The sequence below is a fragment of the Halichoerus grypus genome, chromosome 7 (assembly GCF_964656455.1).
Source record: "Halichoerus grypus chromosome 7, mHalGry1.hap1.1, whole genome shotgun sequence".
NCBI lineage: Eukaryota > Metazoa > Chordata > Mammalia > Carnivora > Phocidae > Halichoerus > Halichoerus grypus.
The window spans coordinates 132,303,280-132,879,995 of record NC_135718.1 but is presented as its reverse complement, the minus strand read 5'-3'; the positions used below and the strand labels follow the sequence as shown (position 1 = coordinate 132,879,995).

The window sequence follows — 576,716 nt, the reverse complement described above, 5'->3', positions numbered from 1 at the left end:
GCTTAGAGGGGAACATCCTCACCATAACAACAACAAAAAACCTTCTAAAACAAATAATTGTTATAGCAAGTTTACAGAATACAGGGTTAACATACAAAAGTTAATTGCTTTCTTATAAACCAACAATGAATAATTGGAATTTGAAATTAAAAACAGTATCATTTATATTAGCAGCCTCTCAAAATGAAATACTTAGGTATAAATTTAACATGACATACACAGACTGTATGAGAAAAACTAAAAACTTCTAAAGAAAGAAATCAAAAACATCTAAGTACATGGAAAAATATTCCATGTACAATGGATAAGAAGACTCAATATTGTTAAGATGTCAGTTCTAACTTGATCTACAGATTCAATGCAATCCTAGTCAAAATCCCAGCAAGTTGGTTTGTGGATATTGGCAAAGTGATTCTAAAGTTTATATGGAAAGGCGAAAGACCCAGATATCTAACACAAAATTGAAGAAGAAAAACAAAATGTCAGAACTGATACTATTCAGCTCTAAGACTTAATGCAAAAATTCTGCCATCAAGAGAGTGTGGCATTGATGAAAGAGTAGACAAACATAACAATGGAACAGAATAGAGGGGCCAGAAACACTCACATAAATATAGTCAACTGCTATTTGACAAAAAAACAAAGACAATTCAATGAAGAAAGATAATCTTTTCAAGAAACAGCCTTGGAACAACTGGACATCAACATGCCAAAAAAAAAAAAAAGCATCTAGACATATTACACCTTTCACAAAACTTAACTAAAACTGAATCACTCCTGAATATAAACTGCAAAGCTATAAAACTCCTAGAAGATAAAAGTGAAGAAAATCTATGTGACCCTGGGTTCTATGATGAGTTTTTAGATACAACACCAAAATCACAATACATGAAAGAAAAATAGTAAGTTTGACTTCATTAAAGTTAAAAACTTCTCCTCTGCAGTTAATTAAATTTAATTACTTAAAAGTAAAAACTTCTCACTGTTAAGGAAGTTGAAAGACAAGCCACAGACTGGTAAAAAAAATACATTTGCCCATCACCTGTAACATACCAAAGGGACATAGGAACCAACCTTAAAAGCTCCAATGGCCAAAACAGGAACAATTTGAGCAACAAAATAAACAAGTGGATTATAACCTGTTAAAAAAAAAAAAAACAACACCCGCAAATGGAGTCATTTCCCTCACCCTGTGGCGGCATACCAAGATTTAAGCACAGTTTCACCCTATCCCAGGAATGTGTATTTTCAAAAGTCAATCTGAAATTTCCTGATCAGCACTGATGAGGTCATCTGCAGGCATGATAAAAAAACCTGTGTTACCTTCCCCCTAAAAAGAAGATGTCCTGGCCTGAAACAATCCTTTTCTTTTCTTTTGCTAATAACTTTCTTGCCCCACCCTCCTGCTTCCATTTTGTATAACTCCTCAGAGCTTTCCTGTACCACCTAAACTGGATGCTGTCCAATCCATAAATCACTTAATAGAACAATTAGATCTTCAAATTTACTTGGTTGAATTTTGTTTAACAGATTCAAGGATTAAAATAAATGTGCACAAGTCCATACAGGCATAAATTCATATTTGAATAAATAAATAGAGGAAAATGGATAAATTTTCCATTCTTCCAAAAATAAAAGTAGATACTTTTAGATATTTATTAGTAGGACATAATCCTCTCTCTTTATGTATTGGCTGAATTTAGTGGCTCATATCCAAAAAATAGAATATGGAAAAAGGAAAAATAGAAGATTTATGGTAGATAAACATGACAGACACTACCTTGACTTGACCAAGTGACCAAAGTAAACATCATCAATGAAAATACATGTTGATATCATGCATCTACTGATGTAAAGAGCAAGGTGCTTTGATTCTATTCCCCACCAAAACCTGTAAAACTGACTGGGACAATCAAAAGTATCAAGGTCATAAAAAAACAGAGAATGTCACAGATTTGAGGAGTCTGAGGATACATCATGACTAAATGTAATGTGGTTTCCTAGATCTGATACTAGAACAGAAAAAGGGCATTGGTGGAAAACCTGGTGAAATCCAAAGGAAGTGTGGAGTGTGGTTTATAGTAATATGCTAACGTCCATATTTCAATTTTGACAAATGCACCCAGTTATGAGTAAAATTAACATGTAGGGAAATTGGGTAAAATGTAAATATGAACATGGTACTATCTTTGCTACTTCCCTCTGAATCTAAAATTATTCAATAATAACAATTTTATTTACTAAAAAAAAAACAACAAAAGACAAAAGGCAGCCAGAAAAAAAACATGCATTACCTCCGAAAACTAATTAGGTTTTTTTTGCAGTTTTCATCAGAAACAATTAGATTTTTTGCCAAGTTTTCAACAGACACAATGGAAGACAAAGACAATGTAATTACATTTTTAAAGTTCTGTGTGAAAGAAAAATCTACTGATCTAGAAATCTATAACCAATTTTAAAAATCCTCCAAAACTAAAAGTGAAATAATGACATTTTCAGGACAAAAAAACACTACACAGAAATATTAAAGACAGTTCTTCAGGCTGAAAAAAAAAAATAATGCCAGATGAAAGCACAGAATTGCTAGAAGTCAAGAGCACAGAAAAGGATTACAATGAGAATAAATATAAGAGAATATGAACTGTTTAATGCAATAATAATACAAATATTTAAAAGTTAAATATGGTAAAAACAGCACAGAATGTAGATTGAGAGGAATAAACCAAATTAAACTGTTATTTAATCTTGGGTTTAAATTGTTTTTAATCTTGTTGATTAGGGAAGTCGTAAATGCACCATTGCAATGTACACTATAATAAACTGATGATGCTTATTTCAGTTGACAGTAACTTGAGTGAAAAAAACAAATAGATAGTAACATATGAAATGGGAAAATATGTAATTCCTTTTAAAATATACTTGAGAACTTCCACTTTTGAACATACAGAGTAAATATACCTTACTTGAACTCCCATCATAAACACAAAGAGAACAGAACAAAATATATGAAACTAACTTTTTTTTTTGAAACTGGCCAATAAACAGTGTCTGACCATAAATTCTGGGGGAAAGGACACATGAAGCAAGATTGATAATCTCCCTCAGAATTCTGCCCAAAGACGTTTTCTATACTGCAGCACAGGCAAGGTTAACCCATGCAGAGATCCAGTCATACTGAGTTATGAAAATAGGGATTGAAATCTTGGGAGACTGAGGCAGCTGGAATCTGTAGAGTAGAATAATAAAGAGGGTGGAGTTATGCAGAGAAAATTTTCAAAAGGAAATCTTCCTAGGCTACCCCTTAAGAAATTTGCTGATTACTAAACCATAAATCTGAGGGTGAAACTCCATCAGACTAGGCAAAGAACAGTTGTCAGCGACACAATTCCCAGAACTCAAAAGTTGTCTGAGTACTGGCCAGTCAGCAGAGAGTTGTCTCTTTGAGCATTGGACCCATCAGTAGTAATAGGAGAGGAAGGACTAAAATATTCGTAGATTAAAAGCTATTCTAGACCTGCCCTTACAAAGCTTAAAATCAGATTGAAAGTGACCAAGCTGATTTGAAAGTAACTTAATTGCCTTCCATTAAAAAAAAAAAAAATTAACATTCTATCTAGAAACCCATAATGTAACACTCATGGTATGCAATATTCTTTCAAAAGTTACTAGATGCAAAGTAACAGAAAAGTGTAACCCACAAGCAAGAGAAAAATGAGTCAATAGAATCAGACCTAAAAAGAACAGAGATAATAGAAATGGAAGACAAAGATGTTAAAACATCTTAAATAGAAAAACATAAACTTAATGAGGGGAAAAAAGAACTTCTAAAGCTATAAAAGTCAATATCTGAAATAAAAATTTTACCAGAAGAGCTCAATACCAGGTTAGAGAATGAGTAAGAAAAATTTAGTGAACTTGAAAATATAGCTTCCCCAACTCCAGACAGTTGAAGCAGGGAAACAAAAATTAAAAAGAGGGGAAGAAAGAAAGAAAGAGTGAAAAAGAAAGAGAGAGAGAGAGAGGGAAAGGAAGGCAGGCAGGAAGGCAGAAAGTCAGGAAGACAGGAAGAAAAGAAAGGAGGAAAGATGGAGGGAGGGAAGGAAGGAAGAAAAAGGAAGGAAGGAAGGAAGGAAGGAAGGAAGGAAGGAAGGAAGGAAGGAAGGAAAAGGATAGACATTCGTTGTGGGGTAATATCACATGAAATATCACATGTATTGGAGTCCAGGAAAAAACAAGAGGGGATAAAAAAAATATTTAAATAAGATGTAAAGGAATAGTAGTTAAATAATCAAAATTGATGAACATTATAAACCCACAGATCTGAGAAATTGGTAGGAAAATAAACTAAGACTTTTAGAAATATAGTGTCCTTGTGTCCTGGGAAGAGAAAAGAGTGTATGTGTGTTAGGAAAAGGAGAAAGAATGAATGATGTTTTCAGTCTTAGAGTGTCTACCACGTTGCACAAAAAGACATCCTTACATTTCTTTAATAAAACATCCTACTAACTCACATATATTCATTAATGGAAAGTAAAAAATCAAAAAGAAAAAAAGATCACAGGGCGCCTGGGTGGCCCAGTTGGTTAAGCATTCGACTCCTGCTTTCGGTTCAGGTCGTTATCTCAGGGTTGTGAGATAGAGCCCCGCCATTGGGCTCCGTGGTTGGCGCTGAGGCTGCTTAAGATTCTCTCTCCCCCTGCCCCACCCCCATCCCATTTTCTCTCTTTCTCACTAAAAAGTAAATAAATAAATTTTAAAGAATAAAAGATTCTCCTTCTCCCTCTCCCTCTGTTCTTCCCCCACCCTGCTTGCTCTCTATTTCTCTCTTAAAAAAAAAAAAAAAGATCAGAATCAATTCATAAAAATAAAAAGAAACAAAAATGCTTTTAAAAAGCAAAGAAAAATTCAATTCCTTGCAAATTTAAACAAGAAACAATTGATCACAAAATGGACATAGTTTGATTTTGTTGTTTTGGTAGTTATGTGAATGATGATATTCAATCTTACTTAACTTCTTGGTATAAATGTGTAGTTACATAGGATTTGTGAATGTATATTTATAGTTACCATAGGAGGCTATTAAAATCTAAGGATAAATTGATAAAAATCATTAACAGTCAATGAAAAATAATTATCTCAGTATGTATGCTCCAGAGATGGTAAGAGTAGTCTTTTTATCCATCTCCTTGGTGGCCACAAAATAAAAATATCATTTACATTAGACTTTTGTCATCCTCTCATGATCCAATATATACAACTTGTATCTAGATTTTCTTCTAAACCTTGATATTTGGGTATTTATAAAAGGCTATATTGAGATTTAGTATTTATAAAAGGTTATATAAATATCTTCTGTATGGACAATGGGATATCCATTAACACACTATTTCATTTTGACTTTTGCATTTTTTAAATGCTTTGCTCTTTTGAACCAGGTCCCAGAGGTGTCAGTGTCAGATTCTTTCCTTCTGAATATTTATGTTTATATAAGATATTGCATATAACATGAAATTAGAAATAGAGAACATTTGCACAATTAATGTTCATTAAATGTCAACCACTTACCAGTTTTAAGAGAATATAACTGTCCTTAGTAAAATTTATTCTATCTCTTAGAGATTAGTTCATGAAATACTCTTCCATAGAGATTGCTACATTTTAATTAGAACTGTGATAACTGATCTTAGTCTTGGGATAAATTTGCTTCAGCTTCACCTATTTTTAAAACACTTTCACAGGCAGAAGCTCACGTCATCTTAAAAGTACCTTGTTATATCAGCAGCAAACGTTTTAATAAGCCCATTTAAAATATACTGAAACTGAGGTCAATAGATTTATAAGAAATAAAGACTGGGATGTTCATCCTCTTAATTCAGCATTCCTTCCATTTATGGCAATGATTTATGAATTGTCTTCGTCACAGCCTAGGGTTATAGATGGAGTCCAAAAACACTTACAAGCATGTTTTGTATCTCTGAATACCACTGATTATAATATAGATGTATTTTGAAACTTTGCTTTTAGATGACTGTTGCATTTCAGAATGACTAGGAGTGGAAGAATGTCTTTAATGTTTTACTGAAATTTAAAATAAATACTTACAGTTTTAATAAGCTGTCAGCTACAGGATTGGTACTAGAAGTATATTTATTCGTGTCTCATCTCATTCTTTACACTTCACTGCCTTTAAACATGTAGGGAATCACAGAGTTGAATAACCCTGATAAGCTTATACTAATTTCCCAATAGCAAATTAGTTATGCGTATGTATGCAAATAGAATGGTGTTTGACGGTTTAACTATAATTAACAGTGGGCTATTATACTATATGGTATGTAAATAAAGAAAATATGCTAAATATTATAGTGTTCTAATATATTAAATAACCCTTATATGCATTCATGATAAAATATATCCCCAATATACATATACATCATATATATTATGTAAAATATATAAAATTTACAATTGATATTAATAAATACTAATTAATAGATTGATATAGCTCATTACAGATTTGTATAATAAAAAATAAATTTTTATAAAGTACTTTTATATTCATTACTTTTTAATTAATTTCACACATTTTCTTTCATGCTCAGAAGGGAACAAAAAATATAAAAATATAAAGATCTTCATTTCATTTTGCATTCTCATTTCATTTGCTTTGCTTCCATATGATCTTCTCCATAAAAATATCACAGATTAAAGATAACCAATGATTTCATGATCATAAGTATTCTAATGAAAAAGAAATGTAAGTAAGGCTCATTGATACTGAATAGTGAATAGATTCAGAAGAATAAAAATATCGAATAGGTCATGAGGAGTAACTTGAAACCTAATCTACACATAGTGCCCACTCCTAACTACTGCACCTCCGGAAAAAAATGTGTATATGCAGTGTTCAGATTTGGACAGAGACCGCTTTATCCTTCATAATTCAAGGATTTAGAATTGTGTTGGGAGTTCCCTGGTACAGAATGCCTTTGATGTGCATAGTGGTTGAAGTAGTTTTGAAAAAGGTACACGGAACAGACAATAACAAAGAAGTCAAAGAATATTTTTTAAAATATTTGAGGCATATCATTTCATTACAGATTTTAGAATTAGAGAGTATAATTAGAATAAAACTGAAATCCCCAATAACTAAAGTGATACCAAAAAAGTCAAGAAAGGTTGTTTGGCCAATAAATCAACAGTTTTTATTGCATATTAGAGAATAACTTTCATGCATAATTGGTCAATTTGCAAAAATAGGCAAGTTTTTTTGTTGTTTTAAAGTTCAGATTCATCGTACTGAGTCATTCCAAATGAATTGACCAGTCAATTAGGAACCATAAGGATTGGCATGAATGCATTATGTACTTCTTGTGCAAATATAGTTCAGAAGCTTGAACTAGAGAGATTCAGAGGGAAACAAAATAATTACCTTTCTTTATGGTACTACAGATGATGATATAAAGCTTTATATTCTCATTCATAGTTTGCCAAAGCCTAAACCATTATAATTGCTGAAGTAATTTTAAGAAAAATAAGGCATTCTAAATCTTCTAAATTTCAAGAAATATAAGTTCTCTAAATCAGAGTGAAAAGCAGTGTGGTGGAATAAAACAGAGAGAGAGAGAGAGAAATGTGTGTGTGTGTGTGCATGTATGTGTAAATTTGAGCCTGATGCAGAATTTGACTTTCATCTCCAGGACTTATCTATGTTACTTAATCTTTTTGGAGCTCAATTTTCTTCTCTCTAAAATAGGATTGATAACACATACCTTGTGACATTGTTGTAGGTATTCCTATTAACAGATGTAAAGTCCTTTGCTCAATGTTGGCACACAGAAAGACTCAATAAATGCTATCGATTATTTCCAATACAGCAAATTACTTGGAAAAACTAGTAAACTTATTCAATGTTAAAAACTCAGAATTATGCAATCATTTACATTTAGGAAAATCCTGTTTATCATTGATCGATCTCATTAATGATATGAGAAGTAATTTAGAAAGTCAGAGGTCTCATTCTTTTATTAAATAGTATCTGAATGTTTTATATCCATAGGAAATATAAATGCTAAAGCAAGATGATGTTCAAGAGATATCACATGGCAAACTGCCTATAGTTAATATCTATTCTTAGATACTCAAATTCCACAGTAATTTAGATTTTTTAAAGGTGGTTTCACAATACAAGCTGTAGGTTCTGATTATGTTTCTGGTCTTCTGTTCTCTCTCCCACATATACTCTGTTCCAGCCATTACAAATTATTCCCATTTCTCCTAATAATTTTCTTTCAGAACTTGTGCCTTTAATTATGCAGCTCTTTGGCCAGGAATGCCTTTCTTTACTATAGATTGTAAGTTACAAAGAGGCAGGAATCATTCTCTGCTTTTTAAGGGCTCTATGCTCACTGTATGTCAAGTACATAATAATACCTGTAAAAAGAATAAATGTCCATCAGAATTCTCCTTATTTCCCAAGCCTTGTCTCAAGGCAAGTTCAAAATTCTTCCCTGGTGAATCAAGTCAAACATTTTACAGCCATCTGCAGAATTATATACCTCATCCTTTGAGCTTCCAGAACATCCCATGTTTGCAGCTAGTTAAAATTTAAGATCAACACAGTCTCTTCAAAAGTGAGTACAGAAAAGGGAGAAATGACATTAACCTCTTTGAACTCTATCTAAAATAATATTTTAATAATACACATAGCAATTCTCAGATTCATCATTCCATAGCCCTGAAGATGTTAGTACAATATTGGTGATGTGGTCTTTAATAAATCATGATCCTCCTTGAATTCAAATTCATCTTATGTAAATTATGAAAATCTGCCATAATGTTTCTACATAAATTTCTATGAAATGACAGTTTAAGATAGATTGTGAAAACTCAGATAGACCAGTAACTATAGAGTTCAAACAATAAAAACCAAGTAATACCCATGGATTTTGAACAGATTTCCAGGTATCACCCATTTTTGTAAGCTTTAAAAAAAAAAGAAAACAAATAACCAATTAATGATAGCAAGTTATTAGAAGGAAAAAGAAAAACCAGAGATTATAGAAATCCAGCAAGTGGAAGGAAAATAGCAAAATAAGAAAATAACTAAGTGGTTATATAATAAAACTGTTTAAGGTTTATTTTAAGCAGAATTTAAGACAGAACACAGCAGATCTTGATGTTTCTTGTTTTTCTAGGAGTATAAAAATAAACAAACATAACAATGCTTTTCTAGGTATAGAAAGGGTGCCAAAACAGTTGTTTTTAAATTTATGTGCATTGCACATTTTGCAAATAAACCTATTACCAATTTTAGTTGAGAAATGGGAAGTAAAATCGGCCCTTAAAATCCTCTATTCTTTGTTTTGTTCTTGACTGCATTAGCAACATGTCCCAATTTATTATCATCAGCTTCTATTTTAAAAAAATGTTGTCCAGAGTCTATCACCATTGGTCTTAGGGTTTTCCAAAATGATTTATATCATGTTTGCTTCCCTCCTATGAGCTTTATGGTTGTCTTACTCTTTCACTGTGATGTTTTGGTGATAGAGAGGAAAGAGCCTCAAAATAGCCTGAGAAGTTATACTTGTAGAGGATTAGTGGATCATTTTAGCCTATGTTTTCTTTCTGTAGCCTGCAATTATATTTTTAATGGTAAATTTGCTGATATGGTGACAGGGAAGAAGTGACAGAAGAGCCAATTATTTATCAAACATTTTCTGTGGTAGACATGAGGGAGCATCTCTAAATTTTCCACGTGAAAATAGCTTTCTGTAAGAGGAGTGAATGTTACAGTGTGGAAATTGTAGCAAATCCCAGATCTGTTTAATTCAATAAAGTCCTAAACCTGGCTCTTCCTAAATAATTTGCTATTTAGTTCACTAGTCCACAAATTTTATGCCTAACACTACACTTTAACTCTCCGCTAGTGTCTCGACCTTACAGATTTTCTATAACTGATGCTTCCTGCTGTAAGCATTAAAATATAGTCAGCTAATTTAATAATAGTATGAAATTAATTTAGCATTTCTTTTTTACCTCAACTTCTATTTTTTTTTACTTTTTTTCTATCTTGAATTTTCAGTTTGTTTTTGTTTTGTTTTGTTTGCAGTGACTATTATAGCTTTGAGGCCAGTAGATAAAACTGGAATGGACTTGAAATTGATAAGTGGAGATTATTTTATGCAAGTCCTAAATTATTAAACAACTGTCATTAGCAAGAGTATATTCCCCAAATCATGTGTACATTCATTTATTCATCCATCCATTCATTGAATAAACATGTCTTGAGTAATTTTTCCAGCCACCGTGTTTTGAATAACAGACTGAAAGGAATTTTATTTCACCTCATCTATCCCTACCTTAAATGTAATATTTTAAGATGTGCAAATTTTAGAATAGTAATTTCCTATTTTTATATGAAATGTTGAAATGTTTAGAGTTGCAGTAAGGGCTTATTACAATACATGATATGCACTCTCAGCTTACATCATTTTCATGTTGCCATAATATTAATCCAATGATCTAGAAGTTTTTAAGATTATTAAACTTGAATTAAGTCACCAAAAGCTAGCTATTTCTTATTTGCACTCATAGTTCACATTCAGTGGGCTTAATTTCTCTTTAACTATATTTTTATTCTTGATTTTTTATTCTAAAATTTTCTTACAAATATAGATGTTTTGACAAGACAAGAAACTAGAAGAAAATTTAAACATCTGCAACCCCATTTACTAGATGTAAAACACACTGTTGTATTATGTTTGTTCACAAAAATGTATTCTACCAGGAAAACAGCATTTAAATGCATCTCTTTATAAGAATTTTTCTATCCATAAGTAAACATTTTTTTGTGTGAAAAATTACCATTCTCCTACATGTAAATAATCTGTTGTCTACCTCTTAATATTAACATTATAATTGTGGACACTTTCCAATCTTACTAAATATTTCTTGAAAGCACTTCTGTGTCACCATATATTAGTGTGCACACTCTATGGTTTAAGATATCTAAGTACATCTTTCCAAATTTTATTATAATTGTTATATTAAAATTCTTTGTACCTTTCTTTTCCCACAGTTCTGATTATTTCCCTTTTTTGTGCATAAGAAAATATACCGACTTAAATATGTCATTTTAAAGGCTTTGGTAGGTATTGTAAAAATAATTTAAAGTTACACCTATTGTTTGTACCTCATCAAACACTGCTTCCTTTCTCACATTTTCTGATGACAACAGCAAAATGCTTATGTTTCCCACATATATCTTGCTATCATATGTCTCTGATTGTTTGCCTAGTTAAGTTGTATTCAGTAATTAAAATTTAGTCCAAGAATTACTTCAGAAAGCTTTACCTAATCTCCCAAAGCTGGATGAGATGACCTTTGTTGTGCCCTCATAATAAGCCATGCACGTCTTGAATAAGACAGGCATATTTCTGTGTCTCACTCAAGAATGATTGTCATACTTCTCTTTGTAGTCCTTGTGACCAGCACAATGACTAGCACATGGTAGACACCAAATAATTTCTTTTTGCATTAATTATCAAACTGATATATTATTCAATCATGAATTTGATCCTCACAATAAACATTCCATGAGGGCAAATATTATTTTCCATGTCATAATGAGTCAAATAAGCACAAAATAGATCACTTGCCTGGAGGTATATAGCTAGAAAATGTTTCCAGGGTTTTTCAGGAACCAGATATAGACCATATGAATCCTATTATATTAATCTCTCAAGTCATCAAATTGACACAGGACATCTATGATGGAAATGGCCAATTTGGAAAATAGGTTTGGAGCTTAGGAAGTATTTGGTTACAATAAATATCACTATCTTGGCTTATATGATATTAATAGTGGATCTCTATTATCTTTGCCATTATGTTTTATTTCTACATTTTTAATTTCTTCATAATTAAAAAACAATATGAATGGGCTGTCATTAAATAATATGATAAATCTTTTTTAATAATTATTCATATATGAATCTATAGAGAGAGGATATGAGAAATACAATATTATTAATAAATACTTTATAGTATAATATTTGAAATATGATTTTTCAAAAAAGCATCTTGTTGGCATGTATGTAAAATTGTTCTTTTTTAAAAAAAAAAAAACCTGGCCTAGCTAGAGGAGTAATTCTAGGAAGTTCATTTTTACCTACCACAATAATTTACATTCTTTTGAAATGGCATTCTTTACCAGTATAATGGCAAAAGGGAAATAACATGAGCTTTGGAATCAAATAGAGATACTGTTAATTCTGATGAATATTAAAGTTTGTAAAATATTGTGTAGAGCAAGTGTCCTGTGTTAACTTTCTATTTGTCTGTAACACATTACCACAAATTGAACAGCTTAAAACACCTGCTTATGATCTCATTGTTCTGCAGGTCAGAAGTGGGCTCAACAGAATAAGCAGTCTGTTAGGTTCTAACAGGATGCCTGGAGGCCAGCAAGGAGGAAGTCATGGCCAACTATGAGAAAGTCAGAGGCCTGTCTTGGCAGCACTCCAAAACAAAACCATAAGAAACTGGATCAAACCAGACAGGTCTAAGATGGCTGACAAAGTAGGCTGGAAGCCCCTGACCAAACAAGGAAAAAAGGCACATAACCCACATTCCTAGAAAAAAACCACCCTGCTTTCAAGAAGTCTTTGTTTCAAGTAATGAATATTCCACCCCCTTGTTAACAACTGTCAGTAAAAGATAGAGACCCACACCCCAGTGCACAGCTCTCCCTTGAGCTTCTCAGCTCTCACTCCCCAAGAGTGTATTTTTACTTTAATACACTTTCCTGCTTGTACTACTCATCAGCTGTGTTGTGTTTGTCCTTGAATTCTTTCTTGGCATGAGACCAGGAGCCTTCAGGGACATCTTTTGGACTGGTTAGCTTGAGGCCTCAGGGCCTGAGATCTCCCCAGTTCACCCAGCAACACAACTATGTTCTCAGGGTTTCAAAGGCCAAAATCAAGGTGTTAACAGGACTGGTATCTTACCTGGAGGATGGAGGGAAGAATTTGAATCCAAATACATTCAGGTTTTTAACAGAATCCATTTCCTTGACATTCATTTCCTATAGCCTGAGGTCCTCATTTTCTTGTGGGCTGTTGGCAGAGGGTCACCCTCACTCATAGGAACAGCTCTTGGGCCCCTTCCATCTCTGCCCCTCCTCCTTAAATCCAGCAATGGAATATCCTCTTGTGCCAAATCTTTCTCATACTTTGAATCTCTAAGTTTTCCTTCTGTTACCAGCTAAAGAGAACTTCACTTTTAAAGGGCTCATTGATTCAATTACATTAACTTAGATAATTTTTGTTTCTGCTTTTTAAAATAATTTTCTGCATTTCTCAAGTTTTCTATAATCAACATATTTTTCTTATATTTAAAAAGGAAAAAAAATGCTTGTTTTGGAATAGAATTTGGCCTTACCTTGTATAATTGTTAATTGGTCATTTAAATGAATAAAGCCATATTATTCTTGGGTAGTAGGAGAAAATTGGAAATCTTTGGGTGTCCAGCATGTGAGCTACTGTTTAGATGCATGAAAATTTCCCACTCTACAAGTTTTGTTGAGAGAAAAACATTTCAGATACTTAATTTCTTAGCACTTGCTAAGTGCTAACTTGGGCTCAGTTTATCTGATATTATATCCAAAGATCTAAAAATTTTTAAACTAATGATGCAGAGACAGAGTAGACATTTCACTTTGGAACACAATATGAGCAGCAACATCTAGTCTCCAGGTTAACAGCTGTAGTAATGACTCCCCAGTTTCCTTCCTAAACTGTGACAATTTTAGAAAACCAGTATCAAAAAATGTATCTGGAACCAGTTCAACGAATAGTGATTTTACTGCCATTCCACTACCATTATGACCACATGCATATCAGTTTCAAAAACATAACAACTATAAACTCTTGACAAGATTTTTAAAAAATTGCCTGAAGACACCGAAGAGCAGGTAGATACTTGAAGGGAGCAAAAACATGGAAAAGGGGATAAGTGAGTAAGTTTCCCATTTTTATGGCTTCTTGCATGAGGACACACACAGTCTGAACTATATGGGATGGCCAAACTCCAGTAGAAAATCCACATTCTTTCTGGCCTGAAGAACTAGAAGACAGGGTTTAGGGTAATCATAGCCATTCTAGTGAGGGGTAGAAATTCTGGAAAGCAGAGAGGTACAAGATGGTAAGGCCTAAAATATGTCAAACTCAAAAAGAAATAGATTTCCCAGTATCAAAAGAAAATTCAGAAAGCTTTACCTGAAAAGAATATTTTATTGAGCAAGAAACAAAGTTTCTAAGAATAGAGAGACTTCAAAACTCAAAGTGGCAAGAAGCTGGGGTCTCAGCAGGTTACAGCTAAGTTTATAAAGAAGGAATGAGGAAATGCATTGTTTTAAATTGTGATTGGTTACTAAACACTTACATTCTTTCTAAGGTAGTAGCTCTGATTGAGCTCATTTATGTGTAGCTGATTGGCAAGGAAGCCGCAAGGTTGCATTGACACGAAGAAAGCTTAAATTTTAGGGGGCACCTGGGTGGCTCAGTCAGTTAAGCATCTGCCTTTTCCCAGGATGGAGCGCTGCATAGGGTTCTCTGCTCAGTGAGGGTCTGCAGTCTGCTTCTCCCTTCCTTCCCCCCCACCTGCTGGTGCTCTCTCTCTGTCTTGCTCACTCTCTCAAATGAATAAATAAGTAAAAATCTTTTTTTTAAAAAAAAAAAAGCTTAAGTTTTGTTTAAATTCAGAATTAGATTGAGGGGAAATCAAGATAGTTTAACTTTTGATTATGTGGCTATAGGTGTTTGCTTGAGAGTATACCCAAACTATGACGTCCATTTTGGTTTAACACTAAAATATGATAGTAGTTTTCAACCATAATAAGAATTTCAATTTCGTATTATTTTATAGTTTACCAAGCACTATTATATATTTTGCTAACCCTCATTAGAATTATAAAATACATCTATGAATAGAGAAGAAGATTGTGAATATTTAATTAACTTTCCCAAAATTATTAAAACCAGAGAAAGTGATATAAATGAGTACCAAAATCCGAAAGCTAGCTTTAACTTTTTGTCTTCTTTCTCCTTGATCCAGAAAGTCTGATTATGTGGATCTGGATGGGACCCAGGGATTTCTACTCTAAACATATGTCCAGGTGGTTTTGATGCCTGTGGTTCTTGGATAAGGAATCAGCTGAGGATAAAATAGGTAGGAGTCACCGAGGAGCGCAGCAACTACAAGGACCACCCCAGTCCTGGCAGACTGCCAGCTTGAATGTTCCCATTTTCTTGGCAAATCCAAAGCACAGTCTGCATTTTAAGCAGAATGTGCAGATCTCATATCAAGAATTTTCATACCCTTCATCTATTTTTAGTACTCAGAACAATCTGTCAGGGTAAGTAACCCGAACTCCATGGTATAAATTAATAATCTGTAGTACAGAGTGATGAGTCACCTGATCAAGGAATGCAGACAGAATGCATATTAAATTCAAGCCTATTTGATTTTCTCTAGGATATCATATGTTATCCTAAGCCATTTCTGACAATTGAGCTATTCCCATGCAGGAAAATACAGAAGAGAAGCGTGCAAAGAAAAAGATTTTTTTTTCCTGCTTGGATTTTCTTCCAAAATTTTAACATGATTCCAATTTGCAGATGAAAGTAATTCTCTAGTCTATAAACATGATTACACTGTGAAAACACTCACTTAACATTACTGGAGTTACATTACAAAAGTTCGCTTTATATATATTTTTTGCTTCGTTCATCATAATTATTTTAATGAATATTGTTTGACAAATATATAGTTCCTAGAAGATGACTTCAGGCTGCAGTATTAACTGACCTAATGACATCTGAATTTGTCAGTGAGTTATCATATATTACTCTACCTCTAGTGAAATCATATTTCTAATTATGTATCCACGGCTCCTAAACTAATAGGTCATTATTACAATTATGTTTACTAGTGAACGGGATTTTGTTCCTACTGTTTTGAATAGACCCCCTGTAATCAATGACTCTACATAGGCATTAATCATATCCTCTATGAAGTAGCCTAATGATGCTGAGGAGGTAGTATCATTATGGTGCTAAATTATATTTTGCCTGACAGGAGATGAAATTCTCTTTTAATAATTATTAAAAAGATAGGTAATAAGAACAAGAAAATGACTTACTAAAAAATATTACTTTAATTTTAATTTAGAGAAAAAATCACTTGCAAAAAGCAAGGTTTCCTTTTCATGTCTTTTCCCTTATTTCTTGTCAAGATATAACATAGTCTGTGGTTCCCAGTTCACAATTCAGTTTGGAAATGAGAAATGTGTTTTCAAGGTATGTGGGAGTATTATATTTTTCTCCTACTAAGAATCACTTGTAGAACTTAACTGGATCATATCCTAATAGCAAAGGAATATTTTACTGGTTTTATATATGTGAAAATGATTTCAGAACTATAAAGCTCTGTATAAACAGGCTGGCACTCATTGTCACTTTTAAATTTTACCTCACAACTAATTAAGGCCTATTAAAAAATTCGCCAAGAAAAATGAACTAATTAAAATGGAGAGACTTCAGAAGAACGCTATTCAGAAGAGGATGAATATTGCAAACTAAGATTTCTGGGGGATAATTATAATTGGAAATTAGCAATAGTTTGTCTTTGCTTTAAAGTGAAGGAATAGAAAAGCTTCCAATTTTAAAATCAAATTAATTATGGAGGGATAGTAGAGTTATTCTTGATGCCTTCCTTTTCTTATCTCCTACATCAAATCTATAATCACTCACCCTCTTTTATTGATCTTCCCTCCTTCACATTCTTCAAACTACCTAGATGGTCCTCTTGATCAAAACAAGAACAATACTATTTATCACCATCTTCTCTGATTTTTAGCCACCCATCCTCCTCCTAGTGACATTCCTCCCATCTTCATATATGCTCTTTCCTCCCTATGTTTGTCCCCAAATTTAACTTCTGGAACACAAAACTCATCTTGTCTCTCTCCTGATTAAAAATTCAGTGTCTCCTGTAATGGTTAATTTATATGTCAACTTGGCTAGGCTATAGTGCTTAGTTGTTTGATAAAATAGTACTCTGGATGTTGCTGTAAAGATATTTTTTAATAATGTGATTAACATTCAAATTACTAGACCTTGAGTAAAGCACATTACCCTAGTAATGTGTGTGGGCTTCATCCAATCAGTTGAAGGCCTTAAAAGCAAAGATAGATTTCGTGAAGAAAAATCAATTCTCTTCAAGATTTAAAAATAGAGACCCTGCCTGCCTGAGTTGTCAGCTCTCTCTCTCTCTATTTTGATAGATAGATGATAGATAGATAGATAATAGATAGGTGATAGATAAACAGATGATGGATAGATAATTGATAGATGATAGATACATAGCTAGATAGGTAAGTAGATAGGATAGATATGGAGACACAGATCTAGGTATGCATACATGTGTTTTCTGTTACTTTGGAGAATCCTGACTAATACATCAATCTCCCCAAAACCTTCTGATAAAGTGTATGCTTAATACCAGGCACTCTGGCTGCCTTATAAGTTCAGCCTCATCTCTCTCCAATCACTCAGCACCCCTGTCATGTTAAATATGTGGTATCTTGTTCTCATCTTCTGGACTGCATACATACATGGCCTTGGTATATTTTGCCCTATTTAGTATCTGCCTACAGTCCTTCAGAACTCAACCCATGCCTCAACTTCTTTTTCTCTTTCATCCCCTATGCCTGCAAAACTGGTTTAGGAAGTTTCCGCTCCTAGAACAACTTTTGGGTACCATTACGATACCACTTTTCACATGGTCATGATGAACTTCATATCTAGCTCACCGCTGTAGTTTTCTAAAGGACAAAACCAACATATTTTTCTGTGCATCCCCAGAGTCTGTTGCAGTTCTAAGCACATATTAATTGCTGAATGAATCAATCTGTAATAAATTCACTGGATCATGCAATTCTAACAAGTAAAGGTTACTAGATAGGTTATTTATTCTTTCCTGTTTATATTATTCATTTTAAAATATACTTCAAAATATATATATAAAATTTTACTTTTTGAAGGGGATCTGAAGCTATTACAGAATTCAAAAGGAGAAAGAGGAGTGATAAAGTGTTTTATTCTATGTATCAAATGGAACTCTGTGTCAAATGCTCAAACTAAAGAAGCGAGTGAAGTCTAATGATAAGGGTGCTTACTGTGCGTCAAGCACTGGTCTAAATACCTTATGAACTTAGGTGTGAGAACCTTATGAAGAACATTATGTTCTTACCTGCAGATAAAAATGCAGATGAATTTTATAGAAGAAAACCAAGACACAGAGAGTTTGAGCAATTTGCCAAAGGTCCCATAGATAGAAAGGGACCCAGGTGAAAAGATGACCCATAAAGTTTAAATCTAGCATCTATATGCTTAACCATTCTACAATATCTCAATTTGTGAGGTGCCATATACACAGTTGGGGAACCATAAATATGAGTAACTAGCTAGCCTTCTATTCCTTCTAGTTCAGCCATTTGTGCACTAACCATTTTTAAATTTAGCCAGTTTGAGTGGCCAAATACTAGTGATTTGTAATTAATGACTATCACTTCTGGCTATTCTCTTTCCTATGTTTATTTATTTTTAGTATATACTTGATCCAGACTTCTAAAGTCATGTCAAATATATTGTAGCCAGAGGCAGTCTTTTAAAAAGCAAACAAAACAAAGAAAAATAAAAACAGATAAAAATAAACTTTTATCATGGCAGTATCTTGCTAACTATGATTACATGGCCTAACTTGGGTGTTAATTGCCAGAAAAGAAGAGGTGATAGTTAAAAAAAAAGTTTCTTATACACTTTGGAATGTGATACAATATGGTTATCTAGTTTCACTTTAGAAATAGAAAGGACATGTTTCTTAGACATTTTTAGCACTGAGTACAAGCAGATAAGAATCTCCATTTAATGTCTATAATAATCTATGTATAGTAACTTAAGCATTAGCTTCTATAAGAATCCATTTCCGAATACCAAAGGACAGATATGAGCGATTTGTTTGCAAATTCCTTTAAACGAACAATCTTAGGGTTGTAACAGATGTGATTATTTAACTCTATCTTTCTGTCATAGACAGAGATAACCAATAATAAGAATTAAAGATGGGAAGGGCCATAATTGTTTTTGGTCATATTCTTTAAGGATTAATCTGAGGCATCTTTTATTTATTAAAGAAAATAGCCAATTGAATTGCTTCATGTATTCTGTACTACTAAGTTATATTCTTAAAATAAAAGGTACATATTTGATTATTATAAAAACAATATAGGATACTGGGCAGGTCCAATTTTCAAGTCTTAGCAGTGCCCTTTGATGGCTACTGGTCTTGGCCACCCAATGTGACTTAGTGTATCTACCTATCTGATATGAAAACTAAGCAAGGTACACAGGGAAACTCTAATTTTTGTTTGTTGTTTCTACTTTTGGTAGCATAACCATTTCTAGGCTGTTATTTTTTTATATTGATTGGCAAAGAGAACACACTTTGTTCTCAAACTGTGTAACCAGCAGTAGAAATAATGAAGTCAACTGTTTTTGCTTCATAAAATTTCTATTTTATCCCTACAATTCTTCATTGAGAGATTATTTCTTGATCTTCATGGTGGGTATTTTTGTATTTCAGGCCATTTCTCTCTCTATTAATGAAGACAGTTTTACCTATGTCCTAAGTGATTAGTCTTTCATTCCCAGGTCACTGAACATTTGGAACCCAGTTAGTTTAAGGAAGGTTTATGCCCTGAAAATCTGTTTATTAAATTTCCTTTTTAAATGTTTCAAAACCTTTAAGAGTCATGGATCAAAAATCAAAGGAGATCATACAGAAAGAATCATAGTATTGACCCTAAAGTAAAACAGCCAACATTTTACCAACAAAATGGATTTATTTGGGAATAGCAGAGGAATTAGAATTCAGGGCATGCAAACTATGGTAAACCATAGGCAAGCCTGAAGAAACAGAGGAAAGGTCAGCTTTCATGAGGTTTCAGGAGGAAACTGGGGAGGGATTTTTGAGCAAAATTTCATCAGAGAAGAAAAAGAGTTCCAGGAGGTGGCTACTTCTCATTGGCTGTAAGCGGTGGTTAGTGCATTGTTGTTGGGGCAGGGAGGGATCTTCCCCCTTTTTCTTAAAGGCAGGAGAAAAATTTCCTGTGTGAAAAATGACCGTCCTTGTTAAAACAATTCTTATCTTCTTTCTGCTGGTTATTCATGTTTCAAGCAATGGTAGGTACATGAGAGCACCCCCTTCAGGATTTCCAGACCCCATTTTTTTAAATTTTATTTTATTATGTTATGTTAGTCACTGTACAATACATCATTAGTTTTTGATGTGGTGATCCACGATTCATTGTTTGCATATAACACCTAGTGCTCCATGCAGTACATGCCCTCCTTAATACCCATCAACGGGCTAACCCATCCCCCTACCCTCCTCCCCTCTAAAACCCAGTTTGTTTCTCAGAGTCCATAGTCTCTCATGGTTCATCTCTCCCTCTGATTTCCCCCCCTTCATTTTTCCCTTCCTTCTCCTAATGTCCTCCATGCTATTCCTTATGTTCCACAAATAAGTGAAACCATATGATAATTGACTTTCTCTCCTTGACTTATTTCACTTAACATAATCTCTTCCAGTCCCATCCATGTTGATGTAAAAGTTGGGTATTCATCCTTTCTGATGGCTGAGTAATATTCCATTGTAATGGGGACCACATCTTCTTTATCCATTCATCTGTTGAAGGGCATCTCAGCTCTTTCCACAGTTTGGCTATTGTGGACATTGCTGTTATGAACATTGGGGTGAATATGGCCCTTCTTCTCACTACATCTCTGTCTTTGGGGTAAATACCCACTAGTGAAATTGCTGGGTCATAGGGTTCCTCTATTTTTAATTTTTTGAGGAACCTCCACACTGTTTTCCAAAGTGGCTGTACCAACTTGCATTCCCACCAACAGTGTAAGAGGGTTCCCCTTTCTCCACAACCTCTCCAATATTTGTTGTTTCTTTCCCTGTCCATTTTTGCCATTCTAACTGGTGTAAGGTGGTATCTCAATGTGGTTTTGATTTGAATTTCCCTGATGGCTAATGATGATGAACATTTTTTCATGTTCCAGACCCCATTTTTTTTTCATTTACAAAAGGTAGGCTATATTTATTTAGAGTCACAAGCAGTTGACTGACTCAATGTGACTCAAACCACAAGAAAACCATTCTACTTCACTCCATTCTGAGTCCTAGGGTGGCCCAGACTGGCAGGAGTGCTGCGTGGGGCCCATTCACAGGTTTACAAATTTCTCATTGAGGGCAATCTGTGACTGCGTGAGATTGGCCAGGTAGGTCACCATCAGCAGGTCATTGATGTTGCTGTTGAGCATGGTCTCAAAGTCATTGGGAATTATCTTGGGTACTTGGTTAACCAGACCCATCAAGAAGCGGCCCACGGTATTGTCAGCTGACACCTTTCCAGACAGCACATCCTCTGCATACTGCAACACTGTGCTTAGGGCATCCTGGATGCGAGCTGATGCCCCTCCTACTTGCTGCAAGTCGCTTGAGAGCCCAATCACCTGGTTGGGGCTAAAACAGGTCTTCATGATCAGGTCAACTCCAATGCGTTCAGTGTCATAATATGCATATTTCACTGTCAGAGGTGTGAACATCACCCCCATGGTCCTCCCAGGGACACCCATTAAAGTGCTGACATAGGCCTTGATGCTCATGCAGCCGTTCTGGAGGCTCGTGTCCAGAGTGAGGTGAGTGGAGTTGGGGACTTCCCAGCTGTAGTACTCATGGATCAGCACAGTGCTCTGTAACGTCATGGCCTATAGCATACCAGCCAGGAGGAGCTCATTTGGAGAGACTTCCTTGTGTAATTCATACATGTTCTTAGCAAATTCCATGTCAACAGCCACCTCATCTTCTGACTCGTAGTGCGGCACTGAAAAGCAGTTAGTAACCTCCACTGAATGCTTGTCAACAGTTCCCAGCAGGGTCCCGATAACGCGGGCAGCACCCTCGTTGCGTCGCTCGTAGCTGTCCACAATGGAGGCCAAATGACCTCACGGCCGCTGGGGAAGGGACCTGGGAGACAGGACCCGGCAGAGACCGTGCTGGAGTTTGCACTGGGGCTGATGTTTCTTGGGAAAGATGACATATTGATTTGCTAATATTTGGTACCAGTGTTTTGGTAATACATGAAATCAAAGTGACTAATCTGATCATCTAGATGGTACTGGAAACTAGCACATATAGGTAAAAAACATTAAACAGGTAAGTTTAGAAGGTGGCTTTCAGCACTGTGATAAATTGAATAATGGCCCCTAAAGAAAGCCCCATCCTAATCATCCAAACTGTGAATGTTGCCTTAAATGGCAAAAGAGACTTCACAATCATGATTAAAATTAGGATCTGAAGAGAGGGAGATTATCCTGGATTATCTGGATGGGCCCTAAGTGAAATCGCAAGTGTCTATAAAAAGAACGTAGAGGAAATTTGACACAAAAGAAGCAGCCAGTGTGGAGACTAAAGCAAGATGCTATAAGGCTGGCTTCCAAAGTTAAGGAAGTGTCCCACAAGCCAAGAAATGCAGCTCTAGGTGCTAGAAAATGCAAGGAAATGGATTCTTCTCTAGAGCCTCCAGTGGAAGCGCAGTTCTGCCAAAACTTGTCTTGGACCAGTGAAACTAATTTCAGACTCCTGATCTTCAGAACTGTAAGAAAATTATCTGTGTTCTTTAAACAACCAAGTTTATGGTGGTTTAACTGAAGCAGCTAAGGGAAACTAATACAAGGACTGATAAGCCTTTATTGTTTGGTTTGTTGTTGCTTGGCATTCACACTGTGATTTGAATGAAGGCCCAGTAGTTAGAAAACCTTGTTCTTCCATGAATTACACTTAGTAGATATTCAAGAAGTGTCCATTATATTGCTGTTAATAGTAGTAATTATAAAAATAATAGTAAAAATAATGTAATGGCCAACTGAAAAAGATAGAATAATAATGCCTCACAAGGTGGGGGAAATAATTTAGGATCTCATGAAATAGACCTTCCGTTTTATGTAAATCTGAAGTACCACATAATTTTAAATATTATAATACAAATTCAATCCTAAACTCATCAGCAAAATGGATCTAATAATACCTAATTCACAAAAGCTATGAAAAAATTAAGGAACACAAAATCTCCTGATATAGCCCTCGAACTTAATAGATAAAAACTAAACCTTAATTTTTTCCCCTCTTCCAAACTGCAGTCAAATGGCATATGGTTTCAAATACACATGGTTAGAAGTAGCAGAGCATTTTAATTTTAGCATTTATGAGTACATCTAGGAACAATTATTGTTGAAGGCAGGGGTCCCAATGCATATGAAAACACAGTGGTTAACACCTTGACTATCATAAGACAAAACAAGCACTTCTACCCCAGTTATAACATTAGGTACTCCTAGAAGTTCTCAGTTGTTTATTTATCAATGTATATTATACCCAAATCTAGACTTTAAGTTGTAGCAATAATCACAGGTCAATGAGACCTAAGGAGCAGAAATTTTACAATGGCAATATGAATCATCCAAGAACATGCCTAAGTACATCATGTGGTACCTCGATGCAACTGGAAACTAAACAACCAAGTGATCCAGAATACTTCGAATCTTTCCTGTGCATTAAGTGACAACTTTCTGAAAAAGCCTTGTTATTCTCTCCTAAAATGGAGTGATAAATTTTTTTAAAAATTAACTCAAAAAATGTTTTGGACAGTTAATATATTATCAATTTAGCCAGGTGATTTTTGAAGCTTTATCACAAATGAGAAGATTCAGACTATCAGAGAAATCAAAAGTGAGATTTGGAATATAGTACCCACTAGATACTCAGTAAATAAATTTTTATATAGTGAATACATGAATCTGTGCCAAAATAATGAGTAAGGATGTCATCCAACATGCCATCAAAATCAAATCTTTTATTTTGAAGGTATAAACAACAAATAAATACTTACCAGCTTAAAAAGAAAAAAGGATCAGTGATGGGAGCAAGATGGAAAATGCATTAGTTAGGTTTTAGTTTCATTATTTATATCAAAACATTAATACTGTTTTGGATGTTTACCAAATATATTAATTTCTTAGAGCCATGATCCTTCTGAAGGCTCTAAGGAAAATCTGTCCAATGCCTCTTCCTAGTTTCTGGACATTGCTGGCAATTCTTGGCACCCCTCACTGTCCTTTCAACCTCTGCCTCTGCTGTCACTTTGCCTATTTCCCTCTGTGTCTGTGTCTTTGTGTCCAAATTGTTTTTTTCTTATAAGGACACCAGTCATTTAACTAGTTAATCTTAACTAACTCCATCTGCAAAGAGCCTATTTCCAAATAAGGGCACTTTCACAGGTCCTGAGTGGACATAAATATAATGTGGGAGGCACACCAAGCAACCCAATACCCCAGGTCTTTCCTGGAAATACGCAATGGTTCCGAACTAGACACTCTTACCAAAGATGCTTTTAGGAGTCTTATTGGTGGTGTTTCTTCACAGCATAAACTAAGTATGTTTTAAATTGTTGAAGTTATTTCTGTTTCTTATGGTTAAATGTTTTCTTCTTTTAATTCAAATAAAGTTTATTAATCACACGTAAATTGAAGCTATATGACTCATTAACTTTCAAGTTGCTGGTTATAAAAGGATTTTATATGGTTTTTCTGGCATTTTTATGCTGACTGTTAGACAATAACTAATTTCTTCCCTCTTTAGTAAATGTATAATTTTGTTCAAACTGCAACCTCATTTTCCCCCAAAGCTTTTTAATACTACAGCACTTTCAAATGATGTATTTTTTTCTTTTGCATTGATCCATCTCTAAAATTATGGTACTTTCAGAGTGCTACACACCATGCCTCCTACTTCAGTCCTGCATTTTCGTTGGCTGATAATGGGTGTGCAATTGGAAATGACTTTTTATTTTTAACATTTGAAGCTATCATCTCTTATTATTATTGCTTTTTTCTCATTCTATTTCTAGAGAGAGGGAGCTGAAACATAGTAACCTTCCAAGCACAAATTATTTTTACTGATTTTAGTAAAATGATAGAAGTCATACTTAGAAAAACTCATATTCTCTCTGTGGCATTTTTAATGAAATGTTCAGTAGGAATATATTAAATTCTTCAGAAAAATGTAAAGGCTTTTGAAACTATAAATGATCTTAAACTGAAATTCTAATTCATTACTATCTTATGAGAATAAAACACATATTTTTATTTTAGGTATATTTCAATATACTTAAAAGTTATTTTAATTTTTAAAAAGTGTCTTATAATAGTTTAAATACAAAACCAAATAGGAAGGGAGCTTATTTACATGTATGTATATAACAGGAGGACTGTATGTTCAGATGATATACTACAACCACATAAAGTAAAAGAAAAATTGAAATCATTGTTTGAAATCAAAGTTTTTCTTTTTTATATTTCATCTTACTAAAATATCTTTAAAGTAGAATTTGTGATTCACTGAGTTTAAGATACCCTTGATGTTCAAAGTCATCCCAGTCACAGGAAAGGGTTGCTGAGATATCTAAATAGAGCCCTTTAGTTTTCCCCATCTCCATGGTTATGTCTCTAGGCCTCCTGGTCCCCGAGTGCTCTGCTGGTATCTGATAATAGGATTTGCAATTAATGAGCATAGGTCTGCCCTTTGAGCTCTGGCAGTACTCAACTGGCATTATGGCTTGAAATTTGGTCAAAACCCTCATTAGGGCTCTGACTCAGAATGTTATAGGTCTATCTGTCCTCTCTCTGTAGTGACCCACTCAAGCACATTTACCAACCTGAACCTATAGCTCACTAATATATCACTCTTCAAGGTAGGCATGAACTTCTGTATGTAGTCCAGAGCACAAAGTTCTCTGGGTAGCTAAATTCCAGACCTCTGCCAACCAGTGCTTTGTCAGATAGTATACTTTGACCAGATCAACTCATGAGGCCTTCTCTTCACAGAGTTTACATGGCAAAGATCAGTCTTAGGTCTCTTTCATACTTTATCAAGCCACAGCTTAGACTGTCATGAGAGGGAACTGGAAAATGCTGGAGCCTTCACAGTTGTCAACAAAGCTCCATTAGAAACGTTTAGGGCCTGATGTGTTCCAGAATTCAGAATTGGGTGTTTTAGAAAGGTAATCATGTATATATATACTATATATTTCAGCATACCTTCAATGGGATCTGAGACAGTACTTCTAATGAAACACATTCTTTCTCTATGTGTGCATGTGTATTTATACACACATATATACATTCATAATAAGTGTGAAAAACAAAGATATAGCGTCCCATCAGTTCAAGTCAGTTTCTGCCCTACAGTAAAAATGAGGATGAATAACCTAGAACACCAGAGTAGGCCCTGATAGGCTAAGAATACCAAGCATATGCCTGCCTCCTGGGAGGCAAAACACATTTAGAAAGCCCCTCTCTCTTCACAGTTCTCAACTTCCATGCATTTCCTTACTCACAAAAAGCCAAAACCTACTCTCTATCGCCTTGAGTCCCTAAGTATCCCAGTTCAACCTTGGATGGGGCAGACTGCAAGGAAACATAATGTAACAGGGCGATTAAACATCAGCATTTTAATATTCATAAATTATCATTGAGACTACAGTAAGTCAGGGTGAAGCCAGGATTCATAGCCGTGTTTCTCTAGCTGCAGAGCTCACACTCAATCACTATATTGTCTCTCATCCATCTCTGATGCTTACCGTGTGCATGACACCTGTTAAAAATCTTTACAATTACTGAATAATTTAATCTCACAACAACTTTGGAAAGTGCCACACTCATGTGCCACAAAATAAGACATTAACTTGACCAAGTTCATATGGACAATAAGTGAAAGAATCAGGATTTGAATTCAGGTACCCAACAACCTCTTTCTAGCATTTCTCATATGGAGAATCAAGACTGTAGATACAATTCATTTAGAAAGGATTCTACCCAAAAAAAAAATGATTCATGGATTGAAAACTTTACATTTGCTGTATGCTAAATAGAAACCATTAATTTTTTTATTGTCGTTTGTGTTATTTTTTTCTACATTTTAAGGAAAATGTATTCTTTAGTGATATCACACCAAGAAGTTCCAGTCTACCTTTGTCACCATGTCATATGATGAGTTTAAGGAAGTTAATGAAGAACTAAGGAATTACTTAATAATTGCGAAGGGAAAAAACAGAACCTTTACAAAGGAGAAATCTGGTACATGCCACCCTTAAAAATGTTATAAAAAACTTAGCATTACCAATAATGAAACAAATTGATTTTTTACTAAGAAAGACACAGTATCACCTATGCAATATTCTTGGGGGGAAATTATTCTAATTAGGAGGAAACAATCAAATAAAGACAACTTCAAATAAAGATAATTCTACAAACCAAACTATCCAGGCCTCTTAATATAAGGAAAAAAAGCTATAAATGACTTGAGAAGGCTAAAGAGACTTGATAAACATATGTGTGATTTTTTTAAAGATTTATTTATTTATCTGAGAGAGAGCACACGGAGGGCAAGGGAAGGGCAGAGGGAGAGGGAGAGGGAGAGAGAAACTCCAAGCAGACTCCATGCTGAGCGCTGAACCCGAGGAGGGGCTCAATCCCATGACCCAGAAATTATGGCTGAGTGGAAACCACGAATTGGTCAGTCAACCAAATGTGCCACCCAGTCACCTCAAATGTATGTGTGATTTTTGACTGGTTTCTGGATTTAGAAAAAGTAAAGACATCACTCTGGGCCAATGGGAGAAATAGAAATGTAGACTCTATGTTAGATTATCTTATGATAGCAAATTTCAATTTCTTGAACTTGATAAAGGTATACTCATAATGCAGGAGTATACCTTTGTTCTTAGGAGATACATGACACAAGAGCTAGGTTGAAATGGTTAAGGTAAAAAAAAAAGGCGTGTGTGTGTGTACAAGAGAGAGAGAGAAAAGAGTAGAGGGAGAGAGTAAGAGAGAAAAGAAATAAGAGAAATAAAGAGAAAAAGGCAAAGATGGCAAATGTTAACAATTGGTAATTCTAGTTGAAGGAGGAATATATGGTTGTTTATTAACCTATTTTTTAAGACTTTATTTTTTTAGAGCAGTTGTAAGTTCACAGCGAAATTAAATAGAAGGAATGGAGATTTTCCATATGCACATGATTTTCCCCCAACACATGCATAACCTCTTCCATTTTCAGCATCACCCACCAGAGTGGTTCATTTGTTACAATTAGTGAACTTACACATTGACACATCACAATCACTTCAAGTCCATGCTACACATTACCATTCACTCTTGGTGTTGCACATTCTATGGGTCTGAACAAATGTATAACAACATGTGTCCATCATAATAATCATACAAAATATTTTCAATGCCCTAAATGTCCTCTGTACCCTGCCTATTCATTCCTCCCCCTCCCCAATCCCTGGCAACCATTGATCTTTTTACTATCCCCATAGATTTGCCTTTACAGAAAGTCATATAACTGGACATGTAACAGTATGTAGCCTTTTCAGATCAGCTTCCTTCAGTTAGTAATATGCATTTCAGTTTCCTCCATGTCTTTTTATGGCTTTATAGTTCATTTCTTTTTAGCACTGAATAATATTGCATTGTCTGGATGGACCACAGTTTATGTATCCATTCACCTACTGAAGGTCATCTTGGTTGCTTCCAAACTTTAGCAATTATGAATAAAATTACTAAAAACATCTGTGTGTAGGTTTTTATGTGCACATATATTTTCAACTACTTTGGGTAAATACTAAAGAGCACAATTGCTGGATCATATGGTAAGAGTATGTTTAGTTTTATAAGACACTATAATTTTGGAGCAGTTTTTAATTTTAATGAAGTCCAGCCTATAAGTCATTTTTTCATGAATTGTGCCTCTGGTGTTGTATCTAAGAAGTCATTGTCATACCCAAGGTCATCCACGTTTTCTCCTATGTTATAGTCTGGAAGTTTTATAGTTTGCATTTCATATTTAGGTCTATGATACACATCAGGTTAGTTTTTGTAAAGGGTGTAAGTTCTGTGCCTAGATTCATATTTTGTTTGTTTGTTTGTTTGTTTTGCCTGTGGATGTCCAGTTGTTCCAGCATCATATGTTAAAAAATACACTATTCTTTTAGGTGGATCAAATTTGTTCCAGATATAAACGTAATAGTAAACAATCAATGTTTATCTGTCAAACAGTTAGGAAACATAGATTCTACTCTGCTACTAATTGTGTAAACTTGCTGTTTAAAGTCCCTTTCAGTTTCTGTATTGGTAATGGATTAGATAATCTGCAGTTTTTTATCTCTAAAATTATGTGAACATGAGTGTCACCTGGATGGCTCCATCGGTTGTGTTCAACTCTTGATTTCAGCTCAGTTCATGATCTCAGGGTAATGATCTCAGGGTCATGAGATCGAGCCCCACATCAGGCTCCACACTCAGCATGGAGTCTGCTTAAGTTTCTCTCTCCATTTCGCTCTGCCCCTCCCCCTTGCTCTCTCCCCTTCTCTCTCTCTCAAATAAATAAATAAATCGTTAAAAAATAAAATTCTGTGACATGAAATATTAGATTTTAATTGATTCATACAAGTACTAGGAGAAGAGTCAGCTAAGGGAAACTTAAAATGTTTAGCATGGTATCTTAGAATCAATGAAACACATTTTAGGAAAAAGTAAAGGAGAAGCCCTTGATATAAAGATGAGTCACTTTCCCTCTACTCCTGCCTGTGTCCAGCATTTTCCTAATGTATTTCAGTGTATTCCCTTTTCTTAATATTCTAATTAAAAAACTAATCTGAGCAATGGTAATTTTCATGAAGCATTTTTTCAATACAGAGCTGTTCACTTAGCACAAAGATGAAATAGAAATCACCAGTGTTTTTATTGCTTACTAGAGAGAAGTTGGGCAACAATTTGATATGTCTGTGTAAAGTATTCAGGTAATTAACATAGAATTTTGAGGTTCATAAAAAAAGCACTATACCCAACAGACCTTCATGACACCACATAATAGATTGATTTTTAATATAGTGTAGTGATTAGTCTCAGTGAGTAAAGATTACTGACTATAATTAGTTTTGGTGACTTAGAAAAAATATTACCTATGGTGATTGATGATACTCTAGTTATATATGTGAGAGTCAATAATTAAATTAAATTACATTCAAGGCATAGAGGAATTTTATGCTATTTTATTTCTACATCATACATTTATTGTTCTTATCTCAGAATTCTACAGTGATGTTTTTGGCCACTCTTATTTTATTTCCATGGACTTATATAAAATTTTTACTAGCTATTAATTAGTTGGGATATTTCAAATCTGATGTGTAATGCTGCTCTGCGGATACATTTCTGATAGAATATTCCACACAATTATTCTGCTTAAAGTATAGTTTACAAAATATTTCTACTGCAAACAATCTTTTTTTTCCTGAGACTATGATTATGTCAATGCTAATTGAATACACTAATGACTTGATCAGCCTAATTAATTGCCTTGATTCATGTAATATAAGCCTCTGCCCGATATAGAAAAGCATACAATTTATTATCTTGTCAAATCTACATCCCAGATGCTGAAATAATAAGCCTACTGTGTTACATTTCCAAATTTATATGCAAACAGCTTGTATAACCTTCCTTCATTAAAGAATCTATACTCAGGATACAATGATTCAATTATAATTTTCCAAACTATAGAGACGATCTTGTCTTCTTTTCAGATTTCTTTTCCTATGCCTTCCCTTCAATTCTAAGAAAAGAGCATTATGCAAATTTTGCATGACATTATAGCCCTCACTGACCTCACCCCACTGATGCTTCCATCTAATCCTAGAATATATGTGAAGCTCACCTCACACTAGACCATCATCAGTCTCTAATCATCTGTGCACTTTCATGTTCTAATGCCTTTACTTATGCTTAGTTTGGTAGTCATAAGGGTCAATAGGGTCATAAGTGTTCTACTTCACCTTCTTTTCCAAGAAAATGGTAACTGTATTTTTCTTCTTTCTTTGAAGAGAGATGTGGATATATGACTTACCTTGACCAGTTAAACATGAGCAGAAGTCTGTCAATTCCAGGAGGGAGCTGTAAAGAGCTAGTGAATTAGTCACCATACCTTCTTTTTCTTCCATGAGGATCACAGAAGCATGTGTTGAGATAAGTCTCCATCAGCCTAAGCTCCCTAGTGTCTACAAGGGGCAGAGCTTCTGTATCAGTCAGGCTTCTAGCAGGAAATAGAATTCAACTCACTTGGTTTGAATGGAGATAATTTAACAAAAGTATTACTTAGAGAAGTGGACAAAGTTAAGGGACATCACAATAAATGAGGCCGCCAGAAGTGAAGGTGGGGAAGAGAGCCTTCCAGGTAGACGAAGTGGCACATGCGAAGGCAGGAGTGGGACTAAGCATGAGGTTTTCAGCAACTAAAACAAACAATATATGGCTAAACTACAGATACAAAGAGGGAGATAATTATGAAATGATAATGGAAAAGTAGTACTAATACTCTGGTAAATTGATGTCTAATTGAGTGAAAGACATTGCTCAAAGTACCTTATATGTATTAGCTTATCCCCTTTTTAAAACAATTATTTGAAGTCAGTACTACTAATGACTCATCTGAGAACTAAGGCTTAGAGAATAAAACATCTTGCCTGTTCCTACAGCTGACGTGTGAAGGAGGTTAGATCTGAACCCAGGGAGTGTGGCTCCACAGTTCTCATTTATAACTACGCTAGCCATATCTAAGCTCAGACAGATTTTCTCTTTCTCCTAAGAGAAATAAGAATCCATTAAAGGATTTTAAAGAGCAACCGGAACAGATGTGATTTCTTAAATGGCTATCCTTTTTGTAACGTGGAGAACTGATTGGAAGATAGAAAGTACATATTAGTGAGAGTAAGTAGGAGACATTTGTATTTGTACAAACAAGAGACAGTGGTGTTCAGCTCAGAGTGATAGTGGTATTGATGTAGAAAAATATCAAGGACTTTGAGAGATATTTAGAAAGTGAACTTGCAAAATCTCAATTATGAATTGTACATGGGAGGGTGAGAGTGGAAGCATTAAGGATAACCGTCTTACACAACCAGATTCCATGGCGTCATGCATTTAAATGGGAAGAGTGAAGGAGAAAAAGTGAGAGATGATAAGTTTGGTTTAAGACTGGTTGACTTTGAGTTGACTTTCACTTATCCATATGTAGATACTGATTAAGCAATTGCTGGTGATGTCTGAGTCTCACTGAGAGCTATGGATTCAGAGACTGTTTTCTAGGGATGGTACTTAAAAGCAATAGGCGTGGATCAGATTACCAGGAGAGAGAAGGTAGCATGAAAATAACATGGTCTAGGATCAGTTCTTAATTGTTCTGACATTTAACAGCTAGGGAGAAGAGGTAAGGATTTAGCAAAGAAGAAGTAAATCCCCAGCAAAGAAAAATATGAGAAAAAAGACTATAAATAATTCAAAGAAGAGTACAAAGATAAACATAACCAGATGCTTAGAATGGAAAGTAGGATAGAGAGCTCTCAGTGAAACAAAGAAAAGATTGTTTGAAAAGATATGCCACAGTGTTGAAAGTTGCTAATAGTTCAAGCAGTTAGAAAAATAAATTAACTGTTCTTGGTGTCAAATAGTACCCCAAAAGGCAGTTACTCTAAATTTATTGTTGTTAGTAAGAGAAATAGAGGTCCAAAGAAATTGAAGGATATAAAATGTGTACTTTTTATACCATGGTATTTTTAGTATCCATCATTATTTTCTCATTTAATTATCTAAAATAAAGTGCTTTATATATTCAAATAAGGAGAAATATGCTGTCACCTATCAGAGAAATTTATCCAACACTTGTAGAGAAGGCAAAGGAGATGTGGTATGTCCTTTCAACATCATGCAGGGACATTGTTTAAAGCAATCATGCAAAAATTATTTAATTCTCTAGGAGAATGTACCTGAGTTAGACTTTGCTCTTTACGATTTGCTTAGCACCTGGACACTATAAAGTCACATCTTAGCTTACAGGTTTCTCACCAGGAAAAAAAAAGATAAACCCAGATTTCATGATCTCATTGACAAATAGGACATTACCAGTGTCCTATTCAGCCTGGTATTTTTAATATTTCTTATTCTACTATTTTTAAGTACCTATAACAACTCTTCAAATGTTCTTTGAACTAACTTTAGTATCTCTCTGGTCTCCTCAATAATGAAATAATTTTTTAGATACATTTATTTTGTGTTTATAAGAGTAACTTATTTTTTTCCACTTATACTTTGGCATAATCAATTGGTTTACTAGATTAAATCAACTGAATGGGAAGAAATCAGAGAGGGAGACAAACCATGAGAGACTCTGGACTCCGGGAAACAAACTGAGGGTTACAGAAGGAAGGGGGTGGGGAGATGGGGTAGCTGGGTGATGGATATTAAGGAGGGCACATGTTGTGATGAGCACTGGGTGTTATACGCAACTAATGAATCATTAACACTACATCAAAAACTAATGATGTACTATATGTTGTCTAACTGAACCTAATAAAAAAAATCACTGTTTTACTATAGTAAATAGTCCAGTGGTAGCCTGAAGACTTGGTTCACTACAGATTATTTGATAAATTATAAAACCAGTAGCTTACCTGAATATATTATTCTTTAGCAGTTATATTTTATTATGCATAGTATGGTATCAAAGTTGAACTATCTCAGTTCTCAATTTCCATCTCAGTTTTGGCTGAGACTTGAACACAATGGTTGCAAACTGTTTCCATATTCCAAATTGAATTATGAGCCCACTATTTAAAATGGAATAGAAAGCAAGTTTGTTTTGTTGTTGTTGTTGTTGTTTGTTTGTTTATTTTTAACCTTAAGCTTCTTGACTACTTAAAGACAATAAAAGTGTTAGGATTTAGAGATTTAAAAAAGACTTTTAGAGAGAGTTTTTTTATGTGCTGTGATTCCCAATCATAATCCCAAAGGGAAGAGTGGGAGGTACTTCCCTCTTCATATAATGTGAAAAGATAGAGGGTCTACAAAGATCACTCAGATAACCTAATATGGCTCCCCTCCCTTGAGCTTGAGGAGCACAGTATATCATTCTCTGACTCATCTCCTCCTAAAGAACAAAAGACTGGATCACTAGCTGTTATCAGGGCAAATCAAGGATAGAGATGTCTTAGTTGAAATTGGCTATCTGTTGAGAACTGACAATACCCAATTTCTTCACGCTGTCAATTTTAAGACCAGAGGTTTCAAATGATTAGAGGTACATGAACACTATAAGTATTCTCTCTGAAAGTCTCACAACCAAGTGATATGTTACAATGAAAGCAAGGCTTACACTAAATTCCACCACACTCAAAAAAAGCCCTTTACAGACTCCATATAGTCATGTCACCTCTTACTGTAGCAATATTCAGTTCTACATCTAGTACATTCTCATTTTGTAAGACAACAGATTCCCTCATAACATGGCGGGACATCGGACTGAATACAGACCTAGATCAAGACCCCCACTTAGGAAGATGTTAGTCTGTGAACTCCCTAGAGCTGCCCGAGGCCAAATGCCTGTACAAGTTTACTAGTCAATAAACAGATCTCAGGAACTACCCATTTAACATTCAACAACTATATATTTTTCTAAATTCCTTTATGCTGATTTACAAATCTTCTAATGCAGATTGAGATAATGATAGTTCAACAGTTTTTAAATGAAATGTACCTCTGACTTAAAATTCTATGGATTCCTTATTTCTCTCAGTAGAAATAGAAAAAGTTCTTAATTTTCAAATGCTAACACACTGGAGTATTCCTGATTAAAGTATTTCAAGTGTTGGCCAAGCACCTACAGGGTATAATACAAATACAAATTACATAAATTCACACCCGGGATACCGAATTACTTTTAAATTCACAATATAAAACTGGAGTTCTATATGTATTCCTGACAACAGAATGAACAGACCATTTGCATAGGACAAGATGTAAGCAATGGCCCAAAGTAACCAGCCAGAATAAAGTTGTTCTTGGTTCTCCTCAAGAGAACCACAGGTGAGAAATTCCTCACACACCATGAGAGAAAGTCTCAGCTTTAAACATCCACCAGGCATGTACCACATAACCAATCAAGTATGAACTTTCATGCCATACTACAACACCCAGCGTGGATCAAAAATTTAACCCTTGATGGGGAGGGGTATCTCAACTTTAAATGAAGTTCATAATGTTTACATTAATACACTGGATTGAACAAAATAATTACCAAGCTGAGACTGTGTGTGGAAAACTGGGAGTTACTTGAGGATTTTCATTATCTAAAAGTGACCAAGGCAGGCATGGGATATGCCCTACTTTTACCCAAGAGAAGCAAAGGCAAAATGAATTGCACGGCAAGGGGTGGGCTGGACAGTGGAGGATAAAAATAAGGTTTCTTTATATTTGCACTCAATGAATCCCATTCTTTCCATATGATTCCTGTTCCAAATTTCTACAGACAAATAGCATGAGGAGCTCAGGAGCAGAGTTACATGTTCAATCTCCATATGCCAGCACCACAAAAAGTCCCTCTCAGCATTCTAAAACCTTTTCATTGGAATGTGCAAAAAATTATAGGCCACTATGAAGAGAGAAGAAGCATCAAATACCTTGTGATCCCATCCTATCACCCGAATGGCTCAGGAGAAAGGATTACCTTAAATACAAGATATCTGGGGCAGAGCTCTGGCCACAGCAGGGTGCTTCTGAACCATCAGCTCTCTGTGCCCAGGACAGAAGGTGGTGGCAGTGGTGACCTGTGTCTAGCAGGAAACAAGCTGTGGTGAGAAAGCACTGTCTGAACCTGAGTGGTCTTAGAAGTCACATCTAGAAAACAGTCATTGTATTTATGTCCCAGTTGCTACTAGAAGTTTTGAAGGGAGTTTTCCCCCAGCACAGTTCCTCATGAGGGAGGGGACTGTCCTAGCGTCTCACTCAGTTGAAAGGATGCCACATCATGTGGACCTTAGTCAAGGAAGTCACATATCTGACTTGCCCTTTAGTCCATAAAGACTCAGCTTCACATGCATGTCTGGGGCTCTTGTTCGTTCCTTAGCTGTCTTTACATTTTTCCCTCCTGCCATGTCATCTTAGCAGAATGTTGCCAAGTGGAGCCCCAGAGAAGTTCATCCCTGGCTCAATTCTGGGCAGAGGAGAATAGAAAATACTTTAAAAACCTCCATAGGACTAACTGCTTCATTCAGATTATTCAGAGTGGAGCATCTTTGAAATAAACTTTTATTTTTTTTATTACTCAGTCTTTCATAGCATAACTACTGAGTTAAATCCTTTTCCAGGAAGAGTAATACATTATATGTTAAAAAAAAAAGAAGAAGAAGAAGAAGAAGATAGCAGGAGGGGAAGAATGAAGGGGGGGAAATCGGAGGGAGAGATGAACCATGAGAGATGATGGACTCTGAAAAACAAACTGAGGGTTCTAGAGGGGAGGGGGCTGGGAGGATGGGTTAGCCTGGTGATGGCTATTAAAGAGGGCACGTTCTGCATGGAGCACTGGGTGTTATATGCAAACAATGAATCATGGAACACTACATCAAAACTAATGATGTAATGTATGGTGATTAACATAACATAATAATAATAATAAAAAAAAGAGTAAAAAAGAAAGAAAGAAAGATAAAGTAAATGAGGGAAACGGGGGGGTGCCTGGGTGGCTCAGACGTTAAGCGTCTGCCTTCGGCTCAGGTCATGATCCCAGGCTCCCTGCTTGGCGGGAAGCCTGCTTCTCCCTCTCCCCCTCCCCCTGCTTGTGTTCCCTCTCTCACTGTCTCTCTCTCTCTGTCAAATAAATAAATAAAAATCTTAAAAAAAAAAATGAGGGAAACGGAAGATACCATGCTGCTTAATATGTTTTAAGACACTGTATCTGTAGTTGTTCAAATTTCAGAGTTTAAATAATGTTATCAACTGATTGGCTAAGTAATGTCAATCAATATGCCTGCCACTAGTGATCTATTACATAGAGGTTTTCTCTGGGCTATAGTTCTTTTGTAACAATCTCTAAGTGCTTTTGGCTTAAAGGAACATATTCCATAAAAAGTGTAACTGAAGAAAGGATTGCAGATTCAGCAGAAGTTTGACTAATGTTATAATTTCTATACATTATTAATTACCTTTTCTGCCTGCAGCAGCTCTAAACTTTTGCTATTTAACATTATTACGTTCATTTATCATGTACATTTCTCCAAGAAATTTTCAAATGTGTGAATACATTTATAGAAATTTTTTGTCAACTAATTTTGGAATAAATAAATCATCCATGAAATATACTACTTGTATATGTATGTATTAAAATTTGTTTTTACTGTCCTCAGTAATACTTCTGTTCACATACATAGAACTACCTAGGGTGACCTAGGTAAGAGCCACCACTGCATTCTAGAGGAGGGATGGGTTGTTGTGAAGGGTCACAGGTGACTAGCTATGATGCTCAGGTGTTCACACTACTTCCCAAGAGCTGAAGAACTGTGTGTCAGAGGTAACATGTCAGAGCTGTCAAATGCCAACCTGACATTGTCATAAACCAATGTCATCACTGATATCATTTTTAAAAACCCCACTGCTCCTTACAAATTAATTGAGTCTCACCGTACTTTCTCACTGTGATATTGGTGATTAACCTGTGATGAATCCAAAACTCCATAATCAGTGGAAAAGCATATTTTTGGTTAGATGAACCAAGTTATAACTAGAGCTAAATGGACTGCATGCTGCTGTACTCGGGATAACTATCAGGAATAAATGAACTATAAATGCACACGGTTTCCTTGGAGATCAATTCAAGGAAGAAATGAAACATGTAAATAATTAGACAAAAGTCAATATAGTGTCCAAACATTACATCCCCAATTAAAATTAATACAGTGCATAGCTTCCCTTCAGAATAAAGAGTTAATTAAGTTTCCTTAAAAGAGACTGCATGTCGGGGCGCCTGGGTGGCTCAGTCGTTAAGCGTCTGCCTTCGGCTCAGGTCATGATCCCAGGGTCCTGGGATCGAGTCCCACATCGGGCTCCCTGCTCGGCAGGAAGCCTGCTTCTCCCTCTCCCACTCCCACTGCTTGTGTTCCTGCTCTCGCTATTCTCTCTCTCTGTCAAATAAATAAATAAAATCTTTAAAAAAAAAAAAAAAAAAAAAAAAGAGACTGCATGTCAATAAAAGTAAAAACAAACAAGAATTGAAAACAGAACTGGAATGAGCTTTTCCATGAATTTGTAAGATATAAAGTAAGTGTGTGTGTGTGTGTGTGTGTGTGTGTGTGTGTGTGTGTGTGAATGTATGTGTAGTTAAAATACGTTGAAAAAAGAAAAAAGATCTCTGACCTCCCTGCTTTTCTTTCTGAAAAAATATAGTTAGGAAGTTCTGAAGGTTCTGAACTAAGAAATATATTGATAGAATGAACTATTAAAACTCCCAGCTATAGGAAATGTAATTTTTAGAAATTGCTCAACAGGAAAATAACACACAGGTAAATACTTGCAAAAAAGAGAGAGAGTCAATCTTGAGGATTAGTAATCATGAGATTTTTCCCTGAAGACTATGAGCTGCTGATAGGAGGTTTGTATTGGCCATAAAGTAAAACAAGTAAGTACTTGTATTAAAACTTGAGAGAAAAATCACTTTTTCTTATAGCCTAGTAAATTGCAATCAATACTCTGCTTGCCTCTTAGTCGAGATATTTTTATCAATTTATCTGCAATTACCAAAGAAGTATCATGCAGAGGTAATTATGTGCTGTTCCCACTTTTTGAAAAGTAGTGTTTTACCAAATACTGCTTAGATATATCTATTGGCCCGGTACAAATTCACAGGGAATCTGGAGAAACTGCAGAAGGAAATGTGTTCTACTTCACAATTTCATTTCCAAGTTCTATAGAGTTAAGCCTCTAACTGCTAGTTATAAAACAATTATGTGCATCTAGTAGTCTGACTTTTATTATTTTATCAATATCTCTGCGTAGAGGCCTATATTTAAAAGATACACTATTTTATCTTTATTGACTAAAATCTTTCCTCTTTTTTCTCTTGTTAATTATAAATCTTGTTCTTTGAACCCATATGTTTTTGTAGTTTATTAGCAAGCCAGAAGATAATATTATAATGGGTAACATTTATTGAACATTTACCATAAGCCAGGCACTATTTGAAGGACTTTACATGAATTAGTTTATTTAAACGGCACAATAAATATTGGAAGTAGATTTTTTGTTATCACCTCAGTTTTACCAATGGGAAGAACTAAGGCTGACCACAATGCCACATTCCCTCTATCATAAAATACTCAGCCAAATAAAAGAAGAAAAATGCTTCCTGTAAACAGCCTGCTTTTCAGGCAAAATCACCAGCAGCTTACAAAGGGTGATATTATTTAATATAAATAAGTAAAAATTACAATGCTTTAGGTAGCTTAGGAAGAAAAATAAAAGGACAGGTGTACAAAGTTTTTGTACATGGACAATATGCCAAGATAATGCCAAAACTTCACTTATGGTTTGCACATAAAGTAGTATTTCAAAATATAATACATCAAAAACTTAACATATGAGGGGGTTACCGTTCCTTTGATATGATGGCTCAAGGGGAGACGGAAGATGACTTTATCACAGGCAAAGTGTTGCTTTTTAAAGACTACAGAATTATTTGTTTTCATGCTATGGCATATAACAATTTTTAAACAAAAATGCCCTGTGTTCGTGTTTGAAAAATTTTTGTACAACCTTTGAGAACTATAGTGGTTTGCAAATATTGGAGAAACAAGTGTGAGAGCACCTCTCTGTGGTGGGAAATTATTACAATTTTAAATAGAAAAACTGACATGTCCTAGTCATCACTGACTTTTTCAGAAGCTAACATTTGTGCGTGTGTGGATTTTCTGAGCTGTTTGTTTTTCTCCTGACTCCTAAATTTTCTCTCTTTTTTTCCTATTAATTATTGCTAGCAGAGAAAGATAAGCAATATTTAGGGCCTTATGCAACTCTTGACTTTCCGAGAAAAAAAGCATGATGTAATTCCATATCTTAAGGAAAATTAAGGGTAAATTAGTGACACCATATTTGTTTCTTGTATATTTCTAAGAAGAAAGTATTCATTTCCAGAATACAAAGGAAGTATTTCAGTGTAGGTTCAACCAATGAGGCAGAACCACTAAGAGATTATATACCATCTTCCCTCCATGACTGCCTGTCTTGTGGACTCTACGCTCCAAGATCAGACATAAAACAATAGCCTTACCCAGACAATCCCATAAAGTCAAATCCCTAGTTTTTGTATCTGATGCTGGAGCTTGGGGGTTACAAAGTAGGCAGTGAGGGAAAGAAGATGCATGTAAAGTATGGCAACAACAATCAGGAACCCATGAACAAAAGATGGAGGCCACAAGATCAGTCTAACCCTATGTCAGTTGCTAGTGTCTCTGACCTTGGCTGTGTGGTTGTCCTACAGAAGTTAAGGCCTTTCATCATGGAACTAAATACCCTCATCGTTCCAGAGTAGAAGTTGAAGGAAGATCCCGTGGAGGCTGGGACAGCTGGAGAACTGGCCATGGCCTCTCACCAATGGGATGAACCAGCAAATGAATGACAACATGTGTGAGCTACAGAATGCCTGCTGCATTTCCCCCCTCCAATCTCCCACAACATGCTGTTGAGCCTCACCCTAACCAGAAACATACAGAAAATTCTGGAAAATATAGTTAAACCTGACCAAGGGGACACATCACAAAGCCACCACACTTTACCCCTTGTCAACTCAGTACCCACACATTATCTCTCAAACTATACTGATCTCCAAAATTGAAACTGGCAAAATCATGCTTCCACCTAAAGTGGGACAACTATCCCTAATACAACTAAAAGCAGATTAACACCTTTCCACAAAAAGGATACAAAGTCTCTTCTTTGTCTCTGGGTGATATCATTTTTCTAGTTGTTGACTCCCTCCCTCCCCCCCCACTGATATCCTGTAGCTTAAATAGGGAGACGTAAAGTTAACTACTATTAATGCATCTTATTTTATATTACTAGAGGATGAGGAAGAGGAGAAAAACAAAAAATTGTGTGATACGTGCAAGTATACATAAAAACATATTCATATCAAAATAAGGAAGAAGCACTCATAACTATTACAGTCCAACTGATCACATGGGCCTAGCTGGTATGTATAACAAGCTTCTTCTGCTAACATTCCATGCAGGCACTTCTGTTGGTCGTAGTTTCTTGCCTGGTAAAGTTACCCAAACCTTCATTCCTGAAGGATCTGGGCCATTAGAAGTCCAGACTGAACTGGGTGAGGATAGTTTTCCACTGACTTGAATGATAGAACCTGAGAGTATTAGGGGGCACTCTGGAAGATCTCCTGCATGCTATGCATACCCTCCATTGTCCACATTGTTGAGTCAACCCAATTTCACTTTGATAGAAAAATCACTCCGACGAGTGCAGAAACCTTATTCTTTTTCTGTTAACTCAGGAGACTAATCTGGCGAGGTCAAAGTCTTCACTTACAGTTCAATGCTATCATTGTCGTGTTCCTTGTCAGAAGCATTACTGTCTTTGGAACCAAGACCTTGAGACTCACAAGACTCAAAGTCATGGAAATGAGAAGCAAACATTTTGTTCATGGATTACTTGCAGTAACGATAGAGAAGCCTCCTCCATTTCCCTCCCTTGGTTTCTTTACCCATGAACTCTGACTATGGGAGAAATCACACTACAAATGAATGCTGAGCATATAAAGCATCCTGGAGATATTACCACAACCCTGGAAGGTATTGCTGGCACCGCAACTAAGGCTCCATATGGCCATTCCACCGTTCTCTCAGCTGTTCTATAAGGAAAATCATGGTTACACTGGTTAATTCTTTGAGAATGGACCCATTGCCACATTTCATTTGCTCTGAAATAAATCCCTCGGTCAAGAACGATGCTGTGGGGAATAGCATGATGATAGATAAGGCATTCTGTAGTACACAGAAGGTAGTCTTAATGGCAGATTGGACACTCAGCAGAGCCTTCAGCCAGTAGGCCTTGGTGACTGGAAGTTCATCCTGCTGAACCCATGCAAACCTACATCTCTCTCATCATGACCACTTTTTCCTAAGCCCATCGGTCAATGACAGGAGTGGCTAGGAGAAGAGGTTGACTGGTGTCCACAGCACATGTCATCCTATCCAGGTGAGTATTAAAATCTTCTTTTATTGAAGTCACCCTTTGGTGAGCCGTTGCTTGAGACACAAATATGTTCAGAATGTGTTTCAATTCCAAGAGGTATCTCCATATGATTCCACATGTCACCGGTTTTTCAGTCTCATTCCTTTGAAGACCTTGATCATCCAACCAAACAATTGGCCATAGCCCATGTATCCATATAGACCTATGTGTCTGGCTATTTCTCTTTCCAAGCAAAATGAACACCAGATACACTTTTCAAGTTCTGCACCTGAGAAGATGCACTTCACTGTCCTGCAGGGCTATCCCAAAGTGGGGATATAGTGCTGCACTGTCCTCTTTTGAGAGGTACCTGAATATTGTGCAGGACCATGGATTAACTAAACCTGAGGGTTGTTTGTTGTTGTTGCTGTTGGTTTTTTGGTTTGTTTGTTTGTTTGTTTTTCATTCAACTGACTGAAGGGAACTACCTATGAGATGCCAGGTGTGCACTGGGAGTGAGGAGCTAACATAGCAGGAGTAGGGACCACGCATGGGCACTTGGGACATTTCCTTATGCATCCTACTTGTGCTTTCAGGGCCTGTTAAACCCCATGTCATACAGACCACTTCCATTTGATGATGGAGTGATTCTGTGCATGACCAATTTTATGGCTTAGTGGGTCAGACAATGCCCAGTTCATGATGGGCAGTTCATATTGCATGGTAACTTGGTGGTTCATGGTCAACTTTTCAGTCTCTACTAAAACCCAGTAGCAGGCCAAGAGCTTCTTCTCAAAAGACTAGTTATCCATAGGACGTTGCTCCAAAATTCTAATGGTTTGTATAGTGACTGGCCTGTATTGGTCTGTTCAAGGCTCCAATCAGCAGCTCTAGCTGCGCCCAACCCTTCATGCACCATCAGATGTGCTGGGCCACACGGTCTGGGGTCAAAGCAGATTATTACACAGCAGTCTGGAGCTGTTGCAGAGACTCCTTTCATTCAGGGCCTGACTCAAAACTGCAGCTTATTGATTCACTTGGTATATGGGTTGGAGTAGAACACCAAAATTCCATTAATTCCTCCAGTCTTTGGGGGTAGTTGAAATGATTTCCTGGAGACATACAAATTTAATATCGTAAGTATACTCTGATTCCTCCATAATAATCAGAAGTTCAAATCAGATTTGGAGACATTTATAAAGACCCATTATTGGGGAATTTCAAAATGTTCGTTTGTCACTCTTTAAAGATTCCATTGTTTTTTAATCAAAATGTATTTCAATCAGTGCTTCTGTTTGTGGTTCATGTGGTAACATATGCCTATGCTTCTATTTATGTGATAATTTCTGTGGTTAAAAATTGTGGAAAACATTGATATAACAAGTTCATTAGTTTTGGTAAAATTAGTTCATGCTGATTTCTAGAGGTGAAATATTAAGATGGAACAAAAAACCTGTAAATGAGAATCCATAAAATGTGGTTCTGCTTTGGAAATATAAATGATGGAGAAAATTGAAAGGAATATTGATGATTTATGACAATGATAAAAAAGAACCCCCCCAAAAGACTATGTTTTGAAAAGGATGTAAAAATTCCTTTTCCAGTGAATTTAAAAGAAAGAAAAGGAGAAGAGAGGAGAGAAGAAAAGAGAAGAGAGAGAAGAGAGGAAGAGAAGAAAAGAGGAGAAGAGAAGAGAAGAGAAGAGAAGAGAAGAGAAGAGAAGAGAAAGAAGAGAAGAGAAGAGAAAGAGAAAGAGAAAGAGAAAGAAAGAGAAAGAGAAGAGAGAGAAGAAGGCAGGAAGGGAGGGAACGAGGAAAGAATAAGTTAATGAGGAAGAAAAGCAAGACAGAAAAGTATAGATTCTCAACACTGGAAGTATACCATACAGAACAAAAATGACAAAAGAGAGAGATGTATTGAGATTTCCTTTAGTGTTATTTTTATAATTCATGTCTACAATTCAGAAATCATACGTTTATATTTATCACTAATATTGAATAATAAGGTAAAGCCTGAATTTTGAGTAAACAGATGATTTCTACTATAGAAAATAAAATATATATGCTCTGTTCCACTTCTTGTTTGCCTACATCTGTTTCCAAACTGGGTAAATTGGCTTCCTTCTCTGCTGCATGTACACAAATGAAACAGAAGGTTTATTCAACATGCTGTTTATTCAAGTTAACACCTTGTTAAGATACAGCAAATTCACTAATTTATTTGCTATATTTAAGACTAATACCTTATCATACAGCAGGCTTTATTCCATGTTTTTGAAAGAAGTGCTGATGGAAACCTCTGAGCTATCAATGTAACTGTTAAAAACTCCTCCTCCTTTTGTTAAAGTGCCAATTCCCATTTCTCCCCGCTGTGACTTCTACTGCTTTTTTACGTGGAGACTGCGCGGTGCCTTATCGTGCAGGAAGCCCTCCTTAGTCATTCACATTGGTGAGTGTGCTCCTTTTAGGAGTACAGATGATTAACTGCAGGTCCTCCCGCTGTTCTCAGTCAGCAACCTGCTCTCTAACTGGTTCAAACAGATGTTTCTGTTTTAGAGCTTTAAGAACTATAATTGGGTGGAAAAATAGCATGTTTCACTTAATTCAATTTACTACTTGCATTCGTTTGTTAGAGAATTCATTTAGAATCCACATAAATATGTTGTTTTGAATAAATGAAGGGACTGAGTTATATGATGCTATCCCTATGCCAATGAATTGTATTGCAGGGTAGTTGACACTAATACTCAGAGAATTCTATCTGAACTTATGCTCGACTCATTTGGTGACAAAGATCTAAAGTCTAAAGTTCTCTGAGGCCAGGTAACTTGTCTTTTTATTTTTTTTTTTTTTAAGATTTTATTTATTTGAGAGAGAGATAGCGAGAGAGAACATGAGGGGGCAAGGGGCAGAGGGAGAGGGAGAAGCAGGCTCCCTGCTGAGCAGGGAGCCCGAAGTGGGGCTTGATCCCAGGATCCTGGGATCATGACCTGAGCAGAAGGCAGACACTTAACTGACTGAGCCACCCAGACGCCCAGTCAAGCAACTTGTCTATCTGGATTACATATCTATTTTGTTGCCTATAACATTAAACGTCCAAAAAATTTTAAGTAAATATTATACTCAAATATATGCGGTGTGCATTTATAAATATTAAGTATAATATTTATTTAGCTATATGATGTGATATACAAGAGAGTAATTAAAAGAAAAGTATAAAAATATAATTGCCTAATTATTTCTTATGTATACAGTAGCTTTGTTATATGCAAATATCAGTAAGTTCTAATTTACTTTGTATTTTAGTGGACACTAAAACCAATATGAAGGGATATATAGGAAAAAACCCAGCATATTTTTTTTTTAAAGATTTTTATTTATTTATTTGACAGAGAGAGATAGACAGTGAGAGAGGGAACACAAGCAGGGGGAGTGGGAGAGGAAGAAGCAGGCTTCCTGCCTAGCAGGGAGCCCATTGCGGGGCTTGATCCCAGGACCCTGGGATCATGACCTGAGCCAAAGGCAGACGCTTAATGACTGAGCTACCCAGGGGCCCCAAACCCAGCATATTTTAAGTATTTATTAATTTATGTGAAAGGACCCAAAGAAATTATAACCTTGAGAGATGAAGTAATTTACAAATGTGATACGTGATTTTGAAATTTTTATTTTTATTTTTATTTATTTATTTATTTTTTTTTTTAAGATATTTTATTTATTTGACACAGAGAGAGATAGTGAGAGAGAGAGAGAGCACAAGCAGGGTGAGCAGCAGGCAGAGGGAGAGGGAGAAGCAGGCTCTCCGCTGAGCAGGGAGCCCGATGTGGGGCTCGATCCCAGGACCCTGGGACCATGACCTGAGCCGAAGGCAGACGCTTAACGACTGAGCCACCCAGGCGCCCCGTGATTTTGAAATTTTTATTGACAGACGAGAGTGGTTGAACAAAATGTCAAAGTCTCCATTCCGTTGATCAATCAGTATTTCATATTTGTTGCTTGTTACATAATATTTTAACAGCTGTCTGAGTTAGAACCAATATGGCACATTAGTTTATCAGAATACTATTTAATTGTACTTATGGGTTAAATGATCATTTTGAATAGTAAGGCCCAACCAGAATTTCTTCTGGATACTTCTTTTGTTAGACACATATTATTCAAGATCATTTATTGTGGCTTATACACTTTTAATATGGAATAGAAGACTGTTTTACAACTTGCATTTTGTTTTAGAACATGTTAGGAAATGTGGAGCCATAATTTTGGAGTTGGGCCTGGAGCTACCATCCAATGCTTAAATAGTTTAATAATTTACTATTAAGGTTTTACTGTATATAGTTGTTATGCTTCTAAACATTTTCTCTGCAGTATTTCTGGGATAATTTACACTAAAATTAGTTTTTTAAAAGCTCATAAAATATGCGACTGAACTATAAATCCAGGGAATCCTCAATTTTAATTTGCTTCACCATTGCCTGGTGCATATCAACAAAGTCATCTTTCTTACTGAATGAAGGATATCTGTATTTGTGGCACATAATTTTCTTTTTTAATAAACACCTTGTCATATAAATGAGACAGTTTGTAGGGCATACTAGCGAGTTCAAAACACATGGAAAAGGTATTTTCTATCTCTTAATAAAGTCATTAAAAAATCTTTCGTTGGACCAGTGGAAGCCAACTAGTGACAACCTAAATAATTATAAATATTAATCTTCATGCAAGTCATCTCATCTTTCAAATTTAGCAAGTAGGAGAGGGCATTCCTATAAGACTTAATCAGAGATGTGGCACACAAATTTTTTTCATAGAAAAATATTATGAAGCTCACCAACAAAATATTAAAAAAAACAATTTTTTTCAAAGAAAATTAATTTGTCAGAATCATAATCTGTGTCATATTTCTGATCCTCTACAGATTATAGTCATTATTTTGTCACTCTATTTCAAGTACGTACAATCTGGTTCCATAAGTTTCAAAAACATCCTCAGTCCTGTTATGGACAGGTTTTCTTCTATTCCTACCTTCCTTTTTATCTCTCAGTGTATCTTCCGTTTCACAAATTTATTATAGTGTCTTGGACCATCTACCTATAGCCTCTGTAAACTCTATATTATCCAAGAATTCTGACAGTTTTTGGAAGTCAAATCACTCTGTTAATTTCCTCTCTTATTGATAAGGACTGTCATTTGGAGGCAAATTATATCTTCTTTCCCCCTTTTACTGGCCCAACGCTTTACTCCACATGCATTAAGGTTAAAGAATAAAAGAAAATCTTTAAGGAAAAGAAAATCCACAATATAACAACATAAAAGCCAACCTACATTCTTAAAATAGAAAAGATTCTTTCCCCTAATGCAGAATGACCCTATGTAATATTCCGGAAACATGGTTAATGGTCTTTGCTTGAACAATTCTAACAGTGGGGATTGCACTACTTTATTAAGGAGTTCATTTTATTGCTGGACAGCTTTAAAATTTGAAAGCTCTACCTGATATTTGTTCATTTTTTCATACAGATCATGAGCAAAGTGCAAATGTAATGTAGCTGACCTCATCTAGACTCTGACCTCATCTAGATTCTGAACAGGGGAGACGTCCCTGGATTTGTGTCTTGTATTCCAGATGACTTGGCAGCAAATAGCCATGTAAAAATATCTACATAGATTCTTTTATTTAAAATTTCATGAAGATGATAAAATACTTTCTTGGTAACTGAACTCATACTCTGAAATAAGAACCTGAACACACAGTGAACTACAAATCTCCTTTTCCTCCTCACTAAGGGTAAGGTGATACTCTTCACCCATGTGCCTGAAATGATAACTCCAGTCTGATCTGGATCCTACATAGTGTTCCCTCCACAGGTTTTGCCCTCCTCAACATGACGTGTAAATACATTTTCTTCTTTTTAACCAAGTGTGCTGGCCTATTGCTTTTGCCCTTGTTAAAGTACCATCTTTTACAGTGGGCATTGTATCTTGAAGAAATAACCTTGGAGTCGCCCAGTGCACCTGGCTAGATGCTGACTATAAATGTATAGAGCTGTCTGAGCTTTAGATGCTGTGAAGATGGAAGGGAGATTAGTGTGTGAGGAGGATGGATATCAAAGCTCTTTTGGAAGGCAAATCCAATCATGCTTAGCGTTTGAATTCAAAAAGTATAATGGGGTGCCTGGGTGGTGCAGTAGGTTGATTGTCTGACTCTTTGTTTTGGCTCAGGTCATGATCTCAAGGTCATGAGATCGAGCCCCATGTCGGGCTCTGCGCTCAACTGGGATTCTGCTTGAGATTCTTTCTCATCCTCTCCCTCTGCCCCTCCTGCTTGTGCAATGACTCCAGAATTGGGGCAATGCCTGTGTAACAATAATGATCCCCAAGTGTCACTAGCTGAGGAAATTATGATGTTTGAGTTTTTCAGACTGGATAAATCACTAGAAGGTCTCTAGCAGTTAGGGATAGCAGTTGGTGTCTTGGTTGGAAGATATTTGGGATGGTACAAATACAGTTTAATTTTAAAATTTTCATATATACACCATCCTGTATACCTTCCAATCAAAACATCAACTACCATCTTGAAGTATCTGAATTTACATAAGCTAAGTGTATAAAACTAAAACAAAACAAAAACAAAAAATTACTTCTAAGTGACAGAGACTGAGACTTTTATCTAAAATATCACAAGAGTATCAATCCAGATTCTTTGCTTATGTTTGTATTTGTAAGCACAAACTGTTTTTTAGCTATACATAATACAAATTGCCACTTTGTCTATAGTCTATAATATGTCCAGAAAGTCCAAAGGCATTAAAAATTAGAATGACTGTAAATGTACAATATTTCTAAGGATGTGTTTTATATAATATTACTCAAAAAGACTGCAATATAATAAAAATAAAATCAATGAATGAACACTTGATAGAAAACTAAGTCAAATTGATATGTGACACTAGGTTGTAGTAGGGTTTTTTTTTAGGATTTATTTATTTATTGTGAGAGAGAGAGAGAGAGAGTGCACACTCGTGGGAGAGGGAGGGAGAGAATCTCCAGCAGACTTCCTGCTGAGAGCAGAACCTGACTTAGGGCATGATACAGGGCTCCATCCCATGACTCATGAGATCATGACCTGAGCCCAAACCAAGAAGAGTTGGACCCTCAACTGACTGAGCCACCCAGGCATCCCCAGGTTGTAGCAGTTTTGAGACAAAACTAAATACGATGTACATTCAAGGAATTGTTTAGACCTTCCTACAATGGTTTCAAATGCGTAAGAACAACCACATGATTTACTTCTTTTTCCCAGGTTAAAGGTGTTGATCTCATGCTTATTTGTTATAGAGAAATCTTTCCAAACAATTCTGCAACTGAGTGTGAAAAATAGGGACAGGAGTTTCTGAAATGATAAAAGGAGATTCTTGATAGTAGCTATGTCTTTGAAAAGAAGACTCATATTAAAGATGAAGAAGTAGAAAAATTAGCATTCAATTATTGTCTTCAGTTCAGAGAGAAGTTTCACTAAATGAATAATAAACATATGGAACATGTCACCAAGGAGACCAATTAAAAATATGATAAATCAAAAGTACTGTCATCTTTTCTAGTGGAACAGAAGTAAAGGGAATAAGACAAGAGAACACAGTAAATGTTTTCTTTTGTGGAAAAACTCAGCCATTATTATTTTTCTTAATATGGAACACACAAATTAGTCTCTCTCTTGGGAAGAATTCCTAGCAGCAATCTCACCTTGGCATATACAGTTTTTTAAATTAACATTTTCCCATCAGAATTCTATTCTAAAATACACATACTAAAATTGCCACCTTTTTCTTTTTTTAATAATGAAACCAAAGTTCAAAGAAGTTAAATAATATATCCATTATTGTGTAGGTAGTAAATAGCAGAATGTGGTTGGAAACCTCCTTCTTCCTTTTACCTAAGTTTGAGAGAACATACACGTTCTCCTTGAGACCAAATTTAATCCACAGCCTCCGCCACAGGTAACTTCCTCCATAATTGGCCATTGGGGAAGTAAACAGAAGAGAGTTTGAAGAAAATGATGTGGTCAATAGTTTTGTTCTTTATAATTTCCCAGTCTTTTTCCTTACCTCTACTAATGACCCTATTCTACCGCACTCTACTCTCTAATTATATTTAAATTGCTTTAGTTGGCTTTCATTATCTTGTGCAATCGCGGACGTCCAAGCCTTCTGAGAGGTCTTTCCTTCTGTATTCCTCATCACAGCACCCTATCATTCCTCACACCTGACTTTTACTTCTTCTTTATATATGGCTTCAGTTTATGCATTGCTTCCTCTGGGAAGCTTTTTCTGACTCCCCAAATGTAGACTAACCTCTTCTCCAGTGTTCCCCCTACAGAAGTGTATGTCTCTTCCATTTTATAGCTTGTATTTTAATTGCTTATATAATTAACTTCATTTTCCCCTAGGCTTAAGATCTTTGAGGACAGACACTAACATTCTTGTTCTGTATGTTATCTCTGGTATCCAACTGAATATCTGTTGGAATCGATGTTACATGGTTAATACTCAATAAACATGTGTTAATCAATAACTTCCAGTTTCTCCTTCATAGCCAAGAAAAATCATCTTCTTCAGGGATTTTTCTAAACTCTGTGTCAATTCTTTTGTTCTTTTATTTGTCCAGTACTTAATGGCAAATGAAACCCAGAATTTTGTCCATAGTCATCTTTCCTCACTCTAACCCCCTTTTTTTGGGAAATTTATTCTACATACAACACACAGAAATATGCTAGTTTATTTTAAATCAATCAATATCCTATGCTCAGGCTTTTATTTTTTTTATTTGCCTCATATATTCAGCTTCTACTTATACTTGAGTGTTCTATATGCATCATATATAAAAATAACCGTATTTTTCCCAGTAATAAACTTGTCCTCTATTCTCTGCCCTTAAAAGGCACCCATAATTACCTAATTTCTTAAGCTAGAAGCCCAGGAGGTATACCAAATGGCTCTTCTTTTTTACTTATATGTAATTTTTCTACACTCAAAATATAATTTATTTTCCCTTCCTTGTCATCTCTGCTACTATTGCATTAGGTTAGTACTTTTTCATCTAATAATGATTTCTAATTGAGAAGTCTCCATTTTTCACAATGCATGATACATGAATTTTCAAAAGTACAATTCTGAATCTGTAGTACTCTTTAAAATTCTTTACTAGTTCCCATTATCTTCAGAACAAAAATTCAAATTCCTCTATATTATAAAATGTCCCTCGGGGGGGGAGACGAACCATGAGAGACTATGGACTCTGAGAAACAAACTGAGGGTTCTAGAGGGGAGGGGCGTGGGGGGATGGGTTAGCCTGGTGATGGGTATTAAAGACAGCACGTTCTGCATGGAGCACTGGGTGTTATACACAAACAATGAATCATGGAACACTACATCAAAAACTAATGATGTAATGTATGGTGATTAACATAACATAATAATAAAAAAAAATGTCCTTAATGTTCTGGATGAAAATACAGCACTTACTTCCCCAAATTCTTCTTGTACTACATCTATACCCTTACTATAAACTCTAAATATTCTGAATGAATTGATTTTCTAAAAATGAAACATATTCTATTTTTCCCCTGGCTAACAATATGGGTCTCAAGATTTATTTCAAGTAGCACTTCCCAAGAAGCATTTTTTCCATGACCTCAAGAAAATGTCCCCAAGCTGTGACAATGAAGCATTATTTGTAATATTCTATCATTGCATGTATCACATGCAGTTGTCATTATTGAGATAATTTTCCATCACCCCTCATTAGACATTGGCTCATTGAGAGCAGGAAACCAAGTTTTTATTCTTGAAGCTCTAGAAACTAATAGAATGCCTGGCACTAAGTTTCTTTTTCTTGTTTTAATTTGCTAGTAGGAACTAAATCTCTACCATTAGAATTATAAGCACAAGTGAAAAGTCATTTGAGGATATAGGTTAAACATGCTCTTAATAAATCATTTTTGACTAAGGCTTGCATATTTCAATTTGTTTTTATATTAATTTTAAAACTTTGTGAATGATAGTAACTATTCTCATTTGACAAATCATTCTCATTTTAGAAATAAGACAAATTTTTTTCGTAAGACGCGGAATCCTCCATTATCATGATGTGATCACATCTTCATCACATTACAAAGGGTGTCTTCCCAAACCTACTCCCACTCCAGAGGCAATTGTTGTGGCCTCATTACATTTCTTTTGCATTCTCAGAACCTTTCATCAAAGTCTTTGGGGGAACTAGTATTTCAAACACACAAGAGAGAAATGGAATAACAATAATTCTAAATACAGTTGAAATTTAATAAGCAGGTCGGTATGGCCACTAGAAATTGTGATTGAGGAAAGATGCCAATCCTGTATAACAGGTATTTAGGTGTATATGTCTAGATAGACATACACACGTGTACATATACATAAATATGCATGACTTTATATGTGCTTTATATATGTATGTATACACACATACACACATTATATAAACATGTGTGTACATATGCATGTATAATAGAAATTCATTGCACATACCTGAATTTAGAAGTACTAACAGTTAAATTCTCTGTATCTGTATCTCATTCTACATAACAAATTATACATCTTATTTCCTTTAGAGAAAAAGCCAATAATAATTTTACGATACTAGGATTGAAAGTCATATTTAATTTTATTATTTTCACTGTTTTGGAGGCCATACTTAACTATATTATTTTCAATACTTTATACATAAACATTTACTTAGTTTGTAGTATAATCAGATTGATGTTCTAAGTAATGTTATAACAATACTATATGTAAATCATAAGGAGATATTTATTTTTAAAAATCATACATTTCTTATGATTGTATTTATATGAAAAATCTCTTCTGTTTTTCCCCTTCTGATAGGGAAAGGGATTCTGAAATTATACTTTATAGTTCTACATTGATGCCCTCATCTTTTTTTCTTTAAGATTGATTTATTTATTCCAGAGAGAGAGAGAGAGAGAGCGCACAAGTGGGAAGAAGAGCAGAGAGAGAGGGAGACAAGCAGACTCCCTGATGAGTGGGGATCCCAACACGGGGCTCGATCCCAGGACCCTGAGATCATGACCTGAGCCAAATGTTTGCTGTGCCATACAGAAACAATGGGACACAGAGAGGAATTTGAACAGACTTTGCTAGATTCTTCCCAGTCTACCACAACTGGTTTATATTGTACTGTAATTATCTATGGTGATAGCTCCCTTCCTCTAACTAAATTTTTTAAAACAGTTATCAGTGAGGTAAAAAAGAAAAACTTCTTGAGTCTTCTGTTTCTTAAAATTAATCAGCCTAAAATAATCCACACACAATTTGGGGTAGCAAATTTTGCTCCCCTACAACTACAATTACCAAAAAAAAAAAAATTAAAAAGAGAATGCCATTATTATTCATCAAAAATAGTCACAGATAACTATCCTTTAGTTGACACTACAACATAACTTTCCATTATCCCTGCCCTTAATCACTCTGCGTCTCAACCTTGCTCTTGTGGTAGGGCTTTTATTGTTGTGTTAAAAAGTCAAGAGCATGGGAGTGCCTGTGTGGCTCAGTCAGTTAAGCATCTGACTCTTGGTTTTGGCTTTGGTCCTGATCTGAGGGTCATGAGATCGAGCCCTGCGTCAGACTCCTTGCTCAGTGGAGAGTCTGCTTGAGATTCTCTACCTCTCCCTCTCCCTCTGCTCCTACCCCCACTCTCTCTCTCTCTCTAAATTAAATAAATAGATCTTTTTTAAAAAGTCAGAAACATCAATATAATCTGTAAGTAAATCAGTCTTTATATCTAGATCCATACTGATATCTAAACCTATATCATGTCCAAATCTAGATGTTTCAAATACATACTGAGTATGATAGTTATAACAGAAATGAAATTGATATATATTTTGATGGGTTTTATATCAACATGTTCTCACCAGCAAATATCAATTTCCCATAAGTTCCAAACTCTTATGTTCACATTAATGTAATTGTGTATATTACAGTACCTTTAAAATAAAGGCCTTTAGTAGACAGGATTTGGGGAATAGGGACAACTGTAATAATACATATCCCCATGCCAAAAGCATCATTAACTTTATATTATATTTTCTTTAAAAAATTAAGATTTCTTCCATATTATCTTTTGCAGAGATAATAACATACAAGTTTTTTTACTTTATTCATAGTCAAATAAACAATATAAAATCTTTGTTAACCAAGTTGAATAGTTGCTTTTTTTGTGCACTTGAGGGCTATTATAGCAAAAGCAAAATATGGGTCATTTATTTTTCTTTCAATTAGTACATTTATTAAATTCAGACATTTTATATAGCTGAGAATTTTCTGTGTTTTTCTATTCTGTTACTCAAAACTGCACAGCTAAGATTACAAATGAACACTTCAATTTCAGAAATATTATGAATGTCATTTAGAAGTAGGCTCTGTTCTGGTTATTCTGTTAGAATCCCTTTCCCTGAAGACATAGTTTTTATTATATTTCTTTGTATCATAACAAATTGCTAGCATCCTGCAGACAGAAAGTCAAAAGTCAGTTTTAAAGCTGATGTTAAATTGATTTATCATCTTTAGCAGAAACACATAGAAATAAGGAAATTAAAAATCTTATTATCTCCTGCTATGATATTTTCTATTCCTTCAAAAAAAAAAAAAGTGACAGCATTGGATAATTTCTTTAAAAGTAATTTACTTGAAGATAAATAGTATAGGACTATTTAATCCTGCAATGTTGAAGTTTTTACTCTAGTTGTTTAATTTTAACTCTGATTTATTACTTGAATTTGAACTTTCAGTCTTTCAATTCTAGCAGCACAATTTTTATTTCTGACTTACTCTTTTGTATAAAAAAGCTTTATACTTCAAGTAAATAAATAAAATAAATAAATAAATAAATAAATTACACATTATAGTGAAAACCCTGATTTCAGTGAAAATCTAGTTTCTAAGATCCTAATTAGCCAACTAAAAAAGTAAATATAGCTTTTGTAAATGGTCTTTGCTCTAAAATATACCTGACATTTCTTGCTGCTATTCTTCCCTTTTCTGTGTGTTGTTCTTCCTATACTTGCTTGGATTGTTTTTTTCTGCAATTTTTTCAAATCCTGATTATTTTGATTGAAGGTTTAATTCAGGTGAAATTTATTGAGTTACTGACAAATAGCATCTCAGTTACATGGGAAACAAATATCAAACACAGACTGTGTCCTTCAGCATTCACAAAAATTTGACAACGCCAACATTTTTTGAGCATCTACTGTGCGCCAGACAGTCCCTGATACATATTACAGAATCAATCACTCATGTTCAAATGACTATCCTGCAGAGAAGGTGTCCTTATCTATTATTTATTGATATGAAGAGCTCAGAAACATTAGATACATGTGTCTTAAATAGTCGGGCCAAAATGTGAGTGTATTAGCAATAATACCAAACACGCTATGCCTATTACACCACATTACTGACACGATGTTACCATCACAGCATAAGACCACCCAGAGGCTATGACACAGGGGAGCAAAGGGAAAGGAAACTCCTGGGGAGGGGACTAGAGAGGGGGCATACATGTCCAAGTGCTGCCACATAGCAGAGAGTCTCTGGGTGAATAGTAAATGCCATCAATGTGTTTCCATTGGCCATCGATGTGGGATAACCTACTCAGGTTCTCTAGGTTATTTGAACAATGGGTCTTATAAATGAACATTGCTTAGGTTTTTTATTTACCATGTCATCCTACAGCAGCAGATATTATAGAAAGACATAATGGACTTTTTTAAAATTTAGATTCAATTAGCCAACATGTAGTACATCATTAGTTTCAGACGTAGTGTTCAATGATTCATCATTTGCCTATAACACCCAGTGCTCCTCACATCACTCACCCTCTTTACATAATGAACTTTTAACAAAAGCTGTTGAGAGAACTTAGAGAACAATAGTATGCCAAGTGGTTAAAAATGCCACCCAGAGTCCTAATTACATTAAATTTACATTCCAATGGGATGTACATCACATTTAAATTCACAACAAATGAAAAGACCATGGTGGAGATCCTAGGACCTCTGCCAGTATATTCACCCACATCAAACACAACCACAATTACCAGTTTACACAGGTAAATGCAAACCGTTATCTCAACAGCCTATCTCTTTATCTCAACTGCCCTGACATTGCTGACTACAACAAGGTAGATCCACCAGGTACTTTCATTTTTTCCTTGTCCCTCTTAGAAAATCTATAGCCTAGCCACTTCCCACTTGATCCTGTCAAGGACCTTACTCTAATCATAACTCTGGGACTGTCCTCAACCTGTGTCATCCTCATGATCTAGCATATGCTGGGTAAACCACCCACCACTACCTGAAGACAGAAACATCCCTCACCTGTTACCCACTTACTTTCCTCCTGTCTAGGCACTTTGGGATAAATGTGAACCTGTTCCCAATACTCAGAGGTAGAACTAATCATCCTCAGGCTGGGGAACACCATTTAGACGATACTGAGGGTAAGATCAGATGACCTCCAACTTTAACTTCTACTGTGCTGCTGTCCCTCTTCCTTACATGAGAAGTTCCTACCCTTGCCAGTGTCAGCTACACATCCGCTGGTGTGTAGTCCAGCCTTGGTCATTTACACTGCACTGCTGACAAGATATGTCTGGAAACGACATGCCAGTGCACACCACAGGGAGACAAAGAACACGAGTCTGACTGGGGACAATGGGTTGGCTATTCAGGTCAGTCTATCATACTAACATGACCACAGACATCAACTCCTTCTTCTATCCTACTTCTACCAGCAGCACCCATTGCCAGCTAAGCCAGGCTCTTAAATATACCTTGTGAATCATAGATGCCCTCTAAGATGCCTCTATGGGCCAAATTTAACTTCAAATCAGCAAAACAAAACACACTATCATTAACTGGTGCCATCAAACAAACAGCACAATGGGTCACTACCTATCAAGTCTCACTGATGGAACACTCAGCTAATACTGCAATGCTCTTGATTGGTGCAATCAAATCAAAGATGCTATAATTCAGAGCCAATACCAGCACAGTCTACAGCATTACAGAGATAAAATTGTAGTTCTTACTAACCCCTAGGATGATGATAAATGTAACCCCTGCCAACAATGTACACCCTTATAACTATTGGCCTTTTTTTTTTCTATTAATTATAATAATCTCTCTCCTTCTCCAGTGGAAGCACCATTTATTGAAGTGGAAAAAAATTGCACTAGCCGAGTGGCCAAGGGCACTTTACTCTGTGTCTCCTCCCGGCCTCCCAGTTACTATATACAAGGAAGGCAGTGTATAGAGCATAATATGTATACAAAAAGGGCAAGTTTTCCATAACAGTCAATGGCAGCAGGCTCTACAATAATTGCCACTCTGTCTGCCCAAGACGAACAGTCATAGCTCCTGGCAAGTTAACCTCAGAATGCATTAGCCAAGTCTACAATGCCTAACCATTTATTCATGTTTCTTCTGAATGTCATCCATTGAAGTAAGTATACCTAGTAGAGGGAACAGCCTTGTTTAACTCTTGATGATCTGTAGTTAGCCTCCACTCATTAGTAGCTGGCATGAAGCACAGGCCACACCAGGGAACTGAAAGATGAACTGGTAGGAATCAGTACCCTTTCTATAACTAAGCTAAGACACTGTAACCTTTCAGTGTTTTGCCTTAGTGGTACTATGGAATGTTTACCATAATGGGAAGTTTACTAGTTCCCACCAGGCAGTACTGACTGGGAGGAGTTGGATCCCATAAAGCATGAAGGCTTTCTGTGATCAGCAAGATCTGGGCACCAATGTCCAACAGAGCCAGCCAGTGTTATTTATTTTTTTGGAGCACAAACTACAGTTAATGTGGTAAAAGGGAGATTGTCTACCAGGAAGGACCAGCTGGATCCCCCTCAGCCACTGGCTGAGGAGATGGCAGGAATGGAAGGTAGGGTTGTCTCCAAGTAGACTCCTGATGCCAACTGTAATCTAACCATAGTAAGAACTGTAATTGCTCCATTGATATACCAAAGATCATTCAATTTGGGACCCGCATGCCCCTTAGGGTCTAATATAACCTCTCTTATTATTTTAGAGTCCATGCATAAATGGTTTGAGGTGGTTTGTTTGGCCTATGATGGGAGTATGTTCTCTCTGTTGATACTAGTATTGATTTAGGCCAGGCGAGGTATTGTTTGTTGTTAACAGGCAACACTTGATTTGGAGGTTGTCTTACACGAGTTTCTATTAAATCCAGGGCAGCAATGGCTTTTGAACTGCTTTAACATTAACCATCATTCCTAAGAAAAGAGGCTTTAAGAACTGGATGGACTCAGGACTCAATTCAGCTTCCTCCAGACCGGCAAGTCATCATGCTGAATGCTGTCTGTTACCTGATAAGCCTAACTGCAATAGCTGATGGAGGGGATCTTTGGCCTTGTCTAATGCTTTCCACTGACAGTTGGCCTGGGCCTTTATGGGGCCTATTGTAGGGTGGGCAGCCTTCCAAGGCATAAAAAGTCCACATTAACAAGGTATATGTGGACTGAGGTCCAAAGCCTCCTTTGGTGTTCATTCCCCTCTTCCAGACAAATTATGGAGATCCTTTGGTATGTTCACCATTTTTTCATCTTTACTAGGCCAGCCAATAGTTTAATTGCAGCCCCTATTAGGTAAAGCTTGCTCTCTGTCAGATACATTCTACATAGCCAGGCAGACCCTTTTATATTTGTGTCCTGGGTCCCGTCCTTAAAAAAGAGGCTAGGCCTCAGAGTGAGAGAGGGGATACTTTTTTTGCTTCAAATGAAAACTGGTCTTTTCTTTCTGACACTTCCCTTTTGCTTTTTCTGTTTTTCTTTGTGAGGGTTACCCACAAAGCAGAGTAAGTTATCCTCACGATTATCATGGCGGTATTGTGTGATGTTGTCCACTAACGGGCACCAGTTCTCTTCCCGAGGGTTCTACCCTGTCTTCCCTTGGAGTTTAAGTACCCGCGACCCCTCCAGGGTGCATCCTGGTGAGAAGCAGCTGTGAGCAAGACCCATTGTGCATTGTTCAGTAGGATATCACCTTCCGAGTCCTGAGAGGGGCAGGAATATAAACCTCCTTGCCTCTGGTCACTTTAATCAATGCTTTAACTGGTTCAATCCAAGGGTTGGGTCCTGGATATCACTCCAAGAATGGGATAGAATGACACCATCGCACAACAACCAATCCCAGTGTGAGAACTGCAAAGGCAAGCCAGCTGTTTACAGAGCTTAGGAGACCAGCCTTGGCCTGGCATCTCCGCCTTATCACTCATTTACCTCTGATAAGGTTCCCCAGAGAGGAGGACAGCCTCTTCCTTCAGAGTATCCCAAATCCTCAGCTAGCCACAAGGATCTCACCTGCTATATGTAGCTCATTCTGGTCTACTGTTTTCTGCCTTTTCTTTTCAGGCCCACAGGCCTTACAACGTCCAGTATCTGCCTAGGGGGGCACTCAGGTGTGCACATCAACCTTGAGCAGCTTGGCACCTCTGATCCCAAAGATCAGTTCCAATGGCACGGGTTTACTCAAATGGTGCATGCTACCTGTTGACCTGGCTAATGACGCACATCAGGGAAGCATAACAATATGGAGTATGGAACAGCACAGAGAGATGCCACACCAAACCAACACTGAGCTGTTCCAAGTTCTAAGGCCCAACAACTTAAGGCCATTCAGGATTGTTTTGCCAATTGATTGTTTGCGGGCTGATCGATGGAAAAATATGACCACCAGCAACAATAGCACACAGTGAACTTTATTTGGGTGACATTTTGACAGGTTTGCATGATTTGGGGTAGGGTGGGGTGGGAGGAGTCCTGTATGAGACCCCACAGAGGCTATAGTTCTGGAGGCCAGTACCAAGAAAGAGGAGGGCAAGGGAGAGAAGGATTGGAGAGGGGGCTTTTGTGTCCAGCTGATGCCACTCAGTAGCTTGGTGGGGATTCTTTGGGTCAGAGAACCCCAAACGGCAGCAGCAGTTTGGTGTCTTATAACCACTGGTTCCTACCTTATCAATGACTGGCAGATGTGGGCTGAGTTTTTGTGGGAGATGCAAAGGCTGGTAGGCTCTGAAAGCTAAAAATCTGCTTGTTTGGGTTATTTTTAAAATAATTGGATATGTAAAAATCTGAGTTTGGCACCAGCAAGCTTTTGAATGAGCAGGTCCCAGCCTGCTACGCAAAGTAACCATAGGGCCAATATACAGAAACCATCTCTGGCTCATTTATAGAACAACTAGAATACTGCATGTTACATATTAGTTCTCAGAACAAGAGGACTTAATAAATTGCTTGACGTAGAAAATAGTCTCAATGTTTATCAAAAGAGGAAGGCAGGAAGGCATGCAGGCAGGCAGAACTGAGGTGTGAAATAGCTAGACAGGGAGTGGAATGCAGATCAAGAGCATTCAACCTGGAAACATACTTCTTTATTTGAATCAGAGCTCTGTCAATTACCAGCTATACTTTTACCCTTTATTAGCTCTCAGACATGGGACAACTTACTTAACCTTTCTGTGCCTTAGTAATCACCTATAAAATTGGCATGATAAGGTTTTTCTCTTAGCATTTTTGTGAGTTAATATATGTTGCTGGAATAATAAGTATTATATAAATACTAGCCTTACTTTGTATGATCCAATATAGGAGTAACAGTTTTGATATAATTATAACTTTTTGCATTATATTGCTTCTATATTGTGTTTATTGAAACAACCAAACCAACACCAAATACTGTGAATTTTACCTCCTAGTTACTTCTCCAACCCCTGCCTTCTCTCTCCCTCTAGCTTCAGAGGAGTCATGGCCCCCAAAGCTACTGCTTCCTCTGGCCAAATACTCTTCTGTCAATTCTGACCCCTTTCTAGTCTTTTGTAAATTCTGTAGACAAATGATGGTTTCTAAAGTTAAATATCATCATGTCCTCCCTGAAACACCATCAACATAATTGAAACACTTTGATGACTTTCTAATCCTTTGAGATAAAAGACCCAAGTGTTCGATGGACTGGACATGTCTGACTCATCTGGACTATAACCACCTTCCCAATCCCGTTCCAGGTCCTATTAACCACCCTCTGACACTAGCCTTTCTCTTCAATTCCACAAATATTCTATGCTCCCTTCCCTGTGACATGTTTGTCTTCTCCTGCATATTCCACTCTGTCCTGTGTAACCTCATCTTCTACCATAGCACATCCCAGACCCTAGGGAATTCCTACTCTTGTTTCAAATCTCAGATAACTATCAGCGTTTCAGAGGACCTTATCTTGAAAATGACAGGTAAGTCCCCTACCCACTTATGTTTTCATAGAACTGCATATTTCTCTTTGTACAATTGATCTCAATAACATTTCTTCAATTGAATATCACTACTGTTTTTTCCTACAGTTGACAATAAGCTTATTATTGAAATCTGAACACTAGGCTCACTTCCTGGCTTATGGTGGCAAGTTGATATATGTTTAGTGAGAGGAAATACATGAATTACATTTATTGATTACTTCCTATGGGCCAGATAGGGGAACTTACAAAGAAATGGCTACATTTGAGCAATGTATTCATTTTCAGGGGTATTATACCAAATTTCTAACTTCAGATTGCAATTGCCAATTACAGTTGACTCTTGAACAACACAGGGGTTAGGGGTGTCAACACCCCTGCCATGCAGTCAAAAATCTACATATAACTTTTGACTCCCCCCCAGATTTAATGACTAATAGCTTAATATTAGGCCAGAAGCCTTGCCAATAACATAGCCAATTATACATACTTTGCATGTTATATGTATTATATACTATATATTCTTACAATAAGCTAAGCTAAAGAAAATTTTAAGAAAATCATAAGGAAGAAAAAATACATTTACAGTAATGTGTCAAAAAAATAATAATAATAATCTGCATATAAGTGGACCTGCACAGTTCAAACCTGTGTTATTCGAGGGTTGGCTGTACTGAAATTTAAATTAGAGCTGAAAGTATTAAAGTAATTATCCTGATTCTTCACTTTCAGGCACACAGAGTTCAAATTACTGACTATTGTGTCTTGCAAATACCTGGAGCCAACAAGGTAGAGAACAGAGAAGTAAGGAATCAAAAATAATAAAATGAGATTCTACTCAGGGAAATGATGTGTACCCTAATACATCGGAAGAAAAAAAAAATCTGAAACACAAATTGAAAGGGCAAGAATGACCTACAAGGTCATAATGCCAGACAAAGCCCATGTGAGGATGGATAGCATATTGTGTGTGAGATGATACTAGACATCCAAGAGGCCAATTATTCCCTGTGCTTCGTATCAAATTGCGTTACACTGCCAAGCACTGAGATTATGGTCACCAATATATTAAAATAAAAGCAGCACATGATAACCCATCAGCTTCGGTTGGGCTATTATGTCATGGAATATATAGGAAATTGATGAGTAAAAATTAATTTAGCACATGTTTCTGGGTGTTAGTAATATACCTTCAGACTGTCGCAGGACTGGGAGAGCAGGTGATAATGCTAAGCTATTTACCATCAAAGTAGAGCTGTGCTGTGAACTGAGGACAGTTGGATTTCAAATCTCCTTTTCTGTGAAATTCTTCTTTGCTCTTCACTTTTTTCTTCACAGGACCCATGTGTATCAGTACCAGCTCGGCCTTGCTTTATCAACACCAGGGCATATTGTCCTAATAATTAGTTCTTCACATCCCTTTTTTTTTGGCTGCGGAGATATTGATTAATCCTGAATTTGTGATTATAACTCCATTCTCACTTATATCTCTTTAACTTCAAGAACACGTAATAATGTAGGAAAAACCATAGATGGTATTTGGAGCCTGAAAAAATTACTGTTTCATCTTGTTAAATCACCTATTACCAGTTTGATTTGGACAAATCATTTAATTCATGAGGCTTAAATCTCTTATCTGTAAAATGGAAATAATATAATCTTGCTTGTAATATTATGAGTCTTGAAAAGAAGTGTTTATAAAAACTATTGGGAACTCTTTAAATGTTCATTTTCTTCTCTTTCACTTTAAAATAAATGATATTTCATTAAAAAAAAAAAGCATTCTATGAATGAGCAACATGAACTTCATCTGGCATTTTATCCTCTATAAACTTTGTGTAATTAGAGTGAAAACTGTATTCACATTGTCTGAAATACAGTTTGATTAATTAAAGCAATATTTTTATAGTGCACATCATGATCTCTAAAATTAATGAGATTAAAATTTTCATTTCATATCCAATATTTACCATTATGCTAGTGATAAGATTGGATTCATATTGCTTCATCACTTGGCTCAGGACTAAAATGCGAGACTTAAAATCATATATGCATGGCTTCTTATGTGAATCATCTTGGCAAGATATTAACATCAATATCAGCAGAAGGCTGATAAATTTCCACAGACCATTGAATCAACAACCTCATATTGAGCTATCCTACATGATTCAACTGTGAATGATATAAAAAACAATCAAAAAATGATCCCTAACTTCAAGTACTTTTTTCTTTTTGAAGGAACAACCTTTCTAAAAACTGGCTTATTTTTCCCATTTATGAAAAACTGTTGGAAGAAGGAAATGAAAGTGCAATGGATTAATTTTTAAAGAAAAGACATAATATATATTCACTGAAACTTATATAGTCCACTTTTGGTTTAAGATTTCTACTGCTATATCATGGTCACTGGGAATCAAGTGTGAATTCCCATTTTATTTGAGGAATCAGCATCATTTCAAAAATAGAAGTTTGGTAAAGTTTCATTTTGTTTTAAAATCAAGTGTCCATCTGATTCAACTTGGTCATTTTAATTTAGAGATTAAATATTAACCTTAACTCTATGGTGCAAAAACCTGGAAGTTAGTACTTTATGTTATGCTGCATTGTTACAAAAGTGAAAAAATAAAGTTTCTTTATATAGAGCTATCAAAGAAAAGAAAAAAAAAGTAGTGAAACATCGTGTTCGGAAAACAAGCATCTTGTGCCCGCACATAACCCATTCCGGCAAGCCCTTGGGCAAGGTCATTTCAGGATGAATATAACCCAGCTTGAGCTTGAGCCCTTTGATCATGGGTTCACTCTCCTTGCACCCATATTTATGCAAGAGCGGCTTGCTTTCATAGCAGCCTTCACACCTACCTATAATAGCAGGAGAACTCCAGATATCTTCTTCAAACGATATGCAAACAATGAATTAAAAAAAAAAAAAAGAATCAATTGGCAAAAAAAAAAAGATAATGTTTGGTCACTTTTTTAGAGAGTCCTGCCAGGAGGTGTCCAACATCTCTCTTTTGAATGTGTGGGTAATTAACACCCATTGTCATTAATAAAAGGGCATCAATTAAAACTCTGAGGCCACAGGAAAAGGCAGTTTGACATCTTCCTAAAAAAATACCATTAGATCCTCACAACTTGTCTATGCAGGCAGTATTTTGTTCTATAAGAAAATAAAGAGGGGCACCTGGGTGGCTCAGTCAGTTAAGCATCTAACTCTTGATTTTACCTCAGGTCTTGATCTCAGGGCTGTGAGTGTAGAGACTACTTTAAAAAAAGAAAAAATACTCTAAGGAGATTAAGTAATTGCCCCAATATCACAAGCTGGAAGAAAGAATTTCAGGAATTCAAGTGCAAATCTCTTAAACCCACTGCGGTTCTACAAGGTGCAATCTAGGTAGGCACATTCGTTTATTGGTATGTGTTTGACAAGGACCCTCCTCAAGTTGAGGGCAGCAAGTCTGATTTTCAGTTTCATTCACTGGATAAAATGGGGACACTAATATAACCTGAGACTTCTTAATAATTGTTTCAGTCAGATAATAGAACCAAGTCCACATGGTAAAGGATCATGTATTAATTAGATGGAGTATAAGAGTGTAAGCCAGGGGCGCCTGGGTGGCTCAGTTGGTTAAGCATCTGACTTAGGCTCAGGTCATGATCTCAGGGTCCTGGGATTGAGCCCCAAGTCGGGCTCCACGCTTGGTGGGGAGTCTGCTTGTCCCTCTCCTTCTCCCACTGCCCCTCCACCTGTTCATGTGCTCTTTCTCTCCTTCCTGAGAGTGGGGGAGAGGGGGAGAGGGAGAGAAAATCTTGAGCAGACTCTGCACTCAACACAGAAGAGATCTGGGGCTCAGTCTCAGGACCCTGAAATCAAGACATGAACCAAAACCAAGAGTTGGACACTTAACCAACTGAGCCACCCAGGTGCCCCACTCATTCTCACCTGAAGTAACTATAAATCTCATTCCTGAGACATTCCAGAATTCCGCAGCCACAATTTACTTATTTCTTATTGACTTTCCTCCCTAGAAGCTCAGGTTTCAGATTTCTGCGTATGGTTAAGTCATTAACCATCCATTTTTATATTTTTCATTTCTGGAATTTTGTTGATGTAGCCTCTCTCCTGTAGTTCTCCCCCTTCCTTTTATATTGTCACATTTTAGATGCTGTATAAATATTACCTGCCTTCCAGTACTTTCTCCTTTTTTGTCTGAAGAAAAAACACAAAGGCTCTATGGCAAACTCTGTGGATTGACCACTCAAAACTATGCTCAGGCCTTATTTCCAAGCCTTCCCTTAGTATAGAAGTTTCAATATATAAAACCCCTGTCCTGTCTACCTTTGGCTAGGTATGGTCTTAAAAAGAAAAAGAAAAAAAAGCAGATGCCATTGGGGCATTTAAGATGGCATTTTAATAAGAGGGACTCCGCTTGTAAGGCCCTCTTTGTTTTTGGTTTTTAGCTTTTGGTTTTTTGGTTTTCACTTTTTTCTTTACTCCTGCCTGGAATCTTAAGGTAGTGCTTAGACTCTCAGTCATATGGAAACATTGGCTTAAAGCTACATGATGAAGATATGAACAGAATATTAGGATCTTTGGGTTCTCAGCAACATCACAGAGCAACTACGGAAGCCCTTGACTGCTAAATTGAGGCTTCTTAAGCCTGGGAATAATCAGTTTGTTACTTCTTAAGCTTTTATTTAGCAGCCTTTCCAAACAGGGCCTCTCTAAGCAAGGCACACTTAGTGTCTACATATTAATGAACACTGGTACCTTTAAAAATCCAAAAATGAAAGTTATGCACTTGAAAGTGTACGTGTATAAATTATTCTCTCTAAAAGCAAATACTTGCTTTTTTTAATATTGACAGAATAAACTTTTCTTTTTAAAAAAGATTTATTTATTTTAGAGAGAGAGCACGTGCAGGAAAGGGAGAGAGGGAATCCTCAAGTGGACTCCCAGATGAGCAGGGAGCCTGTCGCAGGGCTCCATCCCAGGACCCTGAGATTATGACCTGAACCAAAACCAGGAGTCAGCCACTTAACGAACTGAGCCACTCAGGCACCCCCAGAATAAAACTTCTTTAAACTTAAAAGCCCCACTCTTTGCTTTCAACTTGTCATATTTTGCTTTTTAAATTTTCCTTATTGCTGTAGTGATCATGCATACCAGATCATACACCACTAGATATCCTTTTAGGACCTTATTTCAAATTCTCTACATAAAAGGGAATGTATTGACAATACATATAAGTTTTAGCAGTCTTCTTTCAATATACCATAAATGTTGGGATTCAGAATAAATAATAATAATGTGTCTCTGGCAAAGATATCAATAATTCTTATATGACAATATATAAATTGTATATTCCTATTAAAAAGAAGACATTCTCTAAACAAGTATGTCATATTGATTTCTGTAAGTTAAAAGTGCTAAAATATATTCTCAATACTTTTTGTTAATTATGCAGTTAATTAGAACATTAAGGAAACTTACATCAAAAAACTGCCTAGTTTCCTGAAAGCATTGATTTTAAAAACAAATTATTTGGAGAGGGAATTGTGTGGTATGTTTGCATTAGACATCTAGTCCCAGGGGCATTATAAACATCAACAATACCATTTTTGTCACGCTAGCGTTACTTTTCATTATAGTTGAGACATCTGACAAGCAGAGTCTCCATGCTACAATACACAAAGTCCCTTGACACCTTAGGCTTTTTCAACAGTCTTAATCCAGCTTGTTGGATTTTGAGAGTTTCAATAAATCAGAAAAACCAGGGGGGTTCTTTTTTCTATACACATTGCACAAACAAGAATCATATTATTGTAAAGTTGAAGAGGATTAGCAATGATGCCATCTGCCTTTTTTCTTTGTTTGAACATCATTTTTATTCTCAAATGAAATAAGTTTGGGAATTCTTGACTCATGAAAGTTGGATCATATCACAACAACAATAAATCAGCTTTTCATTTGTTTTGATTTAATGCACATCACAATATTCTAGAAAAGGTGTGATTTGGTTACACCAGAAATTAAAGCTGAGACTTTTTCCTTAATATGACTTAGGGAGTAACAGAGCTTTGAATGACATTTTTACAATTCTCTATCACCTTTCAGTGGACACGTTATCAATATCTTAATCCATGTTAGTATCACCTTTTGCTTGGATTTACAAAACAGCCTCATCATCAGTCTTCCCACAAATTTCCTCTCATCAATATTTCATCCATAGATATCATTCTGTAATGCAGAGCTGATCATGTCACTTCTTGAAACTAATAGTTTCCCATTGCTCTTTCACCCAGATTCTTTAAATCCTTCCTCATGATCTATAACAACAGCTATCAAAGCCCTCTTTTTTGTTGTTAGAATTACACTTATTTCCAATATGAACCTTCATGCAGCCTTATTATTTTCTTTGTCAGACAAAGATTTGCTCTCATTCACCCAATATCACTTTCTACTCATTCTTTAAAACTTCAATTTAATAATCCCACAATCAAGCAAGTCTTTCCTCATCTCTGAGACTCAGCAATTCTTCTATTTTATGATCTCACACTAACCTATATTTCTCTTTTGCAACTATTGTAAACCGATAACTGATTGTATATTTAGTTTATTGATATCTGTCATCCTTTCTAGAATTTAATTTCTATGAGACCAGTTCTGTTTTGTTCATCACTGGAGCATCGTAGTCTTGAATAGAAGAAACTCAATAGTTATTTCTTGAATATACAAATTAATACTGTTTGCCAATCCAAAACACAGCCATAGCAATGACAGAAAATAAAGTACTAAACTAATTTGTAATTATCATTTTAATATACCCAAAGAGTTCTGCATACAGAAGTTAGGTATATAGTCTATGATGTATGATTACTAGTGTGCAAGTTATGTGCTTTACACTTTCACCACCATCTAAAAAAGAATATTGGATAAAATGAGCAAAAGTGATGTCAATAGAGGAACGACCTGAATCCTCTCTAATTTTGTAAGGTTAAACTTTTAAAGTAATCAGTTCCATGGTATTAGTTATAAGTAACTTGCAACACATCTCATATTATGATTGAGGACCAGCAAAGTAGGCTATCAATGTTATGAATAATTTAGAGGCTAAATACAAGTTCTTTTTTCAAAGTATTCAATGAAAATTATTTCAGACTCTTTTTAAAATATTTAAATTTTGCCCTGAATTCTTTTTTTCTTTTTCTTTTTAGTTTCAGGTGTATGTAAAATTTAATGATTCAACACTTCCATACAACACCCGGTGCTCATCACAACAAGTGCCCTCCTTAATGCACATCACCCATTTAGCCCATTTCCCCACTCACCTCCCCTCTGGTAATCATTAGTTTGTTTTCTATAGTTAAAAGTCTGTTTCTTTTTTCTTTTTAAGATATTATTTATTTATTTCAGAGGCAGAGCAGGAGAGGGGGGAGGGCAGAAGGAGAGAGAGAATCCTCGAGTGGACTCCCCACTGAGTGAGGAGCCGGACGCGGGGCTCGATCACAGGACCCTGGGATCATGACCTGAGCTGAAGGCAGATGTTTAACCAACTGAGCCACCCAGGCACCTCAAGTGTGTTTCTTAGTTTGTCTCTCTTTCCTCCCCAATGTTTGTTCATTTTGTTTCTTAAATTATAAAGTATTTGTCTTTCTCTGACTGACTTATTCCGCTTAGCTTTATACTCTCTAACTCCATCCAAGTCCTTGCAAATTTGCCCTGAATTCTTAACTGCTAGTAGGTAAGAATAGTAGATGAAGATGGCCGTATTGCAATTAACCTATAAGTCATTTCAGTTGAATTTTGTGTTTCATTTTGTGGGATGTGGAAGAATATTTGCCTTTTCTAGACCACTGCTTTTGAATCCACAGATGCATAAAAGAGGAGGGGAGAAGGAAGAAAGCTAAAAGTAATGAAGGTCTTTATCTTACAAAATTGTTGAAATTTGAAGGTAGCTTGGAACAAATCCCATGAGCATAAAGAACTAGCTAATCAAAGTCATCTCTGAGGTTGCCCTGAAGGCATGAGTTCATGAACACAGCACTGTGTCTGCCCTTTAAGAATTAAGGGACATGAACAAATATGCCACCCACGCTACACAGGTGCCACGATTACCTTTGGACACAGGGAGGCCAGAGAATGCACAGTGGGACATGGCTGCAGAAAAATCTCCAATTTCCACAATTTTGCTTATTAGCAGGAAGGACCAAAAAGGAACAGAAGATGACCTTTGTCTTTCTTCTGTCTTCTTAACTGCAGACAAGAGCGTCTAAATAGGAAGACCCGATTTGCTTCTTGAACCCTAAGCATACATCACAGCTGTAAAGGGTGGAATAGGTACATATGATTTTAAGTCTACCGAATGGAAAAAATAGCTCAGCTGCAAAACCCACTTCAAATATTGACAAGGCAATCTTTTATAGGACATTTTATGAAGATAACCAGATGACTATGATTTTTACACTGGGAGTACTGTTATTCTTTGTGAACCCCTTAGTTCCTAACCTTAGAGTATGTGCGGGTGTGAGTGTGTGTGTGTGTGTGTGTGTATGTGTGTGTGTATGTATTGAGTGAGGGAAGAGTAGATCCTACAAATTGTATCCACTAATGATCTGACATTTATCTTATTTTTTTCATGTCATTACTATCAATGTTAATTTCTTACTGAAAGCAGTACTACTAAGAAAAGCCTATTATTTCTACCATTTGCAAAGGTGTATTGTATCAGGATACACACACACACACAAATATACAAATACATATATGTTATTTTAATTAATGCCCAATTTTATTTATTCCATACACCAAATGGTAATTATTAAGTTATTATAAGAGATGAGGAATCAGAAACATCAAGAGATAAAATAATTTTCAATATGTCTATTGTAGCATTATTTACAATAGCCAAATGCTGGAAGTAGCCCAAGTGTCCATCAATAGATGAATGGATAAAGAAGATGTGATGTATATATACAATGGACTATTATTCAGCCATAAAAAGAATGAAGTCTTGCCATTTGCAACAACATGGATGAAGCAAGAGAGTATAATGCTAAGTGAAATAAGTCAGTCAGAGAAAGACAAATACCATATGATCTCACTCATATGTGGAGTTTAAGAAACAAAACAAATGAACAAAAGAAAAAAAGAGAGAGAGAGAGAGAGACAAACCAAGAAACAGACTTAACTACAAAGAACAAACTGATGGTTACCAAAGGGGATGTGAATCACAGGATGGGTGAAATAAGTAATGGGGACTAAAGAGTACACTCATCATGATGAGCACCAGGTGATGTATGAAATTGTTGAATCACTATATTGTACACTTGAAACTAATATAACACTGTATGTTAACTATACTGAAATTTAAAAAACTTAATTTAAAAAAGATAAAATAGGGGTGTCTGGGTAGTGCAGTCAGTTAAGTGACCCACTCTTGGTTTCAGCTCCAGCCGTGATCTCAGGGTGTTGAGATCAAGCCATGCGTCCGGCTCCATGCTCAGCCTGAGTCTGCTTGAGATTCTTTCTCCCTCTCCTTCTGCCCCTTGTGCTCTCTCTCTCTCTCAAATAAATAAATAAATCTTTTTTAAAAAGATAAAATAATTTTTCTAATGGCAGCAGAAAAGAAATAAGAAGAAAAAATAATACAGGAACCACACCAAGATCCAAATCTGGATCAATATGTCCCTATTAGGTGAAACTATCAAATCCTTAATACTCAAAGTAGAGTGACATCTAATAATACTCTTGTTATTACCCTAATATTACTAAATATAACATAAAATGAAATTTCAATCACTTTAAAGCAAATTGAAAACAGTGATAATTTTAGACCCTTTGTATGTATTGATGTTAAAATACCTAACCACTAAATTTTTCCAAAAATTTCCTCAAAGCTGACACAAAAAAAGAAAGCTTGTTAGCCTCATAAAATTCACTGTCATCTCCAGACTGACAGGCTTCAGAACTAAAATTTCTTTTTTGAAAAGACAAAGCTGGGAAGAAATGTAAAAGATGGCATAAATAATATCAAAATGAGTAATGGACAAATGAAGAGCTCCATATTATAAGTATTATTTAAAATATAATCTCTGTATGCAATTTAAATTGAAAAATATATTGAACTTTGTAAAAATGTTTATTATAAAGTTTAAGAAAGAAGAAGAAAACAATAAATCTAGGAAATGGTCCAATTTTTTTCACTTAAAAAATATTTATTAGCATATACAATGTTTCAGACATTATTTTGAGCACTGGGAGATTAAAAGATGGGCAAAAATTGATATCCACTGAATGTTATATTAGTAAGAGATCCAGGTGTCAGTCAAATTATCACAAAATAAATGGAAAATTATAGTTCTGAAGAATATATTAAGGCAGGTATATGATGGTGTGAAGTCACATTACAATGACACTTGATCTTGTCTGTGGATTTTGGAATGGTTTATCTGAGAATAATATTTAGTCAAGAATTGACTCAGTGAAGATTTGGGTGACAGAAAATGAATAACAGTAAAGGAAATAAGAATGGATTCAAAAGCATAAAATTTCAAAAGCCAGTTTAAGAATATAATGAATGATTTGTCTTTCTTTGTGTGATATGGAAAGTTCCTCAGTTGGAGAATGAAGGATGTTCATACACACACACACACACACTCAAAACTATATGATACTCATATAGATAATACACACATAACACACACATATATGTGTGTGTATATGTATGAAAGATCAAATGGAATTATTCAAGAAGTTTGGAGGGAAAGAAAAAAACATGAACTCAGCCTCGCAGTCTTAGTAGTAGTCTTTTTGGTCCTGACTAGTGGCCAAAAAAGATTTTAGCTATTTTCTTTCCTTTTTGGTTCATTTGTTTTAGTTTTCCTCTTTTTTTTTTCACTTTTTAGAAATAACCTATTGATCAGGACACCTGTGTGGCTCAGTTGGTTAAGCGTCTAACTCTTGGTTTTGGCTCAAGTTATGATCTCAGGGTTGTGAGATCAAGCCCAGAGTAGGGTTCAGCACTCAGCACCAGGTCTGCTTGAGATTCTCTCCCTCTCCCTCTCCTTCTCCTTCTGCACCTCCCCTCACTCAAGCTCCAGCTGGAACATACTCTCTCTCTCTCTCAAATAAATAAGTAAACTCTTTTTTAAAAAAAGAAATAATCTATTGTTCAATTAGTATGTGGTTTAAAGTTAATGTAATTAATTGATACCCCAAAAAATGCATTCATTGCTAAATATTTTTAAATACCCATTTTACTGAAAAATTTCTTGAGTTATGCTTACAGTACTACATTTGGTTACATGTTAAATGTGGATTACTTAATGTTTAATGAAATTCTTATGGTACATATGAAGTAATAAAGTTTTAACTTATTAATGTCAAATTAGTAATTATTTCATTAATATTTTATATGTTCCTGTAAAGTTCTGTCTCTCCTATTCCCCAAGTGTGTGATCAGTTCTGTTCACAACCCAGGTTTAATTAAAGAATTCAAGACTTGCTTCCAGGGTTATACAATTTCCAGTTTTATAAAACCCTAATTCTCCAATGAACACTTGCTACAGAAAAACAGCATAATATAGACTTTGCAACCCAAGAGACACATTCATAATTTCTGACCACCACTACTTGCATGAGTAAATCATTTAATTTATCTCAGCTCCACTTTTGCATCTGAAAAATAGACATTATAAAATTAAACTTCAGGGTTGTTTTGAGGATGAAGATAATGTTTTAAATTACCTGCCACCCTTGATGTGCTTACTAAATTTGCCACAATAAATGCAATATGGTGGAAAGGAAATTAGACCAGGGATAATACGATTTGGGTTTAAGTCCTGGCAAAAGCAATTACCTAGTTGATTCTTATATATGACACTTAACTCCTAAGAATCTGTTTTCTTATATATAAAATAGAATAAAACCTGCCCCGACTTTCTATGTACATCAAATGAGATAGTATAGGAGAAAAAATAGCAAAACTAAACTGATACTATAGATGCTCTTTATATAGGACCTAGGAAATTTCTTCCCATGGTATTTGTGTAAGTACTATTGCTTGGCCAAGGAAACAGTCAACAAAAAAAGTAGGTAGGTTGGAGCTACTCAATGGCATTCCAAATACCTAGGAAAAAAAACAAAATGAAACACTTCCACTAATTCCTATTTTTGTTATTTGCCCCACCAAACCTCAGAACTTCGTCCTTGCTTAAAATCACACCCCTTGCAGGAAGGAGAAAACAAGTGGCATCCAAAGAGACCAAGAGTCCAATGCGCTTAACCAGCAGAACCACCCAGGTGCCTTTCTTTGCCCCATCTTATTTAACGCTACCACTTTAACACATACACCCTTGTACATCCACTTACATATCACACACAGTACCAAGTACTACCATCAGCATTGTATATAACAAAACTTACTGGGAAAATTGCTCTAAGATTGCATTTTTAAAGAAAGTATATGGCCTTTGCTTTTCATTTTCTAAGGATTATGATGTTGTTAGAACTATGCCAGCAATTTCAACTTTATATAAAAAAAAATACTTGTGAAGAAAAGAAGAGGAAAAGAAAGAACTTTGGAAGGCAAAGAATTTAACTGGAAAACAATGAACTTCTTTCTGGGACCACATCATGTTTGCTAAAAATCCCTGTTGTGCATACCTTAGACACTGAGACTTATTAATATTCAGAAAGCCCAAATGAAAGTAGATACACATACTCAAATTTAAAAATAGAAGATTTATGAAAGGAAAATCTGCCTGTGACTTGACACAGTTTCAAATTTTGCCTTTGACCAAAATGAATGAACATATAATGAGCACTATAATCGATTAATCCTGAATCAATTGCAGCAAGATACATTTCAGACGGCATAAGGATAATTATTAGAAAAGTGTCCTTTCAGATTAATGGTTTATGATATCCATTACCCTATGTTTTGCTAGTATGACTTTTTAAAATATTATTTTATTGAAGATTAGGGGACAAACAAAAAACTAAAGAATTGAGCCATCTAAGGGTTTGAAATAAATTTCATATCTGTCATAGCTAATACATGAGAAACCAAGTAATATATGTTTACACTGCAGTAGAATTCCAAACAAACTGTATTAACTATCTGTTTTGTATTATTCATATGTACCCTTGTGAATTTGATTTCCAAGAATTTCAGGTCTCATTTTTGGAGCTGCAGCTAAAATGCCATGCCTGATTCCCATTGGATGTTATATATACTTTTCTGATAATATTTTATTGGTGTCTCTGGGATCATTTTAAAATTTAATTGAATAAAAATATAAATATTATTATATTATAATAATAAATCCTAAATCTTCATAAATTATTTATCTAGTAAAACAAAAATCATAAAATTAGAGGATTCCACATATATTTCCTGATCATTTTTTGTGGTTTTGGGGATTCTTGGTTCTTAGGATTACAAAAACAAACAATAGCCTCAATGATTTCATAATTTATTAAAAGAAATAAACTCTCTCTTACATGTAACTATCAAAGTAATCAGATCTATGAATTCAGCATTATAAACTATGATGCAGCATTATGAAGAACATTTTCTGCAGCAATGAAGTATACAAAGTATACAATAAAGTATATTTTTTGTGGAAAGTGAGATGAGGGTGTTACCAAGGAAAATGTTGAGGAAAAGCTTTATGGGAACCGGAATGTTCTATAGATATGAGAATAGGCTATGATGTCAGAAATACATGTAAACTAACAATAACATTGTGACTTCTTTGGGTTTAGTTCACTTATTCTTATGTAATTAATGCACTCCTGAAGTCAATAATGTCTTTTTTACAGTGATAACATATCAAATTTGGAATTGTATGCAAACAACCTGGCACACAGAGCAATTCAGCCATTTCTAGCCATTTACATTGTATTCACAAAGAAAGTAATATTCAAACTCATCCTACAAAATGACTACCATTTCTCCAGATGGAGTATGAAGAATGTTAATTTCAATTGGAGAGAAAACATAAGCAATAGATAGAAATGGAAATGTAGCACATATACATGGAATATCAAATATTCTGTTATGACTAGACACTGTATAGAGAAAGTGTGTGTGGGGGGGTTGGGGATAAGTCATGAGAAAGACTGGGACCTGACAGGAAAAAATGTAAATGCCTCGCTCATAAGTATGGATTAGATTGTGTAGACAATGGGAATGCAGAATGAGTGATGGAGGGCTCAAATGGACAGTGATAAGTTATCTGTAAATAACATTTATTTTATTAGTCAGTGATATATGAGCAATATTATCACATGATAATCTATTTGTCTATTCTGTACATTGAATAAAGATCCAAAACAGTTCAGCCAGAGCCACACTACTTTCAATGATACATTCACTTTTGTGCTTCTCCTTTTTTAAAAAAACTATAAAATATTACAATGCACAAACAACAGAGAAAGTAAATAACTATCTCGTGGAAGAATCAAGTTTAAATAAATGTAAACATGTTGTCATCTTAAATTAGAATGGTCAGTGATAAACTTTGGGCATGACAGCCTGAGACGCTCCACTGATCTGCTCCCCAGGGAAACTGGTGAAAATTATCAAAACATGCACACAACTATTTTAATCCTCTGCAGATGGTCCTAAGAACAACAAACAAATGAAAAAAAAAAAAAAAATCTTTCAAGAACATCTACAATTCGTAAGAAAGGGGAGATATGTGGTTTGAGCCTAGACCATTCGCTCCCTCCCCACCCTTCTTCTCAGGAAGACAGAGACTCTACTCCAGAATACAGCAGCCCAAAACACAAGGCTCAACTTCTCAGCTCCCAGTTAGAGTGTTTGTTCTTTCCCAGAGAAGCAGGACTTTAGGGTTTCTCATCCCACCCCAGAGACAAATTTCTGAAGCCAAATCCCATGGTATAAAACTGAAGTGGCTTTACTAATACCAGAGAAAATAAACTTTAAAACAAAAAAAAATGTTATTAGAGTTAAAGAATATAAAGATAAAAGGGTCAATTCATCAGGAAGATGCACCCAACATCAAAGCACCTAACCAAATAAAGCAAACACTGACAGATCTGAAGGAAGAAACAGACATCAATACAAGATGAGTGGGAAACCTCAGTACCCTACTCTCAATAATGAACAGATTGTCAGACAGAAAATCAATTTAAAAAACTACAAAACTGAACAACACTATCTACCAAATGGAACTAACAGACATATATAGAACATTCCACTCACGAGCAGCAAAATACACATTCTTCTCAAGTGCACATGGAATGTTCTCCTGAATAGATCACATGCTAGATAACAAAACAAATCTTAACAAATTTAAGAAGATTGAGATAATTTCATATCTCCTTTCTGATCCCAAGACAAGGAAACTAGAAATCAATAAAGAAAGAAAATTAGAAAACCTACAAATACATGAATATTAAAGCACTCTTAAGTAATCACAGGGTCAAAAGAGAAATCAAAAAGGAAATTAGAAAAAAAGTCTCAAGACAAATGAAAATAAAAATACAAAATATCAAAATTCTTGGGACGCAGCAAAAATAGTACTAGGAGGGAATTTTATAGCAATAAATGCTTATGATAAAAAAGAAAAATGATCTCAAACAAACCTAACTTTACACCATAAAAAAAAAAAACAGAAAAGAGAACAAACAACACCTAAAATTAGCTGAAAAGAGAAATTAATTAAAATTAAAGCAGAAATAAATGAAATGCATACTAGGAAAACAACAGAAAAAAATCAATGAAATTAAGAGTTGGGTTTTTGAAAAGAAAAATAAAAATAGCAAACTCTTAGATAGACTAAAGAAAAAAAGAAAGAAAACTCAAATAAATAAAATCAGAAATAAAAAAGGAGACATTACACAAGAATCATAAGAGTCTATTCAAATGATTACACACCAACAAAGTGGACAACCTAGAATAAATGGATAAAAACATAGAAATTGTTGGTGGGACTTTAAACTGGTGCAGGTACTATGGACACGGTATGGAGGTTCCTCAAAACTTAAAAATAGAATTACTCTTTAATCTAGCAATGCTACTGATAGGCATATATCCAAAGAAATTGAAGTCCAGATGTTGAAGCGATATCTATATTCCCTGTGTTCATTGTAGTTTTATTCACAATACCCAAAGTATAGAAAGAACCTAAATGTCCATCAATAAAGTAATGCATAAAGAAAATGTAGTATATACATACTGTGGAATATTACCCAACCATCAGAAAAAAAGGAATCCCTGTCTTTTGTGACAACATGGATGGACCTGGAGGATATTATGCTAAGTGAAATAAGCAAGACACAAAAGGGCAGATGCTGTATGATCCACTTCTATGAGGAATCTAAACATAGAATAATGGTTACCAGGGGGAATTGGGGAGATACTGGTCAAGGATACAAAGTTTCAATAATGTAAATGGGGCGCCTGGGTGGCTCAGTCATTAAGTGTCTGCCTTCGGCTCAGGTCATGAGCCCAGGGTTCTGGGATCAAGTCCCGCATCAGGCTCCCTGCTCAGCAGGGAGCGTGCTTCTCCCTCTCCCTCTGCCCGTGCTTGTGTCCCCTCTCTTGCCGTGTCTTTCTCTGTCAAATAAATAAAATCTTTAAAAAAAAAATAATGTAAATGAATAAGTCTAGAGATCTATGGTACAACATAAAGGTTATAGTTAACAACAATGTATTCTATATTTTAAAATGTGCTAAGAGGGTAGATCTTATATTAAGTGCTCTTACCACAAAAGAAATTCAATCCAAAAGGGGTGGGGTGGGGGGAGGAGACTTTTGGAAATAAATGCATAAATTTATTATAACCTAGGTTGTGGTGATGGTTCCACGGGTGTATACTTATCTCCAAACTCATCAAGTTGTATGCATTAAATATCTATAAGTTTTTGTATGTCAATTATACCTCAATAAAGTGATTTAAAAAAAAACCTGTGTCTTATGTATTTGTAAAGCATATAAGGGTAAAGAGGAATGGATTATAAAGATACACCAGGAAACTTTTGGTTGTGATGGTTACATTCATTATCCTGATTGTGGTGATAGTTTTACAGGTATATACATATGTCAAATTGTATCCAACTGTGTATTTTAAATGTCAAGCACTCCCCAATAAAAAAAGAAAAGAATAATTTAAAATCAATATCCAAAGGCACCTGAGGAAGACACACTCTATACATGTCTGTTGTTTCTATAACAACATGAGGGAGGAAAATTGATAATTGAAAAATAAATTTATTCTATGTCCCAGCTTGAAGACCAAATTGTTGCTAGAGCTGTGTGACCTTTGAAATCTTCAATTACTTATTAGTAAGTGAATTTTACTTCTGAGTTTCTTTACAGAGCTTGCCCCAAAACTCATATCAATCTCTGAGCAAAAGGTCAGAGTATTCTCCCGTGTAATATGGGTTTTCATTATTTCCTTATAAACTATGACATTTTCAAAATGTCAGCATCAGAGAAAACTTGAATGTTTTTTATTCTTTCTTTTTGATATATAGTATGAGATATATTACATGGAATACATATGAAACAATTATCTCTCTATATATAAAATATACATATTAAATATATATGAAAATATGCATCAGAAGAACACATAGGAAAAGAAAGCCCTGACTAGGTTTTCAGTAAGTTGTGGTCCTCATCTTACTGTTTTTCTTTTATTTCATAATAACTAATTGGAATAGTCGCTGTGATGAAGTGTTTACTGAATAAGTAGCATCTGAAAGATGAATTAGTATTGCTTGTTAATTTTATTACTCTAAAAGAGAGACAGGGTGATTACCATCAATATATGAATCATAAGTCTTGTGATTAGATATAAAATTAGCATGCATGACACTGCATTGTATCCATACAATAATATTACATGCACTATATGATGTTAAAAAATATTACAAAATATGAGTATAAAGGAAACAAATTTTGACATCTATTAATCACTGATCACCAGAGGTGATTCAGCTGGAATTCCTCATTCCTACCATAATGGAGAAACTGGTACTGGACATGCCTTCTGCTGTAAACTACTATGAAATCAGAAAATTTTGATTCCAATGCAGAAATACAATTACTGAAAAACACACACACACACACACACACATATACATAATTTTAGACCCATGTTCAGACCAGATTCCTGCCTATTTTACTGCATAGTGGAGGGAAGTTGAGTCCAAACAAAACACAGTGGTCTCACTATGTTGAGGATGGAAAGTCAAGTCTGGAGAGAAGGTAGGACTCTCAGGGTCTAGAGGAGACAGAGCTGTGCAAAGGAAGGGTATCAGATACTTGCATGGGGATCCTTCGTGTCTCCTGTTTTAAGTGTTGGGCTGCAATGCGCAAGGCAAGAAAACTCCGTGAGGACCACCTGAGAAGGGCTGCCTTGAGTTTGAAAGCCAGGAAAGGGTACCAGAGATCACTCAGTCCAGGGATAGGTCAGCGTTCAGGTTCAGCCAGGGCTGGGAGATTCTTCTGAACTCGAAAGACCAAAGTTTAGGAGTAAAATAAAGCCCATTCCTTATTACTGAGAACACAACCAAAATAGATTTTCCCTAGAAAAGAATGAAATTAAGCCTGACAGGATCAAGAGGATTCTCTCCTAATTCAACCACCTGCCCCAACAAAGCCCAATAGTAAAACAGCAACAAGTGTACAGATCAGAGCAATACCAATGAGCTAATTGACATTTGAAAAATTTTATACCCAACAAGATAAAAGATAACTGATAGTTCCATATATTTAAAAAAAAAAATCTGTTTTTTGTATGTGAAAACCTTAAAAAAAAAAAAAAAAAAAAAAACCTCAAGACCCAGGTAGTTTCACTGGTAATTTATATCAAATGGTATCAAATATTTAAGGAATTGTATTAGACATCTAAGGAAGACATAATATCAGCAATACAGGTGTGATTCAGCTAACCTGTCCTGTGCACTGCCTCCTCCCATTCAATTCCATATATATTCCTTCCTGGTTTCTTTTTGATGTAGAAGAATATTAAAAAATATTAAAACAAGTATGAAGACACACTCTGTGGCAGAAACTAGTTATTTGTGAACATTCATTTTTTTTCTTTTTACTTTTTTTTAATTAGTTTCAGAGGTAGACTTTAAGTGATTCATCAGTTGTATTTAACACCCAGTGCTCATTATATCATGTGCCTCCCTTAATGCCCATCACCCAATTATCCCTTACCCCCACCCACCTCCCCTCCAGCAGCTCTTGGTTTGTTTCCTAGAGTTCAGTGTCTCTTACGGTTTGCCTCCTTCTCAATTTGCATCTTATTTTATTTTTCCTTCCCTTCCCCATGTTCATCTGTTCTGTTTCTTAAATTCCACATATGAGTGAAATCATATGGTATTTGTCTTTCTCTGACTGACTTATTTTGCTTAGCATAATACTCTCTAGCTCCATCCACGTCATTGCAAATGGCAAGATTTCATTCTTTTGATGACTGCATAATATTCCACTGTGTGTGTGTATAAATATATCATATCTTCTTTATCCATTCATCTGTCGATGGACATCTGGGCTCTTGACACTGTTAGATCTTATTGCCCAGGTTCCTTACAAAATCAGACATGGTTGTTTTCACCAACAGAACAAGAACAGAATTGGCATCTGTCAGCTCTGGCCAACATAGCTGAGAGCATGTATACCTTCCCCGTAGTTTGCATGGTACTTGCCTGCTAGCCAGACTAACAGAATTCAGTCCTTAAAACATAGAGGAACCACTCCTTGTGGAGCCCGACCTCCTGACGACTGCATAGAGCAGCCCTAGACCTTTATTCCAATGATTCATTTGCATATTGGTCTGCAATGTGAATGAGAAATAAACCTTAATTATGGTAAGCCGCCAAGATTTTAGGTTTGTTTTTACAGCGGTTAATCCACCCTAACTAAAAAGACTTCCACACTTTACCTCCTCATGCCAAACACTGTAACTAAACATATACTTAAAAATATAATCTTGTTTTGTTTTGTTTTGTTTTGTTTTGTTTTTATTTTTTATTTATTTGGCAGAGAGACACAGCGAGAGAGGGAACACAAGCAGGGGGAGTGGGAGAGGGATAGGCAGGCTTCCCACCAAACAGGGAGCCTGATGCAGGGCTCGATCCCAGGACCCTGGGATCATGACCTGAGCTGAAGGCAGACGCTTAAAGACTGAGCCACCCAGGCGCCCCCAAAATATAATCTTTTATAATTTTTAAAACATTCTAAGTTTTCTCCTTCAGTGCAATCTTCACCTAGGAAGATAAACTTTTGACTAAGCCTCTCTTAATTCTACTGGTTACATTTTACTTAGAGCTAACTATCTTACCTATTACTGGCAAATTCACAGAAATTCTCCTTTTACTACTCAGAGGCCATCCTGTAACTATTCAAGTGTCATTAATATCTTCCCTTTCATGTAGATTTATGTTTCTATGCACACAGTGAACCTCCATTGAGGGGGTGCATGTTTTTCTCAATATCTATTCTACCCTCAAATTAGGGTTTTTCTTTATGTTGTGTCTCAGAGAGGATCTCTCTCCACATTCTCTCCACATTCTCTCTCCACATCCTCTCAGAGAGGATCTCTCTCCACAGATGATATATCCTGTGCAGATATATCATCTTACAACTATTGCCCTCAGAAAAGGAAAGTTATTTCTAAATATGACTGGTTTGGTGCTAGCTGAAAGTACATAATCTTAAATTAATAGTAGAGATATATTAATCAGTATTCATTATATCAGATATATTAATCAGTCAGATTTTCATTCATTAAAAGATAGATGAATAAGCTGGGGGTAGTATACTGTAGTAGGAAAAGACAACTGCTCACAGATTCTGGGAGTTGACTCAATTCTAGTTTTGCTCTTACAAGTATTTTCTTAGGCAAGTCTCCCTAATATAGGAGTCTAAATGTCCTCACTGTTACATGAAAGTGGCTAGTAGATAACATTTATTGAGATTCACTGCTGTGTAACAAATTACCCCAAAACTTAGAGCTTAAAACAACAAACATTAATCATCTCCCAGCTTCTATAGAACTGGAACCCGGGCCTCATCGTGCAGGCTTGGTGGATAAGATCAGCAGCTCCCATGTGAAGAAAACCCTTCCTAGATCCTTCTTCCCTATCTCTTCTACAGATCAAAGACTTCAGCTGCTGGGGGAAAGACAACAAACACCATCTCCATTAGGCCTTAGTGAAAACCTGTTATATCTAGGGAAATGGAAGAGTTAAAAAAAAAATCCACTCTGGAGCTGAGACAGAAATCCATCCTGGGTAAAGACCTATTGTCTTTAGGACATTACAGATTACAGAGAAGGTTCCACCTCTATTATTGAAGCTTAATCAGAACAACAGAAAATGCCCTATGTCCAGCACTTCCCGATATCAAATGGTCCTACTACAGAGAGAGTGGTAAGAATGTGGAGAGAGATCCTCTCTGAGACGCAGCATAAAGAAAACCCCTAATTTGAGGGTAGAATAGATATTGAGAAAAACCTACTGGCAAACCAATCCCAACACTAAAAATAAGGTAATACTAGAAATATTTGAGGTCTATGGTACACTAATGATAGCAATAGAAACAGCACATCCTGAACCCAGCTCAACTCCTAACAAACTTACTTCAAAACCCCATTTTAAGGGCCTTCCAGAATAAAAGGCAGGCCCATTTCTAGATGTAAGACTATTTATCTCAGCGTCCACTATCCTGCATAAAATGTCCAGATTTCAACAACAACAAAACACTATAAAGACACAAAGCAATCAATAAGACAATGCCCATAGATGATTCAGATATTGCAATATCAGTAAATTTTTTTAAAATTATGATTGTTGTGTTGAAGGTTCTAGAGGAAAGTATGCATGATGAGAATACTAATTTTAGCAGAGATGAAAACTGTAAGAAAGAATGAAATAGAATAACTCAAAATAAAAAAAAAATCTGTTAAGTAATAAAAAATGTATTTTTTACTATTTATTACTATTAGTAAGTAATAAAAAATGCTTTGACAAGCTCATCATTGACCCAACATAGACAAGAAAAAAATCAGTGAAGTTAAAGTTATATTGAAGATATATGAAGATAGATCAACAGAAATTATTCAAAGTGAAACACAAAGAGAAAAAGGAGATTCGGGGGAGAGGTCTCTCAAGAGAAAACATCCTAAAAGGTAAAAAGTGGCAGCTGCTAAGAGGCACAGCATTACTCTGACCTATTCTAGTGGCCAAGATAGGCACAATTTCTGCCCACGTTCAAGAGGGGGCAGAGAAAAACACTACACCTCTTGGATAACCAGTGTTACATCGCATAAGAGCAAGTGGGATAGGAGTTACTACTTGCAGCCATCTTTGTAAAATATAGTCTGTCACATTAATACTTATTGACTTTCCCGCATGTGAAATTGCTAGATGTTTTAAGATTAGTAGCCCCAGAATCAGCTACCCATATGGAGTGGAGAGTTTGGCAACAAAAATTCAAATCATATAATAGAAGGTAGAATATGCCAAATAGTATAAGCAAAGAAAAGAGTTTCGAAGGAAATAATCAACATTCCTGTGGGTTGAAATTAAAAAATAATGCATGCAAGAGTTGGACCCTTGCATGGACTGCTTGAAGGGACAGATATGATTTTTACAGGTGAGAAAATAGGAAGGGACATAATATCTAGGGAATATTCTTGTTTGTGGAAACAAGGAAGCAAACAAAACAACATCCCCCCCCCAAAAAAAACACAAAAAACAAGATGGGAAAAACTTCTGGAATCTTTGTAGGGAACATGAAAGAATAGTGTTTATAAATGAGCACTGGAAGTTTAAAAAGCAGTTGAGTGTGTGGATGTTACAAGGCAGAAGGAAGGAAACATTAATTGAGCACTAGCAATGCTTCAGCAAGTATTCTGTGGATGTTATACTACTTAACTCATATTATCTTCATAGCCATCCTGGAGGTTTTAGTACAAATAAAGGAAGTGGGGTTTGTTTCAAAAAACTTGCCCAAGGCAGAATAGGGAGTCAATTCATGTCCAGTTCCAGAGCCCATATTTTATAGATTTCACCATGTGTCTTGAAGGAATCTGATTTGATCCTTTGTGGAAATTCATAGAAAAGTGTGGACAAGAAAATTGGGCTTTAGAAAGATTTGAATGGCTTGAAAAGAGAACCCAAGGAAGGCAGGGAGACCAGTCGGGAGACCGCTACAACATTCCATTATAAGAGTTGTGAGACCTTAGGGGCGCCTGGGTAGCTCAGTCGTTAAGCGTCTGCCTTCGGCTCAGGTCATGGTCCCAGAGTCCTGGGATTGAGCCCCGCGTCGGGCTCCCTGCTCCGCGGGAAGCCTGCTTCTCCCTCTCCCACTCCCCCTGCTTGTGTTCCCTCTCTCGCTGTGTCTCTCTCTGTCAAATAAATAAATAAAAATCTTAAAAAAAAAAAAAAGAGAGATGTGAGACCTTAAATTATGGCCAGGCAGAAAAAATAGAAAATTGAAAACAGTTTTAAAGGGACTTGCAGACTCAGCATAAGATTTAACAACCAATTGTACCTGGGTGTGAGAGATACAAGGAGAGCAGTGGGTCAAATAAATAAATAAAATCTTTAAAAAAAATGATCAAATGCAAAAATAACAACCAACAACAATCAACAACAATCAACAGTACCGAAAGAGAGATAAAATGGCAACACAGGAAAGACACTAGCAATAGCCTTGAATATTAAGAGAAGGGTAGAAATCCTTTGAAAGCTCTGTAAGCTTAGCTACCAAAAATATATGAGAAGCAGGTGGAGTTTATGATTGACCTGGCATGCAGTTTTATTACCTGCAAAGAGTTCTGAGTATTTATAAATGAGCCAGCTATAAAACCTACAGCAATATCTTACTGTTTCTCACCCAGCAGAGGCCCTTCATAACTGAAATATTAAAAAGTGAACCGATGTCACAATTCCAAAGTTTTACTAGTCTATTTCTCTCAAAGAATGATCCAATATTTTTATGGCAGGCAGATGGTCATTTCTCAGGAAAACACCCACCTCCACAAACAAAATGAATGAGGTAACATTTCTTCCAGATTTTTCAGCATGGTCACTTCTGTTGTGAACTATTTGATTCATAAAGTAATACTATGTTTCTAAAGTAATTTTAATTAAAGTCAGTATTATATATTAGCTTAATTTTATTCTTACAGCTCCCCTGAGAGGAGGTAAATTACAATATTGTATTCTATTACCTCCATTAAATAATTGTGGAAAGTGCTACTTAGAAGAAATAATTATCTTACCCAAGGTCTTAAAGTGTTGGTAAAACCAGCACAAATATTAAAACCCAAGACTCCCAATGCCCAAAACTGATACTTTCCCTTAAACTGAAATACTTGTGTCATTAATAAAGAACAAAATATCATATTTACTTAAATAATATTTTATTCCATGCCTATGCCCAACATATTCATAAGTCTGAAAATTATTTGCCCCATGAAATACATGCTAAAATATATATATTCATATATGCTAAGTTATTCATATATATTCACCATATATTTATATTTATATACCATATTTATGTTTAGTATTTATATTATATATATATTTATATAATATTTCAGTAAATGTGAAATTTTTCAGAATAACATTCTTGAAAAGGTTGTAAATTCTTGTTCATTTTTCTTCTGCTCAAGTTTGAATTTTCTGAAGCCAAGAGATGTGAAATAACATACATTTAAAAAGAGAGAGAACTGCGTAAATGCTACCTAGGATAATAAATTACAAAAAGGTACCTCCCAAAAAATGAATGTTCAGTGGTTCACATTTAGTTTTTAAATACCACTTTATAAGTTTTGTGAATATTAATGAATATGTAGGAATGGATGGTAAATTACAATGAGACTATTGCAAGTTAGATCAATTCTGCAAATTGCCAAGTACCTGCTAGCCACTCCATAGTCTTGAACGAACATAAGGGTATCACTCTAGGTTTTTTTTTTATCACTGTAAGATTTTATTGATCATATTTCTTTGCCCTCAGGAACAAAGCCATACTGAAATATTTACTATCTTTTTGTTTATGAGTTTTTTTAGATAGGAGTAAATAATTACTTCTTTGAACTTCTTATTCAAAATAATTACCCTTATAGGTGAATAATAATTATGTGAGTGGCATATATAATAACAAAGTGGGGAGGGTTGGGGTTCCTCAGTAGCTCTGTCCCAGTGCCACTCGAACTCTAGGCTAGTGTCTTATTCCTAGAAAAATCTCTTCCCCTCAACTTCAACTCTGAATCATCCTTTCTTTGTACTCCATAATTGTTCATACTTCTAGTATAGGCTATCTCATCTCAGTATAAATAATCAGTCTCTTTTCTGGATTGTAATGTCTTAAAAGACATTTCATCTTTTGCTTTGAATTCCAGCAGCTAGCCTGTCACATAGTAGACACTCATTAGTGATGCGCTGAGCCACTGAAAAACGGGAGGACTTTGGTGGTAGGCATGGTAGGCGTGAACTTAAGCAAATTACTTAACCTCTTTTGAGATTTAGTTTCCTTACATGTCAAGTGGAAAGAACAATTTTTACCTCACAGAGCAATATTAAAGTTAAATCCAGTTAACGAATATAAAAACTAGCTTGTTCTCAGTGTCAATGAATGTTAAAGAAAAAACTTTGTAGAAATAAAACTGAATTCCATGAATCTTAAGAAGTTAATGAAGTACAAAATAAACTAAACAATATGGACAAATACAGTGAAAAACAAACTATGAACCTATCCTTTCACTCCATAAGTAATCTGTACTTTTTTTGAAGATTTTATTTATTTATTTATTTATTTAAGATTGAGAGAGAGAGAGAGTGTGTGTGTGAGCATGAGCCAGGGCAGGGGTGGGGAGGAGCAGAGGGAGAGAGAGAATCTCAAGCAGACTCTTACTGAGCATGGAGCCAGACATAGGGCTCAATCTCATAACCCTGAGATCATGACATGAACCAAAATCAAGAGTTAGACGCTTATCCAACTGAGCCACCCAGATACCCCAAGTAATCTTTTTACTATGAAATGATTATGCTGAAATATTTCCACATTCCTTTCAGAGGGATAACAATTAATGTTATGCAGGAAGTAGCAGGGTATCCAAAAAAGGGGGGGTGCTATTATTTTAGAGTTCTTACTCCAAGAAGACGCTCAGTTCCTACCACATTTCCTTAGTGCTATGCCAGTTACCAAGAAAGCATTTATTAAGTGGATTATTATTATCCATTAGTGAATAAATTAGTGAAAGGCCATTCTCTCCTTCTTCCCACTGTAACTCCCTCAATTGCTACCTGGGCATAAACTGCCACCTACAATAAAGACTACCTTTCCCAGCCTCAAGGGAATATCATAGGACTTCATCAGAAAAATCCCCCAAGACATGAACTCATAAATATATATTTTTAAATTGCAAAACATATAAGGAAACATGACAACATAGGCAAAGGCAAAAGTCATGAACAGTTGAATCAAATCATAAAGGTACCATGCATTATAATTATCGTATATTTATTAAATGTTTGTAGTATACTCAAACAGTATTTTGAAAATATAATGAATAATTACTAAAAAATAATAAAGCATATTTGAAAAAGGACTGAAGAGAACTTCTAAAAATTGAAAATATAATGGTTGAAATAAATAATTAAAACGTGATACCTATTTCAAACGGAGGTAGTGAGAGCTATGGAAGCTTCAATAGGGAAGGAGACAATAATGCACAGCAGTCCCCATGAGGGATACATTCCAAGACCCTCAGTGGACGGCTGAAAATACTGCTAGTACCAACCAATATACTGTGTTTTTTCCTATACATGTGTACCTATGATAATGTTTAATTTATAAATTAGGCACAGTAAGAGATTAACAATAACAGTTAATAATGAAATAGAACAATTATAACAATAGACTGTAATAAATGTTATGTGAATGTAGTCTCTCTCAAAATCTCTTACTGTACTCTACTCTCCTTTCTTGTAATGATGCCTATCATTTTATCAGCTGATGAGACAGGGAGGAATGACGTAGACTCTCTGCTCTAGTTTTGAGACTGCTATTGATTTTGGATGGTAAGTCAGAAGGAGGCTCATCTGCTTCTGGACCATGGGTGACCTCAGATAACTGAAGCCTGAAGAAGCGCAACCATAGACAAGAGAGATTACTGTGTGTGTTATTTCATTGTCTTTTCTATTTATAGTAAAAGAACATTGGAAACAAGATAAAAGATTAAATTAGTGCAATACATGAACAGAATATTTTGCTAGAATTAACATGTTTTCAAAGCAGTTCATGAAGTTAAAATACAATGTGTCAATCAGCTTCATGCATTTGACATCCAGAGTAGATTATTTACTAGCACTGCCCCATCGAACAAAATTATTTTCAGTAATCATCATGCAATAATCAGTAATAATCATTCACTTTTCAATTTTATTTTAAAACAAAAAAATTTAAACAATAAATGTCAAATTTAAAGACATTACTCAAGGGGCGCTGGGGTGGCTCAATCGATTAAACATCTGTCTTCCGCGCAGGTCATGATCCCAGGGTCCTGGGATAGAGCCCCGTGTTGGGCTCCCTGCTCAGCGGGAAGCCTGCTTCTCCCTCTGCCCCTCCCCACCTCTGCCTCTCCTCCACTCTACCCCTCCCCACCCACTCATGCTCTCTCTCAAATAAGTAAATAAAATCTTCAAAAAAAATACATTACTCAAATTGAGTAAAATGTTTCATGTTTGTTCAAATGTGCACCAAGCAAAATTATATTTCCTATCTCACCCTGCTCCACTGTTTTAATTTTATTAAATTTAATTTTAATTTTAATTTAATTTAATTTTAAATACATAACCCAAAAATCTCCAAATGCACAGATAGAATGATAGAATTGAAATAAGTCAAATTCTGTTTCTTCACCTTTATAATCATTATGCTATTATCTTTAAATTTCAAAAACTAGCGTTTCTCAACCAGAGTTCCATGGAACGCGGCTTTCAGCAAGAAGTCACTAGGGTCTCCGTGAAAGAATATGATTAAACAAAAACAGGGTTGTTGTTTTCTTTTCTTAACTTTACATGAAGGGCAGTGGATGGCCCTTTTACCAATTGTATCGGAGGATATTCAGGCCCAGTGGCAGTGTACAGAAGAACTATATTCCTTCGGCTGAGTCCAGGCTCAGTGACATGAGAAAGGCTATTGATAATTGATGAGTATTTTATTTCTCAGAGGGGCCAATAGCTGAACTTATCATTCTATCCCCTCTTTAATTAGCTCTCCCAAGCTCCACTTACAGCTGACTTACTTGAAAGAAAGAAAATGCTTTACTCCAATGATAAAAAAATCACAGGGAAATTTTATTTTTTTAAAGATTTTATTTATTTATTTGAGAGAGCGCTCTAGCAGGGGGAAGAGGGAGAAGCAGACTCCCCGCTGAGTTGGGAGCCTGACGTGGGGCTCGATCCCAGGACCCTGGGATCATGACCTAAGCTGAAGGCGGATGCTTAACCGACTGAACCACCCAGGCACCTCAATCACAGGGAAATTTTAATCACAAAGAAAGAATTTTTACATATTGTGACCCAGCCATCCCTGCCATTCTGCTGTTTTAAATGCTACAAAACATGGCTTATGTAGATTGCGAAGTTTTCATGTTTTTAATCTCATTATGCCCTTCTGTTTTGTATTTTATTAGTTTTACATTTTACAAACCTGTCTGATAGTTTAATGTGTGTGTGTGTGTTTAAGATGATGTATGACAGGGAAGAGAAGGATTCTAAGATCTAGAACTACGAATAATTTTTATAATGTTAGCAATAAAGAATTACAATCCTCAAGTCCCTTCACTATACTAGTGCAATAAAGGACACACAAAAAAATTCTTTGTTATAATGAAAACTGCTCATCACTGGGTCCTTCACAGGCTGCTGATCCAAGTTGTCCTATCTTATTGCATGTGGCAAACAAGTCAGATATGCTACAATGTCTCCAGCCACGTTGTAAAGCAGCTTCATGAAACACCACAGATTCTGAGAAGTGAAGGTACCGATTATTTTAAACAGGTATTGGAATTTCAAACAGTATAACTTAAAAAAAAAAAAAAAAAGTCAATGAAAAGCTTCAAAAAGCAAGTTATTCAGAAGTTATTGCCCAGAAAAGCAAAATCACATAGTTGGTGAGAATCTATTAATGCCAGCATATAAAATTATAGGAATAGTGTTAGGTCAAGATGTGGTATAAAAAATGGAAAAGATTCCACCCTCATAAAGTGTAATAAGTTGATATATTGATAATACGTCACATGATACTGAAGAAGCTTTGTGTAATAAACTGATAAACAATTGCTTCTATGTACAAGTGGATGAGTCAACAAATTTTACCAATAATTGTCACACTGCAGCTTTTTTAAGATTTGTAAATGATAGTGAACTTTAAGAAAGCTTTTCTGCTGCAAAGAGCTACTTCAAACAATGAAAGGTCAAGATAGAGTTCGTGTTTTGTCCTCATATCTGAAAACAAAAGCTCTGTCTTGGAGAGACGTGATATCTCTCCTAATGTTTTCCCATGGTTAGACCCACTTGCAGACCAACTTGTAGACGGTCAAACTGATCTGTAAAAATGCAAATTCTCCATAAAATGCTGGGATATGAATGAGTACCTTTTATAAGAAAGACCCTCCACAAAGTACTTGAAAGAAAAAGTCAATTTAGACATAGTACCTGGCTTTGAGGAGCTGAGAAACCAATCTAGGAAGCAGCACACACACACACACAAGTGCTTTTTTAAATATAATTACTTGGGAAAAAACAATAAGCCATATAATTTCTGTGATGATCAATGTTCACAAAGACAGGAAAGTGAGATAGAAGTTGATTTTGGTCTCTAAGAACAGATCTTAATTAGGTCAAGGGGAGTGGATAGAAATTTCCAGACATGGGAAATAATACAGGCAAGTGTAGACAGGTGTATGTCATTGACATACCGAATAGCAAATGAGTAAGTATTTTCCGATTTCACTCAACGGTCAATGAATATATATCAAGCTCTTACTATCCCCCCCATATTGCACTAGGGATTGTTGGATCCAAGAGAACAGAACAGATGTAACAGGTTTGTGGAAGCAAGTATTGGGAGGTCATAAGGGAAGTAGCTAAGATTCAAAGTCTATTTTTCACCAACACAAGTTCATTAGAATACCCTTATGGGGGAAAGATGTTGGATAATTGACTCACAATTCCAAAATGTTAGTTTTCCTTGAAAAAAAAGGAACAACTGAAGAGCCTTCATAATACAAATATTCTTTTCATAGACCTGCAAATTATGAACAGTGTTGATATAATTGGAGCTTTATACTAATAGTATTAGCAAAATGTCAGGAACGCTGAAAGCATTGAGGATACACTTTCCATTCAACTTCCTGAACGTGTGCTCTAGACATTAGCCAATGTGTGTGTACATTAAAGTAAACATGGCTGAATCTTTTGTTTGAATTTTTCTCCTAAGTCCAGACATTATTATTTGAGTCAGGCACACAGTCAAGAATACTGAGGGGCGCCTGCGTGGCTCAGTCATTAAGCGTCTGCCTTCGGCTCAGGTCATGATCCCAAGGTTCTGGGATCGAGCCCCGCATTGGGCTCCCTGCTCGGCGGGAAGCCTGCTTCTCCCTCTTCCTCTCCCCCTGCTTGTGTTCCCTCTCTCGCTGTCTCTCTCTCTGTGTCAAATAAATAAAAAAAAAATCTTAAAAAAAAAAGAATACTAATGAAAGATTCATTGACTGCTTTTCTCTACTCAGGACTGATGACCATGGCCGATGGAAAATATTGTAATTCATAATCTCTGACTGTTCATATCACTTCTTGAATTTAGTTTTAGTTCTGTGTATCAGTTTATATAGAATAAGTTCAGGTATGTTTTGATTGTTCACAGTTATCTCCAGGGTTATTTATAGCAAACTTTTTATCATCATTTCCTTAATACTTAATCATGTCATACAAAGTAATGTATTTTATATTTATTTAAAAGTAAAATATTTAAGGGCGCCTGGGTGGCTCAGTTGGTTAAGCATCTGACTTTGGCTCATGTCATGATCTCAGGGTTCTGGGATGGAGCCCCGCATAGGGCTCCCCACTGAGTGGGGAGTCTGCTTGTCTCTCTCCCTCTCTCTCTAACCCTCCCCCAGCTCCTGCTCTCTCTGTCTCTCTCTCTCAAATAAATAAATAAAATATTTTAATAAATAAAATAAATTAATAAAATATTTAGGTTTCCCTTATAATGTGTGGGATGTGTGGAACAATGGACAACAATTGAAAATGCCAACTTTGTTTTTCTTTTTTTTTCAACTTTTTAATTACCTAGAAAGATAATTCATGTTGTAGCAAGCGCCCAAATATTGGGCACATATACTCATTCATATTTAAATATAGGTTGAAACTTTTTGAATGCAATAATGTCTAATTATTATTATTTTGTACTGTATAAACATAGTGCATCATTACTAAATTATAATAAAATTGATTATATTCTTATACATACAAAGTTTTCAATTAAAATCACAATAAAAAACATAACTTTGTATAGTGAACAAGAGACTCCTAATTTACTGTTTGAGGAGCACCATGTTTCTAGGGTTACACTGTTATTCTTTCTCTCTACATCATAGTGTGGGACCTGAACTGCTCAAGTGTGACCCAGCCTCCCAGCCACAGTTGTTTGTTTCAGGGGTAGACACTGATCCAAGTCGTAGTAATAAGTTCCTTTACTGAGAAATTTAGATCAGCAAGTCAGAGAGGGAAACCATTTTCTCCTCAGTGCTGGATGTGCTATTAAGTTTTACTAGGAGATTGTCAGAAGCTATTTTTCTTGCCATATTGAGAAAGCTAAACTGCAGCAACAAACAATAAAGTATGTGAGAATAAACAGAATAAAGCAGATACAACAAGACAGAGGAACTCACTGGCCCATACAAGGGCCTCTCCTCCCATTTCTAGCCCAGCTTCATCGTTGGTCTTGGATCTACAGAGATATTACAGACATTTTCTCACTTAACCCTCATAACTCTAGGAGATAGCTTTTAAAATACCAATTTAGGGACACCTGGGTGGCTCAGAGGGTTAGGTGCCCACCTTTGGCTCAGGTCATGATCTCAGGGTTCTGGGATTGAGTCCCACATTGGACTCCCTGCTCTGCGGGAGGCCTGCTTCTCCCTCTGCCTCTGGCCCCCTCCCCACTCGTGCTCTCTCTTCCAAATAGATAAATAAAATCTTTAAAAATAAAATAAAATATCAATTTAAAAATATAGAGCCGAATGATGTCAGGAAGATGGCAGAATAGGAAAACCTAGACTCTTCTTTCCCCACAGAGACAAAGATTTAACAATAAATTGAAAAAAAAAAAAATACCTCTATGAGGAATCCAGAACAAGTTAAGATTCCTGCATCCCAGGTAAACATGAAACCAACCACACTGAAGCCAACAGGGAAATTTGTGACACTCTACTCTCTTGTCAGAGGCACTCTCTTAACCCCCTTCTCCTTCACTGCTCAGAGCATTTGGGAATAAAAAGGAAGAACTCAGTCTTCCACCTTCTGTGTAGGGAAAACCTAGCTCCATCCTGCTGTATGTTTCTTTCCTGTGAGTCTCCTTCACTACTCACACAGAACACTTCACTTCTAGTACTTCTGGTCACCAAATGTGTGGAGATTTTTTCCCACAAGAAGCAATTCTCTGGGGTGACCTACAATTTAACTCAATTCTGACACTATCTACCCAGAGATAGCATCACATCCCACAAGGAAAGGGCTCAGTCCCACAAGACTGTCCTTACTCCATTTCTGATGCCAATCACAAGTAGTAGGTCCCCACATTACCCACAGCTTCTATCTGACTTGGCTCCAAATTGGATGTTCCCACAACCCCCTCCTTGGGTTTGATGAATTTGCTATAGTAGCTCACAGAACTCAGGGAAACATTTACTTATTTTAATGAATTTATTAAAAGATGTGATAAAGGATACAGATAAAGAGATACAGAGAGGGGGGAGTCCTGAGTGCATCACCCTCCCAGTGTAGATGCGTCTGCCAACCTGGAAGCTCTCTGAATCCCCTACTACTGGTCTTTCATAGAAGCTCCCTCCCATAGGCATGACCATCGACTCTATTTCTACCCAATATATATTTTTCTATTATCTCATACGGAGCAGATTCCCAACTCTTATATTATCCCTGGGAAGAGAAAGGACTTATCTATCCAACTGATTGGCCCTAGGACTGGTGTCTTTCTTGCCTGTATCTAAGCACTGACAGGTTGGGGGTCTTTGAGAACAAAGACATAAACCATGCATCAGTGTTTGCAGTACCAGTTAAAACCCTAAAGATTCTAGGGGCAAAAGAACTATTAGAACTAATAAATTTTGCAGTATGCAAACCAACTCTCAAAATCAGTTGTATTTCTATATACTAGCAATGACCAATCCCAAAAGGAAACTGAGAAAACATTCCCATTTACTAAAAGCATCAAAAAGGATAAAATACTTGGGAATAAATTTAACCAAGGAGATGAAAACTTACACACAAAACTATAAAACACTGTTAAAAGAAATCAAAGAAGATACAAGTAAATGAAGATACATCCATACTCGTGGATTGGAAGACTTAATGTTATTAAAATGTTTGTACTACATGAAGATAAAATATATGAACAACATGGATCGTTACTATAACCAACCTATTAATTCCTAAACTATAAAAAGGGTGGCATATTTTATACAATCTTCTGTACCTCCCTTTTAATGCATTAAATAACATGTAGATCATTTTCTATGGGTTCTTAAAGATCTTTTTAATTATATTTTATAACTGTCTAGTAGTCTATGGTGTACCATAATTCATTTTATTCTTTATCTTTTGTTTAAGGAACAACGTTGTCTGGGGTACCTGGATGGCTCAGTCGGTTACGTGTCCAACTTTTGATTTCAGCCCGGGTCATGATCTCAGGGTTGTGAGATCAAGCCCCACATCAGGCTCTGTGCTCAGTGGGGTGTCTGCTGCTTGAGATTCTCTCTCCTACTTCTTCCCCCGCTTCTAAAATAAATAAATAAATCTTTAAAAAAGAAACAATGTTGTCTATAGTCTCATATATTAGTAAACCAGTCATTTTACAGCTGAAATACTATACCTACAGAATAAATTTCTGGAAGTTGAATAACTTAGCAAAAGAGTATGTGCATTTGTAATTTTTATAGATATTGTAAAATTTTATCAGAAAGGTTGTACCAATTTACACACCTAGCAAAAATGTGTGAATGTACTAGTTATCCACACTCTTGGTCTACAACATTTAATCTAACTTTCTAAACTTGGCCAATATGATAAGTAAAAAGCAATGTTTTCATGTGGCTTAAATAAATAAATGTGGCTGAAAAACTCTTCATGTGGTTAATAGCTAGCTATCTGTACTTTTATTCATAAACTTTGACGATTCCTTGCTTATTTGTTACAGTATGCCAGTGATTTAATTTGAATTTTTATAAATGAAAATGTGTATGCTCTTCTCAGCTGTTTGAAAATTCCTATGAAGGTGTGGGCCCTGATTCTTAAATATGTGTTTGATTTGGCCTAATTTATATACTTGATTTGCTCATTCTTCATTTTTTTGGTATTATTTATTAGTATATCTCAGTCTTCTTATTAGCCCCTAGACACTAGAGACGTACATTTGAATAAGACCCTTACCCATAAAGGAATTATAGTTTTGTGGGAATACAATTAAAATAGAATGATAAATCAGATAATAGCCACACATAACTGTACGTAGGAGCATGTGGGAAATTGCCTAATCCAGAACTGGGGACACAAGTAGTATTACTGAGGGTGAAACCTGACAGTAAAATAAAAAAACACATATACCTTTAATTTAAAAAATGTAAATCAAAAATATTCTTTTAACTTCAGTTGCTTAAGTAATCTTGGAACTAGAGTTCCACATCAACATGAAGGTAGGTTTTGTGAGATATGAGGCTGGAGAGGTAAATGGATGTTGAGGAGTCTGGAGTTTACAGTAAAGAACCCCCGAAGGATTGCATGCATCTAAGTGACAGGAAGAGTGAAGCATTTGAGGAAGAGTGAAGCATTTGAGGAAGAGTGAAGCATTTGAGGAAGAGAAAATTGATTCAGTGAAAGACTAGAGAACGAATTGGAGCAGTAATAATGGCGGCCCTAACAACACAGGCAGGAAATCACGCAAGACGGAATGTGAGGAGTCAACAACAGGTCAGTGGATGACCGCGCAAACCAGGCAGCATTTACCTGCAATGCCTGATGCTAAATGCCAGGAATTATCTGGACATGGCTTTCAGAAATAGGGAGAATGCCCCAACCGGAAGGCACGTGGGATACATAGTTAAACATAACAGTATATAGGAGCACCCCGGAAGCTACCTAATCTAGAACTGGGGATACAGGGAGGTGTCCAGACTGCAGCGCTGGACCCTGAACACCTCCAATTTAGAGATCTGCAATGAAGTGGCATCTTTAGGGATGGAACTAATTTTTTTTTAAGATGGAAAATTATAGTGAACATTCTATAAACAGATTAAATATACATTTTGCTTATCATTCAGTGAACTTTGCAGAGGTCACAGTCAAAAGACTGTAGAAAGTCAAGCACAATGAGAGGCTGGATCTTGAGGAAAGGATCACAGAGGATGAAATCTGGGGATGAAAGTTAAGGAAAAGAAAATGAGTGACCTGCAGGGGTAACATAATGGGCCAAAAACAAAGACGGCAAGGAGGTGAATAATGCAAGGTTGATTAGCCTCGAGTGTTCAGATAAAATTCAACGTAAAATTGCCCATAGAGGTGTAAGCTGAGGCCTCAAGTAGAGCTTGGAGGCTTGGCAGAGCTAGCAACAAATCTGAACTTGATTTTGTATGTTTGTTTCCAAGGAGTACTTGGGTACTAATGCAGACCACCTTCAGCTAGAAACTTTTGTTTCTTTGGTAATTTCTTTTTCTATCATTATTAATAAAATAGCTAGAACACCTCAGATAACAGTTGGGCTTCAGGAAAAATTTTATTTTCTATATCTGCAATAATAGAACTGCATTTTCCCACCTGCTATTGAACTAATATGCTGTGAAATTGCTGAGTTTCCTGCATAACACCTGTATCAGCAATGAGTCAGGAGGGAGAAATTATGCTGGTTATTGTAACAGAGAGAAATTGAAATGTTTAACAATATACTAACTTGCAGTAAAGTTATTAACTTGGCAACTGTAAAGGCAAAATGAGAAGTTAGTGGGGAAGGAGCAATTGCAGGAGGCAGTTACAACCCCTACCCCTGCACAGGAAAATGGAGGAGGCTAACGTTATTCGACTTGGAGGCTGGGGAAGAGGCCCTGGGGGATGGAGATGCAGACCTTGGAGAAGGGCATGCAGCTTGGCTGGGGCTGGTGTCTCTGGCTTGGCAGAGGCACCCACAGGCCTCAGACCCAGACCTCTGAGTTGAGGTGTCAGGGGGCCGCATCAGCCTGGTCCTGCTTGTGTTAGAAAATCTGCAGGCTAGATTCAAATGCTGCCCAGAGAAGGCCCTGCTTCTGCTCTGAGATACAGTTCCTCAGATGACTCCCAAAACAACAGGAGCTGACAAGCAATGAAATAGAAGGAATGAGTCCCCAGCCTCCCAGGATCCCTCTAGCAACTCCTGTTGGTGGAGTGTAACAGGGAGACAGCGGGCAGAGTGGAAATGTGGTTTGCAGACTTCCAGCCCAGGATCACAAAGCTGAGTGTAGAAGGATGGAGTTAGATCTGAGACAATAGCTTAATAACCAGCACCAGCACATTACTTACAGAGTTTAAATATGCCTGAGCACTTGGACTGGAAAAACTCCTTACATGCAGTTATATGGGTAGGCATGTGTGTATGTGTGTAATGTATATATAGTATCTATCTGAACATATAATATATATATAATAAAATATATTTACTATAAAGATTCCTCCTATGTTATAATTAAAAAAGCCTTTGTCCTTTAACAATCTCTGATATCAACTTTAAAAAAAAAATGTACTGTGGATTTATTTTAATTTTGTTTTTTCTAGCACTGTTTCTTTACCTTTAGTAATCTAATTTAATATTTGAATAAATTGTCTGCTGTCTAACAGCAGCTAGAAACATTACCCATTGCAGCAATAAAACCTTCTTGACCTTAGTAAATGAAAAACGCATTAATATCTGGCTTGCAACTCTCGCTGAGCATCCTGCCTCATTATGAGAGAGGGAATCAGCAAATCTGCCATCTGTCAGCACTTTCCCCAATACGGACTCTTCTTTCTCCTGCTACTTCACCTGTGAGCTGAATACTCATAAACATAGCTTTCCAGGATGGTGGTATTATGTTTGGCTCCTCTCGAACCGGTGTTTGGAAATCCACTGGTCTTGCTATCTTAAATCATGCAAATATTTTTTTTTATCTTCTACTCTGTACTTTTCATCAAGCTTAAATGGGCATCCTTTTTTATTTAAATTATATTTTCATTCAAGAAAATAGAAATAAAATACAAATATTTATGTGCATATAATAAAGCCATCCGTACAGCTGCAGAAGGAAAATGAATATACATTTAAATAATTGGAACACTGCTACTTCACAGAAGCCTATGCCTTTATAGGCAAAAAAGAATCCAAATTCTCATGACAATTTGCTCAAGGAAAGGAAAAAAAAACAACAAAAGCTGTGGCCTTTAAAGCTTTAGAAGCTTTAAAGAAGTAAATCATTAGAAAGAATAATGATATCTTTTTAAAAAAATAAATTTCTGTTTTTATGAATTAAATTACTCCTAGAGCATAAGTTACTCATTAAGTCTTCCTGTGAAAAAACTGACCAACAGAAAAGGATAAAATTAAAATATGCATATCTCATTGTTTCACCAAAATCATTAGCAAATATTCATTCTAACAACATTTCAGAATGCAAATATGTATTAGTACACATCATTTTACTTTTTCAGTGTTGGTGGTGTTGTAAGATCAGAGGCGCATACTCATGTAACCCGAATGGTTTATTATTCTTTACTGAGGTCATAAGGCTGTGTAGCTGCATAAAAAATCCAAAGTCATTAGTTTAGTTTAGTTTTGTGGCAGGAGGATAGTGCATTCAAAGTAGTAGAAGCACAATGGTAACATTGAATGATAATGCTTTAGAGAATAAGTTTATTGTGTTATTTAAACTGAAAGATTATAATTTGATTTTTTTCACTTGGAAAAGAAAAGCTGGTTGTGAGTGGGGAGAGAAACTAATTTGTCTAGATGGGAGCTCACAGTCTAATAAGAACTGTTTTTAGAATGTATGTTCTTGAGTACTATTTAAGAAATATGAGACTGTGCTAACACTACACTGAAGAAAATCAATTTAAATTAGAAAAACTGGACTTTTCAATTGGTGAGTTTCAATTATACTACAAACAGCCAATATAAATCGATCTTATTTTTCTCCCAAAGAATTGAGGCATACAGTCTCATCATTGATTGACAGATATATCCTTTTATTTTTTTCCCAATATTACAGGGAGGATTTTAAAAGGATGCTAATCTTATATGTTGTGGTAGCCAGCCGTCAAAATGAGCCCCATTGACTCTGATCTCATGGCATTCGTTCCTTCTGGAATCCCTTCCCATATTGAATACATCTGACCTATGTAAGTAATTGGATATTGTGGAAATGAGTGAGTGTCACTTTTAAGGATAGGTCATAAAAGACATTGTGTTTCTGCTTTTGTGGGTCCTTAAACCACTGCTCTGGGGAAACAGTTGCTATGTAATGAGGACACTCAAGAAGACTTATGGAGGGGCCCAAGTGATGAGGACCTGAGACCTCCCATCCATAGCTGGGAAGAAACGAAGGCCTTCTGCAAACAGCCATGTGAGTGAGCCATCTTAGAAGTGGTACCCGCAGTCCCAGCCAAGTGTTGTTAATCGTAGCTGTGGCCAAAATCTTGATGCCACCTCATGAGACAGTCTGAGCCAGAACTACCCACTTAAACTGCTCTTAGAATCCTAATTCTAATCTACAGAGACAATGGAAGGTAATAAGCGGTTTCTGTTGTTTTAGGTCATTATGTTTTAATTTGTTGGGCTTAAGTAGGTAACCAATACAAATGTGTTTAATTTTAACCTTGAATCCATTGTTAGAATAACTTTTTAGGCATCAATAGGTAAATAATATATACATATATGCTCAATATTAACATTGAATCTTAGGATTTCATGTGGGAGGAAACTCAGAATTCTACTTAAGATTACCCCAAATCAGTCACAAAAATGTCTTATGTCCTTGAAGACTAGGTCAGAGGTTATTATAAAGCTGTTCAGTAATTGCACATTGAAAAATGGGACTGAACTTGGAGAGCTTTCTTTCTAACCAAAGAGCCTGTGCACACAAAGTACCAAAGGTGAAAGGGGGTAGCTGCATAGACATAATGATTATGATAATCACAGGTAATCACCAAAGATATCAGATGTAGCAGCAAGATCACACTGAGCCCAGTAAGCCAATGTGAATAAAACTAGTTGCAGTCATGTTCTTGAACAAATTTAAGAATGAGAATTTCCTCGAGAGGTAAGCTGGTAAAATGTCATATGCATTGGATGTGATTAGTTGTTTGAGAAACCAAACCTAAAGAATGACTCTATACCAATGACCAAAGAGTTTGGGGAAATACACAACTTAAGTCAAGATGACTTGAGAATTATCTCAAAGAAAAGAACAACTGTAATGTGATTGTACTATGCACAGAAACCTGTTTATTTTGTCCCAGTTTGTAGTAAAAATAATAAATTCAATGTAATTCTAATAAAAAATACCCTAAGACATTTTAGAGAATTTGACAGGTTGACACAAAATTTCATAGAAAAAATAAGAAGCTAAAAACAACCCATGAAATGATTAAGAGCGAATGTGGGGAGAAATTCATCCTACCAGATATCATTTTAAATTTGGTGGGAATGGATAGGACAATGTAGAGTTGATTTTTAAAAGACAACATATGATAAGTTCATCTATGACAGAAGGGTATTACAAATGAGTGAGGAAAAGATGGAGTTGTAAATATATATGTATATGTATACATATGCACACATTTATCTATTTATTTATTTAAATGCATAATTAAATGTATACATGTATATATAGTATATATAATTTATATATATTTTATTTCTATATGTAAATATAGAAATAATATATAAAGTATAACTATCCATATGGAGAAAGCCAAATTATGACCCTACTTCAAATCAAATACAAAAAGTGAAGATGGTAAAGATAAAATGTGAAAAACCAAACCATAAGAGTAAGCATAGAGACTATCTTTGAGACATTAGAATCAAACAAAACTTCTTAAATATGGTCTCACCAAAAACCCCACCCATGGTGCAGTGACCCATAATCAGGAGGAATCTCACAAATTCAGAGTTTCTTCCTGAAGAGCAAGGATTTGTGCCCCACATCAGACAACCCAATCCCCAAAGTGGCTGGCTTTGAAAACCAACAAGGCTCACATTCAGGAGACCCAAAGGTTGTAGGGGAGTGAGATGCTTCTCTTAAAGGGCTCATGCATAGACTCACTCACCCCCAGGACCAGCATAAATAGAGCAGTTTGAAAAGTGCCTAGACTATGTGTAAGGGAGACTTATTTGCTCATCTTAAAGTATCTGCCAGAGACACAAAGGCTTATTGGGATTCTCTCTGGGGGTGGAGGTGCATGTGGGCACCATTTTTGCACTCTCTTTCTACCTTTATAGAGCCAGTGGGTGCACCCTGGCCCTGTACTCTCCTGCTGCCTTGTTAAAGCCAGCAGCACACACGGTCCATACAGGGGACACTCCTCGATTGACTGGCTTTGGTGGCCGGGAGGAGCTTGCGTTCCTGGGTCCCAGGGGACTGTAATAATCAGAGAGACAGTTCTTGGCGGGTTACCACCCCCAGGGCATTGCACAGACAAGCAGGCTAAAACATACCCCCCAAGTCTTTCTGTGAAAAAGGCCCATTTACTTGTTCTGGAGTGTGAGGAACAGATCTCAGGTTTACCACACATCTAGAGGGTATTGAGGTGTTCTCAGGGAACACAGACCAGGGATGCCATCTTTGTGTTCTCCCTCAGCCCCCTTACAGCTTACCAGTACCTCCCGGAAAAGAGCTTATATACTCATCTGAAGCCCCGGTTTTTGCAACTGCCACCCAGGGACACCTCCAGATCACCTGGTCCGTTGGCCAGCATAACTTTGCAAGAAATAATGGGAGTTGCAAAGTTCGATACAAAGGTCACCCTGCGACTCTTTGAGGCAAATCGATTGCTTCAAACCACCCAGAGAGATTTGTCTTAACTTCTCCAATTCATTGCCAGACTTATTCAAGAATTTGCAAATTTAAATTCAAAACAGAATAAAACACATCCTGGGCGCCTGGGTGGCTCAGTTGGTTAGGTGACTGCCTTCGGCTCAGGTCATGATCCTGGAGTCCCAGGATCGAGTCCCACATCGGGCTCCCTGCTCAGCAGGGAGTCTGCTTCTCCCTCTGACCCTCCCCCCTCTCATGCTCTCTCTCTCTATCTCATTCTCTCTCTCAAATAAATAAATAAAAAATCTTAAAAAAAAAAGAATAAAACACATCCTGAGGACTTTATATTAAAACAAATTAGAGGGGCGCCTGGGTGGCTCAGTCATTAAGCGTCTGCCTTCGGCTCGGGTCATGATCCCGGGGTCCTGGGATCGAGCCCCGCATCAGGCTCCCTGCTCCGCGGGAAGCCCGCTTCTCCCTCTCCCACTCCCCCTGCTTGTGTTCCCTCTCTCGCTGTGTCTCTCTCTGTCAAATAAATAATAAAATATTAAAAAAAAAAAAAAAACAAATTAGAAACCTTGAACCCTTTCCCTCAACAGTACATCTGGCCAGTTGCCATCCTAAATATCGTCCTCATTTAGCATCTTGGCAAACGAGCCAGATGCTATACTAGGTTTGGGGAGAGTTAAAACAAGAGGCTTAGCCATCATTAATTTATGCCTAGGTTATCTAACACCTTGATATTATTCTCTAAAGTTATTTTTGTTCTGAGAACACTGATTTAATAACATCATAATCTTCATAAAACGTTAGTTGGCCTTACTTTGTGTAGAAGATGAAGTCCAAACTCTTCAGCACAAGCTAAAAGGCCCTTAGGTCTGGATTTGACCTGGCATCCAGACGGTTTCTAGCTATCTTTCCCAACCTTGCTTATGTTCTAGCACAATTGTTCTCAACTCCGGCTACCGACTGGGCTCACCTGGGGAGCAAAATGCCAGTGCCTGGGGCCTGCCCCAGAAAAATTAAATGAGTCAGTATGAGCACAGACAAGGCAACAATATTTACTAAAACTTCTCTAGATGAATCTAATGTGCATGTGGCTGAAAAGTAGTTAAAAAGTACCACTACTGCATATTGCTCTTTCTGTTGGCAAGTTAGCCTAATTTTGGGGTGTACAGATTCAAAATCAAATAAAAGAGGGGGTAAAATAATACATTGGGCTTCTTATTATTTCTCAAACATATGTAGGTTTCTACATTCCCAGGTGCTTTCAGTCTGCTTGGAGCAATCTTACCCACCTTCCCCACCTGGCAGCCTTCTATTTATACTTCAAAATGTAGCTTTGATGCCCCTCCTTAAAAGTCGCCTCAGGACAGTTAGTAAATTCTAGTTCTAAACACCACAGCACTTTGAATCGATCTCTCTTTAAACATTGTGGAGAGATTACTCACTCACCAGTCTACCTCCTGCATAAGTAAATATCACGCCCGTAAGGACAAGGAATCAGATATTTTTTATCTGCTTATCTGACCTGTTCCTCTTGAGAATGTAACCAGTCAGGTAGGAGGAAAATCAGCGTGTGGAGTCCCAGAAGCCAATGGAAGACAAATTTGGGGGGGGAAATATCAATTTTTTAAATGCTGTTGATAATCAGTTAAAAAGATGAGGACCAATGATTGATAATTGTATGTATAATATGGATGCTATTTGTGAGTTAGAGAAATAATATAGTGTAGTGGCTAAATGGGCATCAGAAGCATCTGCCTGGGTTTTTATCCCAATGCCACTTTTTTACTAGCTACCTTGCAGTTTGCTGTGAGGTTTAGATTAGCTACTAAATGGTTTTATAAAGTGCTTGGAACATAGTAAGTGTTATATTAGTGTGAGCTATATTACTAAACTATTAGTAATATTTTTACATAGCCATTTCACTAGAGTGCAGAGAATAAAATCCTATTTGGAATAAGTTTAAGAGAGATTTAGAAGAGAGAAAGGAGTCTGTGTATTCTTTAGAGGAATATTACCATAAAAGAAAGCAGAGAGATGAGTTAATAGCTGGAGGGGAATATTAAACCAAGAGAGAATTTTTATTTTTAAGAGAAGAGAAATAATAAGATGCTTGTATGCTAATGGGAATGTTTCAGTAGGGAGAAAGAAAATTTTTCAGGGCAGGAGAAAGTTAGCAGGATTACTGAAGTAATGTCCTTGAGGAGGTTAAAAAGGGGAGGGAGGAATCTATGTACAAGTGGAAAGATTGGATCTGGAAGTACAGTTTATCTGTGATAAAAGAAGGTAAAGAAAAGATTATGATTCCTGAAACTCTGGGGCCTAGGAATGGTAGGTGGATAGCCCTGGTGGGGTAAGATTGTGGAAGTTCTTTTCTAATTGTTTTGATTTGCAGAGTGAGATAGAAGGCAGAATAATTGGCTGATGAGCAAGGAGTTGGTGGAGATTTGGGGAGAGCTAGAGATGTGAGGTAGTTGCCTAGGAGAGAAATGGGATTGGGGACTGTGTTAGGATTGCCAGGGGGCATTACAAGCCACTTAAGATTTAAGGTTATGAATTTAAGGGGAGATTGTCAGGATATGCGTATGTTTTTCTCCTGCCTTATTCAGCAGCATAACTACAGACACTGAAATGTCATAGAGTTGTAATAAAACAGTGTGTTATGTATTTGACAAAAGTCCAAAAGAGAAACAAAGGAGTTGTGAGTGGATGCAAAAAAATGGTTATAATAGTGAACCAGTGATTGTATGAAGAAAATGAAGGATTCAAAATGGAGTAGGAACAGTGGATTCTAGGTCCAGGTGGGGTCTAAAGCCAGCTAGGCATGTGAGTTTAGGCGGTTGAATTCATGTGCTTCTCTCCCTTGCACCATATTCAAATTAAATTAAATTACCATTTATCCTTCAACTCTGCCCTTCGGTGTGGCCTCCTCCAGAAAACCTTCCCAAGCCCCACAGATTAGGTTGAGTGCTTCTCCAGTATGCTCCTAGACAACTCTAGGCTTATTAATCATGATCCGTGAAAGTAATTGAATTATCCAGCAGACTTGTCATAAGAGGCTTGACTATAGGCTATTTGAGGGCAAAATCGGTGCTTTTTATGTGGCAAAGTAACTGGCAAAGTAAGCATTCCAAAAACATTTTGTAGGTACATGAAAATATGTGTGACAGAATCAATAATCAAAAAACAAACAAACAAACAAACAAAAACAAAGAATCAATAATCAAGTCCCTTGGTGTAGTAGACAGAATAATGGCTTCCAAAGAAGTCCACCTTCTGGTTCCCACAATCAGGGACTATATGACCTTACATGGCAAAAGGGACCTTGCACATCTGATTAAATTTGAGATAGTGGGACTATCCTGGACCATCTGGGTGGGTTCTCTGTAATGATAAGAGTCCTCCTAAAAGGTAAGAGGCGCTATGAGGATGGAAGCAAAGGTTGGAGTGATGCCCTTGATCATGAAGGAGAAGGTGGTGAGCTAGGACATGCAGTCAGCCTCTCCCACTAGAAGAAGCGAGGACATGGATTGTCCCTTGCAGCCTCGAGGAGGAACACACACCTTGAATTTAGCCTCTTAAGACTCATTTTGGACTTCTGACTTCCAGAACTGTAAGATAACACATTTGTGTTGTTTGAAGGCAATAAGCTTGTGGTAATTTATTACAGCACCAGCAGGAAACTAATAGACATGACAATTAATCTGATGATACTCTTGGACTATAAACAGTACACTTTCTAACTCCTTAAAGGCGCTGAAACATCCCTAGCAGATATCACTGTCCTAAGGGCTGAATTTCTATCTCAGTCCCACATAAACACAGATAGTTTTCCTCTGCTTTTGATTACCCTATTGTTTGATCTTCAAGATGGAGAATTAAATGAATTTTATCATGATGACAGATAAGTGTGACACAGTTCTATCTTCAAGCCACGTGTGGTTATAAGATGATAACAAAAGCCCCAGTCTTATAGACATGTTTCATTTCAGTTGGATGTTAACATTAGCTGTACTCCCATTATACACATTATAGCAATCCCTTATGTGATTTAGTCTCTAGAAACAGTTTGGCAAATGACATGCAGGTGAATTCAAATTTGAGAAAATATTGGCAACCAGCTAATAACTTTTTGCACAGTCAGTTGTGAAAGTGACTTACAGTGACAAAATATATTATACACACTAAAATATTTAAGTTCTCTGGACATATCATGAATCATAAGGCAATAGGTATTTTATTTTTGATGCAACTAAGTGCATCTGCAGTTTGATGGCCCTCATAAGTGATAATCTGAATTGCCTATCAGAGGAAAGAGCTAGAGTTATTAACAAAGAAAAAACTAACCCAATAACCCAAGGTGTCACTATTTTATGCAGAAATAAAGTGAATCTGGCAGCAAGAATAATGAAATGAGATAAGCCATACACTTGAAATCTTATATTTCACATTTAAAAAAACTTCATAAAAACTATTTATAGACATCTATAGGGTTACTGAAGTAGAATTCATATAAATTGCATAGATAATCAGCCACAGAGCTGACTCTAAAAATCCTGTAATGACTCCAGTCACCCAAGTGTCTATGCCTACGTCTTCCAGCTGTCAGGCTCAGGCTGACAATCTCTGAGTTTCCCCTTTCCCTCAATGCCTCCAAAACAAAGCCTATTTATTCCACAGAGCGCATCTTATGTCTATTGCTTAATTAAATCGCCCACCTCAGAATATGCTCTCCATATAAGCCTTAGTTTCATTCAGTAGAGACCAACATTTTTGTTAATATGCAGATTAAACAAAAATCGGTTTTCCTTACATTTAACCTATGACCCCTATTTATTTGTAACTTCCTAACAACAGACTTTTTTTCAAGTTATTTCATTTTCCAATTTGTACTATATTCACAACCAATCTTCATTTTCCCATAATTCCTAATTATTGCTGTATTTTATAATTATTGCTTAAGGGGAAAGTATAAATATCATAGAAAGAACAGAGCCTCAGGAAACAGTCGCCAGTGTTACTTAGTTGTGTATGCCAAGTAAAGTTATTTACCATCTTGAACTTCATTATCTTCCTTTGTAAAACCGGAGATTAACAATTTCTGTGAGAAGGAAAAACAATTCAGAATATATAGGTAAATAAATAAGATAAAGTGAAAGGTGTCAGATACCCAGCTTGGCCCATTTGGCATACAATGTGTTTTCTCTTCTTTCAGTGTTGAAGCATGTTGGTAATCTTGAACAGGGCAAGCTGTAGCCAAGAGTGAGGAAACCCACATTTACCTCTGTCAGTGTCTTATCCAGTAACAACAGCGATGGCAGCAGCTACAACCCTCCATCCCAACCAGTCAATTCTTTTAGGTCTACAGTTCTCAAAGTGTGGTTCGGGAACCCCTGCACGTCCTTTGCAGGTGGCCCATGAAGTCAAAAATATTTTCAAAATAACACTAGGACAGTATTAGTCTTTTTCACTCTCATTCTCTTACTGTTCGGTAGACTTTTCCGGAAGCCGCATGACACCTTTATTGGAACAGAGTAAAAGAAGGAGCAAATGTGAAAATCTAGCTGTCTTCTATTAAGCCAGTAGCCAAGAGGTTTGCAAAAACATAAGATAATGCCACTCTTCTCATTCTATCTTTGAAAATATAGTTATTAGACAAAAAAAAAAAGTTATTTATGTTAAAACGTAATGGGTATATTATTAATTTTAAGTAAATTATTTGATATTTTTAAATGTGTTAGCTCTAATTTCTAATGCAGTAATCAAGACAATCTGCAAATACAAAACCTTTGGGGAGTCCACAATAATTTTTAGTAGTGTCGAGAGGTCCCTAGAAGAAGATTTTGGAACTACTTCTTTATATTTTCTTCTCTTGGTAGATCACTCATGGTCACCCCATTCCATTTGTGTCATTTTGTGCCTCCACTGCTTTTTACTCTAACATAATCATACTGATATGATTACCTGTGAGTATGAATTCATCATACAGTAATCCTCCTCATCCATGGTTTCAGTTTCCCTGGTTTCAGTTACATGTAGCCAACTGCAGTCCCAAAAGTAAATGATCCTGGTTCTGACATATTGTCAGAAGGTCGATGGCAGCCTCATGCTCCGGAACAGCGCCGGCATCATTCCCCTCACCTCCTCTCAGCGCGGAGGCATTTTATCACCTCACATCATCACAAGAAGCAGGGTGAGTACAGTACAATATTCTGAGAGACATAGATCATATTCACATAACTTTTAAGGCAGCATATTGTTACAATTGGTCTATTTTATTATTAGTTAGTATTGCTAATCTCTTACTATGCCTAATGTATAAATGAAACTTTTATCATAGTTATGTATGTGCAGGAAAAAGCACAATGTGTATCTAGCATTTGCTACTATCTGTGGTTTCAAGCATCCACTGGGGGTCTTGGAACATATCCCTTGCGGATAAGGAGGGACTACTGTGCTATCCTTTGGGCTTGACTTTGTTCAACCGTGACATACACATGCAAAGTCCTGCCTGCCTAGAAGAGTTCAAACGCTCTAATCTATATTTGCTCATCCCATGAAGGAAGATTGTTTAACGCAGGGGGTATGAGGTCTTCTCAGTTTTACTGGATATGGAGGCACTCTTCCTTAATACTCAGCCTGAAACCTGTGCCATTCATCTCCCTACATGTGTTTGGACCCTTTCTCCTTTTTCCAAGCAAGTAGAAACTCTGGACACAGAAGCCTGCTTCTCTACACAGATGTTGCACCACACTTCTTTCTTACATTCAGAGCATGGATTCCAAACATAGCATCTTGCTTTAGAATCCTGGCATATACTAGCTTCTTCCTGTCAAACTAATTTATCCCTAGGGAAAGGCTAATTGTCTTATGCCAATGGACTGACAGAGTCTCCAAAAGAGCATTGACTGTAAAAATCACTGTGCCTGACCCTGTGAACTAAGCCAGAAGTGAACATTTTTGGTTATCCCTTTTTAGAATATCACATTTTTAAAATATCACACTGTTAACAAAGGGTTTGATTTTTGTTATTGTTTTTCACATTATTCTTTGGGAGAGTGGTATTTCTAGAGCACACGAATTCCCTCATTCTACAACTATACTATCCGATATGTCCAGTGAGCACTTGAATTGAGATGTGTCGTAAGTGTAAAATACACTTTGGGTATGGAAAACTTAGTACAAGGGGAGGTAGTCTATTCCTCTACTTTCTTTTTGAAGATTTTTTATTTATTCATTTGAAAGAGAGAGAGAGTGAGCAAGAGCATGAGCGGGGCGGGGGGGTAGGGAGATGCAGGGGAAGAAACAGACTCCCTGCTGAGCAGGGAGCCCAATGTGGGGCTCGATCCCAGGACCCTGGGATCATGACCTGTGCCAAAGGCAGAGGCTTAACCAGCTGAGCCACCCAGGTGTCCCTATCTCTCTACTTTCAGTTACAGTGTTCTGTTCTTCCTACTTTCACACTTCTGTCCCTACAATCCATTTTCCACGTAGCAACCAGAATGGAAACCATAAATCATTCCTCAAGACTGTCAAGGTCATGAAAAACAAAGAAAGTCTGAGAAACTAACAGACCAAAGGAAACTAAAGACACATGGCAACTAGTCCAGAGGAGACTAAAGAACATGGCAACTAAATGCAAAGGAAAATTTGGTAAAATCCAAATAAAGTCTGGAGTTTAGTTAATAATAAGGTACAAATGCTACTTCCTCAGTTTGACAATGTATCATGGTAATATAAGATGTTAACAATGAGGGGGGCGCCTGGGTGGCTCAGTCATTAAGTGTCTGCCTTCAGCTCAGGTCATGATCCCGGGGTGCTGGGATTGAGCCCCGCATCGGGCTCCCTGCTCTGCGGGAAGCCTGCTTCTCCCTCTCCGACTCCCCCTGCTTGTGTTCCCTCTCTCACTATGTCTCTGTCTGTCAAATAAATAAGTAAAATCTTTAAAAAAAAAAAAGATGTTAACAATGAGGAAACTAGGTGAGGCGTACACAGGGACTTTCTATACTATCTTTGTAACTTTCCTGTGAATCTAAGATTATTCCAAAATAAAAAGGAAAGGTTATAAAAAATTAAATCAGACCATGTTATCTCTTTCCTTTGGTCCCTTCCATGTCTTCCTACTTTTCACACAGTGAAACTAAGGTCTTTTCATAGCTCACAAGGCCCCATCGACCTGTCTTTTCCCACCTCCAATGCCCCCCTGCCTTTCCTACTATCTAGCCACCTGGGCCTTCATTCTTCTCCTGGAATATGTCAAGGTAATTCCCTCCTGAGGATCTTTGTATTTATTGTTCCTTCTTTTTTAAAAAATTTTTTAAAAGATTTTATTTATTTATTTGAGAGAAAGAGAGAGAGAACGAGCTGTGGGGAAAGGCAGAGGAAGAGAGAGGGAGAAGCAGAGGCTCCCCACTGAGCAGGAAGCCCTGATGCAGGGCTTGATCCCAGGACCTGGAGATCATGACCTTAGCCAAAGGCAGATACTTAACTAACTGAGCCACCCAGGTGCCCTTATTATTCCATCTTTATGGAATCCTTAAGATATTCCATGGCTGGCTAGTTACATCATTCATATCATAGTTTAATTATCTCTTCAGAAAATGTGGTCATAATCTCTTAAGTTACCATTCTCCCCTTGAGGCACTCAATGTCACACTACCTTGTGGTACACATTATCTTTATATATGTATGTATGTGTTATTTTAGAGAACTTATTTTTTAAATTAAAACTTTTCTGCTTATTATTATATTTTTTCTGTTTCTCACAACTCACTTATAAGGAGAATTTTGTCTATTTTATTCATTGTTAAGATCCAGCACTGAGAAAAGTTCTGGTGTATAGTAGGAATGTTCTGGTTATTTATTGCTGTATAACATTTCAAAAGTTAGTGGCATAAAATAATCCCATGATTTTGTGGTTTAGCAATTCAAATAGGGCATAGCAGGGATGATCAATTCTTGTTCCATTCAGTTAGAATGGAGCAAACAGCTAGGCTGGAATACTCAGTATGTCTCCTTCAATCACACGGTAGTCCAGAAACTTCACATGAGGGGAGCCTCATGTGGTTCTCCATGTGGTTCTCTCCAAGGCTCCCTCATAGCGTGGCATCTGAGTTTCAAGAGAAAGCAACTAGAGACAGTCAGTACAGCAAAGGACTATACCCAGAACTTTTCTTCTACCTTATTATATTGGTCAAAACAGTTATAGGTCAAAGTCAAGGGAATAGAAAGGAAAAAAAAAAGTCTTCACCTCTTGATGGAGCAGTGGCAAGATCACAAGGTAGAGGACCATGTGGATAGGAGGTATCTCTGACCACAACGATTCACATGCAAAATACACTCACCCCAAACCTAATATTCCCAAAGCATTCAATTAAGGAATCGGATCAGAATCTGCTGTATGATCCCTGAGGCCTTAGCCAGGACCACTCCAACAGCTGGGGGTGAAGTATGAAAAATCGCTGCTTCATCGCCACTAACATGGTGGTGGCTGTCACTAACTAGTTGGTACTAGCTGTCAGGTGGGAAGTCAGCTGGGGCTGCCAGCAGGGAGCCATGATTCCTGGACATTTGGGCCTCCCCATGGCTCCTTTAAGGCTGGCTCCTTAAAGGAATAAAGGAAAGGCTTCCAAGACAAATAAGTCTTGTGTTTGTATTCAATCAGTCAAAAAAGTCAGAGGGCCACCCAAGTCGAAAGGTGGAGAAATGGTGTACAATAGTATGATGTTTCAAAATATGACCTCTCCTGGCAGACTACCTGAATTTGCTCTCTGGTTCCACCAACTAGCATTCTGTGACTTTGTACAATGTGCTTAAGTCTCTAAGACTTGGTCTCCTTGTTTGTAAAATGAGGTAATAATAAGGACCTTATTGTGTCATTTAAGGATTGAGTTAATTCAAATAAAATATTAAAAGCAGTCTCTGGCAAAGAGAAATCAATCAATTTTTATTATCTCTGCATTTTCCTTCACCCCAGTCTTTTGGGTTCCTATTCTTATGTTTTCAACCTTCCAAGGATCATAGATTTTTCTGAGAGCTAGTGTATGACCTTTTCCCACTCTTATCTCCTCTCTCACTTGCTACTGAGCTCAGATTATGTTTTTTATTTCTTAATTTATTATACATTATGAAAGATAAGAAAATGTAAGACTAGCTGTCTGGATGAATAAAAGAAAATTTGAATGCAACAAAAGAGTATTGTTCTATCAGGAAGCTAACATTGTTAGAATTTTGCCACATCGCTTCTTTTTTTTCCCTTGATATAAGATATGCCAGACATCAGTGACATGTGTAAAGTAATTGTGTAAAGTAACCCCACTCCCTTAGGAATGTCACAAATTATCTAGAATGTCATGCATAATATTATTTTAACAGTCCAAGAGGTATAGCATATGACAATGCAAACAAGTTCACTATTTTAAACAACAAAAAAAGAAGCCCCATTGACTGAATGAAATTTACTGTATTCCTAACAGTGGTCACTTTGTTATAAATTCCTACTTACATATAATCAATTTTACTAGAAAAAATTTGCATGTGGCTCTTTTACAAATTCAAAAGCTAGAATAATACAAATGACATTTTTTCTACATAAAAGTTAAGATATTAAGAATTTTTGAACAGTATTTATTTGTAATCCAAGTGGATATATAAATAAGGATTTTGCAAAATGTACACACTGTTTCCATCAAAAATATTAATTAGAAGTAACAAAAACTAAGTGTGACTTATTTAGGCAGGAAATGCTTAAATGGATATTGAATAATTAATAGATTTCATTAGCTCACAGAATCTCCAGGAATACTGTACATGAGGAAGACCATACTACAAAGTCATGAACACTGAAATCTGTTATGCCAGGACTGGACCATCATTGCTCACTTGCTCTTCACAAGACACCACTATTAACCACTGTTCATTTGAAGACCTAGAAATTCCTTTTTTGTTCCATGTGCGGGGTTGAAAATCAACATGTCTGTCGTATTGTTGTAAATCTATTATAATTCATCTAAATTAGCTACTAAATTAGTAAAACTCAACTAAGAAAAAATTCTCAATACCATATCTGCAAAATCCGTGTATGTTTCTATGTCTCTGTTTCAAACTTTGTTGTTTCAATCAATCAGTGGTCTGTACTGGCTTTCTATATAGATTGAAATCAGATTAAAATTTCTTTTTTTTTTTTTAAAGATTTTATTCATCTATTTGACAGAGAGAGAGACAGCAAGAGAGGGAACACAAGCAGGGGGAGCAGGAGAGGGAGAAGCAGGCCTCCCGATGCGGGGATTGATCCCAGGACCCCAGGACCCAAAGGCAGACACTTAACAACTGAGCCACCCAGGCGCCCCTCAACTAAAATTTCTAACAGCATATTCAAGCTGTTCACTGGTGCCCAGTCTAAAATGTATCCTGTTTTATCTTCAATACAGCTTATAAAACACACATGAAATTTAAAAAAATAAAACATCAGGGGCGCCTGGGTGGCTCAGTCGGTTAAGCGTCTGCCTTTGGCTCAGGTCATGATCCTGGGGTCCTGGGATCGAGCCCCACGTCTGGCTCCCTGCTCAGTGAAGAGCCTGCTTCTCCCTCTCCCTCTGCCTACTTGTGCTCTCTATCTCTCTGTCAAATAAATAAATAAAATCTTTAAAAAATAAAAAATAAAAAATAAAATAAAATAAAACATCAAAACAGAAACTAATGAGATCTGGATCCAAGCATCATACTATAAAAGTTAACGTGTTGGGAAAGGATAAAATATTCTGCTCATAATGTGCATATTTTTTGAATTTAAATTTCTTTGAAGCTGTTTTAATGAGGAAACCTAAAGGAAAAATCTCTTTCTAGTCATCTTTATTCTTTATAAAACATCAACTATTTGGCATTAGTGAAATGGATCTTAAATTATGAGCAAAAAGTTACAAAGAAAGGGGAGAAAAAAAAATGAGCATGAATTTTAAGAGACGGTGATGAATGGTACACAATTAACATTAAATTATGATGCTATTTGGCTGGGGAACAAATAAGTGTTCTCCCTTGCAAGTTCCTTCGAGATGCCTGAGAGAAATTTATGCACAGAGAACGGAGCAAAGAAAGTAACACTTTGTCATAATTGGGAATTTAGCATCACAGCCCCAAAGCAGAAAAGTGAGTTAATCAGCCCCCAACTATTTTATATGTTCTAAGCACTCTAGTCAATGCTAGGGACAACAAAATAAGCACTCAACGTGGTACCTGTCCTCTTGGAGCTTAAAGTTGATTGGGAAACATACAGATCAGGCAAATCCCCTCAGACCATTGAATTACTCAAACTGTGCCGAGGCTGCAGACATTGTGGGGGGTGGTGGACAAGATTCATTGTAGAGAGCTGAGAAGGGGGTTGCAATTAAGTTGAGACTCAAGGGTGAGTAAGGGTTAGCCAGATGGAGAGAGGAATATAGAAGAACCGTATGTTCCAAGGCCAGGAGGTGAGAAAAAAGCATGAGAAATTTGAATTTACATAAATCCAGCATAAAGAGTGAGGGGAGAGTGGCATAAGGAGAGTCTTCAGAGGTGGGCAAGGGCAAAATCATTCTGACCTTGCAAAGCCCTTTACGGTTTTTGGCTTTGTCTAAAGGTGACAGGGATCTATTGCCTTAGGGAATAGTATGATATAATTTGCATTTCACACATAGCTTCCTTGCTCTAATGAGAAGAATAGGTTGGTTGGAAAAAAATGCATGGAAGAGAGGAGAATAGATAGACACCCACTTCAGTGGTCTGGGTAGATGGTTGGCCCTGAAATTCCTTACCTACACTAGATGGGCCTAGAAGCAAAGAAGCCCAAATTGTCAACCCTTCCTGTCACCCTTAAGCCTAAACCCAAAACAAGTTACGTGGAAGCAGTTAGTTGCAAATCCTAAGAATGTGTTTGCCTGTGTTGTTTAAATTGTCCTCTGCTTTGTATTCTGTGAAATATGTTTAGCTACGTTCAAGGACCAGTTTGAACTAGCATGAAATAAAATGCAAGTAGCCTGTTACTGCCTGAAAATCAGAAGTCTGACATCTGCTAGGATATGAGTATACACTGCCATGAAATATACCCCTAAAATTACACAACTTTGGGTTTTTTTGTGAAAATAATTAGCATATTTTATAAAGCTTTTCCATTTTCAACAACTATTTTAAATCTTCTCACTAAGGAGGACATTACCATGTCATATGAAATAAGCCCCAAATTTTGGATGAAGTGTGTGTGCGTGTGTGTGCACGTGCGTGCACACACATTGGGAGTGAGAGGGTGGGCAGGGCATATGATAGAGAATTTTTCAACCTTAGAGCCTAATAGCAAAATTAAAAAAAAAAAAATGACATAAAGATTGTGAATGCATTGACTGAATTGCATGTTGTTTTTAAACATCTAAGTCTGAGGGCGATATCCTGCACCCTAGCAATCGAACTGCATAGTGAATAACTCTGAGATTAATGAGATTCCCTGGCTCAGTCAAACTACATGTTGAACTACTCGAGCCTTGGTAATAAAATACCAGGACGGAAGGAGTTCTGAAACGGCCCTCCACTCGGATGGCATCTTCTGAAACCTGAAAATCTCCAGTAAGAGTGTTGAGATCAAAACCTTGCCATCCTGAGTGATGCAACCAGCACCGCTAATGGCTCTACCATGAGCGCCAAGGGCCCTAACGTCCTTGTCTATCCTTTAAGTCGCAATCCTTGCTTGATTTATTGAAGTGGCATCGGGGGCCGCTCTTTCCCTCAGTCTGAACAAACTGTTGCCATGATGATCGTGCACTTTCCCGGCAGAGGTGTGACTACTTGGATTCTGAAAGAATCATAGCCGACTGGCAGATGCACACTGGGGGTGTGTACACGCGTGAATATGAAGGGTGTGTTTCTGAACTGGTAGTGGAGCAGCAGTAAGCGCGGACGGAGATTCAGCAAGACTCAAGTCGAGGCAGCTCCCCTGGGGCGTTGCCAGGGCCCTGCGGCTCTGACGTTGCAAACGGGGCTCCGGAGCCCAGGACAAGCGCCGCCTCTGGCCCGAGGGAGGAGCTCCTCCGCTTCCGTCGTTGGGCCTCTGGGCTCGACCGCTGTCAGGTGCAGCTGCTCACTCCGCACCCTCCTGTTGGGCCACACGTACGAGCCTCCTCTTTGGCACTGTTTGTTGCTAGGTCTGTGCAGGGGACCAGATAATTCTGAGAGCAGAGACTCTGATGTCTTTTTTTTTTTTTTTTAAGATTTTATTTATTTGTTTGACAGAGACACAGTGCGAGAGAGGAGACACAGCAGGCGGAGAGGGAGAACAGGCTTCCCGTGGAGCAGGGAGCCCGATGCGGGGCTCGATCCCAGGACTCTGGGATCATGACCTGAGCTGAAGGCAGACGCTTAACGACTGAGCCACTCAGGCGCCCCTGAGACTCTGATGTCTTTATATGTAAGGAAAACATTTCAATATGGAAGGAGCAGGTTTTTAAAAATTCGCTGATTTAATGATAACAGTAATGAAGTCCCGCTCTCTGGAGAGAGACAGCACCTGCCGGCAGAAACAGGCCCCGAACATTGGCTTACGGGGCACAGAGGCTACCGACTGTTAACGTAGGTCGGAGGCAGATTGAGCTAGAAGCCTGCAAGTGGTTGGTAAAGACCGAGTGTGGGCTGTGCGGACAGCGTGACACTCTGGAGGCTGCAGACGCCGGGGGATTTACAGTCTTTTGTAGGCTTTTCCTCCAAGGACATTGCCAGGTATCCATGGGAAAGCTGAGGAGGATCCTGGAAGAGGTCACCCGGTGTTGCTGCCTGGGAGACGCAAACAGCAGTTACCGCCCCAAGTCTACACGAATCCATCTCCGCTGTGTCCTCTCTGGAAAGCTTTAACTTGTATGGGGAGGAAGCACAGATATTTTAGCCTGGGGCATGGTAGAAACACATAGTACCTAGGGTATGAAGACAGGGGGAAATTCTTTACCCCTGGAGAAGGGGAAAGGATGCACATTCGGCTCAAAATTCTATTGACAAGGGAGGCAGGAAAACTGGTGAGAGTCATGTGCCAAAGCCCAGGTCCCAGGTCCCGCCTCAGAGGGGGGCTTACGCAGCGCCGCAGAGAATACCACCACACGCCACGCCATCCACCGCAAGTGTGCCATAGAAACAGACGGGGGATACACCTGGAGGCTGTAATAGGCAGATTTTCTTGAGGGAATATCACAAAGGAAAGGCCCAAAGACAAGCAGGGAAAAGACACTCAGGGATAAAACCCTGGCAATTAGCTCGCCACAGACACAAGATTTCACTAGAGCAATTTGAAATCTCTTGTGCAGGGACGGTAACCACAGCGACACTAAAAACTTTAAACTCAGTCCTACTCTTAAAGAGATTAACATGAATCTCCACACTAAAGGCCTATCAGAAGGAAAGGAGGACTTACCTCCAAGCAAAAAGGATATTTACCTTAGTATCAACTGTCTCATACATGTCCTGTACACACACACACACATACACATACGTGTAAGGCATAGAAAAGTGATTGGTATGTGAAAGTTACAAAAGGAAAATGTAGAGAATGTCCAAGATCAATATATTCCTCAGAAAGATGAAAACTATAAGAAAGAATTAAATGGAAATTGGTGACCTTCAAGATAGAGCAGTAAAAGTTCCCAAAAACTTGAAATGGAAAGAGTGGGTAGATAAAACAAAGCAAAACAAAACGAGCTGAGCATCCAATACCAGATGGTCTAATGAATGTGTAATTGGAGGGCCACCTGGTGGCTCAGTCAGTTGAGCATTTACCTTTGACTCAGGTCATGATCCAGGGGTCCTGGGATCGAACCCCGTGTCGGACTCCCCGCTCAGAGGGGAGTTCTGCTTCTTCCTCTCCTTCTGCCCCTCCTCCTGACCTGTGCTCTCTCTCTCTCCCTCAAATAATAAATTTTTTAAATCTTTTAAAAAAAGAATGTGTAATTGGAATTTTAAAAGGAGAAGATAGAGAGAAGTGGCTAGAAAAAAAAAAATATTGGAGGAAATAATAGCAGGGAGATAGACACAAACCCAAGAAGCTCAGAGAACAACAAGAGGCATGCATAATAACTTTAAAAAATTTAGCATATCATATTCAAACTGGTAAAACAAAGAAGGAGAAGAGACAATCTTGAGAGCAAAGAAAAAAGACGCATTAACCAGAGTAGGAAAAGAATAAGAATTTCAGCAGATATTTTGGTCACAATCTGTGCAAGCAAGAAGATCCTTAAAGTGACAAAAGAAAAAAAACAAACTATCAACCCAGAATTCTGTACATAGAGAACATTTCCTACAAAAGAGATGGGAAATTGAGACTATGTTTCAACAGAAATATAGTTGAAGGAATTTGACAGGAATTCAACTGTAAGAAGTGATATAGAAAGTTCTTTGATAAGAAAGAGTGTAATATAAGTCAGAAATTTGGATTTACAGAAAAAATTAAGTTTCAGAAATGAAACAAATTAAAGTATAATATTTTTGATTTTAATCTCTATGCCAAAAGATAGCTGACTGTTTAAAAGGAAACTAGTTACAATATCCTGTGTGTTAGTAGGCATACATGACAGTGAAATGTGTAACAAAGTGACGCAAAAGAGGGAATGGAGAAATTGGGAATACATGGTTACAAGTCCTCCTACTACTGGAGAGGTGATATATTATTATACGAATATAGGCTTAGATTACTTAAAATGATCACTACAAAGCCTAGAAAAATACGGACTTAGTCAAGAAGAAGCATAAATAATAAGTCAATAGAAGAAAACAGAACCTTAAAAAACATGTAAACTCAAATAAGGCAGGCAATACAGAGAAAATAAAAAACAAATGGAAAAATAGAAAACATCTAGCAGATCGCAGATTATCGGAATCATATTAATAATAACTTTCAATGTGAATGGTTTAAACACATCAGTTAAATGACAGAGGTTGTCAAATCAGGATTTAAAAAGCTAGAACTAACCAACTCTATGCTATCCAAAAGAAAAAGTGCTTCACTTTTGGGGTCTGAATTTCCTCCTTGGGAAGCTGAAGAAATTGCATGAGTGATAGCTAAATTGTCTTTCAGATTAAGGACTCCGGGTTCTATTTCTTCCCATCAAACTTTGTACCTATAGGCAGAGAGGGTAGATATGATCTCTAATGTAATAAGCTCATAATCTAAATTAAATAGTCAGAGGAAGGGGCGCCTGGGTGGCTCAGTCGTTAAGTATCTGCCTTCGGCTCAGGTCATGATCCCAGGGTCCTGGGATCGAGCCCCGCATCGGGCTCCCTGCTCAGCAGGAAGCCTGCTTCTCCCTTTCCCACACCCCCTGTTTGTGTTCCCTCTCTCACTGTGTCTCTCTCTGTCAAATAAATAAAATCTTTAAAAAAAAAAATAGAGGAAATACATTCTAGAAAAAAAAAGTTGAAATGAGGCCATATTCTGTACAACCAGGACCATGATCAATATTAGAAATTTTGCATGATGGAGAAAAACTGGCATTAGATTTAGAATGTTGAAAATGGGGAATAATTAGGCACTGTGAAGTGGTTCCTAAGAAAAAAGAAATGGATTGAAATGGCCCCTCATTCCAGCATAAAGAGTGGACCACAGGAAGTCTAAATTCGGAGACATTTGGTTCATGCTCACTATTAACACCTTATATAAATAACACAAATTTTGATGGCCTTTTTCCTATTGCACTTTTTACACTTCTGACACATTTCCTATAAGATAAAGATTGTTGTCTTTATCTTTCAAGTCCTTGCATTCTAAAATATTTTTCAAGTTTAATGATCACATACTTTAGCCAACTTTCCTAGAATGTTTAAAAAGTAGGTTCATAGGTGGAAACATTTCTTATTTTTAAGGAAGTTAATATATGTATCACATGATAAATTTTTTTATTCAAATATAACTTTGTTTTTTTAATGTATTAAATACTTTTTAACATTGAGTTAAACTCGAAGGATATATTAGGATCTTTCTCAAAAATCTATATAATGATAACTTCTTTGAATATTAAATAACACAAAGTCGGTGCTTAGAATTACAGTAAAATCAATAAAAAAGACAGTGTTGTATAAGTCTAATATGGTAGATTATTCATAGGAAGCTTTATATTGAAATAACCCAATCTGCAATAGAAAACTATTTTCAATTTGGCCACAAGATGGTGGTATCACCAAGCAATTCCAAAGATAAACCAAATATATTTGTGTTTCTTTCTAAGCCGAGCCTTTAAATGTAACAATTCTCATCAGTCAGTGTCTTCTCCAACTTATTTTGTATTTCCAGGTCTGTCCCATGTCTTCATTTTTGTTTGGTTTTTTTTTGTCCCTTATAACCACTATAGAATGACTATCCCTCAAAGGAGATTGATTAAGTCTGTTTTCTTGAAAACTGTATGCAATGTGGGTAAAATAATATGTCAAAATAAGAAACAATATACTTCTATTTGTTTCAGTATTGCTATTTATTTTTTTCATGTTATATAACAGAAAAGGTATTTCCTTTTCCTGGACTTCCAGTGTCAATTAATGTAACAGTCACAAACTGAGCAAGCACTTGGGAAAATAACAAGCTCAGAAACAAGCTGAAAGAATCTTTTCATTAATTTGGTCAGGTGCTTCTCTTCCTCACCATCTGGATTTCCATGTGTTGAAAGGTTTGCCAAGCCAGCAGAGGCAACAAACAATTGAGGACCTTCGCCAAGATACACAGAAATTGAGAGGAATTCTTAAAACATCATTCACAGATGATTTGACATCCTTCACGCTGAATTCTGTGGCTTGTGTCAAAAGGGTGTGGTTACTATTATTGTTTTATGAGGCTCAAAAAATTCAGGCTTGTAATGGTACAACTCATCTAGAATCTAAGTGTAATATCTGAAGGTCCTAGAGACCCTCAGTGTGTCATTTAGAGGATAGCAATTTGAAGGTTTGTTGAAGCAGACAATAAATTGTACTAGAAATTGCAGAGGCTAATGGTCCAAAGATAAAAAATGAGGCAGTCTATGCACTATAAAGATAACTCAATTGTATCTTTAGAGAGAAAACTTAAATTTCTCCAAGTATTTATGGAAAATAATTTCTGCTATACTTGTTAACAGAGAGCATATTCAGGAGACCTCTTCTAGATGAGGAATGAGCACATTTTTTCTGTTGAAACTACTCTGCCATTGTAGCAAAAGCAGTCACAGAAGACAGGTGGGCCAATGAGTACGATTGTGTTTCAATAAAGTTTAGCTACAAAATAGGTGGAATTAAATACTTAGGAATACATTAAACAAAAGAAATGCAAGACTCGTACACTGAAAACTACAAAGCATTGCTCAAAGAATTTAAAGACCTAAATAAATGGAAAGGTATCGCACACAGGTCCATGGATCAAAAAACTTAATAGGAAGATGACATTTCCCAAATTAATCAATAATTCAATGGAAGCCTATTAAAATCCCAGCTAACTGTTTTTAGTGATAGACAAGTTAATCCTAAAATTTATATGCATCAGAACAGCCAAAACAATCTTGAAAAGAAGAAGGAAGTTAGCAGACTCATCACTCCCGATTTCAAATGTAATGCAAAGGAACAGTTATCTAAGACTGTGGTATTGACATAAGGTAACAGAATCACTATTCTCTGGAACTCAGAGCAGATTCACTTCTCTAATTCCACATTAACATTATTGAAATTCATTCCTTGAAATATGTAATGAGTGTCCAATTATGTACCAGGCACTTCAGGAGCACAGCTTTAAATAGGCAATATTGTTGCCTTTGTAGACCTCACAGTTTCTTAGGAGAAGCAGATGAAATTCACACCAACAAATGCATGATTTCAACAAATGAATTATGTTTTGAAGTCTAAATATAATCACATAGTAGTATATGTGTGTGTGTGTGAGAGAGAGAGAATTTTAGTTAGCATTTCTAAGTATTTTGTTGTTCAACAAGGTTGAAAATCTCCTACAACAAAATACTTAGAAATGCTAACTAAAATTTCACACACACATACACACACACACACACACACACACACACACGACTATGTGATATTTCAGAAGATAGTAGAATAAAAAGTATTTTCCCATATTTGATTTTTAATATTCCTGATATTTGAAGTTTAATGAAACTTTGTATTGCAATCAACAAGTAGTTGCAAAAATTAAATTCACCTAATTTACATAATGTTGGTCAAAACATTTATCTTATAGCTGTAAAATGACAGGTTTGAAAACAGTAATTGCAAATAATTAAATTCCACTTATCTGGATTCCCTCAGTCTCTCTATTCATCATTGACATATTCACTAATTTAACAAAGATTTACTAGGCAACAACTGTGGGCCAATCTCTATTACAGGTGCTAAAGATAAAATGTTGAGCAAACAGACATAAACTCTGCTATCAGGGAGTTTAAGTTGGCAGGGGCTGAAAGATACTCATCAAATTCAATAAATGTACAATTACACCTGAGATACATGATATTATTTTTTTAAAAAAAGGTGTTTGGTGCTATGAAAACTTACCCTCGCCAATGAATAATATCTTTGGGAAATGCCTTACAAATTTTCACACTTTATAATTTGTCTCCATGTTTCCAATCTTTACTCAAACTGATACATCTTAAACACTGCTGCTGGATGAATTTTATCTTCAAGCAAACATTTGGTAATGCCAATCTTCCATTCATTTTTAACTGCCCCCCTCCCCCCCAAAAGGAGGAAAGTTCTTGTTGTCATATTACAAATCTCCATCTATTTGATCCCGACCTGATTTTATTCCTCTCTCTCTCTTATCCCCACTCATGTATGTTTATTTTTCTATAAAACATCAGGATTCTTATTTGTTCCATGGCCTCTAATGTTTTCTGCCCCAGTTATGCCTTTGTTCATACTATTCTACCTACTTGAACATTCTTATAACTTGTGAGTATGGGTTTAGGGAACTTTCTTGGACCATTTCAGAATTAGCATGATGTTTTCACATTATACATATGTGGTGATTCCTGTTAATTAACTGATTGATTTTCTCACGCCCCTGTTGAATAATAGATGTTGAAATTGGTCTCCTGCGGTAAGATCTCACAAACAACACTGTAGTCGAGCACATATATGACTTTGAAATATAAAGATTGGTCATTTCTACTTAATAATAATAATATTTATTGAGCTCATGTTAAGTATATTAACTTATGCAAATCTCACAACAATCATATGAAGTATATAGCTTTATGCTTTTGTCATTATGAAGAAACTGGGACACCCAGTTACCGAACTTGCCCAGTCGTCAAATAATAGTAAATTGCGAGTCAGGATACACGCCCAGGCAGTCTGATTTCAGAGCCCACATTCTGAATCACTTTGCCATAACGTCAACGTAGTCCCATAAGACAAAACCAATTTTAATCCATCAAGGCAAAATACATTCATAGCACCTGCATAGAAATGCAGCTTTGTTGAAGCTGATTCTTAGAACAGTTCCGTTAGAAATTACACTTTTATTAATGGGAGAATTCAACTTCTTACACTGGAAATAAATTTCTGCTGTTTTGTTTTCTAGCTATTGTTGCTGTAGGCAAATTGCTTAACTTTGCTAGGACTGTTTCCTCAATCTGAATGGCAGATAATAAAACCTGCCTCCTATGACCATTAGAAGGGTTGACTGATAGAAAGGATGCAACAATGTCCAGTACAGAACTAGACAACTTACATACTGTGTAATAAATTGCCTCAAAATACAGTGGCTTGAAACAAAAAGCATTTTTTTGTTGTTTATTTCTGTGGGCCACATGGGGGGTCAGCTGATCTAGGTTGAGCAGGGCTGGGTTTGAGTCCATGCTGCAGGCTGAGTCCAAGTCTGTCTTTCTCTCATCCTCCTTGGATCAGCGGGCTAGTTGGGCACATTCTTCTTACCCCGATGATAGAAGAGCAAGAGAGCAAGTCAAGCCCAGCTTAAGCCTCAGCTTGCACTGTGTCTCCTTACATGCCATTAGCTATAAAAAGTGACATGGTCAAACATCAAGTCAGAGGGCAGGAATTGCACCCTGCTTCTGTTGGAGGGATCTGCAAATTCACAAGGCAAAGAGTATGGAGAACGGGGTGAAAACAGACCAACATTCATAGAGACTCTATGCACATCATGTCAAACAAACTATCGTCTCTAGAAGCCAAAATGATAGCCACAGTTATTTCAACTCTCCTTCGTATAGTTAATGCCATAGTAGATTTATATAAGGTATGTCCTAGGCAGTATATATTGCTTCCAGTTTACACAACTTTCTTTCTTTCTTTCTTTCTTTCTTTCTTTCTTTCTTTCTTTCTTTCTTTCTTTCTTTCTTTCTTTCTTTCTTTCTTTCTTCTTTCTTTCTTTCTTTCTCTCTTTCTCTCTTTCTCTTTCTTTCTTTCTTTCTTCAGTTCTTTCTTTCTCTTCCTTCCTTCCTTCCTTTTTCTAAACTTTGCCTAGAAAAACAAGAGTAAAATTTCAAATCAATATTCTGTTCTCAATCATATCTAAAATGTGTTACTGACAGTGATTATTACCCAAGTTTGTCTCTTTCCTCAATATCTGGGATAATAAGCTATAGCATTTTAAGTAATGATTTAAAATACTAAACAAATTATATATAATTCCACCCACCAGAATGTCTTATTAAAATAATAATAAGGGGTGCCTGGGTGGCTCAGTCAGTTAAGCGGCTGCCTTCGGCTAAGGTCATGATCCTGGGGTCCTGGGATCGAGCCCCACATCCGGCTCCCTGCTCAGCGGAGAGCCTGCTTCTCACTCTCCCTCTGCCTGCCACTCTGCCTACTTGTGCTCTCTCTCCATCTCTCTGTCAAATAAATAAATAAAATTGTTTAAAAAAATAATAAAATAATAATAATAATTAGTTTTAGTCAGTGTGCTGTCATTGAGATTTTTAGGCTGGCATTACCTTGTTTAATAATATATTCTAAAACCTTACAATTTCAGAAACTCTGACACAGAATTCTTATATATAGCAGCCTTTTCCTCTGCCTGAGAATTGAGCCACTGATAGAGCTTTAGAGAACATGCCTTAGTTATCTGGCCACATGGTGTTTCTACTACTGAAGACCAGAACGAAAGACTTGCCCGTTTCACCAGAGGCTGCCCTGAAGAAACACAGCCTTCCTAGCAGGAAAGAGCCTTTATCAATAAAATTAAGGCACAAAAGCCCACCAGGGCACATGCTTTCTGCAGGCCTGTAGATCCCCAAATGAGGAGGTGATGGGCAGGGGCTGAGATCTCAATGTTCTCAGTTCCTGCTCCCAAATGGATCATTCTGAGGGGCCAAGATTGTTGCTCTAAAGACTGTCTCCACCTCTTGGGAAATTCAGGAGTAAGGAATAAGCATCTAATACATGTCTAGAAATTAGTGTTTAGCCTTAATTAGAAATACAAACATGTAACCCAAAAAGTATTAATCACAATATTAATGATAGTGTCATATAAGGAAAAGAGTCTAAATATTCATTATATAGTCAGGATTCATAAAACAGAATATAAGGAAAGTAGGTTTGGAACTGAGAGACAATAACTTTATAACTGACCATAGGAATATTATACAAATGGTAATCGTGTAAGTGGTGCTGTGATTAAGTATAATGGGGGATGCTTCTTAGACTGGAAGATGAAAGAAGGGTTCTGAGTAAGGGATATTGATGCTGAGAACTGATGTATTTAAATTTGGGAGTCATTAACATAAAGAGTGCATATATTCATTACTTCAATACCAAAGTAAATTAATCAGGTAGCGTGAGAGAAGGAGAGCAAGGACTGAGTACAAGAGAACTCTAGCCTGTAAGGCACAACATGAAGACATAGCAATGGATAGAGAACAAATTAGGGAGGAAATCCTGTGTTGTCATGGAAAAAAGAGTCAAAACAATGTGAAAGCCATTGAGAGGCCATGTAAAATGAGAACTGAAAAGTTTCCATTTGGATTAAATTAGAAGAGAAAATTGATAAAATTATGCGAGCCTATAGCAATCTAAAATAACAATGTTATGGAAACCTTGGGAAATATTTATTGATGTTCTTTATCTCTAATATAATCATTGCATTTTCTTCATTTTTATATCTAATTTATCTAGAGGTTTGTTTTTCCTTCTTGAACTATTTTCCTTTAATTTTAGTCGAGCCCTGCCAATAACCTGAAGGGTACTTAAGAGACAGGAGACACTGATTGTTTTATCTGATATAGAATCAAAGGGGAAAATCATTTCCCTTAGAACTTTAAAGGCATAGCTCCATTGTCTTCTAGACAGTGTGTTATAGAGAAATCTGCTGCTCATCTGAAATTCCTTTATTTTTAGATAACCTAAAGCTTTTTGGTTGTTATTTTTATGACCAATGGCCCTAAATCTCACAATGTATACCAGGATATGTGGTAGCCTTTAATTATGCTCACCAAAGTTTCCGCCCCTCTCTACTGAGCCCCTGTGTAGGTTGGACCATGTGACCAGCTATGCACACTAAGGGTGAGTACAAGTGATGTGAGCCATGCTGGCATACTGCAGTTAGTTGCTGAAGGGAGCCTTCCATAATGTTCTATTCTTCCACCACAGTGACCAACAATATTCTAGATAGTGCCTATTCAGCTCATTTGGTTTCCAAATTGAGGACAATGCAGAGCAGAGCTCCTTTAGAAATTAGGATAAATGCATAAGTATGAAATATCATTTAGTGCTTTAAATCCCTGGAATGTGGGAATTGTTTTTGAGAACAACATAAGCCTGAAAATCTAACTGATATAATACGTTCTCTACGCTTTCATTCTTTTACTAGGTAGACCCTTTTAAACAAAAGACTCATACTTCAGCTCTGAAAAATTTCATCTGCTTCAGTATTTTTTTAATGTCCTCTCTTGGCTGACACTATTTTTTTCCTTTGAGAATCTATTATACAGATTTTGAAATTATTCTCTGTTCTCTGCATTTACTCATATTATCTTATCTTGATTTTAACATATTTTCTCTCAGCTTCCTACTGATCTTTTTAACTTTAAGGAGATCATTTCTTGACATTTTTTTTTTGCTTTATTTTTGTTCTCATTTCACAGAATCAGTTTATTTCCCTAATCTCTCTAAGACACTAAAGTCTTCACAAAAGTTTTCTGTTGTTTCTTAAATTATCTCTATTTCTTCTGGCATAATCATTCCCTATTTGTAAATCTTGGTGTTTTTATTTCTTGTTTAGCATTTCATCCTTTTTTGTTGCTGTTTTTGCTCATGGATATCTAACAGTGAGGCAATAGGAACGTTTCCTGTAAACCTGAGGAGCGAAAGCATCAGCATCGGTATGCGCCCACGCCAGCCCTGTCCCTGGAAGTGGATGAATGGTTCCCGTTCCTGGGGAACGTCAGCTCTCACCTGAGCACCTGGTCCTTCCTTGCCTTCTCAGAGGCTGCAATCACACCCCATCTATGCATTATTTGTTGCTCACTCTTTCCTAAAACATTCCTTTCAAAAAAGAGTGATTTTTTTAATTAAAATAAATCTCCTGTTTCCCCCATTCTCCTGTAAGTCTCCCTTTTCCCAAATCTGTGCTTCCATTCCCACCATCTCCCCACACCCCACCACGAACAAATTGTGCTTCTTTTTTTTATAGAAAGAGCACTCGTGAGCGGGGGGAGGGGCAGAGGGAAAGGGAGAGACAGAATCTCAAGCAGGCTCCATGCCCGGAGCAGAGGCCCACTTGGGGCTGGATCTCAGGACCCTGAGGTCATGACTTGAGCCAAAATCAAGAGTCAGACACTTAACCGACTGAGTCACCCAGGGGTCTCAAAATGTGTTTTTATCCTTGCTCTCTTCCCTTCCTCAAACCCATTTACTCCTTAACCAAGCCCAACTGGCTTCTCTACTCTTTACCACTAAATCTGCTCTAGTCAAAATCACAAAAAGAACACAATTACCAAATCCAGTCATCACATTTCTATTCTCACGTTATTTTATATTATCTCTCAGTAGCTTCCAAGACATTTGACCATTCCTGACTATGAAATAATTTCTTACTTTGATTTCTGGATACCATACTCTGTGGTTTCTGTTATATCCCTGAGGAACACTACAATATTATATCCCTCTTTTGGGGATTCTAGAACCTAGTTAGAATACCAAAGACCAGAATCCTATAAAGATATTTGTTTAACTTTCTTTACCAAATTTCTCAATTTATATGAGCAAGGAACACTTATAGGGGGAGGAGAGATAATGTGGCTGACACATTTATTAAGTAATAGGCCAAACTATTCTGTGGAACATTGATTTGAGAAACACTGATGTAGGCTGAGCTATAGACATTATCAAAACCAGTGAATATATTCAAACAACATGAAAGGGCCTCTTTGTCAATGATTAGTAGAAAGATAGCAGATCATATTAGGTCTTCTTTTACAGACTGCTAAGCCCTATTAAACACAAACAGCATTCCAATTGGAGAAAGGAAAAGACTGATGGTATTGTATATGAGTAACTTTTTGTCTTTCTTCGCAACTTCCTGAGCAAAGATATGGAAAAAAAAAAAAGAAATACTTGCCTGAAATCCTTGCATTTCAAATTTTAAGGCCAGAGAGTTCAAAAAGGTAAGAATATTTCTAGAATCAACACATAGAAATTCTTTTGTTTTTTTTTTAAATGGAGAGAATTAATGCAGACTTCTACCTTTATTTGAAAAAGGAAATACTTAATTTACATACTATTACTATGAGATTGAATTAACCTGCATAATCCATTCACATGAATGTCCCATCATAGAACCTCTAATTTGAAATGAGTATGTTACAAACCACAATGAAAAGATTTCTTAGAAATATATCCTGAACTTCAGCACTACGTACTAACATCCTATAGGAAAGATAGAAATTATTCTTTTTAATTCATAAGTTCTATATATGTTTGAAATCATTGCAAACCAATAATTATTTATAGATGGATACATAGAAAAAAAGAAAAGTAGTAAGAAAGGATCTATCTTGTCTAAATGTCCCATATAATCATTAAAAACCTGAGCCTTTTATTTTTGATATAAAGCATTGTTTTAAAAAATGTTTTTCACTACACAGTCTTCCAGAAAATATTAAGAAGTTTGTCATGAAAATGGATTATAAAGTTAAGCAATGTTGGGAATCCACTACTTACTATAATCTCCCTGCTGGAGATTTCCAAACTTTGTTAGAATAATAAAGACCAGAGCCCTATAAAGAAATGGGTATTTACCCCAAAGACACAGATGTAGTGAAAAGAAGGGCCATATGCACCCCAATGTTCATAGCAGTAATGTCCGCAATAGCCAAACTGTGGAAAGAGCCAAGATGCCCTTCAACAGATGAATGGATAAAGAAGATGTGGTCCATATATATAATGGAATATTACTCAGCCATCAGAAAGGATGAATACCCAACTTTTACATCAACATGGATGGGACTGGAGGAGATTATGTTAAGTGAAATAAGTCAAGCAGAGAAAGTCAATTATCATATGGCTTCACTTATTTGTGGAACATAAGGAATAGCATGGAGGACATTAGGAGAGGGAAGGGAAAAATGAAGGGGGGGAATTGGAGGGAGAGATGAACCATGAGAGACTATGGACCTGAGAAACAAACAGGGTTTTAGAGGGGAGGGAGGAGGGAGATTTGTTAGCCCGGTGATGGGTATTAAGGAGGGCACGTACTGCATGGAACACTGGGTGTTATATGAAAACAATGGATCGTGGATCACCACATCAAAAACCCATGATATATTGTATGGTGACTAACATAACATAATAAAATTAAAAAAAAAAAAGTTTTGGAGCAAAAAAAAAATAGAAGAAGAAATTTCTTTTACTTTCTTTGCTGAATTTATCAAATTGAGCAAAGAGCCCTTGCTTGGTATAGGTGATAAAAGCTGCACTTTTTAATTACAAATAAATAAAAATAATCTACTCATAATTCATTAGCTTCCATTCATCAACCAGGCACAGAAATAAAAATTGGTTTCACTCTATTTCCCACCAGGGAAGCAACAGATGTGCTCCTTCTCACCTTTTCTTGAATCTTCTTTCTGCAGCCTAACTGTTGTATATAGTACGCACACCCTCTGCCCAATTGTGTGCCTCATGCAAGCGGGAGGATTTGGGCTTGCTTCCTCTGCGGTACCAGAGGGCTTTCTCTGCCCACCCCAGACAAAGCTATAAGGTCCACCCTGTTACAGGTGATGCTAGAGGCTTGGCTTCTATTGGGGCTTCTCTAGAGAAAATGGAACCGAGAGTCTCTCTTCTCATGGATCCACGAATGTAAAGGGAGAACCCCATGCTTTACCCCCCTAACCCAGGATTTAGTTCTAGGGGAATCAGAGATCTCTTTATTCATCTCAAGAATCTTGGGAGTTCTCACCACATAGAGAGTTTTCTCTTGTCTAGAAGGAGGGGGAAAAGTCATTTTGTCTCACAACAGGACAATGCTTTTAGAATTCTGGAACAAATTACCAGGCAAAGTTATTCTTTACAGAGCACAGCCTCTAAAGCACTGAATATTTTTCTTCTCAGCTTTCAAAGGGGAGAGTGATCAGGTAGAATATGTAGGCAGGGAGAAGCAGATCACTTAATACTCTGTGCATCACCCTCACACATATTATCTTCTTAAAAAGATTAGAAATGAGCAAAGCCACTCTGTGTTGTGCTTTTTTAAAGATGAAAAATTAATATTAAACTCAAAGACAGCCTTTATAAAATTGAAACTAAAATTCTCTTGAGTGAGGATTATCTTTTCTCCAAAAATGATTTGTTTTTTGCGTATGAAAGGACTGTTTTTTCGTACCTTAGACATTCTTAAAGATTTTATTTATTTATTTGAGAGAGAGAATGAGAGAGCGAGAGAGAGCACATGAGAGGGGGGAGGGTCAGAGGGAGATGCAGACTCCCTGCTGAGCAGGGAGCCCGATGCGGGACTCGATCTGGAGACTCCAGGATCATAACCTGAGCCGAAGGCAGTCGCTTAACCAACTGAGCCACCCAGGCGCCCGCGTACCTTAGACATTCTTCTGGCAAAATTCAGTCAATTAGAATCTGTCATGATTATGTGTATTTTTATTATGTATTCTAATGGAAAAATGTATCCTTAATATTCCTTTACTCTTTTTTTGTCATGTTTAAATTTCACTTGTTAAATATAGGGAGCAGAAAACAGTGAAACATAATGTCAGTATTAGTACGTTTAATTTTTTAGAAAGTAATAATGCTGTCAGCTTATTAAACTATCTTTAGCATAAGACATGATATTTATGTCACTGGATAACTTTCTATTATCTTTTTTCTTTCAATATAGAAACACAAAATTTAAATTTTATTTCAAGTAAATATGTATCTAGCTATAAACAAAATAATGAAAGAAGCATTAAGGCAGATTTCAGTTACATTTAATTAAACTATTAAGCTGAAAAAAAGTTCCTCTGACCTCTGAAATAAACTGAAGCATTGTAAGGCTTAATTCAGTCTAAGTTTTCTTGTTCATTAATAGATGGTTAGCAAAATACTTTTGTCCATAAATTAAATTCCTAAAAAGAGATATATTTTAATTATATAATTTTAAAATTAGTCATACCTTATGCAAAGCAGCGTACTGCTAGTGATATTATAAAAACACGCCATTTATTTTGGTAAGTAAACTAAGAAATAAGGAATATGAACCTATGAAAATCCAAAGTTTCACTTTTAAGTTTTAGATCTAAATGCATTCACTATCTTTCTGAATAATCTAAAGAGATATATGGACAAAAGTCCAAGTTTTCTTAGTTTGAACCATGATAATAATTCACTGTCTCTGATTCACTAAAGAGCATTTTCATATCATTCAATTTAAGAAATAGAATAAAATTTACCACCTGGTATAACCTAAGCTAAAGGCATTGAATCAGAATAAAATTTGTCAGTGATTTTGTGAATGGTCTTTTATCTTATATATTTATTGTAAGAAGGATGTTTCAAAAAATAATTTGGAATTATGACCTTTGAGTAGTGAATCATAACTTAAGTAAGGGACAGATACATTGTTACTGGCCATTTCCCTCTATAAAAGATAGTATATTTACACAGCACTTTTTCATTTACAAAGTAATTTGATGTGTCTAATCTCATCTGGTCCTCAAATGGATCTGATGATGTAGGTAGGAAACATATAACAGTCATTCTGTCAATAAGGAAATTGCAATTTAGCGGAGTTGAGAGGATGGGCAAGGATTACAATAACAGCAAGTGATGGAGGCTGAAGCTGCAATATTAGATCTCCCATCTTTAAGAAGAATGGCTGTCCACAAAAGTCACTGTTTTTCAAAGGAGTCTGCATTTTGTATGCACAGTTCATTGGGCAGCAGCCTCCCAAGTATTGTGGAACTTTTAACACTCCTGACCCCCACCTACTAAATGCCAGTACTACCTACTGACGTTTACTGGGCAACCAAAAATCTCCCGCTATTTCCAAATGTTCTCCTTTGGTGCAGCATTTCAGTTCCACATAACCACTGCTAACCTGTTCAGCAATGTGTCCCAGACCAATGAAGTTCACTTCACTGAACAGAAAAAAATTGTGTATGGCATACTCGAGCAAACTGAAGGGAAACTGGAGGGGTCTATGTTGGGTTTCATGAAAAAAAAAATAGTTTCTTTTCTGTTCCTTACACATTTTTGATAAATATAGATAAAATACATAGTACCAAAGAAAATATTAAATATAAAATTGGCATTAAACTTATATATCATTTTTTTTCAAATTATTTAATGGAATCTTGAGCTTTCTTTCATGAGCATAGTTTATACCCAAATAAGCTTGAAATAACTATGCACAATTTTGGAACACATGTTTTTCCTGACTTACTCTAAATTTTTAGTAATCAACTCCAGTGAAGACTTCGTAAGTCATAGCAAATGGGAATACAGGTATTTATCACTTTTTCTCCAATTGGCAGACTCTCCTTTCCTATCATTAGATGGAATTTAGTGGAATTCTACTTCAGCTATGGATCATTTTTCCAAGTATGACACATCTTCCTTTGCTTTCATTCCACAAGCAAAATATTGAAAAAGTTGTGATATAGTGAGTGAAAGGATTCTGAATGCCACCTTTTTCTCATTGATAATCTCCAAATAGTGACAAAGCATTTCACCAACACACAGAGAAATAACTCTACTATGATTTGAGTTATGACAAGCATAAAAATTACCAGTAAACAATTTTAACCTCTTCATTTTCAAAATGAAATGGTTGTTCTAATTTCAGAATCTTTTGTCAATACAAAATAATATCTTTTCTAATGGTTCTTTCCTGTAACCTTAATTTCCTGTGTACAGAGACATCAAATAAGAAATATATTTTTAAAATATCTCTTTTAGGGGCGCCTGGGAGGCTCAGTTGGTTAAGCGTCTGCCTTCAGCTCAGATCATGATCCCAGGATCTTGGGATCAATCCCCGCGTCTGGCTCCCTGCCTGCTTTTCCCTCACATCCCCGCTCATGTTCTCTATTTCTGTCTCTCTATCTCAAATAAATAAATAAAATATTTAAAAAAAAAAAAAAAAAAAAAAAAAAGTCTTTTATTTTGAAACTCAGTATAATTACAGAAAAACCCATACAACATATACAGAAAATTTAACAAGTAACTATAGAGTATCTATATAACCACAGTCAAGTCAGGAGAGAGAACACTACCAGCTCTGCAAGAGGCACAGTGTTCTCTCCCACCTGCTATACGTACATAATCGCACCATCATCACGTGTCCTTGTGGTTTTACTGCCCATGAATAAATACTTCCTAAACTAAAAATTAGATCAGTCTCTCTCTCTTTCTCTCTCTCTACATCTCTGTCTCTATCTGTGTGTTGAGGGGGTGGGAGTGGGGAGAATAGTTTCACTTCCAACTCAGATTTTTCATCCACTCAATGTTTAAAAATTAATTTAAGACATTACTCTTTCTGATAGTCAAGTTTTTTTCTAAATTGTCCAATGGAAACCTCAAGCTGATTTCTATGTTCTTTTGATAAGCCTCCATCAGTCTTGGAGCAATACTATTTCAATACAGTTTTTTTTAAAGCCAGAAACTATTCTTCAACAAATCTGCAAGATTAACCATTCACACATATTAGTCCCTCCTAATGGCTAACCTTCGGTAAAAACTTTTCCTTTAAGGGGCACATGGATGGCGCAGTTGGTTAGGCGCTGGCCTGTTGGTTTAGGCTCAACGTGATCTCAGGGTCATGAGACCAAGCCCCGCACAGGGCTCTGTGCTCAGTGTGGAGTCTGCTTAAGACTCTCTCTCCCTCTCCTTCTGCCCCGCCCCCACTCTAAAATCAATCAATCAATCAATCTTAAAAAAAAAAACAACCCAAACTTTTCCTTTGGTGTCTCATAGTCACTCTTGAGGCATCTGATCCTATTTCCCATTTCTTGGGGTAAAAAATTATAGAAACTTGGATGGCTACAGCTTGGATTGCTTTACATTAACAATTACATCATTTAAAATGGAATTCAGACCTAGAAGCACACTTTGATAAATAAGGGCTTCCCTTCGATGCCAGCACCAATTTATCGCCTCACAGTCCCAAATACATTCTTCATAGTCTGTTCTGTAAAAACAGCCCTGGCCCTTTAACTACTTCTCTTTTTCCAGCTGGCAAGATATTTAGATTTGTCCCTAGAGGGCACTGGAGGGATACTGGACAAGGACAAGTTTGTTTTGGTTTTGTTTTTCTTCTCTTCCTGGTTCCCGTGTGCTCCCCATGCCAGGCTGCTCCAGCACGCATTCCTCGAACTTGAGATTCCCCAGTGAATGGCTTGCCTTCCTTCTGCTCCTGCAGTGAACAGCTTCTCCAGTAACAGGCTCCGGGGGGCATGGCTGCTTACAGCTTTGCCAGGCAACCCCTCCAGAGGCTTCACAGCACAGTGCTGTCTGCAAGGCACCTCCCAGAGAAGTTTCTTTTGACTTTGTAGCAAGTTCCGAAGCATAGTGCCTCTCTGAAGGCAGCTTTCCCAGGTACCCCCGAAGCCAGATTTATAGCAAGTTCTGCCAGTGAGGCACCACAAAAACTTCTCTGTCACCAGTGAGCCACAGCTGTTGCCTTTTCCAACAGGCTCTGTCTCTTAGTCTTGATTTGGTGTGGGGGTTAGGGGGGATGGTTCTTTAGGTGCCCTATCTCAACCTTAGGCATGATGACTGCTCCTTAATACATATGCTTCTGTCTTTATTTCTTCACTAACCAATTCCCCCATCACTCCAATACTCTGTTATCATTAAAAATTCTTTATATTAAATTTTCCCTATTCAAATTACAGTCTGGTTTCTCTTCCCTGAGTAGACCCAGACTGATACAGAATTGATACCAGGGGTGGTTCCAGGAGCTAGAACTGCCAAGATGGGATTTTGCCATTGGTCTGGTCCTGTCCTTGGACTTGAGTACAGTTCTGACCTCCTTGCCAAAGCAAATGAGATGCTAGCAATCCATGGCATGCAGTAGCATCACAATTAATTAAGCTACGCCCTGTGATTTTGTGTAATGAAGCACTAACTAAAGCACACTGCCTTGGGAGTCAAAGGAAATCTGAGGAATGCACTTGAGGATTATCACAGTAATCACAGATGATTGTGGTGCAAGATGAATTCTTTCGAGAACACGTGAGGTTTAGAGAAAGAAAATGACAAGCTTGGGTCCTCTGAACTCTCAGCGCAAGTCACATCCTGATAAACAGAGAGCTTCTATCATGGCCTTAAAAAAATCTCTTAATTTTTGTAGCCACGTGGTTTATGTTGCCAAAAATCAAATGCAAAATTGTGGGCTGCTGGATTACAACAATGGAATTCACAGTCTCACCAAGTTTTCCATCTAAAAATTAGTCATTGAAGTCTATGATAGGCAGATAGCTTGAAAGGTTGGATGGTTAGTTTTGTGTCAACTTGGAGGTGTTGTTGGATGAGATTTACATTTAAATTAGTAGATTTTGAGTAGAGCAGATTGCCCTCCATGATTTGGGTGGACTTCATATAGTCATTTGAAGGGCTCTCCTAAACAAAATGGAATTTTGCAGGAGATGGCCTTTGGTCTTGAATTGCTGCCTCAGCTCCTCCCTGGGTCCCCAGCCTGTCAGCTCAACCTACAGACTTGACTTGCCAGCCTCCATGATCATGAGTCAATTCCTTAAAATAAATTCCTTCATTAAATATAAATATAGACAATATAAATATAGGTATAGATATAGAGATGGATAGAGATATAGATCCATATCGTACTGCTCTGCTTTCTTTAGGGAATCCTGACACAAAAGGATACTCAATTTCCTTGAGACCCATCACAATCACTTCTTGTTTCTGCTAAACCCATAACGGGTGTCAAATTTCAGCATGCTCCAAGAAGACAGGTACATACTATGCTTCTGGAAGAAATAACCTAGACACTATAAAAATTGCAAGATTTATTTGCAATATATATTGACAGAAGCCTGGGAAACGTGTGGGGGTGAATTCTAAGGGGGCTAGACCAAGGGGTGAGAAATGTTACAGTAGTTCATGCCAAATTATTTGATGTAGGTGAACTTAACAGAAATTCGAGGTTTAATGTCATAGCTTGTAGCTAACTTGCTTGGCCTGACAGAAATATGGACTCAATGGTATCTTATATTTAATGAGGCTGAGGAGCCTGAGCTTTCCAAGCATAATGTAGAGGAATGAATAAAACAATCCCTTCATTAAATCTTAGCTTTTCGGAACTAACTCTTGATTTAAAGCCTATACATCTTTTGTTATTACAGCCACATAGTCAATACACAAACTTATGGAGTGCTTCCTTATTACCTAATTTGTTTCAAGTATTCATTTCCACTTTGAATAATCCTTCCCTAGGTGCTTGTTTTGGTATTTCTTTGCAAAACACAGAATGTTCTTCCATATCTCTGAGGGATTTTAACTGTTCTAATAACTGAGCACATTTATTGATGTCAGAAGATTCATTGATCTGCAATGAAGAAGATTTTTATCAACTTCTGAATTAATGTCAACTTTACATCATTTGTAATGTAATGCATTTTATAATAATACTATTCTGAGGTGACATTTTTTTTTGATTTATAGTCCAGAACGTGGTGTTGAAAATTTCCTTGCTGGATGATGAAATGGGAAATTCTCTCCTTTTGTCAGGCATCTTGGTTTTAACTATTAATAATATCACTTTTTAACTTTAACATTTTAAGCTCTGATACTTTTTTTCTAACAGAACTTAAGAAAGATCTCTGTATAGTACCTAGTTTCTATTTATAAATGCTTTAAAGTGTTTAAAATTCTTTTCTTGCATAAAATGATTTATTTGTGGTAAGGTGGTATCAGAGTTTGCTTTGTACCATTCCTTTATTTAAAAACTTTTCCAGCTAAATCATTTGGGCTGAGAGAGCAAAGAGTCATAGGACATACAAATCCAATTTGAATAATTCATATTAGTTGCTTAATTTGTAACAGAATTTTGGGAAGGAACACTATGCCTGCCTTGCAAATCTTATGACTTTTCATATCTAAATTAAAAGATTTGACAATTAACGAGACAAACTAAAGTATATGTGAGAGAAAAATATGGTTAAATGTTAAATACTTAAGGAGAATATAGACTTCATTGCTTCAGAAATAGTTTAAAAAATAGGTCACCTGTGTTCTTAAAAATATTTTTAAAAATTATATCAAAGTTATGTATACCATAAGAAGAATCATATTATTCAATATGAATTTCATTAATACAATAATTAAAGTGCAAACATTCATAAACTATAAATAAAGTGTATACTAATGCATGATAAAACAGTAAAAAGTATTTTTCTAGAGCCAAAAGCATTTTCCTAAAATTAATGAATTTCATTAAGCAATATTTAATAAAATATTTTTTATTTCTAATGCAAATTTTTATAAAGTTTGATTAAAAACCATGAATTAGCTAATTATTAAGTTTTAGGTAAATTAACAAAATGAACTATGTTTTCTCTAGAATTATTTAATGCTAGATAATAATAATTATGAAATAAAATAAGAACAACATATCTTTTATTTGTAGGACAAAAATATAGAAAGTAATAATTTAAAAAAAAATAAAAACTGAAAAATTGTTGTCTGCCTGCAAGACAAAAGATTTCCATAATGATAAATTGAGAGTCAATGAGTAATCAGGCTATCATTCAGATATTTCAATAGGAGGGTCAGGGGATGAGCTAACAATCTGTCAGTAGCTGATGTGCAGAAAATATTAAACATTAAATATTTAAAATCTGACCTTTAAAAAATTTACTAAGATATAATTAACATTTAACATTATTTTAGATTGAGAAGTAGAACATAATGAGTCAACGTATGTGTATATTGAGACATGATCCCCACAATAAGTTTATAACATCCAACACCATACATAGTTACAATGATTTTTCTTGTGATAAGAACCCTAAAGATCTTAGCAATGAAAAATCTGAACACTGTATTCTTCTATTGTCTTTACATCTTAGACCTTAATAACTGTCATGTGAACTTATAGTGTTTTGACATTGTTGAAAAGACACTTTTTTCCCTGAAATTGTACTCAGTGCAAATAACTTACCCTAGTCCATGCCTTGTAATACCACTGGTAACTACGCTGTGTCAACAGTCATATGGACAGCTCTGACAGCCAAACATGAAAAAAGATACAGTAAATTTTGAAAAAGTCCATAAACATTATATATAAGTATAAATCAATCATGGTTTAGATGGGGAAAGGGTCACAAAGAATTCACCCACTATATCAAAACAAAGAGAAAGTTCCAACAACTTGCTCACATTAAGTATAAGCATGAAAATAAATGGAATGGCCACTGTGCAAACACAAAATGGAAGAGAAAAGAAATAGAAGACGTAGAATGAGGACAAAGATGAGGTAAAAGTGAAAGGATGATGTGCAGAAAGAAGAACTAAAAAGACTCGTGTGTGGGCACTAATGAGCATGAGCAAGGGAAAAAAGGTGGTATTTATAGACAACAATACTGTCTTATAAACATCAAACTTGCTGAGAGACTATTCACATGACAAAAAAACAATTATGTGATATGATGGAGGTGTTAACTAATGCTAAAATGGCAATCGTATTGCAATATATAAATGTATCACATCAAAATATTGGACACCTTAAGCTTACATGTCAAATATATCTCAATTAAAAAAAAGTGGGAGAGAGGAACTGAATAGTCTGCAAAAGACAGTCAAATAATCTAATCTCATAGGAAACAAAAGAGAAGAAAAAAAACTTATCTGAAAGGGCTCATTATAAGAATTTTAATGAGGACATAATTTTGTGAGATGAGATTTCTTTAAAAAATGAGTTCCTAAAAGCATCAGATGAGAAATGAGATCACAATAGAAGGAAATTAATTAAGAACCAAAAGAAATTACAAATAATAATTGTAGAAAAGAGAGAAAAATAGAGACAAAATTAGAGACTAAATTAGTAACCTAGAAGAAAGTCTAAGAAAATCATTTTGAATGCAGAGGAAAATTGTAAAGAAATTAACCTTGTAAGAGAGAGAAAAAAGTAGAATACATGACAGAAAAGACGCTTACATAAGAATAATGTCATTCCTTAAAAGAAGAGAATAGAACAAATAAAAATAATAAAAATAGAACAGGTAGAAGTATTCATTAGGTAATACAATGTTTTCTCTAAAAGAAAGGAAAGAAAATCTGCCGATTGACAGAGCATACAGTGTTTTGTTAAAAAACAGAGAGAGAGAGAAAAGAAAAAAAGAAATTGACACAGAAAAATAAATACCCGGACATATGCTAATGAAGTTACTGAACTTCAAGGATAAAGGATTTTTTTTAAATATCCTAGCGGAAATAACATGTCCCTTGCAAATAAAGATTAAAAATCTTATCAGGGTAGCCCCAGGCTTCCAGATATTTTCCATTGGCACATCTAACGCCAAAATGCCATAGAGCAATTTCCACACAGTCCAGAGGAAAATAAAGAGCAATGCAAGAATGTTTATTATAAAATCCACCAAAGCTGTCATTCAAATCTAAAGCCAATAGCAGACATTCTCATACATGTAAGAGTAACAATGAGACTCACTGAAAGATGTGGGCAGAGAGGTCAAATACATATATTTTACATTTGAAAAATCAAGTGCTGATCAGAAAAACCATGGTAAAGGGATTTTACTCACTGGCAATAAGGATTTACTCCCAAAATGAGATTAAACAACTGCAGGAAGATAAATGCTATAAATACTAACCAATTTCAAAATAAAAATTTAAAAGAGTAAATGGGAAAATATGTATATGCATTTATTTCTATGTCTTTATTAATGAGGAATCTTCAGTCTTTATTAATGGGGATTCAAAAGCATTGAATTTGGTACATTAAGAAATGAAACCTTTTATATATTACTTAAAGTTATACTAAAGAACCAAGAAAATACTTATAAGTAATATCATAACTAACATATAGAGGAGGTAAAGGAGAAAAAATTTGTGTGTTGTGTCAGCTTTTGACTTCCCAAAATGTCCACCAGAAAAGCTGATGTTGATGTTTTGGTTTTTTTTTAAAGATTTTATTTATTTGACAGACAGAGACATAGTAAGAGAGGGAACACAAGCAGGGGGAGTGGGAGAGGGAGAAGCAGGCTTCCTGCAGAGCAGGGAGCCCGATGCGGGGGCCGATCCCACACTGGGATCATGACCTGAGCCGAAGGCAGACGCTTAACGACTGAGCCACCCAGGTGCCCGATGTTGATGTTTAATGAGCAAACTTACATGTCGGATTTACTATAATAAAGGGGAATTCTGGCTTGCCAGAACTTGAATAGTGTCTCAGAAGGAGAAAGTCAAGTTTTAAAGCCTGGGCTGGGTGCTATAAGGTGGTTTTGCAAGGCAGAGAACTGACTGGGATTCTGTAAAGTTCATGACATAAAACTTGCATTGTTGGGCACAGAAAGAATCTTAAAGTGAATAATGATGAATAGGCAGTTAATTATGATCATTGTTTTGTTGGCTCATAATCTTATTTTCAAGAAACAAGCACTTTCTGGAGCAAGAATCTAAGAATTTTTGCCTAAGGCACAGAACGCGGGTAACATGTTTGAAAAACCGAAACATAGTGAACGAGAAGTGAGCTGAAAGGTAAAGGCATGGGTCAGATCGTATCTATTAAGCCTGCTAATTTGGGTCTCTATTCTAAGACTAATAGAAGCCTCTGGGTGATTTTAACTAATAATCAATTTAAATTTTTGAAGAATCTTTCTGATCATAATTTGTAGAAAAGAATGGGGGAGGGCCACATTTGGCACATTCTCTGGAGTAGTCCAGGTAGAGGCTAGTGTCTGAGTACTTTGGTATGAGAAACAATTGGTGAGGATGTAGAATATGAGAGCTATTTAAGAGGAAGAAATAACAGAACTCAGAAATTAACTGATGGGAAGGAGTAATGAAGGAAAAGAAGAAAATCAAAGATGGGCCTCAGGCTTGCCCTTGAGCATTTGAGGATCTCTTTTTTGTACTAGTATGAAAGAGTAGCCTGGTGTTTGTAACCTGTGAGCTAATGGCAGTCTGATTGGTGTAATAAACAATGGGCATATCGGCTATATGTATTTTCAACAATTTTCAACAGAGATTTATTTCTGAACTTCTAAAGTCTTCACGTCGATCATTTTTCGGTTCATAACAACATACAACCGCTACATAATTTTAAGATGTCTAAATCCATTGCAATTTTCTCCTACAAAAAATCATTCCCAATTTCATCACTCAGCTACCAGTATTTTCCTGCTCCTCGGAGCCTCTGACCGAGCCAGTTGGCATGAGTACTGTCTCCATGAGCAAACTCAACACTTAACTCCCTTCAGCAGAGCCTTCTGTGACTTTATGCAATCCTCCCTTTGCATCAGATTGATAAGAAGTGGACACAGATACTGCCATGTTACGAGATCAGGGAGATGATGCTGGGTGACCAACCACGTTTTTAGGAGGTCAAAATGCCCCACCATTCAGCTTCTTGCATGCCCCGGGGCAAGAGAGCTATGTCTGTGAAAGTGGATACAGTGAACCATAGCAGGATACAAGATGTGGCAATTATGACACAGATAAGAGTGGTCAATATCCTATACACAAAACAAATGACTTACCCTTGATCATCATCTGCATCCTGAGGTTTATTCTGTAATGATATCGGAAGAGTTACAAAGAAAGAATTGTATTTTGGACTCAGATGAAGATCATCTTCTCTCTGTGATACAAAAAGATGTTAAATTACTTCACTAAGTTATGTCAAAGTTATACGAGTTTTGTAATTGCTTTGGTGGCTATTTTATATAAAGAGGTAAACAAAAGGAAAGTGTTAAGGAATATTGAAAGATGTCAGGAAAGTTTGATTCTTCTAATATTGAAAAATTGCTCTGAGACCTAATAATTATAAGGCAGGCAGAGCTTGTCAATATCTTTTAATAGTGGCTATTTAAGAAAAACTTTACAAATAGTACAGAAACTATTTTGAAATACTAATCTTTTGCTCTTACAGATTCTTATAATACACTTTTAATGGTTTCTTACTTGCAGTACACGGGTATCAATATTTCAACAAATAAGAAAAAATGATAGCATGACCCCAAAAGGACTCAATGAAATAAAATCATTTTATTTAATGATTATAAAGTGATTTTATCTTTTAGTACTATCTGATAAATATCACAAGCATATTAGTAAATAGGTAAAAAAAAAAAGTTTTAACAGATTTCTTGTTTTAAAAATATGTGCCCTGGAATATTTACATTTCTAAGTGATCAAAGAACCATCTTCTACCCTGCTCATTTAGACTTTTCCGTTTATAACAGTGACTCAGAGGTAACTGATTACTCTTCCTCTTACTTCAAATTGGATTGCAGCTTGTTTCCTAGTCAAGGATAAATCTTAATTTCACTAAAGTGAGAAATGAGGATTGCCCACACGAAGTTGGAGGACGTTGAGTAATTCAAACCAAAGAACTTTGCTCCTTTAGTTAGAGACAATAAATCAAGCACAGCTACTTAATTATTTTTAGCAACATGTTTTCCAGTGGAAATTTCAGTCATGTCATAGTCATTTCACAGCATGCTTTTTGCCAAAAACATTAAAAATCAATTAGTTTTCATTAAAAAGTGATCATAAGATATTCTATTTTCAAAATCAAATCATTTGTAGCTTAGTTGGTGCAAAACATGAAAACTGAAGTATTTTTCAAGATTATTACAGTTTTCTCAACTTTTTCTGTCCAAGTTTGAATTCTTAGTTAAGGTAATAACCATTTCTGTTATATTTACGTTACTTAAATGATCTGGAAATGTATATTTTTCCAACGAATATATATTTATAAAATCTTTAACCTAAAACTTAAGGTCATTTTCTTCATTGGGCATTATTCTAGATTAAAATAGTCTTTTATTATATTAAGCCCTGAGATTATGGTGTTTATGCATTACTGCAGTTTAGCCAAACCTGTCCTGCCAAATATGTATCACAAAATTCCAGTTTCCTTGTGAGATCTTATGACCAGTATAGACTAAATATTTGTGTCTCCCTCAAATCTGCATTTTGAAATCATACCCTCCAGTGTAATGATGTTAGGTGCCTTTGGGAGATAATTAGGGTTAGATGAAGTCATGAAGGTGAAGCTTCAAGAATGGGATTAATGCCCTTAAAAGGGTTTGAGAGAGCTTGCTTCTCTCTACTCTCTGCCATTTGGGTGTACCCCAAGACAGCCACCTGCAAACCAGGCAGTGGGCTCTCACCAAACACCAAACAAATCTGCCTTGATCTTGGACTTCCCAGCCTCCAGAACCGTGAGAAATAACTCTCTGTTATTTAAAACCCCCAGTCTATTGTATTTTATTAAAACAGCCCAAGCAGACTAAAACAGTAAGTAAATAAATTGTACTTTGGGTGTCATCCATGTCTGATTTAGATAGTATTTAGATAAGATTTTGGACTTTAGACTTTAGAGTTGATGCTGAAACAAGTTGAGAGTTTTGGAAATTGTGGGATGCAATGAATGTATTTTGCATGTGAAAAAAACTGTGAATTTGGGGGATGGGGACAGGGACAGAATGTTATAGACCAAATGTTTATATCCCCCCACCCCGCAAACTCATATGCTGAAACCCTAGCCCCCAATGTGATGACATTAAGAGCTGAAGTCTTTAGGAGGAAATTAAGATTTGATGAGATCATGAGGGAAGAATTCTCATAAATAGGATTCAGGCCCTTATAAGAGTCCCAAGAAAGTTTGCTTCTCTCCACTTTCTGCCATGTGGTGATCCAAGAAGAAAGCCATTTATAAACCAGGAAGCAGGTCCTCACCAAACGTTGAATCTGCTGATGTCTTGATCTTAGACTTCTTAGCCTCCAGTACTGTGAAAAAGAAATGTTTGTTAAGCCACCCAGTCTATGGTATTTTTGTTCTTGCAGCCCAAATGGACTAAGACTAATAGATTGACAGATTTTTTTGTGGGTTTCATTCTCTGGTCTCCATTCAAATTTAGAATCCAATACATTTGATGCATAATGATATAATTTTTGACATATGGCAATCATCAGTATTAAAAAATACAAGTTAAAAATGATTACTTTAGCCATTATATAATTTATTTGTGTCCTGTAAGACTAAGCACTGTATTTATAAACTTCAACTTCAGTACTTACCACAGGTCTAGTAATAACATCTCATAGCCCTGTCTTTGGCGAGCTGAGAGTTTTCAGAGAAGAAAATAAATGCTCGTGTTCCAAGACCATTTTAAACTTTCTTATTCTATACGAATATTAATAACATACAGATCAGGGAATGATGTCTGTAAATTTAGGAATGTTTCCTGTCTGAATTGTATTTAACTTGCAAATGCAAAGATATCTGGCCTGGTATCACATGAAATGAAACCTATTTTGTATATGGTAGAAATGGGAATATAAATCTCTGTGTAGAACTATAAATTTCTTCAGAGTGAGACTAAATTACAGTACAATTTGTTAAAGATCTCTGCTATATTTATACTTAGGAAGACAGATCATTATTTTGTTTCTATTGAAACATTTTTAGATATAAATAATATAATTCTATTGTGTAGTAAGATAGAACACAGACTTTAATTATAAGCCAAATAACTATACTTTTAGGACAATTTGGTATAATATTACATTGATCCACAATAATTAAAGCTGACATGTTCCTCCAAATAAAATAGCTTGGAGAGCAGTCTTATTAAAAAAAAAAAAAGCAGAGAAGAGCAAAATGATATAAAGTGGTCTAATAATCCGCAGGATGAGCATGGTCTGTCTTATTTTTTAAAATATTTTATTTATTTATTAGAGAGAGAGCGCAGGAGTGGGGGGAAGGGGCAGAAGGAGGGGCATAAGCAGACTCCCCGCTGAGCAGGGAGCCCGACTGGGGGCTTGATCCCACGTGGGACTCCATCTCAGGACCCTGGGATCATGACCTGAGCCAAGGCAGGTGCTTAACCAACTGAGCCACCCAGGCGCCCCAAGCATGGTCTGTCTTAAAAGTTCCCCAGCAGGTGCTACTTAATTTGTTGAATGTTCCCAAAATCTGTCCTTTAAATTGCAGTCCTTGAAATTTGGTATCAACATTATCACAGATTTAATCAGATCGAAGAAGGGCTGATTTGTGTGTCGTGTCTCAGCCAGGATTCAATCTAGAGAAAGAAACCACACAGTGATTTAGACAAAGTTTAATGTAGAGAATTATTAGCTGTAGCAGAGCTTTGCAGTAATGACAGATGGGTCAATAATAAGTAAAGAGAACTGAAAATAATATGGCAACAGCGGCCGTATGGAACGGGAGTCGTTATCAGGGCTGAGACAGAGTGCCCCACGAGGAGACCCTGGGACTGAACTCAAGGCTGCTAGAGAGGTCACAGCTGTGGCCCACAGAATTGCAGAAAGTCACTGTGGTACCGGCACTGGCAGAACCTGCTGGAGATGTGGGGAGAGTCGTTCATGGGGAATGGTCTCACAGGAGGCATTCAAGGACAACAGTATCTGAGGGGGTGTTGAGGGGGGCTCCTGGCCCCTGGGGAGGTTGACTGGAGAAGGGCAGGCGCATCAGAAGTCTGTGCTGGAAGCTGCACCCGCTGCACGAGTCAGTACCTTGCACGGAGAGAGCGGGTTATTTCTGGGACATTTTGTCCGTGCTCCTTGGCATTTCCTAATATGCAGAGCAGGCTACCTAGGAGGCAACAAAAAACCCCAGGGAACTCACCACCATGCTGCTCTGAAAGACCCAGTTTCCTGGTCTGTCTTCCTTCTTCTTTTCACTTTTCAGTCTTCTGATGCTTGTTTGATAAATAATATCTAGAGTTTGTATCTGTACTTAGGAGGAATAGGCTCCATTTCCCTGGAGCCAAAAGTCTATCTTTGCATTTAAAATTATATATTATCTAGCCAGTGCTTTTCTGGTCTTTAGTGTATTTGGTCTTTAAATTAGTGTATCTGTTTCATAAAAAAATATTTCTCTTCTAGCACATACATTCGTTCTTTTCCACCTTCCTTTTCTTTTCTGCTTTTCCCTCCCTTCCCTTTGTTCACTTCTTCACTACCTCCATTCTCCCTGACCCTTCCTCCCTCCTCTTTTCCTACCACATAGTTATTCAGAAACTATTACGTTAAGAAGTGATTCAACAGGTTTTTTATGGCTATCTTTTCCAGTGAGATGACCTTCATTGTTCATGTTGGTGTTTCTTCATGTTTATATTGCTTTATATAGAAGTGACAAAAGGAGTTTTGTAGTTTCAAAACATAATTGGTTAAACAATTGAAGTTTTGGCAAAAAGCACCAAGGGTTTTCACCATCAGAAATAATTTTTATTATTTATTTTAAGCGATTCAATGTAACTGGTAGCAAAATGGTACATAGACAATAAACAGAACCGATTCCCATAGGATTACAAGGACTGTTACTGACTTTATGTTTTATTTTTGTGTGCAAGTATTTTAAAAAGGCAACAGTTCGTTAAAAGGCTTTTAGAAGCATTTTTATGCTTTAAATAACAGAAAAACTAATAAACTATCATTATTATAGCAAGCTGTTACGAATTGTGTCAATTATTAAATTTGGACTAATGTTCATAATCAAAAATAATTATTGTAAAATTTATGAAACAAAACTTTTGTTTTATAGGAAATATAGTCATGTCCTAGCTTAGAGTCCTAGTCTTGACAATGGTCAAAATGCAAAAATATTAAACTTGAGATCTCCTGGGGAAATAGAATATTCATAAAATCTTACATTTATTCCTAAAAATAACTATAACGGAGTAATGAAATGGCAACTCAAAGAAATATCACATTTGATAATTGATGTCAAATATAAAATAAATTAATTAAACTCATTATTGTTCTCCATTACATATATTAGTTCAATTCTGCCTTTAGTTTGAATAATTTACAGATGAATATATAAGTTTGCCAAATATATTTCACGTGTCTACAACATACATGCATGAATATGCATACAATCTTCGTTTTAAGGTCCGCTTCCAATTTTAAGTAACTTGTTATAAATTCTCTACTTCCCTGACTGATTAAAGAAAGTTAACGATAGGGGTGCCTGGGTGGCTTAGTCATTAAGCGTCTGCCTTCGGCTCAGGTCATGATCCCAGGGTCCTGGGATCGAGCCCCGCATCGGGCTCCCTGCTTAGCAGGGAGCCTGCTTCTCCCTCTCCTACTCCCCCTGCTTGTGTTCCCTCTCTCCCTGTGTCTCTCTCTGTCAAATAAATAAAATCTTTAAAAAAAAAAAAAAAGAAAGTTAACGATAGGCTTTCCCTGTTTTAGGGGACATTCTTGGTGTTTTTGTTATTCTAAAATGAGAGTAATGGAAAATACTAAAAATACTAAAAAATACTAAAAAACAACAATAACAAATCTTCTCTAAGCCAAATTATACAATGGCTATCAAGCTATAATTTCACATGTTACGTTTTACATTTTCATTTCCATAGAATTATTTGGGGAATTTTAGGCTTTTTTTATCTATGTTTTTTTTTTTTTTAATTCTTCTACTGACTTTCCAACCTATCTGCTTCTTTGTGAAAAGGAAGAAGAAAATGTCTCTTCCTAATCTTATATGTCCAATTTTTTGTGAAATTAAAATTCAATGTCAAGGCCAGAAATTTTTTAAAATACAAAATTAGAGGAAAAATATCTTTTTAAATTTATCAATATCTCTCTCATGGGAATACCTTAACACATTCCAACTACAAGGCAAACTCTGCTCTTGTGCTTTTCAGTCTATTTCTGAAGGGGAATAAAGCAATAAAATAACACCAAGGGTCAATTTATATTTAATTTATAACTGTAAAATTCTTCATGATTTATATTAAATTTCAATGGCAAAAACTACCTATCTTCACTACATGTTTTTTCCTCACAGTGTTAAAACCTATGTCCTACAGATGATTTTTCAAAATTAGATCAAATTTTTTAACATACCATTGTTTTGCGTGTGAGTATTTCAATACTAAAGCATAGAGGAGGACTTTTAATGTTTTGGAATGTCCTTATATTCCATAAAAGGTATAATTTTGCCTGTTTGAATTTTAAAGTCTCTTTCTAATGAAATACACTATATAGATTATGAAAATGTTAAAGCTCAAGAGCCTAATGAAAACCAGTTAATGTTTTAATTCTTGACTTCAATTTAAGTCAACATATGTGTTTTTAGTATTTTCTCTGTTAGGCATTCTTTTAGGAGAATAATAAATATTTGCTTTTTAACACTTTTCTTGGCATACAATGTGTGTCAGACATAAAGTTAGCAAAAAGTTCAGGTACTTGATATTTTTTTGTTTGTTTTGGCTTCCTCACTGTTCTAAAACATGCTGTGAACATCTCAAATTCTAAAATGAATATGATATCATATGAAAAGGCAACAAAAAAGGTTAAAATGATTTAAAGATTTATACTCTAAAGCAAACTATGAGTCTTACACAAAAGTCAGCCACACAAGTTTGTTGGTTAATCTCTGTGTAGATGCTAGACATTTATGATGAACTCAATTTTATAAAACGGCAAGTTTAAAGAATATAATATGACTTTAATTTTTAAGAGGAGCCACAATCTTCTATGTCCATTGTGATGCACCAAATATAGTTGGATATTCTGTTTACTTTCATAAAACCTTAATACTTTTAAAAATTAGCTTCGTACAGTTTGGATTATTGTCAAACAAATACCCGATTTAAATTTTTGGTTTTAATTTAGGTTTTTAAAATCATTCCATTGATGTCTTTCAGATTAATAGGAGGAGTACCGATAAGCAATACTTTAAATTTCAAAATAATCTAGACTTCTAAGAGAATAGATTGCTTTTAATACGAGAGAACTGAATATATTCTGATCATGTTTCTTTCATGCCAGCACCACTCATTCTTCCCCTAAGATTTAGAGTGGTTTCAAGCAAGATTTTTGTAGGGAAAAAGGGTCTCTTATTTTCCTTTTATCAAAGCTGAGTTTCCTCCCGAGAGTCTTGAGCCACGGCATTGCAGATGCTGTTTTTTCGACTGGGCTCACTGTTTGGAAGGTATGCCAGTGGATCTGGTCGGATTAAGTATCTAGGAAAAGAAAACAAAGCAAATAACTATAATAGTAAATAAAGGCAAAACTAATTCACACTTACACCTTAGACTGCTGCTTCAAACGTATTTAGCTTTTAGGTAATCTAAACTGTGTCTATGCATAGCACCGGTAGAAGGATTCACTTTTTACTTGGCCTATACAATTTGGCAGGACTTGTCTTGTTTCTATACCTAAGCAGATTATGATGATGTATGCTGATGAATCAAGAATTATTATTTTTTAGTTATGGTCTGTTTCACCACCTTCATCTTATCAAAACTTTATGTTTTACTTTACTATCCTGTTGATTTATCATCCCTTTCTTTGGCTATTTTTCTAACAAGGAGACCTAAATTTCAGCTATGATCCTTCTATTACTTAACTGCTCTTAGTCTTTTATCATTCATAAATAAATCTGATCTAAATAATTTCTATAGTCTTTTTAATTTATATATTTCAGGATTCTAAAAAAGTAGTCATTTGATACATGCTCTGAAGAATAATATGCAGAGATAACCTTTTAATTATCTAGAAATTAATCTAAAATTCAGGTTCTGCAACGGTGAGCAATCATACAAAAGAATAAAAATTAATGGGGCGCCTGGGTGGCTCAGTTGGTTGAGCGGCTGCCTTCGGCTCAGGTCATGATCCCGGAGTCCTGGGATCGAGCCCCGCATCGGGCTCCCTGCTCGGTGGGAAGCCTGCTTCTCCCTCTCCCACTCCCCTGCTTGTGTTCCCTCTCTCGCTGTCTCTCTCTGTCAAATAAATAAATAAAATCTTTAAAAAAAAAAAAGAATAAAAAATGATTCTTAATTCGTTCTACTGGTAAATGGGAAAATGTTCATCCGCCAAACTCATACATTTCAATAATGTTAAAATTTGTTTTAAGAGAGATGTTTTACTTCAGACTCTATATGACATGAGCTTCCACTTCCTGAGCTTCTCTGGAATACTGTGTTGGGAACTGGGAATACAAAAAGTCACAAACCCTAACCGCTGTCCTGCACAAGATTAGTAGAGTTTAATTTAAAAAGCAGATATAAACAATAAAAATAAATTCCAAACATCACAGGAAGACAAAAAAAAAAAAAAAAAAACAACGAGAATTAGGGAATACTTTACTGAGAAGGTTGAGTTGAGCTTCTCTCTCTAAGCTTGCTCCTGATCTCTTTAGAAAATGAGTTTGACTTGGGAGAATGGTTAAACCAGGAAATAGTGGAACGTAAATTCAGGAAGAAAAGTAGAAAACAGCTAACGAAAGACTTTAAGTTTCAGGATAAAGTAGGTTCGATTTCTGTTCCAAAGGCAGTGGAAAGCCACTGACAGTTTGCTGAGAGAGGAGGAAAGTAAATGCATGTAATGCAGCATTTGAACAAAGCCTTGTTTCAGATGCAAATGAAATTAGGAATTCATAGTTTTATAATAATTTGGGAGATAGAAAAAATAAGCAGAAAACCTAATTTAAAGGGAGAACTCTAATGAAGATTGTACTTTTCCTCTTAAAAACTAAAGGAAAATTATTCATAAAATATGTTCCTTAATGAAAATGAGAAAAGGCAAATTAAAGCACTACAGTCTATTTTCTCTGATCAAATAAAAGGTGGAATTAATGTCCTTGAATCCTTAAATGGGTATTGTTGTCTATGCACACTGCTTTATAATTACTTTAAATATCACTAGCATTGTAGATTGATGAAGAAAACTAATGTGAACATTAAGCACTTTTTATTTGATAAATTGAACATGTTCCAATTTGTAAATTAAAGATGTACAACATGTTACTTTGATACATTTATATATTTTTTTAATTTTTTTTTTATTCATGTGACAGAGAGAGAGATAGAGAGAGAGGGAATATGAGCAGGGGAGAGAGGCAGAGGGAGAGGGAGAAGCAAACTCCTCACTGAGCCAGGAGCCTGATATGGGGCTCGATCCCAGGACCCTGAGATCATGCCCTGAGCTGAAGGCAGACGCTTAACCATCTGAGCCACCCAGGTGCCCCGATACATTTATATATTTTAATATGATTGCCCTTGAAATAATATTCATCATATTACATTATTATAGTACGTTATTATTAACTATATTCATTATACTATGCATTAGATCTCTATCTTTATTTCTTGTTATAAGCTTGGACCCTTAAACACCATCAATCTTAATCCCCCACCTCCCAATCCCCTGGTAACCACCTATTTTTTTATGGGTTTGACTTTTTTTTGGATTCCATATATAAATGGTATCAGTCAGTACTTGTCTTTCTCTGACACCTCACTTCCCATAATGTGCTCAAAGTCCATCTATGTTGTTGCAAACAGCAGGATATCTTCCTTACTCGTGGCTGAATAATATCCACTATGTATAATAACCACATCTTTCTTATTTATTCATCCACTGATGGGCATTTGAGTTGTTTCTGTATCTATTATTGTGAATAATGCTGCAATATACATGAGTGTACATATGTCTCAACAAAATCCTGTTTTCATTTCCTTTGGATAATATACCCAGAAGTGGAATTGCTGGATCATATGGCAAATTTATTTTTACTTACAGATTTGTCAGCTTTATCTTTTCAAAAAACTAGCTTTTAGTTTCATTGATCCTTTCTATTATTTTTCTAGTCTCTATTTCATTTATTTTCATTCTCAGTTTTTTCTTAAAGATTATTTATTGGCAGGGGGAGGGGCAGAGGGAGAGGGAAAGAGTCTTAAGCAGACTCCATACTGAGTGAGGAGCCCAAGATGGGGCTTGATCTCATGACCCTGAGATCATGACCTGAGCCAAAACCAAGAGTCAGTGGCTTAACTGACTGTGCCACCCAGGAACCCCTTGTTCTGACTTATTATTTCTTTCCTTCTGTTAACTTTGGGCATTGTTTGTTCTTCTTGTTCTAGTTCCTTTAGATGTAAAGTTAGGTTGTTTATTTGAGATCTTTTTAATTTCTTAATATATGCATTTATTGCTATTACCTTTAGAACTGCTTTTGCTGCATCCCACAAAATTTGATACTTTGTATTTTGATTTTCATTTTTTTCAAGAATGTTAAGCTGTTTAACACCAATCACCTAGTTATTTATTAGTCTTTGAATCAAATTAAAGTTGCCCCTTTATTTAAAATGAACTTTTGAAAGAAATTTTTTAGAAAACCAAAAGGTATGATATAATCTATTACCCCCAAATTCATTGATATAGCTGCAAAAGTTGCTTTCTTTATTATCACTACTAAACCTATGAGTCTAATAAAATAGTTTCTTAAATATGTATTTATGTACTACTTGTCACAGTAGGCTTTTTTTTTTCGTGATATTTATCATTGCTCCAGTTATAGTAAAACTTAATTATTTCAATGGCCACAAATACAGATCATTGCAAAAAAAAAAAAAAAAGGTTTTTTTATAGCAGTCAAGCTGATGTTTTAGCTTTAAACAAATAAAAAAATAAGAGTATCCACAAGGCAGAAAATATCATGTTTATTTTACATGTAAAATACATATTGTAACATACATATTTTATTTGTAAGTTTAAATTTGGAGGGAATTATTTCAAATTATAAACATCTATTCAATGAAAGGACATGTTTATAGACTCAAAAGGTTAACAATATCTTTCCATTCCATCAAAAATAATCATGGGAAATAATTATATTAGGTTCATAAGTTTATAATTTATTATGAAATATGAATAAGGTAAGCATAACTCCCTAAAACACACTATGAATCGGGGTGCCTGGGTGGCTCAGATGGTGGGTGTCCAACTCTTGGTTTTGGTTCAGGTCATGATCTCATGGGTCATGGGATCAAGCCCCGTGTCAGGCTCCATGATCAGCAGGGAGTCTGCTGGAGATTCTCTCCCTCTGCCCCTCCTTCCACACGCTCTCTCTCTCTAAAATAAATAAATAAATCTTTTAAAAAACTACATAATCAATATAATTATTACTACTTTGAAAAGGAGGCATAAGAAGGTTGGGATTATAGAGAGGATGGAAAATTAATAAAAATTGCCCAATTTTGTAGGTTTAAAGGAAGGAAGACATGTATAAATATGGATGCAAGAAAAACAGAGCAGTTTGTTTTATTATAGTAATATACAAAGTGAAGTCTCCAGGATGGGCAGTTAAATGCCAATGCATCATAAATATTTTCATGTAACTTAAAGTCCTCCACAAATTCAACATCACCACTGGACATAATTTTTGACAGCTGCCTTAAGAATTTAAGCAGGTGAGATCATATGATACTTGTCTTTCTCTGATTGACTTTTTTCGCTTAGCATAATACCTTCTAGTTCCATCCACGTCATTGTAAATGGCAAGCTTTCATGTTTTTTTGATGGTTGCATAATATGATCTCACTGATATGAGGAATTCTTAATCTCAGGAAACAAACTGAGGGTTGCTGGAGTGGTGGGGGGTGGGAGGGATGGGGTGGCTGGGTGATAGACATTGGGGAGGGTATGTGCTATGGTGAGCACTGTGAATTGTGCAAGACTGATGAATCACAGATCTGTACCTCTGAAACAAATAATACATTATTTGTTAAAAAAAAAAGAAGATAGTAGAAAGGGAAAAATGAAGGGGGGGAATCGGAGGGGGGAGACGAACCATGAGAGACTATGGACTCTGAGAAACAAACTGAGGGTTCTAGAGGGGAGGTGGTGGGGGGATGAGTTAGCCTGGTGATGGGTATTAAGGAGTGCACATATTGCACGGAGCACTGGGTGTTATACGCAAACAATGAACCATGGAACACTACACCAAAAACTAATGATGTAATGTATGATGATTAACATAACATAATAAAATAAAATTTAAAAAAAGAAAATAATGCTATGTACCAATAACACACACATACACACAAAAGAATTCAAGCAGGTGAAATTATCATGAATCTCATTCCCTAAAGCTCTAATATTCTAACCAGAATTATCAGATGGCAATATAAAGCATTATACTAATTAGTTGTATTTGAGGTGCATTATAAATTGTTTTCACACTGATTTTGGGTTAAAGTTATTCCTGCTGAGGTATTTTCCTATGAAGTTTTTGAAACATACTTATCTTTCTACCGTAAAATCATTCTTTTTTTTTTTTAGTTTTGTTCATCTGGAAGATGAAAAATCAATATTTTCTACATAACTAGCTTCTCTTCAAAGCTCCAGTACTGTATTTCTATATGCTTTCTAGACATGTATCTAAACTCTACCTCACCATCTTTTTTTTTTTTTTGGATGTTCATATCAAATTTATTCATAATAGAAAACTCATCATTTCTTTTTTTCCACAGCCAAAAATTCCCCTTTTCTTCCTAGAAAACTGCCTCCCTATTCTGATTTGCTTCAGTGAACCAGCATTTATTTATTTATTTGGCCATCACATAGAATTGAAATTTTTAAAAATTTTGTTAGTTAATATACAGTGTAATATTGGTTTCTGGAGTAGAATTCACTGATTCATCGCTTACATACAACACCCAATGCTCATCACAACAACGCCCTCTAATGCCCATCACCATCTAGCCCATCCCCCACCCACCTCCATCCATCAACCCTGTTTGTTCTCTATCATTAAAAGTCACTAATGGCTTGTTTCACTCTCTCCTTTTTTTCTTTCCCCCCTTCCCATATGTTCATCTGTTTTCTTTCTTAAATTCCACATATGAGTGAGATCATATGGTATTTGTCTTTCTCTGGCTGACTTATTTCACTTAGCATAATACACTCTGGCTCTATCCACATCGTTGCAAATGGCAAGATTTCATTCCTTTTGATGGCTGAATAATATTCCATTATATATATATCTTCTTTATCTGTTCATCAGTTGATGGACATTTGGGCTCTCCATAGTTTGGTTATTGTTGATAATACTGCTATAAACATCGGGGTGCATGTACCCCTTTGAATCTGTATTTTGTACCCTTGGGTAAATATCTAGTAGTGCAATTGCTGGAGCGTAGGGTAGTTCTACTTTCAACTTTTTGAGGAACCTCCATACTGTTTTCCAGAGTGGCTGCACCAGTTTACATTCCCACCAATAGTGCAAGAGATTCCCCTGTCTCCACATCTTTGCCCACACCTGTTGTTTCTTGTGTTGTTAATTTTAGCCATTCTGACAGGTGTGAGGTGGTATCTCATCATCTTATCTTTTGTATTTGATTTGTATTTGATTTGTATTTCCCTGATGATGAGTGATTTTGAGCATCTTTTCGTGTTATCTGTTAGCTATTTGGATGTTTTTTTTGGAAAAGCATTACTTCATGTTTTCTGCCCCTTTCTTAACTGGATTATTTGTTTTTTGGGTATTGAGTTTTGTAAGTTCTTTATAGATTTTGGAACCCTTTATGAGATATGCCATTTGCAAATATCTTCTCCCATTGTCACCTTTTAGTTTTGTTGATTGTTTCCTTCGCTGTGCAGAAGCTTTTTATCTTGATGAAGTCCCAATAAATAGTTCATTTTTGCTTTTGTTTCCCTTGCCTCCAGTGACATGTCTAATAAGAAGTTGCTATGGGCTGAGGTCAAAGAGGTTGCTGCCTGTGTTCTCCTGTAGGATTTTGATGGTTTCCTGTCTCACATTTAGGTCTTTCATCCATTTTGAATTTATTTTTGTGGATGGTGTAAGAAAGTGGTCCAGTTTCATTCTTCTGCATGTTGCTGTCCAGTTTTCCCAACACCATTTGTTGAAGAAACTGTCTTTTTTTCCATTGGACATTCTTTCCTGCTTTGTCAAAGATAGTTGACCATATAGTTGTGGGTCCACTTCTGGGTTCTCTATAGTATTGAAATCTTAAAGCCATGTTAGACTTCTTCTTTTCCAATTCCCACACCAATGACAAGTCTTACTCTTTGCCTTCCTAAGTGTATCTACATAGAAGCCTCCCTTTACAATCCATTATCCTAATGCTATGAGAGATTCTTATCTTCCTCATACTTTCCTAACAGCAATTTAACTGGTTTCCCTATTTTCATGCCTATTTCAACTTTAATCCATCCTGCCAATAAATTCTACTTCTTGCAATGCTCTTTAAAATATATATATATAACCTTTCCATCCCAGGCAAAACCTCCCACAAAATATATAAAGGTAGCCTTCTAATTCTTGGCATATTACTAGCTTTAGTTCTAAACCACTTGCATGGATCCATCTTATACTCTGCATCACAGAATATTCTCAGTCCTCTTAGTCTCTGACTTTATTCCTGATTTTCCTGATTATAGATACAAACACATCCTGTTGACCTCACACCCACCAAAACTTTTGGATCTTTGGTATTTGTATTATTTCAGTAATGCAATCTGGAATTAGCTACCTTAGCTCAGCAGCTCTTGATCCTGCTCCGCCTCAGGACCATGGACCTCAAGGGCAAATCCGTATTAGATATTTCTCCCCTAGGCTTACACCATTAACGGTCAAAATGCCTTTTCTAAAATCTCGCTACTTTCTTCTTCATATATCGAAGTACCTCCCATTGCCTATAAGGTTTAAACTGAGTTTAAACTCCTTATTTTGTTATCTAAAGTCCTTCCAGAGTCAGTTTTAATACACGTTTCCAATATTATGTTTAGTGAACAACAGACATGCTAGTAATACAAAGCTTTTTTACTCTGGTCAAACTGGACTCTGTAGTATTGCCAAATGAAGCACATTATGCAATCCCCACTTAGTACATTTTCTCTAGCCATTTCCCTGTTCTGGAATGTCCTGTGCTCTCCACCTACACAAATCTTATCTACTTTTCAAAGTCTAGTTCAAATCCTTATATCCTCTGTAATCACTGTAACTCACAATAATGTCTTCCTCTTTGAAATTAGAAAAGCACTGTTCCACTCAGTTGATGCTTAATTCATTAGTAAAAAAGTCATATTATATATTGCTATTAAATTTTTTATGTTTAAATTGTATTTTGTTAATTAGAGTGTAAGACTTTGAAATCAGGAAAAATGTCTTATCTCTATATCACACTTTTAAGGAAACACTAATGCAATTGTACATGCATGGCACAGAGTTTTTGATTAACCAAGTTACTACCATAGACATTTTCCTAGTAAGCGTTTTGACTTATTTTACTTAGAGCTTTTGGGAACACTAAGATATTTAGAACTAGATAATGTGGAGTATTTCAGGTTTGCCTCTGAGCTGTTCTTTTATTATTCTGCATGTTTTCTCTTATTTCTCCAAATATATATGAGCTCACAGAATACAGAATTCCTGCTGCTATTTTCTTCTTTTATACCTCTACAATTCTACAATGCGTTTTTTTTTTACAGTATTACACAGAGAAATACATAAAATGCATTTATTTATTGAACATAAAAATTAGACTTGGAGTTTATAAGCATTTATGAAACAAGAAATAAGGGACTTTAATGGTCCCTGGTTTTCTAAAAATAAATGCCTTATGTGAAATAGGAGATCAACTTACACAACATCGTTCAGCTCTAGTCTGGTATCTGGAGACGGGTTAATCAGGATGTAGGAGAGGGTACTTTGATGATCATTCATTTCATCTAGAAGATAAATAAATGCCAAGTTTGTTATACTACTTACAGAAAATTACAGGAATTACTGTAGAGCATCTAATCTTCAAACCATACAGCTGTCAACGAGAACTTGCTATAGTTTTGCCCACAGCATGATTGTGTACATAACTTTGACTATTTTCAAATTACTGTCATTGGAAATATCTGACAGGTACTCATTTTTTTTCCCAACAGATGATAAAAATAAAGTATCTAATTCTGTTCAGAACAACTACAGTTATATTCTATCCTTTAAGCTATTACACTGAAAAAGTATTTCTATTTAAGAAATATCTAGACAAGATGTTTATTAATTTATTATGTCTTCTCAATTATAAAAAATAATTGTAGTTATAGATGGCCAGATATTAATATTCATATGGGAAATTCTGTGAAAAGTCATCTGATGACATCCTGTTTAAAAAACACAACAGAAATGTATCTAAAAACCTTGAAGGCTCTAAATGTTTCACATTGTTATAGGATATACCTGATATAAGCCATCCTAATGTTTTCGCAAAATACAGACTCCTGCAGAGCAGAATTAACTATAAGTTTCAAGGGAGGTGTACTACTAAATTATTTGTTGTTCTTCTAAAACAATATGTATTTTTAAAATAAAAGGCTTTGTCTTTTTAATTTTTTCAATTCACTCTGAAAACATTGTCAGTCTTCAAGTTTGGAGAGCGAACTTGATATTATATAGGACACTGAAAAAGAAAACAGCTTTGAGATCTCAATTTTTTAGCTGCCAAGCTATGATAAGATGTAAATGTAAAGCCATGTGGACACATACTTCAATAAACATTAATCCTCCCAAGGGTGACATTTTTAGGCTGTTGAGAGTGCTGTTCAAAATCCTGCTCTAGAGCCATACATGGTATCCTTCTAGCCACTTCAGTTGCAGATAAGCTTGGTTCCTAAAACAAGGTACTAAATTTTGCAGTTTGATCCAAAATCTAAGAATATATTTCATACCAATGGAGATACATCAATACTCAAATGCATAAAGTTAAAATAAAGGTCTTTTTTAGGCCAACATATTTGACTCTGATAATTTCCTGCCCTGGAAAATCTGTATCATTTTTGTTAAATAATGTCTACCACTATGTTCATCTAACTAGAAGCTTATCACTTGAATATGTAAAATTTAATAATATTTTCAGTTATGATAGTTTAAGTTGCCATGCAGATGTGTCCTATTTTTAAAGTCTATAAATGAACATCCTTATCTTACAAGGAAGATAAACTGCAGTGTAATCAAACTTACCATAAGTTTGCGAGTAAAACTATTATAATCCTAAGATCATCGAATTTATATTTAAAAAAAGGAACATATTTGGTTGCATATCTCTAGGGTGGACACAGGAATTGTATCCTGTCAGAGGGATAGGGTTGTCAGGCCAAATAGGGAATGCCTGGTGAAATCTGAATTTCAGATAAAAATTAACATTTTTTTGGTATAAATATGTCCCAAATACTGTTTGTGGCATACTTATACTAAAACATTTATATGCTGTTTATCTGATATTCAAATTTAACTGAGAATCCTGTATTTTTACTCGTACCCTGTATTTTAAACCTGTCCATTATACCTAGGGGTAAATGGCTAACTCAACCAGTTGGAGCTCAGAATTCCAATGAATATAAAATGATGAGCTTACTTCAAATAAGGTAAAATTCCAACTCAAAACATATTGTACTGGCAGGAGATGACCAAGGTGCTTTTTCTATATAAAAAGCAATTTTGATTTATCTATACTTTTTGAGAAACTTTCCCCTTATGAGAATTTCCATAAATGCTGTACAAAGGAACAGATCCATAGTACATTCTAGAGACTTAAGCAGGATACTCTAAAATGTATCAGGTCTACTAGAAAATCTCCATCTCATTTGGCTATGTATAACTCAATTTCTTATATAAACAGTGGCATTATTGAAATTTCTCATATAAACAGTGAACATTATTAAACAATGGCATTAGAGAAAACAATTTTAACAAATAACTTCTCAGTCAATATCAATACCCAACCTCTTTCCTTGATTATTAACATAATGTTGTACTCATTTGTCTTCTGGCATGAAGTCAAGATATATCGGTGACTTGGTTTTCCTGTTACAAGTGTAAAAACTGTGGAGATAACTAAGAACTTTACAGCAGTAGATATAACTATTGTGTTGATTTTTTTTTCTGCTCAAGTAGTCTGTTTTATTTATCATTCTGAAGATTTTCATGTTTCCATGCACTCCAGAAATTGAAGGGAATGTTTTATTAATGTGCTCAGTTCAGTGGTCCTATATGATTTATATCAAGACATGGGTTACACAATCAGAACTCATCACTCATGGTTTCTTTCCCCACGCTCTCCCCCCCACCCCCACCCCTCGCTGACTTCTCCTCAGTGTTAGGTTAAAAGAAATTAAAATAAATTGCTGAGTTCAAAGTTATTCTCTCTTGGTCTTTCATGTCTGCTTTGCTGTAGAGTTAATTCTATCTGCTTTTTCTCTGTCATGCTGCTTTGTTGGAAGTCCTACAGTTCATTCTCCTCTTTGTGACTCTGTGGTTAAGAATTAGAAAGCAAGGTTTTAGGGGCGCCTGGGTGGCTCAGTCCTTAAGCGTCTGCCTTTGGCTCAGGTCATGGTCCCAGGGTCCCCTAACCCTAACCCTGCATCGGGCTCCTTGCTTGGCGGGGAGCCTGCTTCTCCCTCTCCCACTCCCCCTGCTTTGTGTTCCCTCTCTCGCTGTCTCTCTCCCTCTCTCTGCCAAAAAAAAAAAAAAAAAAAAAAGAATTAGAAAGCAAGGTTTTAAAAACCTATTGTGGTCACATATCAAAACCATATTCAACGATCTAGTTTTATCAGTGCCAAGTCTGGTATTACTCTCTATCGGTCATTCCTTATATTTATTTTTTTGTTATTTCTGAATTCTGGAAGGGAAACTGTGGTAAGTATCCTACCATAATCATCATCATCATCATCATCACCATCATCATTGGTGGCGACAAGTCCCAGTGAATTAAATAAGGCTCTTTACCAAAACTACAACATATTTAGTGAATAAAATAAAATTGCTTTGGAATATTTGGTTCATGAACCAGAATCAATATTCTATTTCCTATCAGGAAAATATGTGCTAAAAAAATCTGTTGTGAGCATATTCGATGTGTTCCTGACAAGTAATCTCTGACCCTGGCAAAATAAAAATCATTATATCATTACATATTTATATTGTTTTGTTAAAATTATTTAATCATTGATATAATTATCTTAAATGAAGCTATTCTTGTGAAAAATTAAAACAAATGTACCAAAATATTAAAAACTTTAAAAGAAATTGTATAGAGTCAAATTAAAAAATTTCTAGTAGTATTTACCAAGAAATTTATTTTGCTGTATTAATTAGCACATGCAATTATTAAGTCAAAATCTCCATAGAGCAAATATTTTGCTTAGAATGTTTCATGTCAATAGATCACATTAGAAAGGAAATGGATTTATACGCCTACTTTTCTTACAAAATATTTCCTGTTGAAGAATTTTAAGAGTACTTTATTTTTTTTAATTTTTTTAAAGATTTTATTTATTTATTTGACAGAGAGAGAGACAGCGAGAGAGAGAACACAAGTAGGGGGAGTGTGAGAGGAGAAGCAGGCTTCCCGCTGAGCAAGGAGCCTGATGGATGATGGATGCGGGGCTTGATCAGAAAGAAATTTAAATTTTACATATGATGGTGTAGATTTCACTAAATATTTCTAAAAACATATGCATTATGTGTTATGTAATTAAAGAGACATTCTAAATAATACAAAGGTATCAATAAGAGACTCAGTTAAGAACAGAGGTTCTGAAACCAGAGTGCCTGCGTTGAAATCCAGCTTTCCCAGTTACTCATGTTGAGGCCTTAGGCAAATTACTTAGTTTCTTTTAATCTCTTGTGCTGTTTTAATTTCTTGTGCTCTAAAATGGGGGGGGGAACAATAGTACTATCTCATAGGTTATTGTTCAAATTAAATTATAAATGAATAATAAATATAATTTAAAAGTAACAATATAAATATATAGTTCTTAGAATCAGTGCCTCATTTATATCAAGTGCTATATAAAGGTTTCCTATTATTGTAGCAGGCAAAATCAATCCATAACTTGTAAATAATAACCATACAGGTATTGCGATATGAAGGTGTTAGCATGCAAAGACAGGAAAGAAAAAGTGTTCAAAGAGAACATCAATGGGAAAGCTGAGATGGTTGAGTTAAAAAGCCCTTGTGGATGGACTAAAGTGAGCAAGGAGGAGATTAATTGGGGACAATGCTGAAAAGTCAAACTAGGAGCAGATCCTTTAGGGCTTTACAGACCTTGATCAGAAGTTCAAATTTTATTCTAAAAGCAATGGGAAGTCATGGGAGGGTTACAAGGGTGGGAGACTAAGTGGTATGATCTAATTTCTTATTGAATATATTACCTTACTTGGCTGCTCTGTGGAAAATTGACTTTAGTGGCTCAAATCTGGGTTCAGGAAGAGTAGACAAACAATATAGAAACCCAGGTGAAAGATGATGGTGGCTTGGGAGCAATGGAAATGGAAGATATTTGGAAGGAGGGAAGAAAAGACAGCTAGAGAACCTGAGAGAGTAGAGGTGGAGAGAGACGGGGAAGAAGGAAGGGAGGAACAAGGGAGGGAGGAAAGGAGAGACTGAGATTGTTTTAGAAGGGAGATACAACAGCATATATGGATGCTGATGCAAAAAGCAAATAAAGATGAAGATACTGATGCTGTACTAGACTGACGGTATATTTTTCTTCAGTCACTACAAGAAATACCTTATTGAGGGAAATACTCCCAGTTGCACAAGTGCTTACTTCTTCTACATAGTCCAATAATCCAAATAATCAGTAATAGCATAACCCAGCAATGATTTCATTTTTCCCTCTTCTGAATTTCTAAACACGTTACGTGTTATCCAGCTATAAAACTGGCTATTTTTATAGCATTGAACTAATTTGCTCATGTATTTCAGTTTAGTACCAAGCTACGCCTATGAATACAACTATTTTGTCAATTTTACTGAACTTACCAGTCTATTTTAGGGGGAAAAACATGGTTAGAGATAAGGATAAAACAGTCATTTTATTTAATGACCTCTATTTAAAATAATTTTCATTACCTTCCAATAATTTAGAACTATTTTGTGATACACAAGATGAATATCAGGACTCTCTTAACCTCCCTTCATATAAACCATTAAGAAATCAAGATTAGAATTAGAACAATTTAGAATTGTTTCAAATTAGTGAAACAAGTAGCATGATATAAAGCCAAGCTTCAGAAATTGTTCAGTTTCAACTCTGCCAAGAGCTACTCCATCACTTACAAGCTTCATACACAAAACTAGTTCTTGTAGGCCCAATTTTCCTTTTAAAATACAGTATTCAATATTTCCTAACCTTTTAAAATCTACTACCTTTTATAAATATTAAAAGACCAAAACCCCCTTGCAATTTTTTTAATATGATAGAGAATTCAAAAACAAAATTAATAAAAGTGAAAGTGAATAATGTCTAAGAACATATTTTTTCAATGGTGTAAAGTCCAGTTTTGCTTTGTTAAAATGCTTTCTCTGCTGTGTGTGCCCCCTCCCTGCCCCACCAAGTACTGACTTTCAGAGGTTTTTGTGTATCCCAGTGAATGGGACTTGCTCAATAAATGCTATTTTCTTTCAAAATATTATGATGACAGATACTCTATATTAAGTGATGTGGGCCAAAGTGATACAGATTGTTTACAAAGTAAGGGTTATAGGCACACCTATTTTTAAATAGAACATTAATTACATTTTCAAATGTGTTCTATATGTTTTCAGGTGAAGTACTTCTAAATTTAAAACTATGATTCTAGTTGATAATCTGAAAAAGTAGAATAAATATACTACAGAAAGTCTAAAAGATTTTGGAAAGACCACATTTATTTGTTTTATTTTTTCATTTTAACAACTGAACACACTGTTTTAAATTTAAAGATACTTCACCTGAAATAATATCTGAGACTGAAGAAAAATATATTGAACATATTACCTGAACAATTTAAAATTAACATGTTTTCCAATTTTATAGCTCTCCTGTAGTATTTCCATATGATTTATAGGAGGCATTTTTATGACAGTTAATAATCATAACTTGTCACACATGTATTATTTTGTTCTTCAGTTTAGTCAGTTAATAATGTTAACTGGACATGATTAGAGTCACAATTCTAAATCTGGGGACAGAGTAATGAAAAGGTAGGCAAAGTCCTTGTCTTCATACACCTTTTAAGCAATTTTCTTGAAAGGCAGTATGCTATGTAGATACAATCTTCACAAGAGGAGTCAGGCATCTCTAGTTATAGGTTTACTTATAAGTTAACTGTAAACTTCCTATATGATTTTAAGCATAACATTTAAATTATCTTAGGATAATCATCACTGTTCTGTTTATTTCATAGACTTGCTGGTTAAAAAAAAAGAAATTCACTAATTCCAAGTGCACAGAGTCTAGATAAATGCATACAGTAATGCAACTTATACCAGAATTAAGATAGAGAACATTTTCATAATGCCAAAAAGGTCCCTCCTGCCCTTTTATTGTCAATTGTTCCTCTCACGCCCAACCCTTAGCAATCAGTGATTTCTAGGAACAATGACTTTTATAGAAGTATGCAGTGTGTTTCTGTGTGGCTTTTTTCTTCTTCACATGTTTATCAAGCATCCATGTTACAGCATGGATCTACTTTAATATTTTTATAGCCACTCAGTTTTCTTTGGATTTATGATTGCATGAAATATATATTTTCATGCTTTTACTCTTAACCTGTTTGTTTCTTTAAATTTTTGGTGGGTTCATACACAATACAGAGTTGAATCTTGCCTCTTTTAATCTAATATGATGACTTCTGTCTTTTAATTGAAATGTTTAGTCCATTTATATTTAATATAAATATCAATATAGTTGGGTTTAAATCTACCTTCTTGGTAGTTGTGTTTTATTTTTCCCATATGGTTTTTTGTTCCTCTCTTCTCCCCTCTCTACCTTGCTTGGATTAATTGAGATTTTAAAAAATTTCTTCTTATAATCATTCCAATGTATTTGCACTATTGGGCATTGTTATATCTCTTTAATTTAGTTATTTTGTAGTTTCTCTTGGTCATCATTTGGCAAATGTTTTCCTGTGAAGAGCCAGGTAGTAAATACTTCAGGCTTTTGGGCCATATGATCTCTGTTGTATTTAGTAAATTGTTTATACTATAAAGTGAAAGTAGCCATAGATAATACATAAACAAGCAAGGATGGTTGCTTTTTTTTTTTTTAAACAAAATCAGATGTGCTATACTTGTTGCCCTTGCTCCCAGGTTTACAATATACAGCCTTAACTTCTCAGTGGCTATGCTTAAATAACATGCCACTTCATGTGTAGTATAACAAGCTTACTAAATTATATTTCCATTTCTACTTTCCTATTATTTGAGTTATTATTGTCATACATTTTTGCTTCTATATGTTCTATAAATCTTAAAATGTTTGTTATAAACAGTAAATTGTCTTTAAACAAAATGTATAAAATAAAAACATATATTTTATATTTTCTCAATATTTACATTTCTTTTTATCTTTTTTTTTTGTAATCTCTACACCCAACATGGCACCAGAACCCACAACCCCAAGATCAAGAGTCACATGCTCTTTTCATTGAGCCAGCCAGGCTCCCCTACCATTTCTTTTTAGATCTAAATTTCCACCTGGCATCAATTTCCTTCTGTCTTAAGAACTTCCTTTAATATTTCTCATAGTGCAGATCTGTTGTTGACAAATTCTCTCAGCTTTTGTTTGTCTAAAACAGTCTTTATCTGCTTTTATTTTAGAAATATATTTTTATTGTGTATAAAGTTTTAGGCAAACTATTTTTTTCAGTACTCCAAAGATATTCCTCTATTGTGTTTTGGTTTGCAAAGTTTCTGTCAAGAAGGCTACTGTCATCCTTGTACAGCTGACCCTTGAACAAGGCAAGAATTAGGTTTGCCAGCCCCCTGTGCAGTAGAAAATCTGCTTGTAATGTATGACTCCCCCAAACTTAACTACTGATAGTCTACTACTGACTAAAAGCCTTACCAATAAATAGTCACTTAACATATATTTGTATGTTGTATGTATTATATACTGTGCTCTTAGAATAAAGTAAGCTAGAGAAAAAATGTTGTAAAGAAAATCATAAAGATGAGAAAATACATTTAGAGTATTGTATGTATATTTATTGAAAATAATCCATGTATAAGTGGACCTGCATAGTTCAAATCTGTGTTGCTCAAGAGTCAAGTGTATTTGTTTTTCATTCATAAAGTGTCTTTTTTCTCTGGCTCCTTTTGAAGTTTTTCAGCAATTTTGTATACTGTGTCTTGCCATTATTTCATTTGTTATATGGCTTGAGCTTCATTGAGCTTCTAAGATCTTGAATAGAGTTCCCATCAAATTTGGAAAAATTTTGGTCATTATTTCTTCAAATATCTATTCTCTTCTTTCCTTCTGGGACGCCAATTGCATGACTACTTGGTACTGTCCCACCAGTAAGTAACACTCTTTATTTTTTCAAGGTTTTTATTTTTTCCCCCCTCTCTATTCTGCATTTTGGATAGTTTATTGTTCATTGATATTTTCTTCTTGCAACAGTTATCCTGATGTTAACGTCATCCAGCACACATTTCATTTTTAATACTGCATCATAAATTCTGACCTCTAGGAGGTTCAGTATGGTCTCTTTTATAAATTCTGACCTCTAGGAGGTTCAGTATGATCTCTTTTATATCTTTAGTTTCTCTCCTTATCATGCTTCTGTGTTCCTCTACATCTTGAGCATATAAACCATACTGTAATAACTACTTTAATATTCACATTTTTCTGGATCTGTTTCTGTTGATTGATTTTTCTACTGGAAAAGCTCATATATATGAATATATATTTTATTTTGGGTCCATCTCATTGAATTCTAGCCTGTATAAGTCTTAATTCATTTGATTCCCTTTCCTCAAGTAACAAAGTTATATGCTTTCTTTTGTCCAGAGTCTGCACACTATTGATCTATATTTTTTCAAGTTATTTAAATTGAGAACATAAATGGTCATCATAACTGGAAGTTTCTTTTTGTTATCTTAATGCAGTTAGGAAGCCATTCTCTGCCCTCTCAAAAAATATTGAGTAAAAGTTCATTCAACCAATAAACTTTTTTTCTCAATGGTAAAAAATATTTCATTTTATTCAAATTGGCCACATTCTTCTTACACACATGCTAAAACACATTTGAACTTCTAGTCATAATGATAAAGTATATGTATGTTTAAATGCAGTTGACTGCAATGTTAAATTATATAAAGATATTGATATTGAAAAATTAATGTTCTGGGAAGGACATGTTACAAATCCATGAAACAAAACTATATAGTTTTAATTTAGGGATATATGAAAAATTCATTGCCCAAATATTTCCATTTACCAAAAATCATTATCAGCTCAACAATTACCCCTTTTGAAAGTTCATTACTTTATCTATTGAGGAAACCATTGAGTTTGTTTTTTTCTATTAATATTCTATATACAGAATGAGATTAACATAAAACAAGCTCATCTATGTATCCTTCTGTTTCTGACGGCCTCCTCATGAGAATCAGTTCTGGAAATACAGAGTAACATAAAATCATCCATATTCTGGGAATCTATACTGGGAGTATATTGATTTTGCATATCAATATTCTTATACTCATTTTTATAGGAAAAAAGTAAACAACACATTTCAAAAATAATAAAAATTTAATATCAATTAATTTTGAAATGCTAAATTGTTGATAAATTTGTTACAGTGACCTCAGATACTTATATTATTCCTCCTAAGTACTAAAATCTGCAAAACATTCTTTTTTCTTCTTTTTTTTATTGTTATATTAATCACCATACATTACATCATTAGTTTTTGATGTAGTGTTCCATGATTCATTGTTTGCGTATAACACTCAGTGCTCCATGCAGAACATGCCCTCTTTAATACCCATCACCAGGCTAACCCATTCTCCCACCCCTCTCCCCTCTAGAACCCTCAGTTTGTTTTTCAGAGTCCATCATCTCTCATGGTTCGTCTCCCCCTCCGATTCCCCCCCTTCATTTTTCCCCTCCTGCTATCTTCTTCTTCTTCTTTTTTTTTAAACATATAATGTATTATTTGTTTCAGAGGTACAGATCTGTGATTCAACAGTCTTGCACAATTCACAGCGTTCACCATAACACATACCCTCCCCAGTGTCTATCACCCAGCCACCCCATCCCTCCCACCCTCCACCATTCTTGAAGAAATATCTAGCTATGGTACCTTTTCCCTCTTTGGTAATTTGCTTTAGGAAAATTTGTAAATAATTTTGTACTAGAAAAGGTACCTGACTTACTGACTAAGATTTTCGGAAAAAATTTTTAAAACTTACATAAAAATGATAATTGATTTACAAAAGAATATGAGAAGTTGATGATTGCTACTATTACTACCACTACTATTACTATTGCTACTACCACTACCTTATCTATCATAACTTTGGGTTGAAATAACAGTCCTTTCTGTTAATTTTGCTTATTTCTTTCCCATAAGAAAGAGAATGAAAGGATTAAGTCTCCTTATTGTCTTAAAAAAAAATAGTACTTGTTTAATTTGTCCATTATTTCAGGCAATTATAAAGTTACTTTAGAAAGAAACTAAGACCTTCTGATAGATGTAATGAAAGCCAGTGGATAACTAGTAGTTATCTCTTTGTCACTTAAAAGGATTTGGTTTTTTTCTACCTTGGCATTTTATCTTTTAGTAACAGTATGAAACTTACAACAATCCATGTCAAAATTGGCTAACACCTGTAGGAGCAGTCACACTAGGAAGACTTACTTGCCAATTTATACTCACTAGTGTGCGCCATTCTGTGAGCTAATCATTAAGAATCTGTCAATAGTTAGAAAGAATAATTTTGTTTTGTGAATGTGAGAGCTATTCTAAATAGATTGTTGAAGAATAATGCCAGTTATGAACATAAAGAAAAGTATAATTATTCATATTTGCAGTATAGCTTACAGATTAAAAAGTCATTTTTTCACATACATTTTATTATTTTACACCATACCCCTTTAGGAAGGCTTTATTATCCTCATTTGATGGTTAAAGAACATGAATTTCAGGGCGATAGTGACTTGCCCCAAAAACACATGGCCAGTTTGTTGTATACAATGCCATGAACTTTGAGGGGAAGTTTTAAAAAATTATAGTGAAGAAATTTCCCCCCAAAATTCAATGGAAAGCAAGCAGAATTTGTAGATTTTCACTTTAGCTATTTTACCAAAATATAGAGGTCCTCAAATTCCATCTCTCAAATCCTTGGGGCCAGATATGTTCCAGAATTGAATTTCTAGATTTAGAAAATAATATTGGTCATATCAACGTGCGTTATGTAATATCACATGAAATGTTACTTACCTTCCTGTCAAAATACCTACAAGTTTACTGCATTTAAAACATGTATTTTTCTTCATTTCCAATTACCAAAGCAAAAGGTTCCAACTATGATCTTTTTCCTGTATTTTCAACTTCTTCATTAATGGCTCAATTTTAATAAACATGCTCGTATCTCTCTGTTCTTCAAAACAAACAGTCTCGCTTCCCTCTCCACTTTCCCATCCAGTTAACTCCATATTCTCACCTCTCCTTCACAATGAAACTTCTTAAAAATATCTGCTGTGGCAGACAGACAGTTGTCTCTCAATAGAGTAATTCTTCTTGTCTTCTTTAACGTTAGATTTGGGCCACCAAAAATAAGACATATTCCTTGCCAATGGGACTTAGCTGAAATGGTGAGTGCAATTACTTCATAGTATATTTTAATTGAAGAGACCTTTCCTTCTCTGGTAATCTCCCTCCTTCCTGCTTGATGGAATGTGGACAAAATAATTGGAGTTCCCACATCTATCTTGTACGGTGACATGATTTTGGCAATAGAAGCAATAAATGGTGGAGCAATGAGATAGAACATTAAATTTCCAATACCTTGGGGTTTCTAATATATTTAAATCCACTATATTCAAATCCTTACCTCACATCATTCCTCAAGCTACTCAAATTTGGCTTGCACACATACTAATTAACTGATACTACTTTTACCAAGGTCCATCAATGATCTATCACTCAATGACACTCTTTGGCATTATTAATCATTGCCCCCTATATCTCAGTCCAATACTTTCCACCATTTTTTTCACATCATAGAACATATAACAAATGATATTTGTACTCACATTGGGGTAACAGACAAAACTGCTTATGGCTGGAAGTAACCAGCCTGAGGAGTGCCTCTGACCACCCCAGGCCCCACATGGCCTTCTGAAAGTATAAAGGATCAATGTCATGATAAATCATGTAACCAATTGATAGCATACTATCATATTTTGGGTAATTCAGTTCTAGACATTTCAGTCTCTTGTTTTTAAAAAATACTTCTTCCCTTAACATTCTTGAAATATTTTCCAAAGTTCTCTTATAGTCCTTTACCAGGGGTTATTTCATCTACTCCTACAATTTTAATTAAAATCCATATGCTCTATCAGCATATAGAGTCTTAAGTCTATATAACATCTCATTTCTTTTTCTTGAGAACCAGAGAGCAGATATCCAGCTTCTTTTACAACATTGCCTAGTTAGGACTGAGTTAAATTTATTATCTTTACCCCAACATATTTGTCTTCTTTCTCTAAGCTCAGTGAATGTCACCACCATATACTTAATTGTTCAAATGAAAACCCTCAAAAGTCATCTTTTGACTCTTCCCTTTCCCTCTCCTTTATGTCTCATATCCAAGAGGTCAAAAGTAATCTATTCATTCTTTTGGAGCACGCCAGACCTAACTCAGAAAAAAGTAGATTATGACTTATGGTTAAATCAATCATCATGCATTTTTTTAATGTATGTAAAAACATTTTTCAACTATAAGTCACTATAGAATATTGATGATATGCACAAAGAACATGTGGTGTAGTGGAAATACAAAGAGACATAGAGTCAAAAGTCGTAAGTTAAAATACTGACTTGAGTGTCTAGTAGGCTAGGAAATCATTTATATTTGAGACCCTGTTTTCTCACCTGTAAGCACTCCATTTGTTCACACATTCAATGTGCAGTTACTGGGTTCCTATGTGTCAGGAAATGTGTAATATATTGGGGATCCAAAGTTGAAAAGATGAGTAAGATATTCCCTTTCTCTCAAGGAAGGAAGACAAACATGCAAAATAATTGTTTTAAAGCACGCATCCTCAATGGAGGCAATATTGCCCCTGAGGGTACAAAATTTGTTTTTGTTTTGTTTGGTTTGGCTGAGGTGGGCAAAGAAAAATCTACTCCTTTTATGTATAAAGCACAGATGTACATACAGTAGTACTTAAATCGATAAATGGAAGATTTGTGGTATTAACTGAATGCCAGTTCTGGGCTCAGCACATTATTATTCATTATCCCATTTGTCCCTCACAAGAAACTTATAAGACAGACATTATTAATTCCATTTCACAGTGATAAAAAGAGGCTTGGAGAGGTTAAATAATTCAATGAGCCTACTGGCTGATACTAGAATATAAGTTCCAAAAATGCAGAGGTCCTATGTGAATAGGTCATTATTCTATTCCCAGTGTAGCCCAATATTATCTGTTGGATGGATGAATTATTGTGAGTTAGGAACACATGGAGAAGTCCAGAAGCTCATGATGTGTTAAATCCCAATCCTGTTTTCATAATCTTTATGTTATTAAAGGTGGCTAGTACATGGCCTTAGAATGGATTGATGGACCTATGGATGAGTAGATGATTAGAATGGGACAGAGAGAGGAAGAAAGAAAGATGAAAAGAGAGAGAAAAAAAGAAGGTGGACAATATCCATTCTTCTTTTCTGTAAGAGTTAGTGTGAGAATTAAATTAACAGATTTATTTAAAAAAAAAAAACACAGAGAATAACTAAATGCAAGGTACCTGATAGAAGTTTCATTAGCAAAAACATAATATGTTCCCTGATGATTCTCCCATGCAGCCAGTTCATGCATTTTTGTGTCTCTTAGAGTCAAACTGTTATCTGCCACACTGCTTACAGGACCAGCCTTGAGTTATAATGTTCATGAAACACAGCTGGAACTTGGATGAACAATCATTTACTAGAACTTTCCAAAAAAAGAAAGAGTAGCTGAATAATAACTAACAAAAGTACACATAAATATAGGACTATAGTTCTATAAGAAATACAATCATACTGTCATCAAATTAGCAAAGAATTATTAATATAGTTTTTAAAAGGAAGATCAATTTTTCTTTGAATTTACTCTTTAACGTAAGACCTTGTGTGATTATATTAAAATTATTGCTAACAGATTAGTCTGTACTATGTTTAAGTAAGTACTAAATAATTATTTCAATTACATATGGAATCCTGACTCCAACACATTTCAACTGTATGCCCTTGAGCAAGGTCTTTAAGCTCTAAGCTTCAAATTCTTAGGGTAAAGTGGGACACTTATCCACTCAGGGTTATGAGGAGTAATGAAAAAATACACATAAAGCACCTTGCATAGTTCTAGCAGGTTAACTTCTTTTAAACTCTACCTAATTCAATAATTGAAATTTCTCCCTATATACACTGTTTCAAGTTGAGACTTTAGTAATAAAGATGAGATGGGACAAATATAGAATGCATTCCATTTTATCCTTAACCTGCATGATATTTATATTATCTTAGCTTCTGGTTTACCCAAGTTATATATATAAAACAAAAACCACTTTATCATCTGGCTTTACTCTAAGTTGACTAAATTTCTTTTTTAAATAAAATTCATAGAGTAGTAAAGAATATATTTTAAAATTATCTTTGCATTATTTATTTAAGCTGTGCTTTTTGGTCTATATGGCAATCATAGATCAACACAGGAACTTAATAATTATTGATGCAATCTATGCTGTATGAAATCAAGTACTATTTGAGCTTCAAATTAAAGCTTTTGTAGACTTTTATTTCTGGACCACAAGAAACTAAACAAATTTTATGGATTTGGCTCATTTGTGACTGGTACATTTAGTTACTTGCCAATGCCTCAAATTCATATTATCCCAGTTCCTAGAATAAAATGTGGTTTGGGTGTGCGTGAGAGTGTGTGAGTGTGTGAGAGTGTGTGTGTGTGTGTGTGTGTGTGTGTGTGTGTGTAAGAGCATGACAGAACAGGATATAAATCTCAGCCATGCTATTAAAAAGCTAATTAGCAAGTTATTGACTAAGTTTCTTTATCTCTAAAATGGAAAAGTTTTGGAGAAAATTAAAATTAAGATAATTCATATAATAAGTTCAGCAGAGTGCCTAGAGAACTAAGCAAATACTTAATAATTTTTAGCATTTACTTTTACTGTCATCATAATTTTCTGTATTAGATATGTGTCAGTAGTTCCTTCAAACTGGCCTGTGAAACAAAAATGTGATTCTTAACTTACTAAATCTGAACCAACTACACAAAGACTATGGCAAGAATCACAAGTCCATAGCATACAATACTTTTAAAGAGCATACCATATCCCACTGTAGAAAGACCCAAGTGTTTCATTCTATTTTTCACAAGTTCAGCAAGCTCTTGTCTTTCTGACCTCCTGTAGAGGTTCAGTCGCTGCTGGGTTATTTTCTCAGCTGTTTTACCAGAGTGTTTTGGACCTTTTCTGCTCAGTCTTCGGGCCCACTGCATGCTCTTTCTCCGCAGTAAGGGATGGTCTGACTGGTCACTGGAAGTTGAGTTGCGGTGGTTGCTTCGGTGATGACTTTGTTCTTTGGAGTCTTTGGTGTCTTCCCACTCTTCTACACTGATGGATATCTGAGACTTTAAAGGAAATGGATATTGATAATTAGATATCTTAGGAACTACTGAAACCTGGAGATAGGCTAATAATTTTTGCTAATAACTTGGTATCATTATATAGCTCATGAGAATTTTCACAGAAAGAACAAATCATAATCATTGATTTACTTTGTTGTTACTAAAAATATTATTTGAAAATACATTGTTTTGAACTTATATATGAAGCAGATAAAATAGCTTTGCATCTCCAATATAAGTTTTTATGAAAGGATTTCATTTTTCATGCATCTGTTATCAAATGACTAGCTCGCATAGAGTTGTTTGGAACACAAACAAAAAATAATAATTTAAATCTGCAAATAAAGTCAATGTAATGGACTTTTCTAAATCTACAACAGGTATTTTATATGAAATTTAAATTAAGGTTATGAAAATTGTTTTACTTTTGGAATTAATAATATTTTAAAAGATTTTTAAATTATTGCTCTTTCTAAAGATGGCATTGGAATGAACTTTGTAAAATGTGAATTTTTTTTTAATTCACTCCTCTGAGCCAGAAGAAAACAAAAAGCACTTTTTATTTAATTCATACATTAATTATTCACCACATAAACCTTTTTTTGATTAAAATATTAAAACATATTTCAGAAACTGTTCTCAGTATTCTAAGTGAAAAATGTTATAAATATTAATATTTCACAAATGTATTCTAGAATCACAAATAAAACTTAAATCAGGCTATTCTCCAGAGGAAGGAAAAACAATGAACAAACTCAGAGAGTCTATTTTAATTTACTTTTTTACTACTAAATCTGACTTTAAAGTAAGAAGCTTTCCTTTGATTGTAGGCCCTTAATAAATAAGAGTTTCCTGTTTCAAACTGTTGCTTTTGATACCAGGAAGTTAAATGAAATGCAACACAGATCAAAGCAGGAAGTTTTACTTACTAAAAGCATGTAATGCAAATGAACAGTTTCCTGAATTATACTGTGCATAACAGCAACGTTCATGAATCTGCCAACTGTGTTTCCCTTCTATTGACTGAAGTTTGAACTTCAGCTCTAACGGGCATGTTTTGCTGGCTTTTAAAGTAATAGAGTTTAAATTACCAATTTAAATAAGGTCAAGAGGTAGATCCAATAAAATCCTTTAAAAGTGAATATAAATGATGGAGTCTCAGTCAATGACTTGCGTACAATTCCTAGTGGCAAGCTATGAAACTATCCCACACTTAAATTCAATGAAAAATGTAAATATTCATCCATATTTCTGTTTCAAAACAGTGAGTGATATTAAAAATAGTTTGTTTTAACTTTCAAGTCTCCATAGTAAGAGAACATTTTATTAAAATATTTTTAGAAAACTTATTTGAGATATAGAATTTACGTTAGAAGTATTAAAATGTAGACTGTTGCATGGTTTTGCAATAATGGATACCTTTATAAGTCTTAACTTCCTCTAGTCTCACCTATTTAATATACTGAAAACCCTCTTCTGTGGGAGTAAAATACATAAGCCATGACTAATATCTACCATCAGTAAAGAATATCAATCCTTGTTCAGTAGTTTCAGTTTATATGTACTCTGTAGCAAAAATGAAAACATTCATATTTAGACATTTGTCTTGCAGAGTTTTGTTAATCACAATCTTACATTTATTTGAAGTGATCTTTCTAGTCATAAGTCCCAGTGAGTAATAGTTTGATTTCCTACAAATACGTGGAAATAGTAGCCTTGCAAGTCCCATAATTCAAGTAGAGGATGAAACACTATCTGTCTTTGTGAATGCTTTTTCTTAGTTATATATACTAGGAATTGTATCAAGTAAACATCTAGAACATGAACTGAAGCCTATGTATGTGTTAGTTAAACACTACTGAATACCCTATTCATCATTGTTTTGAACTTCCCTAAGAAAAGAATAGCATGACTTATACATAAAATCCATAGGAATCGAGAGGTCTTTTTGTCAAGTATTCAATAAAATAAGTATCATTTCTTTGTATATTTCACTTTAAGTACCAAAAAAAGTAATCAGAAGGATTTGAGGGTTAGAAATCGAAACCGACAACAAATAGATTGTTCTCTATGTTTGGAATTTGCAGGTCTTTCTCCCATCCTTCCATATGACATAATGAAAAGGACATAGAATTTTATGTGTAAGATTACAAATTTGAATGATATTTTGGTTACTTCCTAGCTTTGTTCCTACAACAAAACTGCTTAATCACTAAGTAAAATGAGAATAATAATAATGCCCATCTTCTACCTCATAGAAATGTTGTACAAATTCTTATAATACATTAATGTATAAAGAAAACATGTGCCAACTATAAATTTCCACATATAATAATAATGTTAATATATCTTAGTTAAAATGATTATTGACAATATCAATTTCAGTGGAAATAAGCATTAGTTATTCTATTCCTGGGTACAGAATATGTATGTGTATGCCTGTGTGTCCATTTATAAATATACTTTCTTGCTGTCATTTCATCATCTGATTTGACTCTATTGTGTTTTGAACGTGACGCACATCTAGTGGACACAGTGTGCTGGAGACACAGAAGTGCCTTGATCATAGGACCTTTTCCTGAATTAGAGTCAGAGTGATAGAATGCTTAAAAGCAAGTGTGCTGGCCATCAGATAGACCTGGGTTTAAATACATGTTTCATCACTTACCAGCTCTGTATTCCTGGTTACATAAACCGCCTAAGATTATTCCCATTTCCCTATCTGAAAAATGGTAATTATATTTTTATTTTGCCCACAGTGTTTTTGAGACGATCTAAGAGATAAAACTTGAAAAGGGTATAATATAGTGCCTGTCTCAGCAAATGCTCACTAAATATTAGTTAATATTATGGCTCACGATCTGGTATGAAAAGACAGTAAAAGAGAGAAGAGGAAATAATTATGAGGGATTATATAAAAGTGAGAAATGGGTACGAAAAAGACAGGTTGTGACTCATATTTGTGATGCAGTTTTCTCTATCAGTGACCATATTTCACAAGAAATCAAGGTGCTAGAAACAAACCCTCAGGGGTAAAGATTCCTTGGTTAGTTTCATGAATTTGAAGAAGAGAACAATATTTAAGTTAAAGTGGAGATTTATTGCCCTGCCCTGCTTCTATAAATTATTCTTCACTATTTCTATGAATAACGAGAGGACTATGGTTTGATGTTTTGTATTTTAATTATCAAAAGACTGATATAATTATTAATGTGAAAAATCAAGATTTAATACTAATGCTTATGAGAATGAAAAAAGATATTTTCATATTGCTATGGTCTGATCTGAATGTTATGTCCCCTCAAAATTTGTTTGTTAAAATCTTAAACCCCAAAGGTGATGCTATTAGTAGGTGGGGTCTTTAGAAGGTGATTAGGCCATAGGTGTGGAGTCCTCATGAATGGGATTAGTGCCCTTAGAAGAAAGACCCCAGAGAGATCCCTAGCCCCTCTGCCCTGTGATTATACAATGAGAAATCTGCTATCAGAAGGGGGCCCTCACATGACCATGTTGCCACCCCGATCTCCCACTTGCAGCCTCCAGAACTGTAAGCAATCCATTTCTATTGTTTATAAGCTACCCAGCCTATGGTAATTTGTTATAGCAACTTGAATGGACATATTATATTATAGCAACATGAATAAGACATATTTTATATGAAATGCTTCTGGGACCGTATTTATACAGTTCAATACGGAAATGAAAAATTCATTAATCAACAATTTTCATATAAATTTAAGGCATTATTATTTTTTAAATATTTAAATATTCTCCAAATATTTATCAAACTTAATATGGTTTTTAAAAAGGGCTAAAAATATTTCTTCACAAGAATAAGAATTGGCAGCTTTATAAATGAGAAAATGTTTCTTATGCCTAAAAGAGCTTAATTACTTTCATTGTTTTCAGAAAGGCAGAAAGTGTCAGGATCACAATAAATATCAAACATTCTTTTCCACACTCTACACACACACACACACACACCCCAAAATGACCCAATTCAACTTCCTCTCAATTTTTTTTATTGAAGTTATTCATGTCATAAGGTTATTGAGCAATCTGTGGAATAAAGTGGTATTTTAAAATAAATCAATTCGCTCAGTAGTTTGAAAGTGACTGTTTGTAATCTGGATTCATGGCTCCCTTAAGAATAGTTTTATAGGCTTTAAAATAGCCTTAAACTGTGCTATCTGATTTATGACTGAAGACATTCTGAATTGTTGCTAAAGAAAACAGAGGAAAATGAAACCACTGAAGATATGTTAGTTTAACATTTTATTTATTTTTTATTCCAAGTTTTTATTTAAATTCTAGTTGGTTAATAAATATGGTAAAATTGGTTTCAGGTGTAGAATATAGTGATTCATCACTTACATACAACACCCAATGCTCATAACAACTAGTGCCCTCCTTAATCCCATCACCCATTTAGCCCACTCCCGCCCACCTCCCCTCCAGCAACCTTCAGTTTGTTCCATATAGTTAAGAGTCTCTTATGGTTTGCCTCTCTCTCTCTTTTTCCCCTTAGTTTAACATTTTATAAAAGAATTCCTATCTAATGTTTTCCATTAAAGGAAGGTTAAATTGCAAGAATACTTGAGACATCATCTATATTTAAATCCATATACACCTTGGCTAGTGACTTTGGGTTCCATGGAAATTTCTTTGTATTAAAAAAAAAAAATTCACACAAAGATGTTTCTGTACTTTCTATAAAGGCTCAGTTTATAAGTTCACTTAGTCTGTGATCTAAGTAGAGATAGAAAATAACTAGTTACATTGTATTAGGATGTATTGTCTATTTATTTATTTATTTATTTTTAGAGAGAAAGCACAGGAGTGGGAAAGGGCCAGAGGGAGAGGGAGAGAGACAGTCCTAAGCAGACTCCCCACCCAGCATGGAGCCACATGTAAGGCTGGATCCCAGGACCCTGAGATCATGATTCCAGTAGAAATCAAGAGCCGAACGCTCAACCGACTGGGCCACCCAGGTGTCCTGTATTTAGATGTATTTTCAACATATTTTCAGAATCATAGAGATAATTAGAGAATAATCAATACTATAGTCTAAAAAATGCTGAATTTGGAATCAAATACTAGGTTGTATTTTCAATCCCATCCAGTCAATACTTCATGACTTCAAACAAACCAACTGAACTTCTTGAAAAATAGTGACAATTTTCACAGTTCTCATGACAAAATAAACAAAACTTAAGAGAATCTGTAGTAATACTCTAACATAAATTCTAAAGCCAAATAATAACTCAAGAATTTAGGTTCAAGTAATAGCTTTTTCTTTTTAAAGCTAATCACTTGGTGGAATAACAAAAATTATTTCAGTTTCTTGACTTTATTTTCCATATCTAAAAATCAGATATTTCACCTACATATTCTCTTAGGTAGCTTTCTATTTCATCTATTATTCTGTGAATATAAGGTTTACTCATAGTAGGTAGAACCTCCATTAACCTGTCATTCCAATCCCATAACTTCGAGAGTCAAAATTTAATTTTATGTCCAAGTGAAAAAAAGTCCAGGTTCTCTATTTAGAGATAATGCTAAATAATCCACAAATTTAGGCTAGTTTTCTACTACTGTTGAACAGACTACATCTCCCTCTCTTTGTTTTTTTCTCTTCTCTTTCTCTTTCCCTCTTCCCCCACCCCATAAACAACACCCATCTTTCTGTTATTATCCCTAAAAGAAAAATAAACCTAGTCAATTACTTTTATGAGTTCAATCTCTTTTTTTTATTGTTTGTTTTAAATTTACACATCAAGTTGCCTATTCACACATCCTTGGCAATCTGGTTTTGTGTATGTGTGTGTGCATGTATGTGTGTATGTGTATTTGATTATATCTTTGCTTTTTTTGGTCTCTGTGGAATTTGAAACCTAGCTAATTTATTGTCTTGGTAGTATTTCCACATTGGTGGTTAATTTCTTTTCCCTTGAGCCTTCAAAACTGTCATTCAGAAACAACTAATGTACAGAGATTTCAACTGCCTACTGCCTTTCCTAGTGCTTTAAACCCAGAAAATAGTACTTTTTTCTGCCTTCTTTAGGATCTTGAATACTATTGCTAACTAAATGGTGGCTGTCTTCCCTTAGAATCTAAATAATTAATTTAAATAAATTAAATAATTCATCTGTGTTAATAAGAGCACGTTGAGAAGGGAATGTCATCCTTATTTTAATTGGTTGTATTATTATGTTAGGAGTCCTCTATAAAGTGATTCATAAATAGGTAGATGATAGATAGATGGCATATATGTTACTTATTTTATTTTTCACCATGTGTTCAGGAAGTTATACTCCAAAAGAACTACTTGAGTTCTCAAACATATACAGACCAATATCTGGGGAACAGGTGTGGGACTGGATATTAAGGGTGCAGGATAATGGTGGAAGAAACATTAAGTTGAATCAGGCATAATTTATTGATATGGACTCATTAAGCAGAGATTCTGCATTGGGAGTTGAAGCTTGGGGAGTTAGAAAGGGTTCTAACAGTTCATCTGGTTGGTTGGCTGTAACATGTACCAAAAGGTGGTCCATAGTAAGCAAGCTGGACATGCACGACCTAATTTGGTTTAATGTAAAGCAAGGGATTTGAAGCCTTGAGATTGGAATGTAAGAGTAGATTTGTCATTTAAGACCCACAGTGAGAGAGTCTAGAAGGCATTCCTTTGACCACAACTGTGAGAAATAAATTTGTGAGCAGAGCCCCAGTATCCTTGAAGAGTTCAACGATTACTCTTCTCTCTAAGACCAGACCTTAGAGTGGTAATTGCAGTCACTAAATGCAATGGGAGTAGTTCAATCCCAAGGAGGCAGGGGCCAAGTAGTGGCAATCAATTGCCCAAGGCAAGGTGAGTGAACATGGTTGCTATAACGGACAGCAGAGTCAAAGCAGCAATCAGAATAGTCTGACTTGCCCAGACCCATGGCACTGGCTAATTAATCATTGTGTTCCTATAGGTAAAACAGATAGGAAAACTACTAAATTTTTACCTAATCTGCATAAGCAGAAAACGTCTAGATCAAGTGAACAAAACTCTAACCTGAATCATAAAAATAGAGAGTAACAACCTTTCAAATAATCCCCAGATTTGAGCCAGTTTACAGAACCAAAACCCTTCGATGAAGGAGAGGCTTATTCCTTTTCTGGAAGGACCCAGTACACTGCCAAAAATTTATACCAGTAATCTTTTTCCCAGGCTTCCCCAAAGGGACATATGACCTTTCACCAGGGTAACTGTACACTGAGGAAAAGGAAATAATCAGAACTTTTAGAGACTAGTAGAGACTGGCTTTGAAATGATACTAATTCCACGACACTTAAAACATCACTTTGGTCCACAAGTTAGAGTAGGAGCTTATGGAGGTCATCAATAGCTCAGGTATGTCTCACAGTGGACTCAGTAGGTCCCAGAACCCATCCTATGGATATTTCCCCAGTTCCAGTCCCACATTGGCTCCCTGACCATACTGACCTACTATGATGGGAAAGGCCAAGTAGAAGCCACTAGTACTGCTTCTACCTAAGAAAATATTAAACTAAAAGCAATAGGGAATTCCTACAGAGATTGCAGAAATTAGTGCCACCATCAAGGACTTGAAATATGCAAGTGTAGTGATTTCTGCCACATCCCCACTCAATTCACCTATTTGGCAAGGGCAGAAGACATACGGAGCTTGGAGAATGACAATGGGTTATCCTAAATTTAACCAGATGGTAACTCCACCTGCAGCTGCTGCACCAGATGTGGTTTCATTGCTTGAACAAATTAACACATTCCCTAGTACCTAGTATGCAGCTATCGATCTGGTAAATGTCTTTTTATCCATCCCCATCAATAAGAAACACCAGAATCATTTTGTGCTCAGCTGCCAAGGCCAGCAATACATCTTCACCGTCCTACCTCACTGGTGTATCAACTCTCCAGCTCTATGTCATAATTTAGTTTGCAGGGACCTTGACATCCTTTCCTTCTACAAGGTATCATGCCAGTTCATTACACTGATAACATTATGCTGAGTGGACCTAGTAAGCAAGAAGTAGCAACTATCCAAAACTTACTGAGAAGACATTTGCAGGTCAGAGGACGGAAAAGAGATCTGGCAAAAATATAGGGGACTCTTACCTCAGTGAAATTTTGAGGGGTCCATTGGTGTGGGGCATGGCAAGATATCCCTTCCAAAGTAAAGAATAGTTGTTGCATCTAACCCCTCCTACAACCAGAAAAGAAGCACAACATCTAGTGGGCTTCTTTGGATTTTAGAGGCAACATATTCCTCATTTAGGTGTGTTACTATGGCCCATTTACCGAGTGACCCAAAACCCTGCCAATTTTTAGCAGAGTCCAGAAAAAAAAAGGCTCTGTAAGAGGTTCAGCCTTCTATGCTAGATGCTTTGCCACTTGGGCTATGTGATCGAGTAAAACCAATGGTGTGTGCAATGTCACTGACAGATAGGGATGCTGTTTGGAGCCTTTGGCAGGCCCTAATAAATGAATTACAGCTCAGGCCCTTAGAATTTTGGAGCAAAGCCCTGCCATCTTCTGTGAATGGCTACTCTTCTTTGAGAACAAAAGAGCTCCTTTAGGACTCTCTTGATATTATCATACTCTGTGATGTAGGTCAATGGAAAACTGCAAGAACCTAATCCAGGTAGAACTACTAATGGCCCGGGCCATTTGTATGAGTTTGGGGCTTTTGTTAACGTGGCCCTATGCCATATGTCTCTGACTTATCTGTGTGTTTCATACTGAATTTTGTGTACAGGTATCAGTACGAAGCATGACAGACACTAAGTTCAGGGAATGAGTCTTACCCTACGACCATTGGTTGTATGCCTCAACCAGGCATCGATCTCCATTCCATAGAGCATTCAGGGGAAGAACTGATATTCTGTGTATTATACAGGTCTATCACATGGCTGCTTGTGGGGAGGAAGAGCAGTGGCCATGCTGAGAAAACGGCTCACTAAGGTGTTACAAAATGCTGCTTCTGCTGCTATGACTCTGTAACAGCAAAGATCCTGATCCCCACAGTTAGAAGGAAAAGTACCCATGGGCCTGGGTGGCATAGCTAAGGGGTTAATGCAAAACTGAGTGAAGCCTTAGGTTCGTAATAAATAAATAAATAAATCCAATAACGCAACCATTGCCATCAGGGAGACCCATAACTCTAATGAAACTGACTTGAGACTCTCTGGAAGAGGAGACGTATAAGCATGAGCAGGGTAGAAAGGATCCCCCTGAGGGTCTAGCAACCAAAGACAGCTCTAACCAGGAAATCAAAGGGAAGGAAAAAACAAACAAAAAATTGGATATATGGGAGGAAACAACTGAAACAGAAAGTCCACAATTTGTTCAACTCGAAAATTCTTAGTTTACCAAAAGTATTTTTAAAACAAAAGATAAAAGGAAGCTGATTGGCTTTGTGCTTCTGCAACATAGGTTCCAAGTTTTAATATCTCCTGAACTGTACCAACTGGCAAACCTTCAGGGCTTTTTTTTTTTTTTTTAATTTGGTTGGGGTTCACATTATAGTTATGACTGGAGATTCCAATAAACTTCAGGTACTGTAAATATGGAGATTGCACTAAAATTAAGGTAATCCCAATAGGGATTATCACACATAAAATAAAAACACATAGGTACATAGGTATACCTCATCTTAACCATCAGAACTATCGCCTTGCCTAAATCCCCCATGGTCATAACACCCATTGCCCTACAATATCCCCTAGTAGACACTGCACACTCTAATCCACTGAGTTATAAATTAAAATTAAATGAAATAAAATCCTGGGCGCCTGGGTGGCTCAGTTGGTTAAGCGACTGCCTTCGGCTCAGGTCATGATCCTGGAGTCCCGGGATCGAGTCCCGCATCAGGCTCCCTGCTCGGCAGGGAGTCTGCTTCTCCCTCTGACCCTCCTCCCTCTCATGCTCTCTGTCTCTCATTCTCTCTCTCTCAAATAAATAAATAAAATCTTTAAAAAAAAATGAAATAAAATCCTTGCCACTTACAATTGGTTTGACAAAATGGGGCCATTTGAACCTTCTGTATGTCCAATGTAAATAGTTAATAAGGCCTTCAAGGACTGAACAGGGCTTTCAAGGATTGAAATCAATTATAAGAACTATTCAGAGAAGAGATGATAATTACCACTGCTTCTCCATTTAACGTCCATTCGACTAGTTCTTAAACTCAGAAAGAATGAATGGAACCCCACAGTAGAGTATCCCAACCTTAATGACATGTTGTCAAGTATTAAAGTGCAATACCCAATATTACTGTAATTATTGACTCCATTCAATCAGCAAATGATAAATACTTTGCAGTCATAGACTTGACTAACATCTTCTGTTTCATGCCCACTTTGACAGCCTCTCAACCAATTTCACCTTCGAAGGAACACAAATACTTCTTTACCTGGCTACATATAGGATACCTTAAAAGCCTGGCAAATGCACTCAATCTTTGCAGGCAAGATCTTTACTGCACCCAACTTTCCCTGGGAACATAGGTATGACATTATACTGATGATATCTCTTGCAAGGGGATTTATTTGACATACTCATTCAGGACATATAAAAATTCACAAAGGAGAACACAAAAAGGAATGGGCCATTGTCTTGCACAAAATGCAAGGTTCCTTCAACTTAGTAAAATTTCTGGGTGTATTTGGTCAGTCAAGGGATGTTCCAACTCTGATACCATCAAGAAAAAGTTATTGATCTAGTAGAACAAATAATATTAAAACAAATCTACATCTTTTAGTTTTTTGGGTTCTGGAAGCAACATATTCCTCATTTACAATTTTTTAAAGCCCATTTATGCTGCTACTTTCAAATTTACCCACACAGAATGAGTTACAACAAAAGAATCTAGATTCTCTCCAAATAGCAATACAACAGGCAATTACATTAGTTTCCCCTTTCCCTCCTCTGCCCTCTACCCCCAGATGCCTTTACTGTAGTTCCTCCTCTAGTAATCCTGGAAGTTCTGAATTACTCACAATGACCAAATTGCCCATGGGCTTTCAATGCAAGAAACTGTCCACCTTAGTCATATGCTATACATTATGAGAACAGGAATTACAAGGCAGATGTCCTTAAGCATTTACATGAAATTCAAGAGTAAAACAATAATTAAGCACCAAAATTAGTGACAGAGGAGATACAAATAAAATCACATAAGTTCGAACAGGATTTTTTGAAAGGATTGCTCTATGTTGAGGATACCTATGACTGAGTTCAGTAAACATACTGAGCACTTGTGTGAAGCACTGTTCAAGGTACATGGGATACAATAATGAAAAGATAGATGTGTTTTAGAGATAACTCCCTAATTTTAACTTTTATACCTCAATATCCTCAGTTGGGAAAGTAGAAGAAAAATAAGAAATTAAGACTACGAGAATGTATAGAAAAATTGATTATCATGGAGGCCAAGAAAGAAGTATTTTTCATGGAATAGGATGGATGATGAATATTATCAAATAGTTCTTACTACAGCTTTTTGCCCTCTAACATACATATCATAAATAATATCTATTGTTATAGAGACACCAAGGAAGAAGAAGAGAAGTAATAAAAGGTCTTAGCTTATTTAGGATCATAGCATTACCTATGATGGGAGATTTTATTTTTAAGACTTATTTATTTACTTAGAGAGAGAGACAGAGAGAGAGAGAGAGAGAGAGAGAGAGAAGTAGGTGGGGGAGGGGCAGAGGGAGAGGGAGGGAGAGAATCTCAAGCAGACTTCCCCTGAGTGTAGAGCCTGACACAGGAATTGATCTCATGACCCTGAGATCATTTGAGCCGAAATCAAGAGTCAGATGCTTAACCGACTGAGCCACCCAGGCACCCCTATGATGGGAGATTTTTTTAATAAAGGTTTTACATCTTCTAATCATATGTATGTTATAGAGGTTACTGGTAATCCTGAGAGATGAATTTTCTAAATAGTAATTTACAATATTTAAGGGTTAATATTTCTCTAACGTATACATAACTCTTTTGAGTTGTAGTATTCAGAAATATATTTCAAGTATTTAATGAATTGCCTTAATTATGTCATGTTTCTATGACAATGCTACTAACCAATGCCACTAACACCACTTTTCTCATTGTTTTTCTTATGAAGTCAGACAATGTCCACCTTCTTTCACTGTGTAGTAGTGAAATGTTTTTTATCTTCTCTGGTATAGCATTTTTTCTTCTCTTCAAAATAATGCTTGTCTTTTTTTTTTTAAGGTGGAGTGATAATATTACCAGCATCAGAATTGTTATTATTGTACATTTTGCAACTACTTTTTTGTAGGTCTCAAGATACTTTTTTACTCTTCTAATAGTTATTTAATTTTAACTGTTGTGTTCCATACATTGATGTGTGTCCAATAGATCAGAATCAAAATCTGGCCCAAATTTAGACTGATTTCTCCATCATTAATTTTTGTTTTATAAGGAAACTAAAAAGTGGTTTTCCTTAACCAATTCATTCATTTTATGTCTAGAAATAACTACATATAAGAATATATTTGCTTTCAATGACATATCAGATAAAGGGCTAGTATCCAAAATCTATAAAGAACTTATCAAACTCCACCCAAAGAACAAATAATCCAATCAAGAAATGGGCAGAAGACATGAACAGACATTTTTCCAAAGAAGACATCCATGTTGGCAAGGATGCGGAGAAAGGGGAACCTTCCTACACTGTTGGTGGGAATGCAAGTTGGTGCAGTCACTCTTGAAAACAGTATGGAGGTTCCTCAAAAAGTTGAAAATAGAGCTACCCTACGACCCAGCAATTGCACTACTGGGTATTCGCCCCAAAGATTCAAATGTAGTGATCCAAAGGGGCACGTGCACCCCGATGTTTATAGCAGCAATGTCCACAATAGCAAAACTATGGAAAGGGCTTAGATGATCATCAACAGATGAATGGATAAAGAAGATGTGGTAAAAATATACAATGGAATATTATTCTGCCATCAAAAAATGAAATCTTGCCATTTGCAATGACATGGATGGAACTAGAGGGAATTATGCTAAGCAAAATAAGTCAGAGAAAGAAAATTAACATATGATCTCACTGATATGTGGAATTTGAGAAACAAGGCAGAGGATCATAGGGGAAGGGAGGGAAAAATGAAAGAAGACAAAACCAGAGAGGGAGACAAACCATAAGAGACTCTTAATCTCAGGAAACAAACTGAGAGCTGCTGGAGTGGAGGGGGGGTGGGAGGGATGGGGTGACTGGGTGATGGACATTGGGGATGGTATGTGCTATGGTGAGCGCTGTGAATTGTGTAAGACTGATGAATCACAGACCTGTACCCTTGAAACAAATAATAATACATTATATGTTAATAAAAACAAAACGAAACAAAACAAAAAGAACATATTTGCTTTCTACATAAAACATCCTTTTGGGGTTTCTATGTATAGGTTTTCATATACTATACAGACTTATATATGTGTGTATAGAGAATAGCTTATACACTTGAATTGCTTTAAACTCTAAAACTGACCTACAACAAACAAATAATCAACAAATAGAAGAGCACTGAAAAAGCACACAGGTTTAACATGCTCATAAATGTACTCCAATGGTTTACATTATTAGAATCATCCTTTCATTGCCAGGTTTGTCCTCTTCACAGTTCAATTTTCTCATCATTTTGCAGAATTACAGGAATGCACAGCCTAAGGCAATGGTTTCAACCATGGGTATATGTGTGTGAGGTACGTCCTACAGACTATAGGGTAAGTCAGGGAGGATATCATTCTATCACCTCCAGTATTCTACATTCCAGGAAAAAAGGACCTAAGCATATGAATTTATGAGAAACTATTACTGTGATTCTAATAGGCATATAGCACCAATTCTGCCATGCCCCAAACATTTTAAACACACACACACACACACACACACACAAACTCCTCTTTCCTATCATTTGAGAACCACTGCCCTAAAGCATATGCAGTTATGGATAAATGAGCCTGTGGAAAGAAAATTTCTATGATATATGTAATGTCTTAGTTAAAGAACAGACATAATGATATAAGACTTGGAAGATATAAATATTCACATTCTTATGTAAAGAATCTATACAAAACAGTATTATTGATCCAAGTATACTGTTGCTTACATATCACCACTCCTTTATGAAAACCTAGGTGACCTAGATCAACTTTATAATTTTCCATTTGGCTCTGATTATTTTAGAGACTCTAGCAGCCATTCAACAAGGGGCTGTGACTAAAGGCTTAATTTACTTCCTATGGCAGTGCAAAGTGAAAGAATGATCTCCATGCAGTTTAAGATGTTAAATGGACAAAAAGCCATGACTATGTAGTTAAATTAAATCAAACAGATTGGATGCGTTTAAACAGCTTCTTGCTAATAAGTATGCCATTGAGATTCTTATTAAGTTAGAGTAAATAAATAATGCAAGTAAGAAATGTTTTCCTGGGGATGGAAATGCACAAGATAAGAATCAGAGCCAGAAAATATTTTAAAAGAATTGTAAAATAAGGTAAGAAAAAGATCCAAGAGTAAAATTTCTGTAAGAAAGTGAAAGAAAATGACAGATGAGCCCAGACTTAAGGGGTGTGTGTGTGTGTGTGTGTGTGTGTGTGTTTGTATAAATTAGAGTGCATTTGAGGTTAGTGAATATATCTATGTTTGACTAATATTACAAGGTATTTACTTATCCAATTACGAGAATACTTACTATTATATTATTTATAAATGTAAGTGTATTGAAACAAATGTTTTCTAAGGGAATGCCATCCACTCAAAGTGATGTAGCAGAGAAAATTGATGAAATAAGATCTATGTTACTCTATGTACTTACCCCAGAATTGTTTGCGATTAGCTATGAACAATTAACACATATCTGCCCCTTTTTATAATTTGTGAAGTGATAATCATATGCTCCCTATTTAGTCTTCACTTTGCTATGTGTTGAGAATGGGCCATTTCACACACAGCTAGTAAAAGGAAGAGCCAACATTTAGACCCAGATCATCTGGTACCAAGTCCATTGCTATTTGGTCAGACAGAATAATTGAATAAATGATTTGTATGGGGAACAGGAACAGAAGGAGTATCAATAAAGAATGGCCAGAATATAAAGCAGTTTAAAATCCAGCAACAAGAAATTTGACTTGATAAAGTAGGCATCAAACATCCACTATATGCATCATGTATCATGTGAGTAAAGTAAGGAATATGATCATTAATCTGTCTGTTCTATGTAAGATTTTGAAGGGAAGAGAATTTAGATATAGTAAATCCATCAAGAAGTAATTAAAGAATAGGCATGAAATTTTCATGTTAGCTTTCTGAGAAATCTTTCTTGTATGTTTACTGATGCATTCCAAGCATCTAGGTGGGTGCATCTGGTGCCTAGTGGTGCTCAATAAATATTTGTAGTTCTGGTAGATAGTAAAGTGAAGAGAATCTGGCAGAAAATGAGCTTGTTCTTCATTTTTAGAAATTAGAAGGACAGAAAACACAAACTTGCTATCGATTAACATAGAAGTAATAATTGAAACCACAAGACATAACAAGTGTTCTGAGATCAAGTGTAGAAAAAGACCAAAAGACTATAAAACATAACTTTAGTAAATGCCTGGTTACTGTTCAAGTGTCATTTCCCATATTGATTCTCAACCAAAGCATTTGAGGACCTCAAAATAGATGGTGACAGAGAGATGTAGTTCAGAAATCAGTAGAGGCTGCTACAGTGAGACCCAGTGATTAAAAGAAGCTCTGGTGTCAGATAGTGATAAATTCTAAAAACCAGGTTGGCTGCTTCCAAAGTTTTTGACATTGGTCAAGTTAACTTGTCTACATCTCTGCTTATTTAAAAATAAGAATAATATTGTATGCCATATTGGCTTCTGGTGAGGATTAAATAAAATGATAAAGTGCTTAGCATTGTGCAGGGATCAAGATTAAGGCTCTGGGTGAGACTAACGGCAGTGAAGCTTAGCCTACCTTCAGGTGGTTAACGGAGTATTTTCTGGAAACTAAAGATGAAGTCCAGTCCTAGAAGGGAGACAAAGGCAGATTGCTGCAGCTACTTGGAGTCTTGAGCTCCAGAGCCAATCCCAGGGACAATGGGTTAGGGAGAAGCCTTCAGATGAAGATCACATTGGCAGCATCTGAAATGAACTGTTATAGGCAGAAACTGAACAGTAGAAAGAAGGGGAAAAGTTTAAGAAATAAACCAATAAAAACAGGTAAAACAGGTAAAGAAAGTAATTCATAATATGAAAACTGAGGATAAAAGAATTTTAAAATGTAGGAGGTAATGAACCCTGCTAAAGATTATATGATGTTTAAACAAATAAAAACTAATATAAAATGCCAAGGATTTTGGCTTAAAGATTTCTACTGATTCAAGAACAGGATGAATAGAGTAGTGGGGAAAAAAACTGTGGAAGACACCGATAAGGAACAGAATAGACAGCATATACGAACTTTTCTCAGAGCTTAACAAGAATAAGATAAGTAAAAATTGAATGATGGGGAGCCTGGCTGGCTTAGTCAGTAGAGCATGCAACTCTTGATCTTGGGGTTGTGAGTTCAAGCTCCACAGTGGGCATAGCAATTACTTAAAAATAAAAAATCTTTAAAAAAGAGGATAAAAGGGAAAATTTTTCTTGAGAACTGGGGAAACTTGGGTATATTTGAAGGTAAAGCGAGAGAGTTGATGGAGAGGAAAAAAAACGCTAAAAACAAAAACTAGAGCTGGAAAGAATGGGAATTGTTGTAGAAACAAATGGATTACAAAGATAAATGTCTTCATATCCAAAGTACAATTAGAGTTTCTTTTTTCCTTCATAAAAAGGATTGTAAGAAAAATACTTATATTGGAAAACTCAAACTTCCCAGTAGAGGGAAGGCACTTTGCTTACATAGGGAACTGATTGAAGGATGTCGAGACCCTAGAATAATAACTATAAGAAAGAAAGCAATTAGTGGGAAAAAGTTCCAAAAGTCAACTTGCAATTGGCTGCCATGATTCAGAAATGAGCCAAACCTTTGCCTTCCTGCATCTGAAATGGTAAGTTAGAGAAAAGAGGTGATAGAGATGTGTAACATCTGAATAAAAAGTGCAGAACATTTGAATCAATACATAGAACTACAACATAGCCAAAACCTACACCTAAAAGTTTCACTCCACTTCCAAACATAAAGCTATAAAGTTTTTAACCAAATGAAAATTCTGATCTTTCTGGGACATAGAGTGAACAGCAAGTGTTTCTACCATTGAGGACCAGGTCTGGACTTATACCTGAGAATCCCTTTAGGAAAGACAAGGTGAAACAACTCTGCTGTTGACATGTTACTAAAATATTTTATGAATTAATGCATGCCAATTCAATACCCTTGCGATTTTATTTGTACAGCTGGTCAGGTCAAATATTGGTATAAATTAAAAATTTAGAAATATATGTTGATCTCATTATAAAACATTTTCTAAAAAAGCAACAATAAAACTATAAAATGAGTTCCCCAAACCCAGTATGTGCCAGGAATATGTTCTGTTTTGATCTAAAATTTTAATTTGCTCAACCTGCAGGTAGCCATGGTAGCTGAAACCCCTAAGCAGCTCCATGCCAAACAAACATTACATTTTCAATGTGGACCATGATGGGAGGAAAGCACTCCTCTAAAATGTTATTCATTCAGGCCCAAGGGAAGCTTCCTTGGTAATATTTAGTAAATTCTGAAGGATTCAATATATAATAAAACAAAATAAGAATATTGAAAAATATAACAGAGGTATAGCTCATAAAATCATAAATAATTTAAGATGTTTAAAAGAATTTAATGAACAAAATTTGCATTTATTATATGGATTCAAATCTATGATGTAGTTAACAGTCATTACATCAAAAATGTGGATATTATGAATATAGAACTTTTCTCTAAATTCAACAAGCTCAAAAATAGACTTGCAGCTTTATTTTCATTTTCTTTTTCTTTTTTTTAATTTTATTTTTCTTAAATCAACGTGTACTTTTAGATGGTAACTTTGGCACACAAGCTTTACACTTAATGTGCTAAATTCTACCATTGCTTTGACATTCAAAATGCAATTTTTAAAGTGGAAAATATTTATATTTGTAATGGTTTCATTAATTATATTTATGCTTGGGAGTCTGCATTAAGTGTTAAGAACACAATGACAATTATTTATCATAGTTTATATGAAGAAAATGGAAAATAAAATTAAAAATACAAATCCCATGAAGATAATATCATGGTTTTAGGAATATAAGTGCATGTATACATACATAATATATATTATTAAGAATTTTATTTTTATTGTAACAAATCAGTTATTAGCCCAGGTCAATGTTATCAAACACTAAACTGATGGCTTCTTAATGACAATAAATTAAAATTATTAAAGAATAAATTCAACGTTAAAAAGTGTACTAGAGAAAGCCATCCCAGGTCCTATTGTTCCTATACCCCTTTCTAGGAGGACCAGCCTACATAGGTAGCATGGGGAAAGGTAAGTTTCACATCCCATGACTGCCAACCCTTTTTTAGTCTCAGTTGATTGCACTGAAGGTGGGTACCTCATTCAAGGACAGACAGACAATACACAGCCAGTAAGCGACGAGCAGTAATGACAACACACAGTAAAATATATGATTGGATTAATATACAAACATAATTTCAAGACAAACAGGTAAAATGAACTTGCAATATTATTAGGGAACTATAGACATGCTAACTTGAAAATAGAACATTTATAACACTTCAGCTTAATTAATTTATTTTAACATCTGAAATACTGAATTCAATTCTCTTTCCCTTTAACAGCTCTGAATTCACATATTAAACTATTTGAGGAAAGGGAGACAAAAATACTTACTTGTGATGCTGTTTCTCGAGACTGACACAGAGGGAGGGAAAAAAGAAACACACAAAATACAGTTTAAACCATGACTAAATAATACACACACGAAACAGCAACAAGGACAAAATCTGACAAGTCCCCACTTAACACTTATAATACAATTATGTGTTTCATTATTTATTACAGGGCTTCTGAATAAAATTAGATAAGGAATAAGTTATTTTAAAAGTGTAGCAGAAAAATTCCTGTTAGATTATTTTTTGTCTGTTTGTTTAGTAAAATTATCTCTCTAAGGTTTTGATAGAAAGAAAAAAGTGGTACCGGTAGAGAAAATAAAACAATTGACAGGAGCTTATAAAGTTCATGAGAGAATACTGGACATAATTATTGGCATTCAATAACCATTATTGGCATTAATATCTGTACTGTATTAAAATTTAGATCGCATATAAAATTGTTTTTTAAAATTTAATACTTTTAAATTTAGATATTGTCATAAGATTGCTTTTCCCTGATGTATAAATTTAATTAGTTTATAGAAATATTCTGAGCTTTCACCTTGGCTGCGAAGTCTAACATTTGACCTTCCCAGTCACCATATAACTCTTAAATATTGAGGGGCAATACAAGCTATGCTATCTTAGTCTTCAATTCTAAGGAATAATATCCTATTCATTTTTCAATAAGTAGAAACAAAATTTTCAATTATATTCTTTGGTGTAACATAACTCAAGTCTAGCAAATTATCTACCTTTTTAACTGTTGATACAAATGTAAAAAAAGCATAATAAACATTTGATTATAGGCTCCTTAAAACTGTTTATCTCAGGATTCTTAACACATGGCCCAAGAGAATAAAAACGTTGCTTGAGTGAATAATGGGAGAGAATGGGCAGCTAGAATGTCAAAACTATCCTATCTCAATCCTTATTAAAATAATTTTATTAATGTGATTTTGCAAAAGATAAACTAATTTCAATAATACATTTAAAAATACTATGTTCCAGTTTAAGAGTAAAGAGTTAATGATTGGTAGATGGGAAAATCAATGATTATTCCATTATATCAAATGCTTTAAAGTTATAAGATTTGCTATTATGAAAGTGACCAACAGGGTGCCTGGGTGGCTTAGTCCTGGGATCGAGCCCCGCATCGAGCTCCCTGCTCCGCGGGAAGCCTGCTTCTCCCTCTCCCACTCCCGCTGCTTGTGTTCCCTCTCTCACTGCGTCTCTCTCTGTCAAATAAATAAAATCTTAATAAAAAAAAAAAAAAAAGAAAGTGACCAACAATCAGAGTAACATATTTCACAAATTTATTGTGTACATTGAAAAGATGTTGGTACTTTAATATGTTTTTAAATGATCTCTAATTTCTAGTAAAATTTTCAATGGTTATAGTACACTTCAAGCAAATGTACACTGGAAAACTGGAGGTAAATACAGTTCCACATTTTCTTACCAAAAACCATAGGAACAAATATGTTTATTAATTTAGAATTTATCAGATTTTGGAAAGGTAGTACTATACCATATACTGTATGGTAGGAAATGTCCCTAGCATTTGGGTAACATTTCATAATAAAAAATTGGGTAGCATTTCATAATACAAAATAATAAATTTAATAATAAAATTTAATAATAAATTTCACAATAAAAATAATATATCTGCAATGAAAAGTAAGAATATTCACTTGACATGGAGTAATATTAAAATTTCCCAAATAAAGTGAGGTAAAATAAATTTACTGAGCTTTTTGGATTTCAGAATTGTGGATAAAGGATTATGGACAGAAGTATAGTTCCTCTTTGTCATCAAGAGCTGCATTAGTCCCTATGCCTCCTATGTTTTTGAACCAGGAGATTCTGATGTTTATAAAGATTCCCTTAAACAGACATATATAGATGGTGGTAGAAGCTCTGGCAAGGTGATATACAACCAGGTAAAAAGGGGCAGGATCCAGCTGCACCCTACAATATAGCTGTATCCATGGGCTGATTTTTGAGTCACTGTATGCACCTCCACTTTATTCTTTGTGTTTGTATGAATTCTCCTTCCACCAATATTCAGCCCACCAAAAAACTGAGATTGTATTCCAGGTCTTTTGTACATTTTATAATTTTAATTATAAATATTCTTTATCATCATTTGTCTTCCCAAAGACATCTGCTCTAAGTATTGACTGTTTCCCCTACTCCCACAGACAAAGCTAAATAGCTTTTTTTCTATACATAGAACATGAGAAGACACACTAGAAAATGATGTGGCATGAAATCCTGCATCGGCTTTTAAACTGTATTTTTTTAAACTCCATGAAATAAGGAAGCAAGGCTTAGTTTTTACCTGTGTTTATTCCTACCATGTTCTGATATGAAATGTTGGCACTTAATAAAAAATTATCCATAGAATAGGACAGAATTTAATACTTAAAAGTATAATCTGAAAAAATGATCAATGTCTAATGCAACTACCATATGACTATAAATCTATTAGTTGTTTTTATTAGTTATAAATACATTGTGTTGTCAGAAAATGTTACGATTTGTTTTGAAAAATAGAAGCTTCCACCATGATCATTTTTATTTCCTAGGACACATCTACTTTTATCTCTTTTAGCTGGATATGTAGGTCTTTATCTCAGTTTCTCTATAACATGCTTGATTTTATTTTATTTTTTTTTCAGTTTCTGCTTTCATCTATTCACTTCACACTCTGGAAGAAAAGAAATTAATCTTTTCCGCCTATTCCAGTACCTTTGCCATCTCTCATCATTTCAAAATTGTTCAAGTGTAATTCTGGTTAGATCAAAATTGAGGGCATATTATGACTAAGTGCAATTTACAGATGAGCTATACAGGAAACACTGTTACTATTAATTTCCTGCATACATTTTTTTGTTGGTGGTGGTGGTGATAATATATTCCTAAAGTTAACAACTTTGTTATTTTTATAATTGCTTAATTATAAATGTACGTAATTCACCCTGAGATCTCTGGCAATTGTTTAATCTTTCTTTAAGACATTGAGATATGTAAGATATTCTATAGATTTCATCTTCCTGAAGAAATCTCTCTGAAATCCTCTAACCCATTCCAGGTTCCCTTAGGTCTGATGGTCTTTTCACTGCCATCCTGGGGATTTCCTTGGCTTCATATTTGTTGCCTGGATTCCATAAAATGTCTGGTTTCCTCCATACCATGATTCCTTTCTCAGTGTATTCATTCCTTTTGGTGGGAGTGGTTTCTTTAGGAAGCAGGCATGGTAGAATGTTTTTGGAGACAATATTGAAATATGATTTATCCTACTCTTACACAAGTTTGATAGGTTTGGCTGAATATAGAATTCTCGTTTGGAAATATTCCTTCAAGATCTTGAGGGAATTGTTCCATTGTCTTTTGGCTTACAGTGTTGCTTTTGAAAAATCCCAAATATATTTTGCATGTGACCTACCCCTTGCTCTCCTCCTGCACCTTCTCCTTTGCTTCAATATTCTGAAATATTATGGTGCTGTGTCTTGATGTGAGTCTATTTTAATTCATTATACTGAGCATTTGGTGACCCTTCCCATTTGGAAATTAACACACTACTATTCTGGGATTATTCTTAAATTATGACACTGATATCTTACTGCATTCTTTCTGTATGGAAGTGTTATCATTCAGATCTTAGACCTCCTGGACTAGTCCTCTAATCTTATCTTTTCTTTACTGTTTCCATGTTTGAATTTTTGCTCTAGTTTCTTGGTGATTTCCTCAACTTTATGATGTTAACTTTTTTTACCTCTGCTATCATATTTTCAATTCCCAAGGTTTTCTTTTTCCTAAATGTTCTTTTAGTTTCCTGGGGCGCCTGGGTGGCTCAGCTGGTGGAGCATCTGACTTGATTTTGGCTCAGGTCATGATCTCAGCTCTGCATGGGGCTCTGCATTGGGCACAGAGCCTGCTTGGGATTCTCTCTCCCCCTCTGCCATCCCATCTCCTCCTTATCTCTCAAAAAAAAAAAAAGATAAAAATTCAGTTTCCTGTTCATCTTTCATCTTTGCAATATGTTCTTTTTCTTTTTATTTTTTTTAAAGATTTTATTTATTTACCCGACAGAGAGAGAGAGCACAAGCAGGTGGCGTAGAAGGCAGAGGGAGAGGGGGAAGCAGGCTCCCCGTTGAGCAAGGAGCCTGACGTGGGGCTCGATCCCAGGACCCTGGGATCATGATCTGAGCCGAAGGCAGTTGCTTAACCAACTGAGCCACCCAGGTGCCCCAGTAATATCTTATTTTTCTAATAATATTAATTCTAGCTTTTCAATATATAATTTTACTGATACATATTTGACATCTATAATTTTCAAATATAAAATCAGAGATATTTAGTAAATTTACTAAGTTGCATAATCATCACCATAAATCAGTTTTAGAATATTTCCAATACCCCAATAAACCCCATCATGTTCATTAACTGGTTTCCCATTTCCTCCACCTCCCCCTGACTTAGGCAATCACTAATCTCCTTCCTGTCTGCATACATTTACTTTTTATGACATTTCATAAACATGAAATCATACAATTTGTATCTGCCTTCTTTCATTGAACTTAGTATTTTTGAGGTTCATCCAAGTAATAGCACATATAAGTAGTTTCTTTCTATGGATAAACAGTATTCCATTGTATGGATATACCACATTTTGCTTATCTGTTTACTAGTTGATGGACATTTAGGTTGTTTCCAAATTTTGGCTATTATAAACAACGCTGCCAAGAACATTTGTATACAAATCTTTGGGTGGATATATTTTTATTTCTCTTGGGTAAATACTTTATTTCATGTTTTGAAATTGTCTTCTTCCTCAATGATCTGCCCTTCTTACATGTTTTTTTCCTTCCTGTTTATTTTGTGCCTTTGTGGTTCATTCTATTTCCCAACATAGGGAATTTTTAGTTGTCTTCTCCTACTTAAAAGTAGGGGACTAATAAAATTTATTGAAAGCTCTGGGTGAGAATTGAGTTTCAAGGTGACCACCGGATTACTGAATGTCCCATGTCTACATCTTTAGGTATTTCACTTGGATTGTTCGGATTCCCTAGGGAAGATCGCTAATCTGGGGCTGAAGGGTACAGTATACAGAATAGACCTTTCACTTAGCTCTCTGAATTTAGTGTGGTATTATTGCCCTCACCTGTCCCTTCAATCCACAGAGTATCTGTGTCCTCTTGCCATAGAAACAAACCTTCAATCTTTGCCTGCATGCTACAGCTGTGTGAACTGTGAGGGGGAATGGGAATCTGACAGCTATTTATGCAAGAATATGTTAGACTCTTCAATTCTAATTATTGGATGAAGTTTCTACCTCCTGAAATCGGTGTCTTTCTTTAATTAAAGTAAGAGAAAATTGGCATGTGGGGCAAAGATAAATCACCTGAATTCTAACGCTTGACTTTTCTTGAACCATTTGATATTTGAGAAAGGTGGTGGAATGTATGAGCCCATCTTTCATCTCAGGAGAGATGTTAAGGTCTTATTCTTTATTTTTATATGATCAGGAAAATAAATTTTCCTCTTCATACAAAATCCAATGTCTTTGTGTTATTATTTAATTGATGTCCTTTTTTTTAAAAAAAATAAAAGATTAACTTAAAGGATATTCACTTTAATGGCACTTTTGTATCTTGTAAAACTCTGATTGAAGATAGATACTGTTCTTCATGTTATCTAAAACCTTTTAAATAAGAAAACCTATAATATACGTGTTCTTTTAATAGCAAATCTTTCTCAAGATTAACTTTTATCCTTTCATGTATCAGACTATAATTACTATATAATTCAACAGTTCTATTTTTGCCTTACTTACCAGGAAAGTAAAAGTAGAATTCTGGCTCAACTGTAACACTCAGTTTATTTTAGATGTAGGATAACATTAATTTCTCTGTCTCTATTAATATATTGTGTTGTAAAAAATCTTGATGGTTTCATTTTTTTTTAAAGATTTTTATCTTTAATTATTTAGGTTGCCTCAATTTTTACACAATAGGCAGAATATAAAATTTAAGTAAAAATATATGTGCCAAAAGATGAATTGAATTCAATATAGGAAGACAGAAGTTATCTTTATTTAACTTAGTTTCCTTTTATCTTCCCAAAGACGTGTGTTTTTCATACAAGCTAGAGTTTTGGGGATTTATAAGCATTTTATTGAAAGATCTTTTTATGTGATGGGAAGAACTGACCAAAATGTAATGTTAAATGCTCTGTGATGGCAACACAATTATTGCCATCAATTATCCTTTCCCTACTATAATGTAAACAGCACACAACAAAGTTCCTTAATAATATAAAATGATGACATGAATATGAACTTGACCAAGGGCAGAATTTACTATGTTCAAATTCACAAAGGCTATACATAAGATAAGAGCATAATAATACTCTGGTGAATGGAAACTTTCTTTGTACTTAACAAGCTCAAATAAGAAGTGGTTAATTGCTTAAGTGTGAAAGCACTTGTCTTCTCTTAACCTTTAATCAAATACTAATTTTCTAGATACAGTATTCTTAAAATTTTAGGCATATCTAGCCAAACTATCCTACAAAGTAGCAGAGATGGCAATAAAGTTCCTTTTAGCATGCCTGATCTACAGTGAAAGTTCTAGAAAGCATCTCAGAAAAACTGAACAATTTCCTGCTGTCCTCAATATTACTTATTTAAATGTCAAACCATAAATTTTAGCAAGTAAACAAAAATCCACTCCTTTGCTCATATGCTTTCTATAAAGCTCTTTTTTGCTATATATGGATTCAGTGATTTTAATATAAACCAGTTTAATGGCTGCATGGACTACTAAAATGCAAATAACAGATCTGAGCCTCTTAGTTAACTTTGCATAAGACAAAAATAGATATGGCTAACCAAAATTTTGAATAACTTTAAGATATTTGAGAAGAAAAATATTTCAAGAATACAAACCATAATTTATAGTAAACAGTTTTATAAATATTGGTAGGATAGTGTATTTATCCAAAATTTTTATTTCATAAAACAATCTAATTTAAAAGGTGATTTTTTACCAAGGATATAAAAACTATTTAGAACCACATACTGTGGCCACATCAGTGTGGATGTTTTTAGCTGTATGAAGCCATTAGAAACTTTGTTCCATATTAACAGATTCTAGTTTGCTTTTAAAAATACTGAGCTTTCCTCTGGGAAGGTCTGGTACTACTCCTGGAGTTTTATCTTGGTTTCAGAGTAGTCTTTAATCTAGAGTTTGAGAAATGTGAATTTCAATGCTTACTAACTGTGTTTAACTTCCTTCCAAATGTGTATATGTGAAATAAGGAGTATATTAAAAAGCTATATGGCTTGCCCTGAAAACTGCTCTTACATGTCGGAAGGTTACTTAAAATTAATTTGCTTCCTGACAATCTAGACATGCAAAATCCTAGACCTACAGAAGGCATTCAGAGCCCAAAGTTCACAAACTCTAGAAGAGTCCCTTAGCCAACAACATTTTAGGGAATTCTGATATAATTTACTTCAACAAATACTTAAATTTTTTGCCTCTGAGAACTGACACTGTGTGTTCAGAGAGTATTCTTTTTCACTTTCTGACTTTTTTTAGAAATCCATTTCCAAGATTAGGAATGGCTATATTCAATCAGATTAATCATTAAAACTGGAATATTTTGTTATTTCCAAACCTCAGATGTAGCAAGTTTCTGAGATTCAGTCCTGTAGATTCCAATGGGAACGTCTCCGGTAGAAGAGCACAGCTTCTGGTAAAGTCTGGCATAAGTTCTGATCCACAGGTCATCCTCAGTGATTTTCATCTATAAGATACATGAGTTATTAAAAAAAAAAACATCAGGGGTTATTTTTCATTTTTTAAAGGCTAAATGTATGAATATTTTGAAATCTCAAAGTGACATTTCGTAAGTGCTTATGCATGTACTGAACTTATTTATGGGACTCTACCTTAGCTTATCCCCGGGGTTCCACAAACTTCAGAAGACCAACTACTGAATTTGTGGCAGCACAACACTGTGCTAGTTCAGTATCGGTAGACAGTAGTAGTCACTCGTAATTGGGAGGTGTTGGAAAACAGGTGTAGACTTTTTTGAATGTTGCAATGACTACAAGCTGCTACTGGAATTTAGCAGACAAGGTCTGCTGATGCTACAAATTTTCAAATGCAAAAGACACTCCAGCACAAAAAGAAATTGTCCATCTAAAGTCCTAATAATGCTCATATTGACAAAAGGGTGTAACAAAATGAGCCTAGGGCTCCCAGACAGAGGCATAAGTACTAGTCCCCCTTTGCTTATCATAAACGTGAAATGTTGGCAAGTCGCCTCATTGAATACACTTGGATAAAGTATATTCATTTATAAAAAAAAAAGAGGTGGGATTAAACTTAATGGTCGCTGTTTTCCTCAACAGTGTGGCATCTTATGTCAGAAACCATCGGTATCAAATGCCAGCTAGAAAAAAAACACTTGTTCTGAATTTTGTATAGAATGGCTGTTTTCATGATTAATTTAAAATAATGTTGTCTCTGAAAATTTTTTAAAGAACTAAAAAACTGTGAAGATATTCTTTGAGCACATATTAGCCAAAGTACATTATAGATGGATTTCAGAAACATCTATTAGAACAATCTTCTATTCCAGCAAATATTAACTTACGGAACAAAGAAACCCTGATCCCGGAGTAGTGTCCAATCCCAACAGAAGTCTGGTGATAGAAATCATATAATCCTTTACAAATGACTGCAATATAAACAACATATGTATTTATTATGTGTATGAAATGTACAGAATAGCTCAGTGAGAACATCTTACCATTTCTAAAAGGTTACTTCTCATAACACATCATTAAACCCCCACAAAAAAAGGAAGTAAAAATCTATCTTCTCAGTGTCTTAAATACACAGGTACAGGTAAACTGTCCACGAAGAAATATGGGGAATAATTATTCACTAGAATATCCTGGACATGCTTAAGTTTTATGTACTATTAGACATGATAAAACGGATTTTTTTTAAGATTTTTATTTATTTATTTGAGAGAGAATGAAAGAGAGAGAGCACAAGAAGGGGGAAGGTCAGAGGGAGAAGCAGACTCCCTGCTGAGCAGGGAGCCCGATGTGGGACTTGATCCAGGGACTCCAGGATCATGACCCGAGCCGAAGGCAGTCACTTAACCAACTGAGCCACCCAGGTGCCCCATGATAAAACAGATTTTAATTAGATTTTTTAATAACAAAAAACTATGAGCTAAAATAGAGAATATAAAAAAAACTTGAAAACTGAAATTTGCAAGGAAATATTCCAAAAGGTTTTTTAGGATTAAGCTCTTTGCTAGTAGAATAAATTTCTAATATTTCAGTAAATCTAAATATTAATGAATTAATAATTTAGTATTAAATATCATTATCAGACTATTTGATGTGCTAGTATATAAGATATATTTTGATATATTGCTAGAACATTGCTCAACAGAGTATTAAGTTAACAATGCTTTCAATTTCGTGAATTTATTCTTAGTTCTGAGTGAAAAGAAAAACTTTCAACAGATACAAGCACACTTCACCATAACATGTAATAATTATTTCATAGATTGTATGAAATGACTGTCTTGAATTTAATCTTCAAGTGTTAAACAAATGAAAAATTTAAATACTCATCTAGTTATTTTGCATCGCAAATATTTTTTTAATACCTTTTAAATAAATTTACTAGGCTCCTTTGTTCATTACTATTTTACCAACAGCTAGCATCAGAAAACTAAATCCTGCCTTCTAAACAAGAACAAAGGAACCATATCCATTCCCTTTCCTCAGGCCAAAGAAAGGGCAGTTTGGTTTTGAGGTGTGTTAGTATCCTGGTTATAACACGAACTAACCAGAGGCCACCAAGAGCAGTGGTGACAGGCACTTTTAGGAATTATATCTGATTTCTAATATTTATTTTTAATCAATAAATGAATACTCTTTATCTGAAAAAATGAAACATAACGTATCTTGTCTGACGTCAGGCAAAGCTAAATAGGCAGTTACTACTTTGAAAATTATTGTTCTGCTTCACCCTTTCTGCAGTAGCTTCAGAAAAAATTAACTCCTGTTTGTGTACTTACAACAAAATAACATAAGGTAAAAATGAAGAGAAAGAAAGAACTATTGCATTCCACTTCCGTAGAACAATTCCTCTTCTGTTTAGTCCATCTAGTAGACTTTCTCATGAGATTTTATTTAAACATAAGATACCAGGGCTAAAAAATCTGAAAACCACTGGTGCATAATGACATCAAGCATTTGACTGCTACTGACGTAAAATCTTCAGTTTCAGCATCGTTCTTCAAACAATTCCTCCCCTCCAATCCCCTCTCTAAGAGATCAGAAGTATGTGCGTGGTAATGGTGTGTGGGGTGGAAGCCCCCCTCTTGGAGTGCCCAGATAATGTGTCTGGAAAGTTTAGGGTGAACAGGAGTGCTTATTCTCCTTTGCTGCGTTTGTTCCTGCACTCATCTGACATAAGCAGATGGTTTGTAACATTGCTAGAAGCATATTCCTGGGCATAATTAGCCGAAAGGCCAGTAGAAAAGCTTTAGCCATCTTCAGATTAGTTTATTCAGCCAAGCATTGCAGAAGAGGGTACATAAAATACATAATCAAAAAGAAAATAGCACAACAAAATGTTTGAATGCTTAATTTGAGATTAAAATTATCAAATAATTTAAAACTCCATGAATATCTGTTTTCTCTTAATAGAAATATTTATAAATTGTCTGATTACTTGAATCAGAAAATATGAAATATTAGTGCTATTCAGTATCTGGTAGAGTTAAAAAAAGATTAAAATATATTGGTGCAAAATAATATCTCTATAAATTTCTTAGCTATGATCAAATGACAATTTTATTTATTTATTTCTTTTAAGTTTGGCATTCAGGAACAAACTAAATGGTTCTTAGTTGTTGCAAGATCTTTTTATATTTTTTCTAAAGTAGGTGGTAATTAGCGGATATTTAAAATATCCTTGGTTTATCAGTTTATTGACATCATTTTGATGTCTTATTTTTTTTAAATGTGCATTATGAAGAAGGTTGTCTTTTTTTTTAATATAGTCATTTTGTTCTTACCTTCTTTTTTTACTCTGGTAACATGCTTACAGTAATAAGCAAAATATATTAAAATGTCACAAAAAACACTGTAGGACACTGATGCTAAAGAATGACTAAAAATTATTTCATAGATTACTCTGAAAAATAATCTTTGATTATTCTGAAAAATTTCCTTACACAATGTTTCATAGGCACATTTGCCTTAAATACACAAAATGAAACACTGAATTACTTCTAGGGCCCATTATAAGTTAACAGCTCCATGAGAAACACTAGATGTATTATTCATTTAATAAAATTTAAATGAAATTAGAATAAACATTTTAGAGAGAAAAAAAGAAACACTGCATACCTGATAGAGAAGAGTGTCCAACATACTGATGCTAAACACCCTCCCAGCAGCAAAAGGCAGTCGAAACATAAAGGCCAAATTAGAACCTTTCTCTCGTTCTTTCTGTTCAGAAATTTGAAATAGAAAAATTTGTGAGGGCTCTATAATTTATGCTTTTCTGCTTAACTTTTCCTGACATATGTGAAGAAGATATTTTCATTATATAGTTGTTAGGTATGAATGTACATTACTTCACACATTATAGTAAGTATACATAGCTGTATTTTTAATATGTCCCTTTAATGTTTATAAGGAAGGCTAATCTTCTCATACACTAAACATGTATTCACTCTCCTTAAAAAAGTTTTTATTTAAATTCCAGTTAGTGAACATATAGTGCAATATTAGTTTCAGGTATAGAATTTAGTGATTCAACACCTCCATACAACACCCAGTGCTCATCACAACAAGTGCACTCTTTAATCCCTATCACCCACTTAACCATCCCCCACCCACCTCCCCTCTGGTAACCATCAGTTTGTTCTCCATCATTAAGAGTATTTACTCTTCGTAAATATTTCTGCAAAGGACTTGAGGTAATATAATAAAAGGAACAAACACAATAAAAGCATTTAATAAGATGTAAAAAAACAAACAAAGCCTAAAGCCACATAACATATCATAACACCTGGAAGTTTTGCCTTTGAATATTCTGGATATTCTGAATATATGTAAGGACACAAAAATAGGCAGGTAGAAGCCACCACATCCAGTGGCTTCCAACTTTCTCTCATCTGAGTTTTCATTTCTCTAAATGCCTTTTAAGTTGTGTCAGCCACACCAAACTGCAGCTGCAACTAAACTCTGTAAATGCCAAAAAAAAAAAAAAAAGAAAGAAAAGAAAAGAAAAGAAAAGAGAAGAAAAGAAAACAGCGTGTGTGCATATTGCTGTGTGTGGGAGTTTCTTCTGAAAAATTCTGTTGCTATTATCTTCCGTTAATGAATGAAGACATGAGAGCAAATGATTGTGTAAGATTGTAAGGAGTTTCTTAAGAATCTAAGTTAATCTTGTAATTAGCAAACAGTAATCTCAAAAATGCTGGTTTTATTTGTTGCCAGCTTTACTTGGAAAGATAGATACAGCTAAGCAAATAAAAAAATCAGTCCTTGTTCTTTGAGGCAATGCAAGGAAGCTCCTGTTTCCAATGTAGCAAATTTGGAGGCTCCTCAAGAGAAGGAAAGCCTCCCATACCCAGATTTTAAAACTGTGTGCCAAAGAGTATTACTCAAGGAACGAAAGAGGGCTACTCTTGTTGCTTGTTGTGAAGGCACGAGGGTGACTTGACCCCTAGGCATCCCCTGGACAAACAGATGAGGTTGGGACACAGACTCAGCCCTTCCAAGTAGCAAGAGGAGTTATTCCACCACATCTATCACATCGATGTGGTTGAGAAGACTGTCTAGACTATAAGAATACCTTCACTTGAGATTGTAGGGAGAGAATAAAGGGTAAAACAAGCAAGTGGTGCCCCCATTTTTGTGTGTTTCCATTATATCATAGTATATTCTTTAATTTAGGAGCCTAGGTGTCAAGAATGCTTCGTTTGAACAGTACATGTAGGTCGTTTGTAGATGACTTCTCCGTTCCTCCTTGCAGATGACTTCTCCGTTCCTCCTTGCATGGACTGTTGTTGAGTCAGATTGGTTGTCTGGTGAAATCCTAAAATTCTTTCCCCAGATTCAGGTTTCATGTCAGTATGGATAACATTCTCATCTTGGAGAATTCACTGTTCTTAATATCAGTTCTGCACGTCCTCCCCACTCTCTAAATGTCTAGTATGCTTCACACCCTCAGAAAACCCTTTCACAGCCAAGGATACTGCTCTTCTGCTTGTGTGAATAATTCTGCATTTGTGATTTACTCTCCTTTTTTATTATTAACTTTCCTTACAGTAGAGAAAAAACACCAAAGATCTTACAAACACTATTTTCAAGACCTACTAGTTTTAAAGTTACATTAAAAAGTAAGAGCTCAAGTAACTCATTTCATCCTGATGAGAATACATTCCACAATTTCTTTCTTTACTTCTAGATGATGAAGAAGTTGGATTAATTTCTTAAACTGCACTTTATAAGTGCCATTATTATATGTGGGAAAAAAAAGAATTGGAGATAACTAATACTTAGTCTTACTGTCCATTCCAATATGATATTGTGACAAAATCATTTATCTACCTCTCTGTATTGCAAAAGCAACATACAAGCTAGAAGTTTTATACTTTGGCAATAGATAATCCAGATCGTAACTACAGAGGAATTTCATTTGGCCCGCATATATTTACTGATGTCTAATAAGTTCCAACATTTAACATAAAAGCCTAAATTTCTGATTCCTTTTAAATTTGGAAAATCTGATATCATAGGTCATGTCAACAACTGGCCAGAATTGAAAGCATCTGCTTCTTATGAGATTCATCTTTTCTTACATATGATTCACTTTATTTATCTGTATCACCTAATTGCATGGTCAGGCTCCTGATTTCCACTTTGGACGATAAGATACACAGTTGGAAATGAGTCAAGGGATCTGTTAGCGCACATCTTGTTTAAACAGTAACTTATATCAGAAATAACACAGTAAACTAAAAACACATTTACAATGTGTATTAAATTAAGAAAAAAACAGAAGAAAGTTTTGGCTACAGAATATTCCCATGGCTTCAGAAAAAATGAAGCTGTGTAATCAAGAAACACTTATCCATGAACTGTTATATATCAAGCACTGAACTAGGTTGGTAGGATGCCGAGGTCATTAACAGAAGATTCCAGTTTTGCAGGTATTCAGTTTTACATAGAAGACAGACTTAAAATCAAGCGTCTACAAAACCATGTGATATGAGCCTGCAGAAGTCCAGGTATTAAGGAAGCCTAAGGAGGATGCAGATAGTGTCATACATGAAATGACATCATAGTTGAACCTTAAGAGACAAGTTTGCCAAATAGGAAGAAATCATGCATTCCATATGCATGATCTTATTATTTTTGCTTTTTTATAGAACAAGAGATTTAAAATATTTACACTTTTATTAGCTTCAGTTTGGAGAAAAGCAAACACTGTTCTTTTTTGTGCTTTTATAAAACTATGAAATAAACTATGTGTATTTACTTTTCAAAAATAAAGGTAAGTTCTGTACTATTTAATGATGTTCAAAAGTTGTAACTCATAAAACACAACTATAGTTTTAAAAATTACTAAAACAGGCTAAATCAACAATAGTCCCCATGATGAAGGAAGGCCTGAAAAATAAAACAGCTTGTGAAATGCTGGTACCTCGCTGAAAAGAGATGAAGAATTAGAGCCAACTAAACTGTCTGCAGAAGCAGTTGGCAGTCCCCATTGGGGGAAATTTTGGAACAGAAAAGGTTAGAAAACAACCTTGACATGATAATTAGAGGAGAAAATCCACATTGTTTGACTAGGTTATCGGTGTAGATGTGATGTTTTGAGGGGTACTTGAAAAAAGAGTTTGCTTTACCTTCATTAAGAATAAAAGCATCATTCAAGAGACTAGTTTTAAGTAAGGAAGCCTATGAGTTTAAGGGTAATATCTAAATATACCCGAGTCCGGGCGCCTGGGTGGCTCAGTCGTTAAGCGTCTGCCTTCGGCTCAGGTCATGATCCCAGGGTCCTGGGATCGAGCCCCGCATCGGGCTCCCTGCTCCGCGGGAAGCCTGCTTCTCTCTCTCCCACTCCCCCTGCTTGTGTTCCCTCTCTCGCTGTGTCTCTCTCTGTCAAATAAATAAATAAAATCTTTAAAAAAAAAAAAAATATATACCCGAGTCCTTGGAAGATAAACAAAGGGTGCATACATTTCTTGTGGAAGTTTTATGACATGAAGGGCTGTCGATGAAAATTATGTCATGATTTTGAAAAACTAACAGGAGTTCAAATGAATGACTCATTGCTGAGTCTAGACTATTTTCTGGTTTTCAGACTACTTCCAAAGGATCGTTGCATATGTTTTGTTCCTAAAAAACTGATTAAGGGGGCGCCTGGGTGGCTCAGTCAGTTAGGTGTCTGACTCTTGATTTAGGCTCGGGTCATGATCTCAGGGTCAGGGGATCGAGCCCCACACTGGTTCATAGACAGTCATCTTCTCCCTGGGTCCTCACATGGTGGAGGAGCTCTTTGGGGTCTCTTTTATAAAAGCACTAATCCCACTCATGAAGGCTCCACCCTCATGACCTACTCACCTCCCAAAGGCCCACACCATCACATCAGGGCCTAGGTTTCAATATATGAATTTTGGGGAGGGACACAAACATTCAGCCTATGGCAACTTTGGACATATTTATGAAATCATAATACTATGCACATTCTTAAGAGATAAATTTACATATTAAAATAATTATCCACATAAATAACATTTTATCACTCCTCTAGAGTGGATCAGGTAATGTTTTTCCATATTTAAAGGAAATATAAACTAATATCAATATTCTCTTCAAATTCTTTCTGGACAGCCATGGGAAAAGGTAAATATTTTCTTAAAAATGGGATAAAAAAATTTCCTAATGAATCAAAGCCAGTGTAGGCAGATGGCACCAAACTCCGTTCAGCCATTCTAATACTACGATTATGAATAAAAGGTAGTCCAACTTGTTTGGACAGAAAAAAAAAAAGTAAGGTCAAGTGTTTTTGTTTGTTCCTATATATCTATGCCTCCCATCAAATTATAAATTCCATGTATTTATTCTGTTGGTAACATCTAGCACTGAGCAAGGTATTTGGCTCATAACAGGTGCTCAGTAAATATTTATTGGTTTGAATTTAAACTGAGAATATATAGAATTTGCTACTTGTTTACACAGCGAATATATTAAAAAATAAATCTGATAGTCTCACTTATTTCTCCCAGATGCAATCTCCAATTTTTATCATTTTGCTCTATCATTGACTACAAAGTGATATGATTTACAGACATGACTCTTTGCATTCTGACGCCAATTCTTTGACACCAACTGGATGTCCTACAATTCAATTCAATTATGACACTACCCAGAGTTGGCGCAGACCCCACAGGTTAAGGGGCTCAGTCCCACAAGACGACTCCCATTTCAGACACCAGCCACAAGTCCCAGATGTCTCCAAGACAACTGTACTTCTGTCCAACCTGCTATAAATTTGGGGCTTCCCACAACTCCCTCAGTTTTGATAATTTGCTAGAATGTTCACAGAACTCATGAAAATGCTATACTTAATGATTATCATTTTATTATAAAGAATGAAAATAAATGGCAGATAAAAGGTACATAGGTCAAGTCTGAAAGGATCCTGAGCACAGTAGCTTCTGTCTCCATGAAGTCAGGATGCACCACTTTCCTGGTGCATCATTATGTTCACCTACCAGGGAGCTCTCCAAGTCTTTTTTTTTTCAGAGTTTTTATCAGTTTCATTATGTAGACATGATTAATTAAATCATTGGCCACATGATTAAACTCACGTCCAGCCCCTCTGCTGTCCCTGGAGGTTTGAAAGGTGATGAAGATGTTAAAGTTTCAATATTCTAATCACGTGGTTACTTTTTCTGGCTCTCATCCTGAAGCTACCCAAAGGATCCTCCATGAGTTGCTTCCTTAGCATAAAATCAGGTATGGTTGAACGATATGAATAACAAAAGACACTCCTATTACTCATAAATTCCAGGGGTTTTTGAAGCTCTGTGTCAGGAACCAGGGACAAAGACCAAATATATATATATATATATATCACACTATTCATCTCACTTTTCATTACTTTGCTTCTTACATCAGTGTGAAATTACCATATGATAGCTTAAGTGTAATTATGATCATTATTGGGGAATGGTGATAGTTCAAAAGCAATTTTTTAAAGCAAATTGTGCCATAAGCATGAATAAAAGGTATTTTCATAAAATGCATCAAAACGAGATGAAGTAAGTCTTTATAGGGAAATGAGATGAAAAAGTCTCTTTTTCCTACTGATGTCCTCCTCTTCTCTGTTTTTTATTACCGGTCACATTTTCCATGTCCACTTAGCTCATACACTGTGTTTCTGATGCCTGCTACACCTATTTTTTTAGAGGAAGTGTCAATGACCCAACATAACCAATGACCGAACATGGGAAGTACTTTTGGGAAAACAATGGTGGTAATGGGAATATCCAAGACAAAAAAGGATAATATAAAACAAAACAACTCAAGAACAAAAGTGGACAACAACAAAGGGAAAATGCAAGCTAAAGCTCAGATGTTCAGAAAATGTTTTGACAAATTTCATAAATTTGTGGTATATTGCACGTGACAGAGAATGTGGACTGTCTACCAAAATCCATTGCCCTATTCTTCATAGGCATGTGACTGGACTACATTTCCTAGTCCCCCTTGAAGTTAGGTGTGGCCAAAAGATTGAGTTCTAGCCAATGGCATGTTAGTGGAAGTCTATGTGTCCCTCCCAGACCTGATCCATAAAAACTTCCATCTGTTTACTACTGGTGTGTATATACTGTTATTTGCTGCCTTTAGTTGTACATTTCAAGAAAGACAGTAGGTCAAGCAAGAATTATTTTCAAGTAGAGACTAAAAATAAACAGGGAGCTCAGAGATTAGGAGCCTCTAATATTTAAAAATTGTGCGCTTCTAAATGCCAACAGGAGAGAAAACTGAAACAAGGCACTGAACAACAAAGTCCAACCCAGCACTATTGTCTCGATAACGTCAAAGGTAGCTTCCAAAGGGATAGAGAGATGCATGGGTTAAGAAGGCAAACAAATAAAGAACTTAAAAATTATATTTAAGAAGGAACTTTGGGCATCATCTGGTCATAAAAATTTATGGAAGTAAGTATACCAGAAGTTTATCAAGTTTTGAAAGAAATTAGCAGACTCCTCTAAGAAATCTTTAGACTTTAAAAGTTTAGGGGAAAAATGCTTTCATAAGCTTAAAAATTTTTAGATTTTTTTCAAACTTGCATACGCAATAAGCAGGCTAAAAATTCACACAGGCTGCAAGAAGTATGTACTCCCAAAGTGACATGGATTAAAAACAGCTCAGGAAGAAGCTTGAGGTGACACAAAGGTCACATAAAACAACAGACAAGGGAATTCCTCGAGACAGCAAATCTAAAAAAATAATCAAGGAATAATCAAGGAATTTCCTTTTCACAAGAACAGACAGGAGTCCTCAACAATCATTCATTCATTGCTCACATCATTGTCACAGACCAGTGATCCTTCTGTGCTCTCAGTTCTCTCCTTTTCCTAATGAAATTTATTATTGTGGATATTCTTCAGTGAGTGGTCTCTTCCAGAGAGTTCTTACAGATTATCACTTCCAATACCAGTGGCAACGAGTGTTCTATTAGAATTCAAGGTCTACCAGGAAACCACCCAAACGTAATCATCATACAAGTAAAGCAGCCAGGGTCAATGCAATCTAATCTCCCACACTCGTTCTAACAAATTCTAGCACTTCTTAAGTTTAAATGAAAACAACTTAGTGTCAAAAAAGTGTGTCAAGCAGCTGAGCTGTTGTTTGTTTCTAATTCAAAACCTTGATTATGTTTCTAAAGGTGAAGGCTTTATCTATGAAGGTGAAAATGCATCTAATTATAGATAGAATAAAATGATATTCATAAATATGTTTGAAAGATTAAAAACCTACCTATTCCTCAGCCAATAATAACTTTGGAATATTATTCAATACTAGAAATAAAGATCAATTTCCCAAGCCTAAAAATATCTCCTTGTATCCAGACTACAAATACAGAAAGATAATTACTAAGTTAGCTGTATTTGTATCAGATAAAAAGCACTGATTGGAAATGAACAGTTACTATATCATTGATGGCACATATGTTAGTTTATTAGGGCTGCCATAACAAAGTACCACAGACTGGGTAGTTTGAGCAGCAGAAATTTATTGTGTCAGAGTTCTGGAGGCTGGAAATCTGAAATCAAGGTGTCAGCAGCATTGGTTGCTTCTGAGGGCTGTAAGCGAAGGATTTGTTCCAGGCTGCTCTCCTTGGCTTGTGGATGGCTGTCTTCTCCCTGTTTCTCTTCACATTGTCTTCCCTTTATCTGTGTCTGTTTCTGTATCCAAATTTACCGTCTTTATAAGAATGCCAGTTGTATTGGATTAGGGCCCACATCAATGACCTTCTTTAATCTAATTACCTCTATAAAAACCCTATCTTCAAATAAGATCACATTCAGAGGTACTAGAGGCTAGGACTCCAACACATCTTTTTGGGGGGGAGGAATACAATTTAAGCCATAACAGCACTAAAGTCTAAAAAGTTTCTATGTGACAAAATCCCTATTTCAATGGATAAAATGGTAAGAACTGAATTGAAAAGAATTTTCTATGGCTTTATAACCTCCGAACCAACTGGTTTCAATTCCAAGTACCCAAGCCCCTCTACTCCTTAATAATTAGAGAATATACTGAATTCCTTTACTCTTTTAAGGAAATATCTAGTATATGTAAGAGTAAATACAAATCTAAAAAATAAATGAATTTCCCTGATGCCAAAAGAAGAAAACTCCCTTCTTCCTCTTCTTTTCCCTAGAGCATTTCCTTTAGAAAACTTACGATTGTAAATCCTTTTTATGTCCCTTTCAGAGGGATGCAAACCTTTTGAAAACCTGAATAATCTCTAGCCAGTTTTGTATCTCAGTGAAGTCTTTCTTGGAAGCCTTGGGACTATCTTTCTGAAATGTGAGCATAAAGCATCCTGTCTTTCTGTCTTTTGGGGAGGTTAGTCTAGGTATCTGGCTGGAAGTTGTAACTTCTTGCTTGTTGCAAAGATACAAGAAGTTTTATTTTTCCTTTACATTAAGACAATTAACATGTATGCAAGTGATGGTATTTGCCTAGCTATATAAAAGAGTGAGATGCCTTTCTATTTTTGCAATCTCTTTAGTGGATTTCTTAAGATGTATATCACAGTCTGGTTTAATGCTTATTCAAGTAAAATTTTCCTACATTTGTGAAGAGGATTTCTAGGTTGGTAGAAGACTTTATTTTTAATTAATTCCCCACAAGGGAATTAATCTCATATTGTTCTTCTTTTTCCTTAATGCAATAGACACACAATAATATAGACACACACACTCAACACTATTGAAAACATCTTCCACAATTATGACCTTGAAACATCCACTCACTTGGCGTAAAATTGAATACACAGAATGGAATATTTATTAGTGACATCCACAGTAATTTATAATTATGTTTGTAGTACCATTTATTTGAATACTGATTATACGCCAAAACCGGGCTAAATGTTTTGGATAGATCATGTGGTGTAATCTTTGCAATAACCTTATTATTTAGCTATCACCACTATTACTAGAGAAGAATCCCAAAGCTATCAATGTGTAAATAATTTAGCCAGGTTCCATTCCTAGAAAGTAGTAGAGAAATGGGCCCATCTGACTCCAGAGCCTATACTCTTCATCACTAGGTAATCCTAGTTTGCAGCAAAGGAGACCATCAGACACCATGTCAGCACTGATTCCAGCTGGATTCCTGATAACTGGGTTTGCTTGCGGGTGCTGAGCCAATCTAGCCATGCTTGCCACCCTTTCGATGTTGTTAAAGCAGTGGGGCATAATGGAATTTTTCTGTCCTGAACATAATGTCCTTAGGATTCTCTTACTGCACTGTCTTGATAGCTGTACAATCTTGGAAAAGTTATTTTCCCTGTCTGACACTCAGGTTCCTCTTCTGAAGGCAGTGCGTAACAGCACCTTAACTATGACTACAAAGGAGCCGCGGGAGGGCTCTGCTAACAACATATGTGACCGGCTCTGACTGAAGAGGGAAATCAACAAACCAGGGTGCAGTAATGGCCCTTATTCAGCAATATGTCTCCTAGCAATTAGGACAATGTTGAGCATAACGGGTAATCAAAATCACATGAAAAAATGAACTAACCAAACAACAATAACAAATGTACGGCATCGTTATCTGTACCTTTTATATTGTCATAAACAATAAAGATGGCATAGATTTAACACATTTTCACATGAGTAAGATTGAATCCTATTGCTTTCTCTTACATCAAATTCTTCCAATATACTAGTATCAAGTAAATGCTGGATGCAAAATCCATTTATAGCCACACTCAGGCTAGACATTAAGAATGGAAACCACACCTTTCTGGCCATATAACATAACTTTAGAATCCTACTTTGTCCACTCACATTACCTTGTTCCCTTCCCAAATCTAATCAAACCCCCATTCCAAAGACCCTCATTAAATAAGATTTCCTAGACTCAAGAAACTTTGACTTTGCTTCCCCAGTTCTGAAGCATTGCCAAAGCTCCCCTGAGGTGATGCTCTCCCTTAAATAAGTAAGCAGTTAACTCAGCTTTGTCTCAGATTGTGTTGGTGACATTTGGGAAGCTAACTTTCAACAAAGCCTACAACTTTTCTAGGGCCTTCAGGATTATTTTAAACTGCAAAGCCCTCTATAAACACAGATTTCTTGATATAGCACTCATGATATTAACAATATAACTGACATTATAAGTGAGCATATGCATTCTTGTTGCATTTAGCTCTTTCATAGATCATGCTTTCAATTTATAATAAATGACAAGAGAACAAGATATTTTCATTATGTTCACTTGTGATACAAATGGTTCAAATCCATCAATTCACATTAAGAAATTGTAAACTAAGATTTTAGATCCAAAATAAGAATTCAAAACAGCGTTTTTATTTTTACTACCTCATAGCATTTATTTCTACATATAGGAATTTCAGAGTTACTCTTTCAGGAAAAATAGTTAAATGCAACTTCCTTAATATGAAGTCTTACCTTTTCCAGTTTTGAAAGAGCAAGAGAGTAACAGTCTTTGGCTCTGAATTGCATGAATCTCATGTTGGCTGGGTGAGTGAGTTCTGTGATAATACTGAGACTGGAAAACAACCTACGTTAAAAACAAACAAACAAAAATTTGCATTACACTAACAGCAGTAGGCATTGCCACATAAACTGTCCGTACAATGCAAGAAAAATGCAACACTATTTTCCAAAGAATATTTTAACCAACATTTTAGCACTAGAAGAAAAATAAATTTAGTAATTTGGCTTTTATTAGACATTTCTCTCTACAATTATGAAATGGCATAGAAGAGAAACTCATGAAGCTGATATAAGAAGCTACAAGGTGACTTTGTGGATAATGTTAAAATAGAAATTTGTAAGATGAATATGCTGATTGACAGAGATATCACGTGATGAGCTTATTGTCCATAATATGAGTTCTTTGATCTTCTAAGATTCCCTATTCTCAGAGTATGCAATTTTAAATGTCAAATCTTGCTACCATGAACTTCTGAGAAGAGAAAATAGTTCAGCTGAAATAACATTTCATTATAATGAATTGAGGCCAAGGCTCAATTGATAGTGTTATTCTAAAGGATCCTGAGTTTTAACCCCATAGCTTTGCATTAACTTTCTTCCTATTCACCTCCTTCCCCCAAAACACACACAAACACACACACACACACACACACGTGCACACATACACACATGATAGTAGTTGTCAGATCATAATTTCATTATTGTTATTTTTATTTACTGAGGGCAATATTTAATATCTAAGTTAACAAGTCATGATCAAGTATTTGTGATTGGACAGCTCTGGTCTCCAGGACATAAAAAGAAGTATAAAGTGAAACTTTTGCCTTTAAATTGGACCCTACTACCTAGAGGGAACTACAAAAATTTATAAATTATAAGGCTGTACATATTTTTCTAGGGGTGATAAATATAGCTGACTGAGTCTTCACAGATTATGTAGCATTAAAACACCAGTGAATGGATAGCTTATGAGAAGCATCCAGGACAGTGTTGAGATATAAGGCTAGAAAAGTAATTTGTGAGAAAAACATAGTTGCAAACCAACAAAAATTTATTTCATCTTTTGGGAAATTTTCATTTTCTCTGAGAAATATAGATTTTTATCTTTCATAGATATTATTATTCTAATTTTGGATGCATTTATGATTGCTTGGATGATATAATCCTTTTCTAACACATTATATCACATTATATATATAGCTATATATTTGAGGTCTGAGTAAGAGTGAGTGGTAATATGACTGAGTGACCTGGTCATTGTACTTAAATGACTTATAGAGTGGAAATTAGATAGAACCAAAAAAAATTGTATATGATGTACCATTTCTGTTCTATATAAATGAACCTATACCATTGTTATTTTAAACTGAGAAAGTGAATGCATTATCTAAGTCTGCCATCTAGTGAAAATCTGTAACTAAATAATACATAAATAATGAAATGTTTTATTGCATTGCCTTTTATATCTACAAAGTATTACTTACATTCAATTATAATACATTTATAAATTTGGTTCCGAAATAGATTTAATTATATATCTTTAAAATACTAAATTATAAATCTATTTCTGGGCCTTAATATGGCTTAAAACACATTCTGAATATAAGACATTCTAGAAATAAAATGACATAAAAAGTCTATCTTCCCCAGGTATGAGGATCATAATAAAGCAATATTATAGTTGAAAAATAATATAATTTTTTCTATTTAAAACTTTTCTACAATTAATTTATGTTCTGATTGAGAGATGTAAGTATCATTGTGGAGATGTGCAAAATCTCTATGGAATAGTTCTCTGCCTGAATTAATTTATTCAAAAAGTATTTTTGACAGACATTCCCAGGTATGCTAACCAATACAGAGATGAAAAACACACTATATACTCTATTTCCCAGACTACTGGGAGAACTCTGAGACTAGCTGCAATTATATATTCAAGCAAAACAAACATAAGTACCTACAAATCTGGAAAATGTTTACAATATTTTAATAAAAATACTGAGCTAGTGTGCTACACTGTAAGTTTTGATCTGTTGTGGTGGCTGGGAATGATGTTTCTGAGTAATTGGGGGTATACATTAATATATAGGTACACACATACACTTAGATACATGAAACACTAGTTTTAGACTACAACTGACTATCAACACGAAAATAAATATGAATATATATTTTTACAAATACTTTTTAAAAACTTCAGGTCTGAGTCCAAGTTAGTAATAAATGAGACTATAATAAATATCAGATATCTCCTCTATTTAAATTTATCCATGTAAACCAATCAAAATAATAAAAAATATTTTTATACTATATAAAGGAATCATTCTTGTATTTATACATATTCATTATCAATATTTTCAATTACGTCATTTTCCATGTGTATAGGTATGTTATTTCCTCAATGAGACTATGACTACTTGTGCCAAGCTGAAGACAATATTCCCTTTTTTATTTTTTATTTTTTTAGCTTGCCATTTATGCTCTTAGCGTCCTGGGGATGCAAGTCTTCTAAATGAGCAGCTCTCCCCACTCGTACTTTTCCCCCAAACCACTTTTCACATTGTAGCTAAAACAATATTTTAAAACTCTATTCCTGTCATGAAGATCAACTTGTTACAAAGCTCTGCAAAGCCATCACCTCAGAGCCTTTGGCTCTGCTGCCCCCGTGTGGAATGCTCTCCTCTTCTCTCTGCCCACTTTGTCTATCTTGCAGGAACAGATTATCAATTTCTCAGGGAGGTGTTCCTTGATCCACTGGATGAGATCATATATTCTTGTTGTCTGGATCTATATAACATTCTACTTTTTTTTCAGTAGTTGCCACACTTCTCATTCTCCAGTTAAAATTTTTTTTTAAAGATTTTATTTATTTATTTGACAGAGAGAGACAGCGAGAGAGGGAACACAGCAGGGGGAGTGGGAGAGGGAGAAGCAGGCCTCCCGCGGAGCAGGGATCCCGATGCGGGGCTCGATCCCAGGACCCTGGGATCATGACCTGAGCAGAAGGCAGATGCTTAACGAATGAGCCCAGGCACCCCTCTCCAGTTAAATTTTTAAATGACTTGTTTAATATGTTCCCAGCGTAGACTATCAGCAACCCAAGGCCAGGAAGCCTTAATCACTCCTGATCACTATGTCTGCCTTCAGCACCACGGCAGCCATAGAGACAGCGTCCTGCATAGTCCCAAACTTACTAGATGCCCAATCATACCACGTGAATAAATCACAACTGCAGGTGTTTGTAGAGGTCCTCCTGACCTATACGGGGTTAATGCGGGAATTTCTCCGTTCCAAACAGATCACAGATCCATGACTTGACTGAATGTTTCCACTGATAGAGCACTAGTTATCTTAGCAGTTTGATCAGCTAAATTTTAGGGGGAAAAAGCAAAAACAAAAATATCTTCATATTAAAACAAAATCAGCCCAAGGGACTTCTGAACTAAGTCACTCCTAGACTTTTATAATGCAGATAAATCAATGCTAAATAAATTAAATAAAGAGACCATTAGACTGAGGAGGTCCTAATACTTTAGCAGGCTACTTAAGCAAGCCAACATCTCAGCCTGTAAATGCCTCAAGGCTAAGAAATCAAAACCAAAGACAACCAATCACAGTCAACTAGGCTTTCGCAAATAATACAACCGCTTAAGCTGTTGCCAAATAATTTCCTTGCTTTGCTTCTGCGTCTTCTCTGTGAGTCCCTCACTCCTGTCCTTGGAGTGTTTCTAACCACTTCCTGTCTGGCACTGCCAAATTTGAACTGATTTTTACTCAGATAAACTCTTAAAATTTTTAATATGCCTTAGTTTGTCTTTCAACATTAACAAGTATTTCCATTTGTACCCATTCTGTATTAAACTAATGTTTAACTATCCTGTGTGCTCTCTAGAAAAATATCTGCTTCTCAACTTCTAGAGAAAGTTTTCTCATCTTTCCTTTTCCTGAAGCACAGACTTAGGCCGTTGGTTGGAATCAGCCATTTTTTTCCTATATAGGATAGAATGAGCCAGTAAGTTGTCTTCAATGTTGCTTTTTTCCCCCGTTAAATGAGAATAATGAGAGATGCCGTTGACATGCCAAACATTCCCAAAGTAGAGCACTTTGATAGTCTGACATAGCCATTTTGAAGCAGTTGTTTTTAGTTCAAGGCATATTTTGGCATGGTTGTTTAAATTTAGTTTAGATATTAACACTTGTTCAAAAAATTGTAAAAACAGGCAATATTTTCAAATATACCAAGTACTTCTTAGGTAAAACTTTAGCAAGAGAAACTTAAATTTTAAAGTGAGGACCTGCTTTTCTTTCAATTTGGAAAATTGCACAAACTTCAGGAGTGCTCATCAAATATTTGAGTGTTGAAACTTTGTATGCCAAGCTCTATACTCTGGATCTGGAAAATGAAATACTTCCTGAGTGGATTCTCTGGAAGAAACATGCAGGGGCCAAGCCAGCAAATCCATAATTGCCACACTGGATAAAGACACACTGAACTGTGTAGTCCAGTTTTCAATTATAAAACTACGTTTAAGTTATAAACGCAATTCCAGATGAAAAGGAATTCTCCCCATGCTCCCAACTCTCCTCTAACTCTTCCCAAACCCCACCCCCACCCCCAAATATATTGCTAGTGGATTAATGAGATTCTCCTATTTTTGCCTTTGGTCTTTTGGGACTGAGTAACTCTGAAAGGTTCTTGGACAATCTGGAAAGAATAAAGGCCTGCCAAGTGAAGCTGTATGTCCTTGTAAAGCAGGGGTTCAAGTGATCAGTTTGAGCCTCTGAATAACAACAAATTTAACTTTATTCCAGACTGGCAAAACAGGTGATACTAGTTACATCAATAACTCGTGAATTAGAGCACCGTTACTTTCATTTCATACTTGAATTCCATCTCATTCTTGTCTCCTGGGCTCTAATACAAGCACAGATTGAAGATTTTTCTAACATATTCCTTAGGTCGTTTCAAAAGCTGAAAATGTAAAAGTGAAAATGCCCCCACAGCAAAATGGAATGTCAAAATACTCAAGTTAAAATGGCATGGGCCCAAAGAGCTACACAGTCCTTTACAAACGCTAAAATAAAATGTAGCATCGTCCCATACGGAGCAACAGCATAAGGTCATCTTAAGTTGCTGAATGCGTACAGATGCCAAGCAGATTAGAATTTGGTTCTCCTTTGAGGAAATTAATGCTGTTCATGAAGATATAAGGACTAGCTCAGATATTTTAGAGATACAATTATTGAAATAAATTTCTAGGCCCAAGACAGAGCTTCTCCTGCTGGGTTGCCATGTCAGCAAACTAAAACTTAGATAACTTTTGTGTCTCTGTGATAAAATGAATTTGCATATCAGGACCCACAGAACGGAGGCTGCCTCAGTGCCCCAGCCCACATCACAAATCTAAACTTAAGTCACATGTATTTACAGTAAATACCTATTAAGGAAACCTAATATACACTAATCTCAATCCTCGAATCAGCTTTAGCTAGCTCAGCTTATGCTAGAAAACAGGACCTGCTAGTCTGAGCAGGAAATGCCTGACCTCCTAGCCCGTCATGCTGTTTACATGGCGCCTCTTCTAACGTTCTATAAATCTTGCTCTTGCCCAAAATCTCTCCAGAAAAGTGTTCCACCTTGTGAAGCACTGTACTTCTCCAATCCACGGGTTGTTTTCCCTTGAATAAAGGCTATCAAGCTCGTTACTAAATCGTTTTAGTTTTGTCATTTGATACCCGTAAATGCTCCACTTGACCAGAAACAAGGTATACCCAGTCAGCCAATCCCCAAATGCCAAGCCAACTCTGGACTCTACACTTATTTCTTCGTTCCTTGTGCCTTACTCATTTTCTGTTTTTCTCTTTCTTGTTCCTTGTTCTTTATCCTATGGAGCCTTACCCTTTAATCCTAAATAGCCTGGTATCCAACCACTGTGACTAGATTTCTGGTTGCCTATTGTTCACTTATGAGGATAACTGGATTCTACCTCTGGAATTAGTCATCTGTCTGTAAGGAATTTCATGCAAGGTAGTGGGCAGAGAACCTGAAAGAAAACTGGGAGTGGAGGAAGGGAGAATGGGAAAGAGAGTTGAGATTGGTATTAGTCCACAGCAGATAATCAGTAATTATCTGTTTAGGGTTTCAGCTAAGGCGTGATTATAATGATTGATCTTGGAACTTAATCTGATAAGGAGGGAAGAAAAGCTCTCAGGTGACTAAGGACAGTGAAAATGTATTTGAACCAGTGGATAGTAGGTTCCAGTGGAGACACAGGACTGTTAAGAATTGGGGGTATTAGAAGAAATGAAGTAGAAAATAAACAGTAGTATTCATAGACCTGAATGAAATTGAGACGATGGTGGGGATTATTGGTACTTCAAGGGAAAGGCTGTGACCAGAACAGGTGGCTATAAGGTAAGATATTGAAAGTATCGTCTACATAGAATTGTTGAAATCATCAAGAATGATGGTAGATACAGGGTTGTCAAGAGTCACAGTGAATCAAGAACCAAAATCTTCAAGGAATGTGGGAATGTGACCTCAAAAGTGGTAACTGACTGCACCTATAAAATGAAATGACCAAATCTGCATGATTTTGGTCATTTGTCCATATAAATAACATTTCGTACATCATGGGGATCTATCAGTGTCTTACTTTTTTACTTTATTATGTAAGACTAGCCTAGTTTAGCATGCATTGACCAGCAGCTTAAGGACTACTCTATTTAAAAGTTTCATAGAATTTTTTTTTCCTGAAAAATATTGTTATGTACTTAGTGAAATGATGATAATGCCACCACACATGTATCTGCTCTTAGTTGGTCAGTTAGTTTTAAAAGATTAGAGCCTTTGCACCTTTCAGAAAGATGGGGATTTATTATTATTTATTTATTATTATCTTGAAATCAAAATAACTCATTCATAGACTATATAATAAAAGCCAAATCAAATCAATTTAAACTTTATACCATAATAAAAAATAAACCATAATAGAAATAAACTCCTGATAAGTTGAAAATTAAAATGGTATGTTTAATCAAACAGACCAAGGATCCTCACTTGTTAAAAATGTAACTAGCTTTTGTCATGCATGGAACCAAAAAGTATGATTTCACTTTGTTCACTGGCTATAAATCTCATCCCTCTGAATTAATTTTCCACTTATAATTTCTTTTTTCATTCTCTAGAGAAAAAAAATTACTTACATGTCTGTCATATTTTAAACATGTGCTATGTGACCTTTAAATGTACTATTTCATTTAGTTCAATAACTAGTTAGCTATATTCTAAATGAATTGCCACATTACAGTAACTTTAGAGGGTACATTTTTCTTCTTCTGGAATAAGAGGTTCTTACGCAAGTTCAGAGTAAATTTTCCAGATGCTGTGACAGATTATTCACCTACTTAATTTCTGGTCCTTACATTAATACCGCAAGAAGGGTTAATTATTTTCCACATGCATTTTATAGATGAGGGAAACTGAATTTCTATGAGGTTAAGAAACATACTTAAAGTCACATAGTGTCTGCTGGAACCTCGGGGATAGAGGTTCCAGATGAAGTTTGTTGCTATACTGTTCCAAAGTCTGTGGTTTTTCTATTCTGTCGCATGAAAGTGATCATGATAGTGCTAATAATTAGTCACTAACATTCATTGAGTAACTGAAAATGACCAGCCATGTGCTACAGCATTATATATTTTTAAATCCCAAACAACCTTGTGATTAAGACATTGAGGTTTAGAGAAGGAAAGTAATTTGCCTAAAATCATATAATAAATAATCAACTTAAGTGGTACTCACATCTAAGCTTTCTCTTCTGAATTCTGAACTCAAACAACAAACTGATAATTACCCTCAATATATGCTTTGCTACAATATGAAAGTATAAAGGTGAAGCAAGGGAAGATGATGAAGGAGTTCAGATTGTTTTATTTACTTCCATAATTTGGTAGCTCAGATATTTTCTTTAGACTCCCACAAAACTCAGAAAACTAAAATAATGATCTTTTAGATATTTGCATTTTAAAATGATTTCAGAAAGAACCATTTCAAGTGACAGAGATGTCTTCATTTATAGGTAATTTTGACTTTGCTTATAACATGGACTTTTCTCTGGTTTTCATTCTTACCCAAAGATAAGCATAATGGAAATTCCTATCTCAGTAAGTTTAATAAATGAAAGACAGGAAAATAGTGAGGATAAGGTCATGACTTGGCTCTGAACATGGGTAAATTATCTGTTCACAGTCTTACAATATTTCATTCTTAGTAATCCAGATTGTAAATGCATACTTTTGGCCACTGCCAGGCATAAAACCAAAATTAGATCATGCATGGTCTCTCATAAATCTTGACTGCAACTGCACAGGATTTAGAATTTGTTATTGTTAAACTATATCAGAAAACAGATTTGTTATTCTATTTATTTTTAAAAGAATGACCCTGAGTTAAAAATTAACCGTACGGTGCCAGTATTGGAGGCTAAATAAGCACTTGCTTTAGGATCAAATGAATGAATATAACTTCAGCGTAAGTGTCTCATGTTCATTCCTTATATACAGAGTCAGAGTCAAATATTTCACCAGTATTTAGTAGTAAGTAAGCCACAGGGCTGAGTTACTGAGACATTTACCTGAAAAGGGTCTGCACATTTACAATCGTTTTGGCGTCTGCCATGTAGTCTTCCTCCGCACTCATGGTACTCTCCTTGTCCACAACCACCATGTTGGCAGCAAAAGTCACTCCACACCTGAGTAAATCATCTAGGCTTTGATAAAAACCAACAGAGAAGAATGGACTTTCAATAAATCACCATACTAGGATCAGTGCTTGCTTACCCACTGCACTTGTATAGGCTGCCCTTAGAGATGGCTTTCACACAGTTTGCCCTGGTAGATAGATGTTGATGGGAATTAAAATATAGTATTCTCCACTGATATGAAATAATTTGTTTTTTGAGCTGTTTATGTTTCATTAGATCTCAACCATTTCAAAGCATTATGCGTTAAGAATTTTTATTTAATATTTATTAATTATATAACTAAACCATGAAAAACACCCATTTTGCAATCAAATAGAGTTAAAGCATGTTAGAACTGTGTTTTTATGGTTAGCACACTATTTCAAAGACATGACATTTATATATATTTTTAATCCTTATGATACTTTTGGTAAAAGTAGAAATGAGTACTTTTATTAATTTAGATGGTCTAGCCCAACAAAGAAGTATTAAACTGTGGTTTATTTTTAAATGTGTATTATTTCTTTGTGTAAAGGTATGTGTTAAAGATTGGTTCTACACAGCCACGAGCATGAAAAATATATAAATATCAGCTGTATTCAAACTTACCATTCAGTCAGCCTAAAGTTTTTTGAGCCAGTGATTTAATAACCTCATTTCTTTGATTGCGTGAAATAACTGCTAAACCAGGATAGAAGTTCCTATGAATTATAATAGTCTTCTCCCTTATCACTGATAAACACTATCGTTCTCCCATCGAATTAAGAGAAAATGTTGCCGTTAAAGCTGAAACAAAGAAACCACTATCTCCCTGACTCTGCTTCATAAAACTAGAAAAATATAACTGAATCAGATAAAGGAGACTAAACTTGAAGGAGTATAAGAATGTCCTAAGTACAGAGTTGACTGAAGACAGAGAATTGGGCTAATTGATGCCCACATGTTCTGATTTAAAATAGGAAGTGGAGAACTTAAAGAAAAGTAGTTCTTTTAGATTCTTAAATTGCAGGTCAGTTCCCTGAGGATCTTTTTCCAAACATATGATTGGCTGAACTAGCCACATCAAGTGAGAGAGTATTACCAAAGCTCTGAGTTCAAGATCCCCAGGAGTAGTCCAGAAAAAAAAAATATATTTTGCTTGACTCAGGAATAATGTTCTGTGGCAGAGATTTTATGGCTAAAACTGTGGAAACAGAATGTTATTCCAAATAAATTTCCTATGATGAGAGGGGCCAAGGCCATAATTTCCAATTAATATGATGATCAAGTTTAATCCCTAGAAATACTTTATTAGGATGTTTCTTTTAACTTGGAAATTCATAATTGTTCATATATCAAAATGCATTTTTTTTAAAAAGAAGTAGGTGGAAAATTAATGTGATATGGTCCCTTATGGGCCATAAAAATGATGCCCAAGTCATATGCCTTCGATCCACCTTACTATAATTTTAAATCACTATTTCAGCTCTTATGATCTTCCCCCTCAATAAAAATGATCTCTCCATTATAATTATCTATATAAGAAAAGGGAAAGATAAGGTGATAGAAGGTAAGTATGATTGTTAAAGGATATATAGATACAAGTTATGATGGGAAAAATGAATATTTCATCAATAATAAATCAATGAAGTTGAAACTTGACAAAAAATTTCACTCTGTGTACCTGTGCTAAATAGCTAATAGCTACATCTATATGTATCAGTTAATTCCATACTCTAAATATTGGCTGTTGTAGTTTACATATAACCTTGGCAAGTGATTTTAGTAATTATGATTAAATATGAGTTTAAATCTATAGAAAATAAAATTGGAATGGCATTTCAGAACCACGTAGAAACATTTTGTTCTTCAAGTTTTAACCTTAAATTATTTATTTTTATATCCATTTAATACTACATTTTATTCTTTTTTTCCTTTTTTTAATCTGTCATGATTTCTCCACACTATCCTATTTCCGAAAACCACTGCCTATTTTTTTAATTCAGCACGGTTGTTTTACACAGTTTGGCCACCAGATGGCCGCCTAAGAAAAACGACAATATTCATGAAAAAAGATAATCTAAATGGCAACAACTTCCTTTTTACTGTTTTCCAAGCCGTCCTTTTCAAGAACTATAATGTGAATGTATGAATATATGGGACTGTTTGTGAGTGTTTTAATTCATTCAAAGGTGTTTTTGTTTTTTTAATGAAAATTTCAAACACTAACGAAAGAGAAGAACACAGTGAACCTCCATATTCTAATTACCCAACCCAGCTTCAATAATGATCAACTTGTTCCCAATCCTGTGACATCTCTAATCATAGGAATTTGATCCTCTTGGTTTTTTTCCTCACCATAAACACTCTTACGGAGAAAGAATTCATTTCATAGTTTACATCAGCAAAGACAGATGGGAGGTTTATTTATTTTTTAAATATTCTGTTTTTCTAATGAATTTCAATAGAATACTATCATTTCGAAGTAACATTACTAGTGAAGAATACAGGTTGATTTCATGTTTATGAATTTAAATAGTTATTTTAGTACAGCTAACTACATCTTAGTTGATTAGCATTAAGAAAACTGATAATGCAAACTATATTAATGTAGAGTAGAGGTTAAATAAATGTTAGTCAGTTTGCTCTTTAATGTATCCACAGCCAATAAACACTTCCAAAGTTTTAAAACTTTGTTTTTTCAATCTACAGGACAAAACATAAGCATGAAATTTCTTGATTAGTAACTTTAGCATTTTGTTTTGAAGGCTCTGGCTGACTTTTTTTAATGGAAAGCTAGCACATTTTATAGGCATATTAGTTTTATGATCTTTAGTTTTATATTTCTTATAAATCAAGTTAATCCATATAAAAGAATTTGTATTTTAATACTAACACATTGCACACATTTGACTTTTTAATTAACAAATTCTTAGAAATTATAGACTGATATATGTTACCAGAATAAAGGAAGCTCTTAAGGAAATGCTCTAGTTTATAAATCTGACTTAAAAGGAGCATCTCTAAATTATTTGAAGATTTCCAGAAGTTACCACAATGATATCAATGCATCGCAACATTGAACAGTTAGATTTTCTCTACCCCTAGGCCCATAGGAATAACGTTATTGCTAGAGACAACAGAAAACTGAAATAGCTTTAGAAACTAAACAAAAGTGATAAAATTCACATGCAGCAAGATTTGTTTTAATTCAACAACAGATTACTGCTTAGGAAGTTTGAATACAGGATGTATAACACGAGAACATAAGCTGTGCATGCAAAATACACCATATTTGCAATACGGAAATGGCAAATTACACTCATCATGCAACACGGGGGCACAGCACATGACAAACCACAGGACACCACACCAGTTACTGTGCCAAAGATTTTGTCACCTACTTGTCAATAGAGCCCACCATGTAGTAAACCATTGGAAACCAACAGATTGCATCCAGAAAATGCATATCTGGCCTAAGTAGCAGATGGGTTACAAAATGAAACACAATGTCACAACAGTGGCAGCGCTGCTAGGGAAAGGAAGTAAGCTGACTTAGTTTGCATTTCCAAAACTAAACACTGTTTGACAAGATTGACAAAGTGCCTCTTTTCTTAACATTAATTAGGAAATATCATTTGTACTTGTTATGAATACACAATGCACTCAGAATTGTAAAAACTTGTATTTCTGCTTTCTAAATCAGAAACATTATGGCATTATTCTACAAAAATACTGAAATGATATTCTTAATGATAACTAAAGAGTTTTATCAATGAGTTTAAAAATTATTCATGCAGAATAAGATGAGAAATTAATGATTTTTCTTAGATGGCCCAAAGCATAGAGAACTAAATTAGCATGCTTATTAAGAGCACCTTTCTCTAAGGAATATACACAATTAAATACAACCCTTACTATATCAGTATATCAATCAATAAATAGGGTATATGCACCCATGCAACACATGTATTAAAGAAAATTAAAATGAAAGTAATTCACTTTTTAAATAATTGACTTACTCCATATATATTGTTGAGCAAATATTTATTGAAATCTTTACTTATATGCATATTTGAGGAAAGCATCATAAACCTGGATGCTTCCTTAAAAAATCACTTAATCTATTGTATTCATTTTACAAAGTTATTAATTCTTTCATGCATTTATTCACTCAGCATATATGTATCCAAAACTTTTTATTTAATAGACAATTCAGTATACTAAGGCATATGAGAATATCGTGTTACCTTGTACTATAAGAAATACAGTTTTTGGAACACACATATAAGAGCACACAATTACAATATGTGTTTTAATCAGAAAGAATAAACAATAGGTTGCACTCAGAAGGCAGAATTAGGGGTCATTTCACAGAGGTTATGTTTAATCTGGATGTTTGCCAGTAAAAGAGAAGGGGAGGGAAATTCTAGGAAAAGGGAAGTGTAGCACCTATAATATCCCAGCTAGATGAAGTCTTTTCCTCCCTGACTTATTTTCTTCCTGTTGATCATCCTCTTAGCCCTTTACACTCTAAAGAAAAAGAATGTACAATACAGTGAAATGAAAAAAGATGATCTTCCAAAAAATACCACTATTGTAATGTTGATCAATTCCTCCCGTCATTAAATTTCTTCGTACTCATTTTAAAAGGCCCCATATTATTACATATTATAAATGTACCACAATTCATTTTAAAATTCCTCAATTATTCAGTTTGTAAGTTATTTTCACTTTTATGCTACTGAAGTTACAAGTTATTTCCAATATCTTGCTATTATAGATAATACAGCTATGAACATCTTTGAATGACCTTTTTCTAGCGTTAGTTTTTTAATCATTTACTGCAAAACATTCATAGAGGGATATTAGTGAATCACAGAATATAAATATCTTTAAAGCTCATGATGTATATTCTTTTCAACAAATAGTAGCAGTCCCAGTAGCAACCTTTTTATAATGTCTTCTAGTTCTCTGTCTGAGCACTGTTCTGCTTCTTAAAAATAGAAGTGTCATTCTCACTGCTGATTCAAGACCCTCCATGTCTCTCTTGCCCTACCTCATGATTATAGAAGCACGTATACGAGGATGCCAAGTGCCACAAGGCTGGGGCAGTAGAGATTTTGTGGTGATCTGAATAATCATTTTGCCTGTGTCTTTTTTTTTGGTTGTTATTTTGTTTCATCTCGCTTTACTCCCATAGTTTTAGTCAGATTAAGTGAGTAGTTCAATAACTTATGTGGCTGAGATAGATCCATAATCCTTCGGTATTAATTGCAGATATATATTTCCTGGCTGGAATAACTACACTTTTAATCTGACTCATTCTTTTAAATTCAGATAATTTCAATTTCTTTATGCTATCTTCTGCATTCTAAAGCTTAGTAAAGCAAAAGTAAATGACGTTATTGAATAATTCAACTTAATAAAGATACTGAAAATCTGTGTAATAAATAGTACTGGAGTCACTGAGAACAAAATTAAGTCCTTACTTTATGCCAACCCTTCTGTTAGAGTTAAAACTGAAAATATGGCCTTTGTATTTTGTTGCTTTGTCCAGTATGAATCACTAAATTTACTAAGACATCAATATTATTGCCTTGTTTTAGGAAACCCATGAATTTTACCCACATGTAATTCTGCCACAAATGTGTATTTACAATGTGCAAGCAATCTTACACATCCTCAGAAATTACTTCAGGATTTTCATTGCATAGCATGGTTCATCCTTACATAGATTCGGCTCTGTTACAAGGTAAATCAAACCCTTGAAACCTAGCAAATACATAATCTTGATGAAGCACATCTAATGTAGGGAGTCTAATGTGCCCTACTTTTTGCAAAATGTAACTTACATAGCAAATAGATTTATCTACTACTTCTATCGATAAAGGTAGTTTATAATGAAACTTGAACTATCAAGAATACAGCAATTGTACATTTACATGTGTTATGTTAGCTCATTTAAATAAATTGGCAATAGTGTTCATGTCACTAAACTGCTTAATAACTAATGAGTAACATAAATGATATCATAGGCTCTTAATAGACTAATCTTTCTAATTATTGAAAGTTAATTGGCAAGCATAACCTTTACATTGAAAACCACTAAGCAAAAACATAAAACATTAATAAAAATACGAAATGTCCCTTTCTTGTGTTACACCCCCAAAGTACAGTTGAAGAATGGAATGTAGAAAAATAAAACCATTGATGCAATAGGATAAAATGTATGCACTTTTTAATCTGATTGCTAAATAGAGAAGACCTATCTATGTTAGATATTACATTATGGAAAACTAGTAAAAATAATTGCATATTTAACTGTAAAGCTCATCACAAAAATTTTAACATATAAGAAACAAACATTTAAAAATGTGCTACTTATACAAAATTTACAGATCCTATTTGCTTAATATGTAAAAAAAATTTCAAACCAATAAAAGATAAACCTAACAGGAAAATAGATCTAGCACGAAATAAATATGCATAGACCAAAATGAAACATGCTGAATCTAACTAGTAATAAAAGAAATAAAAATTCAACAAGCACAAAAATTTATGTTAGTAAACAGAAAAAATTGAGCACATCATTAATCACCATCCTAACTGTAACTGTGTTAAGAAAGATGACAGCTTATGAGTCTAAAACATCATATTCTTACAAAAGTTTTCATTATAAAATTGCCAATATATTCAAATGTTAATTAGCTAGTGTTTGTTAGGAAGTGAAAAGGTTTGTGGATTTGCATGGATTTGCAAAGTTGAAGATCATTATTTCCCACTTAACCAATAACTATAATGGACTTAATTGCTGATTTTTAAATTCAAGAAATGAATGTAGTGAGACAGTTTATTTTGTTAGCGTTTAGTAATTCTATACTTAAGTAGTTTATTTCTTAAAAATATATAAGGAGTTTCATTTCAACTGCTTAAAATAAATCTCCTTTGTTTGTTAACTGGGTTTTCACCCAAATCCACTCATCAGTTTGAATAATGACAATGTCATTTTCTTGATTGGAGGAAGGGGGGAAACTGACATTTCCTGACTGCCTTTTCCAAGTGAGATATTGCACTAGTGCTTCATATACACTGTCTTATAGAGTCTCAACATTACTTGTTAAGATAAATGTTCTACTCATTTTACACATGAGAAAACTGAAGCTTAAAGAAATCTGATAACATGCAAAAAAGGCTTTTTACCAAGAAGGTAAATAAGCTTAGACCTTATCTCAGATCTGTATGAGTTCAAAATTTGAATGTCTTTAATAAAGGACTCTGATATGTCAGACAATTTATCATTGTTTTTGAAATAAGCTGAAGTTTGCTTGACACTATATATAAAAAGAAGATTGATGTAATAAAAGGATTGTGTAAATAAGATGTAAAATATAGGGACATAGGCCTGGATCTTGCATTTCAACTTTGTGTAGCTTTGGGTAATATATTCCAAAGCTTTTGACTTTTGTTTCCATCTCTTATATGAAATGATATTATCAGATGACTAGATGACCTTTAAGGTTATGGTGGTAATCAAAATATTTGAAATCAGTATGGCACAACAACAGACCAAACTAAACAGATGGCCATCCAATCAGAACTGAGACCACCCCTCATGAGCCAGGATCAAGTGCAAAATGTTTTCCATCGTGACTGGGTTCCGCTTAGTTACCAGATGAGATCTAGAAGGCTTTCTATTTGGAAACATTAGGAACACTTACTTCGACATGTTTGTGAATATTATCAATTTAATTTGCATTTTTAAATTCCTACTTATGACATCTGTTATTATTTATTTGTTATATTAAATTAATTGGTCTTTCAACTAAACTTCCTAAATAGTCATGTATTGAATATTATTTTCAGCAATTCTCATGTAAATTTAAAACAAAATCAAAACCCACTAAACTAATAATTGTAAAAGTGTGAACAATCTTTAGTGTATAAATTCTTACAACATGGAAAAATTTGAAGAAGAAAGCAACACATTCCTTTGTAACATTGTAGGATACATTGCAAAATACTAGTCATGGCACAGCAGGATGAATCTCATTTTTAAGAAAAAAATGATTGCATACAACTTCCCGGAACATTATTTATTAGTGTTTAGTTTTTGTTTCCTCGTTCTTGACCAAAATAGCAGAGGACAACAAATAAAAATGGTAGATACCACTTTCTGGAAGTCATCAGGAAGTTAATAAACTTTACAACATGTACTTTCATCCTAACCCTTTGGAAGAAAAGTGAAACCCTACAAAAATCATCTAACAAACAACACCATGGAAACATTTGTAGTCCAGAATGTAAGTCATCAGAAAAGCAAGAAAATACGTAATGCAAAATAATCCAAAGTTAAAATATATTGTTACTAAAAAGAATTGACAATGTATTTTCTCATATATCAAAAATCTGTAAATTAAGCAAGATCATATAGTTGAAAGAACAATGCACTATGAATTATATATATGACTATAGTCATTTAATTTCTTTGGTCTGTTTTTCCTTGTCTATAAAATAAGAGTACTGTAACAAAGAGACATAAGCTGGTTTATTTAAAAATTATCATTGTAACTTGTAAACTTTGAGATCTTAAGCTGCTGGCTACATCTTTCTGAGGATAAATCATCACTATATGATGTGAATATATTTCTAAGGGGAATAAAATGTAAAATAAAGGTAAAGTGTCTAGTATGATGACTGACATAGTAAATGTTCAACAATTATTACTATTATGAACAGAGGGTAGAAGTAAAGAATATTAATTTTATTAAATGATCTGTATGGTGTTATTCCAACAAAATACTCTCTGATAAAAGCTACATCTAGATTTACACAGAAATACTGACCAATTTGCCAGTAATTAAGAGAAACAGAATTTTGGGGTTTTTCTATGATTGACCAGATTCAGGAATTAAGACTATAAAAACAACTACTTGCTTTGATAATTCTAAATTACAAATCAATCAATCAACCAATCCATCAGTAATTGGGCATTTTGGCAACCTGTTTATTGAGAACCAAACCTAAAGGGACTGATTTAGTTACAGCCATTCAAAAATCTACATAAGGTGCACATGTTAAGGAGTGCTAGCCCCTGCCACCTGCTCAACGGGATCATAAGGTGGACAAAGGGGTATTAGTGATGCTGAGATGGGATTACTTAGTAAGACTAGATATTAAGAAAGAGAAGAGCCTATCTGCAGTCCATGGAGTGAACACCACTCTAAAATTTGGAGAGATAGATTCTTTTGGGAGGTGCAATATTGTGATTTATAAGACATCTATATTTGGACATTCAGATCATCCATGGTTCTTGCGTCATAGCTCCCAAAATGCTTGAAATTTCCTGAGGATAAGAACAATGGGAACATCTTTTGTTAAATTATTTGTTCTCTTGTCCTCAGTTCCTGGTATCACTTCAGAGCCATAAAAGTGAAATGGGTGTCTTGTTATTCATAACAAGCTCCTTTCCACCACAACTGGGTTGATGTTAATGAGGTGACTTTTGGAAAGCACCCCTTTTGGGGGCTTGTTGCCAGGGGAACCAACCATGAATAGAGGGTTGGAACTTTTAGTCCCATCCCCTGATTTCTGAAGAGGGGGAGGGGTTGGAGTTTGAGTTCGATCACCAATGGCCAATGATTTAACTAATTATGTCTATGTAATGACCCCTCCATAAAAACCCAAAGGAAGGAATTTGGGGAGCTTCTGGGTTGGTGAACATGTGGAGATTTGGCAATAGTGGTGCCCTTAGAGAGGGCATGAAAACTCCATGCCCTTTCCCCATAGCTTATCTTATGTATCTCCTCCTTCTGGTTGTTCCTGAGTGACATCCTTTTAAATAAACCAGAAATTCGGTAAGTAAAATTTTTCTCTGAGTTCTGTGAGCTGTTCTAGCAAATTAATGGAACTTGAGTAGGGAACTCTGATTTCTAGTCTGTCAGTCATAAATATAGCTGAACAACCTGGACTTGTGAGTAGCATTTGAAGCCCAAGAAAGGGGCCACTGGAACCTCTAACCTATATCTGGTCAGTCAGAAACAGAGGTGATATAAGCTAAAGTTTGTGATTGGCTTCTGAAGGGAAGGGGGCAATCTTGTAGGACTGAACCCTTAACCTTTGGAACCCTTAACCTAGATAGTAATAGTGTCAGAATCAACTTGAATTGTAGGACTCCCAATTGGTGTCTCAAGTGATGCTTGTTGGGGTTGTCGGAAATCACCCACCAACACATACACACATTTGTATTGTATTGCAATTAGGTCCAGGAACCCAACTAGATTCACACGTTAAAACAAGAAATTTACCTTGAAACAATGTAAAACAGGGGAAAGGTCAGCTTTTACCCTTTGCTTTACCTCAGGGATGCTATAAGCACAGCTCTACTTTTTCAAGTCTCTTCCTATCCTCCTCTCTGTATTCTGGGACCTCAGAGGATCCACTCTGATCCAAGACATACAAGATGGGGATGCTCTAGGGCAATCAACTTGTAAATACCGCTGCCTTAAATTCTATCTTAAGGGAACAGACACACCATAAGCAAAAAGAGCCAAAACCTGATGCGTTAGAATTCACAGGGTCAGCTAAGCGTTTCTTGTGTGCCAGTTTAGCCAATCCCTTAGAGCTTCCTGCCAGAAAGGTTCTAGAACTAGGGATACATTCAAAGGCCTTGGAGGTGTTTCACAACCACTCCATTGCCATAGCCATCCGGCAACCCAACTTTCATCCTCCTCAGATTTGTTTCATTAAGCTTTTATTTCTTCTGACAATGGGTCCAAGTTTCTCTTCCCCATACCTGCCCTATATTTACCTGACCTTTCCTTGGACACCAAAGTGGTATCAGGAAAGTCACTGAGTCATCATATCTGAAAATGCTTCAACTGAAACCTCTAGAGTGTTCACAATTTTTAGAGTTGATTATCATTGTAATAATGATACTAAAAAAGATGCATCAATGAGTGTCTTCATATTAGTATATTCACTATAAATGATGTTATGAAGTTATAGTGGAAAGATATTTTTGTTTTCAAGAACTTCTTTTGATAAATTTAAAGGCAGAGACAAGGCAACAGATTTTGGCCTCATTTAGTTTATCCTGAAATTTTGCATCACTTTGAAATTTAAGAGGAGAGTTGGAGGATCCTAAAATATGGTATTGATCTAAGGACCATCTGCTACCAATTTGAGTCACAGAGAAGAATATCATAATTTTAGGATACAATGGGTTTGACCACTGCATTCATGACCTACATTTATATATGCATAAGGATTTTTAAATGCTTAAGTAGTCTTATTTCACAAGAGTATATCAATCCAACATTTTCAAAATAAGTGATCATGGTAAAGCATTAATTATTCATATTATGTTATAGAATATATATTTTAACAGTGGAAGAATCACATTAAGTTATGATGATGTGTCATAGTACCACATAAGAATGGATCATTAATATGCTTGGTTGATAATTAATGGTTCTTTAGAAAGACCAAAAAAAAATTGTCCAGTTTTGGCAGAAATTTTCCAGGCTAGTTGATTAATTTAAGGAAAATAACTGTAATTATTTCAATGGCATGTTTCCCATTGGTATTGAGTGATGACCACTTGCAAAATAGTTTTAAATAAAAAGCTCAGAGTGTTCCAGTGATGTTTTAAGGAGTATTTGTGAAACAACCATATTCAATGATTGTTTTGTACCATAGCACAAAATATATCTCCCAATGAATCATGTGCCATAATGTATCTGATTTAAAATATTCTAAGCAAATTAGAATAAATAATTTTTGATATAATATTAAAAACTCTTTTTCTTGTTTGGGTATTTTAAAATATACTTACGGGTTGTCCAATAGCAGTACTATGGGATTAAGTTCTTTCTTTGGTCTATAATATGCCCTGAGAGGAACAATAAAATTATACAATCCATTTCCAGCTGTTTCAGCTGCAACTATAATTAGCTTATTTTTGAATCCATAGGCTTTTGCGTCCTCATAGTAGTTATGCTGGCAACTCTAGAGAAGAAAAATTATACAAAGAAATGCCATTTTTATACTCCACTAAAATTTGCTGAAAAAATTTAGGATATATGGAAAAGTAAAATTAATCTAACCTAGTAAATCCTTTATTTTATAACAAATTTGAAAATAGTTAGTTACATTTTTCTATGCCCAGTTCTCCAGCCTGCTTCAAGAAGTGAAGGTGTGCATGGCCAAGACAAATGAATTGCAAGTGTGTAGCTTAATATGGGGGAAGAAAAAGTCAGAAATATGTGTGTGCACATGTTCTATTGTAAACTAAAACATATTGCTAGATGACATCTGGGTATCTATATTTAAAAATTACCATAATGTATATGTATATCAAAAAAAATCATGTTATATATTTTAAATATATACAATTTTTATTTGTCAATCATACCTCAAGAAAGCTGGAAAAAATCTACCTCTGACTTTCATTTCCAGAAATATAATAATATTATAATTAAATGACCTTGGAACATTCCAAGTACTGAACATCTAAAGGGATGGATACCGAGAAAGATTTCTTTGTTGTTAAAAAACAAAAAAAGAAAACACTAGTTGTCTAAATGTATACCTGAGCTAGCAAGATAATAATAGAAATACACAAAAGTAAAATACCAATACTAATAATAACAACAAAACAGTAACAATACATTATCAAAACTCATTATTATCTTGAGGGTATTTTGCTATTTTCTAGAGAGCTAGTACTTACTGGACTTAGCATTATTAAACCAAGATTCTTTTAAACTAAATTATCTGCATGGAGAACTGTTTTAGTGTTCTGCTCTTTTATCTTTCTAGGCCTCTCTGTGGGTTTCTTTTTATTTGGGTTGAGATTATTTGATTCTCTGTGGATTCATCACCTATTCTGGAATATTCTCTACTTTTTTTCTTTAATAAAAAAATTACAGAATGCTGCTGGGAACAAGGCACCATGAGTCAGCAGAAACAATAAACAATAGAATTAGACTCACAAAGACTACAGATTTTGTTGTTATTAGATTCAGAACGAAAAAATGAACGTGTTTACTATGTTTAAAGAAATAAAGAACATTTAAAGTATGAACAAAGAACAAGAGGCTACTTAAAATATTCAGGTAGATGTTAAAAGAAATACATATTCTAGAACTAAAAAGTATAACAATTAAAAATAAAAACTCAAACAATGGGTTAGATTGCACATTTGATGCATGTGAAGGGGTCAACTGCAGGACAGAGTTGATGTAATTACTCAGAATGTGAGAAGAAAAGAGATATAAAGTAGTATGGAAAAATTAAGATACTTGGAAGGTAGTATGACAATGTCTAACATATATTTAAACAGAATACCTGAAAACGAGATGAAAGTATCAGAAAGAAGCCCTATTCAAGTAAATATTAACTAAGGATTTTCTAGAATTAATGAAATACTCAAGTCCTCAGGTTCTGGAACTCCAGTGAATCCTAATTCAAAGAAATAAATAAAAATCCAGCTTCATATGCATGGTAATAAAAGTGCAAAACAACCAGACAATCAATCAGATCTTAAAAAGAGCCAGACAGAAAAGAGAGACCACCCACAGAGAATACAAACTAGAATGATGGCCAACCATTCAATAGGAACATGGAACCCATAAAGCAGTAAACAAAATTCTAACGTGCTAAAAGAAAAAGAAAACTCATCCTGGAATTGGACACCCAACAAAACTGTCTTTCAAGAATAAGGACATTTCAAGGGAAACTGAAATTGACAGAACTTAACACTAATAGGACTTTAGTAAGAGAATTTCAAAAGTTGTAATCAGTAGGAAAATGAATCCAGAACACTTAAGACATAAAAAAAGAATGAAGAAAAGGGGAAATGATTTTTTAAAAAGGAAAGAGTAAGTCTTCATTGGAAGTATGATTGGAGATTTACTAATGTAAGTAGGATCCACAACCACATGAAGGAATGAATAAGGTTACTCACAAAGAGGTCATGGAAAGAGAAGAGTGACAAGTGATGTTGAGATTATTAAGAACTTCAATATTTATGAGATAAAATGAGGAAAAAGAATTAATTTAGGAGATTCAGAAGTAGCTCAATTAGAAGAAACAAAACAAAACAAAACAAAACAAGGAGAAAACAGGAATTTAGTGTTGATAAACCTTGATCAGGAACCAGTTTGTTGATACTGTTGTAGAATGAACTGGGCAAGTAATCCCAACTCACACACTTCACAGATGCAGTAGGATTGACTGTTTAATCCCATCTCTTGATTGCCAGGTAAGCATTCATTTACATAACAGACCACTACCTCCAGCCACCAATGCTAAATAAATAAAGGATAATACCAGATGTCATCAGCCAGTCAACAGCATTCTGAAACTTTGCCTTCTTAGTACGGTAAAAAAAAAAAAAAAAGAGAGAGAGAGAGAGACAGTTCAGAGTCTCAGAGTCTTTGGCTTTAAAAGACCCTCTATTGTTTCTTCACCAATCCTTATTTCTGAAAGTTTAGCTTTTCAGTTGTATCAGGTTCCCTGCTTGGAGATAAATCATTTCCACTCTTTGATCTCCCAGTATGTTTTTTTCTCTTGAACTATGTGTTAAAAAGTAAAATGCAGGAACACCTGGGTGGCTCATTCTGTTAAGTAGCTGCCTTTGGCTCAGGTCATGATCCCAGGGTCCTGGGATTGAGTCCCGTATCGGGCTCCTTGTTCAATGGGCAGCCTGCTTCTCCCTCTGCCCCTCCCTCTGCTCTTGCTCTCTCTCTCTGATAAATTAAAAAAAAAAAAAATGCTACCGGAAGTGAATCCAGGTTTTGTGGGGCCTTGGGGAATCCTCTTTAAGGAGAATAACACAAATATTATAAATTTTAAAAAATAAATCACAGGTTCTTAGAAGAGGCCAATCCAGGTGAAGGAGTCCTGAAGCTTAAGATTTATTAACGTTACCAAAAATACACAGCTAGTCAGCAGTAACAAATACTGCAGACAGTAAATTAAAAAAAGGGCCAAAAAAAAAAAAAAAAGGCATTGAAAGATGGAACTGTCCAGCTTAATGGACACAGAGGAATATTTGGGAGCAATGGCAAAGATTTTCTAATGTTCCGCTATTCTTCCTCAAGAGTGACAGTAACAGCCAGGCTTCGTGATGTTTATTTTTATAAAAAAAGTAATAGTAGCAAGAATACTAACAGAACGCATTAGGTGCCTACTCATTTATTAACTTCCTGGCACTGTGTTAAGCATTTTGCTTGTGCTAATTTACAGAATTCTCACGAGAACCTGATGAGGCTCATATTAAAATTACAACCATTTTACAAATATGGAAACTGAAATGTAATGGCGAAGTTATTTGCCCAAATTGCAAAGCCTATAAGCAGAGAGCTGGGATTTTAACTCTTGTTAACTCCAAAATTTAGAGTAAAAGAATAAATTCCTGGTTAGAATTAGCAGCAAATTTAATTTCTGGGAGGTGGAGGATTTGAGAATCTTCTTTTTATCTGCTTTCTTATTCATCAAGAGAACAAGCTCTTATGCAGATCATGCCCAGTGGCCATCTTGGGAAAGAGATTTAAAAATGTTTGCATTCTTGTAATCTTTCTGTTTTGAATGGCTCCTTTAGAACATCCGAGCAAGAATCAAGAGTTACAATAAAATCTTTAGGAAAGGAGATAAAAACCACAACACTGATGCTAGCTTTCAGTCTAGTCAATAATGAATCTTTGTGGCTAACACATAGACAAGCTCATTTCACCATGCTGAGCAATTCCACATTAAGTTTTGAGGCAAAAATGCCTTGCAAAATAAATAGTGCACAATTGGCCAAAGTGATTTTGAGAGATTCTCGATGTTGAGAGTTCATAGGTTTGAGGTTCTGGCACCTTTGTTTTCCTCTTTAAAAACATGACCGACTGACTAATCGGGTACTTTAGTAGAAGGGTAAAGCATTTGGGCAATCTTTAGTACAGTTAAGAAAGTCCAATTCACTATTTTATGTATTGCATTTACATTTGAAAAGATAATGCTCTTTAAACATATTTTAGTCAAAAGACTATACAAAATTATTTAAATATACGTAATTACAAAATGCCATAATTTTGGTTTTGGACAAAACAACAATTGCTTACCTTGTCTAGTCTTAAGCAGCAAAATGGCACTTTTTCATGAAGGAGATGACAAAAAGTGGGTGAACTTCCTATATATGGAGAGTAAGGTGGGTAGCCTTTAGCATATCTGTAAAACAATATGAAATATTCGAGTTGCCTTGAATAAAACACACATAGTTGGACAATTAAGTTATAGCCATGTGTCTCTATTTTTATAAAATTAGGTGCAACTCTTTATATTGCAATTACATTTTGATAAAGAAATAGTTAAGAGGGGCGCCTGGGTGGCTCAGTTGGTTAAGCGGCTGCCTTTGGCTCAGGTCATGATCCCAGGGTCCTCAGATCGAGCCCCGCATCAGGCTCCCTGCTCGGCAGGAAGCCTGCTTCTCCCTCTCCCACTCCCCCTGCTTGTGTTCCCTCTCTTGCTGTGTCTCTCTCTGTCAAATAAATAAATAAAATCTTAAAAAAAAAAAAAAAGAAATAGTTAAGAATAGGGATAAGCAAACTAGGACCCATGGACCAAATCTAGCCTATCAGCTGGTTTTGTGAATTAAAACTTTTTTTTTTTTTTAATTTTAAATGTTTGGGAAAAAATTTTTAATTGGAAAAAAACAAAAGAAGAAGAATATTTCATGTCACATAAAAATTACATGAAATTAAAATTTAAATATCCACAAGTGAAGTTTTTTTAGAACACAGCCATGCTCATTCATTTTATGTATCGTCTATGGGTGCTTCAAAAATAGTTGGATTGGTGCAGCAAAGATTATATGGTCCATAAAGTCTATAATATTTATTAGCTGGTTCCTTTTAGGAAAAGTTTGCCATTCCTTGGTTTAAAAGATTTAGAAAGATTTTTTTAAACTGCAATATTAATTTTTATAAAATACATTTAAAGCGAAATGACTTATTATGATTTACTCCATTAATATTCATTAGTCATGAATGCATAACCACAAAGGAGTAAACAGTTCAGTTAATTATTCAAACACCCACTAAAAACAGAATATTGTTGGAAACATGCTTAAAATATTATCAAAGATAATTATTTGCTGACTTTATGAAAGTAGCCACCAGCATGCACATCACAACTATATTAATTTTCAGAATAAAACTATCAAAAAGTAGCAGCATAAATGAAAATTAAGAAATAAAATTTGGTAGAGGCAAAATTCCTCTATCTAATATGAAAACTCTTTTCTCACTAAAAATTACCTTCAAAGTCAAGAAATTTCAAACCTAGTTTAAACTGTTTTCCAGACATTATTAGCTAGGAGGATAAGATGGTGCACATTTTGCAAACTTAGAAGTTGATAATCTCCACTATTATTTCAATATCTTTTTCAGTTTGCTTAAAAAAAAAAAAATCCACCTCTCAGTCTTTTCAGAAGGATATGAAAAGAAAGAATTTCAATCACACCACACAACATCATTTCTAGAAATATACTGGCAGTCAAACCTCTCCTTGTTCCCATCAAATATTTCACAAATAAATTTGGGTACTATTGACTTCTTGGAGAGTGGATTGTGTTCTGCAGGAACATCAAACTTCCTTGTAATAAAAATTTTTTTAAAGTGTGAAGGATTAAAAGAAGGATTTTTTTTTTTTTAAGTTTCAATTATATTTCAGTTCATTTTAGTTCAACATTAACATCAACATTAACTGAACATCTATCAAATGAAAGATATTGGGACTGGTGTTTAAATGGTGTCACCACTGCCATTACCACTATTACTAGTAAGTACTACTACACCTCCTAGTAATTATTACTCATCGAATGCTTACTCAGCACAAAGCAGTGTCCTAAGCACTTCTCCATTATCTCAATTAATCTACATCTGAACATTATGAGGTAGTAATTATACCCCCTTTACAGAAATAGACACTGTGGTTCAGATTGTTTAATCAGTCACTTGCACATCACCAGTACAGGGTGGAACTTACATGGGAAATAAACTCTTTCAGACTCCATTTTCAAGACTGCTGACCACTGTGCTTTCCTCAAGAAATAGCAATATTAATATGTGACTAAGACAAGTAAACAAACCTTACTGAAGATTAAAATGTGATTAATAGCATGGACACTGGCACTATGTATTATGGAGGCATAGTAAAGAGAACTAGTACTTCATGTATTCATTCATTCAAAATATTATTGGTGTATACCATATGAAAAATACCTCTGAACGCTAAGATGAGGAAGGGAAGCTTAATGGTGGAAACCTGCACTACATGTCGTTGAATAATGACCGAACTTTAATATGGACATGGAAGGAAATAAATTAAAAGTAGAAAGTACAATATAATTAACAAAAACACACAATCATGAAAATGCATCCTATATCATGAAAATACCGATTTATATATTTTCTTCTTTAAGGATAAAATATAATTTAGAGAAAACTGATCCTGGAAATATATGTTGAAGCCAGAAATTTGAGGTCTTAAAATACTTTATAGGTAATGGAAATACTGGCTAATTGGAAGGGTGTTCTGGTAGAAGTATGTGGAATTGATTCTACAATATACAAAAGGTAAGGACATTAGCGCCCCATAGTAGCACAAATTCTAGTAAATCTTAAACTGTTCTAGAATATCTAAACATACTCTAAGTTTGAGGAAATTTCTTCATCTGCTGTAGTTTCATCTTCTGATTGATCACTTAGAAGATCACATGTTTGAATTGATGATGTATCTGCAACCTCTAAAACGGGAGCAATGCTAGGTCTTCTGATTTCTTTGCTTCCCTCCGTAGGAAGAGACAGGGTGGGGCCACTTGTTGATCTACAGCTTGTGTCTTGCAAGTCTATAGCCACAGTACCTGCAACAAGGAAACATAAAAATCCATCAAAGCATTTGCCACCTAGATGATAATCAACATTTAATGATCAAAATGAAATACAACCATTATAACTGGTAAATATATTATTGTTTACCCTTTAATCTTACAGGTTATTTCTTTCCCATGTGGACATTTTTGCCTACACGGATTAAAAAAATTCTGCATTTGTGCAAAGTGTATTTGCTGAGTCTAGTTCTATTGCACAAAACATAAGATTTGTGGGACACCGAAATACTTAGGAATCTAAAGTGAAAAAAATACCTTGTTTCAATTTACATTTATTTAAAATTAACAAATAAAATTTTGGCCTTTTCAATATAGTGGATTTCTCATTATATCCTTTTCCCCCATTTTGTTCTTATTCTCTTGCTGATTTGTAACCACTTTTTTTATATTAAAACCATTAATATTTTATATTTATTCAACAAATATTTATTGATTACCTACTGCATGGAAAACACTATCCTAGGCACTTGGGATATGCAGGGAATGAGAAAATGCTTCTACACATAAGGGTTTATCTTTAAAATAACCAAGTAGACAAATAAATGAAAAAAGTCATTTTAGATAATGATAAATACCATGCAGAAAATAAAACAAAATGATGTGGTAAAGAACAGTGGGGTTGGGAGCAGGAGAAGGAATGAATTTTCACCAGGTGGTCGGTGGTCGGGAAGGCTACTCTGCAATCATGACCTTTGATTTTTCACTCAAAAGACAATAGTACTCAAACTGTGGAAATACCTTGAGGCAGTAGTAACAGCAAAACCTAAATAGTTTAAGGCTTTTGAATACTGGGGGATAGTCAATAGTAAACAGAAGAAACAAATTCCTTTGGGATTTTTTTATTGGAATTTCAAAATTAATTTAAACATCAATTTATGGAAAGCTGATATCTCTCCCCTTCTGAAGAAAATAATACAGTCTAACCGATGAGTGCCATCATATTTCTCTACCACTCACTTCATTTACGCACTAATACCTGGTCATCTGTCTAAAACCCCTTAGACCTTACTTTGTCCCATTTGAAGCACCTATTAAAACACTCGCCACTTCTCTCAAACCTCTGACCTTGTCATCTCCTTTACTATTACAGCAGAAGTTTTTAAAGGGGGAATAAAACTAATGGATTTTAGCATCTCTTTCTCTGTACCATGGAAAGAGAGGTCAGCAACTGATTTCTAAAACCTCTGAGACAATTACATGTCTCCACCGAAGGAGGGATAAACAGGAAATGTTTTTGAGGGTGAGGGTTGGTAGCACAAGTCTGGTGAAAATATCCGAGTATTTCTCAAAACTGAAATCAATTTAAGTTTCAGAGACTTGTACCTCTTCATATACACAAAACTCAGATTAGCGGGAGGGGAAGCCTAGTGTGTCTGTTCGTGGGGAAGCCTTCATGTGATGGGAATATATGAACATTCCCAGAACTGCTGTTTCTGAGAAAAAGATGTGGGGACCAGTACTCAGCAATTCCAATATCAGAGCGAAGGTAAAGATTGTTGCCATCAGAAACTCTATGCTTATCCAATTTTTTAGCACCATAAATAAGGATTAATCTATAATTCATTCTATCTTTGGGTAAGAGGTGAATGGGATCCTAGAGAAAATAAGATTAAATTTTCTATTTAGTAGGTATGTGGAATTGATTAAAAATTAAATTTTATAAATTTGATTTACAAAAATAGGGAAAAGCCATGATTTACATCCTAAGGTTTTAAGTTAAAATTCATATGTATAATATTTATCCTCTGCAGATGACCACATTGCTGAATTCAGAGAGAAAACAGAACTTATCATAGAAGAAATCCTTCAATTCCCTGATTGCAAACAAACATGAGAGTTTCAACAAACTTGTTCCTTTTTTTCTGCTTAGAATCTAGCAGGGAAAACACAATTCAAAAAGTAGTTACAATTACAGAAACAAGCTCTTCTTTGAACATTTCCTTTGCTTAACAAAAACTGATTCTTCCATGACATCTTCCCCTCAGCCCTTTAAAAAGGTGGTGGGTAAATACCCTCAGTGTTCTGACTCTTTCAGACTCTTTTCCTTTTATCCTTTCTAAAATCCCAGCTTTGTATCCCAGATCTTCCGATTCTATCACCACTATCTTTCACTGCTTTGTTTGGTGACTGATCCTATGTCATTCTACTTATTTCTTAATGTTTCTAGTCAGTTTAGTTTGTCAGGACTGTCATAATGAAGTACCGCAGACCAGGTGGCTTAAAAAACAGAAATTTATTGCCTTACAGTTTTAGAGGCTGGAAGTCTAAAATCCAGGTGTTGGCAGGATTGGTTCCTTCTGAGGGCTGTGAGGGAAGGGTCTGTTCCAGGCCTAACTACTCGTCTGGTAGATGGTCATCTTCTGCCTATGTCCCCTCTCATTGTCTTCCTTGGAGGTGTCTTTGTGTCCTAGTTTCCTCTTCTTATAAGGAGACCAGTCATAGTGGATTAGAGCCTGCCCTAGTGACCTCATTTTAACTTGATCACCTCTGTAAAGACCTTAGCTCCAATAAAGGTCACATTCTGAGGTACTGGGGGTTGGATTTCAACATAAGAATTTTGGTGGACACAATTCAATTCACAACACTATTCCTGCCTCATCCAGTGTGTTAAAAATACAGATAGGTAAGCCTTCTCACTTCCTCGAATTCACTAAAGAAATCATTTTCATCTGAGGCCCCTCACTTCCGCACTTTTTAGACCTTGTTATAACCATTAACAGCCTCACTGCATTTATTCATTTCACACATTCATCCTCTAATCACCACTATTTCCTATCTTTTCAGGTCATTCTCATTTGTGTCTCAACTTCAGCTAAGGTTTTACTCTTCTAAAACTTCTAGTTATAAGATCAAGTTTGAATAATCTCCCTCACTCCCTTCATGTTCTGTCTTCTCTTTTTACCCATCTTAAACTCCTTATTTAGGCATTATGATTATTTACTTGCATATACTCTTGGTTCCCTTGCCACATTTTTGTTCCCTTACATTCTTGGCAAAAGCAAACCCTGTTTAGTTGCTGGAGTGGAGGGAGGTGGGAGGGTTGGAGTGGCTGGGTGATGGATATTGGGGAGGGTTGAGTGCTGTGAATTGTGTAACACTGATGAATCACAGACCTGTACCCCTGAAACAAATAATACATTATATGTTAATAAAAAAATAGATTTAAAAAAAAGCAAACCCTGTTTAAATTCCTGTTTAAATTCAACTCTGTCAACCATAAATTCAACCATTCTGTAATAAACCCCGCTGATCTGCCATTTTCTACTACCTCTCCAATGAAAGAGTGACGGTCACTGTTTTGTTACATTCAATTGCCAGTTTTCAATTCTCATGTTATTTGAACTATTAGTGGCCGTTGATGTAGCAGATCACTCCATTATCATGATACACTGGATTCCAGGACACCACACTCACCAGGTTTTCCTACTTCCTTGCCAGTGGCTCTTTCTTGGTCTCTTTTGCTGGTTTCTTCTCATCTCCCTGATATTTAATGTTGATATCCTGTAGGATTTAGTCCTTTGTCTTTATCCCTTTTCTGTCCATACTCATTTCATCAATGATCTTGTTCAGTCTCATAGCTCTAAATATAATACATAAGCTCAGGAACCCCAAATTTACTTTATCAGTGTATACCTCTTTCCTGAACTCTAGACTTTTATATCTAACTTCCCATTTGACATCTTCCTCTCAATGTCTAACAAACATTTGAAGTTCAGTGTGTCTCAAACTGAACTTTTTACCCCTGTTTCCCACCAAACCTGCACTCCCCAAGCCTTCCCTATCTCAGTGGATGGCCATTCCCTTTTTCCAGTTGCTTAAACCAAAAACCTTGGGGTTCTTCACACTTCTCTTTTTCTCATAGTTTACTTTCAATCATCAGTGAATCCTGGTTACTCTATCTTCAAAGTATACCCAGAATTTTCTCCTTCTTACCACCTCCATTTGAAAGTACTCTAATCCTTGGGCCAAACCAAGGATCTCAATAGCAACCAAAGTGATTGTATTAAAACATAGGTTAGCATAGGTGAGATCATGCCATTGCTCTGCTTAAAACTTGCAATGACTTTCTTTCATTCAGAGTAGAAAAAATAATCCTTACTTTGAGTGTAAAAGCCCAAACACAATCTGTCCTGTTTTACTTCTTCTACCTCATCTCCTATAACCGATCATTGCCCACTGTGTTTGAGTCACAAGAACCTTTTTACTGTTCCTGGAACACTCAGTCAGGCTTCCCATAAAGCCTTTGTAGTAGCTATTATCTGTAAGGAATGCTCTTCCTCCAGATATCCACAAGGCTAATTCTTTCATTTTCTTCAATATTTTCTCAAATATCATCTTTTCAATGAGGCTTGCTAACCACCTCATTTAAAAATTCAGTCTCTCCAGAATTCATAAACCCTTTTACTAGCTCAGTTGCCTTCTTTCTTTTCTCTTATTACTTATCACCTTCTAACACACTAAATTATTTCCTTATTTTTTATGTGTTGTTTATTGCCAGTCTTCCCTATGATAGAACATAAGATCCGTGAGCTAGGGATCTTTATGTATTTGTTCACTAATTTATCACAAAAACTTATGAGTGTCTGGCACATATCAGGTATTCAGTAAGTAATTGTTAATAATGGAAAAAAATAAGTAGGACTACTATAAAAAAAATAATATGCTATGTCAATGACAAACAGGGTTACCTAACACAGTCCAAGCAGGGCCATGGAATATGTCTCAGAAAGAATGATATTGAGACTGAGATACAAAGGATTAGAAGTAGTTACCTAGGCAAAGTTGGGGGCTGGGGAGTAGACCTGTCAGAAGAAACTTCATGTGTTAAGGTTCACTGGCGAAAAACCATTTAGTGAAGGTTGAAAGGAATTTAGTACGAATGGGACTTAGGAATGCAATTGAAGGGATAGTAAAATACAGTACTAGAAAATAAAGGTGGAATTACTAAAAAAAAAAAAAAACTTTAAGTAAAGTGACTATGTGATTTATCTTACAAACTAGGATACTCTTGAGAATCAAAGGGGGCGGTCTTTAATAATGACACCAGGATAATGTATATAAACTGGGACTGTCCTGGGACAACTGGGAGTGCCTCATGCAAACAAGAAATTTTGGTCATCCAAATCATAAGCCATGTAATATTATAAAATTTAGATTTTTTCCCTTGGATAATAAGAAGCAATTCAAATGATTTATTTTTTTAAAAGATTTATTTATTTTAGAGACAGAGAGAGTGTACACATGTGGGGTGGGGGGGCAGAGAGAGAGAGAGAGAGGAAGAGAATCTCAAGCAGACTCCCCACTAAGCATGGAACCCAACGTGGGGCTTGATCTCACAATCCTGAAATCATGACCTGAGCTGAAATCAAGAGTCTGACACTTAACCAACTGAGCCACCCAGGCACCCCAGCAATTCAAATGATTTATGCAGGAGAATGATATTATCAAAATTATATAAAAATTATAACTCTGGTTGCAAGGTGGAGAAGAGTGCAGGACAGCATGCAGGCATGGAGAGAAGCTTGGGCGGGGGGTGACCCTGCAGTTGAGGGGAAGGATGATGGACATTCAGACCATGATCACACAGACATTGGCAGAAAGAAGGGAATGACTCTCAGGGATACTTGATACTCTGATTTAATAGAATTGGGTGAATTACGAGGTACGAGAGGAGAGGAACGGTGAAAAGTCAGAATTGTGACTTTACAAATTGTAACGTGTCATCTGTTTTTTAGCCAAAAAATGGAGGAGGAAGTAGTTTTGAATGAAGGCAGAAAGATTAGTTCAATTTGAATATGCTGTGTTGGTTTTCCCTGTGACACATCCAGACAGAAATACATAACCAGTATATTGTTGTGAAGAGAAATTTAAGTTAATGATTTACATAAAAGAATCATCAATTTTTGGAGGGCAACTCAATCTGTGGGAGCAGAAGCACATGGTCAATACCATCCTATGCTGTGAAGATGTCCACTGGATTTAGTGACAAACAGAGTGGTGGCTTTGCCAGAGTAGTCATATAATGACTAGAGATTTCAGACGAAACGGGGCAGACGCATGAGGGGACAATAAGATTTCAAGCCAGCAACTGAAGACAACTCTTTCGAGGACTTTACCTGTGAAGATGTCAAGCCAAGAGGTCCAGGTATGTGTGTCTGTGAGCGTGTGTGCATACGTGTGTGTGTGTGTGTGTGTGTGTGTGTAGAGATATGAAGAGAGAGACACACAGAGACAGACAAAGGGAGGAGAAATGAGCCAATGATTTTGAAAAAAAATAAAGTTAGGTAATAAGGATGAATTAAAATAAAAAGGTCCCAGAGTAGGTAGTAAGTGAAGTCATTACTATTAAAATATTAAAAGTTGGGGCACCTGGGTGGCTCAGTTGGTTAGGCAACCAACTCTTGGTTTCGGCTCAGATCATTATCTCAGGGTTGTGAGATCAAGCCCTGTGTCGGGCTCTGCGCTCAGCATGGAGTCGGCTTGAGATTCTTTCCCCCTCCCTCTCCCTCCCCCTTTGCTCCTTCCCCTACTTTCTTGCTCTCTTTCTAAAATAAATAAATAAATAAAATCTTTTAAAAAATACTAAGAGTTAAAAGAAAGGACACATTATCCTTGTGACAAAAATGAATGTTTGTAGGTTCATAGGTGGTTTGGTGGCAAAATTTAAAGGAAATTCTTATTTGTCTGGATCTATTCCCTTTTTTTTTTTTTTAACTTCTGTGTCATAAAAGCCAAGTTCAATGGTGAGAATGAGATGGAGGATGGAAGAAGAGTTTTGAGAAAAACAGAGAATATCTGAAATACCCTCTGTTGATAACTGGATACAGAACTTAAAAAGAACTATAAAAGTGTCAGGTGCTTATATTCTAATCAGAAATATGAAATCATTGTTGACAATTTTGAATTAGCTTAATTTCTTTTTTTTAAAAGATTTTATTTATTTATTTGTTAGAGAGACAGTGAGAGAGAGAGAGAGCACAAGCATGGGGAGCAGCAGAGGGAGAAGGCTCCCTGTTGAGCAAGGAGCCTGATCCAGAACTCAAACCCAGGACCCTTGGATCATGACCTGAGCCAAAAGCAGATGCTTAATGGACTGAGCCACTCAGGCATCCCAAATTAGCTTAATTTCTTACCAGTTTAATAGCTTAGAAACTTTGTTCTGTATACTTAGTTACACCAAGTATATAATATACACAATTAGTTTCTAAGTTTGACTTTGAAATTTTAACAAACATTGAAGGATATTTATTATGTCTTTTAAAGAAAGAAACTAGGGCGCCTGGGTGGCTTAGTAGGTTAAGCATCTGCCCTCCGCTCATGTCATGATCTCAGGGTCCTGGGATTGAGCACTGCATAAGGCTCTCCCCTCAGTGGGGTGTCTGTTTCTCCCTCTCCCTCTGTGATCTCTCTCGTTCTCGCTCTCTCAAATAAACAAATAAAATCTTTAAAAAGAAGAAGGAAAGAAAGAAGAAGAAAGAAAGAAAGTAGAAAGAAAGAAAGAAAGAAAGAAAGAAAGAAAGAAAGAAAGAAAGAAAGAAAGAAAGAAAAAGAAAGAAAGAAAGAAACTAGTGATATTTTCAAATTTATGTATACATACCCATGCTGGCAATTATGCTATGTACAGGTAATCGAGAAGGTCCATGATAAAATGACCTTGGTACATTGCTTCTTTTCTGCTGGTCTTGGTTTTTAAATGCTGAATTCTCTTCTTTGGTAATATTAATATAAAAACATATATCTGTAGCATTCATAATATATCGAGGACCTGGATTCAGCAAAATGTTTTTATTATCTTCCCTCCGAACACCAATCAAACAGACGCCAAACCTTAATTTAAAAAAATAAATAAATAAAAGTTTAAGAATTATAATTCAGCAAAGCTCTTATGTTTTTTGTTTGTTTTTAAGTTTGCATATGTAAGAAAATTAGTAAACTATTGTAAGGCAGAGGAAAATTAAAACCCCAAATCACAGCATTTTAAAGCTTGAAAAGATCCTGAAAGATCAAGACTCAAGATGCTCAAGACAAAAAAAAAAAAAAAAAAGACTCTCAAGACTCTCAAAACTTTCCTGTTTTTCCAGGAAAAGAAACTATGTCCTTAGTGTGTGGTGAAATCAATTTAGTTGATTATGACATATATACTTTTTTTAAATGAAGACCAGAAAAAAAATAATGAAAAACATCAGGGTGTGTATCATTAGTAAGGGTAAGAATTTTTTATAAATTGCGTGTGTGTGTATTGAGTCTTACCATAAATGTATATTTTCACTTGGCCAAAAAATATAAAACAGTATGACTTTAGTCAAAAATGCTTAAAAGTCATTGGCCTAAAAGAAGAAGAAACTTACCCAAGGTCACATGAGGAAAAAATCAGGGTCCCTAAATTTCTTTTCGTTCTGTTTCTACCATATTTGGTTTACTCTGAATTTTACAAAAAAAAAAAGTAATAGTCTGAATAGGTGCACAGTTTAACTGGGAGAATATCAACGACTAAATGTAATAGATACTAAAAATTTCTTTTATACTTTTTCAGGTTATGCTCCAAACACAAAATGTCCTGAATGTTTTTATTTCAATATGTCTTATAGTGTTACAAATAAATCTAGCTTAAAAATATTTTTTAAACATCAAAAGTATATGTATGGATAGAATCGTATTGGGAATTAAAGTGGAATACATTAAATATTAGATTAGTGGAATATACTAGATATATACAAACCTTAAAAATGTTATATCAATATATTTATAATACTGATAATATATTACTTTCATTATAAACATACATTGTTTCTTTAGTAAATAATTTTTCTCAAAAAGGAAAAATATTATGTTCCATGTTTGAATCAGAAGGTACAATTGTTTACTTTTTAACTTATTTCTCTGGCCAAAGCAAGTTTTTTTAAATGTCTAGATTTTATAAATGTTATTATGACTTTGTCTACATTTTTAATCAGCACTTTAAAATTAGATCTCTAAAGAAGATTCATTTTCATGCGTTTGTGAATTCTTAATGGATTAAAATATTTTAAAGATAACTTAAAAGTTACTAAAGTCAATATTCCTACTAAATTATACTGTATACCTAACACTCCTAACTTGTAAAGACCATACAGAAGTTCAGAGTTCAAATGTCTCAGTAATTATGTTAAAAATTTGCAACTCGTGAGCACCAATATGGGCTGTATTTTAGAAACCTGTGTTTAAAGGGTGTGATTGATTTATATTTTAAGTCCACTCTGGAAGCAGAAACATACTTTTTGTGTGCATGAAAAGAGGCATATGTAAAACTCTTTCCTTCGTACTCAGCAAAAAATGTACTTTCTTCCAAAACAATGTGGTAAACTTCATTGCCAGAGCATCTCCCGTACATCTTCTGCCACTGTTCTGGCGATTGCTGGCCTTCTCTGCAACACAAGCACACACACATACACACACACACACAGAGGAAAACACAGTGAATGCGGTTAAAAAGACAATTTTCATACATAATCTGGTTTCCCTACAGGAAGAATTGGTAAGCACAGTTCAAAGAAGTCTATGTGTGGTGCTCTAAATGATGATATTATTTACAAATACTACAATGAATTACTACAAAAATTTTGAAACTAACACAATATATGTTTGAAAGATGGCAGATTCCTAGAAAGTAGTCCTTCATAATCCAGTTAACGAACGCATTTATCCTGACTATGAACCAATAAGATATAGCATTTCATTTTAATTTCTGTTTATGTATATCCTGTCATGCACGTGCTATATATTATACTTGTTTCATAGTCTAAATAATATGGCCCACTTCATCTCATTTATGATACCTGTTTGGCCCTGGTAGGTAACTGATTTTGCTTTGTATTTATGAGTGTATACATGTCAATTTATCAATTTGATTTCACAGAAAATATATTCTTAATTTCTGTCCATATCATAGCAATGGCTTTCTTCCAATTGTGTAGCAGTTAAGAAAAAAATATCTCTTCATGATAAAAGGGTCTTCAATGAGATCCCCAGAAGTATTTTTTAAAAGAACGTAAGTTTATCTCAGAAAGTACAGTTTGTATTTTCTGGAATGTTCTGCTCAGTGGCCTTGGATAGAAATAAAAAAGTCAACCAACGAAAAATGTATTGTGAATATACAAGAGTTCTTCTTTCCCATTTTTTATAGTAAATTTCACTTTTTCTGAATAAAGCTTATATAGTCTATAAATACAAGAAATGCACTTTAAGAAGGAAAGTGCTGGGCGCCTGGGTGGCTCAGTTGGTTAAGCGACTGCCTTCGGCTCAGGTCATGATCCCGGAGTCCTGGGATCGAGTCCCACATCGGGCTCCCGGCTCAGTGGGGAGCCTGCTTCTCCCTCTGACCCTATCCCCTCTCATGCTGTTTCTCTCTCTCTCTCTCTCAAATAAATAAATAAATAAAATCTTTAAAAAAAAAAAAAAGAAGGAAAGTGCTAAATATATAAATATCAAAATATTTCATCATAATGTCTGTAGATTCTGAATGGATAAAAGCAGATAACGAATTATATCTATCATATTTAGGGTTTAAAAAACCATTTTAAAACCTGAGTTTTATCTAAAGGATTATTAGAGATAATACATTTATTAATATTTTCAAAGACTCAATAAGTTTTAAAAAATCATATATTTTCCAGGTATGCTTCACTTTACTTCATTCTTTCTTAATTGTGCTTAAGAGTCAATTAAGAGTCAAGAGCCCATGGGGTGCCTGGTGGCTCAGTCGGTTGAACGTTGAACACTGGACTTGATTTCAGCTCAGGTCATGATCTCAGGGTCATGAACTTGAGCCCTGCCTTGAACCCCGCCTCGCTTGGGTCAGGGGATTTGCTAGAGATTCTCTCCCTCTACCTCTGCCTCTCCCCCAACTTACAAGCACTCTCTCTCTCTCTCTAAAATAAAGAAATAAAACCTTAAAAAATAAAAGAGTCAAGAGCTTGGACCCTGAATTCTGATCACCTGATCTGAATCCTGATTCTGCAATCTTGGGTTGTTAAGTAACTTCTGAGTGATTCTCTACCTCTTCTGTGAAAAATAGCACCAGCCTCACTGGGTTAGATAAAATGAAGTAATACAAAAAAATCTCTTAGCAGATGTTGGAATCATAGTAATCACTCAGTAAATGGCTTCCACTATTTTCCTGTTACACCTTCCTCATTGCTAAATTTTGGAGCCAATTTCAACATGTCTAGTCAACCTACACCAATGCCTCTAAAACCTTTACTCTTTTTTCTTTAATGCTAATATGTTTTTGGAAATAGGAAAATAAAATAAAACAGACCACTTCTGACTACTGACTGCATCTGCCTCTACCTAACTACTACTTCCTAAAAATAATTTTTCCTGGTGGAGAAATCGTTCCCTTTGGCAAACAAAAATAAAATTATCTTTGTTATGCTCCATAGTCTACTTGGCAAGATGATACTTGGCATAGAATCCTTTTAAAGTGCTGGAAATGTAAGAGAAAGTGCCAGGAATTCATCAGAGTTTGTTTGAGATCCAAAAGGTAGCATGGAGTCAAATCATTGTCAGACAAGGGTACTAAAAGCTATTCGAGAGAATAATAAATCTAAGTCCAGGGGCTGAAATGGGAATACAATGTTGTAACTTGGAAGGGAACAGAAAAGGAGGGTTAGACAAGGACATTTCAGATGGATTTCCCTAAATCATTTGCTTGTTCTCATGCTATTTTATGCTTCTACCCCCAGAAGACCTCTCTATGCTTTCTTCAAATATCCCAAATAGGTAAGAAAGAATCTCTAAGTTTCTGCTAATTGTAAATACACAAAATTTTCTCCTTTTCGCTCATGTTAATTGTTTGAGAAATGTAGGAAATGAGTAATGCCATTTAATACTAATGGCTATGTCCAGTTCCCACTTATTAATCCCTACATGAAATATTCATCGAGCACTTAGGCTGTGTCAGGGAGAGCTCTAGATTCAAAAGTTATGGCAGTTAACAAACAAGACAAAAATGTTTTCTTGTTTGGAGCCTCTAGTGAAGGAAGACTGACAATAAACAAAAGAAGCAAACTGTGTTATGTGTTAGAAGTGAACTCCTGGAGGCACCTGGGTGGCTCAGTAGGTTAAGTGTCTGCCTTCGGATCAGGTCATGATCCCAGGGTCCTGGGATCGAGCCCCACATCGGGGTCCCTGCTCAGTGGGAAGTCTGCTTCTCCCTCTCTCTCTCTGACCCTCCTCCCCTCTTGCTCTCTCTCTCTCTCTGTCTCAAATAAATTTAAAAAAAAAAGTGAGAGGGAGAAAAATCAGAGAGGCAAATAATTTTTAGGAATGAACTGGAATGTAAATGGTATGGTTGAGGAAGGCATCACTGAGAGGTTGACATTTGAGTAAAACTCTTTAAGAGTTATGGAGCAGCAACCACATGGGTACCCGGGAGAATATTGGTCCAGGCAGAAGTAGCCACAAGTACTTTCCTGAGGCAGAGGAATGACTGGTATAGCTAAGGAAAAGCAAGGAGGCCAGTTTAACTGGAGTTGAGGGAGGAGAAAGATGAGGCCAGAGAGGTAGCACGGCAGGGAGAGGGGTCACACAGAGATTTATAAAAGTTTATAATGACTCCGACCTGTGCTTGAGATGATTTGGCACATACTGGAGGATTTCAAAGATGGGTGCAAAAGATTCTGACTTAAATTTTACAAAAATCCCCCTGGGTCATGGTGCTGAGAAAAGATTGAAGAAAGGGTACTGACCAATGAGGAGGTTACTGCAATGATCCACTAGATGATGATAGTTTGGACCAGACTAGACTCGGTCCTGAATGTAGAACAGAAAGGATTTGGTAATGTAAGAGAAAAGAAGTATAAAAATCTTAAGTATCCAAGTCCTTCAGAAATATGGATGGATAAATAAATAAATAAATAAAATCCATACAGACAACAGTGAAAATTAAGTACTACTGCTTATAAAACATCATGGAGAAATCTCAAATATAAAAATGTTAAATAAAAGAAGTGATTTTGGATTTGTCATTGTAGCTAACTAGGTCCTGGAAAATCAGAGATAGTATGCGTGGGCTTCAGAAACATGTGGAATGTTTATTTTTTAAATCTGAAATGCTAGGTACATGTATGTTCATGATAATATTCTTATAACGTGCAAATGTATGAAATATTTCTAATTATATAGAACATAACATATTCTAATATCTAATGATATTTCTAATATCAAAAAGATATCTGTACCAAGACATAGAAACAACTTAAGTATTCATAGATGGATGAATGAATAAAGAAAATGTGGTATAAATATATATAATGAATTACCGTTCAGGTATAAGAAAGGAAATCCTGCCATTTGTGACAACATGGATGGACCTTGAGGATATTAGCTCAGTGAAATAAGTCAGACCAAGACAAATACCATATGATCTCATTTATATGTAGAATCTAAAAAAACAGAAACAAAAAATGAACTCATAGATTCAGAGAACAGACTAGTGGTTGCTAGAGGTGGGAGGTGGGGAGGTGGGTGAAATGGGTGAAAGTGAACAAAAAGTACAAACTTTAAGTTGTAAAATAAATAAGTCCTGGGAATATAATGCATAGCATGGTGACTATAGTCAATAATACTATGTTATATATTTGAAAGCGACTAAGAGAGTAAATCTTAAAAGTTCTGCTTACAAGAAAAAAAATTATAAGTATGTGTGGTGATGGATGGACTTATTGTCATGATCATTTCTCTTTCTCTCTCTCTCTCTCTCAATATATATATATATATATATATATATATATATATGTATAATTCTACAGGATGCCTGGGTAGCTCAGTTGGTTAAGCATCTGCCTTCGGCTCAGGTCATGATCTCAGGGTCCTGGGATTGAGTCCCACATCGGGCTCCTTGCTCAGTGGGGAGCCTGCTTCTCCCTCTGCCTCCAGCTCCCACTGCTTATGCTCTCTCTCTGACAAAAAAATAAATCTTTAAAAAAATAAATAAAATAAAATTATATATATAGAATTATTATGGTGTACACCTGAAACTAATGTAATGTTACATGCCAGTTGTGTCTCAATTTTTAAAAAGGGCATTTTATGGCCTATAGATGTGTAAAAAAGACATTTATTTGTCTTCAACTTACTACTCTCCCTAAATTTTCTCTTCGTCTTATCTTACTTTATGTTTCTAGGCAGAATTAATTCAAGATTATTTTTGAATGGAGGAAAACAATTACATAAATAAAAAGATATTTCCAAAGTTCTTATAAAGAGAATTCTTTAATTCCACCATCTAAGTGGCTCTGGAACTCACTACTTGTCCCTTTCTCCATCAATTCTTACACTCTTAAAATAGTCCTAAACCATCTTTTTGCCTCCTTGCCTCCAGTATTGTCCATTACAAATCAATTTATGGTGCTGTCATAAGAGTGAATTTCAAAATCTCAAATCAGTTCGTGTCACTCTCCTGTTGAAAATGTTTAAAGGACTTCTTCTTTCTCTTGTGTGCTCTAGCCATGAGCACTCCTTAATTTACCCTGAACAAGAAACTCTTTCTTATACTTTGGCCTTTTCACAATGTTGTTCCTTCTATCTCCTACACTCTACTCATTCTTTGACCTACAGCTTACTCATTACTTTCTCAGCTTTGCAGGGCTGTTCTTTTTTCATGATACTATAACACTAAATTGTATTAATTACTCCTTAATGTCTTGCTTCCCCAGTGAAATAAGCCACATGAGGAAAGGGATCATGTCTTGTTTACCGCTCTATTTTTGAGACCCTGACATCCATTCTGACACAGAGTAAGTGCTTAATAAATGTTTGGTTAAATGAACAAAGAATAATCTAACAATGTTATTCATGCTTAATTAGTAAATGTTCAGCTTTCCTAATTATATAATACCTGTCTCCCTCACCAGAATCATTTTTTAGGTCTAACCAATTACTTTCCCTATGATGAATTTGCCATTAGAATTAGAATTAGAAAAAAAAAAATCACTGAGTTCCTCAATCGCTAATGGACATGAAATAAATTTAACCTCAGCAGCAGTAAAAACACAAAAGATATTAGGGACAAAAAGCACAGAATGGAAAGCTTAGTGAAAATTACAAAGAGCCATTTAATGAAGATTTAAGATGTGTGTACACTAATCAAATGAACTTTTAGGGAAAATAATTGGCTTGTGCATTTACTGTCAACCTCAAAGTATACTCGAACCTGTAAAATAGTACAGTCTAGTTTATTTCATACCCTTTTAAGGCTGCTCTACCATTTTTACCGAAAACTCAATGGTAATCAGTCCTTCCTAGATAGGCTTATGTCCACCTTCATTTTCAAAATAATTGACGGCTCCAGCAGTTCATAAAGGTATTAGTAGAAAAAGATAGAAAACAATAATAGGAATATGAAAATAAAATATTCTATTAAGACAATATATGGATTATGGAATATCAGTATACGTTTGCTACTTGAAAGAACCTTTTTGAGATGTCTATTCCCCTGAATAAAGGGACATGCTGTAGAATTCATGCCCCCAAAACCATAGTCATGAGACCCTTGGAAAAACTTTGATGGGGCAACTTATAAGAAAACAAAGCTTGTGTATGAATTTTAAACCCTAAACAAATGTCTAAGTAAGAAAAATTTTTTTAAAAAGGGAAGTGGAAGGAAAGAGGATTGCTTAAGAGAAAGGAAAAAAAAAATGTCTAGTCAAATAAATTACAAACCACACATCAAAGTCTTCAAGAGCTTGTAGCCTTCAACCATGTCCTGTCAAATCCCCCATTTCTGTCTTATAATAATGTCTTGGGCGAGCCCTTTCTTTCAAATCATGTTCAGTTATTAAAAAGCTCAGTTCCACCCAATTTGAAACTCCAATCTTACCAGCTCAGGTTTATTCTTCCTGGGATGTTGCTGCTCTTCAAAGTAACTCTAACTGGCCATCACCGTCATCTATGAAGGGGTCTTGTAGGCACACGTGAATACCCTTTATGGGGAGTGTGGGGTAGCCTTGGTATATGATCACTGGTAAGCAAGAAACTCTCTTCCACTTTCCCTCATCTTATTTCCCCAGTGGTATATCCTACAGTCTAGCTTCTTGAGTTTCCTTACCTTGTGGCCAACACACTTAGATGGGGTACCAGAAATATGGCTCAAATCTTTTTAAGCTATCAATTGTTCTGTGGAAAATCCCATGTGTGGGATTGAAGGCTGCTTTCTAGCTCTACCATTTTTCTTTAATTCTTTTTTCTTCATGTTCAAATAATCACAGGAAACTACATAAGCAAAAGCCTAACTAGGGAACAAGATGCTAGTTCCTGCTTCCTGCAGAATTTCCTATTCTCCACAAGTAATAGGTAATTCTTTTGTACTTCCCCTCACGTGGTTGGGGGTAGGTGCAAGAGCACTGTGCTACTCTATCCATACCCTCTCTGATCTTCTCTTTCTATGGAAAGGGGAGGAGAATATACAATGGGATACTTGACTCTTCTTTGTCCTCAATTTTGAGTTATAGTCACCAATTCTGGGACATGAAAAGTCCCTCTCAATATAATAAGTATGGGCTAAAAAAAAAAAAAAAAAAAAAGGTATGTTTGTTCTATTCTGTTTATTTTTCCCAAGTTAGAAATATCATTTGTTCCAATTAACTTCCTGATGGTGCATAAATCAATTTTGACAACTGATTTTATTTTTCCTTTAAATGCAAGTAGCACATTCCTCATTAATCTATGATTACACCTTTAAGGAAAATGGGTATTTATTGCCAGAAAGCAAATTAACTCACATACCAATCTCCTGTGCTTCATCACGATCAACCGAGTGGAAGGAGGACTGTTAGTGAGTAGGTACTTGGGTCTGCTCTTTGCAGAAATGTATTTTAATACATGCTTCTAAATACAGTAAAAGAATCTTATTACTTAGTCCTGTTTTTTAAAAGTTTCCCCACATGAAATTTTCACAAAGAGAGAAGAAAAAAGGATTTAACTGGAATTTCCTGTTCCAGATACAATAAGTTGAAATTGTATTACAGTACATACTCTCTTTCTAGTTCAGTAACGTGCTGAACTACTGTGCTCAGTAATATTGTTTGCATTAAAAAAACAGAACAAGGGGAGCCTGAGTGGCTCAGTTGGTTGAGCGGCCAACTTGCTTTTGGCTCAGGTCAAGGTAAGATCAAGCCCCATGTTAGGGCTCCATGCTCAGCAGGGAGTCTGTTTGAGATTCTCTCCCTCTGCCCACCCCCCCGCCACTCACACATGCTCTCTCTCTCAAATAAATAAGTAAATAAATCTTTTAAAAAAAGTGTCCTAGTATCTTCAACAAGAATACCTGCCTTTCTTGCAAGTAGCTCCAGAAATAACTCAGGAGTTTTGTCAAGCTCTTCAGCAGCCTGATGCTAAGGTTTTTAAAAATTACTTAAAGGTTTTCTTCTAGAGAGCAAAGCCCTAAGGACTGGATCTCATTGTGCCTACTTAATGATCAGGAATTCAGTTAATTTATAAAGAAGCAGTTTTGTGTGTCATTCACACTGGTCTTTTTAACATTGCTTTAAGCTTATTGCAGTATATGTATTGGGATTTTTCTATAAAATGGGTGTAATTTTCTCTGAATACAGGTATGTGACAACAAGAGAAGTTGCTTGCATGCCAGTTCAAATTGCTCTATATAAAAATGCTGTTAAAAGATTACAGCATGGTTATCTTAGTACCTTTTTTTTTCTTTTCTTAAAACGTTAAATCTTTTCTATAAAGACCATAGCAGGGAAACAGTGTACTTTTTTTTTCAATTGCTAAATATAAAATGTTTGAAAATTTTAATTTTCTTTTACGTGTGCCATCTCAAAATATGGGGGGAATATAACAAATCGAAACTAATTTTTTGTAGATAGCCATTACATTTCTTTAACTGTTTCGATGCCAATGTGTGTTCTACAAAAGAGAATGGTTTCATAAATTAACTGATTTAAGAGTAGGTACCGGTGTTATACACTTTTTATAACAAAATAAAAATAAATTTTACATAGTGAAAAAAAAGTGTTCTGAAAACAAAACAAAACAATAACAACAAAATATGAACAAAAACAGCATAAAACCTTATTCTACTGACAAATTCCTATTTTTTGTTAAGATGTACGGTGTTTTTATTTTTTTTTGAAAACTCATACTAATAACTTCTAGAAAATAAAATTTGATTTTACTTTTATATTTTCTGTATGTATACAAGGATGCCACCAAACTACAGGTAAACTCAAGAGTAAGCATGGTATTACAAAGCACTGCCTTCAAGGATGTAAAATGTAATCATTAGTAGGAATCCACCTTTTTCACAATATTATGTTTGTTGTCTTAAACACCTCTGTATTTTAATCATTGGATTTAGTTTTGCTGGTATATTTTGTTCTCTTCAATCCTGAATAATGTAGTTAAATATACAGGAAATGATCAGTTTCAGATTCACCAAAATTGACACAGATTACCAAATTAGTTGTTTTTATACTTATTTTTATTGTGAAACTAAATTATTTTCTCATCAGTAAGAATAAAGAGCACCTCGTCACAAGGATTTTTGATATAAAATCCATTCTTTGCTATGTAATAAAATAAAAAGATGTATTTCCACCATTTATCTAGGTGGAAATTTCTGCCTTAGGAAAAGGATGTCATTTAGATTTATACTTGAAATGTTAAATAAAATAAAATTTACTTATTGATGCTTCATTTTAAAGAAGAATAGGTATTTATTACCTCATTATATTGATTAAAAGTAGATTTAAAACTCAAAGGTTTAAATCTAATTAAAATTAATACACTTTATTTAATTCTATACACTTGTGTTTCCCCAATTTAATGTCTACTTGGTTGCACATAGTGGTTTATATTCTTTACAGGGTGCTCTACTGCAAACACACATGAATTGCACTAATTCATAATGGTCCCAAACTGTTACATTATTTAAAAAGCAAATTATTTAAATGATATTACAATCTTGCTTTTACTATCAATGTCAGGAATCTACAGTTAGCACTGTAGGCTGTGTCACTGGAAACGTAATTGTAATTTATGGGTGGAGAGGGTAGTATATTAGAGTATACAGACGCTTGCAAAACAGGGGAGTTTATAAAAGAAACAGCTAACACAAAACTCTGACGAACATTTATTCTTGCTAGTTCGCTGACATACAAGTGTGGGTATCTTTATCTACGAAGAAAAGTATTCAAGATCTCTAGATAGAAGAAGTAATAAAACACAAGATTAAGATGCCTCAGTCTACTAGGAAGAGGTTTATTCATTCCTACTCTTGAACAGCAGAACTGCCCAGCTTTTTATGTCATCAGACATCAAAACAAATGAGTTCTAAGATTAAATCAAGATAGTGTATGCTAATCAATTTTCTACCACTAGATGGAACTGGAAAGCTGTTTGCCATTCTCAGAACAAGAAAAAATTGTTGTTGAGGTGGAGAAAATACAAAGATGCCATATTGCTTTCAAACATTATTAATAGTGAACTTAAACATGGAACAATCTTTTGAAAGGAATCTCTGTCATGAAGAAATGAAATAGAGTTCAACTGTTAAATCTGAAAGACTGACGGTATGTACTTGAAGGTGGGCAAAATTCACTATCCTTAAAGTTAGTCTTTCAAAAACTCCAATGTAATTTTCAAAGTGTTCACTTAATTCAAGATCCTGCCTAATTATCACACACCAAAAAATTCTGTAAAGATTTTTCATCTACTTTTTTTTAAAGATTTATTTATTTTATTTGAGAGAGAGAGTGAGAGTGACAGAGAGAGACCGGGGGTGGGGGGAGTGAAGGGGCAGCAGGACAGAGTCCACGCTGACTCAGCACTGAGCGTGAGCCTGATGCAGGGGCTTGATCCCACAGCCCCGCAACCCTGAGATCATGACCTGAGCTGAAACCAAGAGTGGGACGCTTAACCAACTTCACCTCCCAGATGACCCAAGATTGTTCATCTACTTTTTAAATTGTCAGGTGAAAAAGTAAATTCCTCTGTCATAATGAACGTCATTCTGTCTTTAAGTCCACTACTAAGTAAATCATAGCCTACTGATTTTAAACTGTTCTACTTCAGCATTAATCAATAAAAATCCATAACTAAAATGTACTTGCCTCTTTCTCTCTCAGAACACAGCCTGCTTGCTTACCGAAGACCATACATTTAGCTTTAGTTCAAGTGCTTTGTGCCCTTGTACATTTATATAGCACCACTCTACCTATCCCTTTAGTTTAGAACACCACTGTGAATTTCCCAGGAAAATTATATACCATAAGTATTAATATTTTGGAAGATAGGAGTTATAGAAGCTCCTATTATTGTTATTTACATTTTATCATTTGAGTATTTTTTTGCCCTTCTAAAATTATTTGTAACTAGGAGATTTGTTTACTGTCTCCCCATGTTGTCATTTAATTTATTCTCAAGGTATGCAAGCTAATCCTACCATAGACAAAAGGTATTTTACTAATAAAATAAATCTACTAGGTGAAATTTATAATATGTTCCAAATCAGGCCATGTTTACATTGTGTCCTGCCCTGTATTGAGTATCGGTCTTTTGTGATCAGAATGCATTCATGTTTTGCATGTCCCAAACTCCTAACACAGTGCCTTATACTGTGTGGATGCATGTGATTATTATTTATGAAATTAATTAACAGCCCAAACATAACATTATTTTAACTCTACTCAGTGCTATTTTTAGTATATTATTTCATCCAAACCTTAAATTTTGACACCCACAAAAAAGCTTCCAAATCTTCAGCTTAATGCAGTTTTGAGTATTTCTTAGTGACAATATTACCAAGATTTATTACTATGTATCATTGTAGGCATTATCTATGGACTGCCTTCTCTGAAGTATGAAAGGAAAGAATTATCTCACAACAGACTGCCCATAGGGGCTGTTCATATAATCATACTGCCATTTTTAATTCATCTTTGGAATTCCTCTTTCAGAGTTGTTCTGTAACTCCAATGTCCTCAGAGCAAGGTTTGTAAAGTAAATATGTGCATCAGGCCAGACGTGAGACAATGGGGAGTGTTCAGGCTTGTGGTGAGCTGGCTGTTACATGTCTGAAAAAGGCAAATTCAAAGAAAACAATTCAAAAGAAAACATATTTACATCAGGCTGGTAGCCAAGTAAAACTTATCTGCTAGCATAATTTGGTCCATGGGTTGTTAGGTTTGCAACCTCAGATCTACTAGTTACTTTGAAAGTGAGTTAAATGAAGAAACAGGCAGACATTCTGTTGCGGAGGTAATACGGTTCCAAGATTTTTATCTGGTTCGTTGCGTGGTGTGGCAGTGGAGATTGTTCATGCAGGTTCAGTCTCGATTGAGGCTAACTTTCTTGCTCTGTGTTATCCATATTCCTTCATACTTCTCTTTACGATTAAACTTGTTAAATGGATACTCTTGTCTAAAGTTAAGAATCCTAGTCAATACTGAGGTTTTTTCCCCCCCTTTGAACAAGTTTTAAGAAATTTTTCTTCACCATTATTGTTGTGTAAGTTGGCAAGGCTATGCATCTAGGTATAATTCTTTTTCATTCATTATCATTTACAAGCAAGAGACCCTGTCAATTTAAAGATTTGAATCTCCCTTATTCTGTTTTAATTCCTTATATTCTATTTTCTCTATGTTCTCTGGAAGTCCCACTAAATCAGACATTATTTCTCTTGGATTGATCTCCTGTATTGCAAATCTTTTTCTTACACATTCTATCTCTGTACTTTTATCTGAAATCCTCAGGATTTCTATGATATTATCTTTCAAAACTTTTTTTGAAAAATCTTTATTGAGGTATAATTGACATATAACATTATACTAGATTTAGGTATATAACATAATGATTTTATATGTGTATATATTGCACAATGATCACCACAAAAAGTCTAGTATCCATCCTCATACATAGTTATGTTTATTTACCTTGGGATGAGGACTTCTAATATCTACTTTCTCAGTAATTTTTAAATATGCAATACAGTATTATTAACTATAGTCACCATGCTGTATATTACATACCCATGACATTTATCTTATAACTGTAAGTTTGTATCTTTGACCCCTTTCACCCATTTGCCCACCCCATGTCCTCCACCATGACAACTACCAATCTGTTCTCTGTATCTATGAGCTTGGCATTCTGTTTTGTTTTGTTTTGTTTTGTTGAAATTCCATATATAAGTGAGATCATATGATATTTGCCTTCTTCTGTCTGATTTATTCCACTTAGGGTAATGCCCTCAAGGTCCACCCTTGCTGCAAATGGCAAGATTTCATTCTTTCTTATGGCTGAATAGTATTCCATTGTTTGTGTGTGTGTGTGTGTGTGTGTACATACTACAACTTATTTATCCATTCATCTATTGATGGACACTTATGTTGTTTCCATATCCTGGCTATTGTAAATAATGCTGCAGTGAACATGGGGATAAGGATATCATTTCAAGTTAGTGTTTTCGTTTCCTTCAAATAAGTACCCAGAAGTGGCTGGATCATACAGTAGTTCTATTTTTAATTTTTTTAGGGACTTGTATACGGTTTTTCATAGTGGCTGCACAAATTTATATTACCACCTTCAGTATACAAGGATTCCCTTTTCTCCACATCCTCTCCAACACTTGTGATTTCTTGTCTTTTTGATAATAGCCATTGTAACGGGTGTGAGGTGGAATCTCATTGTGGTTAATTTTTATTTCCTTGATGATTAGTGATGGTGAGCACCCTTTCATACCTGTTGACCATCTATATGTCTTTGAAAAATACCTATTCAGATCCTCTGCTAATATTTTAATCAGGGTTCTTTTTTCTTTTCTTTCTTTCTTTTTTTTTTTTTCTATTGAGTTGTAGGAGTTTATTGAATTTTATTAAATTTTAATTTCAGCATTCTGTCAATTTCAAAAGATCTTTTTTACTTTCTATTTCTCCACCATAACTCCTGTTCTTCCTAAATCTAGAATAATAATTATAATAATTTTAAGCTATTCTAGATTTGTGTATTTACTTATTACGGCTTTTTTCTTATTATTAAAGAGAAGATAAGATCCTTCAGAAATATAACCAACAGAAATCTAAGTTAAAGATTCTGAAAATTTAAAATTCTACAAATAAAAAAATATCCTCAGTACTTTATTCCTTTGAATAGCCATCATCACCCTTTTATAATTCTTTAATATTCTTCTAAACTATTATTTATACTTCTCTAACAAAAATACATTTAAAATATTTACTCATTTACTAAGGCTCTCCTTGCTTCAAAAAATATATTTGATTCTATTTTCAAACGTGATTTTTTTTTTTTAACTAGTGAGTATAAAACCAACCTTCCCTATAGATCCAAAACAATTCCAGTGAGAATAGAGATAATTGTTTCCATCTGGCTGGATTTATTTCCCTCATTTCATGCTGCATGCTGATAGTCAGCAAATGGCAAGAGCCATATTTCAAAATTCTGAGTATGAGATATAGGGATATTAAATGGATTCCTTTGTCTGTAAATGTTTTGTTAAGTGGCAGGTTACACCTTATGGTGAGTAAGAAGGGATCACGCTATTTTGTCTGGAGCCACCAAATGCCCAGTTATAGAATACTGAACCCCAACTCCAAACTATCTACTAGCATACAATTCAGACATTTTCTTCTGGAAACATTTTAGGAAAAATCAGATTTTTCCCAGTGGTAAATGTCTGACTAACATTAACTTCAGGGGAATGGTACTGTGGTAGATGGAACAGGGGTAACTTGTTTAGTATTCAGAAATTCAATTAAAATTTGACTTCTTTTTCTAGAAATCTTACAGCCCAAAGCTTCACTGGGGGATGCCATTTTGTCCTGCTGCATCACCCTCTAGACATCCTGGGAGGGGGTTTTAACAGGAACCATTCCTTTTTCCATCTCCCAGAAATTGATTGAAATCTCTTACGCCTTTCACTTCTTTTTTATTAATGAAAGCTTATCATTTTTTCTCTGTCATCATTTCAATGGAGTCTCATGAAGGAGAGCAGATAAAGGCATATGGTTCATAAACTAGTTTGAAGCAAGGGCTTCAGTGAATCATCTTTAGTGCACTCTTTACTTCATTTATTTAACTAATATTTGTTGAGCATCCATGCTGTGAAGGTATGAGTACAACAAGTTTTCTACCTTGAATGAAATTACAGCTTACTAAGCAAGAAAAAATAAATACATTAAAAGAAAAAGCAAAAAAACAAAAACAGAGGTGCCTGGGTGGCTCTGGGTGGATGTTTGTTAAACGTCCAATTCTTGGTTTCAGCTTAGGTCATGATCTTGAGGTCGTGGGACTGAACCCCCATGTCAGGGCTGAGCATGGAGTCTGCTTGAGATTCTCTCTCCTCTCCCTCCCCACTCTGCCTCTCCCCCCCACTCACGCACACACTCTCTCTAAAATAAATAAATAAAATCTTTAAAAAATACATACTTTGGCAGAATATATTAAAATTCTATACAAGTTCATAGAAATCACATTAAATTGGGGAGTTTAAAAATATTCATGAGGAGATAAAATTTTTGATTTAGCAAAATCCTCTAGAAAGCCAGAAGAAATGAATTCAAGGCAATGGGAACAACATTTTAAAAAAAGATGTGGAAACCACAAAGTATATTTAGGATCATGTTATTTGGAGGACACGATATATATATAAGAGAATCATGGGAGATGAAGATATAAAAATAAATTAGGACTAGAGTGTAGAGGGCCTTAAATTAAATGGACATATTTGAATCTAATTTGATAATGAATGATGAGCTATTTAAGGCTTTTCAAACAGAGGATTGACAGATGAGAGCAATATCCAGATATCTCAAACTATGTTTAATAAAATACTGTTCCAGTTGATCTTTTAATAGGTGGGCTTAGGAAAACATTTCTCAGGTAATCAAACAGATTTTAGAGACACCAAATAAAATGCACTTCCATGGAGATTTTCAGTACATATAACTTAAATAAAAGAAAAATAAAAGTAACCTTCAGAGGTGCATCATTTCCCTCTCTTGTGATTACCTCCATTCAGACCTCCAGTCTTGTAGTCCTTTTTCAAAAAGGTTTTGTCATGGGAGAAATGGAAAAAGCACCATTGGGGTATACAGACAACACCATCTCTCTCAATTTCCATGGTCAAAGAAGCAGGCTTCCATAGAACCAGCAGAACTGTTTGATAGTGGAAACAATTATAACTTATAGATGTGTTTCAATAAAACCTATGGTGTCCCCCAATTCTACAGCTGTTATGGATGAATTTTATCCCCTCCCAAAACCATATGTTGAAGTCCTAACCCCTAGCACTTCAGAATGTGACTGTATTTGGGGACAGAGACTTTAAAAAAGTGATTAAGTTGGGGGCGTCTGGGTGGCTCAGTTGGGGGAACATCTGACTCTTGGTTTTGGCTCAGGTCATGATCTCAGGGTTGTGAGATCAAGCCCCACATCTGGTTTCATGCTCAGCACGAGTCTGCTTGAGATTCTCTCTCTCCCTCTCCCTCCGCCCCTCCCTTCTCTCTCTCTCTCAAATAAATAAATAAATCTTAAAAAAAAAAAAGTGAAGTTGAAACAAGGCTGTTAGTGTGAGCCCTAGTCCAATCTGTTGCTTCATAAGAGACAGGAGAGACATAGGAAAGATCATGTGAGGACAGAAACAGAAGATGGCCATCTGCAAGCTAGGATAGAGGCCTCAGGAGAAACCAAACCTGCCAATACCTTGACACTGGGCTTCCAACCTCCAGGACTGTGAGAAATTAAATTTTTATTATTTAAGCCACCCAGTTTCTTTGTTATGGCAGCCCTAGCAAACTAATATAATGACCAGGAAAATCTAAGCCCTTTACAGCACGGTAGTGTGAGGTGGGAGATTTTAGAAGAAAAAGTAAGAATTATTATGTAGTTTATAGATGCAGTGAAATTCATACTCTGTAGTGGAAAAGAAGAGAAGGATATGGGAAGGAAATATGTAAAAGCCCTTTTTATGACCTTTCTTTTTTTCTGGAAGTCCGAGCAGCTGTAAGTTACCAGGTTGCTAATGGTGTGAGGCATTAGGGATGGGAAAGAGATTTGAAGTATGGTGGAGGGAAAAAAAAAAAAAAAAAAAGCCTGTTAATATTCTCAACTCTGACTGAAAGCACTGAAAAGCATATACATCTATCTATTGATGGAAATAGAGGCTCAGATTTAGGAAAGTTTTATCAAATAAAGTTCAAAATTTATACTACAAGTGACAATTACTCGAAATGGAGCAATCAAACATTAGAACTGAAAAAAACAATTATGTTTTACTCTAAAGGAAAACCAGGTGCCTCTCATTCTCGTGGACACTTTTATTTTAACTTTTAGCTTCATATGGGAAGAGAGTGACTGGATTAGATCTGCCAGATGACAAAATGTAATCTTCTGTCACAGTTTTGGAATGGGAAACTTCCAAGAGAACTAAAGGTAATTCACTTGAGCTTGCCCTGCCACCCCACACACATTTTTTTTTTTCCATTTTCCTTTCTTTCAGTCAAGGGGGTAATTATAATCTGTTACTTTTTTTTTTTTTTTAGAGAGAGAGCGCACAAGTGCAGAGGGGAGAGGCAGATGGACAGAGTCTGAAGCGGGCTCTGCCTTGAGCACAAAGTCACACACTGAGCTCCATCTCATAAACCTGACATCACGACCTGAGCTAAAACCAACAGCCCAGCACTTAACCCACTGCATCACCCAGGCGCCCCTAATCTGTTACTTTTAAGAAACTTTCTCTTCCTTTCTCATGGCAACTGATTCCCTGGGCCCTCTGTGACCAGCTCAGTATTATAAAGGAGAAAAACTCTCCAACCCTTCTCATCTCTACCTCTGTCTATGCTTCCCTCCCTTGTTTTGGTCCTTTTTCTGGAGATGGTAAAAGACATTCGATTTTCCTTTTCCCTCATCATAGTGTTTAAAATAGGGACTCCCCGGATCTTGGAATATAATAGACAAGGGAAGTCTCATGGTTAATTTTCATCTGAGATCAGAGAAACAATGAAGCCTTCCACATGGTCTAGCACAGATCCCTATAGTTCTGCTTAGGTTCAAAGATACAACAAAATGGGCGCCTGGCTGGCTCAGGAGGTAGAGCATGCCACTCTTGATCTTAGGGTCGTGAGTTCCAGCCCCACACCTTGGGGTGAAGAACTCACTTTAAAAAAAAAAAGATATAACAAAATATTGTCCTATCTTGCTCTTTGTTTTTTCCAGATATACTTTTTTCCTGATGATTTTGTTTGGAGAATTCCTCCAGTCAAAATACTATTTAAAATATTTAAATCACTCTCAAATAAAGCTAACTAAAATGTTTAAAAATAAATATTTAATTCCTCAGGCTTTCCTTGTCTTTCACCACCTTGGCATCTGGAAGAGTACTGGTCAGTTATTTTGTAGGATGTTCTCAATACTGGTGTGTCTAGGTGTTTCCTCATAATCAGAAAATACTGTCAAGAATACCAAAGAAATTATGTCACATACTTTTTTTTTTTTTTTGTCATGTACTTCTTAGCACATCATAGGGATTACATGATGTTGACATCTCTTTTTATTGGTGATGTTTTCCTTTGTCTCTTCATTAAGACCGTGTCTGTCAGGTTACTTCACTATAAAATTATACTTTTTCCTTTCATAGTTATTAAATATTATAGACAGACATGTTGAGACCACACAATGATCCTGGCTCTCCTTAAACATTCACCTGCTAATACTAGCACCCCTTGGAGGATCATGTCTACGACAATTGCTTGCCTAATGATGACTTCCTATTTCTCTCTTTCCTTCCACATTATTAGTTGGAATTCTTTGGTAAGAAAGAGCTAGGCTTCCCCATTTACTTATTTATTCATTGCTTACTTACATCAGTGTATTTACTTGATTTTATGTTAAAATTGAATGATATCATTATTTATTTTGTTTCTCAAATTGTCCCATCTTAGCTTGTTAGGAACTCCTTCAGGTTATTTATTGTGTCATTTTGACAAAACCCCACTCTTCAGAGCAACTCCTTACTTTTCCAGACTCTTCTTACACATTCCCTGCCTGTATCCTGGATTCACCCAATATCCCAAGGAGCCCTGGATGTTTTTATTAGAGAATTGTGTTTAGTAACCAAGATGTGAGCATTAAATGTGCTAAGTGCTACTGAGCTGTCATTGCTCTCTCAGTAAACAGAGCTAGGAATTATATTTGTATATACTTACAGGCCCATACAGACACAGATCTAAATTTGTGTCTATCTTTGATATATATGCATTAAAAGTCATGAGTTTATACTGATTTCCAATCTTACCCACAGGAACTGCCACCGATTGGAGAAGGCTTAGGAGAAATAACAACTAAATGCAATGCAGGATCTTGGAGAAGATCCTTGAACAAAAAAGGGATATTAATGATAAAACTGGTGAAATTCATTTAGGCCAATAATTTAGTCAATTGTGTTGTACCAATGTTAATTTGTCATTTTGATAACTGTGCTATGATACTGTAAGATATAAACATTAAGGGAAGTTTATATGGGAAGGGTATGTAGGAGCTCCCTGTATTATTTTTGTAAATTTTCTGTGAGTCTAAATTTGGTTCAAATAAAAAGACTAAAAAATAAGCCATTAAAAATGTAATGTGTTATCCATCATTTCCCAATCTTACTTGAGTACATAATTTTACTTTTCAGGAAAATTATTAACTTCCATCCAAAAGCATTATTAATTGTGCCTTGGAACACAAATTTGGCAATGATATGAAATAATAGAACCACTATTTATATACCACACAAAAAAATTAATTACAGTGCATTTGACTTAATGTGTTTCTACTATGGTTGAAGATTTCCCAAAACTATTAAGCAACCTCTGGTGAAACAGTTATTTGAGAAAACCTAAATTTCACTTAAATTTAAATGTACACAATTATAATGCTCATGATAGAAATTTGAACAAGACTATCTCTCTACAATTTTACAAACACTTTGCATGTGGTTAGAGGTATGATAAAATTTTGCAAGCTAAGGAAATAACCACAAATGAAGGTGTTCTTCTATTTTAAAAGAGACCAATTACATTGAAAACAACAGACAAAACTTAATAGTGTTAAATTTTCATTTTACAAAAAGCATTGCAGCAATACCCAAATCTGCAGTTTCCAGATCCCATTGATGAAAATAACACACTCACCCTGGTAACTTAATGGAGGGCTTCTTATGAAATAACCACCCCTGAGGAACATATTTACAAAACTGCAACTTTTTGAAATTGATTTTACTAAAATATAAAAGCAACTTTGCTTTCCCCTTACTTCTAATATGTATTTATGGAATGTAGCATTGGAATTCTTACATCTTTTCCCTCATCCAAAATACTTAAGATACATATTTATATCATATATGAATTGATTTCTATTTGAAGCCTCCTTTTTTGTGGCCATGTAAATCAAAAGAAAATTATTGCAATATATTGTAATAATATATTGTGAAATCTGAAACTGCCAGCAACTGTTACCTGCTTACATTTATATAACTTAACCATTTTCTCTGATCTGTCTTTATCTTTATGTCTTCCACATTTTAAAAATAATTTTACTGCATTTAATAATTTTCTTATTTAAATTATTTTTTATTTCAAACAAACTTTGAAAAGGTCACTGAAAACTTGTATCTTTTTTTTTTTTAAGATTTCATTTATTTATTTGTCAGAGAGAGAGAGCGAGCACACAAGCAGGGGCAGTGGCACACAGAGGGAGAAGCAGGCTCCCTGCTGATTAAGGAACCTGATGTGAGACTCGATCCCAGGACCCTGAGATCATGACCTGAGCCGAAGGCAGACGTTAACCAACTGAAGCATCTCAAAACTTGTATCTTTTAAGAAGACAAAATAATTTTATACCTCCTATAACTCTACTTGGCTTTCTCCTATGAAATCTTCCATGACTAAATAATATACTGCTGGAGAGTAAAATGCCTGACATTGTACATACTTGAGTCATCCTTTTCAAAATATATTTAATCCTAATCTCTGTAATACTTAAGACAGTGATTCGAAAGATTGGCCATGGCGAGATATATACCTTCACTGTTTATTGCTTGGAAGCATTCTGATATATATTTGTTCATTCATGTCATTCTTTGTTCCAAAAAATATCCAAATGAAGTTACAAACATATTCTAATTTAAATATAAATCACATGTGTGCATGGCCTGAGTCTTCTCCATCACAAATACATATATGGTGGGTGACCTGCATTTGTCTTTAAAGCATCTCTCCTCCACCCTCAAAGTGTCTCTGACAGCAAATTTAAAAAAAATGATTTTGATGCATATAGAATCTGACTCACTTGATACACATAAATAGAGCCAATGAGAGAACTAAAGAGTACCTACCTACTATGGTCTGGTATGGCCGTACATAATCCTCAAAACCAACCTGTGAAGTGACTTCATCCACTTTCATGGTTTAAAGTGTTCCATATGCAGATGACAGCCAAATTTCTATCATCAGTGTAGCTAAGCTCCAGACTGTATATTAGACATAATTTTGGGAGTCTAACAAGTACCTTAAATTATGTTCAAAATAAAAATTCTGATCTTCCCCGGTCTTCTTCATTGTGGTAAATCACCATTATATTCTTCTGGTGGCTTTGTCCAAAAATTTGCAGGCATGCTAGACTCTTCTCCTTCTGTTCCATCCCACATCTAATCAACAATTCCTGACAACAAAACCTTCAAAATACATCTAGAATCTGAGCACTTCTAATCACTTCCATTCTTGTGCCTCTGCCCAAGACAAGGCTTAACTTCTCTGGTTTAGATTAGTCCCATAATCTCTTAATTGCTTTTGCTCAACCAAGAAGCCAATGTGTTTGTTACTCTTATTCAAACGTTATCCCTCTTCAGCTCAGAATCTTTCAATGATTTTTCATTTGAGAGTGATGGGCACCGCCCTTCTAATGGCCTAGAAGACCATTGTTTCCCTGTCAGATCTCAGCTTTTACTCCCTTTCTCGTCCTTCCATTCTAGCTACACTGGCCTATCTGCCATTTCTCAGATTATCAGATGTGTGTCCATCTGAGATATATTTTACTTATTTATTTTTGATCTGTCTCCCCAATTGTAATAAAAGCTTCAGGACAGCTGGAATTTTTCTATTGGTTTCCTTGTTGAAACCACAACACCTGGAATGGTTTTGTTACAGGGTAAGCATTAAATAAATAATTGTCAAATAAATGAATAAAGTAATGGATGAGAAAATTATTATCTCAAATTTTCCATATAAAATGATTGAGAATGAAATGGAATATGTAATTGGCTCAGTGTTAGTTAACTTTACCAGTTAGTGAGTCAACCATTTCAAGCTGCCAGAATGGGTGATCTTTTATCTCTGTCACATTTCCTCCCTAAATTTATGAGCCCCATTTACAGCATGAACACTACCAAACAGAGGGAATTTTAGTTGTGATTAGGTTATGCAGTTCCCAGAAAGTCCAATTTTAGTTGCTACTTTAATGAGAGAATTTTCTGAATCACGTATTTTATAATAATATGTTTGGTTTTGGCTCACTGATAATACATTAAAATTCAGGTAAAGGGCCAACTATCAAAAAGTATTAATAATTAACAACTATACTACAGATATACTAATATTTTTTAATAGTGCCAAGTTGGCAATCATCAGATTTGAGCTCTCTCTCTAATAAGAAACAATGACCTTTGTATTTCACATATAAAACTTAGGCTTTCACAATTATTTGCATGAATCAATATACCCCCAGATAAGATCCTTTGATTTATCTTTTATTCTTATGATACATAATCTAATTATCATAAAAGAGTAAACATATAATTTTAAATAAATATGTGTGTATATATGTATATATACATAGGTGTGTATACAGATTTTTTTAATTTAGATTACTTACATTGCTAACAGACATAGCTAGAATCAAGCTCATATTCTAATATGCAAAATATAATTGTATCTTAAGACATTAAAAGGCAATGGTTGGACTTCATGGAAAGTTTTAAATAGTCCCAGCTGGCAATACTTTGCCCCTTTGCCATTCCCCTTCTTCCTACTTAGAAGGAGAATAGCCTAAAGCAAAGCAGGTGTTTTGTGATTACAAAGAGAGCATCTTGAGGATTATGTTCTACAGCTAAAAATGTTAGAATTAAAAAAAAAAAATGGAATGAACTAGGTGTACTGTTGAGTCAGACATGTTGCTCTAGATGCTGTGCCCCAGATTTTGGATTTATAAAATGGAGTGATGAAACGATTCAGGAGTTAGATAGTGGTGATATTTCCACAAGTCTGTGAATATGCCAAGGAACATTAAATCATATGCTATAGATGGGTGATTTGTATGGTATATGAATTATGGCTCAATAAAGTTATTCTGGTGCACTGCAGCATTTATTGTGACACTTAGTTGTGAAGTAATTTTGCTGGTCAATCTTATCCATGGAAAATCCTTAATTATGTGGTAACAATGTCTTCAAAAACATTACTTTCTCTTTTAGTAAGGCAAAATTCATTAAAGTATGTTGGGAAAAGTCATATTTTAAGGATTGTTGAAATGTTTTTTGAACTTATATCAAGTGCAAGTTGCTCACTAGGGCAATATTGTATGCCAATAAGTAATATTTACTAGGACTTGAACAGTGCAATTTAACCAGTATAATTAGTGATGTATGTTAGTGTTGATGAGCCTCATTTTTATCATTTCTACAACAATAAAACGAGACTAGATATTTAGTTCTAAAGTTGTATGCCTATGACAAAGAGGGCATGGCAAAATAATGAACCCTTGTGAAGAGTTCTATGAATGTTCCATTAATTGGTGTTAACGTCATTTTGAGTATTTTATTTAATTTCATCAAAATGCTGCATATTTTCTCCATAGAAAAACAATTTATTCATAATCCTGTTACATCTTTTCCATTGCACAAATTAAAGTTTTGTAAATGCATAGAATAGAAATATTTTCATTGAGAACCTTAAGAAAATTACTCCTCAGAAAATCTTACTATCTCAATAGAGCAGAGACATAATTAAAAGTAAGGGAGTAAAATCTACCTGAAAATACTGTAGGGTATTTTCTACTTTCCAATTAGCAACCTACTCCATCTAGTACTAAATCCCAAAAAATTAAAAAAAAACAAATCCCCAAAAAGAATTTTCCTTCTTCTTGATTTGATTTGACACTTCACTTAAATAACTATCAATTAACTTACTAAATTTAAATAATCATATCCACAACCACCACAGTAAAATTTACTTAGAAAATCAACATTTTGTCTAAAATACCAAATAAGGACTAGGAAAAGGTATGAAATGTAATGTAAGATTTGTCTCTTCAAATAAGGTGGGGATTGTGTTCACTGATTATATTTTCCTTGATCATCCAAGTCAAATACAAACTCTCTCATAGAACAAAATGGTCTGATGATATAACTTTCCCTCATCTACCTTAAAATGCACATAAAAAAGTGATTTCTTTTATACTACTTGCTAATTTTATAATAATTGTAAAATTTTAATTTTGAGGTCAAACATATACATATAGCTTTGAAATAAAAACTTACCTCAGGAATAGAAAAAATGGTTTTAAGATCTCATACTAATGATTGTCATCATCCTGTTATTTAAAGTTTTATTTGCTAAGTATCTTGAAAATAGAAACAGTGCCCTAATCCTAGACCTAACAAATGATGTAGACACTTAGAATTTAGGATGAAACAAATTATCTCAGGATTAGTTAGAAAAGACAGCAAATAACTGACAATTTTTTATATGTCTTAGACCACCCCCCCCGCCCCTTAACCAGTATTTGTCTGTCCATCTATATATCTATCCATCTGTCTGTCAGATGAAGATAACTCACACAAATACAAGTATAGGTACATATCTAGCTGTATACCTTGGCTTACTGTACTTCTAAAACACATAACTGCATTTATATTATTTTTTTAAAATAATTTAAAAATGCATTATCTTAAAGAAAACATATACTTACTGCCCTCTAGAGGTATGAACCAGTAGTGTAATAAGTGTAGATGTTGCCGGGCATATACAGTTTAAAGCTAACATGGCGTATTTAAACTCTTCTTCACAAACAACATGATCTGTTTGAAATAAAATAGGTAAATTAGAATAATTTACCATGGGAGAGTACTATTTTAAAATAATATGGAAAATAAAACAGCAAATAAAATTACAGAGGTTTCCACATAAACACACTTGTCTTTGAGATGTTTTCACATGTGCAATTTTCCCCAGGAAAAATGTTTCATAAGAGAGTACTAGATTATGAGTTAAGTGACCAAGAGGGAAGGGGATCTTAGCCTCAGTTCTGTCTTTAATGAAATTGGCAGCCTTTGGCAAAATGTTTAATTTTCCTATGCTTCATCTTTACAAGGAGGTGAGAGGTAGATTGGAGGAGCAGTCTGGAAAATAAATCAGAAATTGTATAAAGTCTCCTTTAATTCTGATAATTCTATGGTATGAAATGCAGTAGTATTGATTTACAGCATTATTGATTTATCAAATTCATAGTCACAGAACACACAGAATTATTAAAAGACATGGTAGATAACAATTATATAACAGTAACAGATTTTGTACAATCAAAACAACTATGATATCAGGTAATAAAAAATAATGATAAAAATACATTTAAATTTAAATTGTACTTTGACCTCAAGACCTACAGTCATAAACGCAAAAGATGATAGGATTCAATCTGGAAAAATAATAAATGGCAACTGAAGTCAGTGACATAAAAACAATAGAGTGTGCTAAAGATAGTGGCACATGAGAGGTTGCAGGCCACATTAAAGGGGGATGATGATACTCAGCCCATGTCCATTACTTTCATACAGTGATGAGGGCACAGACACCATATATCCACTTTTCCATAGAAGTAATAATTTAGAGAAGTGATTAAGATATTGTTTACTTTGTGAAAAAAATAAAGTCCCTTCCCAAGTAAACAATTATAACTGGTATTAGAAATAAAGACAATGTGTAAAGTACCAAGAAAATAAATACTCCCGGAAAATAGTTTTAGATGTCAGAGGAGTAGAGGACCCTATTTCAACTGGTCCCCTGAATTGAGCTGGATATCCTCCAGACCACTCTGAACACCCACAAAATCAGCCTGAGATGTAAGAAGATATATCTGGATCTCTACAAGCAGAATATCTCTGGAGGTTGGTCTTGAGGTACGAAGTGGGGAGCTGTGATTCCACAGGCAGATATCAGAAGATAAATGGAAGGGGGAGGGAGTTGCCATAAGCACTTGAGCTGGGAAGGTGAAATAACACAGGAGCGCAACAGCCTCCCGTGTTGGAGACCAGGCACAGACTTGCCGACAGTAGCGAGACTCCCCTCCCCACTGAAACCTGGAGCTGCACAGGCCCACCTGCAAACTGGGGGCAGCTTGCGGTTTTAGAAGCACAAAGGGCAGAGACATGCCTGGACCTGGAAGAGAGGACTGGGGGTGCTGCTGAGGGGCGCACAGCCCAGGACGTTGCAGTTTTTAGCAGCACAGACAGAAACAGAGACAGTGTGACCTGGAGAGCTCACTGAAGAACAGACTGCGATCTCTCTGTTCTGAGGCAGAGGTTTGGATATGATCACTTCTGCTCTGACTCTCAGAAGAGACGTGGAAAGCCGCCAGGGAAAACAGCCAGAGAACAAAAGCCCCCCAAAAACAGTTTTCACTGAGCCCATCCTCCCCTGCAAGCACCAGGACAACTCTGCCCAAACAGGGTTGCCTGAGTAACAGCATGGCAGGCCCCTCCCCCAGAACACAGGCTGGAAGAACAAGAGGCCAACAACCCTAATGTCCCTATAAAACAGGTGCATCTTACTTGGGTTGTGGTCAATAATTTGGACCCTGTACATTCCCTCAACCACCCCTCAACAGAATGACTAAGAGGAGGAACCCCCAAATAGGAAAGACTCAGAGACTGTGACCTATGCCACAGAACAAATGGATATGGATATAAGTAAGATGTCAGAAACAGACTTCAGGGTAACAGTTATGAAGACAATAGCTAGGCTGGAGAAAACCGTTAATGGCAGCATAGATTCTCTAAGGGCAGAAATGAGAGCTAATCAGGCCAAACTTAAAAATGCTATTGATGAGATCCAATCTAGATACTCTAATAGCTAGGGTAAATGAGGCAGAAGACTGAATTAGTGATCTAAAAGACAAACTGATAGAAAAGAAGGAACAGAAGGAGGCCTGGAACAAACAGCTTAAAATCCATGAAAACAATTAGAGAAATAAGTGACACCATGAAACGCTCCAGTGTCAGAATTATTGGGATCCCTGAGGGAGTGGAGAGAGAGAGAGGACAAGAAGATATATTTGAGCAAATTGTAGCTGAGAACTTCCCTAATCTGGGGAGTGAAACAAGCATTTCCCTCCCAAGATCAAGGAGAACAGACCAATGCCCCAGCATGTAATAGTAAAACTCCCAAATCTTAGAACCAAGGAAACCATCTTAAGGGCAATTAGGGGGAAGAGATTCCTTACATACAGAGGGAGGAACATCAGAATAACATCAGACCTATCCACAGAGACCTGGCAAGCCAGAAAGGACTGGCAAGACATATTCAGGGTACTAAATGAGAAGAACATGCAGCCAAGAATACTTTATCCAGCAAGGCTGTCATTTAGAATGAATGGAGAGATACAGAGCTTCCAAGACTGGCAGAAACTGAAAGAATATGTGACCACTAAGCCGGCGCTGCAAGAAATATTGAGGGTGGTTCTATAAAAAGAGAAAGACCCCAAGAGTGATATAGAACAGAAATTTACAGAGACAATCTATAGAAACAAGGACTTCACAGGCAACATGATGACAATAAAACAATATCTTTCAATAATCACTCTCAACATGAACAGCTCCCATAAAATGGCACAGGGTTGCAGATTGGATAAAAAGACAGGACCCATCCATATGCTGTCTACAAGAGACTCATTTTGAACCTAAAGATACATCCAGACTGAAAGTGAAGGGATGGAGAACCATCTTTCATGCCAACGGACCACAAAAGAAAGCTGGAGTAGCAATTCTCATATCAGACAAATCAGATTTTAAGCTAAAGAGTGTAGTTAGAGACACAGAAGGACACCATATCATTCTTAAAGGCTCTATCCAACAAGAAGATCTAACAATTGAAAATATATATGCCCCCAACATGGGAGCAGCCAACTACATAAGCCAACTGTTAAGCAAAATAAAGAGACATGTTGATAATAATATGTTAATAGTAGGAGACCTCAACACTCCACTCTTAGCAATAGAAAGATCATTTAAGCAGAAAATCAACAAAGAAACAAGAACTTTGAATGACACACTGGACCAGATGGACCTCATAGATATATACAGAACATTCCACCCTAAAACAACAGAATATTCATTCTTCTCGAACGCACATGGAACTTTCTCCAGAATAGACCATATACTGGGTCACAAATCAGGTCTCAACTGATACCAAAAGATTGAGATTATTCCCCACATATCCTCAGACCATAATGTTTTGAAACTAGAACTCAATCACAAGAAAAAGACTGGAAGAAATTAAAACACTTGGAAACTAAAGACCACTCTGCTTAAGAATGTTTGGGTCAACCAGGAAATCAAAGAAGAACTTACACAATTCATGGAAACCAATGAGGATGAAAACACATCAGTCCAAAACCTATGGGATACTGCAAAGGCGGTCCGAAGGGGGAAATACATAGCCATCCAAGCCTCACTCAAAAAAATAGAAAAATCCCGAATTCACCAACTAACTTTACACCTTAAAGAACTAGAGAAAAAGCAACAAATGACACCTAAGCCATGCATTAGAAGAGAAATAATTAAGATTAGAGCAGAGATCAATGAATTAGAAACCAAAAATACAGTAGAGCAGATCAACAAAACTAGAAGCTGGTTCTTTGAAAGAATTAATAAGATCAATAAACCACTGGCCAGAATTATCCAAAAGAAAAGAGAAAGGACACAAATCAATAAAATTATGAATGAAAGGGGAGAGATCATGACTAACACCAAGGAAATAGAAACAATTATTAGAAATTATTATCAACAACTATATGCCAATAAATCAAGTAACCTGGAAGAAATGGATGCCTTCCAAGAAACCTATAAACTACCAAGACTGAAACAGGAAGAAATTGACAACCTGAAGAGGCCAATAACCAGTAACGAGATTGAAGCAGTGATCAAAAACCTCCCAAAAAAACAAGAATCCAGGGCCTGATGGATTCCCTGGGGAATTCTACTAAACATTCAAAGAAGAAATAATACCTATTCTCCTGAAGCTGTTTCAAAGAATAGAAACAGAACTCATTCTGTGAGGCCAGCATTACCTTGATCCCCAAACCAGGCAAAGACCCCATCAAAAGGGAGAATTTCAGACCCATATCCCTGATGGATATGGATGGCAAAATTCTCAAAAAAATCCTAGCTAATAGGATCCAACAGTACATTAAAAAGATCATCCACCACGACCAAGTGGGATTTATCCTTGGGATGCAAGAGTGGTTCAACATTCGCAAATCAATCGATGTGATAGAAAACATTAATAAGAGGAGAGAGAAGAACCATATAGTCCTCTCAATTGATGCAGAAAAAGCATCTCACAAAATACAGCATCCTTTCCTGATTAAAACACTTCAGAGTATAGGGATAGAGGGAACATTCCTCAAGTTCATAAAATCCATCTATGAAAAACCCACAGCAAATATTCTCAACGGGGAAAAGATGAGAGCCTTTCCCTTAAGATCAGGAACATGACAAGGATGCCCACTCTCGCCACTATTGTTCAACATAGCACTGGAAGTCCTAGCAACAGCAATCAGACAACAAAAAGAAATAAAAGGTATTCAAATTGGCAAAGAAGAAGTCAAACTCTCTCCTTCGCAAATGACATGATACTTTATGTGGAAAACTCAAAAGACTCCACCCCCAAATTACTAGAACTCATACAGCAATTCAGTAATGTGGCAGGATACAAAATCAATGCACAGAAATCTGTTGCTTTCTTATACACTAACAATGTAATTGTAGAAAGAGAAATTAGAGAATCAATTCCATTTACAATAACATCAAAAACCATAAAATACCTTGGAATAAACTTAACCAAAGAGGTAAAGGATCTATACTCTAGGAACTACAGAACACTCATGAAAGAAATTGAAGAAGACACAAAAAGATGGAAAAACATCCCATGCTCATGGAACAGAAGAATAAACATATTTAAAATGTCTATGCTACCCAGAGCAATCTATAACTTCAACGCCATCCAGATCAAAATTCCAATGACAGTTTTCAAAGTGCTGGAACAAACAATCCTAAAATTTGTATGGAATCACCGAGGAAATGTTGAAAAAGAAAAACAAAGCTGGAGGCATCACGTTGCCCGATTTCAAGCTATATTACAAAGCAGTGATCACCAAGACAGCATGGTACTGGCACAAAAACAGACATATAGACCAATGAAACAGAATAGAGAGCCCAGATATGGACCCTCAATTCTATGGTCAAATAATCTTTGACAAAGCAGGAAAAAATATGCAATGGAAAAAAGACAGTCTCTTCAATAACTGGTGTGGGGAAAATTGGACAGCCACATGCAGAAGAATGAAACTTGACCATTCTCTAACACCATACACAAAGATAAACTCAAAATGGATGAAAGACCTCAATATGAGACAGGAATCCATCAAAATCCTAGAGGAGATCATAGGCAGTAACCTCTTTGACATTGGCCACAGCAACTTCTTTCAAGACACTTCTCCAAAGGCAAGGGAAACAAAAGCGAAAATGAACTTTTGGGACTTCATCAAGAGAAAAAGTTTCTGCACAGCAAAGGAAACAGTCAACAAAACAAAGAAGCAACCCACAGAATGGGAGAAGATATTTGCAAATGACACTACAGACAAAGAGCTGATATCCAAAAATCGAAAAAGAATTTCTGAAACTCAACACCCAAAAACAAATAATCAAGTCAAAAAATGGGGAGAAGACATGAACAGACAGTTCTCCAAAGAAGACATACAAATGGCCAGCAGACACATGAAAAAATGTTCATCATCATTAGCCATCAGGGACATTCAAATCAAAACCACATTGAGATACCACCTTACACCAGTTAGAATGGCAAAAATTGACAGGGCAAGAAACAACAAATGTTGGAGAGGTTGTGGAGAAAGGGGAACCCTCTTATACTGTTGGTGGGAATGCAAGTTGGTATAGCCACTTTGGAAAACAGTGTGGAGGTTCCTCAAAAAATTAAAAATAGAGGAACCCTATGACCCAGCAATTGCACTACTAGGTATTTGCCCCAAAGACACAGATGTAGTGAAAAGAAGGGCTGTATGTACTCCAATGTTCATAGCAGCATTTTCCACAATAGCCAAACTGTGGAAAGAGCTGAGATACCCTTCAATAGATGAATGGATAAAGAAGATGTGGTTCATATATACAATGGAATATTACTCGGCCACCAGAAAGGATGAATACCCAGCTTTTGCATCAACATGGATAGGACTGGAGGAGATTATGCTAAGTGAAATAAGTCAAGCAGAGAAAGTCAATTATCATGGTTTCACTTATTTGTGGAACATAAGGAATAGCATGGAGGACATTAGGAGAAGGAATGGAAAAATGAAGAGGGGAAATCGGAGGGGGAGGTGAATGATGAGAGACTATGGACTCCGAGAAACAAATGAGGGTTTTAGAGGGGAGGGGGGTGGGGGGATGGGTTAGCCCAGTGATGGGTATTAAGGAGGGCACATATTGCATGGAGCAGTGGGTGTTATATGCAAACAATGAATCATGGAATACTACATAAAAAACTAATGATGTACTGTATGGTGACTAACATAACATAATAAAAAAAAGAAAATAGTTTTAGCTACATTAATAAATAGAAGGTTGAATTTGTAGGTGAGTCGGATATTTACAGAGTGAACATATCGGGGCACCTGGGCGGCAGAGTCAGTTAAGTACTGCTACTTTGCCCCTCATTTCTCAATGTCATATAACAGCCAAGGTTTATTGATCATACCACTAAAGTCTTCTCTGTCTTTCCCACCTTTCCCACCTCCATTCTACTGTCCCTACTTGCTAGAGGCTTCCAATCCTTATCCATAATTCTTAAGGGCCGGATGTCAGCTTTTAGAATTAGTATTATTATTTTTTAGATTTTAGAAAGGTAATGTGCTTCATCTACCAGACCCTATGTAATACATCTAGGGAGCAGCCTATGCTTTAACATACTATTATTTCTGCAGCTAAATATGTGAATACTAAGTGCAAAAAATAAAATTCAGTATGGGGATTGCTACCAAATAATTTCAGGTCAGGACAGATTTCACCACCAACAGAAATACTTTTTTCTTTCTTTCTTTCTTCTTTCTTTTTCTTTCTTTCTTTCTTTCTTTTTCTTTTCTTTCTTTCTTTCTTTCTTTCTTTCTTTCTTTCTTTCTTTCTTTCTTTCTTTCTCTCTCTCTCTTCCTTCCTTCCTTCTTTCTTTCTTTCTTCTTTCTTTCTTTTCTTTTTCTTTCTTTCTTTCTTACTTTCTTCTTTCTTTCTTTTCTTTCTTTCTTTTTTCTTTCTTTCTTTTCTTTCTTTCTTTCTTTCTTTCTTTCTTTCTTTCTTTCTTTCTTTCTTCTTTCTTTCTTTTCTTCCCTCCTTCCTTTCTTTTGCCTTTTCTTTCCTTTCCTTTCTTCTTTTTTTCTTTCTTTTCTTTCTTTCTTTTTCTTTCTGTCTTTCTTTCTTCTTTCTCTTTTTTTTTTCTTCCTTCCTTCCTTCCTTCCTTCCTTCCTCCCTCCCTTCCTTCCTTCTTCCTTTCCTTTCCTTCTTTTTTTTTTCCAGAATATTCTGGATTTTGGAATTATAGCTAAGGGATCGTGAATCTTTACTCAAACTATGATTATCTCTCACCTAGACAAATGCAAGAGCTTCTTAATTGCTTTTCATGTCTTCCAACTCCTCAGCAGTCTATCTATTACCCTTCCAAAACTGTGCTGTCCAATTAGAGTTGCCACTGCCACATATAGCCATTTAAATTTAAATAAATTAAAATACAAATAAAAGTTCAGTTCCTCCATCTTACTAGCCATCTTTTAATAACAATAAAGTGTTCAATAACATTTGTTGTAACTGTCTACAGTACCAGACAATGTAAATATGGAACATTTCCGTTATCAACAATAACTGGACAGTGCTATTTGATTAGCCAAATAGATTAATTACCTTCCATTAATCCATATATTTCAAATTAAAATGTCCCATTCATACACTGGCAGAATTTGGGTAACCTTACCAACATACCATACCACCTTTTCATGATTTTTCTTAGCCACACTGCTGCTAAAATTGCTCATTTATAATAACAGGAGAGGGGGTAAAACGTATGGTTGTACACACAGGTTGGTAGGTAGATGTGTTGGTGGAAGTTCGTGAAAATTTTGTTTTTCTTCCTATGGTTCTATTTTCTTTGTGAAATTGGTGGAAATGATTAAAGAAGAGGTTGGAAATAAAAGGAGAAAATACAGCATAGCTGCTTAAGAGAGTGGAAGAGGAAACAGAATAGTGAAACACAGAAAGATGTTTGGCAGCTCCTGGACCCCAAGAAATCAAGGATCATGAATTTAAAGTAGGAGTAGTCTGCAGGTTGTCTTTTGTTTATTTTGTTTCTTCGGACCACATTTAAATGCATGGAAGTAAACACCATCTTCTGTCAAGAAGACAGAGAGAATTCACCACCAATGACTTCTGACAAACAAGTCTCACTAATGAACAGAAGGTCAATGAACAGAGGATGAATTAAAATAATGGATTATAATGGTGTGCTATGGAATTCAAACAGGTTAAGAGAAAACAGTATCTGCAGTTGTCAATAGTGGTAAACGTTTGGTAGAATCAATGAATTGTAAGTCCCAATGTAGTCAAGTGATAGTTGGAGTTCTGTACTAGAGGATGTGAACTGGAATGATAAGAAGCAGTGGTCAGAAACAGGGTCACCAGGAACAGAGATTATGGAGGGGTCACATTAACAAGTAATGACATGACCACTCCAGAAGTGAGTGCTGAGATAGGATGGTGAACAAGAACATTCAAAATAGGGAAATTACAGGTATGCAAGTCTAGGGCACTGAGAGAATCATTTCGTGGATATCAATATCATTAACTATTATGACTACACAGTGTAGGAAAGAGTGAGTAAACAAGGAGACCAAGTGCTTTTTAGCTCAATTTTTTTTCAACTACTTGTCTTTCTTTTTTGGGATATTTCCGAGTCACAAACTGCCAATTTTTATCAAATAATTTTCTAATTCAAAATGTAAGACAAAATTATAGAAAATTTAAGTGTATTGAAATACATAATGGAAAATTATATCTGTAACAGAAATTGCTATTTTTCCTTATTATCCACTTTCCCCTGTATGCAGAAACAACATATCTATGGAAACATGTCTAGAAAATGTTTGGAAGGGACAAGAATACAAATGTGTGTGCGCAGCACCTTGTGTTTTAGTCAGGTATACATAGAGAGATGACCTGAGGTAAGAACTGATCACTTCGCAAGCAGAGAGAGAAAGGAATAAAGCTCTCTTAAACAGGGCATTATTTACAGGGCATCATTATTTAGAAAGCTAAATCTACTGTCCAAGAAAGAATCTGGAAAAAGTGAACTGTACCTTAAATAGCAGGAGATGATCCTCTTTCAGAGTCCTTATCAGAGGCTTTCCATTAAGACTTCTCCCAAACCAATAAAACCAGGCCTGTGGCAAGAATCAGATTAAAGTGCTGCCTTCCCACTCAAACTTGTTTTAGATGATGGCAAGGTAACTGCCATTACAATCGAGAAAGAGATATGAGCAGGGCAACAAAAACCAGTAAATACAGCAGGTTTAAGAAAGTTCTTGGACTTTTTGGGGAACAAGATGGCGGAGGAGTAGGAGACCTGGATTTCGTCTGGTCTCAGGAATTCAGCTGGATAGGGATCAAACCATTCTGAACACCTACGAACTCAACAGGAGGTCGAAGAAAAGAATAGCAACAACTCTATGAACAGAAAAGTGACCACTTTCTGGAAGTTAGGACGGGCGGAGAAGTGAATCTGAGGCGATATTCGGGAGGATAGACGGTGGGGGAGAGGCCTCCATCCATCAGTTCTGGCAAGTGATAGAGCAGTGGAGCACAAAATCGGAACTTTTAGAAGTCTGCTCCACTGAGGGACGTCGCTCCAGTGGGTGAGCGGGGGGTGGAACCCTCGTGGGACAGTGTGGCCTCAGGACCCTCGGGGACACAGAAAGACCAGGGGTGCCTGAGTGTGGCAGAGCTCCCAGGTATCGGAGCGGGGAAGCCGGCTGCAGAGACGGAGCTGAGGAGCGGGCTCTCAGCTCGGAGTTGCCATGAACCGTGATCCACTGCACAGTTGGCCCCTGGTCCTCCAGCAGGGACCCAACAAGCAGCAGATCTGGGGAGACTCCCCTTCCTCCCCAGGGAGGAGCGGCACGGGAGTGCACCACAGGGATCTGCTGGGTTTGGAGACTCCACACCTAGTTGGGTGCCAGAGATAGAAACGCTCGGTCACAGGCTGGGTGAGCACGGAGTGCGGCCAGAGACCGGGGAGAAGGGAGTGACTGACTGCTTTTCTCTGGAGTGCACTGAGAAGCGGGGCCCCGAGTTCTCAGCTCCTCTGGGGTGAAGATTGGGAGGCCGCCATTTTCACTCTCATCCTCCAAAGCTGTACGGAAAGCTTGCAGGGAACAAAAGCTCCCGAGAGCAAACCCGGGCAGATTGCTTAGCCCGGACCCCGGCAAGGGTGGGGCAATTCCGCCTCCAGCAAAGACATTTGGGAATCACGGCAACAGGCCCCTCCCCCAGAAGATCAGGAAGAACAGCCAGCCAAGACCAAGTTTACCGATCAATGAGAACGGCAAAACCCCAGCGCTAGGGGAATACTGCACATAGAATCCATGGCTTTTTTCCCATGATTCTTTAGTCTTTCAAAGTTAATTTTTTTTAACTGTCTTTTTTTTTTTTAATTTTTCTTTTTCCCTTTTTCAACCAACATCTTATCAATCCCTTTTTTAAAAAATATTTTTATTTTTCATTTTTAGAGTCATATTCTATCCCTTCATAGTAGTTACCCTTATTTTTGGCATATATATATAAGTTGTTCTCTCTTTAAAATTTTGAGATACAGTTTCTTCTAACAGACCAAAATATACCCTAAATCTCTAGTGTATGGCTTTGTTCTACTCTCCTGCCTGATCACATTCTCTCCTTTTTTTTTCTTTTTATTTTTTTTAAAATCCACTTCTTTCTCTTTTCAAACAACTTATCAATTCCTTTTATAAAATTTTTTAAAATTTTCATCTTTACAGTCATATTCCATCCCTTCATCATATCAACCCTTATTTTTGTACATATATAAGTTTTCTTTCTTTAAAATTTTGGGAGGCACTTTCTTCTAACAGACCAAAATACACCCAAAATCTAGTGTGTGGCACTGATCTATGCACCAGTCCTGATCATATTTGATCATATTCTGTTTTTTTTGTTGTTTTGTTCTGTTTTCGTTTGTTTTTATCTTTTTCTTTTTCTTTTCTTTTTCTTTTTTCTTTCTTTCCCTTTCTTTTCCCCCGGCTTCAGGTCTTCTCTGATTTGTTTAGAGTATATTTTCTGGGGACATTGTTACCCTGTTAGCATTTTGTTCTCTCATTCATCTATTCTCCTCTGGACAAAATGACAAGACAGAAAAAATCACCTCAACAAAAAGAACAAGAGGTACTACCAACTGCCAGGGACCTACTCAATACGGACATTAGTAAGATGTCGAAACTAGAGTTCAGAATGATGATTTTAAAGATACTAGCTGGGCTTGAAAATAGCATGGAAGTTATTAGAGAAACCCTTCCTGGAGAAATAAAAGAACTAAAATCTAACCAAGTTGAAATAAAAAAGGCTATTAATGAGGTGCAATAAAAAATGGGGGTGCCAACTGCTAGGATAAATGAGGCAAAAGAGAGAATCAGTGATATAGAAGACCAAATGATGGAAAATAAAGAAGCTGAGAAAAAGAGATAAACAACTACTGGATCATGAGGGCAGAATTCGAGAGATAAGCGATAGCATAAGACAAAACAACGTTAGAATAATTGGGATCCCAGAAGAAGAAGAAAGAGAGAGAGGGGCAGAAGGTATATTGGAGAAAATTATAACAGAGAACTTCCTTAATTTGGGGAAGGAAACAGGCATCAAAATCCAGGAGGCACAGAGAACCCCTCTCAAAATCAATAAAAATAAGTCAACACCCTGATATCTAATAGTAAAACTTACAAGTCTCAGAGACAAAGAGAAAATCCTTAAAGCAGCTCGGGAGAAGAGATATGTAACCTACAATGGTAGAAACATTAGATTGGCAACAGACCTATCCACAGACACCTGGCAGGCCAGAAAGGACTGGCATGATATATTCAGAGCACCAAATGAGAAAAATATGCAGCCAAGAATACTATATCCAGCTAGGCTGTCATTGAAAATAGAAGGAGAGATAAAAAGCTTCCAGGACAAACAAAAACTAAAGGAATTTGCAAACACGAAACCAGCCCTACAAGAAATCTTGAAAGGGGTCCTCTAAGCAAAGAGAGAGCCTAAAAGCAACATAGACCAGAAAGGAACACAGACAATATACAGTAACAGTCACCTTACAGGCAATACAATGGCACTAAATTCATATCTTTCAATAGTTACCCTGAATGTAAATGGGGTAAATGCCCCAATCAAAAGACACAGGCTATCAGATTGGATTAAAAAACAAGACCCATCGATATGCTGTCTGCAAGAGACTCATTTTAGACCCAAAGACACCCCCAGATTGAAAGTGAGGGGGTGGAAAACAATTTACCATGCTAATGGACACCCAAAGAAAGTGGGGTTGGCAATCCTTATATCAGACAAATTAGATTTTAAACCAAAGACTGTAATAAGAGATGAGGAAGGACACTATATCCTACTTAAAGGGTCTATCCAACAAGAAGATCTAACAATGGTAAATATCTATGCCCCTAACATGGGAGCAGCCAATTATATAAGCCAATTAATAACAAAAGCAAAGAAACACATCGACAACAATACAATAATAGTGGGGGACTTTAACACCCCCCTCACTGAACTGGACAGATCATCTAAGCAAAAGATCAACAAGGAAATGAAGACTTTAAATGACACACTGGACCAAATGGACTTCATGGACATATTCAGAACATTCCATCCCAAAGCAACGGAATACACAATCTTCTCTAGTGCCCATGGAACATTCTCCAGAATAGATCACATCCTCAGTAGATGCAGAAAAAGCATTTGACAAAGTACAGCATCCTTTCTTGATCAAAACTCTTCAGAGTACAGGCATAGAGGGTACATACCTCAATATCATAAAAGCCATCTATGAAAAACCTACAACGAATATCATTCTCAATGGGGAAAAACTGAGAGCTTTCCCCCTAAGGTCAGGAACACAGCAGGGATGTCCACTATCACCACTGCTATTCAACATAGTATTAGAAGTCCTAGCCACAGCAATCAGACAACAAAAAGAAATAAAAGGCATCCAAATCGGCAAAGAAGAAGTCAAACTCTCACTCTTTGCAAATGATATGATAGGACACCACCTCACACCAGTCAGAATGGCTAAAATTAACAAATCAGGAAACGACAGATGTTGGCGGGGATGTGGAAATAGGGGAACCCTCCTACACTGTTGGTGGGAATGCAAGCTGGTGCAACCACTCTGGAAAACAGTATGGAGGTTCCTCAAAAAGTTGAAAATAGAGCTACTATATGACCCAGCAATTGCACTACTGGGTATTTACCCCAAAGATACAAATGTAGGGATCCGAAAGGGTACATGCATCCCGATGTTTATAGCAGCAATGTCCACAATAGCCAAACTGTGGAAAGAGCCAAGATGTCCATCGACAGATGAATGGATAAAGAAGAGGTGGTATATATATACAATGGAATATTATGCAGCCATCAAAAGGAATGAGATCTTGCCATTTGCAATGACATGGATGGAACTGGAGGGTGTTATGCTGAGCGAAATAAGTCAATCAGAGAAAGACATGTATCATATGACCTCACTGATATGAGGAATTCTTAATCTCAGGAAACAAACTGAGGGTTGCTGGAGTGGGGGGTGGGGTGAGAGGGATGGGGTGGCTGGGTGATAGACATTGGGGAGGGTATGTGCTATGGTGAGCGCTGTGAATTGTGCAAGACTGTTGAATCACAGATCTGTACCTCTGAAACAAATAATGCAATATATGTTAAGAAAAAAAAAGAAGATAGCAGGAGGGGAAGAATGAAGGGGGGGTAATCGGAGGGGGGGACAAACCATGAGAGACGATGGACTCTGTAAAACAAACTGAGGGTTCTAGAGGGGAGGGGGTGGGAGGATGGGTTAGTCTGGTGATGGGTATTAAATAGGGCACATTCTGTATGGAGCACTGGGTGTTATGCACAAACAATGAATCACGGAACACTGCATCAAAAACTAATGATGTAATGTATGGTGATTAACATAACAATAAAAAAGTGTCTTTGTGCAAAAAAAAAAAAAAACCTATATAAGCCTAGTAAGCTAAAAGTGTGGGGCACAACTAATATCTTTATCTCATTTGTGTTACAAATAAAATCAACCCTTTTTATTTAAAAAAAGAAGTTCTTGGAGAAGAACTTTGAGCACAATTACTGACACATGGGAAGGCATGAAAGAAATCTGCTCCAATTTGAACTTTCTCTGTGGCCACAGAGAATAGTGAATAAAGAATATCTCTGAATAGACATGAAAACACGAAGGAGTTATTCTCTAAGAGCAGAATGAGTGTCTAATAAGGAATTTATTACGAGGTCTCTGCCATTCATGTCTGACAGAATTTCATCATTGCTATGGACCAATGACTGCTGTGTGTTTCCATTTCTTCCTGTTTCCAAACATCAATATTTCATTACAATTATCGTGTTTTACTATTTTATATTCATATGCGATGGGGGTAGAGGTAGCTAACTAATTTATTAGTGTGTGTGTGGCCAGACCATGAGGAGCCACACCTAGAACTGACTTTGCATTACTCAGATATCCTGGACTTTAAGTTGGATGCAATAATTGATACAGCTCTGTGGAATATTTTTCATAATAATGGATGAGTCTCTCAATATATAGGGAAAATATTGTACATGAATACTTAGGTGGATAAGGATTTGAACCGTGGCTGAAACTACTATCATTCTTTTTCATTCTCTCCTTCTTCCTTTCAGTAATAGAAGCTCTTATTTCCTCTCACCCATCCCCAAATTTTAGCTGGGTGCATGGCTGCCCAGGTAGAAATTACATTTTTCAGCATCCCTTTAGTTAGAAATGCTCTCCTGACTAGGTCTGTCCAGCTTCTGTATTATTTTTTGGTGGACAAAACCACTTTCCCTAAACTCTTCCCCTCTTGTTGGTGAGACCAAATAATGGGAAAAGCTCAATTTTGATTATGCAGACAGAGATAACTCCTTAGCAATGATAAAATCGGTCCATTTTTTTCTTTATGGTTTCTAATTCCCCTCCCTTGTTGAAGAAAGCATTTCCTCTTTCAAAATTATGTGCATCTCATATCTTCTTCTTATCATTTTAAAGTTTCTGTGTATTTGTTTTGATTTAGATCCTTCTTGTTTGTGGCTTGCTGTTAAAGCATGAGCACTGGAGATCAAGTGTTGTCACCTCTGAGTGTGCCAAGCCATGGGCAAATATTGATCCCTCTGAGCCTATTTTGCCTTATTTTTAAAATGTGAATAATAATAGTATGTGCCTCATAGGATTTTCTGAGAAGAAAAGTAGACAATGAGTATGAAATGCTGATCAGAATTCTAAACAAGTATATATCTTCACATCATGCTTATTAAAAACAAAGACTTCAATAAACTATCTTGAAATAATGCTGATAATACATTTAAAAAATATAAGTAGCAAAACAATATAACATAAATTTATTGTTCTGGAATTAAAACATGATCCTAGTTTTATAAAAATGCTGACTTCTGCATGTATGCTCCTATGCTCACATGTATGTCTGAATAAGCACAAAAAAATGTAAGAGCAGGAATCAAACTATTAACAGTAACTACCTCAAGGAGTGGGCAAATTTTCAAAAACTATGACTTTTAAAATAGTAGGATTATGTGAATTCTTGGTTTCTTTTTATTGTTACGTTTATTGTTTTTAATGTAAAGGCTTTTAAGATGAGCGATTATAATTAAAGATACAAGTTTATAGATACATATGAATCAAATCTGTTTTCAAGTCCCTTTTACTTTATGGAAAATAAAATTGTTAATTACATTTTAACAAGTCAGAATCTTTTTTTAAAGTCTGCCTCAGTATTTTCTGAGCTCTTGTATGATTTCAAATACTAGAAGCTTCTTCCATGCAGTTGCTAGGTAACAGGTCTTTGGAAAGCAGTAACAACAGTGGAAAGTGCACTAAACCAATGCAGGGTTGTGATTTACAGAAATCAAATATCCTTTGGAAAAGAGCTTTTAAACAGAAACACAAAACAGGATAAATTTTAAAAATTGAATGTTTTTTGTTTTTATTTTATGGGGATAAGTTTATTACATAGACTGAACAAACTGTGTTATAAAATCTCTCACATATTCTTTGCTTATTAGACTGTTTATAAGCATGAGCAGGTTGATTGCTATGAAAATTGCTTTTTTTTTTCTTAATAGGAGAATGGATAATCTCTAGCAATTCAGCTTTATTTTGACCCTGTCACTTTAACAAATAAAATAACCAAATGGTGAATGTGTGTGTGTGTTGCATGTGTATGTGCATGCACACACATGCATGATCACACAACAGAGACTTTTGCCAATTCTAGGATAGTGAGCCATTCAACCATGAAATGTCTAAGAATAGGTTTAAGTAAACCTTTAAAAGTCATTTAGTTTCATAGGATCTAAATATAAGAATGCTTATTAAATATATAGAATTCAGCTCCATTTGACATTGGCAATTTCCTATAAAACAGATTTATTGCACCTCAATAATTCCAGGTATAAAAAGCTTGCTTGATTTTCTAATTGCTTGAATCCTTGCATTATTTTAATGCTGTAATTTTTTAATGTATCATATTAATTAAATGCTCAGAAGGAGAATCAAGTTTCCTGTATTCCAGAGCAAAATAGTTTAATTGTATTAACCTCTCTTTCTTTGAAACATGTCAGAAAAACAGCAGACTTAATATTTTTTGAAAAATTATTGTCCCAGGACTCTGATTTCTTTAGGTTCTAACCAAAAGTATTCTCTCCTCACTAGCTCATGATAATTATTGATATCATGAGAGCTAAGAATACAATTATTGAATCATCTTAATAGTAATAATAATACCAAACAATGTTTTAGCTTTTAAGCTAAATGATTCATATATATGTGTATATACACATATTATTAAACCTCACAGAAGCTCTATGATGTATATTGTGTTAAACCATTTTCAGATAACAAATCAGATGTTCAGAGGTAAAATAACTTGCCTAAATCCATTATTAATTTAAATTCAAACTACCAACAGAGAACTCTACAAAAATTATACAACTTTAAAATTGATTAAACAAACGCATTAAAATAAGTGATATATTCTAGTGGTTTTCCCCTCTTAACCCACTTTAAGGGTTACTGCTTGCTACCAGATGGACAAATGACTCAAACAGCCACTAAATTAAACTGATGACTGAAAAAATACAACCACTGTGTTCCCCAAACACCCATCATTTAATAAGGTAGTTTGGAAGGAATGAAGTCAAACTTGACCTTGAAATCAATTTCGTTACTTTGCAATCACACACACAAAAATTGCAGCTAGACTAAAATGATTTGAGTCACTGATTCAAAGGTATTTGGAAAGATCTCTAGATTCATTAGTAGCAAATATACTGTTATACTATGATAAATGTTAGAAAAAAAATTAAATGCAGGTGCTATAAGCAAATACAAAAGGATATCTATCTTTCCTGCCCTGGAGCAAATCAAAAAAAGCATCTCCAAGGAGGTGATGTTTAAACTAAGATTTTAAGGATAATTAAGATTAAATTATTTGAATGGTGAAGAAAGTGGACAGAAGTAATTTTCTTAAAAATAAAATCAGAGAGGTAGAAGGATATTGAAATTTTTATGGAAATTAACAACAAAAAAAAGGTCTAAAGATTAAGGAGAGAAAATATTACAAAGTTGCTGACAGAGCATGAGGCATTGGGATCCAGCATAGAGATGAGAAGGAAATTGTATTATAAGAGAAGGAAAGCAGGAAGTGGTAAGTGAAAACGAAGCAACATTTGGAAAATATGGTAGTCAAAAATTTGAGGAAATTTTCATTTATTGGCTTCAGAGAATTAGGAAAAATGAGATAAAGTTTGAAATTGTAACTGCAAGAGTGGAGAGTATTTTGATAAGAAAATATTCCACATTGTTAAGGGCCTCTAAGCTGCCCAAGTGAGTTTGTGGTGATATGAATCTGACCCACTAGGTGATTTTTTTTTTTCCAGCAGTGCTCAGCCAAGGAGCAGAAAAAGAGGATCATCTATCTATGTAGGATTTTGTTTGTGTGTATGTTTCTTTCCAATCTGGAGCCGTAAAAAATTAAAAACAAAGGAAATTAGTATAGTAATATGAGTTTGGTTGAAATTACAGCCCATAGAGTTCAGGTTGTTTAAAGAGGGCAGGAGAAGAAAAGAAGGTAAGGCCCAGGGAGAAGCCACACTGATGATGCTTTAGAGCAATGCTCATCAGCTGTTTGTGATGAAGAATCGATATTTTTTTTCTTTTTCTTAATTTCCAACCCATTGCAGACACATACGTTGTTCTATTGTGCATGACTGGTATAGAATTTACACCATGCATGACTCACCTATGATTTTGATATGAGTCTACTCACTTTCTAAAGAGACAACACACTGATTATGCACTTGGATGTCACGGTGATGTTAAATTGCTATCAAAGTTGCTAAATGCTTACTCTCAATTGCTATACTTATCTTGTAGCCTAGCAAAGGTCTGTAGACTGAAACTGGTCTTTGAACAACACTTTGAATAGTACTGCATTAAAAGTCTTCATGAGGCAGAAGGAGCATGTTTAGGTGGTAATGGAGGGTTGATAAGAAAAATAGAAACAAGGAAGATTGAGTTTGGATATTGTGAGGTTTGAAGAGTATAAATAAGACTGGAAGTATTTAGGATGATGTCAAGGTCCAGGTATATACTCCATTACATATTTCTTTCACTCTAAATCTCAGGGAATTCTTGTCAATTAAACTGGAAAATGGATCTTCTGAATCAAGCATTCTATGAAGTTTAAAATACAATATCTTAGCACCTGTAAAAATGCATGATAAATAGGAAAATGTTGCAAATGTTGTCCTGTGCTTGATTTAAATGATCATTAGATTTGGAGTCACAAGATATGAGTCTGAATCCCATGTCTTTAAGCATGTGGTCTTTAGGCAACTGTACTTAGCATCATATTAGACAAATACATATAATTATTTACATCTGTCTTATAGAAATATAAACTTCAGATTGAAATAACACAGGGCAGCATACAGTAAACTATAGGGTCTCATACCAAGTAAATATTTTTGTTTTATAAAAATAAAGAATAAGTGGAAATATGAGCTTATATGAGTGCACACCTTTCCCTTACCAATCAGGCGAGATGCTACAATTTACCTGATCCTCCCAGACGAATGATAGCCCATAGCCATATTTATAGTTGTCATGTGTAATCTGTGACAGCTGTTTTTTGGTAGTGTCATTATTCTGGACAAAATTGCAAAGGAAACTCTCACCTCATCACTTACATTACACATTTAGTATACACTTATTAGCAACTGCTTGCCTTTTGACAGTCTCCCATAATAACCAAATCTTTCCCTTTCCTTTCAAAATGTTCTTACCAATGACACATGATAGATGATAGATAGATGATGATAGATGATGATGATGATAGATGATGATAGATAGATAGATAGATGATAGATATAGATAGATGATAGATGATAGATAGATGATAGATAGATAGATGATAGATAGATATAGATAGATGACAGATAGATAGATAATAGATGATAGATGATAGATAGATGCTATTGTCAACTAGATGCTCATCTAACAATCTGAACGAAGTAAAAGTAAAGTACTAAAGAAGACTGAAATTTCAGTTTTACCAGGAGACATATGTAACTTAAAAGGAATTCCTCAATGCAAAGGGAGTTTGACTTAATGGGTAATTGAGCCAAATGTTATGTCTAACTGAGTCCTTGCCTACTTGGATGTTCTTCCTCAATATCACCAACTTTCCACCAAACAGCCCCCACAATTCTTCAACATAATATTCATATCAATAGATTCCAAGAAATAAAGTAAGTTGGGCATTTCAGTCATTCACTATTCACACACTCTTTTTGACCTTAAGGGATAATTCCCTTACAAATTCTGTCTTAAAGAAAGTAACTTTCGGAAAAGTAAACTGATTTGAAGCATTAAAAGATGAATCCATGGACAATCTAGAGGCAAAAAGCATAAAAGTACAAGAAAAAGAGATAAAACTTTCGTTAGTTAAAAGCGCCATAAATGCAATCCAAAGACAACTTGCAAACTGAAAAAAAATGCAATTTTTAAAATGTCAAAATGTTCATAATTTTAGAATATGAAAAACCTCTATAATTCACTAAGAGAAAAATAGTCATCTCTGTAGAAAATAAGAGTGCAAGGATGTATTTTATATATGAAGGAACACACAAGTTAAATGGGCAATAGATACATGAAAATGTACAACTCTGTTAGTAATCAAAAACTGAAAATTAAAATGAACTATTAGCGACAATAGCACGTATCTTTTAACAGCACACATTTTGGAGACAGAGAACATGGATTAAAGGCCTGGTTCCACCACTTAGTATGGCATCATCAACATTTCACTTAATATCTTTGTGTCTCCGTTTCCTCATCTGCAAAATGAGAATACCTTGAACAACACAGGGGTTAGGGGAGCCAACCGTATGTACAGATGGCAAATGCACAAAGAACATTAGACTGCCCTAAAACTTAACTACCAATCACTGGAAGCCTTGCCAATAGCACAAACAGTGGATTAACACGTATATTGTATATTATCTGTATTATATACTGTATTCTTACAACAAAGTAAGCTAGAGAAAAGAAAATGTTATTAAGAAAATGATAAGGAAAATACAATTACAGTACTGTACTATATTTATTGGGGAAAAATGCACATGTAAGTGAACTCCTGCAGTTCAAATGCATGTTGGTCAAGAGTCAACCATACTAATAAAATCTCTCTATGGTAGCAAGCCTCCTGAAGAACTAATGGTTCTCATATCCTGGTATTCACAGAATAGGGCTGATCTGTGTAACCAATAGGATATTATGAAAGTTACAGAGAGGGACAGCCAGGGCTATGTCACAAAAGACATTGTGGTTTCTGCCTTGCTCTCTTTTAGGTCAATGTTTTCTGGGGGAAGCCAGCTGACACATCATAAGGACACTCAAGTAGCCCTAAGGAAAAGTTCAAGAGGTAAAGAACTGAGGCCTCTGGAACAGTCAGCATTACCTTGCCAACCATGTGAGTAAAGAGTGAACCACAACGGAAGCAGATCTTCCAACCCAAGTCAAGCCCTCGGGTAACTGTAGTCCCAACTGACATCTTCACTGCAACATCATAAATATCCTGATTGTTACTCTCTCAAATTCCTGACGCACAGAAACTGTGCGATAATAAATATTTGTGGTTTACACCACAAAGCTTTGGGGTTGTTACACAGCAATAGATAACTAATACATTACTTTATAAGGTTGTAACAAAAATTAATTGAGTTAATCTACAAAAAGTGCTTTAGAACAGTAGTCCAAGGCACCTGAGGGGCTCAGTCAGTTAAGTGTCCAACTCTTGATTTTGGCTCAGGTCGTGATCTCAGGGTCGTGATACTGGGCCTGGAGCCTGCTTAAGATTCTTTCCGTCTCTCTCTAAAAAAAAAAAAGAGTAGTCCTTGCACAAAATAAGGACTATATAAATGTTGACTGCCACTAGTAGTATGACTATAATAATAATAATAAGTTCTTAATATTATTTTTCATTTGCCCAAGGGGCAAGAGTTAAAGGAATAGTGCTCACTTTTGCAAAAGTAAATTATACATTTCTGAAGAGCAAATTGGCATTGTGTATTAAAATCAGAAAAGTACACATACTATTTAACCTAGAAATTACACTACGTAATCATCTAAAGCTTATCACACAAGTTCAAGAAATCCTCTTTTATGATATTGGGTATTTACTTATTTATTTATTTTAGTCCTGGACAAAACTGAGTCATAGTAAGCTGAAAAACAAAGAATGTTGAATACACACAATCCAAGGAGGAATTGATTGCATCAAAATTACTCATTTACAATTTCAACATATTACAGATTTCTTTTCCTTATTTTCAAACACATACACTTCCAAAATTTGTTGGAAATAACTTAGCTCAGCTCATTGCATTCACCTTGGTGATTTTTAAAAATAGCTATCACTTTTTAAATTTGCCTTATTTTTCATTCTTCATTGGAAGCTGAGTTAACATTCAAGAAGGAAGTTAACATTCAAGTAGCTACTGACTGATCATGAGTTTTAGTTTATGAATATAGGAATACAGAATAGCCGATAGCTTAAATGAGAACTTGGCACCAATGAAAGTTATTGTTATATTAGGATATTAAATGGCATTTGTCATGGGTTATAAAATATAACAATACGCTAACTGTACAATTTCATAAACCCATACAAATTATCTTTTACCAATCTAATGATTTCAGTTCATATAAGCAAATTATTATAGTCTATACAAACATAACCCCTAGTCATAATTAAGTGAATAACACGTTCCCTGCTTAGATATCACCATTCACAAATGTTTTCATGGCATTAATTACACTTGATAATTTGGACCTTGAGGGGAAAAAATGTAAAAATGTACAATCTATAAATACATTTAAAAACAACCATTATCAGCAAAATCACCTTCCAGCTAGTATTATGCTTCTATAAAAAAATGAAATATAATTCATTATACATGTATTATATTAATAAAATTGTTACCCTACTTTAAGGAATTCCATATCTTACTTATTCCATTTGTATTGACCTTCATTTTAATATAATTTCTAATAAGGACTTTGGTTGGATAATACATACACACACCACATCTATGTATCTCATATATCTATTCTTATATGGCTAGACATTTTCCTTCTTTCTACATTTATTCTTATAATAAGTAAAACTGCAATAAATGCCCTTTTACTTAAATGTTGTGTGTAGTTCATATTATTTCCTCATGAAACCTTCATGTAATTGTGTAAATAGATGTTAGTGACTATGTGACTAGTGAAGGAGACAGACAAGGGAGAAACACAGTAGGATAGAACTGGGTTTTCCCTACACTGGCAGAAAAACTGTAGATTTTTTTTCCCTTTTCACTATTTCATAGATTGTTGTATATTTTTATTTTACTGAGTTATAGTATTACTTTTGAACACTGTTACTGGATCTTTTAAGTTTTTAAATTTTATACTATAGCCTGTATACTTGTAGTAATAAAATACTATGAGTCGAGCACTGTGCTTGTCACCCAAGATATAAAGCATTTAAGAAACTCATATCCTAGGGGCACCTGGCTGGCTCAGTCAGTGGAGCATGTGACTCTTGATCTTGAGGCTGTAAGTTCAAGCCCCATGTTGGGTGTAGAGATTACTCAAAAACAAAACCTTTGGGGAAAAAAAAAGAAGTTTCTATTCTAGAATTAAATGAACATCTAAGCAACTACAAATCAATTAGTAAACTGCTATAATACAAATTATGTTAAATGGGAGGATATACAAAAAAGAGATTAAGGTGGCAAAAATAAAATGATTTCTCACTTTCTTTGGTTCCCACAGTCAATTGATTATTAGGTCTACAGAATATATCTGAAATGATTGATGAATCTGTTCTCACTGTCCACATCCATCATCACCACTCTGGTTCAATCCCTCAGTCTCTCTCACCTGAACATCCTAATAGCTTGCTAAATAATTACTCCTGTGAAGCTCTTTGTGTTCTCTCCACTGTACTCCACGTATCCCCTGGAGTTACTTTATTATCTAGTTAAAATGTGATCCCTTTACCTATAACTGTCATCAGTCACTCACTACTTCTCCAGCAACATTCCAATTCATTAGTAAAGCCTAATTCACAGTCTCTCTCACATATTTGTGTGTGCACAGTATGTTCTCATGCAGTCTGTTTTGAGGCAATGTTAGACAAACATCCCATGATAATATTATAGCATTAGGATATTATAATATCCTCGTATTAGGATCTCATTCTTCTAGGGTTAAAAATCATATTTTAAGAGACTTTTCAATACAAAAGTAATTACTCCAGGGACAAATATATTATATTAAATCATGAAAACTTTACCTAAGTAGGTCTATCAGATTGACTAAATTCATCAATCAAAATCTGATGAAACTAGCACATAATTGGAATCATGAGTTTTGATATATATGGAGGGTGGCAAGGGCAGGGGAGGAGGATCATAAGGTCACAGCTGAAGCTCTACCTGGGAAGAACAGGCTCTATTAGAGTGGTATTCTTGGGCAGAACGTAAAAGTACACTGGCTCACTGGTTAAAAAAAGGGTGATTTAAAGAAAATGAGAAAATCTGCCATTGGAACAAACAGCTAGTCCATCTGATTTATCATTATACCACTAGTACCTAGACTAACAAATTGTTCACAGTAGGACTCAATAAAAATGTTTTGAATAAGTAAATGAGAGTGAAAGAAGATAAACCTGTTCTTTATAAATCATTGTTATCAAGAAACTACCTTAGAGACTGAAAACCATAGATCTAGGATATAATAGAATATGCCTGGCACTTTCCAAAGACAGAAGAAGAAATATGCTACTCTGGCTTTCAGAACCATGAAATTGAGTCTTGGAGAAATACAAGACTATAAGAAAATTAATGGGGAAAAACATAAAGATGCTTTGAGTTAATTCAATTTTAAGTGGTCCACAAGAAAATGGCTTGAAATACCTAATGTTCAATGGCGATTTAATCAAGTGTCAAAAAGAACAAACAAGAAAGCTGGTTTGGCTATTTAATAGACCCACATATTAAAATTTTAAAAGCTACAAAAAAAGTAAAGCAAATAAGTTACTGATTTTTTTTTGTTAGGAGGAATGAAAGACAAGAAAATATTTCACTTAAAAAACAATTCACACCAATGTTAATTTTTTAGTTTTGATTAAACGGATATAGTTATATAAGAAATTAACATCCCGGGAAGCTGTGTGATGTGAAGGGTATACGGGAATGCTCAGTCCTGTCTATACTAATCTTCTATCTAAATTATTTCGATAAAAAATGAAAAAGCAAATGCAATTAAAAATGAAATATTGATATTTTAAATTTTTAATTTTTTTAAAGATTTATTTATTTATCTGAGAGTGAGATCAAAGAGCAAAGCAAGGGGAGGGGCAGAGGGAATGGGAAAAGCAGACTCCCCATTGAGCAGGGAGCCTGACTGGGGGATCCATCCCAGGACCCTGAGGTCAGGACCTGAGCAGAAGGCAGACACTTAACGGACTGAGCAACCCAAGTGCCCCCAAAATATTGATTTAATACTGAATTATAAAAATACAATTATAAAAGACATTTTGGGGACAATTGCCAACATTTAAATACAAACCAGACCCATGAAAATATTTGACCTTCTTAGGAGTGAAAATATTATGCTGGGTATATAGTAGAATGTCATTCTTTGGAAAAGCATGCTGAAGTTAACAGTGTGTGTGTGTGTGTGTGTGTGTATGGAGAGAAGATTAAGCAAATGTGGGGAACTGTTAACTGTTCAATGTAAATGGAGGGAATACAAGTTTTCATTGTATAATTTTTAAGCTGGGTGTTTGATTTTTTGTAAAGTAAAAATAGTGAAGAAAGAAAAAATTTAAAGACTCTCTAAATTGTGCTGGTCTTCAACATGGCCTTAGGTTAAGTGGCTTCTGATGATCTCTGCAATAACACAAACATCAAAGAGAATATTTTCATCTGAAAACAGAGAATTTTCAAAGTTGGGGTTTTCATCTTTTGAAAATGTAGGAATTCAAAGCATTATGTTCTTAAGTAGGTTGTAAGAATGAAATTTAAACTGATATCTATGTGGGTGTTATATGGGAAAGGAAGAAATTATTCAGCATGAAAAACTCACACCTTACCATTTGGTGAAAGTCAAGCATTGCACATACATATGTTATTTAGAAACAGCTAACATAATTTCCAATATTTATATTACTTGGAAATATTTTCCACTGTCTTTTCTGGGTAGGAAAAAGTGAAGCATTGGGATGTCTTGTGTTTCAGCAAAAAAAGTAATAGTGAGAAACTGAGACAAGACCTTCATTTCTTAGTCAAATCATTTCTCCAAGATTTGTGTGTGTGCATGCATATGCACACATGCACGTGTGTTTATTTTAAACAATATTGTTTTTATAATGGTAGTCACGACTACCTACTATAAGAAATACGTTTATACAATATTGTCAATGATATTGTTAAAAATACTTTCATCTATACTTTTAATTTGTATTGCAATTGAAATCTTTAAAATTTTTTTTTTTAAATTCCCAGAACTCCTACTGTTCTAGTATAATGAATCATTCTTCTAGGCATGTTTTAGTTGTGAAGTAGAGAGAATTTCATTCAGTCAACACTTTACTATTGAGGTATGATTCTTCCTTTCATTCATGAACTTTAATTCAAATTCTGTTACTTATGAAATATCATAGCCAAAGCATGGAAAATAAAATTCATAGAAAATTCACAATTTATAAATCGATTTTTACATTCTTTATTCTGACTTTTACATTTTCTACTCATACAAATTTATTTATAAAATGATTTTTAACATTCTTCTCTGCCACCTGTGGGTGAAAATTTACCAATATGATTTTTATGTCTTCTTACATCTGTTAAAATGAGGTAGAAAATTTTCAAGGACCCAGTATGTTGAAAGAAAATTAATTGACAAATGAAAGGCAACTGAATATTCACTCGTAGATGATACAACCCTTTATCTGGGAGGTGAAGATAAAGTGGCAACCTAAATTTAGCAATTGATTTATTCATACAACAGGGATTCATCTCCCACTGATTTTCTGGGTATTTTCATCTGACGAGGAGACAAATAGCAAACTTCTTTTAGATTCAACTAATTGGAGAGCTCAGTTTATTCTTTAAGTTCATTCAAGGCTTTTCAATAAAAGAGTTCTTTTCCTAATAAAGTACATTTTTTCCTTATGTTTCTTTTATTTTGGGTTTGTTTCTTTTTTAATGAGTGAAGAAAGAGATAAGGGTTTGGTTTTATTCTGATTAAAATTTGGTCTATAGAAACATGTCTGAAAGCTGAAATATTATAATGTTTTGCTTTTTTTCACCATGCTTTTTCCACTAAGAGGAGAATATTTGTGAAGGGCTCAACAATGTAGAAACCTTTTTCCTAGGTGATTTCTGATCAGATATATGACCTTGGAGAGACTTTACTAGAATTGCTAGTCCCACAAGAGGCTGCCAGAGAATATAAGATGTTACAAAACCACATTTTTGTATTAGTCATAGCTATGGAACACTGCCATTACTTCTTCCTATGTTTCAGTACCAACTGCCACTTCTTAAAAAAGAAGTGTATTGATAAAAAATATTTCTCACTGGAAAAGAGATTTAACACAACCAAAGCTATAGTACCATTTGACTTTTGTTCTACAGAGGTTGACAAAAAAATAACCCACCAGAAAGAATCTTTTAAAAATAATGATGTGGTAAAAGAATGCTGGCATCAATATACTGGAAAGAGGAAACTAGTGAGTTCAGGCTGACATTGGAGGCACAAAGATGTAGCAGCCTATTATACCACACAAATGGTAATCACTACTGCAAATGTGCTGGGGAACATGAAGACTAGAAGTAAGCCTACAGGCAGAACTCATGGATACCCAGGAAAGAAGGAAAGGGGAGTGTTTTGACAAAGCCATGATCATGGCATGAACTAGGGTTGTGTCAGTGGGTAAGCCTGGGATACTCAGGGAGTCTAAACTGTAGGACTTGATGGATTGAAAGCAAACGATTGAAGAATGATTCATGGATTTTGGCTTGAGTTCTAAGTAGATGGTGTTGAGAAGAATGGGACAGAAACAGATTTTAAGTCAGGGAAAATCAGTAAATATTTCTAGATATCTTAATTTTGAGACAGCTGTTAGAAACCTAATAGATATTGACTACACAGTTAGAGATACAACACTGAAGCTCATAGTGAATACTGAGGGAGAGATGTAATTTTGGAAATCATAGAAATGAATGAGGTCCCCTAAGGAAAAAGTATGTAAGGAATAGGTAGAAAATCTTATTTAAATAATATGGCAATTTTATATCTCCCTTTCCAGTGCTTACTCCTTTTATTTATTTTTGTAGTCTCACTGCACTCCTTAGGATTTCCAGGAAAATGCTGAGTAAAAGTGGTTTGGTAAGCATCCCTGTTTGTGCCTAATCTTAAAGGCAGACTTTCAATATGTGGTCATTATTTTTTCTTCTAGGTTATTGTGTAGATAATTTTCCTTAGGCTAAGGAATGTTTTCCTCGTAACTGTCTAACACTTTTTCTTTCTTTCTTTTTCTTTTTTTCAAATTGTAAATGGATACTGAATTCTCTCTCAAAAGTTTCTTTTGTATCCATTGAAATACTATTTTCTCCTTTGACATGATGATCTATTTCTGGAATAATTTCAACTTGGTGATGATATATTATTTTTTAAATACATTACTTTGATAGTTTTGCTAATATATTTTATATAATTTTTCAACTATGTTAATCAATTAAATTGGTCTCTAATCATTTCTCATGCTATCCTCAATAAGTTTTGTATCATGGCTAGGTCAGCCTCATAAAATGAGTTGGGAAGAGATCTTTTTCTACTCTTCGGAAAATATGTACAAGCTGAGAACTATGTTCTTTTTGAATGCCTATAATAGGCTGTAAAACATCATGAGCAATCCCCAGTCACTTTTCCTGGGAATAAAGATAATATAGAATTGTGAGGAGGATGAAAAATAGGTACTCAAGATTCATGATAATCATCAATTTGATAGGTACCAATTACGAGTGACTGATGTTCTTTTGAGTATTTTTTAAATTATAATAAACCTATGAGATAGTTTCTCTTATTAATCACACTTTATATTTCAAAGAACTCAAGCTGAGAGAAATTAAGAAGCCTGAGGTCATGTAGTTACTATATAGTAGAATGGAAATTTGACTGAGGATGGTCTCATTCCAGGATTTGCAGTATCGATCTCTTTACTTCGACTTTAATTTATCATAAAAAGGAAAATTGCTGAAAGCAAATTTTTCTATGAGCCATTTTGAGTTTATTTTCTTCTTAGGAAATTTGTGGTAATTAAAATAATCAAGTTATCTATGAAGTATATTTTTATGTTATTGAATCACATTAAAATTTGTAGTGGTTTATATTCAGAAATTCTGTATTATAGCTATTATTCTACCAAAGACATTTTCTATCTCCAGACTTACTATTTTTACTTCCCTCTCATGATGAAATGAGTAAGAACATATCTTTTCTGCTGCTGAAATCATTCCCATATAGTCTTTTCTCTTATAACTCTCATCAAAGTGTAGATTATTTTAATTATAATAATATAATAATTCATTCAAATGATATTGTAACAATTCAATAGTTTAATGAATGTAGTGATTTTGTTCAGAAGAAAAGGATCCATATATGATATGACTGGTAGATGTGCATAAAGTAATAGTTGCTAGGTCGCTATATTGTTTTTACTTTTTAATATTTTATATATTCATAACAAATTTTGAAAGTTTCTTCTTTTCATCTTTTAAAAACATGGATTTAGTTTTAAAAAATACATAAATTATAGTCATGGTAGTAGTTCCACAATTTAGGGTGTATTGAAGAGGCTATTTAAATAAACAGAAATAAAATTATCTCATTTTATATCCTGTATAATTGGAATTGTGCTATTTAACACTCATGAAAATGAGAAGACAAAAATATAATGAATATTATCAAATGAATATTGGTTTAAGATTAAAGCAATTATTATTTTATTACAAATGATATTAGTTATCTATTGCCAAATAACAAATAACTACAAAATTCAATAACTTTAAGCAACCAATATTTAATTTCTCAAAATTCTGCACGTCAGTATGACTCTTTGGGTTGACTGTGGGTAAGTCAGGAGCTAGAGAGGTGGAGGGCCTGGGATGGATTAGCGTCACTTTCCATGCGATTTTTAATCCTTAGGGAGGTTAAATTCGGAAGCTTTACATGCAGTTCTCTGGGTAGTTTTCCAGTGAAGGGAAAGCAGGAGCACAAACTTTTAAGACTTAGCCTCTGAAGTCATACAATGTAGCTTCTGTCACATTCTGGTCACAGTCACAAGACCAGCCTGTATTCAAGTGGTAGAGAACTACATTTCACCTCTTCATGGAATAAGCCGCAAGATCCCATCAACACTGGACAGACACAGGGAACATGGTTCACTGAAGACCATTATTTTAACAGTCTACCATACAAACTAAGTGTCAGCTTGGTACACTGTCTTTTGAAAGGTAAAGTCTGTAATCTTTTAACCTCATGCTGAGATGTGAAATTTATTATATTGGTTTAAGAGTCTCATACATCACCCCAAACTGTTTTATGACATTTTAATGAAACTAGGATGCTTTTATCTTTTTATAATATAAAAGAAGAGTTCCTCTGAGATGTTGTAATCTCAGCCTAAAAGAATACAGACATCATTAAAAGGAATTTCAGCAGGTGCCATAAATAAGAAATATTGTGATAAACTATCAGGATAGAACTTTTAACTATCCCATTCATTTCAATGGGCTTATCAAAATAATGGCGAGATAAGAATATGAAAGAGAATCAATGCAAATAGTCTTTGTAATTTTTTATTTGTAAAGGTGGACTATTTCAGTGAGTTTGATCTATCTGTTGTAAACCTATTTAGGGCCTGTTAAGAAGAGGAAAGAACTAAAGTCTATTCTGAATTTTAGTTATAACACATTCAAAATTATAAATTGTTTTCCCAAACTACATATTGTTTTAGGATCCACATATGATATCCATTTATTGAGCACCTAATATGTTTCAGATATTATTTAACCCTTACTGCTAATCTTAACCAATGAAAGAGAGACATCATACGTATGATATATAAAGTAACAGAAGAGAAAAATAGGGCTCAGAATACTAATTTGGCTATCTAAATCTTAAGTGGTGGTACTCAAATTTAAATTCACATCTTTAGGACTTATATCATTACTGCCTTCCTAAAAATTATATCATAATAAGTCATTATCAGGTACGATAAAAATTTTACAAAAATATTCCTTTTACTAAATAATAATAAAAACAAGGCAGCTTAGTTGCAAAGGTCTTTTAGATAAACAACTGGCATTTCTTGAATGCTAATTACATATGTAACAGGTAGCAGACGGAGAATTTACATGTATTTTCCATTAAATTTCACAAAGCCATTTACAAAGGAGGTGCTCTTATTTTTAATTTTCAGTTTAAGGAACAGGTTAAAAAAAAAAAAAAAAACATAACACCATCATCACAAACCATTTAAATCAGTAGCAGTACTTAAAACAAACTTCCAAACAGATACTAAAATGCAGCCACGGTTAAGAGTCATTAATTAGTTTGCTATACATTTTTAGAGAAAACTGATGCCATTAGAAGCAAGAGTAAAAGATAAAAAACAGCAAACTGAATTGCAATAATTTCGTGGTTTTCTTGATATTATTTAGAAATTTCTTAGTGTTTATAATTTTTCAATTAAATATCATATACAAATAGGTAAGCATTTTAAGATTTGTAAACACAGATGAAGAAAGTACATTTTGCTACCACTTTGTTAAAATGATTTACATTTTAATGATGTTTGCAGCTTTAAATTATTAAGGTGAAATGTTAAAAAAAACAAGGATGTTATTTTTTTTAAAAAAATGTACATAAATTACTGCCTGGATCAAAATTAGTTCCTACAGAAACATTTAAGAAAAAAATAAACTATCATCTTACTGTTCATTTTCCAGTTTAAAGTATAATCTCATATGAAATTACTTTAAAAGTGGTGTCTCTATGAAAAACTCACTTGTATGTTTTTCTTGAAATGTTTTCAAAATCTATCTGATCTCCAAATAAATCTATTTTAATACATTTGAATATATTTTAATATTACTCTAATGCATATGTAAGCTTACATATATATTAAGTAATCCATAACAAAGCACTATCTATGTGTAAACGTAAGTGTAAATTGATAGCTGCAGCATTCAAAACCTGTGTTTATATTATGCATAAAACTACAAGTGCTAATCTATTTATAGTCTTACCAAAGTATCCAGTAAATTCAGTTGCTTAAATCACCAAATTATATAAAAAAGTACAAATTCACTCCCCAAACATTACCTTGCCACTTTTTAAAGTGAATAAATTCTCTCATAACAAGTCGATGATAAAAAAGAAATCCTTCTATTCTATGCAATCATGAATATATTAAGTTGCCACTAATTTCAGAGACATAACTTTTACTATCACAGTTTGAGGAAATTCGAAGTATCTCAGTTGAGACTAAACTTACCAGCAAATTTGATATGGAATTTATTTTCAGGCTTTAATATCTGGACATACAAAGGGCAATTTGGAGCAAAATCTTTTACAGCCCATGCTCTCAAAATTGTTTGGTGGTCCTGAAATGATAAATATCAAAAGATCATGAAATAAATTGAAAAATTTGTAACATATAAAGTAAAAATCTTCAATTGGTGTGTTAAATGGTCACATCCACAGTTTAAAATTCAACATAAAAAATAATGAATTGTAAGGACTTATTTTTAAAGATTCTTATTATTTCTATAAAGGAGAATAACAATACCTAGTTCAATCAATGCTAATTCCCAGCACTTACAAAATTAGCAGCGATTAGGAGGAAAGTTTCTTGACAAGCTTAAAAGTAATCTTCTTAGAAAACAATTGAGGGGCAGAGGCTTCAGAAATACAGCACAACTAATAGTTTGTAATAACAGTTTCCATGGAAAATAATATGAATTTATAACAATTTTAACATGTTTAGGAAGATTGGCAAAAAGGGAATGACTACAGTGACCATGCATGTAGAGAACATACCATTTTAAATTTTTTTGTATAATAGTAAAAGTAAAAGGATTTTTGACTCTATGGGTGTGTGTTGGAAAAGATCAGTAACTTTCAGATACTAAAAAAAAAACAAAAAAAAACCAAAACAGTTTAAAAAAAAGTTTCTGAGACTGAGAAAAGGAATAAAAAGCATGCTTAACATTACATATCGTATGACCCCATAAATTATTATTTAATTAACTAAGTAGATCAAAGCAAATTATCAGAGAAATATGTCAGTTAGCCAATACATTTTGAAAAAGGAAACAAAATCATGTTCGAGGATACACTGTCCATATAGTAGTCATTAGCCACACGTGGCTGTCTAAATTTAAATTAACTAAAGTTAATTCCATTTCCCTATCACACTAGTCACATTTCCAGTGTTCAAAGCCGTCTGTGGCTAATTCAAAGTTATATGGAACAGTGCAGATATGAGCATCTGCATCATCACAGAAAGTTCTATTTGACAATGTTGTTAGGGAAAGAAAAGGATAATTAAAAATACAAGTAGATATGAGGGATTGTTTACAGAAGTGCAGAAAGAAGCTGTTGTCAGTGGTTGGCAATTCTAAATTGCATGAAAGTTGATGAAGTGTAACTCAGAATTCCTTAAGTAGATAAGCGGACAATGTCCGCTTTGTCTTCCAGGCAAACATTCAAAACATGATGATGAACCTGATACAGTGTGACAGTTAATTTTATGTGTCAACTTGGCTGGGCCATTAGGTGCCCAGGTATTTGGTTAAACATTATTCTGGATGAGTGGGAAATCCCAGAAAAGGGAGAAGCAGAGAAAGAAGTCACAAATTCTGTGTATAAATTTATACATCGGCTAACCTCTAAACCACACATGCATGGGACAGAATAAGAGCAATCTCAACTGAGATTTGAATCACTGCCCACTAGAAGGATGATAGAGTTTGCATTCAAGTGAACCAAATTAACTGCTTGCTGAAACAAGAATATCAACACTCTTCAGAGGAATATAAGAGACAGACACCAAGGCTCCACAACATAATATAATATTCAGAATACATTGCAAAATTATTCAGTATATCCAGTGCCAGAAAAATGTTACCTATTTGTTAATTTCATGGGAAACAAACAAAACTAAGTCCAATAAACATTAGCCTTTACATGATCTAGATGATTGAAATCAGACTAGGGCTTAAAGCAGGTAATAAAAGTATCATCACTGAGGTAAAGGAAATATGCCCACAATAAATAGGAAAAAAACTCAGTAAAGGAATGGAAAATATTTTTTAAATTAAACAAAAACTCAAATATCTGAAACATATTCACCGGATGGGCTGTGAAGTATAATGGAGATGACCTAGGAGAGTCAGTGAACCTGATCATAGATCAACAGAATTTATCGAATTTGAAAAACAGAGAAGAGGGATGGAAAAGGAACAGAGTTCAGGGACTTGTGCAACAATGTAAAAATGTCTTATATAATGTAATTGGATTTCCAGGAAGAACACAAAGGAGAAAATAGAACAGAAAATGATTTGAAGAACTAGTGGCTGGAAACTTCCCAATTTTTTTAAGGCATAATTTTTCAAGTTCAAGGAACTCAGAAAATCCCAAACCACGTAAACAAAAAAACTACCACACCTAAGAACTCTGTAGTCTAATTATTGAAAACCAAAGGTAAAGATAATATTTTGAAAGCATCCAAAGAAAAATAGTTGTATGACCAAGGACTCTCATCAGAAACCATGGAAACCAAGGGACAGGGAAACAATATCTTAAACTCCAGAATGAAGAGGGGGAAAAAAATTTAAGCCATAATTTTATAGAGAAAAATCCTTAAAAGAGATGAAATAAAGGACTTTTTCAATTAATGAAATCTAAGAAAATGTGTTGTCATCAGAATTATACTACAAGAAAATTATAAGAAACTTCTTTATGCTGAAAGGAAATGATACCAGAGGGAAAGTCAGAACTTCAGTTATCAAAGAAGAGTATCAGAAATGGGTAATATTTGAGTGAACAAAGATAATTTTTTTCTTTAAAACATGTATATCTTTACAAAGAAAAATTTATAGTATTGTCTTGTGGAATTTGAAGTTTATAAAAATAACAGAAGAATAAGCACAAAGTTTATAACTTTAATATTGTTCAATATTAAAAAATAAGTAAATTGTGCAATATTAACATGAAGCAGACTATGAAGAGTTAAGCCTGTGTAGTGTAGTTCCTACAGTAGTCACTAAAAAAATTTCAAAAGATAATTTCTAAAAAGCCAATAGGCATAATAATAAAAAAAAAGTAGAAAAGAGAAAACAGAGGAACGTGAATTGGTAGGGAGAAACAGAAAACAATTTAGTTAGACCTACATCCAACCATATAAATGATGGCACTAAATGTTAATTAACTGAACATATTAAAACATAAAGGATATTTGAAAAACAAAACTAAAACTCAACTATAAGCAATTTAGGAGAGAGGGCACCTGGATGGCGCAGTCGGTTAAGCATCTGACTCTTGATTTCAGCTCAGGTGTTGTGGGATCAAGGCCGGCATCGGGCTCCATGCTCAGCTCAGTGTCTGCTTGAGATTTTCTCTCTCCCTCTCCCTCTGCCCCTCCCCTGCTTTCTCTCAAATAAATAAATAAATAAAATCTAGTTACTGATAAAAGTTACTGATAAAAGAAGTGATAATAAGAAAAAAAAAACCCTCAATTTGAAAATGAGCAAAAGATCTGAACAGACACCTCACCAAAGAAGATACACAGGTGACAGATAAGTACATGAAAATATGATTAACATCATGTATCATTAGAGAATTATAAACTAAAACAACAATGAAATACCACCACACAACTATTGGAATGACTAAAATCCCAAACACTGACAACACCAAATACTAGTGAGGATGTGGAACAGTAAAAAGTCTCATTCATTGCTGGTGGGAATGCAAAATAATTCAGCAACTTTGGAAGACAGTCTCCAGTTTCTTATAAAACGAAACATAACCATACCATATAATCCAGCAATCGTGCTCCTTGGTATTTACCCAAATGATTTATCCACCCAAAACCTGCACTTGAAGGTTTACAGCAATGGATAAAACGAAGAGGTATATCTAGACAATAGAATATTATTCAGCAATAAAGAGAAATGAGCTGTCCAGCCATGAAAAGACATGAAGGAAACTCAGATGCATACTGCTAAATGAAAGAGGCCTGACTTAAAAGGCTGCATACCGGGGTGCCTGGGTGGTGCAGTCTGTTAAGCGTCTGACTCAGTTTCAACTCAGGTCGTGATCTCAGGGTCATTAGATGGAGCCCTGTGTGAGCACGGAGTCCTGCTTAAGGCTCTCTTTCCCTTTCCCTCTGCCCCTCCTCCAGCACAGACTCACTCTCTCTCTTTCTCTCTCTCTCTCTTTCAAATAAATAAAATCTTTTTTTAAAAAAAGCTGAATACTATAGAAAGTGTAAAAACATCAGTGGTTGCTAAGGGGTTTGTCAGTGGGGGAGGGTGTAGAAGTGATGGATAAGTGGAATATAGGGGATTTTTAGAGCAGTGAAAGTATTCTGTAGGATATTGTAATGATAGATAGATATCATTATACATTGGTCAAAACCCATAGAATGTATAAAGGAAAGAATGAACCCTAATGTAAACTATGGACTTTAATTAATAATAATGTATCAATATTTGCTAATCAATTGTCACAAATGTACTACACTAATGCCAGATGCTAATAACAGTGGGAACTGGGGAGAAGGGATGCTGGAAATTCTCTATATATTTTGCCCAATTTTTCTGTAAACCCAAAACTGCTCAGAAAAATGGTATATTAAAAAAATAAGTGCGCAAAGTGTGAACTTTAGAGTCACAAATTCTGGGCTCTAATTTCACTCTAAAATTTACAAACTGCATGAGTTTAAGTTACTAAACAAATCTGATTGTCAGGACAAAAGGTTTGATTACATTTGTAAAGTGGATGTAGACAGCTTGCTCTTCTTATTTCACTTGACCTCTGGCAACACGTGACATGTAGACCACTGGCTCCCTAAAATTTTCTCCCGAGGCTTCTGTGACACCAATACCCTTTATAGTCCTTTGGCTTTCTTACCCCAAATTGAACTCATCTTCCTGCTGATAATTCTTCCTTTTCCTGGAGGTGGATTTTTACCAGCACCAAATCCGCAACTCCTCCATCCCTCATACCCCTGCATTCAATCAGTCTTCAAGTCTTGTTGATGACACCTTCTAAATATTGCTCTAATATGTCCACTTCTTTCCAACCTCCCTGCCACAACCTGAGTCCAAACAGTTGTCACTTCAGGCTTGGAGAGAAGGCAACAGCCTCCAAATCAATCTATTTCGAGTTTTATATATATATATATATATATATATATATTTTTTTTTTTTTTTTTTTTTTTTTACTAATTCTGTGTTCTTATCAGATTTACTGCCATTTCAAACGACCATCTGATTGGATATTTGGCTACCGTCTACCCGGCAGTGATTTTCTTTACTCTTAGCATCAAGTCCCAACTTCTTAACAAGGCTTGCAAGACCCCGTATCAAACTCTCCCCAAACTACTTCCCCAGCCTTGGCACTCTTTATTCCAGTGCATTCTCCACTGTTGAGCCTCCAGGACTTCTGACGTGGACCAGGACCTCTGTCATGTATTCTAGGAGACCTTCTTCTTCTGACTGAAATCCATAACAGCTGTTCCCACTATGTTTGCCCATCATAGTGTGAACCCACCTGTTTTTTTTTAAGTGGATCCCCACTAAACGGTCAGCTCTAAGACAAGGGCCATGTTTTACACTTCATTCATCCAAAGTGCATCTCTAGTAGTTCACTTTCATTTGTTTTCCAAAGATGAGTAGGAGAAACCATATCTACTTCACAGGGATATTGTGAGCATTAAATGAGATGAGGTAAAGAAGCATCCGGCACACAGGAAGCACTTAGTAAATATGTCAAGTCAGTGGATAAATAGTTGATTGAAATACTGATCCTAAAAGCCTATAAATCTTCCTTGTCTCATTCATGCATTGTGCCCTATCAACAAGAATCTATGATCCTGTGAGTGGAGCATTAAGTAAGGAAAAAGGAAACAAGGTAAGTGTACAATGGCATAAATGTCACATGAGGAATAGAAAATAAGTATTTGCTAATACACATAATAAAACTGGCACAGAAACAAGATTTTTAATTCATTCTTCTAACAACAGAGAATGATATTGATCTCTTTTTTTTTCCCTTGCTGACAAAATTCAGCCTGAAATAAGATAGTCAGAATTTAATTGTAACCAAAAAGTAGAAGTATCGACCATGACAACTTTGGAATAAACAGTCTAAATAATAAAGGAAGGTAACATAGGGTATTACTGGGTCATCGTAGGTGTCTATTGCTACTGTGAAAGCAGAACATTTCACCTAAAGTCAGTTTATCTAAAAATTAATTGGCCAAAATCATCTTATAAAATTCAATTTTTATAATTTGAAATATCTAAAAATTATTTGTTGGCATTCTAAGGGTCTAAAATACATCACTTTACCTATGAAAAGGATCTTCTTTCCTGAACTCCAAATGACCCATAAAAGAACTCAGATATTTTAGATGAAATTTTATACATGAATTGTTTCCCACCCCTCTATGAGAATTTGTAATTTTCATTAGATTCTTAAATACAGTCTATGACTCAGAAAATGGTAAGACATTAGTCTCATCAAAGGTCACTTTCAAGCCAATTTTCAATTTATAAAATACATCTGTAGCACTAAAAAAAATGATAGATTTATTTTTTATATTTTGAGTATATTTTGCTAACTTACCTACTGAACACATTTTTTAGGGTCAAGTAAAACTGAATTCTGAAACTTAAAATAATATATGTAAAAAAATTTGACCCCAATTTATAGGCAGCTAAACAATGTAGATACAACATTTATATAAAGGTAAAACATCTTGCAGCCAACTGGAAAACAAATCTTTCCTAAACACAACTCAAATGTATTGTTTTATAAACAACTCCTGCCAAATATAATCATTGCCCAGAGAATAATATATTCCCAGAAGTTCCTCTAAAGGCTTTGCAGTAGACTCAAAAACACGTTGAGTGCAAGGGCCTATTTTGTTCACAGTTACATCATCTGGGTCTAATAGGTAAACTGATAAATTATAAGCTTAGCTTGCATATATGTCTATCTATATATTGCATATATCTACATATATATATAATGAAATAAATAATTGAATGTAATTCTAATACATAGAATCTATAATATATGTCCTCTATAATTAATTGGTTTGATTTTATGACTAAATTAAGGAAACCAAATAGTTCATTTGTAATGAACTGTAATTGATGTCTTTGGAGAATTAGGTTTCAAATTTGAAATATTTATTATTAAGTACAAAGGTAATTCAGGATGTTCTTAAATCAAATACTTAAAAATGAAGTATATAACCAAAAACCCTAATAAATATAAAAACATTAAGATATTGGGGCACCTGGGTGACTCAGTTATGCTACTGACCCTTGATTTGGGCTCAGGTCATGATCTCAGGTCCTGGGATTGAGTTCTGCTTCGGGCTCCATGCTCAGCATGGAGTCTGCTTGAGATTCTCTCTCTCTCTCTCCTTCTGCTCCTCCCTCTAGTGCTGTCTCTCTCTCTCTAATAAATAAATTTAAAAATTCTTAAAAATAAAAACTCCAGGTGCCTGGGTGGCTCAGTCAGTTAAGCGTCTGCCTTCAGTTCAGGTCATGATCCCGGGGTCCTGGGATTGAGCCCTATACTGGGCTCCCTGCTCAGCGGAGAGCCTGCTTCTCCCTCTCCTCCCCACTCGTGCTCTCTTTCGCTATCTCTGTCCCTCTCTTAATGAAGTAAATAAAATCTTAAAAAACAAAAACAAAAACATAGGACTGCTAGCATAATTTCCTCTTTCTTCCAAGTTTAAACAAAAGGGATCTGACATTATGTCTGAGACCGAAACATTATCTTGGATTTCAGTTTTAAGACTGCTTGTATTTCCTGCTCTTTCCAATGTTCTCTCAGGGATTGTAACCCTAGTTTCAATTTCCATTCTTACAGCTGAGAGTATACTACTCCTTACAGATACATCATGGCAAAAACCTGATTGCCTGTCTGAAATTCTGTATGTTACATATTCCTAGAATTTTCTTACCAGTAATTTTGGCACTGTGTAGCAGGTCAATTTTATGGCCAGTTAAATAACACGTCTACTTTCTGCCTTTGCTTGTCAAGAACCAAGGCCTATTTTGTGCTCTGCTTCTCAAAGCTGAAATCCTGTATTGTTTCTTAGTTCTTGTTGGCCTAAGTTCCAGCAATTTGCCCAGAGTCATACATCCCTTAAGTAATATCTTTTGCATATTTATGTCCTCTCCCAGATTCTTCAGGAATCACCGTCAATACCAAATCTAACTCCAGATCTTAATCCTCTTGAGTCTTCCCTGATTTACTCTTTTAACAAAGTTGAGACCATAGTGTCTTAAAATCTCACAAAGTTCATTGACAAGTGTCAAGTGAATAATAATTAAAGTGATTCATAAAGAGCCTAGGCTATCTTGAAAGCATGTAACTGAAGTTCAGTGACGATCATCTGTCAAGAATTTACCAAAAAGATATTTCTGGACAGATTAAAAAATGAGTGATACTAGTGATCCCAGGGTGTCTTAGCAAGTTTAAAATTCACAGTTTGAAATTCTGTGATTTTCTGAATTGGAAAGGAAGATGCTTTTGAGGACAGATTATTAACCACTAGGTTGAATAACAAGCAAAAGACTTTGGAAAACCCTTCTAAATAATTTATGGTACCTTGTATTGCATAATGAAATAATAGAAATGAATATGTGTTAAAGTGTTGCAATGCTCAAAATGGATCTGCTTAAGACAAAACAAGATTCTTTTTAAAAAAGCTTAAATTGTGAAGGGTAGCAGAATATGCCTTTTTAGCATAAAGACTATTTTGATCTGATTATTTTTGAGAAAAAGCAGCCATTAGAGAAGCTCTTAAACCAAAGTAGAATCTACCCTTTAAGCCTACATTCATAAGGGAAATCTCAATTTGTAAGGGTGACTCTCTTCCTGTACGAAGAAGAGAAGGATGACTCTAAACCACAGCTCTTTATCAGTGGAAAAGGCACCAGACTTAAATCTGCATAACAACCTAACTGTACTTTTCTTGATAACCTCTCAGAACTAGTCTCCCCACTCCAGCATCTTTCTTTTGTCATTAGCTGAAGATAGTATTTAAGGTGATGACTTGGACCATTTGGGGGAATTTTACTACTTTCCTGGGTATCTCCCATGTATACCTGAGGTATACGTATTAAATTTCTGTTGTTTTTCTTTTGTTATTCTCTCTTTTATTACTGAGGGGGGAGGGGAGACCACCCACAGAACCTAGAATGTAGAGGAAAATTATTTTTCCTCCTCTACAATTGCAAACATTTTATTTCAGCTCTTTCCTCATGCTGTCTGAAAGGGTCACATAGGGAATTTGCTGTCTGCGTGTTTGATGATTGTTTGCCTTCTACTCTAAGATTCCATATGTTCAAAAATGCATGTAATTATCAGTAAAAAATGAACATCTTTGACATTTAAGAGGAAAGATAACAGCATAGTATAAAATAAAATTTTTTTAAAAGTTACAACTTAAAGTCTTTGGAGTCAGATGACCAAGAAGGCTTTAAATTTTCCTTCAGTTTCATTTCCTGACTGCTTGATTTCCTGTCAGTTTTCTTCCTGACTATAGACCCTTTTCTTAAAACATTTACTTTAGAAAAAGTCCAATTAAAATTCTTTTTTTCTGCCCCTTTGAGAATTAAATCTTCTCCCAGATTCTCACCAGTCTTACAACCCAGAAATGTCTTTCTCAAGAACCTGAGTGCCATCGTTCTGAAATGTAATCAACAAAGGAGTTAGAGCCCCTACCTCCCAGTCTCTGTGGGAAGGCAGGACCCTACCCTTCATAAAAGACAGTTAGCAAATGATGGCATAATCACATGGACTAATCTCCCCCCTCCAGTACTTTTCCACCTTGTTCATCCCAGAACTTAAAAATCCTCCAACCTTTTGTTTCCAAGGAGTTGAGTTCAATCTCTCTCCTTTATTGCAACAGTCCTAAATAAAATCTTCCTCACCTGTTTAGCAATGTCTGGTGCAATTTTTCCTTGACACAGACAGAATAAAGTGTGAATATTGGGTCTTTGAGCTAGTATTCAAATAGCTAACCAGAGTCTTGCTTTATTAATCTACAAATTGGAGCTAGTAATAACTTCCTTACAGGGTTGTTGTGAAAAATACATAACAAATATAATATGTATAGGGCGCCTGGGTGGCTCAGTTGGTTAAGCGACTGCCTTCGGCTCAGGTCATGATCCTGGAGTCCCTGGATCAAGTCCCGCATCGGGCTCCCTGCTCGGCAGGGAGTCTGCTTCTCCCTCTGACCCTAACCCCTCTCATGTGCTCTCTCTCATTCTCTCTCTCTCAAATAAATAAATAAAATCTTTTTAAAAAAAAAACAAATATAATATGTATAAATATATATAAATGATCTCTAGCCTGTAATTCATATTTAGTGATGGTTAATAAATGAGAGGTGTTATTATGTATTTCTTTTCTTTTTTTTTTTTCAGTTCCAAGAAGCAAAAATCAGTTGTGCCAAGAAAGCTAAAAGAGCAAAGCAAACACTACAGGTTTTTTTCAGAAGTAGGCCATTTATGTAAAAATCCATATGCCCAGTTCAGCTCAGAAAATTAAATTCTTTCACTACTGCAAAGAAAATCCATCCAGAGGGTAAATCTATTATGCTGAATACATTAAAATGACTCAGTGGAGACTTAACTTTGAACAAATCTTTTTGAGCATACCTAATGAGAGACTGAGTGGACAAGATATCGAAAAGGAAAGTGTCTGAACCTCTTAAAACATACCACAATATGACATCCTTCATTCTGTCCATTCACCACCTCTTAACTTTCAGCTAACTATCTAGGACTGTGATTCTAAAGAATGTCTGACATCCTCAGCAACTTCAGTCTGTCTACATTATCATTCTCTGTTACCTCTATACCCACATTCTCATTTCCCTGCTTACCAGCTTGTATCAAATGTTTCACCAAATATGCAGACCCTTGCATAAACAATCATTTTGCTTGCCTCTCTCAATCAGGCCTACTCTACAGGCAAAACTACAACCTTGCTAAATTCAACTCTCTTTCTACTACTAATAACAGATGGTTGACACAAACACACATATATGCTAAACAGGCCTTACGTCAAATTGAGAGTCCATAATATCACATAGGAGATGAACATTGCTCAGCAACTCCACATATCTCCAGGCCATTTACTTTCCTGATGCTCTAGAGAGCTATTTCATATAGTTCCTCAAACTTCTACCCTCACTTCCCTCTTTTCTGATGATCTCAACTACTATGAGAAAATAGAAATAATAAGAAAATTTCCATAGCGCTCTCCATCACATCCAACTACATACTTGCCTCTTGTTAAAATGGGTGAGCATTTTACACACTTAGCAAAGGGAAACCTTCTGCTATATAATGGATCATATTCTATCTTGTACATCCTATGACTTTATTCTTTGAATTCTTCACTTTTCTCGCTGGTGGATCATTTCCTTTAGTATACAGACTTGCTAAAATTTTTTCCCACTAAAAAAAAAGAAAAAAGAGAGAAACAAAGTTTTCTTTCACCACACATTACCATCAGGTACTGTGGCATTTCTCTGCTCCCATTTACAGAAACCACTTCTAAAGTCTGTACTTGCTGCCTCTATTTCCACTCTGCTATTTAATTTTAAACTTTCATTTCTAATTCAAGAATTTAAAGCTATGAATCTCTTTTTAGGCACTACTTCAGCTATGTCCCCTCAATTTCAATATGTGCATTTTCATCACAATTCAATTAAAATAATTCTAATCGTCCCTGTTATTTTGTATTTTACTGATGGCTTATTTAGAAATGTGCTAATTTTCAAATATTTGGGTATTGTCCTGCTGTAGTTTCATTGTTGATTTCTAATTAATTTCTATTATGATCAGAGAACATACTCTGTATGTTTTCATTCTTTTAACTTTTCTGCTATTTCTTCTATTGTCCAGCATATGATCTTTCTCTGTGAATGTTCCATACACATTTGCAAAAAATGTGTATTCTGCAGTTGTTGAATGTAATGTTCTATATGTCAATTAGATCTAGTTGGTGAAACTGAGCTCAAGTTTTGTTTTGTTTTATAACCCTACCGATTTTCTTTCTACATGTTCTGTTAGTAATTTGGAGAGCAATATTGAAATTTCTATCAATTGTAGATTTTTACACCTCCTTCCAGTTCTGCCATTTTGTTCATGTACTTTGAGGTTTCACAACAAGTTATGCACACATTGAGGAGTGTTATGTCTTCTTGATGCATTGATTCCTTAATTAACACAAAATGCTTTTTAGAGAAGATCCTTTAAAAGAAATTGAGAAATAATGGCTTATGTATTAAGAAAGAATTCTATAAAGATTGAGAGTGCAAAGGCAAGTGGAGAAGGGAATAGCATGAAGGAAACAAAGGTACCAATGATAATTGAACAAAATAAGGAAAACAATACAAAATGTTCTCTACTAGGGGACATTTGGTGTTCTTAGAAGGAAGAGCTCTAGGTATATGGAGGGAGTATAAATTGGAATGAGGGATCTAAGGACATCATAAGTTTGAAATAGTGAGTGTTGCTTTTATCAAGAGGTTAGACCTAAAGAAGAGGAAGAATTGTAATACCTATAAGAATATAAGTAGTTTGAAGTAATAGGTACCATAAAAATAGTCTAATGAAATAAGTAACATGGTGTTGCTTTATGTATTCCTGTCTTAATAATTAATGAGCTTTATGATATTTTAAGTTAAGCTTTCAAAATTTTAAATTAATCATCCAATCTAAAAGGTCAATCTTCTCTAACATTTCATATGCCTCTTCCCCAGTGTTCGCTCCTTAATATTCATCACCAGCTGACATTCTATGCATTTATTTAATTAGTATATTGATGGTCACTTCTACTACTAGGCCAGCTTCATTAGAACTGAGATTTTTTTTCACTGCTATGTTCATAAATATATCTTCAGTTGGTACATCGATGCTTGGACAATAAACCACTCAATAAATATTTGTTCAATGAATGAATGGTTAAAAGTGGTGATAGCGTTACCCTACAGCACTTTTATTCCTATGCTATGCTCAGGTCTAAGAAGCAGGTCTAAGAAGCATACAAATAATTATGTCAATTGGCCCTAGGTAAATTTGAAGCTAAGTGGACTGAGACATGTAAACCTTACATGAAAATGTAAATAATAAATTTACTTAGGGTAGAATAGTAAGTGCAGATAGCAAATCTGCAATAAACAGCAATGAAAAAATAATGAATGTTAACAAATACCTATAATATACAGTGGATTTTTTAATAAAATTTAGGGTATGGCAGAAAATAATACAAAAAAGAAAATATGTAGTCAAAGTGACCACTGGGTCTTCAGTGAACAGTGTGTACATAGTCACCAAATTCTAAATGTTTATTGCGTCCAACATTTAGACTTAATAAACAATGGCAGAAGACTTAGTTTTGATCACAGGACAAAAGGTAAATGATATCAGTCTTCAAATGCAAAAATGGAAGTACCACAGACCAAAATTGGATCATGGAAAATTGGGAATGAAAGCTGAAGGAAAGAAAGAAACAAATGCCATATTCTTACAAAGCAGAAATACAAAATATAGTATCAGCACTTTAATGGATTTAAAGTCATTATCTTCTTTTAGGAAACGGACTAAAAATGGGAAGTAGAACAGACAACTGATGCCTGAAATCCTACATACATATATATATTTTTTTTTTTCTGATTAAAATTTCAAACTGTGGAACCACTTTTATGTACAAATGTGTGACCCGTTCGAACAGTAAGCTATTATCACCATGGGAAGCAGTTTGGTCCAAAGAAAGGAGTGTTAAAGTTGACCTGACCTGGGTAGAGCCCAGACTCGGCCGATCTGGGAAATCTAATTAACAACCCTGAGCCTTGGTTCTCTCATCTATAAAACAATTGTGGTGAGCATGAAATGACATAATGTGCACAAAATGCCTGACCACATGAAAGCTACTCACGAAATGTCAAATTTGTTTGGTTCCTTTCTGCTTGTTTGCTTTATTAAATGGACTCGAAAAAATGAGCTAAAATATGTATACCAAGAGTAGCAACATGGACTAGAGCTCCAGTTCTATATAAACATGCAAGATTTTTATAGAAAATTAGCATTACAATATTAGGTGTTTTAAAAATGTTATCATTCTTCGCAATAAGTTATGTAGAAAAATACGTGTTTGAAAGTCTGTTATCTTTAAAATAAAAATAAATAAATAATAAATAAAATAAATAAAAATGTTATCGTCTTAAGAAAAAAATGGGCATTTTCTTTAAAATGCAGATATCATGTGCTCCATTCTTTTTTTTTAAGATTTATTTTTTTAGTAATCTCTACATCCAACGTGGGGCTCAAACCTACAACCCTGAGATCTAGAGTCACGTGCTCTACTGACTGAGGCAGCTAGGCATCCTTGAGCTTCATTCATTCTTTTAAATTAACGTTGATCTAGAATCATCAAAAGGATTTTTGACTTTAATGAAACTACACTTAATGATTTTTTAAAAATAATTTTTGTGATTCAAAAAAATTTACTAAGGATGCTGCTATAGCCCTTCCAGGTTCATGATTACCCTATGATATCTGAATAAAGAATATAAAACTTTACATAGGAATACATTTATTTTTATGAAATATTATTAATTCCAAAACAGAATCCTTTGGAATATTTATTCATTTTTCATTTTGATATTCACAGCTCTGCCTCTCCCAATTAGAATACACAGAAACTAATACTAGATTTGGCAGTATTCTGCCTGGTTTAAAAAATATTATTAAAACAATAGGAGATGGGGTGCCTGGGTGGCTCAGTCGGTTAAGCATCTGCCTTCGGCTCAGGTTGTGATCTCAGGTCCTGGAATCAAGCCCCACATGGAAGGGGGGGATCCCCTGCCCAGCAGGGAGTCTGCTTACCCCCTCCTTTTGCCCCTCTCCCGCTTGTGTGCACTCTCTTTCTCAAAAAAATAAAATCTTTTAAAAAAATAAAACAACACAACTCATTCATTCAATTTTGCAACTCAGCAATAATAAATGCATGTGTATCTATCAGAAATAGTGTGCAATCAACATTTTTCAAAGGTGTAACTCTATCAAAGAAAATAATATAACATTTTCATAATAGAATGATTTAAAAAAAATGTTTTGAGTATAGATGACACACAATGTTACATTAGTTTCAGGTGCACAACATAGTGATTCAACATCTCTATACCTTATGCTATGCTCACCACAAGTGTAGATACCATCTGTCACCATACATCACTATTACCATATCATTGACCATATTCCCTATGTTGGGCCTTTTATTCCCATGACTTGCTTATTGCATAACTGGAAGCCTATACATTCCACTCCCCTTCATCTGTTTTGTCTAACCCCCCACTCTCTACCCCCCTGGCAACCATCAGTTTGTTTTATATATTTATAGGTCTAATTCTGCTTTTTGTTTGTTTATACATTTGTTTCTTTAGATTTCACATATGAATGAATTCATACGGTATTTGTCTTTCTCTCTCTGACTTATTTCACTTAACATTATATCCTCTGGGTCTATCTATGTTGTCACAAATGGCATGTTCTCATCCTTTTTTACGGCTGCATAATATTCCATCACATGTGTGCACTTGTGTGTGTGTGTACCACATCTTCCTTATCCATTTGTCTATCAATGAATACTAAAGTTGCTTCCATATCTTGGCTATTGCAAATACTGCGATAGTAAAAATAGGAATGTATATATCTTTTTGAATTAGTGTTTTCATTTTCTTTGGGTAAATATCGGTAGTGGAATTACTGGATCATATGGTATTTCTATTTTTAATTCTTGGGGGACCCTCCATACTGTTTTCCACAGTGACTGCACCAGTTTACATTCCCACAAACAGTGCACAAGGGTTCCCTTTTCTCCATATCCTTGTCAATTCTTGTTGCTTCTTGTCTTTTTAATTTTAGCCATTTGCATTTCCCTGATCATTACTGATGTTGAGTATCTTTTCATGTGTCTTTTGGGCCATCATATCAAAATGATTTTGAACCACATTTAGAAAAATTTCTTTGGAAGTATGCCTAATATCGAAAATTCAGCTCTATAGGTTTTAAAATTTCATTTTCTCCACACAACAGATAATGCTAACTCAGGTGTGCATAAATATAGCAGGAAAATATTGCAAGGTAAATCTAATATATTAAAAACAACTATTGGAAAGGTTCATTTTAGGAAAAAATATGTAAAAAAAATTAGTCTAGGGGCACCTGGGTAGCTCAGTCGGTAGAGTGTCTGCCTTCTGATCAGGTCATGATCTTGGGATCCTGGGGTTGAGCCCCACGTCGGGCTTCCTGCTTTCAAGGACCTTGCTTCTCCCTCTCCTCCCTGCTCATGCCCTCTTTCACTAACTCTCTCTCTCAAATAAACAAATAAAATCTTAAAAAAAAAATTAGTCTAAATTACTTCTTAAGAAATCATAAACATTTCACTAATTAATTTCACATACATATCTTTGGAATTAAAATTAAGGAAAGAAAAAAATTGCCTAATCTTATTTATTTAACAAATATTTCTCCAAGGAAGGTTCAGTGTAGTTGACCTTTACCAAAGTAAAACTTTTTACTTTGTTCTGTAACTGTGTCAGTAAAATATAAATCTACATGTTTTTTCTCACTATCCAATAGTTTCAACACTATTTCTCAACCCCTGTTGCAGAGTATGCAAAGTAGGAGTGACTGATTGCTATCTCTTGCAGGATAGAAAAGAGTTTCCTGAAAATCTCCTAAAATTTTCCCATGTGATTCATTTGTCTAACGTGAGTGAGCTTGATTAAAATTAGAGAGACCAGATAGTTCCTAGTCAAGTGAAGCATAATTTCACCATGTAGGAACATATCATGATTCCAGGCCTTCTGGCCCTCCCAAGACACTCACTTACCTTCACTCCCCAAAGCAAGTACAAGTGACAGTGATACTGACCTGACTGTATTAAGTATAAAATTCTAGAGCTCATTTTCCTCTAAATGAAGATACAAGAAAGGTTTAATGAATGTGAAATGATTCAACTGTAGCAGGACTGGATAATCATAAAGAACAACTTACTTATTCTCTTCTTCTACCCACCTCCCAAAAGGAATGACCTACTTGGGGAGAGGCAACTAAAATAGTTTGTCTGGGCCAACCCCTCATATGTATAAAAAGTTATAATCAAAACAAGACGACCTAGAGTTTCTGCCAAAAATGATGTATTTATTAACTTTTGGGGAATCAAAGAGCAGAGTTTCAACTCTCCTGATAGGATTTAAACCAAACACAGGTGGAGTAGAAGTTGTGAATCAACTTCTCTGTAGGAAACAATGTAGAATTGTTTGCAGCAGCGACTATGCCAGGCCTGTCCTAAGACAATAGCTAATATGGGAGTATGTTCATTATCAAGCAATACGGTGTCTTCAATACTAACACATAGCTATTTAGCATAGTGCAACATTTTTCTGGGTTCCTATATTTTTTTCTGATAAATCTTTAATTGGATCATCATGCCCACATATGTAAAAATCATTTAAAAAAGAGATGAATGGTAGCCTACTGGTGTGTCCAGATTTGAGCACACTAGGAATAGTCTGCCATCCATTTTTGTAATCAAGTCCTGAAAGTCTGTTTCTCTAAGGACTATGAACACTTCTGTAAGACCCTGTACACACAAACACAAAACAGTTGAGAGACTCTCCAGGCTTTGCCAAAGGAGCAGAAATAACATATACTTAGTGCCACTCATGGATATTGGTTTTTCTTCTTGCCATCTGTCAAGACCTAAAACTCCACTCAGTTACTAGGACCCAGGCCCTTCTGCTTGTCCCTCTGTTCAAGGTACCCTAAACTCTGACACTGACTTCTCTTCTGTATTATTTCCCAATACTTTAAATGTTTTACTACATTCTCTTCTTCCTTGCATGGTTTCTGAAGATAAGTCAGATGAAATTCTTATCTTTGCTCCATTGTAGTTAGGGTGTTCCCCCCATTCCTTGGCTTCTTTCAGGAGTTCATCTTTGATTTTCTGTAATTTGAAAATGATACATCTAGGTGTATTTTTTTTTTTTTTTTTTGACATCTCTTCTGCTGGGTGTTCTCTGAGCTTCCTGGATCTGTGGCTTGGTGTCTGGTATCAATTTGGGGAAATCCTCAGTTATGCTTTCCAGTATTTCTTCTATTCCTTTCTTTCTTCTCCTTCAGATATTTCCATTACACGTATGTTACACCTTTTGCAGTTGTCCCAGAGTCCTTGGATATTCCATCTGAGTCTGGGTTTTTGTTGTGGTTGTTGTTCTTCAGTCTTTGTTCTCTTCGCTTTTTAGTTTTGGAGATTTCTGTTGATTTATCCTCAAGTTCAAAGATTATTTCCTTAGCCATGTCCAGTCTACTAATAAGCCCATCAGAGACATTCTTCATTTCTGTTATAATTTTTTTTTTATCTCTAATATTACCTTTTGGTTCTTTCTTAAGGTTTCTCTCTGCTTACACTACCCATCTGTTCTTGCATGCTGTCTATTTTATCCATGAGAGCCCTTAGCATATTAATCAGCTATTTTAAATGATTGGTCTGATAAGTTCAACATCCCTGCCATGTCTGTTCTGATACTTGCTCTGTCTCTACAAATTGCATTTTTTTGACTTTCAGTATGCTTTGTAATTTTTTCTTGATAGCCAGTCATAATATACAAAGTTAAAGGAACTGCTATAAATAGATCTTTAGACACGTGCAAGTAAGCTGGGGGTTTGGGGAAGCGTTCTATAGTCCCATGATTTGGTGTCAGTCTTTTAGTGAGCCAACACCTCTGGACTGTGACCCTCACAAATGTTTTTTCAGTGTCCTGCCCCCTTAATTGAGAAAGGATGGCTAGAGTCGTCTGGAATTGGGTATTACCCTTGTCCCAGATCAGTTAGGCTCTGATAACTAGGTTTCCAGCAGGTGAAGCTCTGGTTAACTAGTTTCCCTGAGGGAAAGGCCTGTTAAGAGGAAGAGAATTCTCTGGTGTAATTCAAAATGGTTCCTTTTTCCTGACCCTTGCTGAAATCCCAAACGGATTTTTCTCTCATATTTATTGTGAGAACCTGGTCAAACTCCTGGAAGTAAATCTCACAAAATTATGGTATCCTTTCCCCAGGACTACATTTCCCAGGGGTTTTTTAACTCTCAGAGTTGTCTGCACTGAACCTCCAGCAATTCATCAATTACAGTTCAGGTTTTCCTGCCCCCACACTGATTCCCAGGTTGATTTCCACTCATGAGTCTTTGCTGGGGTAAATTACTATTCTCCATATTTGTGTGTCAGTCTCTCCAATCTTGGGCATAATACTTTGCCCTGTTTCCTCACCTCTCTTGCTTTCCTCCTAAATCTTTTATACAATTTTTCATGTGTTACCCTATTTTTAATTTCCAGGAACTATTTTTAGTTCATTAAGTGTTTCTTGTTTTGACTTCAATTTTTTTTTGTTCTACAGCCTACTATTCTTGTTTTATATATATGTACACTCTCCTCAACTTCTCATATTATTCTGAGGATATTTGTTATATATTTTAAAATCTATTTCTTCTCCCAGAATTGTGTAGTTTTGTTTGTTTTCTCTGAGTTCCTCTTTTCTATACACTTTTTATGTTTGTCCATCCATTCTTTCTTTTCCTTGTCAGGAATTTACTTAAATGTTTAGTGATGTCTGTTATCTGAACATATGTAGAAATTAAACACTCAAAAGCTATTTGGGACTTCACTGAATGTGGGAATCTTATTTTCACACAGACCTTACTGTAGGGTGATTAATCTGTGATACTGCACTAGGGAACTTCAGACTTTATATATTTACACACATTCTCTCTTGTGATGTACCATTTTCCCAGAGAAAATTCCTCTAATATTGTGCCAGTGGAGATGTGGACCTAGCTATTAAGTTTCTGAGTCATTTGGGAGAAGCATGTCACATTCAGTGGAGCAACTTACTCTTTAATATCTTTGACTTTACCCCAACTCTCTGCTGCACCTACTGGTTCTGAGTGAAGGATATCCCTGGATCAAATTATGCCAACAGTAAACCTGTTCCCAGGGTGGGGAAAGGGATCAGCAATGGATTTCTGTAGAGATTCAGGGAATCTAATTGCTTCTTTTACAAACTTTTAATCACTATTCATATGTTTAGTCCCACATATAACCCTACTTACAGAAGCATCTGGTGCCTCTATTTCTTGAGACTTTTGAGGGTACATTGTAAAAAGCAGCCTGACTTGTTTCCTCTCTCAACTTAAATTTTAACTTCCTTCTGTCTAAGTCGGTTACCACTCATCCATCTGCTTTCTAGCTTCCAAACTTGTGTTAGTGCTGTCTCATCTACCATCTCCTTTGTCCTAATGAGTGAAATTTTTTATTCATTTCCTGTCAATTTAGCAGAGTGTCAGAAAGAAATGGAACACATTTGTTTAACTGAGTGATCTCAAATTCACAGTTTAAAGGGTACTCTAAAAGATATTATATATTTATTTATTAATGTTTATGCTTCTCCTTGTTACTCAAAACATTATTGATACTAGAGGACTGCAAGTACTTTAAAACCAAGTTACTGCTTAAGGGGCACAAGATTCACAATTACATAAGTTAAATAATTATGGAAACAGACAGTAGATTATGATCAGTTCAAATTCATTTATTCCATAAATACCTTTGGAGCACCTAATGTGCCAAACCAATTAAGAAACTCCTGAAATAGTACTTAAGTGAACTGAGGAGGGTGTGGTCTGAATTAAGATAGCAACCATGGAGAAGAAGGGGAGCAGATGAATTTTTAGAAATATATAAAGAGAGATATTTCACAAATTTTTCCAAATTATATTTGCTCTATGCTCTTATATTAGTTTGGTAGGCTACAGTAACAAAGTGGAACAAACTGGTGGCTTAAATAACTGAAATCTATTATTTCCTAGTCCTGGAGGCCGGAAATCCAAAATCAAAGTGCTGGCAGGGTTGATTCCTTCTGAGGGCAAGGAGGGAAGGATCTGTTTCGGGCCACTCCCCTTGGCTTATTGATGGCTGTCTTCATGTTCATATGGCATTCTCCCTGATAACTGACAGTCTCCAAATTTCCTCTTTTTACAAGGACACCAATCATACTGAAGGTCCACCCTAATGAGCACATTATAACTTGATTGTCTTTATTAAGACTTTATCTCCAAATAAGTTCACATTATGAAGTACTGGGGGGGTTGGGCTTCAATATATGAGTTTTAGGGGCCACAATACAAGCCCTAACAACCCTCTTCAAATAAAGGATGAGAAAATTAGTTTAGAACTGAATAAGAACTTAGGTAAATTAGAGTGAGGTCAACAGGAGAACATAGAGCCTGCCACATTCAGGACTCACAGTCTAATTTAATATAAGAGAGTGTCCTATTAAATGCTCCAGAAAAAAACCAAATGATGTCCCTGAAAGACCCATGCATAGATTGCCTTTCCTCAGTCACTACAGAAGCCACCAAGGCTTTGTCTCTGTACCACAGATATGACTAAAGATAAACTCATCGGCTTAGAAACACAGGAGTTAATAGTACCTGCGCAATATAAAATAATAAAGTACTTTTTAAAAACAATAGAATTAAGATGCATGTTTAAAAATGCAAGTTATAATTTGGTAAATTATATTTAAATTAATTTAATTAATTAATTTAATTTAATTTAATTATGAGTTTATACAACTTTTTGCCAAAAAAAATCACAGAGATCATATAAGCCAAAAGGTGTCAAGTTGAGATGTGCTTCCCAATCACATGGGGATCTTTTAAAAATACACAGATTCTAGATCCCCACTTCATATATACTGAATAAAATTTTCATGAATGCATACTTTTTTAGAAGCTCTCCAACTGATTCTAATGCAGACTGCCTGATCCATCTGCTTTGTTTTGAGTTGAGGAAATTGAGACCATTTTAATGAAATTACATAGGAAAGGACATATTTAATAAAAATATATGACCTATTTCATTTTGATCAACAGAAAACCCAAGGACTAGTAGAAACTACTTCAAAAAACAGTTTTGTTGACACAGTCCATAATGCTGCTCTTCTTATATTGTGGCAAAGACAGTTTAGAGATATTTGCTTCCCTTTAGCAATATTTTAAAGTTACCTATATTTAACATAGGCAGATTTTTTAAAAAAATTTTTAAAAATCTTCTAAGGGAATAAGAACAATTATGAAAGAGACTTTTAGAAACTTACAGATGATGTCCTATCCACTTCACAACGGCTGCTCAGAATAAAACAGGCCTCAGCATCATCCATCCTAAATACAGACAAAAAAAAAATAATAATAATCATACACTGAAATATCTTTGTAGTGTCTGAAAAATAGAATTCCAATGCTTAGTCCAATGTACACAAAGTGCAAATAAACTATGAGTATCCTTAGGCTTAAACGATAGTTAGATTTCTAGCAGATCATGACTGTACTTGATTATAAACAAAGCAATGATTGTTGAATTGACTATATAACTCAACAGTTCATAATGACAAAAATTAAAAAAACACTCAAATTTTATTCTCTTTTATGATTATATATTTTTTCATGTATATGCTTTGTTTAAATTAAGGGAGTTATATTGGCCTTTACTTTATGATTAGTTACATTTTAACTGCAAAGTTACTCAATTAACTAAGAGAGAAGGAAGAGCTACTTAGTATTCTTATATCAAACTCTACTGTACATTTACATTTCTTGGAGATGATTCATCATCTTGTTCCCAACCCTTGTCCCTTATACTAAAGTTCTACATTTCTTAAATTTGGTGATAAACAGTAGGTTTCAGTGCTTGATAAATAATGTTCTAAAAACATAAAAATGTTGGGGTGCCTGGTTGGCTCAGTCGGTAGAACATGCGACTATTGATCTCGGGATTGTAAATTCAACCTCCCCATTGGGTGTAGAGATTACTTAAAAATAAAAAATCTTTTAAAAAAATAAAAACATAAAAATGTTAATTTCAAAATAAGGAATGTTTTATCTTTCTGATTCATTATGATAAAATAAACCTCCACCCCCCCCCCAAATTTTTTTTCTATGCAGAGGAAAGATAAAAGTCCAAGAAATTAGATCAAACCAAACAGTTTTGGAAAAATACTGAGTCATGGTTATAAGATAATTAGTATCGCATAACATTTTCTAAACATCATCTTCAACAAAGCAATTCAAAATTCATGCAACTGACCTTTGGAACTGGTTTGGAGAATCCTACTCCTTGTTTCTTGCATGGGAAATTGTGTTGAAGAATGTATTAGTTAACATTAAATCCCAAATCTTTATATGACATTAGGATAAGAAATGAACATAAAATGAATACTTCTTTCTTAACCCAGATTTTTTAGTATTACCAGCCTGCTACCTCTCTCATCCTCATTCTCATCCTTGGTATATTCCAATGAATGAATGCTTCTTGTAAATGTGATTGACTTTGCTGAGAAATCATTTTAATAATATTAATAATAAATGAATTGTTAATCCTAAATAAATCATGAATAAAAAGATAAATCATTTTCCCTCTACCCATCTAGGTCCTTGGCTGAGACCCCTCTGTAATAAAAAGACAGATTAACAGAAGAAAAGCAAACAGAAGTTTAATAACACGTATACCTCCTGTATACGTGGGAGACACCCTGGAAAACTGATTAACTCCTCTCCCATGAAGCCACCACCTTAAACACCATTTTCAGCTAAAGACCAAGATGTTTGGCTAACGGTGAGCCAGTTATGGGAACCTATCAAGAAAAGCACAGTAAACCAGCGTAGGTTGTTATACAGATTTAGGTCCTTGCTTTCTCCATTCACAAGAGTTTGCAGAAATTGAGTCATCCTCTTCCAAGTACAGAGAGAGAGAGAGAGAGACACACTTATGGATGGAGATTTCCCTTATAAATGGAAATGTCCCTTACAAAAGGGTTAACTTCTACTAGGTTTTCAGTTTTTCCTGTGTCTGCTGTTTCTTAAAAATAACCAGCTCACAATAATCCTTACACCACTGAGGCATATTTTGGGGTAGCAAATTTGGCTCCCTTCTATAGTATCAAGCTAAAATACTAACAGCTAATACTAATAGCTTAGATTAATTTATTAGGTAATAAAAAGCCTTCAATTATCGCATAAATTCATAGTGAACATAATATGGGAATTATTCTTATGTGAAGAACTTAATGCATACAGTAATTAAGCATATTGATTATCTATACAGATGAATATAAAGATCCAAATTATGTTAGTGTCTATGCAACTATTTCTTTAGAGCTCCCAAAAAATGTATATAGATAGCAAATAGCAAACACCTAAAGCCATCTATTGCTTGAGGTACTAGGAGAATCTGACTTAACTCGTGTGTACACTGACAATATCTATGAAGTATTTAATCCACCGGAAATACTAATATGTTCTCAAAGAAGCTAAATTTCCTAATTAGGTACCATTCATTATATCCTGATGGTTTCTACTAACTTTTTTGTTTCAGAAGTTATTAAATCATTGAAAAATCTCACTTAAATTGCCCTACTGTATATAAATCAAAGGTAATGTCAAAGTTCCGGTTACAAAATATCTAGTCATCACTTTCCAGAATTAAGCAGCAAAAAGGATTTTGGGAGTTTTCTTCTGTTCTTTTCCACTATCCACATACACACACGCACACACACAACATGCATAAACACACCCATCTCCACTAACACACATACTCAAGCCATCCAGAAAAAATAAAGCAACAAAATAAAAAACACTTATGCTCTCAAATTCAGTGAGGAGACTTATATTTAAGAGCACATAAGACAACTCAGGGACAAATATGGAGAGGTAGGATCCAAGGCCACTCCAAGATGGGCCACGTTTGCATGAAGATTACTTTGAGCTAAAAAGCAATCAAAACCCAGCAGATTCAGGAAAGCTCTTTATCTCCCTCCTCAACTGCCTGAAAAGAATTTAGACAGAAAATCTGCCCCAGGAAGGGAGCTATCACCATAGATAACTACATTATGATACAAACTAGGGAGGGCAGGCAAGGAAGAACCTAGCAAAGCCTGTCTGATTCAAGTCCTCCATGTCCCATTGTTTCTGAGTGGCCCAGCAAACATTTGTTTACCAAACATTTACTCTTTTTTTTTCTTTATTATTAATATATAATGTATTATTTGTTTCAGGGGCACAGGTCTGTGATTCATCAGTCTTACACAATACACAGCACTCTTGTTCATCTCCCTGTAACTTGCTTTCCTTCCCTTGGTAGTCCCAGACCTCTACCCCTTCTCCTTAGCTCAGAATGACATATTTTCCTGTCTTTGGAAGTTCCATATCTGTATGGATTCCCTGTACATACACTATTAAATTTGATTTTCTCCTGTTAATCTGTCTCATGTCAATTTGATTCTTAGTCCAGCTAGAAGGACCTAGAAGGGGATAGGATATTCTTCCTCCCCAACAAAGACATGTTTAAAACTTTAAAAGCAACAGAAAACATGGAGCAAAACCACCCCTGCTGAAGGTTTCTTCTGGCTTCTGAAACTATGGGTGTTGTTTGCAGAGGCCCTGACTCCCTGGTGTCCATGGTCGGCCCAACCATGTTTTCACTCTGTTCATATGGAACAATCCCATGACCTGTGACAAAGGTGTGTGCCTATGTCACCTTTAAGCCAGGTTGACTAGCACATGTGCTACAGGAAAAGAGCAACTAAGACCCAGTTACCTTCCTCCAGCCCCAGGGACATCACAAGTGTCATCTGCCCGGTACATAATACAAACTCTAGAATTTAAACCCTGACTCAAACTGCTTTGGCATTTCATATAATGGTTAGCCCAAAATTTTTATTTGTGGAATAAAAACAGTATTCAGGGATTTGGAGACTACTCTAACAGTGAGTCTGGATAACTCAGCTCTTGCCTGACAGCTTGAGATAATTACACCATGCCACACTCCTCATTGTGTTGTGTGGACATGGTCTGCTGAACATCCTTGCACTGAAAAAGGGAGCAAATACACTGATTTTATATTTTTAACCTTTCAATTTGACCAGCAGAGGGACTATGGCAAGATTCTGTATTCAAAAATACTTAAACACATCTTGCAAGACTGAAAATTGCTAAAATTTGGAGGAGAGAAAAGATATTAAAGTATTGCAAGATGGAAAATAGATAGGGATACCTACTTTGCTCTCAACAGATCCTGATCTTTAAGGGCTGAGCCTTGAAGGTAGATTACTCTTTGTGACCACATTGGAATCTGCAGTACCCTTCGAACTTGCACATCCATTTCAGTAGGACACAAAATCACCACATAATAATCCTATTCAAAACAAGGTGAGCAATGGGGCAAAATCAATAATGCTGTGTTTTATATTACATAAGTAAACAGAATGTCTAAGAACATTTAGAAATATGATGATATAGAAATAAACTCCTGCTAATAAGTAAAAATTTGTGTTTAAAACCTGGACATACATTAACATGATACTATAATAAACATAACTGAGACATATAAAAATCTCATAAAGCAACATAAGGTCATCCTGACCTTTTTCAATCTTATTAGTACCATGAAGAGAAGGTAATCAGTGTATACTCAGTAGACATTTCCAACCTATGAAGTTTTCAGTTATAACTTCAGGCTGATTCTAAAATATGTAATACATACAGGACAGAAGTGCTTAAAAATCAATTCATACTTCAAGTTTTTACTTTTAGAATAGAAATTCTGATGGAGATTTATATCATTTGGAAATATTATGAACAGATAATACTGAAAAATCTCTGATGAATATCTGAAAGGATAAGGATTCATAAAAATATTGATAATACAAAGTAAATTTAAAACTTTGAGATCACATATTTCAAAATTATGACCCTTTTGAAAAAATACAAAAGTACTCTGAGTGATAAAATAGTTTAATACACTGATTATAGGAATTACAATTCTTTGGGCAACATTCACTATTTTATCATCTAAAATGTATCTAGTGGAAATTTGGGGAGTTTTGAGAATTTGCCACATTGATATCAGACAAAATAAATTACTAGGTATCAAAACCTGGGGCATCAAATTTTCCCAAAAATAGGTTTTCTTTATGGATTATAATGAGCAAAACTGCAATTACTTAATATGAATAATAATAAAAACAACAAATACATATGATGTTTCTTCAAAAATGCAAATTAATTTATATGAAAACAAAAGAATGTATGATGTAATTTAAGTATCATTTATAAATTATATTTTTAAAGAATATTTTTTAAATAGTATTTTAAAAGATCTCCAATATAGTCATGAAAAAAAAAGATCTATTTAAGGGAGATCTAATTAGATAACTCAGTACTGTTTTGATCTCAGGACTGTCCAACCTCTTGACACAAATTTATTGAGGAAATACAAGACATTCAAGTAGCTCCTTACTGTTTGGACTGAAAGTGCATTGAGCAGGAAAAGGAGATTATCTAAATATACACTGGCCCAGTACCACACAGCAAGTGGCAGAAGTATCTGAGGATTTTATCTGCATAGACAGATGAAGAGATTTTTTTTTCTGAATTATTGTTCTCAATTCAGCTAGTTATTGTCCAGTTTGGGGTCACTCATTGCTAGTATAAATAAGACCTAGGTACACTCTGGGAAACAAAAGGAAAAATGGAACTTTCAGACTTTCACATTTCTATCAGCAACACTTGATAAAACTTTTGATAATTTCAAGTGAGTAGATGATATTGTGAAATGACTTTTTCATTGTTTGATATCTTATGTTAAATTCCACTGTTTCATAAAAATGTCATTTGTGCATTACCCAAGGGAGAAAAAAAATCCATTTAATTCAAAGAAAACCTTTCTTTGTAGCATTAACATAATTCCATCTGTCTTTTAGTGTAGATACAGAAGGAAACTTAAAATACTGTGTATTCCTTAAGCATTTTTTTCTATGTTCCTGGTTATATTTGCAGTTCTTCATTTACTCTTTCTAAATTTGAGTGTATAAATAAAAATCCTCCAGAATGCAGGCTGCACCATCAGTTAATTGACTTGGACAATATGTTAGTTAGTTATGATCCAGCAAAGGCGTAACATAATTTTAATGTACCTGAAGTCTTGGGTGAGCATAGAATTCATTTAAAAAGTCCATAAGTAAATCAATCTTCAGTGAACTGACACACAGAACAACATGCTTCTCAGTTTGAGCTCTATGTCGACTATAGTTTCCACCTGACTTTTGTCTCTCCATCCACAAATAGGCCAGCTGTTCAAACTGCAATGCATTTTCCACAAATGAATAAAAAACTTTAGACATGAAAATAAAAATCAATGCAATACATCCATTGTTTATTAAATACACTCAATTTCTTAGATGGAACTCACTGAGATTCAAATTATCCGTATTCCCTTCAACAACAGACTTTTCATGTGATTGCTGTACAAGTTGCTAATGCTTCCCAGGGGCCTCAGGTCTCTACAGAAACATATTAATATGATTTTCCCTTTATATCATAACAGCACTAAAAGGTTTGTGCCTCTGCTTTATGTCCAGTAAAGCAGGCAGCCATGATGTGTCATGCACTGCGTCAAAGAGAAAAACATCAAAGGCATTTCTTCTACCTTCTTCAACCAAGTTCAGCACCCATCTCATGCAATGAGAGATACCCAACACACAAGGTCACATTCTAGTTGTACAGCTATAGTTGGTATGTAAGGGAAGTGGAGGGATGTCAGGAAGGAACACATGCATGACTGGATAAAAGTGGGAAGATCATTTTCATACCTACATAAAGGATATTTAGATATACTGTGGCCAGAGGTTTGTAATGGAAGATACAAGTTTGATTTGTATTTGCCATATCCTGTTTCCGACCTGCTCACCCATGGGCACCTAAGAGCTCACTGTAGGGAAGAGTTGGAGATTGCATCTGCTTATCTTTAGTCTCCTTTTATATCTCTGTCCCTTTGCAACCACCTTATCCACTCCCAGAATGTTGTATATTAGTTACATATCATCTTCAGATTTTGTTTTAGTTGACCAACATACGTGATCAGTTTTTATTTATTGCAATGTTTAGCTTTTATATTGTTTCAAGAACCAAAAGAAATCAAACCTTCATAAGTTTATTTCTTTGATCTATCATTCTGTAATTAAAACTATATTATCCTATGACCTTATAATTAATATAATTAAATACCTTATATTTCAAAGAAACATCTTCAAGAATTGAAATGAGATGTGAGTTATTTCAGTTGTGAATGGAGGGGGAAAAAGTCAGTTTCTAATATAATATGAAAAAGCGTTTCCTGAGACCATTTTAATTCATTGACTAGATACAATAATAACATGTGTCAATATATTACATTAATAAACCACCCTGCATTTCTTACTAAGCATGAAAGAGTTGATTTTATAAGATTTGCACATTTCTATAAAATTTACCCTGGCTCTGTTTACCTGTATGGGTAGAACCACAAGAGCAACACAGATCATGGCAACGACAAAAAGCTTGGAGGACCATGTTTCAGGGGTGACATCCCCAAAGCCCACAGTGGAAAATGTCACAATGCAGAAGTAAAGGGAGTCAAAGAGATTCAGCTTCTTCCCTATTCGTTCCAGATGTTGGATTCCACAAATGCTAAAGAAACAAACGTGCATTAAAATTAAAACTTTCAAATTGGGCACATTATTTCTCATTATTCTTTTGAAAGCACATTTCATAAAGCCATGCAGTAAGCTGGATCTTATATTGTACAATCTTTTTTTCCTCAGGAAAATATCATTTTTTAAGTTTTTTACCCACATTAACCAAATATAGTATTATTTTGATTGATAACCAAAAATTGTAGCCAAAATATCACAGAGTATACCGGAGTAGCATGTAAAAAGGAATAGACTGAATTTCATGGGTGACTAACACAAACATTTTGAATGCATGCCAGGAAACATAGAGACAGAAATTGCTAAATTTATTCCCTGTCAGAAGAGTGATAGTCTTTTTTTTTTTACAGGAAGCCATCTTATTGTATAATGTGTGTGTGTTTCATATATATATATATGAAAGGTTTGAGGAGTTAACAATTGCCAAGTCATTCTCAAGAGATCAACCATCTGTATAAAGCTACTAATGGTATAAAAGTAAGAGAGCAGCATAGAAATTGTTACAAGATGTCCCCAAAGTAGAATTGTTAAAATAGCACTAAAAATAGCACTACTACTGGCAAAGAAAAAAAAAAAGAAAAAAGAAAAAGAAAAAAAAGGAAAGGTGAGCCTTGGAGGGAGCTAGGAGATTTGCACATAAATCAGTGTATAATGGCACACAATTCAGCAAGAAGAAAAAAAACAGGTATCGACGCATATTATAATATGGATAAACCACAAAAACATGGTCAGTGAAAGAAGATAGATGTAGAAAACTACAGACTATATGATACTGTTTATACAAAATGTCCAGAAAAGAGACAGAAAGCAGACTAGTGGCTGCCTGGGGCTGATGGTGGGAAGAAGGGTGATAGAAAAATGTTCTAAAACCGGAATGTGGTGATGATTGCAGAACTCTGTAAATGCATTTAAAAATGATTGATATTTACACTTAAAATGAGTGCACTGTATGGCATGTAAATTATTCCTCTACAAAGCTGTCCAAAAAAAATCAGTGTTTACTTTTGGATACTCATTCCAACCCCTATGCACAACAAGAAGACAGCTCGATTTTGATGACCACAAAGAGGTAATATTCAATGTTTAATTTTTCTATTTTCTTTTCTATCCTTTTAAGATAATCTTCCTATTTGTCTAGGTTACATATCAAAAAATATTTAATTATCTCAAATATTAAATGTTTTTTGATTGTTTTGTTTTTTTAAGGCAGAGTCTAAGCCAGTGGATAGGTAGATAGGTGGGTAAGCACACAGGTAGATAAACCAAAGGACAGAAGAGAAATAGTAGGGTACTTGTCATCATTTTACTGCTGAGGCAGAGACTGTTCTTTTTTTCTTTTCTTTTTCTTTTTCTTTCTTACCTCCAGGTTTCCAGAATGGTTCAGCAAAATTGCCCTTGTTCTATGCTTAGGAATTTTGTGTGAGCTGCCAGGTCATATGAGTTGATTCGTATCAGTTTATTTGCTCTGCTGTCCCTATGCAATATCATAGCCAAACTAATTATAAGACTACTCAGATGGAGCCTTACTATAACCAAAGAGAACAACTGTTTGATAACAAATATTTCTGCGAAGTAGGTTTTTTAATTTTATCACAAAAATATGTATTTGAAAATGTAAACAATTTATGCTCAACTTCTACACTTCAGTAGAAAATAAAATAAGGAAGATAAATTACATAGTTTAAGGATTCAAATGTTAAAGGCTTACTATATATTGCATAACTACACATTAAGTCAGTCCCTGTTCATAGATAAAATGTCCATTTTTTAATTCAGATAAACATTATCTTCACCTAAACTAGTATAAAAGTCTCCTACTCTGCTTCCTTGTCTTCAGATTGTTCTTTTTTTAATATAACCTATTCATAATGGCCACATTCACATTCCTTAAACAAAGCTTAGAGGGGCGCCTGGGTGGCTCAGTTAGTTAAGCGTCCAACTCTTGATTTTGGCTCAGGTCATGATCTCAGGGTTGTGAGATCAAGCCCTGCCTTGGGGCTTAAGATTCTCTGTCTCCCTCCCCCACTCCCCCCTCCCCTTCACTGCAGGTGTGTGCACTCTCTCTTGCCAAAAAAAATAAAAATAAAATAATTAATTAATTTTAAAAAGCTTGGCTACGTCAATCTCAGGTTTAAAAAAAGGCACTGGATTCTTACAATTTAAGACCACTTTGTAATTCATGATGTGATAGATTATTATAATAGCTGCCAATAAATCAAGCCTTCCTATGCTTATGCCTGTTTGCAACATGATATTGCTATACTTCCCATCAAAAGTGAAATCTAGGGTGCCTTCGTGGCTCAGATGGTTGGGCGGCTGCCTTCGGCTCAAGTCATGATCCTGGAGTCCCAGGATCAAGTCCCACATCGGGCTCCCTGCTTGGCAGGGAGTCTGCTTCTCCCTCTGATCCTCCCCCGTCTCGTGCTCTCTCTCTCTCTCTCATTCTCTCTCTCTCAAATAAATAAATAAAATCTTTTTTAAAAAAAGTGAAATCTAGTTCTCCATGTCCTTGCATTTGAACAGCCTAATAACTTATTTGACCAACAAAATTTTGTAGAAATGATGGTGTGTGGATGACAGATCAGGGATCTTACAAACACCCTGAAGTTTTTGTTCTTGCTGACTTAGAAGTCTGAGATTACCATGCTGTACAGCAGCCTGGTATAATCTACTGAAGGATGAGAGGCTTGTGGAAAAAAAAAAAAAATGTCCCAACTAACAGCCAGCACCAACTGCCAGACATGAGAGTCGGCCATCTTGGATGCTCCAGTTCCTGTCAGGCCATCACATGACTGAAGCCAAGAATAACTGCAAGTGAGACCAGCAGGAAAACTATCCTGGTTTCAACCACAGAACTGTGAGAAACAACAAACTGTGCTGTGTTAAAGCCACTACCTTTTAGGTGGCTTGTTATTTGGCAATAGATATGTGGTACATACAGAATTAATTAGGCTCCAGCATCTGGATCTAATCTGGTTTTTCTCAAATTTTTCTCTCACTTTATCTCCCCTTCACTTACTATTTGGATGGTTTACCTATCATAGTATATAATCCTTACCCTCTATATCGAATTTGCCCAATCTGTTCCCTACAACTGAAGCCCTCTCTCCATAACACCTACTGTGATTCCCATTTTTTGAACCCTAGCTCAAAAATGATCTCCCTTATAAAGACTTCATTGAATCTCAAGTTCAAGGAATTCCTAGAAGTTCCTGCTGAATTCCTAGAGCACATAGGAGTTCATGTCTCACATAGGTAAACTTTTACAATAATACCTATTTTTAGAGTTTAATATTTATCACCCCAACTCAACTATTACTTACCCTACTGACACTATTTACACCTATATCTTTATTTCCTAGAGCACTTAGCACAAAGTGCTTAGTAGTCACTCATTAACTAACTGCTAAAAGAACAAAAGAACACCTGCTTAAACCATACTCAAATAATACATGCATACAAACTCCAGAAGGCAGTTCATTCATGTGTTTCTGCTTTTTATTACTTGCATAACCAACTCCCCAAAACTCAGTGGCCTCAAACTGTAATAATTTATCATTTCACGTGATTGCATGTGGTAGGTGGGAATTTTCTCGGGTTTTCTTGGGCTCATTCATGTGGCTGCATTGAGCTAGAAGTCTGGCTAGAATGAAAGGTCCAAGGTGGCCTCACTCCTGTGCCAAATGGCCAGTGTTCACTGTTGTCTGTTTGCCTTGCTTGGTTATTCTCCACGTGACCACCCATCCTCCAATAGATTCAGTCTGCTTCATTACTGTCCCAGGGCAATGATAGCAACTGAAAGTCCTCTTCAGACCAAGCTTTATCTGCCCCATTCTATTTGCCAAAGCAAGTCACTAGATCAGCCCAGATTGGAGGAATGGCTGTGGAAATAGACTCTATCTCCTGATGAGAAGAGCTACAAAATTTTGTGATCATGTTTTTCAATCCACCAAACTGTATAAGTGAGAATACTTATCACAACTTATATAAATCTTAATAAATATTATTGAATAAATCATGTTACAGTCCAAGATATTTAATTGCTTTGATATAACTGTAGTTAAAATCATGCTTGCAATCATTTTTTATAATCCTTATGTAAAATGCCATTTTACTTGACCTAGAAAAATCATGTGAAATTTTCACATATTTATCAATATCACATTTAAGATTCAAGACTTGATATACCTTAATACTCACTAAATCAATATGAAAATGAAGACACCCACATCAGTTGTTACACACTTGGTATTATTATACAAAAACAAAAATTAACATTATTTTTAAGGAGTAATAAAGGTAAATACACTGAATTACTTTTAGAGTTTTTCTCTGATTTTTTTTTTTTTAAGATTTTATTTATTTGACAGAGAGAGACACAGCGAGAGGGGGAACACAAGCAGGCGGAAGGGGAGAGGGAGAAGCAGGCTTCCGCCGAGTAGGGAGCCCAATGCGGGGCTCGATCCTGTGCCAAAGGCAGACAGTTGACGACTGAGCCACCCAGGTGCCCCAGTTTTTCTCTGATTTTGAATAGGCCTGTCAACCAGTTTCATTTAGGTCTCATTTAATGGGCCACTGCTTCTGTTTGTGGATAACAATGTCATTACATTTCAAAAAATACTGATGTTTACATATCTTCTAAGGCCATAAATATTTTTGTAATAAATAAATGAACTTAGTTCCTTCTTGCCAAGAGAAAATAGGACAGAGAATATTTAATATCTAGCCCAAGAAGATGAGGAGAAAGGGGAACCCTCCTACACTGCTGGTGGGAATGCAAGCTGGTGCAGCCACTCTGGAAAACAGTGTGGAGGTTCCTCAAAAAGTTGAAAATAGAGCTGCCCTATGAACCAGAAATTGCACTACTGGGTATTTACCCCAAAGATACAAATGTAGGGATCCGAAGGGGTACGTGCACCCAAATGTTTATAGCAGCAATGTCCACAACAGCCAAACTATGGAAAGAGCCAAGATGTCCATCGACAGATGAGTGGATAAAGAAGATGTGGTATATATATACAATGGAATATTATGCAGCCATCAAAAGGAATGAAATCTTGCCATTTGCAATGATGTGGTTGGAATTGGAGGGTATTATGCTGAGCGAAATAAGTCAGAGAAAGACATGTATCATATGATCTCACTGATATGAGGAATTCTTAATCTCAGGAAACAAACTGAGGGTTGCTGGAGTGGTGGGGGATGGGAGGGATGTGGTGGCTGGGTGATAGATATTGGGGAGGGTATGTGCTATGGTAAACACTGTGAATTGTGTAAAACTGTTGAATCACAGACCTGTACCTCTGAAACAAATAATACATTATATGTTAAAAAAAAAAAAAAAAAAGAAGATAGTAGGATGGGAGAAATGAAGGGGGGGGAATCAGAGGGGGAGACAAACCATGAGAGACTATGGACTCTGAGAAACAAACTGAGGGTTCTAGAGGGGAGGGGAGTGGGGGGATGGGTTAGCCTGGTGATGGTTACTAAAGAGGGCATGTACTGAATGGAGCACTGGGTGTTATATGCAAACAATGAATCATGGAACACTACATCAAAAACTAATGATGTAATGTATGGTGATTAACATAACATAATAAAATTTAAAAAAAGAGAGGGAAAAAAAAGAGAAAAAAAAGAAAATAAATATCTAGCCCAAGAAAAGAGTAATCCTTTTCAGTTATAGATCAAATCTTGTTCCCTCTGTGTTCACAACTCTAAATGCCCTTTAACTGTATTCAGAATAAAGGGCTCTTCTTGGACCTCATCTTCTAAGACCATCCCCTAACTCACTGTCCTCCAGCCACATCAGCCTCACTGCTATCTCTGAAATGTGCCACGTGTCACCCAAATCTTCTTTCAACTTTCTCCCTTTATTTCTAATATTTCCAATGTCCAAACAGAATCCTAAACTTCCTCTCTAATTTTGCTCCTCCCAAATTCTTCAAATCAAATGGTGGCAAATACAGCTTTCTTGTTGATCAGGTCACAATCCTAAAGCCATCCTTGACTTCTCTCTTTCTTTCACAACCCACATCCAAATCCTTAGCAAATTCCACTGTTTCTAGCTTCAAAACATAACCAGAATTCACTATCACTACTCACCACTGCTACTGCAATGATCCTTGCCATCATGTTCTCTGCCCTGCACTGCAGTAAACACTCCCATCCTTCTCCCAGGAGCCTATCACCATCATGCCAGAGTTGCCCTATGAAAACGCAGGTCAAGTCATGCTATTCCCCTACTTAAAACTCTAAGAGGGTTCCCTATATTTCACTTGACTAAAAGCTAATGTTCTTTCACTTGCCTATAGCATATACCCAATCTGACCCTTCCCTACCATGCCTTTCACACTAATTTTCTACTCTTCTCTGTGGTTCACTCTGCCCCAGCTACACTGGCATTCTTGCTTTCTGATCAACATGAGAGCCATGTTCCTTGTCATGGAACATTCTCTGGCTAGAACCCTATTGCCCCAGATTTTGTCATCACTAACTCCTCACATCTTCCAAGTCTTTACTCCTATATTGACCATTATCTATAATTCTAATTTTCCTTATCCTGCTTAATCAAAAAAAAAAAAGTTTTAGTCATGTGTTGGGTTTGGTGTCCATTGTCTATAACCCTTTATATGAATGGAGGTCTATTAGGACAGAAGTCACATGCTTTCTTCAACCATGTTGCCTGAGCACCTAAAATAGTGCCAAGCACAGAACAATGATCATAGATCTCTATTGCCATATTTAAATCACCAAGCCACTTAGCCTATTTAGATATAAACTAAATACAATTTATTAATTTAAAAAAAGCACCCAAAATGTTTATCTGACTGCTGCCCTAACTGTGGAATCTAATATAAGTAAGTGGCAAGAGTAAATACTTCTTTAGGGAGGCAGGGGAGGCAGATGCAATATTCCATAAATCTATTGACTTTCCCATCACCTTTTAATCAATATCACTTGAAATATCCAAGTACTATAAATAAGCAAATTAGGTTTTACTCTCCCTAGTAATTAGTATCTGTAACTCCAGCATTTGTTTCAGTTAGTACTACTTAAATAATATGATAAACGAAAGATTTAGAAATTGGAAATTTGACTAACTTATTGAAAGTCATCCTGCTTGGGGCGCCTGGGTGGCTCAGTTGTTAAGTGTCTGCCTTCGGCTCAGGTCATGGTCCCCAGGTCCTGGGATCGAGCCCCACATCGGGCTCCCTGCTAGGCGGGAAGCCTGCTTCTCCCTCTCCCACTCCCCCTGCTTGTGTTCCCTCTCTCGCTGTGTCTCTCTCTGTCAAATAAATAAATAAAATCTTTAAAAAAAAAAAAAGTCATCCTGCTTGCGTAATATACAAATAAATTGTGTAACTAAAAATTTGTCTTTTTATAAAATCAAATTGAATATTCAAATATAAGATTGCATTTATTTAGTGTCATTACATTCCAAATTCTCTATGTCACTAATGTATTTAAAAATTGAGTTATTGAATTAAGTTTGTTACATTTAACTATTTACTAATCAAAAACTTTACCTGAAATCCCATTCAGGACACTGTTAGTGAATATTGCAGACTTTAACACTACATTCAGTCAATCAGGTTAGTTATAGAACTGTCATAATATGAAAAGTGTCTAGCTTATGTTTTATGAAAGAAACCTACCACTCTCAATATGTGTATTACTGCTCTATGTCAATCATTCAACTAAAAAATAATTTTAGATTGTTCATATAAGCTATCTTTCCAAACAATTCAGCTACTTTTATGAAGGAATTGAAAAAGTATTATCTTCGGTGTCCACTATACTTCAATTTAAAAAAGTGTATCTTCAAGGGCGCCTGGGGGGCTCAGTTGGTTAAGCGTTTGCTTTTGGCTCAGGTCATGATCTCAGGGTTCTGGGATAAAGCCCTGCGTTGGGTTCCCTAATCAGCGGGGAGTCTGCTTCTCCCTCTCCCTCTGCCCCTCCCCACTGCTTGAGCTCTCTCTCTTTCTCTCTCTCTCAAATAAATAAATAAAATCTTTAAAAAAAAAGTGTATCTTCAGGATAGGTAGATACACAGATAGCTTATTGTTTCTTTATTATATAAATAATACTTAAGCTAGTTTTAGCATTGAAATACTCTTCATTTGCATTATGCATAAACATTAATATTTCACTTATATGTTAGCTATTTTTCCTAGAATTGTGAATGCTACAACATGCTACACAAGGATTTGCAGCTATTCAGTGATTATAATCCATTTTAATATAGATTGTTATCTTATTTCATTCACAGATGTCTTTGGAGCCATTATTGAACAAAAACTGCCTCTTCTCCCTGATCATAATTGATGAATTTCAGTTAATTATTATTTTGTGTCTGTACCCAGAAGTGATTTTAGTGATGGGTACAGATTTTCTGATAAACTAAATTCAAGAATGTGCTCAAATAGATCACACTCATAATCAAAATATCCTATTTTGCCTTATTATAAGAGATACATCTTTTCAGTCAAAGACGAAGTTAAACTATTTGAATTATATCCTGAATTGAAAGTAGTGGGAAAAAATTAATAATGCAGAATTTAAAAATAAATAATCATAACTGGTAGATATTAGTAAACACTCTTATCTTTAAATTTTATAGTTAATCAAATTTAATATTGTTTTGTGACTGGGCAGTAATATTAAAAACAAAAAAGTCTTGCTTAAAATGCTTGATTTTAGCGGATATGTAATCATAACAAAATTTTTTTAAAGATTTTTACTTATTTATTTATCTGAGAGCAAGAGAGAGAGAGCATGAGCATGGGGAGGAGCAGAGGGAGATGGACAAGCTCGCTCCACACTCAGTGGAGTGTGACTCAGGGCTGAGCCTGAGCCTGACTCAGGGCTCGATCTCATGACTCTGAGATCATGACCTGAGCCAAAACCAAGAGTCATATGCATAACCAACTGAGCCCTCCAGGCACCCCTAATTGTTACAAAATTTTTGTTTATTATCTTGTATTGTCTGCCTAAATATTTGAAATTAAATAATTTACTCCAATTTAAGATAGAAAAAATAAACCAGTGTAACACCAAGTTCTATTTATATTTTTGTTTAGTTAATTTGCATAAAAGTTAATCAGATACATTTATAGTGGTCCAACTTTGAAATGGAAAGATGCAAATTAATATAATTGTCTTATAATTTCTCTATTGTAAAAATACCTGTGAATTTTAAATAAGAAAAAAACTGATTTATATAAAACCAATAGATGCTACAAAACTTAAATGTTTTATAATGGAAAATGGATAACCTAATATCATAAAGGTAGGTCATGTTTATTCCTATAAATACATTTATGGATGGTTTACTAGTGTCAAGCATTGTACTGTATGATAGAGATGCAGATATGAATACAACACCATAGTCTACATAAAAGAGCTTCTAAAATCTAAAGTGAATGATTTTGACCACAACTTTATAATACTACTACTAGTAATACCATAAATTAATAATCAAACATTTAACTTATAACTTGATTAATGCTAATTTAGGTAAATTACTTCAGCTTTTTAAACTTTATCCTTCTCAACTGGAAAGTAAATACAATATTATCTTATTCATTTGGTTATTATGAAAATAAAATGAACTAATAATGCTTAGTGAAATGCCTGACACATAATAATGTTCAATGAATTCAGTAGTAATTTTGTAATTTAAATTCCAGCCCCAGCATAAAAGAAATAGATATAAAGCCCTTGTTTTGCACTTGACAAAAAAAATTAATGTACTACTAACAATATATTCAGGGACTATGGAGAAAAAGAGTGGTGATGACAAAGTAGCAGGTCTCTTCCTCTTTGCTGTGGATTTGATAAGAAAGTTATTAGGAGCAGAAAATCATCCATGAGTTAATGAGAGTAGCTATAATCTTGTCAATCTCTTCTCAATCCTGCAGCTCTCAACTGCTTTGGAAGTGGAAAGATGGGCATTAGGAGGGCTTCAGAAAGAAAACTTAGGCAATTTGCAAGATAAACTCACAATCTTTAACTATGTACAAAGAGCACAGTCATGGTGATATTAGCTGACCTTTGGAGGATTCACTATTATCATTTACGGAAACTGACAACTAATTCCTGGTAATGCTATCAGGGGAAAAAAAACAAGATTAAGCCACTATTTCTAGGCCAAAATGTCAATAACAAGCTAGTGACATGTTTTAAAAAGGACTACTTAGCCCTGAGACTGAGTGAAAGAATTTTTATGTAATTATGTAAAAGACTGCATATATGTACCTAATATGTGTATAAATTTATAGAGTTCACTGACCTGGGTAACTACTAAGTATATCATCATATGGTAATATTCATGATTTAAATGTTAAAATACTACTATTTGGTGGGGGGGAGGAATATTATCAAAATTTTCACTTTTTCTATTATTTTATACATACATTCATATTTACTGTTATTTAAATAGATATCTAATTTTATATAACTTATAGGTTTTCTGTTTTATGAAGATTAATTAAATATACCTATTTTTGAAACTATGTATTTTGGGAAGTAGAAAATTCTTGCCATGCATGTGTTTATGTTTTTGCATAAATGTGGTTGATATTCACAATAGTCAGCTTAAATTGGACTTTCGAAACTATTTCACAGAGCCATTCTGCCTTATAATGTAGTTTAGCTTTATGAATACCCATTTGTGATGATGTCTGTTTTTAAAAATCACTGTTACTGAATAAAAATCCTTTAGGAATTTTATGGCATGGTACTTTGGCAAGATTTTCTAAATCAAAGTGGGCAAGCACTTCAACTATACAGACTAGAGAACAAAATATGTCCTTAAATACCTACTCAGAACTTGATCATCAAAGAAATATAAATATAGAAAAATGCCCTTGGGAATTACATATCATCTAATATTTTCACAATCAATAAGGATAAGAGATTGACTATATGACTAGAGCCATGTGAAACAAATACAGTTTTTGAGAAGTATAATGTTTGATTTGGTTTTCTTTCCTTTTTTAAGATTTTATTTATTTATTTTATTTATTTATTTATTTATTTAGAGTGCAAGCGGGCGGAGGGACAGAGGAAGGGGGAGAGAGAATCTCAAGCAAACTCTGTGCTGAGCACAGAGCCCCACGCAGAGATTCACACGACCTTGAGATTAGCGGAAATCAAGAGTCAGATGCTTAACTGACTGAGCCACCCAGGCGTCCCTGGTTTTAACCAATATTTGTAGATTTTCCAGTATGATCTATAGACATCAGGAGATAAAGGCAATGGATATCATGATATAAGGTAAAGAATAACAGGGAAAATTTTGTAGGTAGAGAGGGATGAAAATTATTTCATTTTTGAAGATGTTGAATTTATCATTCCTGTAAGATATATATGTCCAATCCATTGTAATAATATATATTAATATATGCCTATAATATTAATATATACCTATATACCTATAATAAGCCATTTTTACCTCCTCTGTAAACCCTCCTTGATGATAAGTTTTTTACGGTTCCAGTATTTCAGTTCTAAAGAATACTAATTTGCTAATATAAGACAAATAATAAAGATATAAATAATGTTATTAATATTACTCCACTCCTATCTATCCTTAAGGTAATTAATATTTAGTAAGTGCCCTTTGCTTGTTAAATATTTTGTATTGTATTGCTTTAGTTTTTACTATAAACTTTTGGATTTAGTCTGGCAATTTACTACTATAGGATTTTTATATCCAACTCTTCAAAGTGACCTTGTTCTACAGTTCTGTATTTCAATATGTGTTTCTTGAAACACCAATCTGCCACTGTATATGGTTAGCCAATTAGCTAACTGGTCTGTGTTGCAAGGCTGTATACACCGGGATTATAAAGTCTCTGTAGCCATCTGTGTAAAGAACAATGTATCATTAAACCTGTATTTATCAGAAAAAAAATGGCAACTCTGGGTTAAACATTTATTTATTTAGTGAAAGACTTTTCAGATCGTTTTAATGAGTTAATGTTTATTGTGGACCTCTGAGAATGCAATAATTTTCAAAAGATTAACCAAACATACCGGCCAAAATTCTTACTTTTGAAAGAGTATCTCAAAGGATTAGGATTTTATGAACTACACTATGAGAACATTAGCTCATAGTTTGTGCTTTGTCTGAGTCTTTCAGAATCACAGTGTAGCTTAATCATTAAATGACTGGGGTATCTTTTTATCTTTGCCTGTGCCCTGAATTACACTGCTTTGGATTAACTGTTCATTAAAAGAACTTAACAGTGCAACTGTCAGACCCTGAAGTTTTTTCTTTTTTTTTCTTTAATGGAAATCAAAATATATAATATTAAAAGGGTTTCATCTCTACTTTAATCTCAATTTGATAATGATTATAAATCTCTAAATATGCATTTTGGAACGCCCTACCATTCCTTCCATAGATCCACAAGAATAAATAAGCTTCAAGCATCATTCTTTGGTCTTTACTGACTTCCTAAAAATCTAAACGTTGAACATATCTGGCAAAGTTTATAAATGCAGGCCCACAGCAGTCATACTGAGTACTGGATAAACAGAGAGAAAAAGCTTCCTCTCTCTGCTGACAAAGAAACTAAGAGAAGAGGACAAATTTTTTTCATAAGCACTGTGATTATTTGAAATGTGGATCACCAAATTGAGCATGCCATATGGAAAGGAGAACTCCAAATTGTATCTCATTAAAAATAATTTAAAATTCTACTTTTTTTCTTAACTAGAATACTGTTAAATCTCACTAAGGATAATTTTAGTTAAAGAAACTATTCAAACACTTATGTAAAAGCCATAACCACATTAACAAAAAAAAAAAAAAAAAAAAAGGATTGGGCCGCATTTTGCACTAAGTACATAGAGCCATGAAAAAAAATCATATCAAGCATTAAATTTATAATTACCCTTAGAAATAAAAAACCTAATATAAAGTATTAATTTCCTAAGTTTCACTTTAACTAAGTAGTCCTCCATTAGGAAAAGCTAACATCTTAATGTATACATTTTTAAATATTTTTTTTCTGACTAACCTAGTAAAAGAAGAATCACCAGGGTATGAGATAGAAATTATCTAAGGCTACACCAACCATAAAAGAGTGGTAAGTCTTCTTTTAAATACTTCAGTTAAAGGGATTCTACATTGTTCATTGCCATTCTTATTCAATATATTTCTTTTAACAAAATTACATTAAATAGTAGTTTGTTACATTTCCTCTCTTTTAATCATTAGTGATTTAAACAAAATAAACGCATCTGCTGAGCAGTCTTTGTAAATTACTCATAGACTCATCAGCCTATGGGCCATTACTATGATAATGCGTGCAGATGGAGGCAGGGTTTTTGTTCATAATAGGAAAGATGGAACTATAATCATGTAGTGTTTTGTTTTGTGTTCCTCAGGTTATATGCTGCACTGAGCATGTATTCATACATGGATATATTCATACATGGATGAACCATAATCATTTAGTAAGAAATGTATATTGGGTCTCAGTGTAAAATGTGCTTTCTACTATGAATTGTGAAGGAAGTAGACAAAAAAATAAGGCAGTGGGATACAAGAAATGAGTAAAACAAATTAAACGGGGTGAAAATAAAGAGGCAAAATTATTAGTCAAAAATACTAACATGGTATAGTTAAGAATCAAGTAAAATCATGATCATGTTCTTCTTGTAACTCTCATTTCAGGAGGCTCTAATTTTAAGAAATGAAACCTTTAAATGGAAAAAATGGAAACCTGTATCACCAACAGAAGGCTATTATATTTTCATATTTTTAAAACAAAATAACATGGATAAGACAGTAAATAAAGACAATGTGGTACTTAATCACCTTACACTTCTGTTAATAGATTAAAAATATGTCTTATTTGCTACTTCTTGCTTCCTTGAAAACAGGATTTTTCTCTCCTGAATCTCCAATAAAGTGCTTATAATTTTATTTTTGCTCTTTTGTAGATCATATGCATTTGACAAAGTTTTACATTTATTTGTTCACCTATTTATTGAGTATTACTACATGGTAGGCACAGAATTAGGTACTAGGGGAGACAATGGTATGGAAAAGTTGGCATGGCTGCTTCCTTGGTGGGAATTAGAGTCCAGTGAAAGAGACATAAAATGATGACTAATATAAATACACATAAATTTACAAAGGAGAGCACCCTTGCCCTCCACCTGCTACGTTTTCCTATAATTGTGAATCTGACCTATTCAGGTGGATCAGGCTTCAATGACAAAGTGATGTTTACATTAACATAAAACAAAAGATGAGTCATATTTTACTCTGGAGAGAAAAAAGGTAAAGCATTCTAGGGAGGAGGGAGGTTAGTGTGATGAGAGCAGTAGGGGGTAAAATAGTAGGACTCCTGAGCAGAGGAAAAATTAAGAATGTGAGAGGAAAATGAAAAAATGGGGAGAATCTTGATTGTACAGGAAATTTAGGAAATATTAAGAAGTTTTGTATTCATCCCAAGACACAGGGAAAATTTTAACAAGCATTAGCAAGCGGTAACGCAATTATATTTACATTGCACAAAGGTCACTCTGGTTGCCATGAGATGAATGGTTTGGAATGGACCCAGAGTGGACCTAGGGAAACCGGTTATACAGCAGTTTTATAAAGAGGTTACAATAGTTTAGGTGAGTGAGGTGATGTCTGAGAGGGACAGAAGTGGGTAGATTTGCAGGATATTTAGGAGGTAAAATCTGTGGGATTTGCTGATTATGTATTTTGTCGCAGAATAGGAGGCATTAAGAAGGACTCCATTCTTTGGAATTACCCCCAAGGAATGGACGGTAGTTACTATTTCAGAGATGTGGACAATTTGGGGAAAAAATATCATAACTCTGCCTTTGGACATACTTACATTGAGGAATCTAAGAGGGTACATCCCAGAAACAGTTGAATATAAAAGATTTAATTAAAACCCTAACAACTGGGCTAAGAAAATTTGTCTGCTCACTATTATAAGATTCTTTATGATGCACATTGTTATAACCTCCGATGTAAGGAGGAAAAGTGGAGGCATCAGACCCTACTCTTCAACAGCCTTGCGACCAAACATTACACACAGAAAGCAAGTCATAAAGCAAATTCTGCCACACAAAACACTAATTCATTCCTGTTCAGTAAGATCAAAGAGGTTCTTATTCTTTATGTGAATAACAACAAACACACTGAAAGAAAGATTCATACAAAAAAAAAATGTGAAAATATATTAAGGGCAGGTTCAGCTAATGGGCTGGTGGAATCAGACAACAGAATCCTCTGTTAAGTAAGAACAAGCTTGAAAAGGTCTCAAGACCCATGTCACCACTCCCTGAAAGGTTAAGCTTGGTTATTCTTAAAATCCAATTATGCAAGAGCAGATAGAACCAAGCAGTACTTTCTGGCCAACTACACAACTAGAAAAATATTTTTAATTCAACTTTTGTTAATTTGTAAGGATTCTGACACAAAAATTGATGCTTGAAACTGATGATAGCCTGAGAGTGTGTTCTTAATTAGTCCTTCACATGCTTATTATTATCCCTTAATTTGTATGGACAAAACACACCCCACTACCTTGAAATATGTGTGGGATTATAGAAAATATAGCTAAAATATATAACATATTCTTAGCAGAACAACATAAAATGAAAAGAAAATTGCCAAGGTCTGATCATTGAGAAAATACATCTTTTAATGAAATGCTATAGAAGATGAGGGACATAAACAGTATGTATATCAGGGAGGAGTTAAGATGGCGGAGGAGTAGAGGAACCCTAAGTTTGTCTCCTGCCTTGAATACAACTAAATAGTTATCAAATCATTCTGAACACCCGAGAAATCAGAGGTCTGAGAAAACAAATATTGCAAGTCTACAAGTAGAAAAGCGATCACCTTTTAGAAGGTAGGAGGTTCAGGGACTTGAATTCTGTGTCATACAGCTGTGTATAATATGGCGGCAAGGAAGAACCCTGCTTAAGAAGGATACCACAAAGCATTTTAAGCAGCAGAGCACAAAATAATAAAAGAAAGGATAAGAACAATATGATCCTCTCAATAGATGCAGAAAAGGTATTTGACAAAATACAGCATCCTTTCTTGATAAAAATCCTCAAGAAAGTAAGGATAAAAGGAACATACCTCAAGATCATAAAGGCCATATATGAAAGACACATCTAATATCCTCAATGGAGTAAAACAGAGAATTTTTCCCCTAAGGTCAGGAACACAACAGGGATGTCCACTCTCACCACTGTTGTTCAACATAGTACTGGAAGTCCTACCTCGGCAATCACATAACAAAAAGAAATAAAAGGCATCCAAATCGACAAGGAAGAAGTCAAACTTTCGCTTGTCACAGATGACATGATGCTCTATATAGAAAACCCAAAAGACTCCACCAAAAAATTGCTAGAACTAATACAGGAATTCAGTAAAGTCGCAGGATATACAATCAATGCACAGAAATCTGTTTCATTTCTATACATGAATAATGAAGCAGCAGAAAGAGAAATCAAGGAATTGATCCCATTTACAACTGCACCAAAAACCATAAGATACCTAGGAATAAACCTAACCAAAACTATAGAACGCTTATGAAAGAAATTGAGGAAAACACAAAGAAATGGAAAAACACTCCATGCTCATGGATTGGAAGAACAAACATTGTTAAAATGTCTATGCTACCCAAAGGAATCTACACATCCAATGCAATCCCTATCAAAATAACATCAGCATTTTTCACAGAGCTAGTACAAGCAATTCTAAAATTTGTATGGAACCAGAAAAGACCCAAAACAGCCAAAGTAATGTTGAAAAAGAAAAGCAAATCTGGAGGTATCACAATTCCGGACTTCAAGCTATATTACAAAGGTATAGTGATCAAGACAGTATGGTACTGGCACAAAAACAGACACATAGATCAACGGAACAGAATAGAGAACCAAGAAATGAACCCTCAACTATATGGTAAGCTAATCTTTGACAAAATAGGAAAGAATATCCAATGGAAAAAAGACAGTCTCTTCAACAAATGGTATTGGGAAAACTGGACAGCCACATGAGGAAGAATGAAACTGGAGCACTTCCTTACAACATACACAAAAATAAATTCAAAATGGATGAAAGACCTAAATATGAGACAGGAAACCATAAAAATCCTAGAGAGAACACAGGCTGCAACCTGTTCAACCTCGGCTGCAACAACTTCTTGCTGGACACATCTCCAAAGTCAAGGGACACAAAAACAAAAAGGAACTATTGGGACTTCATCAGAATAAAAGTTTTTGCACGGAAAGGAAACAATCAACAAAACTAAAAGGCAACCTACAGAATGGGAGAAGATATTTGCAACTGGCATATCAGATAAAGGGCTAATATCCAAAATCTATAAGAAACTTATCAAACTGGACACCCAAAAACCAAAAAATCCAATCAAAAAATGGGCAGAAGACCTAAACAGACATTTCTCCAAAGAAGACATACAAATGACTAACAGACAAATGAAAAAATGCTCAATATCACTCAGCATCAGGGAAAGACAAATCAAAACACTGTTGGTGGGAACGCAAACTGGTGCAGCCACTCTGGAAAAAGTATGGAGGCTCCTCAAAAAGTTAAAAATAGAACTACCCTATGACCCAGCAATGGCACTACTAGGCCTTCATCCAAAGGATACAAAAATTGTGATTCAAAGGGGCATATGCACCCCAATGTTTATATGAGCAATGTCCACAATTGCCAAAATATGTAAAGAGCCCAAATGTCCATTGACAGACTAATGGATAATGAAGATGTGGTATATATATATAGATGTGTGTGTACATACACATACACACACACACACACACACACACACACACACACACACACACCCCACAATAGAATATTACTCAGCCATCAAAAATAATGAAATCTTGCCATTTGCAATGACGTGGATGGACCTAGAGGGTATTATGCTAAGTGAAATAAGTCAGTCAGAGAAAGACAAACCATATGATTTCACTCATGTGTGGAATTGAAGAAACAAAACAGATGAACATAGGGGAAGAGAAGGAAAAATAAAATAAGATAAAAAGAGAGAGGGAGGCAAACCATGAGACTTTTAACTATAGGGAACAAATTGAGGGTTGCTGGAAGTGAGATGGGGGGATGGAGTAATTGGGTGATGGGCCTTAAGGGGGGCACATGATGGAATGAGCACTGGGTATTATATGCAACTGATGAATCACTAAATTCTACCCCTGAAACTAATAATACACTATATGTAACCAAATTGAATTTAAATTAAAATTTTTAAAAAGTATGTGTATCTGCATTTGTGTGTGCATGCACCTAATAGTGCCTCACATGCCCACACATATGCTCATAACCTCCATGCATATGTAAATGATTCTTCATGTAATGTTCTGACTTTAATATTGGGAAATATTAAATCATATTTAATATTGGATTATTGGAAATATTAAAGCCAGTGACTTACACTGGCTTTCTGAGTCCCACCATGACATCAGATATCCTTTCTAAACATATCTCTACTTGACTCCTTAATAATAGAATCACACAATAAGGTCAATAGTTCCACAAATCATATTCCTTTTTTCCTTCTTTTTTAAAGTTTAATTTTCAAAAACAATCAAAAAAAGCACAATTATCTATTTTAATTTCCTCTTTATTCGCACCTCTTCCTAACCATTAGTTTACTTAAAATAAAAAGGTATTCTCAATAGGAAAAGCTTCATGAATCAAGTTATGAACAGTTCAAAGTAAGTTCTACTGGTTGCAAAGAATTTTGCATAAAAAACCCAACTGTGAAAGCATTACTTTAGTGCCATTGACTAAAGTATAGCTTTTATTATTTTTTTAAAAGATTTTATTTATTTATTTGACAGAGAGAGATGGAACACAAGCAGGGTGGAGTGGGAGAGGGAGAAGCAGGCCCCCTGCCGAGCAGGGAGCCTGAAGCGGGGCTCGATCCCAGGACCCTGGGATCATGACCTGAGCCAAAGGCAGACGCTTAACGACTGAGCCACCCAGGTGCCCCTAAAGTATAGCCTTTAAGTAAGACAAATAAGGGGAGTTGAGGTCAGTGAAGTAAGCAGGGACAGATTATAAATCACTTTATATACAACACCAAGGAGTTTATATTATCCTGTAGACACAAATGAAAAACTTTAGGCAAGAAAATGAATGATGTGATCAAATCGAGTAGTGTTGAGGTCATTAATAAAAGTCTGCTGATACCCTGAATGGTTACTCCTGCTCCAAGCAGCAACTATATTTACACTAGACTCTTAGTCTCCAGGCTGACAAATCACCTTAAGACATTACCCATGCAAATCATCTAAGTGAAGTTACAGCTGTGAGCAGAGACCATAATGGATATAAAAGAGCTACAAAATTTAGTCCTCAAGCATTTTCTAAGTTGTGAGCTCTTGACTCTGCAATTTACTCTTTTTTGCTTGAACCTTTTTCTTCTGATTCTGTTCATAAAAGTGAAGTACCTAGTCAGTAAAATATTAGCTTTACACACCATTAATTCCCATTAGATAAAGATACGTACATACTTACAGTTGATAAAAGTAAAATATGTATGTATCTGAATTATCTCCAGGAAAGGTTTGATTTAGCAATACATTTCCACATTACTTTTTTTTTTATCAAGAAATTAGTAAGATGAAGAGGGTAGGGTCCAAAATGGGCCACTTTGGCATGTGTAGTACTTTGTGCTGAAGACAGAGACCCTGCAGGCTCAAGAGAAACTTTTGCCCCTCCCTTAACTACATAGAAAAATCTAAGTTGGGGGTCTTTCCCAAAATAAGGGTTTACTAGAGATAAGTTTTATCTGACTAACCCATCTCTATGGAGAGACAAATATTTATTTACCAAACATTCACTCTTTTTCATCTTCCTGTGAAATGCATCCCTTCCCTTTGAAGTTCCAGACCCCTACCCCCTTTTCCTTAGTTCAGAATGACATATATACCTCATTTGCCTGAGTGTCTTTGGAATTTCCATGTCTATGTGGAGTGCCCCTACCTACAAAATTAAATTTGATTTTCTCCTGCTAATCTAACTCATGTCAATTTGATTCTTAGTTCAGCTAGAAGGACCTAGAAGGGCACAGGACATTCTAGCCACAGACACACCCCCTGAAAACACTTATTTATATATCCTTGTTCATGTGAAACATGAAATGGCACCAGTAAATATCAGCAAATTTAAGCGGTTTACACTCATTTAACATGTTCCCACAGGCATGTATTGCTAGGTGCTACTACATAACAAAACCAATCCCTAATATTTGGTCTCTAGTCAACAGTTTCTGAAAATCAAATAAAGGCACAAAATAAAGCTTTATGTTATTCTATCTGAAATGGTCCAAAACTAATTAGCTACTAAAATAAAAGAGAACATACAGCTTACCATGTTACTTCACATTGTAAGGAGTGAGAATTACTCTCACAGCAAAAGTGACTCTTATTTTTATATAATAATTTACTCAAGTCCAGCTTTTAAAATGTAATACTAATATGTCATGTTCATTAACAGAAAAATTTTGCAATAATGATAGCACTTTTACTTTTATAATATTCAATCACTGCTTAAAATCAATTGAAAAATTTCCTCTTTCCAAGAGATGGCTAAGTGAACATATGCCTATTTCATAGAGTATAATATTCGGATAATTCTGTAATACACAAATATAACCATATGTGACTAAGAACACTCTTGAGAAGTATCTGATCAATTCTTTTGGTTATTCGACTAACATTTCCGCTGATGTTGCATTTAATTGCTCATAACCTAATGTCAAATAGACCAGTATCTATGTAGAATGGTCTCCTAGGTAAATAATCATCTTTCTTTTTCACTGGAAATTACAACTGTTTTCCTGATCAATGATATTTGTTCAAAGAGCAGTTTCGGGAGGTCAATGACACATTCTAAACTAAAGAAATTTACTGGAAAACATGATTTGTGTTGACATTTACCTAATACACATTTTGCTCCTGTGGCTTCAATTAAAAAAAAAAAAAATCTGTTAAGAGCTTTACCACATCAGATTATTTATACTCAAAGAAATTAAGCTGAGAATTAAAATTGTAATTAAGGTACTACCATTCAAGGAGATCTTTGATCCTGTATTTTTTACATCAGAAAAAAAAATTAAGTAAAAAATAACATTTTTAAAATCAACATATGCAATAAATATGCTATTTCCTTTATTTTTTTACTCATCATGAGACCCATTGTGCTCAAAATTTCATTTAACAGATAGTATCTCAATAGCACTTTTCTTTATTCTTAACAATTATGAATGTGAAACACTAAGCCTATAAGCAGGAAACCAATGCTATTTTTGCATTTAAAAATTTGTATAAGAAATAATATACAGTATGCTTCTATACTTATATATAATGTATACCATCCTGCCTACAGATAGAGATTCTTGAGTTCTTCAGGAGAGGGAAGAGGAGATTAATTACCTTGAGAAATATGTGTACTTTCTTCTTTCTCATAATGAGAGCTAAGTACAGTTACATTTCTCCTCCACCTGAGCTGCCTTAAAGCTTAATATGAGACTTATAATTCATTCTTACTATGTTGATGTGTTGTTTCTTCTATTCCTATTATAATGACTTAATTTCATGTCTGTTTTTAAAACTGCCTCAAGTCTTTTTCTTGAGGTTTGTACAATATTTTTTATTTGACAAATTAATAAATTAAGGCTCAGAGAGACTATCATTTAACTAAAGCCACACAGCAAGAAGGTGATACAACCAAGATATGTTTTTACCTAAAGTCCCTCTGGAGAGTTGCATATATACATATGTCCCTGTGAGAAATAAAGCCTAAGAAGAACAATTTTTTCACTAAACTACAAATCGTTCCTCTAAATTATAACAAAAAATACATTCTATTTAAATAGCACTTTATAGCTTACAAAATATATTTTTATATATTTTTATATAATTTTATATAGTTATTTTTATAACTACAAAGATAGTTTGATCTTTGTAGTTATTCAGCACTGGGCCCTGTTTGAATTTATAATTATAAAATAGGAAGATTTAGTAAGAGGCAAACAAACCAAAAAATCCTGGGGAGAAAAGTTAAAGCATTCAGGAGATATTTGGCTTGAAGAAAAGACAACTGGGTGTTTCAATTGTCAATATAAAAGATAATTATAAAGCAGGGGATTGAAAGTGGTTTTTCACCTTGCAGTAGACACACTAGAGGGAACAAACTCATATGAAATTCAAATGAGATATTTAGAACATCCTAAAATCAATTTGTTAGCAAACCAGGAACCTAAGAGGAAATACCAAAAACTTAAATAGAGAGATATAACAAGGGTCTATAATAAACATAACTCAATGGGCTAATAGGAGCTATAAAAAAAGAATATTAAATAGTCAAATGAACCTGGATTATTAGGGATACTCAGAAATATTCTGTATAACATTTGCATGGCTTTGGTGAAAGTTAATATAACCCTGGAGTAGGAGATACATCAGCTTAAGCAATGAATCTAGAGAAAGGAGACAATGCTAAAAGGAGTCTCTCCACACTCTGAATCAAAATACTTTAAAATACATTGGCAAAGATTATGCACAAGAAAGAGGGTAAAGCATAATACGATGAAATGAATTTACAGAATTTACTGATAGGAAATTGTGAGAACAGCAATGATACATGATCCCAAATATAAGGATTCTAAAAGTCAGTTGAAATGCAAAACTGTCTAAGCAATTTAAAGAGTTAGGTAACAGAACAGGAATTAATAAGAAGGGAAAGGCAGGCTGAAAAAACAAGGAATCTTAAGAGAGAAAAAAATATATAATTGGTGGTGTTTTAAAAGGATGTATGAATTCTGCACAGATTTGACTGCTTGATGGTAAGAAAATGTTTTTATTATAATGAGAATGTACTATAAAAGCTCTGACGTTGACTGCAGCTTAAAATAGACAACCATCTGGGTTGGATGGTATAGGAAGGGCTATGTTTGGAGAAGTGAAAATAAAAAGAATTCTTGGATCTATTTTAGTGATACGATTCTTTATTAAAATCTCCTGCTACAATTACATTCTTATCAAGTGCTCTTTACATTTTCACTAGTTTTTACTTTTTATGTTAACTGCCACCTTTTTTGGACACAGAGGTGAATGAAGATTCTGTCCCTATAAACTGTGTCATTTGTCCTTATACAATGTCTCTTACTATTCTGTTACAGCTTTATTTTGCTTTGTTTTTAATCAAAAATTCCACTTGGTTCATTCCCTATGTGCTCTTTTCTAATGACCTTCCTTTCACAATTACCCATATGCTGATATTACCCACTCTACCAAGTCCCACCCCTCTCCTGAGCGCCAGGCTCCTACATACAAATGGTTATTCAACACCTCATTAAGGTTTCTAAAAAGCAGCTCAACTATCATGGACTTTTTATTTTGCCTCCTCTTTATGTTTCCTTCCAGGTTTCTTCATCCTTGTACGTGGCACTATCATTCAGTCAGTTTCCCAAAATGCAAATCTCAAAATCATCCTTCAATTTTTCTTTCTCCCACACCTGACACCCAGTTTGTTATCACAACTGTGTCACTTCTATTTTTTTTTTTAATTTACTGCAATAAGAACACGTAACATGAGATCGATCCCTCTGCACAAATGGATAAGTACACAGTAAGTGATATGAAGGTATAGTCATGGAACTAGTTAATGTGAAAGGCATAAAATGAACCCAGGATTATATCGCTCCGATTTAAGAGTTTTACCATTCATACCAAAGAGCAAGCACATCTTAGAGCTTACCGAAGAAACTCTGTAGTCACTCTGGTGTAGCAAGAGCTGTCATTAAGATGGAAATTGAAGAAGTCCATACTAAGTGACAGAAAATAGGATAACTGTGTGAAGAACAACCTGAGTGAAATGCACATGGTAAATGAAAAAGTTTAAGCACAGCCAGAATCAGAATGGAGAATCTTTTTAACTGATTGTAAAGCTATCGCTTTTTTGTCAAGTTTTCTCACACATCATTCCTAAGAAGGAGCCAGCAAATAACATGACTCAGTATACAGCTTGTCCTAACCCAGAGGAGAATGCACTCACTGACTACTTGAGAGTTCCTCAGGTAATTCTTGGCCTTAAAGTGCACCATTCACAGCAACGACCGTGGACCTGGGCTCTTGCCATGGATAAGAACTCAAGTAAGATGTGATCCTCAGCACTTGGAAGGCTTATGGAGTTGTTCATGACAAAGCTCCCAGCACAGGTCTGGTAGGAGCTAAACAGATGTAGTGTGAGACTCACCACCTTATCTCAGCACCAACCTGCAACTGGGTCAAACCTACCATATTGCAATGTCATATATATTTTTGTTAACAGATGGCTGCTTCATAAGAAAAGCAATATTAAAAACCAGAAAAATAAGATAGGCACTGAAAAATTTTACTAGATAAGCATACATTTCAAATATTAAAAGAATTTAAATGAATTAAATACAATTTGTTTAAAAGCTTCAATGTGAGCTTTAGGATTTTTTTTTCTTTTTAGAAGATGTTTATTTTTTAAATGTTTTGTGAAGAATGCTGGATTTGAGAGTCTACCGGGAGATTTGCTTCTTTACAAAATATTCTTCAGTGTTATCTTTGACACAGATCCATACAAAATGACTTCAGGGTTATGCAATTCTAAAACAAAATCTGAACATTTTATCCTCTTTAAAAAAACTGAAAAATCGTAATTGATTTGCTTAAATAGCCCCTATATATAATAACAAAGGCATCTTAATTACTAATTATAATTAGTGCTCTTTAAAATTTGCCTCTTTTAAAATGTTAACTATACATTTAGTTATATAGTAGTCCCCTCTTATCTGTGGTTCTGCTTTCTGGGGTTTCAAGTATCTGCAGTGGAAGCAGATGTTCCTTCTTCTGTCATAGCATCAGGTCAATAGTAGCCTAAAGCTATGTCACAGAGCCTACGTCATTCCCCTGACTTCATCTCATCACATAGGCATTTTGTCATCTCACATCATAACAAGAAGGGTGAGTACAGTATAATAAGATATTTTGAGACAGACCACATTCACATAACTTTTATTATAGTATATTGTTATAATTATTCTTTCCATTATTAGTTGTTAATCTTTACTGAATATATACTGAATCTTTACTGAATATATATATTCAGTACTTTCCACAGTTTAGGCATCCAATGGGGATTGTGGGATGTATCCCCTGTAGATTAGGGGGAACTACTGTACAAGCTTTCAAGCTTTGGCAAGTTTATAAGGAAAACATTAATTTGAATGAAAGGAAATATTGAGACTGTAAACTTTCTCACCACCTGGTAAATGTCAATTTGTACAATAAAATGTTTTCAGAGAAAAAAAGTCACATAGCAGAAATAAATAACCTTAAATATCCATGCACTCCCTATGAATCCTATTGCTGTGCATAGTTACTTGAAAAACTTAATTAGCAATGGCATTCTGTGCTAAAAGCATCTAACACTTTGATTTCATGCTTGTAGTTCAGACATTAGTATTCAAATCAGCCCACGACTTGCACTTTGGTATTTACTGGATGAATACCAATTAAATTGTTCCAAATAATCATTTTCATTTCCTATAGAGTATCTCCCTAAAACCGAATATTCCCATGGAATTTAAGATATCTGAGATGTTGGGAGTTTTACATTTTCTAGGGAGAAATTTTGTGTTTAAAGTAATAATAAATCTAGTTTTTCTATTGTTGCAAGAAAGTTTTCTCACATTCCTGGGCATTGTTTTTGAATCTATGCAAAAAAGTTTACTGAATCATGCCATAAACCATTAATCTGAAGTCAACATACACTGCAATTTAGTAATTCATGAAAAGTGACCACACCTCACCCTAATGCACAAACATGCATTTTCGTTATTTCAAAATAAATGGATGATGAACACTTTTCAGAAGAGGCTCAGGATTTAGATCAGATGGGAGAAGCAAAAGTGAGATAGAAACCCCCCCAAAAAAAAATCAAAGAAAGAAGTAGAATAAAAAAACAAAAATCCTGAAAGATGATGGGAAGAAAAAAGCATGACAGTATGTGTATAGCAATGCTCTCTAGCATTTAATCAATATGGTTCTAAGATCAATATAGGAGATGATAGTTTCAGTAATTTTATTAAATTGTCTGTTCTCACAAATTCTAACATTAAAGGAAGAAAAATTCTCAAGACATAAATTCAGAAGTTATAGGGAGACAAAATTAACAGCCAAAATTTGATTTATATGGAAGTTCTTATATATGTGGTGTGTGTATGCAATTTATAAAAATTATTTCAAAGAGTATTTCTCTTCAATTAAATTTGTAGAAGTTTTACTACCCAGTTATATTTCTTTGGCAGAAACAACAGCCCTAGAATGTCTTCACAGATTACACTGAGAGTGTATAACTCACACCAAAGTTAACTGTGGGAAGAAGGTATTTAAAGGAACAGTCTCAAAATATATGGTTTGAGTATACTTAATTTACAATATATTTAAGTACCTCCAGTTGATAAGATATTGTTTGGGAATTCTGACCCCCAAATGTTACTGTGTATCAACTACAAATATTTGTGAAGCATCTTATATATCCAACCAAGAGATGCGGGGCATAAAATGGTGAGGAAGGAAAACTGACTCTTTGTTCTTATATATCATGAATATCTACCAAGAAGCCCTGATAATTAAAGAAACATTGTACATTTATAATTTTTTCCAACACTGAGAAGCATAAAGGTTGGGCATCTCCCATAATTCAGATGACCTTCAAGAAAACTTCAGGGCAGAGCTTCAACTTAAAAGTTGAGACTCAAAAAAAAGTTGGGACTCAAAGAGTAAATAGTAGATAAAGGTGAAGAATTTGGATTTTTAAAAAACTTAATATGAGAATCACTTTTTTAAGGGAAGGATTTAATTATGCAAATTATATTGAATATGATCTTTACATCTGATATTTTGTGTTAAATTTTGTTGTCTCTTTTTACATTCCTTAATTTTTGTGACTGTTCTGTTTGTTTTCAAAAAGTATGCATATTCATTCTGAATATTTAAACCATAGAAGAAAGTATGCGGAAGACAGCTGAAAACATGATACACAATTCTATATCCATAAATAATCACTTGAATATATTCCCAACCTCTGCAGATATACAGAAAGAGAGATGGATGAACAGGTAAATGGAGGAAGTAATTTAAACAGATAATAATCATGAGTATATCATAATTTTAACTAAATGTATTGTATATGTGTTTGCTAAAATTTAAAAAGAGAAACAAGGATTAGAAACTTGCTGAATTTGAGGCAATTTATTATTCACACAAAAGAGATAGCAATGGCTAAAGTATTCTTCCATCCTTAATCAAAAAAATCTAAAAAGTAAGAGTTGGTCATCCTAATGTCTTACTAAACTATAATTCTACTTCAAACAGTAATTTAAAAATTCACAATAATAGAAATGAGAAAATTAACATAATTCTTTTATTTTTTTAGTTTATTATTACTGCTAATGACTTCTAGAACATCATACAAATAATATTACAGTGGTTAAGCATGTGGGCTCTGGCACCAATTTGCCTACGCCCAGATCTGAGCTCTGCTTCTTAATAGTGTAGACCTATGATAATCTAAGGTTTATCTTTTTATTTGACCTTTCTGTGCCTCTGTTTATCTGTAACATGAGAATTGCTGTGGCATGACCACTTTGGCTTTCTCTCACCCCTTCACCCCACCTTCTAATTGAAAACCTCCCTTGGCTAGGTACCTATATCATAGAAATTAAAAATGGTGTCTCTGCCTCTGCCTGGATAAGCCTTCAACTGCACTTCTGATAAAACTCAGTGTGAAGATGGGGTTTCCCAGAGAAAGATCCAAGGTGTTGTTACTGCATAAACCACAGATTCTCATAAGCTATATATTTTTCCTTTTCCTTTATCTTTTTTTTTCTTATTCCTATTAAGTACGTACTTAATAATATGTAGGTAGCATACTTTCTAAGTTCTTGTATGTCTGAAAATAACTATACATTACCCTCATAACTCAATGATGGTTTAAATTCTAACTGCCTAACATCTGGCTTCCCACTTACACAAAATTTAGTTGGGACAAAGAGTTTTCCATATGTTCTAGTGTAATACAAACCTGAGGGCTGTTTCCAGATCTTCAGACAAACACACTTTCTGTCATTCATTTGTAATAAAGCAAAACAAATGTGACCAAACAAAACTAGTAACCAAATACCATGATGGTGATAACATCATGAGATCATGGTTTAATACTTCCTCCAAATTTCAGTTCTTACTTTTTCACTGTCCACTTCCTGTCACACGGCTATTTGCCTTAAGAGTTAAATCAGTAAACAGAGTTTAAGAACTTCGGCGTCGAGCATTAAAATAAGTGTTAATCAAAGATGCACAAGAAAATCCCAAATACTTTTTGAATTAAGCATTTTAACTAGGTCATGTTTTTAAACAATAAATGGATTTATTTTCTCCTGAAATGAGAATGAGGAGGTAAACTGAATTTCTTACATTGGACTAAAACATGAAATACCCATTTACATAATACAGATCTTGATGTTATAGCTCCATGAAATAATTCGAAAATATCTAAACATACATATTCAAATAAAAAATTAAAGTTTGAAACAAAGTAGGTGCAAAATAAGCCTACTAGTGTAAAATTAGAAACACCAAATGTATTACAAATTAGAGTACTTATTATTGGTTAGAATATGTTGATAATTAAGCTAAAGTCATGCACTTAATTCCCGATGTACCAGTTTCCTCTGCTTTGTTACAGAGACACAGGCTGAATCACAATTCCCAGCTGTCTTGGAAGTGTGCATTATTGATCAAGAGGGGTACACAGCGGACGTGGGGAAAGATTAGTCCAAATTCCATTACAATAACAGGAAAAACAATTCTGAGCACATTCCCTACAGAGAGTGGGTCAGCAGCTTAATGTTATCTCAGTTTGGCATGTGTCTTTTGTAGACAGATGCTTAATGATAGTTCTTTGTAATGTTAATAATGATGAAAAGAAGATACATTTTAAAACTATATAGCAGCTTTCCAAAACAGGTAATTTTAAGATTGTGAGATTCATGAACAACACATCCAGTTCATCAAATATTAGCTCCTGAATCTTTGGGGGCTTAAATTGTATGTATTAAAAATTCTGATTTGGAAAAGCACTGACAGTCTTGCTCTATGACATAATGTAACCACAATTAATTAAGACTAATCCCACAACAATGTAAAAAAATTATATATATGTCTGTATATTTGTATAGTATAAAGCGCTAAAGGTATCAGAGAGAGGGGAAATGCTACCATTACTTTTAACTTAGTGAAGCTAACTAGAGGAAATAAATATTAGAAATATGTAGACAGTACAAAAAACCTGAATACATTACAATGGAGGAAAATGTTTTCTCATATTTCCCATTAAATATATTTTCAGGCATCTCGGTTCACTTTTATATTATTATTAATAAGTTACTATGCTTAGATATTTTAGAGCAAATTAGTTTTTGTGCAGTCACATAATTTAATCCTCTTATATACAGAGGACATTTGAGGCAGAAAAAAAAATGAAATTTTTGGAGTGTTCATACCAAGTGTCATATCTTCTGATAGACATTGTATAAACATATCTAATTTAGTCTTCATCAAAAAAAAGTACAACAAAAATTTTATAGGGTGATTAATGTTATCCTCATTTAATAATGTGGCAAATAGAGCTAGGTAAATTCAGTGAGTTGCTACGGGCTCCAAACTAGCATAAACCTGAGTTTTAAACAAATGAAATGCATTTGGACTTTTATGACTTATCAGTGCCAAAGATTGCTTATTGTTCAACAGTATCCAGTTTTTCTGTTTTCCATGATAGTACAATATTCAGCTGGGTATACTGTTTTGCAGCTAGACCAGATTTCTGTAGACTCCCTTTCAGCTATGTGTGGATATATGACCAAATTCTGGCCTATTTTATGCATGTAATTTCTGGGTTGTGCCTTATCTTCTCCCTTCCTACAGGCTGGAGTTAGAATATAATGGCAAGAGCTGGGTAGCCATCTTGAGCCACGTTATGGAAACTATGTTTTGGGAATGGCAGAAAACAAGTTATAAGGAAATTTAGTCTCCAGCAATATTAAGTTGATATAACCTTCTTGGACAGACTATTTAAACATTTCCATTTGTTTAAGTTGCTGAACCTTTATGTATATTTGTATTTTACAGTGTGTGTGGTGTAACTCTTTGCTAAAACAGCTGTGTGTTATAACTAATATAACATTGTTTATATTTTTCTTGTAGATAACTACACTTTTGATGGTGAATTAAAAAAAAGACTTATTCTACCCTAAGATGATGGTCATAAATTATGAAAACATTTTGCTTGGTGTGCTAGAGAAAAATATACAAAGAAATCAAACTTCAGTTTCTCCATTCTAGATATTATAATTCAAAAACATATTAATGTAAATGTATTAATGAAAATGTATTGATGCACATGTGATTAAAAACAGTAACATTGTACATTTAAAATGTACGTGATTAAAACCAATAACACGTGGGCACCTGAGTGGCTCAGTCAGTTAAGCGTCTGCCTTTGACTCAGGTCATGATCCCAGGGTCCTGGGATTGAGCCTTGTATCAGGCTCCCTGCTCAGCGGGGAACCTGCTTCTCCCTCTCCCGCTCCCCCTACTTGTGTGCTCTGTCAAATAAATAAACAAAATCTTTAAAAAAATAAATAAAATAAAATAAAACCAATAACACACAAGAACAACAACAAAAGCAACTCCAACTGCAGATAAAATAAAAAGTGAAGCACAAATAATTTAAATGATAAATAAACTGCATAATAGCAATTTCATATATATCATGAAAACCCATTATCTAGCACTACTGCATCCCTTGGCATAAGAAAGTGGCAAAATCTGTCTAGTTGCTTCTTTCGAAAATAAAAACTACTGAAGAAATAGACAAATAGGCAGAAAGTAAGAGCAAATGGAGAGCCCACCCTACGTGATTCACTGTAATGAGGATGCCTCCAAAACTAAAGTGAACTAAGTGTTATCATATAAAAATAACTTGTCCTTATTTCAGCATTAATATTTCTTTTTTTAAAAGATTTTATTTATTTCTTTGAGAGAGAGAGAGAGCATGAGCAGGGAAAGGGGCAGAGGGAGAAGCAGACTCCCCACTGAGCAAGGAGCCCAACGAGGGGCCCGATCCCAGGACCCCAGGTCATGACCTGAGTCGAAGGCAGATGCTTAAATGACTGAGCCATCCAGGTGCCCCTCAGCATTAATATTTCAATTACCTCTTTACTAAATATACTTTAACAGACTCTAATAATATTTTAAAAATCATTCATTTCACTCTTTGTAATTTTCCAGCATTTGAAATATTAGCAAGTACATGGGTATACAAGAGATTTTAATTTGGAGTATTTTTCTATAAATAAAATGAAAAAACTCCTAAACTATTCATATAATATCATTATCTTAAAATTAAGAATGTTTAGTGACTTTAGAAGGGAAGTCATTACTTTTAATATTTTATATTTAGGCAGCTAGGTGTTTACTAGGTGAACAATAAAAAAATTTTGTGAGCAGTAAAAAAGATTTAAATGATAAGATGGCTTTGTGTCAATTTTAGAGAGATATTTTATATTTAAAGACATTTAATATTTTAAAATACGTTTATTTTTTAAGATATAAAGTATGTAATAAAACCTATTTTCAATACACTTAATAGGGATATTAACTACAAACTACTGACACAAAGTAGTTGCTATACCTACATATCTCAACCTATGTTTATATATATCTATCTATAGCTCTATTTATATCTAATTCAGTTGTACTAGTATATGGGGCATTCTTCTTATTTTGTACTTCCTAATTAACTTTTTCTCTTTCTTGATAGGTCAAATCCAGGACAGAGCACAATTACACATAATATCTAAGACTCCTGCAAAACAGATATATTATTCTATCTCATTTTTTGATTTTTCACATTTTTTCCTCCTCTTAAGGATCTACGTGAATCCATATGTGCAGTGCAACATTTCCCACTGGATTACTTTATAACCATCAAAGTGAGACTTTCCAGAAGAAATAACTGTTTTCTATAATAAAGCAAAGTACCAAGTCCTGCGTTGCTTTGCCAGGAGATCTGCCCTTGCTTTCTGCCTGACTGCACAGTAAAACATCATGGAGAGAAGGCATGGACAGAGACAGTGATGGGCAATGACAGTTTTCTCAATAGTGTTTCTGCTCTGAAGATTGTAGAAATATAAGGGCACCTCCATGTCAGCAGTTTGAAAGAAAATTTCTTGTTTGACAATTGTGGCATGCAGTACAAATTCTTTTGATTTGGTTGTTTACAACACTTGGGAAAATGTCAAAGTTGCAGTAAATATCAATACCAAATGATAGATGCACCTTCTTGTTTTTTCTGTAAGACTGAAGGAGAGATTTCACTTTTATTCCTATAGGTCCCTTACATTTATAGTGAGTATTTCTCTATTTTAGCCAACTCAATTAAAATAATGTGTATTTAGAAACTATAATTAAATGAAACAATAAAAATAATGATATGTACAATCTTACCAGGTGAAGATAAGGCATAGTAATGTAGATATTAAAATCAAAACTTGATTAAACATTGCAGATTGTGTACGCTGAATGGCTCTGTGCAGATCATTCTAAAATAAAACCAAAAAGCATATTTTAATTTTGAAAATACTACATATCCCTGAGTTTCACTACATTTATTACTGTGTATTATATTTCAACTATCTTGTGCACACTCGATGCATATACTTTAAATGGATATAGCAACATATTTCCATTTTTGCCTAGGTCTAAATATACTTTACCTTAGCATTCATATTACAAAAATGACACTATGGGGGACCACCAAAGCCCCAAATTTCAGTTTACTCCCCCTTATCAACATTTATAGAGATGTTGCACTGACTCCCAAAAAGCTCTCCACAGTAAGCAATGTCTATAATGGAAAATTCTAATTTTAAGAGTAATAGCTAGGTCAGGCTACAATCACATCTCATTCTCTGAATCAGGAAAAATGACATGAAATATGCCAGGCAATCTATCATGAACAGAAAAAACTAAACAGCCAATGAACAAAATTTTTTAAGTTTAATTTCATTAATATAAAGATAAAGGTGAATTAAAGATATAATTTCTATCTTTCCAATTGAAAAATGTTAAAAAATAATAATATCCAATATTGTTTAAAATGCAAAAGAGTGAGCACTCACAAATGGTTGATATTGCCCATGCAATTTGTTATAAAATTTCTTGAAGGTGATTTGGTAACACAAGTCAAAGCCATGTCCTTTTTATTTCATGCATTCATTAATTAATTTAATGAGTACGTACTCAATAACATAACTTCTAAAAACTGACCACATGAAAATCATGAGATAAAAATTAATATTTATGTTAATTTTTATTACAAAATTACAATACTTATATGAAATAATGAATGTTCATTACTACTAAAATATGCAATACAAAATGATTAAACAAAGTCATCAAAACTATACAATAGATTTAGATGCAGCTATTAAAAATGATTAGAACACATATGAAATTGAGCACTACAAAAACAAAATTCAAATTATAACATTGAACATACAATGTAATTTCATATATGATATGTGTGCATTCTTTTCAGAGAAAATATTACAAGAATATAAGTTATGACTAGTATTTAGTCTGTGGTACATTCATAGGTTTTCATAATTTATAGTTTTCTGTTCATCTCAAATATTTTATAATAAACTTTTAACTGTCTTGAAGTCAGCGTTGCATGAAATAAATCACTTCACCAATATAAAATCTCAACAAGCCACTATTTTCTCTTCCTCTACCATATATTTAACCAAACTGTTAAGAAAACAAAAATCTAAGTTGATTAGAAGTTCACCTCTCATCCCTTACTTTCTTTTTGACAGAGGTGTTAATGAGCAGAAAAATAAATAAACATTTCTCCAACCAGTGAAAGGAGAAGTAAAATATAGAAACACAATGGAAAATGAATCCTAAATTAATATTGCAAAGCACTACTTTCACTCTCAGTGATTGACTAATGATTCCTCCCTTGGTTAGGTTATTTTTTTCCACCAACTAATAACACAAATTAGTGAAAAGAGGGTTATTTTTTCCCGGTGTATTTTTTTCTTTTGCAATTTAGGCAATCCATATTTAGTGAAATAGTATTTTTGGGGGGAATAGTGAAGACAGCCCAACATTTCATCAAATCATTCCACAGGTCATACTCCCCTATCATTTGGACATGTATTTTCATGAGATTCCAGTGGTTATTTAAAATAAATGTTTAGAAACATTCATTTGGTTGTGAATACTCAAATGCTATCCAAATATACCTTTGGCTAAAATTTTTGTGTTCCATTTCTGTTCAAAAACATTTAAAAGGAAAACAAGTTTGCTTCCAAGCAAATTTAATTTCAATGTAGTAAAATTAACAGTATTGAGCCCTTACTACATTTATGCCAGATACAATATTTTACACACACACACACACACACATCTATATGTTATACATGTATGTAATTTCGTTTAATTTTTATAACAAGTCTGTAGGGTAACTACTTTAGTTCTCTTCTGAAGACAAGTAACCAAAGCTATTGGTAGCTCTGGCTTGGTGATATTTAGAAAATCTGGGAGGAGGGGCACCTGGGTGGCTCAGTCAGCTAAGCATCTGCTTTTGGCTCAGGTCATGATCCCAGATTCCTGGGATCGAGCCCTCATTCAGTAGGGATCCTGCTTCTCCATCTCCCTCAGTCCCCCAGCTTGTGCTCTCTCTCACTCTATCTCAAATAAATAAATAAAATCTTTTAAAAAAAAGTCTGGGAAGAGAGGAAAAGATGATGGAGGAGTAGCAGACCCTATTCCAACTGGTCCCCAGAATTGAGCTGGATATCTACCAGACCACTCTGAACACCCACGAAATCAGCCTGAGATGTAAGAAGATATATCTGGATCTCCACAAACAGAATATCGCAGGCGGTTGGTTTCCAGGTATGAAGCAGGGAACTGTGATTCCGCGGGCACATATCTGAAGATAAACAGGAGGGGGAGAGAGCCGTGGGGATCCTACACCACCGGTAAGCAATAGTCTCCCATGCTGGGGACAGGGCACAGACTAGCAGCAGACCAGTAGCGGTGGGGAAAGGAGTTTAGGGCAGCCCCCCAGACAGAAGCCCAGAGCATCAGGGCTCCACATGCGAACTGGGGGCGGCTGGCGGTTTTAGAAGCACAAAGGACAGAGACGTGCCCTGACCTGGAGGCGAGCACTAGGAGCCCTGCTGAGGGGTGTACAACCCAGGATACTGCACTTTATAGCAGCACAGACAGAAATGGAGATAGTGTGGCCTGGAGAGCTCACTGAAGAACAGACTGCGATCTCTCTGTTCTGAGGCAGAGGGTTGAAAATGATCTCTTATGCTCTGACTCTCGGAAGAGATGCAGAAAGCTGCCAGGGAAAGCCGCCAGAGAATAAAAGCCCCCAAAACCGGTTTTCACTGAGCCCATCTCCCCCCCCCCCACATGGGGCAGGGCAACTCTGCCCAAACAGGGTTGCCCGAGTAACAGCATGGCAGGTCCCTCCCCTAGAAGACAGGCTGGGAGAACAAGAGGCAAACAACCCTAAGGTCCCTATAAAACAGGTGCATCTGGCTTGGGTTGTGGTCAATAATTTGGACTCTGTACATTCCCTCAACCACCCCTCAACAGAATGACTAGGAGGAGGAAGCCCCAAAATAGGAAAGACTCAGAGACTGTGACTTCTGCCACGGATTTACAAATGGATATAGATATAACCAAGATGTCGGAAATGGAATTCAGGGTAACAGTTATGAAGACAATAGCTAGAATGGAGAAATCGATTAATGGCAACATAGAGTCTCTAAGGGCAGAAATGAAAGCTGAAGTGGCAGAAATTAAAAATGCTATCAATGAGATCCAATCTAATCTAGATAATCTAACAGCTAGGGTAAGCGAGGCAGAAGAACGAATTAATGATCTAGAAGACCAATTGATAGAAAAGAAGGATAAAGAGGAGGCCATGAAGAAACAACTCAAAATCCATGAACAAAATCAGAGAAATAAGTGACACCATGAAACGTTATAATGTCAGAATTATTGTGATATCTAAGAGGGTGGAGAGAGAGAGAGGACTAGAAGATATATTTGAGCAAATTGTAGCTGAGAACTTTCCTAATCTGGGGAATAAAGCAAACATTCGTGTCTTAGAGGCAGAGAGGACCCCTCCCAAGATAAGGAAAACAGGCCACTGCCCCGGCATGTAATAGTAAAACTCAAATCTTAGAACCAAGGAAACCATCTTAAGGGCAGTTAGGGGGAAGAGATTCCTTACGTACAGAGGGAGGAACATCAGACCTATCCACAGAGACATGGCAAGCCAGAAAGGGCTGGCAAGACATATTCAGGGTACTAAATGAGAAGAATATGCAGCCAAGAATACTTTATCCGGCAAGGCTGTCATTTAGAATGGATGGAGAGATCCAGAGCTTCCACGACCGGCAGAAACTGAAAGAATATGTGACCACTAAGCCAGCTCTGCAAGAAATATTAAGGGGGTTCTGTAAAAGGAGAAAGACCTCACGAGTGATATAGAATAGAAATTTACAGAGACAATCTATAGAAACAAGGACTTCACAGGCAACATGATGACAATAAAATCATATCTTTCAAAAATCACTCTCAACGTGAATGGCCAAAATGCTCCCATAAAACAGCACAGGGTTGCAGATTTGATAAAAAGACAGGACCCGTCTATATGCTGTCTACAAGAGACTCATTTTGAACCTAAAGATACATCCAGACTGAAAGTGAAGGGATGGAGATCTATCTTCCATGCTAATGGACCTCAAAAGAAAGCTGGGGTAGCAATTCTCATATCAGACAAATTAGATTTTAAGCTAAAGAGTGTAGTTAGAGACACAGAAGGACACTATACCATTCTTAAAGGCTCTATCCAACAAGAAGATCTAACAATTGTAAGTATCTATGCCCCGAACATGGGAGCAGCCACTTACATAAGCCAACTGTTAACCAAAATAAAGAGTCATATTGATAATAATATGATAATTGTCGGAGACTTCAATAGTCCTCTCAGCAATAGACAGATCATCTAAGCAGAAAATCAACAAAGAAACAAGAGCTTTGAAAGACACACTGGACCTGATGGACCTCATAGATATATACAGAACATTCCACCCCAAAACAACAGAATACTCATTCTTCTTGAGCGCACATGGAACTTTCTCCAGAATAGACCACATACTGGGTCACAAACCAGGTCTCAAATGATACGAAAAGATTGAAAATATTCCTTGCATATTCCCAGACCATATGCTTTAAAACAGGAACTCAATCACAAGAAAAAATTTGGAAGAAATTAAAACACTTGGAAGCTGAAGACCACTCTGCTCAAGAATGTTTGGGTCAACCAGGAAATCAAAGAAGAACTTAAAACAATTCATGGAAACCAATGAGAATGAAAACACATTGGTCCAAAACCTATGGGATACTGCAAAGGCGGCCCTAAGGGGGAAATACATAGCCATCCAAGCCTCACTCAAAAAAATAGAAAAATCCCGAATTCACCAACTAACTATGCACCTTAAAGAACCAGAGCAAAAGCAACAAATGATACCTAAGCCATGCATTAGAAGAGAAATAGTTAAGATTAGAGCAGAGATCAATGAATTAGAAACCAGAAAACACAGTAGAGCAGATCAATGAAACTAGAAGCTCGTTCTTTGAAAGAATCAATAAGATCAATAAACCACTGGCCAGAATTATCCAAAAGAAAAGAGAAAGGACACAAATCAATAAAATTATGAATGAAAGGGGAGAGATCACGACTAACACCAAGGAAATAGAAACAATTATTAGAAATTATTATCAACAACTATATGCCAATAAATTAAGTAACCTGGAAGAAATAGATGCCTTCCTGGAAATCTATAAACTACCAAGACTGAAACAGGAAGAAATTGAAAACCTGAATAGACAATAACCAATAATGAGATTGAAGCAGTGATCAAAAACCTCCCAAAAAAACAAGAATCCAGGGCCTGATGGATTCCCTGGGGAATTCTACCAAACATTCAAAGAAGAAATAATACCTATTCTCCTGAAGCTGTTTCAAAAAATAGAAACAGAAGACTCATTCTGTGAGGCCAGCATTACCTTGATCCCCAAACCAGGCAAAGACCCCATCAAAAGGGAGAATTTCAGACCAATATCCCTGATGAATATGGATGGCAAAATTCTCCACAAAATCCTAGCTAATAGGATCCAACAGACATTAAAAAGATCATCCACCACGACCAAATGGGATTTATCCCTGGGATGCAAGGGTGGTTCAACATTTGCAAATCAATCAATGTGATAGAAAACATTAATAAGAGGAGAGAGAAGAACCATAGGGTCCTCTCAATTGATGTAGAAAAAGCATTTGACAAAATACAGCATCCTTTCCTGATTAAAACTTTTCAGAGTATAGGGATAGAGGGAACATTCCTCAAGTTCATAAAATCCATCTATGAAAAACCCACAGTGAATATCATCCTCAATGGGGAAAAGATGAGAGCCTTTCCCTTAAGATCAGGAACACATCAAGGATGCCCACTCTCGCCACTATTGTTCAACATAGCACTAGAAGTCCTAGCAACAGCAATCAGACAACAAAAGAAATAAAAGGTATTCAAATTGGCAAAGAGGAAGTCAAACTCTCTTCACAGATGACATGATACTTTATGTGGAAAACCCAGACTCCAACCCCAAATTACTAGAACTCATACAGCAATTCAGTAATGTGGCAGGATACAAAATCAATGCACAGAAATCAGTTGCTTTCTTATACACTAACAATGTAACTGTAGAAAGAGAAATTAGAGAAATGATTCCACTTACAATAGCACCAAAAACCATAAGATACCTTGGAATAAACCTAACCAAAGAGGTAAAGGATCTATACTCTAGGAACTACAGAACACTCATGAAAGAAATTGAAGAAGACACAAAAAGATGGAAAAATATTCCATGCTCATGGATTGGAATAAACACTGTTAAAATGTCTATGCTACCCAGAGCAATCTATACCTTCAATGCCATCCCGATCAAAATTCCAATGACATTTTCCAAAGTGCTGGAACAAACAATCCTAAAATTTGTTGGAATCAGAAAAGACCCCGAATCACTGAGGAAATGTTGAAAAAGAAAAACAAAGCTGGGGGCATCACGTTGCCCAATTTCAAGCTCTATTACAAAGCAGTGATCACCAAGACAGCATGATACTGGCACAAAAACAGACATATAGACCAATGAAACAGAATAGAGAGCCCAGATATGGACCCTCAAATCTATGGTCAAATAATCTTCGACAAAGCAGGAAAAAATATGCAATGGAAAAAAGACAGTCTCTTCAATAAATGGTGCTGGGAAAATTGGACAGCTATATACAGAAGAATGAAACTCAACCATTCTCTAACACCATACACAAAGATAAACTCAAAATGGATGAAAGACCTCAATATGAAACAGGAATCCATCAAAATCCTAGAGGAGAAGGTAAGCAGTAACCTCTTCGACATCAGCCACAGCAACTTCTTTCAAGATACATCTCCAAAGGCTCGTGAAGCAAAAGCAAAAATGAACTTTTGGGACTTCATCAAGATAAAAAGCTTCTGCACAGCAAAGGAAACAGTCAACAAAACAAAGAGGCAACCCACAGAATGGGAGAAGATATTTGCAAATGACACTACAGACAAAGCGCTGATTTCCAAGATCTATAAAGAACTTCTCAAACTCAACACCCAAAAAACAAATAATCAAGTCAAAAAATGGGGAGAAGACATGAACAGACACTTCTCCAAAGAAGACATACAAATTGCTAACAGACACATGAAAAAATGTTCATCATCATTTGCCATCAGGGAAATTCAAATCAAAACCACATTGAGATACCACCTTACACCAGTTAGAATGGCAAAAATTGACAAGACAAGAAACAACAAATGTTGGAGAGGTTGTGGAGAAAGGGGAACCCTCTTATACTGTTGGTGGGAATGCAAGTTGGTACAACCACTTTGGAAAACAGTGTTGAGGTTCCTCAAAAATTTAAAAATAGAGCTACCCTATGACCCAGCAATTTCACTAGTGGGTATTTACCCCAAAGACACAGATGTAGTGAAAAGAAGGGCCATATGCACCCCAATATTCATAGCAGCAATGTCCGCAATAGCCAAACTGTGGAAAGAGCCGAGATGCCCTTCAACAGATGAATGGATAAAGAAGATGTGGTCCATATATACAATGGAATATTACTCAACCATCAGAAAGGATGAATACGGGGCGCCTGGGTGGCTCAGTCGTTAAGCGTCTGCCTTTGGCTCAGGTCATGATCCCAGAGTCCTGGGATCGAGTCCCACATCGGGCTCCCTGCTCAGCGGGAAGCCTGCTTCTCCCTCTCCCACTCCCCCTGCTTGTGTTCCTGCTCTCGCTGTCTCTCTCTCTGTCAAATAAATAAATAAAATCTTTAAGGAAAAGAAAAAAAAAAAAAAAGAAAGGATGAATACCCAACTTTTACATCAACATGGATGGGACTGGAGTAGATTATGCTAAGTAAAATACATCAAGCAGAGAAAGTCAATTATCATATGGTTTCACTTATTTGTGGAACATAAGGAATAGCATGGAGGACATTAGAAGAAGGAAGGGAAAAATGAAGGGGGGGAAATCGGAGGTGGAGACGAACCATGAGACTATGGACTCCGAGAAACAAATGAGGGTTTTAGAGGGGAGGGGGGTGGGGGGGATGGGTTAGCCCAGTGGTGGGTATTAAGGAGGGCATGTACTGCATGGAGCACTGGGTGTTATACGAAAAGAATGAATCATGGATCACTACATCAAAAACTAATGATGTACGGTGACTAACATAACATAATAAAATTAAATTTAATTTAATTTTAAATAAGAAAATCTGAACTATCTTTGTTTACCAGGTCATAGGGCCTTACAAAGGTGGTGACTTGACAATAAGGGCCAAGTTAATTTAGCCCAGAAAGTTTTCATTCTGAATTAGGATGCAAGCAGACTTAAGGTCTATTAACGTCAATATTAATATTGACATCACTTTGACAGTATTTTACCAAAACTCTTCCATTATTACAAATATTTAAATGAAACTATTTATTGGGATACTAAATTAATTTAAAAGAAATTCATTAATTTAAAATAAAATAAATTTATTTCGTTTAAAAATGAACCATTCAGAAATTTAGTTATACCTAAATAAATCACAATAGTATGAGTTTATATTTCATGGGCGAAAGAAAAATGAGGAAGTACAAGACTAAGACCTCAAATCATCTTCTCTCTGTGTTTAATATGAGCACTGAAAGTATGTAAGACATAATGGAAGGTTGAAAATATTTTGTATTTGCACTTCATTCTTTCATACTTACAATCATATTTTCCAAGGCATGTTTGGCAAGCCAACAGTTTAGAAAGACGGGGACAAATAGATTCCTTAAGGAAGGCCAAAAGATCTGAAAAACAAACCAAAACTAAACTTTTATCTCAAAGCAAAAATCATATCCAGCCGATTAACATGTAAAACAAAAAAAAAAGTTAATAAAGACAATATAATTTTTAATACATGTGACAAATACTTTAAACTCATTAATGAAATGCAAGGAGAAGATCCAATCTTTTCATTCATTGTTCTAATTCTTACTTAGGAAAAAATTCTTTGGGAAATTATTGTAGAAGCAGAAAGGAAAAAATGAGCTCCCGCTAATGTCACCTATAACTATGGGAATTCTATCATTAAATCTTTCAGTGTAACGGTTTATAATAGAGATCACCTCTTTCTTCCCTACAACTGGAGGGGGAACGTAGGAATAAGGAGAGAAGGCTTTCCCTTTTCACAACATTACCACTTACTCTCTTCAGATTCAAACATTTTAAGTGACACTGGGAACCATATTCAATTGGATTATATGTAGTTAGCCTGTCATTTAATCTAGTTCCAGTCATTCCTGTAGATAAATCATTCAAATTAAAATAATTGTCAGAAGTAAGCAACCACTTGAGATAATATTTGCTTATTTCCATAATTTTCCAAATAAAATTCAAATGAAGTGTTAGAAAGCATATCCCCAACAGACATTATTATAAATCTATGAGATAGAGATTAAAACCTAATTTTGCAATGGCAAAGTGCTTGTTACATATTTATGGGGCTGCAATTGAGCAGGATCATTGTAAAATTGGTATTCCACAGTACCTTGATAAAAAAACAAATTGCTAATTATCTGGCTGTTGGCAACTTTCTTATTAATGGGAGAATTGGACTTAGTAAATATTGTGTTTAAGCTAGAAATAAATATATGCTCAGTATGAGAAACTTTTATCAATGCTTGGTTTCTATTTTTTTTCGTTTGAGTATAGGTGACATACAATGTTCTATGAGTTTCAGGGTACAACTTAGTGATTTCACAAGTTTATACATTATGCTATGTTATCCACAAGGGTAGTACCACCTGTCCTATGATATCACTACTATATCATTAATTGTATTCTTATGCTATGCCTTTTATTCCCATGACATTCATTCCATAACTGGAAGCCTGTATCCCTTCCCTTTCACCCAGTTTGCCCAACCCCCCACTCTCTCCCCTCTGGCAACCATCAGTTCTCTGTATTTATAGGTCTGATTCTGCTTTTTGTTAGTTTCTATTTTTTTTAATTTCACAATATACACAAGAAATGGAGTGATTAATTTCTACTCTGTCTAGATAATATCAACACCTATTCACATGGCACATCTAGAGCAAATATGTCTAAAAAAGTATTTTATTTTGCTATTGCACTAAATCTCACTAGTTTTCATTTAATTCCATAATCTAGTTATCCAACTGATTTTACTCTTTATTTTTAATACCATGATCCTTACCGAAGCCTAAAATCATTTATTGGAGCTAATATAGTATTTATTAGTATTTAGATTTAAAGGCTTAAGTCTAATGACAAAATTAGTTATTTTAAAGATGCTTTTAAGACTTACTGAGATAATGAAGGGAACCGCATTAATTATTTCCAAGATGAAGGGTATTCGTAAAATCTGTTCCCAGATGTTTCCCTTCCAAGAAAGAATAAATAAAAATGAAAGTCAATTATACTGAATCCCATTAAAGGGGGAAAAAGACAGCACTCAGAATTTCTCTAGCAAGGATGCTTACATTAACCGAATACCAAATCATTATATAAAAATGTAGCAATGACTTTTAAAGATTATTTTTCTAGATGTAATTTTACTCCCTCAATATTTTGGTAAGTTTAAGTAAAGCAAACATTTATAGTAAGTCTTGAATATGTACACAACACATTTTGATCATATAATATTTCATGGAAGAAAAGTTACAAGTAAAGATACACATATTAAAGAAGCTGCAGAATCAGTAAAAAAGTGATTCAATCTTAATTTTTTTACTATATGAGTTATATTCACAAAAACTGTAAAGGATATTAAATAGCTTATAAATACATACACTTGTTAATGTTCATTAGTATTAACATTGTTTTTATGTTAAAACTTAAAGGGCTTTTTCAAGCATCTAGATTCTAATCTCCCAACCCACATAGTACAACAGTATTCATCAAAATTGGTGACATAATTTTTGTGTCCTAGTGCAAAATGAAAATTCCGGGCTTCCTATTAACAAATTATTAACAATTTCCAGAAGGTGAGAGAAGAATATTAAAATAAGCACAGGCCCTTCTAAATGTATAGCCCTGTGCAAAGGCATACAACACAACCATGACGCTGTCCCGATATAAACAGGTTAATCACTGACACTTTCTTAAATGGTGTCCAATGGGGGAAAAAAAAAAACTCAGGACTTACTAAAGCAGCTTATTCTTCTATGAAGAGATCTCCATATTAGAAAGGTAATTTGAAATCTGGGTCCCTGTATTTTCCAATTATTTTATAACAGTGGCTTCGAAGTTAGGAGCCTTTCTTAATATTTCCTTGAGGTCCCAAAGGCTTAAAACATCACAGTAATATAAGATACTACCACATCACAAAGCAAGGTTCTATACTGGCTAATGTCCATGTACTCAAATATTAAGTAACAAGTTTTACTGTACTTCATTCATCACCATCTCCAGGTTGTACAGAAAGTGGTAGGGGGAGCAGGTAGAAAAAAAATGGAAGCAACGAGAAGGCCTCCATACAGGGATGTTAGTGGTGCTTGGGTGCTTCTCTCATCACTTCAAGCTAAGTGAGAAGGGATCAAGAGAACCACTTAGGGAGCTTGGCTCACGTGTAGAGGCTGTCTTTGGCTCATGCCCAAAACATCTAAACATGAAGAGACAACAGTGCAACAAGAACAGAGGGTTGAAATGAGAGCAAGCCACAATGATGCCAATTCTAAGACAAAGGTACTTGTTTTCTGGGAACGAGACATAGACTCTAAAGAATAAAATCTATGGCCATTTTAAAGGAGTTTACACTCAGGATGGCTGTGTGCCTGAAGGGGAAACAAGACCTCAACAAATGGTGGACCTCAGAGTGTCAGGGCTTGGGTCAGAGCCCTAGTGGCCCGTCAGAGCCACTGAGGCACCCAAGGAGCTTCAGTCAAAAGCCTGCAGAAGACCGCAAAAGCCCTACTTGTATTGGCCATGCAGAACAAACCAGCACCAGACTACACTTGTGCTATCAGGCACCTTCATCCCAAAGGCTGACTTCACCTCACTCCCTGTGCCTCCTCAGCCCTGGAGGGACCAGAATCAGCAGCATCAAGTAAGAGAGGAAGTGGGAATAACAGATAACCTCACAATGATTCCCCGTCTCATGCAGGTCTGAGCTGAGGATAAGCTGAAGTATTAAAGTGGATGAAAATTTTAAATGTTTATATATATTGAGCATAATTTCCTAAATACTAAACTGAAATTTGCCTTGTGATTGGAGAGACTACAAAAGTTCTGGGACCTTTACAACATATCATCTGATCAGCATGGATCAAGAGGATGTGTGCATTTGGAAAAGTGTTGGGGAAATAAAATCTTAAAAAAAAAAAAAGTGTTGGGGGACTAAAGGCCTTTCCTACTTGCACTGAGTCAAGCTTGTTCGATAAAGCAGTTGTAACTGATTGTGTGTGCAAGTTAATATTGCCATTTCATTCACCAGTTTTTTTACATGACTCAGTTTCCAGAAGGCTTAACATTTGGCTTATTCTGTCCTTGGTGTGTTTTTACTGGTGACTGTACCTCTCTCTTTGGTGTCAATGATTGTTCCTAGGAAAGAGACTGATGTGACCAGCCAGAGAAGGAACAGTCTGGAAACAGTTACCACTGATGATATGGCAGGATATCTCTATTAATGCAGAGCAAGATTAATATTAGTTTTCTTAGCTGTGAGACACTGTTTGGACAAATTTAATTCATAGTAAACAAAAACATCATATATCTCTGATGACTCTCTTCATTTCCATTTGTAATACATCAACTTTATTTCATGATTTTTTTCTCAAACAATTAAAAGAGTCTCATAACTGGTATCTGACTTAATTTGGTTAATTTCTGATTTATCTTCTATAATAAAGCAAAAAGATTCTTTCCAAAATGCCATTGCCAACATAATGACATCCAAACTACTCTTCAGATTATATGAAGGCTCATAATCTGGACTCTGGTTACTGGTTTGGTTTGTACCTACTATACTTCTGTTTCCATCTTGAATTCAGCCACAGATTCATCCATACTGAATTTTATACAGTTCTCTGAGCAGGCTATTTCATACTTTTATAACTTTGCTCACACTTCTCCCGCTGCTTGGAACGCCCCACTCCCCATGCCTTCACCACTAATCTCCTGGACAAGTGTTTATAATGTTTTACAGAACTGCTTGTTTCTATGCCTGTTAGGGCTCAAGAAGTATGTTAATGAGTAAATTAGGGGCGCCTGGATGGCTCAGTTGGTTAAGCGTCTGCCTTCGGTTCAGGTCATGATCCCAGGGTCCTGGGATCGCCCGGTGTCGGGCTCCCTGCTCAGTGGGCAGCCTGCTTCTCCCTCTGCCTCTGCCTGCCATTCCCCCTGCTTGTGCTCTCTCTCTCTCCCTCTGTCAAATAAATAAATAAAATCTTAAAAAAAAAATAATGAGTAAATTAAACTTCCAAATATTTTATACATACTTTCCCCCTTCTTGGTATAATTATTTTGTTTTTGAACTTAAGTATTTACATTTCTTTCTATTGAATCCAAATGGAAACACTTAAAAGAATTTTATTGTTTTAAGCCTATCTGAATATAGTTACATATAAGTTGTTTCACTTGTAACCACAGAGTTCAAGTAGAAAGTTTCTGCAGGCAAGCATTTTAGGAGTACTTGGCTACATACCCATCTCAGGTAATTTCATCTATGTTTCAACTTCAACTTATCACCAATAATAAACCAATGACTTCCAATGCTGTATCTCTAGTCCAGATCAGTATTGCATCTCTGAGATTCTGTTTCATCTCCACTACCTAATGCATTGCTTCACGCAAATGCCTCAAAGGCACCTTGTGTGGATTATGTCAAAAAGTATAATTTATGATTTTTGCCTGGTTGGTTCCCCAGTAACACAAACCAAAAATCCTGGAGAAACTATTCACATCTTCCTTCTACCAGATAACTAAGGATAACTGGTCAATAAGATCTCCTAATTCATGGGATGCCTGGGTGGCTCAGTTGGTTAAACATCTGCCTTAGGCTCAAGTCATGATCCCTGGCTCCTGGGTTGGAGCCCCGTGTTGGGCTCCCTGCTCAGTGGGGAGTCTGCTTGTCCCTGTTCCTCTCCCCCTTCCCCAACTTGTGCACATGCTCTCTCTTTCTCAAATAAATAAGATCTTTAAAAAAAAAAAAATCTCCTGAATCATAAATAGATCTTGAGTTTCCCTCCTTCTCATTCTACCTCATTCCCACTCTTTGACCTGGTTGAGGCTCCTAGCTGGTCTCCTTCCCTTCATTCTTGCCCCATTCCAATTCACCTACCATATCATCTGGATTTTTTTTTTCTAAAGGTACACCTAATGTGCCAATCCCCTGAAAATAAATAAACTTCCCACTGAGGGCTAATTTTCATTATCTAAAATTATACAATGAGGCAATATACTCATTGCTAAAAATAAATGAATATCTTCTTATTGTATTCATTACATTTGATTCTAAGATCTCAGGTTGTCTCCTGAACTTAAAGATACATTAATAAATATCTCCCCTAAAATTAGCTAATGAAAAATAAACATAGAAAGTATTCATAAGTTCCACTGAGTGTTAGGGAGTAACTATGAGCCTACATTACATAAATCTACATGAGAAAAACAATTATCATGAAGAAAACACCATGTACCCATAGAAGGCATTATAGAGAAGCATAAAATAAAATCCAAAATGCCCTTCAAAATTATGTTAAATACTTATTTCATTTCATCTTATTTTCACAAAGGAGATAAAAGGCATGGCTTTTTCCAAAAGGGTATTTATTTATTTATTTATTTATTCATTCTTCATTAAGCTCCATGCCCAAAGTGGGGCTTGAATTCATGATTCTGAGATTAAAAGTCACATATTCTATTGACTGAGTCAGCCAGGCACCCCCAACAGGTAACTTCCTTAAAAAAAAGAAATTTCTGGGGTGGTGGCTCGGTGGGTTGGCTCAGTTGGTTGGGCCCCTGCCTTTGGCTCAGGTCATGATTCCAGGGTCCTGTGATGGATCCCCATGCCAGACTCCCTGCTCAGCGTTTCTGCCTCTATTGCTCCCCCTGGTTGTGCTTTCTCACTCTCTCTGTCAAATAAATAAAATCTTTAAAAAAAAAAAAGAAATTTTTTAGGTAGCTTTATCTGTTCTGAGTGTGTAGAACTACATTTCTCTTACAGAATTCAATAAAGTATAAATAAATTAATCCAACCATTTTACAACATTTGGTATGGACATAACTTTCCTTAATCAATAAAAATGCAGGAAAATGGATAATTTTCTAAAATGTATCAGGCTTTTATTTTTATCATAAAGAAAAATGGAAGTTTATAACTGTACAATTACATATGTACCTCCAAAATGCACTTAAAAAATTATAAGATGTATGGTAATATTGTTGTTAGACTAAGATGTACCCTGGGACTTTTTAAAAACACTTTCTTCTTCAATATTAAAAATACCTGTATGTAAATATGTAACTAAAAAGGCTGATAACTTATTTTCTTTAGTGAATTTAAAATAGTTTAGTATCCCTAAGGCAGTCTTATTTTGTATAGCTAAATGTAAACTGAACAATAATTAGATTCACCATTTCCATGGCTTCGTAAGCAGAATCACCAGTATTGGAACACCTAGGTGGCTCAGTCCATTAAGCTACTGACTTGATTTCCGCTGGCTTGGGTCACGACCTCAGGGTCATGGGGCTCTGTGGGGAGTCTGCTTGTCCCTCTCCCTCCCCCTCTGCCCCTAGTCCTGCTCTCACTCACAATCTCTCTCTAAAATAAAATCTTAGGAAAAAAAAAAAAAGAAAGAAACACCAGGATCTAGGAGTGTCTAGGAGTCCTAGTCAAATCCTTTGTTCTTTGCCAGAAAGGAGCCCATCATGGTGTTAAAATTTCAAAGCTGTTGCTTTTTATAAAGTGATTATAGAAAAAAGAACTGTAGATTTAACAGAAGCCTTCTAGGTATGTTGGATTTTTGTTTGCAGAATTTTGGAAATTATGCTGGAGTTTGTTTTCGTTTCCTTTTGATTTAATGAATGTGTGTGTATAAATAGAGTTCTATTTTGAAAGCAGTTGATAAAGACATAGAGGGTATTTATGGTAACAGAAGAATAAGAACTTTACTGCTGGGCGATCCCATGGTTGTTCTGCCAAGTAGCTATAAACATGAATGGAATGATGATTTAAGTACAGACCTGCACTTCTGTAGGATAGAGGACTAAATAAGTTGATGTCAGGGATTTTTAAATCATTATCTGCTAACCTCAACATGCACTTTATAGAGTTTTTGCTTATTTAGGTTTTATTCATCAGTCTTTGTTTTTCAAAACCTGCAGTCTCCACAGTAGTTTAAACTGTTTAGTTAAGGATGAAGTCATCACACTTATTTTAGAATGTTTAATTTCAAGAATTATAAAGTGTTTACAGAATACTGGATTAAATTTGTTTTTAAATATTGTATATATATGTATATAATACATACAAATATGCACATTATCTGTACATATATGTAAACAAATATAAATATTGATTTGCTATTATGTTGATAGTTCAGAACTTAACATATCAAAGAACAATATTAGGAATATATACAGTTGTTAATGCAATATCCATTTCTGCTTACCTCTCTATAATTTTTCTTAAAAATCTAATTTGAAAAAAAAATCTAATTTGAGAGGAGGAGCTCATTTGAGTTTCTGCTATCCAAATTTGCCTTAATTATAGGCCATAAAAAGTTATCAATTATTTAATTTATTCATTCCAAATATTTTATCCAGCAGTCTATTGGAGTGGGTCAAAAGAGTCCATGAGTTTGACTGAATTTATGAGAGGAAAAAGAAAGTAATTACCAGAAACCTATCCTTCCAATGTCACATAATTCCTTTATATCCTTTGTTTCCTTTGAAACACACAAACTCAACTACCATCTACCTCTCCTCCATCTAAGCCATTAATGTTTATGAAGGTCAGAATGGAAATATTATATATCATCTAGCTCTTATAATGCTACTAGATCTCATAATGCTTTGCTCTCGTTTTATAAATGGCAGGAAGTAATTAATTACAAATGTCAATATCATATGATTACAGTGGAAAATTGTCTTGAATCTGTGTTTTTTAAATGATTTTTAAATTAGGGCTAAGAGGGCGCCTGGGTGGCTCAGTTGGTTAAGCGACTGCCTTCGGCTCAGGTCATGATCCTGGAGTCCCAGGATCGAGTCCCGCATCGGGCTCCCTGCTCAGCAGGGAGTCTGCTTCTCCCTCTGACCCTCCCCCCTCTCATGCTCTCTCTCTATCTCATTCTCTCTCTCAAATAAATAAATAAAATCTTTAAAAATAAATAAATAAATAAATAAATAAATAAATTAGGGCTAAGAGTTCCACTAAGCACCAAAGTTAATTTCATATTACTTTTTGGCTAGAATTTAAAGCAAATACACTCAAAAATGTAGATTAATATTTTGACCACTTAAATATCTATACACACTCTTGTACTAGTGGAAGAGATTTAATTATTTACCAAAAACACCCACGTGCCTAATTTTTTAGCATGTCATTTTGTTTTTATTACTTTCAACTTTCATCACCTACTTGAATACTAAGTAACTTAGAAGATAAAATCTTGGATATTAATTCACTTGATTATTATTTCGTTCTTCTAGGTATCCAAAATCTAGATTTGTCAATCTATATACATTTATTGAGCACCTATTTCAATGAAGAGATAAACTCATAAATCATTAAAAGATCTTCCTCCACATATTAGTCTATACTGTTCATCACTAAGTGAGTACTTCCTAGGTAACATAAGGATGAGTGACTACCTACATGTAAGGTCTTTCAACTTCTCTTCTCTAGCTTCAAAATATTCTTTCATGCACAATTTTCCATCTTCTGTGCTCTCAGAAAAGAATGGAATGTATCCAAAGCAAATCAGTAGACCTCAGGTTCCTACTCCAACTTATTATTTTGTATAAAACTTACTTCATCTATCATTTTTTTTAGTCCCCTCTACCTACTTTCTGTAAAGGATGCAAATTTTTTTCCATCATTGGTCAATCTTCTCTGCCCCATTAGACCACTTCTAGGGTAGTGACCCTACCCCAGTCAATCAACATTCTTCATTTAACACTTTTACTCCCAATTGTACACCATTGAAATTGGTTTCTTACAAGTGAATAGCAAGTGATTTCCTAAACTGTAAATTCAATAGCCTCTTCTCAAGCTCCTTAATAAACTTGTAGTTCCAACCCTTTCAGCCTTTCAGATAACACATTTCTTCCTTAGAATTTCTAACATCCTATTTTTTTCTCACAAATATTAAATCAACCCATCTATATTTTTTGGAAAGCCCACATTCTTTTCTTTCTATACTTTCTAATTCATCAATCTCACCTCATTAGATATTAGCATTATTTTCTTCAGATGGAGTTAAGGAGATTTTTTTTTTTAATAAACCCAGCGGAAAAGGTGAGTTTGTAAAGATTTCTTGCTCTAAATTTAGGATTAAAAGTAGTCTAAGAAATGTTATCTTCAAAACCCTATGTCTAGGGTGCCTGGGTGGCTCAGTCGTTAAGCGTCTGCCTTCAGCTCAGGTCATAGTCCCAGGGTCCTGGGATCAAGCCCCACATCAGGCTCTCTGTTCAGTGGGAAGCCTGCTTCTCCCTCTCCCACTCCCCTGCTTGTGTTCCCTCTCTCTCTGTGTCTCTCTCTGTCAAATAAATAAATAAAATCTTAAAAAAAAAAAAAAAAACCTATGTCTTAAAAAGTGAGAAAGAAGTTGATATGCTAAATAAGAGTTCCCCAAAAACATAACCTTGAGTACACTTGATATAGTAAATGCCGAAAACATAAACCGAAGGTTAGTGATGGATATGATAGCCATTCCAAAGTCTTTCTACCCTTCTTTTCTATGTCTCTGTCTTCTCTGATTACTCTGTCTTTCTTCCAACAACCACAGTATAAGCATCTCCATCAAATGAGCCTTAGCTTCTCCCTTGGTTATTATCCCATACTTAATAGACTTGCATGCTTCCTCCACCATCTCTGTGAAAATGACCTCCACATCTTAAATCTCTCTTCCCTGCATGTTCCAGATACTCATTTTTAGTTGTCCACATGTCATGTCTACCTATCTATCCATAAGCACCTCAAATTCATTATTTCCAAATCCATTTCCATTATTCTGTCTATCCTGACCCCAATCTGATTTTTTCTTGATATAATTTTTCTTAGTTTCACTGCCATGTTCCCAGTCATATGAATTTAGAAAATGTTGAAGTGATATTTGCCTTTGCCTTTTCCTCAACTTTCTCAACAAATCAAGTGATGATTTCTTTAGTTTCTACCTTTATATTTCATCTTGTGTCAACTCTGTCTATTCCATTCACCCAGCCAAAAACTCACTCCCAGTTTTCCTTTCTGTAATTGTGTCTTAATTTAGCACATGGCTCTCAGTATGATGTCTCTCTGACCTGTGCTGCACAGATGTTCGGAACTAATACTAAAACTTAATTACAATTATAGAACTCTCATGTTCAACATCCTCCATCAAATTCCCATTATATGTTGCTATACAAGGCCCTCACAATACTGTGCCAAATTTTCCCAACCAATATTTTTCCAGATGCCCCCCAAAATTCTGCCCAAACTTAAATATTTATTATTCTTCCAATTTTATATGCACATGACTTCTTTTATGCCTTTGTTAATTCTATAAATCCCTAGTGTCTTATCTTTTCATCTTTCCTTATTGAAATCACTGATTCAAGGACTCTGCTCTGCTTAAATCAGTCAAGTATTTTCATCCTATGATATGACATCTCTCTACCCCCATGGGACATGATTTGCACCTCACTGGAAGTACCTACTGTTCTGTTTTGTATTATTATTATCTGCATAATTTTCTCTTGCTTATCCCCCTTTCTAGATGGAAACTCATTGAGAAAAGAACAATGCACAGTATGGGGCTCTTCATCAAATACAGACTCAATAAATATTTGTTAAATTGTGTTAGCCAGACAAAGTCTCACCAAAGATTAAATAATCCATTAAAATAATTCCTAACAGATATGTTTTTGCTCCCTCAATGTTTTTTGTACAGATCAGGAAAAGAGTTTAAGAACAATTAAAAGCAAGATCATTCCATTTGCTTGCCTCACATAAGCATGTATATCATAGGTAAGTTAACCTACAGGAATTAATGAAATATTTTTAAGCCACCAAGGAAAACATTACTATACAACTACAGATTTTTATCACATACCACAGAGGCCCAAAATAATTAAAGAAGTTTAAGAAGGACTTGCTTTACCCCAGAGTATAAATTATAAATAGAGGAATACTGGGTTAATGCTAGTAATGTGTTCTGTCAGCTAAAAACTTCTAATTAAAATAACTTACCTTATAACTGAGATAACCAAGTAGTATTGTTTCAAATAAACTTATCAATGCCACTGAAACCTGAAAAAAAATTGTACCTCAGTGAGAAAACGCAACAGAATTTTAAAAATATATTCATGATTATAAAACTATTAACTTTATGTACATATATGTGTGTATGTATGTATATATTTGTATAATATACAGATATACATATAAGGAGGTATTATGTGGCACTGTAACTTCTCTATACAGGTGGCAGTTTGCTCTACAAGTTAGTTTTATATTTCTAATACTCCTTAATAAATATTTTTTATTATCTCAAATATAAATGTGGGATTAGAATAGTCAGACTGGCTGGAGTTTATATGATATGTAGAGAATAAGTTCTTTTGTGTATGTTCCTAATATGCACAATCACACTTAGCTGCCCCGGCGTAAATACTACCCTCTCCCAACAACAGCTCCACCACCTCTAGAACATCTACCAAAGACAGCAGTTCCTTTCAGAAAATAAAAGAATGTAAGCTTCGAGTTGAGAGATACATTCTCTCTCTCACCCGCCTCAAACAAAATGAAACAGCAACATCCTTAACACTAAACAAAATAGTCCAGGTCAACACTTCCAGATACTTTGAGATTTTATTTGAATGGACTTCATAAACAATTCCTCTTTCACAGCTGGAAGAGCATGTCCTAGACAAGCTTCTACTTTCTCTACATTTGCTATTATATATACAATTTCTGCTGCTGAACTACCAAAAAGCTATGATTGCAACAGAAAAGGTAACTAGAAAAAATATCCAAATTATTTTGTATTAAGTACTCTCAGCACTTTGGGGTAGGTGAATAGAAGCAAAATAAGCAAGCATAAACAAGAAATGACTCTATAGATAACATATTTGTTTACAGATTTTGAGACTTAAGACAATCTGCATAAGAAAGGCAGATACCCTGGAATTTTAAATTTTAACTCCTGTTGGAATGAAAACTTTGATTCAAGTGAATATTAAAACAGAAGGACAATAAAGAAGCATGTGAATGCATGGCAATATAAGTAAAATGTGTTCAGAAGTACATATGGAAGCCAGGCATTGTTCTGATATAAAATGCACACCTCTTAGATGTTCTCCACAAGTCATTTAAATCATAATCATTCATGCTTTTTCTCTATAAGTAGTGTTAGAGGGTCTCTAGAACATTTGTAGCATGGATTACTCAAAATCCTATTTGAAAATGAACATTATTATTATTGTAAAATATCGTTATCAGATAAAACCAATTTGAATAGATCAAAATGTATTTCAAGGCGATATATGACTATTCTTAAAAATATTAACTTACTTTAAATGTGTATCTCACTGAAAAATAATATAGGAATCGAGCTAGAGATTAAAAGACTGCATTTTTTGTGAACACTTAAATATTTGAAAGGGTATTTGTAATTAACAACATTGCAATGCAAATCAGTATAAAAAAATTAAATGCAACTTGACTTCAAAAAAGTATGAAATATCCAGACATAGTAAGAACTTGATTTCATTGTTATGATTACAATGCATACATAATTAAAATAATCCATTATAACATTTAAAATGTACAGACTTCACAATCCTCATGACTTTAAAAAACAAACCAAACACTTGATTTTAAAGTATTTTAAAGGCTGTTTATAAACAGTCAGTTTTAGAGTCTTTCCATTACTTCCATGATTCAACTGTCTTCCAAGCAGTAACTTTTGACCTTTTTATCTTAGTGACTGTATTCTTTAAATAACTTTTACTTTTGAAAAATAACAAAATAAAAAGTATCTGTAAGAGAGAGACAGGAGTAGAGATAGGAACGTGTAAAAAGTTTGCTGGGCATAAAATTCAACAGAAAAAAGAGCAAAGAAGAGGTATAGAGGACTCTAGGGAACACCCCAACAATATAATTCAGACATGTTCCCTCTCATATTTTCTTACTCTTTCCTCAGGACTCCTTTTATGCCAGAACATACTTTTTGTTTTATTTACAAAATTATCTGTTTAGGGACCAAGCTCTTGCTCTTGGTAATATGAGCCATTCATTCACTTGTTTAATGCATTTAATAATTATTTATTGAGATTCTACCATGTTCCAGACATTGCAGATATAGTAAAAGAGCAAACATGGTTATGGGCTTTTGATTAATTTTTCAAGGATTACATAAGATGAATACCTAGAGTCATTTGGGGAACTTGTGGTGCCTTAACACACTGGTTACTCTTTTTTTCTCCACACCCTCAAAAGCTTTCTTAAGTCTAATCCTGATCAGAAGGAAATTCTCAAAAAGTAGAATGCAGGGCTCAGGCAAACATGAAGATAGGGGGAAAAAAACAGTTGTCTAAGACATGCATCAAGATTAATAAGCAATAAAACAAACTCATTTTTAATATCAACAGTTTTCTCTCCAATAGTATTCATCTATGAAATAAGAATAAATCCAGAAATAGAGGGGTAAAACAAAATTGTACATAACCTGTAAGCCCCATAAAGGTAGACTTCTGTTCACCCAAAAGATATGAGACCTATAAAAAAAAATATTAGTTTTTAAAAACATGAAAAAAGCATTCATTTTAAAATTTCAACTGAAGTTGGAAATATTTAAATAATGCTGCATTAAAAGGCAATAAAATATCAAAATTGAAATTAGAAAAGCTTTATATTGTTTCAGTTTTCTTTTTGATAATATCCACTTCTATTCCAGGAATAGAAAATGGTTTATTTCTAAACCTTTTCTAATTTTGTTTTTATTCTCATGTTAATAAGGAAAGAAAAGATAATGGGCCCTTATCTAAAGAGTGATTATGGCAAGATAGAAAAACTTCAAACCATTTACATGTCAATTCTCCACTGAAAAGTCACTTAAAGGTCTTCCATAAACTCAAAGATTTCATTATTTTTAACACTGCTAATATTTTGGCAATACAAAGTCAACAGTATAAATAGAATAAAGTGCGTAACTCATGGAGCACATTAATATTTCAGATTCAGGTTTGTGTAAAACATTATACTACCAAGAAAATCCGTACTAAGGTTAGCATAAAACATTATGCAGAACAGAGTGACTGTCCTTAAATATCTCCTAAAAATCATATCATCCCTGATGTTAAAAATTATTTCTACTCTGCAAAAAAACACCATACACTTCTAATGTAGCCACTAGCTATAATTTTTTTTTTAAGTACGCTCCACGCCCAACATAAGGTTGAACCTACTACCCCAAGATTAAGTCACATGCTCTCCTGACTGAGCCAGCCAGGTGCCCCCACTAGTTATAATTTTTAATTCTTTATACCCTACCATTGTCTACATTATTGTGCATACAGCTGATTCAAATGAGAGATCATTCACGGCAATATAATTTACTCATGAAACAATGAGAATAGTTACATTATGCTGCCCAAAAATTGCAAATAAAAAAAATAACAGGACAGAACAAAGCCTAGTCGCTCTTTATAGTTATGAAGTATTAGAGGAGTCCCATAAAATATCAAGTGTATTTTTAAATCTTTAAGTTATTTCTTTTTGGTAATATGTTAAATAATAATAAAGAGCAATAAACTTTCTAAAATTCTAGTTTTAAAAAAATCATAAACTTTAAAATAATATTCAAAGAAACTACCTACTATCTTAAACTGAAGTACTGTATAATTCCAGAATGTCACATCTACCTGGACAACTGATCTCTTCAATTGCTCCAAACCAAACCTATGACCTTTCTCTCAAAAACTGGTCCTCTCCATTTTGCACCTCTCACCAAATGGCACCAAATTCCACCGTGTCTGGTTACCCAAAAACTTAGGCATCATCGTAGATTCTTTCCTCTCCTGTATTTGCAAATATTTAATACATTAGTCATCAAACCTTTTCAATTCTTCCCACCAAATATCTGTAGAATGCATCTACCTCTCTTCATCTCTACTACCACAACCACCTCAACTAAACTACCATTTTTTGCAAATGGGATCCTTGCAAAAGCCTACCAACTAGGAACCTAAACTTCTTTTTGCCTTCTACATTTTTCCTCCAAATTACAACTACACAGATGCTTTCTAAATGTGATTTAGATCACATCACCCCACTGTGTATTGGCACTACACTTCTGTTAGAATAAAGACCAAAAACTCTTAAATGGCATTATTAAACTTACTCAATTGTGACATGATCCTTCCTATCTCTGCCTTTTCTACATGATCTCTTCCCTTATTGTAGAGCTCTCAGCTCAGCTCTCAGGGAAACCTTCCTTGAAGCAGCCACTTGATCAATGTAGTCAACTAATCTCTTAGGCAATGTCACTCACCACACCTCTTCTGCCATCTATGTTGGTTGTAACTTTACATTTATTTGCATATGTATTTCTTTAATAGTTATCTTCTCATTAAACTGCAAGTTTCCCTAAGATGAAACAGTATGTCTATTTTACTCACCATTATAGTCCCAATGTCTTTATGAGTACACACCTATAGTGAGTTAGGCATTCAATATAGACAAATGGATGGTGCCATAAAGGCAAAAATATGGCCGATGAGTTCAGCAACGCTGTCCTTTCCAAAACACATCTCTTATATTCTCAGCAACAAGATAGGTAAGAATGAAGAGGGATATGGACATTTTTCATAGATAAAGGTGATGTGCTATAAAAACTACTAAATAATTAAGTAAATAGCATTCTCTGAAAAATTATAAAATAAATTGTGAATCAGAAGTTTAAGAGCATTTTTTCAAAGAGAAATTAATACTCAATATAGAGGTACTAAAGCTAGTTATCAAACAAATAGCATTTTCTTTGGACTGGGATGTTATTTTATTTTGATAGGTCTTAAAATACTACAGGTATTTAAATTTAAATAAGACTTTGAAGAAAAGCCTTTTCTTAGACAAGGCCATGTCATGTGAAATAGGCTTCATAATCCTTAAAAAACATTTCTGCATGGGGCACCTGGGTGGCTCAGTCATTAAGCATCTGCCTTAGGCTCAGGTCATGATCCCAGGGTTCTGGGATTGAGCCCCACGTCTGGCTCCCTGCTCAGAGGGAAGCCTGCTTCTCCCTCTCCCACTCCCCCTGCTTGTGTTCCCTCTCTCGCTGTGTCTCGCTCTGTCAAATAAATAAAAAAAAAATCTTTAAAAAAACATTTCTGAAAAACTCTAATATATAAATTGCATGTGTGAAGTGAGGTCTCCAACAGAAAGTCATCTTTTCCACCAAATTGGATAAATATATAGAAGAATAATGTATCAATTCTAGTAAAAAGCTAGTGCCCCAACTCTTCTTCATAAAATGAACATATCATGAAAAAAGAATGTAGGATATGATGTGCACATTTCTAGATCATCCCCAAAACAAAGAAGAGAGAAAACAAACTGGCAACCAGACCATAATTCCAAATGCAGCTTCAAGCCCACTGACAAAAATGCATTACAAGGAAAGAATATCTATACAGGAATATTTACTGTAGCAGGAAAGGAAGTGGAAGAGAATTAAAGTAGCCTCATGATCAACAATAGAAAAAAACATGAAAATGATAAAAAAAAGTCATCGAAAAGATGATGCTGAGAATATTGACTTAACTACATCAGTATGAGCATGTTATGTATACGTATTTACACAGAGAGAATTTACAAAAGATTGGTCATCAAAGTACTGTAGGTCCTTATTTCCAGATGTTGATATTTTAGGCAATTTTTACTTCCTTTCCTTGCCATAGGTATTTATATAGTAATAATCACGAACTAACTATAAAATCCTGGAAAATAAAATAAGTTTCACTTTTGTTCATTATAAAAATAAAACAACAAAAGCAAACATAAAAACAAAATGTATGGGATTTGGTTTTTCAGACTGAACTAGGTTTATAGATAAAATCCACTCTTGACGCATCATTATGAAAACTGGAAGAACCATATCAAACCATGGAAGTTATGGCAAAAATTAAATATAGAAAGTCGGTGACCTGTAGCCTCAGCCACTTTTCACAGCATGCTTATTTATGGCTTCTCCAAAAGGTAAGAACATAGCTGCTAAAAAATGTCAGAGAAGCTTTAGCAGCTGAGGCAGAAGTCCAGGGGTGAATATGTTAACCAGAAGAATAAAGCATTTGCTAAATACATGAAAGTCATGGGGTAAATATGTGGGGCATAATTTATATGAAAGGACCTTTGACTCACAAACTCAAGATGAACACTGATAGTTCTCCAAGAAAACAATTGCAGCTCGTATTGTATTAACAAAAGTATAATACCCCAAACCAGGGTGGAAATGATAAAACTCTCCTAACCATAACAAATACTGAGAACTGAGTACTAGGTATGGTACTAGGCCCACATCTCAAAGACATATAAAATTTAGTGTGTGTCCAAAACCAAGGAGACCACGATACTGATGCATAGTAGAGTCTTGACAATATATTAGGAAGATTTTTCAATAACTGATTCCTTTCAAAACACTAGATATACTTCGTACCAGGTTAGACAGCCAGCTGTGAGGAGTATTGCAGGGACGACTAAATCCTACTCTCTAAGAGACTGGACTTTAAGAGTCTTTCCATCCCATGTGCACTGGCTGAAACTTTCTATCAACACTCCTCTCCCCTCTCCATGGTATAGAGTTGAGTGCAGAAAGGCACTCTTCAGTTAAAGGCTACATTTCTCAGCCTTTGTGTGAAATTATGGTGATATGACTGATTCTCACATGAGATCTGAGAATAAAATGCAAGTAAAAGTGATGCTTGTCATTTGTTGCCAATAATTTCAAGTATATATATACCTTCTCCATGCTCTGTTTACCTTTCCCAAAGCTGTTTGCAGAGGATGTTTAGGTCTTAGACAGCACGTAGACACAAAATAGAAGTGGTTTTCATACATAATAGTGTACTTACCATGTTATAGAGTGTGTGCATGCATGTATGTGTGAATCACCCAAACACAGAAGAGATCTACAGTAAGAACACACCAGCATTAGACTCCAGTAAACAAAAAAAATTCTTTTGAATTTTTGATATTATATGTTAGAGCACTTGGTGTTACTTTAATCTATACTGTAGCCAATATACATTGGAAAAAGAAAAGGTCTACATTATAACATTCCTTCCAATTGGTCATCAAATATTAAAAAGATATTGTGGGGGTGCCTGTGTGGCTCAGTCAGTTAAGTGTCTGACTTGCATTCAGGTCATAATCTCAGGATCCCAGGGTCAGTGGAACCCCAGGTCCACTGGGCTCTATGCTCAGCGGGGATTCTGTTTCTCCCTCTCCCTCTGCCCCTCCCCTCACTTGTATGCACGTGCTCTCTCTCTCTTTCTCAAATAAATAAATAAATAAAATCTTTAAAAATATATACATAAATAAAAGATTTCTTCTTTTGATATCTATTACCCTAAAGAAGAAATAATCTTTAAAATGTGAACGTCACCTGAACATTTGTTGCTCTATTAGGCACTGATTTTCAATGTAAATCCAAATACCATACAATATAAGCACATTCATGTGCTTCTTACCTTGTCCCTATCACTTGATGTTAAAAACTAATAATCACTTCCACAGTTTTTAAAGTGCAAGGAGATACATTCATTTTGACACACAGTGAAGAACTGTAAGCACCAGCAGGCAATGAGTCAATGCTGATGGCTCATCTCTCAGTGAAATTCATAAGCAACATGCCAGAGGTATGTTTCCTTTGCTAATGCCTTTAAATCATTTACTACAAACCGTGTACATGTATTTACACAGAGAGAATTTACAAAAGATTGGTCATCAAAGTACTGTAGGTACTTATTTCCAGATGTTGATATTTTAGGCAATTTTTACTTCCTTTCCTTGTCATAGGTATTTATACAGTAATATATAGTAATAATCACAAGCCAAGCGTTTGTCATTTGTGCAATTTTATATATTAACAATAATATTTTTTTTCATATCCTCAGTTTGTCCATACTTGCAACATTTTCCTATCAGTTTTGACTCTAAAGGGGCTTAAAAATAAAGCAAAGCAGCACAAACTATCCACAGCTTTATTATGTCAGAAGCTCTAATTAAATAAATCTCTTTGCTGAATTAGCCTCATTATTTTAAAGTAGAGCCTGTGCCCATAAAGGCCACTTCTGTTTTTCATTAACCAATACTGCATTGACTATGGGAACTGAACAGAACATTGTATTCAAAATGGAGCCACAAGTTATGTTGTTATGTTTTTTAATTGCAGTAATCTGGTTTTTAAATTTATATCCTCTATAATTATGGCTAAGTATTCTCAGTAATATGACATAGAAGTTAATTGTAGGAAACTTTGTTCCTCTTAATGTTTTTCAAATAATACAATTTTACTCTGCCATCATCCCCCAATGCCCCTTCACCCTTAGAGAAATTCTATCATGTCTCATTTTATGATTTTCAGGTCTCTCTAATGTACATTTTATTTATAAATCACCAAGTTTTAATAACTGTTCTGGTATGTGCTTAGAAAGTAGTGCAGCATGAACTGTTTTTAATAATACATAGACAGAAAAATGTAATAAATGTAATATGCACTAGCATCTCTAGCCAGTGGTCTTCAATCATCTTGATTGTGCAACACCATCAATAAAACTGTTGAACATAATTTCATTAACTCAACAACATTCACTGACCCACGAAGTCCTACACTAAGTATGAGAGCTACAGAGGCAAATGGAACATGGTCCTTGCCTTCCATAAGCATATAGAGAGAACAGAGAAGTAAATAGTAAAATCAAGGGCAATGAGTTAAGTGTTGGGACAGAAGTATGCAGGGGAGGTTCAGAGAATCTCCAGAGGCCACTCCTAACTCAGAAATTAGGCTATAATCATGATGTCAGGTAAGAATTTCAGATAAGGTATTATACAAGAAATTGTTACCTTGAAGGTCCGGAAGTCCTGAGGCAAGTTAAAAAGGAGTAGAGAGTGAGGAACAAGAATGGAAAACAGAGATCAAGAAGACAGAGCAGAATATCCCAAGGCCCAGAGACAATGGAGAGCAGAATATGTATAAGTGGCTTCAGGTAGGTCAGAATGGCTGGATGGCAGGTTGGTGAGGTAAAATAAGCACAGGTCAGATTATAAAGGACCTTCATTTATTCAGTTATTCACTCGCTCATTTAATAAATAAGTACTGAGCATCGAATTTGTGCCAGGTTCTGAGAATTCAGATAACAAGCTGTGCCCTCATGGGATAGCCACTGCAATCCCCATGGAATATACAGAAAACATAACAAACAAGTAAACTATGTACAATATACAAAAGAGATAAAAGCAATGGAGAAAAGTTAAAAGGGAAAAGAAAAAAGAAAAAAGTATTTGAAGGAGTCTTGTGAGGAGAATACAATTTTAAACAGGATATTTAGGTAAAGCTTCACTGAAAATACAATTTTGAGTAAGATCTGAGGAAGTGTGCCTTATGTTATCTGATGGAAGAGAATTCCAGACAGAGGGAACAGCAGGTATGAAGGCCCTGAGCCAGGATTGTGGCTGGTATATTCCAGAAACAGAGAAGAGGCCAATGTGGCTGGAGCAAAATGGGTGGTGGATGAAGAGGAGGAGGTGAAGTTACAGAGAAACAGGAATTCTCACAGCCATGGTAAGCAGTACAGCATTTCAAGCACAGCTGTGTAAAGATCTGACTTAGACTTTAAAGCAATACTGGCTGCTATATTAAGAATAAACCAAAGGGGAGCAAAGGCAGAATTAGCAGGACTAATTAGAATGGCTACTGCAGTACCCAGGTGACAGAAGGTGGCTTGTGCCAGGATAGCAGCACTGAGAAGTGGTTGTATGCTGGATATATTTTCAAAGTAGAAATGACAGAATTTTCTAAGGGGTTTGCATATGCTGCAGAGTGTGAGACCAAAAGAGAAGTTAAGAATAACTCTGAAGCATTTGGCCTGAGCAACTGTTAGGTTGGAATTTGGTTCAGCTGAAATGTGGAAAGCTGAGAGTAGAGCAGGGTTGGGGGAAGGACAGAGTTGTCACATGTTGAGATGTGGAAGAAGCAGACCGGAACATGGCAAGTTTGAAATGCCTATTAAACATCCAAGTAGAAAGGATGAATATGCAGTTCAAATGGGGGAAATGGGAAGGTGCTGGCTTCCTGTAGTCAGTGATTTAAACAGGGATGAAAGACATAAAAAGATTAGAGCTGGGGTGCCTGGGTGGCTTACTTGGTTAAGGAGCTGACTCTTGGTTTTGGCTCAGGTCATGATCTCGGGGTCCTGGGATCCCCACATCTGGCTCCGCACTCAGCAAGGAGTCTGCTGGAGATTCTCTCTCTCCCTCTCCCTCTGCCCCTCCTGCTGCTTGTGCTCTCTCTCTCTCTCTCTCAAATAAGTATATAAATAAATCTTTAAAAAAAAAAGATAAGTGCTGAAGGCCTCAAAGCAAAGGGCAAATATGAAAAAATTTCTGCTTCTCTGTATGTAAGGTAGGAATAATAAGATTAAGTGTATACTGAAGGAAATAACATAAATAAAACAACTAGTCCAATGCCAGAAAATAGCAAGAATTTCAAAATATACAACCTTTCACAGGCTGAAAATTCCCTGAGGGTAGTGAGTGTTCCTTTTCTTAGTTATACCTTGACTCATAGCAATATAAATACATGCTAAGTATTCAATAAAGATATAGCAAAATAGACATAATTATATTTCATTAAATGAATTAAAATTTTATAAAGAATTATCACATAAATTATTACATGATAAAATTTCACTTGATAATCTTTAACCCTTTAATAAATACAGAATAATTTCTGTCTAAAAAAAAAAAAAAAAGCTGAGGAGTAACCAATTCATTTAAATGCATATTATACTATCACTCTCCATTTTACTTTGATCTTTTTTATTTCTTAATTTTCTTAGAGCAACTCCACATGCAAAAATAACTACAAAAGTTAGCCATCAAATTTGTCTTGTACTTTGAAAATTATTTTAAATTTAGTAGGCTAGACAGGAACCCAAAATGGTGATGAATTAGAAATTATTACATAGCCAGCTCCCTTACCTACTACTTCCACCAAAGGATAGATCCTAAAAGGGGAAGTGTATAAATGAACAGAAATGCAATTTAATAAAAGCAACATGATAATGAATGTAAAAATAGGTTAAAATAAGTCAGTAAGTCATTTAACTCAAATAAGATAAAGAGCTACACAAGCTAAATCTGAGACTTAAGATAGTCATGCATCCCAATAAATGCTGGAGTGTTTCAAGAGTTACAACTAGATTTTTGTTGTTGTTGTCATTGTTTTGTTTTAGGTTTTGATTTTTGGTTATTTTTAGATTCCACATATCATTTTCTAACTTATTTCACTTAGCATAATGCCCTCAAGGAATCTTTAAAAAAAAAAAAAAAAAGGTAACATCCAGTGAAACTGTAAATACTTATAAAGCTGGTATACAAAAGAGTATACCTTTTTGGTATATATGTAAATCAAGAACAGAAAGGTGTGTGGGTCTTTAGAGAGATTAACCCCATATTAAACAATTACTTAGAGTACTTTGGTTAGCAATAAAAATGATATGGGTTGGTGTCCAGTATTAGCATTAGATAAGTAGATAATAAAAGAAGAAATGTTTATTTTTTTACTAGAGTGTTATTTTTTTAAGCATATTTATTTATTTAAGCAATCTCTATACCCAGCATGGGGCTCAAACTCATGACCCTGAGATCAACAGTTGCATGCTCTTCTGACTTAGCCAGCCAGATACCACAAGAAGAGATGTTTAAAAAAAGAACTTACAAGGATTATGTTCATTTATTAACCGAAAGCCAGATCAATTTAATTGTGACAAACCCCTAAAACATCCTTAAGGAAGTGAATTCCATAGACCATCCTTTAAAATTATAATACAAAGGGAAGGAGTCAAGATGGTGGAGAAGTAGGAGTACCCTGGGCTTTCCTCCTCCCTTGAACACAGCTGTATTGAGGTCAGATCACTTGGAACACCCAGGAAATCCATCTGGGAACTGGGAGAAGTTGGTCACAGTTGGAGACACAACTGGTCACAGTTGGAGGGAGACAGCATGCCAGGTGCCAGGTGCGTGGAAGTGAATTGGGTGAGAGAAAAACTGCAGTGCCACAGAAGGGAAGGAACCCTTTCTGCAGAGAGAGAAAAGGGAGAGAAAGAGAGAGGGATTGAGAGTGCAACCTTGAGTTTGCACAAGACGAAAACTTCTCTGGACCATGGATTGGGAGCGGGGGTACTGAGTGTCACAGTAGAGGAGGGGGGGTAGGTCCCCACAATGCCAGGTCCTTTAAGATTTGGAGTCTTGAATTCCAGCCGTGAACCAAAGATAAAATGCAGGGGAGCTGTAGGACCAGGCATAGACCTCACTACTCTGTGAGGGCTTCCTAAACAGCAGGGAGTGTGGGATCCCCTGTCTGGGATGAGAGAGTGTCATGGAACCATTTTCCCCATCGCCACCAACATGTGGAACTTCAGAGAGCAACACAGTGGCCCCCACTGGAGGTGGGATATGCTTACACCAAACCCTGCCCCCCTGTGCCTGGCAAGTGCATATTTCCTGGGGTAGGTCTGACTCTGAGCCAGCGCAGCAGGTGTCTCCCCCAGAATACCACCCACCACAGGCAGCACCCCACATGCACCAAGTCTACTGATCACTCTGCAGTTTCTGCTGGAAATAGGACCAGGCTTTGTGGTTTTTTTTTTTTCCCCCTTTGGAATCAGGCTTATAGTTTTTTGTTTGTTTGTTTGTTGATTTTTCATTTCCTTTTCTCTCTCTTTTTTTTTTTGATCAGGCATTGTTTTTCTTTTTTTCTTTTTTCCAGACTTATGTTAACAAGCAAATCAAAGCACATCTATTTAAAGGTCCAATCACTCCCCACTGCAAGCAAGGAGGAACTCTGTAGAGGACTGACCAGTGGGAAAGAGCAGACAAACTGCAATAGCAGAGTGCACATGTACATGCATACACCAGAAACACGTCCTGAAGTGCCAGGCCCTGGAGACTGTATGACCCCTTTTTAATGTAGCATTACTCTCAGGTGCAAGACACATAACAAGCTTTCAAAACACACAAAAGACAGAAACTTAGACCAAATGACAAGATGGAGGAATTTTCCCCAAAAGAAAGGTCAAGAAGAAATCATAGCCAGGTACTTGCTCAAAACAGATATACGCAATATATCTGAACAAGAATTTAGACCAACAGTCATAAACTACTAGCTGGGCTTGAAAAAAAAGCATAGAGGATACCAGAGAAATCCTTGATGCAGAGATAATAGACCTAAAAACTAGTCAGGCTGAAATAAAAAGTGCTATTAACTGAAATGCAAAACCGACTGGATATAATCACAATGAGGATGGAAGAAGCAGTGGAGAGAATAGGTGATACAGAAGATAAAACTATGGAAAATAATGAAGCTGAAAAGAAGAAGGAAAGAAAACTACTAGATCACGAAGGTAGATTTAGGGAACTCAGAGATTCCATTAAGTAAAATATTATCCATATCACAGGAACCCCAGAAGAAGAAGAGCAGGAAAAGGGGGCAGAAGATTTACTTGAACAAATTTTACCTGAGAATTTACCTAATGTGGGGAAGGAAACAGGCATTCAAGTCCAAGACGCACAGAGAACTCTCCTCAAAATAACAAAAACAGGTCAACACTGCAACATATCATAGTGAAACTTGCAAAATACAAAGATAAAGAGAGAATTCTGAAAGCAGCTAGGGACAAAGGTCCTTATCCTACAAGGGAAGACACATAAGGTTAGCAGTAGACCTTGCAGGCCAGAATACTTTATCCAGCAAGGCCGATCATTCAGAATAGAAGGAGAGATAAAGAGTTTCCAAGACAAGGTTTTTGAAAGATGGCGGAGGAGTAGGGGACCCTATTTCAACTGGTCCCCGGAATTGAGCTGGATATCTACAAGACCACTCTGGGCACCCACGAAATCAGCCTGAGATGTAAGAAGATCTGGACCTCTACAAACAGAATATCGCAGATGGCTGGTTTTGAGGTAGGAAGAAGGGAGCCGTGATTCCACCGGCAGATATCGGAGGACAAACGGCAGCCGGAGGGTGTCTGACCATGGGGATCCTACACCACCAGTGAGTGACAGCCTTGCGCGCTGCAGATGGGGCACAGACTCGTAGACCAGTAGCGGCGGGGAAAGGACTTCAGGGCAGCCCTCCAGGGTGGGAACCCGAGCGGCAGGGTCGCACCCGTGAACTGCAGCCCCCCGGGTCAGAAACCCAGAGCGGCGGGGTCGCGCGTGCGAACTGGGAGTGGCTGGCAGTTTTAGAAGCACAAAGGGCAGAGAGGTGCCCCGACCTGGAGGCAGGACTGGGAGCACTGCGGAGGGGCGCACAATGCAGGACGCTGTAGTTTATAGCAGCACGGACAGAAACGGAGACAGTGTGGCCTGGAGAGCTCACTGAAGAATAGACTGCGATCTCTCTGCTCTGAGGCAGAGGGTTGGAAACGGTCTCTTCTGCTCTGACTCGCAGAAGAGACGCAGAAAGCCGCCAGAGAAAGCCGCCAGAGAACAAAAGCCCCAAAAACTGATTCCCACTGAGCCCATCCCCCGCCACAGGGGCGCAGGGCAACTCCGCCCGAACACGGTTGCCTGAGTAACAGCATGGCAGGCCCCTCCCGCAGAAGACAGGCTGGGAAAACAAGAGGCCAGCAACCCTAAGGTCCCAAGAAAACAGGTGCATCTTGCTTGGGTTCTGGTCAATAATTTGGACTCTATACATGCCCTCAAACACCCCTCAACAGAATGACTAGGAGGAGGAACCCCCAAAATAGAAAAGACTCAGAGATTAGGATTTATGCTGCAGATTTACAAATGGATGCAGATATAACCAAGATGTCGGAGATGGAATTCAGGCTAGCAATTGTGAAGACAATGGCTAGAATGGAGAAATCAATTAATGGCAACACAGAGTCTCTAAGGGCAGAAATAAAAGGGGAATTGGCAGAACTTAAAAATGCTATCAATGAGATCCAATCCAATCTAGATAATCTAACAGCTAGGGTAACTGAGGCAGAAGAGAGAATAAGCGACCTGGAAGACAATATAATAGATAAAAAGGGAAAAGAGGAGGCCAGGGAAAAACAACTCAGAATCCATGAAAATAGAATTAGAGAAATAAGTGACACCATGAGGCGTTCCAATGTCAGAATAATTGGAATCCCGGAGGGAGTGGAGAGAGAGAGAGGACTAGAAGATGTATTTGAGCAAATTGTAGCTGAGAACTTCCCTAATCTGGGGAATGAAACAAACATTCGAGTCCTAGAGGCAGAGAGGACCCCTCCTAAGATCAAGGAAAACAGGCCAACACCCCGGCATGTAATAGTAAAACTTGCAAATCTTAGAACCAAGGAAACCATCTTCAGGGCAGTTAGGGGGAAGAGATTCCTTACGTACAGAGGGAGGAACATCAGAATAACGTCAGACCTATCCACAGAGACCTGGCAAGCCAGAAAGGCCTGGCAAGACATATTCAGGGTACTAAATGAGAAGAACATGCAGCCAAGAATACTTTATCCGGCAAGGCTTTCATTTAGAATGGATGGAGAGATGCAGAACTTCCACGACCGGCAGAAACTGAAAGAATATGTGACCACTAAGCCAGCCCTGCAAGAAATATTAAGGGGGTTACTATAAAAGGAGAAAGACCCCAAGAGTGATCTACAACAGAAATTTACAGGGACAATCTATAAAGACAACGTCTTCACAGGCAACATGATGACAATTAATTCATATCTTTCAATACTCAATCTCAACGTGAATGGCCTAAATGCTCCCATAAAACGGCACAGGGTTGCAGATTCGATAAAAAGACAGGACCCATCCATATGCTGTCTACAAGAGACTCATTTTGAACCTAAAGATACATCCAGACTGAAAGTGAAGGGATGGAGATCTATCTTCCATGCTAATGGACCTCAAAAGAAAGCTGGGGTAGCAATTCTTAGATCAGACAAATTAGATTTTAAACTAAAGTCTGTAATAAGAGACACAGAAGGACACTATATCATTCTTAAAGGGTCTATCCAACAAGAAGATCTAAAATTGTAAATATCTATGCCCCCAACATGGGAGCAGGCATCTATATAAGCCAACTGTTAACCAAAATAAAGAGTCATATTGATAAAAATACGTTGATCGTAGGAGATCTCAATACTCCACTCTCAGCAATGGACAGATCATCTAAGCAGAAAATCAACAAGGAAACAAGAGCTTTGAATGATACATTCAACCAGATGGACCTCATAGATATTTACAGAACATTCCACCCTAAAACAACAGAATACTCATTCTTCTCGAGCGCACATGGAACTTTCTCCAGAATAGACCATATACTGGGTCACAAATCAGGTCTCAACCGCTACCAAAAGATTGAGATTATTCCCTGCATATTCTCAGACCATATGCTTTAAAACTGGAACTCAATCACAAGAAAAAATTTGGCAGAAATTCAAACACTTGGAAGCTAAAGACCACTCTGCTCAAGAATGTTTGGGTCAACCAAGAAATCAAAGAACTTAAACAATTCATGGAAATCAATGAGAACGAAAACACATCGGTCCAAAACCTACGGGATACTGCAAAGGCAGTCCTAAGGGGGAAATACATAGCCATCCAAGCCTCACTCAAAAAAATAGAAAAATCCTGAATTCACCAACAACTCTACACCTTAAAGAACTAGAGAAAAAGCAACAAACGACACCTAAGCCACACATTAGAAGAGAAATAATTAAAATTAGAGCAGAGATCAATGAATTAGAAACCAGAAACACAGTAGACCAGATCAACGAAACTAGAAGTTGGTTCTTTGAAAGAATTAATAAGATTGATAAACCACTGGCCAGACTTTTCCAAAAGAAAAGAGAAAGGACCCAAATTAATAAAATTATGAATGAAAGGGGACAGATCACGACTAACACCAAGGAAACAGAAACAATTATTAGAAATTATTATCAACAACTATATGCCAATAAACTGAGCAATCTGGATGAAATGGAAGCCTTCCTGGAAACCTATAAGCTGCCAAGACTGAAACAGGAAGAAATTGACAACCTGAATAGGCCAATAACCAGTAACAAGAATGAAGCAGTGATCAAAAACCTCCCAAAAAACAAGAGTCCAGGGCCTGATGGATTCCCTGGGGAATTCTACCAAACATTCAAAGAAGAAATAATACCTATTCTCCTGAAGCTGTTTCAAAAAATAGAAACAGAAGGAAAACTTCCAAACTCATTCTATGAGGCCAGCATTACCTTAATCCCCAAACCAGGCAAAGACCTCATCAAAAAGGAGAATTTCAGACCGATATCCCTGATGAATATGGATTCCAAAATCCTCAACAAAATCCTAGCTAATAGGATTCAACAATACATTAAAAGGATCATCCACCACGACCAAGTGGGATTTATCCCAGGGATGCAAGGGTGGTTCAACATTCGCAAATCAATCAATGTGATAGAACACATTAATAAGAGGAGGGAGAAGAAGCATATGGTCCTCTCAATTGATGCAGAAAAAGCATTTGACAAAATACAACATCCTTTCCTGATTAAAACTCTCCAGAGTATAGGGATAGAGGGAACATTCCTCAAGTTCATAAAATCCATCTATGAAAAACCCACAGCCAATATCATCCTCAATGGGGAGAAGATGAGAGCCTTTCCCTTAAGATCAGGAACACGTCAAGGATGCCCACTCTCACCACTATTGTTCAACATAGTACTAGAAGTCCTAGCAACAGCATCAGACAACAAAAAGAAATAAAAGGTATTCAAATTGGCAAAGAAAAAGTCAAACTCTCTCTTTTCGCAGACGACATGATATTTTAGGTGGAAAACCCAAAAGACTCCACCCCCAAATTACTAGAACTCATACAGCAATTCAGTAATGTGGCAGGATACAAAATCAATGCACAGAAATCAGTTGCTTTCTTATACACTAACAATGTAACTGTAGAAAGAGAAATTAGAGAAACGATTCCATTTACAATAGCACCAAAAACCATAAGATACCTCGGAATAAACCTAACCAAAGAGGTAAAGGATCTATACTCTAGGAACTACAGAACACTCTTGAAAGAAATTGAAGAAGACACAAAAAGATGGAAAAATATTCCATGCTCATGGATCGGAAGAATAAACATTGTTAAAATGTCTATGCTACCCAGAGCAATCTATACCTTCAATGCCATCCCGATCAAAATTCCAATGACACTTTTAAAAGTGCTGGAACAAACAATCCTAAAATTTGTTGGAATCAGAAAAGACCCCGAATCACCAAGGAAATGTTGAAAAGGAAAAACAAAGCTGGGGGCATCACGTTGCCTGATTTCAAGCTATATTACAAAGCTGTGATCACCAAGACAGCATGGTACTGGCACAAAAACAGACATACAGACCAATGGAACAGAATAGAGAACCCAGATATAGAGCCTCAACTCTATGGTCAAATAATCTTTGACAAAGCAGGAAAAAACATGCAATGGAAAAAAGATAGTCTCTTCAATAAATGGTGCTGGGAAAATTGGACAGCCACATGCAGAAGAATGAAACTTGACCATTCTCTAACACCATACACAAAGATAAACTCAAAGTAGATGAAAGACCTCAATGTGAGACAGGAATCCATCAAAATCCTAGAAGAGAACATAGGCAGTAACCTCTTTGACATCGCCCACAGCAACTTCTTTCAAGATACATCTCCAAAAGCTAGTGAAACAAAAATTCTACCAAAAATGAACATTTGGGACTTCATCAAGATAAAAAGCTTCTGCACAGCAAAGGAAACAGTCAACAAAACAAAGAGGCAACCCACAGAATGGGAGAAGATATTTGCAAATGACACTACAGATAAAGGGCTGGTATCCAAGATCTATAAAGAACTTCTCAAACTCAACACCCAAAAAACAAATAATCAAGTCAAAAAGTGGGCAGAAGATATGAAAAGACACTTCTCTGAAGAAGACAGACAAATGGCTAACAGACACACGAAAAAATATTCATCATCATTAGCCATCAGGGAAATTCAAATCAAAACCACACTGAGATACCACCTTACACCAGTTAGAATGGCCAAAATGGACAGGGAAAGAAACAACAAATGTTGGAGAGGTTGTGGAGAAAGGGGAACCCTCTTACACTGTTGGTGGGAATGCAAGTTGGTACAGCCACTTTGGAAAACAGTGTGGAGGTTCCTCAAAAATTTAAAAATAGAGCTACCCTATGACCCAGCAATTGCACTACAGGGTATTTACCCCAAAGACACAGATGTAGTGAAAAGAAGGGCCATATGCACCCCAATGTTAATAGCAGCAATGTCTGCAATAGCCAAACTGTGGAAAGAGTCGAGATGCCCTTCAACACATGAATGGATAAAGAAGATGTGGTCCATATATACAATGGAATATTACTCAGCCATCAGAAAAGATGAATACCCAACTTTTACATCAACATGGATGGGACTGGAGGAGATTATGCTAAGTGAAATACGTCAAGCAGAGAAAGTCAATTATCATATGGTTTCACTTATTTGTGGAACATAAGGAATAGCATGGAGGACATTAGGAGAAGGAAGGGAAAAATGGGGGGGGGAATTGGAGGGAGAGATGAACCATGAGAGACTATGGACTCTGAGAAACAGGGTTTTAGAGGGGAGGGGGGGGAGGGGGTTGGTTAGCCCAGTGATGGGTATTAAGGGCATGTACTGCATGGAGCACTGGGTGTTATACGAAAACAATGGATCGTGGATCACCACATCAAAAACCAATGATGTATTTTATGGTGACTAACATAATATAATAAAATTAAAAAAAAAAAAAGAGTTTCCAAGACAAGCAAAAAACTAAAGGAGTTCGTGAACACTAAACCAGCTCTGTAAGATATATTAAAGGGGACCCTTTGAGTGGAAAAGAGAGCCCAAAAGTAACAAAGAATAGAAAGGAACAGAGACAATCTACAGGAACAATGACATTACAGGCAATACAATGGCATTAAATTCATATCTCTCAATAATTACTCTGAATGTAAATGGACTAAAAACTCTAATCAAAAGGCATACAGTATCAGAATGGATAAAAAAAAAAATAAGACCCATCAATATGCTGCTTAAAAGAGACCAATTTTAGACACAAAGATACTTCCAGATTGAAAGTGAGGGGATGGAGAACCATTTATCATGCCAATGGACATCAAAAGAAAGCTGTAGTAGCCATACTTATGTCAGAAAAACTAGATTTTAAACCAAAGACTGTAATAAGAGATGAAGAGGGTATATATCATAATAACGTAGTCTATCAAAAAAGATCTAACAACTGTAAATATTTATGCCCCTTACTTGAGAGTGGCCAAATAAATAAGCAATTAATATCAAACTTAAAGAGACTCATTGATAATAATACAATAATAGTAGGGGACTTTAACACCTCACTCATAGCAATGGACAGATCATCTAAGCAGAAGAGCAACAAGAAAACAGTGACACACTGGACCAGATGGACTTAACAGATATATTCAGAGCATTTCATCCTAAAGAATACACATTCTTTTCGAGTACACATGGAACATTTTCCAGAATAGATCACATACTAAGTCACAAATCAGGCCTTAACCACTACAAAAAGATTGAGATCATACCATGCATATTTTCAGACCACACTGTTATGAAACTTGAAGTCAATCATAAGAAAAAATTTGGAAAGACCACAGATACCTACTAAAGAATGAATGCATCAACCAGGAAATTAAAGAAAATTTTAAAAAAATACATGGAAGCCTATGAAAATGAAAACATTACAGTTCAAAACCTTTGGGATGCAGCAAAGTCAGTCCTAAGAGGTAAATATATAACAATACAGGCCTTCCTCAAGGAGCAAGAAAAGTCTCAAATACACAACCTAAACTTACATCTAAAGGAGCTGGGAAAACAACAGCAAATAAAGTCTAAATCCAGCAGAAGAAGAGAAATAATAAAGATTAATGATATAGAAATTTAAAAAATAGTAGAACAGATCAACAAAACTAGGAGCTGGTTCTTTAAAAGAATTAACAAAATTGATAAACACCAAGGCAGACTTAACAAAAAGAAAAGAGAAAAGACCCAAATAAACAAAATGATGAATGAAAGAGGAGAGATCACAATCAACACCTCAGAAATACAAACAACTATACGAGAATATTAGGAACAGTTATATACCAACAAATCAGGCAATCTGGAAGAAATAGATAAATTCCTAGAAACATATAAACTACCGAAACTGAATCAGAAAGAAAGGGAAAATCTGAACAGACCCATAACCAGCAAAGAAATTGAATCAGTAATCAAAAATCTCCCAACAAACAAGAGTCCAGGATCGGATGGCTTCCCAGGGGAATTCTACCAAATATTTAAAGAAGACTTAATACTTATTCTTCTGTTCCAAAACTGTTCCAAAAAATAGAAATGGTAGGAAAACTTCTAAACTCATTTTATAAGGCCAGCATTACCTTGATTCCAACCAGACAACGAACCCACTAAAAAGGATAATTACAGATCAACATCCTTGATGAACATGGATGCAAAAATTCTCAACAAGATACTAGCTAATTGAATCCAATAGTATATTAAAAGGATTATTCACCATGACCAGGTGGAATTTATTCCTGGGCTGCAAGGGTGGTTCAATATCTGCAAATCAATCAAGGTGATACATCACATTAATAAAAGAAAGGATAAGAACCATATGATCCTCTCAATAGATGCAGAAAAAGCATTTGATAAAATATGACATCCTTTCTTGATAAAAATCCTCAAGAAAGTAAGGATAGAAGGAACATACCTCAAGATCATAAAGGCAATATATGAAAAAATTACAGCTAACATCATCTTCAATGGGGGAAAAGGAAGAACTTTTCCCCTAAGGTCAGGAATACAACAGGGATGTCCACTCTCACCACTGTTGCTCAACAAAGTACTGGAAGTCCTAGACTCAGCAATCAGACAACAAAAAGTAATAAAAGACATCCAAAATGACAAGGAAGAAGTCAAACTTTCACTTATCTCAGACGACATGATATTTTAAGTAGAAAACCCAAAAGACTCCCAACAAAAAATCTCTAGAACTAATACAGGAATTCGGCAAAGTTGTAGGATGTAAAATCAACACAGAAGTCTGTTACATTTCTATACACCAATAATGAAGCAGCAGAAAGAGAAATCAAGGAATCAATCTCATTTATAATTGTACCAAAGACCATAAGATACCTAGGAATAAATCTAACCAAAAAGGTAAAAGATCTGTACCCTAAAACTATAGAACACGTATAAAATAAATTAAGGAAGACACAAAGAAATGGAAAAACATTCCATGCTCATGGACTGGAAGAACAAACATTGTTAAAATGTCTATGCTACCCAAAGGAATCTACACATTCAGCAATCCCTATCAAAATAACACCAGCATTTTTCACAGAGCTAGAACAAACAATTCTAAAATTTGTATGGAACCAGAAAAGACCCAAAACAGCCAAAGTAATGTTGAAAAAGAGAAGCAAAGCTGGAGGTATCGCAATTCTGGCCTTCAAGCTATATTACAAGGTGTAGTCATCAAGACAGTATGGTACTGGCACAAAAACAGACACATAGATCAATGGAAACAGAACAGAGAACTAGAAATGAACCCACAACTATATGGTCAACTCATCTTTGACAAAGGAGGAAAGAATATCCAATGGAAAAAAGACAGCCTCTTCAACAAATGGTGTTGGGAAAATTGGTCAGCCACATGCAGAGGAATGAAACTGACCACTTTCTTAAACCATACACAAAAATAAATTGAAAATGAATGGAAGACCTAAATGTGAGACAAGAAACCATCAAAATCCTAGTGAGAACACAGGCAGCAAGTTCTTTGACTTCGGCCACAGCAACTTCTTGTTAGACACATCTCCAGAGGGAAGGGAAACTAAAGCAAAAATGAACTATTGGGATTTCATTAAGATAAAAAGCTTCTGCACAGCAAAGGAAACAATCAACAAAACTAAAAGGCAACTTACAGAATGGGAGAAGATATTCACAAATAACATCAGATAAAGGGCTAGTATCCAAAATCTATAAAGGACTCATCAAACACAACACCCAAAAAAACAAAAAAAACAAAAAATCCAGTTAAGAAATGGGAAGAAGACACGAACAGATATTTCTCCAAAGAAGACATAAAAATGACTAACAGACACATAAAAAAATGTTCAACATCACTCAGCATCAGGGAAATGCAAATTAAAACTACAATGAGAATAGCAATTGCACTACTAGGTATTTATCCAAAGGATAAAAAATAATTATTTAAAAGGGCCCATGCACCCCAATGTTTATAGCAGCACTATCTGCAATAGCCAAAATATGGAAAGAGCCCAAATGTCCATTGACTGATGAACGGATAAATTAAAAGTGATATATATATATATATATATATATATATATATATATATATATATTCCACAATGGAATATTACACAGTTATCAAAAATAATGAAATCTTGCCATTTGCAATGACATGGATGGAGCTAGAGTGTATTATGCTAAGTAAAATAAGTCAGTCAGAGAAAGACTCATATATGGAATTTAAGAAACAAAACAGATGAACACAGTGAAGGGAAGGAAAAATAAGATAAAAACAGAGAAAGAGGGGCACCTGGGAAGTTCAGTCCTTTAAGCGTCTGAGTCTTGGTTTTGGCTCAGGTCATGATCTCAGGGCCATGAGGTCAAGCCCCAGGATGGGCTCTGTGCTCAGTGTGGAGTGTGCTTGAGATTCTCTCTCTGTGTCCCTATGCCCTTCCCCTTGCTTTCTAAATAAATAAATAAATAAATAAATAAATAAATAAATAAATAAATATTTTTAGGCAAACCGTAAGAGACTCTTAACTATAGGGAACAAAAGAGAGTTGCTGGAGGGGAGGTGGGTTGGGGGTTGGGGTAAATGGGTGATGGGCATCAAGGAGGGCACTTGTAATGAGCACTGGGTGTTATATCAAGTGATGAATCACTAAATTATTCCTCTGAAACTAATACTACACTATGTCTTAACTAACTTTAATTTAAATAAAATCTTGAAATAAAAATAAAAATAAATTAAATTATAATCCATTTCAAAGTAATAAAAAGAATATTGTTGAAGTTTGGACAGACACCTTACCATTCATTTCCTTGTGAAGGGTTTTCTAGTAGCACTCGGATTATGTATAATAAGCAGCTTAATAATTTGAGAGAAAAATTGAATAGACGAATTCTTAGACCTTTAAACAAACAACAAAAATTTAATTTTTATTTGAACTTAGTTCATGAAGGACCAAAAAAAATTGTCAAAAATAACAACTTTAAGTATAGAACTTAAATTGTATTTAGAAACTATAATTGTCTAAACTCTTAAATTTTAGGTAGCTGAATTTTAATTACCTAAATATTTAAACAAAAACTGACATTGACAGATTGTATGCACTGAAAATGGCAATGAATATTATACCCAAGGATAAATCTAGGTTTGAGCATTCAGAAGCCACAAAAATATTTCCAATCAAGATTGGTTCAAATATTCTTAGAAGTGTAAGCATTTTTATATCCATGAATTTTGGAATAAATTTTAGCTAGCTAGAAAACCTAGACACTTACAAGTTCATCAGATAGTTTATAAATCTTTTACTTTCAGAACACCTTGTGGATTTGATTATAGAGAAATTATAATCATGTATATAATTATATATGTACTCTCAATTAGTAATTATATAATTGTAGAAGAGTCATAATAGCATTTGCTGGAAAATACATGCATACACACACACTTTTTAGTTCGACCAGTTGAAACTTACTTTTGACTTTAGGTTGAATACCAATGAAATCTTTGATATTTGGGGGTATTAAGACTGCTATGTATGTATCTATAAAACTGTGTAGGTCACAGTTATGCAGCCTATAATACTTGATGATGAAGAAGAGCAATTAACATTAAGCAAAATATGCCTAAAGTCTGATTAATAGAAGCATTACCTTTCCTGTAATTATCAGGTGGTATCTGATTGATGCATTATGAATAAAATTTTCAGAAAGGTCTTCTTATAATTATTATTTAATAAAATCTGGAAATGAAATGTCATTTTTTTTACTCTGCTATATATGAGTGTACTTGAAGTAACATTTCTTAACAGTAAAAGGTTAATGCTTATTAATTGTGTAATTTTTCCTAGGTTTCCCTATGAAAATGCTAGGTACATTTTATGGGTTAGCTTCTTCATAAAGTCTTTTAAACTGTTAATGAAATTGCCCTGGTTTTATAGAACTGGTCTCCTCAAATGACTATTTAATCAAAGTTGGCTGCTGGTGAAGTATTCAAATAATGCATCTATCTTTTCTGGCCTGCAAAGATAGCATTGTTAGTATTAAAATCAAGGAAACCTATTCAGATGATGTAGCCACTTTAGGTAATACTTCTTAGTGGGACTTCCTCAGAAATTCTAAACAACCAGGTTGGAAAGGCATTAGCTATGATTAGCCTTAACTCTGGAGCTAACTTGCCATTAAGAATCTCTAGCCAGGGGCACCTGGGTGGCTCAGTCGTTAAGTGTCTGCCTTCCGCTCAGGTCATGATCCCAGTGTCCTGGGATTGAGCCCGCATCGGGCTCCCTGCTCAGCGGAAGCCTGCTTCTCCCTCTCCCCGCCCCCTGCTTGTGTTCCCTCTCTCGCTGTGTCTCTTTCTGTCAAGTAAATAAAATCTAAAAAAAAAAAAAAGAATCTCTAACCAGTGTGCCTTACATACTGAAACAGTCCCTACACTCGATATTTGGATAAACTCCCACAACTTGGGCTTTTCTCTTTGGACCCTATAGAGACACAACTTAATCTAGACCACCCCAAGAAGATTCCAGGGTCAAAAAGAACAAAAAGTCTACACCAATCCATAATATAGACTTCTCCATTGTTTGCTGACATTTTAAGCAATAATCACATGAAAAATTATATATTGACTCATTATATATGGCTTTTAAAAAATATGTGGCATTACAGGAAGGTGACAAGTATCACTGACACATCAGCCTTGAATGGTCTTAGGTCAGTGACTTATGCCAATTTCATGTCTTCTTGAAGTTGAAATGTTTCCCAAATTTATCTGATGAGAAGAATCAGTGGAGTGTGAAACTCTGAGCTGAGGCCTACACTTCCTGATTCAAAATCTCCAGAGAAGGGTGCTAGTAATCTGTACATTTCAGAAAACCCTTGTTATCAGGCATGATTGGGAAGCATTAAACTCTTCCTCAATAAATCAGATAATTATTCCGGTTTGGTCAGAGCCTTCTCAGTATCCCTCACAGTTAAAATAAGGGGACCCACATTTAAATTATTTTCCTAAATGTCTTGACTAATCCAGATGGTCCTCTCACAAGTCTGCTTATTGATGTGGGATTTGGGGAATTACAGGTATTCAAAAATCCTAACACCACCAAATGTAACATCTATAGCTTTCTAAACTTTTACTGCCTGGCAGAAAAGATTATCATATTTATTCTACATAAAAGATATTTTGCAAAAGGATTGCATGGCTGAATTTTTTTAGGCAAATATGTACAAACATATACACAGGAGAATAAAATGAATTACTTACTTGATCTCTGGTTTTTGATAAAAAATAACTTTAGTCTCTCTTTAAATGTGTTTTCATTCATATAGAATTCAACTTGTACCCTGCAAGCAGAATATAAAAATATAATTAATCTTAAGATGAATACATTTAAAAATAATTTTATTTAATGCATTATATACTTTGAGTGAATCCCCACTACAGAAAATGAAAATTGAGTAAAAATACTGAATTTTTTGGAGAGAAGCAGTTACTTTCTAATTCTAAACATAGAATAAGTTCAAATATCATATATTTAATTCAATTATCTGTATTACCAGATGTAATGAATGGTATAAATAATTCAAAACAGCAATAATATGTGTCTTTGGAATAATTTTGAATCAGTGTTTTCACAAGTTTTTTCTCTGTCATTAGAATCAATTGGGTATTTGAAGAATCCAGTTTGAACACCACCACCCGATATGCTGCATCAGAATCTTAAGGCACCAGCCTGAAAATCTATTTTTAAAAAGCCTTTCCGTCCATTTTGAGCCTATTTGGGACCCACATTATGGGACATTTTACCTCTTTATTTATTTATTTAAGTTTATATTAAAATATACATGGATCAACAAAGGAGTAGTAACAACATGTAGAATGTTAAAGTCAACATAGCTAGGTTATAAACCAGATGAAACAATTAAGGAACCGAATATTATATATTTAAGCTACAATACAATAATACCAACAGTCTAAAAAATAGTAGCATGCTAATAAGTACATTTGCTTTCTCCCTAAATTCCAGCAAACTTCTCTCATATGATGACATAATTAATATTTTCAAAATACTGGGTGAAAAGAAATATTAGGTTCATGATGATTTTTTAAAAATCATTTGTTATTTTTTAATTGTTTTTTGTTATTTTTTAATTGTTAATAATCAAATGTTATTTTTATTTGAAATTTTCTTAATTAAATGGTCTCAAATACACTTATTTCATGTTTCTAAAACAGCTAAGAAAGCACTTTAATGTTTACACAAACAATAGACTTAATTTCATTTTTCCTAATATCACAAAATTTTTACAATGTGATCTTTATAAACTAGAAACTTTATCTTGTAACTCTTAATCCCCTTCACCTATTTTGCACCTCCCAAACCCTATCCCCTCTGGCAATCACCATTTTGTTTTCCATATCTCTGAGTTTTGTTCCATTTTGTTTGTTCATTTGTTTTGTTTTTTAGATTACAAATATAAGTGGAATTCTAAGTCATAGGATGTAACGTACAGCAAGGTGACTATAGTCAATAATATTGTATTGCAAATTTGAAAGTTGATAAGAAAATAAATCTTAGAAGTTTTCATTACAAGAAAAGAAATTCTTTGTAAGTCTGTATGGTGATAAATGGAAAGTAGATTTATTGTGGTGATCATTTCACAATGTATACCAATGTCAAATCATTATGCTTACACCTGAAACTAATATAATGTATGTCAATTATACTTCAATTAAAAAATTGCAATATCCTCTAGCAAAACATTTACGTATGCATCCCTACACATACATAAACATACATGCTACAAAAGTGCATGCACACACATAGAGACATAGAACTCCAGTAGTATCTTAGAAATCCATCATTGAGTCTGTTTTACTTGTTTTTTGGCTGAAAAGGCAGTTCATTTTAAATAAAGTAACTCTAATATTGATATCAAGCTAAATTATTTCAAATCTGCTATGGATACAAAAGCAATTTTGAAAGGACATATGGCTATTATGCAAGTAATTCAGCAAAAGGCCATGAAGATTTGCTCTAGAGTTATCAAATTTATAAGACTATTAGTCCATTCTTCCAATAATATCTGAAGTTCAGTACTGGGTTCAACTAAACAACAGAGGTTTAACTAAAATTAGGTCATTTAAAGCCTTATGCAAAATAATGAGGAATCTGGAAAGCATCTCATATGAAGACAAGTTTAAGGAACTGGAAATGTTTAGCCTAAATATGAACAGTTAGCAGTAACAGAATAGCTGTCTTTAAATATTGAAGTGGCCATCACTATTAAAATGAGATGACTCATAATATGATGCTCTATTGTATAAGATTAATCATAGAGAAATAGGAGAATTAGGAATGAGATTACCCAATTTTGAAATGGCTATCATTGTGAAGTGAAGAGTTCTCCAATATATATAAATGTACCAAAGACTGGATAACAGCTTGAAATGCAGTGACTGTTTTTTTCCTGAGGTAAAGACAATTTTGCATGAGATAAATTCTCTCATTAAATGACTTCCAGATTCCCTCCTCATTATAATATTATGTGAAGTAAAACAATTAATCTAGTGATCTCTGAGACCATATGATCACCAGGGAACATAAGATATTAAAGCATAAGTTTATACAAAGGGTATTTTTTAAACCTAAAGCTAACATACAAAGCAAAATAATTTTGGATCCATGTCTTTTCTCAGGTACAGAAAAATGACTTTTAAGTTAACTACTCATAATATTGAGCAGAGCTTTCTTTTATTTTTTTAATAACAACTTTTCCGAGAATCAAAGCCAGTTAGTGTTAGTATATTCTTAGAGGACCTTCTTAGCACCATAGAGTTCTCTAATACTCAGGGACTTAGTAGAGTTTAGTGTTAATCCTTCCTAATTTTTTCATGATTTTAATTTATTTTAAATATTCTCTTCATATTTCTTTTTCCAGATTTAAATGTGCTTTCCCCTTTTTTCCTTCTCTCCTTCCTTCCTTCCTTCCTTCCTTCCTTCCTTCCTTCCTTCCTTCCTTCCTTCCTTTTGTTCTTCTGAACTCTCTCCTCCAACTAACTTTATTTGAATTTACCTCCATCCAAATAGGTCAACTTAGTGCACTCTTTCTGGACCTTCCCCAGAACCCCACAGTTTTAGTCACATTTATCCCAGTGTAATAGTGGAATTATAATTGTATTTAATAAAAAAAATAAAATGGAATTACAATTACTAGGTGGTATCTTCTCCTATTGACATGTTTTCATTGTTTAATAATATTAGCTTTCTATTGGTCAACAACATTTTATTGTTTGATTTGCATAGACCCTACGTGTTCTTTGTGACATTTATTTCTGGGTATTTTATAATTTTGTTTGCTATTTTTAAAGTGTTTTGTTCTAACCTTTAACTTTTGGTTTTAGTATTGTAAATAGCTACCATGTTGAATTCCTTCATATGCAGTAATACTTTTTTTTCCAGGTTTATTGCTTGGGTTTTCTAGACAGACAATCACGTCATCTAAAAATCTCCAATATTTTTATTTACATTTAATTGTTATTATGTTGACTAGCACTTATTGAGGAAAAAATATCAACTGTGGTATGCATTCTTAGAAGGCCTCTTGTGCTTTAGCAATAATTATATTGTCATCCCTGGAATTGCAATAAACATTTATATCTTACTAAAAATCCTATCAGGAGTGGACGGATATTGATTGCTTTCAAAAGCCTATCTTGATTCTATCAAATTGATGGTACCTTTTGGGGATTTTTTTTGACATTGGTTTGGTGAATTGTTTTAATAGTTTTTCTATAATGCAATTATTTTTTCAATTCTGGACTAGTTTTGGTAGTCATGAATTATTCAGGTAATTTACTGGTGGATTCATTTTCTTATATTTTTAGGAGTTTTTCTTCTATAGTCATAAATAACTAGCACATTGATGTGCTATCATCTTTAGATTATTCTAATATCTTCAAATATGAACTGAAAAAATATATGAATTGAAAACCTCTCCAGATTTTTCTACAGACTGTAACAATTCTGATTACTACAAAGATGTTTTGTGTAACTATTGTTAATTTGCCTTAATATTGACTTTAATTTGTTACTTTTTTTTTTCTTTTCTTTTCCTTCTGGTGCTCTGGTTACTTGAATTTAGTGTAAGAATCATGCAGGATCTTGTTAAAAGCTAATTTCCTTGTTTCACTCTTAAAATTCTTCTTTACTAAGATAGGTCTTACCATTTTAACCACACAAAAAATAATTCTGACCCAGGCTACCCACACACTGTTCTTTCAGAAACACTATTTCACTTTTTTCAAGTGCTAATAATGCCTTGGGCTCTGTAGGATGTCAAACCTTTGCAGATATTCTCTTTGGAACTTGTAGTAGATCACTACCAAAGGAAGATTCTTCTCCGATTTCTATTTGGTGCTGTCCCTTCCTACCTCCCTCTGAGTCTGCAATATTGGTCACGGAGTCCATGCATGAGTTTTTATGACTATACTCATGTCAAACAAGGCAATACCTGCCTGGACTTTCTGGCCTCAGCAGACAGGTTCAGTGGATACATGTTAGTCTCTCTATGTATTTATTGCTGGGTGTTTTTCTTTGGAAAATCTACATCTGGATGTTAAGTTAATGGACAAAGCTCCATTGCAATTCCCCCCATGCCTTAAGAACTTTGCACCTGGCATCATTTTTGTGCTTTTAAATTGGTGTATCCCTCTAACTCTATGTTTGGTGCTCTGACTCCAAAGATCAAGGAAAAAAAAGAAAATCTCTTTGTGTTCTACTGCCAAGTTTCTCTCACTCTATTCTGACCACACTACTAAACCTAAAATGGGGCTTATACCTATGAGAATTACACCTTTCCAAACATACATTATTGTAAATGTACCCTTATTTTTCTAAAGTCATTGCTATGTGTTGAACTATGTCCCTTAAAAAGATATGTTGAAGTCCTAACCCCAGTACCTCATAATGTGACCTTATTTGGGAATGAGTCATTGCAGACATAATTAGTTAAATTAAGATGACATCATACTGGAGTAAGATGGGTCTGTAATCCAATACCCTGGTATCTTTATTAGAGGAAAATTTGGACACTGACAAAGAAGAAAGATGGCCATGTGAAGACAGAGACAAAGACTGGCCACAATCCCAGGAACACCTAGGGCTACAAGCTGAAAAGGCAAGTGAGGATTCTCCCCTAGAGACTTAGGAAAGAGCATAGCACAACCAACAACTTGATTTCAAACGTCTAAAATCCAGAGCTTGGAATTAATAAACCTCTGTTGTTTTAAGGCACCTAGTTTCTGGCTCTTTGTTATGGCAATCCTTCAAAACTAATACAGTAATATTCCATGATGATGACAGTAGCATTTCGTAGTTATATGAAGTAAGTCCTTCAGAATGTAAGCTCCACGAGGGCCAGAACTCTATTTTGTTTTGTTCATGATTGTATCTTTAGCATGTCAAATATTACTTGGGACCCACTAGGCATTAACTGTGAGTGATTGAAGGCCTGAACAATCAGTGAGATCATATTATGCAACCATCAAAAAAACACGAAAGCTTGCCATTTACAACGACATGGATGGAACTAGAGGGTATTATGCTAAGCGAAATAAGTCAATCAGAGAAAGACATGTATCATATGACCTCACTGATATGAGGAATTCTTAATCTCAGGAAACAAACTGAGGGTTGCTGGAGTGGTGGGGGGTGGGAGGGTTGGGGTGGCTGTGTGATAGACATTGGGGAGGGTATGTGCTATGGTGAGCACTGTGAATTGTGTAAGACTGATGAATCACAGACCTGTACCTCTGAAACAAATAATACATTATATGTTAAAAAAAAAAAAAAAAGAAGAAGAAGATAGTAGGAAGGGAAAAATGAAGGGGGGGAAATCGGAGGGGGAGATGAACCATGAGAGACTATAGACTCTGAGAAACAAACTGAGGGCTCTGAGGGGAGTGGGGTGGAAGGATGGGCTAGCCTGGTAATGGGTATTAAAGAGGGCACGTTCTGCATGGAGCACTGGGTGTTATACACAAACAATGAATCATGGAACACTACATCAAAAACTAATGATGTAATGTATGGTGATTAACATAATAAAATACAATTTTAAAAATTTTTTTAAAAACCTCATGTGCTCATGTGCAGTGTTCATTTGCAGGGCCTACTCTCTGTGCTCCCTAATTTTATTTAAAAGAATTAAAGGTAAGCAACCCCATTTAACTTAACTTTGCATGGGAAGCAAAAAATAAAGAAAGCCAGGATAAGTGTAAAGGTACATTTTTTTCACCCTTGAAAAGATTTGCCTTTTCATACACCCACCCAACTGCATGAGTAGGGGGCAGGTGTAGTTTAAGCCATTAAAAAAAAAGAAAAAAGAGAACAGAAGAGAAAAGAAAAAACAAAGAACTGTAAACAGAATAAAAAGTAGCAAAAATACACAGCATTTAGGCTTGTAGTAAACTGTTTGATATGTATTATACATCTTACCACCACCACCTCAAGAAAAAGATCAGATACTTCAAACTCATGTCCATTTCTTTTCTCTCACCTCAACTCTACTTCTTCCCACTAACACACACACACACACACACACACACACACACACGCAGAAGCCCCCAAGATACAATGCACACATACATGTGTACACATACACACATAAACATATATACATGCATGCAAACATATACACATACATTCTGGAAGTATAGAGCTGTTAGCCCCAGAAAGGCTTATAAATTTACATAATATGACCACAGGCAGCACAGCCCCATCACAAACCTAACAGCCTCCCAATCAAAACTCATAACAACTACAACCTGTAAATCCTCTTTTCTTTTTCTCTATACTTTTAAGAAGAGGATACAAAATACCATGTAATCTCTAACTCAGATTGGAATAGTGCACCCATTTTAAAAAGTTAAAGGAAAAAATAGCGGGGCTCACACATCCCAGGATTGCTAGGAATGGCATGGTTAAATATCAAAGCCCAGTTTGGGGAAAAAGAAATGTGTGTTTTCAAAGAGGAACCCATTGGGTCTCAAATACTTAGGTCATGTTCAACAGATGCTAGTTCTTAGCATGAATCCAGAAATTACATGAAGACACTCACATACAGTGAAAGAAGCACCTTTTAATTTTATATCATTAAATTCACCAATGACCTAAGACTTTATATCAATACTCCAAGCAGCCTCTTTCATTTTGCATTCATAGGGAGAAGTCATATTTCAATAATGGGCACAGCTCACTAAGACATATATATATTTCTTTAGGATATTTTAGTACTTAGTACTCTTAATTCAAGTAAAAATAACATATATGACTTGGAATAGGTAAACCATATTGGGCTGAATATATTTAAGGACAAAGTGACACAATTGGGAGGAAGAAGGGAAAACAGTCAAAAATAGAACTTCACTCCAAAAATTGTGACATTAAAACTAATGGATTTTCTAGGGAAACTGACTTTTTTTTCCCACATTAGTTTCTTTTTTTTTTTTTAGAACTCTTACTGCAGTTTATTTTTTAACAAGAGGAGCTGGAGTTCTGTCCTAAACCTACTTTTGGAATCTTGCTTTTGTTTTTTAATTTTTTTTTATTTTATTTTATTATTTTATTATTTTTATTATGTTATGTTAATTATGTTTACTTAAACATAGAAGATGCAGGCCTAGATTATCATTTTTAATTATTGCATGGTAATTCTTCTGTATATTCCTCTATGTTAATAATACACTATTTTTTCACAAATCCCTTACATGTATAAATGGAGCCTCAGGTTTTGTTTACTATAAAAAAAATCATCTATATTATCCAATAAATATAAATAAGTAAGTAATAAATACATTTTCTGCATTTTTCACTAAATAACATGAAACCTGAATATCAAATTTTTTTTATTATGTTATGTTGATCACCATACATTACATCATTAGGTTTTGATGTAGTGTTCCATGATTCATTGTTTGCGCATACCACCCAGTGCTCCATGCAGAATGTGCCCTCTTTAATACCCACCACCAGGCTAGGACAAAGAATATAGCAGTAATCTAAAAGCCTTGTTAAAATTTCACCATTTTAATAGTCAATAAAGTTCTCTCATGCAACTTTCCCAATACATTTTTCCCAAACTGTCCAAGAAGGAAGAGAATGAATGATACAGTCAAAATGTGTAAATATTATACTAGAAAAAAAATTGCTCTCAGTTTTGTCAGAAAAATTATCCAAGATTTAGAAATAAGCAATAGAGATTACTAGGTGGTCTTTCAGTGAAATGCTGGCTTTGACTTTCTATTTTCTGTGCAATTTTACAACTGTGAAGGAGCAGACATTAGTGCAAAGAGTTTTGTGTAATCAATATGCAAAGAATTACCATCCACTAAAAAAGGTAACTCAAAAGGTTAAAGTTGATGGCCCTGTAGATCTTTTGGAAGAGGGGTACTAACTTAGCAATCTTATTCTAACATTGCCTAGTAATACCTACCTTCTTCTTTTTTTCCTAATTAATTAATTAATTAATTTTTTTTATGTAGTGTTCCATGATTCATTGTTTGCGTATAACATCCTTGCAATACGGCCCTCCTTAATACCCATCACTGGGCTAACCCATCCCCCCACCACCCTCCCCTCTAAAAACCTCAATATGTTTCTCAGAGTCCATAGTCTGTCATGGTTCGTCTCCCCCTCTGATTTACCCCCTTCATTAGCGCTCACCATAGCACATACCTTCCCCAATGTCTATCACCCAGCCACCCCATCCCTCCCACCCCCCACCACTCCAGCAACCCTCAGTTTGTTTCCTGAGATTGAGAATACCTCATATCAGTGAGATCATGATACTTGTCTTTCTCTGACTGACTTATTTCGCTTAGCATAATACCCTCTAGTTCCATCCACGTCGTTGGAAATGACAAGATTTCATTCTTTTTGATGGCTGCATAATATTCCATTGTATATATATACACCACATCTTCTTTATCCATTCATCTGTCGATGGACATCTTGGCTCTTTCCATAGTTTGGCTATTGTGGACATTGCGGCAATAAACATTGGGGTGCACGTACCCCTTCGGATCACTACGTTTGTATCTTCAGGGTAAATACCCAGTAGTGCAATTGCTGGGTCATACGGTAGCTCTATTTTCAACTTTTTGAGGAACTTCCATACTGTTTTCCAGAGTGGCTGCACCAGCTTGCATTCCCACCAACAGTGTAAGAGGGTTCCCCTTTCTCCGCATCCTCGCCAACATCTGTCATTTCCTGACTTGTTAATTTTAGCCATTCTGACTGGTGTGAGGTGGTATCTCAGTGAGGTTTTGATTTGGATTTCCCTGATGCTGAGTGATGTTGAGCACTTTTTCATGTGTCTGTTGGCCATTTGGATGTCTTCTTTGCAAAAATGTCTGTTCGTGTCTTCTGCCCATTTCTTGATTGGATTATTTGTTCTTTGGGTCTTGAGTTTGATAAGTTCTTTATAGATTTTGGATACTAGCCCTTTATCTGATATGTCATTTGCAAATATCTTCTCCCATTCTGTCGGTTGTCTTTTGGTTTTGTTAACTGTTTTCTTTGCTGTGCAAAAGCTTTTTATCTTGGTGAAGTCTCAATAGTTCATTTTTGCCCTTGCTTCCTTTGCCTTTGGCGATGTTTCCAGGAAGAAGTTGCTGCAGCTGAGGTTGAAGAAGTTGCTGCCTGTGTTCTCCTTTAGGATTTTGATGGACTCCTGTCTCACATTTAGGTCTTTCATCCATTTTGAGTCTGTTTTTGTGTGTGGTGTAAGGAAATGGTCCAGTTTCATTCTTCTGCACATGGCTGTCCAATTTTCCCAACACCATTTGTTGAAGAGACTGTCTTTTTACCATTGGACATTCTTTCCTGCTTTGTCAAAGATGAGTTGACCATAGAGTTGAGGGTCCATTTCTGGGCTCTCTATTCTGTTCCATTGATCTATGTGTCTGTTTTTGTGCCAGTACCATACTGTCTTGACGATGACAGCTTTGTAATAGATCTGGAAGTCTCGAATTGTAAGGCCACCAGCTTTGCTTTCTTTTTTAACATTCCTTTGGCTATTTGGGGTCTTTTCTGGTTCCATACAAATTTTAGGATTATTTGCTCCATTTCTTTGAAAAAAGCTGATGGTATTTTGATAGGGATTGCATTAAATGTGTAGATTGCTCTAGGTAACATTGACATTTTCACAATACTTGTTCTTCCAATCCATGGAAAATGGAACATTTTTCTTCCAATCCATGGAACATGGAACATTTTTCTTCCAATCCATGGAACATGGAACATTTTTCTTCCAATCCAAGGAACATGGAACGTTTTTCCATTTTTTTGTGTCTTTCTCAATTTCTTTCTATTTCTATTTCTCTATAGTTTTCTGAGTACAGATCCTTTGCCTCTTTGGTTAGATTTATTCCTACATATCTTATGGTTTTGGGTGCAATTGTAAATGGGATTGACTCCTTTAATTTCTCTTTCTTCTATCTTGTTGTTGGTTTATAGAAATGCAACTGATTTCTGGGCATTGATTTTATATCCTGCCACTTTACTGAATTCCTGTATGAGTTCTAGCAGTTTTGGGGTGGAGTCTTTTGGGTTTTCCACAAAAAGTATCATATAATACCTAGCTTCTTAAATGCTCTGTGGACCAGTTTTAAAGTATTACTGTTTCACTCATTAATTAATGGGTTGAGTATAATTTTTGACATGTTTTCATTTTATATTTGTACAAGGGACATGTTTTTCAAACTTTTGAAAATTATGCTTTAATAGCTCCTCCTCAAATTCATAAGAATTTCTTATTAATTGTCAGTATAATTTAAGTTGGTGCAATCACTCTGGACAACAATTTGGTATTTATATTATAAAATAATCCATAGATTCTATAAAATCCTAATCAAAATCAAATAGGGAATTTTGTGGAGCTTGATAAACTGATTCTATAGAGGTAAAAGATCAAACTAAACAAGAAGAATAAAGAGTCGATATTTGCCCTACCTAATATCAAGACCTATTATCATGCTACTGCAATTAAGGCATTATGAAAGTGGCACAAAGAAAGACAAATTGAGTAGTGAAATAAAACAGTTGAGAAATTGACTCGTGTATATAATATATAACAAAGGTAGTATGACAGATCAATAGAGATAACAAAATATTCAATAAATGGATTTTTAAATGGTTATCCAAAAAGGCAGGAAAAAAAGAAGAAAGAAAGAGAAAGAAAGAAAGAAAGAAAGAAAGAAAGAAAGAAAGAAAGAATAAGAAAGAAAGAAAGAAAGAAAGAAAAAAGGAAGGAAGGAAGAAAGAAAGAAAAAGAAAGAAAGAAGAAAGAAAGAAAGAAAGAAAGAAAGAAAGAAAGAAAGAAAGAAAAAAGGAAGGAAGGAAGGAAGAAAGAAAAAGAAAGAAAGAAGAAAGAAGAAAGAAAGAAAGAAAGAAAGAAAGGAAAAAAGAAAGAGAAAAGAAAGAAAAAAGAAAAAGAAGAGAAATGAAAAAAGAAAAAAATAAGAAAAAGAATTACTTTGGACCCCCATCTCATACCATATGGGTTGAATTATGTCCAGACAGGTTAAGGAAACTTTTGAATTCCTATGAAAAAAATAATAGTGAATACTTTTTGACCTTTGAATAGTCAGAGTCCTTAAGATACAAAAAGTAATAACATCATAAAATATGAATAAAATATTTGCCTGGAAAAGTAAAAGTGTAAATCAATAAATAACTTCCCTGATGGGCTCAGAACATTCATTTGGCTCAATTTATAAAGTTTAAATTTTCATTTTAAAGAGAACGAAAAACAAATTCACAATTAAGAAAAGATATTTGGATACAAAACCAATAAAGTTTAAAAATCAAGAGTATATGAAGAATCCTTAACAAATCAATTATTAAAAAAGTAAAAAACATGTAGCCAGAAATTATGAAATGACAGAAAAGGAACTTTATTGGCTAATAAACTTAGAAAGAAGTTTTCAACCTCATCAGTACTCAAGAAAATGCAAATAAGACTACAGTGACATAATATTTTATATCCATTTGGTTGGAAAAATCAAGAATGACACATAGTAATGCCAAATGTTGAAGAGAACATGAATCAAAGGATTTCTTAATTTGGTGAAGTGTAAATTGGTGAGATCACTTTGGTAAACAATTTGACATTATCTAATAAAACTGAATATTCATATATTGGCAGTTCAGCCATTCCACTCCTAGGTAAATGCCATAGAGAAACTTACACACATACACTAAGATGCATGTACAAGAATGGCTAAAAAAAAAAAGCACTATTCCTGAGAGCACAGAGAAAAACCAGAAGTAATTCAAATATCCACTTACAGGGAAATGGGTAAATTGTAGCATATATATGCAATGAAATATTGCAGTAAAAGTTAATGAATTATGGCTATAAGCAACAATATGAATGGATCTTAGTAACAGAATGCTGAATGAAAGATGCAAGTCTAAAAAGACTACAATATGTGCAGCATGGTAGCCACTTTTAAATTCAAAAATAACTAAAACCAAACAATAACTTATTTAGGAATACACATACATCTGTTAAACTATATTTTTTAAGAGCAAGAAAATGATTTATCCAAAGGATACAAAAATACTGATTCAAAGGGGCACATGCACCCTGATGTTTATAGCAGCATTATCAACAGTAGCCAAATTATGGAAAGAGCCCAAATGACCATCAACTGATGATGGATAAAGAAGAGGTATAGAAGATACATATATATATATATATATGAATAATAATATATCCATTTTGGATCCATATTCTGTTTCCATATATATAATATTCCATTGTGTGTGTGTATATATATATATGTACTTACACACACACACACACACACAATGGAATATTACTCAGCTATCAGAAAGAATGAAATTTTGCCATTTGCAATGACGTGGATGGAGCTAGAGTGTGGTATGCTAAGAGAAATAAGTCAATCAGAGAAAGACAAATACCACATGATTTCACTCCTGCGGAATTTATAGGGGAAGGGGGAAAAAAAGAGAAAGAGGGAAGCAAACCATAAGAGACTCTTAACCATGGAGAACAAACTGAGGGTTGCTGGAGGGGAGGTGGGTGGGGGATGGGCTAGATGGGGAATGGGCATTAAGGAGGGCACTTGTTGTGTTGAGCACTGGGTGTTGTATGTAAGTGATGAATCCCTAAAGTCTACTCCTGAAACCAATTTTACCATATGTGTTAATTTAAATAATGTGTGCCACAAACTAAGAACTACAACTAAACTAATTATGAGCCTCTGGGGATACAAGAAATTCTTAAATACCTTATATTTATAAAAAAACAGAGGTAAGAGGGACTTGAGGTTACTATGTGAGAAGAAATCTCCATATTATACCAAGTAAGTGTATGAATCAAATCTTTAGCCCAGGGAGGAATTGGTAGAGAGCCATAGACAACAGGATTAGCAAGCTTGGATGGGAGCAGAGGCACATGGAAAGCCTTTTCTGATGTAAGAAATACCAGGTGAAAAGGGAAAAATTGTGTGAGAAAAAGTATAGTACATTCAGGGACTTCAAAGAAATTAAAATGGCTAAAGTACCAGGTAATAGCAATATGTGAAAACAGAAAGATAGAAAAGAAGCCAGATAATCAACAGAACTTGAATAGAAGTCAAGATATGTATTAATAAACAGTGACAATAATATTATCAGGAGGAACCACTTACTGAAAATGCCCAGACACTATACTGAGCACACAGATGTATTACCAACTTAATTTTCAAGGCAAACCTTTAGGAGGTACTATTAATATCTCCATTTTACAGATTAGGAGATAGAGGCATTTGTCCAAAGTCACACAAATAGTAACTGGTGGACCTAGTTTCACAGCCAGGCAGTCTAACTCCAGAGCCCACACACTTAACCCTGACTATATATGAGTTTAACCAAGAGAGAAAAGTTATATGAATCAAATTTACCTTTTTTGCTATTTTTTATTGAGATATAACTGACATATGACATTACACTATTTTCAAGTATACAAAATAATGATTTGATATCTGTTTATACTGTGAAATAATCATTACAATAAGGCTAGATAACATCCATTATCATACATAGTTATGAAATTTTTTTCTTGTGAGAACTTTTAAGATCTACTCTCTTGGCAACTTTCAAACATGCTATATATTAATATGTAGATAAGCTATAATAAATATGCTACACAGTATTATTAAGTGTAGTCACCATGGTGTACATTACAACCTTGTGACATTTATTTTATAGCTGGAAATTTGTACTTTTTTGTCACCTTTACTACAAATTCACTTTTTATTTCTTAAATTATTTTTTTTCTGATTATAGTATGCAAAACAGATAATAAAATATACTACCAAAGCTGATAGACATTTTAGGAATTTTTTGGATAACATTTATTTACACATGCAAAAAAATGCTTAACAATTTCAGTTTCAACTACTTCAGTAAATAAATATTATTCTCTAAGACTGTATCATGTTACTAGACATGGCAGACATGGAAATGTGGCACCCCAGGCCCCCTCCATCAATAACTGCTGATAATATCCAGCTCTCAGCTGCTTCAGGGTCTGTCTCAGGTGCAACGAGACACCCTACCTGGGGTCACACTTTTCTCAGGGCAGCCCACAACCCAAACTCCCTATCAGGATCTGCTTCTAGAGAATTTAACCAGAGATACTGACAATTACTTTATTTAGATTGTTGATGAGTTTAATGGTTCCTCAACCTGATCAAAAAGCAAGCAACTGATTATGATTAAATCAGCAACAAATCAATAGCATCAAATTGCTTTATTACCAGAAAGATTTCAAAGTAATCAAGGATTTTGCTTCTGACAATGTGGTAGAAGAGATGTCCTATACACCCTCCCCAAATGAAATGCACACACAGACACACAGATACACACACACACTACCACCACTACCACACCACACCACTTTTTAACATGTATGGCTTAACTAGTAAGAAAGTAAGGGAAATCCTTAGAAGCCAGAATAAGAATCCAGCAAAGTAAGCTAGCATTAGATAAGGGCCCACTCTAATGGCCTTGTTTTAACTTAATTACCCCTTTAAAGGCCTTTTCTCCAAATACAGCCACATTCTGAAGTACTAAGCTAGACGGGCTTTGATATGAATTTTGCAGGACACAATTCAGCCCATAACACTTATTAACAATAAGCCTGAAATCACTGATTCCAATTCCTCACCTCTTGTTCTTTCTAGAACCTATTCCACCTTGTCACCAAATTTGCAATTATCAAGGTCACCAGTGATAGTTATATGGCACAATACAGAAATCAGGTATCAGTCCTCACCTCATGTACCCTATCAGCATTCAGTGTAGGTGATCACTTCCTCACCCTTGAATCACTTTCTTCACTTGCCTTCCAATGCACCATTCCTTTGGTTTTCCTCTTACCTTACAGTTTACCCCTTCTGAGTCTCCTTGGCTGGTTCATTCTCTTCTATTCTTAAAAATCGTCCCTCTTATAACTATACTCAAAGTGCAATCCATCTATATGCCCAAGATTGTCAAATTTATATATCCAGCCTAGCACCTCTCCCAAACTCATGCACTGGAATGCCTACTCAACCATTCTATTTGGATGTCTCTAGTGGACATCTCCAATTTGGCATGACCAAACCAAGCTTCCTAACTTCCCTCCCTAAAATCTCCCAATCTGAGCTGATGTCAAATCCATTCTTCTGGTGGTCAAGACAAAAGTGATATAACAATATATGGATTCTCTTTTCACTTGAGCACATATTAGTATTGTTCTCCGGAGTTCTTTGAATAGTAACAAAATCTTTTAGCCTAAGAAAGAAAACAAAACAAAACAAAACAAAAAATGCTTGTAAAGAACATGTTCAGTCAACCCTAGCTTGCACAAATGGACCTACAGATATTTAAACTTGCTTTCAGTTTAAAATCTGTTTTCTAAGGCAAGTCATGGAAAAACAAAGCAAAACAAAACTTTCAGTGATAAATAGAAATACTGAACCCAAGCGGAAGCTCCATTCGTGTATCAATCTACAAAAATAGCTACAAAATATTTTACACCATTGAAAGCACTGTGATGTGCAAAGTCTTCTATTCTAAGGCATGACCTTTAATTAGATATGACTGCAAAAACTGCCAGATTGGATCCCTAGTGTGAGTGATGTATAGTGACACAGAGGGAAGTATTGTAAATGAAATAACCACCCACTTTCTTCTTCCCATCACCTTGTGTCTGAGAAAGAAGGTACTCTGATCTGCCTGCTAATTTTCCCAATGCCTATCCTCTCCCTTCCCCAATTAATTCCAATTATGGCATCCAGGGTTCTATAAAAACTTCAGAATTGGTTTAAGGGAGAATAAAGTTTGTCCTCCAACAGTTTCTTAAAGCCACATTAAACCTCAAGCTCCTCTAAAGTGGTATTAATCAGTTTTTGCTTATAATTATTTGCCCACTGCCTAGAATATAATGGATGTTCACTAATATACATGGAATTAAAAATTACTCAGCAGTAGTTGCTTCTAACACCCTGTTAGCATCCAAAGTTGACAACTATCAGCATGCAGGGGCTGGCAATCTGTGGCTACTGCCATCTGGAATCTATGCTGGGAAACAGAAACTCCTGAATAACCCTGCTCCAAAAGGAAGAACACATTTGCTAATTTGAAAATGCATGCTTCTGATTTGCTATGGATGATATGAATACTCTGGCATAACATAATTCCTCTTTATTTCCTCAACCAGACTTAATTATCATACAAGTTATTGGGCTTTTAAATCTGTGAGTCACTACTTTTCAATAAAAATATTCAACTGGACCTTAAGAAAAACAAACAACCCTTAGATTAACTAAGCTTTCTTTTGCTTTCCTTTCTAGGCCTTGCCCTGTTTCCTTCAGGTCTCATTTTAGACGCCACCTGAACTTTGCTCCTCACCCAAGTCTTTGTTAAGTGACACACATGTATTTTTGCTAAATGCACTCTATTCCTTTAACCCTAGACTTATTACAATGTATGAGGTTTGCCTTTTTTAAGGGTCTCTATCTTTCAAATGGACCTTAGAGATTAAATAAGTGGTTCTATGCCATAGCACACAGAACACAGATATGTAAAAGAAGAAAAAAGATAACTTTTAAAAATACATCATTACAAACTTAGTACATTCACATTTTGAAAGTGTATACCCTCTTATCTTAGTGCTTTGCAGGAATAATGAGCAAAAATAGACTGAATTAGACAGGAAGCTACCAAGAGCCAGATGGAATGCATCATAATAACATCAAACTAGAAGTCTCATCAAGAGTTGATTTGAGGGCATGTTTCTTGCTATCTGTCCTCCAAAGCTGCTAGTAATAGTTTTGTTTGGCTCTAAAATTGTCAAGACAGAAACTATCTGTTTTGTTCAGTTGGATTGGGTTTTCAGAACCTAACACAATGTCATGTACACATATTAGGTACACAATATATTTGCTGAGTGTTGAATGAATTTCGCTATATAAAAGTTGACTTTTTGATCTCATTATTTACATTCTTATCTGTCAAAATCATATGGTCAATTTTAAATATCTTCTGAAGATTTTTCTAATTTTCCATCACCCCTTCTTCATACATTCTGATGCTGTGGTCTACTTGGAACTCCCATCTAGCAATCTCTTCCAGCCCTCCCCTTCATAGTCCACCAAAGGAGGCAGTAATAGATCATTATTTTCTTCTGTGTGGGAGAAAAGTACTATTGAAAAACTATATTTTTTTCCTTTGTGATACTTTCAGAATAACGAATGCACTTCACATAAATTACTGGTAAAATTAAGCTAAAAATGTGTACTGTAAATATCTCCTAGACCAAATAAGTCCTGAATTCAATCATCCATTTATAAGAGGGAAACAAAAATGAATATAACTCATCTCAAAGAACAAATGAAATAAAGCCACAGTAGATAACTAAGTCTACTCTAGAGATTCCGCCTCTTGTCATACCTATGTCTCTGGTTTAGGAAAATTGAAAAATATGTTTGTTTTTTTTTTTAAGATTTTATTTGTTTATTTATTTGACAGAGAGAGCACAAGCAGGGGGAGCTGCAGAGGGAGAGGGAGAAGCAGGCTCCCTGCCGAGCAAGGAGCCCAATGCGGGGCTCGATCCCAGGACCCTGGGATCATGACCTGAGCCGAGGGCAGACGCTTAGCCAACTGAGCTACCCAGGCACCCAAGAAAGTATGTTTTAAAATACTACAAGAACGTGAGGAAAATTCCAGGTCCTGGTTCACCATCTTGTCCATATTCATGGAAAGAAATTATGAAGAGTCTGTTGTAAAGCCTTTATACCATTTTTGAGATTAAGATAACTTTACTAGCACACACAGCTATATGAATAACTACAGCATGATCCTTTCAAATGATCCTGAGGCTTGTCAGCAGAACCCTGAAGGCTGTCACCTGACCTTCTAACCCCTATTAAGAGGCCTTCTAAATGTAAGGCTGTTAGGTTTTTCTTAATAGTCATTCCACATTATAAAATAGCTGATGAACTCAAGAATACTAACAGTTTGCAAACTTGCTTAAAACTCCAGTATTTTTGAAAATATGCATATTTCCTGCCTGCATACATAAAAATTGAGCAAGCATTAACATACTATTAACAAGAAAGGTGTTCTTTATAAATAGAAGGAAGTTGATGTGAAATCAAATCTGACTATCGATATACCTTGTGAAAATAATTGAGAATTGATTATACTGTAATTTTTTCCTTAATGATAGAATCACACTGTCCCTCATTTAAAGAGGAAAAAAAAAAAAGAAATGCCAACAATACTTGTAGTTTTGGCCAACAAACTAACACAGAATAAAAATGTCTCTATAAATTATATTTAACCAATATGTTGGTCGTATTCTACAATCTCAAATTCAGGGCTTGGATTACAGGTCGGGAAGAGGAGGACGCTGAGGCCCACATACTGAGAATGAGGAACAAGTAGTTTTCCAGTGAGAAATAAGCAAATGGATTCCAGCAGTATAAAATAACTGATATCCACTAAAAAAGCAATATAATGATATGATATAAAATACATGATGTATATATGATATCATGTAAAATAACGAAGTTCATATTAAAGTCATATATATTATTTTCAGGGTTAAACAAGATCTTCATGTTCCTGTATCTTAAATATCTTTATCATTAATAATACTGAAAAATGACAATAAAATTGCATTAGGACATTTTTATACTGGCACCCTTAAATTTATTTTTGAGTATCAATCTATTGAGGCAGTTGCTATTTTCCCAAAATTTCATTTTACATATGTCTCCAGCTATAGGAGGGGCAGACAAGCAAATTAGATCTAATTTTGTGTTAAATAAGCTGTCTTCTAGCTTAGAAAAAATTAATTAAAATCAAATGCTGGGGGGGGTGGAGCAAGATGGCAGAGGAGTAGGAGACCTGGATTTTGTCTGGTCCCAGGAATTCAGCTGGATAGGGATCAAACCATTCTGAACACCTACAAACTCAACAGGAGACTGAAGAAAAGAATAGCAACAAGTTTCTGAACAGAAAAGTGACCACTTTCTGGAAGGTAGGACGTGTGGAGAAGTGAATCTGAGGCGATATTCGGGAGGATAGATGGCAGGGAAAGGGGCCTCTGTCGGCAGCTTCTGGCAAGTGATAGAGCCCCAGAGCACAAAATTGGAACTTTTAGAAGTCTGCTCTGCTGAGGGATGTCGCTCCAGTGGCTAAGCGGGGGGGTGGAACCCTCGTGGGACAGTGTGGTCTCAGGACCCTCGGGGTCACAGAAAGACCAGGGGTGCCTGAGTGCGGCAGAGCTCCCAGGTACCGGAGCAGGGAAGCCAGCTGCAGAGACAGAGCCGGGGCCCAGGCTCTCAGCTCAGGGTTGCCATAAACTGTGATCCGCGGCACAGTTGGGCCCCTGCTCCTCCAGCAGGGACCCAACAAGCGGCAGATCTGGGGAGACTCCCCTTCTTCCCCCGGGAGGAGCGGCGGGGAGTGAACTGCAGGGATCTGCTGGGTTTGGAGACTCCACATGGGGTCGGGTGCCACAGATAGAGACACTTGGTCACAGGCCGGGTGAGCACGAAGTGCAGCCGGAGACCGGGGAGATGGGAGTGATTGACTGCTTTTCTCTAGGGGCGCACTGAGGAGCAGGGCCCCAAGTTCTCAGCTCCTCTGGGGCAGAGATTGGGAAGCCACCATTTTCAGCCTCCAAAGCTGTACAGAGAGCTTGCAGGGAACAAAAGCTCCTGAGAGCAAACCCAAACAGATTACTTAGCCCCGACGGGCAAGGGCAGGGCAATTCTGCCTCCGGCAAAGACATTTCGGAACCACGGCAACACACCCCTCCCCCAGAAGATCAGGAAGAACAGCTAGCCAAGACCAAGTTTATCGATCAATGAGAATGGCAGAACACCAGTGCTAGGGGAACACTGCACATAGAATTCATGGCTTTTTTACCATGATTCTTTAGTCTTTCAAAGTTAATTTTTTTTAACTGTCTTTTTTTTTTTTTGAATTTTTCTTTTTCCCTTTTTCAACCAACATCTTATCGATCCCTTTTTTAAAAAACATTTTTTATTTTTCATATTTAGGGTCATATTCTATCCCTTCATAGTAGTTACCCTTATTTTTGGCATATATATATATATATATATATATAAGTTGTTCTCTCTTTAAAATTTTGAGATACAGTTTCTTCTAATAGATCAAAATACACCCAAATCTCTAGTGTATGGCTTTGTTCTAGTCTCCTGTCTGATCACATTCTCTACCTTTTTTCTTTCTTTTTTTTTTAAATCCTCTTCTTTCTTTTTTCAACCAATTTCTTATCTTATCAATTCCTTTTATAAAATCTTTTATAATTTTCATCTTTACAGTCACATTCCATCCCTTCATCGTATTAACCCTTATTTTTGTACATATATAAGTTTTTCTTTCTTTAAAACTTTGGGAAGCACTTTCTTCTAACAGACCAAAATACACCCAAAATCTAGTGTGTAGCACTGATCTAGGCACCAGCCTGGTCATATTTGATCATATTCTGTTTTATTTTCATTTTGTTCTATTTTTGTTTATTTTTATATTTTTCTTTTTCTTTTTTTTTCCTTTTTCTTTTTTCTTTCTTTCCCTTTCTTTTCCCCCGGTTTCAGGTCTTTACTGATTTGTTTAGAGTATATTTTCTGGGGACATTGTTACCCTGTTAGCATTTTGTTCTCTCATTAATCTATTCTCCTCTGGACAAAATGACAAGATGGAAAAAATCACCTCAACAAAAAGAACAAGAGGCAGTACCAACTGCCAGGGACCTACTCAATACGGACATTAGTATGATGTCGAAACTAGAGTTCAGAATGATGATTTTAAAGATACTAGCTGGGCTTGAAAATAGCATGGAAGTTATTAGAGAAACCCTTCCTGGAGAAATAAAAGAACTAAAATCTAACCAAGTTGAAATCAAAAAGGCTATTAATGAGGTGCAATCAAAAATGGGGGCACTAACTGCTAGAATAAATGAGGCAGAAGACAGAATCAGTGATATAGAAGACAAAATGATGGAAAATAAAGAAGCTGAGAAAAAGAGAGATAAACAACTACTGGATCATGAGGGCAGAATTCGAGAGATAAGTGATACCATAAGATGAAACAACATTAGAAAAATTGGGATCCCAGAAGAAGAAGAAAGAGAGAGAGGGGCAGAAGGTATATTGGAGCAAATTATAGAAGAGAACTTCCCTAATTTGGGGAAGGAGAAAACCATCAAAATCCAGAAGGCACAGAGAATCCCTCTCGATATCAATAAAAATAGGTAAACACCCCAACATCTAATAGTAAAACTTACGAGTCTCAGAGACAAAGAGAAAATCCTGAAAGCAGCGCAGGAGAAGAGATATGTAACCTACAATGGTAGAAACGTTAGACTGGCAACAGACTTATCCACAGAGACCTGGCAGGCCAGAAAGGACTGGCATGATATATTCAGAGCACCAAATGAGAAAAATATGCAGCCAAGAATACTATATACAGCTAGGCTGTCATTGAAAATAGAAGGAGAGCTAAAAAGCTTCCAGGACAAACATAAACTAAAGGAATTTGCAAACACAAAACCAGCCCTGCAACAAATCTTGAAAGGGGTCCTCTAAGCAAAGAGAGAGCCTAAAAGCAACATAGACCAGAAAGGAACACAGACAATATACAGGAACAGTCACCTTACAGGCAATACAATGGCATTAAATTCATATCTTTTAATAGTTACCCTGAATGTAAATGGGCTAAATGCCCCAATCAAAAGACACAGGCTATCAGATTGGATAAAAAAAAAAAGACCCATCGATATGCTGTCTGCCAGAGACTCATTATAGACCCAAAGACACCCCCAGATTGAAAGTGAGGTGGAAAACCATTTACCATGCTAATGGACACCAAAAGAGAGCTGGGGTGGCAATCCTTATATCAGACAAAATAGATTTTAAACCAAAGACTGTAATAAGAGATGAGGAAGGACACTATATCCTACTTTAAGGGTCTATCCAACAAGAAGATATAACAATTGTAAATATCTATGCCCCTAACATGGGAGCAGCCAATTATATAAGCCAATTAATAACAAAAGCTAAGAAACACATCAACAACAATACAATAATAGTGGGGGACTTTAACACCCCTCTCACTGAAATGGACAGATCATCGAAACAAAAGATCAACAAGGAAATAAAGTCTTTAAATGATACACTGGACCAAATGGACTTCACAGATATATTCAGAACATTCCATCCCAAAACAACAGAATACACATTCTTCTCCTAGTGCCCATGGAATATTCTCCAGAATCGATCACATCCTAGGTCACAAATCAGGTCTCAACTGGTACCAAAAGATTGGGATCATTCCCTTCATATTTTCAGACCGCAATGCTTTGAAACTAGAATCAATCACAAGAGGAAAGTTGGAAAGAACTCAAACACATGGAGGCTAAAGAGCATCCTACTAAAGAATGAATGGGTCAACCAGGATATTAAAGAAGAATTTAAAAAATTCACGGAAACAAATGAAAATGAAAACACTATTCAAATCTTTGGGATACAGCAAAGGCAGTCTTAAGAGGAAAGTATATAGCAATAGAAGTCTTTCTTAAGAAACAAGAAAGGTCTCAAATACACAACCTAACCCTACACCTAAAGGAGCTAGAGAAAGAACAGGAAATAAAGCCTAAACCCAGCAGGAGAAGAGAAATAATAAAGATCAGAGCAGAAATCAATGAAATAGAAACCAAAAGAACAGTAGAACAGATCAACAAAACTAGGAACTGGTTCTTTGAAAGAATTAACAAGATTGATAAACCCCTGGCCAGACTTATCAAAAAGAAAAGAGAAATGACCCAAATCAACAAAATCATGAATGAAAGAGGAGAGATCACAACCAACACCAAAGAAATACAAACAATTATAAGAACATATTATGAGCAACTCTATGCCAGCAAATTAGATAATCTGGAAGAAATGGATGCATTCCTAGAGATGTATCAACTACCAAAACTGAACCAGGAAGAAGTAGAAGACCTGAGCAGACCTATAACCACTAAGGAAATTGAAGCAGTCATCAAAAATCTCCCAACAAACAAAAGCACAGGGCCAGATGGCTTCCCAGGGCAATTCTACCAAACATTTAAAGAAGAATTAATACCTATTCTTCTGAAACTGTTCCAAAAAATAGAAATGGAAGGAAAACTTCCAAACTTGTTTTATGAAGCCACCATTACCTTGATCCCCAAACCAGACCAAGACCCCATCAAAAAGGAGAATTACAGACCAATATCCTTGATGAACATGGATGCAAAAATTTTCACCAAAATACTAGCCAATAGGATCCAACAGTACATTAAAAGGATTATTCACCATGACCAAGTGGGATTTATCCCTGGGCTGCAAGGTTGGTTCAACATCCGCAAATCAATCAACATGATATAATACATTAATAAAAGAAAGATCAAGAATCATATGATCCTCTCAATAGATGCAGAAAAAGCATTTGACAAAGTACAGCATCCTTTCTTGATCAAAACTCTTCAGAGTATAGGCATAGAGGATACATACCTCAATATCATAAAAGCCATCTATGAAAAACCCACAGCGAATATCATTCTCAATGGGGAAAAACTGAGAGCTTTCCCCCTAAGGTCAGGAACTCGGCAGGGATGTCCAATATCACCACTGCTATTCAACATAGTATTAGAAGTCCTAGCCACAGCAATCAGACAACAAAAAGAAATAAAAGGCATCCAAATCAGCAAGGAAGAAGTCAAACTCTCACTCTTTGCAGATGATATGATACTTTATGTGGAAAACCCAAAAGACTCCACCCCAAAACTGCTAGAACTCATACAGGAATTCAGTAAAGTGGCAGGATATAAAATCAATGCACAGAAATCAGTGGCATTCCTATACACCAACAACAAGACAGAAGAAAGAGAAATGAAGGAGTCGATCCCATTTACAATTGCACCCAAAACCATAAGATACCTAGGAATAAATCTAACCAAAAAGGCAAAGGATCTGTACCCAGAAAACTACAAAATACCCATGAAAGAAATTGAGGAAGACACAAAGAAATGGAAAAACGTTCCATGCTCATGGATTGGAAGAACAAATATTGTGAAGATGTCAATGCTACCTAGAGCAATCTACACATTCAATGCAATCCCCATCAAAATACTATCCACTTTTTTCAAAGAAATGGAACAAATAATCCTAAAATTTGTATGGAAGCAGAGAAGACCTGAATAGCCAGAAGAATGTTGAAAAAGAAAAGCAAAGCTGGCGGCATCACAATTCCGGACTTCCAGCTCTATTACAAAGCTGTCATCATCAAGACAGTATGGTCCTGGCACAAAAACAGACACATAGATCAATGGAACAGAATAGAGAGACCAGAAATGGACCCTCAACTCTATGGTCAACTAATCTTTGGCAAAGCAGGAAAGAATGTCCAATGGCAAAAAGACAGTCTCTTCAACAAATGGTGTTGGGAAAATTGGACAGCCACGTGCAGAAGAATGAAACTGGACCATTTCCTTACACCACACACAAAAACAGACTCAAAATGGATGAAAGACCTAAATGTGAGACAGGAGTCCATCAAAATCCTAGAGGAGAACACAGGCAGCAACCTCTTCGACCTCAGCTGCAGCAACATCTTCCTAGAAACATTGTCAAAGGCAAGGGAAGCAAGGGCAAAAATGACCTATTGGGACTTCATCAAGATAAAAAGCTTTTGCACAGCAAAAGAAACAGTCAACAAAACCAAAAGACAACCGACAGAATGAGAGAAGATATTTGCAAATGACATATCAGATAAAGGGCTAGTATCCAAAATCTATAAAGAACTTCTTAAACTCAACACCCAAAGAACAAATGATCCAATCAAGAAATGGGCAGAAGACACGAACAGACATTTTTGCAAAGAAGACATTCAAATGGCCAACAGACACATGAAAAAGTGCTCAACATCACTCAGCATCAGGGAAATCCAAATCAAAACCTCACTGAGATACCACCTCACACCAGTCAGAATGGCTAAAATTAACAAGTCAGGAAACGACAGATGTTGGCCAGGATGCGGAGAAAGGGGTACCCTCCTACACTGTTGGTGGGAATGCAAGCTGGTGCAGCCACTTTGGAAAACAGTATGGAGGTTCCTCAAAAAGTTGAAAATAGAGCTACCATACGATCCAGCAATTGCACTACTGGGAATTTACCCCGAAGATACAAATGTAGGGATCCAAAGGGGTACGTGCACCCCAATGTTTTAGCAGCAATGTCCACAATAGCCAAACTGTGGAAAGAGCCAAGATGTCCATCGACAGATGAATGGATAAAGAAGAGGTGGTATATATATACAATGGAATATTATGCAGCCATCAAAAGGAATGAGATCTTGCCATTTGCAACGACGTGGATGGAACTGGAGGGTATTATGCTGAGCGAAATGAGTCAATCAGAGAAAGACATGTATCATATGACCTCACTGATATGAGGAATTCTTAATCTCAGGAAACAAACTGAGGGTTGCTGGAGTGGTGGGGGGTGGGAGGGATGGGGTGGCTGGGTGATAGACATTGGGGAGGGTATGTGCTATGGTAAGCACTGTGAATTGTGCAAGACTGTTGAATCACAGATCTGTACCTCTGAAACAATAATACAATATATGTTAAAAAAAAAAAAGAAGAAGAAGAAGAAGAAGATAGCACGCGGGAAAGAATGAAGAGGGGGAAATCGGAGGGGGAGACGAACCATGAGAGACGATGGACTCTGAAAAACAAACTGAGGGTTCTAGAGGGGAGGGGATGGGAGGATGGGTTAGCCTGGTGATGGGTATTAAAGAGGGCACGTTCTGCATGGAGCACTGGGTGTTATCCACAAACAGTGAATCATGGAGCAGTACATCAAAAACTAATGATGTAATGTATGGTGATTAACATAACAATAAAAATTTAAAGAAAAATCAAATGCCAAGTTTCAACTTTTATAAATGAGTGTTTCATTATATAATCTTCAGTTTTTCATGTGTTTTATATTGTGATGGTCAGAGTGCAAAAAGTGAAAAAAGGTGATCAAGAAAAGGTAGCATGGTTCTGTAAGCCACATTAAGGAATTTGAACTTGGACTTTAAACTAAAGGTAATGGACAGCCATTTAAATAGAGAATTATTTGTTATGTCTGTGGTTTTCAATAGTTTATATCAGCATGGAGATTGCACAAAAAGGGTCAAGATTAAATGTAAGAAAATCCCACTCGTTCAGAAAAAAAAAATGATGTTAAAAATGAACAAAGAAACACTTAGGAATTGAAGGAAGTCAATTTGGTTATTTGGTCCCTGTGAAGAACAAGAAGTCCTATCTGACTACTGGATTTCTAGCTCGAGCATCTGATTCGATGGGAGTGTCATTTAACAGGAAAGCAAATATCAGAAAAGGATCAGTGATTCAGTGGATTTTGATTGTTGGAGAAGAGTGAGTAGACAGATAGAAAATGACCAAATCAATCCTCATGGCATTTTCATGGTCATTTGTGGATTTTCGTAAAGCAGCAAACAAGTTGAGTCTTCTGTAGGGCAAGTCCCCAGCTAAGGTTGAACAAGGTGACACTCTGCCTTCTTGTTTCACCTCTTATACTTTAAACAAGTGTCTTTTCCGTGTTTTCTTTAGTTTCTTGTTGTTTGCATTTTTGTGCTTTTTTTGTTGGTGATTTCACTGTTTAAAATAACCCTTAAGCAGTAATGCTAAGGTGCTGTCTAGTGCTCCCAAATGCAAGGAGATTCTGATGCAGTTTACAGAGAAAATACATTTGTAGATAAGCTTTCTTCAGAAATGAGTTATAGCATTATCAGTTGTGAGGTCAATGTTCATGCAGAAAAAGGAAGAGTAAATCCATCAATCTGTACATGAGCCTACTCTAGAAAATGTTAAATTAACATCTACAATGCATGATGAAGCTGTGGAAAATATGGAAAACTGGCAAAATTTTTGGATTCATAAGATGATGGCTAATAAAAAGAAAAGTGTAATGGACAACAGTGTCCTAAGGCTAAAAGCCAAAGAAATTTATGATATGTTGTCCAGGATCAAGAAAATATGAAACCTTTCTCTGTTATTGTTTTATTATAAAAAAAAATACTGCATATATATAATTATTTGGAATATATATATACATGTGTATATGTATATATATATTTGGTTATCTAAACAGAAACACACATAAAGTTATGTGTCGATCAACTGATGAAAATATGACCAGAGGCTGCAGGAACCCAATCCTAAGTATTCACTTAGGAACAACAGCTCCATATTCACGAATTCAGTGTTTGCAGAGGCTTAACAGCCCCTAACTAGTGCAAATAACCAGCAATGACTACACGTGTGTGTGCAAATTTATATAAATGTGAACAAATCATTCACACACATATATGTATATATATTACATAAATACAGATATTATATGAAGTAATACTGCTCTGATCCTTGGTCAGAACCTGTCGTGTAATTCTACTTGGATGATCTACTGTATTCTTAACCATTCTTCAAATGTTACCAACACAAAGGCACTGACTGTCTTGTACTATTTTTTTTTTTTAAAGATTTTATTTATTTGACAGAGAGAGACACAGCGAGAGAGGGAACACAAGTAGGGGGAGTGGGAGAGGGAGAAGCAGGCTTCCCGCGGAGCAGAGAGCCTGATGTGGGGCTCGATCCCAGGACCCTGGGATCATGACCTGAGCCGGAGGCAGACGCTTAACGACTGAGCCACCCAGGCGCCCCTGTCTTGTACTTTTTGATATCCCCCCTCAACTGTGTCTATTCTATAGTATATCCCTCAAAAGTTCTTGTTGAAGAAACAAAAGATCTTTTGAAATGGCAAATTAGCTCTTACTCATTTTAATGGAGAAAGGTGGACATCATAGCATTTATGAAAGCTGTTTATTACCACAAAGGCTTTAAGTGCACACATAGAATTGCATCATATCACCACGATGTTGGGTAAAATTACCTGAAATGTGTTCATAATTATTCACATGTAAATAATGACACTTTACTAGCAAAACAGGGTGACATTAAATCAATGATATTAATAATCTAACAAATTTCTTGGAAATGAGGCCACTATCTTTATAATTTCAAGTACTCTAAAAGCTGCTTGAATTTCTTTTATGGGAGAGAATATTAATAGGAAACCATTATTCCACTTGTAAGCCAGCATGTGTTCTTTGAGAGTAGCATGTATTTCCAGCATATGACAGATATATGCTTAATTACTCAGAAACTTTCATTTAAATAAAAAATATACAGTTACAATTTGAAAAGTTCCAATTAGTTTAAATAATTTAATGTGAAGTAAAGCTGCTGGTACACAATTCATATCAAGAGCTATATAAAGCATAAAGTTAAATTAATTTCTCACTCTAATCTGCAGATGTTAAAACTATTTCCTAATTTGTTTAGTTCAGCAATTGGCATGAAAATGTCCAATTTGGGGGTCAAGAAACTATTCAAGGAATCTGTTTTCCACCTGTGCATCTTCAACAGTTACTTGGCTCAATCATTCTATCCTTATTATGTGCAAGTCATTTAGTAGGAAATTGACAAACACAGATAAAAATGAAATAAAAAGAAAAAACAACCCCCAATAACTAACATGAACATGACCAAAAAATATTTTCAACACCAATGAAAATTTTCATTTCCAAAATGAACTTGTATTAATCAATCATACCATTTTAACATATGTCTGCTCTAGGTTAGGCATGTATTTTTAAAAATGTAATATTACAAAAATTATTTGAGCTGAGAATTATTATCCTCATTATACAGATGAGATTGGTGAGGCTCAGAAAGTTCAGTATGTTGTCTGAGATCACACTGCTAGTAAGTCATGCAGTTGGGATCTAATAAAAGTGCAATGTTACAATGAAAATAAAATGCATTTTGAAGACTTACTCTCCAATTCCTTATAATTTATCTTGTACAGACACTCGACGTAAAGGGTCGTAACTCCTTCTACACAAGAAATTCTTTAGAGATAAATTTTATTTGTAGGTAAAAAACTGAAACCCAATGCAGATAGACAATTTGAGCTGAGGTACACCCCCTCCACACTCAGTGACAGAACAAGACCTAAGCAAAAGCCTGGCCCTTAGATCATGGATGTTGATAATGTATCAAATTCCTCCTTCCATTTCTCCCTTACTTTTAACTTACCGACTTTCTTAGCTTCAAGTGGATTTTTGATTAACCACCTGTAATAGGCATTTTTGAAAAGAAAACCATAGGATAATAATCAATAATGAAATGACAGCCATTATGTCACTAGTCTAATGATCCCCATAATCAATTCTATGGGAAAATGGCCACTTCCAGATAAAAAATTAAAAGCTATGCTTTTTATGTCAGAATATCCCGTCTCATTTTCAAACAATTTTTCAATTTGTTTGGTACATCAGTGCTGTGATCACTGTAAATCCACAGAGAGACAAATCCTTTGGATTTTGCATAAAATAATATTCTCTGGAGAGTGAGAATAAGACGTGGAATTACTCTGAACACACATTTTACACCCAATAATACAATCCTGGGTAGCTCCAAATATTTACAAAGTCTGCAAAATGGTCTGTAGATACCACTAATTTTATTACCCTTTGTTTTCCTCCGAGCACAACAGAAAATTCTAAGCTGCCATTATAATTGCAAAAACAAATTATGTGTGCACCTTTCCTCACATCTCTCAGAGTAATCATCTTTCTGTTCAATCAAGGATCAAACAAAAATGGCATACATTGACTTCTAACTTTCCTAATGATATCCAAGCCAAAGAAAGTGTTATTGACTAAAGGGCCAATAGGAAATGTAATAAATCTTTACTCATTATGGGTTATTACCCAAACACTTACTTTACCATAGTCCATTTAAGGAAAAAGCGTTTTAGTTTTAAGTGTTGATCATAAAAAATATAATCATTAATGGAGTAGAGATTTATCTTCTGTGGGAGTTTCCTTCTTGCTAACTCATGACTGCTTGTCAGTAATAAAAATTGGCTACACTTCCCTTGCTCATTAGGTAGAATTATTCCCTTGACTGGTGACATCAACGTATTTGTAACAACCCCATCTGCGAGGCTGGCAGCCCAGCCTTAAATGTACTGATAAAAGGAGCAGGAGCAGGAGTAGACGTAGGCACTTTGACAGAAAGCTATTGTAGTCAGTCAAAAACAGAAAACGTCAGGCATGATATAATTGTGCATTAGATTACCCCATACCTTTCATGTTTACAATTATGCTATACAAAAATATCTTAGTCTTGAACATGAATCTTAAATAATGTGACTGAATGGCTTTTTTTAAAACAAATGTTGGGTACAACACATTCAAAATACCTTCCATTTAAGTAATAATGTTAATATTATGTTGAATTAGAGCATTTTGATAATGATTTAAAGAGGGAGTAGACTCAATTATATATACTCCTATTATTCTAAGGTATATATTCAATCGTTCTAAAGTATCTCAAAAATAAATTGCTGAATTAAATATTACTAATGCTAAAGAGAATTCTTGGAAATGTTTATCTCCGATTCTCATTAAAGTAAATATATTTAAAAGATGCAATATAAGTTCACTGAAACTATGGGTTATTTATTTTATTTATTTATTTATCTTATTTTGGATGAATAAATAAAGAGCAAATAATGATAGTTTTATGTCAACAAAAACATGCATTGTTTTCATTATTTCAACCCCTTGATACTATAGCCTACCCTACAGTACCTTTTTCTTGAATCTGATACTGATGGCTGAAGTCGTGGAAAAGGCACAAATGTGGACCCGCAAGGAACTAGCTGTGGAGACATTATGAACTTCTGTTCAGATATTTGTTCAAGAGAAAAAAATTGTCTATAGCCACAAACTCCTTTCATCCAGTTGCATGATCAAAGGAATTGAGTCTTGTTTTTACCATTACTTTGGAAAGATTTTATAGGCTGTAAACATCTCAGCTCCAGCAGCTGATTCTAATTTCTTTAATGCTATCTTTGATTCAGCATTGCTTGACAGACTATTAAGGAAATGTTGATGATACAGGAAGACCAGTGTACTGGTTAACATGATTATTTTGCAGAGCACTGTGCATTCATTAATAGCAAATAAGTTGTTACAATATTCCTCTCTGTTTCTTTCTAAAAATCTTTTATTTATCTTTATTTAGTCTCAGGATGTTTGGTGTTCTAAATATAGAGCCCATCACTTGTTTCAGAAAATATAACTCATAACCCTTTCTCTAGTAAACAAAATCAGATGTTAATTTTAAGGAAAGTCCATGATACTGAGACCATGTTTCCTAAACACACAAGTCTTATAACTCAGAAAAATATGAATGATCATAATTTAAGCAACAAGGGCTTTCTACAACAACAACAAAAAAATGTATACAATCTAAATGTTAAATCCCGAAAGGACACTGTTGTTTAACACTATGAAATGGCTGACATATTGAGGAACACAGTAACTGTGGAAAAGTTTCTTATAGGCATAACAGGAATGGCAGAGCATACAAAAGAAAGAAATATATACATGTATGAACTAATAAAATGTAGAAATATATAAAATGTGCAAGCCTCAATAAAGGGCAAAGAAAATGTTAGGAAGATATTAGCAATTTATATAATAACTATGTTACACGGCAGTATATAAACTTCTTTTGTAGCCTTATCATAACAAACAATTTTTGTAGCCTTATTCATGATAATCTTGTTCTGATTGTGAAAAATCAAAGCAACGTAATTGCCTAATAATAGAAAGTCAAATAAATATTTTTTGATGCATCAGTAGTATGGAATAGTATGCAATCACAAATGATGGAAAGCTATTCATGATATGCTGTTAAGTGGAAAAACAACAAGCAAATAAACCAAAAACAGGTTACCAAATACTGTCGTGGTTTGACCCTGTTTGGGTAAAGCCATACATCTAAATATAGGGGAAAAAATCTCAAGTATTACATATCAAATAATTAGCATTGGTGAAATAATAGGGTTTTTTTGAAGTTTCTGGTGGTTACTGTTAATCAGTATTTTCTAACACTCCCATAGTGAACATGTATTACTTATGTATAAAAACAAAACATTAACAAAATAAGATATACCATTTGTACCAAGTAACATCACTACCACAAGGTTTAACCATCATTTTACTCCCTAAAAAGCTTACCCTTTCAAAATCACTTTCTGAATGTCATTTACGAAGATCTAAATAGCTGCTCTCTGGTGACATTAGATCATTTCAAAATACGTCATGCTAGAAATCACATCATACTCCGAGTCAGAAGTGAGAGACTCTTGTCCTAACTGCAACTTACTAATTAGTTCAGCCAATTAGACTTCAGCCTCTTCCCTCTTTCCCAGGGTTACTTGTGAAGTTCAGACAAGAACTTTGAAAGGCCAAATATTTACTGTAAATAAAGATTTTATGGAACATAAGCGTTTGACCTTATCACCACCCAGCGATCAAAAACCATATCATATAATTTCCTCATAACTTTTATTCTTCCGCAGTCTGTGGGGGTTGCTCCTCCCATTCCTTCAAATGCAATCTGTGGACTTTGATGCTTACGGCTTGGCAGGCATTTTCTTTAACTAAGCTGAGCTGGGCCCATTCTTTTTTACCAGCCTCATCAGGGAAAATAGACCCTCAGAGCACTCAAAGCAGAATCCCCAAGCACACTTCCAGAAGGACAAATCGCCCTCTGAAGATTATAATGTTAAGGAACATGTACAGCCTTCACAGCCACACAACTTGCATTTAAATCCAGCTCTAAGACTGCCTGGCTGTGGGACTCTAAAAGCACCCAGGGTATTTCACTGTACTGAGACTCACAGTTTCCTCTAGGTGGAAAAACAGGAATGGCAATTCCAACTTCCTAATATGAATGAGAATGAAATAAGAATGCACAGGAAATACCTAATGTAAAAATTGACATGGAGAAGCCTTTCAATTAATGTTTTCTTTCTCACACATTTAGTAACCTGGTATTCTTATAACCATTGTTATCATACAAGTGTAATAAAATTTCACCCCAAAGCAAACAGACATTTTAGTAAGCTTCACAGTACTATCTCTGAGAAATTTGGACTTGTGATAAGTTTATTGAAATAACAAAAACAGCTCAAGAGCCCAGTGATTATTTCAGCAGGATCTCTAGTCGGTCTGGTCTGTACTAGAGTCTCTCTCCATGAAGTAATCAGAGATGTCTTTATTTTGGCAATTTAATGTAATTAGACTAAAATGGCTGCTGGTAGCAGTGAGAAAAATGAAGGCTGAATCAGTATTTCCCAGCATTTGGAAGTTCCATAAAGTGGTGACTAGGAGTACCTGGATAGGCTTATCTGTGTATTAACTTTCTTGCTCTGATTATGCAGAGCTGTCAAGAAACTCAAATTTGTGGCAGGATACAAAATCAACGTACAGAAATGTGTTGCATTTCTATATACCAATAATGAAGCAGCAGAAAGAGAAATCAAGGAATCAATCTCATTCACAATTGCACCAAAACCCATAAATATCTAGGAATAAACCAAAGAGATAAAAGATCTGTACTCTGAAAACTATAGAACGCTGATGAAAGAAATTGAAGATGACGCAAAGAAATGGAAAAATATTCCATGTTCATGGATTGGAAGAACAAATATTAAAATGTCTATACTACCCAAAGCAACCTACACATTCAATGCAATCCCTATCAAAATACCACCAGCAATTTTCACAGAGCTAGGTTCTAAATTCTAAAATTTGTATGGAACCACGAAAGACCTCAAATAGCCAAAGTAATGTTGAAAAAGAAAAGCAAAGCTGGAGGCATCACAATTCCAGACTTCAAGTTATATTACAAAGCTGTAGTCATCAGGATAGTATAGTACTGGTACAAAAACAGACACATAGATCAATGGAACAGAATAGAAAACCCAGAAATAAACGCACAACCATATGGTCAACTAATCTTTGACAAAGCAGGAAAGAATATTCAATGGAAAAAAGACAGCCTCTTCAACAAATGGTGTTGGGAAAACTGGACAGCAACATGCAAAAAAATGAAGCTGGACCACTTTCTTACACCATACACAAAAATAAATCCAAAATGGATGAAAGACCTAAATGTGAGACAGGAAACCATCAAAATGCTAGAGAACACAGGCAGCAACCTCTTTGACATTGGCCATAGCAACTTCTTACTAGATATGGTCTCCTCAGTCAAGGGAAATAAAAGCAAAAATAAACTACTGGGACTTCATCAAAATAAAAAGCTTCTGCAGAGTGAAGGAAACAATCAACAAAACTAAAATGTTGGCAACCTACAGAAAGGAAGAAGATATTTGCAAATGACATATCTGATAAAAGGTTAGCATCCAAAATCTATAATGAACTTATCAAACCCAACACCCAAAAAACAAATAATCCAGTTGAAAAATGGGCAGAAGACACAAATAGACATTTTTCCAAAGAAGACATTCAGATGGCTAATAGACACATGAAAAGATGCTCAACATCATTCATCATCAGGGAAATACAAATCAAAACTACAATGAGATATCACCTCATACCTGTCAGAATGGCTAAAATCAACAACACAAGAAACAACAAGTGTTGCTGAGGATGTAGAGAAAGAGGAACCCACTTACACTGTTGATGGGAATGCAAACTCATGCAGCCACTCTGGAAAACAGTATGGAGGTTCCTCAAAGGGTTAAAATAGAACTACCCTACAATCCAGCAATTGCACTACTAGATATTTGCCCAAAGGATACTATAAAAATAGTGATTCGAAGGGGCACATGCACCCTATGTTTATAGTAGCATTATCAACAACAGCCAAAGTATGGAAAGAGCCCAAATGTATCCTAATATTTATCGACTGATAAATAAAGAAGATGTGGTGTATATATACACAATGGAATATTACTCAGCCATAAAAATGAAATCTTGCCATTTGTAAGGACGCAGATAGAGCTAGAGAGTATTATGCTAAGCGAAATAAGTCAGTCAGAGAAAGACAAATACCATATGATTTCACTCATGTGTGGAATTTTTAAGAAACAAACAGATGAACACAGGGGAATAAAAAAGAGGCAAACCAGGAAAGAGACTCTTAACTATGGAGAACAAACTGAGAGTTACTAGAGGGGAGGTGGGCGGGGAATGAGTTAAATAGGTGATGGGTATGAAGGAGGGCACTTGTTGTGATGAGCACAGGGTGTTATATGTAAGTGATGAATCACTAAATTCGACACCCGAAAATAATATTACACTGTATGTTAAATAACTGGAATTTAAATAAAAACTTGAAAAAAATAAAAATAAGAAAATGAAAAATTAATAAAAAAGGAACTCAAATTCGTGTTTCAGCTTCTTTTGCTCAACACTACAGAGTAAAGTGAGTTTTTTTAGTAAACATGTCTTCATTAGTCTTTTCTCCCCTCTTGGGAAAGGGATGTCCTATCACATGTTGGCATTTATTTATTTCACAGTGATAGCAAATGAGGATCAACAGAAATAATATTCTGATTTAAAACTTCAGTCCATAAAACATCTTTTTAAAACATCAGAGTTTGGGCTAACAGTACATGCTGCCAGGAACAACTCATTCTGACTCTGAATAGTATCATAAACACCAGCAGTAGCCAAGCAAAAAACAGGGCTAAGTAGGTGATTCGTACAGTTTCCATGTAATGTATTTGGACATCAAATTGAGTTTCCAGGACTAACATCAACAGAACCATTCAACAGCTAAGTTCATTTTTAAACTTAACATCCTGGAACTCTTTAACATTTCCAAGCGCAATCTTGGAACATGAGTCGTATTAACCAGAAAAGAAGGAAACTGTAGAAATAAACAAGAGAGAAGACATATATAATCCTTGAGACCATATGTTTCTAATTTCATCACTGAATTTTCCTCATACCTAGCAGAATTCAATGTGCATAATATTTATTAAATGAAATAAAAAGAAAAAAGTAGAAAAATTATGACTGTATTGCAATCCCCAATAATTTATCAACAAGAACATACTTTTTAATGGATCCAACTATTCCCTATAGCTGAGCCAAAGTCAGTTACTTCCACTCTCTATCTGAACTTTTACATGTTAAAGGAATGTTTATAGGATAATCTTCCACTCTATTAATGTGCTCTGATGAATAATCAAATTATTGAGCTCTTCTTATAAACCAAGGCTTAAAACCATATGACTTATAACAAAAAACGCTGCAATGAACTAAAGGGGCTCAGACAGCTTACTCCTCCATTTGATCCTAGAAACACTGTTTCCTCCCAAGTACATTTTGGCCATTCAAAGGTTACCCCTTCTCAAGCAGCAATTCAAAAGCAAAGGAAATTCTCAAATAACCGACACACACAGAGACCTCTGACAGGTCACACTATATTTCCATTCTTTCTCTGGGCAAACCAAGGATTATATAAATGATATCATGACTAGAATGTGTATTGTCAAGTTAGTGACAAAGTGGATTATCAAGAATATCACAATCCAACTTGGGTATTGCTTAACACCTGCTAATATCTTCTAAAGAACACAGTTTTCATTTTGATGCTAACAGAATAGTATGAGAAAAGCTACTGATGCAGTGAAGCTCTCTTTCAATCTTTAACAATTATTGGACTTCTCAGGACTCTATGTATAACAAGAAAAGTATCCTCAATTACAAAAAGAGATCATAATCCTTATTTCTCTATGGAGATGTCTTCATATCTTCATGTCTCATAACTACAAGAATCATTTAAAAAGGGAAATATGATGATCCAGAAAGAAGTGAGTATAAATAGGAGTCAACTGTACTAACATTAATTGATAGCACTCTTGTGGACCAAAATGCATTTGGAAAATTTTCAGTTTCTTCCATCTTCAGGGATGCTTAATCCCCCCACCTATAAAATGAGATTTGAATAGCTTCCCAACTGGTCAGAAATCTAGCATTTCTTTAAATCTATTCATGTGGAAAGAAGAATCTCAGCTTGGTTACATGAAGCATTTATTCATTTATTCAATATTTTTTATGCCTTCTATTGTGCTTGGCATCATGTATAAAGCAGTGAACAACAGAAAAAATAGCCTCTGTTCTCACAAAGTTTATATTATGGTCAAAAGAATAAAAAAATGAAAAAACATAACAATAAATGTTCAATTACAAATTGGAATAAGTGCTAAGAATATGAAGGTCAAAGCACTGAAAGAGTGGATAGATTGAATAGGTGGGAGACAGCAAAGGCCTCTCCACTTGTACCATATTGCCTGGGCCAAGGGACTTGTCTTCTCATAGGCAGTCAGTCCACAAATAATTTTATTAGTTGAAAGTGGGCTTTCATTTGCAATTTGAGATAATGCCTGATATCTATCATTAAGGCCCAGTATTCTTGCACTCTGGACAAAAGCTTGGAATGTGATGGATGGGGGGGAAAAAAGGAGAGAATTGTTTCCCATAAGATATGTGAGTCACAGGGCACCTGGATGGCTCAGTCAGTTAAGCATCCGACTCTTGATTTCAGTTCACGTCATGATTTCAGGATCTCAAGGTCCTGGGGTCTAGCCAGGCTACGGGCTCCACGCTCAGCTAGGAGTCTGCTTCTTCCTCTCCCTCTGCCCCTCCCCCAGATCGCACATGCATGCTGTCTCTCTCTCTGTCTCAAATAAATAAATCTTTTAAAAAAAGATATGTAATTCACTATCTCAGAAAACCACAATTTGCAAAGATTGCCTCCCACAGTCAATGAGTGTCTCTACTTCAATGTTGAATGCCTTTGATAGATAACCATTTTCAGTACATTCATACTTTGAGAGAAAATCATAAATGGAGGTATTGTTCCATGGAGTAAATTGATTTCCTACAAGACTATCAGGGAAATTGTCTCTGCATTCAAAGTACACAACTGGCTAGGTACGTTACTTTAAACTTTCTCATTTTGAAATCCTGCTCCAGGCAATAAATATGTGCTGATTTATGTGCAGCCACATATGTGCTGATAAGCCACAGAATTATTATTAACATGTATTTGCTAGACTTGGGAGACTAATTATTTGAGCTGATACAGAAATGTCTATGTCCTGAGACTATTCTCAGATGAAGAATAGGGAGGAAATGGGGAAACCAAGAAAGCTGTTGAGAACTAAATTAACATTAAGTAGGAAAAAAACATATTAAAAGAAAGCCTCCATCTTAGCCTTTAGAATTTCTTAAGGGAAAAGAAATGGTGCCTACTTCTTAGGCATTTGATTAAAAGGTAAAACCTGGAGATGAAGCAAATTCAAAATCCACCAAAAAAAAAAGGTTTATACATTTTTATCAGTGTACAATAAGTAGATCTTAAAGTCCACTGCAAGAAAAAGCAGACTACATTATAGAACGGACACAACTTCACTGATTTCTCTATGCTGAATCATCTCAATGGAAGAGATGAATTGTCAACCTTCTCAATACGGAGGAAAATTCTATAATTCTCCTACTAGAGATTAGCTACAACATGGACTACATACTACAGACTATTCCAAATCACACACTTGCCTTTTCTCTATTTCTGAGTCCATGTTACCAAAGTATAATTCTGATCATAATTTCCCTTTCCACACATATGATTTTGCGTGGAAAATCATATGTGAACAAAGTCATTACCCTAACTTTACGGTTTCTATCTCAACCATACTTTTGCTTGCTAAACATGAAGCAGTTGATTTGAAAATTGCACAGTTCTGGATGCCTCACAAAATCAGAAGCATTCTAGGATGAGTCTGAGACACTACACCATGGGCCTCATCTAGGTAAGGCCACTATGATAGTGTTCCCCACATGGCCAACCACTATCTCAATTTTCTTTAGTTTGGCTTTATTTTTTTTTAAGATGTTATTTATTTATTTGAGAGAGAGAGAGAATGAGCAGGGGAAAGGGCAGAGGGAGAAGCAGACTCCCGCCTAAGCAGGGAGCCCAACACAGGGGTGGACCGCAGGACCCTGAGATCATGACCTGAGCTAAAGGCAGACGCTTAACCAACTAAGCCACCGAGGCGCCCCGAGTTTGGCTTTATATTTGAAATTTCAAAGATAAAATTCCAATTTTTCAATTGTCATCTATTTGTAAAAGTATGTGAATGTGAACAATACTCATTTAAAGGTAGTATCTGTCACACATAGGAAATTGGAAAGCCAGAGAAGCCTAAATCAGTTAATGATAATTCTAATGATAATTAGATAATGATAATTGAAAGCCACTCTAACAAATATTTGAGAGAATGTAATACAATTTAGCTCAATTTGGGCTCTTAAAAAAAAAAGGCCCCTCAAAAAATTATTTTTGAATCATGCTCACTTTTTTTGTATATTTTTATAACCTTGGTTCTGTTGGCATTGCTAACTTATTAAACAAAGGTGTTATATATAATACAAGTGATAAGTAATTATGTTCATAGGGAACCCTAATTTGAAGTATCAATGACTATACATAATATCAAGCTATACTAAAATTAGGTTTTACTAAATTGTAAGATCCAATTTTCAGTAGACCATTTGACTATACTGATTATTCTTAAAATTTTCTGACTTGTGTTTATTATCTTAGCACCAACCAGTCGGAAATTTAACTTTAAAATGTATTAAGAGGATTAGAGCTTGAGAAACGAAGTATGTACTTCCATGAAATGCTAACTCTATTTGAATGAAAAATAAATAAATGGATTTGTACTTCTTAATCCCCTTTATCCATTAAGAAGTATAAACTTCCAGTTGTAAAATAAGTCACAGGGATGAAAAGTAGAGCATAGGAAATAGTCAATAATATTGTAATAACTTTGTATGGTGACAGATGGTAATTATACTTACCATGGTGAGTATATCATAATGTATATAATTGTTGAATCACTATGTTGTACAACTGAAACTAGTATAATGTATGTCAGCTATATTTCAATTAAAATTTTTAAAAATGGCTTTAACTTCTTCTTTGTTTTATGTTACACAGTTTTATATTTTGTGTAAGCAAGGGCATTTCATAAATTTCATGCAAAATATTGTCAAATAACTTCCTGAAGACAAAAATCAAATATAAATACAAATGAAAATTGAAAATAACTAATATATTTTAATAAAATTATCCATTACAAACTTCTTTGATTTATATTCAGCTTTTTTGGTTATAAAAAGAAATAATAGTACTATTATACTTACAATAGTACTTTGGTTATAAAAAGAGATAATAGTACTATTTCCACTGAGGGTTGATATAACTATATAAGAAAATAGTATTTTTCTTTAGGAAACGAAGTATACAGAAGATAGGTGTCACTCATTAATTCAATAAATATTTGCATACCTCACAGGTATTGGGCACTGCATGGGCTGCTGGGAATACAGTGACCTCATAGGGCTTTCTTAAATCATTATGGCATGTATATAAAGTGTAACTATTTATACATTGATATTTTTCAACAGGCTTATCATGTCTTAACTATAGATTTCTGATTTATGCCTATAAATCTCAAAATGTTAATATTTTGCAGTGTATAAAATTTTTTAAATTTAAGTCCAACTAATGTTTTTAATGATATTAATGTCTCTAATTTAGGATAGCATTAGTCTACATTCTTTCCAGCTGTTTTCAATTTAACCACACACAGTATTTAGTTTTTATTTTAAATAAACTAGGGGCATTTTCCCCACTCATTTATCTTGGTAGTCATTAAGTAATGACTGCAACTCTTATCAATAAAACAAAATGCAATGGCATGATCTCAGTATTAGCTTCTGCTTTAAATTTTGGAGGCAGATACGAAATAAATCATTGTCTCTGACATCTACAGGTCATTCAGCTAATCTTCTAATGATTAGCTTTTAAACAATCACCAAAAAAAAGAAATAGTCTGATCTCTAAAACTCTATGATTTGGAACCAATAATGTAATTATTTAATTACAGAATGCTCCTGTAGACCAGAGATTAACCCACAAATCCCTAAAAAGGGCTTCCAAAACAGGTATCTCCCAGAACTGAAGAGAAAATATTTTATGGCATAGCTGATGAGTGTAGAAGGTCCCAACCACCCAATTAATTAACATATTTCAAACTATTAGTGCAAGATTTAAATAAACTTAAAATTTAACCTTTTCCAAACAAGCGATATTAGTTACAACGGTATGCTATTTAGTTTTTGCTTTTACTTTAACAATCCTGTTCAAATACTTTAATGAATCCTTACATATTTTGAAATAATCTCTATGAAATAAATCAGTATCAATGAAGGTATGTATAAATTTAAATAATAATAAAGTGAATTAAAATGTTTTTTGTGTTGAATTCTATTTTGAAGGGTAGCAAATTTTACTATCAGCATTGTGACTGTAATTTAATACTGTTGCTGAATAAAAGGATCACTCTTAATTGTTTTTAAGTCCAGAAAAAAGAATATGTACTTTAACATATTTTATAATCCCCATACAAAAGCACTTTATTCTTCCTCTAACCATTGTGAAAAACAATCTCCCAATATTGGTGTGTCATCATATGTTCTGAACATTTGAGGATTCAAGAGGAAATGAACTGAAATCGCAAAATTAAAAATTGAATTATACATATAACTGCAAGACAGGGACCATATTTGAAAAAAAAAAATTACTCTGTATTTCAAACTCCATTTGCCTATTTTCCAATCCAGTTCCCCTTAAAAGGAAGCTAGGTAAAGCAAAATCACTGAGGTGAAAATTATGTAATGAAAATAAATATGAATTCAATTTTCCTGTTTATACCTTTGAGAAAATAACAGCATTGAATATCAACCAACAAATAAAAAACAACAAAGCTAGAAACACCTAAACACGAGCATAGAACTCTAAGTGGAAGCAGCACATTTATGTGGCTGAAAAATAGTTGTTCAATTCTATAAACATAGAATGTGATAAGCCTCCGTTAAGTACTACAGTCCACCTCTTAGCAAGTATATAACTTTGGGAATGTTACTAATCCCCTTCTTCCTCATTACTTTATCTATAAAATAGAATATCTACCTCACACAGTTGGTGACTGGACTAAATGAGATAATGTACCAAAAAAAAAGTGTCTAGCACTTAACCATCATGCAACAATTGTTACATCTTCTTCCCTAATATACTGAAATGGACATATAAGACAAAAAAAAATTAAGATATTTAATAAACAGTATTTTAAATATATATAAGAAAAAATCAATTAGAAATGAAATTGTGTTAGAACCCACATTATCTTGATCCACATCAGGAGTCAGCAAATAGCCAAGAAGCCAAATCCTGCCCACTGTTTGTTATTTTATAACCTGTGAACTAAGATTGATTTTATATTTTTAAATGGCTGGAAACAAATTCAAAGAAGAATAATATTTCATAGCATGTGAAAATTTTATGAAAAACAAATAAAAGTTTTATTCAAGCTCAAATGTGCTCATTCATCTACATATTTTCTATGGATACTTTTATTTTTTTTTTTATTTTTTTTTTTAAAGATTTTATTTATTTATTTGACAGACAGAGACACAGCGAGAGAGGGAACACAAGCAGGGGGAGTGGGAGAGGGAGAAGCAGGCTTCCCGCAGAGCAGGGAGCCTGATGTGGGGCTCGATCCCAGGACCCTGGGACCATGACCTGAGCCGAAGGCAGACGCTTAACGACTGAGCCACCCAGGTGCCCCTATGGATACTTTTAAATTACAACAGCAGAGTTGAATAGTTGTAGAAGAGACTTTATGGCCTCCAGGGCTTAAAATAATTGCTATCTGGTGCTTTACATAGGAAAAATTTGCTGATCTCTGCTCTAGTGAGGAAGATAGCCTATCTTCTGCCATGACCTATTTTGCTACATTTTAGCAGCACTAATTTTAAGAGACTCACTTTTTGGTTATAGAAAATTTATTTTAATTATCTGATAATATACTCTACACTTTTAAACAAGCCATTTCCTATGAGATGAGATGATATTATGAAACTAAGAAAAATGTTTATTGATTGGAGGTACAGCTGAAAACTGGCTTGAGGACAAGACTGGGGAGAAAGACTTTTCACTACATTCGTCTATAGCTATCGATTATTAATATATGTAAATGTTACTTGTTCAAATATTAAAGAAATATATTTATTTTTTAAACATGAGGTGATCAAACACTTTAAACAAATCATTTTCTCTGTCTAATTAAAAATTGTGTATACGTTTAATTTACAAAAGGAAGAAATATAAAAGAGCATTCATAATTTTAAAATCATGATATAAATGGTTTAACTAAGTCATTTACACTAAGCCATAATCTGCCTAACTTATCTATTAAGAGAATATAGTTTCTAAACTTTACTTTCTGTTTAGTTAGAATTTCTTAGTTACTTTCTATGAATTGACCCAAATATGCATTACTCTCCCACAGACAAAGCCACGAAATGACACCAAGTCTTTTCAAGACAAGAAAATAGAGGAACCTGATAGCACTTATGAATATAAAACTTCAGAAATCACCGATTTGACACTGATTTGACACAGATTTTTATAGAACTCTGATTTGCCAAAAGATAAGATATAAGATGAAGGAGATGGAGCTATAGTATCAGTCTAAGATACATGCAAATGGTTAGAGGAAACCAAACCCAGGACAACTCTCTACAATACTCCCTTCTTACATAATTTCCCTTTTGAGTTCATCAACCTGTTCAAAGAAACAAGAGTTAGGAACAAATAACTCAGTGGAGAAAGAATACTGAACAGTCCCATGGAACTTAGAGATTGGGAGGTATTTTTAAGTCCATAGTTTCATTCCCTCGACCATTCAACAAAAATATATATATTTATTCAGTGCCTACTATGGGAAAAGTGCCAAGGTTGGCATTGGAGAAGCAGCAATGAAGAAAAAAAGCTTTGGTCCTCCTCATGAGGACAAGAAGTAAAAGGTTCTGTTAACGGATGACAAGGGCTTGAGGAACTGCCAGGACATGTTTATGAAACAAGAGTGAAGGAAACCTATGGAAGGAGCATAAAACCTGGCCCAGAGCTCAGAAGTGCTCACTTTGGCGGCACGTACACGAAAACAGGAACAATACAGAGAAGATTTGCATGGCCCCTGTGTAAGTATTACAGAGGCCAGCAGAGACTTCACTGAGAAAAATAACGAAGGAAGAGAGATCAGAGGGTAAGAGTCATCTAGAGAAAAAGTTAGTGGCACATCAAAAGCAGAAAATGTTCAAGCAAAGTGAAAAGCAAAAACACTGTGAGATATTTTACATGAAGTTATAAATAGATAATATAGCTATTTAGCAAATACGTAGGCAAAACACTAATTTTAAATATAGCTGTGGTGGTCTTTAAAGCTGTTGACTTAAAATTCTTCAAGGGAATTCACTAGACCTAAGCTACATGCATAAGAAATTTAGCTCATGATTTAATTTGTAGCTTCCAAACAATTATATTTGATATGTAGATAATTATCCCATCTGTCTCTTGGCAATATCTTAGAGAATTAACATTTTAACATACTGCAGTTGTGAGGATTCTAAAATCAGAAGACTAAAGTTTAATCTCAGTAAAATGCCTTGTGTACCTCTCATGGGGTATTATCAGTCAGAAGTCTCTTCCAGTAGAACCACAGAACTATAAATTCTGTCAGATTGAATAGCAAAAATAAAAATCACGTTTACTACCATCTTAATACTCTCAAAGAAAAATCTGTGAAGGTAAAAAAATAATGGAAAAGAAAATATTGGGAGATAAAAGGAGTCCAAAAAATATTAAATTTAACTTTAAAAATTGTACAGTATAATCTTTAACTTGTGATTTATCTTTGAAGAATCATCCCATGTTGGAAAAATAGAAGTCCACTATAATTTTCTGGATGTTTCTTACTGAATAAAGTTTGTAATATTTCATAACTTAAAAATTAGACCCCTTAAATACCTGATAGAATGGCCAAAATAATAAGATTCCAACACCAAAGGCTAGGAGGGTGTGGGAAACTGAATCACTCACACATTGCTGATGGGAATGTAAGTGGTACAGCCACTCTGGGAAAGTTTGGCTATTTCTTAAAAAAACTAAACAGGCAAATACTACGTAACCCAGCAATTGCACACTTAGGCATTAATGTCGGAAAAATAAAAATTTATGTGCACAAAAAAACCTGCACACAAATGTTCAGAGCAGCTAACCTGTAATAGCTCAAAGCTGGAAACAACCCAGATGTCCTTCAATGAGTGAATGGTTAAATAAACTATGGTACATCTATACCATGGAATACTACTCAGTAATAAAAAGAACTATTCATACATGGAATTCAGATGAATCTCTAAAGAAACCTAAATATCCAAGAAAGGTCACTGTATCAAAAACTTATAGTATGCCCACATAAGGGATCACATTGCAACTTTTAAAAATGGGAGAACCTGATGCCCCATTGCAGAACTATCTTCAAGACTTCTTATAAAGTGAAAGAAAAAACGTACAATACAACTATATAGTCACTATCATTTGTATAAAAAAGAAATATACAGTCCTCAACATATTTGCTTCCAAATTTATAGAATGTTTCTTGAAGAATATGCAAGAAACGGAAGACCAACTAAACTGATTGCCTATGGAAATGCAAACAGGGTGCAGGGAGAGAGAGGAGAGAATTTTCACTTGATTCCCTCTATTCCTGTTTACATAAGTTTTAAAATTTGAAACTATATAAATGTATTACCTATTTAAAAAATACACACATATATATATACATTTCAGACTCTAATAATGCTCTTCCAAAAGTAACAGAAGGGTCTTAATATAAATGTGACTGCAATTAGTAAAGTGAAAAGGCAATGTGGGAAATTCTAGGTTTAGAAGTTGGAAATAAATTTGCCTAATAAGTCTCTGGTCCGGAAGAGAATTGTTGGGTGTCAGAAATACTCCAATGGGGGCGCCTGGGTGGCTCAGTTGGTTAAGCGACTGCCTTCGGCTCAGGTCATGATCCTGGAGTCCCTGGATCGAGTCCCGCATCGGGCTCCCTGCTGGGCAGGGAGCCTCTTCTCCCTCTGACCCTCCCCCCTCTCATGTGCTCTCTCTCTCTCTCTCTCATTCTCTCTGTCTCAAATAAATAAATAAAATCAAAAAAAAAAAAAAGAAATACTCCAATGGCTTGGACATTTTCTTTGATATAATTCCATGTTCTCACTGAGGAGGCTTTTCATTCTAATTTGTTTTCAGACAGAGTTCACTGGAAAAAGAAAGCCCTGAGCAGCATTAAGGCACATTGGCAGGCTTGGCACTTTCCTGTCTCATTACACATGATCAAATTTGATTTGTAATACAAATAATGTCTCCTGTGAGACTAAGCAGTGTGATTTTTCTCAGGATGTGAGCAGTTGAGAAAAAACTTTGGAATAATAACTGACTTCAAAAAAGTAAGAATATTGGGTTTAAAACTAGTTTATGAAATGTTTTTCTGGACAAGAGAAAAAAAATAATCCTCATTATTAGCAAAGGATTTAAAAAAAAAAATAAGACCAGTGGACTTCTCAAAAGCCAGCAGGTTTGAAAAACATAATTCGGTTCAAATGTGTTTATACTTTATCCAGGCATGCAAAGCTACCAGCAAAAGTTACAACTCCTTTGAATTATGAAATATTTCCCACAGCCCTAATTTCAAAAAACAACCATTAAAAAATTGTCCAAGTTTAGATTTTTACTTTCACAAGAGGTTTTTGGAATCAAAAGAGAAGGCCTTGGGCGGTAAGCAGGATATAATTATGTAGTGACTTAAAACTAAAAAGAGAACAAGGAAAGAATAAAACCACCTCTATCCACTTAGCTCCATCTTCACCACCACCATGAAATGAAACGCCTGGGTTGAAGAGAAGAGGGAACAGCATCAACAGGGATACAGAAAGGGTACAAGGGCGAGTGAGCAGAGGCTGTGACCTTGGGGAGCAAGATCAGGCTAGGGAGATGGCTCAGCGTCCACAATAAGAATGCATGATGAGTGACCAAAGATAAACCTGGAAGTAAGACTGCACCCCACTTGGTTTTTTTTATGACTTATTGTCATATAATTCACATAGCATAAAATTTACCTACTTAAAGTACACAATTCAATGGTTTTTAGTATATTAACAGAGCTATACAACCATCACCAAACCTATTTTTAGAACATTTTCAGCCTCCCCAAAACACCCTGTACTCACTCACCCGTTAGCAGTGGCTCTGTATCCCATCCACCCCCCAGCCCTTGGCAACCACTAAACTACGTTGTGTTTTTATAGATTTGCCTATTCTGAATACTTCATATGAATGGCATCATGTTATATGAGATCTTTTGTGACTGGCTCCTTTTACTTAGCATAATGTTTTCAAGGTTCATCCATGTTATAGCTTGTATCAGTACTTAACACCTTTTTATTTCTGAGTAATATTCCTTTGTATGGCTATATCACATTTCACTTATCCATTCATCCATTGATAGGTATATGGTTGTTTCTCTTTGGGGTATATTATAAAGCTGCTACCATAAACACCCATGTACAAGTTTTTGCATGAACATATGTTCCCATTTCTCTTGAGTATATACCAAGGAGGGGGAACTGCTGGGTTATATGGTAAATCTATATGTATGTAACCTTTTGAGAAATGAAATTGCCAGACTGTTTTCCAAAGCAGCTGCACCATTTTACAAGCCCACTGGTAATATACAAGAGTTCTACCTTCTCCACATCCTCATCAACACTTGTTACTGTCTTTTTCAACATAACCATCTTAGTAGGTGTAAAGTCAGTTCTCATAGTTGTTTTGAATTGTATTTCCCTGATGGCTAATGATGCTGAGCATCTTTTCTTGTGCTTACTGGCCAATTGTACATCTCCTGTAGAAAAATATCTATTCAGATCCTTTGCCCATTTTTTTAACTGGGCTATTTGTCTTTTGATTATTGAGTTGTAAAAGTTGTGTATGTATTTTAGATATAAATATCTACACTATCTGATATATGATTTCAAATATTTTCTTCCATTCTGTAGATTATCTTTTCACTTCATGGATGATGTCTTTTGAAGCACAAAGATTTTTAATTTTGATCAGGTAAATTCATCTATTTTTTTTCTCTTGTCCCTTGTACTCTTGGTATCATACCATTTGTCTTTATCAGAGAGGAAACTATGTATCTTCTGAGAGAGGAAGCTTATGAACTACATGTTGGCTTTGGGACATATGTACCTTCTAGGGATAGCAGCCAACAATTTGATATTTGTATTATCAACAGATGGACACCTTCCCCTAACTCTGTGTGTTTTCCAAGTCACCTCTGCCGTGTGGCCACAGTTCAGAATACTCATTAGCTTCCGGAAAAGGATGCTGTTTTTAATTTCCAAAGGATAGTGAGAGTATAGAAGGCAAAACCTCTGCACCAAAATCTAGTGAGTGATTAACTTACTTGTTACAAAAATCTGTGTTACTCTTACTACTGGGTTGAAACAGAAGAAAAACAAAGAACTCTGAGCACACAGAGAGACTTCCTTAAAAAAAGAACAAGTAAAATGAGAAAGAAAAAAAATTTAAATGATTGAAGAAAACTGTACTGAAATAAAACTCAAAGCTGCAGCAACTTATGGCACACTATGGATGTTAAAAAAACTGATAGCAAATAAGACATATTCTAATAAAGTTATTAAACTTCACAGAAAAAGAATTTTGCATATATTCAGTAAATTACAAGGGGGATTGGTGAGTTAGCGTGATCTGGTATTTCTTAAAGCAGATAATACCTGAAAACAGTGATATCTACAGTATTAAACAACAAAAGAATTATATATTCATGCAATTTGTGGCCTTTCAGTAAAATAAATTAAATTAAATTAAAAAACATACCTCCTCAAGCATGCGAGAAGTTATAGAAATCAAACACTCCTTAGACTTTCCTGGGGACAGCTGAAAATATTTAATGAAATCCCTATATTTAAGAGATGAATCAAAATAGGGGCACCTGGGTGGTGCACTGGGTTTCTGCTCAGGTCATGATCTCAAGGTCATGAGATCAAGCCCCATGTAGGGCTCCCAGCTCAGCGTGGAGTCTACTTAAGATTCTCCCTCTGCCCCACCCCTCCCCGCTCTCTCTCTCCCCAAAATAAATAAATGAATCTTTAAAAAAAAAAAAAGTGAATCACAATAAAAACTCAGGATGGGAGATGCTATGATAAGTACTATGGATAAGTACAACCCTAAATAAAGAAATAAACTCAAACAACTATTGAAATTATGACTGTAGAATGAATATTAGAAAAAATATTGTTTTTGAAGAAACAAAATTGGGAGGTGGAAGTGTGAGGCAGTGTGATGATATTTACTTCCCCATCCTTCATTTGACAGATAACAGATGTCTACACTTGAAGCACATCCATCCCATGACATCATCACATTTTATAAGACTCTTACAATCTAATTATCTCTTCTTTTAAAATATATACATATATATTGCTTCAGGTTCAGCAATACCTTTCACTTAAATTTCTTTGTTTTTAATAAATTCTCAATTCTGAATTTAGAAAAATTAACTCAGTAACTTAATTTTTAAATGTTTTACATATAGCATGATTTCATCTCACTAAAATGCTGTCTCATCCTTTCCCCATCCATCCATCCATCCATCCATCCATCCATCCATCTTCCTATCTACAGCTGCCTCTGTATCTGTATACAGAGATATCTGAAATTATCATATGTTAATAACGTTATTTCTTTTTTTTTAATAATGTCATTTCTGAGTGGTTGAGTGAGTTTCCTTATTTATATTTCTCAGTATTATTTTAGTATCTTAAATGGGCATGTATAATTTGTACAAAAACAATACAGCTATCTTTGAAACGCTGTTATTTAAAAAATCATTTCAGGGGCACCTGGGTGGCTCAGTCAGTTAAGCGGCTGCCTTCAGCTTAGGTCATGATCCCAGAGTCCTGGGATCAAGTCCTGCATCAGGCTCCCTGCTCGATGGGCAACCTGCTTCTCCCTCTCCACAGTTTGTGCTCTCTTATGCTCTCTCTCTCAAATAAATAAATAAAATCTTTGAAAAAAATCATTTCATAAAGTAACAGATTAGAAGTAAACTCCAGTATGGTAGAACACAAGACAAAAGCATTTTAAGGTAGTGCTTCTCAAATTTTAAAACAAAGACAAATCAGCTAAGAATCTTATAAAATGCAGGTTCTACTTCAGTAGGTCTGGCGTAGGTCTGGAGTCAGTCCAAGACTACATTTCTAATAAGTGCCCAGGGCCACACATTGAGTAATAGGTTTTAAGGAATTTCACAGACTTGCTCATTAAAAAGGCAGAACATTTATAAGCCATGAAAATGAGGATATGAGGGGAATTAGAGAAAACAATAATAACTAATAAATAAAAATAGCTTATACTTTGCCTTGCACTTCTATACTGAGTCATCTAGGGAAGATCTGTTTCTACAGTTTTTTGAAACATTCCTTTAAATTTTATGTTTTGATAAAGCAAAATTTATGTATTTTGTTATTCAATGAAATTTTGAAAGTCCATTTTCTTCCACTTTTGTGTATTGTGATTCCATGTTTTTATACATGAACTTTAAGTATTGCAAAGAAAACTACTATATAGGAAATCTCATAGGAAAAAAAGTAACAATTATTTTGCAGGTAATAAGCCCCCACACTAGAGAATGAGAACAATTTAAGGAGTAAAACCTATAAAAATTATGTATAATTCTATTATGTGATTTGAAGCATCAAATCACAAACCCCAAATATTCCATCTCTGGTCACTTATAATTTGAATTAAATCCTAAATCACTGGTAATATGCAAAAATCTTACAGCAATGTTTCTCAACTAGTATCAGAATCTGTTGGGGAGTTTGTTAAAAATGGGTGTTAAAGGGCTCTAGGGAACAGGATCCAAATGTGGATTTTCAACAAGTAATGCATACTAAAATTTGAAAACCATGTAATTCTGTTATTTAGATACATTCAAGTATTTATTTTTTTAAGTTCTTATTTTATTTAAGTTCCAGTTAGTTAACATACAGTGTAACGTTAGTTTCAGGTGTGCAATACAGTGATTCAACACTTCCATACAACACCCAGTGCTCATCACAAGTGCATTTTTAATCCCCATCACCTATTCAACCCATCCCCCCCCACCTACCTCCCCTCTAGCAACCACCAATTTGTTCTCTAGTTAAGAGTCTGTTTCTTGGTTTGCATCCCCCCTTTGCTCATTTGTTTTGTTTTTTAAATTGCACATATGAGTGAAATCATACAGTATTTGTCTTTCTCTGACTGACTTATTTCACTTAGCACAATACTCTCTGGCTCCATTCACATCATGGCAAATGACAAGATTTCATTTTTTTATGGGTGAGTAATATTCCTCTGTGTGTGTGTGTGTGTGTGTGTGTGTGTGTGTGTGTGTACACTGCCTCTTCTTTATCCATTCATCAGCTGATGGACACTTGGGCTGTTTCCATAATTTGGCTATTGTAGATAATGCTGCTATAAACATCAGGATGCAAATATCCCTTTGAGTTATTCTTTGGGTAAATACCTAGTGGTGCAATTGGTGGATATGAGATTTGAAACCATAAAAATCCTAGAGGAGAACACAGGCAGCAGCCTCTTTGACATTAGCCATGGCTACTTCTTTCTAGATATGTCTCCAGAGGCAAGGAAACAAAAGGAAAAATAAACTATTGGGACTTCATCAAAATAAAAAACTTCTGTACAGTGAAGGAAACAATCAACAAAACTAAAAGGCACCCTACAGAAAGGGAGAAGATATTTGCAAATGACATATCTGATAAAAGGTTAGCATCCAAAATCTATAAAGAACTTATCAAACTCAACACACAAAAAACAAATAATCCAGTTAAAAAATGGGCAGAAGACACAAATAGATATTTTTCCAAACAAGACATTCAGATAGCTAATAGACACATGAAAAGATACTCAACATCACTCATCATCAGGGAAATACAAATCAAAACTACAATGAGATATCACCTCACACCTGTCAGAATGGCTAAAATCAGCAACACAAGAAACAACAAGTGTTGGTGAGGATGTAGAGAAAGGGAAACCCTCTTGCACTGTTGGTGGGAATGCAAAATGGTGCAGCCACTCTGGATAACAGCATGGAGGTTCCTCAAAAAGTCAAGTATTTTTTGTTGCTAGCTGAAAGCAGAGTTTAATTGAATAGGATCTGGGTATTTTAACAGAGGTTAAACCAAACAACACGTTATAAAAGACACAATAAATCTTGGCAAAATGGCAAAAAGGAGAGAGTTTGGTAGGAAATCTCATGGGCCCTTAGGCCCGAATGTCTTACACAGAAAGAGGATGAGCAAGAGGGAGGGCACAGTGGCCACAAAATGGAAGCCAGAAGGCCCCAAACACAGACCTCATGAGTTTACAAATGTTCTAAGACACCTATTCCTTACTCTGGTCAGACTAACTAGGGCTAGAAATGGCTATTCTGGTTCAGCCTTGTTGGTTTACAAAGAGAATGAGAACCAGGAAAGGTAAATGGTTGTGTGTATCCAGTATCATAAAGATACAAATGAAACCCAGGTCTCTCAATTCCTTTTAGATATACCACTTGATTTCTCTGAAACCTGCTCTCTCAATATAAACAGCAGAAAATTTATAACTATGTTCTTTAAAATCAGTTCATATCTCTAATGTATGGTCTCTATATGTTCAAAGTCTTAGGGGTAGAGAAGGATATCTATCAATCTAAATATATGAAATGATATATATGTTATTCCTAATGATATGGTTCTAAAAATAGCAAACCATAAGATAACAAAAGAATGGTGACATAAAAGGTATGATAATAATATTCTTGCTGCCATTTTGTGAATATCTGTATCCTTATCTGATTCTTAATTCTCTTCCTTGAACACTGTAACTTTATAACTCTAAGGACTAGGCAAAATAATCACAACCCCAATTATAAAATATACCACAACCACACTTTTCTTCCTATAAGCCCCATATCAGGATGATTTTACATCAGTGTACTGAATTTCTAATTCATTTTTAGCCTATCAGTGGAGAGCTAGTTTAAAAAAAATTTTTTTGAGACCTTACATTTTTTTTTTTTGGGTGTTCAATAGAGATCAACAGCTTGTCTCAAATTCAATCCCACTCCCATATGCTTATTATCAGCTGAAAGGGAAAAAAGCATTGCTCAAATAGACTAAATTTCAAAATGTATGCACTTTCTCAGCAGGAGTGAGAGAAAAAATTTAAGCCCAAAGATCCTGGCAAAATCATTTTGAAAATCAAACATTTGGATTGTCTAGATTCCTCTTAAGTGTTTTACTTCAAGTACCATGTGTAAGAAAAAACACAGAATGAAGATTGGTTATTTTAAACATGGCACATTCTGTGATCACTCTGTCAGAAAAACATGGATTTTTACAATGCATGTAATTTCTGTTGGATATACTATTTTAATAAATTATTATCAAAATCAAGAAAATAATTTTAGCCTTGTAGTCTTTCTCCAATAAGTTATGTATTGTGTTAATATATATGACACCATTTAAGATTTTAAACATACTGGAACTAATATAACATTGTGGGTTAACTACATGGAATTAAAATGAAAAACTTAACTTAAAAAAGATTTTAAATGTAAACCACACTTTCATTGTATCCATGTACACAGGCTTAAAAATAGGCACAAGATAACTTGTACAGGTTCTAAAATAAGTCAGCCAGCAAACACCAAAAAACAACATGTTCTGTTTCTCACTTCTATTCCCTGTCTATTTAGTTATCCTGGGAACTCTGTTTCCTTCAGGTAGATGCTTCTGTTCTCTGAACCAAAGGCTGTAGGGGCAGTAAAAAGAAAAAAACATGGTAGAAAGGAGAAAGATTGCTGAAGTAAATTCAGCTAACCCCCATGGAAAATTTGAATGCAACACGGGAAGATTATGTTCCTAATGATGTATTTTTTTTTCAAAATACAAGAAATTCTTCACATTCATATATTTATGATTCATGATTTCAGATATTTGCCAACGTTGTGCCAGACCATGTTTTCTCTATTCACAGCACATGTTTTTACAGCACTACCTCTAGGGGAGTCATGAAGAAAGTGAGTAGGCACAGCTTGGCCTCCAGGAGGCGAGTAAAGCTCCGAGGTTCCCGGTTCTCACCTCTTCTATGCCTGACTACTTAGAGACTGACGAGATTAACTCATGCTTAAATACCCTCCGAGACTGCTAAATCTATCTTAAATCCATAACCTCTGTTAAATTACTTTCATCAGATTATAACACAAAAACACAATAAGAACTGTTTTTGTTTTGGTTTGAGGAACAAAACAGATTTGATATTTGAAATTGTATCCAGAGTACAGCTCCAGGGAATAGGTGAGCCAGTGTGTGGCAGGTAGATGTGCGGATTTTGAGGGTGTTGAAGATGGAAGGACTGTTTTTAAAAGGAGAGGGAATCTCACGTGGAGAGAGGGGTTTATAAAAATAAACTTTGACTACTTTGTTATTTCATTTAGATGGTGGTGACAGCAGTTTTTGTATGCAAAGGATATATAAAGTAGGATCCTATAAAATTAAAATGTGAATGTTCCTTAAAATCTACTTTCTTCTTCTTTTTTTTTTTTTAAGATTTTATTTATTTGACAGAAAGAGACACAGTGAGAGAGGGAACACAAGCGGGGGGAGTGGGAGAGGGAGAAGCAGGCCTCCCGCCAAGCAGGGAGCCCGATGCGGGGCTCGATCCCAGAACCCTGGGATCATGACCTGAGCAGAAGGCAGACACTCAACGACTGAGCCACCCAGGCGCCCAATATCTACTTTCTTCTATTCCTTAGAGAGACACCTTCTAAATCATCTAGAAAAGACAAATGTCCAGCCTTTGCAGTCAATGTTAGTGATAGGGAACCCACTTCATTAGGATGAAGTCTGATCCTAAATCTGGGACAGTTCTTCTTCTATGTGCTTTCCTGTAGCTTCCTGCTATCTCTGAATCATGACAAAACAAGTTTCTTTCCCAATTACATTCATTTATAAAACATCCACTGTGGGCTTTAGTTAGTGCTAGGTAGAAAGTCTACCATATTGACTTAAATAAGCAAGGTGGTCACTTCCCTGAAGAACTTGAATATGTCCAGGCATTGGAATATATTTCTCTCATACTCTCCATCCTGATATCTTCCCTTCTATTATAAGGAGAACAATTCACTCTTCTATTTTCCCTGGTTGGTGTCCTTTTTGAATTGTTACACCGGGAACTGACTACAACATGTGAGACATATTTTGAGAAGTTCAGAATGTTATAGGAATCTAAGCACTATATTAAAAGTAATGGGATTTTGTGATATGTCAGAAATATTTATGAATTCAATGAACCTCAAACTCTTGACAATTCTGCTGTCCTTCTTATCCTTGTCTATCAGGTCATCAGAGTGGTTGCCTACCCAATTCCAATCCCTATCTTGAACCCAAATAAAATAAGTCAAAAAAAAAAAAAGAGAGAACAAATAAATATTTTTATGCCAGTGGAAAACAGAGACCATACTCTAATTCTAAAATGATACTCCCCAACTCTTTCAATAGCTGTGTTCATCCTTACATTGTATTTGCTTTTAAAAAGAATTACTGATAGTTTTATTATTAAAATCATGAGTTTTTTCATTTTCCAGATATCTCCACAGTAGTTCATAAAGAGCTAAACCATTCCTGTTTTAGAAAGACAACAATGGCATAAAATCTTCTTTTCATAATTCTTATAGTATTTGCATGTATCATAATTTTGAGTAAGAATTAACCAAAAACATAGCAAATATCATCTTATCCCATTTCTTGAGGAATATAATGATGCTGAGGAACATTCCCACTGAACTCTATCACCTGTAGTAAGCAGCTTCGTGTTAATTAATAGTCAAGATGTACTTTTTCATGGCCCCTGTGGTTATTCTCCTCTTACAAAGTTTATGACTCAACATAATCTCTGTACCAAATAAATAAATAAATAAATAAATAAATAAATAAATAAATGGTGGGCTTATAAGAAAAATGACAATCTGGTCCAGTATTCACAGAGAATTCATTAAATAACACCAGTGTAACTCAATTTTGCTTACCACAATTAGCCCCATCTAATATCAAAGTGATGAGAAGCATGCAAAAAAAAAAGGGAGAAAATTATAAGATCACTAAAAGGGGAGGTAAAAAAAATTCATATTTTTGAAGACTTATTTGTTAATAAGAGCAGGTAATTTACTTGATGAAGCAGGTTAATAAATCAGTTTTCCAGTTATCTACATTCATTTAAATGAAAATATGTATTTACTATTTTAAGATGCATCCTTTGTTCCCAAGGAAATCAAACTTCTTTATCAAAAAATACCTTTCAGAATTATTAAGAAAAAGCAATACAATCTAATTACTCTTATGTGGTGAGATGTGAGAGGTTGCACATCCTAAAAAGACTCTAATATTTTATCTCATTGCTGTCACCAAAATGTTACAAATCAGCATCCTGGCAAAGTGCATGATGTCTAATACTTTTTTCTTTTACTGCAAGCTGCTATTATAATACAGTGAGTGATTGATTTTTCTTCCTAATTAGAAAATAACATGATATAATAAAATCAAAGAAAGTTCTTCAGTAGCCATAGTCCCATATCCTATCCACTGCTGGAGAAATTACAAATGCAACTCCCATACCATACGAAGAGGTGCATGTGGAAATCATAGATACCAAATAGAATCAAGTAGTTAAATCTATTAAAATCTACCTCAAGTTAACAATTAACAAAAAAGACAAAGTAAGGATATTATATCTAATCTGTGACTGTGTAATAATTTTGAAATTTGCCTTCACTTCTGTGGGGCTTTTTTCTTTCTTTTTGTTTTGTTTTGTTTTGGCCTGCAGCTTTTGTAGGAAAATGGGAGGAATAATATTTCCACAACCAGTGTAACAAGCCAAGTAATGTGTAACTTACCAGAATCTCTAATGTCTTTGGGGACTTGGTCAATGATTTGCCAGGAAAACAGAACCAAAAACAAATAAGCTGTGAACTAATGGTAAGTAGAGAAAATGCTGAATTAAATAAGCTCACAATTCTCTTACATTTGCCTTTTTTCCAAATATTTTTCTGATGGTTTCTTATTTACTCTCTTTTTTATATAGTGTAATGCATTTTCTTTCAGAGTTGAAACTTATTTTTAATTATTTTGTGAAAGTATAGTAAAATTGAAAAATACATACTGATTAACGTGCCAGTTTTTGAATATTTTTAGTACGTAAAAAAATTTAGCTATAAATCTCTAATTCCAACACACAGGTTTATATATAGTTTTATGAAAAGGTGACAATACATCAATTTTCATAAAGCAAGCAATATCTTGAGAGGTACATTTATTTGAAATACAAATGAGGTACACATAAACAAAAAACAAGTAGGTAAACAATAGTTGTTTTACTTGGGGAAAAACATTCACTAAATACGCTCCTTAAGTTGATCATACCTAAATAAGAGCTTTTTAAAGATCACCTAAGGTAAAATGTCTTTTATGCATAATCTACTTACTTTTAATATAGGTCACAGTAAATAAATGGAATATTGTTTTTGTTATTTAACATTGTGTATGTATGTATTATGTATTATATATGCATATTTATATGCATTTATATGTGTAGGTATTATACATATAGGTATTATATGTGTGTGTGTTGTATGTTAACCTGGCAGTAAAAAAAACAAAACATATTTCTCATGTTGTTAAAAACTACCTGAAAAGATCATATTTTGTGCCTGCAGAGAAATGCATTCCATAAATACACATATTCATAAATTAGTAAACCATTCCTCCAATTTTGAGTATTTACATTGTTTCTAGCATTACACTGTTAAAAACAAACTGTGAAGTGTGATTTATGTGCAAAATGCTTACTGCATTACACAGTAGATTCCCAGAAGTGGATTCTTTGTTCAAAGAGTATGGACATTTCAAGAATCTTGATAAATATTGCCAAATCATTTTGCAAAGTGTTGTACAAATTTACATTCCCAGTCACAATGTAAGAAAGTTCCTATTTTACTATATCCCCTTCTATATTAAACAGTATGATTGTAAAAAGCACTGCTAAATATGGCATCTCATTTTAATGTGCATTTCTCAGTTATTGGCAATGTATTTTTTCTGTGGTTAGCATTTACTTGTATTTCATCATTTCTGGGTTTTTCACTTAATTCTTTGCAAAATATCCTCTGAAAAAAATTTTAATATAGCAATTAATCCATTGCTGTATTTTTCCAATGCTTTTTTCCATCTGCCTTTTGATTTATATGTATGAGTATGTGTGTTTGTGTGTGTGTGTATACAGAGGGAAACTTTAAATCAAATTTATCATTCTTTTTCTTAAAGAAACTGGTTCTACAGTCTTTTTTTAATCTTAGGAAGCTATCCTCCATTCATATATTTGATATTCAATTATATTCTCTTTTACTTTTTTACTAATTTATTTTTTCATGTTACTCTTTTTCATTCGTACCTATAAAAATATTAGTAAGGTGCTAACCATGCATCAGGAAAACATACCTTAAACGTGACATAAACCAACAGTGAGCAAAATCTGATCTAGCCCCTGTGCTCATGTGGCTTAAAACCTCATGCAAGCGACAGCCACTAATGAAAGGAATGCTTGAACAGAGATGTAGAAGATCTGACCAAAGAAGTCTAAAGGGTGAAGGGGGTGGTGAAGCAGAATAATCTTGTGCTAAAGCAGTGTGCTGTGCATTCTGAAACAGGAAAGTAAGAACAATGGAGCTGAAAGTGTGTAAAAGGAGAGCATGGAAAAATAAGCTGGAGAGATAAGTAAGGGGACCAGGCAGCACTATAAGCCTCTTAAGATTTCTGGTCCTTATCCTAAGAAGGATGGAAAGCATTAAAAGGTTTTCAGTGTTGTAAAGACAAATACAAATTAAAAATAAGAGGCTTAATTCTCCCAGTTGAAAATAGGGAAGAGATTTCTCTACCCTCCCTTTTCTTTGAATATTTACTTTAGAAAATGTGTGTTTGTAAGTACTTTCCTCCTCTAAAATGATATAAATCCTTTTGAAAACTAGGTAAGCCTCTTGTGAGTTTATAGACAGACTCAGGACTGTCTTTCTTAAGCTGGGAGTCATCTCTTTGAAATATAAACATCAAGGGAGATAGCACCCTATCTCAGTTTCCGTAGTAGGACAGCAGCCTAACTTCTGGGCTCCAAGTTGCAAAACTACTTCCTGTAATAAAGAGCTGAGAAGTTTGTTTTTTCCTCTGGATAAAGCCAATTAGTTAATACAGATAGTCACCCCAACTACCAGGTAAAGTTAGGAGGAACTGTGTGTTACAAAGGGTTCTGTCAAGTCCTCTTATTTGAGGACTAGTTATTGTTTAACTTGAGAACATGCATGTAACAGGTTGTATATGCTTGGCTAGATCAGAAGGTGAGATCTGTTCTTGCAATGTCTTACTGGATTGTGATGTATCACATCCTGGTTTAATGCTTATTCAGCGATAAAAGTTGTATCTTTTTCTCCTACCTTTGTGGAGACAATTTCTGGACTAGAAGATTCGGGGGTTTTCGTTGTTATTGCTGTTTGGGGGTTTTTTTGTTTTGTTTTGTTTTAATTCAAGTGTAATTAACATACAATGTAAGTAGATTTTGTTTTTGATTATTTTTCTTCAAAAATGTGAAGAAAGGGAAAATATGTTTAGTTTTCTATTTCAAAATGATCTCTGGCTACAAAGGAGAAAATGGATGACAGGAATGGAATAGTTTCATCCAACTAATTAAAGGTCCAGGTGAGAAATGGGAGAAGCTTGGAAGAAGATGGGAGTGGTAGAGAAGTGGATGTATTCATGGATATTTCATGAGTAAGAGCAATAGGATCTAGCAATGAAAAGGATATTACAGTAATTTGGGTAAAGATAACTCAGAAGGTATTTTATAACGGGTAGATAATCCAAAAAATAAGAACACAGAGCGGGGAGCAAGTTTGCTTGGTTGGGGAAAACTAAATTTGAGGTGACTGAAAAAAATCAAATGAAAATAGTAAGTTGGCCATTGGGTCATTTATCTTGAATTTTATTTTGGTGAGTGTGAAGTAAGGTTCTAATTTCTTTTTTCCTTTTTCTTTTCTTTCTTTTTTTTTTTCTGAATAGCTAATTACTTCCAGGACAAATTCTATTTTAGCTTGGTGGTTTTGACAAACTCCTCTCTTGCCAAATGCAAACAAATTAAACAAAACCAGAAAAACTGACAACCAAATGAAAATACTCTTCCCCTTCACAGTATTTTTCTTTTTAACTAGATTCCACCGTCCAAATCTAATACAGAATCTTTGCTTCAAACTCATGTGTGATCTGCACCTACTTTCTGTATAGAGGATTAATATAAAGGAGTAGATAATTAGAGACTTAAATATCTTCAGAGGCTATCCCAGTATTTGAGCTTTCCTACTTCTAGGACTTGGGCTTCAAATTATTATTCTTGCCTTCAGTTTGGGGTCTTTCTCAACAATTGCCAAGAATTCAAGGGACCTTAACCTAGATCTTATTCCTTACCCCTCCCAATTATCCAGGAAAGTCAAGCAATATTAGGAATATGAGGAGAAGAGAAAGCATTTTTTATTGTTTTTATTCTCTCAAAAAGGAACAATTTTCCATCCAATGCCTCCCACCTGGCCACTGCCATTCCTTTTCCAATCATGGGTAATGAAGAATTATGATGACTGGCTTAATATAATCGTCCCTGGATGTTGAAGAGTTACTGTATTACTGAAATCATCTGTGTGCGTTGCTACACAGAAATGCAATCACTTCAAGACAATGGGCCTTGCTGTTATTGTTCATGCAAATAACTGAAAAAATGCCCCCTCCCCATTAAGACCTCAGTGAATATTTAGTGAGCTAAATAAAACAGAAATAAGCAAGCAGTGAAGGAAAAGATAATTCAGGGCAGGAGATCACTAACGATCCTTTATTGACAAGAGAAGTGGGACTGTTATTTCTAGGTCAAATTCCATCAGTTTAAAAAGTTTAAAACAGTGGGGGAAAAATGAACTTCCAGAAAGGGAAAAGTAATAAAGTAGGAAAGGACACGGTTTCCTGAGTAGAGCAGCTGGAGTAATTCCATAGGTAGTTTGGTATCAAAATTGGTGGTCTTTCAATGTTAAGTTGAAGAATTTCAACTGTATCCTTTGGACCACAGAGAAGACAGGGAGATGCACAATAAAGGTTGTTTCAGTGAGAAATGATTTGATCAAAGTCATTTTTATGAATAGGAGTTTGGCAACTATGTGCAAAATTAGTCAAATGCAATGGAACAAAAAAAAACAAGGTCTTAAGAGACTATTTCAAGGCCAGATGTGAAGTAATCAAAAGATAGATTCAGTGGTGGGAGTTAAGAATGGAAAAAAAGAAAACTTTATGAAATCAAAATGGAAACTTACCTTTAGTTTCACAATGGATGAACTATTTTTATAGTTTCATCATGCTGGGGCCAACTGACAAATAGCTATCTAAAGGACACTTCTTCAGTGATAAGAAGGAAATTGCACATCATTACCATAGCTAAATGTGGTAGATGAATGGCTCATACAGATGTCAACTTAATATGGGTACCTGCTATGAGAAAAGTATAAGATGTACATAAATAGATTATGAGAACTAGCACTTTGTTCTGTTACAAGATATTTTAAAAAGCAAGATAAAAATATTGCTAGGTTTTGAGTATATACCTAAAATGTTTGAGACAGTATTTTGCAAAATCAATGAATAAATACACATAAGGTCCATAGACCAAAATATGTACTAAAAATGCACAAACACATAAATAATACATAAAAAAGCAGGGTTTATGTAACATCTAATTGAGAAAGATAGTTATTAATATAGCCCTTAATCAAAAACTTTACTAGTTGAATATTAATTACAAAATTAAATATGAATTCCTCCATTTAGAATTGGTCCATCATAAAACAGTTCAGTCTATCCAGTCATATCACACAATCTTATTCTATTTGAATATCAATGTTTTAACTAAACCACACTACACTAAGGACCATCTCTTGAACATAACTCACTTTCATATGCCCTCTTCCATCTACCTAGAATGTCTTCTTGACAGTGTACCCTCTTAATAATTTCCTTATCTGTCGAGCCCAAACCTCAAATATCCCCTTTCTCCCAAAAGTCTAATTTTGTGATAACATTGCTTCTAGGTCTCTGCATGATGAGATTGAATCTCAAATATTGTTGGCATAAATCTAGGACTTTCTAATGTTTTCCTCCAATTTTTACAAATAGGATTGATAATGGATGCTTGAGATTCATCAGGAAGTGAGAGAAGACAGGGTCTAGAAGAATTATGTTGTTCACTACCCGGAAAGATGTCTCTTATCTGTGTCATAAGCAGTTAGTGCAAGAGGGTGCTCATGTAAGTCTAGTTACGAGAACTTGAGAAAACTCTTGTGTGGTGGCTTCTATCTTATTCCTAAAGTGCACAGTGAGATCTTCTGCTAAGAAAGAGATGAGGGTAGTGAAGAAGGACTACTGAGGAGAGTAGACAGCTTTTCAAAGAGCCTATGTGGGAAATGGAATATTATGGAATGGCCTGAGAACTGCCGGGCCGCACCGCCGACTTTAACCCTCCCTAAGTATTCCCGCCTTCCTTCATCCAGGACTTTGATTTCATTTATCCTAACTCTATGCCCTTAGCCTTGGGTTCCAATTTATGTGGCTGTTGTTTTCTTCACAATTCTCAGCAGCTCTAATATTCACACATACAAGGAATCAGCTCTCAAAAAACCCTGAAACTTGCTCCCCTCTCTGATGAAGATATGAAGTAACTTTTCTCCAAAACAGAGGATCATAGGGGAAGAGAGGAAAAAATAAAACAAGAGGGAATCAGAGAGGGAGACAAACCATAAGAGACTCTTAATCATAGGAAACAAACTGAGGGTTGCTGGAGGGAAGGGCGGGTGGGTGGATGGGGTAACCAGGGGATGGGCATTAAGGAGGGCACGTGATGTAAAGAGCACCGGGTGTTATCGAAGACTGATGAATCACTGACCTCTACCTTTGAAACTAATAATACATTATATGTTAATTAATTGAATTTAAGTTTTAAAAAAGGTGAAAAGAATGCAAAAAAATAAAAAATAAATTTAAAAAATTTAAAAAAAAAGAAGTATGTTTTCTCTGTTCTGTCTTAATATCCAATACTAATATATTATCTGCATTCACCACAAATTAAAATGCTTTTGTTATGTTATATAATGGGACTTTTTTTTTCTCTCCAGAGTCTGACACAATTGAAGCAAAGAGTAAATTAAATGTATGGCAGAAAGATACTATGATAGGAATATGGAGAGAAGACATAGCTCTAAACTCAAACAACTCTCAGTAGATACAGTCAAATCTACTGATGTGTTCCTTGTGATAATTTTCTATCCCTTTAAAGAAATGATAATACAGGACAACGGGTGGGGTAGGAATCATTGAGGTAGTGGCTCACTCTATTACAATTTTATTCCTAAAAAGTTTCCATCCTGCCATTGATATCCTAAAGTTAATTTCTACTTCCTCTTAATTTTTTTAGGCTTTGTTTTGTTTAGCTTCCTATTGAAACATTTGTAAACATATTTGATTTTTACAGTTATATCTCTAAATTTGTTTCTTTAAAAGGTAATTATTTCTAATAACATTAAATTCTTATATTAATTTCCCATCATTTCAGGACTATCCACACTATTTCATTGAGCTCTACAACTATTTTGAATAAAAGTTTTAAAAGGACGTTTTATCCTTTTAAAATATACCTTAATATTTAGTATTGCCTGTCTAGTTTTCAAAATAACCTCTTGTATTCTCAACATTTATTCTTCAAATTAATTTAATAGTGATGTGTTGATTTTTTCAACAAAAGTTATATTTAAACTTGTATTGGAACTGTAATAAAGTTATGAATTTATCTACTATTTGGTAACTTCATGAGGATAAAGCTATACTTCTACATTTGTTTAAGTCTCTATTTTACATATCCTGATTAAATTTTATAGATTTTTTTTTAGGATCATTTGGAACAATTTACTGCTATAGCTATTTATGGCAAAACATTACTGAAGGAGTTCAGACTTGTACAGAGACCCAGAGAGCCCTGAATTCTTAATGAAGTTAATTCAAAAGAATAACAACAGGGAAGTAATATTGGCCACCCATAGGGAAGGAAGAGAATAGCAGACCTGGGGCTACAGATCCTTATTCCAACTTAAGCAACTGGAGTTCATGTTCACCCAAATTGGCCAGACTGGGGAGAAAATTAAGACTGCTATTTCTACACTGCTAGAAACTTCTATTAAAAATAAATTCATGCTTTTGTTTTGGTTACAGGGCAGATGGACAATTTTGGGAGGTGGGGAGAGAGGTGGAGACTGAGGGAAAGTGGCAATCAAGTTAATCACCTCCAAAGTCACTCAAGGACCATAGGCGTTTTCTGCTTATGTAAGAAGTTCTGACCAACAATAAGTCTCCAGGGCCCAGGGAGCCTAAGCTGGAATAGAAAAAGCCCTTTGTATGAACTGGTTTCATGTAATGGGGGGGGGGGGGGTGGCTAAGAAATGCAAAACAACACTTCTACTTTAATCCACTAAAAACAACAAAAAGAAACAAAAAATTTTTCAAAAAGCAAGGATAATCTGTTGTTAGGATAAAACGCAGTAACTGTGGAAAGAAAAGTCTCATTTTGAGAAATTGCTGGAATTTGATAGTTCTTATTGCTAAAAGCCTATTAAATATGGGCATTGGCAGATTTTTACAATGCGTTTTTATTACATCATTTTGATTGAGCCTGAATAAACCTGACTTTGGAACAATCAAATAACTTTTTAATAATATAATGAAAGGAATTGGCAGATTTACTGAGTTCGACTTATTTGTGGGACCCTCATCCCAACATTTTATATCACATAATGGTGTTACACTCTGACTCAAAACCAAGTAGACCAAAAAGTTTTGAGCTTTGAGTACAGAGTAATACTTTAAGTATTCTCAAAGCAAGAAAATACTTTACACATCTTATAAGCTGGCAGATGTAATGGTACACTAATTGTCTGTAGCAGATTAGGTTGTTATCACAGAATGTGTGACAAGCTCTCATACTGAAGGACAAACCAAGGATGCCTAGGATTCTGAAGCAAGAATAAGCCCTCCTTGGGTGAGTTACTATCATTCTCTTCAGAAACAGCAAGATTCTGGCTTTCTACTGGATCAAGGTAAAGAGTAAATGCCAACTATTGAACAGCAGAGGGGTCATCTTGAAGGTGCCCCATAAATAACTGATTGCCTCTGATTCATGTAGCCATAAAATCAAGCATCCATCATTTCCTTTAAGAGAAATTCTCAGAGGGCGAAAGTAAGTTACATGAGCACACAGCTCACTCTCATAGCCTACTCTTGCCACACTGTCCTGATGTGGTCCCATATGACAAACTACCTATATTAATTTGTCTCTCCCTCCTCTTCCCCTGCCCCATGAGGACAGAAATGTTTGCCTATTTTATTCACTTGTACGACCTCAACACTTTGAATAGTGCCTTATACATAGGAGACGCCTAACACGTATTTGTTCAAATAATAAATGCTTTGAAGTCAGATATTTTTGCAAAGAAAAAGACAGGATGTTGCTATTAAACAGAAAGGGGGGAAATAAATTCACTTGTAGAAATGCTTATGGATCCATTTACAGTATCTGTTGGAAGAGCTTGAGGAGCATGGGAAAAGACCTGAAGAATTCCCCAGACTCACCCTGCTCAAGATACTAAATTTGGAGAAGAAAAAATGAAACGTAAAATGTGTTCCTGGTTATTAACCATGCTGATTAATTTGCCTCCATTGTGAACTCCTTATCTATAAAGAAGAGAGTTGTGATCAATAGGTCAATCAGGCCCTAATGCCTAGCAAAGCAGAGTCCCAATAGTGCAAATCCAGAAGAAAGCAAAGGACTGCAGAGACCCACATTTCCAGAGATCCAGTAAACTCTGTTATTGCCCAAGAGATGCAAAAATCTCTTTCCATAGAAAGAATCCAGATCAGCTTGGAATGAGGTATGTTTATGGAGAGGTAATGTGTGTTCTTGGAACAACAAAGCAGAAATGTCAATTCTTTTGTTTTAGTAGAGAAATAGCATATATCTTTGGTAATGTATATCCACAAAAAATCTGACCCTAATTGTGCAGATGTTAAAACTTGCCTAAAGATTTTTTTTAATGTGAAGTAGGGCCTGAGAGGTAATATATTCTGACACCATGAATGAAAAGGTCCAAGTGACACCATTGTCCTCTTGCCTTACATAATGCTCAGATCCTGCTGACAGAGGCTAATGGGCTTAAAAGGTGCTCACCTTTTAATCTCTTTCTCTGGTGGACTAGAAAACCACAACAAATCTTAACTGAATATGGTAGTGACACATTTTGAGAGTTTACTTACTTACCCTGCAATTTCAAGTTTTGTATCTGAAAAGACCCCCTAGGCATTTAGAACATCTCCCAGTTCAGGGAAAACTGCTTAACACAGGATCCTCCAAATCCAGAGTAGCTTAAGCTTGGGTGGTAGAAGTTAGGGTGATGACCTAGTGACTGGGACAAGTGAATGAGGATCTCTCCCGGCATCTAGGAAAGAAGGCAGATCCAGGTAACACACAAAATGGATTTTAGGTTTCTTAATATTGGCTTTCTAGCAGGTAAAAAAGAGTAAGAGAGTGCCATAAAGTGAATCAGAGAAGCCTGGGGAAAAAGCATCCACATGAGATACATAAATATGTTTTGCCACCTTGTCAACAAATCTCAGTCAGCATTAGCACTTTTGGCGGGATAATTTGTAAGGCATCATTGTTATAAGATGCAAATGATTTATTTTTTTATTTTTTTGGGTGGGGGGAGAGAAAATGAATGAGGGGGGGCTGAGGGAGAAGGGAGAGAGAGAATCTTAAGCAGGCTCCACTCCACACTCAGCGTGGAGCCCGATGTAGGGCTCAATCTCATAATCCTGAGATCATAAATTGAGCTGAAATCAAGAGTCTGGCGCTTAACCAACTGAGCCACCCAGGTGTCCCTTTTTATTTTATTTTTATTATTATTATTTATTTATTTATTTATTTCAGGAGAGAGAAAGAGCATGAGTGGGGGGAGGGGTAGAGGGAGAGGAAGAGAGGAATGAAAATTATTATTTTTTTTTCAAGATTTTGAGAGCACGCGAGACAGAGCAAGAGTACAAGCAGGGGGAGCAGCAGAGGGAGAGGGAGAGGGAGCTAAGCAGGGAGTCTGATGCAGGGCTTGATCCCAGGAACCCAGGATTATGACCTGAGCCGAAGGCAGACACTTAACCAACTGAGCCACCCAGGCACCCCACAAATAATTTCTAATAAGAGTGGATATTATTAATAAAAAGCTATTTTATTTTATTGAACACCATGATGCATTTCGATAGGCAAATGTAGGCTTTCAAAAAAGGCTGACGAAAAAGGAAAAGAGAATTTACAAATGATAGAAGGCCAGTCACTTTGTAGAATGAGTAACATGGGAACCACCAACAGAAGAGTCGCCACGGAGACTTTAAGAACAAGAATGTCTAATGCATGATTTTCAATTATTTCATGATGCATGCTGACTCTTGCTTCTTAGAAAACTTTAAGCATAATTTCTACTCCATATAAATGGGGATATAAATGGAAAGGGAATCTAGTGTCCCAGGTTTAGATGGATGCTAGGATAAAATAGAAGAACACAAGTAAAATGAGAAGAAAAAATCACCAGGAACTGTATATCTGAGCTCATGTCTTGTCTTTCCAGAATTTTGAAAAATTTGAGTGTTGGTTTTAAATTTCCACAAGGCACATAATAGGTAGTTGACTAAATCTTACCAAATGTGTGGGGTAGGAAACAACTATTTCCTTCACAGAGATTTGGACCATTGAATTTAATTTCAAAGAATGACGTTAACAGTCTTCATAGAAAAATATGACAGTTATAACTAATTTTAAGTTTTAAGATTAAAATAAAGACATACCAAAAAGAGAGAAAGAATCCTGAGAGATACATTTTAAAAATCTATGAATGTACAGAATATTATTCCTAAACGTGTGTGTGTGTGTTCATTTCATGGTTTATTTAGATCTAAAATCAACTGCACTTTTCATGTTGGGAATTAGCAGAAACAGTGCTTTTGATTTGGTTATACGCCCAGCACTACATCTAATTGCTTAATTATCTTTTTAAAAAATTACTGAGGGAGGGGAGCCTGGGTGGCCCAGTTGGTTAAGCATCTGCCTTTGGCTCAGGTCGTGATCTCAGGGTCCTGGCATCGAGTCCCGCATTGGGCCCCCTGATCAGTGAGAAATCTGCTTCTCCCTCTCCCTCTGCCCCTCCACCTGTTTGTGTGCGCTCTCTCTCTTGCTCTCTCTCCCAAATAAATAAAATGTTTTTAAAAAATTACTGAGGGATAGTCTTTTGATTTTTAATCAGACCAGGTGAAAATGATCTTAACAATTTAAATTGATGAATTACTATATAGAACTCAAAGTTAGATTGAAGATTTGACACATGATATTCATATTTTTCTTCTAGCTATTTATCCAGGATCATTCAAAGTGTTTTGAACACGAAATTACTGATGACTAAAAGAAGGAAGAAGAGAGGAAGGAAGCGAGGGAAGGAGGAGCATCTGAATGTGCTATCTCACAGAAAACTGGCTGAAATATTCATAAGATTCAGTAATTTTATTTCTAACAATTTGCAGTGCATAATGGAGGAGATGTGAAAACATATCCTCCAGGAGGCATTTATTTTGTTTATTTTGTTTACAGCTTGCTTTTTTTTTAATCTTTTATCTTGAGAGGACTATAAATTCACAAGAAGGACAAAGAAATATTCAGGATGTCCTGCATACCCTTCACCCAGCCTCTCCTGAAGCTAGCCTCTGATATAACTACAGTACAATACTAAAACCAGAAAAACTGAAACTGATCCAATCCAAAGAGCTTATTCCGATTTCACCAGCTATAAATGCACTTGGTGTATGTGTATGGTGTGTGTATATAGCCCTATGCAACTTTATCACACTTGTAGCTTCATGTCACTATCGCCACAATCAAGATACTTAACTCTACCATCACGAGGTTCTCAAGAGGTACCTGCTTGTAGCCACAACCACCACCCTGATCCCTAATACTTCCCAATCACTAATCTGTTCTCCATCCCCATAATCATGCAATTTCAGTAATGCTAAATAAATGCAATCATATTCTTTTGAGATTCCCTTTTTTCCTCCCAGTATAATTTCCTTGAAGTTCATCTAAGTTGTTGAGTATATAGTTTTTCCTTTTTATTTTTATTGCTGACTAGTATTCCCTAGTATAGATCTACCACAGTTTATTGAACCAGGGGCTGGCTGTTATGAACATTTGTATACAAGTGTCTGTGTGAAAATCAGCTTTCATTCCTCTGGGATATATGCCTAGGAGTGGAATTGCTGGGTCATATGGTAAATCCATTTTCAGTTTTTAAAAGGAACTGCCAAACAATTTTCCAGAGTATCATTTCACATTCCCACCAGCAACGTATGAGTGATCAAGTTTCTCCACATTCTTGCCAGCATTAGAAGGAATTGCTATTTTATTTTATTTTTACTTTGTTTTTTTACTTTTAGCCATTCTGAGAAAAGTGTAGCAATTATCCTCTTGAGATCTTAATATGCATTTCTCTAATGGCTAATGATACTGAACACCTTTTTGTTTGTTTGCCATCTATATATCCTCTTTGGTGAAATGTGTTTTGCTTATTTTTTATCTGGATTGTTTTGTTTCTTTTTAAATGCTGAGTCTTGATAGTTCTTTGTATGTTCTAGGCACAAGTCCATTATTGAAATGTGGTTTGCAAATATTTTCTGTTTGTAATTTGTCTTTTCATCCTCTTTACAGGTGGAAGCAAAAAGCACTGAATTTTGATGAAGTGCATTTTTTTTTTTAGGAATTGTGCTTTGGTGTCAAGTCTGAATACCATGTGCCTATTGTAAGTCCCAAAGATTTTTTCCTATGTTTTTTTTCTCCTTGAACTTTTATTGTTTTGTGTTTTATATTTAGCTCTATGATCCATTTTGAGTTGTTTTGTGTGAAGTGTGATATTAACATTGAGGTGCATGTTTTAAGTTGTGGATGCCCAAATGCTCCAGCAGCATTTACTGAAAAGGCGAGTCCTCCTCAATTGGATGGCTTTTGTTCCTTTGTTAAAATGTAATTAAACATATTTGTTTGGGTGTACTTCTGGAATTTTTATTCAGTCCCATTGAGCTACGTGTCTCTCTCTCCTCCAGGACCACACTGTCTTGATTACTATGGTTACAGAGTAAGCCTTAACACTGAGAACACGGATTCCTCCCACGTTATTTTTCCTCCCCCAAAATTGTTTTGGCTATTCTAGAGACTTTTCCTTTTCATATAAATTTTGGGATCAACTTGCCTAATGTCTAAAAAAAAAAAACCTGGCTGAAATAATGATAGGAACTATATTAGCCCAATAGATAAATATCAGGCAATTGATATCTTTACTATGTTGAGTCTTCTGATCTGTGATTGTGAAAACTGTTTCTTGAACCCCGCTATTTCCAAATTTACTTTTTCACAGAACACTAATACCTCCGTGAGACACTAAGGGGAAGGTGTCATGTTTGAGTATTACAGAATTAGGACAGTCAACAGTGGCCCTTGGTGATTTCTATTTACTCCAACTTAACTTATTTTTTTAAAGACTTATTTATTTTAGAGAGAAAGAGAGAGAGAGAGAGAGCACATGCAAGTGGGGGGAGAGGGAGAGAGAGAATCTTAAGCAGACTCCCCACTGACTGCAGAGCCCAACACAAGAGCTCAATCTCATGACCTCAGGATATTTAACTGACTGAGCCACCAGGTGCCCCCTCCAATTTAATGCTCGACAAGCTTATTCCAGCCTGGATAACTTCTTCTGTGTGCAAATTTTATCACATTTATTATAACCCATTATAGTTGCTGAAATACATATTCGTCCTACTTGAGAAGGCTAGGGACTGTAACTCTCATTGCTGTATCCAAAGTCCTTACTTGAGTGCATTCTACACAGTGAAAATTCAACAAATGTTCACTGAATAAGTGAAATCATTGTTTAATCCATGAAGGATTAAACCAATTATTGACCATGTTCTTAAGTTTCTCTTTTAAATTTAGAATTTTTTGAACTAACAGGATTTGACTGGGTAATTTTAGGTTTCACCAATGGTATCTACATTAGGTTTTTTTTTTTTTCTTTCACTCAACATCTCTCTTCTGAGATGATGCACATAATAATATACTACAGTTTTATGGTGAATGAGTCATAAGTAAAATGTCCACATGTCCCTTGACTACAGCAGAGCTGTGAGTGCTCTAACCTCTAGCCAAGAAACATTTCAGCCATTATACAGATTAGGAAAAGTCTATCAGTTGAGCTGACTTTAATTTGGACATTTATGGCACAAACCTACAGATAACTTGACTATAAGCTTACATCCTATAGCCTACATAACTACCACAGATAAAACATTACCATTTAATGTGCATATTGTTTTTAATATTTCCCAGATGTCTATATTTATAACGTAAGATGCACTGTCCCAACTATCTTGTTAGCTCATGTTGGGGCAGGTATGATAACCAACACTTGGTGAATATTTGTGAAGTGCCAGCCAGTGTTTTAGGTTCTTTATATACACATCATCAAAGAATCCTAACATCAGCAATGCAAAATAGATATGGTTACACTCATTTCACAATGGGAGGAACGGAAGCTCCCAAGATTAATTAACTCAAGGCTAATAGATATAAAAAGCAGTATAAACACAGATATATCTGGTTCAAGAGCTAGTGTTCTTGGCTTTATTACCATTTTATAAAGAGAAAACTGAGATTCAGAGTATTAAACTAATTATCCAAAGAGACACACACAAGCAGAGATATCACAGGAATTTGAGTGGTTCTTCTATTTCAATCTACTGTCTCCTGAAGGACTTATACTATTTAGAAAAACATTCCAAGCAAAACTGATTAGGAGCACCAGCTAGTAGCATACTTCAGAGTAAAATAGACATTGTCATATAAATGATTATGTGAAAAGTTTACACATAATTCTTAGTGTACAATTCTAAAAACATCTGTAAGGTCTCATAGGCAAAGTATGAATAAACACGTATATTCAAAAATTATAAGGTAAATGAAAGATACTGTTAATATGCCATTCAACTTCCTGTGTTATTTTTTTCATATCGATACAGGCTTGCCCTTTAAAATAAAAAAATACCTTTGGCTACATCTAAATATACATGTATATATTATGCAGTTAATTAAAGCTTTTTAAGTCACTAAGCATTGTTGGTTATGAGTTCATTTTTAGACTGCTAAATGTGAATTCACAGAGCAACCAATCCAATCAGTGATATTTCCCCTTTCCTTCTTGCCTATATTTTTTTAAGTGGTAAAGTCAGCGAAGTTAATTAAACTCATCCTTACCATCAAAGCATTTTCTTGGAAAAGTGATCAAATTTTTTTCTTTGCACAAACAATTTCTAAGTAGATATCCATGTAAGGACTTCTGGTGACATATTGAATAGGAAAAAAAAAATACCTCTTGGAGAAATTTGGTATTTTTTCCTCAATTATGCCAACAGCTTACTCTTAAGTGTACCAACTGCTTGAAAAAATATGGACTTCTTATAAGAATGTACAATAAGAATCCGCTAAAAATCAACATCTACTCCGTCGCTTCTACTTCTGGCCAAAATGGGGTAACAGGCACCAGATTTACCTTCCCCCCAAAACAGTCAAAAAACTGACGACATATACACACACAAAATTTCAAGGCCACAAACCTCAGGCAACAAAGGACCATACTCCCTGAAAGGTGAGAAACAAATGAGGTGAGCCCCACAGTTGCCTCAGTTTACTCTGCTTTAAGACCATTTGGCACAGGGAGGGAAAAATCCAAATAGAGCCTGGAAGACTCTAAATTGAGAAGACAGAGCCAAGAGTACGGAAAAACCAAAGCAGGTGGAAATCACAAGATAGATGACCAGAGAAGCAAGAACTACACATAGAAAAAGCCCCAGAGATCAGTGGATATGCCCCTCAAGTACTTAGCTGACTACTGATTAACACACACGCATGTAAGGAAACAAAGTCTGGGGGGGAAACCCGGCAGAAACAGTGCCCAGCACAAACACAGAGCCAGGAATGCTGCCTATAATACCAACTAGCCTGGAAAACCTCAGGATTCCCAGGGCTGGAATCCTCAGAAGGGTCTTGCCTCAGCAGTGGGCATAATTAACCCTAACCCACACACAGCTCTTCCACAACTGCCTGACAAATCTTAAAAGCGAGACCCAAAAAGGTCAAACAGTTTCCAAATAAGAAGATTCCAAAACACATTTAGAATATTTATAGAAATACAAGATATCTGCCCCCAAAGGTAGAATTCATAATGTCTGGAATCCAATAAAAAAATCCCTGGGAATACAAAAAAAGCCAAAAAATATATATGATCCATTGAGGTTTTAAGTTCTTTATTTTCTTCTCAAGTATGCTATTTTAAAATCTGTGGGTACTTTTCTCATTAGAAAAAAAGGACAATAAGCATGAGAAATGCAAACTGCACTGTTTTTAGCATGTTGTAGGATTTTACTTAATGCTTATTTACTGTCCACTGTCCTAGGTCACTGATATAGTACAGTGCTCAAAACACAGTAATTGATATTACAAAAAGTTTTCATTTGTAATCAAAATTTGGAAAAAATAGTCATTACATATACCATAGTTAAGAGAAAAACCAATCCTTCAAAACTGATCCAGAATTGATACAGATGTTAGATAACAAAGGACAACAAGAAGCCCCTGGAAAGACTATGGGGGGAACCTTGGGAGGAGGGGAAGGGCTAGCAAGAGAACAGAAAGGGTGCAAGGTCTGTTAGTACCAATATCCCCTTCTCTACCACACACGATTGGACAGATATCACTCCCTGACCCCCAGAACACAGAAGGATGAGTAGTTGCAGACAGGATGGACAAGGAAGAAAAGAAAGGAGGATGGGAGACTGCATTGTCCAAAAACTGGGGCTTATACTAAAGTCTACATATTGCAAATTAATGTATAAAGGACTCTTTTTTCACTAAGCTTCTAGAAAACTCAAATCTGGAGAAACTGACCCAAGAGACAAGAATTAGAAACACTGGCATCTGGGACAGCAGGATGGGGAGTAGCAATGACAAAGAAACGATCAGCCCCTCTGTGTACCAACCACAGTAAAGTTCACAGGCAAGAAATCCCCTTGATTCATAGAGCCTCTGGGTACTTTTTGTAATTCACTACTAAATTAATGGGGGGGGGGGGGAGAAGACCTACACCAAAGTACATCATCATGAAATATCAGAAGAGTGGAGATAAAAGTTTTCATTAACTAGGAGCAAATCTCACTGAAATGTTCATGAACTTCTCAAAAGCAACACAGGAAGGTAACAGACAATAGAGAAATTCCACCCAAATTGTGAGAGGAAATAATTTTCCAAATAAAATTGTATATTTAGTCACATGGAAAGGTAATATAAAAACATTTTTAAAATGCATAAGCTCAAATTTTTCCCTCCTAAAAACTCTTTCTCAGGAAGTTTCTGGAAAATGTGCTCCACCAACATGAAGGAAGAAACAAATTTAGGAAAAGGAGACCTAAATAAAAGAAAGTGAAGAGCATTCCCATGATGATGGAATAATAATGAATAGAAGTCCCAGCTCAACAGAGAAAAAGAAATGAACAAGCCTAGAGAGTTCAAAGTCCAGAATGAAGGTTAATTCAGAGGGAGGAGAAGGAGTTTCCTGAGTAACTCCACAGAGAACCACCAAAGATTTGAGGCTGTTTCTGACCATCGGATAACCTGAACCATCCTAACTGATGCACTACCTGATGGGTTTGGCTACACTGAGAAAGACTGTTTAGTTCTGCTTGAGCATTCAGGGAAGCACTATCAATAGGAAATTAGAAAACCGAGCAAACAAAAAAATTAAAAAGATCAAATTCTTAAGAAACAGAATTTGAATAAGAAAACTATAATCATAGTATATTGCATTACTAAGCTTTGAACAATATTTAAATAGTCATACAACATACATATTTGGTATTCCTTAAGCAAAAATCAGGAGTATATATGGTGGATAGGGCATGGAAGGATGTGTGGTAGTGGTGTGGTTAGACTGTAACTCTTCCATAGAAGGAAGTCGATGGATATTGCCTAAAATGGAAAAACTAAGAAACATACTATAGGGAGTTAAAAACTGGAAAAATCAGTTAAAAGACTTAAAAGTACTTCTGTCTGAAAGCCAGATCATGGAAAAGCTGGTAAGATGGAGGCAGGGGCCAGATGGTTTTGTTGTTTTGTTGTTTTCCTGTTGTAAGCTTTCTGACTTCTTGAACTATGTACATGTATTATTCTGATAGAAACCTTTTTTTTTTTCAAGTTGGGTCATTTATTCTCAAGGAATTACAGATACTACAGCTATTTACAAAACATACAAATGTTTAGAACAGATTAAATATGTAAACATTACTATATATGCAATTAGTCATTCTTTTGGCATTTTTAGCTTTTTATATCACATAAGCTTAGAATAAGATCACATAAATGCTAATCTGTGCCAAGAAAATGTTGATTTAGGCTGCAGTGCTTCACCTTTTTTATTGGAATAGAAATACTGTTTTACATGATATTTAGGGAATGGGAAGCAGAAAATATTTCTCCTAAGTATTTCATTTTTGTAAGTTCCCAAATCTATATGCTTACAAATATCTAGATTTGGACCAGTTTAGTAAAAGTTTTAGTTTTATCTATATCTTAAAAAAAACATTAAATTTAATAATGTGAATGTTTTTGAGTCTTGATTGCTTCCCTGAAAATGAAATACTGACTCATTTTTTTTCCCTCAACCCTTTTTCCCTAAGGCTACTCCAGAATTTGAGTCTAGTGAAGTTAATGTAATCCAAAATTTCTTGGCAGCCTGACTCATTCCACAGGCACTCCATAAGTACCCTAAGAAGAAGAAGGCTGGGGGTGAACGGGGAGAAGTATTACTGAAGAAGAGATTAGCTTTCATTCATTTATAACAATTTTCTGAATAGAGAAAGAAGTCCTACTCAAATACAAATTATCTTCAACTGATCTAAAAAGTATTTGCTAAAAGTAATGTCTTATAAAAACACCCAATTTATCTTTCCTCCATTATATCTTATTATGTTTTGAAAAAAAAGTCTTCCATTTTATTGGTCTCTTATTTAAATTATACTAAATGTGTACATGAACAGACCTATGATAGTTGAATTATGGGCATTACGAATGTCTAAATTTTCACACTTTAGAAAAATTGAGTCTCTCTCATAAGAAAATTCTGTGGGAGAACCGCTACTGCCAGTCCTTCAGGAAAGCTTCCCTTAAAAAGATGTATTATAGGGGTGCCTGGGTGGCTCAGTCAGTTAACTGTCTGACTTCAGCTCAGGTCATGATCTCGGGGTCCTGGGATCAAGTCCCACATCGGGTTCTGCACTCAGCGGGGAGTCTGCTTCTCCCTCTCCCTCTGCCCCTCCCTACCCCTGCTCATGCTCTCTCTCTTTATAATAAATAAATAAAATCTTTTTTAAAATAACATATTATATACTTCAAAATCAACATGGATTTATTTAACATCTATTGATTATTTAACAACAATAGATTTTAGAAAAATAAACCAAAGACACCCCCCCATTCCCATCTCCCCTCCTCATCTTCCCAACTTCTTCGGGCACAACCTAATGGTCAAGAAGAATAAGGTTTGAGTTCCTGGCTCTGCCACTTTCTAGCTTTATAACCATCACTCAGTCGCTTAATCTCTCTACATCTAAGTTTCTTCATCTATAAAATGGAGATAATATTATACTTCCTCATGAGGCATGTAAAGCACTTAGAGAAGAATGCCTGGTAAAGAGTAATATTGTATAAATGGTGTATTAAAGAGCTAAAGTCCATGAATAGATTCCAACCCATACTACTTAGAGCAAGAGGAAATACCCTAGAGGTAGCTGTACAAATCTAAAAACGTCCAGCTTCCTTGATTCTAGGCTCTGCATCCTTTTATCTATTTATTACCTTAAATTTCTATGTTATCTTAAACTTAAAAAAAAAGTAGAGGGAAGAAAATATGGTGGGAAAAAAACAAAGGAAAAGCACATCACTCTATTTGACATGTTGTGCTCTCTGTTTAGATTCCATATGGTAAGAAATAAATTGTAACCTCTGGTAGTATGTAACTTAGGACATGGGTCAAAAATGCAATGTCTGGGGCGCCTGGGTGGCTCAGTTGTTAAGCATCTGCCTTCGGCCCATCCCAGGGTCCTGGGATTGAGCCCAGCATCGGCCTCCCTGCTCAGTGGGAGGCCTGCTTCTCCCTCTCCCACTCCCCTTGCTTATGTTCCGTCTCTCGCGGTCTCTCTCTCTCTCTTCAAATAAGTAAATAAATCTTTTAAAGAAATGGAATGTCTAATGTGAGGACCTTTGGTATTCAACAAAAAGAGTTACCTTCTTTCTTATGCAAACAGAGAAAATGAATTTGCAAAGCGGAGCTAAGGTTTAGTGAGGTTTGGGGGGTTAGGTAGGACGATGGAGGGCAAGTTATGTAAGCTGCCTTACCAAGGAAGGTCAAGTTGCCATTTCTTCAGTCGTGGCCACTATACCTTAGTGCCTCCAGGAAACACTCAAGATAGGATGGCTTGGACGGGGCTTGGTTCAAAGACCCACCATCTTGTGTTTTCTCACCACCACACCATTTACACAGCAATGGATGCATCAGGCCAGGGTACAGATGAACCATGTCAGCTGCGTTAGCTTATCCAAACTAGATAGTATGATGGTTTGGAAAGAGTAAAATATAGAAGATTATGAGAATAGAGATCTACAGAAAAGAAAATCTTCCTAAAGATGCTGAGATAAAAGATAAGTGATAGCTGGTCAAAAACATGGGTGACTATGGAGTGGCAGGACTGGGGTGACATGGGATGTCTCTAAAGGTAATTACTCCTTCCAAATGAAGGCATTCTCAGGCAACAGCCTGAGATGGAAAACCTGAGGCAGAAAAATTAAGACACTTCTCAATAGTCCAGATGAGCATGACAACCACATTAATTATAAGAGGAAGAACTAATACAGAAACATAAAGACATTTATATGAGCCTTCTATGAGTTGAATCAATGAAACTTGTAGTAAACAAAGCTTTAGGTAGAATTTAATGCTCCCAGTTTGGGTGGCTGGTTGTGTGTTGCTACCACTCCCCAAAATAGAAAATACAAGAGAAAAGGTAGTTTTTTTTGTTTTTTTTCTTTTAAAGATTTTATTTATTTATTTGAGAGAGAGAGAGAGCACATGAGAGGGGGAGGGCCAGAGGGAGAAGCAGACTCCCTGCTGAGCAGGGAGCCCGATGCGGGACCCGATCCTGGGACTCCAGGATCATGACCTGAGCCGAAGGCAGTCGCTTAACCAACTGAGCCACCCAGGCGCCCGAGAAAAGGTAGTTTTAAGATGATAAAATTGATGAGGCACCTGGGTGGCTCAGCAGGTTAATCATCTGGCTTCAGTCAGGTCATGATCCTCAGCAGGGAGCCTGCTTCTCCCTCTCCTGTGCCGCTTTCTCTCTCAAATAAATTTTTTAAAAAGATGATAAAATTGATTTTGGACATTCTGGGTTGAGTAGTCTGTTGGTGCAAGACTGTGCAAAAGACATTCAGTGGAAAAAAGTATGTATAATTTTAGAGCTCTGAATAGAGGAGTAAGACAAATATAAAGATCTGGAAATCATCAATATATTGTTAAAGCTATTGAAGTTTAAACAAAGCAAACTAGAAAGAGATAAGAAGTGAAAAGAACAAACCACCAAGGGATAATTCTTTGTAAAATCCAATCTTAAGATTAGGTAAAAGAAGGGAAATCTATAAAGGAAAACTAAGAAAGAAAGGGCAGGATGTAAACTAAAGGAGAATGACATCATAGAAATCAAGAGAAGAAAGTTTCAAGAACGAGCAAGAGTAGAATCAGAGAAAATTTTTCATTGGATTTGGCATCAGGAACTTTAAGAAGTGTGTCAGTGGGGCAGTAAAACAAAAGAAAGTACAGAAGGTAGAAGAGTAAATAAGAGGCAGAAAAGAAAAACAGATGCTAAAAATGAATGGGAGAGAAGCACGGAAGCTGAATGTACAAGGGACTGAAGGTCTTCGTGACACGTAAAATTCAATCAGGTTAATGTTCATAAGGAAGTGTGTGGGCCAGAAGGACAATCAGTGAGACAGTGAGATGTTGCAGTGTAAGTTACCAGAAGTGAAGTAATTCTGGTCATGCTAGGCTCCAGCCTGACAAGAGGATGCTGAAGAAAACTAGACATGCAAGTCATCAAACTAAAAAACTATAAAGCCAGGATCTTGAACTGGTTGTTCACTAAGGTAAAGAACATAACAATATAGCAGAATCTATAGCAGAATCTGGGAGAAGAAATAAAGGCAGAATCTGGGAGAAGAAGAAAGAATGGAAGTCTGCCCCCACACCCTCCATGACCACAGAGGAATCACCAAAAGGTTGACAGAACACAGTAACAAGGAAAAAACAAAGGTCGTAATATAAATGCATACATCTCAAAGATAAGGAGATGCAATGGTCTATAATTTGTAAGAACAGAAACTCAGTCCCAGACACAGGGGAACAGAAGGAAAAGATTCTAATGTTACAGTTTAGTTCCTATTAAAATAAGCAATGGAGGGGCGCCTGGGTGGCTCAGTCGTTAAGTGTCTGCCTTCAGCTCAGGTCATGATCCCAGGGTCCTGGGATCGTGCCCCACATCGGGCTCCATGCTCCGCAGGAAGCCTGCTTCTCCCTCTCTCACTCCCACTGTTTGTGTTCCCTCTCTCACTGTGTCTGTCTCTGTCAAATAAATAAATAAAATCTTTAAAAAAAAAAAAATAATAAGCAATGGAGTGAACTCTCTTTGAAAAATACTTAGAGTGTAGAGAAATTTATTTATGATTGTGTGGGAATTCCAGAAGGCTCAAAAGAAAAAAGCATTAGCAAAGGACAGTGCCTGGACAGTTAATTCAGCAGAGTATGAGGATGAGACAGAGTACGGATGAACGAACATATTCTCAGAAAATTAGATAGCTAAACATTTTAGTGATAGAAATACTGTTGTCAAAAAAATCCTCTCAATTTTTTCTAATCAAATTTTATTTTAATGATAAATTGATAGGCTTTGCTAGACCAGGAACCTTGGGACTCAAAGTAAAATTAATTGGCTTCAAGATTCCAGATGGAACTCTGGGTACGTTTTACTCTAGTATAAGTAAAATGTGTGATTTATCACCCAATCTAGTATTCAGGAAACTTTGTTTAGGGTCCAACCAAAACAAACACTATGTTTTTTAAGGGGGGAGGAGAGAAGGGTGTTCTGCAAAAATGAACTCTGGCTAAAGAAGATGCTTCCATTAGACCTGGCCCCATGGAGAAGACTCACCACACCTGTGTTCTGTTCACTCTAAAGATCATTCCCAGGTAGAAGAGGCTGACCTCTCAGTATTTGCTGACTTTATTATTCCCAAGTATGAGTACAGTAAGATGTAAAATGAACTTGGGGTCAATTGGGGGAAATAGGGAGATATAAAAAAAAAAATGACAACTCAAGGGAGTCATTATGAAAATGAAGTAAATCCAAAGAAAGGAAGAAGAGGAATAAAGTTCAAGGGGAATGGGAAAAATCAGAAAGGTAAGAGAATTAGCAGCTCTGTGTCAAATACTTTACACAAATTATTTCTTCCAAAAATAGGTGGGACTAGCACACTAAGTAACAAGTAGTGAGTAAATAAATTGTGAAGGGAGGGGAAGAAACATAAAGGTCTTTACAGATTTCCTACACATAAATGTGATCTATATTTTGATTATTCAGACTAGGCACATTTACTTGAACAATGAATACCAATGAATTCCCTTTGTCGTTCTGCCTACCCCAATAAGCAAATTGTCCAAACGAATGGAACTGATTGGCCAATTTAGTGGAAATGACTGAACTATTTATTATGGCCAAGAGGAAGCTAACTAATTCAAAGTAATGCTCATTAAAAAGATCACAAATGAATTTGATAACTTATGAATAACAGAGCAACAAAGGAAATGAAATTATTTTAGAATAATTATTTTATTTTTTAATGAAAAAACGTTTTTCACCCATCCATCTATTAGATTTATCAGTTCAACTCCTTGAACATAGTCTTAGGAATTCATAGGATGAGAATGGAATAGCTCATCTAACAGTTCAAGACTGAAAATTTTAGATACACTTCATACTTGCAGCTACTTTAGTGTGTATATCCTATGAACAATATTTTTATAAAAATAAGAAACACTGATGACACTCAATTTTTTTAGTTCTAGGTAATGGAACATTTTTTGCAGTATTTTAAATACATACATGCATTTTCACATATTTAGTATATTCAGAATGACATCATCTTTTGGAAAATATTTAAATGCATATAAATCCAAAGATAAACATTTATTTTAAATGCACATAAATCTCAACTCTATTAAGTTCTTAATAATATAATGAGTGTACTAATCAATCCCTTCACTTCTCTTCTTGCTACTAGACTTCCCATCTTGTAGGTTTGTTTAAAAACTTATGGGATTTGGGGGCAACTGGGTGGCTCAGTTGGTTAAGCGTCTGCCTTCGGCTCAGGTCATGATCTCAGGGTCCTGGGATCGAGCCCCATGTTGGGTTCCCTGCTCGGCATGGGGCCTGCTTCTCTCTCTCCCTCTGCTGCTCCCCCTGCTTGTGCTCTCTCTCTCTCTCTCTCTCTCTGTGTCAAATAAATAAATAAATAAAATCTTAAAAAAAAACTTATGGGATTTTTAAACTGTCGATTTAAAGTTTTAAAACTATTAGCGGTATTATTAAGAATCTGATCATTTGGGGGCTTAACTTGCTTTGATAATGGTTGATTGATTTCTTTCATTGCCAGAAGAATAACACTTCTTATATATATTAGTGTTCTTTTCTATTACCATTAATGACAGTAACTGATATGATATTGAGACACCTTCTTATCCCACTATTAGGAGAACCAATAGCCAGTCACTTTTTCTCTTATGAAACATAAGTTTTCAGGAAGACAAGGGGAAATATGTAGCCAAGAGGAGAACAGCTTAGACAGCTGCTAAAATTAAAATTGAGAAAACATTTTTTTAAAACCATAAATGGTACAATTTACAATTTCTTCCACTATATACTATCATTACAAACTATTTTTCATGGGTTCTTTGCTTGATCTTTTAAGTGTATCTAGTAAGTGCTCATATGAGAACAAAAGTCTTGTTATCTATAAGTAATGAAAGAATTCTTTATCTTGGAGCTTGACTCCCCAAAGCACAATTACCATAATAGTGTTAAAACACACTCAGAGCTTATGAAACATGAAACAGCAATAAACTTTTGCCATCAAGAATCAAGATTCTACTTTTCTCACAGCTCTGTAATGAAATGTAGGATATATTCTACATGCAGAAAAATGCAAATAAAGCTTTAACAGAACCAACACTTCATATATTTAAATTTTTTTTCACAAATAAGTGTTTTCAAAAACAATTTTTCTAAATCATAACAAAAAATCAAGTAACAACATATTGATGACTTCTAAAGCCTTCTAGGTATCCTAAAAATTCTAACATATTGCTAATAAATTAACAACAACAACAGCATTTATTTAGCAGTAATTATCACCTGTACTGAGCTAAGGACTTTTCCTGGATTATCTCACCTCCCAAAGACAATAAAATTATAATCCTCATCTTGTAGATGAAGACATTGATAACAGAGATTAAATAATTGCCCAAAGCTACACAGTCACTAAATGCTAGAGGACAGATCCAAGCCCAGCAGTAAGAGTTGGTTAAGAAATTATGCTCTCAACAGCTATACTATAGTGACATTAAAAGTACATGACCTTTCCCTTTTAATTATTTAGTTGCATACCATAATACCACAATTCATGAAGTATTATCATTTATTAACATTCTCTATCATTGTTCATATTGCTAAGTATCATGTTTTCATTTCAGAGTCCTAATCTAGGTTGATGCTTACAACATTCATCTCTGCAGGCTTTAACTGTAATAATTTATAGACACATTTATATAAGTATTCAATACAGAAAAATTATTTAAATTTTCATTTAAATTCTAAACTACGATTTTAATGAAAAGAAGTGCCACAAATAACCCATAGCACATGTAATACCAACTCTCTGATACTTGCTTTTAGAATTAAATGGACTATCCAGTGGTCTAGGTAAATGTAACATGATAAAAAACAAAATAAAATAAAGGTCCACTACAAAGCTAGGACAGCTCAAATTACCCTGTTTTGACATACTGACATGCTCCACTGCTCCTGACTATTTAATTCATTCCAGAGAAAAATGAATTCATCTTTTCAAAAGCAGTAGAGCTCTCTGGCTCAATGCCTGGCTGACTCTTGCCTTGATAAGATAGTGTGGAAAAATTACGATCATCATAATCATCATCATCATAATCAATACTTTAAACAACTTTTCCTGTCAGCTGAGTCAGGGTGGGGGCAAATTCCCTTCTTATTATTAAACTAAACTGCCATTTCAAGTGAGAGTAGCTTTGAATATCAGCTTTTGCAGCTCAAATTCTGCAGGGATAGTATTTGAACATGGGTTAAATAGGCAGAAAAAAAAACCCAGAAAACAAATAAAACATTTAAAGTAAAATCTATTGCCCTATTGTCTCAGGCACAGTATGCTACAAATGTGATGATTTACTTGAAATAATAAAACCTGAATATTATTCATGTACATCATCAGCTTTTCCTAGAGGGTAAAGTCTAGGTGTGATTTGTTCATCTTTTTCCTTTTTCTTCTTATCAGCACACAGCAAAAATAGAGATTTTATTAGCAAACAAAAACATTGTAAGCATTTTGACATTTTTAAAAAGCAGTAACTTTTATTGCTGTTCCTAATACATGCACTGATATGTCAATTTTCTTGTTTTTTTTTTCATTTAGCCAATGATACAAATATATAATAAAACAAGGAAAATACACAAATAAAGTAAATATATAATGAGACAAGGATGATCCACAAGGAAAGGAAAAAGGACTAATATAGAGCTCTCTAGTCAACCATGTTGCAATGATCTAGAATCTGTATAGTTATGGATACCATTAATTTTTATCAAATAATAATACATGAAATAATTATTGGACATAGAAACTGAAATATATTTCTGTAGTGCAATATAGAAATATTCATTAAAAGCCATAAAATGTTCCTACTCATTGAAATATATTTCTGTAGTGCAATATAGAAATATTCATTAAAAGCCATAAAATGTTCCTACTCATTGACAAGGTAAGCTCACATCTAAAAATTTATTTTAAGAAAATCATCAGTAGGGCCTTAGAGATGCCTATAAGCATTTAAAGGAAAGACTATATCAGCATGAAAGCAATCTAAATGCCTAACAACAATAACATCTACTTAAATAAATATAATACATTCATATTATGGTATACTATACAATCATAAGTAATCTTGTTTCAGAATCTACTTAAAGATACATTTCACTTAACAGATTTAAGTAGATGTACTTAACAATATGTTCAGTGAAACCAACAATTAATAAAACTATATCTTCTCTAATATAACTTCATTCATGTAAACATAACCCTTAAGGTCAATATATAAAAAATAAATGTGTATATGTATATGAGTAAACAAAGATTTTATGTGTTCCTTAAAATGTCCCAACTGTATTAAGTGTTCTCAAAATAACTATTTAGCATAGTATTTGTACTCTAGAAGTAGTAAAGATCAAAGCTTGATTTTTAAAATAAATAAAATTATTTCAAAAATTTATTAGCAACTGAATTTTCAAATAAGTTTAAACATAACATGTTGCCTTATTTTTCTGTTATAAAATTAATACTTGCTATCCTTGGGGTGTCTACCCAACCAAGCACCAAACCTTCTGAGATCACCCCATCATCCTTAATCTTAGAAGTTGCCCCTTCCCTATAAAAGTATGCACTATGAGTATATGTGTTTGTGACATTTATTATATTCATTAATACTTATTATATTTGACTACTCATGCATATCTTTGATATTCTTGGATGTCTAAAGGTGTTCTGAATAGATCTAATGGTCCCTTTCATTCACTGTGTTGGTCATTGAACTTACAATGTACCATACTCATCCCATTTCATTAAAAGAGATTTTTACTTTAGGCATATAAATACTTAAATCAGTTTTTACTAAGCATTACCAAGATATGCTCCTATAAACCTTCTAAAAGCTATTTTTTAAATAAAATAACCCTGACTTTCCTTCTGCCTTCCTCATTTCAATCCCAGATAACACATTTTTATATTGCTGTTTTAAAAACAGTATGGCCCTCTAGACTTAGGGAAATCACCAAAATGTTAAAGTAGAAATTAAAAGGAATAAAGCTAAATATATGTTACTTGTCCAGCTTTACCTCTCCCCACACTTGATTAGTTATGGCCTTTCACATAATCAATTTTAAATATGCCAAATCAGCAAAAACATAAAAGGACATCAAGAGAGGGGAGGGGGGGTTATATGAAAATCCTACAGTCTGCCATAAGTCATCAACAAATGCCTGTTACTGCCAGATAATATATTTATTAATGAGCAGGACAAATTAGAATTGTCAGATGACTGATTACAAGAAAGAGATATAGTGCCATAGTCATTGAGATGCAGGCTAGGTGGTTTTTTTTTTCATTTTTTTATTGTTATGTTAATCACCATACATTACATCATTAGTTTTTGATGTAGTGTTCCATGATTCATTGTTTGTGCATAACACCCAGTGCTCCATGCAGAACGTGCCCTCTTTAAAACTCATCACCAGGCTAAGCCATCCTCCCACCCACCCCCCCTCTAGAACCCTCAGTTTGTTTCTCAGAGTCCATAGTCTCTCATGGTTTGTCTCCCCCTCCAATTTCCCCCCCTTCATTCTTCCCCTCCTGCTATCTTCTTCTTCTTTTTCTTTTTTTTTTCTTAACATATAATGTATTATTTGTTTCAGAGGTACAGATCTGTGATTCAACAGTCTTGCACAATTCAAAGAACTCACCATAGCACATACTCTCCCCAGTGCCTATCACCCAGCCACCCCATCCCTCCCACCCCAACCCCCACTCCAGCAACCCTCAGTTTCTTTCCTGAGATTAAGAATTCCTCATATCAGTGAGGTCATATGATACATGTCTTTCTCTGATTGACTTATTTCGCTCAGCATAACACCCTCCAGTTCCATCCACGTCATTGCAAATGGCAAGATCTCATTCCTTTTGATGGCTGCATAATATTCCATTGTATATATATACCACCTCTTCTTTATCCATTCATCTGTCGATGGACATCTTGGCTCTTTCCACAGTTTGGCTATTGTGGACATTGCTGCTATAAACATCGGGGTGCACATACCCCTTCAGATCCCTACATTTGTATCTTTGGGGTAAATACCCAGTAGTGCAATTGCTGGATCGTATGGTAGCTCTATTTTCAACTTTTTGAGGAACCTCCACACTGGAGATGCAGGCTAGGTTTTAGAAGATGGCCCAAGCCCACCCTCCACCTCCTCTTGTACAGCCTGGCCCTCCTGCTATTCCCTTAACCTGGCAGGACCTTCAGTATCTTCTTCTATGATCTTCTGATAATGTGGGATATGCTCTTCCAGGTAAAGAATGACTTTTCAGTTAGGGGGCTGGTGTGGGCAAGTGTTCCATTACTCATAACCCTTATGGTTGGTCTACTTGAAAACTTTAGGTAAAACAAAATTGCTGCCTCTAAATTAATATTTTAAGGTTACTTGCCAGTAAGGAAGATTTCACCTCAGCTACAGCTTATATATATATATATTCCCTTCCTATCATCTACTACCCAGCACTCAAAATACCAGAACTTCCTCAACACATATATAATTAAATGCTGATTTTGTTAAAAGATTTGTATTCTCGAGACTCATTAATCAACATGACACAGGGGCAATTTAGAGTGACATACAATTTTCCAAAGGACCCAGTTACAAGCTGATGTAGTGTTTATTAACATTATGATTTCCATACGGGAATTTAAGAACACTCACATGTTGAGCCATTCTGCTTATGAAGGGACTTAGGATACCTGCCGAAATTATAATTTCCTTTGAGAGCTGCTCAGAAGTGAAGGAAAACAATCAAATGGTTTAAAAAGTACACTTTAAGTTAAAATTATACTTGGAATTGGAACTATGAGTTCCCTATCTCATGATAGCCATCACCTTTTGCCCAATCTGCATCCCTCCTCACCTACCCACCAACATACACATACATACACACACACACACACGCACGCACACACAGACTTCTTCCAAAAACAAATCTGATCTTGTTCATATATCTCAAAGTGGCAAAGTTATTTCAAGGAGGCTGAGTTCGTCTCCAGTTCCAGAGGTTGAATGAAACTGTTGTAAGCTACCCACTGTGGTCTTGTTACCCTTATCATGGTTTCATTTGAGCATGGCACAAAACCAATTCTATTCAATAGCACATGAGAGTAAATCTGTTGGGATGCCTCTGGCAATAATTTTTTCACTTTAAATGAGGGCATAAGACAAGGACAGGATAATGCTTTTCTCCACTTCTGGACTTTGTCATTGTATGCCAAACCTGGAACTAGAACAGCCATTCAGGGACCAAGGGAGACCAGTGTCAGAGATAGATAAATAATACCTGTCAAGGGATGCCAAGGGGAAAATGGAAATATCCTGGGCTCTAAAGTAAACCCTGCAACTACTCTGGTTCCAGAATTCTTGTTTTGTTGAGTGTATTAATTATTGAGGTTATCTTAGAGTGCTTTTCTATAATTTGCAACTAAAAGAATCAATAGAGAATTTCTGCTATTTGTGAAAGGCATTTAAGTTCTTTGTAGTTGAGTTTCTACCTATAAAGTGCACATGGGATTGCTTTACCTTTCCACTCATGTTATGAAGAATACAAAAACAATAAATTTTAAAAGGTCAAAATATAATATAGTAGTTTTTATGTGTACATATTATGGTAAACAATACCATCACATAATTGTTTTCCTCTGTGGTAGTTTCATAATTTGTTCATACTTATATCATTTTTATATAGTATGCTATATAATAACTACTTGTTTAATTGTCCTTCTTCCCTTTCTGAGATAAGTGAAAGGCTGGGAATATCTGATTCTTTCTTTTCAGAGATATTAGCACATAACACAACTCATGGTCAGGCCTTAACTGTTGTTTGTTGGATTGAATTACATTTGATCAATGGAAGTGAGCATACTAAATTGCACATTTCTTGGACATTTTGTAAGGCATAATTAGATACTACATACAAGAAGTATTGCCTCCTAGAATTTATAATCCAAATAAAGAATATCAAGCTGCATTGAATGAACATGGCAAGCAATTTTTTCATATTTCCTCTCATTTCAAAACATGGATATCCTTCACACTAATCCATTCTCAAATTTGTTGATGATACTTCCAAAGTTTTCTATTGTATTTTCTTTGCCATCTTCATCTCCCTGTTCTACCTCTTTTAGCCTACTAAAGTAGCTTACTCTCCCCCACTTTTTTTCTTCCAAACCCTTCCACATAGTTCCAAAAGAATAATTCCACTGAAGCTACAATTTTGACCATGCCAGTTCCTTATTCAAAACCTTTCAACAATTCCCCAGTCTACAAAAAAAAAAAAAAATCAAACTCTTTCACTTGCCAATATAAGTCTCCTACAGTCTTCCCCTAAAACTATTAATATCCATTATTAATCCTCATTGTCCTATATTGTTTCCAATTTAGTCTGCTTATTGGGTGTTTTCCTAGAATATGCCCTATGGAAGATCCATTAGCCATTACTACTTTATTTCCAATAAATGAATCTTAATATTTAAATTTACTTTCTCCCTAGAACTCTCCAAGAAGCTTTTCCAATACTCCCATAGTACCGTCCCTTGTACCATGTTCTAATTTATATAGTAGTTACCTTGCATGGCTTATCTCTCCAACACAACACAAGCTCAAGGATAGTTTGAGTGTGGGATCACATCATTCAAGTGCTTCTCATACATCATCACACCTCAATGGTAGCAGAGTAAGTTCAATTAGAACACAATTTGGGATGCACAGAGGAGCTTCCCCTTACTTCATTATGTGAGTTTACTAAAAGGAGACATTACTTGGAACATGTTGCAGGGGGAATAGAATCAGCAAGTCAGAACAATTTTATAATGAACATTTTAATTAGTCTTTTTTTAAGCAAACATTTAATTATATAATTCCATAAGTGATTAGAATTTGTCTCTCTCCTACCTTCCATGTGGTAGTAAAGCTGCAAGTATAAAGAGATACATGACAAGCCTCTTTCTAGTACTGAAGTGGAGTACTGAAATGGAATGAAGTTGAATCAAAAGTGGTCATTCCACTATTACAAACAGGTAATGATCTGACTTAGGAAACAGAATAATAATAGGAATATATATGTTTTAGAATAATGTGAGAATAATAATAGGAATATACATGTTTTAGAATAATGTGCCTTCTACTCAAAGACTCGGAACATGTTTAGATAACTATGACTGATACATTTCATATAGGTTTTTATCCCTCAAGAAAATCATTCTAGTCATATTAACATTGCAAAATTAAACACACAGTAAACTATTCTCAGCACTCTTCTTCAATAAGAAAAAATATTTCACAAGATTTAAGACAAAAAAACAACCCTCCTCTGTTCACTCCAATTATGGAAGTTTGGCTATCACTACCTTAGTGAGCATGAGATGAAGTTGATCTTTCACACCTGCATGAGCCCCTTGGACGATAACACCACTGGCCGTTAAGCAGATTGATGGCTTTCACTGAGCTGCTCCCAGTGCAAATTTCAGAATTCACTTTAACAGTCATTTGAACTGTCACCGTATGAATTATGGACTGAAGCACATTCTGCTTCGCCATTTCCAAAGGAAAGCTCCTCGTGAATATCAAACTAGATGTGGGAAAGGCATTTCAAGTCAAATGATTTAAACTACCATACCTGGTTTTAGAATGAGCTTTAAAAAAAAGCTGTTTTCCATGAGGAAAAATAATCTCAAATTTAAATGACCTCTATTTTTACTATAATAAGGTATATATGTATATAAATAGTGCACATATATATTCACAGCTGTAACCTTTTTTTCCTTTAAAAGTGGTGGTGCGGGGTGGGAGATGGGGCGGCTGGGTGATAGACACTGGGGAGAGTATGTGCTATGGTGAGCGCTGTGAATTGTGTAAGACTGTTGAATCACAGACCTGTACCTCTGAAACAAATAATACATTATATGTTAAAAAAAAGAAGAAGAAGAAGAAGAAGATAGCAGGAGGGGAAGAATGAAGGGGGGGAAATCGGAGGGGGAGACGAACCATGAGAGACTATGGACTCTGAGAAACAAACTGAGGGTTCTAGAGGGGAGGGGTGGGAGGATGGGTTAGCCTGGTGATGGGTATTAAAGAGGGCACGTTCTGCATGGAGCACTGGGTGTTATACGCAAACAATGAATCATGGAACACTACATCAAAAACTAATGATGTAATGTATGGTGATTAACATAACATAATAATTTAAAAAAATAGATTAAAAAAAAGGACCTTCCTTATATTACAGAACTGAAACTCTGGAAGTCTTTATGTAAACCGCTTCTGTTAAATAAATAAGAGGATCCAAAATGAATTGAAGACATGGCTTTTTCCCTAGAAGGTTACATGTTATACATAAAATAACATGAGAGTAATTGCAAAACAACATAAAAATAAGTAAACTATATTAAATAGCCTGATTTGGAAAATGTCTTTAGTAACTCTGGCTCTGTGTCTAGCTAGGGGTCCACTCATGAAAAAAGGGGATGACATGGACAGGAAGAGATGCAAGACAACCTAAATTCATGGGATGATACAAGCAAAGAGCAGTACCTATCAGCATGTGAGGTGAGGGGTGATTTCTGTGAATAACTACAGTGATTAAATTTCAAAAAACAGTTTAGGAAGAATTAATCAAGGAATCAATTAATGAAGATCATTGAATACTGAACTCGGTGGCTTAAATTTCATATAATAAGCATTAGCGACATAGCGTAGGTTTTAAAACATGAATACATGTTAAAATCAAGTTCAAGAAGATTATGATGAAGTTGCAAGAATTAAATGAAGATTGAGTTGGCGGTGGGAGATTATTAGAGGTGGGGTGCATAGAACAGACTTGGAACCATGAAGCATGCTGTTAAGTGTTCTATTCATTTAAATAAAAGGAGTGAAATCCTATCAAAAAAGAATACATGGAGATCAAGAACTTAGGAAGCAAGCTAAAAAATAGGACAAAACCACTGCAAAGTTTTGAAATGGAGAAATCAGGGAGACTACAGTGACATTAGTGGTGAGAGATATGTTGAAAAATATTGTAGTTTGGGGTTACTTTTATCAATTACTCAGCAACCAGAAGTCTGCTATATAATTATGTCCTTAACATAAATCTCTATGAATGTATATAGAAATATATAGAGCTACATAAATAAATTCAGGATACTTACAAAGTCTTAGTGGAATGTTAAATTCTATGATATTTACTTTAGCCATTTGTGCAAAAAGAAAATAAATGAATTAATCCAATGTGAGGAGGTGAGAATGACCACAATTCAGTCTTGTGTTTTGGTTAGAATATTTGTACACTCTCCATAAGCAACACCCACTCTAGCCTCTACTGACAATGTTTACACTTCAGGTGTGCAATGAAGAATATAACTCTTTGCTTTTCTTAATTATTAATCAAAGCCATTTATATATTTTAAGTTTTGGGAGTTTTTTTAGTTAACTAAATTTAGTTTTGTGAATGCATTCATGTCTTTAAAACTATCATGAAATAGGCCAAGTTTGGTTTTGATGCTCTCCCCATTTCCTTTATGTGAATCTTTTAAATGAAATTTAGTTGATGTACAATGTCATATTAGTTTCAGGTGTACAACACAGTGATTCATCAATTTTATATGTTATGCAATGCTCATTGTAAGTGTAGTTACCATCTATCACCATACAACATTATTATTTTTGACTATAGTCCGTATGCTCTACTTTTCATCCCTGTGATATAATTTTATAACTGGAAGTTTATACCTCCTAATCCCTTTCACCTATTTCACCTGCCCACCCAACCCCCTGAAGCAAAAACCAGGTTGCCCTCTGTTATTATGAGTCTGTTTCTGTTTTTGTTTTTTCATTCGTTTTGTTTTTTAGATGCCACATATAAGTGAAATCATATGGTATTTGTCTTTGTCTGACTTATTTCACTTAGCATTAATACCCTCTAGGTCCATTCATGTTGTCACAAATGGCAAGATTTCATTCTTTTTTATGACTAAGTAATATTACAGTGTGTGAGTCTTTGTGAGTGTGTGTGTGTGTATGGGTGTGTATGGGTGGGTGGGTGGGTGTGGTGTGTATGTAAATCTTTATCCATTTATCTACTGATGGACACTTAGGTTGCTTCTATATCTTGGCTATTGTAAATGATGCTGCAATAAACATAGGGGTGCATATATCTTTTCCAATTAGTGTTTCGTTTTTCTTTGGGCAAATATCCAGTAGTGAAACTACTGGATTATAAAGTATTTCTAATTTTTTGAGGAACCTCCATACTGTTTAATACAGTGGCTACCCCAATTTACATTCCCACCAACAGTGCTCGAGGGTTTCCCTTTCTCCACATCCTCGCCAACATTTATTTCTTGTCATTTTGATACTATTCATTCTGACTGATGTGAGGTGGTATCTCATTGTGGTTTTGATTTACATTTCCCCGATGATGAGTGATGTTGACTATCTTTTCATGTGTCTGTTGGCCATCTGCATGTTTTCTTTGGAAAAAATGTCTATTCAGGTCCTCTGCCCATTTTTAATTGGATTATTTCGGTTTCTTTGGTATTGACTTATATGAGTTCTTTATATATTTTGGATATCAACTCCTTATTAGATATACCACTTGCAAATATCTTCTCTCGTTCAGTAGACTGCCTTTTCATCTTGTTGATGGTTTCCTTCGCTGTGCAAAAGCTTTTCAGTTTGATGTAGTCTATTTTTGCTTTTTATTTTTCCCTTGCCTTAGGAGACATATTCAGAAAAATGTTGCTAAGGCCAATGTCTAAGTGATTACTGCCTTATTTTTTAGGGGTTTTATGGTTTCAGGTCTTACATTTAGGTCTTCCATCCATTTTTAGTTTATTATTGTGTATGGTGTAAGACAGTGGCCCAGTTTCATTCTTTTGCATGTAGCTGTCTGGTTTTCCCAACATTTATTGAAGAGACTGTCTTTTCCCTGTTGTGTATCTTTGCCTCCTCCATAGTAGATTAACTGACCACATACATGTGGGTTTATTTCTGGGCCTTCTATCCTATTCCATTGATCTATGTGTCTATTTTTGTGACAGTATCATACTGTTTTGATTACTATAGCTTTGTAGCATGTCTTGAAATCTGGGATTGTGATACCTCCAGCTTTGGTTATGCAAGGTCTTTTGTGGTTTCATTTAAATTTTAGGATTATTGGTTCTAGTTCTGTGAAAAACACTATTGGTATTTTGATAGGGAGTGCACTGAATCTATAGATTGCTTTGAGTAGAACAGACTATTAAAAAAAGTTTTTAAAGAAGATACATGAAAGGCTCATAATCCATCAGTAATCTCAAGTGTTCCCTTTTTTGTCCTACAAAATATAACTGAAATATATTTATAAGTATCCTGAAAATCTCCTTCAAGTGAATAATTCTTTCTAGTTATATCAGTACCTGGCAGGGAGGATGTTACAAAAGTCTTATGAAACTTGCTATTCTTTTATGATAGGAGAGTGAATGAGGATACTATACAGTAACCGAAGATCCACGGGAGCGATGTCCTTTCAATCTGAACACCAAGGTAAGCTGTATTTCTCCTGAATTACTAGTTTATTTCTCATCTTATGCAACTGATCATGTCTTCTGTGCTCTGGCTAATTTTGTGGCCCGTCTCCAGGAACTTTATAGGAACTCACAGAATTCACATTGTGTTCCAACTCTACACCTGATTTGGATTTTTCCCCTTATTATCTTTTCTCTCTGCTGTATTTTCTATTTATTTTAAGCTATTGCATGTATTTATATGAACCACTGCAAATCTTCTTTGGAATAGTTGAAACTAATAGGTAGGGCTAAGTGTTAAGCTCACAGTCAATAATTTCACATTACCCCATTTAAACCTCATAGCATCTCTACAAGAGAGTTTTCATTATCACCAGTAGAGTGGTTGAGAAAAATTAATTTCACCCAGATACAAATACCTTACAGAGTAGAAGTGTAAGTAGGAAACTCCAAAGTTCTACCAAAGAACATAAACAAACAAACAAAAAACCTAGCCATATCTAAAGAAAGATAATTATAGATTAACTAAAGTAGCAAAGACTATGGGAAATGGATGACCTTAGACAAAGCTTCCTAAGCGAATACTTTAAGAGTATTGGTAAGTTAATTATATGATCTTATATGATGCCTTTCTGATTCATCTACATTCTGGTTTTGTTTAAACAAACAAATAAAATCTGTTTTAGTTGTTTTACTAATTTCCTATTTTAATCCACTCTCTCCAGACTGTCAAAAGAACAATGCTTTATATTTAAAGAAAAAAAACCCTTTTTCTCACAGAAAATATTACCAACTTTGAAAATTCCATAGCTTTTCTTTTGAATTAATTATTGTAATATGGGCCCAGAGAGATATAGATGCTACATGATTTTTTTCTACCTTTAAAAGCATTTACATTTGTTTACATTTTGTCCTGTTATGTAGTAGCATTAAATCACATTTGTTTACATTATAAACATAGTTGATGGGCATTATAGTTAGATTCGGGTTCCATCTCTTGTGATTATGTAACTTGGAACAAGCTATGTATTTCTGTAGCTCAGATAATTCATTATAAAAAGGGGAAGATAACAATTCCTCAGAGCTGGTGTGAAAATTAAATGAAATAATACATGTAACACGCCTAGAACAATGCATGGCATACATTCAGATCTTGATAAATGTTCCCTGCCTTGTGGAGAGATAGGCAAGAAAAAGAAACAAAATTCTGAAGGCTTCCATTTATAATTTGCCAAAATCATCACCACATATTATGGTGGTGACTAGAGTCATACTCCTCACTGGTACTTGGGCAGCTTACTGATCACCCTATCTGATTCCTAGGGGATCGAGTGGTATTTCAGTTTTTGACAGGCCCGAGACAGCAGGCTGTCCATTATTAAACACACATCTGGTCCTTGTTGTTAATAACTGGTTGTTTGCAATATGTGGACAATCTACAAGTTTTCCCACAGGGAGTCAAATGAGGTTGAAATGTGTTAATCCTCTTTTATCCCTATTCACACAGTGATTTACAAGATGGGCTAAGTATGCCCCTGTAATAACAATTCATCTTTATGATTCTGTACAAAGTCCAGTGCAAGAAAGCCAAGAACAAGCAGTCCTTTATTTCTTAGATTCACTGTTTTTTGGCTTTGTATGCAAAATCCATTTCTTACATATTTACATACTGTGAAAATTGGAAGTAATACAGCTCTGAGTTCAAGGAATGCATACACAGAGGGCATGATGTTCACTCTTTAAAGCCATGCCATAATTGCAGGAGTGCAGAGTACCAAAGCACAGTTCCAAAGAGAAGCCCAGTGAAAACTGGAAACAGGAAAGGGTCAAAGAGTGAGGGACTTGCTGCCAGCCACAGTCCCCTACAGACCAGCCAGGCTTGACAGTCAGGCTTTCTGTTTCTGTTTACCTTTACTGCTTCTATTTGTCAGAGAAAGATAAAGATAAATATGATCGATCCAAGAGAAAATTGTGGAAAGCAATCTCACTGTCCTCAGTCCCCCCTTTTGAGGATCCTCTTTTCCCCCATACCCAGGAGCATTACCCCCCTATTCCTTTCAGGCAACCAGGGCTTTTACAGCCTCTGATTCATCCCCAGCTCCAAACCCATCTCTACTTCCCAGGCAAAGGAGACAAATAAATCTAATATCACTGGTGCACTGAATTAGTTTACATAAATGATTTATTTTTTTCCCTTGAAATTATACTACATCTTAGATTCTCTTTAAGAGTCTGCTTGTTATAGTTATATCTAGTTACTGAGGAATCAAGGTCAGAAATTTCTAATCTACTCTTATGCTTCCAGATGATCAGATGCAAAGAACCCAATGCCATTTTCACAGCACTTTCTTTGCCTTCACGGAGCCAGGGTTTTTATTTATCTGCTGCAAGCAAGCACATGGTCACTCTGCTGTAAGAGATATATGTAAATCAGATATTTCTGGCCCTGCTTATCCATATCTACTCTACCTGGGCAGTACGTTCACTTACATCTCACTTTCTACAGCTCCACACAACCACTTCTGAATTTGTACTGAGGATGAGATGTTATCAGTGCTCTAGATGCACCTTGTCTTCTCACTCTGTGCTCCAAGTGACTTTCTCTTATATTGCAACTTTATTGCTATCTGATGATCCAGATCTTCTGAAAGGAATTATGTTTTCCATGATCCATTAAAGAAATAAAATAGGGGCGCCTGGGTGGCTCAGTCGGTTAAGCATCTGCCTTCGGCTCAGGTCATGATCTCAGGGTCCTGGGATCGAGTCCCTCAATGAGCTCCCTGCTCAGCAGGGAGCCTGCTTCTCCCTCTCCCTCTGCCTGCCACTTCCCCTGCTTGTGAACTCTTTCTCTCTCTCTCTCTCAAAATAACTAAATAAAATATTTTTAAAAATAAGAATAAAAACCCGTATTGAGTCAAGGACTGTCAAAAACTAAAAGTAATGGTCTTTCTGGATCATTACTACTTTGATTAATTTTAATTAGCAATTTAAAACTCATAAAAGCAATAGTTTAAAAACATCTTGATCGAATGTATTAAATATTGCTCACATGGGGTGCCTGGATGGGTCAGTGGGAAGAGTATGCAACTCTTGATCTGGGGGTCATGAGTTTGAGCCCCATGTCAGGTATAGAGATTACTTAAATAAATAAATAAACTTTAAAAAATAAATAAATATTGCTCACAAGAGGTCAAACTAACTTAATTTCAAACTATAAATAGTATAAATATATAAAGCAACTGGTTAGATTTCACTGATAAAGTATTTCTTTTTGCTTCATTTTCTAAAAGTAACTTAGATAAGGATGGTGCATAAGACAACATTGGCAATACATAAATATGCAGATAAAAACAGATGATCCACCAATGACAAAGCAATCTATGAACTGTAAAACATTTTAATAAACAAGAACATGATTTGGAAAAGCCAATAAAAATACCACATCCACTATTAATAATAAGAAAATAAAAGCATGGCCTAAGCTACAGGTACACATTATGACTAAATATATTGTTAGTTTAATTTTTATTTTGTACTAATAATGAAGATGAAAGCTCTAAGTATTTAGCCTTCATTTGTATTATTTCCTATACTACCTTTCAAATGTATTTTTGCAGAAGTTGAGTTACGTTACTAACAGAGAAGGGGAAAAGTGTGTTAATAATTTTGGTAAAACAAGTTAGCTGAAATCATTTTCTTCATCATCCATAAAGAAGTACGTTTTTGCACCCATATTCAAGACTAACTTGAAGCTGCCACATGGAGAAACTATTTAGTAGAAAGTTTAATCTCCTTGGGGCACCTGGGTGGGTCAGTCAGTTAAGCATCTGACTCTTGATTTCAGCTCAGGTCATGATCTCAGGGTCTTAAGATCGAGCCCCACATGAGGCTCCGTGCCTGCGTAAGATTCTCCCTCTCCCTTTCCCTCTGTCCCAGTACCCCTCCCTCTCTTCAAAAAAAAAAAAAAAGAAAGTTTAATCTCCTTAAAATGTATCACAACTTATGCAGAAAATGAAATTTCTACATTCCAACCTTCCTTATTCAAGACTGACTATATGTAAGGGGGCACCTGGGTGGCTCAGTCGGTTGAGCGGCTGCCTTCGGCTCAGGTCGTGATCCCGGAGTCCTCAGATTGAGCCCCACATCGGGCTCCCTGCTCAGTGGAGAGCCTGCTTCTCCCTCTCCCTCTGCCTGCCTCTCTGCCTACTTGTGCTCTCTCTCTCTGTCAAATAAATAAATAAAATCTTTAAAAAAAAAAAAGACTAACTATATGTAAAAGTAGTCCAAAAAGTTACGAATGTAATACTCACAGAAGAGGTATTACTAACACATAAGCATATACAGAAAGTGGATAAGGAAGTAAATAATAAATAAATAAATAAATTCTATGTAATCTGAAAAGCCACATTTCAATTCTAAGATCAGGTCAAAAGGAAGAAATCAACCACATTTTTATATGAAATATTAATGTCTGAATTCTTATAACTATTGATAAACAAAAATTATTAAAAATGTATATTTATCTGCATTTCATGTATTACACTGTATGTATCTAAAGTCATTTTTGCACCATTACCTACTTCAGTACTAGGTAATTTTTTTATTTCCTTATTCATGGAGCTTTCCCTTAATATAATAAACAGTGCTAAGAAATACAGCATTGTCTAGATTCTCTTAACAATAAATGCTTAGATCATTTTTATAGATATTGCATATGCAAAGTTGATTCCACTATATAAACAGTAAAAATAATATTCGATTCTTTTTACTAACACAAAATATTTTAAAAGTGTATTTAACAACCTGAACTTACAAGTTTAGAATAAGTACTTTACATCAAATGGCTACTTTTCAAAATAATATATAATTTTATTAAGGGAGATAAAATCGGTAGATTATATAAATGTGCCATTTCAAACCCATTCTTCCACTTTATTATATAAATTAATATATTTGCATTGTATGATATCTAAAATTACACATATTCCAAAAGCTATCCAAACATTTTCACCATTTTATAAATACCTTTTAAACTATTAATTCATTGAATTGTACTCTTTTTTCAAATCCTTTTATGTTTTCAATTACTACAGTGCATTAGTTGACTTGCTTACATTACTTTTATTTTTTTTATTTTTTTTTTACTTTTAAATGCCACCTATAAAATATGAAAGATAACACTTAAAATTACTGCAGTTGAAACAACTGACCAGATATTTGAAAACTGAATGGTGTTAACTAAATAAAAGCCCTACTCCTGTATGACTGCAATTGAGAATTGTCCACTAACAGGAAGTTATCAACGGTCATGACAATTTATCCACATCAAGTGCATTGTGTTCCAAACTAAAACTAAGTCATGATGAGCATGAGAAAGGCTTGTTCTGTTTTAAGGTATTTAAAACTTGAAATTTACCAACACTTAACTGCAAGAGAACATCCTAAATCTTTATGGTTTTATGAGTCATAGAAATATTAAAACAAAATAATAGATGTGAACGCTGCAACAATTCTACATATTACGGAATGGCTTCCATATAAACCAGTTAAATTTAGTCTCTAGTCACATTAGTTTTAATCATAAAGTAACTTTGAAGATACTAAGTATCCTAAATATTAGATTCAAAATATATAGAATACTTTGAGCCATCCCTAATATAGAGAGTTCAGCTACTTTATTTTCAAGTAATACTGACTATCCTATCTACAAAGGGTGTATGATCTTCTTGACAGTCTTAAAATTGAAATTCTGCAAAAACATCATCAACAATACTGTCAATATTCAGGAGAGGAGCTTATCTCTAATCTTATCTGTGAACACCTCCCGACCAAGCACTGCTTCACATTCCTCCTTATATTCTTCTTAAAACCTAACTTAATAAGTCCCTGAGATGCAGCATGTAGTCAAATATTAGCTGAATGGATAAATGACCATTAAGAAATATTTCATGAGCCACTTGAATTAGATTTTTGTGTTTTACTCACGATGCCAAAGAAATAAATGTGAGTCATATGTGCAACAGACATCTCTAGGCATTAGCAGTGTTTTCATTTAGCAACTCTCAGTTATTTCATGGCCTCAGAAAACTAATGTTATTCATGTGCTAAATGTGCAGTTCTCTGCAATGCTATGTCTAACTCTGTTCCTTTATGTGCTACTCAGAAAAGGTTATCAGAATGCAAATCAGGGAGAGGGAATTATGTAAAGATGACATGGACACATACACATACACACAAAGTCTATACATACATGTGTCACATGTACATTACATATGCACTTAAGCATGTGTGTTTCCCTACTAAAAGGTGATACAGTATAAATTTAAGTGAACTATCCAAGGTTAGTTCACAGAAAATCTATGGTGTAGAGACCAAAATTCTCTCTTTCACCACACTCCTTCACACATCTATCATATGCTTTACTCATTTTCACATGCCAGTCAATCATGCCCTATTAAGATTTAATTTAAAATTATTCTTTTATTTTACTTTATTTTATTAAAGATTCTATTTATTTGTCAGCGAGAGAGAGAGAGCACGAGTGGGGGAGGGCAAGAGGGAGAAGCAGGCTCTCCACTGAGCAAAGAGCCCAATGTGGGACTTGATCCCAGGACATTGGGATCATGACCTGAGCCGAAGGCAGATGCTTAACCAACTGAGCCACCCAGGCATCCCTGAATTTAAAATTCTTAACATGAAGAGCAAGGTAGAAAGTGTCTACTTTCCCATCAGCTGATTCCTCCATCATTTCTAGGATGTGACTCTAGATGGAGAAGATACCCAATCTTGGTTCAGATTCCCCCAGAAGCATACCTTGAGATAAGGATTGGAGCATAAGTAGTTTATTTGGGAACTGATCCCAGAAAATACCAGTAGAGGGAGGGTGGGAGAAAGCCAATAAAGCTTGTAACATCAAACCAATTACAACTGTGGGCAACATGTTTCAGAATTATCCCAACCAAGGAGTTAGAAAGCTAAGGTATTTATCTAACAATTCCTTATCTACTCATTTACTCGGTGGCACTTTTGGCTTGCTCTCCAAGACCTGGGGATCCCCTGAGACTGGGGCGGTGGGAAGGGGGGGGAGGTGACAAAACAAAAAACAAAAACTTCAGGCAGAGAATATTTATAGAAAATAGCCTAGAGAATACAGACAAAGCACTAAATGTATCTGTTGGTATAAACCATCTACCTATTCTTCTATGAAAGAATGCTTTCTCTTCAGCTCCATAGGAATTGAGTCCATGATAACTGAGTTGAATAAGAAGGCTACTCAGGCTCAGTTGCAAAGAGGAATTTGTGAGCACAATAAAGACAAAAGAGATGACTTTATTTACTGCATATTAATTTAGAATTCTGAAGAAAAAATTAAAAAAGAACTGAAAACTGCTAATCAGAAATGAAGAAGGGAACTATCATTTAAATGAGCACCTAAAGTGTGCTAGATGCTGCAAAATTATTCTTACAAATTCAAACAAATTAAATGGAAAGAACTTAGGAGCTTCTTGAGGAATCTGAGTCACAAAGAACAGAACCCAAGTGTCATCTGTGCACTTATAAGATATATTATCAAGATGAGCATTTAATTTCCCAGAAACTTAGTTCCCTAGTTCCTAAAATACACACACATACACACATAAACCCTTACACACACACACACACACACACATATACACACCATTAACGTAGTTAACATATTAGATTAGCCAGTGCTTAGTGCCAACTAAGTGTTAGTTTTGTACCTTACAGAAATAAGATTATTGAATTTCATAATGGTCAAATGACTTGCCCAAAAAGACTCAGCTAGTGAGAAAATAAGCAAAGGACTGAAGGCTGAATCACTATTAACCCAAGGATCTTGTCTTCAAAGAAGGACAACAAATGGAACTAAAACTAAATATTAAGTTCTCATGAAGCCACAAAATTGGTCAAATGGATGAACAATTTTTTTAATGTTTAATACCTCATTTTAATAGTAAATATGGCCTAGATTTTAAGTTAGACTTGGGCTAGCATAAACTTTTATTATAATAGATATTTTAACTAAATGTGTAAAACTTTTTTTAATATAGCAGTGACTTACTTGGGTAGTATTCAACTAACCAAAATTCCTAATTACTGAAATATACTGCAGTATCCTTAGAAAAATGAAGGGAACCTCAAGAACAATTAACATCTTGGATACAATATTAAAAAACAAACAATATTATCACCACCAAGTCCAAAATATATCCTTTGTGAATTCAGTCCATCTCACACTTTCTAGAGTGAGGATTCCTATTCTACATAATGATCCTAAGGTTCTGAAGTAATAAATATAGATTCCATCCCTATAATCATGATGGTGCATTTGATAAGCCATTTAACCAGGCTAATACAGTTTATCTAAATGTCAACTAGCTTTGCAATTGTTTAAATATTCATTTCTTTATCTTCAGTCACCCAGAACACCTTCTTTTCCAAGCATACTGGTAAACTGGCATTTGTTCTTTTAATTCTTAACAAATATATGTGTTCTGCCTTAAAAAAGAGTTTGCATTGAAACATTATCCTCTGAGAAACAACCATACCCCTAATACGAGACCAAAGAAGAAGTCCAAAATTGATGCCCAAGATAAAATACTCTGTGTGTAGACACAGGAGTTGGTATTGGAGCTGAAATGGTGAGGAAGAGAAGGAGAGTATTGCCCAGAGCTGAATGGGGATGAGATTTTTGAATAGGACCAATAATGGATCTTTTATGTAATTAAAATAGAACATTAATACCAAACTGAACTTAAAGGAAATATTTCAATTGAGTTAAGAGCCTAGTTAGTATACATAGATCATTTAAAAACAAAAATATATGGCATGTGATACATGAAATGACTATTCCAGAAAATACTAAATTCAATGAAACATATAATGTGCCTTTTAAATAATGAATCAGATAGCCGGAGGAATTTCAGAAGTTCAACTAGGCAAAGCAGTGATGCTATAGATAAAACACATGAGCAATATTTTGCTAGTGATAAGCATTCTAGTTTTGAAACTTAGTTTTAATCTTGTGACATATATACTAGTTAGGTTAAAAATATATTAACTGCAAAAAGGTTGGGTCATGCTATACAAACACCATTACTAATCACAGTCACAGTTACCGGTTCAAAGTGAGTATTTTCAGTTGACAAGGTCATTTTCCCTAACTACCTGTTACATATTTAAACCAATTGTCTATCTATAACTCCAAATGTTTAAAGAGCATAATAAAATCCCCAGTAGCAGGTGAACACCTTAACAAGACAACAGTGACAAGAAGTAAATAGGTGCAAGAGATTTTAAGTTTCTTATGTGCTTTTTCAATCAACTTGGACATATTTTCAAATTTGAGGAACACCTAAAGGGAAAAAATGAAAATTATATGGCACTGACACTGCGTGCTATTTGGATGTATTGTACCTCTCGTAGCAGCCTTATACACACCCTAGGAAAGCGCAGATAGACAAAAGAGTAAGTACCCAATAAATGCAATAAATGCCTTGCAAGGATAAGAAAATGAAAAGGAAGAGCTCCTTGTCTATGGCAATTGCACTATACAGTCAAAATGGAGAGACATGTCAAAGAGTCCCTCTCACTCCCTCCCCCAGTCTCAGGCTCCCTTTTTCTTCTCCCCCTTTTCCCCCTTCAGCCTCCCCATCTCTGTCTCATTTTCAGCTGTGCTGCCAGAGCGAGACTGCACCGCACCACTCACCTGTCGTCGTTTTGCCATCCTTGGTCCCCTAGCAGCAAATCCCGAAACCTGTATCTGGGAGGCAGAGGGGGCACTTCGCTCTCCAAATCAACCATCCTTCCTCAAAGAGTGGGAAACATAAAACGACGAATGGAGGAGAGAAGGGAGAGAGAAAGAAAATTCTGCGGAGTGGAGGGAGAGGACTAACAAGATGCGGGGGGCCACAGAGGGACGGGGAAGGGGAAGGGGCCTGGGAGGGGGAGGGGTCGGCTCCGTGCCGGAAGCTGAGGCTGAAAGGGGGCTGGCTCCTCTCTCCAGAGGGTGTGATGGGGATGATGCAAACCGAGCCCAGGAGCAAAAGTCTGGCTCTGACAAGAATCTACGCTGCCGAAGAACCGCCCCCAGGCTCGGCACCGCCTCTGGTCCCCAGGACTCGGGGGAGGCGGGAATGCAAAAGTTACTTCGCGGAAAAAAAAAACGAACACGCGCGGTACCTAGAAAGAGGGGAGGGGGCGTGCGCGCCGCGCGCTGGGGAGGCACTTTCCTAAAAGGCAGGGCGAGGAGCCTCCTCCGAGGGCAATCCCGGCAGCGGGTCCCCGCGCGGGCGTGCACGCGGCACAGCCCGGAGCGGGCGCGAGGGGGGACCGTGGGTTTGGTCCCAGCTGCGGCCAACCCGGCTCTCCCCGCCAGAGCCTTCGCAGCTGCCGCCGGGGGCCGAGCCAATGAGACTCCCCCTCATTAGCATAACACCATGACGGCATGGAGGTGCCTTGGGGACAACCAATGGGGGCGAGCCTAATTAGCGGATTCCCGGCCTCCAGACCCTTCTCCCGGAGGCGGGGGCCACAGAGTGTCGGGAGTGTTCCCAGGTGCCCCACGCGCCTTCGCTGTGCTCGCCTTCAGCTCGGGTAAGCGGGGTGGAAAGTGCACGAACGTGGAGAGGGAATCCCCGTTCCCAGCCTCAGGAAAGCCCCCTTTTTTTTTTCTTTTTTTCTCACAGTCTGAAAGAAAGGAAGGTGTTTCCCGGATTCTGGATAAGAATGAAGGGGCCACTTTAGGCCGCTGAATAGAAACATTTAGATGATGGCCGGGAAAGCACATCGAAACGCAAGGAGGACTATGTACTAGCAGTGTCAATTAAATTACTGTTGCTATTAGTAGCGCTGTGGGCTTCCAGGTTGCATGGCCTTAGCCGTCGGAATGCCCCTCTTAGTGGCCCACCCTGTCAGAGGAAGAAGTGAATCCAAGAGTCCAGAGTTGGTTTTACAGTATCAGCCGCTGTACAAGCCCTAGTTCTGTTTGTGCAGATTGTCTTCTGCCAAGCTCTGATTTCATCAGGGTATACGCAGACACTCAGTACTTAACCACCTGAGAGGCACAGGGCCTGAAGACACAGAGACTTTACCACCCATCCCCCATGCCCTCAGGAATCTTGATACCTAATATGAGACACAGTAATCAAACCACAGATAAAGAGATTTGGAAGTCCCCGTGAGATAACACACTTAATTCATGGACGGGGGTCAAGGAAGATGTTGAAAGTGAACCAAACCTTCTATATTCGTTCAACAACCTATGTAAGGTGAGGGAAGAAAGCAGTGAAGCGAGCAGGGAGAATAGTAAGAGTGGGGGCAAAGTCATTTGAAAAAAAAAGTTTGGTTTATTCAGGAGACGGGTTAATTTGGTATGGTTAATTCTCAGTCAGTTCACGTGGTGGAGGGTCTAGACACAAAGTTGGAAATGCAAGAAGAAATCAGCAAAAAGATAATATCAGATAAAATAGGATGAGTATCTAAACTTGAAGAAGCACAGTAGAAATAGTCATACCTTTTCTTCCAAATCCGACCCACCTCAAATGACATATCCTTTATTAGATTTCCTGATTCTTCCAGCTAATGATGATGCCTTCCTTCCTTTGAACACTTCATACCCCTGTGAGTATTTTGCTTTTAGTATTTATTATATTCTGGTCTCCTCCCCTGCCTATGGCTTATCTTTCTAGCGCAGTACCTTCAAAATAGCAAAATCTCAGCAAATCTGTGTTGAGACGCATTAAAAGCTTTTAAACCTAGAAAATTAATATTTTTTTCACATTTACTGTAGCTCCAGAATTATGTATTTGTTTATGTTTCTTTTGCATGAACTTTGGTAATCACTTTGCCAAATGAGAAAGTTATATCACTACATTGTTAGTTTGGGGGTGGGGGGAGAATATATCGGGTTTATATTTTGGAGCTTATCATCTGCCATTACGGTAACTCTATGAAGTTTATTTGTTTAATAATCCAGGTTAATATTTTTATTTTAATAGTCTGCCTTTAGACATTTGGCATAAAACTAAAATATTTAATATCAGTAACAGACTCAAAAAAAAAAAAGGACACTAAAAAAGAAAAAAATTATCTATTGAGTGTTAGACTCCTGAGTAGCTGGAGGTTAGAGAGTAAAGCAATAACATTTTACTTTAAAAAAAGGCTGTGCACCCTTATTTTATTGTCACAGACTTAATTATTTGGCTTCCAAGTGCCCAGATAACATTTTAGGAGGAAGCAAATGCATTAAAAAGAAAAAAAATTAAAGAAATAACTAAAATCCTGCTCAGCTAATAGTGTCAGAGCCCAGCTGTTATGGATACAAATGGTACAAAGTATCGTGATGTGCCAAGCCAAACCAGTTGGAGACCACTGCAGTAATGATACACTGATGTTCTGTGTGCTTTCACATTGTCAAAGTGAAGAATCTTACACTTCTAAATTTAAGAAAATTCTAAAAATAATGCAATATAAAAAATACTATCCTGACATTCTTAAAACAATATTTGGGCACTGAAACTTAAATTTATAATTGAAAGATCCTTTTCCTCTCCTTTATATTTTCTTTTCATTTTTCTTTAAGCAGATTTTATTTTTTTGTTGTTAATTTTGACTTTTAGTTCTCCCACCTGTCTTTCTACACTTTTATTCTGTTTTTTTTTTTATGTCATGTCATGTCATTTCCTGCTGTTAAAATATATTTTCCTCTCTCACTCTTTTTATCTTGGTTTCCTTCTTTCACTGTGCTCTTTTAATATCCCATTTCATAGACTCTTTTTCTCTCTGTGTGTATGAAAGCTTTCATTCTACCATAACATGGCACTCGATTTTTAGAAACAATTTTAAATGTGGTTCTATACATCACAATTTTGCACCTTACTCAATGGTTTTCTTAAGCCCCTTAATTAACATCTAGTGTAGATCAGAGCAATAGACTAGCTTGGTCCCACACTAACAAAAGAGTACTCACCAAAAATCTTCTGATTTATTACGCTGATGGAGTAGAAAGTATCAAGAATGAGGATTAGGAAGAAGACTGATTCTCTAGATTTAATTTTTTTTTCTGAAGAATACTTTTGAAAATATCTTCTAGTTTCTTCTTTTTTTTCAATAAGAAAAAAATTCTTAAAGTTTTGATTTCTGTACTTTGATGATTATGCTAATATTTAAATATAAAAAGAAAGGATTCATTCCCATGAGTGAAGAATGATTTTATTAACAAAAAAAATTTATTGATAATTATCTTGTGAATAATGAACATAGTTGGAATCATAGAATATGATGAGGTTTTTGTTTATTTGTTTTTACCTAAAACTAAAAAGCATGGGCATGTAACATATATCATTTTTTGACAAAATTCTCAAAACTATCAATGATTATGTCTACTTACCCTGTAAAAGCTATTTGAAAATGAATTTTAAAAAGAAAAAAGCAACTTCCTATAGTTAGGCTACCCACTTCATAGATGCTTCATCTGTGGAGGCAGAAAAAGCGTATTCCACGTCTATTCTGATAGCATCATTTAGCTACATAACATGTCAGTGTGAAGAAAACATGTTTTCAATTATTTTTTAACAAATATTTATTAAGTAGTTACTATGATTTGAACTCCTCATGGTCTAAAGGGTGAGAGGAGGAGGAGTACATGTGGGAGGACAGACCATCCAATAGCCATACTAGAATGTGAAAGGTCACGCTCGTAATTAACACTCCCTGCTCTGTTGCTAAGGAGCACATAGAGACATCTAATTCTGGTCTATACTAAAGGATGAAAAAAATGAGTGAGTGAGTAAGGTGGAGGCAGAAGCAGCAGCAAATATACAGGTACAAATAATTAACATAAGAAAACAATGGCAGGGGCACCTGGCTGTCTATGTCAGAAGAGCATGTGACTCTTGATCTCTGGGGATTGTGAGTTCAAGCCCCAGGCTGGGTGTAGAGATTACTTATAAATAAATAAATAAATAAATAAATAGATAGATAAATAAATAAATAAAAGTAATGGCAGATTCTAGCAAGTGCAAAAGTATCATGTAGTTGGATCTCAGGGTGGGTGCCTACATGAGGAGGGAGCAGAAAGGGGGGGAGAAAAATCAGCAGGAAGATTGGCAGCCATTTACTAAGAACCACATCTGGAGGGGCCTTGGGTACCATTGCCAACAAAGTGTGGATTTTATCTGAACACAGTGATGAATCTTTTGAGGATTTTAAATCGGAAAGTGACAATGATCACATGGTCGCTGTGTATATAACTGACTGGTGAGGAGGACAAGAATGGAAGAAGGGAGACCGTTTATGAGCTATACAGTATTTCAGGTGAGCTTTGCCAGTTGTCTGAAATGAGGCAGCGGTTACGTTGCAGATGGAAAGTAGAGGACAGATCTACAGGAAATTCAGAAGACAGTATTGACAGGACTTGATAATTGAGAGACTGTGAAAGTTAATGGAGAGCGAAGAATCGATGATACTCTTTAGGCTCCGAGGATGAGTAAATAGGTGACGAGTAGTACTGTTGGACAAGATGCAAATACAGAAATAGGTTTGAGTGAGCAAACTATTACACTTGGAGCCATCAGCAGAAGGTCAAATGGAGGAATTAAGAAAGTTTGGATATGTGAGTTTTAATACCAGGAGCAAATTTTTGTCCAGAGATAGCAAATTAGGGAGCATCAATATAGAGGTGGCTGTTGCAACAGAGGAAGGATAAATACACCTGACCCTTAGTACTGTGAGCGGAGTCATGCGGAGATGGAGCCCACAAAGGAGTCCAGGGAGAAGGGATGGATTAGTGAGCTGGGCACAAATCCAGAGGGAATTCAGTTTCTCCCGCCAGAGTACAGGGACATGTGTTTCTCTGTATTCTTGATTAGTTTTATTCTGTGACCCTTGATTCAAGCTCAAATAGATTCTGTCTACAGGGGCAAAAACGTAACAATGCCTGTCCTATATTCTAAGCATGTCCAGCTATGTAAGCAGAATCATTTCTATTTCAGTAACATTGAAAAGAAGAAGCAGTAGAGCGAAATGAAAAGGCAGAATACCATACTTGATTCACAAATTCCACCTGAAAAAAGGCACAGGTAAAGTAGCATAGGGGAAGGCCATTTGGAGACTTCATAAGAAACTATGCCAATACTTAACATTATTTACCCAATACTTCTGGGGTTGTTTGTCATTCTAAAAATAAAACTTGGCTGAGAGGTGAAATGTGAATGCAAACCTTATAATGGAAACCTGTCAGGAGACAGGTGACATTCTATTGTATTAATAGTAATATCCTCTGTGATCTTCCTCCTTGCTTTCTTCCCTCTTCTCATAGCTCCCTCTAAATGCACATCTTACTCAGCATCATTCTTAACAGTAATACATATTTCCATGTATCTGCTTCTAAACCCTCTTCACTTGACCGAGTTTTTTGGAGGGAGAATATAGAGGCAGAAGGAGAACTATTTAGTGCCAAATGTGCTTCAATAACTTTGAAGCATGTTCTTCTACAGTAATCCAGGAATAACACCCACATTATTCTTCATTATTCACTTTTGGTGAGGAAAAACCTCCAGCAGGTTGGGAAAACTCCAGTTTTTATCTTGGATCCTTATGTTGGTAGGGTCCCAAATCCTGCTTATTGATAGAGGAGGCACCTTGTTCATGATCATCCCTCAGCCCTGACCCTTGTCATCTCCTAGCCTGCTAAAGCAAGGAATGACAGCTACCACTTTGCCTTTTTCACAGTTGTTGTCAATCAGTGGATGACTATCTAGTAAGGGAATGAGAAGCTACATATATGAATGGGTGAGGTCATAGCTTTGTCAAGCATCAGAGCTTGAAATATTTGAAAATGAATAGCTACAGTCTGAGTAGCTACTATGTGGCATATATCGGGTCAGGACTTTGCAACAATTCTGAAAATTAAATAACATTGTCCAAATTTAAAGGAAGGGAAAACAGGCTAAGATTTTATCGCCCAGCTACAAGGTGCCAGGCCAAGATTCAAAACCTTGATTTTGTGACTTCCAAATGCATACTCTTCCCAATATAGCTGAGAGAGAAGGTTTATGGTCAATGCCAGTAGATATTTATGTTTACCAATTGGTTATCTAAATAATGAAATAGAATTATAAAATTGCCCTATTAATTCCCTACTGATCCACTTTGTTCCAGCCTCAATTACCTTCTTTTCCACCTGAGGGACTTCCCATCAATTGTTTGTCCTGATATTTTTCTTCCCCTCTTCCCACAACTGCCTTATAATTTCTTTATCACTTCATCATAGAAAACTTCCCTACTCACCCAACACACTAGTCACTCTCTGTTATATCAAACTACTCTATGACCAATTTCAAATATCTCTTTAAAATATTAACAGTATCTAACTTTATTGTGTTTATTTCTTTGCTTTATTTCTTCCTTGCCCCTCCATTCCCAACACGATGTAAGCTCTGTAAGGGTAAGGACCTTGTTGGTCTTCCTAGCATGAGTAGTGCCTGGTGTAATAGTATGGACCTGAAAACAAAGTTTGCTGAATGATAAAAAACAAGAAAGGAAAGTAAGGAAGGGTAAAAAAAAAAAAAGGGGGGGGGGATAGGTTTGTTCAAGTAATTACCTAGATTTTTCCATTCCATTCTGGGAAAATTGCATTGTGCATTTAGACATTGTTTTTAAATGATTGTATATGTATGCATGTGCATGTGTCACACAAAACTAAGTAAGGCATGAAGATTTAAAAAGCATTTGTCAGAGCCTTATATTTAGATGTAATAGATTCTTTCTCATGCAGGGTTTGATTTGAGAAATACAGTAATGTTTTCATGAAGGAAAAAAGCATATAAGGTATGGTCATAGTAATTGGAATGGTTTTTCTTGCATTGAAATATTGTCATTGACTTTACTGATTCCTCTGATTTAGAAATTTAATTTGTAAGGAGGAAAATGAGGTGATTTCTGTATTATTTCTATAATATATCAACAACTTATCAAATAAAATTACTATCTGTTCATTCCAGTATTTAAAATGACCCCAGACTCTTTAGTTTAAAATGTATAATAATTTGACAGCATTTTATATTAACAGACTAGATAGATATTCTTCTCATTTTGAAGATGATTAAACAAAGGCAAAAAAAAAAAAAACTAAAATAAGTCACTCAGCAGCCATTTCAGTATAAATGATATGGAAGTCCAATTTTCCTGATTATTATGCAATGTCCCTAGGCCACAAGCTAACAGTAGTTTTCATTGCAAATAACATGATGGTGCAAACACAGTACATAACAACACGTGAAAAAAGATTAGAAAACTTTCACAGTTTTTTAATTCACAACAGCATTAGATACATTGAGGTTACTGGTATATATGAATACATAAGATCCTTGACATTCACATATTTCATTTATCTACATATGTTGTAAACATTAATTATATTACCTTTATATACCAAATTTGGATTTTTATTTATTTTCATATAGCTCCACTTCAAAATATTAAATGGTGACTCTGTGTTCATTACCATCTTGATTTGTACAGTTTGAGTGTACAAATTATTTTTAAAAATGAGCATTTACTATACATTTTTCTGTTATACAAAAATAAGAATGAAATTTTAAAAATTGCAAATACTGATACTAATGACAAGATGTTGGATATTCATACTTAGAGATTGAAAAAAGAGTGGAAATCAAGAGGTGTGGCCATAAGCAGCAGCTGTTTAGCTCACTTGAGCTTTCTATTTTCAGTCCTCAGGGAAAGAACAAAATTATATAAAATGAGATATATCACTGAAGCTAAAGATATATCATTGAAGAGGTTGACATATAAAGGTGATATATTATTCATGATTTCACCTTTTTTTTTTAGTTCTCTGAGATTGGACTACTTCATTTGACATGTTGCATGTATCGTTGGAAAGTAGTGAGCTAATATGTATCTCATTTTCAGTGAAAATGCTATCTTTTCACCCTTAGATCACTCTAACCTGAAGGGTACAAAAATTGTATCGTACCTTTTACACACACACACACACACACACACACACACTAATTCTTAGTAAATCCTTTGCTGCAATTAGGCTCTGGATTCCAGCAGTGGGTAGAACTTGACCTAAAACCTACCCTTACTCTTTGCCTCCCCTTACACCTGGCCCCATTGCTTCCCAATCCATCCGTCCAACTACCTGGAAAGCAGTATTCTTTGTGATCAAATATACAAGTTCTGATTCTAGACTGCTTGGATTTAGAACCTGACACTGGCATTTATTTGCTGCTTGACCTTGAGCAATTTATTCACTGTGCTTCAGTTTCCCCTTCTACATAATGGAATAATTAGAGTACTTATTTTTGGAGGATCAAGTCCATTAATACACCTAAATATTTTAGAATGGTGTTCACCACATAATTTGTCATTTTTATTACATGTGTTTTTCAAAATATAGGTATCCACACATTTAGAGGTCTTTTTCTTAATATAAACTCATCTTTGCTGTTTAGCAACTAATGAATTTAATTATGCTTTTCAAATTTCACACAACTGGTTGAACAGCTTTGATTACCTTTTAAGAGATAAACTAAAGTATGTATCCTCAGAGCAATTGAAACAACATGTACTAAAGTTACAAAGAAAAAAATCTGGCTGTTCAGTGATTCTTCTGAACTCCCATGGAAATAATAAATATGGATAATCAGAAAAGTACCTTAAATATTCTCTAGTTAGAAGCCAGATCATGTAGGCATTTAAAATTAAAACAAGCATCTTGAATTATATTCACATGCAAAGCAGAAAAAAAATATGCACCATATTGAGTTCAGATGCAACAAGCTGAACATGTGCTACAGAGCTAAATGAGTAATGCAATTTTTACACTGGGTCCACGCAAACTTTACAGTTGCAGAAAATAAGGATATGGCAAAAAGCAATCTGGAAATGTCATAGCCAAATCAATAATTAAGACGAAAGTTCATCACCTCCTACTCAAATATCAATACAAAATATATTGAAATACTGATTAGTATGCAGAAATACAATATATGATATAATGTATATGATATATACATTAGGACTAACATTTTTAACAAGGCATTCACTCAGATTTAGGAAACATAAATAAGAAACAGCTCTAATTTGTGCTCTGGTCTTTTTGCCTACAAGCCTATGAGCTTCACTTGGACTTGAGCCCTGGGAAAATCACCAAGTTGCGCACTGTGGTACAGAAAAGCTGAATGCATCAGATTTAATGACCAGACAGCCAAAAGTGAGTTTTTCAACTAATTTCCTATATCATTAATAGATTATTTTCCTAGTAGTTAACTACTAAATTGTATAAGGCCATGATTTCTCTATGACTGATCTGTTTTACCCAAGCAACACTTCAAAAATAATTTATCCATAGTTTAATATACTAGAACATGGGTCAAATGGGATCAAGATTGTGAAAATAATAAATTCAAAAAGCTTTGTTTTTTATTTTTCCCACCAATTGTTCCTTCTTTCCCATTATTCTTCAATGTTTAAAACTCTTGCTGAGGATCAGCTCCCTGATAAACCCAATCACAGAAGAAGGACTGATGCCAAGTTCCTAGGTGAACTCAGTCACTTAGAAAGAGCAAACTAGAAGGTAGGTCATTTATTTATGCTGGAGTCATGTGAGAGCTAATAAGTAGGGATGAATCAAATAGGAGAGAAAATACAAATGCCCAAATCATCACTAAATAGTAATAAAGAGATCCATGTTAGAGATACTGCAGAAGCTGGATTGGACTCTGAAGGAAGAACCAAGTCAACAAGTCAAGTCAAAAGTGAAATGTGGATATCCTATACAAGGGGAAGATTCTAGAAACAACAATAGGCATTATAGGAAGAACATTAAGGTGAATATATGTCCAGATTAGTAAATTTTTAATTCTCAGAAAAGGAGATTTTGACACTATTAGTGAAGGCTAAGGCTCAAAATGTCCTGCTATATTACTTACCATGTATTTGTTTATTAGTAACAGAATAACTGATCTACAATGCCTTTTAAAAACTAAAGAAATCTATTATCTCACATATGGAGAAAATCAGAGGAAGAGCTGCTTTAGCCAAGACATGATATAGTGATATGATGTCACAAAAGACTCAGTTCCTCTACATTTAATTGCCCTGCCTTCCATGTTTCTCCCTGTGATTTAAGATGATTGCAGAAGCTCTGGGGCCTAGTTCATTCACTTCCACCAGCAATGAGAGCATCTTTAAACCTAGGATTTCCTACAAAACTTGGAGCTACAATGGTAAATACCCTGGATCTTTGGTTTTTCAATCTGCAACTAAAGAATAAAGATCACTGAAATAGATCAGTCTTATGGTTTCTTCTTTCCCCTAATCCCTTTCAAAACAAAACAGAATAGACTTCAGTGACTCTGCACATGCTTTGATCATCGTGGGATTCTACCACCCATTCTCACATACCTGCATGGACATGATCCAAGTTGGGTCAAGCAGTATGGACAACAGGAAAGAGGACTCTTTCATGTATGGATATTGGGAGCAAGAAATTCTCTTTCTGCTGGGGTTTCTAACTAGGAACAACACGTGTTCTTCATATGAATGACTTGAAAATAACCAGCATTTTGCAGCAACACAAGACAAAGGAAGCACCACTCTTAGAATACCCAGTCATAGGAATCAATAAATTCTCTTTTTACTTAAGATGGTTTCAACTGAATTTCTATCACTTGTACCTGAAAAAATTCCTAACTAATAAATATATTTATATCACATATGGCAACCTCCTCAATGATGCTATGAATAATTACTAGTTGTTTTGGGCCCAATATCAGAATGATTTCCTAATAAAACTAAGTGATATAACAACTTTACATTTTGTTTTTCAGCAAATTCCACTGCTGTTTGGATGTTAATTTTCAAATTCTTGGCATGCACCAATATTCCATGTTCAGGTCCCAAATTTTGCATTCTGCAGTAATTACACACTCACCACAAAGCATCATACCACCTGATCTCATAGAAAAATGTAAAACATTTTATAATAATAACAGGCTTTAAAAGATAAGCGATTAGAAATATTTTTACTGACCAGTTTTATCCAACTTCAGTAAACTAAGCATTCTTCCCTTCCGTAATTTTATCTGTTTTCTTCTAAATGGCAAATGAAACAACAATCAAATATAAAAAATGAAGGCTGCTATATCTTCAATGAGACATGGGGACAGTCACAGCCCAAATCACAGTCTCCAAATAGAAATTAAAAAAAAAAAATTATTGGGACCAAAATGGCAGAAGGTGTCAGGAGCAAGTACAAAGTTCTAGAGATACTTTAAATAGTGCAGAGTTCCCTCAAAGTAGATGACACAGCTCTGAAAGGATCATGGAAACCTTACCTGGAAGGTGTGAGTGGAATACAGGTGCTCTAAAGCAAAGCTGATGAGGGAGGGAAGGCTGAATAAGAAGCTACGTAGATATGTCATCTTTTCAGAAAGTGGACAAGAGAGTCATTTGGTGATAGCTAATCAAAGCCAGGCAAAAATAAATAGCTGCTAAATATATCATAGACACCTGGAGCATAGGGCTGTCCTGTGAAAACTCTGAAGACTTTCTGCTCAAGACATGAGAAAGGTAAATAATGAGAGGAGACTTCCCTCGAGGAGATGACAAAACAGAGATGGTGAAAGTGTGTCCTAAACTTCTGGCACTTCAGCTTTCACCTCTCATCCATAATTAATTTCAGCACATATCTGAACCAGGTACACATGCCCCATTTAAAATTAGTAAAAAATCAGAAATAAATGACATACACAAATAAAAAATTAAATGAGTAGGAAAAGAGAAATGCAAGAAGAGAAAAGCTTATAAAGAAAATAACACTAGAAGAAAGTTACCATGAATCAGCAGCTAGTTTCTAATTAATCAAGTCTTCTTGAGTTCAAATGAATTTTTAAAAAATGAAGAAAAAAATTAATAAGACTAGAAATGTGAAATAAGATCACAGACTCAGAAAAAAATGTGACATAAAACAATTACAGGGGCACCTGGGTGGCTCAGTTGGTTGGACCGCTGCCTTCGGCTCAGGTCATGATCCCAGGGTCCTGGGATCCAGCCCTGCATCAGGCTCCCTGCTCCGTGGGGAGCCTGCTTCTCCCTCTCCCTCTGCCTGCCTCTCTGCCTACTTGTGCTCTCTCTCTCTTTGTCAAATAAATAAATAAAATATTAAAAAAAAAAAACAATTATAGAAATCAACATTAGAAACAGTGTATACATATATACATACACATTTGTATTCTATATTTTGGGACATAAGAACAAACGTGAGAGAATCAAATACAAGTTGAATAAAGAAAGACTAAATAAAACAGATCAAATCATAGATATTGAAGAGAAAGGAAATACAATATATGCATAATTGTTGTTACTAAATATGAGAACAGAACATATACTCAGTAATACCAATTATGAGAACAGAACACAGTAATACATGAACATAGAACACATATTTAAAAATCCAAAGGTTTAGGTGGCTTAGTCATTAAGCATCTGCCTTTGGCTCTGGTCATGATCCCAGGGTCCTGGGATCCAGCCCAGGGAGAAGCCTGCTTCTCCCTCTCCCTCTGCCTGCCCCTCCCACTGCTTGTGTCCTCTCTCTATCTCTCTCTCAAATAAATAAATAAAACCTTAAAAAAAATTAAAAGCATCTTATTGGCATCCAGGGGACAAATCATGCAAAATAGAAAAATATGAATGACATTAGGCATTTGCACAGGATCCTATGTTAAAAATGAGTGAAATATTTATGAAGTACATATGAAAAAGAAGCATGACTCAAGACTTTTTATTCAGTTAAGTTGACATTTTAGTATAAAAGAAATAAATTCATGAATATGCAGGAAACCATGAAATAGAGTCCAAAAGCCTGTCTTAAAATTTTGATTATGAAATGCAAGGGAAAAAAGAGATGAATCAAAATTAAGATCTGAATAACTGAGAAGCCACAGTTGGAAAGCACTGGTGGTAAAAAAAGAAATCCACTCAGATATAAAACTAAGATTTGAAGAAAATGGAAAAATTAGTTATGAAATTCAGTGTAAATCTTAGAACCATAGAATAAATGTTAAACCTAACAAAATCAGAAAGTAATGAAAGGAGGATGTTGGAAGCACACTTCAGTTTTTTATATGAAATACATCCATGGAACCTGCTTTGGACAATAAAATGAGAGTTGAAGTGATTTGTGTGATCTCTAGGAAGAAGCTTTCAGAAATTATATACAATTAGCTAGATAGCTTTCCCTCTTTTCTAGTGACTAGCAGCATTCCAGATGGCCTAGATCTTGAGGTAAGAACAAGATATACTGTAGTCAGTCAATGAGTTGCCCATTAAAAACAAACAGTATGAGTGAGAAATAATATAGACAAATATAATATAGTTATATAAACATATTATAAAACAAAATTTGTTTAAATTTTTTTGTGCTTTTTGTACATTCTAAATACAAATACGATACTTTGTATGCCTGTATTTTGCGTATCTATATTTTTATATATAAAAATAATTACAAATACCATCATAAGCCATTAAAATTCAAGGTTTATTTTTTACCACCACTTTATCTAGCTATTGGGACACTTGGAACTTTCTGAAACTTTCTATGGCATAGTATTGGCTTCTGGAACTTAGCAGAATTAAATGAAAATATTCTCTCTCTTACAAAAAAAAAAAAATAGACCATCAGTATTCTCACATATCAAGAAAATATCAGTTGAGGGTCACCTGGGTGGCTCAGTTGGTTAAGCGTCTGCCTTTGGCTCAGGTCATAATCCCAGGGCCCTGGGATCAAGTCCCACATTGGGCTCCTTGCTCAGTGGGGAGCCTGCTTCTCCCTCTACCTGCTGCTCCCCCTGCTTGTGCTCTCTCCCTCTCTTTCTGAAAATAAATAAATAAATAAAATACTTTAAAAAAAAAGAAAATATCAGTTGACAATCAAAGATTATCAAACACACACAGAATCTTGCTCTCAGGAGTAAAAGTGAGCAAAAACAACAGTAAAAACATTGATAATTATATGGACTTTAGATATTGAAATTATCAGTCACATAATATAAAATAAATATGAAAGTCTGAATAACCTAGAATGCAGCACATTTAAAAGAGAAATAGAGTATATATAGAGAAGGCATCATATGTCTCTAACCTGAGTCCCACAAAGAGAACATAAAAAAAGAAAAATAACATTTGAAGAGATCAAGACTGCAAACTTTTCAGAACAAATGGAAAACAGATAGGAAGCAGGGAATGCAGAAGGCATGTAAATAAGTAAATAAAAATCCACAACTAGACATATATGAATAAAACATAAAAACACCAAAGACAAAAAGAAAATCTTAAAGCAGACAGAGATAAAGGACAAATCACCAATAAAACTGCTAGACTGTAGGAAGCCTTTTAAGCAAAGATGGGAATTAAGATAAAGGAATACTCTCTCTATGACAAAATAAAAATCAGCCTCTAATTGAGTACTCAGGAATACTATCTTTGAAGAAAAATTATGAAAAAAGATTATTTTCATGTAAAAATCTAAGAATTTACTAAAAATAGACCAATTCAAATGATAATCTCATCCAGAAATACCCATACAAACATACCCAGAAATAATGTTTAGCCAAATATGTGGGCATCCTGTAACCCAGTCAAGATGACACATAAAATTAACCATATATGCCTCTATTAAATAACAACAAAGGAATGAATTAAACTGCAATTAAGTTGGTAAATCTATAGGTAAATTTAAATAAACTTTGCTTAAAAATTAATAATTTTTAATTAGTGGTGTTTAAAAAAAGGACAGAATGAAAATGTTGCACAATAATAGCATGTAAATTGGGAAAGGCATAAACAGATTTATTTTTTTAATATTCCAATTTTATTTACATTTTTTAATTTAATTTAATTTTATCATGTTATGTTAGTCACCATACAGTACATTATTAGTTTTTGATGTAGTGTTCCATGATTCATTGTTTGCATATAACAGCCAGTGCTCCATGCAATATGTGCCCTCCTTAATACCCATCACCAGGCTAACCCATCCCCCCACCCCCCCTCCCCTCTAAAACCCTCAGTTTCTCGGAGTCCATAGTCTCTCATGGTTCGTCTCCCCCTCCAATTTCCCCCCCTTTGTTTTTCCCTTCCTTCTCCTAATGTCCTCCATGCTATTCCTTATGTTCCACAAATAAGTGAAACCATTTGATAATTGACTTTCTCTGCTTGACTTATTTCACTTAGCATAATCTCCTCTAGTCCCGTCCATGTTGATGCAAAATTGGGTATTCATCCTTTCTCTTTTTTTTTTTTTTTAAGATTTTATTTATTTGACAGAGAGAGACACAGCAAGAGAGGGAACACAAGCAGGGGGAGTGGAAGAGGGAGAAGCAGACTCCCCACCGAGCAGGGAGCCCAATGCGGAACTTGATCCCAGGACCCTGGGATCATGATCTGAGCTGAAGGCAGACATTTAAAGACTGAGACACCCAGGCACCCCAGTATTCATCCTCTCTGATGGCTGAGTAATATTCCATTGTATATATGGACCACATCTTTATCCATTCATCTGTTAAAGTGCATCTCAGCTCTTCCCACCGTTTGGCTATTGTGGACATTGCTGCTATGAACATTGGGGTACATATGGCCCTTCTTTTCACTACATAAACAGATTTATTAAGTATTAAATAAATTTTTTGAGGATGACTAAAATATGGATTAATTTTATATTTATAAATCTAAATTTGTATGCTAAAATTTAAAAACAACCATTTAAGGAATAAAATTAGAAGTAGGAAAAATGAATAAGAAAATGAAACTGAAGAAAAAAAAGTCAAGAAAGGAGAAAATAGGAAAGTGTAGAAATAGGTAATAATCATGAGATGGTAGGGAAAATAATGAAAACAATTGATAATCACAATCACACTAACTGGGCTAAACTTCACAGTGAAAAGACACTTGTTAAATTGAACTGAAACAAAACTCCATTACACTGCAAAACAGCAGAGTTAAAGAGCATCAGTGGATAATGGCAAAGTGTTCATTTAACAATCTCTTGTAAGTTTTAAATTGTGTCTACCTAACAACAGGAGAAGGAGGGAGAAAGGAAAGGAAGAGGCAGAGAGAGAGAGAGAAGAAAGTGAAATAACAGACTTACAAGGAGTGATTGACAAATGTATCATCATTCTGTGTTATGTCATCTTAGCTCTCAGTAGTTCATGAAATAAACATTTTTAAAATAGCAAAGCAATTTGAAGAATTTGATCAGCACCATTACCAAATTAGAACTAATATGTATAGCATATTACACCATAACAGTTGAAGAATGCATATTTTTCATGCACATATAAAATATTTATGAAAAGTTTGGGCGCCTGGGTGGCTCAGTTGGTTAAGCGACTGCCTTCGGCTCAGGTCATGATCCTGGAGTCCCGGGATCGAGTCCCGCATCGGGCTCCCTGCTCAGCGGGGAGTCTGCTTCTCCCTCTGACCCTCCTCCCTCTCATGCTCTCTGTCTCTCATTCTCTCTCAAATAAATAAATAAAAAAATCTTTAAAAAAAAAAATATTTATGAAAAGTGATAATGTGCCATGTCATAAAAGCAGTTTTTAAAACTTACAAATTGGGACACCTGGGTGGCTCAGTTGGTTAAATGTCTGCCTTTGGCTTAGGTCATGATCCCAGGGTCCTGCATCAGGCTCCTTGCTCAGCCAGGAGCCTGCTTCTCCCTCTGCCTGCCGACTTCCTGCTTGTGCTCTCTCTCTCTCTCTGACAAATAAATAAAATCTTAAGAAAAAATAAAATAAAAAATTTACAAATAGTTGCTATCATAGGGACTCCAATGTCTTATGACAGTGCCTTAAGGAGGATGACAGTAAGCAAAGATGACTAAAATAAAACTGCATTTGGAAATACAAAAACAAACACAACCCATGGATCATAGAATAAATCACCACTGAAAATTAGGCAATACATAGAAATGTTGAAAAATGGAAATACTAGGTATCATAACTCAAGAGTATTGGGTTGAAGCAAAACAGAGGCAAACGGACAGCCTAAAATTCTTACATTAAAAAAAATAGTGTAAAAGTTAATGAACTAAAAAATCATTAGATATCTATCTTAAAGAATTAAAAGTACAGCAATAATAAATCCAACAAAAGTAGGAGGGAAATAATTAAGGTAACAGAAGATAATGAAGTTGGAAAAACAGGGATGAATAAGGTTAAAAGTTAATTTCTTTGAAATGAATAATAAAATGAATAAACCTCTGATAAGATTAATCAGAACTAAAAGAGAATAGAATTAAACAATGTTAAGAATAAAGAAGTGTGTCTAAATAATGTACGACTTCGGAATTTGAGGCGGACATAATATAGTCCATGATGCCATTTCTTTGAATTATAGTCCAAATTGTTCCCAACATGGTAACTTGGGTGGTACTTGGACTTTGACTTCATTCAAGGTCAACCTGTGTTATTCGGTTGTGCTAGAATGGCTCATGATGTGATATAAACAGTTTTCTCAGGAGAGTAATTTTTAAAAAGTCATCATTGTTACAGAATCTGAACATCCCCTGAGAGTTAATATTGTTCTAAGATTTGTCCAACCTATTGAAGATTTGTCATTAGCATGACTTGATTTTCTCTTCCGAGTCACTCTTATGTCAGCATGGGAACAATAATGGCCACTTTCTTATCTGAGCCTCTGTGGCTTGAAGTGGCTTCCATTGCCTGGTCAGGGCTGTAAATGTTGTAAATAACTAAAGATAGTGTTTCTGCTTGCACTAGTTCTCCTGTGAGAACATCTAGTACTGTTTCTTCTAGTCTAAAACATGGTGTCAGTTGTCCAAGCAAGCATCCCTTAGCGCATGGCCATTCCTAGTCACTATTCTTCTGAGTTTTTTTAAGTCAGGGACAGGGGTCACCAATGATTACATCCAAATAAAATGCTTGTACATTTGAGCAGTTGAAACGTTCATATCAACGATATATAGAGAATTCTCAGCTTCAAGGAGTACTAACTTCTACCCTTACAAGAAGAAAAAGTGATTGAAAATCAATGACTTCTTAAACCCAACAAAGAACTGCGTTTGCAGGCAAACCACCACCCCGACATCTGGTGAGGGGTATTTCTAAACAGGCATGGCCCAGATCTGTTTATCCAGACAAGAAGTCACCAGAGCCATAACTGGTTAGATTTAAATGATAATTGTGACAAGTTGCTGGAGACTAAGTATGGTCTAGAGTGAGAATGAGGAACTCCTGGGACTGCAGTCCTGTAGGGAACCCCTGCATTTTTGTGGGCTTTACTTTGAGGAACACCAGATTCTTACAATGAAGAGCCAAGAAAGATTTCCCTCCTAGATCTACAGAAGGAGAGGGAGAGCAATCCTTCTGAAATAAGCCCAGAGCCTTTTCCATAACAAAGGCCCACTCTCCAGAGCAAAGACTACCAGAACCTTGTCCCAGAGTCCTGGGGAAAAAGACATTCCTCTCACTCCAGGCCCATCTACCCTTCCTGTCTCACCTTAATGAGGACTCTTTGGGAAAAAAAAAGAAACCCTCCTCTGCAGGTCACAGGCCCAAGATCCAGGCCCACTGTAAGAATGAAATTTAATTGGAAGACTATAGAATGCCCCGTCTCTCTTCCATACCTTACCACCATACCAACAGGGCTCCTGCTGTTTATAGATGAAAAAGCTGCAAGACACAGACTTTTTCTGAGGAAGAGTATGTAGGGAAGCTGAAAGTCCAGAAAGGAAACAAAAGTAAGGACACTAGAGAAATTTGAATTCTCTGGCACCTATAGCTTCAGCAAACATGCAACAAAGCCCAGCTCCTAATCAGATCACATATATCCTCACAGTAGACACCTATTTACCTCAGTTCCTATCATCTGACAGATCCTGTGTTATATTACCAGATATATGAAAAGACAACAAAAACCACAGTCTGAAGAGCCAGAGCAAACATCAGCTATGACACAGTGGTTGGAATTATCAGACAGAAGATTTAAAATAACTATGATTAATATGTTAAAGTTTTGTCAACTGTACCTCCAAACATTTAAGAGCTTCAATAGGAAAAAATAGGCAGCATGCAAAAACAGATAGGAGCAAGGAGATAAAGATTCTGAGAAAGAATCTAAAGGAAATGTTAGAAATCAGAAACACAGTAACTGAAATGAAAAACTGCCTTTGGTGGTCTCATCACTAGACTGAACATGGCTAAGGAAAGAACCAGTGAGTAGTGAATAGGTCAACAGAAACTTTCCAAACTAAAATTCAAAGAGAAAATAATAATAACAATAAAACAGAACAGAACCTCTAGGAAAATTTCAAAAGGAGTCAAATATGTGTAATTAGAATATTAGAAGGAAAAGAAACATAGAAAGGAACAGAAGAAATACTTGAAATAATAATGGCTAAGAATTTTCAAAAATTAATGATAGACTCCAAACCACAGATCCAGGAAGCTTAGATAACACCAAGCAGAATAAATTCCAAAAAAAGCATTCCTAAGCATATCACATTCAAACTTCAGAAAACAAAACACAACAAACACAAAATCTTAAAGACTAAATAGAGAAAATCCCCTTATCTATTAGAGAAACAAGGATAAGAATTATGGCCAAGTTTTCATCAGAAACTACAAAAGCAAGAAGAGAGTAAAATGAAATAAAATATTGAAAGAACAATCTACTGACCTAGAATTCTATATCCAGCAAAATCGACTTTCAAGAGTGAAAGAGAAATAAAAATTTTCTCAGACAAACAAAAACTGAGGGCTTTCATGTATGATAGACCTGCCTTACAAGAAATGTTAAAAGATTTTCCTTAGGCAAAAGAAAAATAATATAGATCAGAAGCTAGAATCTACATAAATAAAGAAAAAACTTCAGAGTAAGAAATGAAGGTGAAATAAAATCTATTTTTCTTATTTTTAGTTAATCAACTATATAGGCTGTCAAAAAAAAAAAAAAAACAGCAAGTACAGTTGAGACACAAAATCCAAAACAATAACCATGTCAAATTTGGTATATGCAAATTCAAGAATGTTTGGAGTCTTCCCCTGGAAGGCAAGTAGGGGATCAGGTCCTATAACTGTTTCTTATCCCCACTTATCCCCTCTTTAATTTTTTGAGTGTCAATCTAGGTTTTGTCATCAATCTATTTGCTTGGCTGCTATAGATTCACTTGTCTCTTATTTCATCAATTTCTTGGCCTTCAGCCATAGAGCATTTACCTTTCTACAGTTTTTCTCCAGATCCCAAATGACCTGGACTAATCTCTGGCTGCTAGCCATCTTAAAGTTGGGGTTTTCTTTTTGTACAAATCCAGCTCTTTTTCAAATGACCTGTTTGCTTTGGGGATTTTAGAGGCTAACAAACTCTTCTGCTCTTTTCCTTTCTCCCTGGGGCCTGCATCAGGCAGTTCTGAGGTCTTGCTAGGTGCTGAGTTAGTGAACTCCATGACCATCCTGCCTCCTCCTAAGCTCTGAATAGAATTCTCAGCAATTTCTCTGAAAGACCAGGATTGGTGAACACCCTGCCCAATCTTGATTACTGGCAACCTGGTAACTGGTCTTCCTAGTGATCTGTCATTGCCTCGAGGTGGGAAAACTTCAGTTTAGTCCAATTAAACTCCTGCTTCCAAAAGCACATGGCCCCAGGACAAGTGGAGCATGCCCCATGTTAAGAGGCAACTATCAGACAAGGGAGCCACAGATAAATACCATTAGTGCCTTACAGTATGTATATAGCATGGGATTTATTGGGGGTTGGGAGTAGATTTGCAAGCAGAGAAGTAGTGGGTCACAAGCAGTCTCCTGAATTTTAATTGCTCCACAACGTAAGTCGAGTATAGACTCCAAAAGAGAGAGGACTGCTTAGGTGAGATTCCTTAAAAAACAAGTCCTACTCCCACTGCATGTTCCATATTTGTAGGTTAAGCTAAGAGGAGCTAAAGAACATCTTCTTTCTCTAAATAAAAGAAATGTGTCAAAGAATCTCAGAACCTAGGAGAAACACTAATGGTGTGTACCTGGAGGAACACAATCCACATACCCAAAGCCCGTATTTTATCTCCTCAATCTTATGAAAAGAAGAAACAAAATCAAAACTTTAACTTCATGTCTCCTTACCTCAAGTTTTACCTATTTATGTCCTATTTATAGCAAAATCATGGACAATATTCAATGTCATTGCTTCATTTTTTAACCCCACTCCAGGAAGATTTTACTCTTTCCATACCACCAAAAATTATTTGGTCAAGGTAATCGATGATTCTAATGTTGCTAAATCCAATGGTTATTTTTTTAAAGCATAAATCCATCTTTTTGGTTGCTTAGGCCCCCCCCCAAAAAAACTATAGAGCATTTTTGAGTCCTATTTTCCAATTACCCACTATATCTGTTTTATCAGGAATTTGAGCTATGCTTACCTTAAAATTGTATAAGGATCCTACCACTTCTCATGACTTCTAGTGCTAGCATTCTGGTCTGATCTACCATTAGTGTTCAGTTTAATGTTTTCTCTGCTTCTTTCCTTGATCTGCGATAGCCTGTTTTCAACACAACAGCCAGAGAAATCCTTAAAAATATAAGTAAGATAATGCCATTATTTTCCATTGCTTAAGATGCTACAATAAATTCCCATTTACTCAGAGTAAAAGTCAATGTTATTATTAAGGTCTTTAAGGCCCCAGAGGATATTGTTCCCTCTCTGAATATATGTCTTACTACTATCTTCCTCCACATTCCTGCTTCAGGGTACACCCTGTTTTTTCTGTCCAGACATATACATGAATTTTTCTCCCTCCTTCAAGCCATGCTCAAATGTAATTTTTTCAGTGAGGCTTACTCTGACAGATCTATTTAAAACTTGAACTTATACCCTCACTGATAGTATCAATAACTGGTGAGGATGTACGGCAACTAGTACTTTCATAACTGTACAGCCATTTTGGAAAACAATTTAGCAGATTCTTATAAATTTAAGCAAACACTTATGATAGGAAACAGCAAATCCACCCCTAGGTATTTACCCAAGAAAAGGAGATTTTTATGTCCATACAAAGACCCCTATACAAATGATTATACAGCTTTATTAATATTCTCCAGAAACAAGAAATAACCTAAATGTTTGTCAACTTGGAAGTGAAAAGCACATTGTGATACATCGATACACCTGAATGCTACTCAACAATAAAAATAAATGCACTACTGGCCTATGCAACATTGTTACTAAAACTCAAGCTCTGCTGCTCACCTCTGAAAAGTCAATACATAAGAGACAATTGTTGGTTGGGAAGGAAAGATTTCTTTACTCCCCAGGCCAGAAACCAGGGGATTCAGCTGAAAGATGTCCAAAGATCACCTCTGAAGTTCCAGGTTAAGGAGCAGGGTTTTAAAAGGGGAAATTCAGAGTAAGACATTACATACATATTGATGAAAAGGGCAGGGAAACTTAGGACTAACCATGAAGGAAGATAGGGCCTGTGCATTGAGCAAACATAGATGTAACATACATCTCATGTTCCTTTTCGGATGGAGACTTAACACCAGGAGGACACAAAATTTGGCCCCTGACATCAGGAGGTTATCATAGGACAAAGAGAAGATGCTATAGGCCTGCTCTGAGAGCTGGTATAAACTAGATGGAGTCTTGGACTCATTATCTTGGATAAGGAATGCAAGACCTTGCTTGTTTATAGGCTGGAATCATATCAGGTGACCCTGAATCCAGGCTTCTGCAGAGATAGCTAATGGATTTGTTAGTGGGTCCTGAAAAAAACACAATAGCTGATTGGGGAAAACAGTTTTCTGAAAAACAAGCCTTAAACTTTCTGCTAGTTTTAACCACCTCAACGCTATAGGGCATGGTTTCAATACCATGGATGAATCACAAAATCACTCTTCTAAATGAAAAAAATTTGAAACAAATGACTACATATATTATAATTCTATTTATAGGAAATTTAGGCAAAAGGAAAGGTATAAGGACAGTAATAAAATTAATATTTGAGAAAAAATGGAAATGAAAAGATACTGAACACAAAAGGATACCAAGGAGTACTTTTGGTGATGGAAATATTCTATCTTGATTGTAGTGGTAGCTTTATGACAACATTTGCCAAAATTCATTGAACTGTATACTAAAATAGAATGAATTTTACTGCCTACAAATTATACTGAAATAAACATTTTTCTTAAAAGACAAAGTTGTTTTTTGGCAAAGATTGTGTAATTAACAACATTCTGACAATATTGATCAAATAAAAAGAGAACACACATATGCAATGTTGAGAATGAGAAAAGGGACATAACTCCAGTTACAGCTATAACTGACATGATGACAGTAATATATAAACACTTCTTACAGAAAATTTACAAAAATAAACAAAATTGATAAAACTGAATCAAGAATCAAGAGGAAGCCACAGTAACCCAATAACTATTAAGATACTTGAATCTGCAGTTAAAACCCAACCAATATAGAAAAACAAGGTCCAGATGATTTTAGAGCAAATTATACCCCACTTTCAAAGAATAGATCATTCCAATTTTATACAAAGTTTCCCAGAGAATGCAAAAAAAGGGACAACTCCAATATTCACTTTGAAAAGCCATGTAACATTATTTAAATTAGGTTTGGGTACCATAAGAAATAGATATTATAGGCGGATATCAATTGTGAAAACAAATGCAAAAAAAAAAAAAGAAAGCAAACCAGTTCAGCAATATAAATCAAAGTTAACATAACATGAGTAATCGCTTCTCGGCCTTTTGGCTAAGATCAAGTGTAGTATCTGTTCTTATCAGTTTAACATAACATGAGTAATTTGAATTTATTCCAGCAATATGTTTATGTTGATATTATAGAATTTTTTAAATTTATAAATATATACCAGATTAAAGGGAGGAAACTGTGTAATAAACTCAATAAATGAAGAAAAAAGTGATAAAATGTAACACCCATTAATGGCAGAAAGTCATAAGAAAGAAATATATGAAAGCCTCCTCAATGTAGGAGAGTAGCAACATTCTTAATGAAAACATACTGATATCATTCTCCTTACCATCAGAAAAAAAGAAAAAAAGAATATCTCTACTCAGCTTTTATCAATGTTGTCCTAAAAATCTGTGCCAATGCAGCAGATTTAGAAAATGTAATTTTAGAAATTACATAAATTAGCAATGCATAAATATAAGAAAAGTGGCTGAAGACCTATATAGATAAAATGATTAAATTTTATTTGGAAGAATTTAAAGGAAGCCGAAAGGGGTTATACCATATTTGTGGAAATGAAAAAAATGTAAATTGATCTATACATTACGTGTAGTTTCACTAAATTTCCGAACAACTGACTCAAGCAGATCCAAATTATAGGAGGAGCAAAGATTCTAGAATATTCTGGAATAAAGTGGGGAAATTGTTTTATCTAATATCAAGATCTACCAGAAAGTTGTGATAACTAAATAAGTATGATATTGCCAGTGAGAAGACAAAAATTAATCACTGGACCATTGAACACTACATCAAAAACTAATAATGTATTATATGTTGGCTAACTTAACATAATAAAAAAATAATAAGAATAAATAAAAATAAAATTCAGAGTCCTGCATGTGACCACTTATATATGCAAATATGATATAATGAAGGTGACATTGTCCATCAGTGTGAGAAGGAATATCTTGTACATAAATGATGCTAGGAAAATTGGTTATCCATCATATTGGATTTTATTTCACACTATCTACAAAAATTCAGTTCTAGATAGACATAAACATGAAAGGAGTATTTTGAAACTTTTACAAGAAAAGAATCGTTGTGCCTTCACTGTAAGGAATTACTTCTTGTAATAATTGTAATATTTTTGTAATTACCTCTTGTAATTCATGTAATTACTTTCTTGTAAACAAAAAAGTTTCAACTACATTAAAATTAAAATTTTTATTGAGAAAAGGACTCCAAAACATGAAATACTAAAAAACACACAGGTAGAAGAAATTAGTAACATGTTATCATCTTATAAAGAATTCCTACAAATCAATAATAGAAGAGACATACAACTTATTTTTTAAATGGGAAAACTAATGATTAGGCATTACAGAGAAGAAGTACCCAAACAGGCCAATGAATATACCAATAAATATAATGGAGATTTATGTATGTAAATATATATGAGCTATGGAGGAAAATGAAGCAGCATAAGGGGATAGGTGTGAAAGGGGATGAATTGGAGATATATTTTGGGGACAGGATAAACATGTCTTATGATGCATCAGCTGTGGTATAAAAAAAGAAAATGAGAAATTGAAGATGACCCCTGGATTTTGGCCTTGAGCAACTGATTAACATTCATTAAGATGGGAAGACTAAGGCTTTTGGGGGGATAGAGTAATGAAATAAGAATTTTGTTTTATATATGTTAGGTTCTAGATGCCTATTAGTGTTAACCAGTTATTGATGCCTCAATTTGGGGAGTCTCTTCATATAATTAGGGTAATAACTCAAAAGAAAAAGCCTACCTGATATTGCCATATATCATAAAAAGATATTTGGCATAATTTGCAGTCATTTGTCTTATTTAAGAAACTGAATTAAATAGGAATGGATGAAAATTTGATCTTTAATGATGAAACATTGTAAGTATTTCTGTTGTTGTCAGGATACAACACTATAGCCACAATTCTATTAATGTTGTGACAAACAAAATTATTTAAGATAAATAATGTGTATAAAATGTGGATACAGTAATAAGTTTATTACACACATGTGAAGCTCTAGAGAGATATGATTCATTGAAAAAGCCCATTGAGGCATTAAGAAATAGAACCTGAAAAAAAGTAATTTTGCAGAGCTAGGATTCCTTAGATAAGTGAATTTTTCCCTGTTATAGTCCCTTCTTCTTCCAGCCTCCATTATAACAATCCAGAAGAGAGGTAATTCAGGGCATTAGACAAGATAGTAAGAGGTTTACTGGAGAATAGGCGAGATGGGTAACAAAAATTAATGAGTTAGAAATTCACAATTTGATTAGGTGAAGCACAGAGGATATTTCTAGGGCAGTAAAAGTTTTGTGTAGTACTAGAGTGGTGGATACATGACATTATGCATTTGTCAAAACTCATAAAACTTTACAGCACAAAAAGTAAAAATTCATATATTCAAAATTTTAAAACTCAATTAGGAGGTTGAAGGATCTCAGGATGGAATGCAAAATGTAACAAAAGAATTAACTGTATTATAACTGCATGATATAATTTCACTGAAGGGGGAGGGAAAAAGGGTACTGACCTAAATAATTTTAGAAATTATTGGAACTGTAAGACTAAAGGCAAAGGAACTGTATATAAGGAGTACTGAGTTGGTGAAGTTATATCTTGTGTAGGTGTGGATTGATAAATCTGAAAATACTATACATGTATACTGGAATTAAACAAAAGTAAATCAATGTCAAATGGTAGGAGCCAAGCTTCTTAGTGTTAGAAAGGGAGGTTACAGATAAGCAAGGAGGAAGAGTAGAATGAACTATCCAGTATTGGGTTAGAGTCAGAGCCATTGGTCTGAACATGTAGATACAGATAGATATGGAAATATGTGTATATACAAAGACTAGTGTATATGCATATATTTCTTAGCTCTGCTGGTGGAGAGAGAGCCTAGAAGCAAAAACCCCAGTAACAACAAGCCCGTCAGCATCTGGATCTTGGTTTCTAATATTGTCCTCTAATAAAAGGACCCAGAGCACCTGGAGAGATGGCTGATTCTAGGTCTGGGACAAGAAATGTACAAGATGATCCTGAGTCATCTTGTAGGGTTAGAAAATAAGGAAGTGATAAAAAAAAAAATCAAAATTATAGGGATATGCCAAAAGTACACAGGAGTCACCCGAAAGAACTCAAAATGGCCAAAGTTGGACCAATTTAAGAAACAAAATAAATAATGTAGTATTCATGAACATAAGACATTAGTAAAACCATTTCAAAATGGAGCAGACCAGCCATTTCGAGGAAATACCTTGCATGTCCAATTTTCTGAACCTTTGAACTGGGCTAAATTACCAGCATTCCAAGAAGTCAGCAGGAAAGCAAATACCCTGTTTGAGAAGATTGATAAAATTGAACTTTTGCCTAGTGATCACTTCGCCTGACCAATCAAGGAAGTACAAATATAGCCCTGCTTCTCAGCACCAATGAACTCTTTTCAAAACAACTTACCTAATCTTCCCCTTTTTTCCCATAAAATTCCTTAGTCCACCTTCTGTAATCAGTACACTATTTGAGTTTCTCCCTAAATCTGTGTACCCCAAATTGCAATTCTTTGATCCCAAATAAAAGCTTTGCTTCTTGAACTGGTTTCTTGTTTTTAGGTTGGCATATAGGATTATCACTTAAAGGATAAACTAAACATCCAGAAATCCATACCGTTGCTCATAAATGATTGAATAAATAAATGGGAGTAAAGAAACATATTTCCATACTGAAGAATTCTAAATAATTTATGTAAATACTTCCCATAAGGAGGTAGAGCATAACTATAATTCCCACAAACACCACTTCATCTAGATAATTCAGGTTAACATCATCAGTGATGTCATGTTGATAATATGTAACTTTGATATGATGTAATGGGAATGATACTTCCTTTCTGTGACCCTCCTCCAAAAACACACAACTTCAATAAAATGGTGAAAAAAAACTTCAGACAAACTCCAACTGAGGGACATTCTACAAAATCACTGATCAAAATTGTCAAGGGAACAAGGAAAATATAAGAAACTATCATAGTCTAGACGAGCCTAAGAAGACATAATGACTAAAGGTAATGTGATACTCTGGATGGGATTTTGGTAAAGAAAAGGGACATTAGATAAAAACTAAGGAAATCTGAGTAAAGCATGGAGTTTAGTTAATTACAATGTATCACTATTGGTTCATTAGCTGTGACAAATGTACCACAGTAATGTAAAATGTTAACCACAGGGGAAACTGAATAGAAGTATCCAGGGATTCTATGTACTATATTTGCAACATTTCTTTAAATTGAAAATTATTCTTAAAAAAGTCTATTAAATGTTAGCACAAGGAGAAATAGCAATATGAATATTCTTATATCTATTTTAAAAATGTACTTCATAATTAAAACCTTTCCACCAAGAATAGAAAAGTGGAATAAAAATTCATGAAAACTAGCCTTTAGAGCACTTACTCATTTTTTCAAAATTCAGGTAGAGTATCCTCTATATTTTGAATGCTTTCTTATTGCATAATTTATATTCCTGTTCTAGTCAGTGTTACACTTACTGGTATATTTACCTGTGTCCCTCTGTTTTACCAGAGGTTCCCAAGTAGGAGCTATGATTATTTTTCTCTTCATGGTCAGAGTCCAGGAAACATAAGTCCATGTAGTTACCAGAATGTTCTTATTAAATGCATGGAGATTTAGACTATGAAAGAGAAAGAACTAAAGACAAAGATACAGGAACGCCATATGGAAACAACAACCAGAAAATGAAACAATTAAGATATAACTGGACTAGGGGGTGGAGCAAGATGGCGGAAGAGTAGGAGACCTAAATTTCGTCTGGTCTCAGGAATTCAACTGGATAGGGATCAAACCATTCTGAACACCTACAAACTCAACAGGAGATCGAAGAAAAAATAGCAACAACTCTCTGAACAGAAAAGCGACCACTTTCTGGAAGGTAAGACGTGCGGAGAAGTGAATCCGAGGCAATATTCAGGAGAATAGATGGCAGGGAAGGGGTCCTCCATCGGCCACTTCTGGCAAGTGATAGACCCGCGGAGCACAAAATCGGAACTTTTAGAAGTCTGCTCCGCTGAGGGACGTCACGCCAGTGGCTAAGCAGGGGGTGGAACCCTCGCGGGACAGTATGGTCTCAGGACCCTCAGGGTCACAGAAAGACCAGGGGTGCCTGAGTGCGGCAGAGCTCCCAGGTATCCGAGCGGGGAAGCCGGCTGCAGAAATGAAGCTGAGGCATGGGCTCTCAGCTCGGGGTTGCCATAAACCATGATCCGCAGCACAGTCAGGCCCCTGCTCTTCCAGCAGGGACCCAACAAGTGGCAGATCCAGGGAGACTCCCCTTCCTCCCTCGGGAGGAGTGGTGCGGGAGAGCACCGCAGGGATCTGCTGGGTTTGGAGACTCCACGCAGGGTCACGTGCCAGAGATAGAAATGCTCGGTCACAGGCTGGGTGAGCACAGAGTGTGGCCGGAGACCGGGGAGACGGGAGTAACTGATGGCTTTTCTCTGGGGGCGCACTGAGGAGCGGGGCCCTGAGTTGTTGGCTCCTCCGGGGCGGAGATTGGGAGGCCGCCATTTTCACTCTCATCCTCCAAAGCTGTACGGAAACTTGCAGGGAACAAAAGCTCCCGAGAGCAAACCCGAGGAGATTACTTAGCGGGGACTGGGCAAGGACGGGGCAATTCCGCCTCCAGCAAAGACATGTGGGAACCAGGGGAACAGGCCCCTCCCCCAGAAGATCAGTGAGAACAGCCAGCCAAGACCAAGATTACCGATCACTGAGAATGGCAGAACTCCAGCGCTAGGTGAATAGTGCACATAGAATCCATGGCTTTTTTACCATGATTCTTTAGTCTTTCAAAGTTAATTTTTTTTTAACTGTCTTTTTTTTTTTTGAATTTTTCTTTTTCCCTTTTTCAACCAATATCTTATCAATCCCCTTTTTAAAAAACATTTTTATTTTTCATTTTCAGAGTCATATTCTATGCCTTCATAGTAGTTACCCTTATTTTTGGCATATATAAATATATAAGTTGTTCTCTCTTTAAAAATTTGAGATAGTTTCTTCTAACAGTTCAAAATATACCCTAAATCTCTAGTGTATGCTTTTGTTCTACTCTCCTGCCTGATCACATTCTCTCCCTTTTTTTTCTTTTTTTTTTTTTAAATCCTCTTCTTTCTTTTTTCAAACAACTTTTTATCAATTCCTTTTATAAAATTTTTTATACTTTTCATCTTTACAGTCATATTCCATCCCTTCATCATATCAACCCTTATTTTTGTACATATATAAGTTTTTCTTTCTTTAAAATTTTGGGAGGTACTTTCTTCTAACAGACCAAAATACACCCAAAATCTAGTGTGTGGCACTGATCTATGCACCAGCCTGATCATATTTGATCATATTCTGTTTTTTTGTTTTGTTTTGTTCTGTTTTTGTTTGTTTTTATCTTTTTCTTTTTCTTTTTTTTTCTTTTTTCTTTTTTCTTTCTTTCCCTTTCTTTTCCCCTGGTTTCAGTTCTTTTCTGATTTGTTTAGAGTATATTTTCTGGGGACATTGTTACCCTGTTAGCATTTTGTTCTCTCATTAATCTATTCTCCTCCGGACAAAATGACAAGGCAGAAAAAATCACCTCAACAAAAAGAACAAGAGGTAGTACCGACTGCCAGGGACCTACTCAATACGGACATTAGTACGATGTCGGATCTAGAGTTCAGAATCGTCACTTTAAAGATACTAGCTGGGCTTGAAAAAAGCATGGAAGTTATTAGAGAAACCCTTCCTGGAGAAATAAAAGAACTAAAATCTAACCAGGTCGAAATCAAAAAGGCTATTGCAGGTGCAATCAAAAATGGGGGCGCTAACTGCTAGGATAAATGATGCAGAAGAGAGAATCAGTAATATAGAAGACCAATGATGGAAAATAAAAAAGCTGAGAAAAAGAGAGAGAAACAACTACTGGATCACGAGGGCAGATTTCTAGAGATAAGCGATACCATAAGATAAAACAACATTAGAATAATTGGGATCCCAGAAAAAGAAGAAAGAGAGAGAGGGGCAGAAGGTATATTGGAGCAAATTATAGCAGAGAACTTCCCTAATTTGGGGAAGGAAACAGGCATCAAAATCCAGGAAGCACAGAGAACCCCTCTCAAAATCAACAAAATAGGTCAACACCCTGACATCTAATAGTAAAACTTATGAGTCTCAGAGACAAAGAGAAAATCCTGAAAGCAGCTCAGGAGAAGAGATCTGTAACCTACAATGGTAGAAACATTAGATTGGCAACAGACCTATCCACAGAGACCTGGCAGGCCAGAAAGGACTGGCAGGATATATTCAGAGCACTAAATGAGAAAAATATGCAGCCAAGAATACTATATCCAGCTAGGCTGTCATTGAAAATAGAAGAGAGATAAAAAGCTTCCAGGACAAACAAAAACTAAAGGAATTTGCAAACACGAAACCAGCCCTACAAGAAATCTTGAAAGGGGTCCTCTAAGCAAAGAGAGAGCCTAAAAGCAACATAAACCGGAAAGGAACACCGACAATATACAGTAACAGTCACCTTACAGGCAATACAATGGCACTAAATTCATATCTTTCAATAGTTACCCTGAATGTAAATGGGCTAAATGCCCCAATCAAAAGACACAGGCTATCAGATTGGATTAAAAAACAAAACCCATCAATATGCTGTCTGCCAGAGACTCATTATAGACCCAAAGACACCCCCAGATTGAAAGTGAGGGGGTGGAAAACCATTTACCATGCTAATGGACACCAAAAGAAAGCTGGGGTGGCAATCCTTACATCAGACAAAATAGATTTTAAACCAAAGACTGTAATAAGAGATGAGGAAGGACACTATATCCTACTTAAAGGTTCTATCCAACAAGAAGATCTAATAATTGTAAATATCTATGCCCCTAACATGGGAGCAGCCAATTATATAAGCCAATTAATAACAAAAGCAAGGAAATACATTGACAACAATACAATAATAGTGGGGGACTTTAACACCCCCCTCACTGAAAGGGACAGATCATCTAAGCAAAAGATCAACAAGGAAATGAAGACTTTAAATGACACACTGGACCAAATGGACTTCACAGACATATTCAGAACATTCCATCCCAAAGCAATGGAATACACATTCTTGTCTAGTGTCCATGGAACATTCTCCAGAATCGATCACATCGTAGGTCATAAATCAGGTCTCAACCGGTACCAAAAGACTGGGATCATTCCTTGCCTATTTTCAGACCACAATGCTTTGAAACTAGAACTCAATCACAAGAGGAAAGTCGGAAAGAACTCAAATACGTGGAGGCTAAAGAGCATCCTACTAAAGAATGAATGGGTCAACCAGGATATTAAAGAAGAAGTTAAAAAATTCATGGAGACCAATGAAAATGAAAACACAACTGTTCAAAATCTTTGGGATGCAGCAAAGGCAGTACTAAGAGGAAAGTATATAGCAATACAGGCCTTTCTCAAGAAACAAGAAAGGTCTCAGGTACACAACCTAACCTGACACCTAAAGGAGCTGGAGAAAGAATAGCAAATAAAGCCTAAACCCAGCAGGAGAAGAGAAATCATAAAGATCAGAGCAGAAGTCAATGAAATAGAAACCAAAAGAACAGTAGAACAGATCAATGAAACTAGGAGCTGGTTCTTTGAAAGAATTAACAAGATTGATAAACCCCTGGCCAGACTTTTCAAAAAGAAAAGAGAAATGACCCAAATCAACAAAATCATGAATGAAAGAGGAGAGATCACAACCAACACCAAAGAAATACAAACAATTATAAGAACATATTATAAGCAACTCTATGCCAGCAAATTAGATAATCTGGAAGAAATGGAGGCATTCCTAGAGATGTATCAACTACCAAAACTGAACCGGGTAGAAATAGAAAACCTGAACAGACCTATAACCACTAAGGAAATTGAAGCAGTCATCAAAAATCTCCCAAAAAACAAAAGCCCAGGGCCAGATGGCTTCCCACGGGAATTCTACCAAACATTTAAAGAAGAATTAATACCTATTCTTCTGAAACTGTTCCAAAAAATAGAAATGGAAGGAAAACTTCCAAACTCGTTTTATGAGGCCACCATTACCTTGATCCCCAAACCAGACAAAGACCCCATCAAAAAGGAGAATTACAGACTAATATCCTTGATGAACATGGATGCAAAAATTCTCACCAAAATACTAGGGAATAGAATCCAACAGTACATTAAAAGGATTATTCACCATGACCAAGTGGGATTTATCTCTGGGCTGCAAGGTTGGTTCAACATCCACAAATCAATCAACGTGATATAATACATTAAAAAAAGAAAGATCAAGAATCATATGATCCTCTCAATAGATGCAGAAAAAGCATTTGACAAAGTACAGCATCCTTTCTTGATCAAAACTCTTCAGAGTATAAGCATAGAGGGTACATACCTCAATATCATAAAAGCCATCTATGAAAAACCTACAGCAAATATCATTCTCAATGGGGAAAAACTGAGAGCTTTTCCCCTAAGGTCAGGAACACAGCAGGGATGTCCACTATCACCACTGCTATTCAACATAGTACTAGAAGTCCTAGCCACAGCAATCAGACAACAAAAAGAAATAAAAGGCATCCAAATCGGCAAGGAAGAAGTCAAACTCTCACTCTTTGCAGATGATATGATACTTTATGTGGAAAACCCAAAAGACTCCACCCCAAAACTGCTAGACTCATACAGGAATTCAGTCAAGTGGCAGGATATAAAATCAATGCACAGAAGTCAGTGGCATTCCTATACACCAACAACAAGACAGAAGAAAGAGAAATTAAGGAGTCAATCCCATTTACAATTGCACCCAAAACCATAAGATACCTAGGAATAAATCTAACCAAAGAGGCAAAGGATCTGTACTCAGAAAACTATAAATTACTCATGAAAGAATTGAGGAAGACACAAAGAAATGGAAAAACGTTCCATGCTCATGGATTGGAAGAACAAATATTGTGAAGATGTCAATGCTACCTAGAGCAATCTACACATTCAATGCAATCCCCATCAAAATACCATCAGCTTTTTTCAAAGAAATGGAACAAATAATCCTAAAATGTGTATGGAACCAGAAAAGACCCCGCATAGCCAGAGGAATGTTGAAAAAGAAAAGCAAAACTGGCGGCGTCACAATTCTGGACTTCCAGCTCTGTTACAAAGCTGTCATCATCAAGACAGTATGGTACTGGCACAAAAACAGACACATAGATCAATGGAACAGAATAGAGAGCCCAGAAATGGACCCTCAACTCTATGGTCAACTAATCTTTGACAAAGCAGGAAAGAATGTCCAATGGAAAAAAGACAGTCTCTTCAACAAATGGTGTTGGGGAAATTGGACAGCCACATGCAGAAGAATGAAACTGCACCATTTCCTTACACCACACACAAAAATAGACTCCAAATGGTGAAAGAACTAAATGTGAGACAGGAGTCCATCAAAATCTTAAAGGAGAACACAGGCAGCAACCTCTTCGACCTCAGCCGCAGCAACTTCTTCCTAGAAACATCGCCAAAGGCAAGGGAAGCAAGGGCAAAAATCAACTATTGGGACTTCATCAAGATAAAAAGCTTTTGCACAGCAAAAGAAACAGTCAACAAAACCAAAAGACAACCGACAGAATGGGAGAAGATATTTGCAAATGATATATCAGATAAAGGGCTAGTATCCAAAATCTCTAAAGAACTTATCAAACTCAACACCCAAAGAACAAATAGTCCAATCAAGAAATGGGCAGAAGACATGAACAGACATTTTTCCAAAGAAGACATCCAAATGGCCAACAGACACATGAAAAAGTGCTCAACATCGCTCGGCATCAGGGAAATCCAAATCAAAACCTCAATGAGATACCACCTCACACCAGTCAGAATGGCTAAAATTAACAAGTCAGGAAATGACAGATGTTGGCAGAGATGTGGAGATAGGGGAACCCTCCTACACTGTTGGTGGGAATGCAAGCTGGTGCAACCACTCTGGAAAACAGTATGGAGGTTCCTCAAAAAGTTGAAAATAGAGCTACCATATGATCCAGCAATTGCACTACTGGGTATTTACCCCAAAGATACAAATGTAGGGATCCGAAGGGGTACGTGCACCCTGATGTTTATAGCAGCAATGCCCACAATAGCCAAACTATGGAAAGAGCCAAGATGTCCATCGACAGATGAATGGATAAAGAGGATGTGGTATATATATACAATGGAATATTATGCAGCTATCAAAAGGAATGAGATCTTGCCATTTGCAATGACGTGGATGGAATTGGAGGGTGTTATGCTGAGCAAAATAAGTCAATCAGAGAAAGACATGTATCATATGACCTCACTGATATGAGGAAGTCTTAATCTCAGGAAAGAAACTGAGGGTTCCTGGAGTGGGGGTGGGGGGTGGGAGGGATGGGGTGGCTGGGTGATAGACATTGGGGAGGGTATGTGCTATAGTGAGCACTGTGAATTGTGCAAGTCTGTTGAATCAGAAATCTGTACCTCTGAAACAAATAATGCAATATGTGTTAAGAAAAAAAAAAAGAAGATAGCAGGAGGGGAAGAATGAAGGGGGGGAAATCAGGGGGGGAGACGAACCATGAGAGACGATGAACTCTGAAAAACAAACTGAGGGTTCTAGAAGGGAGGGGGGGAGGATGGGTTAGCCTGGTGATGGGTATTAAAGAGGGCACATTGTGCATGGAGCACTGGGTGTTATGCACAAACAATGAATCATGGAACACTACATCATAAACTAATGATGTAATGTATGGTGATTAACATAACAATAAAAAATTTAAAGAAAGAAAAAAAAAGAAGACATAACTGAATAAAGTTAGAGAAGATTAAGAACAAGAAAAATTCAGTATTATGAAAGACAAGGAGGGGAAGTTTCAAAGAAAAAAGATCAATAATGTCAAAGGCATCAAAGAGGGTATGGGGAATTTTTTATAAGATTGAGTATTGTTGGTTGAATTATGTCCTCCAAAATAGTGTGTTCAAGTCCTACCTCCCATAACTGGAAATGTGACTTTATTTGGAAATAGGACCTTTGCAGATATAGTCGAGGTATGATTAGGTCATACTAGATTAAGGTCCATAATCAGTGATTGGTGTTCTTATAAGAGAAAGGGGGAGATTTAGGAACATGAGACAGCACACGAGGAGGAAGGCCACGTGACAATGGAGGCAGAGACTGGAGTGATGCCACCCCACAGCAAGGAACTACAAGGATGACAACCACCACCAGAAGCTAGCAAGAGCCTAGAAAGATACTCCCTAGTATCTCTGGAGATGGTGTGGCCCTGCCAACACCTTCACTTCAGACTTCTGACCTCCAGAACTGTGAGGAAATAAATTTCTGTTCTAAACCACCCAGTTTGTGGTAATTTATTGCAGTAGCCCTAAGAAACCAATATATTGAAAAGGACTAAATATATGATTGGGAAGCTCACTGGTAGCATTCCAAGAGAACTGTTTTAGATGGGAGGCATAAACCAAAATTACAAATAGCTGGGAAGTGCATGAATGGTGAAGAAATTAACTTCATAATCAAAAACCATCATTTCAAAATTTTCAGTCATCAAAACAAAAATAAATTATGCTTTTTCACTTATAATAATCAATATTTAAAATTTTTTATATTAAGCAATTTTGCACGGTTAGCAAAATCCCTAACAGCATGTTTTTATGTGCTATTGGGGGGTTTGGAATTAAGATGACGTTCTTGGACAACAATTTTGAAATGGTTTTAACATAAAAATTCATAGCACTGTAACTTCACAAGTTTATTCTCATTTTAGAAATTTCCTTCCTAAATTTATTTTAGCCAATACTACATAATCAAATTTCACAGTTAAGTTCATAATGAAGTAAGAGGTACCTCTTTCTTTTTCTCTCTGTCTCTCTTTTATTTCCCTGCTGATTCAGCTTTTCTTTGGAGCCAGCTCTATGTGCAAAGAATCAGGATACCATTTCATTTCTTGTTACTAAGGTCAATATGTAGTTCAATCTTAAAATAACATAAGGAATAAAAGAATACTTCTATTTGGCTCCTCTAAGGCTGAATCCTGAACTGTGTTTTCAATCAGATAGTTACTGCTAGTAGAGAGATTATATCAAAAACTAGCAGCGACCATTTTTTTCATTAAAGATAGACTTCAACTGACTTTGAACATTGTTTTTAGGAACAAAAGAAAGTTATTGATTACTTAGTCTTTTTTCCCCAAGTTTTTATTTAAATTCAAGTTAGATAACATATAGTGTAGTATTGGTTTCAGGAATAAAATTTAGTGATTCATCACTTACTTATAACACCCAGTACTCATCACAGCAAGTGCCCTCCTTAATGCCCATCACCCAAACCCATCTCCCCTCCCACCTCCCCTCCAGCAAATCTTATCATAAGACTACCTGGGTATAGCCAATTTCCCCCACTATTAAGACCTTTTTAAAATTAAATGCTGTAACCATTTCAAGATGTCAGTATCAGAATAGTCACTCTTAACCCTCATGGCACATGAAATAGAACATTGCAGTAAGCCTCAGTTTACACCACAACTGAAGATAACAGGACTAAAGATAACAAATGAGACAAGTACAGTTGACTATTTTATTCAGTAGTTCAATATTTTTCACATATAAGACCCCAGAATTGCACCCTTCAGGAAATGACAATTTTAATCTGTGAACAATTAAAAAATAGATTTTTATATGCAATCTAAAGGGATCCTCATAACCTTGGCATTCAAATTTATTTCTAATCATTGCTTAACAGAGAAAAACAAAAATTGGAATATCATTAAGGAGGATCCCAAGGAATTGAAAGTATGTTCCATCTTTTCATTTATTGAAACTGTGCTATGGGTTGATTTTTAAATTATAGTATTTCTATAAAATTAAATTTTGGAGATGATTACTTTAAAACTATCTTTTGAGAAATACTTGTGAATGGAATTTTATTCTCCCAGAATACCTAAAAGAAAAAGTATTTTTGTTGATTTACTAATGACATTAGGAGTATAATTAACAGCATGATGTTTAATTACTAATTAACAGGTTTTCTTAATAGAATATAAACTTTAACAATGGAACTAGCAGCAGCCACGTTTTTTATGACATAAATAGAATATTATATCTAATCTACTAAAACTCGATCATGTACCCATCCTGACTTTTACATGTGTTTTATTCCCTTTGATTGTTAAATACCTGTCAAAATTGAACCAAACAGAAGTTTTCAATATCATTTCATGTTTGAATTTCATTTGAATAATGACATATAAGCTGACTTAACTGGTTATATTAACTGGGCTATTAACCATTTACTTTCAACTAACTACACATCATAGGCAAGACTTGTTTTATTTTCCTCAAGAAATGATCACTTCTATCTTGCAGTACATAATTTAATAGATTTTCCTAGAAGGATAACTTACAAAAAGAAATGTAGTCTACCAAATACAGCTTAGTATCATTACACAAAATATCACATTATGTTCCTATAAGTCTTTATTAGAGACAAGAAAAAGATTAATTCTAAGAGTTTCCTCAGTCCAGAGCAAAAATTGGTAACAAAGTTTTGGAATAGGGTAGCCCCACTTATCCACAAGGGATACCTTCCAAGCTTCCCAGTGGATGCCTGAAATTGCAGATAGTATTGGACCCTATATATATGATGTTTTTTCCTATACATACATACATATATAACTATGATAAAGTTTAATCTAAAGTTTAGGTATAATAAGAGATTAACAACAGTAACTAACCATAAAATAGGATAATTATAACACTATACTGTGACAAAAATTATATGAATATGGTCTCTCTCTCTCAAAACATCTTATAGCACTGTACTCACCATTCTTCTTGTGATGATGTGAGATGATAAAATGCCTACATGGTGATATGAAGTGAGGTGAGTGATGCAAGCATTGTGACCTGACATTAGGCAACTATTGACCTTCTGACATATGTCAGAAGGAGGATCACTTGCTTCCGGACTGGAGATGACCATGGGTAACTGAAACTATGGCTAAGAGGGGACTACTGTGGTTATACACTTGGAGTCAGAAAAATGGTTAGCCTAGTGTTAAAGGTTCAAATGTGGGACCAGACAGCTGGCTTCTAATCTATTTGAGTAATCTACTTAATCTTCTCTGAAATTCAGCTTCCCTTATGTGCAAAAAGGGAATATAGAACCATCTTACAAGGTTTATAAGGGAATGAAAGCAGATGATACATTTAATACAGCATAAAAATTAATCATTAATCAGCAATTATCATTAGATCAGTAGAGCTTGGAAAGTTGAAACAGTGTCACTGCAGGGCCAAACAAGTGACTTTGCTCACAGATTTTTTTTTATTAAGTTCAATTAGCCACCATATAGTACATCATTGGTTTTTGATGTAGTGTTCAATGACTCATTAGTTGCATATAAAACCCAGTGCTCATCAGATCACGTAACCTCCTTAACACCCATCACCCAGTTGCCCCACCTCCACCCTCCTCCCTTCTGTAACCCTCAATTTGTTTCCTGGAGTCCAGAGTTCCTCATAGTTTGTCTCCCTCTCTGATTTCTTCCCATTCAGTTTTCCGTCCCTTCTCCTATGGTCTGTGCTAGTCCTTATATTCCACATATTAGTAAAACCGTATGATAATTGCCTTTCTCTGATTGACTAATTTCATTTAGCATAATACCCTCCAGGTCCATCCATGTCAATGCAAATGGTAGGTATTCATCCTTTCTGATGGCTGAGTAATATTCCAATGTATATATGAGCCACATCTTCCTTAACCATTCATCCATTGAAGGACATCTTGGCTCCTTCCACAGTTCGGCTACTGTGAACGTTGCTGCTATGAACATTGGGGTGCATATGCCCCTTCTTTTCACTACATCTCTATTTTGGGGGTAAATACCCAGTAGTGCAATTGCTGAGTCATAGGGTAGCTCTATTTTTAATGACTTGAGGAACCTCCATACTGTTTCCCAGAGTGGCTGCACCAGTTTGCATTCTTTGTGTCTTCCTCAATTTCTTTCATAAGTGTTCTGTAGTTTCTATAGTACAGATCCTTTACCTCTTTGGTTAGGTTTATTCCTAGGTATCTTATGGTTTTTGGTGCAATTGTAAATGGAATCGATTCCTTAATTTCTCTTTCTTCAGACACGTTGTTTGTATATAGAAATACAACTGATTTCTGTGCATTGATTTTGTATCCTGCCACATTGCTGAATCACTGTAGGAGTTCTAACAATCTTGGAGTTGAGTCCTTTGGGTTTTCCACTTAAAGTATCACATCATCTGCAAAGAGAGAGAGTTTGACTTCTTCTTGCAGTTTGAATGCCTTTTATCTATTTTTTATTGTCTGATTCTTGAGGCTAGGACTTACAGTACTATGTTGAACAATAGGTGAGAGTGGGCATCCCTGTCGTGTTCCTAACCTTAAGGGAAAAGCTCTTAGTTTTTCCCTATTGAGAATGATATTTGCTGTGGGCTTGTCATAGATGGATTTAATAATATTGAGGTATGTTCCCTCTATCTCTATACTTTGAAGAGTTTTCATAAAGAAAGGATGTTGTATTTTGTCAAATGCATTTTCTGCATCAAGAGGATCATATGGTTCCTGTCTTGTCTTTTATTAATGTGCTCTATTATGTTGATTGATTTGCAAATATCAAACCACCCTTGCATCCCAGGAATAAATCTCACCTGGTCATGGGAATAATCCTTTTAATATACTGTTGGATCCTATTGGCTAGGAAATGGTGAGTATTTTGGCATCCATGTTCATCAGGGATATTGGTCTGTAATTCTCCTTTTTGGTGGGGTCTTTGTGTGGTTTTGGGATCAAGGTAAAGCTGACCTCATAGAACAAGTTTGGAAGTTTTCCTTCTACTTCTATTTTTTGAAACACTTCAGCAGAATGGGTATTATTTCTTCTTTAAATGTTTGGTAGATTTCCCTTGGGAAGCCATCTGGCCCTGGACTCTTGTTTTTTGGGAGATTTTTTATTATTGTTTTAATTTCCTCACTGGTTATTGGTTTGTTCAGATGTTCTACCTCTTCCTGTTTCAGTCTTGGTAATTTATAAGTTTCCAGGAATGTATCCATTTCTTCCAGATTGCCTAATTTGTTGGCATATAGTTGCTTATAATATGTTCTAACAATTACCTATATTTCCTTGGTATTGGTTGGATCTCACCTTTTCATTCATGATTTTATTAATTTGGGTCCTTTCTCTTTTCTTTTGGATAAGTCTGGCCAGAGGTTTATCGATCTTATTAATTCCATCAAAGAACCAGCTTCTAGTTTCATTGATCTGTTCTACTATTCTTCTGGTTTCTATTTTATTGATTTCTGCTCCAATCTTTATTATTTCTTTTTTTTAAGATTTTATTTATTTATTTGACAGAGAGAGACACAGCGAGAGAGGGAACACAAGCAGGGGGGGTGGGAGAGGAAAAAGTAGGCTTCCTGTTGAGCAGGGAGCCCAATGCAGGGATCAATCCCAGGACCCTGGGATCATGACCTGAGCTGAAGGCAGACGCTTAACTGACTGAGCCACCCAGGCACCCCTAATCTTTATTTCTCTTCTCCTGCTTGGATTGGGCTTTATTTGCTGTTCTTTCTCCAGCTCCTTTAGGTGTAAGCTTAGCTTGTATATTTGAGAATTTTCTAATTTTTTGAGAGCAGCTTACACTGCTATGTACTTCCCTTTTAGGACTGCCTTTGCAGTATCCCATAAGTTTTAAATTGATGTGTTTTCATTTCATTATTTTGCATGAATCATTTAAGTTCTTTAATTTCCTGGTTGACCCATTCATTCTTTAGCAGGATGTTCTTTAACTTCCAAATGTTTGAATTCCTTCCAAATTTCTTCTTGTGGTTGAGTTCCAGTTTGAAAGCATTGTGGTCTGAAAATATGCAGGGAATGATCTCAATCTTTTGGTATCTGTTGAGACCTGATTTGTGACCCAGTATGTGATCTATTCTGGAGAAAGCTCCATGTGTACTTGAGAAAAATGAGTATTCTGTTGTCTTAGGATAGAATGTTCGGTATATATCAGTTAAGTCCATCTGGTCCAGTTCAAAGCCCTCATTTCTTTGTTGATCTTCTGCATAGATGATCTGTCCATTGCTGTGAGTGGGGTGTTGAAGTCCCCTACTATTAATGTATTATTATCAATATGTTTCTTTTCTGTGGATATTAATTGGTTTATATAATTGCCTACTCCCATGTTGGGGGGAATAGATATTTACAATTGCTAGATCTTCTTGTTGGATAGACCGTTTGAGTATGGTATAGTGTCCCTCTACATCTGTTACTACAGTCTTTGGTTTAAAATCTAATTTGTCCAGGGCACCTGGGTGGCTCAGTTGGTTAAGCGACTGCCTTCGGCTCAGGTCATGATCCTGGAGTCCCGGGATCGAGTCCCGCATCGGGCTCCCTGCTCGGCAGGGAGTCTGCTTCTCCCTCTGACCCTCCTCCCTCTCATGCTCTCTGTCTCTCATTCTCTCTCTCAAATAAATAAATAAAATCTTTAAAAAAAAAAAAATCTAATTTGTCTGATATGAGGATTGCTACCCCAGTTCTCTTTTGAGGTCCACTAGCATGATAAATTGTTCTCCATCCCCTCACCTTCAATCTGGAGGTGTCTTCAGGTTCAAAATGAGTCTCTTGTAGACAGCATATGGATGGGTTCTGCTTTTTTATCCAATCTGATACCCTGTGTCTTTTGATGGGAGCATTCAGCCCATTTACATTCAGAGTAACTATTGAAAGATATGAATTTAGTGCCATTATATTTCCTGTAAAGTCCCTGTTTCTGTAGATTGTCTCTGTTACTTTCTGATCTATGTGACTCTTGGGGGTCTCTCTTTGCTTACCGTATCCCCCTTAATATTTCTTGCAGGGCTGGCTTGGTGGTCACATATTCTTTCAGTTTCTGTCTGTCCTGTAAACTCTTTATCTCTCCTTCCATTCTGAATGACAGCCTTGCTGGATAAAGTATTCTTGGCTGCATGTTCTTCTCATTTAGTACCCTGAATATGTCTTGCCAGCCCTTCTGGCTTGCCAGGTTTCTGTGGATAGGTCTGATGTTATTCTGAGGTTCCTCCCTCTGTACATAAGGAATCTCCTCTCCCTAGCTGCTCTCAAGATAGCTTCTTTGGCTTAAGATTTTCAGGCTTCACTATTATATGTCGGGTGTTGATCTGTTTTTATTGATTTGGGGAGGGGTCCTCTCTGCCTTTTGGACATGAATGCTTGCCTCCTTCCCTAGATTAGGGAAGTTCTCAGCTATGATTTGCTCAAATATACCTTCTAGCCCTCTCTCTCTTTCCACCACTTCTTGGATCCCAATGATTCTGATATCAGTTCTTTTCAATGCATCATTAAATTCTTGAAGTCTTTCTTCATGGGCTATTAGTTGTTTTTCTCTATTTTACTCAACTTCCTTCCTTTCCATCAGCCTGTCCTCTAGATCACTTATTCTCTCTTCTGCCTCATTGAACCTAGCTGTTAGAGCATCCAATTTAGATTACATCTCATTCAAAGCATTTTTAAGTTTGGCCTGATTAGATCTCATTTCCACCCTTAGAGATTCTGTATTGTCATTTACGCATTTTTCAAGCTTAGCTATTAACTTTATAATTGCTATCCCAAATTCTATCTGGCATCTTGCTTATTTTGATTAGCTCTATGGCAGAGAACATTGCCTCTGGTTCTTTCCTTTGTTGTGAGTTCCCACTTCTAGTCAGTCTGCCCAAGGAAGGATGGGTGAGTGAATGAAGAGTCCACAATATCAACCATGGCCCAAGCAAAATGCACCCTAGAAAAAAATCTGAAGTGGTCAGAAGCCACCACAGAAAAGCAAACAAATCCAGGATGAACCAAAACAATAAAAAAAGGGGGGGGGGAGGTGGTGGAGAGACATTGTAATCTCACTGGGTGGATAAAGCAGGGTGATCTTCTTGTTCCTGATTGAATTTTGGTCTGTGTGTTAGAGAACACTACATCCCAAAATTGCAAGGAAATAAGGCTTATGTATATATAAATAAATAAAATTGGATAGAGTGAAAAAAAGGACTAAAATGAGGCATAAATCTATAAAATGTAGATGAGAAAATCTATAAAGATATATAAAATGTAAAATGAGAAAAAAAGTTAAAAAGTGACTTAAAAACATATGTTGGTAAAATAAGAATCTAGTTGAAAGAGGAAAAATGTTGAAAAAAAAAGGAATGTAAAATTTTAGACTGAAGGATAAACGAGGCTTGCATTAACATCTGAGGCTCAATATATTATTTTCCCCTGGCGCTGAAGTTTTACATTCCTGTGGGATCTATAAGCTTGACTTCAGCTATTCTTCCAGTCTGTCTTCTGGGGGACAAGCCTGCTGTTTTGCTTCTCAGGTGTCTATGCCTTGGTGGAGTTGCCCCACCCCTTGTCAGGGGGATGGGCTCAAGGTGAGCTGGTTGTCTGTGTGGCTTTTGTTCCCTGGTGGCTTTCTGCACCTTTTCAGAGACTCAGAGCAAAAATGGCTGTGCCGGGATCTCTGGCCCAGAGCCGCAAGATCATGGTCCTCCTTCTTCATAAACCCTCCAGGTCAAACTGTCTCCACTTCTGTGTGCACCAAACCTGCAGACTCCTGTGGTTCACCCCCACAGCAATTCTCCCAGGGGGAGTCCCCGGGGCCATAAGCGACACTTCGCTTTGTGTCTTTGTGACTGGGAGTGGTTGTGGACTCACGTGAGCACCCTGCTCCACTGTGCGTCACAGCTGGGTGCCATCCTACTGTCCTTTCTGGGGCAACCACTGCCCTGAAAGCTGTTGCCCAGTCGTGGGTGCAGGCTCTGTGTACACCACACTCCTCAGAATAATGAGGTCTGCGCCCACTTCAATTCTGGGGGAAGGCCCAGGCACCCGCAAGCATCCCTGCGCTTTGTGTCTTTGTGATTGCGAGTGGTTGTGGGCTCGCACAGGCACCTTGCTCTGCTGCTCCCAAGTCATGGCTGGGTGCCATCCTACTGTCCTTTCCGGGGCCACCACCAACCTGAGAACTATTGCCCAGCTGTGGTCGCAGCCATTTCATCTTTCCCAGGGGATGTTAAACAACCCGCAAGTTCCAGTCCTTTTCCTGGTGCTCAGGCAAAGAGCAATCTCCCTACCGGCTTGGCTCATGATTTATGGAAACCGGAGCTGAGAGTCCCTTCTGGGCTCGCTGACAATAACCAGGCTCCCCATTTCACTGCTTGGGCATTCTATTGGATCAGGCACCCCCGTTTTTTCTGTGTCTCCTGGGATCCTGAGACCACAATGACCCACCGAGAATTCTGCTCTTTTCATCCCCTATGCCCCTTTCAGAAAGAGATGTCTCTCACTGGAGCAGATTCCTAAGGGTTCCAATTTTGCACTCCATGTGATATCACTTTCTAGTAGCTGGCTAATGGAGGCCCCCCCCTTCCGTTTATCTTCTGACATTTCCCAAAGATTCGTGATTCTGCACCTTCTACCTTTTAAAATCAGTCATTTTTCTGCTTATAGAGTTCCAGATATATTTTCTTACATCTCAGGCTGAATTCATTTGTGTTCAGAATGGTTTCAGATATCCAGCTACTTTCAAGGGGCCAGATGAAATGAGGTCCCCTACTCTGCCACAATCTTCTAGAATGCAACTTTCAACTAAACTGCTCACATATTTTTAATATAGCCTAAAAGAGACTCAGAAATGTGTAGGTATGGGGCACCTGGGTGGCACAGTTAGTTAAGCGTCCAACTCTTGGTTTTGGCTCAGGTCGTGATCTCAGGGTCGTGAGATCAAGCCCCAAGTTGGGCTCTGCACTCAGCGTGGAGTCTGCTTAGGTTTCTCTCTCCCTCTCCCTCTAACTGTCCTCCCTGTGCACACTCTCTCTGTCTTTCTCTCTAGAATAAATAAATAAATCTTTAAAAAAGAAAGGAAAGAAGGAAGGAAGGAAGGAAGGAAGGAAGGAAGGAAGGAAGGAAGGAAGGAAGGAAGGAAGGAAGGAAAAAGAAAGAAGAAAGAGAAAGAAAGAAAGAAAGAAAGAGAAAGAAAGAAAGAAAGAAAGAAAGAAAGAAAGAAAGAAAGAAAGAAAGAAAAAGAAAGAAAGAGAAAGAAAGAAAGAAAGAAAGAAAAAGAAAGAAAGAAAGAAAGAAAGAAAGAAAGAAAGAAAGAAAGAAAGAAAGAAAGAAAGAAAGAAAGAAGAAAGAAAAGAAAGAAGAAAGAAAAAGAAAGAAAAGTGCAGGTATGTTGTAAGTTGTACCCTAGGATGAATGGCTGGGAACCTGGGAAAGAAGACATTAGAAATCCCAGCTGGTACAGGGAAAGGAGAACCAACTTTCCCTTAAGGCTTTTAAAGCTTTCTGCATGTGGTCCAGTATGACTGAGGAAGTTGCCAAGGAGAGAGTAGGTTTTTTTTTTTTCTTTTTTCTCTAAAGGGTTGATTACTTGAAGAGTTTGCAATCTAGTTTTAGAAATGCACCTAATAAAATAAGTGCAATAAATAGGAATGGAGACACTTGTGTGTTTTCACTTCCCCACAACTAGAATTAAAGAAAATCCAGAGTCATTGTTCTTCACCTCTATGCAAATTGTTAAACTGGATTATGCTAGCAGTGTCCCCTTGGAAATAAGTAAAGGTACTAGCCTCCTCAGGAGTAGGGAAGGGAATTCTAGAAGGTTTGGGCTTCTCTGTGCAAGTGAGGAGACTTTCTGAAATAAATCTGAAGAATGACCTTTACCTTAGGCCATGTTTACATAGGATAATTTATATATCATTTTTCATGTCATCAATGAAGAGAGATAACAAGGAAATTTGTGAGGATGTTTTAAGCTCCTTCTATCAGATAAGGAAAGGAAGGGGAGGAAAATTTGACCTCAGAGGAAAATTCTCTGAGTCAATAAGGGGAGAAAAATTTGACCACAAATCAGGAACTGTGACCAAAAAGGACAACCTGCTCCTGGTTTGAATTAATTAGAGAAATAATAATGGACTCTTCACAAGTTTTCCCAGCTTTTTGCAACTTTAATTTGTATTTTGCATTAGTAGTGGTGCTCTCAATCAAAGTGGTAGTGGTTTGGGGAGATTACAAATAGAAGAGCCCCAACCACTACAACTGAAAAGTAAATAACACACATTGGGTAAAAGATGCCTGAATCTGCCTCTGTAAATTATACTACTTATATCTGTGATTATTAAAAATCAATTAAATTGGTTTACCTATCTAATGTACCTACTAGTTGCATTATTAAGAATTTATGAAGCTGTTTCATATCCTCTTATTTCAAATATATATATCAGGATCAGCCTGTGGAAAATGCTGCCTTCTTTTCTGAGCATAATGGGCCCTGACTTTGGATTACCATGTCATTTAGACAGCACTATCCAGGAGAAGTTTCTGTGATGAGGGGCTCCTGGCTGGCCAGCCGGAAGAGCATGTGACTCTTCATCTCAGGGTGTGGTTTTATGCCCTACAGTGGGTGTAGAGATTACTTAAATAAATAAATAAATTTTTTTTTAAAAAAAGAAATTTCTGTGATGATGGAAATGCTCTGTATGTGTGCTATCTAATAAAACAGCCACTATCCACATGGTTATTGAATACCTGAAATGTGACTGTGAGACTGAAAAACTAATTTAAAAAAAAAAAGGCTTTATTGAGGAATTATTTACATACAATAAACAAGGTAGCCACAATTAACATTTCCTGTAGTATTTATTCCTTTGTGTAAATTCATATTTTCAAGTAGTATCATTTTTTTTCTGCCTGAATTTTTCCTGTAACATTTCTTGTAGTGTGCACCTGCTGGTGGTGGTGAATTGTTTCAGGTTTTGTGTATCTGAAAAGTCTTCCTCTTAGCTTCATTTTTATAGATTTTTTTGTTTTTACTGAATATCGAATTCTAGGTTGGCAGTGTTATCTTTTCAGTATTTAAAAATATGCTTTTAAAAATGCTCCCCTTTCTTCTCACTGGCATTATCTCCAAGAAGAAATATGTCTCTTTTTCCCCCATCATCCTTATCCTCTGTATGTAATGTAACATTTTCTGTTTATCACTTATATCGAGTCATTTGATTGTGATGTACATTGGTCTAATTTTCTTCAGGTTTCTTGTGCTTGGGGTTCATTGAGCTTCATGGAACTGTGAGTTGACCAAATTTGGAAAAATTTTAGCCATTATATTTTTTAAAAATATAAAAATTTTGAAAAATTTTTCTGTCCCTCCTTTTCAAGTTTTAACATGAGCTACATTTCACTGATGTTCTGTTTCTTCTTCTTTTTTTAATTATCTTTTATTTCTGTTTCCGTTTGGATAGTTTCTATTGCTACTTCTTAAAGGCCAATAATATTTTCTTCTGCAATATGTAATCAATCTTTAATCCCATCTAGTATAATTTTCATTTGCTCATTAGTTTTTTTATACCTTCCATGTTTCCATTTAACTTTTTGAACATAGAGAATGCAGTTACAATAATTGGTGTAATGTCTTTTAATTCTAACATTAATGTCTGTTCTGAGTCAGTTTCAATTTGTTAATGTTTTTCTGCTTCTTTGCATGCCCAGTGATTTTTTTTTATCAGTTACTAGATATTTTAAATTTTAAATTGTAGCCTTCTGGGTTTTAAAAAATTCCTATAAATATTCTTGAGCTTTGTTCTGGGATGCAGTTAAGTTACTTTTAAGTAGTTTGATCCTTTAGTTCTGGTTTTAATATTTACTGCGTAAGAGTGGAAGAGCGCTCAGCTTAGAGCTAACTATCCCCAGCTACTGAAACGGAACCCTTCAGTACCCTCTAACTGCTCAGGCTGCTGGTGAGAACACAGAAATTACTCAGCTCTGTGCCAGAATCAGGGAGTGTTACTGCTAGTTTTTTCAGGTGGGAATTTTTTTGAGGGAGGAGGCTGCTTAAAATAGTTTTATCAAATGCATACAATCATTAATCAGTACTAGCTGAATAGGAATACTTGAGGGAATAATCTGCATGGCTCTGGATTTCTGTCTCTGTGCAGTTGCCTCTTCTCTAGTACCTGTCCTGCAAACGGAGCTGCCTTGCTATCCCCAGCTCCATGTCTTCAACTGAGGGAGTCTGTCTGACTCTACATGGGTTCCTCAACACTAGAAATTTTCTCAGGGAAATAAACTGGAGCATTTATGGGGCTCACCTCCATCTCAGAGATCTCTGTTTTTTATGGCTTGGTTTCCATTATCTTGAAAGCTGTTTTTCATAGATTTTGTCAGTTTTTTGGTTGTTTGGTTGCTCAGGTGGAAAGGTAAATCGAGTCCCTATGTTCTATCTTGATCAGAAATGGAAGTCAAGAATTGGATTTCTAATTTAATTTTTATTTAAATTTAATTTAAATTAATTTATTTTATTTAAGTTTAATTTTGTTTAAATTTAAATAGTAATAGTTGTTCATAGCTGCCCTTATGGATAATGATTCAGAAGCCATAGCTACCAACTGCCCATCCCAAACCAATAACAAAACTTGTTATGCAGTAGTTTCAGTAGACATCAAAGGTACAAAGCATCATCCCTTTAAAATATGTCTTTAGGGTGTGCCTGGGTGGCTCAGTCAGTTAAGAATCTGCCTTCGACTCAGGTCACAATTACAGGGTCATGGGATTGAGCCCTGCATCAGGCTCCTTGCTCAGCAGGCAGTCTGCTTCCCTTCAACCCCATGCTCTCTCTCTCTCTCTCAAATAAATAAATAAAATCTTTAAATAAGTAAATAAATAAAAATATGTCTTTAGGACTAGTAAGGGTCCTTAAAATGTTGTAGATTTCATAGTATAGACTGACCTTAGTTGATATCTGTCACTTTTAATACTACACTGTAATCAGGAATGACCCAGTTTTTTAAAAAAAATGTTTTTGAGTTATTTGACACACAATGCTACATTAGTTTCAGGTATACAGCATAGTGATTCAGCTTCTTTATATGTTAAGCTGTGCTCACCACAAGTGCAGTTACCATCTGTCAGCACACAGTGCTATTACAATATCAGTAAGTATATCCCCTATGCGGTGACTTTTGCTCACATGACTTATTCATTGCATAACTAGAACCCTGTATCTGCCACTCCTCCTCACCAGATTGCTCATCACCCCATTTCCCCCTCCCCTCTGGCAACCATCAGTTTATTCTCTGTTTTTATACATGGAAAGACCCAGTTTTTTGAATGCAACATGCAATTTGGATGGACCTCCCTAAGAAAAAGACCATAAACCGAAAACAAAAATTAGGTTTAAAAGTAAATATTTGTTTAAAATTAGAAATAAAGAAAGAAAATTAAAATTAGAAATGAATTAATTACAAATTATAAAGTTAAAAAAGTTGACAGATACCACAGACGTCATATAAACCAGAAAGTTAACATAGTATGTATATTAATTGTCCTATACAACTCTATGATACCTTTAATTTTTACGTTTTTGACCGCATACTCTTTAGAGATAATTTCTCTTCACCTGACATAATTTTCTAATATTTTCAATATAGAGAAAGTAGAAAAATAATTCAGTCTTTCCTTTAGAGTGTTTGATTTAAATTTGTTACTTGTTATTGAAATATTAGAAAAGTTCTTTTGGGTTCACAACTCATGATTTGTAATGTTCTATAAATTTTTAGGATTGTTTTCAAATTTTAGAAAACCTCTGTCAAGTTTCCTTGATATAATGAACTACAAGACTTCAGGGCATTAAAAGAGTTTTTGTGCTGTAATTAATATTAAATACTACTTGAACTGAGGTATTGTAAATTAGTTTGCTCTCAATGTCCTCATTGTAGAGACATAAGTGTTATGGTATCTCTAGTGAGGTTAATATATCATGTGCGGCAGAATCAAACTTCCATTCTCATTAGGCATCAATGAGAATTGAATCATCTATTTAAAATTTTTCACATCCTATGATTGTCTCCATACTTTTATAAACGTTTCTCCCTCATTACCCATATCCTTCTGGTGCCAGGCATTATGCCACATATCCATCCATATGTGCTGTGTCTTCCATCCTGCTTCTTTGTGTCATGATGCCAATCGATTTAAGACAGGGGTGATAGGAGTATTTCTCGATGCCACTCTTACACTTAGATGGCCATCAGTGACCGAATTATATGCAGTTGTGACTGCAGAATATATCTCACTGATATCAAACTAAAGGTATTCTCTCCTTGACTTCTTGGCTGAGTCCTCCAAATGCCTGTGATTTTCTAATGTCACTAACTCAGTGGAGGTATGATGAAGGGGAAATCAGAATAGAAGAAGACAATAGTTTATTCCTTGCGATTAAGATACCTTTTCGGTTTTTACAAAAAAAAAAAAAAATGACCACAGAAAAACATCACTAAGGTTCCTCTCATGTCTTTGATGTTGTTTGTTCAAATGAAAAGGCCTGAAACTTAAACTTCATTGGCTTCAAAGGAAATCAAGCTCTGAAGAATGCAGTCTGACTATTTTCTTCCATTTTTTTGCCCTGTTCTTCTCAATGGGCTTCCATATAAGTGTTGCATGACAAATTCATTCAGTCATCTGCTTAATTTGTATCCATTCTTCTAAGTCCTTTTCCCTCCATCCATTCTAATGCAACTACCATAGCAACGTTATAATACTGCATATCCTACATTCCTTTTTCTTGATTAGATCTGTTAAAGATTACATATTTCCTATAAAATAATTTATAAATCTTTTGTGTGAAATTCAAACCTCTTCTCGTTCAAAACTCCTCTTCCTTCTTCCACAACTTCCTTGTGCAAAACCACTGCTCCAGTGTTAATCTTCTCATTAATCCTAGAACACTCTCTTTGCTTTCCTTTACCGTAGAATCTTTGCTCAGGTGTACTTGTCCCTTAAACTACAATTTAATAACCCAATATTCTGGAGACCATCCCAAATCAAGCCTTTTAGGAAAGTAATTTCTCCTTCCTCCTAACTCCTATGGTATGTATTGACCACACCAGTCATTTTTCATTAAGCATAGATGTTACTTACAGTTTTAACAATATGAGATTTTTCTCTAACACAAGTTTATAACTCTCTTAGTATTAATAGTTAACTATTTGTGGTCTGTGATTGCTAATGGTAATCTAATACTACATAACAACTTTATGTTATTAAATAATAACATG

At 35.4% G+C, this 576,716-nt stretch overlaps 1 protein-coding gene, 1 long non-coding RNA gene, 1 other non-coding gene and 2 pseudogenes across 7 annotated transcripts; 3 read left to right on the top strand and 2 right to left on the bottom strand.

The window, feature by feature from the left end:
* Positions 1 to 21,200: 21,200 nt before the first annotated feature.
* Positions 21,201 to 22,302, bottom strand: LOC118530837 (eukaryotic translation initiation factor 3 subunit F-like; annotated as a pseudogene).
* A 126,753-nt stretch (positions 22,303 to 149,055) lies between these two features.
* KCNT2 (potassium sodium-activated channel subfamily T member 2) lies at positions 149,056 to 525,030 on the bottom strand. 5 transcript variants are annotated; one of them, XM_036084475.2, is made up of 30 exons: positions 524,434 to 525,029; positions 420,195 to 420,274; positions 417,738 to 417,837; positions 396,045 to 396,093; positions 393,566 to 393,625; positions 383,483 to 383,557; positions 381,879 to 381,962; positions 372,943 to 373,037; positions 340,093 to 340,273; positions 338,743 to 338,907; positions 336,826 to 336,962; positions 332,872 to 332,935; positions 310,881 to 310,989; positions 278,022 to 278,130; positions 253,259 to 253,408; positions 251,602 to 251,831; positions 243,764 to 243,977; positions 241,177 to 241,282; positions 236,901 to 237,073; positions 228,469 to 228,540; positions 224,978 to 225,112; positions 216,294 to 216,405; positions 205,465 to 205,566; positions 202,677 to 202,760; positions 201,693 to 201,821; positions 194,023 to 194,043; positions 191,124 to 191,174; positions 174,801 to 175,101; positions 159,069 to 159,153; positions 149,056 to 150,644 (listed from the first exon to the last, which is right to left on the bottom strand). In XM_036084475.2, exons 1-30 carry the CDS (start codon positions 524,526 to 524,528, stop codon positions 150,533 to 150,535), a joined length of 3,480 nt encoding a protein of 1,159 aa, XP_035940368.2. In that variant the 5' UTR covers positions 524,529 to 525,029; the 3' UTR covers positions 149,056 to 150,532. The 5 variants fall into 5 exon arrangements, with proteins under 5 accessions (XP_035940368.2, XP_077934471.1, XP_077934468.1 ...); XM_078078345.1 differs by lacking the exons at positions 191,124 to 191,174; positions 228,469 to 228,540 and having other exon boundaries at positions 524,434 to 525,030; XM_078078342.1 differs by lacking the exons at positions 191,124 to 191,174; positions 194,023 to 194,043 and having other exon boundaries at positions 381,879 to 381,980.
* LOC118530858 (U6 spliceosomal RNA) lies at positions 464,563 to 464,670 on the top strand. Its single transcript, XR_004914857.1, has one exon. It is a non-coding gene; the product is annotated as a U6 spliceosomal RNA (small nuclear RNA).
* A 198-nt stretch (positions 525,031 to 525,228) lies between the features above and the next one.
* LOC118530809 (uncharacterized) lies at positions 525,229 to 529,797 on the top strand. The gene is made up of 3 exons (XR_013449507.1): positions 525,229 to 525,320; positions 526,287 to 526,346; positions 529,718 to 529,797. It is a non-coding gene; the product is annotated as an uncharacterized LOC118530809 (long non-coding RNA).
* Positions 529,798 to 548,514: 18,717 nt separating this feature from the next.
* LOC118530851 (U2 spliceosomal RNA) lies at positions 548,515 to 548,633 on the top strand (annotated as a pseudogene).
* The last annotated feature ends 28,083 nt before the right edge of the window (positions 548,634 to 576,716 follow it).

Excerpts from the sequence above, each read along its gene's own strand:
- KCNT2 (XM_036084475.2), bottom strand. The coding sequence starts at position 524,528 with ATGGTTGATTTGGAGAGCGAAGTGCCCCCTCTGCCTCCCAGATACAGG. Across the intron at positions 338,908-340,092 it reads TTGTGGTTCTACCCATACAG|TTTGAACAGCTGGCCTATTT; the intron begins GTAAACAGAGCC and ends AATGCATTGCAG. Across the intron at positions 150,645-159,068 it reads CTAGAGCTGAACGATGTTGT|ATACTTAATCCGACCAGATC; the intron begins GTAAGTTGATCT and ends TTCTTTTCCTAG.